The 576,716-nt window shown below is 39.2% G+C and overlaps 2 protein-coding genes and 2 long non-coding RNA genes across 7 annotated transcripts; 3 read left to right on the top strand and 1 right to left on the bottom strand.

Annotated features, from left to right (window-relative positions):
• The first annotated feature begins 97,792 nt into the window (after positions 1-97,792).
• LOC129531784 (uncharacterized) lies at positions 97,793-109,717 on the top strand. Its single transcript, XR_010130054.1, has 4 exons — positions 97,793-97,978; positions 98,472-98,620; positions 107,041-107,133; positions 109,476-109,717. It is a non-coding gene; the product is annotated as an uncharacterized lncRNA (long non-coding RNA).
• NBAS (NBAS subunit of NRZ tethering complex) lies at positions 104,674-499,301 on the bottom strand. Of its 3 annotated transcripts, none has more exons than XM_004028860.5 (52): positions 498,734-499,301; positions 496,131-496,185; positions 494,330-494,366; positions 491,598-491,675; positions 490,990-491,037; positions 489,057-489,100; positions 477,716-477,849; positions 474,911-475,044; positions 473,058-473,156; positions 447,954-448,092; positions 440,880-440,948; positions 425,704-425,832; positions 415,098-415,161; positions 412,522-412,715; positions 410,889-411,146; positions 410,043-410,168; positions 405,205-405,356; positions 404,483-404,623; positions 404,148-404,226; positions 398,482-398,586; positions 397,975-398,111; positions 364,446-364,529; positions 361,042-361,195; positions 354,225-354,410; positions 352,254-352,427; positions 338,436-338,569; positions 332,689-332,751; positions 330,510-330,632; positions 319,500-319,602; positions 315,883-316,112; positions 310,890-311,002; positions 302,861-302,974; positions 292,584-292,697; positions 289,833-289,990; positions 288,272-288,361; positions 266,797-266,964; positions 264,401-264,514; positions 263,951-264,071; positions 245,375-245,451; positions 244,431-244,568; positions 228,844-229,073; positions 223,328-223,438; positions 213,104-213,354; positions 211,737-212,071; positions 174,644-174,862; positions 170,910-171,112; positions 168,781-168,870; positions 156,474-156,669; positions 127,992-128,131; positions 124,472-124,610; positions 116,725-116,853; positions 104,674-105,084 (listed from the first exon to the last, which is right to left on the bottom strand). In XM_004028860.5, exons 1-52 carry the CDS (start codon positions 498,848-498,850, stop codon positions 104,809-104,811), a joined length of 7,116 nt encoding a protein of 2,371 aa, XP_004028909.2. In that variant the 5' UTR covers positions 498,851-499,301; the 3' UTR covers positions 104,674-104,808. The 3 variants fall into 3 exon arrangements, with proteins under 3 accessions (XP_004028909.2, XP_063552123.1, XP_063552122.1); XM_063696053.1 differs by having other exon boundaries at positions 498,802-498,848; XM_063696052.1 differs by lacking the exons at positions 104,674-105,084; positions 116,725-116,853 and adding an exon at positions 116,872-120,653 and having other exon boundaries at positions 498,734-498,919.
• A 361-nt stretch (positions 499,302-499,662) lies between these two features.
• LOC109025677 (uncharacterized) lies at positions 499,663-510,405 on the top strand. Of its 2 annotated transcripts, XR_010130053.1 has the most exons (5): positions 499,723-499,774; positions 500,905-501,046; positions 501,698-501,870; positions 502,663-502,796; positions 510,020-510,405. It is a non-coding gene; the product is annotated as an uncharacterized lncRNA (long non-coding RNA). The 2 variants fall into 2 exon arrangements; XR_002004600.4 differs by lacking the exon at positions 500,905-501,046 and having other exon boundaries at positions 499,663-499,774.
• A 17,674-nt stretch (positions 510,406-528,079) lies between these two features.
• DDX1 (DEAD-box helicase 1) lies at positions 528,080-567,621 on the top strand. The gene is made up of 27 exons (XM_004028864.5): positions 528,080-528,175; positions 530,437-530,732; positions 533,935-533,986; positions 534,280-534,343; positions 535,519-535,548; positions 536,155-536,251; positions 538,435-538,482; positions 541,298-541,381; positions 541,957-542,040; positions 542,579-542,655; positions 543,202-543,274; positions 544,735-544,811; positions 544,935-545,049; positions 545,961-546,099; positions 549,794-549,854; positions 553,809-553,907; positions 554,747-554,836; positions 556,734-556,922; positions 557,591-557,642; positions 559,973-560,119; positions 563,584-563,675; positions 564,965-565,037; positions 565,158-565,230; positions 565,316-565,358; positions 566,122-566,217; positions 566,510-566,630; positions 567,296-567,621. The coding sequence occupies exons 2-27, from the start codon at positions 530,717-530,719 to the stop codon at positions 567,424-567,426; spliced, it is 2,223 nt and encodes a 740-aa protein (XP_004028913.1). The 5' UTR covers positions 528,080-528,175; positions 530,437-530,716; the 3' UTR covers positions 567,427-567,621.
• Positions 567,622-576,716: the final 9,095 nt, after the last annotated feature.

The following is a 576,716-nucleotide window of genomic DNA, read 5'->3' as shown; positions in this document are numbered from 1 at the left end:
AAATAATTTGACCAAAGTAGTTTGGCATGCAAAAATAGATAAATAAAATAAAGAAACAGAAAAATCTGGACAGACCAATAAAAATGAGAAGATTGAATCAGTAATCAAAATCTGGCCAACAAAGAAAAGTCCAAGACCGTATGGTTTCACTTAGGAATTCTACCAAATATTTAAAGAACAATTAAAATCAATTCTTCTTAAATTATTCCAAAATATCAAAGAAGAGGGAATGCTTCCTAAACTCATTTTATGAGGTCAGCATTACCCTGATACCAAAGCCAGACAAAGACACCACCAAAAACAAAACAGAACAAAACAAAACAAAAACCCTACAGGTAAGTGTCTCAGATGAACATAGATGCAAAAACCCTTAATAAAATACTACCAAATCAAACTCAACAGCACATTAAAAGGATCGTATATCAAGACCAAGTGGGAGTTGTCCCTGGCATGCAAGGATGGCTCAACATATGCAAATCAATTAATGTAACAGAACCCATTTAGAGGATAAAGCATAAATATCACATGTTCATCTCAAGAAATGCAGAAAAAAGCATTTGACAAAATTCAACACTCTTCATAATAAAAACTCTCAACAAATAGGTATAGAAAAAATTTACCTCAACAAAATAAAAATTATATAAGATATGTTAATTAGTACAAATATGTTGATTATTTCACAATATATACATATATCAAAACATCAAGTTGTACACTTTAAATATACAAAACTTTATGTTAATAATATCTCAATAAAGTTGAGATATATCAATTATATCAAACCAAAAATAAAAGTCACATATGAAAATCCCAGAGTTAACATTATACTCACTGATGAAAAACAAAAACCTTTTTCTCTAAGACCAGAAACAAAACAAGGATGTCCTCTCTCAGCACTTCTACTCAACATAGTTCTAGAAGTCCTAGACAGAGCAATTAGGCAAGAAAAAGAAATAAAAGGCAGCCAACTGATAAGGAAGAAGTAAGATTATCTGTCTGGAGATGACATGACCTTATAGTAGAAAACCATAAAAACTCCACACACAAAATATTGTTGGAACTAATAAACTCACTGAAGTTGCAGGATACAATATCATCATACAAAATCAGTTGTGTTTCTAACAACAAACTATCCAAAAAGGAAATTAGGAAAACAATCTTATTTATGGTAACAACAAATAGAATAAAACACTTAGAAATAAACTTAACCAAGGAGGCAAAAGCCTCCTTGGACAAAGAAAACTACAACACATTGATTAAAAAAAAAATTAAAGTATACAAATAAATGGAAAGATGCTACATGTTTATGGATTGGAAGACTTGTTACTGCTAAATTGCCTCTACTAAATAAAGCAATCTACAGATTCAACACTAGCTCCATCAAAATCCCAATGACATTTTTTACAGGCATAGAAAATCCTAAAATTAATATGGAACAACAGAGTCCCTGAATAGCCAAAGCAATCAAAGAAGAACAAAGTTGGAGGCCTCATACTTCCTGATTTCAAAATATATTACAAAGTTATAGTAAACAAAATTGTATATGCTACTGACATGCAGACAGAAATAAAGACCAATGGAACAGAATAAATGGTCCAGAAATAAACACACACATTTACAGTCAATTGATCTTTGACAAGGGTGCCAAGACTACACAATGAGGAAAGGATACTCTCTTCAACAAATAGTACTGGGAAAACTAGATACCTACATGCAGAAAAAAATGAAATTGTTCCTTATCTTATACTGTACATAAAAGTAAAGTCAAAATGGATTAATGATTTATACTTAAGACCTGAAATTATTTTACTAGGAAAAACCTTCATGACATTGATCTCGGCAATTATTTCTTGGATTTGACACCAAATGCATAGTCAGCAAAAACAAAACCAAGCAAATGGGACTATATCAAACCAAAAAGGATTAAGAAAAACCATCACACAGTGAAAAGGCAACCTATGAAATGGGAGAAGATACTCACAAACCATACATTTGTTAAGGGGTTAATATCCAAAACACATAGGGAAATCATATGACGCAAGAGCAAGAAAACAATCCAATTAAAAAATAAGTAAAGGATTGAACAGACATTTCTCCACAGAAGACATACATGGGAACCACAAGCACATTTTAAAAAAATCGACATCACTAATCATCAGGGAAATGCAAATCAAAACCACAATAAAAACCTCACATCTATTACGATGGCTATTATCAAAAAACAAAACGTAAGTGTTGGCAAATATGTGGGGAAAAGAGAACACTTGTACACTGTTAATTTTTGATGGGAATGTAAAATGGTGCAACCACTAGGGAAAACAATATGGAACTTCTTCAAAAAATTAATAATAGAACTACCATATGATCCAGCAATCCCACTTCTAAGTATACCATCAAAGGAAATAAAATCAGAATGTCGAAGAAATATCAGCACCCCCATGTTCATTGTAGCATTGTTCACAATAGCCAAGATAAGGAATCAACCTAAGTGTCCATCAACAGATAAACCAATAAAGAAAATGTAATAATGCATACAATAGAATATTATTCAGCCTTAAAAATGCAGAAATCCTGGTCAGGCATGCAGGTTTATGTCTGTAATCCCAACACTTTGGGAGGCCAAGGCGGGTGGATTACTTGAGTCCAGGAGTTCGAGACCAGCCTGAGCAACATAGTGAGACCTTATCTCTACAAAAAAAAAAAAAAAAAAAATCAAAAAATTAGCCAGGTGTGGTGGTGCACCCGTTTAGTCTCAACTACTCAGGAGGCTGACAGGGGAGGATCACTTAAGCCTGGGAGGTCAACACTGCAGCAAGCTGTGATTATGCCACTGCACTCCAGCCCGGGTGACAGAGTGAAACTCTGTCTCCAGAAAAGAAAAGGAAAAAAAGAAAAGAGAGGAGAGGAGAGGAGAGGAGGGGAGGGGAGGGGAGGGGAGAGGAGGGGAGAGGAGGGGAGAGGAGGGGAGAGGAGGGGAGAGGAGGGGAGAGGAGGGGAGAGGAGGGGAGAGGAGGGGAGAGGAGGGGAGAGGAGGGGAGAGGAGGGGAGAGGAGAAGAGAAGAAAAGAAAGAGAGTAAGAAAGGAATCCTACCATGTGCAACATGGATGAGCCTGAAGGACATTATGTTAAGTGACATGTTAGTCGCAGAAGGACAAGCACTGCATGATTCCACTTATATAAGGTATCTAAAATGGTCAAACTCAGAAACAGAGAGTAGAATGGTGGCTTTTAGGGGCTGTGGGGGAGGGGGAAACGTGAAGTTGCTGTTGATTGTGTATAAAGTTAAACAAGATGAGTAAGTTTAGAGATCTGCTGTCCAACACTGCGCCTATAGTTAACATACTGTGTTATGCAATCACAATTTGTTAAGAGAGTTTACCTCATGTCAAGTGTTCTTACCACAATAAAAATATAAATATGTAAGTAAAAGTAAAATGAAGAAAGATAAAACATTCTTGAGACCCATATTAATTAATTGAAATTAACTGAGAACAATACATAACTAAAAGAGTTTCAAGGTCAAAGGAAAAAGAAAAAAGAAAAAGGGAAGTGGGCTTAGTCTCTAAGTTTTAGAGTTTAACAAACACATTGATAATTTCTCCAATTACTCCTAGAATTGTTCTAATTATGAATATAGATTTAGAACAAAGAATGATCTAAAGTTGAGGAACTTTGGGATTAAGTGAAACCTGGATTTGATTATAGCTCTGCCACTTGCTGGCTGTATAGCCTCAGGCGGGTCCCCTACATTCGCTGACTTTAGTTCTCTAATACATTTTCTCAAACTTGAAATATCTACTTACCTAGTCCTACCGTAGTCTGTCGTGAGCGTTAATGAGTTTATGTGGGGGAAACATCTGTCATGATCCATACATTCATCGATGCCGAATTCAGTGGCAGCTACAATTAAGAAGGCATCCAACGTAGGAAGGAGGATATAAATTCTGGAGACACCGAGGAAGGCAAGTGCTCAATACATGTTTTCTTGGAAGGTTCTAGGTATGAATCTCTACTGAGGACTTTGTCTAGACCAGGATAAGAGGCAAAAGCAATGAACCCCAAACCCCACTCTGCCGCCCACTCACAATGCAGGCTTGAAGCTAGTCTATTTTCCTAGGCAGAGACAATGTCCTAATCATCTTTTGAATCCTGATGACTATTACATTGGCAGTTTTAATAAATTATATCCATGTAGCAACAGTAGTTAATAGGGGTAATAGTAATGGTAGTCATAGTGACTCCGATTTGCTTTTCTAAGCAATACGCTGACTTGCCCTGGCAGCACCATCCAAAAACTACACCTGAGAAACAGTGCAATTTCCTGGCTTCTAAAAATTCTAAACACAATCTCTTTATCTACCTGTATTAATCTGTTTTCTGTTGCTTATAACACAATACCTGAAACTTGGTAATTTATAAGAAAAGGGATTTGTTCTTTACAGTTATGGAGGCTGAGAAGTCCAAGGTCAAGAGCTGCATCCAGTGAGAGCCTCCTGGTTGGTGGGAACTCTCTACAGAGTCCCGAGGCAGTGCAGGGCCTCACATGGCTGGGGGGGCTTAGCATGTCCCTCTGATCTCTCTTCCTCTTCTTATAAAGCCACCAGTCCTACTCCCATGACAACCCACTAATCCACAAATGGATTAATGCATTCAGGAGGCCAGAGCTCTCATGACCTAATCATCTCTCAAATGCACCACCTTTCCGTGCTACCACATTATGGATTAAATTTCAACGTGACTTTTGGAGGGGACAGATATTCAAAGCATAGCACTGCCCAATTGGAAAAGAATGTGAGAACACACACACTTCGCCTCTTTAAGTCTGACTTGTCAAAACCCTTACAGCCAGATGTTCAGGGCTACCTAAAATAGCTCCTGATGATGAGCCCAGCAGTGAAGCGGCTTTGGAAATTGTCAGGTTGCCCAGCAAAGAGATTCCTTCAGTCATGGCAAAAGTCCAGTGTTGTTCTCAACCCTTCATCTTGAAATGATTACCTTCCAAGACTCCTAAGTCATGCTAATGAGTTCTTTTTCTGAACGATCTCTATCCTTCAGATCACTGAGCTCTGAAGTCAGGCTCACCCTGAGAACTGTGGATCTTATCATGGTTTCAGTCGGGCTCAAAAAAAAAATGGACCTGAAAAAGAGATAGCAAAAATGGCAAATGACACTATTAAAACTACTTTTCACATTTCAAAGGATGAAAAGCCAGATTTTTCTCACCTCCACATCTCTGTAAAATCTTTGGTCATGTTAAGAGAAAAAAAAAGTAATAACTTTTTAAGGATATTTTTTCTCTGTGACAGCATCTACATAAAACATTAATAACAGCATCTACTTAAAACAAAGAGCAAAGACAGATTGATGTTTGGCTTTGTCTGTGAACATTTGTTAAAAAATGCGAGTAGATCAGCATTATGATAGAGAGGCAGGAAGGCAGACACGGATTGGGAATTGGAGTTATCTAGTTCTTGACCCAGACAAACCTGAGACCCATTTTATCAAGTCAGTGAGGCAAAGTACTCCTCACTCAGGTGTGCTACCTTTGGTCAGAACCCCCCACCATGAGAATGTCAGAACTGCAGAGTCCCCTGGCAGTATACTTTATTTTAAAAATTGATTCATTTCTGAAAGTGGAGCTCGACTGTCTCCTGACCTGCTGTCTGTCCTGGTCCTACTTACAGTGTGGTACTAGTTGTTTCTAAAATGCTCCCATTCTAGGGAAACAAAACGACTAGGTAGAGTGGCTCTACAGTAAGGCTCTCTGGCCCCTTAAGTCCAGACTCCAACAGGCACAGCTGTTTCTTCAGATGTCTAATGCTGATGCCCCTAATGTGGCCTTGAGGATAGACCACAGCTCTTTTTGTATACACAGGGTCCACCCTGGTCCCTCTTGTAACAAGAATAAAACTCAAATACACCCACATTGAGGCTGCAGGACCCCACAGCTCCTGCCCCTGCTGTTGGCTGCTTGCTGCTCTTCCCAGTGAAAATCAAAGTAACTGGGGTGTTGTTGGCCCCATATCTGCCTCCATTTCTCAGGAGTGGCTCACCAACAAGAGCAGAACGCTCCATGGCTCCTCTGTGCCCTTAAGTCCTACCCATTGGTCTCGGCCAGGCCAAAGGCAAGTTTCCTGCCCTACAGCTAACACTCTCCCCTAGCAACACTCATTCCCTTCCATGAAAAACTCCATGCCCCCTCACACTAGGGGGCCTATTCCCTTCCATGGAAAATTCCATCTCTTCTCACACCAGGGTGTGCACTTGTCCTCAGGACCCCACACAACCATCACAGAATTAGCATCATTAGAATATATTCCCATGCATATACATGATCATGTTGTTACAAGACTTACCTGAAAGACCAAAAGGTAAAACATAAAAGTACAGTTTCTTTGGAAGAAGAAAGAGGGGTGTCCTCCTCCCTGAGCCCTTTTTCTCACAGCAGCACCTACATGGGCCATGACATGCTTCTTAAAAACCACTGATTTGAGCTCAAATTCTTCATTTTGCTGGTGGAGAAACTGAGACCCAGAGAGGAAAAGGACACCCCAAGAATGCACAGTGGGTTAGTGACAAAGCTGGTGTGGCAGATGGATAGCATTTTCCAAAGCCAGCCACTTCGATACAATCCCATCCCACACACCCTTCCTATAATGTGACATCAACACTCCTCCCCTGGAAGAAGGACCTACGTTCCCAACCCAGGGAAACAAGAGATCTATGCTCGGTAAGACTAACGCTTGAAACCAGTGATTCTCAACAGGGAACGATGTTCCCTCTCCCTTAGGAGACTTTCGGGAATGTCCAGAGACATTTTGTCATCTACTGTCATTTAATGGGTAGAGGCCAGGGATACTATTACATGGCCTGCAGTGCCCAAGAAAGCCCCACCACAAAGGGTCCGGGCACGGAGGCTCGCGCCTGTAATCCCAGCACTTTGGGAGGCCAAGGCGGGCAGATCACGAGGTCAGGAGGTGGAGACCAGCCCGGCCAATACGGTGAAACTCCGTCTCTACTAAAACTTCAACAACTAGCCGGGCGTGGCAGAGGGCACCTATAGTCCCAGCTACTCGGGGAACTGAGGCAGAAGAATCGCTTGAACCCGGGAGGCGGAGGTTGCAGTGAGCTGAGATCGTGCCACTGCACTCCAGCCTGGGTGATAGAGCAAGACTCCATCTCCAGAAAAAAAAAAAAAGGAATTGCCCAGCTCCAATATGAATCGTGCCGAGGCTGAGAAGCCCTGCTTTATATGGTAGCAAAGGATGGGAGAAAACCTCAGGCAGAAGCACGAGGATTCAGGAAGAACATGGATTTCTCCCGGGTGGTGAAGGGACTCATGTTTTTTTCCCAAGCAACAAATGAGCATGTCTCATCCTCCTGCTTCTGAGGGTGAGAACAATGTATCTACACAGCGGCTTTTCCACTAGAAGTAGGGATTTAGAGCAACAAAGATGTCATGAAAACATAATCAAGAAAAAAGTCAAGTGTATTGATTACATCTTTGTCCCTGAAGACTTCGTGGAGTAAATAAACATGCAAACTTGGATGAATATTCACACAAATTAATATTTGACTGAATTTTTCTGTCTACTTGCTCAGGACGGCTCTCTAAAATGAATTTCCACTTGAAGAATTATCTATTTTAAGGCTCTGGAGATATTTTCTCATTACTTTCCAAAACTTTCAGCAGATGAACCCCCCTCTAGCAGTCTGTGAGAGTACCAGCCTCATGGCTTTTGCCAATATTTTTATATTATCTTTAATCTTTGCTTATTTACCAAGAAAAATACTCGCCTTGCTGTTTTAATTGACTTTAATAAGCTTAAACTTGCTTTATTTATTGGCCATTTGTATTTATTCTTCAGTGAAGTTCCTGTTCAGGTCTTTTGCTCATTACTTATTGGAGTTTTAATGTTTTCTTATTGATTGGTGTAAACACTTTGACATATTAAGTACATGACTCCTTTACCATATCACTATAAATATTTTCTAATTTCGCATTTGTCTTTTGAATTTTTTATGATGTTTCTGTAGTATTGAAGATTTTTAAAAAATTTTATCTAGTCAAATCCATTTAATTCTTTGAAATTTCTCCAATAGAGAGGGAGCTGCTCCTTAAATCGTCAGGCATTTTCCTATTTTAACCTCGGTTTTGTGTTTATAGTTTTATAAAAATATAATCACAGAAATATTTAAACAGTCTCAATACAATGTGTTAAGGGAAACCATAAATATACTGGGAGTCATGGAGAATTGAAAATATTATGATAGTGACATTCCTCATCTGCGAATAAGTATATTTTCCCATTTTGTGTTTATCTTATGTACTCAGTAGAACTTTTAAATTAAAAACAATTGTCAACATCAAAGGCATACAAAAGAGCTTAAAGAATAACACAGGCCAGGCGCAGAGGCTCATGCCTGTAACCCCAACACTTTGAGAGGCTGAGGCAAGTGGATCACTTCGAGCTCAGGAGTTCGAGACCAGCCTGGGAACATGCAGAAACCCTGTCTCTACAAAAATACAAAAATCAGCCAGGCATTGGTGGCTTACCCTGTAGTTCAAGCTACTTGGGAGGCTGGAGAACTGCTTAAGCCTGGGAAAATGGAGGCCACAGTGAGCTGAGATTGCACTGCTGCACTCCAGCCTGGGCAACAGCTGGAAACCCTGACTCAAAACAAACAACAACAACAAAAAAGAATAACACAGAAAATTCTTCTGTATCTTAGCTTTAAGAAGTAAAATAAGGATGGGCGTGGTGGCTCACACCTGTAATCCCAACACTTTGGGAAGCCGAGGTGGGGAGATCACCTGAGATCAGGAGTTCGAGACCAGCCTGGCCAACATGGTGAAACACTGTCTCTACTAAAAATACAAAAATTAGCTGGGCATGGTGGCGGGTGCCTGTAATCCCAGCTACTGGGGAAGCTAAGGCAGAATCACCTGAACCTGGGAGGCAGAGGTTGCAGTGAGCCAAGATCACACTAATGCACTCCAGCCTGGGCAACAAGAGTGAAACTCCTTCTCAAAAAAAAAAAAAAAGAGTGAAACAATACCAGTACAGGGGAAGGCATCTGTATCTATTTTTTGGCTGTATCCCCCGCATCCTATCATGAGTAACCACAACCTTGAATTTGTGCTTATCACTTCCATGCATTTTTTTTCTTTTACTACTTAAATATATATTACTAAGCAAAATGTACTTTCTCATGTTATACACAGAAATATACATACACGTGCACATATATAGACACATACATATAACATTGTCTTCCTTTGTGACTTACTCTTTTTTACCTAATATTAAGTTTGTAAGAGTCATCCACTTTGATGCAGATAACACCAATACATTCTTTCTCACTGATTCATTTTATGTGTTTTGATATATCATCTTGTTAATCGGCATTCAGGCTTTGCACACAATGCTGCTGTTAATATTCTTGGACCTATCTCTCTAAAATATTTTGCAAGCGTTAGTCAAAATGTCAAGAAGTTATGTTTAGAACTAGACCTCAATGATTTTATAGTTCATTGTGGATAAAACACTAGGAAAATTGGAAAAAAATCTTATGAATAATGAGGAAGACTAACACCAGATATGAAAATATGTTATAAAGTTACAATGATCAGAACAACTTGATGTTGGTTCAGGAATAGACAGAGCAACAGAATAGCTCCAAAAACTCAAACACACATTCAAGTCCATATGAAAATTTAAGCAATGTTAAAGGAAATGTTTTAAACCAATACAAAAAAGATAATGTGATCAACAGTGTTGTGACAATAGGCCAGACATTTGATAAAACTAAACTGGATTACTACCTTATTCCTGTATAAAAATTAATTAAAACTAGATTGAAGATAAAAACACATGGAAAGAAGAAGGGAGAGAGGGAAGGAAGGAACGAAGGAAGGAAGGAAGGATGGAAGGAAGGATGGAAGGAAGGAAGGATGGAAGGAGGGAAGGAGGGAAGGAAAGAAGGAGGGAAGGAAGGATGGGAGGGAGGAAATATCAAGGCAAAAATAATGTATTTATAATCACACAATGAGGAAAAAATTTTAAGCAACTTATATAGACAAGAAGTCACAAAGAAATACAGCAACAAATTACATTTGATAAAAATGAATAACTATAATATAGGGGAACTATAACATGTTATATATTATATAATAGGAGAAAAATAAATATAGTTCTATATAATATAACTATAATAGGGGAAAAACATAAACAAAACCAAAAGACAAATAAAGTTCTGTGTGGGAAAAGATTTACAAGTCATATCACAGACACAAGGATAATTTCCTTAATAGACAAATAGCTCTTATAAATATGGAAAACCTTATATCCACATGAGAAAGCCAAGTAATAGATCTCAAGCACCACATACAGATAGAATTAAATGTTCAATAACCACGTAAAGATGCTCAACTGAACTCAGAGTGAAAAAATCCCGATAAATCCTTTCTCACTTGTCAGAATGGCAAGGATTTCATGATGAACAACACCCAGTGTTGGTTGAGGGGATATCAGAAAGCTACCGGTAGAAATTTGATAGAAACTATCTACATTAAAATGCACACACTCTTCAAATCGGCAATTCTACTTTAAGCAATTTATTGTATTGGTGAACTGGACAACCACACAAAATTATTTCTACAAAAATGTTCATAGTGCCTTTTTGGTAATAGCAAAAACCCTGAAATAACCTAAATGATTTTTGGTAAGTGATGAGATGAACAGTACAACTGAATACTACGGAGTATTCTTTTAAATGACAATACAACCATGATCTATTGTTAAATGTAAAAAGCAAGCTGAGATCAACACATGTGCTGCAGATCCATTCTCCACTCTGGTACCCTGCCCCCTGCCCTGCATCTTAGAGACAGGTCTGTGTCAACCTGCCCTCTGGCCTCCCGTTGGAATCAGCCGCTTGGATGCCCCAGAAGCACATCAGAGAAAGTGAAGGAAAGAGATCCAAGTGTTTATTTCACTGGCTCCCTCACTGCAAGGCTGTCTCATGCTGGCTGTGTGCCCCCAACCAAAAAGCAACATTCTTCTCTGCAGAACATTCTCCTTATCATTCCAGTAACTATTCCTTTCTCTCATTCCTTCAGACTTAGGGCTACACACAGCTCTGCTGCCACAAGCTCCAATTTCCTACTCAATCTTTTGTGAGTCCCCAGTAGATCACCCATATCTTTGTAAATAATCCCTTGTAACCAACTAAACTGTCTTTAAATTATCCTAATTCCAACATGCCATTTGTTTCCTATTGGGATCCTGATATATTATGTGTAGTATGATGCCATTTATGTGATCCCCCCAAAATTTTTATACACACACACACACACACACACACATATACACACAGAAAAAACCCAGAAGGATACACAGAAAACGGTATCCTTACATAGACCTTACCTCTAGGAATGAAGTTGGTTGGTAAAAATTGGAAACAATGAATGTTTTACATTTTACTTTGTATGAATTTGTGCTAATTGAAGTTTTTCAAACAAAATGAACACATTTTTACTTTTAAAATACAGAGAGATATTTAAAGATAGAGAATTACAAATCTGCCCCTCCACCTTTAGTCTCCAAACAATTATTTGAGGCAGAGTGACTTTGAAGAGCCATACCTTTTCAAAATAAGCACCTCTATTTGAACAACTCCTGCTCTAATAACTACCTCTATTAGGCACACGAGCCCTTGAGCCTTGTAGCCTGTTCCAGCTGCTCCCCTCCACTCCACACAGACAGTAGAAGTTGAAAAGATAGGAGTGTTTGCTTTGTCTTATCTGATACGAAAGTTTTGAAGTTTGGCATTGAACACCCAGAAGTCTGATCATGGAATGTCTAACATATCCACAACAACAAAAAGTCCGTTGAGCAGAATAGGGCCTAGTGTTTCTCAGAATCAATGGCAAACCAGTGTGCCCTTTCTGCTGATAACGTGCCGTTTTAGTCATGCTAATTTGAAGGAGGCTGAAATCTAAAGGATATAAGGGAAATCCGCCTATATAAAATTTTTGTGAAGGTGTCTCTCCCAGGGTTTGACTTGGACTGGGACTTGGCGACAGAAACACAAGTTGTGTTCCAATAACATCAGAGGCTGATTCTTGGCTGTCTAGTAAGCCCAAGTCCCATCTGAAGTCTGAGGTGATTTCCATGTCACTGCGGCATTGAGCTATCAGCTACCTTCATCATTGCTGACTGAGCCCATAGTCGAGTGCCTGGAGACCTTCCTTCAAAATGCCCCTCACCATAAAGTGGGCTGGCACAATATCTCCGGCTGCCAGTACAATACTGATGTTCAAGGCCAACAGCTGTGCAGGCAGCTGTCTGTCTGAATGTCTCTCTTGCAACTTCATTTCTTCTCAGTCTGTTTCATGGAGGAATGGAGCAATATTCCACAACAGCTCAGAGTTTTCAACCGGAGCAGCTAGGATTTTTGCATCATAATTCAAACAAGCAAGAATAACACTAAACAATCATATTTATGGTATATGACCAAATTATAAATTATACAGAGACACTTCTATGTTTGTCCATCAAGATGTTTCTCTGTTCTATATGTTGTTTCAAGGCTTACACCACTGGGATCCTGTATTAGTCCATTTTCACACTGCTATAAAGAACTACCTGAGACTGGGTCATTTTTAAAGAAAAGAGGTTAAATTGACTCACAGTTCCATATGGCTAGGGAGGCCTCAGGAAACTTACAATCATGGCGGAAGGTGAAGAGGAAGCAAGGCACGTCTTACATGGTGGCAGGAGAGAGAGAGAGTGAGTGGGGAACTGCTACATACTTTTAAACCATCAGATCTTGTGAGAACTCACTCACTATCACAAGAACAGCATGGGGGAAACTGCCCCCATAATCCAATCACCTCCCACCAGGTCCCTCCCTCAACTCGTGGGGATTATAATTCAAGATGAGGTGGGGGCACAGAGACAAACTATATCAGATCCTGATATTCCACTCATATACAGTTCAACAGTTCAGTTCAACAAATTTCCTTGGCATGAATCCTCTGTGTCAGTCATTTGCTGGGCACTGAGAATAGAGTGACAAATGAGACACCATGCTTTCCATCGAAGAGATTATTGTTCAGTTGGGAACACAGAAAAGCAAGCAAGTAAATGCAGCCCATTGTGTTTCATGTAATAGAGGGAGATGTGAACTACTGATGTAATAATGAAGCGTGGGATTCATTTAGGATGGGAAAGGAAACCCAAGAAGGCTTCTTTCTTTTCTTCCTTTTTTTTTTTTTTTTGAGATGGAGTCTCGCTCTGTTGCCTAGGCTAGAGTGCAGTGGCACAATCTCAGCTCACTGCAACCTCCGCCTCAAGGGTTCAAGTGATTCTCCTGCCTCAGCCTCCTGAGTAGCTGGGATTATAGGCACACACCACCACGCCTGGCTAATTTTTGTATTTTTAGTAGAGACGGGGTTTCACCATATTGGTCAGGCTGGTCTCGAACTCCTGACCTTGTGATCTGCCCGCCTCAGCCTCCCAAAATGCTGGGATTACAGGCATGAGCCACCACGCCTGGCCCAAGAAGGCTTCTTCTAAGAAGGAGGTCTCTGAATCATGATTTTGAAGGTTACACAGGCGTTTTCAAAGTATACTAGAGGAGAAAAGGCATTTTGGATGTAGGGCCAAGCATATGCAAAGCCCCAAGTTGTGGTAGGACTTGCTGAGGTTTAATGCTCAGAGCAGAGGGTGTCAGTAGATAATTTGTGTTCCATAACACAGAGTTGAATTTTATCCTGCAGGCAATGGGAAGTCCTAGAAAGGTTTCAAGCAAGGAAGTAACAAGGTCAAATGTCAGTTTCCCTATGGTGGTTGGTATGGGAATTGACTTAATGGGGGTATCAGTATTACTATTATAAACATAATGGGCATATCAATAAAGCTAGCACAACAGAGGTCTCCCTAGTAGCTCCTTCTTTTACTGCTAGAAATAAACAACATTTTGTCCTGCATCCATCCTTTCTTCGAGAAAGTTCAAAGAAACTTGTTGACTTTGTCACTTTAATCTTTTTCAACATCTCTGAGAGAGAAGGTGAGAAAGGAAGCGCTTCCATTTGGCACTCGCAAAGACTTTTCAGCCTGGTGTGCATGGATTAAGCACAAAGGCGACTTTGATCTCTGTCAATTTCACCCACTGTCTTCTGGGGAAAAGGACCCTATCTCTGAACCTCCTGGATTGAGATAGAATTTGAAGATCTAGATCTGAGATGCAGACTGCCAGTCTGTAGTGAAACACTTCCACATAATGTGCTTGGCACTGTAAAAAAATTTCGACTGTACAGAAGAAAATATAAAAACAGACATAAAAATCAGTAGTCGGTCCATAACACAGATGATGACTTTTATCATTTGGATGTATTTCTTTCTGGTCTTCTTGATCACATAACAAAATCGGGATCAAAGAGAATATACAATTTTATATACCAGTAAATTTCAATCCTCCTGGAGGTGAAGTGAGACATGAGAAAATGTGCATCACGTAAGGGGTGAAAAAAGCAGAATGAACTGCAATTTGATATGATGATCAAGCTCTGCAAAATAGAAAACTGAGTGAAGGTCATCTCCACCGTCACTTTTCTAATCTCCCCTCAAGTAGGAAAAGTGCAATGCAGTTTTAAGTTGTTGGACTGACTAGGTGACCTCAGAATCCTCTCCAAATCCTGGAAAATCTGACTATAAAACTCTGTAAAATGATAAATCCAGATTAATCTCAAAGGCTTTAACTCTGACCAAGCTTGGTTCTTCTGAAGAGTAGGAATATGAAATTTCATCCCAGACTGGGATGAAATAAGAAACCTATCTGAGCCTCTAACTAGTCGTGTGGCCTTCATCCAAACAATTAACTATTCTCAGCCTCAGTTTCACCACCTACAAAGCAGGATGTGATATTTCCTTTCTCATAAATGTTGGGGAATTTAAAAGAGATCATAAGTAAGAATCTCACCATCATCACTATCACTTTCAGGTCCCTAAGAGCCAAGCAGAAGCCACCACTCCTTTCTGAGGTCTCGGCTGGGATCTGCCAGGGCCACCTTTCCTCCTCCTTTCCAAGGACACAGGACCTCATGGTGCTCACTGCTAACCCAAACCTCTTGCCATCACCCCTGCTGTTACTTCTGAAGTAGCAGAGCCTGAGTTATGACACACTCAATTCCTGAAGCTCTTCTCTTTATGAAAGAGCTCTAGGTTCCATTTTATCTGATCTGTCCAACCCATTCCCACGATGTTCTTGGAAGTTGTCCCCTTTCCTCCCCTGGGTTTCTGCAGCCCGTGGATTGGTCCTCCTTATGCCACTCACCATCCTGTGTTGCAATTCTCTTACACATCTTAACCTTCTAGCAGGTGGTTAGCACTTTAAGGGCAGGACTGTGTCTTCGTTGTCTCCGTGGAGCTAGTTTCTAGCTCCAAAGGCCAGGCACAGAGTACATAACTAATAAGTACTTACAAATAAAATGATGTTTACAGTAATTCAAACTTATTCAGCATGATTTTTTACAACCATTATATTGACAAATAAGCTGTGCTTTTCTTACTATTGTTTGACTTTGATGTAGAATAAAGAATAGCAGCCTACAATCTGACCTTATAGGTTCAAAAATATGAGAAGGCAAAGGAGAACAAGCCCCACCCTCATCCCATGAGCCAGACCATCTTCCCCAGAAGCAAGTCCCATCATACCATGAACACCACAGCCATGTTCCATCCAAGAAAGAGAACAGGGATTCCTCCTTCAACATTAGTAGAAGACTAATGGCTGAAAGAAGACAGTCCTTTCTCCTCCAGAACTCCAGAATCATGATGGTCAATTGTGCCCCTTTAAGCCCAAGAGTTCACATGCACCTAGAGATAAGGTATTAAATCTGAACTGATGAAGACAAGGTCTCAGTCCTAGAGATTCAACCTCAGAGCCACAGCCATCCCTAAATACTTTCACGTGCCAGTTATACTCCTGTATCTCTCCAGAAACATTGTCCTTGTTTGACCAACACTTGAAGCTTTCCCCAGTCTGGGCGAGAAAGAGGGCTGAAAGATTATTCTAGTTATCTATTACTGAATAACAAATCACTCCAAAACTCAGTGACTTTTTAAAAAACAACCATTTGACTATATCTCACAATGTATGGATCAAGAACTTGAGCTAGGCTCAGCTGGGTAAGTCTTCTGCTCCACAAGCCATCAACTGAAATCACTCAGGGAAATTCAGCTGGTGGATGGGTTAGTTTGGAAGACCTGACAGCTTCACTCCTATGTCTGGCACCCTGGTGGGGGTGGCTGGAAGCTTGGGCTCAGCTGAACTGTTGGACTGAGGAGTCCACCTGTGACCTTTCAGCATGACAGTTTCAGGATAGTCACACTTCCACCTGGGGGGATGGAGCTCTCAGAAAGAAAATTCAAATATCTGGGAAGTACAAGCTTTCAATTTCTTAGGAGCCATAACAGCATCCCTTCCAAACATTCTTCTGTTGGTCACAAAGCCCACCCTGATCCAAATGGTTGAGAAACAAACCCAGCCCTTGATGGACAGCTGCCAAGGAATTTACAGCCGTTTTTCAACCTCTAGATAAAAACGGGCCACCATGCAGAGGCAGCTGACTCTTTTTCCTGAATTATTTCTGTTTCTTGGTGGTCTTCTCACACATATGCCCAAGATCCCTCAATCAACCAGTTACCTCTGGCTCAAGCAAAGCAAAAACCTTTTTCCTTGTGACCCAAACAATCCCTGGTCTCACCAGACTGAAGGTTGCAGTGGGGTCCTATTAACTTTAAATTAAGATTTTGACTTGGTGCTATCCCTACCCATATCATTGTTAACTCCTCACTCTTCACTATAAGTCTCCCTAAGCTACTTCTGGGGGTTTCAGGAGGCAACTCCAAGGAGGTATGCCCAAGACGGTATGCTCAGGAGAAACTAAACTCAGGTCATTTATGGATCTCCTCACTCTTCATGAGATCCTCCACCTAGATATAAATATAGAGATGTCTCATATACCATACTTATACATTTACTTACTATGATTTTATAAGAACAGTCCAGTGTATCCAGCCAGAGCCTCCAACTCAACAGTCAACAGTCCACTGGCTATCCCAATGCCCATGACCTCTTCATCCAAAGGCATTGCGCAAGAATACCATTCTGGAAAGAGCTGCTCAAAAGGCAGTCGCATCCTTCTCCAGACTTTTTTCACTAGAAAGAGATGCCCCAGCGTCCCAGGAACCTCTCCCTCTTCCCTATCGTGTGTAATTATGGTCAGGGGTCTCTCCCTCTTAAACCCAGAGCTTGTTAGATGACTGCCCTTAGTTCGCTGGTCAACCCAGGTGTGACTCAGATTAGATGGATCACATGGCCCCAGTTGTTTGACACTTTGGCTGCTGCCTGGAAGGATGGCCTTTTGGTCCACACAGAGAGGGTGCATATTTGGCAGACATTATAACATTGGCTGGAGTCAGGCACATCTGGGTTAGAATCACAACTTTTCCACTCACTGACTATGTCACCCTCAGAAAGGTGTTTAATCTTTTGGTCTCAGTTTCCACATCTGTGAAATGAGAATAATGATATCTATCTACCAGGGAAATTGTAATAATTAAATAAAGCAAGACAATATAGACTCTGCTCCCCAACAAAAACACGTGTAAAAATGGTAGCTATTAATAAGATAAGGATGGTGGTATTGGCGGTGGTGGTATTATCAGACCAATTTACCTGGTTTTGTCCATGAGTACCCTGTCATGCCCAGGACCTTGTAACACCCATGACTCCACGTTACACAGCTCCTTTCTTATGCCCCAGTTAGTTTACTCTCACAATGCCCATGTCATTCATCCGTGAATTCATGTATTCAACAGGTGTTTATGGAGCCACTATAATGAGCTGAGCATTGTGCCAGGAGCCAGGGATGCAGCAGTGAAGAGGAAAGATGTGGTCTCTACCCTAACGACTCCTCTAACATCACTTGCTCATTTCATGTTCTGAGTCATGTGACAGCAGACCATCTAGACTCACAAATATCAGAGCTGGAAGGTCACTTTCACTCTCTCTGGGCCTTTAATTCGGCTCCATGCTGCACCCCAGCTCCTGACCCAGTTCGGCTCCCAGCACTCCTCCTTGGTTATGCTCTTACATTCTCTCTCTTGCTCCCTCCTTTACCAAATTCCCTGAGCAAACAGCCCTACAGAATCATTCCCAGAGCCCCCAAGGGCCAGGGTTTGCATCAGCCTGCCCAGCCAGCACCCTGGACCCAACAGCTCACTTCCCCAAACTTCGAGAGCTACAAAGATCATAAGAACTATCTTTTCTTAGGTACTGCCAAAGCACATGGCATGCATTCTCCCATTTACTCCTCCTGGTATCTGTGTTGGGAGCCATGGTCTCCAGTTTACCGAAGAGGGAACTGAGACTTTGAGGAGTCACAAGATATGCCCACAGTCAGCTGACACGTAGTAGAGCCAGGGCTCAAACCCAGCTTTGTGTAAGAGTTGAAGATGGGACACTGGATATAACTAAAGCTACACAGAAAGTTAATGGGCAACTCCCCCCCCACCATGTTTTGGGGGGTTATTCATCCTTTGGAATATTTCCATTTGCATGAGTCTCCCTGTAGTGGGCCTGGCAGTTAATTAGGAGGAAAGCAGCTATGTGCAGGATGGAGCAAAAGTGTGGGACACCATGGAGCTCATCTTAAGTGGAGGGACAGCAACTTGCCCAGTACCCCTCTCCCACCCCTGGGTACCTGGCTGGACTGTGCTTTCCTTCAATACCCCATTATCCTGGAGCTGAGCTGAGTGGGTTTCCACTTTCGCAACAGTGCTCCTGAACTAAATCACCTGCCCACAAGGCAAAGCCTGCCTTCTTCCCTCTCCATCTCCACAGTGTGTAGCCATGTGGGTGCCCAAAGCTGTGACTGAGTACACAGCAGCAGCCTTTTCATGCTTTTAAAATAAAACTTGGACTTTCTTTCTTTTTCTCCCCAGGTTTGTTCAGAAGGAACAAAATGTCCTAGTCTATTCCACATGGAATAGGCACCTCCTTCAGCACCGTTTGCAAAAGCATTCTAAAACTGAAAATCGTTGTGGGATGAAATTATCTGCCCTCTTCTGCATTTTTATTCCATCTCAGAATAATGCTGTCATCCAGAAAGAACAGATGTTTCTTACAGGTAAAGCCTGCTTGTACCAACATAATATACAGAATCATCAAATCCTTTTCAATTATCACAACAAAATCACAGTTGTTCCAAATTGGTATGGATACATCCAGAGGAGGAGAGGGATTCCACTAAAAGGTCTTTGGGAATGACTGACCAGCCTGTGTAACAAGAGGCTTGTTCTTGCAGTGTAGACAATTGTGGAGGTAGCAGACCATGGGCTTTGGGGTCAGAAGACCAGCATGTCATTCTCAGCTCTGCACTTACCCGATCTGCAACCTGGAACAAGTAGCCTAATGTCTCTGAGTTTCTGTTTTGACATCTGTGAAATGGAAACAAAAATGCAGACTAGGTTTGTTTGCTGGTTAGATCGAATAAAAAAAAACTATAGAAAACATTTAGCATCGTAAATAGTACTGTACTTGGGAAGCGCTGAACAATTGCTGTTTTTTTTCCAATTTATTTTATTTTTTGAGACAGGGTCTCACTCTGTTACCCAGGCTGCAGTGTAGTGGCATGATCAAGGTTAACTGCAGCCTTGACCTCCTGGGCTCAAGTAATCCTCCCGCCTCAGCCTCCAGAGTAGCTGGAACTACAGGTGTCCACCACCACCTATAGTGTACGCCTGCCTAATTTTTTGCATTTTTTTCTAGAGACAGGGTTTTGCCATGTTGCCCAGGCTGGTCTCGAACTCCTGGACCCAAGTGATCAACCTGACTCAGCCTCCCAAAGTGCTGGTATTACAGGCGTAAGCCACAGCACCTGGCTCAGTTGCTTTTATTTATATGATCACAGAAGCAATGTAAAAACAAAAAAAAAAAAACTATAGCTATCATTAGTTAATTAATCTGTCATTCAAGTGGTTTATTCCCAGGAAAATCAGTGTTAGAAATACCTCAGAGTGCCTGGGATGGACTCTATTTTCCTACCTCTGAATTATCCACTGGGAGTCCCACTGTACTTCAACTGTGGCTCCATAAGGTGAAACATTGATTCCAGAAGCTCTGCTTAAACCAGTGAGCCTTCCATCTTCCAGTTCTGGAGGCAGGAAAAGCTGTGCTCACACTCACACACACCATATGGGGGGGGGGGCGGGGGGAGTTCCTTATGGAGGAATTCACACTTGCCACTCCTCCTCATCTCTCTTCCCTCCCCCTTTTCAAAGGTCTGAGAAGTTGGTTCACTCAGGGTGTAGATAAAACTGCAGAACATTTAGGCAACCTGAAGCAAAACAAATTATCCTCGAAGACTCTAACCACTTGAAAGGTATTCATTATGTTAAAATCTCTTGTTTTGGTTACCGTGATAGTTAATTTTACATGTCAATTTGATGAGGTCAAGATAATGGCAGTAGCGGGCCATCTGGAGTGGCCGCTGTCATCATGCTGGCCGCTGCAGGGAGCATGCAGGGAGGAGGCGGACAGCGCCCCACCTCCTCTCCTCAGCTTTCCGCCCTGGGGGCTGCTGTGACGGGCCGGGCCAAGTAGCCCGTCGGTGAGGAAGCAATACAGCGGAGGAGCAACGCAGTTGGGCAGAGGGACCCGAGGCAGAGCTGGGCCCGGGGTGGTGCCACACTTGCACACGGAGTGCGGGGGCCGGTTCGGGACACAGAGCTGGGGCTGCACTTTGGCGGCCCGGGGTGCAAGTGGGAGCGGCACCCACTTCGGGGACCCGACCAGTGGCGCAGCCACTGTGCCCACCCCACCAAGGGTGCTGGGTTCCTGTGCCTCAGGAGGAGGCTCTGCACAGGGCCACCTGGGGCTGCGTCTCGGGGTCTGCCCTGCGTGGAAGTGACCGCCGAGCCTGACACTCCCTACAGTCAGGCCTGGGGCCCGATCCCCTCAGCCCAGGGCCACCCCTCAGTGCTGGGGCAATGTGGGGAGTTCATGGCGGTGTCACCCCTGCCCCGGATGCAGGCCCAGGCCCAGCAAGGACCTGGAGCTCCTGCTCCAGGCTGTGAGGGGGCATGGCCAGGGCTGCATGCTCCATAGAGCCAGTGGGAACTGGGAGCAGGCAGCAGCCCTGCCCTCCTGAGCACAGCTGCAGCCACCCAAGTCAGGATAAAGGATCCGGGCCTCTGTGTGCTCTTGGGGGCCTACGAAGGCCCCCCATGCTCTTGTAGGCTCAGAAGTGCCTGCTCCCACTACCTGGCTTCTCCCCACTGTGGGCACCAGCTCCGGTCTCAGAGAAACGTGGAGCAGGGGTGCACACACTGGGGGCAGCGCTGACATGCCAGCCCCCTGCCACCTCAGCCCTGGACTTTGGGTGCCCAGAAGTGTGGGGGAGGGGGAGGGGGTAATCTGAGGAGGTGCTTAGGGCAGGTCAGTGATGGCCTGCAGGTGCCCATGGCATGAGCATCCTGGGCACCAGGGATGGAGGCAAGAGGCAGATGGCTCCTGGAGGGAAGGGGTGGGGTCCCCAGTGAGGCCCCACCTTCAGGCTAGGTAGGGCCTGAAGCCTGGGGGACAAGTTTCCAGTCCCACAGACCAGAGTGGGGACTTGTGTTGCCTTTTCTGGGCCCCTGCATGGCTGTCCATGGACCAATCCCCATGCACTTCCTCCCCTCCAAGACCCATAAAAGCCCCAGGCTCAGCTAGAGCAGGGCAGACATCAGGAAGACCAGCTGCAGAGAGGAGCAACCTATCCCAGGGTCTCCCCTCTGAGAGGAGCTTCCCACTCCAGGGTCTCCTCTCTGCTAGAAGCTGAACACTCGGGACACCCTGGCTGTGGGAAGGAGCTACTCCCTATTGGTCCCCTCTATCACTCAATAAAGCTTCTTTTCCTCTTGCTTACCCTCCACTTGTCTGCATACCTCATTCTTCCTGGTCGCAGGACAAGAACTCAGGACCCACCAAACAGTGAGGCTAAAAGAGCTATAACACAAACAGGGCTGAGACATGCCCCTTGCTTGCCATATTGCAGACAAAGAGAAGAGCTGTGGCCCCTTGGGGAGCCCAGACCTGTGAGCTTCCCAAGTTAGGGATGTCACTCCCTCCTTAGGGCCCTGAGGTTTCCTGGCATCTCCAAGCTTCCGGTGCCACCACATTCCCCAGTGCCAGCTGAGGAAGCTGCTTGCAGTGCTCCTGGTTCAGCTGTAATCTCACAGAGAGCTGGCGCCCATGCTGGCACCTGCAGCTGCCCACCCTACTGCAACAGCTGCACAGAGGTTTCCAGCCAGAAAAGTGACACCCCAAAGATCCTATAACAAAGGGGTGCCTAGATATTTGGTCAAATATTATTCTGGATGTTTCTATAAGAGTGTTTTGAGATGAGATTAACATAAATCAGTAGACAGGGTAAAGTACATTGCCCTTCCTAATGTGGGTGGGCCTTATCCAATCAGTTGGAGACCTGAACAGAACAAAAGATTGATACTCCCCAACACGCACACACACACCACACCCCTGGAGAAGACAGAATTCTTCCTGCCTGACAGCCTTCAAACTGGAACATCATTTTTTTCCCCTGATTTCAGACTTGAATTGAAACACCAATTCTTCCCGGTCTCAAGCCTGCCAGCCTTTGGACTAGAACCACACCATCAGCTCTCCTAGGTCTCACCCTGCAGATCTTAGGACTAGCCAGCCTCCATATCATGTGGGCCAATTCCTTAAAATAAATCTTTTTATACAAACACACACACACACACACACACACACACACACACACACCATATTGGTTCTGTTTCTCTGAAGAATTCTAATACAGTTATATATTGTTCTCATCCATTTATTAAAATAGGTACCTGAGTAACTTCTGGGCAGTATCAGTCACATAGTAAGAAGTAGTTAGAGAAGACAAACTGTGGGTTCCTTGAGCATGATGTCTATGGTCAGGCTTTCTCCTTCCTTGGTCTGCCCTTCATCCCTAACTGGTCAGACTAATGACATTTGGCTGCAGTATCACAGATAAGGAAGATAAAGTGGCCAGCCTAGCCCTTTTCTCCAGGGCAGAGGAAGAAAAATAGTAAATGTTCTCAGAGAACTCGTCAGCTGGTCAACCTCTGAAGCACCAAGAAAAGACAACCTTGAAAATGAGATCCTTTTAAGCCTGGGAAGGACACTGGCCAGGACTGAGTGCCTGTGTGCACCAATGGCAAGATACAGGAAATGTCAGCCGGTGAGAAATTGATGAAAGCAAGGAGAGAAGCTGTGCCATTTGAGAGGCGGTGTACCATTCACGTGGATAACATTTGTTCCTTTTAGCTTTTCCTTCATTCACTCACTCAATCATTTGTTCACTTAACAAATATTTACTGAGCCTTTACTGTGTCTAAATTCCCTGTGGCAGGAACTCAAAGCACAAACTCTGGGGTGAAGTAGGCTGCATTACGGTTGCAGAGACAAAACATGCGGAGAGTGAAAATCGTTAAGAACAGGCAGCATGGGCCAGAACAATGAGTGAGCCAGTGCAAGAGAATTGAGAAGAGATGGCAATGTGCTCAGAGGAGATACCCGTAGGGTGAGCTGCACCACGTAAATGGGGCCTTGGAGGTACTCCTGGATTTGTAGAGAAGGAGAGTCTGGGTGGGCAGGTCGAGCAGGAATAAGGGATGCTTGTTTGGGGAGGACATGAGCAGAGGGTCATGGTTTCTCTCACTGGTGAGGAGCAAAAGGTAGTCATGCTGGTTGTTTGGAGCCAAAAGAGAAAGAATCTATGAAGGAATTTGAACTCGATACAAGACTTTACAAGGACAAAGCATTCTCAGAGTATGTCATAGGAGCTGTGTTTTAGAAAAATCAATCTGACAAGAGACAATTTTTAATCTAATTTTTATATTTTTCTGCTCTTCTTTTTAAATTATTTCTTTCTGTTTCTCTGCAAAGGCTCAGATGTTGAACATGAATGACCCTTAAAAGTGGAGAAAAAGGAGACAAATGGCACTTATTTCGTCTTCTGTGATAGAGTCTTAAGTATATTTTCTCTCTTTCCCACTAGATATAAAGTTTCTCAGGGCCAGAGAGCATGGCTTATTGATTCGCTCCTGCTGGGTCTGTATACTGTCCTCAACACACTGCAAGTGGTTTGCAGGAAGGGGGCCCAGTGATTTCTTCTGTAGGCTTTCCCTCGGTGCTTCCTAGAGGACTGTCAGATGAACCTTAGGAGCATAGGATGTTAGAGCTTGAAGAAATTTCTTTCATTCTCACAGAGGTGGAAAGTGATAAGGGACATGAGCAGGACCATGCAGTAAAGCCAAGATAGATCCAAGGCAAGAATCTAGAGCTGCCAGCTCCTGGCCCAGTGTTCTTCTCATGCCCAGAAACCGATTTGGATGGGAGAGAAGATGTGAGGATTCAGGCCAATAGACGGGCCTGTAATTCAGACAGGGCTCTCTAGAGCTAGGCTGGATTTACACAGTAAGCACCAGGCACAAAGCAAAGGTGTCCCTCTGTTGATACCCCGTCCCTGCAGCCTCCTGGCCTGCTTGAAAGGTGGAGACAAACCCCACAGCTAAACCACACCTTCGGTTCTCCCACAAATCCTTCAAACTAGAGTAGAAGCCTTGGTCTCCCAATGACAAAATACAAATGGTTTTGTAATGCTTCATGAATTTTATTTTTCAATTTTTTGTAGAGATAGGGGCTCACCATGTTGCCCAGGCTGGTCATGAACTCCTGATCTCAAGCAATCCTGCTTCAGCCTCCCAGAGTGTGAGGATTACAGCATGAGCCACCACACCTAGCCCCCTTCAGGAATTTTAGAATTCTTCAAGGTCAAAGAAGTGTAACTGCTTCTCAATATGTGCCCAAAGTATTTTAAAATTCATAATCACCCCAAAATCATGAAATCTGAGCATTGGGAGAGACTTGGGGCCCTATCCAATACAATTCCTCGTTTTACAAATGGAAAAACTGAGACCTAGGGAAGATTAAAAACTTGCCCAGACTGGTGTTTACAACATTAGTTTAGAGCCAGGGCCACAGGCTCAGATACTCCCAGTCCAGGCAGGTAATGAAACCAGCAAAACAGGGGTGGAGGCAGGGAGGGACGCAGTACAGTGACAGGGCTGGGAGAGTGGAATGAGAGCAGCTCCCACCCAGCTCCAGAAATACCCACCCAGTGTTGTCAGGAATTCTTTTTCAAAAGAAGCTGAAAATCAAATTTTTAAGTGAAATCATTGCCTTTTAAAGGTTGACAATTCGGTCAAGGCTTTTTTTTTTTTTTTTTTTTTGAGGCAGAGTCTCGCTCTGTCACCCAGGCTGGAGTGCAGTGGCACAATCTCAGTTCACTGCAACCTCTGCCTCCCAGGTTCCAGCGATTCTCCTGCCTCAGCCTCCTGAGTACCTGAGATTACAGGCATGAGCCACCACACCTGGCTAATTTTTTTATTTTTTAGTAAAGACGGGGTTTCACCATGTTGGCCAGGCTGGTCTTGGACTCCTGACCTCATGATCCGCCCACCCCAGCCTCCCAAAGTGCTGGGATTGCAGGTGTGAGCCACCGTGCCCGGCCTGGTCAAGGTTTTTAAACATTCTGCAGGCCAAAAGCATAGATAGGACTCTGAATTTTTCCCAAAAGATGTCAGCTCAGCATGTCAAGTCCCTGCCCCTACTATGGTCTCTGCCATTTGCTACATGTGTGTCTGTTTCTTTAAGCCTGTTCAAGGTGTGAACTGGAACAAAAAGGTTGTGAGAGTCACTCATTTCAGCTCTCTCCATTGCAGCCCACTCACCTAGAGACAAGTCACTCTGTCCTCCATGTGTGAATCACATCAACTCCAAGATTTCTCCAGCTCAGCTGTGGCTTTCATTGATGTAAAATATTAAATAACCTTGACATAAGACATACGTATCTGGGTCACCCAGCGTTCATATTCTGGTATCTGTATAGGGGCCAGGTGTTTTCAAGGCAACAGCTGCAGGACTGTCATCTGGCTTGAGCAAGCTATAAAAATCCAGAGAAATGGAGAGGACATCCCTTTACATTTACCCCCAAACCTCACTGTGGAAAATTAAGAACACATCTCTGAAATTATACTCCAAATAGAAAAGTAATTAAAACAGAAAAGCACAGCCTGATCTTGTTACCTTTCCAGCCTCAGAGAGAATCCACCTGAGGCTGTAAAAATCCTTCTAGGTAGGTAGCTAACGTGGCCAACACCCAGATGCATATTTATACTGACATTTACACGGACAAAATCCCCATTCCTTATTTGGAAAAGCCATAGGAAGCAAGAGGTCTTTATTTGAAAGCTCTGCAGCGTTGATAAAAGCTTTCACACGCTAGCCTTATGTAGCCTAAACCGCTTGACTTTCAGAAGCCCTAATTAGCAGTCTCATCGTGAAGAGAATGCTTAGGTTGACATGGGGTTCAGCTAAGTCCTGAGAGGTCCTGAACGCTGAAAAGATTACAGTACTCACCCTCGTACCTTACCTACAACTATAATTCAAAACATACCCCAAGCCCTAACACAAACAAGACAAACTATAATAAAGCCAAAATAGCCTTTTTCTAGGCATCTGTGGTTGAAAAATTCTAGATAAGTCAATGAAAGTGGAATTTCCTCCATTTTTTGTGGTGTCTCAAACCCAGGTCCAGGCTGTCTGTTGGTTAATATGTTATTGGCCTTGCAGAAACAAGAACTCGATGGGAAACTTAAGTCCAGGCCACCTTGTGACACAGCATGCATGCCTTGGGAGCTCTCTCAGAGACCATCTAATTCAGTGACCTCCTCCCACTTCATACAGTTGACCCTCGAACAACACGGTTTGAACTGCATGGGTCCACTGATATGTGGATTTTCTTCCGCCTCTGCCACTCCTGAGACAGTAACCCCTCCTCTTTTTCCTCCTTCTCAGCCTACTCAGTGTGAAAATGATGAGGATAAAGACCTTTATGATGATCCACTTCCACCTAATGAATAGGAAATATATTTTCTCTTCCTTGTGGTTTTCTTGGCTTGCTTAGCTTTGTTGTTTTTTTCTTTTCTTTTCTATTTTCTTTTTTCTTTTTCTTTTTTTTTTTGAGATGGAGTCTTGCTCTGTTGCCCAGGCTGGAGTGCAGTGGCGCTATCTAGGCTCACTGCAACCTCCACTTCCCGGGTTCAAGCAATTCTTGTGCCTCAGCCTACAGAGTAGCTGGGATTACAGGCGCCTGCCACCATACCTGGCTAATTTTTGTATTTTTAGGAGAGATGGGGCTTCGCCATATTGGCCAGGCTGGTCTCAAACTCCTGACCTCAAATGATCTGCCAGCCTCGGCCTCCCGAAGGGCTGGAATTACAGGTATGAGCTACCGCATCCAGCCTCCTTGTGTTTTTTTAAAATAATATCATGTTTTCTCCAGCTTACTTGTTGTAAGGATACGGTATATCATACATGTAACATACAACATACGTGTTAAAAGACTGCTTATGTTATCAGTAAAGCTTCTGGTTAACAATAGGCTATTAGCTAAGTTTGGGGAAGCCAAAAGTTATACATGATTTTTTGACTGCCAGAAGGTCAACGCGCCAATTCCTATGTTGTTCAAGGGTCAACTGTAAATGGGGAAACTGAGGCCCTGGTCACAGTAGCACACACAGGATGAACTGGAGATGAGAAATTTGAAATACACCACACTACTTCTCCACTTCAATTGTCTATTAGTAAAATGACCTCCCACCCCTTGGTTTTAAAGATCCCAAGTAAGGAAAAGAAGGTACACTTTCAAGGGTTCCCATAGGAACACCCAGGTTCCATTGTTGAACTGCAGAGCTGGTGGTGAGTCAATTTGCATACATTTCAAAAAATCTACCTAAGATGGTTTCAAGAGCCCAGCATGATAAATTATGCACCCTTGGCAAAGTAAGGCAATGCATGTTCTAATTAATTAGGTATGTGAAACACAAGGAGTATTGGACCTGAAACAAAGGAAGGGACTTGGAGAGTTCAGAGTAAAGATTCATAAATTAGCTCCGAAAGAAATGAATTAATTGCTTCTGAATTTTGCACTCCTCCCCCCACCCCCAACTCCACATTTTGTACTGCAAATATGTTACAAGTCTTTGTTTTCCTGCTGGCTTTTCAGCTGTGTCTTTGAAGTTCCCTAGTTCTGCAGTAACAGGCTTCCCTTGCCTGGCTCCATGTTCCTGTCTATGGACCCAGCCAGAACTTCCTCCAATATGTCCAATTCACGGATAATTAGTCTGAACTAAAAACATAATCTGCTCAGGATAATTGACTCTATATGAAGTCAGCTTTAAAAAATGTCTACTTTGGGTTTCATGGATTTGCATATGACATGATTATTGCTTAAGTCAAATTGAAATCATAGGAGGTCTAATCCCCTTTCAGAGCTGGTGGGTCACGGCTGATCCTTCTGATGGTGGAAGAAGAAGCAAGACAAATTCCATAAGCATAGCACTGTGTTTTTACCCAAAGCACAAAATGTAAATGGAATTTTTCTAAAATGTTCCTGGGGGTTAAAGTTACTTAAACCCTGCAGGGTGTCCGTCCCTGGCACTAGCGGTTGTTCAAGGGCCTCTGTGAGCCTGCTCTGGCACCTCTGCAATCTCAGTGACTGCTTAGTAATCAAAGACGTGAAACTAAAATAAAAAGGCATTATTGGGCCGAGTGCGGTGGCTCACATCTGTAATTCCAGCACTTTGGGAGGCGGAGGCGGGCAGATCACTTGAGCTCAGGAGTTTGAGACAAGCCTGGCCAACATAGTAAAACCCCGTCTCTACTAAAAATACAAAAATTAGTGGGTTGTGGTGGCACGTGCCGGTAATCTCAGCTACTCGGGCGACTGAGGCAGGAAAATCGCCTGAACCCGGGAGGCGGTGGTTGCAGTGAGCCGAGATCATGCCACTATACTCCAGCCTGAGCAACAGAGCAACACCCCATTTCAAAATAAAAAATAAAAAAGGCACTATTGTATCGCTGCCTCACAAATGTTGATAACCATGTTCAACATATATTTTATGTGATCATATGTGAAGTATTAATTGGTGTAGATTCTGCAAAGCTAATTGGCAATATGTTTACACACTTTGACCCAGTAATTCTATTTCCAGAGATGATTCTAGGAAATTCGCCAGCAATGTGGACAAAGATTTTCTATAAGGAACTTTATCAGTGTTATTTACACAAATGAAAAACTTGAAAAAAGTAAATTACGTCCAACACTGGTTAATGTTACAACCAAAGGTAAAATAATATGAAGTCATTTAAAATGGTGTTTGAAACAATAATTAAAGACATAGAGAAAATGCTCATAATATGAATAATCAAGCCTGGCTATTTTTTTAAGCATAGAAAAAGACTATGTTTAAGCATAGAAAAAAATGTTATTCCAGTTTATTACAATGAAAATATACTGCTCCTATAATACAAAATATTTTTAATGGGTGATTCTCATAATACTTCACAGATGTAAAGTGTTATCTCATTATAATGGATTTTTAAAAGTAAGCCTAGTTTCTTGTTACTAAGAGACTCAGAAAGTGAGTTGTATTAATTGTTAATAATAGTTTCAGAAAGACATACAACCTGTGGAGCCTTCGTTTCTAGCCAAACTGAAGAATCGGCTTCACATTTGATGGCTCTCCTTTGAAACATGCAAAAGGAAGCTGCTATAAAGTCAGGCACATAAAAAAGTCATTAGCCTAGACCTCCCATTCCAGTCCAGTCCAGCCCTCACTGGCTATTAAGGTAACTGTTTGGAAAGAACATATTTCCCTCTCTAGTAATCAAAATGCGTCTTCTCCTCCATCTGCCTCATAATGAGAAGTCATAATCTTCTTTTCATGACATCTCCATAAAAGACATCAATAGAACAAAAAAATACATTGCTCCTGGTAATAATAGTGTTTGTTATGGAAATTGTAAAATGTTCCCATATAGGTACAATCCACTTTAATTAAGCCTTGTCAAAGAATACATTTTCAAATCATCTAAATTAGATATTGTAGAGCCATAAACTTGCTATCATGGGGGAAAAAAATATAACTCTGGGATTAAGCCTGGGGCTGAATCAATTTTCTTATTAAGAGCCTGCATGGCTCAGGACATTTGTAATGGAAGCTAAGCCAAGCCTCTGGCTTTAAGTTCCAGCCTGGCAGTCAAAGACTGAGAGCTTTTTGTGCTGAGAATATGTGGACTGATGGGCTACAAGACTGTGCCCAGCTTCCCTCAGCCGGCTGAACCCTGCAGTGCTCCAGGTTCTAAAATGCTCCCGCCGGCCCTTTGCAGTCTGTCCTCCAGGATGGGCCTGAACCAGAAGCAGAAAGATGCAGCAGGAAGCCGACGGGGTCTCAGCAGAGATTCCAGGTTCCAGAAAGCTCCCAGGCATAGGGAGATGAGGCAAGGGTGGACCTGGCCAAATTTGAAACAGCAAACCACAGCTTTCTTTTTTATATTATATAACCCTTTTGTTAAATTCCTTATCAAAAATTATAAAAGTAACATGTATGCCCCATATTTGTTTAAAAATTAAGAAAATGTATAGTAAAATATAATCTTCTCTACAACCTTTGCCATGTCTCCGCCTCTTAGGTTCAATGGAGACAGCCTGGTGTGTGTCTTTCCACCATAAAACATGCATAGGAGGTGGCCCTGCTTATTTTTATTAAAGAACGGCCATTGCATACACATTATTCTGCAACTTGTTTTTCTCACATAACAGCCCTGCAGGCCCACAGCTATAGATGTAGTGTTTTAGCTCATTTTCATGCTGCTGATAAAGACATACCCAAGACTAGGTAATTTACAAAAGAAAGAGGTTTAATGGACTCACAGTTCCACGTGCCTGGGGAGGCCTCACAATCATGGTGGAAGGAGAAAGGCAGACTTTACATCACAGCAGTCAAGAGAGAGAGAATGAGAATCAAGCCAAACAAGTTTCACCTTATCGAACCATCAGATCTCGTGAGGCTTATTCACTACCACGAGAACAGTATGGAAGAAATCACTCCCATGATTCAATTATCTCCCACCAGTTCCCTCCCACCACACGTGGGAATTATGGGAGTAAAATTCAAGATGAGATTTGGGTGGGGACACAGCCAAACTATATCATGCAGGAAAACAGCATTTTCAGCTGTTCAGCTGTGATTTTCTGGGTGCTCTTTCTGCCTTCCCCCACAGTGTGGAGGCACGGACCCAGCTCCCATGAACCTTCCCTGGTAAGCACCAACGCCCCTCTTACTCCCACATTAAACATGTCCCATTGTCAAGTTGGTGGCCATATGGTCACCTTTCCCCAGGCCCTGACATGGGAGCTCAAGCTTCTCCTGCAAGCTTGGCCTTAGTCAGTGGTTGATTCCTCCAGTCCAACTGTTGTTCTCCATCCCACTGCCATCAGAAGGCAGAAACAGCACAGTATCTGACAGTGTCTTGGAGACACTCATGGGGCTGCTCATGGCCTGGAGGAAGGGTAGTGAGTGACTGCCCAGCTTCCCTGGTGCCAGAGCCACCCCCAGCCCAGGCGCAAGCTCCCTTCGGGAACTTCTCATGTCTGGGCTTGAAGCACAAGGCCAGGATGTTAACAGGCCTATCAAGACCATGTCTTGGGTCCTATTCTTTAGATGTATCAGTTCCATCAACCCAGTCTTTCCTGGAAGCCTTTGTTTAAAACAACAACAACAGCTCAGCTCAGACACAAGGCTGAACAGTTGTCCTTCACCTAAGGGTTTTCAAAGCCCCACATTCATAACTTTGCTTTTTCAAGACCAGCTGGCTGGCCCTTTAAAACAAGATGCAATATTGCTCCCCCATTTACCAACTGGTCAAAGAGAGACAGAGACAAATTAGGTAATTAATTGCTCTTCCTGCTGTGAGTCAGGGCCACAACTGACATCAAGACCCAGCCTCTCTGGGGCTCACAATGCCATCATTACTGACCCTCACTGAAGCCATTCTGTGAGCTGCAGAAAAGCTTTCTATGCAAAACGAATTAAAAATGAGAAAACACAGCAAGACCTTTGGTGTTTCTGGATGCTCAGAAAAAGTCCTTCAGTCCTTCATTAGATGAGCCCTTCCTCCTAAGGCCCTCAGGGCACTTCCCAAATGCAACAACTCTCCTTATGCAGTCTCGGACAAATGGGTTCAAAGGCTGTTCTCCTGCCACCCACAGACAGGGAGGTGCCATGTTACCAAGCACCTATGACACCAAGGAGCAGGCAACTGAGATGGAAGATGCAAAGGGGCCGCCTCTGCCTCAGTGGGTTTGTGGCTTACGCTGAGGGTTTGTTCCCTGAGTCTCTGTTCTAGTTCTTGAAAGAGATCAGTCACTTCACCCACAAAAAAAATATATTGGTTGTGGCCTGCTAATGTCCCAGCACAGTGGAAAACAATAAAGTTACAGAGGAGCAAAACAGGGAGAAAGTTTATGCAAGAGAGGAAACAGGAGCTTATAGACTCAGGGACTGAAGCAAGAATGTGGATGTGAGGAAATTGCTTGGGAGGGGAGCCCAAGAGACACCAAAAGAGAAATGCAGGAATGTGGAGGGGAGACAGAGAAGAGAAGGATGCAAGCTGCCAAGCTGAGCAAAGTTGAATCTCCTGGGTGACTCTGGGAACCAGGGTAGAGTTAGCCTGTCCAAGGCAGGGGAGGGAGCTGAGGTATTTATGTAGCACCTTCTGTCAGTCACTGATTGAGGGCTGCTGAGGGGAGGGGTGACTTGTTAATCGTCTGGGACTTCCTGCCAGCCCTGAGAATGCCCTCAGTCATAAGAACAGCTGCTGGGGTGCGGGACAAGGTGTCAAAGAAAGTTCTATGTGCAAGACACTGGTTAGACCCCTGAGGGGTAAGTCAGGGCGCAGAACCCCGGGCCACAGTGGAGGCTGAGAGGGGGCTCTGCTCAGAAGTATAAAGTCATGAGGAGTGAAGAATGATGATTCTACACAACAGGCGAACTTCTTCTGTAAAGGGCAAATGTCTTCGTTCATTTGTGCTGGATGGCTTATACCACAGGCTGAGAGGCTGGTAAACCACAGAAATTTGTTCCTCACAGTTTTGATGCTGGAAGTCTGAGATCAGGGAGCCAGCATGATGGGGTTCTGGTAAGGACCCACTTCTGAGTTGCATATGGAAAGCTGTCCTCTCACTGTGTCCTCAGGTGGTACAAAAGAGAGCAGGCGAGCTTTCTGGGGCCCCTTTTATGAGGACACTAATCCCATTCAGGAGGGCTCCAGGCTGATGGCCTAATCACCCCCAAAGGCCCCACCACCTAACACCATCATCCTGGGGGCTAGAAGTTTGACAAATGAATTTGAGGGGGACACCCCAGATTATTCTTTTGGGAAATAAGAGTAAGAATATTTAGAGATTAAGTCAGATAATATATGTAAAGCACCTAACACATGGTAAGTGTCCATTAAATGGTTATTATTATATTATATATATTAGATATTATATATATTACATATATATTATATATTATATTGTATATAATATATACATTATATTGTATATAATATATTATATTATAATAATATATATATTATATTGTATATAATATATTATATTGCATATAATACATATTATATTGCATATAATACATTATATTGCATATAATACACACATTATATTGTATAGAATATACATATTGTATAGAATATACATATTGTATAGAATATACATATTGCATAGAATATATTATATTGTATAGAATATATATTATATTGTATAGATTATATATTATCTTGTATAGATTATATATTATATTGTATAGATTATATATTATATTGTATAGATTATATATAGTATATTGTATATATTATATATAGTATATTGTATATATTATATATAGTATATTGTATATATTATATATATTATATTGTATATATTATATATATTATATATTATATTGTATATAATATATTACATTATATATAATATATTATATTGTATATATTATATTGTATATATTACATTGTATATAATATATTATATTGTATATATTATATTGTATATAATATATTGTATATAATATATTATATTGTATATAATATATTATTTATTATATGTTGTATATAATATATTCTATATTGTATATGATATATAATATATTCTATACTGTATATGATATATTATATATTCTATACTGTATATGATATGTTATATATTCTATACTGTATATGATATATTATATATTCTATACTGTATATGATATATTATATATTATATACTGTATATGATATATTATATATTATATACTGTATATGATATATTATATATTGTATATGATATATAATATATATTATATATAATGTATAATATATTATATATTATATTATATTATACTATATATATTATATATATTATATTATATACAATATATAATATATTATATATTATATATTGTATATATTATATATTGTATATTGTATATAATATATTATATATTGGATATTGTATATAATATATAATACATTATATATTGTATATAATATATTATATATTGTATATAATGTATTATATATTGTATATAATGTATTATATACTGTATATAATGTATTATATACATTATATTATATATATTATATATTAGGAGTCAATAAACTATGACCTACAGGGCAAATCTAGCTTGCTGCTTGCTTTTGTAAATAAAGTTTTATTGAAATATAGCATCACTCATTCATTTACATATTGTCTGTGGCTGCTCTCGTATAAAAAAGCAGAGTTAAATAGTGATGACACAGATCCTGGGATCCACAAAGCCTAAAATATTCATTACTTGACTGCAGTGGACTGAATGTTGGTGTCCCTCTCACACACACATATATATACACACACACACACACACATATATATATATCAAGATTTTAGGTCGGGGACCATGGCTCACGCCTGTAATCCCAGCACTTTGGGAGGCTGAGGAAGGCCTCCCAAAGTGAAGAGTTTGAGACCAGCCTGGCCAACATGGTGAAACACCATCTCTACTAAAAATACAAAAATTAGCCAGGCATGATGGTGCATGCCTGTTGTCCCAGCTACTCAGAAGGCTGAGGCAGGAGAATGGCTTGAATGCAAAGGTTGCAGTGAGCCTAGATTGCTCCACTGCACTCCAGCCTGGGCGACAGAGCAAGACTCTGTCTCCTCCCCCCCACCCCCAAAAAAAAGTTTTAGGTGACCATTTCTGAGAGGATACGATTATAGATTATTTTTATATTTATATGCTTCTCTCTACCTTTCAAATATCCTACAATGGACGTATGTAATTTTTATGAAAAGAACATTGTAATTTTTTTAAGTATAGGGACCAGTGGGAGCACAGAGGAAGAAGTTATTTAATTTCAGGGATTTCTGAGATGGGATATAGTCAATCCTATGATGCCAAGAGAGGAAAATACAAAACTTCTATCCATATTTGTTTACCTTAAAAAAAAAAGACAGAATTTACATTGGGCTAACTCAATACTCACAATGACCCTGGCACGCTCCCTCAATCCACATGTCATGGCCACATGTCTAGGGCACACGGGATCCTGTTGGGAAAGCAATAGTTCTCACCAAGATGGCTTGACCGCCGAGTCCATAGACCCTAAGTAGACATACATTGGACTTTACGAGTGCAAAGCATCCAGCATAAGGGATTTTTAATAATCTCTCATTTTTCCTGCCACAGTAATATGGCTGAATTACACATAGCTAAAATATGGCTGAATTACACATAGCTACAATATGGCAAAATTGCAATAAATCAAAATGCATTCTTTGTCAGAAATACATTTGAAAGACACACACAAAAATTTCGGTGGGGAAATCTAGGGGGAAAATTACTATTAGAACACATGTAGTATCAATGTTTTGCCAGGCAGCTGGATTAAAGTGCAGATGTTTCCAGCATATTCAATTTTATGGATTTGAAGTATTTCATTCCAATGCCTCAGATAGTTGTGCAGTTTGAACATTACATTCTCCAAAGGCATCATTCACACTGTATTCTATGCAACAGGTGCCCATGACGTTCTGCAGTGCACATTCTGGGGGCCCTGATGTAATGACCCCGAATGATACTTATAAAGAACTACTTTCATGTGAGCCATGAAAGAAAAGTTTTATTGAAGAAGACACAGTCTTAATAGTCTATAATAGTAACTGTTCTACAGGATCACTGTAGAACCACAACCACTGGAACTTTAAAAAGATCCAAGAGTGTGGTTATAAAGATAGCTCACACATGAAATTCATTCACAGGGTCAGTTGTAGGCAGGCTGTCATGGCAAAGAAACATAAGCTGCGGGTGCACATAGTATCACAGAGTTCCATTAATGTGATTATATATAACAGGAAAAGGGAAATTTAAAATAGTAGAATTTTTACAAGACTTCATAATGATAAGTGGTTTGATCATGAACTTCTTTGGGAACACACAATGTACCTGAATTAGTTGTTGAACTTGAAGGTGGGTTACACATTTTTCTTCTACAAAGAGACAGGGTGTCGAATTTAGTGACCTTTTCTAAAATGACAAGTAGTCCTCAGCATTGAGCCACAAGTAGATATTTTTTAAAAAATAAACACATTAAATCTGACCCTTCAAGGTAAAGAGTGACAAAGTAACTGCTTTGCTAAAGAAATTCATGTATCGAAGAGCATTTTTAAAAAACATTTCCATCACTCTGTGATATTTTGCCTGTATAGTTGGTGTGTCAACTATAATGATGCTTACACATGCACACTTAAACAGAATTCACTAGCAAGCTTAAAAATCTTCCAAATAAAGTTTCAATAGATTTTGGGTGCATTTGCTTAAAAATGGAAAAATGAAATATCTTCCAATTAGTTTGCAAGAATAACAGCCTGACATCAGGAAGATGGAAATTTACTAGCCCTATTTCAATAAAAGCCTTTGCATAATTGGTGAATGGCATTGAAAAATGAGAATCATAATTTAGGAAGCACAGCCACCAGTGCCCTGTTCCATTTGGATCGACACCTCTTTGTGAGGAATCCTTTGCAAATCTGACAGCCATTCAAACCAAACATATTTTTTAAAGCTGAACTTAGAACTATGATATCTTGCTGTACTGTCAAGTATTAAAATTTTAAAACTAATGAAGCCTATCCAATCTTAATGCTTACTTCAAAATATTATTAATAATTCCAGGGGCAGTAAAAAAAGTGAGAGCAAAGAAAGATTTTATAATACAAACAATTTAGAATATTATCTATGTCGTTATTATCCAAAACCATTAAATTTTCTGTTTTTGTGTATATTATACAAGATACTACATATATAAATTATGTATACACTTATATTTGCATAAAATACAAATATAGATTACAATATAGTGATATATAAATGCATGTAAATTAATAACCCATATATAGTAATAGATATAAATTATAAATAAACATATAGTTTTAAAAAAAGAATTTTCATTTCATCTGACTTTGAGTTGGGGCAGGGGCAGGTGTGAGCTTGTTGAACGGGTATGATTTGCACTGAGACCTAGGCAAGAGTGACACCAACATAATGATTAACCGATGGATGGAGAAACATGGATTTCTTTATCCAATGTCAATATTCATTCAGTATCAGATGGGAGTGAGTTCAGAAGAAAGGGGAAGATATTGTCCTCATGACAACAGGGAGAATTCTTTTAGAAACTCATTTCCTGCATTCTAGAGGGTGGAAGCAGAATTAGGTTCAAGAAGAACAAACCTCAGTCTTCAGTGACTAATCTGAGGGATACTCCGCATTTCCCCACTTTCTGAAGATGGAGATCATAAGGGCAGATCCTCTGCGCTCTCAGGGGATGCCTCTCCATGGCCTTGTGGGCCATTTCTCATGCTCTTACAAGGTGAAATGACCTCCTGCCTTCAAGACCCAGCTCAAATGTCCTTTCCACAATGCTTTCTCTATATTGGAGGTTAGTTCCACTTTCCCTCAGCCTCTGTGGTTAGTAGCACATATATGTCCCAACTGCTAAGCTAGGGCAGTTCTGAGGGAGAAGCATCCTCTGTGTCCAGCCACAAGGGTCATCACCCAAGATGACCTGAGATGAGCTCAAAATCATGAGAGAAGACGCAAGGTCAAAACTAGAAAGGCAATAACAAGCACCAAGTGCAGGCGAAGTTTGGAGGACAAGTAGTGAGTTGAATGGCTGGGACTATTACAAGAAGGTGGAAAGGTGGGAGGAGCATCCTGCTGTCAGGACACATCCAGGAACTGCAGACACCCTCCACCCAGGACAGCTCTGCCTCATCCCAGTTAGGCAATGTTTGAGGAATGGGGGGCAAGTTATATTCATATATTCATTTAGCAAATACTCAACAAGTGCCAGGTACTGGGCTATGCTGGGTACTTTCTACCTGACAATGTAGTTACCTCTGCTCTTATCTAAATTCCCCTACCCAATAATGAGCTCCTAAAGGCAGGCCTTTTATCCAGCTTTGCAACTCCATGGTGTCTAAAATATAGGCACTCACAAGTTTGATTAAGACAAAGAGAATCTGTGAGTCCTTTATGAAGCCAAGGTACTTGAAATGTTCTTCCACTACTCTTGCCTTAAGCTCTTTCCAACACCCAAGAATAAGTTGGCTTGCCTATAGGTTATGATTACCTAAGGTTAGTTCTCCCTACACTCTCACCTAGAAAACTAATTAGTATCTTCATATCAGACTCAGACTAACTTGGAATACTTGGGGAGAGCAAAAGAATAATGCAGTGAAACCCTCCAATGTGCAGTCCTTTTATCTACCTTGTCATCTGTTCCAGCCAGGTAACTGTGGGACTTATGCCAAAATTTGTCAGGGTATACAGATTTTGGAGGGCTACATGGGGGGGGGGCATTAAGGAGGAAGGAAGGAAGGAAGGAAGGAAAGAGGGATGGAGGGAGGGAGGGAGGGAGGGAAGGAAGGGAGGGAGGGAGGCAGGGTTTGCCTATCCAGCCAGTTAAGAAAATCACCATGTTTTTGAGGAAACAAACCAATCTCATGTGTGACTGTTCCAATACAATCATGTTTTTAAGTCTCCCTCTGCACCGTCAGTCCTGTTGTCCCTGGGTCTAGAATGTCCTTCCTATACTTCCCCACACGTCAAGCTCCTTTTTTCCCTTTGAGAAAAGCTCTGAAAATCTTTACTGATATCTCACCTAAAAGTGAAAGTCATATTCAGCACCATGGTTATTACCTAGGGAACATATTAAAATCCAGATTTCCAGGCTCCCATCCCAGACCTACTAATTCTCTAGGAGGTGATTCTGACATACATTAAAGTTACAGAAGTTTAAATTCTGTTCATTCAAAAAGTATGCATTGACTCACTGTTTGTCCTACACTGTCCTAGGTTTTTGCTAAATGCCTTCAATTTGGGTAATGGTTCTTTTGCCTTGCCCCACTACTATATTGTAAGTTTTTTGGGAAGATGGACCATGTCTTATGTTCCTCTGTATCACTGAGATGCTTGGCACAGGGAAGCTTCTCAATAAATGCTTTTAGATTAAATGAAAAATCAAACTAATATTTCTACATCCCCACAGAAGGTGCAGTTTTGTGCCTAAGAGTTTTCTTTCAAGAGTTTAATACAGACAGCCTGGCACATATTCAAGGACTGAAGGCCCAGGAGCAGATAAGGTCTGATCAGAGTGGAACTGTCACTTCCATGGTCTGTGTAGCTTACTTCTATCACATGGCTAAAGGAAAAGTTCAGTTTTCTGAAGACTGCGTAAGTCTATTATTATTGAATTGACATTCCACTGAAGATCTTATTTTTCTTTCATGCTAAATTGTACCTTTTCTATCTCTTCCATTGGATACTTGTGAAAATCAGACTTTTGGACAGAATGGAGGTGATATGGTTTGGCTGTGTCCCCACGCACTCACCGTGAATTGTAAGAATCCCCATGTGTCAAGGGTGGGATCAGGTAGAGATAATTGAATCATGGGGGCAATTTCCCCCATACTGTTTTTGTGGTAGTGAATAAGTCTCATAATATCTGATGGTTTTATAAATGGGAGTTCCCCTGCACAAGGTCTCTTGCCTGCTCCCATGTAAGATATGTCTTTACTTCTCATTCACCTTCTGTCATGATTGTGAGGTCTCCCCAGCCATGTGGAACTGTGAGTCAATTAAATCTCTTTCCTTTATGAATTACCTAGTCTTGCAGCTTGAAAGAAGACTAATACAATAGGCCTTGTAACTATGCCTTCATTCAAGAACTATCTATTGTCCATATAACTTGTACTCAGCACTCTTCTAGGCTCTGAAGATACAGAAAGAAATGACAGTCTTTGCCTTCCAGGAGCAAACGGTGTTACAGGATTATTTATCTGCTACTTTTTTTACTAAAATTGTGGATGTCACAGCATAGAAAAATCTTTTTGAGTATATACCCAATAATGGGATTCCTGGGTCAAATGGTATTTCTGGTTCTAGATCCTTAAGGAATCACCACACTGTCTTCCACAATAGTTGAACTAATTTACACTCCCGCCAACAGTGTAAAAGTGTTCCTATTTCTCCACATCCTCTCCAGCATCTGTTGTTTCCTGACTTTTTAATGATCAGCATTCTAACTGGTGTGAGATGGTATCTTACTGTGGTTTACATTTGCATTTCTTTAATGACCAGTGATGATGAGCTTTTTTTTAATATGTTTGTTGGCCACATAAATGTCTTCTTTTGAGAAGTGTCTGTTCATATCTTTCACCCAATTTTTGATGGGCTTGCTTTTTCTTGTAAATTTGTTTAAGTTCCTTGTAGATTCTAGACAGTAGCCCCACACATATATTTATTGCAGCACTATCCACAATAGCAAAGACTTGGAACCAACCCAAATGTCCATCAATGACAGACTGGATAAAAAAAAAATGCGACACATATACATCATGGGATACTATGCAGCCATAAAAAAGAATGAGGTCATGTCCTTTGCAGGGACATAGGTGAAGCTGGAAACCATCATTCTCAGCAAACTAACACAGGAACAGAAAACCAAACACTGCATGTTCTCACTCATAATTGGGAGTTGAACAATGAGAACACATGAACACAGGGAGGGGACTATCAAACACCGGGGCCTGTCAGGGGGTGGGAGACTAGGGGAGGGATAATATTAGGAGAAATACCTAATGTAGATGACAAGTTGATGGGTGCAGTAAACCACCATGGCATGTGTATACCTATGTAACAAACCTGCACATTCTGCACATGTATTCTAGAACTTAAAGTATAATTTTTTAAAAAAAGTTGATAATTATTACGAATAAAACCAGAATGACTACTTACAAAAAAAAAGAAAGAAAAATATTTTTTATGTTGATTCTGTCATCCAGTGTTTTTATGGTTCCTCCTAGCTCACTATCCTTAGAAGTTCATTTCTACGGCCCCATCAAAGTCATTGTTTAACATTGTGAAGCAGTTCAGGACCAAGGACAGAGCTCCCCGTGTGCCTGAGAACAAAAATGCGTTTCCAATTTAAGTGAAACATTTCCATAGATAGCTCTTATTATTTTGAAATACGTCCCATCAATACCTAATTTATTGAGAGTTTTTAGCATGAAGTGTTGTTGAATTTTGTCAAAGGCTTTTTCTGCATCTATTGAGATAATCATGTGGTTTTTGTCTTTGGCTCTGTTTATATGCTGGATTACATTTATTGATTTGCGTATATTGAACCAGCCTTGCATCCCAGGGATGAAGCCCACTTGATCATGGTGGATAAGCTTTTTGATGTGCTGCTGGATTCGGTTTGCCAGTATTTTATTGAGGATTTTTGCATCAATGTACCTGACTTCAAACTATACTACAAGGCTACAGTAACCAAAACAGCATGGTACTGGTACCAAAACAGAGATATAGATCAATGGAACAGAACAGAGCCCTCAGAAATAACGCCGCATACCTACAACTATCTGATCTTTGACAAACCTGAGAAAAACAAGCAATGGGGAAAGGATTCCCTATTTAATAAATGGTGCTGGGAAAACTGGCTAGCCATATGTAGAAAGCTGAAACTGGATCCCTTCCTTACACCTTATACAAAAATCAATTCAAGATGGATTAAAGATTTAAACGTTAGACCTAAAACCATAAAAACCCTAGAAGAAAACCTAGGCATTACCATTCAGGACATAGGCATGGGCAAGGACTTCATGTCCAAAACACCAAAAGCAATGGCAACAAAAGACAAAATTGACAAATGGGATCTCATTAAACTAAAGAGCTTCTGCACAGCAAAAGAAACTACCATCAGAGTGAACAGGCAACCCACAAAATGGGAGAAAATTTTCGCAACCTACTCATCTGACAAAGGGCTAATATCCAGAATCTACAATGAACTCAAACAAATTTACAAGAAAAAAACAAACAACCCCATCGAAAAGTGGGCGAAGGACATGAACAGACACTTCTCAAAAGAAGACATTTATGCAGCCAAAAAACACATGAAAAAATGCTCATCATCACTAGCCATCAGAGAAATGCAAATCAAAACTACAATGAGATACCATCTCACACCAGTTAGAATGGCGATCATTAAAAAGTCAGGAAACAACAGGTGCTGGAGAGGATGTGGAGAAATAGAAACACTTTTACACTGTTGGTGGGACTGTAAACTAGTTCAACCATTGTGGAAGTCAGTGTGGCGATTCCTCAGGGATCTAGAACTAGAAATACCGTTTGACCCAGCCATCCCATTACTGGGTATATACCCAAAGGACTATAAATCATGCTGCTATAAAGACACATGCACATGTATGTTTATTGCGGCATTATTCACAATAGCAAAGACTTGGAACCAAGCCAAATGTCCAACAATGATAGACTGGATTAAGAAAATGTGGCACATATACACCATGGAATACTATGCAGCCATAAAAAATGATGAGTTCATGTCCTTTGTAGGGACATGGATGAAATTGGAAATCATCATTCTCAGTAAACTATCACAAGAACAAAAAACCAAACACCGCATATTCTCACTCATAGGTGGGAATTGAACAATGAGATCACATGGACACAGGAAGGGGAATATCACACTCTGGGGACTCTGGTGGGGTGGGGGGAGGGGGGAGGGATAGCATTGGGAGATATACCTAATGCTAGATGACGAGTTAGTGGGTGCAGCGCACCAGCATGGCACATGTATACATATGTAACCAACCTGCACAATGTGCACATGTACCCTAAAACTTAAAGTATAATAAAAATAAATAAATAAATAAATAAAACCTCAAAAAAAAAAAGTGAAACATTTCCTAAGTCTCTACCTTGTGTACTAGAGGTTCAGAGATTAATTAGGCACAACCACAATTCTCTAAGAGTGTCCCAAATATGGCTGTGACAAGGACACACCACATAGGTACAGTGCAACATGGCAACGATTATCAAACATGTCCAGATTGTATTTCTCCCCTGGTCCTTCAAGATCTTTAAAGATCATGTCGAAGGCACGCGCGCAGAGGAGCTAAGACTTGTTTGGAATATAGGATGGCAAACTATTTCAGAGATTACGATTCCCTTTCGCCTTGAGCTACATCTGTCCAAATTGAATTTACTTGAACAACGGGATAGCTATTACAGCGGCACTCTTTCAGCACTGTAATCTAATGAGATGGCTTTGGATACTATTAAAAGTTAAATCAGTCGATAAACAAAATATTAAAATCACTGGAGAATTGGCCCAATGCACAAAATATTAACACTGCAAGCTCTAAATCAAATGCTGAACTTGAATTTGGCCAAAGCTATTAAAACAAGAGTTTGGACTCTGTCCTGAATTTTGGAGCTGTGCCTTAGGAGAGCTTTTCAAAAGCTCAGTTTTTCCTTTTATTAGCACCTTGGGGTAAGGAAGATTCACATTGAGGGCTCTCTTAGGACACTAGACACTAGAAATCCTGCTCTGGGAACTCACAACACTTACAGGATGAGACATTAAATCACAGAGCAATGTGACAAGTGCTTTATCTGTTAATCATTTAACTCCCCACTAAATCTTGAAGTCTTGGGTGTCTCTCTCTGCCTCTCTCTATCTCTGTCTCTGTCTCTGTCTCTGTCTCTCTCTCTCTATCTCTGTCTCTGTCTCTGTCTCTGTCTCTCTCTCTCTCTCTCTCTCTCTCTCTCTCTCTCTCTCTCTCCAGTCCCCTTTTTCTTTGGGTTCCATAGGAGTTACCTGTCAAAGTTGTATTCATCCTTCAAGAATGAAGTTCAAACTCCACCGCTTCCAAAAACCTTCTGAGATGCCTTAGTCAGAATCACTGTCTCCTTCACAATTAATCTCTTCTCCCATGGCTTGATGTATATACATTTGTTGGACTTTCTTTTTTTCAGCCTGCCTTGAACTACAGTTACCTGTGCCAACATGTGTCACTGTCTTAGTTTAGGTTCGTCCAGAATCCCACTCTGACACAAGGATTCAAGGGAAAATGGTGTATCTGGCAGGTAGAGGGAGCATTAGGAGGGGTGGGCTAGTGATAGAGGGAGGTAATACAGTTGATCAAAAGTGTGATATTAATCTAGTTACCCATAGGGGATGGATGCTTTATTTCAATGGAGAACTTTGAGTATTGGTATAAAACACGTCCCTCATGATTATCCACCTGAGGGGCAAGGGAGCTGAGGTATTTGCACATCAATTTCCAAAAGTAGTTATTTGAGGGCTGCTTCCAGGGTCTGTTCCCCAATAAAACCAAACTACCACTTGCAAGCAGGGCAGCCTTCTCTGGTTCCAAAAGAAAAATATTCAGGCACAGGATATCCTTTGGACTGAATTATATCCCCCAGTGTGACTGTATTTGAAGATAGGTTTCTTAGGAGACAATTAAGTTTAAATGAACTTATAGGGGTAGGATCTTACTCCAATAGGACCAGTGGCCTTATAAAAATAGGGAGAGAATTCTCTCTCTCTCTCCACAGGCATGCACCAGAGAAAGGCCATGTGAGGACATAGTGAGAAAGTGGCTGTCTGCAAGCCAAGAAGAAAGTCCTCATGAGAACCCGACCATGCTGGCTCCTGGATCATGGGCTTCCAGCTTCCAGACTGTGAGGAAATAAATGGCTGTTGTTTAAGCTGCCCAGTCTGTGGTATTTTTGCTAGGCAGCCCAAGCTGACTAAGACAGGGTAGCAGAAATTGAAAGTTGGAAGCTGGCTAGAGGACACTAAAAGGTAACAGGAATATGAGAGAGTCATTGAGAAAATATGTTACTGTCCCACTCCTAAGACTGTGGGTTCAAGGGCAGGGACCAAGCAAACTGTCCTCCTTGGGCACAAACCAACAGAAGGAAGCAACATTCATTGACCAGCTACTATGTGTCAGGCACTAAGACAGACTTCTTTTAAAAATTAACTTTATTAAGCTATCATTCATATATAATAAAATGCACACATTTTAAGTACATAATTTTGTGAATGTTGACCAACATGTATTCTCATATAACTATCACCGCAATTCCAGATACAGAAAAAATATTTCTATCACTCAGAGATTCCTTTGTGCCCCTTCCCAATCAACCCCATCCCCACTCCTGGCCCCAGGTTATTATTGATCTACTTCTGTCACTGTTGAGTAGATTGGTCATTCCTAGCGTTTCCTATGGAATCATATAGTATCTGGTCTTTTGTGTCTGGCTTCTTTCCCTCAGCATAATGTTTCTGAGGGTCATCCATGTTGAATAATGTATCAATAGTTCATTCCTTTTTATTGCTAATTGTTCCATTGTATTAACATACCAAATCTGTGTATTAAATCATTGTATTAACATACCAAATCTGTGTATCCATTCACCTGTTGATGCACTTTGGGATTACTTCCAGTTAGGGCTATTAGCAATTAAGGCTGGTATCAACATTTGCATATAAGCTTTTGTGTGAACATATGTTTTCATTTCTCTAAGGAGTGGAATTGTGAGATCATATGGTATGTTCATGTTTAATTTTATGTGAAACTGTGTGCTGGGCACTTTTAATTTACCTAATATAATTGTGTTGACCTCTCAACAATGGAGGATATCATTATTCTTGCTTTTTGAGTACATTGCAGCTCATAGAGGGTAAATGACTTATCTAAGATCAAACAGCCAATAAGGATGGATATGGGATATAAACCCAAGTCTGTCTCACCCCAAAACTTTTGCTCTTTCCACCATACCATCTTGCTTTCCTTTATTGACTCAAGCAGGAGAACTTGATGTTAAACCCAAGAAAAGAGGTAAAAAGTTACTTATATTCTTCAACTCTCTAAATGTATCTCGTCCAGGAAAGATTGTGACCAAGTTGGAATGAAGCAGCCCCAGAGAGGGAGGCAAGGCACATGGCTGGGCTTACCTAGGCCAGATAACGAAGATATCACTACTTACCACAAAAGCTATGGAAAAGAAGAGCTTATATCCGCCCGTGTGAAGTCCATAGTTTAGAAATCCATAATTGATTGCCTATAGTCTGTCAGCCTGAAAAGGCAACCAATTAATAATGAGCATTAGGGAGATAGTCTTTTTTTTCAATGTCTGAGAAAGGGTTTTTACGTCTTATCATCCAGGCAGCCAAGTAGTGCTAGGGTAGCATATAAGATCAACCCAATTGCTGACCAAGGCAATCCAATCAATTAAAACCTGCTAAATACCACTGCACACAGGCTTCAGAAATCACATACGAGAGAATCAATCCACCAGAACAAGGAAATAAAGGAACCAGTCAAGGTTAAGGTCAAATCTTCAGCAGAATTCTTAAGGGAGGAATTGGCCTGTATGGCAAATCAGTTACTGCTAAAGATGCAAACTTTGGCGAATGTCCAGAAATAGAGGTTGTTAAAATGCATTAGAAGGGTCATGTTTATACTTCTATAGTTGACTAAAAGTCTTTACTCATAAAAAATAGGGTCCCCGCTGTATATTATAGTCTTTGGTGCCTGTCAACAAGAGATAATGTGCTTGAATTTCAGAATTACAGTTCTTAGAAAAGTAAAAAATATTTGTTGAATCTATGGTTAGTGTACAGGATTAAAGCAGCAACAACCAACAGTCATGAATGTTTGTTTCTAACTCAGTTCCACTGCTGTCTCATGCAACTACTCCCAGTCTTGGCTTTGTCACAAGTAACTGAGGATAACAATCTCCCTGCTCCTTACCCCATGGGACACTCAAATGAAGAATTATATCCAAAAGTGCTATGGAACTATGGGGTGCTATGTGAACATGAGATTTTAAAAATAGTCAGTTCTGACTTCTGTAACAGAATGCCATAGACTGGGAGGTTTAAACAACAGAATTTATTTCTCACAGTTCTGGAGGCTGGAAGGCTCAGATCAGGTGCCGGCACAGTCAGGGGGTGGTGAGCACCCTCTTCCAGGTTTTAGACTGCTGATTCTCCTTGTCTTCTCACAGAGTAGAAAGAAGACAAGAGAGAGCTCTCTGAGGTCTCTTTATAAGGGCACTAATCCCATTCATGAGAGCTGCACCCTCATGACCTAGTCATCTCTCAAAGACTCCAGTTTTGAATACCATCACTTTGGAGGTTAGGATTTCAACATATGAATTGTGGATGGGGGCACAAGCATTCAGTCCCTACTAAATGTTCAACGTCTTTCTGTTAATATTTATTAACATTATGTTAGTAGTGTTTATTGTCCATTCAGTGTTTATTGTCCATTCTCAAAATATATTTCTGGGAAATGGAACACACATATTAATCTCTTACCCCCTCAAAAGGTCATCAAAATGACAGTAAAATAATTTTTAAGTGTGAATACATGGAGACAAGAGACTAGTAAAAGCTGTCAATGAAAATAATAGAGGTCAATTAATTTCTGAAGCTGGGGGAGTGGCCAAGGGAAGCTGCATTCCAAGGGCTACAAAGATGAATACCTAAAGGAAGTCACCTGAGAGCTCAGCACATGCAGGCACCAGGTCCACTGAAGACAGGTATGAGACAAAGGCTGATGGCAAGGAAGAAAGGTGAAAGTCTACACAGTAGGTAGTTGTGAGACGCACAGGCAACTATCTTACTGTAAGTAGCCTTCCCTTTCACAGACATATATTCTGTGGACCAGATGCACAAATCCCAGGAAAGTGATGTGCAAGATAATTTATTATTTCAAGTTTTATTTATAATTGTTCTAGTAACTTCTAATACACTGATTGGGAGTAGCATATGTAAAGTGTTCATACATAATGTACAAAGATGGACAGCAAGAACAAAGAACATATTAGTTCCAAAGAAATTAAACCATAGAAGTTGCAGCCTGCTCACCAGAGTGATGGAGAGAGGCTCAAAAGAGGCATTATATGAGAATCTACATGCCAAATAGTGGAATCCTCAGACCCTTCCTCTGTCAGAGGATATCCCTCTCATGCAGGTGATTGGAGGGTACTTCTCTGGGGAATATGATCAACATGAGAAAAAAATACCTAATTATACTAACATTCAAGGTACCCCAAAGGAAAGGACAGTCAGTGACAAATTCCCTTGTTGACAAGTCCTCTCCCCAACACAAATACACAGAGAAAGCCCCATTCCACTTTTAAGTCTACTCTTAAATATGAGCATAAATTCAGAGATAAACAGAAATCGTGAAAACCTCTAACATGAAAAACAGGAACTAAAATGAAGGGCTTGAAGAAACATAATGCTTGGAGCCAGAGAAAAATATAAGAAACAATAACAATTAATAATGCCAGAATTACTTTGGGGGAGATACATCTATAAGAAAAGAAACAAACATATTTGATTCAGTGGTACCCAATATAGTTAGGATAATAAATACTGACCTTGTGAAATAACTAAATTGGAAGAATAAAGGGAGAGAAAGCAGGTGAGTGGGCACCAGCCTGTAATAAAGCTAAATTCTTTTCTACCATAATGAGAGAAGTTACTAGATAATGTCTTAAAATGACAAACCATGGAATGTAGTATAAGATTTTTGGAAGATGGTTGTGAGATAGGTGTGTCTTTTAATCTCTCCAAATCATCCCCCCAAAGCACAAAGAACTAAGAGAGCAAAAAGTAGAACCCATGTAAAAACCTCTACAACAAAACTAGATGACAAGATACCCCATGAATCCCACACTGTGAGTGGGTGAGAACAAAGCAGGGACAGTTCAAGATCTGCATGCTATTAGCATCTGTGCAGAGGAAGCAGGTGGAATCAGTGGGCAACTGGTGGATCTAACAACTGTGAAATATCCAACAAGTATTCACTCAAAAGTTCAGGGTACCCATTTCTTGCAAATTTATTGTGACTGAGGGGTTTACACACTCTAATAGCAAGTGAGTACATATTGCTCTCTATGTGCCCTCTACATAAAGCAGTCTGCACCCTGTGAAATCTCAGAATTAATGAGCCAAAGTTGCTTTCCAAGAAAAATCCCCCCTCTAAGGAAAAACTGCTGGGAATAGAACCCAGATTGAAAACAATAAGGACAATAAAGAAAAAGAAAAAAATAAGGCCTAGATAAAATTTGGGGAAGAAGCAAGGAATGCTTAGAAGGTAGTACATCTACCTCTCATTAAAATAATAGAAGAGGGACTTTCTAGCCATGAAATTAGAAAAACTCCCCTAAACCAGGCCTCCCTTATTATTATATTTAATTATATTAATTAAATATCATATATTATATTAATTAAATATTAATATATTAATTCTACTAAAATAATATATATTATATTAATAGGTTCAATATTATTATCGCTTGAGAAAACTAATTACACATTAAAAAGTGATCATTAGAATAGATGAAGGACAAATGCTCTGCAAAGTTATTGAAAGAAAATAAAGAGTAGCACAGCATCCCTAAGGATAATAAAAGCACACCAGAAAGCCAAATCTGCAAAATGGATAAAAATTATAACTTACTATCACAAAATGGGCTAAACAATGTTAAAAATGATGTAAGAGATGAAAGAATATAATTCAGAATTAGAAAAAATAGGAAATGAGAAAATAGAACTCAGAGAAAAGAGATATTTAAAAAATTGCTTTTAGAAATGAAGGCAAAACAAGAGGCAACATAAGAGTGAATAAACACAACAGATAATGCTTTAAGAGAAAAATAAAATTAAACATAAAGGATTGTGAAAAAATTAATAAAAGGAATTACAGATAAAGAAACAAATTTAGAAAACAGCCAGTGAAGATCCAACATACGTATAATGGGAGACATCAAAGACCACAAGTTTAAATAAATGAGGAAACAAATACTAAAAATTGCAATTCAAGATGTGCTTGAAATTAAATATACACATATGCAAAACTGCATATTGAAAGATCACAGCATTTACTTGAGAAAATCAGCCCAGTATGGCCATAACCAGGCATGCTTTGGCAATCCAAGAAAAACAAACATACATCAAGTTAATTATAAGGGTAAGAAAATAATGTTGTCATCAAAAATTTTGACATAAATACTGAATTCCAAAAGTAAGTGGAGTAACATATTTGAAATTCTCAAAGGAAAAAAACAATATAAACCGAAGATTTTATATTCAGTAAAATTAAATTTCAAGTATATAGACTGAAGACAAACTTACTTTCACATACAATAACTCAAAGAATATCATTCTCTTGAGCTCTTCCTTAAATATTTAAAAATTTATTCAAATGAGATCTGAGTAACTAAAATGGCTGGCTAGATACTGACCTAAAGACTCATCATGAGCATTAAATGTGTTTGCATGGAGAATAAGACTAAATGAGGAAATAAAGAAGAGAACGTAGCAAATTGTGGTGTTTGCTCTGACAACATAGACATAGTACAATGAAAAAAAGGAGAGAATGAGAAGAGCATATGCAATTTAAAAAAACCTGCTTTTAGTAATTATGTTGATGGTGATATTGGCATTGCTACTTTAAGAATGTTTTGTGTGAATGTGGGATAGAGAAATAAGTAATGATGTGATATTCCAATTCTATTCATCCCTGGGTGGGGTAGGGGGGCCTTGAGAACCAGAATTTTCTGTGTGGAAAAAAGGAGATGCATATATAATATAAATATGGTTACATAAGCACCCTGTAGTTCTAAATTTGAGTTAGGGGAGGAGGTATTGGTATGAACTCGTGTGTGTGTGTGTGTGTGTGTGTGTGTGTGTGTGTGTGTGTGTGTGTGTGTGTATCCTAGCTCTATACAGTGAAAAGGCCTAGAAACAATGCCAATCTATTGTTTCTCACTAAAAACAAAAACAAACCAGGACATCTTGGGGAAATGGATGATTCCAGATCTGCACAAGAAAATGTTCACAATGAGTCTGAAAAATTCTGGTACGAGACAGAATTTTTCTCTACCAGGTGATATCAAAGGATATGGGAGCTAAGTAGAAGAGATTCTCCCTGGCCAAAGATTGGACAATCTGAGCATCATTAAGAAAAATAAATGCAGTAAAATGAAACATTCTTAAATCCATAAGTTTACCCTGATATCCTTCTCTCCATAAAATTATCTTTAGAGGATTCTTTAGAACCAACTCTTTAATTTGAAAATTACTAAATAAACAGAATGGAGTATTTGCTCTGCTCTTTTTTTTTAAACAAACTGCACCTCCAGGAAACTAACTATATGAGACAAAAATTCTCTATGTATGAGCATTTCAATAAATAAAAAGAAAGATAAAATCCAAAACCACCATTTTATAATCTGTAATAAATAGGCATTGAGAATTAATGGCTACTAACAGCACAAAAAGAGAGACAAGAGAACATTATGTGCCTCTTGGTGAAAGAACACACCACTATCTACGAAATAGTTTTGCCTCCTCCCTCCCAAAAGAAACAAACTTAAATATGATTAAGTTCTAGATCCAAATATTAAATTACAGGAATCAATCAGCAAAAACCAGACTGTGAGAAATTCAATATGACAAATAATCTAGCCTCTTCCAAAATAAATTACAAGAAAATCATAAAGGTGGAGAATGGTGGTATAAGTTTGCTTGGGCTGCCATCACCAAGTACCACAGGTTGGGTGGCTTAAACAACAGAAATGTATTTCCTCACAGCTCTGAATGCTAGAAATTCAAGATCAAAATGTTGGCAGGATTGGTTTCCTCAGAGTCCTCTCTCCCGGGCTCGTAGATGGACCTCCTCTCCTGGTGTCCTCAAGTGGTCTTCCCTCTGTACATGTCTGTGGCCTAACCTACTCTTCTTATGATCCCAGTCATACCAGAATTTAGCCCACTCTAATAAGCTCATTTTAACTTCATTACCTTTTTTAGGTCCCTGTTCATATACAGTCACATTCTGAAGTATTCGAGGTTAGGGCTTCAACATACGAATTTATGGTGACGCAGTTCAACCCATAACAGGAGCCTGTGGATTATAAGAGACTTGAAAATATACCACCTTCACAAATAAACAGTTGGATGATAAAACTATAAAGAAAAATAAAGGAGGGAGGACCATAACAGGCTCCTGGATAGTCTGGGGGGAAGTATGTGGCTGTGATTGACAGGTGCATGTGGAAAGCATCTGGGGTGACTTCAGCTTCTACCTCCTGACCAGGGAGGTGGGTACAAGGGCAATCCTCTTCTAGTTCATTATGCTGCACATTTTTTTTTTGCAGTTTTCTGCATTTGTGTGATACTTAACAATAACATAAATACAAACAAATAGGAAGATAAACATATTATGATAAATATGAAGATAAACATATTATGATAAATACAAGAAGATAGAGCTAAAGGGGTTAGAAGTGGTTGCCTTTGGGAGAATGAGCCTGAAACTACTTACATATGTTTGTAATGCCTGTCATGTAAGCACGGCAGTACCAGTAGCGTTTCCTTTATCCTGTCTACTACTATGAAAACTAGAAATTCTACATTAAAAAAATGTATATTCCTATTGAGGCCTGTCTTCATGAACTCTCTATAGTCCTAGTGTCTAGCTCAGTGGAAGAAACACAGCACATATACACAAGACATGCGCTTCTGATGAATAAATGAGTAAATACTTGAATTCACTCCAGAATCAGAGAGACGCTGCATCTAAATCCAGTTTTGCCCCTGCATGCCATCACAAAATTGTTTCAATCCCTGGGGAAAAACAATGCCTATAACATGGCAACATGTAAGTAGGAAGTTAGATGCTGACATACACAGTTATTGAACGTAAAACTTAGATTTGATTATTTAGGTAAATCTACTTCATAAATGGTATTGCCAGAGAAGGTCTAATGACCTTTGATTAAGTGAAATAGAATATTTAAAAGTGTCTAGCACTTTATCAGGCATACAGTAGATATGCAAAAAAATTATTTATAATAACTTTTTTTTAGAGACTGAGTCTCACTCTGTTGCCTCAGCTGAGTGCAGTGGTACAATCACAGCTCACTGTAACCGCAAATTCCTGGGCTCAGGAAATCTTCCCGCTTCAGCCTCTTAAGTAGCTAGGACTACAGGTCCTACAGCTCTCCACCATGCTCAGCTAATTATTTTTTAACTTTTTTGTATAGACAAAGTTTTGTTACATTGCCCAGCATGTTCTTGAACTCCTGGACTCACATGATTCTTCTGCCTCACCTCCCAAAGTGCTAGGATTACAGGTGTGAGTCACCATGCCCAATCATAGTAATTGTTAATAGAACTATCATCCTAGGGCCTCAGCAGATGACCTTAACAATAACCATTGAGGGGACCTTGGTAAAAACTGTTCTTTAGCTGAGTCACTATTCACATGAAGCTACTTCAGGCCTTATATCTACTCCTTCCTCAATTGTGGGGATGAAAAGCAGGTTACATAATGCCTTAGTTCTCATGCAACATCACATATCTGCAGAAAACAAGCCAAGTGGCTGCAACCAGAGGCTGGGAGGATAACAGCCACAAGAGAGTTGCAAGGAGGGGCTGGTGTGTAACCAACTCAATTCTCCTTGGTATCTAAAACAGCAATCAGCTTCCTCTGGGTTTTTTTGGAGTCTGCTGGAATGAAGGTTTGCTCTTCATTGATGGTGATATTGACCCCAGCAAGAGCTCAAAAGGAAATTTTATCTTGAAAAGGTATCTTAGCTTCGACTACCACAAAAATACAAAAGACTGTGCAGTTTAAAAACCACAAAAATTTATTTCTCACAGTTCCCAAGGCTGGGAAGTCCAAGATCAAGGTGGCAGCTGATTCAGTTCCTAGTGAGGGCTCTCTTTCTGGCCTGCAGACAGCCACCTTCTCACTGCATCCCCACATGGCAGAGAGAGAGAGAGAGTAATAGAGCTCCAGTGTCTCTTCCTCTTCTTATAAGGACATCAACCCTATCGGATTAGGGACCCCCCCCCCTTATGACCTTATTTGACCTTAATTACCTTTTTAAAAGTCCTATATCCAAATATAGTCATACTGGGAGGCAGGGCTTCAACATGTGAAGTGGTGGAGAGGTAGGCACACAAATATTCAATCCATAGCAAGAGCATTAGTAGCAAAAATAGGATAATGATACCCTACATGTGTGCAGCACTGTACGGTTTTCAAAGCACTTTCACACTCAAATTTTTATTTGAACGTCTCAGCAAAAGGTAAGCAGTAAAAGCATTATTACCTCACATTTGCAGATGGAAACGTCTCAGGATCTTTTAAAAGATGCAATTAAAACAGTGAGCTGTCTTCCTCATTTTAGGAACCTCTTTATTTAACACATATATAGGTTAGATTTGTTTAATCAGAAAAGAAAAAATCACATTAAATATATATGCTAAACTCATTCTAGCAAGAGATTTGGAAAAGTGGAGTAATCATTTTCTCTTTCTCTCTCTCATTAATTCTCTCCTACTTCCCTTTTCCTCTTCCCTATCTGATACTAACAATACCCAATTTTCAATGCAATGCTTCACAAATTTGACACAGTATAGGCAGTTGTGCCCTTCACAATACGTATCAGATCTTACACGGCAAACTGTGGGTCTGTCTGACATACCTGGCAGAGGAAAGAGGGGGGTTATGCATGGCCACCTGAAGCTTGGAAGTCAGGGTAAATAAACCTGCCATCCCCAGACCCCTACACACTGGGGGCAACACAACCTGCTCAAAATAACTCTGCACCCAAAGCCAGGCTGAACACCCTGGCAGATAGGAAGGTAAGCCATAGGAGTTCCTGGTCAGTTTTTGTAATATATCCTGGTTCTTGTCTCCCACTTTCACCATGTATCCATTCAGGCCTTGCTGCTCACCTGTGGCTTAGCTCCTGTTCAGGTCCTGTTCAGAGCCCTGCTCTTCCCTTCTGGGTCAGATGACCACACTTGGTGTCCCTGGCATTTCCTAAGGCAGCCCTCGCAAAGTGTGCTCCTCAGAACACTTGTCTTTAATCTTGTCCTAGAGAAAAAAAGTAGGGCCTATCCTTAAGTTTGGAAATACCTGTTTGAACAGAGTTAGACATGTTCCCTAGCTGCAGACCTTCTCAGAGCCTTTGGTGGCATGCAGATGAGCTGATACACTCTAAGAAAAGCCTGAGGATATGTGCTTTTCCTAAGCTTATTGTTCATGGACTCCTTTCTCTGGAGGAGCACCTCTTCCCATCCTTTGGAGCTGGTGATACCAGGAACACAGTGTGGGAAACGCTGCACTGGGGACACAGGCTGTGCCCAACCTCCTCCCACTCCTGCTTACAGGTCACACTCTCAGCCTGTCCCACGTTTTCCCAAGGCCCCTCCTCCTGCCACTCCTCTCAAAAAGACAGAGTACACAGGCTATACAGCCCTTTCATTTGCTGAATCTCAATATTCTGCCATGCATGCAGAAAGCCTAAGCAGCTGGACCTGGGCTGCAAGGAGGAAAAGCAGGACAGCAGAGCTTTGTTATCAGAGCATCCCCTGTGTTTATCAGGAATGGGCTTTATTAACAGGAAAAAAGAAACAATTTGTTATTGACTTGTCCTGGTAATTCACTGCCCTCCTGCTCTCCAGGTATCCAAAAAGCCTATCTCGACCCTGTCAGGCGGGCAGAGGAGGCTCTAACAGGGCTTGAATGGAATCAGAGACTATTGATCATCGTGTCTTCCACTGCTGCTGGCTCCAAGCCTGTGACGGTCATTAATCAGGGATTTCAGGGGCAGCTGGGGCTAGCACAACTTTATCAATGAAGCTCACTGAGGAAACTCTGAGAAAGTCTTTGTGTGGGTCAGACATAGGCAAAGCAGCTTTGTTCTCAGCCATTGTCATCACTGAAGAATACGGGAAGGTGGTGGTTGGTATCCAAAAGTGGCCTCTATGAGCCACCATGCCCGTATTCGTGCCCTTGTTTAGACTTTTCCCCTTCCACCTTGTATCTGAGCTGCCCTGTGACTTGACCTCACCAACAGAATGCAACTGAACAGATGCTCCACCAGTTCCAGGCCTCAGTCTCAAGGAGACCTAAGAGCTTCTGCTCTTGTGATTTGGGAGCCCTGAGCCTCTATGCATGAAGTCTGGCCACCTTGCTAGAAAGGCTATAAGGACAGCCCATGTGGAGTGACCACGGGAGATTACACAAAGAGACACCGTGTCCTGGCTGAGCTCAGCCTGCCAGCCCTCTCAGCCAAGGTGCAGAAAAGTGAAGAAGCTGTCTGAGTTGTCCCAGTCCCAGGAGATGTCACATGGGACAGAGATGAGCCAGCTCCATCCACTCTGCCCTGATTCCTGACCCACAGAACCTTGAGAAATAATAAATACGGTTGTCTTCAGCCACTACATTCTGGGGTAGTTTGTTAAGCAGCAATTCACAACTAAACAACTAAACATAACGCAGTGCGAGTTAAACAACAAAAACAGAGAGGTAGTGGGGTACCCATGGTTTGGAGTCAGGGGTCCAGAATAACAAACAGACAAGGGAGGAGGTGTGCTGGCCTCAGGGGTGGGCGTCAGACAGACAAGGGGAGGAAGGGTGAGAACCATCCCAGAAAGTAGATCTCCTCATGGGGGTGTTCATTTTCAGCAAGGAGAATTCCTCTGTGTCTCTAGGCAAGCCCATGGCACTGAGCAGGGAGAGAGGGAAGGGAAGGGTCTCACATTTGTTTGGGATCTGCTATGTGCCAGAGTGTGGCCACCGTCTGGCTGAGAGTGAGACCTGGTCTCTTAAAAATAAATAAAAACTAACAATTTTTAGAAATCCTTTTTTTTTTTTTTTTTTGAGACAGAGTCTTGCACTGTCACCCAGGCTAGAGTGCAGTGGCACGATCTCAGCTCACTGCAACCTCCACCTCCCGAGTTCCAGCGATTCTCCTGCCTCAGCCTCCCAAGTTCCAGCGATTCTCCTGCCTCAGCCTCCTGAGTAGGTGGGACTACAGGCGCCTGCCACCACGCCCAGCTAATTTTTGTATTTCTAGTAGAGACGGGGTTTCACCATGTTGGCCAAGATGGTCTCGATCTCCTGACCTCGTGATCCACCTGCCTCGGCCTCTCAGAGTGCTGCGATTACAGGTGTGAGCCACCGTGCCTAGCCAGGAATCCATTTCTAATGTTTGGGCATAGCTGTGGGTCTCTGAATATAAGTGCATCTGGCTGTGGGAAGGGCAGGGTGGAAGGAGAGCTCGGTCCCATGTACTCAGGGCCCTACAGAGGCCCTCTGAGAATTGCTGACAGCTGCAGGATTGAGTGCCTGCTGGGTCCCTGCTTCTTCATCACCTTACGCCATTCATCTGCAAAGTTTGTCACCTTACACCACACCTCTGCAAAGTAGGAATTGCTGCCCCTTTTACAGATGAGGAAGCCCTCACAAGGTCACCAGCAGGAAGTGGCCCAGCTGCGACAGGAATGCAGGGAGTCTGTGTCTCCCAAGCCCACTGCAGTCTCTGCCTCTAACGGTGACCCCGGCAGGTGGACGGGCACACCTGTTCCTAGTTCTGATGGCCAAAAATGTTCCAAACCAAATGTGAGGCCCCTGGCAGCACAAGTTGAGCCTTAAAACAGGAAGTGTGGGAGGGTGGGCTGTCAGCAGGCAGATCTCCAATGTGTACCTCTTAAAACCTGTCTGGACATAGTTATAGGAAAGCACGGCAGCTTAGCAGGTGCCTAAACAATAAACACATTTCTTCTTTTATTTTAATTCCTGAGTGCCTGTTCCATGCCAGGGTATTGGTTGGTAAATTCTTTATTGCATTTAAACCCCACAACAAACCTACAATGTGGATATCGTTATCCCCATTCTGCAGCCAAAGAAACTGATGTTCAGAGAGATTAAGTGACAAGCCCACACCTGCCACACTTCAAAACCTGTGTCCTTTCCACTTCAGGTATGTCAGAGAGATAAGAACAGAAAGGTTAATCCTCATATGACACTCTGAAGTAAATGGTTGCTTTATTCTCATCTTTTCAGGTTAAAAAAAAAAAAGTAAGATTCAGCAGGGTTTATGGCTCATTTAAAGTCCCCATATATGAAGTGAAGGATTTAGGATTTGAACCCCAGTCATTTCCTTTCCATTACCCTCTTCAAGGGCAAGGCCCCAGCTTATTCTCTTTTGGCATTCTGCCCATCAATGTGCCATAAGTGAAAAAGGATGGAGTGTATAAGCCCCAGGAAGCTCTGAGCCCCAGGAAGGGGAGAACGGAGAATTGGGCAGGAATATACATAAAAAGCGAAAAGATGTGTGGGCGAGAACACAGCCAGACCAACTGCTTCCTTTCTCTTTACCACACGCGTGGGGTTGCTGCAGGCATCCTTGGAGATTTATTCTGTTTCCATATATGGTATCTTTGGGACGGCAGGGGTTTCTCTCTGCACATGACCTTTTCCCCTAATAAAATGCCTTTGTCACTCTCTGATGACCTATTCACAGCTTTTCTCCACCTTTTATATTCTTTTTTGGCTTCAAGAACATCTATTTTTCACTCAGCCAATAGTTTTGCTCAATATCGAATTCATCTCCTGTCTTGAAATAAAGCCAAATGGGGATGGGATACAATTATTTGTCGATTTCAAGCCAGCCCATATGTCTACCAATATGAGAGCTGAGTTTTCCTCATGGGCAATCTTTGTTTTTAGTAGAATTACATTCTAAGACGGTGGCCTGCTTTGACATCCTGAAGAAGCATACTATATCTTTTATCTCTCAGTACATTGTAGTCAAATGCTTAACTCCCTTCTGTAGCTACAGGCTGAGGCCAGACTCTGTTGCCAGGACCAAGAACACTACTGGTGGGACCTCAGGGAACAACCCTGCAACCTGCTCAGACAAGCCATGGTTCTGTGGTGCAGCAGGAAGGCAGACTGATGATGGCTCTCATGATGGATAGCAAAGACCAGAAAAGCGGAGGAATGTTCGAGGTACACGTCAAACGCTAGGACAGACATTTTTACCAAGGGCCCGAGGATAGAATTCAGGCATTCCAAGAACATGAATGGGAAAAAAAAATTACATCTTTATTTTCATTCATCACTAACTGAAATTTAGCTTTTCCTTCAATAACAAAAGGAAGCAACAAACCAGAGTAGTATTCATAGTACTGGGTCTTTGTCACCATAGACATGTGGATATTTTTATATCATGTTACAGTTGTCGCAGATATACAAAAAAAAATTTTTTTTTTTTTTTTGCCCGTTACTACTTCAAACTTTATGGGACTAACCCTACCCACACTAAATGTTGTTATTAAGTTCATTAATAGGAAGCACATGCCATACTAATTCACAAATTGGGGTTTTGAAGTTTTTTATGTATCAATATAATAACATATTATTGAATTATGTTTTACTTACCGTATGTACTTTATTTTCTGCATTAAGAAACATTACTCTGAGAAAGGGTCCATAGGCTTCATCAGACCACCAGTGGGGCTCATGCCATTACAGTGGTTAAGATCTTTTGCTCTAAGGGAAGCCTGAGGCTCCTAAATCCGCCTCCAAACAGGAGATGGAGAAAGAAAAGGAAGAAAGAGGAGGTGGAAGAGGATGGGGTATGACGGATGGAGGACTGCGTTAGCCTGTTTTTTTTTTTTTCTTTTTTGCATTGTTTTAAAGAAATAACCCAAGGCTGGATATTTATAAAGAAAAGAGGTTTAATTGGCTCATGATTCTTCTTTAGGCTTCACAGAAAGGTGCAGGCTTTACAGATTGGCTCACGATTCTGCAGGCTTTACAGAAAGCATAGTGTGGGCATCTGCTCCTAGTGAGCCCTCAGGGAACTTCCACTCATGGTAGAAGGCGGAGCCCATGCATGACATGGAGAGAGAGGGAGAAAGAAAGAGAAGGGGGAAGTCCCAGACTCTTTTAAACACCCAGATCGCATGTGAACTAATTGAGCAAAAACTCGCTCATCAGCAAGGGTTTGGTGCTTCATTCATGAGGGATCTGTCCCCCATGATCCAATCACCTCCCACCTGGCCCCATCTCCAACACTGGAGGTCACATTTCAACATGAGATTTAGAGGGGACATACATCCAAACCATATCGAGGAGAAAGAGTATGAGGACTAGAAATGTTACCAAAGGAACCCAGAGGACAAAGAAAGAAAGACAGAAAAAGCAGAGCTTTCCAAACTCAACCCAAGAACACACCCAATAATACTGAGGAAGGGAAGCAAAAGTTTAAAATAAGGACTAAACAAATCTTGAAACTCTCTACACCCAAATATCTATTGCAAGGTAAACTCTGAAATGCCTAAAGAACAGCCTCCCACCAGAGTAGCCCTGCTTCTGATCCAGAGGCTGATTAGAAAAGCTTCCGCCTGAGCCTGCTGAAGCTGAGGCTGAAGGAGGGCTCTTCTGGGATTTGCACTACATCCTAATGTGGTGTGGTAGGACTCACATTCCCTCTTGCTGGGTGAAAAACAGCAGAGGATGTATTCTGGATGCTTAGAGCCTTGACAAGGCACTCCAGCTCAGTACATGGAAGAGCTGATGACCACCAGTGATTTCCCCCAGGAACAGCTCAGAGCTGGTGCCCCACCCCGAGGTAGCCTGGGAGTAGCAGGCTTTCATTCTGGCTCCCAGGATGCTGAGTCATCCTGGCTGTTGAAACAGTCCATGCTCTCTCAGTTTCTCCTTCGGCTTCTTATGTCAGACTAGATCCAATCAGAACTTTCTCATGCCCCTTCCAACTCTGATTTTGCTGAGGTGGCTATTGAGACCAATACCCCTATTTCCTGCTTTCTAGCATCTTCTCCATCCCTTTCACTAAGGAAAGGAGAAGGGATCAGAGCTTGTCATAGGTTGGGCTCTCCTAGAAGCAGACCCTGAGACCAGGTGAAGGGAGCTGATATAGTTTGGATGTTTGTTCACTCCAAATCCCATGTGGAGTAACCCCCACAAGAATATGAGAATGGGAAATGTTACTAAAGGAACATTTGTGGTTCTCAATGTTGGAGGTGGGGCCTACTGGGAGGTGTTTGGATCATGGGGGCAGATCCCTCATGAATGGCTTAGCACCATCTCCTTGGTGATAAGTGAGTTCTCAGTTAGTTCACAGGAGATCTGACTGTTTTAAAAGAGCACCTCCCTCCTCTCTGTCTTGCTCCCACTCTCACCCTGTGACATGCTGGCTCCCTGTTGCCTTCTACTATAATTGCAAGCTTCCTGAGGCCCTCACCAGAAGCAGATGCCAGCACCCTGTTTCCTGTACACCTGCAGAACTGTGAGCCAAGTTAACCTCTTTTATTTATAAATTATCTAGCCTCAAGTATTTATTTATAGCAACACAAAAACAGACTGATACAGAACATTAATATTGAAGAGTAGGGCATTGCTGTAAAGACACCTGAAACTGTGGAAGCAGCTTGGACCTGGGTTAATAGGCAGAGGCTAGAAGAGTTTGGAAGACTTAGAGAAGACAGGAAGACAAGGGAAAGCTTGGAACTTCTTTGAGATCAGTTAAGTGATTGTGAGCAAAATTCTGGTAGAGATATGGACAGTGAATTCCAGGCTGACAAGGTCTCAGATAGAAATGTGGAAGCTATTGGGAACTGGAGGGAAGCTCACCCTAGTTATGCCCTAGCAAAGAGCTTGGCTGCATTGTCTCCATGTCCTATGGCTTTGTGGAAGTCTGAACTTGAGAGTGATGACTTATGGTACCCAGTGGAAGAAATTTCTAGACAGCAATCTGCGCCCACAGGCTTACCACCACATGGATGCTGGCAAGGCTTACAGCTTGTATCCTAAGTGTTCAAGCAGTGAAATGGTTGCTTCTAACAGCCTACAATCAGAGGAGGGAGCAAAAGAATAACTTAGAATTTGAACTTATGTTTAAAAGGGAAAGAGAGCATACAAGTTTGGAAAATTTACAGCCTGGCCCTATGGTAAAGAAAGAATCCAAGCAGGCTGTAGAGTGACCACTTGCTAGAGAGATTAGCATGACTCAAAGGGAGCCAAGTCCTAATATCCAAGACAATGGGAAGAAAGATCTCAAAGATATTTCAGAGATTTCTAACACAGCTCCTCCCATCACAAGTCCAGAGGCCTAGGAGGAAAGAATGGTTTCAGGGGGCAGGCCTAGGGCCCGTTCTCCTGCTCTATCTCAGGACACTTGCTGCATCCTGGCTACTCCAGCTCCAGCTGCAGCTCAAAGGGCCCCAGGTACAGCTTGGACTGCGACTCTGGAGGGTTCCAGCCATAAATCTTAGCATCTTCCATGTAGTGGTTAAGCTTATGGGTGCACAGAATGCAAAGCATGAGGGAGGCTTAGCGGCTTCCACCTAGATTTCAGAGGACGTATCAGAAAGCCTTAGTGCCAAGGTAGAAGCCTGATGCAGGGGTGGAGCCCCCACAGGGATACTCTACTATGGCAGTGCTGAGGGGAAATGTGGGGTTGGAGCCCACACACAGAGTCCCCACTGGAGCACTGCCTAGTGGGGCTATGGGAAGGGGGCTGCCACCCTCCAGACCCAAGAATGGTAGATCTCCCAGCAGCTTTCAACCTCAGCATGGAAAAGCTGCAGGCACTCAACTTCAACCTGTTAGAGCAGCTACATGGGCTATATACTGCAAAGCCACAGGGCGGAGCCACCCAAGACCTTGGGAGCCCACCTGTATTAGTCTGTTCTCACACTGCTATAAAGAAATACCTAATTTTGGGTAATTTATAAAGAAAAGAAGTTTAATTGGCTCACAGTTCTGCAGGCTATACCAGAAGCACAGTTCTGGCATCAGCTTCTAGGGGGGCCTCAAGAAGCTTACAATCATGGCAGAAGATGAAGCAGGAGCAGGCACATCACTAGAAAAAGCAAGGGCAAGGAAGAGAGGGGAGAGGTGTCATACACTTTTAAATGACTAGATCTCACAAGAACTTACTCACTATCATGAGGACAGTGCCAAGAGGATGGTACTAAAGCATTCATGAGGGATCCACTCCCATGATCTAGCCATCTTCCACCAGGCCTCATCTAAGACTGGGGATTACAACTGAACATGAGATTTGGCCAGGGATAGAGACCCAAACCATATCACTAATCCTTGCTCAGGTGTGCCCTGGACGTGAGACATGGAGTCAAAGGAGATTATTTTGGAGCTTTAAGATTTAATGACTACCCTGCTACGTTTCATACTTGGGTTGGGCCTGTTATTTTTTTCTTTGGGCCAGTTTCTCCCTCTTGGAATGGGAATGTTTACCCAATGTGTTCCAAGATATACCATTGTATCTTGGAAGTAAGTAATTTGGTTTTGATTTCACAGGCTCATAGGTGAAAGGAACTTATCTCCAGATGAGACTTTAGTCTTTGGACTTGGAACTTGGAGCTCTTGATTGAGTTGATGCTGGAACAAGATAATACTCTGGGAGACTACTGAGAAGGGATGATCGTATTTTGCCATGTGAGAAGGATATGAGATTTGGGGCACTGGGGCAGAATAATATGGTTTGGATATTTGTCTTCTTCAAATCTCATGTTGAAATGTAATCTCCAGTGTTGGAGGTAGAGCCTGGTGGGAGGTGTTTTGGATTCTCATGGCAGATCACTCATGAATGACTTAGCACCATCCCCTTGGTGATGAGTGAGTTCTCACTCTGAGTTTATGTGAGATCTTGTTGTATAAAAGACAGTGGCACCTCCCCTCTCTCTATTTCTCACTCCTGCTCTCCCCACATGACATGCTGGCTCCCTGTGGCCTTCCTCCATGATTATAAGCTTCCTGAGGCCCTCACCCAAAGCAGTTGCCAGCACCATGCTTGTTGTACAGCTTGCAGAACTGTGAGTCAATGAAAGTTATTTTCTTTAGAAATTACCCAACCTCAGGTATTCCTTTATAGCAATGTGAAAACACACTGATACAGGAGCCCTGGTAGAGGAATAGGAAAGACACAGGGAAAGGAAAGTGGCCACTAAGGAATGTGTTATCATGCCAGCTACCTCTCAGGGGGGCATGAGGCTTAATACCACTGGGAAAACTCTGAGATCCCCAGTAAGAAACACAGATCAGAGGTACCTCACCCAAGGGGCAAGGGAGCTGGGGTACTGATACTCCACACTCCCTCAGCCCATGGTTGAGGGATGACAAAGGAGATGGTGGTAATTATTTCTCTGTCAGCAGCAAGAGAAAAGCCATCAGCCTAGTAATGCAGGTGGCAGCATTTGGAAGGCAGTTCGTAGGTACTAAGGAGGGACAGGTGGCCATGGCAGGGCACCAGCAACACTGCTATGAAACACTAAGATTTAAAGCTCTTACTAGATATCATATACTCTGCCAAGCACGCTACAAACTTGATTTCATTTCATCTTTACAATATCACCATAGGACTGATATTTTCAGCTCCACTTCACAAAGGAGGAAATAGAGGTACCTTCTTCACCTGCCCAAGGTCAAACAACCAGTAACACACAAAACTGAGAACTGACTGAGGTTTGTCTAGCTCAGCATATAGCTCCTTGATTTTCCCACTACATCTTGGTCCCTCTAAAGCCTCGGAATGCCCTGGGGGCAGGGCCAGCCTCACAGATATTTGGCCCAGGAAGTCACAGAGGGCCCCATGCTCAGAGGATCCTGCATTTGGTTTAATGCTATGCAATTTCACCATCTCGAAACTGAACTAATTTTTGAAAGAGGGGCCCGTCGTTTTCATTTTGCACTGGACTGCAAATTATGTATCAGGTCCTGCCTCATGGCCTTGCTCACCCAAGTTCTAATCTCCCTAGGAAGCACACCTCAAACTCTTAGCTGCTTAAAATCTCACTGACTTAGATTTAATTGAAAAATCCTTTCCATCTGTATAATAATTTTCCACCCCAAAGTTACACCAAGAATTAACAGGTGATAATGATTTAACAGCACACTCCAAGCAACAAAGACCAGCTAGATTCTTTCTCAACAGCCCTGGCTGTTACTTTAATCTTCTGGCTTCTTCCCTGTGTCGCAGCACAGCAGTTAATGACCTGCAATAAATCCAAGAAGTTGTGATTTGAAAGCAACTGAGGCCTGGCAAGGAAACAGATCTACATTTTCATTGAGAGGCGGTATCTAGGTTACCTGGGCCCAGCAAGGATTCCTCGATATTAAGGCTGTTCTTCTTTTAAGACCTAAATCGACATCTCTGCTGTCTCACCCAGGGACTTGTATTTTTTCTTTTAATCACTCACGCCTACCCGTTTATCTAACCTTTCCAGACTGCTTGCTCTTTAAAGTGTAATGGCTGTATTATCAGACAAAGCTGATCATAAATGTGGTGTTGAAGGGGAACGGCCTGAATAGCTTGAAGATGTGGGCCCCAAGATTGGGCTCAAATCACATGCTAGAGCTGCAGCACTGTCCTGGGCACCTGAGCCCCTGACCCTCAACCCAGATGGGCACATGAGCAATGTAGGATGACTCTATGAGGGATTTCTTGGGGCCACTAACACTTTATATACACCTTTCCGATTCCAATTCCCCGTTCAGCTAAACTCTCTCTACTTATAGTTAGATCTATTTGATGCAAGCTAAGTTTGAAGTACTCTGCAGTCTGCTGGGAAAGTGTATAAACAAGCTCTTTGTTCTCTCCAGCAGCATCCCTGGAGGAAACCCAAGGGAATTCCCAAGGGAATACAGGTCCACAATCCCTTATCCTCAATTTCAAAATAAAAAAAAAGCACAACAAACTGAGTTTTTCTCAACATATTTGGTCAAAACCTGGCCTGAACTAAGTACTGCCTTTAATTATCCTTTTAATGCTAATATCCTTACTTGTGCAGCAGAATTATTAATGTGATTGACAGTGGGGGACTACTCCAGACCTACTGGGGCTGTTACATGATATGGAATAGATGCACCATAATACCTTTCCAAGATCTGACAAATTCTAAATTCCAAAGCACATCTGTTCTCCAGGGTTTTGGCTAAGGGATCGGGCCTCTTTCTTAAACACAGCAATCACAAGATATTCACAGTTCAGGGTGTGAAGCAGGTACAATCTCTTGCCAAAACAGCTGGAAATCTGAGAAGAGATGAGACACACACATAAATAAATATCCTACAAAGTGGGACACGATCATGTCTAGTTAGGGGAGATCAGGGTGTGCCTTATGGAAAGGGGAACATTATCCAGGGTGTGCAATGGCATGGAGGCAGGAGGCTGCAGGGGAAATGTGGGATCAGGGCTCACTTGTACAGAAGCAAAAGGTCTAGGGCGAATGGGAAATAAAGTTGGAAAAGTCACTGGGGACACATTGGAGAGGACTTTGAAGGCCAGACTGAGGCAAAGTTTGGCGGGGCAACTGGGGCTGTGTTCCAGGAAGTTAAATTCTTGCAAGGCTGAGGGAGCAAAGTGGGTAACTGGCTGGGAGACAGTCACAGGAATCCCACAGAAAGACGATGAAGTCAGGCACCAGGGCGTGGGCTTTGGAGTCAGGAGGAGGACAGATTCAAAAGGAACTGTGGAGATAGAGGGAAAGGGTCCAGGAAATGTGTGGAGCCGCTGGTTTGAGCAGGGGGCTGGGCGGGCCCTGAGTGCCCATGCGCGGGCCCTGCCTCCTCTGCCTCCCTTCCCAGCTGATGCACGAGCCGCAGCTCTCGGGCTGCCACGGGTCTGGCCTCAGTGCCATCAGCAACATTCTTCTTCATTTGTATTTCTCCTCTAGCCTACCCAGCAATACTTAATTATTTAAATCTCAATTAATCCCCATAAGGGTGCTTGCATGGGAAATTTGTTTAATTACCTCCTTTAAACTCCCCTGTTGCACATGGCCTTGTTGGGTTTACTGATCACTCAACCACCAAGCTTCTCTCTCCCAGCTGGCAGCTGAAGTAGCTCAGAGGAAATTCTTCAGGAGCAAATTCCAAGGCTCACTGTGCTCCTCCTTTCACTATTCAGGCTGCGCTACAGTGGAGAATGGGGGCTCAGGACAGTCACCGGAAAGAATGGAGGCATCAGAGTCTTCTCCTAGATGCCTCGCCTCCCTTATGTGCCAGCATCCCTGCCCTGTCCCAAAGCTACAGGCCAGGCATTTCATATCCTCTCCCCTCAGCCAGACACGGGGCTCCTCCCATGCCTGCATGCACGCAGTTTGACCCATTCTGTGCCCATTCAAATCCCTCCCTTCTTTCGGGGCCCAATTCAAGCCCTTCCTTTTCTAAAATGCCTTTCCTGCCCAAACTCTTTTTTACCACCTGGACATTCTCAGAACCTGGCTCAGTTCCTGGCCAGTTGGCTGGGTACATTTCACCAGCAAAACTGACCTCTGCCTCCTTTGAGTTCTCATGAGTTCTCCTCTCATCTCAGCAGCTCTTTGAATGCAGTTATTTTCAGCATGTATTGCTTCACGCACGGAGACCACACATTTCCTAGGAGCAAAGGCATACTGTGTCCTCACAGCACCTCATACAGTAAGCGCTCAGACATTGCTTGTTATGTGTGTGTTAAAATACACATAACGTAAAATTTGCCATTAGCCGCATTTTGTACATTCATGATGTTGCGCAGCCCTCACTACCATCTGGTTTCAGATCATTTCCATCATCCCAAAAGGAAACCCTCTACCCATTAAGCAGTCACTCTTCAACCCGGCCAACTACCTGGTGGCCTTTGTCAGTACAGATTTGCCTATTCTGGACATTTCCTACGAATTCAATTATAGAAGATGTGGCCTTTTGTAGCTGTCTTCTTACACGTAGCATAATGTCTTTAGGGTTTATCCATGTTGAACTATGTATCAGTATTTCATTCATTTCATGGCTGGATAATATTCCATTCTAAGGATACCACATTTTGCTTATTATTCATTCGTATTTTGTTTATTCATGGACATTTGGGTCAAACATTGCTTTTTTATTATTAATATTTTTCTCTGGAGTATTCACTATTGTCAATGAACATTTACCCTCTACACGGCATATGGTACAGATGGCAGGTACCCAGGTACCAAGGGGCAGGTACCAAACATCTGAAAATAAGAAGACAGCGCTGCAGAGCCCTACACAGTCAATGGGGCACTTTGGCCGAGCCTGTCTCATGTCATCTTTACAACTCTTGGAGGCAGGTCCTATTACCTCCAATGAACACAGGAGAATATGAGCGTTAGAAAGGAGAGTGACTTGGGCAGGGCCACAGGGCCCCCCAAACTGGAGAGCTGATCCTTATCCTCTGCTTCTCAACTCTTTCACTATGCCATGCTGCCTTTCTGACCCTGACACATAGGTGAGAGTCTTGTTATTCTTCAGCGCGGGGATCATCTCTTCTCGAAGTCTCCGCTAAGCCATTCCCTTGACCCCTCCCATCCTCAGGGGGCCACCCTCTCTCTTCCCACACTGTGTCCTGTGCTGACTTCTGTGTCTTCTTAATTTCTAGACCAGTGGGCTCCACAGTGGTACGTGTCTCCATGAGACATCAGAGAGCAAGAAGAAAATACTAGAACCTTCATGTATATTTATTGGCTGTCTCATCTTTCTAAACTTGATAGTTTTTATTATGTTTGATAGTGAACACAATATATCATACAGTATTCCATGCATATGAATAAATACATATTATATGCAAACCCTTTTTATACTAAAGGGCTTTCAAGTAAGGACTCCACTGCATTCCTATATGAGGTTCTTGAATTCTGACTCAATTAGATTCACAACTCTGTGTCAGTGCCTGACACATAATCTCCGAGCAGATGTTCAGTATATATAAATTTTAAAAAAATTTTCAATGAGTGGCTTTCAAAGACCTTTCCAACCTCCTCATATGCAATTTCCTGATATCAAGCTGAAATCGAACTACTTCCCTTTGAGTTTCTCCAGGAGGAGAACCAGACTATATTGCTTTTTTCCTTCTGCGACCTCTATTACTATGAAGCAGCTCTGATGAAATGGTTCTTGGTGCATTTAGAACTGAATTTGAGTTGTGTCTCTGCTTCATCCTAGCTCTGTGACTCTGAGTTCATTACTTCACTCTCTGAGCCTTAATTTCTCCATGTTGTATGCTTCTCAATCTACAACGAAGTTCATATAGGAGGTATATGAATGTTTTTAGAAAATCACAAAACATTATAGACGGTAAGCATGAATTATTTTCTTCTTTAACTCTTTTTTTTTTAATTTTATTATTATTATACTTTAAGTTTTAAGGTACATGTGCACAAGGCTAACATCAGAAAGACAGCAGCTCCTCTGTATTAAGCAATTCTTGCATTGCCATAAAGAAATACCCGAGACTGGTAATTTATAAATAAAAGCGGTTTAATTGGCTCACAGTTCTGCAGGATGTACAAGCATGGCCCTGACACATGCTCAGCTTCTGGGAAGGCCTACAGGGAGGTTTTACACACTAAGAAAAGTGAAGCAGAAGCAGGCACATCACACGGGGAGAGCAGGAGCAAGGGAGGGGGTGGTGCCACACACTTTTAAATTACCAGATCATGCAAGAACTCACTCACTATCAGGAGGACAGCACCAACGAGGGATCCACCCCGTGATCCAAACATCTCCTACTAGGCCCCACCTTCAACATCGGGGATCATATTTCAAATGAGATTTGGCCGAGACATATATTCAAACTATATCATCTTCCTTGGTATTTACCCAAATGAGCTGAAAACTTAGGTCCACACAAAAACCTGCACATGAATGTTTATAGCAGCTTTATTCATAATAGCCGAAACTTGGAAGCAACCAAGGTGTCCTTCAGTAGGTGAGTGGATAAATAAAATGTTGTACATCCAGACAATGGAATGTTATTCAGTGCTAAATAGAAATGAACTATCAAGCCATGAAGACATGGAGGACATTTATGTACATACTTCTAAGTGAAAGAGGCCAATCTGAAAAGCTACATATTGTACAATGCCAACTATATGACATTCTGGAAAAAGCCATGGAGAAAGCAAAAAGATCAGTGGTTTCCAGGGGGTAAGGGGGAGGAAGAAATGAATAGGTGGAGGATTTTTAAGGGCAGTGGATTTTGGGGGCAGTAAAACTACTCTGTGTGACATTATAACAGTGGATATATGTCATACATTTGCACAAATCCATACAATATACATCAACAAGAATGGTCCCCTAATAAAAACTATGGACTTTGGGATATAATAATGTGTCGATATAGGTTCTCAATTGTAACAAATGTACCAAATTGTACCAAATGTGCAGGGTGTTCATAGTGGAGGAGTCTGGTGGGGTGCGGCAGAGGGTAAACGGGTACTGTCCGTTCTTCTCAATTTTTCTGTGAACCTAAAACTGCTCTAAAAAAAAGTCTATTTTTAAAAGTCAGCAACTCAACAGAATTTTTAATGATTAGAGCTTCTTTTTGATAATTTTTTTTTTAAACAGGAAGATAGGAAACTATATACACATACAAACACACTAAAAAAAAAAACACTAGGAGAAAATTGTTAGCCATGGTTGCCTCTGGATAGTAAGGTCACAAATTATTTTTAAATTACACTCTATTGTTTGTGCTATTTTCTAAATCATGTACAATAAGAAAACATATATTTGAATAAGAAACAAGTTATCAAAAATATTCAACCATCTTTTCTCAAGAAATATCATGCATCTTGTGTTTTAAAATTGAGATCTATTTAAATCCAAGTGCGTCTGCTCCATCAGTTCAGTGGTTGTTAAGGCCTACTGTATGCACCAGTTCTTGTGCTGGTGCTTATGTGTTGAAAGATACAAACAAGAAACATATCCTGCCCTGGGGAAGTTCACAGCCTTGTGGAGGAACCAGAAGAGGCAGAACCTTGTTGGTCTGTTGACTCCTGGACGTACACATGAGGTTTTCAAGAAGAGGGAAGAAGATCCATTTGGAAGGACATAGCAGGGTGGGGGCAGGGAAGTGAAATGAAGAAAGGCTTCCTGCAGCAAGTGGTAGGTGAGATGGTCTTAGAGATGAAATATATCGGAATATTTGGAGGAGTTGGGAGGAGGCTATTTAGGTAGATAGAACAGCATTAGCAAAGGTGTCAAGCTGGGAAACTGTCTCATGTCTAAGAAATTCAGCAATCTAGTAACTTGGCTGGACCACAGCATATATGTCCAGTAGCTTTGGAAGATAAAATGGGAAAATTGAGTCTGACCTACCAATGAAGGTGGTTGATGCTACAATGTGCAGTTGTGTTTGACTTCTTAGGCAATGGGGAACTACTGGAGGATTCGAAGGAACAGGAAACTCCAGTAGCATTTAGCAGGTTACAAAACAATGTGGCTAGTAGGTCCCCATTTTTTGGTAGATATAATGTGTGTGTGTGTGTATTTTTAATTACATGTGGACTAAATTTTTTAAAATAAGCATATATTACTTTCTCAACTGAGAGTGAAGCCATGGTTATTTCTGTTTCAGGAAGGAAAAGATCTTCCTGATTGAATGATCACTCTTTATGAACGTAGAGGATGAATTGGAAGGGATCAGCCTTTAGACTTTTCAGACAAGATCTGTCTGTGCTTCCAACAATCCCTCGGGGATTGTGAGACATCCCCACTTCCATGCCCACTGCCTGCTACTCTCTCCTTACTATGCACATACATGAACATTTCTTTCTCTCTCTCTCTGCAATGAAATGGAAGTTTATGTCACTCCCCAAATTCACATGTTGAAATGTAACCTCCAGTGTGATAGAATAAGAAGATGGGGCCTTTGGGGGATGATAAGATGATGAGGCTGAAGCACTCACTATGGGATTAAGCTCTTACAAAAGAGACCCCAAAGAGCTCTCTCACCTCCTTTCTGCCCTGCGAGGAAACAGTGAGAACTCAGCAGTCTGCAACCTGGAGAAAGGCTCTCACAGCACACAAACCTGCTGGCAGCCTGAGGCTTCAGACTTCCAGCTTCCAGAACCACCAGAAACAAACTGCTGTTGTTTTCAAGCCACCTAGTCTATGGTATTTTTGTTATAGCAGCCTAAAAAAACTAAGACTCTCTCTCTTTCTCTCTCTGTCTCTCTCTCTCTCACACACACACACACACACACACACCCCTCTAAAGTTCAAGAAGAGAACCTCCTCGAAGGCAAGATGATCCAGATGATCTCAGAAATAAAAGTGCCCAGAAAGGAAAGATCTTCACTATTGATGAAAGCTGATGTCTTTGTACAGCAGACAGTCAGAAATGCAACTTGTTACCTGTTGGATTCTATCTTAACATGGGGCTCATAATTGAGGGGTGTTCACTCTTTCATTCAAGGTCTCCCTTGATTTAGGCTACTTAAATCATTTGCTTCCTTATGGCTTGTATATCTACCCTTCTCTTAATAGTCTATTTAAAGCTAGAAGATGAACCTCATTTTTTCCAAATGTAATTTGAGAGAATTTGCATGATACATGCAGTAACAAGTGGCTCCTGAATTATGTATGATCCCCTCTAATGGGTCGGAGCTTGTTTGGAAAGTGTGGTCTTATAAACTACCAGGTTTGCTTTTTATGGCAAATTGAATGCCATTCCCCCGTCTTGCTTTACATATTCTCCTAATTAGGGGAGATAAAATAGATTTTAGACCTGAAAAAAGAAATTTCTTTCCAAGAGCCCACATTTGTATGGAGAATTAAGCTCATTCCAGTCAGCTGCACCCTCTCATTTAGAGCTGTTGTCAGCATAAAGTATAATCATAAAAGATTTCTCCATCACTGGCTCTTACGCAATAGATTTCCTAAGGTGACTTTTTCAAGCTAAGGAGGGGACGGTGAGGTTTGCTTCTTCAAGGTGGCCTGGGGGAGGCTGGGATGAGACTTGGGTTTCACCAAGGATGGCTTAAAGTTGTTCTGCAGTTTGCTTATCTATTTCTGGGGAAGCAGAGTGAGTTTGAAATGAATCATTGCTACCACTTACTGGACTCTGACAGCACCCCAGGCAGATGAGCTAGGTGCTTGTGTGGTGCAGTCTTGGCATGAGGTGGCTCATTGGTGGCACTCAGTCATCAGGCAGTGAGCGGGCACCCGTGCTTGGGGTGCAGTGGGAGCTCGAGGTGCAGTAGCCAAAACAGAGGCCTTTCCCGCCCTGCTGCACGGTACATAGAGGAGTGAGCAGTGGGATTGGTTGGGGTGAAGGTTGTGAAGAGGAGTGAGCCAAGCATGGAGGGAAGGTTGGAGGGTTGCTTATAGTTATCCAGGAACCGTTGAAGCTTTGTGATTCTGGGTAGTGGAGTTACTGCTTTCTGTTCTCACTCTAAGTGGGAAGAGACTCTTTCAAAGAGAGTGTAACTCCCCCCTCCCACCACTTCAGGCCATAGAAATACACCATGTCCATAGAGCAGGGGTGTCCAATCTTTTGGCTTCCCTGGGACACACTGGAAAAAGAATTGTCTTGGGCCACACCTAAAATACACTAACACTAACAATAGCTGATGAGCTAAAAAAAAAAAAAAAAAAAAAAATCACACACAGAAAAATCTCATAATATTTTAAGAAATTTGACGAATTTGTTTTGGGTCGCATTCAAAGCTGTCCTGGGCTGGGCTGTGGGTTGGAGAAGCATGCTGTGGAGCAAGGGCACACACAGATGCAAGAGGGAAAGCGCCAACACCAAACACCATTCTCCGGTCAAGAGGCAACGCCTCTATCCTTTCTGGGCTCCAGAACACAAACCTGAAGGAAGAGCCAGACAGTCCAAAAGCCATGTATTTTAAGACCAGAGAGAGCAGGAAGATTCCTATCTCTCTATATAGCCTATTTTTCCAGCCTCATTTCCAGATCAGGCAAATCCTCTTATTGGCTCAGCTGTTCATGAGAGTGTATTCTTTTATCAGGGGGACTCCCTTGCCACCCACAGACCATAACTCCCAATGGGACAGTCATATCAGAGCCTATATTGTCCTTATGAAATGGCAAATTTCCCCTGGAAAGGGCCATATAGCAAATATGCTGTGGGCCACACGGTCTCTGTTGCAACTCTTCAAGTGTTCTATTGTAGCCTGAAAATGGCGATAGACAATAGGTCAATGGATGAATGTGGCTGGGCTCCAAGAAAACTTTATTTAAAGAAGTTTGGCAGAGGGCTGGATTTGGTCCAAGCCATAACTTGTCAACCACTGGTGTTTTGGTGTGAATGCTTGTGTCCCCTGCCAAATTAATATGTTAAAGTCCTTACCCCCATGGTGACGGTATTAGGAGGTGGGCCCTTTGGCAGCTGATCAGGTCAGGGAGACATGGGTTTAGTGCCTGATATGGTTTGGCTGTTTGTCCCCACCCAAATCTCAGCTTGAATTGTAGTTCCCACGTGTCAAAGGAGGGACCTGGTGGGACGTGATTGAATCATGGGGTTGGTTCCCCCATGCTCTTCTCTTGATAGTGAATGAATTCTCATGAAATCTGATGGTTTAAAAGTGTGTGGCAGTTCCTCCTTTACTCCCTCTCTCCTGCTGCCATGTAAGACGTGCCTTGCTTCCCCTTCACCTTCTGCCATGAGTTTCCTGACTCCTCCCCAGCCATGTGAAACTGTGAGTCAATTAAACCTTTTTTCTTCATAAATTACCTAGTCTCAGGTAGTTCTTGATATGAGTATGAGAACCGATTAATACAGTGCCCTTGCCAAAGAGGCCTGAGGGACACTCCTTGTTCCCTCCACCATGGGAGGACAAAGCAAGAAGGCACCATCCATGAGTCAGAAAACAGATCCTCACCAGGTATCAAACCTGCCTTCACCTTGGACTTTCCCAGGCTCAGAATTTGAGAAATAAATTTGTTTTTTATAAGCTACCCAGTTTATGGAATTTTGTTACAGCAGCCTGGGTCTAGACATCTTACATATGTCTGTGTTAAAGACATATTTAGTGTATTATTAATCTAGTCAAATTGTTTCCAGCCTCTTCTCTAGCAACAGATGGAGATAATTCCTACCTGTCTTAGTCTTGATTGTCTGCTGAAAACTGCTGTGAGTAAGAACATTCACCTTCCCCAGGTCAAGCAACGGTTGCACCTCCGTCCATTCTATAATCAAACAGAGCCACAAAACATCATGCCAGGTGAGAAAAATGCATCTTATTAGAACATATAGCTCTGACTCAATGGAACCCTGCAATTTACAAGTCCAGGCAGAAAAACTTTTCCAAGAAAACATCTGCATTCAAGTTAATGGTACCTTCAGTTTTTCCCCCAAAAAAATGATGAGAGGAGGATCTTAACTTTACATTTTTATAACAAAAGAGCCTCTCAAGAGAGTTCTCTTCAAAATAAAAGCATCATCTTTGCCCGGGGAAATTTTACTTCTCTACCCCTGAGAGGCAGAAGTGTGCTCACAACTTTGAAAAGGGGGGTTGGAGGTTTTTGTTTTTGTTTTAAGAAACAGGCTTTCACTGTCACCTAAGCTGGAGTGCAATGGAGCGATCACAGCTCACTGCAGCCTCAAACTCTTGGACTGAAGCAACCCTCTTGTCTCAGCCCACTGAGTAGCTGGGACTACAGGCACAGGCCACCACGTCCAGCTAAAATGGCAGGATTTTTTGCTTCTCCTCATCAAGAGCCCGAAATCAGTCTCAGGGCCCAGTTTCTGCCAGCACCACCAACAGCACTCTCCATTTTCCAACACACAATACACGAGAATCACAGAATGGTCCAGCAAGTCCCTGTGGCAGCTCCTGCATAGACAGACCTAACCTAGATGTGGAATTGGATAAGGTTTTCATGGCAGAGGTCACCAGAGCTGAGAGCAGAGGATGGGAAACAGTCGGGTGGAGAGCTAGCGAAAGTAAGAAAAATCCAGGAGAAACAGCATGGGCTGCTTCTCTTGTAGGGGAGAAAAAAGCCCAGAAACTGCTAGAATCGGAGAGAGGTTTAGTGAGGCTGGAGCAGGGAGCACAAGGATGTCCTGGAAAGGTAAGCAGAGGCCAAGTGGTGCAGAGTCCAGGTGGTGCAGGATGGGTTATGATGCTTGGAACGGGGCCTATGAAGCATTTTAAGCAGAGAGGTCATGTCCTCAGATCAGCCTCACGGACAAAATCACAATGGTTATGACTCACAGAGCATTTTATTCTGCACTAGGACCTGAGCTCCGTGCTGTCCACATACAATCCTTTTATCCCGGGGAGGAGCCTGGCATGGGACAAAGAGCCCAGGACCTGGAGGCCAACTCCTGGGTCACGCACCTGCGAATGAAGACCACTCTCCTTGTTCTCCTCTAAACTCAGACCTCAGAATGGAGTCCACAGACCTTTGAGTCTTCAAACAAATAATTAAGTAACTGGGCAAAAAAAAAAAAGCAATAACCAATATTCAAGAGATGCTCATTTCATGGCTAATTTCTTCAGACTCTGAATATATCAGTTTTGTGCAGTGGCTGAACTGGACCCATTCAAATAATAAAGAGAATTTAGACACCGTAAAGAACGAAGAGTGGAATAATTAAGACACATTCGTGAGCTCAGTGTGAAACAAAGAAGTCAGCTCCAAGAAGTCACCTTATTCTTGGGAGAAAAAGAGAAAGAGAGGGTAGTCTTTTGTTTTCTCTCAATTGCCTTTGGGATGTCAAACACATTTTTTTACATCTTAAGTTTTCTGCTGATTTTTTGTTTGTTCTTGGAGGGCAGGAGGTAGGAAGGGTTCTGCTCCAGTGCCCTAGCATGGATTTTGCAAAAGAGTCCAGTGGAGCTGCGAGATAATAAAGAATATTTTGCCTCTCACAGGGAGGCTCCAATTCCAGACTGACAATGACCCCAAGTGTGCATCTCCAATTTACTATTTTCCTTTGAAACGTCACTAACACAGGCCATTATCATCTTTTTTTATAAAAAGTAAGAAGCTTTTAAAAACTACCAGGAAAAAAGGAATGGTCTGCTGCCTTCAGTATTTAGAGAAATCATGGGGAATAGAAAAGCATTTAAGACCCCCTGATTTCACAAATAGTCTTGGCCCTTTTTGTCTTGTCTTCCAGGAAGCTCGGAGTTTAATCTGGTATTCAATTGCTGTTTAAGTGTGATTTTAAGATAGTAAATGTGATTTTAATATGAGTTACTGCTTTTTACTTTCTGCCTCTATCTTCTGTGGTTTTAGTGTATGGTGTGTGTGTGTGTGTATGTGTGTGTGCAAGTGTATACACACTATATAAAAACCACCTCAAATCCTTTACAAAAATAACAAGAATAATATACTTTAGAAGCCAGAAAATCCTGCTTCCTGCTGTAGTCACCATTTATTGGTCTCATTTATGAAGCTAGAACATAAGAGAAACCATGCCTTAGCAAACTGAACAAGGGTCCCTCACCTCCCCTAGCAGTCCTTCATCTGAGAATAGAAGATACGAGAGAGGCACTAAGGACATTGGTTCCATTTTTTCTCCCAGAAAACCTTTTAAAGCAGTCTCCTGAAATCAATAAGGCAGGCCTGTTTCCTTCAGTAGAGTGTACAGTAGTTGGTAACAGGTTGTATTTTCAAATACAGCCGCAGTAACATCTTTCATCCCATCTGCTCTTCTAATGTGACTTTGACATTCTTCCCACAGAGAGGTGAAGTCTGTTTCCCTCCACATAAATGTGGGTAGGTTGGTGACGTGGTGGATGTAATGCAATATGACTTCCAAGGCTAGGTTGTAAAGGTGACACAACTTCTGCCTACCTCATTTTAGAACACTTGCTCTTGGAACACAACCACCATGTTGTGAGGAAGCCCAAGTAGCCACATAGAGAGGCCACGTGTAAGTGCCCTGACCAATAGTCCTCACTGAAGTTCCAGTGAATAGCCCACCTCAACCATGAGACAAGTGAGTGACAAGCTTTCAGATAATTCTAGCTTCCAGTTGACAAGTCACCCCACCCTTTCAGTTTTCCCAGAAGAGGCTCCATACAACATGGAGCAGAAAGAGTTGCCACCATGACCTTTCCAAATTCCTGACCCACAGGGTCTGTGAGCATAATATACGGGTTGTTGGTTGACAACCCTAAATTTGGGGTGGTTTGTAGGAAAAGTGGACATCAAATTGGATAACTGTGGTTCAAATCCTAGTGTTACCACTTGGTGACCTTAACCAAGTCATTTAACTCACATGGTTCTCATGCTTCTCATTTGCAAATGAGATTAATATCTGCTTCACAGAGTTTTGTTCAGGGTTATATAAAATTTTGTACAGGAAAGCATTTGGTAAATATAAAGGAATGCTATTCAAACAGGAAGAACTATTATTTTTTAATTGCAGAAATGTCTGCAGCAATCCAAAGGTGAATTCAGCAGGAATTCTACATGACCCTGGTGGATATGCTAGATGGGGTCCTTGGGGCAGATGCTTCTACCTTAACCTTGACTGTGACCTAAAAGGTAGTCATGAGTAATCCAGAAAGGAAGTGAAAAAGTATGTGAAATACATTTAATATTATACTTGTACTAAATAGGGTTGTTTTGAGCATTAAATGGTATAATACATTCATAATAAGGTTGAACATACATTTTTCAGAAATTCTTTGAGACTTACCTGCAAGCCAGGCTTATCCCCATGCCATGTAGAAAACTAGGGGATTCTTCTTTAGAGAAAATGTATAGGATACAGTATTTAGTAAGTGTTCAATAAATGTACACTATTATTCTTGTGTGATCTGAAATGGTCTTATTTCTGTGCAAAGTATTTCTTTTGGAGGAAATATCTTTCTTGAGATTTTTTAGGAAAAATCCAGTGTCTCTCTGTCTCTGTCTCTCTCTCGCTCCCATCCCCTTTCCCTTCTCTTTTTCCCCCTCTCTCTCCCTCCCTCCTTCACTCTTTTCCTTCCTCTCCCGCTCCCTCTGCAGAGCTCTACAATTTTGAATTGGCTTAGACCTCTATGGTGAGATTTCCTCTGTTTAAACCCAACATGTGTATATGGAGCAAATCTTATGAGTTCAGTGATTTCACACACACACTAGCTCATTTACTCCCGGGGACTGCCCAGTGAGTTGGAAATCACAGCACCCGTTTTACAGACGACAACAGTGAGGCTCAGGCAGATTCGTGGTCTTATCCAGGATGTAGCATCAGCGAATGGCAGAGCTTGGACTGCGGAGAGCCCTTTTCTCTTCATCTGTTTCTTACTCCATATTCTAGAAGCCTGAGACGATGTCATTCTGTTTTTAAAAATTACAATTAACCCCTAAACAGAAGCTGAGGAAAGAGTTAGCATGCTGGTTTATAAAGGCTAGACTCATTTTGATACAAAACCAAGATATTTGATGCACAATGTGAACATATTGCTCATTTTCAGCAAAATCAATTTTTTTTTTGTTTTTTGTTTTTACCATAGGGGCCACTCATGCACTCAGGCAAAGTGGAGAGACTAGAACTCAAAACCTGTGCTTTCTTTAGCAGATCATACCACTTCCCCCAATAAAAAAGGGGCAGGGGATGCTAGAGAAGAGTTCAAATCCAACATCACTGATGTCAGGCACAAAATACACTCAGCAGATGTTATTATGTCTGTACGGGTTTTGTTTTCCCCTTCCTGGAAAGAGAAATAATGAGCTCTTGAAATTCAAATTCCCATTGACTCTGAAGTCATAAACATATTTAAAAACAGTGTGAGTCTGTGACATTTACAATCACAAAATTCATGTCAGAGAATAAATCCAGCATTACCTCCAATCACTGAATATGGAATACCCATTCATCTCCACCCATGTGTTGGGGGACACACACTTCAGAACGATGATATTCAGAAAATGCCAGGAGGAGTGCATGTCAGAGGTAACCACCCTCAGCAACCCAGCCTGTCAACATTTGCAAATGCACGAAAAATGAGGGGAACCCGAAGACAGCAGCAGGAAGGAGATAATAGAGCAACTGAGAGCAGCCAGCCTTGACGTTTGTCAACCTCTGCCCGAAACAGCGCATGTGGCTTTGCTGAGAGGCACAGGTGTGTGGGCTGAGCTCAGCAGATGAATGTCACATCCGGGAGGAGGCATGTGCATTTCTCAGCTTGAAATGCTTCCCCATCAAAACCAAATAAGGTTCCTGCAGATGACGTCAGGAGGCTTAGCTGCTACTGCCACAAAGGGACAATTTATTGAAGAGCTAAAAATGGTCGCCTCCGCAAGGCTGACAGGCAAATATTTGAGGGAACGCTCCCCTTGTTTTTGAGGAGACATCTGCCAGCTCCCTGACTGGCACCTTCCTGCGTTAGTCAGCCTGCTGGGCCTTGCTAAAAACTCCAAATACAGGTTTATCCCTGCCACATCCTGTTCCCCGAAGGGGCTATTTCCACGGTGCCGGCTGTAAAGGCTTCCTGTCATCTTCCTCTCAAGTGCTCTCTGTCTATCTCTGCAGAGGATGATGGAGAGGGGAGATAAGGAACATTCCATGGATAGAAACACACATCCCCTCAAGAGATATCTTAAGAGCACCTTTGCTTTACTTTTGAACCTACATCTAGCATACAGATGAGGGCAAGGAAGATGTCGAAACATTAAAAGAAACATCCCTCCATTTTGCTAATAGTTTTTATAATTAAAGGTTGAGCAAAGGGTGCCCAAAGAGTCATCCTGACCTCCTGCAACAAGTCATTTTGGAACACTAGCTCTGCAAAAGAAACAAACTGGTCCGTGCAGTATTCTCTAGGCTACTCACTCATCAGCCTGTTGAAATATGTATATGGTTATTTTCTGCTTTCAGCGTGTCTTGTCACCCCAAATAGATCAGAAGCTCTGGAAGCCTACTGTTATCATTTACCCCTTTTTGCCACCTGTAGGGCTTGACCAGGTACTCAGCCCCTTTCTACAATTCTTTATCTCACTTAAGGCTCACAAACAACCCTGTGAAATCGATTACGATCCTTCTTTTACAAACAAGAATTAGAGGCTCATTGAGCCCGTGGTCCTGCAGCAAGTCCGCGTCTGCAGAGCTGAGATCCACCTGGAGTTTGTCTGACTCTGAAGCCCATACCCTCAGCACCTTCGTGTTGCAGGGGCCGCTGCAAATCCAACACTGGTTGACGGAGCAGTTTTGATCCTGAGGCCCTTGTGGTTTCACTGAAGAGTCAGTCGAACGTGAAACTCAGAACAAACACAAACAACTTAGAAACAAGGGCATGTCTGTGAGACGGGTCTCTGAATGGACTGGATGAATTCTCCACCCACGGGCTTCGTCCTGCCCTTAGAGCCAAACAGAGCACGTGTGTCCCTCTGCAGCCCTTTGGAGGTTTGCAAGTGGTGGTTACGTAACCTCCACACACCCCTCGTGTGATGGTTAATAATGAGTGTCAACTTCATTGGATTGAAAGATACAAAGTATTGATCCTGGGCGTGTCTGTGAGGGTGTTGCCACAGAGATTAACATTTGAGTCAGTGGGCTGGGAAAAGTAGACCTACCCTTAATCTGAGTGGGCACCATCTAATCAGCTGCCAGCATGGCTAGAATATATGCAGGCAGAAAAATGTGAAAAGGGAGACTCGCCTAGCCTCCCAGCCTACATCTTTCTCCTGTGCTGAATGCTTCCTGCCCTCAAACATCAGACTCCAAGTTCTTCAGTTTTGGAACTCAGACGGGCTCTCCTTGCTCCTCAGACCACAGATAGCCCCTCGTGGGACCTTGTGGTTGTGTGAGTTAATACTATATATATATATTATCCTATATATATATATCCCATTAGTTCTGTCCCTCTAGAGAACCCTGACTAATACACCTTGTCACATTGTTGTGACTCCACAGCCTGGCCCCCAGGGCCCACCCACGGTCCCTCCCCAACACATATGCACACACAGTGTCAAAAGACAACACGCATTCCACAAATTGTGTAGCATGGCTGTGTCCCAGCTCGTACAGCCCGAGTATGGCTGCCTTGGCAAACCTTCCTGAACTATATGCACCAAGGTAATTTCCAGGCTCAACCCAGGAAAGCCTGACACAGACCAAAGTGTCAAATATGTTCTCCATCCCCATCAACCTCCCAGCCTATGAAATAAAATATAATGTTTGTTTCCTGAAAGAATGACTTTTATGTTTGGCTTGTGTTTATTACTATTGATTCAAATACAATTCCATTCATAAAATGTGTATTGAGCAACTTCTCTGCGTGAGGCACTTTTTAGGTCCTTTGGGGAAGACAGGAGTCGCTACACAATCCTGGCCCTCAAGCAGCTCCCATCCAAGGCAGAGGTACTTCTGAGTGGCCACATTGCTGGCCACTTTTTATCGAACACATCACTACAGCACACATCCACTGGCTTTGTTTTTGCATATCTATCCTCTAAAAAAAAGGCAACAGAATAGAGGAGAAAGTGCATGGGCTTTGCAGTCAGCTCTGGGTTCAAATCCAAGCTTTGCCAACTCAGAAACAGTCCCATCTGTTACGATACAGGAGGTTGCGTTGGTTTATGAGATCTGGTTTTAGCACATGCATGTTTTGAAGGAATGGGGTGGGGCAACTTTCTCACAGTTAAAGAGAAGGCCATAGCAACATATAAAGCCTTAAGGTAAAAGCTGACAATTTGCAGAAGTGCCTTTCTTTACTGCAAAGTGGCTGGCTTAGAGGCTACTAGAACTACTAAGCTTTCCATGAGGTTAAGTTATTTGGTGTAGCTATGAGTAGAGATAATCCTCCTGCAGTAAAACAGTGGGCTAATGAAGACGGCTACACCCTCAATCCAATTTTTAATTTAGATAGAAAGCAGTCTCCACAACCTAATCTCAAAAGAGGACATACACATCCCATGGCTTAAGGTGGCAAAGAATAGACTGCTTGTGTTGCTGGTACACATACCAGTGACATTCTACATACTCTGCTGGTGTTTTCATTACTCATTTTTAGTTGGTTTTGTCAGCTTTGCGGTTACTAGATTTTGAGTGGCTTGCTTTAACTATTTTCCTCTAAGCCCTGTGCTTTTACAAGCAATCTTAAAGAACCCAAGGATGTTTAAGGCCACACATATACCATTACAGCAAAAATGCATTGAGATGTATGTGTGTGTGTGTGTGTGTGTGTGTCTTCATGCCTAGTGTATGGTGGGTGATTTATAAAGGAAAGCTTTTATTATGGTTTAATCTTCACTCTGCACCTGGAGTTCCAGTTGAGACCTGGTCACTGTGAGACTCAGACCAGCACCGGCTGCTGGTCCTAGAGGCTGCAGGAAGAGGAACATCTGAGTCCCAGGCTTGTCTCTGCCTGGACTGGGCAGACCACTGGGCACTGAGTCACTGGCTCCTGCCCTCTTACTGCAGCTCCCACTCCTGCTGCAAAAGTATGATGGAATTTTACTCCAAACAGGAGCTTCTCAAAATGAGGTATGCCAACCAGTAGCCTCGGCAGCACCCGGCAACTTTTAGAAATGAGAATTCTCAGGCTTGACCTACTGGATCAGAAATTCTGGGGTGGGGGGCCCAGAACATGAGTTATAACAAGCTCTATGAAGGATTCTGATGCATGCTGGAAGTTGAGAGCCACCCATCTAAACATAAGGCGAATGCTTTCTTTGAGACTCCCTGAGTTGGAGAAAACACTCTTTCATTCATTCATTTTTCCATTTCTCATTGGAAAAATATCTATTGAGTATCTAGGGTAAACTTGATACTGTTTTAAGTGTTGAGAATGGGTAAAACAGAGAAACATCTTTGCCACCTTGGAACAACAGAAAGCAATGGTTAAGATCTCAAAGTCAGGGGCTGGCTGGCCTGGTCTGAATCTCAACTGTGCCACTCACTAGCTGTGTGACTCAAGGCAAGTTACTTAAATGCTTGTGCTTCAGTGTCCCCATTTGTGGAGTGAGATGATAGTGGTCCCTATTTCATAGAGTTGTGGTAAAGATTAAATAGGCTATGGTGTTTAAAGCCCTGTTTGGTACCTAGTACACACTTAAAATGGCAGTTAATCATGACACATATTTAAGGATGGCAATAGTGGTCATCTTGAGTTAAATCTGATTTCAGAATAAAATGTGATGCATATCTTCTATAAGACCAGAAGAAACCTTTGTGATGATGGACTGCAGACGGCTGATAAAGGCAATTTTAAAAGAAAACTCAATGAAAGTCCAACACCCCCAGTCAGAAGCAGATGGGTAGAAACAGTCTGGGAGCTGCTCACCACGAGGGGCTGAGAGGGGCTGTGGCAAAAATGAAGGGGACAGATGAGCAAGGCTGCCATGTCCAGTGAGAATGACCTGCCCGAAGAACGTCCCAGGCATTCACTAAGTGAACCAGAACCCAGGATGCAGTGAGTCTGGGACAGGGAGCAATAGGGAGCACCTCTCAGAGCGCAGAACACATGGCAGAGCAGATAGATGGTATAGGTCTGGCCCCTATCCCCGTGGGCCAGGCTCAGCAGGGAGCCCCACATGGCAGGCAGGCATCACTGGGGCTGTCAATAGACAACAGGGTGAGCACGACCCACACATAATGGGTACAAGTGCAGAGAAGGTTGTGTGCCACCTGCCATGGGCAGGGGACATGACTCTTAGACCTGCATTAAATAAAAAGCCTACATCCTGCTAACCAGTAGTTGAGCTGGTTACCCGCTGTGTCTCTTCGAGGACAGGGTTGCTCTGTCTGTCCCTTCGGAAGGACCCTGCCAGAGGTTCTCAGTAACATCCCTTGTCATCGTGTGCATTTAGGAAATGTGAGCTGTCTTCAAGCATCTAAAAACCAGTTGCATGCTTAAGGAAACCAACTGTTCTGGGTAGCCCTAGAGGGCAGACCTGAGACGGGTAGGGAAATGTCCCTGGGAGGCAGGATTGTATTCAAGAAAAGGAGAACATTTCTAGGAATGGAGGCTGTGCAGCCAGCACCCTAAACAGCTGTCCCAGGGGTCTGACGAGGCTATTATCTAGGAAACTTCTATTCAGAGAGGACTGATTAGAAGAGATGTTCCGGGCTGGGCGTGGTGGCTCATACCTGTAATCCCAGCACTTTGGGAGGCTGAAGCGGGTGGATCACCTGAGATCAGGAGTTCCAGACCAGCCTGACCAACATGGAGAAACCCCATCTCTACTAAAAATACAAAATTAGCCTGGTGTGGTGGCACATGCCTGTAATCCCAGCTACTTGGGAGGCTGAGGCAGGAGAATCGCTTGAATCCAGAGGTGGAGGTTGCTATGAGCCAAGATCGCACCATTGCACTCCAGCCTGGGCAACAAGAGCGAAACTCCATCTCAAAAAAATAATAATAAAAAAAATAAAAAAAAGAGATGTTCCAGGCCCCTTCAACCCTAATTTGTAGCTAATTGATTCCTTGGACTAAACATATTAAGGCAATTGCCCCCTTTCTGCTCAGCAAATGTGGCTCTAAGGACCGCCTTTACTCATCATCTCTCATTTATGTAGCCTGCAAAATGCGTTGCTGGGAACGCTGAGAGGCATAATTATCACATCAGTTCATGACTGAATTAGGAGTAAACAATTCATTTCCTGGGTCTCCTGTCGAGTTTAAGACAGCAGGCTCAGATGAAGAAAACTCGGCAGACTTCACCCCAGGGCCTGAAGATAGGCTAAATGTGTTTCAGACTGCAAACATTCAACTGGAGAACTGAGAACCTCCTGGGGCCTTGCTCTGTGCTGGGGACAGAAAGGATGCCGAGATCCCCAGACATGCTTCTTGCACCCCTGGTAACCAGGTTGGAAAGAGGGATACAGAGAACCCCCAAACATGTTCCCTGAGCCCTTGGCAACCAGACTGGGAGGAGAAGATTAACATACGAGACAGTCAGAAAGCAATTAAATATTCACTTGCACACCCCAATCATAGGCACAACCCAAGATGACTTTGATTTGTTAGTAAACTCTTATTGCACAGTGTCATTCCCTGCACAGTGCCATGTGCTGAAGACCCAAAGGGTAGTCAGACCCAGGCCCTGCCACCAAAGAGGCCACATCTAGCAGGGGAGAGAGAGAGTTATTATCAGTGATCACTGGTCCTCTGCAACAAAAACTTAAGTTGAGGGGCAGGCAATGAGCAGGGCCTGAAACTCAGTCTGGGATGTCAAGAAAAGCTTCCAGGAGGAGGCAAGGAATGACCTAAATTTTGGAGAACAAGATAGAGAAACAAAGAGGTAAAGGGAGGGCATTCCATGTGCAGAGAGGTACCTGTGTGAAGTCTAGGAATGGGAATATGCTCAGGTGAAGGCTGGCCGCCCTAACAAAACAAAAACTGAATGGACAGGAATGTGATAGGAGGTTTATGGAATATTAAACTTGTGAAAGAAATGTTATGTGTAAACAATCTGGCTAAGAATAGAAGGAAATTATTTATAATTTTTTTAAAAAATTGAGCATTAATTAATATCACAAGTACACTGATGCAAAACTAGAATTTGGTGCCCTGTGTTAAAACAATAAGGCTTTCTTGGAGTATTGTTCTGCTCTTAATAGGAAATGATGACAGTTTTCTCTTTACTTTCTAGGTAATTGGCCTAGGAAACAAAGATTTTGTGTTTGACAAAATACTTTCCTATGCTTCATGTTGTCTTTATTAGGCTTTTGACATTTAAGAAAACTGAGTCCTCTCAGTTTAAGAGTTAAGGTTTTTAATAGAGTGTACTTTAAAAAACCTTTTGGTATTTGCCTTTGAAGCCATTTAATTATCACTCCAGTTAAATGGTTAAATGAATGACTATTGCTGTGGTTGGAATGTGTCCCCCAAAGTCCATATGTTAGAAATTTGCATCCTCAATGTAACGGTGTTGAGAGGTGGAACCCTTAAAAGGTGATTAGTTCATGAGGGCTTTGCCCTCATGCATGATTAATGCTGTTATCACAGGAGTGGGCTTCTGATAAAAGGATGAGGTTGTCCCTGCTCCCCCACTCCATATGCCCTCTTGCCCTTCTGCTTTCCACCATAAAATGACACAGCAAGAAGGCTCTTGCCAGATGTGGACCTCTGACCTTGGATCTCCCAGCCTCCAGAACTACAAGAAATAAATCTCTGTTCTTTAAAAATTACCCAATCTCAGGTATTCTGTTATAGCAGCACAAAACAGACTAAGACAACTATTATTTTATAGTAACCTCTGATCCTATTTTGGTTTTGGTTTTGGTTTAGTTTTTTGTTGTTTTATTTTTGTTTCTTTTTTTGAGACAGGGTCTCACACTGTCACTCAGGCTGGAGTGCAGTGGCATGATCACGACTCACTGCAGCCTCAACTTCCCAGGCTCAGGTGATCCTCCCATCTCAGCCTCTTGAGTAGCTGGGACTATAGGCATGTGCCACCATGCCTGGCTAATTTTTTGTATTTTTGGTAGAAACAGGGTTTTGCCATGTTGCTCAGGCAATCCTCCTACCTCAGCCTCCTATAGTGCTGGAATGACAGGTGTAAGCCACCACACCCAGCCTTGATCCTATTTTGATCAAGGGTTTTAAACTCTTGATTTTTGACAAACTTCCTAAAATCAAATTCTAAATTAAATATTTTTCTCGATCTTGAATTAACTTTGGTATTTTGCACATGGGCTCTTGGAACATCTCAAAAGACTCTGTTTATACAAAGGGAATCTCTCTCTAGGTGCAGTGGCTCACATCTGTAGTCCCAGTACTTTGAGAGGCCAAGGTGGGAGCATTGCTTGATCCCAGGAAGTTGAGGCTGCAGTGAGCCACGGTAGTGCCACTGTGCTCCTGAGCCTGGGCAATAGAGTGAGACCCTGTCTCAAAAAAAAAAAAAAAAGACACTAAACGAATTGGGCTTATTTAAGATATTTAATTATATGGGAAGCATTGTGAAATAATAAGTAATCCTAAACTTCCTTGAGGTTACATTTGCATGAATGTGTTATTAATATGTGTTCCAGAAATGGTATGAAATTCCTAGAAACCTGATCATACCTTTGGACTATGGAAAAATTCTCAGAACACTAATGAAGAAATTGATTGGCTCATAAAATTGCTAACCTAACATCAAGGAGAACAATAACTAATTGAATACCATGGAAATGCTTTGGTAGATTTTCATGCTAAGTCATCCAGTACTGAAAGTCTTAAGATATGCAATTTGAGAACTCCATAAGATTAATCCAAGTCAGATAACCTATGATAGCCTATTTAATAAACAATGTTGTGCACCTGAGCTGGAGAAACAAAATTGGTATTTAAGAGCATGTAAATCCAATGTTAAATTTGGACTCATGGAGAGTCTGGACCGATACCTGGCCCTTCCTGAGTCCTTAAAGCTTCCAGTATTATTATCAAGACTTCTCTGTCATCATGGAAACTTTGTCCCTTTTGTTGTTTTTTCTGTGTTTCTTTTCTACTTATACATGATATGATAATGAGATAATTAAGATTTCATAATCAATAGCTTCCATAGGGAGCTTAAGTGAATACTGGATATGTCATGTTTAACCTAAATCCTTACATGATCTTAGAGATTCTCTAAGGTCACTGTAAAGTTCGCTCTGTGACAAATTTCACTGATAGTCCAACTGTGACTATTGCTCAAAGTGCACATCTGCTCCTTTAGGTTCTTAAAGTCTTACATTCAGATTTCTTGTTTGAATCTAAGAGTAGGCAAAACCTATAGTGAGGAAGTTTTGCAGTGAAATTAGAAATTGAGTAAGAAAACAAAAAAAAAAATTCAACGGTGTGTAGACAAATTTATAACCCTAATTCCGTACTTGTCAATATCCTCCAATCATGCAATAATTCAATAATGGAGCCGTAGAGAAATATTACTAGTGCTTCCCTACTGATAATGCCTAATGCATAAGACATTCCACAGGGAATTCTCTGTTGTGCCCTTCCAGGATATATTTTTATCTGTGGAGGATTTAATGATCAATCATAAGTGTGGGCAACCCCATGTCTCAATAAGTGAAAAACAAGGGGCCAATTTGGATTAGGAATTTTAATCATGGTACCGTCACTCCATAACCAATTGGAAACCAAACCTTGGCCTACACCCCTTAGTTTTCATTATGGAGTAAAGAGGAATTCACAAGCAGGCACAAACCCATCTAAATGGGCATCTTTTGGAAGAATGCTCCTTCTGTGGCTTGGCATCAATGTAAATGAATTTATGATTAGAAATCTGCCCAAACAGCTACAATAGCTAACTCAACAGCAAAGGCTATCACTTCCCAGCAAACTTCTTTAAATTCTCTTACTAGAGTTGTTTCAGATCACATAATGGCTCTGGACTACCTGTTGGCTGAACCAAGGGGAATGTGTACGATAGTTAACACCGGTGTGTGATAGTTAACTTATAATAGAAAAATAGGTCTGGTATCGTAGAAACTCAGTTGTAAGAAATTAACAGATAAGTACTTGGCTAAAATAAGTAGATTCTTCTTCTGGCTCATTTTTGATATATTTGATTTTGATCAGTTTGATTCATGGGGGCTCCTGTTAAAGAGGTTTCTTCAGTCTCCTAGTATTATCCTCCTGACAGCCATCACAATAGTCTCCTTGGTGCTGTATCCACTCAAGAGTCTTTTTTATTTTTTATTTTTTTTTGAGGCAGAGTCTCCCTCTCTCACCCAAGCTGGAGTGCAGTGGCACGATCTCGGCTCACTGCAACCTCCGCCTCCTGGGTTCAAGTGATTCTTGTGCCTTGGCCTCCCGAGTAGCTGGGACTACAGGCAGTTGCGACCATGCCCACCTAATTTTTGCATTTTTTTAGTAGAGAGGGGGTTTCACCATGGTGGCCAGGCTGGTTTTGAACTCCTGACCTCAAGTGATCCACCTGCCTCGGCCTCCCAAAGTGCTGGGATTACAGGCATGAGCCACTACACCCAGGAGTCTTAAATGTTTTAGGTAGCTTCACTATGATTAGAATAACAAAAACACAAAGAGAACATAAAGAAAAGTCAGCTGACTGATGTTGAGAATTGTAAATTCCATACTGAGACTAACCAAGTCCATTATGATGGTGGCCGAGTGGCGTCCATGCCCAAGATTTTGGTCAATCTCTCAAAATTGAGATGCTGACCAAAATGGGGGAATTGTTAAATTAAATTAAATTTGGCCTAAAGCTGCTGCCTCTACACTTTGAATTCCTAAGTGGTAAACTGCAACCTAACTTAGGATGTAGACAAACTGCAATCTAGCTAAGAGTATATTCTTGTAACAAGTAGCTGAGTCTCAGCCAATTGCAGCAGCCGAGTTTCAGCCAATCACAGGGTGCTAACTGATCAGACCATGTCCATGTCCATATGAGGTAAATGCCAAGCTGTCATCAATCAGCCTGTGTCGGCATCCCACTTCCTTTTTCTATGGAGCACTCTGAACTTCTCCTGGTTTGGAGTGCTATGCTGTTCATGAATTGTTTGTTGATGAAATAAATTCTGATAAATTTGTTTATAGTTTTTCTTTTAACATAACCATATACTGCCTGCTTTAGACATTAACAAAGGGGTCTGTTGGTTATATTTGCAGCAAGAAGTGGAGTTCCTTCCAAGCAGGGAGCCAATCTGTATACAGTTGATATATAGTCAGTAGACAACTGAGGGTGTCACAAAGAATGGAGCACCGCTCCCTTCACTTTCAACTTCTCCTCCAATAAGAATATTTTTTACAGAAGTAAAGGCAGAGAAGAGAACAGAGATTTAGGACTGAGATCCACAGTAAGGCAGGAGAGAAATTAGAGATACAATTGGTGAAAGAACATTTTCTAGGCTCACACAGGTTATCCACCAAGATGCTGAAGGAAATTGCCAAGGTTTGCAGAACCCCTCCAAGTCAGAAAAATAGAGAATAATTTCCAAAAGTGGAGGCAGACAAAAATTCAGACACTTCATCCCAGTTAGCTTGAGGTCAAAGCTTGATGTCAAAAATCTACCCATGATGATTAGCCACACGGTACATATGGTCAGTGATGCAGATGTTAACCAACTCATTTTAGAAATGCGCTATAGGCAGATACAATACATTTGTTAGCAAAATGGGGGAGAATGAACTGCACAATGTGCTTTGAGGTGGACATTTTGAATGTGGTGCTATCCCCTGAGAAGGCTATTTGTGGAAGAGTAGATATATTCTGTGGGCTCCTGCAGAGAGAACTATGCCTCATGAGAGGGCATTGCATGGAGGCAGATTTTGTCTCAATTTTCAAACAATCAGAGCTGTTCAACAATGCAATGACATCCTCTGAGAGTGAGCTCCCCATCACTAGAAGTATTCAACTAACATTAGCATTAGCATCTACCAACATTGCTCTAGGACTGAACACAATGTTGAGAAGTTGGACCAGTTTCTTCCAGCTTAAAATTTTTAAATCATGTTATTCCCATAAAGAGGCATAGGCTCTAAAATCAGGCATCTTACTCTTGGTCATGGGACACATCATAGAAAGGTCTGGAGTCAGAATCTACTTGACCACTTATCACCTACATAACCTTGGAAAATTCACTTATCTCCTTAAATTTTGGCCTCCTTCTATGTAAAATGAAGGTAATTCTTTATAGGGAGGTTGTGAGTTATAGGAACCTTGTAAGTAATAAATTAAATGAGATAATTTCTATAAAAGCGTTTTATAAACTAAACAGTGCTGTACTAATATGTGTTATCATTAAGATTTTAGGAGCTTGGAAATAAAGGGCTCTTGAGGCTAGTAGCATTCTGTACAGATTGCATTATTTGATGCTGGCACTCTGAAGCCTAGATAGAAATAAAGTGCTGTGAAGCATATCATGCCAGCTCTGGCATGTAGGGCACAGATTATTACTCAAACTCCTCGTTCAGTCATAATGATTATTTTAATGCATTGAGGCTGGGCTAATGTATCCACTTGGAAGTTGGCATATTTTTATTTTGGTTTATTCCAAGTTTGAAAAATTATGTATTGGGTACTCTCTAGGTCCAGAGACAGTCAATGAAATTCCCCACCTAATTAAAGAAGTTGACAGATGGAAATGAGTTTCATTAGATTCTATCCCCAACTCACTGCTGGACTTGGAGCAAGGTTGCTGACGCTCTTCACTGGGGGCCTCTGTGGGGAGAATGATGCTGTAGCGGGACAGAGTTGTTTTCCCCTCGGTTTCATAGACTGCATAGACATCGGTGGTTTGTGGTCTGCTTCTTAGCTGTGACTTCTAGCTCCATTGCCTCATTGTTCTGTAGAGAGCTCTGGCTGAAAAATGTTGTTTCTGAGTATCTGGGGGCATGAATTCATTTCATTCGCACTTACTGTGTACCTTCTACATTCTTGCATGATTCAACTCAGCAAGAATTTGTGAACAACTATGCTAGGCAGCAAGCCTTTCGTCTCTATTGAGAATAAGAGGTGGGCCCAGCCCTGCTCTGATATAGGAGCAGTACATCCTTCCACCCCAAAAGCCACCAGAACCCTAGTCATCAAGCTGACCCTGCACTGATTACTGTCAGTCCCTCAGGGTCCAGCACCACACACCCTGGACACTGTGAGAGTGGGGAGTTCAAGAGAAGTATCAGACGTGAGGCTATAGGTGAGTGTTCCAGCAATCCAACCTCTCCAGCCATGGAGCAGCAGCATCACCGAAGCAGAAGCTGCTCCCTCCAGCCCTAGGGCTCCTTACACGAAGAGGCTGGTGGAAGCCGGCGATTCTTAAGGACTTTTCCAGTGTTCTAAGAGTTTACAAATTTGTTGCTGATGAGTAATTAAACGTATAAAATACTAGAGCACTACCTAGCCAAAAAGCACCAGCTTTTGAGCTCTGTCACGTAACTAGCTGAATGCTAAGCTAGTTAGGAATGTTAAGCTGAAAGACAGCAACATTTGGCAATCCTTAGTGTCTCTAAAGGATAGAGCAAGTCCTTAGCATCTCTGGGCAAGTCTTTGGTATCTCTGACCCATCTTTTATCTATACATAAAGATGAAAATCTTTACCTCTTATAATTAAGTTCTAGAGAAAAATATGTATGTCAAGCCCCTAACAGCTTGAGCGGCACATAGTAGGGATTTGATAAATCTTTGCTAGCTCGGTTGCCCTACATCTCTGACAAGAGCTTCTTCTTATTTTTTTCAAGAGAGTGCAGACTCATTTATTGGAAGACCCAACAGGCAATGTGTTGGGGAAAAGGAGAGTGCAAAGCACTTAAGCAAAGTGAGAATGATTCTGTTTCCCATCTAAGGCAACCTGGTAGAAGTTTCCAAGACCACCACCCTTGCAGCTGAAGACACCTCTCTTCCCCAGCTCTGCCCTATTTCCATCCTGGGAGCTTGGGTCATCTCCTCAAGGCTTCCAGGGAATCAGGTCACCCTTCTTTTGACTTCAGGAGCAGATGGTGTCCTGCTGGGGCTCCAGAAAGCAGCACCACACACTTCCAAGCTGGATTGTGTTCCGGATGCTGCATTTTACGGCACAGTATTCACGGGGCTCTGCACTTCTAGTCATAGTAAATCTTCCTTCGTCTTCCTGCAGAAGTAATTGCCATACACGCATAAAACTGACTGTTGAAAAGTTTCAGCCCATTTCCTTGTTCCCTTTCCACTGTGTAAGCATTCCTACAGAGCCTGGCTCCATTGCGCAGATGGTCTATGAGAAGAAATCAATAACAACTCATCACCAGGTGTTATTCGGTGCCAAGGCTCACAGAGGGTTTATGTTTCACAATGGAAAGGTAAGTATTTCGAACAAGGAAGAACCCAGAGTCTTAAAAGCTTCTTTTATTTCATACTCTCTTTCATAGTGGTGGGTTTCATTCGGAATCTCACTAGAGACTTGACGGGCATAAAAAGCAACCATTTCCTGCCCAAAAAATGTTGCCTTCTGAGTTTTTTTTTCATTGTTCCTTTGAACTCAGCTAGCCTAGGTAAGAGAAGGCTGTTCTCCATGGGAGGGCAATGATGCTGACAAAGATGGCATTGTTTGTGCTGCAGCCAGGAATAGTAGCTCTGTACAAGCCATGGGCCCTGGTCTTCCCCACCCAAGGCCTCTTCCTAGAAGCAGGTGTGGAGATGGGAGCATTCCTATAGGGCAGGGGGATAGGTTGTCAGGCACAGGAGTGTGGGGTTGGCTTCACAAAGTTTGTTTCTCTTTTCCTCTGTCTGTGAGGAAAGCTGTCTTCGTCTGTTCAGGCTGCCATAACAAAATGCACGAGGCTAGGTATTTATTGCTAACAGTTTTAGAAGCTGGGAAGTCCCAGATTAAGGTGCCAGCAGATTTGGCATCTGGTGAGGGCCTGTTCCTCATAGATGGTGGTTTCTTGCTGCATCCTCACATGGTGGGAGGGGTGAACACCCTCTTTCAAGCCTCTTTCATACGGGCACGAATCCCATTCGTGACGGCTCCATTCACGTGACCTAACAACCTCCCAAAGGCCCCACCTCTGAACACCATCATCTTTGGAGTTAGATATCAACATATGAGTTTTTAGGGGAGGGGGCACAAAATCCTCCAGACCACAGCAAAAGCTAACCTGGACTGTGAAACTGAGTTCAAGTCCATAAACTCTATGGCTATCTTTCCACGCACAGACCCTGTGCCAGGCACAAACCCTACCGAACATAATTTCCGCTGCCTCTATGTATTGAATCTAGCTACTTAAAACACCCTCCAAAAGGTTCTTACTCAGTGTTTCTTAACCTTTCTGGATTTTGGGGAATCCAGAGAAAGCCATGGGCATCCTCCCTCCCTTTGACCCACCCCCCCTCACACACACACTCCATATACACTGAATAATTTTGCATGCAATGTCACAAATTTCTTGGACTACTTGAAACCTGTCTATGCAAACCAGGAGGTCAGTGGATCCCACAGTTAAGAACTCTGCTCTAATTTGCACCCCACCACACCAAGGAAATCGCTTCAAAGGTGTCTTTCCCGCCAGAGTGTCAGCTGTCTGATGGTGAGGTTGCATCATGCTCACCTCCGTGTTCCCAACAGCCATCAACCCAGGACTGAGTGATCATGAGAGGCGGATTCCAAGCCCAAGTGTGTGTTCCCTAGGACCCACAAGGTGACTTGTGTAATTTATTAACCATAGAAGCTTCTACCCATTGAATGAAGAACGCAGAATTATCGTACACCATAAGAGGAGGGCTCCTTCTCACCCTCCAGAGCAGAAGAATTCTCACAAATACAGATCGAGTCATGGCACCGCTTAGCTGGGCAACTTCCACAGCTCCCAGTGTGCATTTAGGGCCGTCTTCGCAGCATGACCCCCTCACCTGGGCTCTGCTTATTGGGCTGCTCCCCACCACCCAGAATTCCCCTTCCGGGGGTCTTAAGATACTAACCAGGCACCAAGTTCAACTGGTTCCTTTTTTTCATATCAGATGCAAAATATTTCCATATTTCATCACAAGCTACATCAAGCCTATTTTTGCCCTAGAGAGAAGAGGTGCTCTTGAAATGTCACTTGGATGAGCAAAAGCCCTGTCATGACAACTGGGAGCAGGGAGAACTGAGGAACATCATGGAAAGAAGAAGGGGTCTGGACTGGAAATGCCCGGCTCTCATTCCCAGCATTGCTGCTTGTGACTAGGTGACCCTGCGCGTGTCACTTAGCCTCCCTTGCCGCTGTGTCCTCCTCTGTAAAATGAACGTAAGAGTATCACATTATTGTTTTGAGAATCCAAGGCCAAGCATGCGCCTTGTAAACTGTGTTTGCAGGAACAATATGAATAGTCCTGCTCCTAGTCCCGGGCTCTGGCCACTCTGCACGTTAGGGGAGAATGGGGACAGTGCCCAAGGGAACCGGGGGGACTTTCTGGACCCGGTGGCTGCCCTACCCTGCAAGGCCATCCCGTGCACTGATTCCAATGACCTTATTCCCTTAGGATGGACCAGCTCAAGGCCTCCTCCAGGACCAAGAGTCCTGAATGAAACAGCAATTACCCTTTTCTGATAAACTCTCTGGCCCCTACAACTCATAGCTCCATGGTGAACAGACAGCAGGAGAGCTGGCTGTGGGATCGCGTTGCCATGGCAACTCCTGCAGGTGTTCCTGAAAGGAATGACAAGGCCACGGGGTTGGGGTTGCTTTTCTCTCCCTTTCGGCAAGCCTGGAAGTGAGAAAGGTCACAGGGTGAGAGAGGCCTCCTAATGCCAGCAGACACAAAGGCCCCTGCCTGGGGTTACACAGCCAGTAAATGACAATGCTGAGGCTGCCATGGAATCTGCTCTTCCTCCTGACAGCAGAACTGGAGAAGATGGTGTCTTTGCTGCATAAGCCTCCCATTCCTCCTTCGCTGGGTTTCCAGTTACCTGTTCTCTAAAGGGGATTCAATCAGGGCAGCTGCGAAGCCCCAGACATCCAACTCCTCTCCCGCTCCTTCTGGTAGAAGAGCCTTCCTCCCTCAGGGCTGCAGACCCAGCCAGAGTCGGGGCCCAGGATTTAGCAGTGAAGGTGGGGCTCGACTTTCCTCACCTTTCCTCTTTCCTCTTTGGTGGCTGAGTCATGAGGATGTGGCTCCAGGGCTCCAGGTGGCCATGTGCCCTGCCACGTGGAGAACGCCCTTCTGGAGGGGGAGACTGAAACCAGCAGGCACAGAAATGGGGGCGGTTGGTCAGAGAGAATCTTGGGTAGACATCTCAGTCCCCTAACCCAGTGTTCCCAGAGGCCCCCTGCACCCTGCTGTCTGTGGCTGGTTGTGAGAGTAAACAATTGCCCCTTCCAGAGTCCTCCCATTGTTGTCCTCTGTCAACAGGACCCACATTTCTCCACCTCCCATGCTACCTAAGGCTTGGTGTAGGTGGGCATCACTGCCCTTCTCTTGGGGAATCTTCCACCCCTTTGCTCTTGGGGCTTGAAAGCCTCTGCCCTTCAGAAGAGAAGAGGCATCAGAAACAAGTAGGGAGGAATCTGGGCATGCCAGTAGGGACAGAGGGCCTTCGGTTTGCACTCCCAGGATCTCCATTGAAGGTAGGAACTCTGGCTACTAAGGCCCTGTGCGTTCACCAGTTAAGATGTCTTTCATAGACTTCATCACAGCTCAGGCCTATGCTGTCCAGAGCCCAGAATATTACCCCTGGGAGAGCTTGTCATAGAACAATCCCATGTTTGGGATAGACGAAGATTATGAACGAGGTGTTATGATGCTGACTACTGCTCAAAAACTGCAAGCCTAGTATATACATACAAAAGAGTAGCATTCAGCCTTCAAAAGGAGGGACCATCACATGTTACAACATGGATGAAACTTAAGAACACTGCTAAGTGAAATAAGCCACACATAAAAGAAGAAATACTTTATGATTCCACTGGTTCTACTTATGTGAAATACCTACAGTAGTCCAATTCATAGAGATGGTAGCATGGTGGTTATTAAGGGCTGGGGGGAGGAAAGAATGGGGGAGATGTTTAATGAGTGTAGAATTTCAGTTTTGCAAGATAAAGTTCTGGAGATTGGTTGCACAGCAACGTGAATATTAATACTTAACAGTACTGAACTGTACAGTAAGAAAGGGTTAAACTGGCAAATTTTATGTCATGCATTTTTTACCAGTCATACACACACACACACACGCACGTGCGCGCGCACACACACACACACACACACACACACTGCTTGGAACAATGGAAACAGTAGGGATTTTAGTCTGAGAAACCATGGCTTGAAGTCTCAGTTCTGCCACCTACTGGCTATGCAATTTGGGGATATTGTTTCATCTCTGTGAGCCTCACAATGCTCTGTAAGATGCATTTCAAAAATCTAGCAATAAGATTATTGTGAAGATTAGCTATATTGCATGTTATGTACAAAGCAGGCACCAATCCAGACAGGATGTAAAAGGCTTTGATTATCATGCTAAGGAGCTTATCCTGTGGATCATGGAGAGCCGTTCAAGGGCTTTAAGTTGGCGATGACAAGGTTAGAGTTCTGCTTTAAAAAGATGGCTCTGGTGATTGCAGGGAGGAGATCCTGGAGTGGAGAGACGAGAGGTAAGGAGACCAGGTAGAAAATGCCAGGTTCAGATGAACACCGGGGTCTCAGGGACTCTTTCCACAGTAGTAGACAGGGCAGCTTAAGAAGGCATTCAAAAAGACAGGACTTGGCCGACATACTGGGGTGGCAGGCGATGAGAGAGAGAGGCTCAAAGATGCTTGAGCAAGACCCCTACGCATGGACACACCTGTGGACGCAGCAGGGAGGCTTAAGGGACACCCCGGGGCTGGGAGGAGACACATCTTGGCTCATAGAAGAAGGAGATTTCAGACAACTAAAGCTGCTGCCCCAGGAACAAGCTGCTTTGTGAGACAACCTTGGCAGAGAATGCAGGACCTGCCAGGTAACTGAGCAAGCAGTCCCAGTGCGGGGGTAGGCAGGAGGCTGAACCAGGTGATCACCCAGGGCCCCTTCAATCCACAATCTCTGATTGCCTGCACCCCACAAGGGAATCCCCCATTGACCAATCTCTTCCTATTTTCTTTCCAGGGAGAGTTTGCAAGGATTAAATTGTGGCACACAGATTGAGCTCAGACAGATGTTTGTTTAAGTATGGGGGAAACTGGAATTTCTACCAACTGTGTGAGGTCAGCTGGGATAAGGAAGTCTTTTTCTAAACAGGAACATCCATTCTCAGGGTAAGGATGATAAAAGTTCTATTTCAGTAAGAAGGTAACATGAAAGGGTTCAGAGAACTATTTTGCCTAACAGATCCTGGATACATGGGGTGGATTATCCATTCTATACAAGGAGATAACTGGATGCTGCCTCTCTGGCTGTGGTCAATCCTTTATCCAAGTGCATGGTCATGGAGACTATTAGCATAGTCGAAGAAAGACTGAATTCTTAAGGAGTGTGGAGTTGTGCAAAAGTTGGGCTTTGGAATCAGAATGATGTGAGTTCAAATCCTGACTCTCACTCTCAGGGACACCTTATGCAAGTTTATTAACCCCTCTCAATTGGTTTTCTCATATATAAGTGGGGGATACTATCTGTTTCCCTTGCTGGAGTGGTTCGTGGCTAACCGCTAACGTCTATGAGAGACTTTGAACACATATAGGCGCTCAGTATAGTGCACCTTATTTCATTGCTAGTACTAGCAAAGAGCAAAATGTTTCCTGGTTAAAGCAAAGGTGACATAAAAAAATGAGCTAAAATCAAATTGACCAAATGTCAGGAGGATGTCTTTTCCTGTCTCCTGGGAGAAAGTAAGTTTTAAGTAACAGGACAAACTTGGGAAAAGAGAGATGAAGGAAGCAAGCATGGCATGGAGAACGCTAAGTAACCAGTACTGCTGAGGAGAACTTCAAGTGTCCAGAAGAGAAAGTTCACCCCTTTTCTAAGGCAGAAGCAGGCCAAGTTTGCAAAGCACTTCCGTCCTGGCTACACGGTGGCCTCCACACCTGAGCCTGGGCTGTTTCACCCCGGGCCTGCACCTCTGCATCCAGATGGGGGAACTTGCAGTGGCTTGAGCTCCACCCAGCCAGGGCAGCTTTTCTCAGGCATGAGGAGATCCACCTAAGTCTCCTGATTTGCAAACCAAGTGGTTGCTGTCCTCCCAGAAAGTCAGAACTCTAAGGGTCCTGATCTCTCAAGCAGCTCAGGCGTAGTAGGGAGTCCTTGAAAATTCAAGTGTCAAAAGAGATAAACAGAGCACAAGAGGGAGATTAGGGACGTCACCTTAGGATTTTAGAGTCTACTTCCTGACCACACCACGTGCAGATGGTCCATACCTGTAGTCTACCTTCCCTCAGTGTTCCTCTCCTCCAGCCATTCCCCTTATCTTCAAGTTCCCTTTCTCTCCTCCTGACACTATTGTTGTTTGAGCCTAACAACAGTAGAGAGGTGTGGACAGAAAACAGATACAGAGAAAGCCAAATAAAGTTGCTTAAAGTCATATTAGCCAGGCCAGCTCTCAAACCCAGATCCCTGACTCCAATCCAGTGTTTTCTTCCAAACAGCCCTGCCTCCGCAACAGGCGCGTTGTTTGTCGAGACAACACGAATCCCATCTGCCTGCCTAAGACTGACCCATGGCCGAGGAGAAATTCCAGTGTGGCTCCCTCCCCTTTCACTAGTGAAGCGTCAGGATACCCCCAGCTTCAGAACCCCCCTAGGTCATCTGAACCACACATCCCAGCTCCCTCATCACCTGACCATTGCTGAAGGCTGGTTTTGGAAATCTTCGTCTTGCGCCTGGAGGCAGCTTTCCAGAACTCTGACAGCCACCGTGGGAGGAGAAACTCACACTCAGTAGTCTAACACCAGCATCAAAGTCAGAGTTATTTTTCATTTTGCTAGCAATAGTTTGATGTGCCTGATTCCTGTCTCACAGCTGTGAGCAGGTTGCCACACCAAAGCTCTCCAGTTTGCAGTGGTAGTCGCAAGTCTAAGAACTCTGGATTCATTAGAACAAAAGGAAACCAAGCCTTCCTTCTCGTATCTACCGCTACTGGTGGAGAGAAAACCCACAATATGGGTACTCAAACAAGAAGCCTCCTTTTCTCCCTTTCAAGCTCTGGAACACCCATTCGTTCATTTTCCTATTTTCTCATTGTATGTGCCATCTTCAGTTTATAATGAGTTTGAAGTTATTAAGAAGAAATACTGAATTCCCAGCTGTTGGAGCTAAATTAGACTACTGAGCTGCTGCATTTGCAGCTAACTGGAGAAAAATGCAGGCTCTCTCCAAAGAACAGGGCAAACTTGCATTTGAATGTTCTTCTGCTACATTTATCATAATGAGTTTTCTTTCCAAAAAGATAAGACCCAGTTTTCAAGGTGAGGGGAAACAACAGATCTCGTGCCACGGGCCCGCTGCTATTCAGACCCCGGGAGCTGCGCTGACTGGGAAAACGACCTCCACTCCAGATCTAAATCTAGCTGCAGGTTAAAGAAGCAATGGGACTTCTCAACTCTTTTAAAAATTGGGTCCCTTCTTTTTAAAGCCAGCTCCTGCACACTCTCGCATGTGAGAACAGGGCAAAGAGAAGTGGAGTTGAGAGATCCATCACTTTCCAAGCCAAGTCCAGTATCCCCAACTTCCCAGCAGGCCTTTCCAGAGTGGGACTAGAAGGGAGAAGGGGGTCAGATTTGGATCCTTTCATTTTCCCTGTGTGTTTGTGAGGGAAAGGCAAGTGGGCAGAGACATGGCCAACAAGAGATAAGAAGCCAGTTACATAAACCCTGCTCTCCTGACTGGCTCTGGTTAAGCAGCTCTTGGGGATCACCCCTAGACATTCTGACTGAATGGGTCAGACTGGGAGGGACTCAGGGACTCGGGCTTCAATCTGGGTTACACTTTCCTTGGGTGATTCTGATATGTAGCCATGACTGGTAACCACTGGGCCAGATGGACTTCAAAGTGAATCCTAACACTTTGGAAGTCCCTGACTCAATCTTATTCTAGTAACCTAAGTGATGCCATAATAATCATTGTCTACAGAGAATGTTAATGGTGATCAAATCTGCATACACCTTCTGGAAAATCTGGGGTATGAGGGGAGGTTTGGATGAAGGGTCCCACGTCTTATTCTGTGAGAAACAGGGGAGTTCAGACACTTCAGTATTACAACTTTTTTTTTTTTTTTGAGACAAGGGTCTTGCTCTGTTGCCCAGGCTGGAGTGCAGTGGTGCAATCTCGGCTCACTGAAACCTCTGCCTCCCAAGTTCAATTGATTCTCGTGCCTCAGCCTCCCAAGTAGCTGGGATTATAGGCATGCGCCACCACGCCTGGCTAATTTTTGTATTTTTAGGAGAGATGGGGTTTTGCCATGTTGGCCAGGCTGGTCTTGAACTCCTGGCCTCAAGTGATCTGCCCACTTTGGCCTCCCAAAGTGTTGGGATTACAGGCGTAAGCCTCTAAGCCCGGCCCAGTACTAAAACTCTTGAACAGAACAAAGATAGAGTGTGCCCTTTGGGAAGGCAGGGACATCAGCTAACAATTAGAAAAAGTCACATTTCATGATCTCCCTCGGCCATGATATTATCGGTCCCTAAACAGAAAAGGGAAATGGGAAATAGAGCAGAGTGTGTCATTCAAATGCCCTCCAGGATGTCCACCAGGTTCCTCAGCAGAGGGACCTAGAAGTGCTGTGATGAGTTAAGTTAACACAGCACTGGGCCAAGGGTTACATACCTGGGTTTGCATTGTGGTTCCATTACTTACTAGCTTTGTGACCTTGAGAAAAGTACTTATTAATTAGTAACTTAAGCATTATTAGCCCTAGTTATGGGTGAGAAAACTGAGGCTCAGAGAGAGAGGCCTCCCAGTGCTCGCACTTCGGCTATCTGACTTCAGAGGCTCTCACCCTGCACTGGCTCACCCTGGGGGCCGCGTCCCAGGAAGCAAAGCTATAGAATCTGAGTGTGAGTGAGGGCCAGGGCAGCCCTTGCTTATTCTGATTTGTTTTCAAAGAGAAAGGTTTGGGATAACTGATAGGAACTTTTAACTGTAAGCAAGACAACATATCATCTTACTCCTTCATCTAACATTTATGGTTAACATTCTCAACACCAGCACAAAGAGGAACGCAGCGTTCTAGAGAATTTTTCCAACTGGCGTGATTCTTGAGTGAATTATTTGTTGTTCCTTCTTTTTCTTTTCCCCCCTCCCCGCCGCCCACAGAAACTGCTCAAACCTTTTAAATTTGGTTTCTAGTAAACGAGGATGTGAGTCAAAGCCATGGAGCTTCCAGGAGAGAATCCCTTCCTCATAAGCATTGTGGGGCTGGGGGACTGGAATGTGGAGCCCCCCAGTCCTCTGCTGTCCTTTGTGCAGTCACTCCAGCCCTCTGGGCCTCAGTCTACTAATCCATAAAGTCAGGGTGTCATACTAAATGACTTCTGAGATCTGTAATACTGCAATTTGAAGAAAAAGGTCTCAGGAGGGATTCTGTTATAACAGACTGTGTTTCTCAGAATATTGCTCACTCAATGTTTTCATTCACCTGAAATGATGCAGGCTAGCTGCAAGGTTACAGAAAACCCATTACTAGTAAGCATGCTGCCTGGGAGTGGCTTGACCCACACCATCGGACATAGGCGGTGGCATCAGAGTTCTAGGAGGCTTTTTTGGCCGCGTGGGTCTGTCTGGACAGGTGTTACCTAATTTGGGAGAAATATGGTGTCCTCTTTCCTGTGAAGTATGCTAGAGGCTTGTGCAGGCCATTCCCAAATTCTAGGTGCTACTGAATTGGGAAAGGAACTCAATCTTGGGGTAGACAGTTGGTGGGAGGTCAGGGGAGTGAGCAATTACATAATAAGTCTCCTCCAAAGATGACCAAAACTTTCATCAGAGGACTCTGCAGCTCTGCAGCTACATTTAGAGGAGCGGAAATGAGGTGAAGCCAACGATGATGGTGATGATAAACTATAAGGCAAAGCGATGTTATTCTTAAATAGATGGGGAACCCAACCAGGTTGTGTGTAGGGCACTGGTGGGAGTGGGGGGGACAGGGGGAGGTGTGGAGATGAGGCTGCCCAATACACTGTATGTTAAAGACCACCAGAGAGCCCCGTTACATTCAGCCTGCTGGCTTTGACAGAGCAATGCAGAAATTGATCCAAGGTAGCCTTTTCACATGACTTAACCTTGTGCAAATTACTCCCTATAACAATGATGTAATATCATCTCATCTACCTAGACTAAACCTTCCTATTAATACACAGCCACTCTCCCTCCCTCCAAATTATTTCTTGGGGCAGAGGTAAAAGACCAGCATGCCTTAGTGTAGATGGATACCTCCAACAGCCCCCTGGTCACTCTGTAGGTGTGGATGCTCTCCCCCAGGCTGTGCCTCGGCTGCTGCTGTGGCTTCGATAAGGTGTGAGTCTCAGGGGCGCGAAGTCTAGAGCCTCCACCATCAAGCACATACCTCTGTGGTGGGGGCAGGTGCCAGCAAGCTATGCCCTGGGACCCTTATCCTCCATCACAGGGAACACCCCTTGTGTGAGAGGTTTTCCTAAGGGTGTTGCTATTCACACCCTTGCTATGATTGGCTGTATGCACATCAGTGAACCCTAAGATGCCAATCCCACCTGTGATAAGTGTGCATGCTGGCTCTGTTCCCCCACCCACCTGCCTATGTACGTTTATGGACATGAAATGTGTCAACCTGAACATGTTGATGCTGATAAATTTTGAAGGCCTCTAATCAGACAGCAATCATGTATTGGTCCTGATCATCTGGCTATGCCCTGAAGGTCATAATTCATATACTGTGACACTAGTGAGTGGGACAGACAGTTAATATTTCTTCAGCTCTGGCTGTGTATCTGATAGAGCCTCACACACACAACCCCACATAATACTTACCAACTTTACGAGACAAATAATGCCACCCTTATTTTTCTACAAAACAGACTTAGGTTCAAAGAGGTGGAAGAATTTGCCCGAGGTCATTTAACTAATCTGAGACTTGAGTCCAGGTCCACCCTCCCTCCACCCATGACACCTGCCTTGACCACCAGGCATTCTGCACACTCCCTCCCTTCCTAATGCCACCCTATCCACCACCACATCCAACTTGCTGAACCACAGTTGTGGACACATTATAAACTGAATTCTATCCAGAAAAGGCAGGTTGAAATAAAAAAGGAGGCTGGGAAGGAAGAGTCTCTTAGTCAATAAGAAAGTATGTTCACCAGTCAGTACAAGAAAGAAAAAAAAGGTTAAAAAAGCAGCAGCTTGCTCATCGTTTCCATACAGTTTTATTTGCAATTTGTTAGGACCACGGAGAACAATCGGCAGATACACATGTTGCTTCTGGGAACAGCATTCAACTCCAGATGCTTTTTCTGCTAAGGAGCAGGGCCACAGGCGGCCCTCACACCCAGTGCTGTGCTGCGCGGAGGGCTGTACTGAAGGTTCTGAAGGCCCGGTGAGTCCCCCTCACGGCCAGAAGGAGAGACCCGGCTTCAGCTTCATGGCCGGCCTCCCGCAGGTGTCTGCCCAGCTCCTCTGCATCCCAGCGCCCTTGCTGGAGGCTAGCCAAGAGGTGGTCAACAATACGTGGATAGAAGGGAGTGGAGACACACTTCACCAGCAGCTTGGCATCCAGGAGCAGGGAAAGAAGTTCTTGGTCACAATTGGAATCATTCACCTTCAAGAAACAAGACAGGCAGAGCGTGAGGGGGTGTTTGCTTTGTTCGCCTCCCCCTTGGATCCCTCGCTCTCCACTGGGCTGCCTTCATCATCATTCATGCCCTGGCCTGGGTTTAAAAGCGTGTGTGGGTCACGAGCACCTCTGAGGCAGGTCACAGATTGGGATGACAGACGGGGCTCCTCTTAACATAAGAAGACACAAGAACCCCACTGCAATCATCACTACAGCTTCCAGATACTGGGTGCCAGAAACTATTCAACACTGGACCAGCATTTCTTCACCAAGGCCTTCTGACTCAACCCCGTGACTGGCACGTTTACCTCCCAATTGACAGATAAGGAAACTGAGGTGTAGCAACTTTGCTTAACATTGTAACCAGTTGTAGAGCCAGATTGTAAATTTGGGTCAATCTTGATATCAAGTCTGTGCTCTTAACAACCACGTTTACTGTTTCATTTGTACTTTCACTGTGATCCACATTCTTTAATGCTGTATCTTTCTTGAATATAAATACACATGAAAAACATTTTTTTGGAACAAGAAAACCTTTTTTGTACTCCATTGAGAGAAGAGTATGTCCCTCAAGCCCACTGACACGAGTAAGATAACCAACAGTGGGGTTTTAAACTATTTTTGCTTCAGCCTCTAGGAAGCTCAGTACCAACCTTGCCTTTTAAAAAATGGTTTCATAGGTTCTTTCAGTTTGCATATTCTCTTTCTCCCTGGTCTTGTCTTCTAAATATATGTATTATTTTCAATATTTTTTTTAAAGAATCAAGTCCACACTGATCACACTATCAAAATTCGGAGCTTCTCACTTACATTGGGGTATCATAAAACAGATTCCTGACAGGCTTTTCTTAACATTACTGTGCATTTTTAATAATTTGGATTGTAGGACTCTCAGAAATAATGTCAAAGCCAATTAACTAACGTTTAGACCAACTATATTCTGCAATTGTACACAATGTGCTCTTCCTGCATGTTCTGTGACAAGGAAGAAAGGCTATTGAAGATGCGAAGGTCAACTGTGTCTACCTGTCTACTGACTGCGAGAATTAAAGCAAGAGAAGTACTGAGAATAAAATCCTGCCCACTATCGGATAGCGTGAATCCTTCCTACTACCCACAGGGGTCATTCAGAACCCAATGTAAACGTCACCTCCAATGCCATCTTCTTGCTGACATTTTCTTTAACTCTCTTGGCCAATACTTAGGAGTATGACCAAGGATTCCTCCTTCCTCCATACTCCCAAGATGCCTGAGATCTGCCTCTTCATGCTGTATGATAAGTAATTTTATTTTATTTATTTATTTTTTGAGATGGAGTTTTACTCTTGTTGCCCAGGCTAGAGTGCAGTGGTGCAATCTCGGCTCACTGCAACCTCCGCCTCTTGGGTTCAAGCGGTTCTCCTGCCTCATCCTCCCAAGTAACTGGGATTACAGGTGCATGGCACCATGCCTGGCTAATTTTTTGTATTTATTAGAGATGGTGTTTCACCATGTTGGTCAGGCTGGTCTCGAACTCCTGACCTCAGGTGATCCACTCACTTTGGCCTCCCAAAGGGCTGGGATTACAGGCGTGGCCACTGTGCCCGGCCTGTATGATAGTAATTTGTATGTCTGTCTCCCTTACCGACTCGGAAATTCTTGAAGGCACAGAAGTTTTATCACTTTTACATTTCAGCTCCCCATTTCATTAACATTTGTAAATGGCTGAGTGAACCTACATTATGAAACTTTGTCACATTTTTGTAAACTGCACAAGTACACGATAAAGACCCTACCTCTCAGAGAGACTGAATAGAACTAGACTCCAGAACAGAAGACCCTCTCTGCAAACCCTCAGTGTCTTTTCTCCAGCCTCCCATTTCATGAACACTTGTACAGCCCACCTTTGACCCAAAACACTTAGGTTGAACTCCAGGAATTTACCTTTGTTTTTGTTTTTAGGAGCTAGATGACAGAAAAAGCCACCGGTTCAATGGACTTGCTTTTGTGCTGGAAGGGGCACGGAGCTTTGACTTCTCCTCGCTGGGGCTGCCTGTGAGTTCTGAATGCCTTCTTTCCATCCCACTTCTCTCCCTGTCTCTTCATGCCTAGCAAACAAGAGTCTCAACCCCACAGAGCTCCTGCCCTCAGCAGCACGGTGTCCACGTGCCAGAACCCTGAGAGGCCCTTGAAGTCTTCAGACATCCCTTCAAGACAGTTCTCACCTCCTCTGACAGAGGCAGGTTCAGTGAGGTCAAGTGTGATACAGTTGCTCCATGGTGGAGTGGCCTAGAAGCCCGTGTCTCGGCCTAGTTTACTTGTTTATTGTTTGTTTCCCTCCAGAACACAAGATCCTATGGAGCAGAGATCTTGTCTCTTCTGTTCACCCCTGTATCCCCATGTCCAGAATGGGTGGCCACATGCTAGGAGCTGAGCAAGATTTGTGGAATGAATACCCAAGCGAATGAATCACTCCAAAGCTCACATTCTTTCAGTCTGTGTGGCTGCCTCCAGCCACGTGCATGCACATGCTAATGCGTGCACACACACAGGGCATCTGAGTTACTGTATGTGTTATCTTGGTTCATCCTTCAAAACAAAGAATCCCCCTGCCTAACCCTGCAGGAGAGAACAGTGTGTGCCAGGATGCTACAGGCACATGTTTGATAAGATGCACAGATAAAAGGCTCAGAATCTGAACACTGCAGGGCAATACTTTCTTTGTTGCCCTGAATACGTCTTCTACGCTGGGACACCTTTATTATTCTTTCAGTTTACTCACTAACCCTCCCTCTGGGAGCCCAACAGTCTCCTAGAGAGGTAGTGATGGATTCTTCCAGCCTGAGGAAGAGACAGGGGTTCTGTTAACGCCTGCGGCTGCTGCTGCTCTCATTCCCTTCATAGTTTGTGTTTCTATCCAGTGCAACCAAATCCTTCCCGTGTTTCTGGCTGGATACACCCAGCTTTTCAGAAGCTGCTCACATTCTGGCAGGGAGGGCAAGGGGTGGGGAAGGGCAGGGTAGGCTGTCTTTTCTCCAAAAGCCTGCTGCTTGCCGTCTTGGCTGAGAATGCCTAAGGCTAAAGACACAGAAATGAAATGCATGCTTCCTTCCCCTTGGCCCCGGCCCACTCAGAGGTTCCCTAAAGAACGATAAAGGTCTGCCTTTGCTGACCTGCATTGAGCTTGGGCAGTGAGCAGGGAAAGGTTGGGAGGAATTTTGGGTTTGGCTTCAGATAAAATCAAGTGCTGGAAACACAGGGTGGGTGACTTTATCTTATTTCCTTTCTCTGACATTCTACCTGGGCCTGGCTCTTTGCAAGAAATACAGAATGGCCAGAGTATACTTTAAGATTGTCAGCCGCACGGAAAATACTGCATAGATAATTTTTCTGTGCGTATTTGGGAACAACATAGAAAATGAAAGAAGAAAGAAAGAGATGGCCTTTGTAATGACCCATTCCAACAAGTACATTTTAAAGAGTCGTCTAAGGTTCAGAGAAGGAACAGGTCATAGACAGCCAAGATGTTCCTTTCTACATATCAGGGCACCAAGGCCAGACTGAATCCTTCCCATCAGCACAGCCGAGTGCTGGGTGTCCTGTCCCAAAGCACTCTCCAACACTGTGACGTCAGCACCACACTGCTGAGTTGCTGGGTTAATTTGTTAAGCCTCAGGTTGTCTTTGTTTTTTCTTGTTTTTGACTAAAATTTGTACTAAACATACTAAAACTTTAGTATTATCTGCCACAGAAGCTTGGTACTCTCTGACCATGCATTATTCATTCTAACCTACTTTTTCTTTTTAAGATAAAAATAAAAAAGTGGAAATAGTTGGAAAAAACCATGCCACCTTCTTGCTGACATTTTGTTTTAACTCTCTTGGCCAAGCTGATTCCTCCTTCCTCCATACTCCCAAGGCACCTGAGGTCTGGCTCTTCAGGCTGTGTGACAGTAATTTGTATGTCATCCATGTTTGGGTCACCACAAGAGAATTATTTCACCCTCCTTTCCTCTCCAGTAACTGTCCATGTGCATAGATTTTTTTTCCCACAATTAATCGTATGATATTTGTATTCTATTTTTCTCATTATATGCTAAGAATTTTTAAATTGTTTTTTACATAGTTTTCAGTCTTAAACATTTTAATGGCTGCAAAATAGTTGTTATAAGTTATTTGACCTCTATAAATATTTCAGCCATTTTCAGTTGTCTGATGTTACTGACACACTACCATGAATGTTTTTTGCACATACTTTCTTCTTCATCGAAATGATCTGCATAGGACAAGTCACCAGGGGAGGTATCACTGCAGTGTTACAGGCTGAACTGTGTCCCGCACAAATTCGTATGTCGAAGCCCTTACCCTCAGTACCTCACAATGTGACTTTATTTACAGACAGGGACTTTAAAGAGGCAATGAAGGTAAAATGAGGTCATTAGGATGGACTCCGATATAACCGGTGTCCTTACAAGAAGAGAAGACAGGACACGCACACAAACCGAGGGTCAGCCATGTGAGGACAGTGAGAAGGCGGCCGTCGACATGCCAAGGAGAGAGGCCTGGGAAGAAACCAACCTTACACGTTGACATCAGACTTCTGGTCTCCAAAACTGTAGGAAAATAAATTTCTCTTGTTTAAGTCACTTAGTCTGTGGTACTTTGTTAGGGTAATATGAGCAAATTAATACATCACGCAAAGTATCTGAAACATTTTTTTGGTTCTAAATATGAATGTAAGCACAACCACATAATGATGTCAACTGTGCCAGCTTACAGCGGTGACATCAGCATGGGAATGCATCAGTGTCACATCATGAACTTCTCAGCTTTAGGTGTTAATATTTTGACAGGAAAAAATCACTTGCTAATTTAGGAGATATGTAATGGTACCTCAAGGTTGCTTTCATTTGAATTTATTTGCAAGAATGAATTTTTCCATAAATTTCCTATCATTTTTATTTTTTGTTGTGGGAAGAATCAATCATTCACTCATTTAGGAGAGTTATAACAGCTTCCCACTCTTTCACATGTGAAGGATTCTCTGTATAACTGAAATCTTAACCCTGATTTTTGTTATCATGAACATTCTAACCTATTGTTTACAGTTGTGTTTCGGTTGTTTTTTGTTGTATAGAAGTTTTACACTTTCATATTGTCAGGAAAGGATCTACTCCTTTATGACTTGTTCTATTGCTTTAAAACTCAGAACTTACAATTCCTCAAAGGAACTGATATGTTATTTTTATATTTTCTGACTTTTAACAACATTTGACTTTTAAATTGATCAGAAATTGACTTTGGTATATGGTCTGTGGAAAATCACACAGCCCTGCCAGTGGGTTGACTGGTGCTTAAGGGCATGAGAAAGAAAATATAGTCTGTCATTTTTGGATGCGGTTTGGATGTGAGAAATAAATATGAGACAAGCCCAGAGAATTAGTTGACTTAATTCCCCTGATCAAATAACTTTGAATTACAGTGAGAGATAGTCTGGTGCTATGAAAAGAAGACAGGCTTTTAGGTTAGAGACAAATTTCCAATCCTGGTTCTGTCACTAAACAACTGTGTGACCTTGTTCAGGACGATCTCTCTGAGCTCCAGTTTCCACATCAGAAATACACACTGTCTGTAAGGGTTGGGAATAATACAAGCTTTTAAGTGCCCAGCACAATGCCAAGTGCAGAGTCCAGGTTCAGTAAATAGCTGATGTTAATACAGGCAAACAAATCATGAGAAAAGGATTTTCTAGAAAGGGAAGGGCTTATATATATCAGAAGACGAGTAAAATGCTTGCTATCTCTGTCAGAGATTGTTTTTTGTGTGTCAGCAATTAATTTTTGAGAATAAATGATACTTTACAGATCTTGGGAAAGAAATCTATTAAAGCACAAAGCACTGCTGTCTTCCAAGCCATTAAAATGTTATCTGCTTAATTCCTCTTTCAACAATAGGTAATGAACCTTCTCTGATTTAAAATCTTTGATTTTATGGATCTATATCAAGCTAAGAGTAATTACAATAATGAGGAAAGCTGAAATTCCAGAAGCATAATGCATGCAGCCCCATTTCATTTGCTTTAAAGATTATTTAATACTATTTCACTGTTTACTTTAGGGAAACATATTTGTCTTGTTCTCATATATACTATTACTAATAAAAGTTATTAAAATATCAACCACAAGGGTAGAAAAATAAAAGGACAACGTAAGTATACGCTTGAGAAAAACACCTACAGATAATTTTTGTATTCTGTATTTACTTGAATATGATATGCAGTTTCCATTTTCTCAGCATACCATCAGTTTCACTCCTGGCACGGCACTTAATGGAATACTACTTCTGAAACCAAAACTACGACAAATCATCTGCTCACGATCTCACAACGAGACGGAGACAATCTTTGAAAATCCAAGCTTGATCACCTCTGCAACCAAACCCACATGCTGGATTTGAGGGCCCTGATCTGGCTAGTTCCACACGCTGTACCTACCTCCTTGCTACCTTCGTTAATTCTTTGTGTTATTATTTCATGTGTCAATCTCTCCATGAGATTATTCATTTAAGCACAGGGATAATAATATTTTATCGCATCTTTACAAACGTCTTATTCTTCACTTCATACACAGTGCCAGGCTGTGCACAATGCATGCCTGATATGTCTGTTCATACCAAGTAAATTAACCAACCACTAGTGCTGTTTAGGAATCCCAGGCTGACCGGCAGAGTGAGCTGCCTATTGCTGGACACATCCAGACAGGAGGTACAAGTCAGATCTCTGTATGTTCAGGTTAAAATGATAGAAATAAATAGACATACCCACAACTCTGAAACCTGGACAGAGTTAAAGGGGACCAAAGACAGGAAGGTTTCTCGGTTTTGTATAAATATGTCGATTCACACATGCATTTCTGAAAATCTTTATGGTTCTCCCCCCAGCTTGGACACTGGCCACTGTAAATAATGCTAGAAGGTTCTGGTGCCTTCATGGCAAGATTACAGGGGATAGGAATCACATTTATCAAATATGTGAAGGACTGTCACTGGAAGAAGGACATTAGTGATCTGAGAAAATCCCCAGGGCAGGACTGAGGTCAATGTGTTCAAGATAAGGGGATATAGGTTTCATTTAGGAGGTGCTCTCGTGTCATAATCTCACCCAAAATGGCACAGAGCCCCCTGCAGTGTTCAGCTGGAGCCTGGGAGAGTAAGTGGGCTTAAAAAGGAAGCACAGCTAGGCGAGTTGTTGGGCTAGGTCTGCTCTAGTGTTTTGCAGAGCTAATATTATATGCCTCAAGGTGCTTTCAACAACTTCATTCCTCTGTAGAAATAACCCTTTTCCAATGTAATAAAGCCTTCCTACTTACGTTAAAAGCAGAAGCATGGTGGAGTATAGACTTTGAACGTTAGGTCTGGGGTTTACATTTCAGCTTTGGCTGCTTACTAGCTGTGTGACCCCTGAGCCTCATGTTCTCATCTGTGAAACCAAAATAATAATATCTTCTCATACAATCATTAAGAAAAAAAGAGAATGTACCTATTATAGTACTTGGCAAAGAGGTGGGATTTGCAAGATGGTAATTATTGTCATCAAGGAGAAACCCTTAATTAGGTGCTGGAGGTCCTAAACACTTTTTATTTTTTATTTATTTATTTTTTTGAGACGGAGTCTCACTGCAGGCTGGAGTGCAGTGGCGCGATCTCAGCTCACTGCAGCTCCACCTCCCGGGTCCACACCATTCTCCTGCCCCAGACTCCCGAGTAGCTGGGACTACAGGCACCCACCACCACGCCTGGCTAATTTTTTGTATTTTTAGTGGAGACAGGGTTTCACCGTGTTAGCCAGGATGGTCTCAATCTCCTGACCTCATGATCCACCCTCCTCGGCCTCCCACACTGCTGGGATTACAGGTGTGAGCCACCGTGCCCGGCCAACACTTCTTTTATAACCCCATGAATTACTATTTTAATAGACAGCACAGTCCAGGACAACCCCTGGGATGAGGGGTTGCATAGAGGCATTGAGCAGTACCAAAGAGGAGGAAGCAATGAAGAGCACGAGCCGTTACAAATCGGGAATTACAAAATGGGAATTTTCAGTATACAAAGCCATTATGAATATGTATCTGCTTACTTTGATGAAACAAGTCAAGAGGCTTCCATCCAAACAGAAAATATTCCAGAGATGCGAGTCAAACACATCAGCAGCACTGCCCATCTTAGAGAGAATACGGTTTTGAAAGTGAGCTCTCAATTTTACTGAGAGTGATGGAGAAGGTAATCCAGAAGTCTATACCATGCAGGGTTTTAATTGTTCATCATCAATACAATCTCAAGGAAGGACTTTCCATTTCTGGCCCAGGAAAGAGGCTGTTGGCCATTTATAAAAGGTTACACGCACCAGAGGTCTGCAATTTCGGAAAAGCTTAGAGAAAGAAACGAGTACTACTGCTAGAGGAAAAGTCAGTACAATCTCTCGCATCAGCACTTAAGCATCATCCTTTTAACTGTAAATACCTATAAAGCTGTCAGTATCTTATAATGAATAGCAAAATAATACATGCTATCAGCAAACAAGTGGGGGTGTTTTTAAACTTGGATCTGCACACCATGCAGGAGAGACTGCTATCAACGGAGTGCCTCTGCCAGATGTTTTTCTTTTAATGTCAATAAGAGCTACTGTCAACAACCAATAAGGGGAAAAGTGAAGTTATTGATGAACTCAAGTGCCCTGCTAATGGACACGGTGAATAGCAAAATAAAAGCAACAAAAAGAAAGCAAAAGTTTTCTATTTTTCATTGCAATACCAAGGATGACTTAAAAACTGCTAGACATGAGTCCTGCCAAATGCCCACTGAAACTCTTCCCTTAGAAAAGTGTAACACAACCCTTTAATGGTGTTGGAAGAGCAATGATTAATTATAGTGATTTCATATTTTATTTATGTAGCATTTTAAAATGATACAATTACAGAGAACAGATTAGCAGTTGCCAGGGGTTGTTCAGGAGGTGGGGAGGAAGAAGGTGGCTGTGGCTATAAAGGACAGTATGAGAGATCCTTGTGTCTGGTACCTTGACTGCAGTTAGTGGTCACACGAAGTTACAGGTGACAATGTCACATGGAGACACACACACACACACACACACACTCAAGAGTGTCTGCAAAACTCATAAAATCTGTATAATGTTGACAGATTGAATCAATGTCAGCAACTGGGTCATAATATTACAGGTAAGTATCCCTTATCCAAAAAGCTTGAGCTCAGAAGTGTCAGTTTTTTCAGATTTTGGAATATTTGCATTATACTTACTTGTTGAGTATTCCTAATCAGAAAATCTGAAGTCTGGAATCTGAAATGTTCTAATGAGCATTTTCCTTTGAATGTCATGTTGGTGTTCAAAAGTGTTGAATTTGAGGCCATTTTGGATTTCTGGATTAGAGGTGTTCAACCTGTATACTCTAGTCATGAAAGATGTCACACTGGGGGGAACTGGGTGAAGAATGCGAGAGACCTTGCTATATCATTTCTTACAACTGAACGTGAATTTAAAATTATCTCAAAAAGTTAAAAAATGTTTTTAAAATGGAAAACTCTGTAAAACCTTAGCCTCTGGGGACTGCAAAAGGTCTTTTTGTGGGACACATTTTTAGGGCACAGATGGGCTAGCCTAATGTGAGCATTCAACTTAATGCAGAGATGTTACAGTTCAGTCTCATTACCGAATTTCTAAAAGGAAGGATCTGAATGGTAGGCAAGTGACTCATCTTAGCAGTTTATACCTGTGGCTTTGATTCTTGGATCTGAAGGGCACAGACGTTTCGTGCGCTATCATCACAACCACAGGCAAACTACTCACAGTCTGCAGAGCAGTTTCAAAACCACAGGCTTAGCACCATGCAGCACATCTAACGTGCAGATCAAAGTGTTACGGAAGTAAATCAGTGCCATATCAAAGGGACTTGGGCACTGCAGTGTTACCATTTAGTCATTTAGTTTCTTATTTTGATAGTTACTGTGTAGGTATGTGGGGGAAATGCTGTTGTGTGGGTAGTAAGATTAGTCAGCAGTTAGGGACCGCCTGTGCTAGTTGCAGTTCTGACAGATGCATTTGAGATAAAGAATCTTTAAAATGAAAACTGATACACTCTGCCCATGGAATCCAGGACTATATCAAGAGAGCTCCATGTATGATGAATATGGAAAGGCACTGTATAATACATCACTGTTTTATTCTCAAAGAGGCCCATGGCAAATTTTTGTGAGAATGCCTAACACAGTGTACGAGGGTGGGGAGGAAAAAAAATGCACTGAGAATATGCAGAAGTTTTCTCTTCTTACCAATTTCTTGGATTTATAAGAAAAAACTGGCTAAGAAAAAAACTCATTATAATTCTGTTTCATATAAATTCTCCAAGTTATTCAACTTTCATTTCAGCATAGATAGGTGGGAGGGCTACGGAAAGGCAAGTCCCCTTGATTCCCTACTTCAGTCAAGGTCCCAAAGAGGCCTTTGTTCTGATTAATTATTGGTGATCAGGTACGGTATTCACAAAACCCTTGCAGAAGCTTTTATATTATTTTAAAAACACATCTAAATGAATAAAGGCATTTGATTTTCTCATTTTATTCATAATGATTATTTCCAAATACAATTATATTCTGCTTTCTGTAACTACTTACATAATTTTCTGTATCCTTTGTCATTAAGCAAACTTTATATCAGTGATGTCTTTTCATCAACCTCTTCACTGTCTTGAGTAGCAAGCATATATCTCTGCTCTAGATTCTCCTTCCTTCTCTGGTCCCTAGAAGATATCCTGCCACATTTTTGTTTAAAAAAATAGCATGTATGTGTATATATACATATATATGTATATATACAATGTAAAATTACATATGTGTGCATGTATGTGTATGTGTATAGTGTACATACTCAAACAGACACACATACACTTCAAATGAAAGAATGATCTCCACACAAAAGGGCTTCAGTAAGGATCATACAACATGAGTTCATTAAAACACAACCCTAAGCTATCTAATCCTAAAGTGGAAAATTTTAAATGAGAAGAGAAAGTTTCTTCCTAATCATAATAACAAGGCAACAGGCCTTAAGGGAGAAATCTCAAGTTGACTCCAGTACATTATTCTTCAAGACAAGAAGGTTGCCAGAGGAAATCAGAGTTTGAGATTTCAGATGGTGCCAGTAAACACTACTTAAACCCACTGTCTTACCTTTAATTAGTGGATAACCTAACACACACATCCACAGATGGAAAACCTGTGCAATGATGGGAGTTCCCTAGACTCAAATTTCAAGTAGCAAGAGGACTGCTAGTTGATGGCTGCTTTGATCTTCTTAAGGAGACTAACATCCTGCTTCTCTAGAAAACTGTCTTCTTATTTGGATTTGTATTCTGAGCACCAAAAACACTGAATCTGGTTCATGGGAAGAGCTTAGTAAATGTTTGTAAAATAAACATACACTGCTGAGACAAAACAGGAACAGCTATTGTGGTCACAGAATACTATAGATATAGTAGTCTTCAATTAACCATGGTGTTATTTATGAGAATGAAAGTGCTAATTCACTCCTTTGAAACATTAAAAAAAAAAGAAAGAAAGTAAATTCAACTGGGCATACCGTAGTGACTGCCGTGATTTGCTCCAGTGCCATCTCGTGCAGATGCTCATCTCGGCTCTCGAGGAGAAGTTTCAGAGATGGAAGCAGGAGGGACTGGTTAAGCAGCAGCAGACACAGCTCCTTCACACCCTGAAACCACAGAGCAGGGGTGAGCAAGAACTCCACGACGTACTTCTCACCGGCGCGGTTCTGGCTGGATCATTCCACCCCTTTTTCTGTGGTAGCGTGTGTGTGTGTGTGTAAAGCCACATATGGTACCGCACTGGATATACTGAATATGGGAGTTGATACCTGCTTCACTTGGTTCACAGTAAACTGTGTACAGATTTCCAAGCTATCAGATATTCATCGACAACATTGCTTTTTAATGGCTTTGTAATGCTCATTGTACAGATATAGTCGTATAATTTATTTTCCTAAACTCTCACAGCCCTAATTTCCTCATAAGTAAAATGTATGTATTTATAGCTCCTTTGCAGGTTTTGTGTTTTGTGTGTGTGTGTGTGTGTATGTGTGTGTGAGAGAGAGTTTGTATTGATGAACACAGCATACAATGCTCAGCATATAGTGGAGGCTGAATAATAATAAAAGTATTATCAATTGCTAATATTGTTAACAATCTCTAGTTGTCATTCACTGAAACAAAGGAAATCAGCAAATAAAATATTTTAAAATGTGTCTATCATTTTAATGTCAAAATGAATTGACTCCTTAATATACTTAAGACAGTCTATCTTCATGAAAACTATCTGTGTTGCAGAAAAATGAAAATGTGTTTGGATCTCCACAGGTGTATCTGAATTTTATTCTCAGCCCTTTATTTTACTAACTGAACCTGTGGTCACAGAGCAGGCTTTCATATAAGGTAACAAATGATAATCCTTTACAACAAAAGCATAAAACAATAAGAATAAGATTTGCAATCTGTTTTGCCCTGCTGAGCTGTGTTGCCATTCAGGTCCTGACTTTAGCTGTAACATAAAGAAGAGAACACTTTGGACCAAAAACCAGACAGTGAATGACTCCATTACACTAAAGCAAGGGTTGCTCTAAAGAACTGACGATCATTGGTATCCACGGGATTGATTTTCTCTTGTGCCATTCAGACAGCAGATCGGAGAAGAAAAACTCAAATTTACTATATTTTCAAAATTGCTTTACATTATTATAGAGCATCAATAAAATAAGAATGACACAAGTAAGCTCGCATTTAAACTCAGGATAAAGTTCTCTTAGGAATTCTGCACATTATAGTTTGAGCTTTCACCCAGCATGGCAGTTCTTGAAATCTGCAAGGCCCTCACATTTCAGAGTAGAAGGCTGTGCTACACAAACCTGTGTGACAATGATCAATACCAGCAGGGTAGCATTTTGTAAAACACATTCCTCATACATTGGGAATTCTAATTCAAAAAAGTACGGTGTATGCCTGAAAGAACACGTGACACAGAGCAGTCTCACCAAGCATCTGGGGCAAAGAAACAGGCAGACTTTTCATCCGGGATGCCGAAACCTGCAGAAGATTATTTGGGAGCATGAAACAAGCTCCTGAGCATGGCACTCTGGCCTGGCTGGCTGCATCCTGTGGCCTCTTCCTCCTCCTCTCGGGTCATGGCAGTGCTCCCCACCTAAGCATTCCACACAAAGTGATGTGCGGGGCCCCTTCTGACACAACACACACATTCTGTATCTGCACTGCCCAATACCGCAGCCACAAGGCACAAGGTACATTTGAGGTGGGGCTAGTGCAACCGAGGAACTGCATTTTTAATTTTACTTAAAGGGTTTAATAAGCCACATGGGGCCAGCAGCTACCATATTAGGCAGTGTGGCTGCTGGGTGCTGGACTCTCACACCTCCAGGTGTTTGCACATAGTGTAACTTTTGCTCTTTCTCTGTCTGATTAACTGTCTACTTGCTCTTTAAGTCTCAGTTTAAAAATGCACAGAAAAACTATACTTCCTCCGCAAAAGCACCCTTGAATGTCCCAGGTTAGCACTCAATGTTCTAAATGTACTGTATAAATATTTCCCACCTTATCTTTTATCTTGTATTATGGTAGTCATTCATCGGTCTACCTGCCTTGCTTTTGGGCAAGAATATTGTTGCTTCTCTGTATTCTAAACTTGCTTGGTACATGCCATATCTAAAACTCTTTGTATATAATTCCCTCTCTGAACACATATTTGCTCACTCAAAAAGTTATCAGTGATGAGTAAACATGTATTTTCAAGGATTTATGATATTTAGACATAGCATGACACTTGGCTGACCTTGGCTTTCATGACAAATTTTATGGAATAACCTGTGTGCCCCTCTGAGCAAGCATAATGGATAGATGGCACACAGAGAGGCAAGGACATCCAAGAATGGAGGAACCCACTTTAGGTGAGCCACTGACTACTTTTCATCTCTTAGCTACCAGTGATTGGCCAAATACTTACTCTATCTTCAAGTGCTAAATCCTCTACTATGTTTGTTTGCTATTTTCCCCCTGTGTTGCAAGAGAACGTTTATTAAGAGATTTACAAAGGGATTTGGGGAACTGCAAGAAAGGTCGAAGCAGCAGAGAAAAGCCACAAAACACGTCATTTGACAGGCCTTTGCAGTTCAAACCTGTCAGACCATGAGGACAGAACGAACAAGAAATGCCTTGGATGGAGAGGACTAGGTGGGCCCAGGCTTAGAGCCAGGCCACAAACCCGGATGTTTCTTCTCCCTGTGGACTATGATTTATGAGATGCACTGGGGCACTGTTCCCATGGTCTGACAGTCATGAGAGAAGCAGGACCAGTTCACACATATGCCTTCTGTCCTCACACAACTCTCCTACTGTCCCTGGAGTATCTAGCATCAAAAGGTGTTGCAGGGCCCACAGCAGGAACTAGGGGCACAAGGTGTGCAGGGATTGGTGATGCAGAGACCGAGGGGCTTATCACATGCCCCAGGCATTGCATGGGGGCTGCATGGCAGCTTGCAGTCCTTGCCCTACAGCAGGCCTAGAATGGGCTGAGCTCCCATTGCTGTTGCCTGGATGTCCAGAAGCCCCTGGCACTGCTGGTTCTGCAGCCCCAGGTTGATCATGATCTTGGCCAGCTGGGCCTCCACACTGGCCACCAGGCACTGTACCTGGGCCAACTGGGCACTGCAGCGGCTTTGGTTTTGTGTTCTCCAGAGCCTCTCAGGTTGTGCTGGGCCTGCTGCTCGATCTCCAGGGCACTAGCCGTGCCTCTTGGACTGTGATCTCTACCAGCAAGGCAGCTGCTCTGAGCGGAACATCGAGTGTTTGTTTTATACTTTGCTTTGAAATGCATCATCTCATTTAATTTCTCCTCAAATCCTTTGAGAAAGGTGTGATCTCAGCCCTACTAATCAGATGGGGAAAGCAGAGGTAAAATGGTTAAATAACCTGAGCGTTATTGCATAACTTGACTGATTCTAAAAATCAAGCTCTTGACATTAGCAAAAGTGGCTCAACCCTGATAGAGAACAATCACATTGACTTTTAGAAGCTGGGAATTATTAAGGCTCACTCATGAGCTGGGTGACTTAATCCCATACAACAGACCCCAAGCATCGGTGACTAACCCATGTTTCGTCTCAGTGAAATCATGGACCTTCAGGGTCAGTCACAAATAGCGGGACCTCCGAATTTTACATCTATAAATGCCAACAAACTGTTTATGCCAATTTCTTATTCTACCTATCCCCAAGTCTTGAGAGGGCTTTATATACTGCCATGGATACAAGCTGAGAAGAAGGATACATAACTTTTGAGACTGTGGTACACAGGACCTGTGAGAAAGTCACTCATCCTGCTGGTAATATTTTCCATCAGGAAAACCATCATGGCCGTAAGTAAGCAAGTCCCAGGAGCAACAGCAGGAGTCACGAAGGCATTCTGAGGAGTCGTGAATTTTTTTAAAAGTCTGTAAGCATGGGAGCTTAGTGAAAAATGGGAAATGGAGATGAAGAAAAAGGTGAGTACTCTTAAGTACTCTGACAGAAACAATTAGGCACACACGTTCCTAAATCATGGAGTACGACAACCAAAGGTATTGAATTTAGGAAAAAAAAAATCATAAGTAACAGATAATTTTACCACCACAGTGATATAAAACATTGTAGAACTCTGAAATTAAACTCGTCAACTTCCAAGTGTAGTAAAATAAACTTAACAAGATACTGCCACTTTTTAATAGTAATGTTCCTTCCTCTGTAACACTTTCAATTCACATTTGAGCACATTTAGCCATCAGTAAAAACAGTACATACCATTTGCAAATAGCCTCTAATCACAGCAGCCTCAGGAAAACATAACCTATAAATGTGCCCAATTGAGAGACAGAAACTGAGGCAGCTTAAGGAAAATGATGGAAAGTCACCGTGACAACAGAACTCTTTGAATAATTATCTTTTGTTTCATCAAATTAAAGAAACATGATAACGACCTACTTTGCAACGGGGTTTAACCCAGTACCTCGTCTCTCATCCCGAGAGAATTACACATTTATGAAAGACAGTGAATTATGTGCTATGGATGAAGCAGTACACATACAGCCTCAGCTCATTCTCCTTAGAGAATAGACAGAACTAACATTTTCTCATCCAGCTTAACCTCTTCTTTCACAGACCAGAAAACAAAGATCCAGAGAGTCTGGTGCTTTTCTCATGTTCACACAGATGTGGCCCATTCTGGAAGAGAAACAGTACGGCTTCGAGCATTACTAGAGTTCTTTCTGTTCTACTATGTATGATGTTCCCTGCCCTTAAGGTGCTCCTAGTCTTAATAAAGAGCAGACGGAGTAAATCCCTTCCCATGGAGTGTGTGAGGAGTGCTCTCATTGATGTGTGCTTTAGGTGCTGTGCTAGCTTTTCTGACCTCTTAAAAAACACTTAGCAATCACTGACCAGATGATTCTGAGATCAAATGAGACCCCTGCAAATAAACTTAATGTATTACTCTATTTGTCAAAGTACCTCCCCCTGGCTGTAGACACTTACTAGGGAGCTGAATCATCACAGCTAAATCAGAACTTTTCATTTAACCACCAAGTCATTTTCCGATAGGAAACAGAAAGCACAGCTTCTTACACATTCATCAGTAAAAAGAACACGCTATTCTTCTATGTATGTAAAATGTAAATGGAATGCTGACGAGAATATTGCTGCCATGGACACAGATATGTCTAGGACTTATTCCCAGGCGGCTAAAAGATAATACATATCAAGTGGTCCCTATAGGCCGTTTTGGCCCCAGGGACTGGTTTTGCGGACAAAAATTATTCCATGGACTATGGAACAGTCCACCCCATGGAGGGGATAGTTTTGGGGTGATTCAAGCACATTAGATTTATTGTGCACTTTATTTCTATTAGTATTACACTGTAATATCTAATGAAATAATTATACAACTCACCATAATACAGAATCAGTGGGAACCCTGAGCTTGTTTTCCTGCAACTAGATGGTCCCACTGAGGGGCGATGGGCTACAGTGATGCATCATCATAAGGAATAAGGAGTGCACAACCTAGATCCCTCGCATGTGTAGTTCACAATAGAGCTTGTGCTCCTATAAGAATCTTGTGCCACCACTGATACGACAGGAGGTGGAACTGAGACAGTAATGTAAGTGATGGGAGCAGCTGTAAATACAGATGAAGCTTCGCTCATCGCCAGCCACTCACCTCCTGTAGTGCAGTCTGGTACCTGACAGGCCATGGACTGATAGCGGTCCTCGGCCTGGGGTTTGGGGAAGCCTGATACACATAACTGTTACTGAGCCTTGATTAGCTAGCTGGTGAGATGATGTCAGGGTCAAGGATGCAGTGGCCATGTCATAGCCAACTTACATTCCTTGCCTTGCAAAAGTTACAGTAAAACCAAACCGATAAGGGTATTTTAAAGAACAAATAAACTTCTTCAGACAATGACAGAGATCCTAACAACCTTATATCTTAAACACTGATCATCTAGATGCTAAATTCTATAGGCCATTCTTGAAGGAAGTATTGAAAAAGGAAAACTGACAGTAACACTTATACAATTGCACGAGAGACATTCAATATTCATGTATCTCCCAAAGGTAGTAAGAATGGCTCCTCTGGAAGGATTCCTTTCTCAAGCTTTCAAGCACAGAGACTTGATTTGAAGATCAGACCCACCATTCACTGCCTGAAGAAGCAGGAGCAAGACCCTTGACCTCAAACCCTCCGATCCATCAGCTGTCAAGTGGAGATAAATGAATCTCCTTACAGAAGGTGGTGACGGTTAAAGGAGGCAATATAGATGAAAGCCCAAGAGTGTTAGTAAATGTTGGTTATCACCATTACCACCTCCTGTTAGGCAGTAACAGGAGACCTTAAACAATGCTTTCCTAACCTAGATTCGACAGAACTGACAGTAGAACACTGCTGGTCTTTGGCCCTGATCTAATAATGCTTGATCTTAGCTTATATTCAAGCAAAGGTGAATCTCATGTTATTTACATGTTGCTTACTTTGGTGGGGATAATGAAGTGCACTGAGTCCTCATACTACGCAGTGGGCTGAATCCTGCCCTGGGTATCACAGACATGATATAGCCATGGTTTCCCCTCTCCAGGAGCCCACAATATAGCAGAGCAGATCACGGGTTCATAAGTGGCTGATACAAGCAGACCTTGGTCCACAGCCCAAATCACACTTTACTAGAGTAAGGGGAGGTAATTTTTGGTGCTGGTACTTTATTTTGTAGAATAATTGTGTCATTCTGGTAGTTGGAAGACTTCTTTAAATGGATAAAATATTTCAAAAATCAATAAAAAAAAATCCAAGCCCTCATTCAGAAAACAATTCATTAAATGTGCATTCATGAGAATATTTTCCTTGAGTGATTACAATAAGGATTTAAAGGATCATATTTACAAATTTATTTTCAAGTTTATCTCCTACATAGTGGGAATGCAAAATCAATTTAATGCCATTATCCAAATGCTTAAATTTAAGACATGTAAATTATTCAAATAATATACTGCTGAGGTGGGATCCACAGCAGGGAGCTGAAATTAATATGTGCTTACTTTAGAATGTTCTCCCTCTTTCTCTCCATACATACATATATACACACACACACACACCTATATGTGTATGTATGTGTATATATATATACACGTATGTATGTGTGTCTGTGTGTGTATATATATGCATATATATATAAAATATATATGTATATAACAAATGTCTCTGTGACAGTCAAAATGGGATCAAATAGAGAACAAAGGTCAAAAAGGAGGTGCCTGAGTTTTGACCATACTTCGCAGAGAAAAAATATTGTGATTATGCAATCTCGTTACAATGATGTCAAAAAGCATGTAAAATTCAAAGTGGTTGGTTACCTGCTGAGAAGAGTGCTAAAGTTTACTACTACTTTACCAACTGGCCTAGTTCAGACAGATAATGCCTGAGCTACCACGGCCACTTGGAACATAAACTTGAGTTTGACAAAAAAGGGCATCCAGAAGAAACTGAAAACTGGGTTATATTCTGGAACTTGTACAGGAAACGCTGGCCCCCACAAAAAGAAAGCAGCCTCAGAGCATCCTTTCAGCACTGTTTTTCTTCATCTGATCCATTAGAAATTATGGCCTTTACCAGTAATTACTTAAGCTAAATGTTCCTCAAATCCAGTCTCTCTGGGATTGCTTACAATAGAGTTCTGATAAGCAAAGGCCACTCCTTAGGAAAGCACTCAAAATATCCACTCACCTCTGCAGGCAGCATCTGCTTGGTGTTATACAAAGAGCGACACATTTTCAAAACTTCATTCCCCAATCCTTCCTTGTTCTCCATCGTACATCTGGTTAGCATCACTGTAGCTAGTCTCACCCATGGATTATTGGTTATGCTGGTGTTTATGGAGAAAAATACAAGGCACTGGAAATGACTAAAGTTATCATAATTGTGATAAATTTTAAAACAAGTGAAATGCTTATGGTAAATTACAATCAGAATCTAGGGGACGTGCTGCTTCAAGTCAACCTTGTAGAAAAGATAACACCTTAAGGAGAAAAAGCAGCTTCCTGTGGTATCAGCAAGCAGCCCAGCAGCACGGAGGTAGTAAGTGCATTGAAACAGCACAGCCTTTGTGAAGCCCGACAAACTCGGGCCCAAATTCTGACTATTTGGGTCCTCAGAGAAGTTATTTAATACTTTTGCCTAGTTGTATGGTTCTGGGGAAGTCACACCCTTCTGGGCCTCAGTTTTTTTCACTGTGAAAAGGTATTTAATGACTTTTTTTTCCTTGAAGAGTTGCTTTAATGAATGATGTATGCAACTGTGAAGAATCAGTGTTAATAGCAATCACACATTACTATTTACTACATAAATACTGCCTCTTGTTGATATTATTACTATTATTATCATTGTTATTGTTATTGTAACGGGGTCAGGGCAGGACTAAGTTACAATCAGGGTACTGCATAGCAGAGGTCAGCTGGGGAGCATAGGTTGAGGAAGCCACAGACAAGCAGTATGAAGATCATACTTTGGGCTTCACGTTGTTTCCTTGTATTGGAAACATAAAAGCATAAAAAAAGTTTGCCTTTTCTTTCCCTTGTCTTGACTGACACTACCCTGTGTTTCATAGAAACATCACAATTTACATTTCTATTGACAAGTTAATGGTAAATTCATTTCATGGCCCCAGGAGCAGGGTACTGATTTTACTTACATTAAGAAAAAATTACTATTTATGAAGAGTCTGTTGGTTCATTAGCACAGCACTACATTCTAGACACTGAACAACCAGGGATGGTCTTGCCCTTGAAAGAATTTTATTCCTTGGGCCCTGAAAAGAATTTCAAGTGCACCAGTAACAAGGGGACGAGCCCTTGGCAAAGCCTTTGTGTCTCAGCTCAAACTGACAATCTGTGCGAACAAAGAACACTGCTTACTTCAAGGTACACACAGTTCTGTGAGAGTGTCTGGTGTGCTGAGGAGTCTTCCTACACTCAAGGACTTCCCCTCTTTTCTCCTCTTGCAAAGTCTGAACTCAGCTCTCCTGGGTTTTTCTCTACAGTTTTTCTCATTGTAGGAGAAATGCTGCTTGGCCAGCATGGTGAACCAATGGGCAACGAGGCTTTGGTAACAAATTATCAAAATATGTTTTTCACCAGCCAGCAGTGATACACTGGATGAAAACAATGAATCTTCCTTAAATACAAACTCAGTATTTTTCCATGCATTTTCCTACAAGGAACTAAAGCTAAAAAACCAAAGTTGGTACTAGTAAATTATAGTCATGTGGATCAAACAAATGTCTTAAGTTGTAACCTTTTTGTGTTGATGGGCAACATGCCATCATTGTCACACTATCCTCCCTCTCTTCCACCCCCACTCCTTTTTTGGTGATTTATTTATTCAATTGGATTGTCTAAAAGGAAAAAATATTCAAAAGTACTTCTGAGCACCTGTTTGTAAAGTATCCCATCATACATTCTCCAGAATATTTGATTTATGCCCTGGTTATCTCTTAGGCAGAAGAGACATGAATGATAGGAGGGGAGGGGGTGAGCAGACTGGGAAATGCTTTGTTCTGATTCTAATGATTTAATAAAGCAGTTTTATAAGACTCAGGTTAGTAATTTACAAATTCCATTTCATATGTGGCCACAAAAGAATATAACTTTAAAAATTAAGATTTTTGGTTTACAAACGCACTAAATGTTTTAAATGCAATAAATGTTTTAAGTAAAGCTGATTTTGGTTCTTGAGAATAAGTGAATGATTTTAAATGGTCAGTGTTCTAAAAGTAAAAGAAACTTTAAACTAAAGTTAATCTCTTAGAGGTGTCATACTTTGAATTGGGAAATGAGGGTAAGAAGAAATCTACAATTCAACTCTAATAATTAATTTCCTTACAAAAGTATGGCACTAGTGGCAATCTGATCAGTGGGCTCCACACCTGTCTCACATAGTCTCACCCAGGAGTGTGTTCAGAACAGATTCCCAGGTCCCAGTATGGAGAGCTGGACTCCACAAGTTGACACAGGACCCAGGACCCTGCTTTGAACAAGCACCCCAAGCTCCGAAGGCACCCACACCAAGATCACTGGTGGCAAACACAAGTGCACTGTGAACTAAAGGTGTTATGATGTGAGAGCCTGCACTGTGGATTTCAAATAGTGAAGGTAAAAACCTGTTCTTAAAAACAAGTCAGCATGCCATCGCTGCCACAAAGGTAGAGATCTAAGAAACATTTCTTTTCTTTCTGAAAACACTTGGTTAAAGAAATACCACAAAATGAAAGCACCATTCTCCTTGGTTTGCTTTGGAAATTACTAACAGTCTCATGGAATCTTTTCCAGATATTTGTTGGCAGTCCTAACTGCTCACAGGATATAGGACTTTATTTTCAGAAAAGCATCCTTCTTTAACCTCAGACACGTGGAGATGTTCACTGGCCTGTGGGGGCAGTATGTCAGCTGAGCATGGGGAGAGCAAGATCAGTCCTGAGCCAAACAGGCACTTGCGACAAGGGCATTGGTGCTCATATCATTTGCCAATGAGAAGCCACAGCTCATGAGACCCAGTCCATGCGCTCAGAGGAAATCTGACCACTTCTTCCAAAGGAAAGGGGTATGTTCCATGGCTGATACCACCAGGACTGGATAAGTACCCCACGCAGCTACGGGTGGCAGCTGCAACTCAGCGTGACAGAGGAAACAACAGGGGCTGTGAAGGTAGCCAGCAGTTGGTTAGAATTCTGTCTCCTCCACTTATTAGCCGTGTGAAGCCTGAAGTTGTTTAACTCCTGACCTCAATTCCTTCATGTATAAAATCAGATAACATCACCTTCCCTTGTAGGTGTGTTGTGTGAGCGACTGATAATATATGTAAATTGCACATAACATTGTGTTCTCAATAAGTAGGAATTATTCATTTATTCCATTTGGATTCTCAAGTTGGCACTGTAAGCCGTGTCAAGACAGTCAAGAAATTTCCTGGTGAAAATACTGAAACTACATTGTTTTTGTTGACATCATAAATCAGATATTATCAAGCACTGTCTGATACTTTTGAATAAAATATTAGAGTTTAGGGGCAAGGAGAAACGGAAAGACATTGCAATATTTCAAAAACAATTTTAAATTCCTCTAAAGGCAAATACTGACTATGCACACGCATATAATTATTCTTTCATTGGCTCTTTGGAAGGTGCTACATTTTTAGGGCTAAAGTCCAAACAAAAGAACTCTAATTACGCTAATTTTATGTTAATACTTACACATATTCACTTTTCATAGGTGGCCAAGCTTGCAAAAGTAAAACCAAGTGCTGAAATTCAGCCTCGTGGTGACTAGATTCCAGGAGTTCCATGAATAGACAGTAGCGGTTCTCTTCATTCTCAATGTCAGCTATGTCTACCTGGAAGAAGAAATACACACTTAAAGCTGGTGGCAAAGGCTACTGAATTGGTTTACAGAATAATTCTACTTTATTTTAATTAAACTTTTTAAAAAGTGTTTTACAATGTGTTAAGATTCAACATCAGAAAAACAACCACCTCAAAAGCTCTAAGCCTTACTCAATGTCAGATTATGTTAAAATTGTTTAGAACTACAATCAGAGGAAGGTTCTAATTAACTTTAACGAAGTAAATTCAAACAAGCAGACTTCCACAGAACTGGTTTGTTGGCATTTAATACACGTTAAGAGACTGAATTGCTTTATTTGAAATTGTAATATTTCACCATCCTCAACACTAGGTGAATTTTTTAAAGTTTAAGTTATCCCAACATGAAATCCTAATTTTCATTAGAAATGAAATCCTAATCTTCATGTTGTCTAGAAAATGTCTCTAATGTGAAATGATTTTACTAAAGTGTATCTGTCATAGAACTTTTTTGCTATGAATCAAAATAGAATAAAATATCCTTTATTTATACCTCCATTTCGAATGCAAAAGTAGTCTCTGCCAAATACAAAACACCCATTTTTCCTTTCATTGAATAACTAAATGGTTTTTCTTTTACATTGAGGCAGTCCTAAAACAAATCACATCTCCAATGTCTCTGTGGATGAAAATGTATGCTATTTTAGGTTAAAAAACAGTTTTAAGCATAAAAATAAGCCAAAGTCTGGTTCTCTCATTTTCTAGCCTCAGCATAGATTGTTTATATTTAGGTACACAGACATTCATGATGATGAGTTCATAATGATTTGGGTACAGACATTCAGATGATGATACCTTGAAAGGATAATGAGAATGAATGGTTACCTGTATACATGCTAAATTGTCTGCACTAATGCATATTTCCAAAACATTAACTTTAATGGTCATTCTGGCTCTGATCCCAAGAAGCCATCTGAAAAAGTCACACCATGAATTCTGCATTTTACAAAAGTTGCTATGTACTATGAAATTATCACTAATTGCTATGGGAAGCCTTGTTCACACAGTGACCCACCAGATCCTTCAAAACCTGCCTTAAAAGCCTATGTCGTTCTTCTGTGGAATAATAGCCCACAGCTATTTTGTAGCTTTTTTGAAATAATTTCACAATACAGTCAGTCAGTTTACCCTTACAGCAGTTTTGTGTGGAGGACAGCACAGGTATTAGTAATCTCACTTTACAGATGAGGAAACAGGCCAACCATCCTGGTGGCACGACTAGCAAGTGACAGAGCCAAAATATCACTATAATCAGATCAGGATGTTCTGAAACTAGAGGACTCAATAAGCCACATAAGCTTTTGATAATAGAGTTGGACCTCGAGTTGGGAGTTTGGCAATGTTGCCTTGCCTATTTATAAAGAAACTTAAAAAACCAAAAACAAAAACTCAAGACATCCATCCATCTGTAATTCTCCGACCTCACCACCTTCAACCTGTCTCCAGCCTCAGGGTCCCTTTGAGGTCCCTTGCATACGTAAAATCATGCACACTCCCATCTCAGGCATTCTGATCTGTTTCCTCTGCCAGATACCCTCTCCACCAGATATCTGAGTGACTCACTCCCTCCTTTCAAGTTTCTCAAATGTCACCTATCAGTCAAGGCCTTGTTCAACTGCCTTACTTACAGGAGCACTGCTCCATACCTGTCCATCTCCTTCACCCTGTTTCATTTTCCTTCTTAGCACTTACAACTATGTGACATGCTATATATTTACTTGTTGCCTTTCTTCTTCCGTAAGAAATGTAAGATTGCCTTTCTTGTTCCATAAGAAATGTTAGCTCCTTGAAAGAAGAGGCTATTTTTTTTTTGTCCACTGGTCTATCTCAACTCCTTAAAATAATACCTGTTATAGGGTATATGCACAGTAAGTACTTATTGAGTGAATTAACTAGTGAATGGACATACATATGAATGAATGAGTGAATGAATGAATTTGTCACTTATAAAATAATTTAGTATAAATTATATTAAATACAAATGGAGTTGCCATAAATTTGTGGCTGGTTTCATTATTAGAGATTAATGTAAGATTTAAAAAGAAAATGATATTGCCAAAAGAAAAATTACTATTAAATTAAAAATCAGGACAAAAGATGGCAGGTTTGCTAACATTACAACTACACAAATGATACTTTGTGACTGTTAAGTGATTTCACTAAGGTCACTCTGGGCATCATATCTGAAAAACGGGTTCCAAAAATGTTGAAATCTCAGAAGTTTTGCTAGCCTTTTCTTCCTGCAGGATAATCTCTGTCTACATGAGAGTTTATATGCAGGAAAGGTTTGTGCTTAAGAAGTATCTAAAATCCATTGTAAGAAGTGTTTCCAATGTTCCTAGCAGTGTCAATATTCCAACTACTATAATTAAATGCAGTATAGTTAGTAACAAGTAGTTTCTCCTTTTTATCAAATGTACACTTTATATGGGTTATTTTCTGTATGTGATGCACTGTATGAATAGGAAGAGATTAACAATAAAAGAATCATGTTTTCAATATCATCTAAATTTATTCCTTTTCAGAAACTGTAATATACATTTTGAGGAAATAAACTGTATCATAAGGGAAGAAAAGAGAACAGAAACTATAAGTTAAACCTTTATATTTGTTTTTATAATAGTGTGCAAATAATAGTTCCCATGTTTAAAATGCATTTGATAAATTATTTTTGTATAGCACCTTTCTCACATGTAGTCTTTTTAAGAGTATGTCTTTGTCAGAAAATGTTTTCTTCTAATGTCCACTAATCATTTCAATTTTTAGTAACTTACTTTTCAGAGCCTTGACCCCCATATTTTAACTAAAAATGTGAAAAATACAGTAACTTACATAATTATCCACTTTGTGCATGCTTGCATACTCCATCATATCAAAGCGTTTCAAGTCAAGTTACTCAGCTCTTAAGAAAGCAATTTTAAATTTGCTACCACTGTAGCTGCAAGCTTTACCTTCTATGAGAGAAGAAAATTGGCCTAAAAATGGACTTCAGCACATATTTTAAAAACATGATAAAGAAATACTTGGTTTGATAATTGTTATATACCTTCAAATACAACAAGTGCTCATCTAAGATTGTGCCCAAATATTAAAATATCTAAAAAACGAATGTTAATATTATCTTCTTTATTACGTCCTTTAAGATTTTTTGCAATAAATTCTGGTGAATTTTGAATTTTTGAGAAGAAAATGGGCCTAAAATTAGACTTGAGAATATACTTTTAAAACATAATAAAGAATATACTTGGTTGGATAATCATGATATACTTTGATATATAGCAAGTGCGAATCCAAGATTTGTGTCCACAAATTCAAAAATTCAAAATGAATTTTTGTGTAAAGAAAAATAAAAGGTAAGCTTATGTAAAAGGCTCCTAGTCTGAACAACATGGCTTATCCACTTCTCTCCGCTCCTCTGCAAAGCACAACTATAAACTATAGGAGTCATAAAAGAGACAGTGAAGGGAAAATTCTGAAGAGTGGTAAAAAGAAAGTACACTAGCCTGGAGTTGCAAGCCTGAAGAACATGGTATTCAGATATCTTCTGTCTCTCCAGCCAAAAAAAAAAACAAAACAAAATAAAAGAAGCCCACCCAGACCTAGTATTTCCCAATTCTGGACCTAGAAACAGACCAGAGCTCAAGCAGACCCATTTGCAGTCAGAATCCCACAAGAAAAGGAGAAAGAGCGTGAAGCTAAAAGATATTATAAGACATATCTAAAAACTTCCAAAATTTGGTAGAAGACACAAACCTACACATTCAAGAAGCTAAATTATTTCCAAACAGGACAAACACAAAGAAATTCATGCCAAGTTACACTATAATTTGAAACTTGAAAAGTAGGTAGAAAAAGAAAAATTTTGAAAGCAGACAGAACAACGTTACCTATAGGAGAACATTAATGTGAATAATAATGGATTTATTATCCAAAACCATGGAGGCCAGAAGGAAGTGTCGCATTTTTTCAAATGTTAAAAGAAAAGAACGGTTAACTACAAATTCTTTATCTGGCAAAGCTATTCTTCAGGAAAAAAAGAAAATGAAAACATTCTCAGACAAAGACAAATTAAAAGAACCTGCCACTAATAGCCCTCATCTTAAATACTGGCTAAACAAAGTTCTTCCTAAAGAAAATGATAAAAGAAGGAACTATGAAGTATCAGAAGGAAGAACAAAAAGAGCAAAAATATGGGTAAATACAATAGACTGTTCTTTTCCACATACATGTTCTAAACCATATTTGATGATCAGAACAAAAGTTGTAAACCATATGATATTCAAGACAATAATATTTAAAAGTGGGGAAGGTAAAGGGACTGACCCAAATATGGAGGTGAGATTTCCATATTACATGCCAAGGCTAAGACATCCACTCCTACCACTCTTGTTCAGCACCATACTGAACGATCTAGCCACTACAATAATGCAAGAAAAAGAAATAACAGAGACATAAATTGGAAGAAAAAATAAAATTCTATCTGCAGATAAACTGTCTATATAGAAAATTCAAAGAAATCACACACAATAAAACAAACCCTAAAACTAAGAAACGAGTCAGGAATGTCATAGGATACAAGATCAACATACAAAAATCAATCACATTGTTATATAACAATAAATATGTGAAAACCAAAAATAAACATGTATGATTTACAATAGCTCCAAAGAAAATAAATTATTTACATGTATAGAATCTGCTATGGTTTGAATGTCCCTTCCAAAATTCATGTTGAAATTTAATTGCCACTGTGATAGGATTAAGAGGTGAGATATTTAAGAGGTGATTGGGTCACGAGAGTGATGCTCTGAATGGATTAAGGCTCAGCTAGGGCCTGCGTTAGTTTTACTGGGAATGGGTTCCTGATAAAAAGGAAGAGTTCCACCCTGCCCTCTCTTGCTGGGTAAACAAAGTCACTCACAAAGGGTTATATACATACTGTCTGATTCCATTTATGTAATATTTTTGATATGACACTCTGAAATGGGGGAAAGATTAATGGTTGTCAGGGGTTAGGGATGGGCTGGATGTGATTATAAAAGGGATCCTTGTGTTTTTGGAACTATTCAGTATCTTTGTTAGAGTGGGTAGCTAGGCAGACATGAGCAGGGTAGGAGAGGAAACAGACTCCACTCCCTTGACACCAGGAATGTTAGGTGACCATCAGGTGATGGTCAAGTGGTTGTTAAAATGTCTCTCTAAAATAATTGGTTGCAGCAGATATCAGGGAAAGGCAGTCTCCCAATAGACAGAAAACTCCTGAAGCTGGTGATCAGCAGCTTCCTGATTGGATCTCAGGAGTTGGGTGAGTGGGCTCAAGCATGTACACTAAGAGGCAAAACGGTGGAGTTTAACTGGTATACGAACATCCTGTAGGAACACTACACTGGTAAGGAAAGAATGGCTCAAGTGAGCATGCGTACAACTCTAGTAAACACACTGCGCACACAGCCCCTTCCAAGGGCTGGCATGCCATGGAGCATGTGGACAGCTCGTACCAAAGAAAACTCAAAGGAGGGGAGATGCAAAACCCCAGAAGCATGCCAATGTGTAAATCCCCAAGTCAAAGGTCAGACAGGGCACTTGAATCTCTCAAGTTGCCTGCTTGGCCTTCTTCCAAGTGTACGTTCGTTCCTTTCAGTCTTGCTCTAAAACCTGTTAATATACTCTCACTCACGCTCAAAAATTTGCCTCAGGCTCTCTCTGCCTTACATCCTTTGGATGAGTTCTTTTCTTCAAGAAGGCAAGAACTGAGTGGCTACAAAGCCATATGGATTTGCCATTGCTAACATCTTGACTATGGTGCTGGTTATATGAACCTATACAGGTATAAAACTGCATAGCACTAAATACACACAAAGACACACAAATGAGTACAAGTAAAACTTGAAAATTCTGAATAAAACCAGCAAATTGTATCCATGTCAATATCCTGGTTGGATATTATACTGTAGTTTTGCAAAATGTTACCATTAGGGGAAACTAGGCAAAGTGCACCAGAAATCGCTCTGTATTATTTCTTACAACTGGATATGAATCTATAATTATCTCAATAAAAATCTAAATTTTGAAAAGGAGGATGAAAATGAATGCAATCAGAACAAACTTCACAGAGGAAAATGCTTATACAAACAAAATGTAGAAAACAAACTAAATCATGATGTAAAAATAAAGATGAATAAGGAGGATACAATTTGAGGGGAAAAATCCCTATACATGATGTGACATAATTTGTATAAAGCATGCAGCAGAAAAATGGCTACATATATATTTAATAAAATGTTTACACTTGGATGGCAGATCTGTTGGTGATTATCACTTCTACCTGCCTTTTGGTACTTTTCTTGGTTTAACATGCATTGTTTTCATAATTGGAGGTTTCTGTTTGTTCGTTTAAAGAAAGAAACATACACAGAACCACAGGAAATTGGCATGCCTGTTTAACAGATGGGTCTGTATTTGGTGACTTATCCTTCCTTTATTAAACCATAAAATCACTTTATAAATGATCAATTATGGCAAAAAGAAAACAAAGATATAACACCAAACAAAATGAAATAAAAAATAGGGCTTTTCAAATCTACTGACCACTAAGGATCCATTCCCTGACTTCAACATAAAGATAAAATTAAGAAAGCTTGCTGATATCTTAGGGGTGGAGTAGAAAGCAAACTAAGTTTGAATTGTAGTCAACAGTGTTATAAACAGGTCTCAATGCTATATATAAGAGCCGTCACAATTTAGTGGCTATTAGGTAGGACTGTACAGAGGCTTCCTCAGTAATGAAGTGAAGCATAAACATATTTTGCATAGCCAAAGTCATACAATCCTAGTTTTTCATTCCAACCCTCATCTGCTCACTACCCCTTGCCACTTATAATACCTGCGTAACCTGGTGCAAACAGTCTAGCCTAGGTCTGAGTTTCTTTATCTGTAATTTGTGCTGATGACGTCTACTTCACAGGGTTATATTCATTCAATTCCACAAACACTAACTGAGCATCTACTTTTTTTACTAGAGATACAGTGACTGGAGAGATGACCATTCAATTTGTGAGAATTAAGCAAGACAAAGCCTGAGAAATTAGACAGATGATCCTCAACTAATGATAAGTTTATGTCTTCCAGTCCTACGAGGAGTTCTGTCTCATGCCACACACCACGGAAAGGGAAATTCTAGCCCTCTCTTGTTACTCTCAGCTTCAGTTCTAAACATCTTGCCCCAATCTACTCCTCGTAAGGGTACTTCCTCCCATTACTATGTTTCTAACCTGTAACTTGTCCATTTGCCTATGTTGACCTACTTTGATATTAAGGACTTAATGTGTTCTTCTGCCTACAACCATTTGAATCACCCCCATCTCAAACATCCCTCTCAGTTCAACTCAGCTTCTGGAATCAAAAAGTCAAATGCTCTCCATGTTCCCTTTTAGTTTTGCTGAAACTGCAAACTGTTTTGCATATGATTATGCAAATGCAGATATGATTCAAAGGAGGGTCTTTTTCCATGAGAAGTAGATTATGGACATTGGCAGTCTGGGCAAATCAGTTGTCTTCATATATTGTGAGACATATAAAAATGAACACACACAAAGTAGACATTTTTATTCTCTTCATTTAGATGGTCATATAAAACCACAGGAAGAAAGTGTCAGTTGCTCTGCAAGCAGAGTTAACTTGGATATTTAAGAAAAGGCCTTAGCTCTACAGTAAATATTTGGCAAATGAATGCTCATTTATATATTTAGTTTCACACAAATGTTTAAGGTATGCATATATCATATTTTATGATCTCCACTTTAATACACAAGTACCTGACTCACGTGGTAGTTAGAAGGCTTTTATTGTAACACAATCAATCTGATAAAGGTCTTAAGAGACATACAGTTTATAGTGCTGTAAGAAGTGAGAAGTTAACTCGAGATCGGGAAGGGGACAAGGTGGCACACGAGAAAGGATCTGAGGGAAGAGTAGCATTTGGACATGTAGAGGTAAGGGAAAAAAGAGAAGACTGGGTAGAGATGAGGGGAGTCAACAGAGGGATGCTGAGTAGTAGTTTGTGGCTCATGAAGGTGAACTGTGGTTGAAGCGGTAAATAAAGTGTGCTGGGGCCAGAACATGAGGACAACTACACGCTTGGGAACATTGTGTATGTTCCAAAGGTTGAAAATACTGACACCAGTTCCTCTGAGTTTTAGCTATAATTAAATCCTAGTGGTCAGCAGGGAATATGGAGCAAAACAAATGATTAGTATACATTTCTTGCAAAATAGCACAATACAAATGATAATTTTGTCTACTTACTTTCTGAAAGACATCTTTGGCCCAATGTATGTGCACACTATAGCTAATATTGCTCATTAAGAGTTAGAAAAATTGGCCGGGCGCGGTGGCTCACACCTGTAATCCCAGCACTTTGGGAGGCTGAGGCGGGTGGATCATGAGGTCAGGAGATTGAGACCATCCTGCTTAACATGGTGAAACCCCGTCTCTACTAAAAACACAAAAAATTAGCCGGGCATTGGTGACAGGTGCCTGCAGTCCCAGCTACTCGGGAGGCTGAGGCAGGAGAATGGCGTGAACCCATGAGGCAGAGCTTGCAGTCAGCTGAGATTGTGCCACTGCACTCCAGCCTGGGCGACAGAGTAAGACTCCATCTCAAAAAAAAAAAAAAAAAGAGTTAGAAAAATTAACCTTAAGTTGAAGAAACAACTATGTCATAAATCTAACAAATTATCTGAAAAAAATTAGAGAAGGAAATATTGCCCTAACGTCACAAATCACAAAAGATGAAGCAAATGGGTCTCAGAGGCTTACTGAAGTTGTGAGAACATGTGATTAGTATGAATATTACAGAAATTTGAATTCTCCAAAATACTTGAAAATAAGGCACGTGGCTTAGCATGGACGTGGACCTAGAAAAGAATCAAATTCTCTCTTTGCTAGAAAGTAGTACAGTACCTATAAAATACATATGTTCCAAGCATCTAAATATATTTCATAAAAGTATGAGGAGTACAGAGATCTCATGTAAGTCTCCAGATAGTTACAATGGGAAATTACTATAGAATATATTTTAATGTGAAAATTACAGGTAGTTATCAAATGCCTCAACATATCTCACTATAGGAATTATAAATGAAAATAGGTAAATTTGATTAATACATGGCTTTCAAAAAGCGATGATAAAGTCAAAATAATACAGAAAAATGTTTATTATGGAGACATTTACTGACCTTTTTAAGACTTGATTTTTCCTCTTCCATAGGACAGAGATAACAAATACTTATATGATGATTGTGAATATTAAATAAGATAATGGGAATAAAGTAGCTGGCAAAGATTGGTGCATAGTAGGCACACAGGAAATGATAGGTATTACATTATCAACCATATAATGTATCAAACATTAAAAACAGAAAGCTGGATTTTTTTTTTTTTTTTTTTTTTTTTGAGACAGGGTCTTACTCCGTTACCCAGGCTGGAGTGCAGTGGCATGAATCAGGGCTCACTGTAGCCTGAACCTCCTGGGCTCAAGTGACCCTCCCACCTCAGCCTCCTAAGTAGTTGAGACCACAGGCACATGCCACTATGCCTGGCTAATTTTTTTATTGTAGAGATGGGGTCTCCCTATGTTGCTCAGGCTGGTCTTGAACTCCTGGGATCAAGTAATCTTCCTGCCTTGGTCTCCCAGAGTTACAAGCATGAGCCACTGTGCCTGGCCAAAAGCTGGATATTTGTTATGATTACATCTACTGAGAATTATGTCTATAGACTAGACAGGACAGGAAAAGAAGACAGACAAATATGTCTGTTTTAGGAAAATAAAATTGTAGGTTGATTTTTATCTCTTTTTAAAATCTCATTTACTTGTGCAATAAATATGGTATTTCAAATGACTCTTAAGCATGCCTTCCACAGATTAGTGAAAATAAACAAAATAAACTGCTATTTTTTTTTACTACATTTTCTTTTACTTTGTCCTTTTGCCCAGTGAACAAGAAAGTAACATATACCTCTTTTAACATCCCTACCCCTTCCACACTGAGTGTCAAACAAAATCCTGGAGGTGAAAATGTCAAATAGTTTACAGGCACCTGTAATAGTTAGTGATTATTTCATACTGACACAACTAACAAAACATCCTAGGATTTTAAAGAACAAAATTCAAATGTGACTCAAACATAAGAATATTTTTTTCCCTTTTGTCTCTGAAAGCACTGTTTCTCTCCTCATTGAATTAGGTGACTTTAGCCCTTGTTGTGTATGTCAATTTGTCATATAGCTGCAGCCTTCTTATCAGACTCAGAGTCACTGTCCTTGAAAAAGTGAACTAAGTCACCTATTATCAGTAGAAGACAGTCTTAACCTCAAATTTCTCTATGGCTCCTGGAAGTGAACACAAATATCTTAAATTAGGGTACTTTTGAAATATGCATCTTCCTATAGGTATTGACAGTTGCTTATTTTATCTTTAGAAATTTACAAATATGATGTAGTTATTAATACTTTTAAAAGCACTTTATAAATAGACAAGATTTACAAATATGAAGAGGATTATTCCTGGCAGTAGAGACAGTGACCACCATATTCTTTTTAAGAAATGTTTTTTACTACTATTTTATTACTCCAGGTAACTCACAGAATAGTAATCACCATACTCTTATCTTCCATAAGAACTGGTAAGCTGTTAGCCTGCTCCTAAGAGACTCATATAATGACACTTGATTTGAAGTTGCAAAATAACTGTGCAATACCTTTCATGAACACAATAAAGTCATATTGAGATGTTGTTGTATGCAAGGCTTCAAAAAACAGAATGAACAAAAATCCTCAGCTTCAACAGATATACAGAAATATCAAAAGGTGACAGAGTTAACCTCTAGCAATACCAGACCTCTGCCTGTTAAAGCCACTTCTTTGATAAGGTTTCAGGTGGCCAATAATGCCTGTTGTGTCTACTGGATTGAACTAATATCTCTGTGGAAGGGAATTTTGAGAAGACCAAAACCAGTCATAAGCTGTTGACTACCAACATTCCCCACCAATCTAAGCAGTTCTTAGACCAGTGCTTGGCACACAGCAAGTATTTAATAAGCAATATTATGACTGTTATTTTTATTAATTATAGTCTGAATTACTGCTATTAGATAAGAAAATATAAATATAATATGTTCTATTTTTGTTCATTTCTGGATATTTATGGATTTTATTAAATAGAAAATATCAAAGTATGGAAAATAATCAAAGTTTAAACATTAAAAGTAAGGGTGCTATTTTCTGCTTTTTCTCCCTTTTCTATGGAACTAAAAAACAGATGCAGATTTGGCGACAATTTTCTAAATACTTGACCTTGCACAGCTCATATAAGGCAAAATGTTTTGCTGAGACGGTCTGAAGGTTCAAACAATTTTCCCTAGCTCATGCAAGGGTGAGAAGATCTCCTGCACAGAAAGGGTGTCCTGACCAGGAAGAAAGAGATGAGAGATTGAACTCTCTCCCACTTTCGCTTCTAGGTCTGGTGATCAGCAAAAACTTTTAGCTCTGCTTCTTTTCAAAGGAAGAGTAGGAAAATGAGTGCCTGTTTATAAACTGCTTAAGAATAAATGGTTTTCAATTGCCACAGAAAGTCTCTCCTAGGGCACTGCAAACACCCCTTGGGATGGGGAGAAACCCAATGAAAGAACAGGAATGTAGGCTCCCAAGCAGCCTACACATCCGTGGGTAGAGAAACATATCTAAACACACAGAAGCCAACAACTGCAATTCAGAACCATGCTTTACAGCACCCTACTTATTTTATTATACCTGTAAACATAGAAATTACACAATAAAACATGCCGTAATCACTCCCCATAAGTGCTGCTGTCACTTTGATATGTAATACATATTTTTACATGACTAAATATATTTTATGAAACACTTAAGAACATGTAAGGGGAAATATTTTGTGTTAAAATAAGAAGAGGAAAGATTTTGCCTTATAAATTTTTTCTCTAAGACAAATAATCAATCATATAGGGCCATGTGACCCCCTATAAATACATGTGTGTTTATTTATTTATTTATTTATTTATTTATTTATTTAGAGATGGAGTTTCGCTCTTGTTGCCCAGGCTGGAGTGCAATGGCACGATCTTGGCTCACTGCAACCTCTGCCTCCTGGGTTCAAGTGATTCTCCTGCCTCAGCCTCCCGAGTAGCTGGGATTACAGGCACCTGTTACCACGCTGGGCTAATTTTGCATTTTTAAATTTTGCATTTTTAGTAGAGACGTGTTTCTCCATGTTAGTCAGGCTGCTCTCAAACTCCCGACCTCAGGTAATCCGCTTGCCTCAGCCTCCCAAAGTGCTGGGATTACAGGCCTGAACCACTGCACCCGGCCATGTGTGTTTATTTTAAACAGCTGCTATTGAAACTAAGGCCATACTTTGCTTTGAGTTAAATTTGATGAAGTTTTAATAGAATAATTCATACAGCTGAAAATTTTCTTGCTGTAGTGTATCATTTAGACTCAGATTTGAATATTGGCTCTGTCACTTAATAGCTGTGTGATTACATAAAAATACCTCTCTTAGCCTCAGTGCTTTCATGTGCAAAAATAAGGTAATAATACCTAACTAGCAATATCAGATTACTTTGAGAATAATACAGTATAGCATAACATATGACATAATATACCATACAGACATACACATACACCTTTACATGTATCTAAAACTGCGTTAACACTGAGCATCTATGGTAGCTACTAGTATGGATAGTTCATAGTTACATATCATTCTGCCATACTTTAGCATTGAGATATTACACAAATTTCTTAACCACTTTGAGTCTATTTCCTTATGTGATGAATGGAGTGATGAGATCACCTATGTCACAGGGCTATTACAACGTTTAGATGAAATGATACACATATGAAGCCTAATGTTAAGTCCATGGAAGGCCCTCAAAACATGGAGCATGTAGTATCTTCACAGCTTAAGGGAAAAGAGATTTCTGTTGTACTTCCAGAGTTTTAATTTTGATGTTAAGTTTTATTCCAGTTAGAAATTACGCAGGGAGACTTTAGGGTAACAGAAGAAACTGGCAACCAATGAATTATGTCTACCTATATTTTCTCCAAATATAAAATAGAACGACAAGAACAAATAAAACTACACAAAACCCACACATTCAGCACAATTATAGACCAAGCATGTCCATACTTCAAAATACCATAAGGAAAATGGAAAAAAAGCACTAAATCCCAGAGAATGATCTCGTATTCCATGTTAATATTTCACATATTCAAAAAAGAATACCTGAAATCAGTAATAGGGCAAAACATATAAAAAGAAAAAAATGAACCTAACTACTAATAAGTGAATAAGATAATCATAGTGAAGGTGGCATGTCTGTGTGTGTGTGTGTGTGTGTGTGTGTGTGTGTGTGTGCTTGTGTGTGTGTGAGCGGGGAGGAGGAGGGAATTAAGTGACTTTGAAAAACATAAACCAGATAAGCCAGGTGCAGTGGCTCATGTCTATAATGCATCCAGCACTTTGGGAGGTTGGGGCAGCAGGACTGCTTGAACCCAGGAGTTTGAGTCCAGCCTGGGCAACATAGTGAGACCCCATCTCTACGAAAAATATACAGTTAGCCAGGCATAGTGGTGCATGCCTGTGGTCTCAGTGACTTGGAAGGCTGAGGTAATAGGATCCTTGAGCCAGGAGGATGGGCTGCAGCGAGCCACAATTGGTCAACTGCACTCCAGCCTGGGCAACAGGGTGAGACCCTTTCAAAAAAGAAAAAAGAAAAATAGAAAAAGAAAAAGAAAAGAAATATTAGTACTCTTACTTGAAGTCTAAACATAAAAAGAGCTCTCAAAAATATTGTATTCTACCCAGTAATTTCAAAATTTATATGTACTCCAGGATTGAGCAAATATATAAATATATTATGGATAATGAACCTAAGTTTCTTATTGACAGAGAGAGGAGTTTACAAATAAGAAAAGGGAGAAGGCTAGAATAAACTCTGTGAGACTGGGCTGGCATTAGAAGTAGCAGTAAAGAATTATAAATCATGCTGCTATAAAGACACATGCACACGTATGTTTTTGTGGCACTATTCACAATAGCAAAGACTAGGAACCAACCCAAATGTCTACCAATGATAGACTGGATTAAGAAAATGTGGCACATATACACCACGGAATACTATACAGCCATAAAAAAGGATGAGTTCATGTCCTTTGTAGGGGCATGGATGAAGCTAGAAACTATCATTCTGAGCAAACTATCACATGGACAGAAAACCAAACACCGTGTGTTCTCACTCATAGGTGGGAATTGAACAATGAGAACACTTGGACACAGGGTGGGGAACATCATACACCAGGGCCTGTCATGCGGTTGGGGGAAGGGGGAGGGATAGCATTAGGAGATATACCTAATGTAAATGATGAATTAACAGGTGCAGCACACCAACATGGCACAGGTATACATATGTAACAAACCTGCACATTGTGCATATGTATCCTAGAACTTAAACTATAATAATAAAAGATAAAAAAATTAAAAAAGAAGTAGCAATATGAAATTACAGAATAAGATATAAATAGAATAAAACAATAAGTTAAAAAGCCAGGGAATGAAGTTAAGCTGTTGAGTTTTTATTAATTTTCATTTTGCTTATTTCTTTGTTTATGCAAACAATGTTAACTTATTATAAGCTTAAAACAATGAGTTATAACACAGAATTTGTAAGATGCATGGATAACCTCAAATCAAAAAACATACAACAGATACACAAAAATAAAATGCAAGAAATTAACTCATACCACAAGAGAAAATCACCTTCACTAAAAGGAAGACAGGAAAGAAGAAAAGAAGGAAGAGAAGACAACAAAACAAAAGAAACAACAACAACAACAAAAACAGCAGGAGTAAGTCCTTACTTATCAATAATAACCTTGAATGAAATGGACTAAATTCGCCAATCAAAAGACATAGAGCGGTTGAATAAATTAAAAAAAAAAAACCAGACCCGATGATCTGTTGCCAGAAACATGCTTCACCTATAAAGACAACATACGCTCAAAATAAAGGCGGGGGGGGGGGGGGGGAGAGATATTCCATGCCAATGGAAACCAGGAAAGAGCAGGAGTTGGATTGGCTCTGTGTCCCCACTCAAATCGCATCTCGAATTATAATCCCCACATTTTAGGGGAATGGCCTGGTGGGAGATGACTGAGTCATGGGGGTGGACTTCCCCTTTGCTGTTCTTGTCATAGAGTTCTCACGAGATTTGGTTGTTTGATAAGTGTCTGGCACCTTCCACCCCTTCTCTCTCCTGCTGCCTTCTGAAGATCTTGCTTCTCCTTTACCTTCTGTCATGATTTTAAGTTTCTGCCATGTGGAACTGTGAATCAATTAAACTTCTTTTCTTTATAAATTATCCAGTCTCAGGTAGGTCTTTATAACAGTGTGAAAAATGACTAATATAGAAAATCAGTACCGAGATAGTGGGGCACTGATATAAAGATACCTGAAAATGTGGAAGCACCATTGGAACTGGGTAATGGGTAGAGGTTGGAACAGTTTGGGTTCAGAAGAAAACAGGAAGATGTGGGAAGCACGAAACTTCCTAGAGACTTTAATGGTTTTGACCAAAATGCTGATAGTGATATGGACAATGAAAGCCGGGCTGAGGTGGTCTCAGATGGAGATGAGGAAGTTATTGGGAACTGGAATAAAGGTCACTCTTGCTATGCTTTAGAGATCTGTGGAACTCTGAACTTGAAAAAGATAATTTAGGGAATCTGGCAGAAATTTATAAGCAGTAAGTGTCCAAGATGTGACCTGGTTTTTTCTGAAAGTGTACACTCATATGCACAAAGACAGAGATGGTCTGATATTGGAACTTACATTTAAAAGGGAAACAGAGCACAAAAGTTTGGAAAATTTGCAGCCTGACCATGTGGTAGAAAAAAAAAAAAAAACACTACCTGAGGAGAAATTAAAGCCAGCTGCAGAAACTTGCATAAGTAAAGAGAAGTCAAATATTAATAGCCAAGACAATGGGGAAAATGTCTCCAGGGCATGTCAGAGATCTTCACGGGAGCCCCTCCAATCACAGGCCCAGAGGCCCTGGCAGGGAAAAATGGTTCCATGGGCCAGGCCCAGGGCGCCACTGCTCTATGCAGCCTTGGACATAGTGCCCTGCATTCCACCCACTCAGGCTCCAGCTGTGGCTAAAAGGGGCAAACGTAGAGCTCAGGCCATTGCTTCAGAGTGTGCAAGCCAAGCCCCAAGCCTTGGTGGCTTCTACATGATGCTGGGCCTGCAGGTGTACAGAAGACACAAGTTGAGTTTTGGGAGCCTTTACCTAGATTTCAGAGGATGTATGGAAATGCCTGGAGGTCCAGGAAAACGTCTGCTACAGGGTTGTAGCCCTCATGGAGAACCTCTACTAGGGCAATGCAGAGGGGAAATGTGGGGTTGGAGCCCCCACACAGAGTCCCCACTGGGGCACTGCCTCTAGTGGAGCTTTGAGAAGAGGGTCATCATCCTCCAGACCCCAGAATGGTAGATTCACCTATAGCTTGCACTGTGCACCTGAAAAAGCCACAGGCAATCAACGTCAGCCTGAGAAAGCAGTCATAGAGGCTGTACCCTACAGAGCCACAGAAGCAGAGCTGCCCATGGCTTGGGAGCCCACATCTTGCATGACCGAGCCCTGGATATGAGACATGGAGTCAAAGAAGATGAATTTGGAGCTTTAAAATTTAATGACTGCTCTGCTGGGTTTCAAACTTGCATGGGGCTTGTAGCTCCTTTGTTTTGGTCAATTTCTCCCACTTGGAATGAGGGCATTTACGCAATGTCTGTACTCCCATTGTATCTTGGAAGTAACTAATTTGTTTGTGATTTTACAGGCTCATAAGTGAAAACAACTCATCTTGTCTCAGTCTCAATGAGACTCTGAGTTTGTGCTTTTCAGTTAAGGCTGGAATGAGTTAAGACTTTGGGGGACTACTGGGAAGGCATATTGGTTTTGAAAAGTGAAAGGGATAAGAGATTTGGGAGGGGCTGGGATGGAATTATATGGTTTGGCTCTGTGTCCCCACCCAAATTGCAACTCAAATTGTAATCCCCATGTGTTGGAAGAGTGGCTTGGTGGGAGGTGACTGAATCATGGGGGTGGACTTCCCCCTTGCTGTTCTTGTGATAGAGTTCTCATGAGATCTGGCTGTTTGATAAGTGTCTGGTGTTTCCCCCCTTCTCTCTCCTGCCAACTTTTGAAGAAGGTGCTTGCTCTTCATTTGCTGTCATGGTTGTAAGTCTCCTGGGGCCTCCCCAGCCATGCAGAACTGTGAGTTAATTAAACCTCTTTTCTTTATAAATTACTCAGTCTCAGGTAGTTCTTTACAGCAGTGTGAAAATGGACTAATATAGTAACTAACACAAAATTGATTTCAAGACAAAAACTATAAGAAGAAACAAAGAAGGTCACTATATAATGATAAAAGGGTCAATTCAGCAAGAGGATATAACAGTTGTAAATATATATGCACCCAATGCTTGAGCACCCAGATATATAAAGCAAATATTATTACAGCTAAAGAGATAGGCCTTGTATTAGTCCATTTTCACTCTGCTGATAAAGACATACCCATGACTGAATAATTTATAATGAAAAAGAGGTTTAATGTACTCAGTTCCATGTGGCTGGGAAGGCCTCACAATCATAGTGGAAGGCAAAAGGCATGTCTTACATGGCAGCAGGCAAGAGAGAAGGAAAAACCAAGTGGAAGGGGAAATCCCTTATAAAAACACCAGATCTTATGAGATTTATTCACTACCACAAGAACAGTATGGGGGAAAGTGCCCCCGTGATTCAATTATCTTCCACTGGGTCCCTCCCACAACATGTGGGAATTATGGGAACTACAATTCAAGATGAGATTTGGTTGGGGACACAGCCAAACCATATCAGGCCCCAATACATAATAGCTGGAGACTTCAACACCCGACTTTCAGCATCGGACAGATTGCCCAGACAGAAAATCAATGAAGAAACATTGGATTTAATCGGTACTATGGATCAAATGGATCAAATAGATATTTACAGAATATTTCCCCCAACAGCTGGAGAATATACTTCTTTTCCTCAGCACATGGATCATTCTCAAGGACAGACTATATTATAGGTCACAAAACAAGTCTTAAAACATTAAAAAAATGGAAATATTATCAAGAAGTGGCCCAATGAAGAAATGAAGAAGAAAACTGAAACATTTCTTGAAACAAATGATAATGGAAACAAAACATACCGAAACCTATAGGTTACTGTAAAAGCAGGACTAAGAAAGAAGTTTATAGCTATAAGTGGCTACATCAAAAAAGGAAAAGAAAAACTTCAAATAACCTAACAATGCATCTTAAAGAGCTAGAAAAGCAAGAGCAAATCAAATATAAAATTAGTAGGAAAAAAGATATAATGAAGATCAGAGCAGAAATAAACTAATTGGAAATGAAGAAAACAATATAAAAGATCACTAAAACAAATCATTGGGTTTTTTTTAAAGATAAAACTGACAAATCTTTAGACAGATTAACTTAAAAACAAAAAGTGAGAGAAAACCCAAATAAAACCAAAGATGAAAAAGGAGACATTTCAACCAATACTGCAGAAACTCAAAGGACCATTAGCGGCTACTATAAGCAACTATATACCAGTAAGTTGGAAAATCTAGAGGAAATGGATAAATTCCTAGACACATGCAACCTACCAAGAGTGAACCATGAAGAAATCTAAAACCTGAACAGACCAACAACAGGTAATGAGACAGAAGTCATAAGTCTCCCAGTAAAGAAAAATCTGGGACCGGATAGCTTCACTGCAGAATTCTACCAAATATTTAAAGAAGAATAATACCAACCCTATTCCAACTATTCCAACCAATAGAGGAGGAGGAAATGCTTCCAAACTAATTCTAAAAGGCCAGTATTACCCTGATACTAAACCCAGACAAAGACATATTAAAAAACTACAGGCCAGTATCATTGATAAATAAATACTGTTAAAATGTTCCTACTACCCAAAGCAATGTACAGATTTAATGCAATTCCTCTCAAAATATCAATGACATTCTTTAAAGAAATAGAAAAAACAATCCTAAACTTTATATGAAGTTACAAAGACCTAGAATAGCCAAAGCTCTGATGACCAAAAACAACAAAACTGGAGGAATCATATTACCTGACTTCATATTATACTATGGAGCTATAGTAACCAAAACAGCAGGGTAGTAGTATCAAAAGATATACAAACATCAGTGGAACAGAATAGAGAACCCAAAGATAAATCCAAGCATCTACAGTAAACCCATTTTTGACAAAGGTGCCAAGAACATACATTGGAGAAAGGACAGCCTCTTCAATAGATGCTGCTAGGAAAACTGGATATCCATATGCAAAAGAATAAAACTAGGCCTCTATCTCTCACCATATATAAAAATCAAATCAAAATGGATTAAAGACTTAACTCTAAGACCTCAAACTATGAAATTAGTAAAAGGAAACATTGAGGAAACTCTCCAGAACACTGGACTGGACAAAGATTTCTTGAGTAATACCCTACAAGCACAGGCAACCAAAGCAAAAAAGGGACAAATGGAATCACATCAAGTTAAAAGCTTCTGCACAACAAAGGAAACAATCAACAAAGTGAAGAGACAACCCACAGAATGGGAAAAAATATTTGCAAACTACCCATCTGACAAGGGATTAAAAACCAGAATATATAAGGAGTTCAAACAACTATAGAAAAAAAATTATCTGGTTAAAAAATGGGCGAAAATCTGAATAGACATTTCTCAAAAGACATATAAATGGCAAACGGGTACATGAAAAGGTGCTCAACATCACTGATTATCAGAGAAATGCAAACCAAAACTACAATGAGATATCATCTCACCCCAGTTAAACTGGCTTATATCCAAAAGACAGGCAATAAACAATGCGGACAAGAATATGGAGAAAAAGGAATCCTCATGCACTATTGGTTGGAATGTAAATTAGTATAAAAACTATGGAGAAGAGTTTGGAAGTTCCTCACAAAACTAAAAATAGAGCTACCATATAATCCAGCAATCTCTTTGTTGGGTATATACCCCAAAGAAAAGAAATCAGTGTATCAAAGAGATAGCTGCACTCCCATGTCTATTGCAACACTGTTCACAACAGCCAAAATTTGGAAGCTACCTAAGTGTCCATTAACAGATGAATGGATAAAGAAAATGTGGTACATATACACAACGGAGTACTATTCAGCCATAAAAAGAATGAGATCCTGAGATTTGCAACAACACAGATGGAACTGGAGGTCATAATGTTAAGTGAAATAAGCCAGGCACGGAAAGACAAACTTCACATGTTTTCACTTATTTGTGGGAGCTAAATATTAAAAGTATTGAACTCATGCAGATAGAGAATAGAAGGATGGTAATCAGAAGCTGGGAAGGGTAGTGAGGGGGTTACAGGGGAAGTGGATGATTAATAGGTAGAAAAAAAGAGTTAGAATAAATAAGACTTAGTATTTGCTAACACAACAGGAGGACTATAGTAAAAAATAATTTAATTGTACATATAAAAATTACTAAAAGTATAACTTAGATTGTTTGTAACACAAAGGATAAATGCTTGAGGTGGTACATGCCCCATTTATCTTGATGTGATGTTTATGCACTGCATGCCTGTATCAAGATATCTCATGTAACCCAAAAATATATACACCTACTATGTACCCACAAAAATTAAAAAAATAAAAAGATAAAAAATAAAGAAATGCAATGTGCAACCTATATTAGATGTGGACACTAGTGGGACAACGAACAGTATTTGAATTATGTGTAAATTGGATGTTAGTATCGAAACAATGTAGCTTTGTTATCTGAGATGTTAATATTTAATGAATCTGAGTAAAAAGTATACAGAATACTTTGCATAATTTATGCAACTTTTTTGTAAATCTCAAATTTCCAAATGAAAAGTTATCCCCAGTTATTCTATTTCCTCTACCAGTGCCCAACATTCACATACTTTTATTTTTCGTGACAATTTTTTTTCCTTTTCCTTCAACGTTTTTCTCGCTTATCCGTAGGAGGATTGAAGAGAAGATATTGTTGTGCAACATGTTAACTAAAGATCATCACTGCTGAGATCATTACACCTCTAAGCAGAAGGCACTTGGACATGATTAGCCCATCACAAAGCCCAACTGAGACTTGACCTGAACCTGGGAAAAGGGTACCCAGAGATGGTGTTAGAGCAGACCTCATCCAGTGACATCTGCTAAACTCAAGTTTACTTCCTAGGAAGTGGTCACTGTTAACTAGGACACATTAAGGATATGAAGAAAGGATGCTTGTGTGAAGGGGATAAACAGAGCCTCCCTATATCTCCACTTCCACCTTTCAAAAAGCATTCTTCAGAATTAAAACATACTAATAACTTCCCTGAAATTAGTGTCATTTGCCACAAAACTGGATTCTCCTCCTGCATGTGCTAAAAAGTTGAGCAGCACCACTTCCTCCTTGTAACTTAGGCAAAAATCAGAGGCAAAATAAGCTCTTTTCTAAGCCCCCATATCTAAGCAGACACCAAGTCCATGGATACTAACACTTTACACTTTCTTTTCTACCCTCTTGTTTGTTCGCACCTAGTACCAACTTCAGGGCCAGTACAGGCAATAAGACCACTGCTTTTGTCTTCCAACTGGCATCCCTCCAGCCAGACCTCTCCAGTCCACTGTTCATGCAGAGGCCAGAGGGCTTCTCCCTAAACATAGATCTGTTCATGTTGCTTCTCTGGCCACACCCTTCCGTGTTGCCTGAGCAGCACAGAAGTCAAACCTGAGCATGATACTCGCGGCTCTCCAGGATCTGATCTGCTTCCTTCCACTTTCTTCTTTTGGTGGCTGTTGTCTTCATACCATACACCAGCTGGGCTGAACTCAGTTTCAGTATCACCTCTTCAAGAGCAGTGAGCCTTTCCTCACTGCTTCCAGACACAGTGGCTGCACGCCTTCCTTTGACCCCTGTGTACTGTGCAGAATTTTATCACAGTGCCTGATATGTTTGGCTGTGTCCCCACCCAAATCTCATCTTGAATTATAGTTCCCATAATCCCCACGTGTAGTGGAAGGGAACTGGTGGGAGGTAACTGAAGCATGGGGGGAGTTTCCCCTACGCTATTCTCGTGATAGTAAGTTCTCACAAGATCTGATGGTTTTATAGGGACTTCCTCCTTCGTTTGGCTTTCATTCTTCTCTTTCCTGCTGCCATGTGAAGAAGGACCTGTTTGCTTCCCCTTCTGCCATGATTATAAGTTTCCTGAGGCCTCCCCAGCCCTGCAGAATTGTGAGTCAATTAAACCTCTTTCCTTTATAAACTATCCAGTTGCGGGCAGCTCTTTATAGCAGTGTGAGAACAAACTAATACGGTATCTAAACCTTTAGGGTATCTACTTCTTTGTTGATAGATCTATGTTCTCCACTGATGTAGAGGTCCTTCACCAATTAGGTCCATTTATTGGGACCAGAATTAGAGCTTTATAGGTATTAGCCTATTTAAGTCTTACAACAATTGTATTGTGTTATTATTTCAATTTTTTAGACAAGGAAATTGAGGTTATGAGAGATTTACTAACTTTTCCAAGCTCACAGAGCTAGTGACTGGTGGCCAAAAAGTCCAAACGTTTTACTATCAATTGCCTTATCTATTTTTCTGTCCCTAGAGTGTAGCACAGTGCATGTCAAATGACATATGCTTGAAGAATATTTGGTGAATATTCCACACATATTGCCCTGTTCAAACAAGTTAATAGGCATGGCATTTTTCAATATTTTAATTAAGCAGCAGTTAACATATATAGTACTATGTATCGAGACAGTGACAAATGTAAAAGATGAAGCAATGTTTTCTGTTCTGTCAAACCCCTGATTTCTCATCTCTAATCAAATTTAATCCATGTAAAGTCATAGTGGGAAGAGGAAAAGACTATGCTTTATGTAGTCCAATGCTATTCAAATATCAGTGCCATATATTTCCCTGGAAAATAGGAAGAAGTGTAGTACAAGGCCAAGAATATAGGTTTTAGAATCAGACAGAACTGGTTTGAGTGCCACGTATCACCTTAAATTGGTCATGTGACCTCATTTAAAACAGAGAGGATGGTAACCACTTTGCAAGACAGTTTTAAAGATTAGCGTGCACATAGTACACATTCCAGGGTTCCTTCTTTTGCCCCCAGTGATGCCAATGGCGAGAGGGCAAATATTTAAAGCAAAGAACTCATTGTTCATAAAGAGAAACTCTCAACATCTCCAAATATTTGCAGGACCAATTGAAACGGATGTTCTGTCAACTTTAATCATTTTAGGAAAAAAGACACAAGGAGCTATATCCAAACATTTCAAATCTCTTCCTCATATTGGGACAAACATGCTGTGACATGAGAAGCAACTGGCTGGTCAGAAATCATTGTCAGCAAAGTATGGCAAACTAATAAAAATAAAATAAAAGCACCAGGCCACTCTATAAGGAAATCTTCCCATTATTCCAAGCAAATCATTTTGCTGGCATGTCAGGGGGAAGTGGCATGGTCTAATCCTTCATCATTAATGGCAAGAACATCAGACTGAAAGTCAGGAGTCCTGCCCTGCCATTTTAAGGGTGACCTTGGACAAATTTTTAAAGATTTGATATTCATTTATTCAACAAATATTTATTGTTTGTGAGATCCCTCTTCTCATGGAATTTATATCCTAATGGAAGAAGAAAGAGTTCATATAATAAATAGACAAACATAAGGATAGGCAGGAAGAAGTCAGCAGACACTGGTGAGTGATTTGTGGAGAATTAAGACAGCAATAAAACAGACAGTGACTGAGGTGGTTAATTTAGGCTGTATAGTCACTTTAGAAAAGGAAACATTTAAGCTAAAATATGAGGAAGGCAGTTCTCCTTTCTGGACTTCTGTATCCTTTTCTATAAAGTATGACTGCTGAACTGGGGACGCTTTTGAAAGTCTCTTCTAGTTCTAGGAATCTGTGATTTCATGGCTAGGATATATTATATGATATGGATGTGTGCACATATATTTTTAACTTCAAATATCCTAAATTTAGTTAAGTAAATCATGACAGTGAGTCTTAGCTTTGAAGACATTTAAGGTAACAGTAAATTACTTGTAAGGATCTAAATGTAGCTTGGCATACTGGACTTTTGTGGCTGTTCTCTGAGCTCTGAGAGGGAAGGGCACATTTTACTAATATTTTGGAAATATAGTCAAATTGGTTTCTGAAAAGAAGGGTTAATATGTCCCTGAACATTTCAAAGTAGGCAAAATACATGCATTTGTAATGAGGTTAGATTGTCTTAAACTAATTCTTTTGGTGATCACCTACAACCACAAATTCAGACATACTGAAATTTTAAAAGGTAAAACTAAGCCACATGTTCTTTTTTACATAAAAATGGGAAAAAAGTTTGAGGTGATATGGTACGGGATTTTTTTTAAAGGAAATAACCATATTTTGCCCCATATTTTTCATGCACCAGTTAGCTAGAAAATTACAAAAGCTGAAAAACTCAGATAAACCGTACTATGAGGATTAACACAACACATTCATCCCCTCTCCCCTGCCCCCATGTCCCTCTCTTTTTCCCTCCCACCCCAAGCTGGGGCATATTTCTGGAATGGAAATAAAAGCCTCTCAAACTGTTGAAAAATGAGGGCCTCTGAATTTTTAATTCTGTTAACTAATCATTAGAAAACTAGAAATTACTGTCTCTCCGAAAACCAGTGAGGTAGCAAGAACCAGAGACTCTGTGTTTAATTTTGCAGGAGCTGGCTGGTTTCCCAGCAACACACTGATTTGTGGGGCCACTACTTTGGGCACCTCGAGGATAATTAAATATTAAGTCTCTCTCTGATGTATGCAAAGTCTGCCTAAGAGGGTTGGCAGCCACAGTGAAAGTAGCAGTCACACATTTTTTGGTAACTGAACATTGCAATATCATTATCTATTCTTATCCTTACTCTGTAAGAACTTGTCTCTATCCTTAATATCACCCAAAGTATCTCTGAGAATGAAGAAGGGGATAGAGAGAAAATGAAAAAAATGAGAGCTCATACAGTCAACACTTGGAGATCTTCTAGGTGTTTGGGATACGGAGATGAAGAGTGGAGTTTAATGTGTGTGAGAGAAATGATGAGGGGAGCACAACATCCTCTATCTCCTCTAGTTGAAGCTTCCATTTTATACACCAAGCAGCCAAGCACACAGATGAAGAATCTTCCCCCAAATTCTAAAACTAGTGGTAGAGGGAGGATGGTCACACACACAAGTATCTGTCCACTAGTGCCCTGATCTTTCTACTACTCTAGTGAAAGATAAGACAATTTTTGAAAAACAATAATTTAAGAGACAATTTAAACTATGGGCATAGTTTTGTAACATTCCAGAAGTTGTTGGTGTTTCCATTCTAAACACAATACTTCTGCATTCACTCACCAAGTAACAAGAGGTTATTTACAATTATAAGTCATTTTCCCCCATCAAATGCACCTGTCCTTCAAAATAGTTTTCAATCAGTAATGCCAGACAGACATCTTTATTTTCTAAAGGAGGAGGGGGACACTCACTGATTTACTTCTTGGAGAACACTCTAGATGAGTAGCATCATTAAGCCAGTGTGGCTTTCTTATTTGTACTACCAAATATTCAACAAATCTGTATCATTACCTACCAAGAACAGGGAAAATGCTCTTACATAAGGGGAAAGCAGAGAGGCGAGAAAACAAAAAGAGTGAGGGGGATATGAGATGACTTGTATTAGAGTCATTCAGAGACTCTTGGGAGAGATTTCCTAGAGGGCATGAAAAAGTTTGCACCACCACAGAAGAAATATTAGTGAAACGCAGTTACACATGGATTTGGCAAATGAGAGAAAATAGTTTGCACTCATAACAATAAAGTCAAGTCAGTTTAGAAAAGTGCTTGAGAAAAAAATCTTAATTACAAGCCAAGTTGCCTTAAGTTCTGCTTTTGGAAAAAGTTAAGCTATCAAGGAACTAAAATCTCAAAAATATTCAGAAATCCTTGAACTCATATAAAAGTTACAACTTGTTTCTTGAGTAATCAGAACATCGACAAAAGCTTAAAAGAAGAAATAGCAATGATACTTATTTATGAAGAGCTCGCGTTCAAATATCGAAGTGTATGTTCCTGTGTTTTAACATATCAGGTAATATGGACATTTTCCCCTTTTCCCAACTTCTACACTGTTTCCTCGTATCTTTAGAATATTAGGAATCTGACATAACATAAAGTGAGGCTCTAACCAGAGAAATCAGCCTCATGATCCTGGCAAGAAGGTGAAACTGACCGAGGTCGAGAATTTAAAAAGTGAAGGTATGAGGAAAGTACATAACTGTAGTCACATTCATTTGCTTCAGGACCAGAGTCAGAACCTAAAGTTCCACATAGCAAAACTAATGTGACCTAATTTAGGGTTTACCCCAGGGATGCCACATGAACCTTCATGTTTGCTGCAAACAAGCACATCTCTAACTTCTATGCCCCGTACCTGCAATAGAGCTTGTGGCCTATGCCTTCGTGTTCCTAGCCTGCTCTTTAAAAAAACACTGCAAGTGGTTTCCTCAAGTAATTCATGGCAAAATGTTGAGACTGAACATGTTAAGGTCACAGTGCTTCAGAGAGAGTATGATTCTGATATTCATGACTTTTAAACTACAATCCACTTCAGTGATTTGACAAGAATAGAGAATCTTTGATAGGTCTATCTTTTTTGAATCTCAATTTCTCTAACTCTGAAGAGCAAACAATAGTATTGACCTCTTCATCTCACAGAGGGAAATAAGACTGTATCTGATAATAATTACAAAGATATTCTGTGATGAGGCCCAAAATATTCTTAAAATCTGATTCATTTTTTAAAAGGAATTTATTGTTCTTTAGATGTAGTAATAACCATATAAATTATAAACTTGCTTTAAAATTAGACGGTAGAATGAGTTGCAGTTAGACCTCTAGGAAACTCTTTTGCAATGGGGATTATCTGGGAAGTCCTAGTTTGTAACACTTATTGACATGATGGTCTAACCCTGTGTGCTAAAGCACGTGATTAAGTTTCCCGACTCCTGGACGCTATGGCCTCAGGTGCATCAATTTAGAATTTAAGCCAAATTTCAACAGCCACCATATTTCTTTGATTTAGGAATTAGCATTCTTATTTATTCAATCAATAAGGATTTAAACTCTGAGTATGTGCACAGGATACTTAGAGTCAAAAGATGGTAAATACATCCTCTAGGGCTTCAGTTTTCATGGTGGTGGAAAAATAAAACTTTTAACAGTAATTAATAACGATAATAATTATAAATAATTAAGGCTCAAATATGTGGAATTCAAGGTTCCATTAAGCTTGCAATGGTTAGAGAAGGTTCCAGACAGAAGATGGACTGAGTGAGCCTTGAAGTATGGTATGGAGAAACTAAGGTCCTGTGTCTCTGTTACATTATGTCCTTCTAAGTATAGGGAGAAGGGACAGCATTTTAGTACCTGAGCAGAGCACGAAGGAAATGAATTAGCTAAACTGTTTACTATATTTCTATTCAGATCTGCATTTTTCCTGGGCAAGAGTAAGCCACCATGATTAACGGATACTGTGACCATCCTATCTCCTATTAAGGGAAAAATAATGTACACATGTTCTGTGTATAATCTACCATGCATACACATGTTCAAGCATATGGAAAAATAAAAATAAATTTCGTTGCACATATTCAACTACTAAATAGCTGATTGATAAATATACTGGAAAGTTTGCATTACCAAGATGATTATCCAGTTGACAGTTGCTTAAAGAAATCAAGAACTGACCTCCAATTATTGTTTTTTTTTTTCTTTTGAGATGGAGTCTCGCTCTGTTGCCCAGGCTGGAGTGCAGTGGTGCCATCTCACCCACTGCAATCTCCGTCTCCCAGGTTTAAGCGATTCTCCTGCCTCAGCCTCCCGAGCAGCTGGAACTACAGGTGCGTGCCACCATACCAGGCTAATGTTTGTAGATTTAGTAGAGATGGGGTTTTGTCATGTTGGCCAGGTGCCAGGCTGGTCTTGAACTCCTGGCCTCAGGTGATCCTCCCACCTTGGCCTCCCAAAATGCTGGGATTATAGGCGTGAGCAACCGCGTCTGGCCTAATTATTGTTAGTAAGAAAAATAATCATTCAGACACTCCCTTACCTGTCTCTGGGGCCAGGAAGCTTTGAGAATGGCTTCAGTTCTAAAGAACACGAGGAGCTTGCTGTCCTCCTCAGTCAGGTGAAATGATTGCCCCAAAATCTGCAGCACGTGAATGCGGGGCCGCACCGGCCAGGCGTCATCAGCACAGAAAGGCCGCAGCCACTCCAGCAGGTCCTCAGGTGAAACCAGCTCCTCACTGCAGGGCAAAATCCAGAGGTATCTGTAAACTCCTAAGCCTTTTATTTTCCCCCTTCCGGTAATCAAATGTGGTCACTGACCTAACACTTGTTTGTTGGATGACTTCGTTTTTTTCCTCTTGAAAGGAAAAATTTTGGTTTTTAAATGGCTTACAGCAAACTGTATTAGGTATTTAAAACCTATGTAAAATGAATGTAATTTTAAAACAGTATCATATTAAAATGAGTTATATAAAGCAGATAAATATCCTTGGCTAGTTTATTTCAAAATTTAATAAGTAGTAAGGTTTATTTCTGTTAATAATACCAATAGTGCAAGGCTGCATTCTAGTAATTTTATATATCTGATTACTTGTTGACAATAATTAAGCAAAGTAGGCATCATAAGTTACTTTTTACAGCTGAACCAACAAACTTCAGGGAAGTGATATAATATGCCCACACAAATGAATAATAGTGCTGTAGGACCCCAAAGCTCCAGTTCTTTCTACCATTTTCCCCAGATGATTAGAATTTCAATATGCCATTAGAGTATCAAATCTTATACTACACTAAAAGTGAAGTATGAATGCTTGGTTATTATAGGACTGTGAAGTTTAAAATGATTCAGAAAAGGGGACAGTTTGTACAATGTTCTATCTCGTACTGGAATCTCTTTTCTTGTAACCCCAAATGAATATCTTATTTGATTATGTCAACAGATTATTTATCCATAACTCTTAAGGGGTTATCCATACAGGAGACTCACTCCAACAAGGGCCTGGAGATCCATGCTAAAGCACTGAATTATACAGGTTTTGTTGTAGCCAGATCCTTATAAGGCTTTTAGCTATAAATCACCTAGGCTGAATCCCAGTCTAACTTACCTTAAAACAAATTCCATGCCCTAATAAGATTACAAGACTTTTTTTTTTAACTTCTGAGAAGAATACAATTCTGCAATGCCACTGAGTATGTCTTTCAGTGTGTATTATTTAATATACTTGTCAAATGCTATCTTATGGCAATTTAAAAGAATTATTTGTATTTAAGAATACGTGAAACTACAAAATGTTGTGGATAATTGGTTTAAGAATTTCATAAATTTAGCAACTCAGTTGTTAATTTTACCTATAACATTCCTAAATATTTATCAGAAATGGAAACAATTAGGGTGCAAAAATAGGATGCTACAAATATTTCCGGTGAACCTTTTGCAAGGTGAATAGACAGTACAGTGTAATGGGTCTAATGGAAAGACCATTAAAAAAAATCTGATGGACCTAACTGAATCCTGGCTGCAGACTTTCCTAAGAACTCTAGGTAAAAATCATGAAGATTATCCTTCCCAGGTTATACTGACACAGACGAAGGTCCCAAGAGTGTGTCACCTGGAGTCTGTGAAATCAAGATAACATACAAAGCACCTAGCAAATTATGTGGTACAGAGGAAGTACTTAATAAATAGTAACCACCATTGTCATAATAACAATCATCACCATAATTATCAGCATCATCAAAGCACTATAGTTTGTGCTTAATGATACAGAGATAAAAAAAAATTATATGGTCTCTGCCTTCAAAGAACTAATAATACCATGGAACGGCAAGACTTTAAAAGTAACTATTATCCAAATTACTAATATAAATGTGAACAACTGTTTTGGAGGAAGAGTGAATAGAACCAGGAAAGGCTTCAGAGAGGACATGGCATCTGAACAGGATCACAGAGGATAATTAGAATGTATATAAATGCAAGTGTGGGAAAATATAATCCAGACAGAGAACAGCAAGAAAAAAACCAGCAAAAGATTTCAAAGGACAAAGAATTTTCAGGGAGAGATTAAAGCACAGATGTGTGGGTGGTAAATTAGAGGAGAGAGGTAAGGAAAGATAGGCTTTCTCACCTAGGTAACCAAGAGACTGAATACAAGGCTGAAAAGGCGGTGCAGTTTAACTCTTTGACAGCACAGGCTCTGGAGGTGTTTGGCCCAGACTCACTGCCCACATTTGCCACTTCCTAACAATGTAACTTTGACCAAGAAGTCACTCAATAGAGCAGAGCCTCAGTTTCCTTATTCGTATATTGGAGATGGATAACAACACTTTCCTCATGGGGTTGTTGAGAAATTAAACAGAAACATAAAATAATAAATGCAAGGCATGTAATACAATGTCTGGCATATAACTAAGTGCTTCAATTAAAAGCAACCATTATTATTAAGGATATACGATCTTTTTTGCATGAAATGGGAATGATAGAGGATTTCTGAGCAGTGAAACATCAAAATCATGTTACTGATTAGAAAAATGTATGGGCTGGGCAGACTCAGGCACTTTTGATGAAGGCTTGAAGCTGTCTAATTCAGGAAGAAAGTAATTTAAAGCCCATTTCTGACTATAAGTCCTAACCAGTTTCACATAAAATGAAGCTGATTTTTTGGCTCTCTCACCCAAGTGCCAAGAAGAGATAAGTAGGAAAAACTAGAATGTGAGGAAGCTGTTGTCATGAAGACAAGCTGGAAGTTATAATAACCAAAGCCCCCAATATGGTGAATAACAATGAAAACAATATTCATAATAACTTCTGAAGGTTTACTATGCACCATGAATTATATCACTTCATCATAACTATCTTTTTCTTGTATACTGTTATCATCTCCAATTTGTAGATGAGGTAACAATCTCAGATTTAAGAATTTGACTACGGCATTTTGAGCTGAATGATATTAAAATTTTAAAAAAGATAAAAATAACTTGTCCAAGGTCACACAGTAACTAGTGGCACCAATATTTGAACTTGGACTATCTGACTGCCTTGTCAATTACTACACAATGCTACTGAACCAAACGGGCTATTCCAGAACAGTGTGGCAGTGGATTAAAATTACTCAGCTATGATGAGATATAGAAGGATTATCACTCTAATATTTTTCAAGTTATTAAATCAAATTAGTTCCTTTTACATTAGAACTTACTGTGCAGCTAATAACATTTGACATTTTAAAGGAAAATGCTCTCATTTTGTGTTGATAGTTCAAACATACAATAAAATTATAAGAAGTCCTTCCTAAAATAGAAGCATTGTGTTCTGGAAGCACCGAGTCGTAGATGTGCTTCACTATTACTGCTGCTCAAGAAAACGACACAGAAATGAAAGGCAGCTCTTTAGAAAAAGCTGTCAAGGACATTGACTAGACACTATCTCCTGAAGATATTAGCTTCAAAATTGCTTACATTTTGATTTCAAATTGAGTTCTTAAAATTCATAGTCACTCCTACGGTTCAGCAAATATACAAACACATACACACAAACATATGCATAGGGAAACAGAGAGGAAGAACCGTGATAAAATGTTAACAACTGGCAAATCAAGGGGAAAAGCATGTCAGTATTTTTTTTATCCGTGTAATTTTTCTAAGGGTTTTAAATTTTTCAAGATAAACAGGTAAAAAACAGCAATTATAACTTTTATAATGTAAAAACTAGAATAGGAAGAAGGAAAGTGATTTCATTTCTCATCTTTTATGAAAGCAAGGAGAGGACTTCATGAGCTTAAAAATTAAAAAAGAACACCATTATTTCAAAACATATTTACTTCATTATAAGGGTAATACAAATGATTTTTAAAAGTCATGAAATACACTTTGGGAGGCTGAGGCAGGCAGAACACAAGGTCTGGAGATCGAGACCATCCTGGCCAACATGGTGAAACCCTGTCTCTACTAAAAATACAAAAATTAGCTGGGCCTGGTGGTGCATGCCTGTAATCCCAGCTACCCAGGAGGCTGAGGCAGGAGAATCGCTTGAACCAGGGAGTCAGAGGTTGCAATGAGCTGAGATCGCACCACTGCACTCCAGCCTGGTGACAGAGCAAGACTCCATCTGAAATTAAAAAAAAAAAAAAAAGGTCATAAAATAGATAAAAAAAGAAAATCTCTCATAGTTTCACTACAAACACGTAGGGAATTGCTTCCACCTTTTTCCCTACAATGAGATTGCGGAGGGGATATTACACTGCAAATGATAATTTAGTACGCTATTTTTAAAAATTTGCTGATAAAGGAAACACACTCAGAATCAGTTTTGGTCCAAAAGATAAGAAGTCATGTGCAATACATAAACAGAAAAGAACAGCAGCAGCAACCAGGACAACAAAATACGTCCATTGAATGACTAATTTGAGACTGTGTTACTCTGAGGTGGAATGAGTGTTCATCTGGCATTTCGCTACTATGTAATGTAGCATGGAAGACATTCACAAAAGTACAAAAGAATGGAAGGGAAATGTCAAACAAACAAAGGAAATTATTGAATCACAGCAAGAAGACAGATTTTTTAAGAATATAAATAAGCAAATCTTCGGTAAGAGAGTTTTCAGGTTCTGCATGGCATACACATACAAAGATAACCCAAACTTAAATTCAAATAGTTAAGGTACATTAAAGGAGATGGTAAATATCAAAGCATTTTATAAATCATGATGCACTAATCAAAATAAAATGTTCTTATATGAGAATGCAAGAAAGCAGAACTACATTCAAGCAAGCAAAACACACACATTTGAGATTTCTTGTAAATATAAATGTCATAGAATTTGAATACCTGAAGGAACATTAGGTCTCTTCCATACTGAAAGTAAACTGGCAACCAGATTTTGTGGCTGGCTTGCATAGTAGATGCCAATGTTTCAAAATTAAGGAATTTCACCAACACATACACAGAGTCAGGATGTTCCAGCTCCTGTTTAAAAACTGGATGACAGGAAAATAGTGGAAAAAACAGGCTGGGGCCAAGGCAGCAGGGGCCTCCTTTAGACAAGGCCTGGGTGAGCTTTCTAGTTCGTCCCAGGCTCTCCCACTGCCTACCTCCTCTGAAGTCCACTGGAGGGAGGGAGGGGTATATACAAGTGAACTAACAGTGAGGGACATAAACACTCATTCCATGTAGGTCCCGTGCCTCCATTAATGAACTGATCCACATACTATGCACACTTTCCTCACTACATATGCAGCGGGTGTGGCAGACACTTCCCAGGAGAATGTCTTCTATTTATCAGCTCCCATGAAACAATCGGGGGAACTGGCAAGGAATAAGAACTGCAAGTAAACGAATGTGTAAATGGTACCGTAGTAATATAAAAAGGGTGACTTTAGGAAAATCATAATCAAGGTATATTAAAAGAAAAATGCCTGGAATGGTAAGGATGTTGGTATGCACACAATTCCAATCTCAAAGCTTGACTCCTGATACATACAAATAATCTCCTTGTGGCTGCTCTCAAATATATGCCAACCTAGAATATCTTCCTGGGTTCTTGGAGAACTGTAGGCTTAATTAAAAAACAAAACAGAGTATCTTCCTGGGCTTCACTTATCAGTGAAAGGGTGGACACACCTTGCTGTAACATGGCAGAGTGGATACTCATAAATATGGCCTGAAGTGATACAGAAATATTGCGGTAACAGAGTGGATCCACCATCCTGGATTGTGACCACAGCTCTCAAGAGGGCTCAACCTCACGGAACATAAGGCCTCATGCACTGCAGGTGCTCAGAGAACACTGGATGATCTACTTTGCCTCACAGAGCAGGAAGAAGGAAAAAAAATCAGATTCAATTTGCTCTAGGTGGGCCGTTCTTTCTTCTCTTTTATTTTTCCTCTCCTTCTTTTCACTTTAAAAACAATGTGCAATCCCTAGATAACAGCAAAGAGTTTAATAAAGTCTGAATTACGTGACACTGTTCAACATTTATATGAAACTTTAAGGCAGCTGAAGCTGAGACTGTGGTGAAGTAGCAATTTAAACAATCAAACCCCCCCCCCCCCAAAAAACTCAATAGTTTTGAAGTAAATCTTTCTTCTTTTTTTGAATATTGCACAGAGGAATTCTGCATTAATTACCTGTTATCTGAGTGAATTTAATGCTATAAATCCTTTTGAGAATGACAAATATACTGGCTCACGCTTGTGAGACATTCCTGTTAGGAAGTTTTTTAAAGCTAGATGAAGGCAAGAAGTAGAAAGGGAAATAAGGCAAAGGCAGAGAGAAGCATGTCAAAGAGACAAGGTAAGACCTTGCTACTCAAAGTTCTTACATGGACTGGGTATCACTTGGGAGCTGGTTAGAAATGCAGAATTTCAGACCCCACCCAGACCTACTCTATCAAAATCTGTATTTTAATAAGATCCCCAGGCAATTCCTATGCAGAATTAAGTGTGGGAAGCACTGCTTTACTTTCCTGTGCTGGCTCTTAGTGTCAAAAAGAGGTGATATGGTGAGAGAAATGCATACCTCTCTGAGCTTCATTTCCTAATCTGTAAAATTCAGATGACAATTTCTGTATGATAAGGTTGTTCTGAGGACTAAGGGAGTTATTGAATAGCACCTTTCCAAAGTCTTGGCATAGAGGAATTAGATGTTCATTAGGATTTTTTGTCTGTTTCCTTGTTTTTAAAATATTTGACAGCAGTTATTTTCTTAATTCCAGGTTTGACAGATATATGCTTTTAGAACATTCTTAGTGTTGAATTTTTTTAAAGAAAACTTACTTTTCTTAAGCAAACAAATTCTTAACATGAACTAGAAATTGATATTTTCTTCTTGAAATATGATGTTATAAATACACATAAATAATAAGAGACAGCATACACATTTATGGATTTCTTTTATGAAAGAAATTTCATATGCACAAATAATTAATTCCTTTGTCCTACCTTTAACTGTAGATGTATGAAAGGTCTTTGGCATGATTTAAAATCCTTAAAACACTCAACTCTCATGTCTAGAGGCAAGAACGTGTCTAAACTGAAAAGAAAGCCATCTGTATAGGTGGCCTGTCTAGGTGTTATAATTTTAACACAAAATTAGCACGGATAAACGAAGAGGAAAAGAGAGCTTTTTGGGTGAGGCAGGAGCTGCAGTGAAAGAGCAAATGATTCTAACACTTTTTTTGTGGAGTCGTCAGGATTTTCTACATAGATGATCATGCTATGTGCAAACGTGGACAATCTGACTTCCTCCTTTCCCATTTAGATGCCTTTTACTTCCTTCTCTTGTCTTATTGCTCTGAATAGAACTTCTAGTGTGATGTATTGAATAAAATTGGTGAAAATGGTCACCCTTGTCTTGTTCCAAACCTTGGAGGAAAAACTCAATTTTTTCTCATTAAGTATGATGCTATGGGTTTGACACAGATGGCCTTTACTGTATTATGTTCCTTCCATATTTAGCTTGTTGAGTTTTATCATGAAGGAATGTTGAATTTTATGGAATGCTTTTTCAGCATCTATTAATGAATTTGGTCAAGCTGCAGATACAAAATCAACATACAAAAATCAGTAGCATTTCTATATGCCAATAGCAAACAATCTGAAGAAGAAAGAAAGCAATTTCATTTACAAGACAGCTGTGAAAAAAATACCTAATAATATACTTAACCAAGGAAGTAAAAGACCTCTACAATGAAAACTATAAAACACTGATGAAAAAATGTAAGAAGACACAAATAAATGGAACGATATTCCATGTTCATGGATTGGAAGAATACTGTTAAAACGTCCATAATACCCAAAGTGATTTACAGATTCAATGCAATCCCTATCAAAATATCAATGGCATTCTTCACAGAAACAGAAAAAAAATCTTAAAATTCATATGGAAAGGCAAAAGACCCTGGATACCTAAAACAAACACAGCTGGAGGCATCACACTGCTTGACCTCAAAATATACAACAAAGCTATGGTAACCCAAACAGCATGGTAGTGGCATAAAAACAGATACATATACAAATGGAACATAATAGAGAACCCCAAAATTAATCCATGCATTTACAGCAACTGATTTTTGACAAAGGCTCCAAGAACACACACTGGGAAAAGTACAGTCTCTTCAATAAATGGTGCTGATAAAATTAGATAACCACACAAAAAATAATGAAACTGGACTTCTATCTCTCACCCTATATTACAAATATCAACTATAAATGAATTAAAGACTTAAATGTAAAACCCAAAAATATGAAACTACTAGAAGAAAACACAAGACAAAAGTTTTATAAAATTGGACTGAGCAAAGATATTTTGAATAAGACCCCAAAAGCTCAGGCAACAAAAGCAAAACAGACAGATGGAATTACATCAAACTAAAAAGCTCTGTTATGTGAAAGGAAACGATCAATAAAGTGAAGAGACAGCCTACAGAATTGGAGAAGCTATTTGTAAACTATACATCAGATAAGGCGTTAATATTCAGGATATACAAGGAACTCAAACAGCTCAATAGCAAAAATATAAATAATCTGACTTAAAAGGAGCAATAGTGACCTGAAGTGAAATAGACCTGAAGTCACATTTCTCAAAAGAAGACATGCAAATACCCAACAAATATATGAAAAAAAAAGCTCGACATCACTAATCATCAGGGAAATGCAATCAAAACGACAATGAGTTTTCACTTTCCCCGAGTTAAGAAAAAAAATAACTAATGCTGGCCAGGGTGCAGAGAAAAGTGGACCCTTATACACTGTTGGTGGGAACATAAATTAGTCGCTGTTAGGGAAAACAGAATGGAGGTTCCCCTAAAAATTGAAAATAGGACTATCATTTGATGCAGCAATCCCATTACTGAGTATACATCCAAAGGGAATAACATCAGTATGTTGAAGAAACTTCTGCACACCCATGTTTATTGCAGTACTATTCATAATAGTCAAGATACGGAATCAACCGAAATGCCCATCTAAAGATTAATGGGTGAAGAAAATGTGGTACATATAAATACCATTCAGCCACAAAACAGTGAAATCCTGTCATTTGCAGTAACATGGATGAACCTGGAGGACATTATGTTAAGTGAGATGAGCCAGGCACAGAGACAAATACCACACGATCTCACTCATATGTGGAATCTAAAAGATTTCATGGAAGTGAGAGTAGATTGGTGTTTCCTGGAAGTTGGGGAGCAGAGTGTGGTGTACTAGGAGAGGACGGTCAATAGGCACAAAGTTACAGTTGGGCAGGAAGAATAAGTTTTGGTGTCTTATTTATACAGTAGGATGAATTAGAGCAAATACCAATGTATTGTATATTTCAAGATCGCTAGAATAATTTGAATGTTGTCACCACAAAGAAATGATACATGTTTAAAATGATGGATATGGCAATTATACCAATTTTATCATTATACTATGTATACATTCATTGAAACATTACAGGTCGGGCGTTGTGGCTCACGCCTGTAATCCCAGCACTTTGTGAAGCCAAGGAGGGTGGATCACCTGAAGTCAGGAGTTCAAGATCAGCCTGGCCAACATGATGAAACCCCATCTCTACTAAGAATACAAAAATTAGCTGGACATGGTGGCAGGCAACTGTAATTCCAGCTACTCAGGAGGCTGAGGCAGGAGAATTGTTTGAACCAGGGAGGTGGAGGTTGCAGTGAGCCGAGACTGCGCCATTGTACTTCCAGCCTGGCCAACAAGAGCAAACTCCACATAAAAAAAAAAAAAAGAAAAGAAAAAAAAAAGAGGACATGAAAAATGGCATAAATTGCTTAAAAATTAACCACAAAACCACATATTTGGTGGTGGCCGTCAACACATGCACTCAAATTCTTACTTTTTTATGCAGTCTCCCTGCCAGGAATATTGTGGGATAGTATATACATAACCCAAAAGCATGTAATGTGCTTTTGTGTGTGACATCTGAAGATGTATATGAGTGAGGTTATTGTCAAAACAGACACTATGGAGGGTAGTGGGTGTCCAGGTTACGAGTTTGGGACTGAGGGAGGCTTGGTATGTCAACAAGAGAAAGGGTGAGGGGCACATAAGGCCTGGCACGGGCTCCTAGAGGTTAGGCTGTCATGTCATGCCAAGGAATGAATAACTTGACAGCATTACTTTCAAAATCCAGAATAACCGTATCACTGCAAAGACCCTCCTTGGAACTACCTGGAAAACACAAACTGTCTCCCCTACATGATTCTGCCAGGTGCATTATTGGGAAGGGAAACCCAAACAAAGGGTGTCAGGTTTAACTGTGCAGATTCAAAAAATACTTGCCAAAATAAAAGTTATGGCTTTTTCTTCTTTTTATTTTTTAGGCAAAAAAAAAAAAAAAGTTCTCTGAAGTTTCTTTTGTTAAGAAGGCTTTGTTATTCTGTGTCTCTAGAATAAAAAGTAAGATCTTGTTCTGTTTCTCCACTCCCTAATGTCTTCTTCGAACCTTAAAAAACAGTCTGTATTAGAGTAAGTCTCAAATTGGATTCTTCTGTAAATGTGGCTGGAAATTCACTAAGACGAAATACTGCCTTTTAATATTCTTGAGATGCCCCAGTGGGACAAGACTAAGAAGCCCCATTGAAAGGGGCCTAAAACATTACCTGTTGAGACCCTTTCATCTTGGGAGACCAGGATCCAGAGTCAGCCTAGCCTGAGAGAAGCTGCGCTGCGGACGGCAGCTCCCTGGGAGCTGATGGCTGAGAACTCACTGACAAGCTGGGAATGAGATGGCAGCAGTGAGATGAGCCCTGGAAGGAGGGTAAGTGTTTCCCACATAGCATCTCTGCCTGCTCTGCTACCTGCTGCATGTGGAGTTGTTCAGGCAGCTTCCTCAGCCTGGAATTACCATCATCTATCTCCTCCAAACAGACTCTTCTTTCACTGACCAGCTCTGTGTCACCCCTTGTGTATCCTGCCCTAACTACTCCCTCCACTCTGCCTTCTGTACAGCGCTTCCCATTCTATAGCACAGTGACTATGGCTACAGGCCAGATCGTCTCCCGCGCAAGACTGTGAGCTCCCTGGGGTTAGAGGTTGTTTCTTATCCATATGACCCCTTTGTGACTTCACACAGAGCATGGCACAGAGTAAACCCCATGAATCATTAATTTCTTTTTAAAATCGGGGGCCTAAATTAGCCACTGCTACAGCGACTTTCCTATCTGAAGAACCATAAGCAAAGAGGTTTAGAAACACTGTGCAAGGTAAAAAGCACAGGAAGTAGAAACCCCTGCTTGCAATGTTTTTCCACCTTCACCTACATAGCTCATTCTATATTCTGTCACTCAAACCTTGTGCACAAAGCCATGCAGGGAAATAGACTATGAAGGCATCGGCATCTGAGTACTACATTATCATTTAGAGCCAGGGTGGAATCCTGGTTCTATTTCCCAGCTGTATGACTCTGGGCAAGTCAACTCCTCTCTCTGAGCTTTTAGGTCCTCCTCTGAAAATGGCAACAACATATACAGCCGTTAGAAATAATAATCACAATAATCATTAAATCTACAAAGATCAATGGAAAGTCTTACAATAGCAAGTAGATAAGAGAATACAAAAGTTTATACATTTAAATTGAAACTATATAAAAAGATATCTGCACCTGAACAATAACTGGTAGGTAACATGCAAATAAAAATAATTATATTACCAAATGGAATTATGGGGAGTTTTCTCAAACCCATCTTCATTATATTCTATCATATTTTCAATTAAAGAAAGAAAATTGGGGAGAGGACTTATATGGCTGACATGGATATTAGGCATTGTAAAGACTTTTATGAATTTCGAGGACATGCATAACTGTTCATTTGTGGTTGCTCTTTTTCTTATCAGTATCATTGTACCTGAATGAAAAATTCTTTCTAAAAATAGCATCGGAGATACACATCTTTCTAGGCTTATAAAGCCTGTACACTTTGAGTCCTAAAACAAAGCTGACTTTAATTTATACAAAGTTTTTTTGTTTTTATTTTAAAGAGCATATATACTCACCCTAGGAATTTCCACACTTAATCAATACAGTTAATGTGTTGGAAATGAGAATCCCCTATTTTGTAGGAAGCTCAGAGCAGTTTCTGCCCTGACAGAATGATTATGATGATGATTATTTCTAATGGCTTTCAAGGAGGCAAGAGAAAACAATGCTCTCCATGGCAAGCAGGGCCTGGAGCTGGTGGGGTCAGCACAGAGCTAAGAATACCACGTCTCCAAGTGCAGAGCCGCTCCTTTCCCACCTAAAAATGTGGCTTAGTCTTGGAAGCCTCATACATACGGATACTAAGAGCAATTCTAATACTCTGAGGAAAGCCAGTTAATGAAGATGCACATACTGTTCTAGTCTTACCCCTTGTCCACACTGGCGTGGACTGCTGCAACAACACCTTCCAGGGCCTTCAGTGGGTCCCTTGGCCCACCAAGGTCAGCACTGCCACCACTGTGAAAAGAGAGATAAACTGATTCAGAAAAGGATCACTCAAGTCTCAGAAATAAACTTGGTATTCAAACCCTTAAATGAACCTGGCTGGATTTTGGCACAGTATACTGCCTGCCCATAGTCATTTGTGCTATGTGATGTCTACAAATGTACCAAGCCCTACACTAGGTGCTAATGAAACATTTTCTGCCCTTAAGGAGCTCAGTCTAATATACGCATGTTTTCCTATCAAGAGAATAACACATTCTACTTGCACTGTGTCATTCGAAAAACATTCGTTGAACATTAACTGTATTGAGCTACTTTAAGCATTAAATGTAATAATGATTTAAATCCTCCAGTTGAAGTTTTTTTTTTTTTTTAAAAAAAAAAGCACTAATATTTACTTGCTACTAATGAGTACCAGGCAATGCTAAACAGTTCACATATATTCTGCCACTATTAAATGCAACATCCTATGAGACAAGTACTATTATTATGCCCATTTTACAGATGTTATGTGTAGAACTCTAGTGAATCCTGAAAATGCAACAGAGAAAAAAAATATTTTCGATGAGTTTTTCGAATAATTTAATGACATAAATCAACTACCAGATTCGGTTCCTTTCATGTCTTTGTTATTTCGTGCCTACTACATTTTATTAACTTCCTAAAAGGTAAATGTTATGAACACTGACAATAAAAATTTATTTTCCTTAGAAACAGAAGTAGCTGAATTCCTTAAGTTTCCTTTTCCTTCCATTGCTGGAAGATTTAATTCACATTTATTGAATGTCTTCTGTGTGCCAAGTATACCATTTATCGGCTCAGAACCAAATCTTTAGTGGTAGAATTGGATGCAGAAAAAGATAAGTATAATTTATGTCAAAAATTTATAAGTGTAAAAACTATTCCATCGTATTTTAATTATTCATGAAAATGGGCAATTTTTAAGAAATAAACTAAATTAATCAAAACACTAATTTTTCAAAATGCATATTTTTGTGAGCTTCATCTAAAACTTGGTTTAAGAAATAATAAAAAGGTAACCATAAACCAAAAGGTACGAAATATGGCCAACAAATATCTGTCATCATTTGAAAGAGGACACTGGTTCATATAACCAACATCAAAAAATCCTAATAAGCAAACAATAAAACAAAGCTTTATTAATTTGAAATTTGTTCTTTTTAGAAAAAGTTATGAAATTCTATATATCTCCCTATATATAAAATTAATGGATACCTCAGAGCATTAAGGTAAAAACTGTATGAGGCTGGGGTAATTAAACTGATAAAGGCTCATTTGATTTCAGTTTCAGCTGCAGAAAACTGACATGCATTTAATCAAAAAGTTCCTCAAGAGCAATACAGAATTAAAAAGAATGCTTAAAAGGAGAATAAATTAAACATAACTAAATCTTTTAGCCTAATTGCATTATTCACAGAAAGTCCTTGATGCCTCATTATTTCCTGAGCGTCACTTCTGCCTCTTTTCTAATCCTCTTGGATGCATTCCTACAAAGGCACCCGCATATCGACGCAAAGCAAGAATTTCTCAATTGTCGGTTTTGTGCCATTAATTGCAGGTAAATAATGTCTAAAGACACTTTACAGATGTCTAACTTCATCAGTGTATGATCAGCCTTGCCTTGGGTTTTTCAAAACAACCTTCTGGGAACCATTTTCCCACTACTACAAAGAATGGGAATTAGAAATGGTAAGATCTGAAAAACCATACTGAAGTCACAGGATAGTCTGAAACTTACTTACCTGTGTCAAATGCCATTTTGGCCTTTCCCTTATTTCAAGAAAAGATTGTAAAAGGGGGTCCAACCAGAAATGACGTAGCTTAAGATGTTATACACAATACCAACAATGAAACATTTTCATGGTCTCCCTTCTGAAGACATAAGACTATGAGAACTCTAAAAATAATCTCTCACTTTTGTAAAGTCCTTCCAAACTTATAAAATGCTTTTACATACAGGATGACAGTTTAGCACCATCACTGACAAAGTGTCACCCCAGTTTTTCCACAATGACCACTTTCTAGCTTACCTCAATGCAGAAATTATTTTCATGATTGCACTCTGCACTATATCCTTGGGTGAGATGTCAAGAGGGCCAACTGCCACCTCTAGCAGCTGCTGAATCATTGCTAGAGGCTGACCATCTAAACAAATAGCCACAGCTTCATCATGAAGTTTCTCTTTTTCTGATCGGGACAGATCATAGAGGTGACTGTATTTTTGCAGTGTTTCCTGTAAAGACATGGTAATCAACACTTAAGTATCAAATAGAAATTAAATGTATCTACATGCACAAAGTGAAACATATTTAGATCCTCGAACCAAATACATGAAAAGCAGCAACACCATACCAAAGGGCATGTATTAGTTAGTTATTAAGAGCTTAGGCTCAAGGATCACCCACATTTGAGTGCAAATTCTGGCTTTACCATTTATTAGTTAGTGGGCTTTTGTGATCTCAAATTTCAATATCTGCAAAATGAGGATGAGGAAAATAGGGTCGTGTGAATAGAGGGTGTTGTGAACATTAACTGAGATAATATAATGGTCAGTTCTTTAGCACTTCGGGAATAAAGTAATGCTCGATAAGTATGAGCTTTTCTATTATTATTACTACTAATGCACTATGACCACATAATAATCTATTGAGCTATAACTATGTAATCCCAGGTATTATACATATGGTATCTAAATTAATACTTGTAATAACCCTGCAAGTATTTTTAAATTAGCTGCATGTTATAAAAAAGGAAATTAAAGACCAAGGAGATTGAGTAACATGACCAAAGTCACATGGCTACCAATTAGCAGAGCTAAGATTAGAACCCAAAAGTCTATTCCCCTGCCCTAGGCCACACTGCCTGCCTCTCTTTGATAATATCTGTAAGAACAAATGTTACACCAAATAATTTAAGAAATAAGAGGGAAGCTATTGTTTTTTGGCATACCAAATACAGTCACTTAATGATAATAACAGTTTCCAGATTCTTTATAGTTTCCCTTGTAATCCTGAATATACTGTTTTGCCTTTGAAACCAACCATGAGAAAACTCTGAATATAACTGAATATTTGATGATATTAAAGAATGTTCATTAATTTTTTTCTAGTGATCATGTTATACTGGTTATTTTAAAGTATCTTTTAGAGATAGATAGGGAGGTATTTATGAATAAAATGAAAAGATGACTGAGATTTGCTTCACAATCCACAAGAGCAAGGTAAGGGAAGGCAGCGGTATGCATGAAGATTGGGCACGTTTTGACAGTTGTTGAAGCTGGGAGTTGGGCACATGAAGTTTCATTTCACTGTTCTGCCCATTGTGAAATTCTCTATTTCAGAAAAATTTCTATGAGTTAAGCAGGGCAATTTCTAGTATCCTCACCTAAGAGAAGAGGGAACTGAGGCTCTGTAGGATGAAAGCCTTCAACTTTGATTAAATGAAGCTTCATGAGAATATAAGTTTTTTTGTACTGGGTATATAATTAAGGATGTTAAAATGAAGGTCTGAACTATAAAAGGGATAAATGCATGGGGTTGAAGGTTATTTCCAGCTTTTGCTATATAAGGTGCCTTAATAAAATTAAATAATGTCTAATTTAGGAACCTCAAGAGTTTCCTATTATGGGCCATCCATAGTCTGACTGAATGGTACTCACAAGTAGCTATATGGTACCTTTGCATCATATCTTAGATGAAACAAACATGTTTTTTATCAATAATCCCCTTGAATCCCCCCATAAACTATTCTAGGTATTGGAAGACAATACTTGTAGCTGGGTGAAGTGGCTCAGACCTGGAAGGCCAAGGTGGGCGAGTAGCTTGAGCCCAGGACTTTGAGACCAGCCTGGGCAACATGGTGAAACTCTGTCCCTACAAAAAATACAAAAAATTAGTTGGGTGTGGTGGCACACACCTGTAGTCCCGGTTACTCAAGAGGCTGAGGTGGGAGGATTGCTTGAGCCCAGGAGGTAGAGGCTGAAGTGAGTGAGCCTGGGCAACAGAGTGAGACCCTGTCTCAAAAAAAAAAAAAAAAAAAAAAAAGACAATTCTTGTTCCACAGAGAGTAATGACAATTCTCTGGGTTTTAATACAGTATATTAAAAAATAATATAAGTTTAAAATAATTTTAGATGTGTTTATTTAAAACTAAGTACTTAAAAATTTATAATAAGTATAGATCACTTTTCCTTGAAGATTGTAATTTTACTCTAGTTCTCCTAATTATGAACTGTAGTACTGTAAATGTTAGTAGGATGAAATCAAGATTGGTAAAGCCAATTTGTTTCCTGCAAAGCCTTCTATATTGTTCATACCATTACTTAACATTATTCATTAGACAGAAAAATAGGCATTCCAAAACACAAAATGAATAAAATTTCTTTCAAACTTTTAAGTTCTTCCCATTATCTTTTCAATGGGGGCTTTGCATTTATGTCTTGTACAAATTTTGAAGTCTCCCATTTGCTCATTACCTGAACTCTCCACTGACTGATCTTTCTAGCCATTCTACAAGGCAAGAATACAATTCAATAAACGTGTAAGGTTTAAGAAAAATAAAAGAGGAGGTTAACAGCCACTTACAAGGTTCATTTACCATAGTATTATAGGGCAAATGGAATATTATTCATATATATAAGCACTGTTTTCACTTACATGGAAACCATTTATTTATTGATTTGTCAACTTTCCAGTTATAGAAAAAATTATCTCAACTCCCACAATTGTTAAAATATAGAACAAAATCTCTAAGGGCCTTAGAGAGCTTCTGGTTTCATTGTATAGTCCTAACACCTGCGTCTTCAAACCTCATCACAGGTAGGGAACCCCAAACTTCATGATGTTGTTTTTAAGACACCAAGGAACTAGAAACCACCTAGAAACAATTTTAGTAGTCAAAAAATTCCTCTCAATAATGAAATTATATTTTATGTTGGAAACATGCAACATAAAAACAGGATAAGGGTATATATTTAATAAAAAAACAGTGTAGACATAAGAGGCTATTTCTGATTTTTTTCTGAAAGTTAGGAGGGAAAAGAAAATCAAAATATTTATTTATGTATTTATTTATTTATTTATCTATCTGAGACAGAGTCTCACTCTGTCGACCAGGCTGGAGTGCAGTGGCGTGATCTCAGCTCACTGCAAACTCCGCCTCCCGGGTTCAAGCCATTCTCCTGCCTCAGCCTCCTGAGTAGCTGGGACTACAGGCGCCCGTTATTGGGCCTGGCTAATTTTTTTGTATTTTTAGTAGAGACGGGGTTTCACCATGTTGGTCAGGCTGGTCTCGAACTCCTGACCTCGTGATCTGCCTGCCTTGGTCTCCCTAAGTGCTGGGATTACAGGAGTGAGCCACCGCGCCCAGCCTATTTTTATTTTTATTTTTTAATTCTACCAGCTAGAAGTAAAGTCTGAGCAGACCACTGTCTTCTCATTTCTTAATTTTAGAGACCTCTCCCCTCACCCCAGGCAGCTATCCAGTGTTCAACTCCTGCTACCATCTCCATTTCCACCCTTCTCACCCACTTCCTCTATTTCCCCATATCAACTGTGCCAAGTGGCTTAACATCATTTTGAAAGAAGTGGAAACTGAATTGTCAATCAAGTGATCACGAAGAGGTTAACCAATAAAGGCTTGCGGACAATTTTCAAGGATATCTGCAAGTCTGAAAACCCTGTCAAAATGACTAATGTAACTTTCAAGGAAAAAAGAAAGAATATACTGATACAGAGTGAGCATATAGAAGTTCCCATTTCTTTACCTGCTCACTATTCTTCAGAGAAAGGATGAAGCTGTGGCTCAGGGTTTCCAGGTGGGCAAGTGATTTCTCCAGATGATTCAAAGTATCTGCATAGGTAACTTTAGAATCCTTAGCTTCTTGAGCTTCGTCTTCTGAGTTTCTTTTCCTTGGCTTCTCAATAAAATGTTTGACTGTCTTAATAGCCTTTCTAGTCATCTCTTTACGGGCTTCCACAGACAGCTTAAAAAAAAGAATTAAATAATAGTGAGACCAAAGAACCCTGCATTATTACGTATTGCATATTCAGCAAGTGTTAATGAGTTAGAACAAAAGTGAAATTTTTGTATATATGATTTTAACTAATAAATAGCACTTGTTATACTAGTTTTTCTTCTGTGAAGAAAACAAAAAGTGAGGTGCCATTTGCATTATTAAACTAGTAATTAAGATTTTTAAAAATGTTAATATCCAAAGCAGGTAAAGTGATGAAACTAGTATTCACACTGACTGCCAGTTACAGTGCAAAAATGAGGAGTCATTTCTACAGCCATATTCCCAGTTCTGATCACTTATTATAAGAAAAAAATTCCAAAGAAGAAAATAAATACAGGCATAAAGATTTTAACTGGAATAAGACTATTAATATAACCTCAAAAGTAATCTAATTGATAGAAGAAATGATAACTAGCTTATTTTAAATTACAGGCTGTAATATTATGTAGTCATTAAAATTAGAATTATAAAAACAGTATCCAAACATTTTGGAATATGTTTGTCATAGAATGTTAAAACTTAGAAATCAGAATATAAAACTCTCTAGATAATGTTTACATTAAACTTCAAACTATATCTGCATATACAATATATGTATTTTATATATTTTCTATTTTATGTGTGTGTGTATGTGTGCGTGTGTATATATATATGTTGAGTATTGCTTATCTGAAATGTTTGGAACCAGAAGTATTTTAGATTTCAGATTTTTTTTTTTTGGATTTTGGAATACTTGCTAATTTAGCATCCCTAATTCAAAAGGCTGAAATCCAAAATGCTCCAATAAGCATTTCCTTTGAGCATCATGTTGGCACTCAAAAAGTTTCAGATATTGGAGCATTTCAGATTCCTAGATTCAGGAAATTCAACCTGTACATGCATATAAAGTATATGTATGTATAAAAATATAATAAATATGTATTCAGACATATGCATATACATATATATTTATTATTAAGGTGTTAGGATTATGAGCTATTTTTTTCTTTCCTTCTTTCCAAAGATTCGAAACATCGTTTTCACCCATTTATTCAGTAACATGCATCAGATTCCTGTATACTGTGTTAGATATATGGGAGTTATATTTTTCTAATTAATAAAATACTATCCTCAAGAATATGCAGGAATTATATTTTTCTAATATTAAAATATTAAGCTCTTAGCCTCAAGAATACAAAACTAAGTCTAAACTTTGTGCTTTGTTGATGGAGGAAGCAGACGCCTCTGAGAGACCCTAGCGCCTTCTCAGGCCTCACTGATTTGTGCTGCTTTGGATCCTGGACTGTAGTCTTCTGTCAGCTACTCAAGTACATTTTTACTATATCCTCAAAAGGACGTGTTGATTTTGTTGTTTTAATAAAAAGAGATAAAGACTCCTACAAGAGAATCTCATTTTTTTTCTACTTCCTAAAAGCAGTCATTGTACATGTCTGGTCTTTCTGAAAAGCAGGACTAGGCTGAAATACATGGCATGAGTGACCACACCAGGAGGTAAGCTGCCCCCAGACCCTTCCTTTCCTACTAGCTCCCTCCAAGTCACTCAACAGAGTTATGACTTTAAAATGCTGATAGGACGCCTGCCATCCCAGCACTTTGGGAGGCCGAGATGGATGGATCACGAGGTCAGGTGATCGAGACCATCCTGGCTAACATGGTGAAACCCCGTCTCTACTAAAAATACAAAAAAAAAAAAAAAAAAAAAAAAAAATTAGCCGGGCGTGGTGGTGGGCGCCTGTAGTCCCAGCTACTCAGGAGGCTGCGGCAGGAGAATGGCGTGAACCCGGAAGGCGGAGGCTGCAGTGAGCCGAGATCACACCGCTGCACTCCAGACTGGGCGACAAAGCGAGACTCTGTCTCAAAAAACAAACAAAAAAATGCTGATAGGGGACATTTTCCTAATCCTATATAAATATTGATAAAAGAGATCTTTAGGAAAGTACTATTTCCAATGAAATTGGAAACGCACTGCAAATGCAGTTTCAAACAAGTTCCGTAGTCCCCACTTCTTACCAGATTTCTGGCTCTAAGCCATTAAAAAAATCAGAGCCCACCATTGACTGACAAGTATTAAGTATGTTACTGTGTTTGCCCACAAATAAACTGTTAATTCCTCCCTGTGATTCAGAAGTACAAAATACTAGATTTGTGTTTTGTTCAACAGACCGCCCCTCCCTTCATACATGTAGATGAAGAGACTGAGCTCCAGGAGGCTCAGTGGCATGTTAGGGGTCATCGTGTACAAGAGAAGAGTAAAAACTGGAATCCAGAACACTTGGTTACCAAGTGCAGTGCTCCCTGCCACCTTACATTACACAGCTTCCACTCAACTATTTCTGCATCTTCACAGGCTCCAAGTTTATTAGAGAGTGAATGCTGGTTGAATGCTGAATGACAAAATCAAGGCTGAATAAGAGTTTATAGCAGAGTGAATCTTTTATTATATTCATATTTGTTTCCCCAAGAAATATAAATTTCAGAAATTACTTGGCTATATCAGCTAGCCAAATGTATACACTCTTCCTAGCCTATTGTGTGATATGGAAGAGTTTCAAAAACAGACTGGCTACAGAATAGGGATAGGCAGCTAATTCACATGGGCAGGAAGTAGGGTCCTGGATGAAACAATGGGTCCCTATTCCCTTAAAGAGGTCCAGATGAGATCACTGTTGTCCAAGTCTTGACTCGCCTTTGTCAACCAACCGTGGAATGAATATATGGTAAGCAGGAAGAACAATACATTCAGAAAACTTGTGTTTAATATTTACTACTGGTGTGACTTTAGGAAACTTGACAAAGTGCTTCAAGCTTTAGTTTCTTCATCTACAAAATGAAAAAAAATGACCCCTGCTGCACAACTTTAAGAACTTAAGACAATATGTAAAACAGTCAGCACAGTGCCTTGCCCATAGTAAGTGCTCAGTAAACAGATGCTGACATTTAATTTGACCAATGGATAAAATACATGTGCCATCCTCTCCCCTGTTAGTTTGTCATCTTCCTAATAAATTTGTCACATGATTCCCTTTTAGAAAAACCTTTTTTTAAATAAGCTCCCCAAATTTCTTAGTACGGAACTCAAGAACCTTCACAAACTGGTCCCTAGCTAAGTCTCTGGCTTTGTGGTATAATTGTAACTCGAACCCTAAGCTACAGCCACACTGACTCTTTGTCATTACCTGGTGCTCTTACTTGCCGTCTTGTCTCAAGGAAATGCTCCTTTCCCTCTTTTTTGCAAGGCAAATTCCCAGTCATGTTTCATTATCGAGACACTTGGAGTCAATCTAGCCTCTACAAGCATTCCACTGGCAAGTCCTCTGCTCCAACATCCAAATGCATAACCCACCTACTTTGTATGTATAAACTGTCTCGTCAGCATTACTGAGTCTAGCCCTCACACTGAAGTCTATGCTTTCAGAAAACTAGCTGTAGGTTATGAGAGACAGGTGCAACTTTTTCAAGAGTTTAAATTGTTTGACTTCATCACTACAGTGTCATTAGAACATTTTCTTTTTCTATTTAAAATAATCCTTCAAGAGAACTAAATATTTCAAAATAACTATGTAACCTGACACTGAACAAGGCAGAGTGTAAATAAATGCAATCCTAAGTTAATTTTCCTGAGCCAGCTAGAAGCTCTAAGAAGCAGAATGATATTATGATTAAAAATATGTAAGGTGTTTTATTTGACTAGGCGTTTTACTTAATTCAAGCTTTTTATTACTATACTTTGTAAAAACAGGTTCATTGCTGAAAGACTCCAGGGTATGATTAAAAAATATATGTTTAACACTGAATTTACATCTAGTAGATTTATTTTCTTTAGACTGTTCCATAATGGAAGGAACAGAAGTAAAAGAAAGAAATGATTGAAAAAAAATGTACCAGAGTAAAAAAAATGGCAATTTCGTTACTGTATCTAGTGGCCCCACGGTACCATTATTCTTAACATTCTTTTCTTAAGCCCACAGCATTAACATGTCATTCATGTATATCATTACTATAATATCCAACCAAGATGATATTTTTAACTGTTCCCTGCAGCAATTAGTAATTGCTATGAAAAATAATAATGGATTTTTTGAAATAAAGATAAGTGGCTAAACCGTTTCATCAGTTAATAAATAGGTACTAAACATCTACTTTCCAAGACCTGTAAAAAATGAGATAAAAACATGAACCAGGCTTACAAAGAAACCACATATATCATGGGAGATAATATAGTGAGAAGGGGGTGGAGGGACTGAGGAATCATGGATGACATCAGCAAATCTTATTGGGTCAAGCTTCAAAATATATCTAGGTTCTAACCACTTCCTACCACCTTCACTGCCACCACTCAGTTCCCAGCCACCATCATCTCTCATAAAGAGCACTGCAACGGTTCTAACTTGTCTCCCAGTGTGACAGAGATAGTGGTGCTCACCAAACACAAGCATTCCAACTCTTCCACTGCATTTGTCAATTCCCTTGTAGTTAGGATGAGCTGTGTTCCAGCCAGTGAAATCTGAGCAGAAGTGACATATACCATTTCTGAGCCGGGCAATAAAAAAACCCACATGGCTCACTATCCAGTTTCCCTTTTTTAACCAGAACAATTAAGGAGAACATGGGGCCCAGATGGTGCCAATACAAAATGATGGGGCCTCCATCAGCCTGGATCCTTAAGTGACTTTGTGGTAGAGGCCCCTTTGCAGTCTTTTATTGGATTAGGTGCATCAGAGACTATCTACCGAAAGCCACTACAAACCTTAGCTTATTCTGACACACAACAGGTACCAAGAGTGAGGCAATATGTGGCTTTGGTTTTCAGATACCAGGCAATGAAAAACAAAAAAAAGACTAGAAAAACACCGTAATCTATGATATGCTATAAAAAATACTTAATAAAACTATTATCTGTGGTAACTTGGGGTGCAGATCATACCCCTAATGAACTTGGGAAATGGAACACCAGAAATGTGTTGGATGTTATATGATGCTGTGGGTATTACAAGAAGTACTGTCCAGATCGGAAGAAGGAGTGAAACAGAATAGAGAAACAGCCCAGAAATTCAGGGCCATACTGGGTTAAAAAACAAACAAAAACAAAAACCAACTTACTAATTCTAGACCCCATGAGTAAGAGATAAGATGGAGAAATCCTTATATAACAAATGCCAAGCAAAACTTTTAGAAGATTAAAATGCTTCAGGGAAGAGATAAAACAAGGGCGTGACACTCCGTAAATTCTTTCAATTGGACAAAATGACTCAGGGCAGAGATCCAATTAATGATGTCATCCTTAAACAGAAACCTGATAGCTTTAAGCTAGCCCCCTTTAAGTGGAGAGAGAGAATGTACAGGGGTGATACATCAAAGATATATAGAACAATATTTCAAAACAAATGAAAAGACCCTGTAGATGTGGCTACGGGCACATGACACTAACAGATATCAAATAAATAAGAACCTGATTGAATTTCTGAGATAGTGATGCTGCCCAAGAAACCACAAACCTGGACTGAAAATGCCTGTGACTATTTAAAACTTAACACTTGGGCCTTCAACCTTGAGGGTACAGGCCTCCAACATCCACACCTCATGTGGTCCAGGAAGGAAGTGGGGAGGTCTTCCCTGGAGGGAAGAAACTGGGGTCATGGAGAACAAAGGATAACAAGGTTGCTCCTAGAAAGCAGAATTAAGGCCTAATTAAGGCCCCTTACCTACCCCACAGTAGGGAAGCCTTCATAATGTCTGTACAGCAGATTTTTTAAGCTGCCTCACAGTCGTGTCTGCCAAATATCTTTTATTGTCTCCCTTTCCAAGGTGAGTGCTTAATGCAATTATCTTGTCCCTGTTTCACCATGTAAGTTGGGTGTCAGGGTGGGTGTGGGGGAAACAGGGCAGAGGATTTGTCCATTTGGTTCACAGTCTGGATCACAGCTGGACCTGATGCGCAGCCTACTGAGTATTATGCCAACTTTGGGCTCCCTGGAGTGACTAGGACCCTGGGTGGTTTCCTCTAGCGGAGAAGCAGAGTGTGTTCTGTGGTGGAAAGAAGGCTTGGTGAATAAAAGGGTGGGCTGTAGCAGACAGTGGTTTCCACCACACATCTTATCCGCTTCTCTATGCTTCTCAACCCCCTTGTAGTTAGACAGGGTTTCATGGCTAGGTGGGCCCATGAAACATGAGAGAAGTGTCATGTATCACTCTGGCTAAGGCAATCACACCCGATTTTCCAGTCCCACTCCTTCTCCTGACAAGGTACTTGAGGAGACCCCAAGTGGGTATGGACCCTGAGGGAGGCGTCTGTTGTGCTAGGCCACTGTGACTCTGGGGTTGCTTTGTTACTCCAGCACTACCCAGCAGCATGATGGTATCTTAAAAACACACATCTGCTCCAGCCACGCCTCTGCTCAAATCTGTGTAATGGCTTCCCAACTCACTAAGAATAAAAGCCAGTCTTTCATGCCCTATCAGGCCCCATGCGATCTGCTCTTCCCCTCACCCTGCCTCTCTGATCCTATCCCCTCCCTGCCTTCACACTCTCAGGCCACTTCAACCACCCCGGCACCCTTACAGGCCCCCTCAGAGTCTTCACAGTCATCGGTCTCTCTACTTGGAATGTTCTCCCAGGCACCCTCATGACTTGACCCTCTACTTCTCTTGGGACTTCACAAAAATGTCATCTTATCCGAGAGGCCTTCCCTGACCACTCCATGAAACATGGCACTCTCTCCACCTCTTTCTCCTGGCCCTGCAGTACTTTTTCCTCCTAATTGACACACTGGGCTTCTATTGCTTATTGTTTGTCACTGCTACATTCCCAAAGCCCAGAATTGTGGCTCATACATAACAAATGCCTCTCTGTTGAATGGAAGGATGGATGGATGGATGGATGGATGGATGGATGGATGGATGGATGGATGGATGGATGACACTGTTTAAAAAGAGAACAGTAAAAGTGCATTTGAGGAAGCACGTAAGTAGGAGGGCTCATGACACATCTCTAACTACTAGAGCACTTTAGTTTAGACATGGTGTGGCATAAAGGGCTGGACAGTAAATACGTTAGGCTTTGCAGGCCACACAGAGTCTCTGTTAGACACTCTTTTGTTTGTTTGGTTGGTTGGCTGGTTTTTGCAATCCTTTGAAAAGATGTAAAGCCAATCTTAGCTAAGGGTTGTACAGAAACAGGCAGTGGGCTAAATTTGACCTGTAGGCCATCATTTTCTGATCTCTGATTTATAATATTAAACAGTTCTAGTTGAAAAGATAAACTGAGAGTAAGTTATATGTGGCCTGGAATGCCAGGCTAGATAAGGAATCTGACTTGGAAGCCACTGAGAGCCACTTGTATATTGAAGATAATTACATGGAAATGTCTCATTAGATTCCCATTTTTAAAACACTGTAAGAAAATCTTATTTCAAAGAAAAACTAAAAACTATAGTTATCTGAGAAAAAAATAATCACCCTTTCTTAGGCCTTTGCCTGTGTTTCTGGAATCAGTGCAGGGGTTCACTCCTCTGAGGAGCCTTCCTGACCTATATCAAAGAATATTGCATTGAAATTATCTAGTTACTTGTACATCTCCCTGACTAAACAATGAGATCCTTTAGGATAGAAACTGTGCTTTTAAAATCAATGTATCCCTAGACCTAACATAATGTCTAACACACTGCAGACAAAAAGTAAATAGCTATTAAATTACTGAACAACTCTGATCAACATACGGAGAAAACAAAGATTCTTTACAAGTGCAATAAAATTACATGTTCTCAACATGTCCCTGAAAAGCTGTGGTTCAGAATGCTCCAAAATTACCCAGTTACTCTGCGGTAAGTAATTCCTGTAAGAAGGCCCTAGGAGACATTACAAAAGGACACTTTAAGGGACTTGAAACAAAGAAACAAAAAACTGAGACCAAATGTTTGCCATTGGGACAATGCCACCCTGGATCAGAAGTCACGCAGGAAGGGGCACAATGGCATCAAGCTACTGATGGCTTTCTGTTTATTCATTCAACATACATCCACTGAGTGCACACGGTGCATCTGCCTTGGGCTGAGCGCTGGTGACAAAATTAGATCAAGGCCCTGCCCCTGGGTACGTCAAAGTCTACTTGTAAATACGGAGAGATAAAAGACATTACAAAGAGGCATGATCATCCTACAACTACAACAGGGTAAACACAAAGTGCCATGGAAGCCCTCAGAAGGGGCACTCTGCAGACTGGAAGTGACAGGCATGCAAGGTCAGGAAAGGGTTGCTGAAAGGTGACATCTCCAAGGAGAGTCCTCAAGAGTGAATAGAAACTAAGACAAGAAAGGAGGAATGTGAAGAGATCACTAGTCAAAGGAGCAAGTGGGGCACCTAGAAGTACATGGGCTTGGCTGGAAAGCAGAATGAAAGTGTTACGGGAAAGGTGTCCAGATCCAGATCCCAAGAGAGGGTTTCTGGATCTCGCTCAAGAAAGAAGTCAGAGCTCCTGAAGGAAGCACTAAACAAGGAAAGAAACAACCAGTACCAGCCACTGCAGAAACACACCAAATTGTAAAGACCATCTACGCTATGAGGAAATCACATCAATTAATGGCCAAAATAACCAGCTAGCATGATGATGGCTGGATCAAACTTATACATAACAATATTAACCTTAAATGTAAACAGGCTAAATGCCCCAATTAAATGACACAGACTGGCAAATTGGATGAAAGTCAAGAGCCATTGGTGTGCTGTATTCAGGAGACCATTCAGGCTCAAAATAAAGGAATGGAGGAATATTTAGCAAGCAAATGGAAACGAAAAAAAGCAGGGGTTGCAATCCTAGTCTCTGATACAACAGAATTTAAACCAACAAAGATCAAAAGAGACAAAGAAGGGCATTACATAATGGTAAAGGGATGAATGCACCAAGAAGAGCTACTCTCTCTCTCTCTATATATATATCTATATCTCTCTCTATATATATATCTATATCTATATCTATATATCTATATCTATAGATATATATTTATTTATATAGATATAAAATCCATCACATAAAGAGAACCAATGACAATACGGGTTCATAAAGCAAGTTCCTAGAGACCTACAAAGAGACTTAGACTCCCACACAATAATAGTGGGAGACTTTAACACCCCACTGTCAATATTAGATCAACGAGAAAGAAGGTTAACAAGGATATCCAGGATTTGAACTCAGCTCTGGACCAAGCGGACCTAATAGACATCTACAGAACTCTCCACCCCAAATCAACAGAATACGCATTCTTCTCAGCACCACATTGCACTTATTCTAAAATTGACCACATAATTGGAAGTAAAACAGTCCTCAGCAAATGCAAAAGAATGGAAAGCATAACAGTCTCTCAGGCCACAGTGCAATCAAATTAGAACTCAGGATTAAGAAACTCACTCAAAACCGCGCAACTACATGGAAACAGAACCACCTGCTCCTGAATGACTGACTACTCGGTGAATAACAAAATGAAGGCAGAAATAAAGATGTTCTTTGAAACCAATGAGAACAAAGACACAATGTACCAGAATCTCTGGCACACATTTAAAGCAGTGTGTAGAGGGAAATTTATAACACTAAATGACCACAGAAGAAAGCAGGAAACACCTAAAATTGACACCCTGACATCACAATTAAAAGAACTATTGAGAAGCAAGAGCAAACACATTGAAAAGCTAGCAGAAGGCAAGAAATAACTATAACTAAGATCAGAGCAGGACTGAAGGAGATAAAGAAACAAAAAACCCTTCAAAAAATCAATGAATCCAGGAGCTGGTTTTTTGAAAAGATCAACAAAATTGATAGACCACTAGCCAGACTAATAAAGAATAAAAGAAGAATCAAATAGATGCAATAAAAAGTGATAAAGGGGATATCACCACTGACCACACAGAAATACAAACTACCATCAGAGAATACTATAAACACCTCTACACAAATAAACTAGAAAATCTAGAGGAAATTGATAAATTCCTGGACACATACACCCTCCCAAGACTAAACCAGAAGTCGAACCCCTGAATAGACCAATAACAAGTTCTGAAATTGAGGCAGCAATTAATAGCCTACCAACCAAAAAAAGTCCAGGACCAGAGGGACTCAGAGCCGAAATCTACCAGAGGTACAAAGAGGAGCTGGTACCATTCCTTCTGAAACTACCCAAACAATAGCAGAGTGAATCCTCCCTAACTCATTTTATGAGGTCAGCATCATCCTAATACCAAAACCTGCCAGAGACACAACAACAACAAAAAAGAAAATTTCAGGCCAATATCCCTGATGAACACCGATGCAAAAATCCTCAATAAAATACTGGAAAACTGAATAAAGCAGCACATCAAAAAGCTTATCCACCATGATGAAGTCAGCTTCATCCCGGGGATGCAAGGCTGGTTCAACATACTCAAATCAATAAACGTAATCTATCACATAAACAGAACCAATGAAAAAAACCACATGATTATCTCAATAGACGCACAAAAGGCCTTTGACAAAATTCAACACTGGTTCATGCTAAAAACTCTCAATAAACTAGGTATTGATGAAATGTATCTCAAAATAAAAAGAGCTATTTATGACAAACCCACAGCCAATATCATACTGAATGAGCAAATACTAGAAGCATTCCCTTTGAAAACCAGCATAAGACAAGGATGCCCTCTCTCACCACTCCTATTCAACATAGTATTGGAAGTTCTGGCCAGGGCAATCACGCAAGAGAAAGAAATAAAGTGTATTCAATTAGGAAAAGAGGAAGTGAAATTGTCTCTGTTTGCAGATGACACGATTGTATATTTAGAAAACCCCATCGTCTCAGCCCAAAATCTCCTTAAGCTGATAAGCAACTTCAGCAAAGTCTCAGGATACAAATCAATGTGCAAAAATCACAAGCATTTCTATACACCAATAATGAACACAGAGCCAAATCATGAGTGAACTCCCATTCACAATTGCTACAAAGAGAATAAAATACCTAGGAATACAACTTACAAGGGATGTGAAGGGCCTCTTCAAGGAGAACTACAAACCACTGCTCAAGGAAATAAGGGAGGACACAAACAGATGGAAGAACACTCCATGCTCATGGATAGGAAGAATCAATATCGTGAAAATGGCCATACTGATGCCCAAAGTAATTTACAGTTTCAATGCTGTCCCCATCAAGCTACTGTTGACTTTCTTCACAGAAGTGGAAAAAAACTACTTTAAATTTCATATGGAACCAAAAAAGAGCCCACATTGCCAAGACAATCCTAAGCAAAAAGAACAAAGCTGGAGGCATCATGCTACCTGACTTCAAACTATACTACAAGGCTACAGTAACCAAAACAGCATGGTACTGGTACCAAAACAGAGATATAGACCAATGGAACAAAACAGAGGCCTCAGAAATAATGCCACACATCTACAATCATCTGATCTTTGACAAACCTGACAGAAACAAGCAATGGGGAAAGGATTCCCTATTTAATAAATGATGTTGGGAAAACTGGCTAGCCATATGCAAAAAGCCGAAACTGGATCCCTTCCTTACACTTTAAACAAAAATTAACTCAAGATGGATTAAAGACTTAAACATAAGACCTAAAACCATAAAAATCCTAGAAGAAAATCTAGGCAATACCCTTCAGGACACAGGCATGGGCAAAGACTTAATGACTAAAACACCAAAAGCAATGGCAACAAAAGCTGAAGTAGACAAATGGAATCTAACTAAACTAAAGAGCTTCTGCACAGCAAAAGAAACTACCATCAGAGTGAACAGGCAATCTACAGAATGGGAGAAAATTTTTGCTATCTATCCATCTGACACAGGGCTAATATCCAGAATCTACAAAAAACTTAAGCAAATTTACAAGAAATAAACAACCTCATCAAAAAGTGGGCAAAGGATATGACAGACACATCTCAAAAGAAGACATTTATGCGGCCAACAAGCATATGAAAAAAAGCTCATCATCACTGTTCATTAGAGAAATGCAAATCAAAACCACAATGAGATACCGTCTCATGCCAGTTAGAATGGCAATCATTAAAAAGTCAGGAAACAACACATACTGGAGAGGATGTGGAGAAATAGGAACGCTTTTACACTGTTGGTGGGAGTGTAAATTAGTTCGACCATGTGGAAAACAGTGTGGCAATTCCTCAAGGATCTAGAACTAGAAATACCATTTGACCCAGCAATCCTATTATTGAATATACACCCAAAGGATTATAAATCATGCTACTATAAAGAAACATGCATACGTATGTTTATTGAGGCACTGTTCACAATAGCAAAGATCTGGAACCAATCCAAATGTCCATCAATGATAAACCGAATAAAGAAAATGTGGCACATATATACCATGGAATACTATGCAGCCATAAAAAAGAATGAGTCATGTCCTTTGCAGGGCCATGAATAAAGCTGAAAAACATCATTCTCAGCAAACTAACACAAGAACAGAAAACCAAAGACTGCATGTTCTCACTTGGGAGCTAAACAATGAGAACACATGGACACAGGGAGGGGAACATCACACACCGGGGCCTGTCGGCGGGTGGGGAGCTAGGGGAGGGATAGCATTAGGGGAAATAGCTAATGTAGATGATGGGTTGATGGGTGCAGCAAACCACCATGGCACGTGTATACCTATGAAACAAACCTGCACGTTCTGCACATGTATCCTAGAACTTGAAGTATAATAATAAAAAACAAACAAACAAACAAACAAAGTCCATAGAGTGGAAGCAAATTTATTAAGAAAGTAAAAGAATAAAGAATGTCTACTCCACAGGCCCTTGGGGCTTCTAATTGCCCATTTTAATGGTTACTTCTTGATGATATGCTAAATTAGGGGTGTATTATTCATGTCTCCCCTTTTTAGATCATATAGGATAACCTTCTGACATCACCATGGCATTTGTAAATTATCATGACGCTGGTGGGAATGTAGCAGTCAGGATGACCAGAGCTCACTCTTGTCACCATCTTGGTTTTGGTGGCTTTTAGCTGGCTTCTTTACTGCAAGCAGTTTTATCAGCAAGGTCTTTATGACGTGTATCTTGTGCCGACTTCCTGTCTCATCCTATGACTTAGAATGCCTTAACCTCCTGGGAATGCAGCCCAGTAGGTTTCAGCCTTATTTCACCCAGCTCCTATTCAAGATGGAGTTGCTCTGGTTCAAATGCCTCTGACACAAGTAACGGTCTGTCAGAGAATGAGGAAGAATGAAGCAGAAATGACAACACGAGGAAGCGCCCTGCATACTGAGCTGATGATAGTATCATCATCTTCATGCCTTGGAAGGCATAAAAGGATCTCCAGCAGGAGAGCAACACAATCAGCACCAGAGGTTTTAGCTAATGGCTTGATTCATAATTCACCAAGATGACCTACATCATCTGCACCTACTTCACCGTTGTGAAATCTTGCTAAGCAGACTTTTTTTCTTTTAAAAATGAACATAGCGCCGGGCACAGGGGCTCATGCCTGTAATCCCAGCACTTTGGGAGGCCGAGGCGGTTGGATCACCTGAGGTTGGGAGTTCGAGACCAGCACGACCAACATGGAGAAACCCCGTCTCTACTAAAAATACAAAATTAGCCGGGCATGGTGGCGCGTGCCTGTAATCCCAACTACTCAGGAAGCTGAGGCAGGAGAATCACTTGAACCCGGGAGGTGGAGGTTGCAGTGAGCTGAGATCGCGCCATTGCACACCAGCCTGGGCAACAAGAGCAAAACTCCATCTCAAAAATAAATAAATAAAAAATAAAATAAAAATAAAAATAAAAGAACACAGCATGACTTTGAACATAAGGCTGTTATTTAGGAAATGGCAGGTGACTTAAGAAAAATCCAGGTGCTACCTACAGAGTGAGGTGGAAAAAATCAGGGTTTACAAACAGTTTATTATTTAACTAATTAAAAAAATACACAGATGTCCTCTCTTTATAGGTTTCCATTTACAAACTCACCCTATTTTTCATCCATCTCTCCCTCCTCCTTTTCATGTTCAAACAATTTCATACTCGCTATGAGCTAGGCCTGGCCTTGGCACAGAGGATACAAAGGTAAATTAAGACAGAATCACTATCCTGGAAGAACATATATCCTAATGGAAAAGTCTACATGGAAATAAAAATATATACAATGTGACAGAAATATAAATTAAGTATGTGGGTACACCAAGAAAAAAAATTGTTTTAGAAAGGCAAGTCTTTAAAAAGGAGGTGACACCTGAAGCAGGACTTGAAGCATTAGCAAGAGTTCATGTGGAAGAAGGAGGGGAGGGTGGATTGCAGGCAAAGAGGACAGAATGAGGAATTAATTAAATAAAGGCTTTTATAGAAGAAGAATGTTCTAAGGCTGTAACTCTCAACCTTTTACGGTGCTCCAAAAAACCTACAGGATATAATATATTCTCACCAAAAACAGTAGCTCACGACCTCAAGATGTCTCATGGGGTAGGGGAGTGGGTGCATAGCAGCAGCTGTAGTATATTTGGGAAAGGAGGGGGAATCAATTCTGAAAAAGATTAAATCATCCCAGGAGTTCGATCACCAAAGCCAGACATTGTTCCTTCTCCAGTCTCACTCCCAAGCTATACTTGGAAAAGCTCTTGGTGGTGCAAATGTGTGTATGCGTGTGCTTAGGCAAGGGATTGTCCAGCAAGAGAAGAGATGCAAAGGGCGCTGGGGCCACTGGGGGTGCCATGCTGGGAAACTTACACATTAACCTTGGGCCAGTCGTCTCCAAACTGAGATATGTGTGCCACTAGCACACAAAGCCTTCCAACAGGGACGCAGGCATAGGCAGTTTAAAGGGAATCCGTTTCTAAATTAATTTCCACCTTCTCTAAGTATTCTTTCCTAAAAGTGATCAAGGTGTGAAGCCTGTGCTCTTTCCCAACTCCCCTTTCACAACAGCCTTCAACTAACACAAGAAAGGCATGTCTGACACTCTTCCTGAGTCTGACTCTCATACATTGTTCTGATGTCTAAAGAGCTCCAGAACACCAAAGGGACAATTCAGAATGCTGGTGTATAACAGACTCCAATGGAGACCACCTTTGCAAAAATTTTAACAGTGAGAAAATTATGGCAGTGGGGGAGATCTAATTTAGCCAACCCCCATCTTGCCTTTAGCCTTCAAGCTGTCAGACATTTAGTTTATAGTTTAAATGATAACAGCCCTTGCCCCAAAACTCAGCTGCCTTTGTAAAGTGAGTGAGAGACTATCAGGCTAAGAGGAGAGAGGAACGTGAATTCTCCTAAGATGCAGACATAAGCAATTGCCAGCCATTATTACATTCTGGGGTCACAAGATATGCAACTTCTCCAATTACTCCTGCAGATAACGTCACTATTGTAGACTGGCCTTCTGAGATATCTATTCATGTGTTTTGCATGTCTGAGATCCATGGCTCCACCCGGACCCACCCAGAAGCAATTGGGCACCCAGGAGGCTCACTTCCTACACTCTTATGATTGTACCCAATTAATCAGCAGCAAGCACCCATTTCCTAGCCACCCACACCCCTTCCCCCAAAATGCATTTTAAAAAACCTTAACCTAGAAGGCTTCAAGTGATTAAGCGATAACTCCATTTCCAGCATGGCACGGCTGGCCCAGAGTCAATTAAACTCTTTCTTTACTGCAAAGCTGGGGTCTCCGTTTGTGCAGTGGTAGAAAATGATTACAAAGTGGTAGAAAGGTGATTACACAGTGACTGGATAACAAACTTCTTCTTGCATGTCACAAGGTTCCCAGTGCTTTGCTTTCTTTTTTTTCTTCTAAGTTATTTTTTAAAAAATTCAATAGTTTTAGGGGAACAGGTGGCGTTTGCATGGAAAAGTCCTTCAGTGATGATTTCTGATATTTTGGTGTACCCATCACCGGAGCAGTGTATACTATATCCAACGCGTAGTATTTTATCTCTCATTCCCCTCCACCCTTCCCCACCAAGTCCCCAAAGTCTATTATGTCATTCTTATGTCTCCGAGTCCTCATAGCTTAGCTCCCACTTACAAGTGAGAACATAAGATGTTTGGTTTTCCACTCCTGAGTTACTTAGAATAATGGTCTCCAACTCCATCCAGGTTGCTGAGAATGTCATTATTTCATTTCTTTTTATGGCTGAGTAGTGTTCCATGGGGTGTGTGTGTGTGTGTGTGCACACGTGTATCTCACATGTTCTTTATCCACTTGTTGGCTGATGGGCATTTTAGGCTGGTTCCATATTTTTGCAATTGCGAATTGTGCTGCTATAAATGTGCATGTGCAAGTGTTTTTTTCGTATAATGACTTCTTTTCTTCTGGGTTAAATACCCACTAGGGTTGCTGGATCAAATGTTAGTTCTATTTTAGTTCTTTAAGGAATCTCCAGTACTGTTTTCCATAGTGGTTGTACTAGTTTACATTCCCACCAGCAGTGTAAAGATGTTCCCTTTTCATCATATCTATAACAACATCTATTATTTTTTGATTTTTAAATTATGGCCATTTTTGCAGGAATAAGGTGGCATCTCATTGGAGTTTTGATTTGCATTTCCCTGATAATTAGTGATGTTGAACACTTTTTCTTGTTTTTTGGCCACTGGTTTATCTCCTTTTGAGAAGTATCTATTCATGTCTTTGCTTACTTTTTGATGGGATTGTTTGCTTGCTTCTTGTTGATTTGTTTGAGTTCCTTGTAGATTCTGGATTAGTCCTTTATCAGATGCTTAGTTTGTGAATATTTTCTCCCACTCTGTAGGTTGTTGAGTAGCTGATCATTTCTTTTGCAGTGTAGATGCTTTTTAGTTTAATTAGGTACCATCTATTTATCTTTGGTTTTGTTTCATTTGCTTTGGGTTCTTGGTCATAAACTCTTTGCCTAATCCAATGTCTAGAAGAGTTTTTCCAACGTTATCCTCTAGAATTTTTATGCTTCAGGTCTTAGATTTAAGTCCTTGAAGCATCTTGAGTTAATTTTTGTATTTGGTTAGAGATGAGGAGTCAGGTTCATTCTTCTACAGGTGGCTTGCCAATGAAGTATCCCAGCACCATTTGTTGAATAGAGTGACCTTTCCCCACTTTGTTTTTGTTTGCTTTGTCAAAGATCAGTTGGCTGTAAGTATTTGGATTTGTTTCTGGGTTATCCATTCTGTTCCATTGGTCTATATGCATATTTTCATACGAGTACAGTGCTGTTTTGGTAACTATTAATATAGCTTTATAGTACAGTTTGAAGTTAGGTAATATGATGCCTCCAGATTTGTTTTTTGTTTAGTCTTGCTTTCGCTATGAAGACTCTTTTTGGGTTCTGTATGAATTTTAGGATTTTTTTTCTACTTCTGTCAAGAATGATGATTGTATTTTGGTGGGAATTGCATTAAATTTGTAGACTGCTTTTGGCAATATGGTCATTTTCACAATATTGATTCTACCTATCCTTGAGCATGGGATGTGTTTCCATTTGTTTCTGTCATTTATGATTTCTTTCAGCCGTGTTTTGTAGTTTTCCACGTAGAGATCATTCGCCTCCTTGCTTATATTCCTAAGTATTTTATTATTATTATTATTTTTTGCAGCTGTTGTAAAAAAGGTTGAGTTCTCGACTTGATTCTCAGCTTGGTCACTGTTGTTGCATAGCAGTGCCACTGATTTGTGTACACTGAGACTTTACTGAATTCATTTATAAGACCTAGAAGCTTTTTGGATGAGTCGTTAGGGTTTTCAAGGTATACAATCATATCAATTGGCAAATAGTGGCTGTTTGACTTCTTCTTTACCAATATGGACACCCTTTATTTTTTTCTCTTGTCTGACTGCTCTGGCTAGGACTTCCAGCATGATGCTGAATAGCATCAACATTATAGCGAAAGTGGGCATCCTTGTCTTATTCCAGTTCTCAGAGAAAATGCTTTCAACTTTTCCCTGTTCAGTATAATGTTGGCTGTGGGTCTGTCAGCGATGCCTTTTATTACCTTGAGGTATGTCCCTTATATGCCAATTTTGCTGAGGGTTTTAATCATAAAGGGATGCTGGATTTTGTCAAATACTTTTTCTGCACCTATTGAAGTGACCATATGATTTTTGTTTTTATTTCTGTTTATGTGATATATCACATTTATTTACTTACATATGTTAATTCATCCCTGCATCCCTGGTATAAAACCCACTTGATTATGCAGTATTATCTTTTTGATATGCTGTTGGATTTGGTTATTTTGTTGAGGATTTTTGCATCTATGATCATCAGGGATATTGGTCCATAGCTTTCCCTTTTTGTTACATCTTTCCTGGTTTTGGTATTAGGGTGATACTGGCTTCCCAGAATGATTTAGGAAAGATTCCCTCTTTCTCTATCTTTTGGAATAGTTTCAGTAAGATTGGTACTAATTATTTGAATGCCTGATAAAATTCAGCTGTGAATCCATTTGGTCTTGGACTTTTTTGGTTGGCAATTTTAAAAATTACTGTATCAGTCTTGCTACTTGTTATTTGTCTGTTCAGAGTTTCTATTTCTTCCGGATTTAATCCAGGATATTTCCAGGAATTTATCCACCTCCTCTGGGTTTTCTAGTTTGCGTGTGTAAAGGTGTTCAGAGTAGCTCTGAATGATCTTTTGTGTTTCTGTGGTATCAGTTGTAACATCTCCCATTTAATTTCTTTTTTTTTTTTTTTGAGTCTCTCTCTGTCACTCACCCTGGAGTGCAGTGGCACAATCTTGGTTCACTGCAACCTCTGCCTCCCGCATTCAAGAGATTCTCCTGCCTCAGCCTCCCAAGTGGCTGAGATTTCAAAAGCCTGCCACCACACCCAGCTAATTTTTGTATTTTTAGTTGAGACAGTTTCACCATGTTGGCCTGGCTGGTCTCAAACTCCTGACCTCAGGTGATCTGCCCACCTCAGCCTGCCAAAGTGCTGGGATTACAGGCCCAATGCTGTGCTTTCAACACAATTTATGAAGGATCTAAATGAGGCGTCTGCTGATAAATCATTAAAAATTAATTTTTAACAAAAGTTTGTTATGTGATTTTTGGTCTATAACTTATAAGAAATTCAAAGAATTAAGTGAATCTGCTATGGCAAAACTTCTCCATCCACTTATTTATGTGAACAAGGTTTTTAAGTACTCATATCTATGCAAATATAAAATAGAAAACTGACATTGAACTCAATCACAATCTAACAATAGTCATCCGAGAGCACATAAACTAGTTAAAAACAATATTTAAATCTCTACCTCATTAAGATGTGCATTTTGAATATTATTTTATTTTTATATTTAATAGTTATTTATCAAAAAAATAAATCAATGTTGCGGGAACTCAGGGACCTCGAACAGAGGGACTGGCTGGAGCCGCAGTAGAGGAACATAAATTGTGAAGATTTCATGGACATTTATCACTTCCCTAATACTCATAATTTCTTATGCCTGTCTTACATTTAATCTCTTAATTATGTTATCTTCGTAAGCTGAGGACGTACCTCACCTCAGATCCACTGTGATGATTGCGTTAACTGTACAAATTGATTGTAAAATGTGTGTTTGAACAATATGAAATCAGTGCACCTTGAAAATGAACAGAATAATAGCGATTTTAGGGAACAAGGGAAGGGAAGGGAACCATGAGGTCTGACTGCCTGCGGGGTTGGGCAAAAAGAGCCATATTTTTTTTCTTGCAGAGAGCCTATAAACGAACGTGCAAGCAGGGAAGATATCCCTAAATTCTTTTCCTAGCAAGGAATATTAATATTAATACCCTGGGAAAGGAATGCATTCCTGGGGGGAGGTCTATAAACGGCCGCTCTGGGAGTGTCTGTCCTACGCGGTTGAGATAAGGACTGAAATACTCCCTGGTCTCCTAGAGTACCCTCAGGCTTACTAGCATTGGGAAACCTCGCCCTGGTAAATTTGAGGTCAGACCAGTTGTCTGCTCTCGAACCCTGTTTTCTGTTGTTTAAGATGTTTATCAAGACAATATGTGCACAGCTGAACATAGACCCTTATCAGGAGTTTTTGATTTTGCCCTTTGCCTTGTGATCTTTATTGGCCTCAGAAGCATGTGATCTTTGTTCTCCTTTTTGCCCTTTGAAGCATGTGATCTTTGTGACCTACTCCATGTTCATACACCCCGTCCCCTTTTGAAGTCCTTAATAAAAACCTGCTGGTTTTGCGGCTCAGATGGGCATCAAGGACCTACCGATATGTGATGTCACCCCTAGCGGCCCAGCTATAAAATTCCTCTCTTTGTACTCTTTCTCTTTATTTCTCAGATCGGCCAACACTTAGGGAAAATAGAAAGAACCTATGTTGAAATATTGGGGGGGTGGGTTCCCCCGATACATCAATGCTGCTCTGATCAAATATATGCTGCAATAATTGAAAAAATAACTGAATATAGATTTTTAAAAAAACCCTTGAAACCCTAGAGTCACAAGACATTTTTTAAATGTTACTTTCTATTTGATTATTTCTGATGCAGAGAAACATGATTTTAAGCACAAAGACATTGAATTGCAGTACAATAAAATTATATGAAAGTGAAAACTACACAAACTCTCCACACAAAATGACTCCATCCAAACCCCTACATTAACACACTTGACCAAATTTTAGCAGGGCTTCTAGCAAGGCCATGTCCCTAGAATGACTCCAATCCCCCTCAAAATGCCAAGAAAGTTCAAAGCTGTCAGTAGAATGTATTGTTTGTTCTAACCAACACCTGGTGATAAGCCAATAGGCTCCTCAACCCCTCTTTACAGCAGTTACTTTAGAAAGCTTGCAATTATAATCCTTTCTCTGTCCCTTTGAGATGTAAATCTTCTACCACCTAGTGTGTTTCCTGAAGGACCTGGGATCAGTCTCTTTGCACTATAAACACTCAAGGAACCAACTCTCTGTGGGAGGGTAAGGGCCTCACTTCCATGGGCGCCTTGTTCCAACTTGCACAACTACCTGCTGTCATAAAGACATGAGCAGTTTGTTTCTTCTCCAGATAAGCACCAATTTGCAAACCAAGATGGTTCAGTTACATGGACCAAACCTCTCTTAACGCCCCTTGTGCCTTTCCTTTCACACACCCCAGTGTTGAAAAAGTATTCTGCCTTTTTTGTTTTGGTGAAGCTGAGCTTGGTTTATGCTGGGCTCTCTTCCCTCTGCAGTAGTTAGTACTTAAGAAAATCTGTCTTTACTGTCTTTAAAAAGTATCTGGCTTTATTTCTCTTTGACAAAAGATGCAGTAGAAATGGTTTGAGGAAAAGGAAAGATGCAACCTTTCTGACAGCTGTAGATGTGTTCTTTTATGTTTTTAAGTGATAGCAGTAGATATCAAATCACATATGTTGTATACAAATAGAGCTATATTACAGTTTTACTTTAAATGTGAATATTTAAAATGTGCTAGAAACTATGCCTTCCTTTGTAATCATTTAAAATTATAAAATTTTTAGATATCAAGTGTGTGAGAGGTAATCAGGTGATTTTAATTTAGCTACATGAGTAAAAAAGGTTCAAGTTCACAGCTTTGGAGCACTGTTTTCCTAAAGTGTGATTTTCAGACCAGCTGTATTGAAATTACCTAAGTGCAACCTCAAAAACGCAAATTCCCTGGCTCTCATCAGGCTTACTGACTCAATCCGTGGGTTTGGGAAAGACGTCGGCATTGGTGGAAAGAAACCAGTATCTTGCATGAGCATTTCCTGGTTAATTCTAATAGCAAAGAAAGTGTGCAGCTCTGGAGCCTTTAAGCTTCTGAGTGACCCAACCAACTGGCCAATGGTGAGTTTAGGAGGTGAATGTAGGTGGGTCCTGGGACTTGAAACAAAGGGACAGTGAGGTGGTCACTGCAAGAGTCTGGACAGAGTGGATGGGGTTGAAGGAGACAGGCGATTTGGGTTGTAAATGACATTATGTTAAAGGACTGAAAAACACTACTATGCTGTCTTATGCCACCTCCTGGAGCAGGCACTCCTCTGATGTCTGTCGTCAGCTGCCAGTAAGTTGACACAGCAGCCTTCAAACTTTTTTGCCCAAGACCAACAGTAAGAAACAATATTATGTATCAAAAGTCAATTATTATACATATATACACAGACATATTTGCATATATTGAAAGCAAACAAAAATGTCAGGAAACGATATGACCCCCTACTAAGGGGAGATACATTCTGATGTTTCCGATCCTAATCCACAGTCTAGTGGTCTGTTTTGCTTGTGTGTCTTTAATGCTGACCACAATGCTCAAACTAATTACAGGACCCACTAGTGAGTTATAACTCAGAGTTTTTAAAGCACCTGTAAATCTGCTCTGATGATAACAGGATGGCTTGCAGGAGCCAGCAAACATTGGAGCTACAAAAGAGACATCAAATTATCTCAGCTATATTTAACTAACTTCATTAAAACAATAAATCACTTTATGTTTTGCTAATAGCCTAACAGTCATCTCTCTGTGTGCTGACGCCAAATGCTGTGTGTGCTTTTATGGTGTGCACTCTCCTCACCAGGCTGTGAACCCCCACTTAGTCATTCTTTTCTTCTCAGTGCTTAGTATAGCATGTTAAGTGCTGTTTCTAAATCGTATAGAATATGATGAAACGGTATTTTAAATATTATGCAAATGAAAGTGAAAGTTAAGTTTTAAAATTTTTGCTTTACTAAAGCTAATAAAATATTCAAACACAAAAATAACCATACCTGTCTTGTCACATTCATTTATATACTTAACATCATCATAATTATGCTTTTTTGCTTAATTATCAATTGCTAATATAATAAAAGTGAGTAATGCAGGGTATAGGCCACTTTACCTTAAACTTAACCCTTTGCCTTGTACAATAACCACAGAAATAGTATTACTCTTCAGCAAAGTGTAGATGGCCCTCTCTTTTTTACTGCTCACTTTCAGCAATGATATAAGCTAATACATTCCTAAGTTTTTCAATAGCTTGAAGGTCACCTTTATCTTCATGGAGAGGGGTATGAAAAATGTTAGAAATGAGATGAAATGTTACTGAAATCAGTAATAAATACATCTATTGTTATTGAGCACACACAGGCCTTAACAAAATTTGAAAGCATTCATTCACATTTTCCATTTAGAAATCTTCTATTACATGCTTGTAGTGGTATATACCACAAATTGTTATTACTAAGATCATTGAAAGTAGGTCCACTGTATTTATAGCAAAATCAAATGTTGATATGAAAATCTAGGTCTTATCCTGACACTTCAAACTACTCAGGATCATGCAAAACCAAGAGTTAGATCATCCAGGGCAATCTCATCCCTCTCACCAGAGTGACAGGTAATCCAGGCTGGTGCTAATTAGCATCTGCCATACCAGGGGCCACAGGGTTGATTCAGGAGTGCTCTAACCAGCATAAAGCTTAGAACTTTCTGTTTGGTCTTGTAGGAGGCTCTGTCACTCTATCTGGATGGATGTGAATCAGGAAGCAACATAGCCCCAGTTATTACCAGGTATCGTCCTGCAACTACTACAACAAAGTACTTTATGGTGAAACTAACATGACAGAAAGTAGAGAAAAGAAATGGAAAGAAACTGGCTCCATGATGATGCCTGCTGCTTGCACAGCCAGCCCTGAAGTCAGCCCCACCTCTGGATCTTTCACTTACAAGAGCCAGTATATTTTCTGGTAAGTTAAACCAATTTTAATTGTCTTTTTACTTGTGTCAAAAACACTCTAAAACTAATCTATATGTATACAGTAGTGATTATATAGTTCCTCATTATACAAAGGCAAAAACTTAACTCAGAATATAGAGTAATTTTCCCAAAATCAAAACTGGATAGAAACTCTGGAAGGTCTGACTATAAACCTGTCTCTTTCTACCTTACCCTGCTACTATTAAAATAGCTTATGATGTGTCTAAGATCTATCAAGATTCAATTCAATTCAACACACTGAGAGCCTACAACATTAAAGAATAAAATTTCCCAGATTTTCCTGTGTCTATGTTGATTTACAATTGTTTTCTCTGTTCTCCTCATGAGAATTTTTAATACCTGGTGATCAAATGGCATCAATCTTTCATAGTCTTTTTACTCATAGGGTGGCATAAAAAGGCCCTCATCAGATGAGGCATACTGGACAAAAAATGGTTCTATAATGATTAAGGAACTCTGCGAGGTGATTCAGTGAATAAAATGTTAAACAGCTGGTGGAATTTCCTCAAGGCACATTCAGGAAAATACAGTAGGAAAACAAATGCAGGTAGCACACATGCCCACACTGCAGTAATGAGCCCAAATCCAGGTGTTTGCTGCTCATGCCTCAGCTTGGGCCACCATCATCTCTCCCACATCAGGCTGCAAGAGGCTTCACAATGAAATTTCCGTGGCCCTCCACTTCTGTTCCTTTCTCCAATCATCACAAAAGTGGTGAGACATATGTATCTTTTCTTGAGACAGGGTCTCACTCTGTTGCTCAGGCTGGCATGCAGTGGCATGATTTTGGCTCACTGCAACATCCACCTCCTGGGCTCAAGAGATCCTTCCACCTCAGCCTTTTAAATAGCTGGGACTCCAGGGTTTTCACCACGTTGGCCAGGCTGGTCTTGAACTCCTGGCCTCAAGCAATCCGCCCGCTTCAGCTTCCCAGAGTGTTGGGATTACAGGTGTGAGCCACTGCACCCAGGCTAAAAGTAATCTTTCTAAAACAAAAATATGACAGTGTCACCACCTGGTTGACAACTTATGTCTAACTGATCCATTCCCAAGATGAGGTCTATCCTTTAGCCAGGTATACAAGAGTTTTCATTCCCAGGCCCCTTCCTATCTTTCTGGCCTCATCCTATGCTCCAATTTACACCATATTATTTAAAATTAACTAAAGGTACTAGGTTATTTCATGTTTTTATTAAAACTGCTAAATATGTCTTGAATGTTCCCATCTTTCTAATATTTCCTTCTGTGATGCTCATGACAAATACCCTCATCAGTTAAGACTCAGCTCAAATACCTTTTATACTACGGGGCCTTTCCTGGCTATATCCCCAGCTCCAATGACTCTATTATTAACCATTTCTACCTTTCTGCCTCCACATCTTTAATTGAGTTATTTGTTTACCATCCCCATTTATGAAGAGATCTCCCTGGCTGTCAAGTTGACAACCTGCGATAGCCGCAATTTTACATCCTATGGGTGCCACTACTTGATGAAGCAGTAGGCACTAGCTGTGAGGAAAAGGCATGGCTGTTTATTATAAATTTCTTCACTGCACAGGCTAGAGAGTGTATTTATGAAATAGCTATTAGGAGATAAATCTGTTTGTAAGTTTGAAAGGTACTTAAATGAGAGGAAGGAGCTTATACGATGAAGAAAGAATGGAAGAGCAAAGGGAGTCCAAGTCACTAAAGATTTACAGTTGAGTAATAAACAGCTGCAGAACCATGAAGTTTGCCAGAAAGAGGAGAGCGCTGTAGTAGGGAGGTTATTTTCAGATTCCTTTCCCTCACTGCTTTTATCGTGTTAAAATATGTTTTGGTATTTGCTGGACATAATTCTGAGATCTTTTATTTATTCCTCTGTCTTCCCCAAGATTTACACCCCCTATGAATTCAGAATCCACATGCTTTGCAGGAAGGAGAGTGTACTCCTTCCAGCTTATTAATGAAGAGGCTTGCGAGGGCTGCAGAACGCACCAACAGCTCAGCATCCCACCAGAGTCCTCTCCAGGAGCAGAATGCATTATCATTTATGATTGTACTGCGTACATGGTCCTTTGGCCAATTTTCAATCTCTCCTACTAAATGATTATCTTCGCCAATGTGAAATAATTTTCCAAGCACAGAGAAGGAGTTTTCAGCTTGCCAGTCAGGCCAGTTAATCACAATCACCCCGGATGGGCTACTGCAGCCAAATTTCTCAGGCAAGGGAGGTAGTGGAAAGCAAGAGTTTAGGAGTGCGCCCGTATGTGAATCCTGACTTTGTCAATTCTAGCTCATAAAACACGGGAGCAGTTATCTAACTTCCTTGGGACTTAAATTCTGTGTCTGTTAAAATGGTGACAAATTTACTTCATGGAGCTGCTGGGACAATTCAGTCATGTTACAACATCTCTTCCTCCTCTTATATAATAGCATCTGGTGGAAAGGCTGGATGTGACGAGGGAGATGGATGAAAATGTTTTATCTGCTCCACAATTCGAGTGCAGCCTGAGTGCCTAGGACAGACTTTGGAGGCATTAGTTCCCCTTATTATTATTATGTGGTGACACTGACATCCTTAAATCATCTTTTCTCCAATTCATGCCACTATTCACAAGCATTCATTGGCTTCGTGTTTCCTTTCCACATCACATGCAAACTTCTTTACTTGTCTTTTGAGGGACTCTTCATAGCATATGGTCCATTTGGGCCAAACTAACTTTCCAACTTACTAAAGTTGTTTCCAACAACTAAAGGTAAGACTTTGTATAGGCTGATAGGCATGCAAAATACTTATGTCTTGGCTGTGCCTACATGGCTATATCAGGCTACAATGACCCTTCTCTTTTTGGTTCCTTTAGCAGAAAAGCGTCATGCAATCTCATGCGATCAACATCAAATTTGGAATCAGGAGACCTGTGTTTGAAAAAGGAATTGGATATCTCCTGCTTGTTGAACTTTGGCCAATCACTCTCTAGTAATCTGACCTTCAGACCGGAGATGATAATACTTGCTTAATAATCACGCTCACAAGATGTGTGTGAATATCAAATGAGCTAGGGTATAGGAAAATTATAATCCTCAAATTCAGAACTCACTATCATGCTATCTTGTATTCCTTGCTTTGTTTTTGTGACTCAATACACTGTTTTCCTAGGTTACAAGTCCACTAGAATTAGGGACCATATCTCAAACTTCCTTTGGGTTCTCACTACAGGTCTAGCATAGGGTTCGGTAACAACAAAGCAGCAGCAACTACAATATTAATTTTAAAAAGTAGCATATATGTATTTTCATACTTACTACAGCCCATGCACGGTTCAAATCACCACTACTACGAAGTTATGTAGGTAAGGAAACCTAATATTTGTACTTTATAGTACAGAACTGCCTGAATTGGAAAGGGAAGATTCTAAATGTTTTAATCAACATGGAAATCTGCATAAAGATAAAAGCAGGCACCAGGCAAGAGGAGAGCAAAAAGTGAAGAATAAACAGCAGGGTAAGTCCAAGAAAAGCCAAAGCACTGGAGAGGAGGTAGGTTTGTCCAAACCATGAAAATTCTAAGGACAGCAGATAATATGGTTTGGTTCTGTGTTACCATCCAAATCTTGCCTTGAATTGTAATAATCCCCATGTGTCAAGAGCGGGACCAGGTGGAGATAACTGAATCATGGGGGTGGTTTCCCCCGTGCTGTTGCTGTGACAGTGAGTGAGTTCTCACAAGATCTGATGGTTTTAGAAGGGGCTTCCCCCTTGGCTGGGCACTCATTCTCTTTCCTGCCACCCTGTGAAAAGGTGCCTTCCTCCATGACTGTAAGTTTCCTGAAGCCTCCCCAGCCATGAGTCAATTAAACCTCTTTTCTTTATAAATTACCCAGTCTCAGGTATTTCTTCACAGCAGCATGAGAACTGATGAATACAGCGGACATTGTTAACATTTTGAGAGCTCCTAAGTAGGGCTACAATTAAAAACTGAAAGAGGCACTCATTAGGATGCCCTTAAGGGGCCCCAGTAATCTTACTACATTTTTCTTGTCTATCTGCTTTCCCAGTCTCCTAAAACACTACTTTGTACCTTACCCTCTCTTCTCTCCTCAAATCTCTCCTGCTATTGGGAGAAACCGACAGGATCCTATCCAAGGTGAATTGTTCCACCTGGATTCCAGGTCTCATCCACTCTCACCCATTAAGACAGAAACACTGAAGATTTAAAAAATATAATATTTATTAAAGGAAAATATGTAATAATGAAAAAAATGATGATATATGAAGGAAAGGGTAGAGTTTCTTGATTTCAAGATTGCTTGTCAGTGTTTGTTGGTTTCCCCTCATCCTCAATTCTTAATATTGTAGGGTCCTAGGGCTTCATTCTCTCTCCTCCTTCCTTCTCTACCTACTTACTTACTTAAGGATTTTACCGAGCCTCCTAGTTGTGACTCCTCTTTATGCACTGAGAATTCCCAAATGTATTTCTAGTCCCTACCTCTCTAATACACTCTAAATTCATATAGAGAGCTGTCCACAGCTCAACTTGGATGTTCAAAAGCCATATCAATCTTTTAAAAAACTATTTTGAAATAATTATAGATCTAAAACAAGTTGCAAAATAGTACAGAGAGATCCTGTGTAGCTATCTATCACCCAGCTTTTCCCACAATGACATCTTACAAAAAGCCATATCAATTTTAATATATCCCAAATCAAACTATGCCCAGGAGCTATTTCTTGACATTCAGTAAATATTATCTCTTCTTTGTACACATGGCATTAATACACTTAAATAGTATTTCTTATCTTATAGTTCATTCAATATGCATGCATGCATGCACACATATGCTTCAATAAACTATGAGCTTCGCAAAGGCAAGGGCCATGGCAATCTTTTATTTGTCTACAGCATGCAGAATAGTGACTAAACATTTCCTGAAAGTATTTGGAACAAATAACCTTATTCAGGCCAGAATCAAAGGAGTCAAACAACTAGACCAAAGCCAGAGATCAATGGGCAAAATACTTATTTTGATCAAAAAAAAAGTTTGAATAAACAGTTTGTGTTCTCTAACCCTGAGAAAACATTATATAACACTTTTATAGTTGAGTTCAGTATGATTATAGATTAGCAACAACAACTTTTAACAATAAAATTAAGTTTTATTGTTAAAAAGTAACAAAATTTATTGTTAACTTTTAACAATAAAATTTAGTGGGGGAGAAGGTTAAAAAAATGAGTATACCACTTTCTGCTTAGGAATAGAAGCTTCGCAAACGCAGTGTCTTTAAGACAAATATGCATTAGATATGTACCTTTCCTATTTAAAAACTTCCGAAAAAGATCACAAGATCTTCATTCAAAGATGTAATGTATATACCAAAAATTATAAAGGTCAATGTAATTTAATATAAATATATAAACCTCTAGACACTGGAAAAGGCAAATAACTACACATACATGTATTTTATTTGGCTTTAAAGTGTTATATCTTGAATAAAGTAAAATTCACTTACTTATAAACAAACAAAAATATGTATGTACATATGACAGTACACTTCACTTTGACAAATATTTTTCAATAATTGTTTCCCATTTTTCCACATTGGCCTTAATGACAGTACTTTTATAAAGTATTATTAAGCCTATAAAGTCTCTAAAATCTTATTATATGTGAGGTTTGGCTCCAAAAGATGTACTATTATAGTGCATAAAATATATAGTGATTTCTGTAAAAGACAGATAACCTCTAAGGTTTTATAATTTATTGTTAGCTAGACATTTGGTTGGATATGTGTAGAAGGAACTATTTTCTCCATCTTTCGAGTTCCTACCTTGGCCCATAAAGCAGGAAGCTCCCGCTATGAGTCCCAAGATGTCAAGTACTCTTCACCCTCCCATTTCTGAGGAGAGAAGGAGTGGCATCTGATAAGTGAAGTGGGGAGAAACAATTGATACACTCTTCTGGTATTGTTGTTCTCCCAGTGGTAAACATCTGTGGGTCAGGCCCAGACTTTTGCTGCAGAGAAGTATATCTGTCCAACAATGGTTACGGAGGCTCTGAGAGTGACTAGCCTGAGTTGATGTGTGCTGAAATACACACTGCATTTCAAAGGCGTGGTTTTTTTAAAAAGGCAAAAGATCTCACTGTCATTTTTATATTGATCACATGATAAAACAGTAATACTTAGGACAATTTTACCTAATTTGTTTGATTTTTTAAAATGTGGCTATTAGAAAATTTCAGCCTCCACATGTGGCACACATGATAGTTCTGCTGGACAGCACTAATCTGGGGGCCACCTCTCTGGAGCCCATGAATAGGAGGCAAACCTTCTGACAAAGCATGTATGCTCTGCAGGACTGTCCTTCCAGGGCTGTCTGAAGATTGAGTGCAGGGAGTAGCATAGGAGGACAAAAATAGCAGAAAACTGACATGGAAAACAAAGCCACGGTCTCCAGGACAATTCTACCAACAATAAAGCTGGTATTTTCCTTTCTGTGGTACCTGATTCCTCTGTCTCTTAACTGACTGCAACTTGAGAATGGACAATGACAATTATTTATTACTTTTTCCTGATTAAAACCCGAAGACATGATAGAAATATTTCTGCTCCCCTGGAAGTAGCACAAGCACAAAATTCAGGGAGAAGCACGCAGCAAAGAAAGTGGTCTTCTCTAGGTCCTTAGGTGTTTAAGTTTCAAAAGCTTCTAAGATTTCAGTGGAGAGTTCTGCCCTGGGTGGTTCTCAGCTGAAACAAAAGTGGCACATGAGTGGGAAACCTGCCTGGGAAGCAGGTTTCTGAGTCAAGTGAGATTCCCCAGCAAAAAGACAGTGACAGCCACTGGACACTTAACTGAGAGGAACACGGGGCTTCAGTGGGGAAACGGAAATCAGGAAGGCAGAGTGACCACGGGCAGGGATATGTGAAACATATCAGTCTCTGCCAGAGGAGGCAGTATGGATGGACGGATACATTGTCTTTCCTCCGTGGTAGACATATGCCTCAGTTAACATCCTGATGGGAGACTATTTAAAAATTTTTATTTCATTGATTGATTGATTGATTGATTGAGACAGGGTTGCCTTTTTGAATTGTGAGCTGAAGTTGCTGCTTTTTGCATGCCGGGCTACTTTTGCTTACATTTTCTTCCAAGTGAGCAAAGCGAGACTGTGACTTCAAGAAAAACAACACAGAATTTGTTGTCATGATAAAATTGGAACTTTCAAGCAAAAATTCAAATTTTGGAAAACTTGGATCCACCACTGTAAGGCTGACAGCTTCCCAATACTTACAGACTTAGTTGCTAAGTGCTCATATTAATGAATGAGATTTTTTAAAATATTCTCTGATGCAATCTATCAACATTTGGATCATCTATATAACTCAGGGAACTGAAACTTCTAAATACCTTCATGCAATTATATTACAAAATCATACCTGGGAAATGAATCCATTCAAGTGCAACCTAGACCAACAGTTTTAATGCAACAGGGTACAAAAAGTTCAATAATATGGCTTTGTATTTCGCACTGCAACTAGTCTTTAAGACTTTATCACATGTTGAGTTTCAGTGTAGTATCAAAGAAGAATACTCCAAATTATAGGCTATTAAAATATCTCTCCCTTTTCCAACCTCTTATCTGTGTAAGGCTGGATTTTCTTCACCTACTTCAACCAAAACAACAACAGACTGAATGCAGAAACTAACATGAGAATCCAGCTGTGTTCTATTAAGCAGATATGAAAATGTAACACAGTGCTGTTTTTCAATTATTTTCTGTCTTGGAGATATATAGTTGTTTTTCATTACATATGCTATCCATGTCAACCTATAATGGGTCTATTATTGGTATTTTAAAATAAATTAAGTTTAAAATTTTGTCTTTAATTTTTTTTGTTTTATACAGAGTCTCTCTCTGTCATGGCATGATCTCGGGTCAATGCAGCCTCCGACTCCCTGGTTCAAGTGATTCTCCTGCCTCAGCCTCACGAGTGGCTGGGATTACAGGCATGCGCCACCATGCCCAGATAATTTTTGTATTTTTAGTAGAGACGGGGTTTCACCATGGTAGCCAGGATGGTCTCGATCTCCTGACCTCGAGATCCGCCCACCTCGGGCTCCCAAAGTGCTGGGATTACAGGCATGAGCCACCATGCCCAGCCTGTCTTTAACTTCTAATATGATAAATATTATTAGATATAACCTTCATAAACAAAAACTCTTTAGAATCCTCAATAATTCTTAAGAATATTAAAGCATCCTGAGATCAAAAGTTTTGAGAATGACCAACTATAATTATTTAATCAACCACTTAAGTATAAAGTACCTACTTTATACTGTGCTACGACATAGGAAATAAGAGATAAAAGGCACCATCCCTGTCCTCAAAAATTTCCAATTTCATTGGCAATGTACTTCTCAATTAACATAACTTAAAAATTCTTTTACTGTATAATTTTTAAAAACCTTCATTTCATGTTTCTTATAAACATGTCTTTTATAGCTTAATGTCTCCTATGGAAAATAATACTGTATATGGCACACAGCAAATGCCTAAATACTTCATGATTCACTCTGAATCTGACATATGGCATCAGAAAATCATAATATACATTAAATAAACATTTTAATGTAAGTTTCAGGCACTGATTACTCATGGTGAAAGATGTACAGCCATCCTTAGTTAAAAGATAGTATTGGCAACGTAGAGACCCTGAAGTTACAGCTACAATGCAACCTTTTGATCAAGACTTAAACTTATACTATAAATTTCACTTTTTGGTCAAATTATGCTTTTTAAGATTAATTTATTCTACCAGATTTTTATGCCAACAGGCTGAATAATAGGATAAAGGAGGAAACGGTAGCTTATTTAGAGAATCTGAACAGTAAACAAAGATACTCTTATGCTGTTTCCATAACTCCAAGAGGCAGAACCAAACAGTGGAGATTAAAATTAGGCAAAAGATACCTTTTACTAAATAAATAAAGCAAGTAAGCAGGGATACTGGCTTAATTATCAATAGAAATGAGTTTGAAGGTTAGAAAGTAGGCTATATAAGAGGTTCTCAATAATTTTTCTGCTACAATCCAAAGGAGACAACATGTTTCCCATTAGAAGCAGTGGTTTACGATGGCAATGAATCACAAATGGTGGGAGTTGGAAAGGTAGCACGTGCAAGGTAGGGGAAAGGGGAGTGGGTAAATACCTATCCAATTCCAGGTTGAGAAACACTGGGCAAGGTACCAGAAGGACTTTTTAAACTGTATGATTACCTGGGAGTTTTTAAAGAAGGATCCTGGCAAACTTCTTGACAGCATTTCATACGAGAGAGAAGTATTTGCCATGCATTTATCTATGGATGTAGCAGTACTGGCTATTGACAGCAAGTGGAAAGTATAAAACACAAAGGCTAAGATTACACATATGCTCCCCATTACTAACTACCTAATACCAAGCAAATTGTGTTCTGACCTGCCTTTCAGCCTCTTTTACAACCATTTTCCTGGATTTCTAACCCATTCACTTGTTCTCTGTCCCTTCTATAAAAATGCTTATAACAGCTGAATTGACAAGCAATAGAGGAGCAACTCTAATCTGATGCAACAAGAACAACAACAAAAAAAAGCATTTAGATTTGGTACAAATACACTTTAAACATTTGCTTCCTTTTTCCTTCTGCATATTAATCATCTCAAATGGCACACAAATTCACTCTCTGACTGCATGACATAATACTATTTGTAAATATTTTCCCCAGAGATTCTAGGAATTGTGCAAATGTAAATGGCAATGGAATGACTGTTACCATGAAAGTGAAGAGCCTTCTCTGGTATGTTTTACTAGTGGATTGGGCACTCAGTTCAGGCCTTGGGAATATTCCTTTCTGAATTCTAGTATCTGAACAATTGCTTATTGTTCTTGTTATGCACTCGAGGATTAGCTTACCAGTTCTTTCCAAAAATTTCTTTCTAAATTAAATGTGGGTACACATTTGAAAACTGTACACTGTGTATGAATAGTACACACTTATTTTACATTTTTAACATCATGTACAAGCTGTGGGAACATCTGGTGTTTTGCAAATTTGGGCAAATCCAGCTGCATTTCCTCTTCCAAATATGTTCTCTGACATCTGCAGGTTGTGTTTCATTTTGATTTTTATACTCTCTCTCTCTCTATCTATATAGGGCAGCATTGCGTGCTTTCAAACATGCATTTTTTCCAACTTTATACTTTTCCTTTCTGAACTAAAAATTAAAAACTTGCTGATTAATATGAGAAAAAATGTCGTGGTTAGACTAAAGATGCAAATTTTAAATGTATCTGTCTCACCTCTCTATAATTTACTTGAATCAGTAGAAAATCGCCTCTTGAGAACAGTTTACAATAAAGAAATATATATGCTTGCATTATACCATCTGAGCTAAGAGAAAGCAATACAGTAATTAGCAGATTGAATCTTTACTGAGTCAGGTGCACCTCTAACCCAACAAAATACACATATGTGCACCAACAACTGTGCCACATATTTTCAGGGGTTGGCGGACATCTTGAAAGAAGTATAAGGTTAAGAAACTAAAGCGATGAGAATGTGAATAATTTAATGTGAATAATTTAAAATCACCTAACTTAAAGCATGGTAAATAACAGCTAAAACGCAAATGGACTTTACATCCTACTCTTATACTTAATCATAAATAAAAGATTGCTGTTGCCAAGTCTAAAACTCTCTGTCCCCTCTACACACACGCTCACAATTAGCAGACAGCCCCAGCTGATCATGCTGGCTTCCCTTTCTTCCCTCACATAAAATATTTAAAACAACCTCCAGCCTGAGGGTGGAGTGGAAAACTGCCTTGGGAGCAAAGGCACCCTCACCATTCTGGCTGACCTGCTGGCCTGTTAGCCCCGAAGGTTAGTTCACAAGTCTCAGATCCGAGCTGCTTCCTTGGATTTTAAACTCCCAACTTGGATCAGTTCCTTCCCATATACAACCAGGTTCCTGCCTGGACTTTCTCATTTAGATTCAGCCTTGCTCTGGACACATCCCAGGACATGCTGCTCCTACTGGGCTAAAAATGCTCAGGGCTCTCTGGTTCCACTGCTCTCCCACAGTTTCTCAAATGGTTCCAGGTCCCCTGACTCTAGTTGCTTGTTCTATGACTTCTTAGAGATAGCACAGTTCAGTGGTTAAGAGAAAAGGCCAGGGGATAAATCTCCATGAGTTCAAATTGAGTTCTCTATTACCAACTTAACTTTGCTAAGCCTCAGTTTGCTTATCTATAAAACTGGGGTAAAAATATTATCTCCCTCACAGATTACTCAGCCACAACCTCTGTCTCAAGGAAGCAGAAGTCTAAGAGAGATACCTGAAGCTAAACCACACAGCTGATAAGTGATAGGTTCAGAGTTCAAAGCCAGGTTTATATGTCTCCAAACACATTCTTTTCAAATACATTATGCTCTTGTCTTTTAAAATCATCCTTATTGGCCGGGTGCGGTGGCTCACATCTGTAATCCCAGCACTTTGGGAGGCTGAGGCGGGTGGATCACGAGGTCAGGAGATCGAGACCATCCTGGCTAACATGGTGAAACCTCATCTCTACTAAAAATACAAAAAAAAAAAAAAATTAGCCAGGCATGGTGGCGGGCTCCTGTAGTCCCAGCTACTCAGCCTCCTAGCAGGAGAATGGCATGAACCCAGGAGGCACAGCTTGCAGTGAGCCAAGATCGTGCCACTGCCCTCCAGCCTGGGGGACAGAGCGAGACTCCGACTCAAAAAAAAAAAAAATCATCCTTATTTTTCTCTTTAAAAACAAAAAACATGATTATCTCCTTTTTATAGCAGTGGTTGTAAAATTTAAAACCAAGATATATTACTAGGGTTGCAATAATAAGAAAATAAAGAAGTACTTGGTTATCCACAACTATTAATCTAGTGATTTGGTTAAAACTAGCATTCTTCACAGAAGTTGGAACCTCTGCCTGTGCCAACCTCCAAATGAATGATTTGCAATTCTTGGCCTTTACAGTCTATTTCCAGGATAATACTAACTAAAATAACAATCTTTGGGATAGGGTACTGGGCAGACCTGGTGACTTGCAGGGAAGGAGAAGGCAACAGCAAAGATGGCAAGAGAGAAGATCAAACAGGAGCTCCAAAGGCAACAGAGTTCAGCAGTTGAGTCCAAATGCTAAGATTTTCCAGGAGAGAGAATGCCCAGAGTCCAAGTAGTGAAAAATGTCCATTTGTTTAGCAGCGGTGTCTGGGTGAGGGGGCAGGAAAGGGGAGGAGGAGAACCCACATTATCTATTCTGAGTGAGGCTACACATTGCTGAGGAATTGAGTGCAGTCAAAGGAGGCCAAACTGATGGAGGAGACATCAGAAAATGCAATATGCACTCTCTTCAATAATTCTATCACCAAGATATATACTGCATGATATGAATAAGATCTTTTTTATTTTTTTATGTTATTATTTTGAGACAGAGTCTCACTCTGTCACCCAGGCTGGAGTGCAGTGGCATGATCTCAGCTCACTCCAACCTCTGTTTCGTAGGTTCAAGCAATTCTCCTGCCTCAGCCTCCTGAGTAGCTGGGACTACAGGTGCATATCATCACGCCCAGGTAATTTTTTTTTTTTTTGGTATTTTTTTTTTTTCTTCTAGTAGAGACAGGGTTTCGCCATGTTGGCCAGGCTGGTCTCAAACTCCTGATCTCAGGTAATCTGCCTGCCTTGACCTCCCAAAGTGCTGGGATTACAGGCTTGAGCCACTATGCCCGGCCAATAACTTTTTTTAAAGACTCAGGCTAACCCAAGCTAAGTTGTTAGCCTGGTTTCCGAATGCAGGTAATCTGGGCTGGGCACTGGAGCTCCTTTACATTTGTCAACTGGAAGGAACAAAATGGCATATTTACTATAAAGTGACATGAGAACTGTAACATGTACTAAGTATACGTGTAAATGAGAATAGTCATCTCTATTTTAGCATATTTGTACATCTATAATAGAGAAAAACAATTTCCTAATTAAAACACCTCATTCATAGCAAATGAACAAAAACTTTTTAAAAAGCCAACATGTAATTATTTTCAAGAAAGGAAATAAAAATAAAATCTACAGAATGTAGGAGAAATTTTCATTTCTTCTACTGTGCTCAAACCACTCTAAAATATCTTTTTGTTTACCTTGGTCACAGCTTTTGGAGAAAATGTAACTGCATCTACCACAGTGATGAGGTCACCTGGGTGGAGACGATCAAAGTACTTCATGCAGACATCATAGGCATGAAGCCACTCCGGTGAAGAGCCTGGGACTTGTTTAATGAGATGAGGGTCTCCAGTCCAGAACAACTTCTGTAACCAGATGGTGTACAGAGAGCTTGGGGAAAGCATCTGTCCATCCTTTTCAGGGATTTTGGGAACAAGTTTGGAAATAGACAAGATATTTTGACTTGAAAGAACTGGCTCCAATGCTTCAAGAGGACTCATGTTTTCATCTGTCAGCTTTTTGTAATTAAGACCTAGCAGAAAAAAAAAGAAAGTAGGTAAGTGGTTCATCCCAATGTAAACATAGAGTAGCTTTCAAACACACACACATAGCCCTCTATATGTCTGAACGCAAAGATCTATCAACTTAGCTATAGTAGCTAGTTTATATTTTCTATTAGAAAGATCAGGAGATCTGAGTTCCAGTCACAGCCTGAAACTTATTCGGCTTTGTGATCCCAGATAGGCCATTCATCTTCTGTGTGCCTCCATCTCCTTGTTTGTACCCTAGAGATGACAATATCTCCATGCCTTTTGAATCCGCCGCAGCACCTATGTTTTCTTCTATCAGTGCTTCAACAAACTGCATTACATTTCTTTGTTATTTATCTGGCATTTCACTAGTTACCTGAAGGCAAGGATTGAATCTTATTCCCTTATCCTCTGTGTCTAGGCCAGTGTCTCATTTGATTATTCAGAAAACAACTGATAAACTGATGGGAACTCTCACAATTATTATGAATATCAAACAAACAGATTTGAATGTGCCTTGCAAATTATGAAGTATAAAAATTAAGAGGTCTTAAAGTGTTTAATTTCTTAGTTATGAGCATAAAGACCATTCTAAAGATTTCCATAATTTATCAAATATTCGAAGGCTCTTAAGTGTTCCATGCATATTTTAAACATATAGGCTCCAGTGGAATGAAATTCTGCTCAACTGCCTATTATAAAGTGTCTTGGCCTTGCCATTTATATACATAAAATATAATCAATGGGAGTAGTGAAAAAATCCTGGAGCAGAAGTCCAAAACTTTGGATTTTAGTACCAAGTCTACCATAAGTCACTGCGTGACTTTCAATAGGTTTCTTACTTTTTCTGGTATTTAATTCCCTCAACTATAAGTAAAAGAGTTGGAAAGATAATAACTAAAGTCGATTAGCTTCAAAATTCTGTGGTTTCAGAGCTCTGCCAACCATAATGCATGAACAGGATTGTGTACAGAAAATTAATCCCCAGATTTAATTGAAAAGAATGAATTCAAGCAGGGAAACAACCATCCTACCTGATGCAACTACCTTAAACTTCTTCAGCAGTCGAATGTGGGTTTCTGGTTTAATGGCACAGTTCCCCAAATCTGCACAGCCACAGTTTTCCAGAAGAGTGAAATAATACAGCAGCCTTTCGTGATCAAAGCCACCAATAGTGGGGTAAATATACTTGACCATGTGCTGGTGAAAGGCTTCTGGATCAGTCTTCAAAGTCTCAAAGAGATGAAGGTCTTGGGCTCTATTTTCAATTTCTAGTGTGGACAAACTGAAATTAAGAGCCAAAGGAACTGTGTTAAGATTTTGTTCCTTTATTAAAGTGATTTTTTTTTTTAACCAAGGAAGAAACACTACTTCTTATAGCTCCCTTCTTCCTGCCTACTCAAAGACAGTAAACCACCACCAGAAGCCAGTCAGCCTGAATAAAGGAAAACAAATGTGTTAGATGCCTACTAACATTTAACTGACTACACACTCGTCATGTTATCTCACGGGGGTCTACAGCAACCCTGTGAAGTAGCTTTAACTTCAAGTTCCTGCAGTTGGGAGAGTTGTCTGATGTCTCCCAGCTAGGAAATAAACCAACATCTGTCAGCGTCCACTCTTAATCATTTATTCATTCATAAAAAGGGTTTAAAAATCTATACTTCTTCACAGAAACATAAACAGCCTTATTATTTCAGGAATTTAGGAAATGATACAGAAAAAACCCTAAACTTTCAGGCTTAAGATTTACAAGCAAGAGTCTTGAATTAATATTCAATAAACCCAAATTTTATGCTGTGTTCAGATAGAAGAAAAACAGAAAAAGAGGGATAATTAAACTTTCACTTGGGTTATCTGCAGTAATGCTACTTAAATAAAACACATATCTTAATATTTTCATCCTAACTTAGATGTCTTTGTAATCTAATTTTAAAAAGTCACTTAAACTCTTGGGAAAAGAAAAAGTAAGGTATTTTTGCTTGGTTGATTGGTTTGTGCTTTTAGAAGGGGAAAGGAGGGGGTTAATTTTGGTCTTGTGCTTCTCCCTGGACAGAATCTGGACAGAGCCTGTGGTCTAGTGTAATCTCAATGCCCCTTACGTGATGAGTTTCATACTCCCTAATTGTAAGAGTCCTTCAGGCAGCCCTGCATTCACAGAAGTACCCAGGTTCTAGGGTTCTCGGAAGCGGCAACAGAAGCATCTGGGGGCAGTAAGTGAGACCTTGGGCAGCAACAAAGTTAGGCTTCAAAAAGTTCTAAAGCAGCTCCTCTGAAATATGACAATTTGTTTACTGAAAGTGCCCAAAGACATGTTTTTGGTTTATGTAGATAAAGTTAGTATAAATCATGTTTTAAAACTTTCAGGGGAATGTGACAACACTTGGGATAAAAAGGGTAATCTATAAAGTCAAAGCATCAAGTAATTTTTAAAAACTGGTCTTTTTACTTTTGCTTCAAGAAAAACCTTATTTTTCCATTAAGACACAGTGCAAACATTTACAAGAATATCTCTATCTATAAATATGTCCCCAGTCTATAAAAATTTCTCTCACTGCCTCTTCTATTGGCACATGCTGAATATCCTTCTATTCTGTTATTCGTAACGTATTTTAACTACTTATTACCTTGTCTATCTTCCTTCCTAGACTGTGCTGCTTGATGGCACAGACCTTATTACATCATCTTAATCTCTAGTTTCTCAATACCAAGAACCAGTGTGTGGCACAAAGGAAACATTCAATATATGTATTATGAATGCCAAATAGATGAGTGGATGAGCAAAAAATTAGGTGTCCTCTATGTACAAGGCACTGTGCTCACCACTGGGGAGGATATAAAGACTTACAGCATAGAGCTCCCATCCAAATTTGAAAATCCAGTTGAGTTATAAATACTTACAGTTAAATAATGATGCAAAACAATAGTGTCACCTGACAAAGGGCACAAAATTATAGTCCAATTAAGAGAAGGATCACTAAAAGCTATGACTGCAGAAGATGTAGAAATCAATGATAATGGAAGGCTTAGTGAAAGAAGCACTTGAATTTGGCAGGAAGGAGTGAAGCAGAAATAATGTGAACAAAAGTATCAAGAAAGCAAAACGCCTGTACAAGGAACAGTGAATATAAATGGCTGGGTGGTCAGAAAATATACTTGATAATATCACTATTCAACGAATACCATCATCTCTGAAAGACAGTGTACACACAGTAGTATGGGACAGTGAATCACAGAATTTCTGATGTTCCTTCATAATTTGCAAATTGAAGTCTAAAAACAATGTAGTAAGGAAGTAAATAAGAAACTGTGTAGTCGCAATAAAAGGAATCTTATTGACAAAGATTTGCAGGCAGAACAACATGCCGAAAGGAGGAAAGAAAACAAATTTGTATTTATCATGCCGATTACTTTCTTGCTAAGTTAAAGTTGGGTAATTATCAACTTACAGATGATAAATTGCCATTCGGAGAGGTTATATGACTTGTTTAAGACAAAGAGTCCAGATCTGTCTGGACTCAAAGTACACAACTGCTCAGGACATCACAAAGCAACCATCAAGGTCAAGCACCCATATCAACAACCACTTCAAAACCGGGATTCTTTCTGCAACACAGATATGAGTTCTCTCTCCCAGCAGCAATAATCGAAAAGAGTTCTCCTGCCATACTTCATTCGTAACACCTTGATAAACAAAGTATTCAAGACAGACTCATCTACAAAATGGACAATGACTATATCACAACAGCTTTAGTTCATCTGTGTTTGACTTGATTATGAATATAGTCTCTCTCAATCAACATTACTTTCCCTCTTGCCCACTCACTTATTCTTCTGTGCCTACAATTTAGTTTGCCTGCTGTGCAATTTTACCTAATTATCTTGTCAAGACAGATACTGGAATACCTTTACTGACACATGATAAATACCCAAACCTCCCTTTTCAGTAAATTACAAGGTGCTAAGATCTTTTATAGATGCTAGTAATCAATAGCTCATTTTAATCGTTTCCATTCTGAAGAAAGAAGCTGTTATCTCCCCTTTGGAACCAGAAAAGGGAAATCTTTCTTTGAAATCTTTGTTTAGAAAAAAATTCCAAAGAACCCATATTCAAGAGAGTAGAAAGAAATACCATGAAACCACTGTGGACTTTTCACTAATCAAATTAATGATTACCCTTCAAACCTGTTTAAGTGATTTTTCCTGAACCAAGTTTTAGTTATAAAGCAGCTTATATACATAGTGCATATTTAACTTTCAGAGATTAACTAACAGAAGAAGCCAGCATTAGTTGCACTCAATGCACAGGAATAAATTATTCATACTAATCTCATGATTAAGGTGTTCTGTAATGGCTTCCAGATGTCAGTCACCCAAAAATGTGATTCAAGAACATCATGTATTGAAAGGACTTTTATTTGTGTAAGAAAAACAAATTTATTTAAATACATTTTTCTTTACTCAGCTGAGATGGAGTGATTATAAAATTTCATTAGCTCACTGAAAGGAGTGCCTAGAAGGAAAGAGGAAGGAGGAGGCAAGAAGGAAGAAGGTAAATGGGAGAAAGGAGAAGGCTGCCGGGAAAGGGGGAAGAGAGAATAAAGAGGATGGGGAAGGGCTGGAAGTGAAAATGTACACATAACCTGCCAGCACTCTTGTTGCTATTAGCTCATTAACACTCATAATAACCCTCTGCAAAAGGTCTAATTATTCCTATTATCTGAAGGAAGCTGAGGCTCAGACAAAAATCACACAACTAGTAAGAGATGGAGACTGATTCTGAGTTGGGTCTTTCAAGTTCGGCTTTCTGCTTCTACTCAATAAAGCAATGAAGCTGATATTTTCACGTTGAAATTTTATGTGGGGTACAGTTCAGCTGCAGTGGCTTGTAAGCATTTTCCCCAAAGACTAACCCTAAGAGCATGAAGATCTATGAATCAACGTGAATGACCATCACTGCTGGTGAACAGTGGCCTCACCATTGACTACTGAGCAACAAGACAATCTACCCTCCAAATCACAACTGCTCCTGCCTGAGGAAGTCAATCCAACAACTTAGCACATAAATGCCTCAGGATGACCTTGATGTAGCAGACTTGATCTATAATGCAGCCTGACAGCTGAATACGTGATTACTCAAGGAAAACGTGGTCAAGATAATCATGGCATTTTTTAGTTTTGCCAACATTCTGGCCAAGTGTCTGCAAACTGAAGAATGGAATTTAACTAACTTTTCAAGAACACCCAGGGAGTTGATGAGAGAATCAATAAAGAGTGTCTTAGAGTCTATTTCTCATCATGCTGATATTCAGTGAGTTCCTTTATGGAATGTTTTATGACAGGAACAGAGTGAGAATGTTGAAGGCCATATGAATAGGCTTTGTCTCTTCTATAAGGACAACCTGGTATCCCTAAAGCCTTTTAATTTCTCATAGAATGTCAATTCTGACTTGTTTATATACTTCATATTACTACTTTGCCAACAAAAACAGTTTTAAGAAACACTATAGCATAGAAATAGTAATAGACACCACTTATTGAGAACTTACTAGTGCTAAGCACTATGTCATCTGATTTAATTCTCACAAAGCATATATCTTATCATTGATACTCACACTGACTTGAAAAATAATTGTTCAAAAATCAGATGTGCAATGTTAGGTTACCAGGGCCACGCGATGGGTCTGGTAAATCTAGCCCGTTTCCAGAATTAATAATAATAGCTACTATTTTTTTTAACACCTAATACATATCAGGTATTCTGAATAAATCTCTTCAATCTCACAGTAGTTCTGCAAAATGGGCTGAAAATAGTCATTTTGCAGAGGAGAAAACTTAGGCTTAAAGAGATAAAACAACTTGTCTATCAATAATATTCTACAAGAAGGTCACAGAGCCAGAGCCTGAACCAGGTTTGCATAACTTAAAGCTTGCGCACTTTCCACAGGCTATAAACATACCAAAATGCATTTTCCTGTTTATGTTTTGTGCCACTATCAGGCGTTTTTGACTATTTGGAGAAAAACAGTGTTAAGGATCATAATATGAAAATGAAGGTTACAAGTTACAGATATATGGAAGGAATCACTTCCACTTTCATAATGGCAGTAATCAGTATTTCTGGTTCTTAGGATTTCTAGATTTCTTCTTAGGCACAATGCAAATCACAGTCCTAATCAAATAATCTGTTCCCCTAGACCAAAAGAAAGAGCAAAACCAAATTTAGGGCTCAATTTTAACAACTGTGTAAGACCTATAACCTGAATATGGACATTCAACATTCCTACTCTAACAAATATTTCCCCTGGTCTTGTATTTTTGTTTTAGTTTTCAATGTCATGACATACTTTTAATCATCTAAGTTACCTTAAATCCTGGGGGATTAATAACTAATAGGGGTTAGATGCTCCCTCTCTCTCTATTAACCACTCTCACACTAACTCTTCAACTGAGCCAGGGTTCTTCAAGGAAAGAAGAGACATAAGGGCCAGAATTTAGAATTCTTTACAGTGTAGCAACCCGGACACAAACCTATGTGAACAATAGTAACCTTCAGGCAGAAATTCTATTTTCTGTTTCAATTCAGAAAAAGGTAAGGCAGATGCAATATAGTTTACTCATCTCTCCTCAGATAGACCTTGTTCTTACCCATTCTTGCATCTGGGACCAAAATAATCCTACTAAAGAATATGAAATCAGCTCTGGAAAACAGCACAGCACATTCAGAGTCCCTATGACCTGGGACCCTCCCCATGTGTCTAAACGAAACAAAAGTAAACTCACCAACATTGAAGAAGGTGGTATTATGATCTCTAGCAACCAAGATAAATCACTTGTATAACCATTTTAGTGACCAAAAAGTAGATATTAGAGTGAAACCAAGGCATAGGATGTTTGGCCTTGAAATCTGCTGTCTAAATAAGAAGGGAAAAGATGGAAGGTGTTACCGAGTCTGGCAGTATAAAGACATGTCCTGTCCTCCATTTAGTTCTCCTTTGCTTACTCTGTCCCAGCCACAATGGTCTTCCTTTAGTTACTCAAAAACACCAAGAACTGTCCTGCCCTTCTTTTCTGATGGCCTGGAATGCCCTTTCTTCCATTCCTCTTCAATAGTCAGCTCTTTCCTCTTCACATCCAAGAGAGGCCTTCCCCATCTACTTCGTGTGCATTTCCTTTATGGTACTTACTACAACATACAACTTGCTTTTCGGCAGCTTTTGTGGGCGTCAGGGTGACGGGGGAGGGTACCCTATTAGAATATAAGCTCCATTAGGGCAAGGATGTGTCTGTCTTGTTCAGCACTTAACACTATGCTTGGAATACAAAGATACTAAGTAATAATAATAATATTTCATGAATAAATGTGGTACTATTATATCAGCCAGAAGCATCCTCTGCATTTCAAAATGACCCTGTGTCCAAAACTGAAAAGTACTAATCAAATCAGCAGAATTAACAAGAATAACACAAATAATCATAATAGCCTTGATATAGTTTGATTGCATCCCCACCCAAATCTCATCTTGAATTATAGTTCCCATAATCCCCACGTGTTGTGGGAGGAACCCGGTGGGAGGTAACTGAATCATGGGGGTGGTTACCCCCATGCTGTGCTCACCACAGTGAGTGAGTTCTCATGAGATCTGATGGTTGTATAAGGGGCTTTTCTCCATTTGCTCTGCACTTCTCCTTCCTGCCTCCCTGTGAAGAAGGTGCATTTCTTCCCCTTCGTCTTTCGCCATGATTGTAAGTTTCCTGAGGCCTTCCCAGCCACGTGGAACTGAGTCAATTAAACCTCTTTTCTTTATAAATTACCCAAGCTCAGGTATTTCTTCACAGCAGCGTGAGAATGGACTAATACAAATTTAAAAGAGCCACTCAGTTATACATTTTTCACAGATTTTCTCTAATCTTCACAACCCTCTAAGGCGAGGATAATGATCCCTGTAACCCAGAAAACAGTGACTCGAAAGGATTAAGAAACATGCTCCAGGCTACATGGTTGGTGGCTGTGGGCAGATTTGGATCTTGAAACTTAATCTGACTACAAAACCCATGCTGTCATCAATAGGCCACAGGTAATCTGGTAGCTACTATTGTCTATAAAAATCCACCAACATGTCTAGAATAGCCAGAAATGAAGATGGCTACTAAGTTTGTAACGAGTGACAAATCAGCCTTGAGTCTGGGGGGCTCAACATGCCCCAGTGGAACCAAGAGGCTGAGAGAGCCAGCGTCTGCTAGTTGGAAGTGATTCTAGGCATTCATGGCCACCCAAAGCCATCACTGCTATTTAAAACTAGCAAGACATTAAAACAACAACAACAAGAAAAAGCGGGAAATGGAAAAAAAAAAAAAAAGAGTCCAGCAACTCAAAAACATATGTGTTTATGAGAATTATCTCTGACAAGAGTGAAATTCCAGGAAAAACTTCCATTAATGAAGCTGTGATCATATGTCAGGTACTACAGGTTAGATATTTTACCATTAAATAATTTAATTTGTATTACTCCTTGCTTAAAGGGGAGGAAAATGAGCTTCAGAGAAGGGAATTATCTTGCCCATGGACACACACCTAGAAGTGACACCAATAGGATTTGTTTGATCTAGCTATTTTGATTTTAAGGCTTATGATTCATCTGCTATATAATGGTATCTCACCCAACCCTCTCTGTGTACACTAATCCGCAAATGTGCTGATGCAGGTGATACCTCCAAAATCAACCAGGATAAAGGGGAATGTACAATTACGAGAGTAATAACTTCACAGGGGAAAAAAATTACTTTTTAAAGGAATAGTAAAACAAAACCCTAAAACAAACAACATTATTTCTCTTGCAACTTCCCAGTGGCACTCACTCAATAAATAAATGTTGGGCAATTTCTATCGTATTAACAAGGCTGATTTCTAATACTATGTTACCAAGTTAGATTAAATAGTAAAGCAAACAGCTGCCTTTTAAGTAAAGAACAGGCAGCACCTAACACCACTTACTAAATCAATATTAAATGTTTTGCCACTCACAAGTGATGGTGCCAGGAGGTAATGATTTCCTGCTTTTGTAATTGCTGTGCATCTGCATAATCACAGTGCTACCAGGTATAATGATATGCTAGGAACAGCCTTGCACATCACTCGATTGCCTGATAATTTATAATATATTCAGAGACCAAGGAAGCATCCTGTTTGTACAGATACAACATCCTTTTACGTAACATTCAATGAAAGAAAAAAGATATTTAATAAAATGCCAGGATATTTTTAAATGCCAGTGTGCGTATCATAAGAAATATTTATTTGAACATATTACTGTGCTTCAAAAATGACGTCCATGCAATATTTATCACAGATCACACTATATCCCATGTAGCAATTTAATAAATACTTAAAAAGGAAATGTTAAAATTTCTAAGTGATTAATAAAAATTAATGGTGCTAAAAATAGCATTTCTTGACCATTCAGCAGGATTTGACCCCACTCAATACTCACTCCCTTTCTTTAAACTCTTTCTTCCCATGACTTCCCTAAAATAAGATTCCTGTTTCCCCTCTTTCCTACCTCTCCTGCTGCTCTTTCTGACCCTTTTGTTAGCAGCTCTTCCTCTACCATTTTAAATGTGGAAGACTTCAAGCACTGCCTCAAGCTTTCTCCTTTCCTCATTCTCTGTTCTTTCCCCAAGCATATCCACAACATCACTATTTCTCATCTGTGTGCGTATGACTCCCAAGTTAGTATTTCCAGCTCCATTTGAACCCCAGATCTGTAAGATCCAACTGCGGACTTGGCCTTTTCTCTTGGCTGTTTCAGTATGTATAACTTCCTGATTCCCTTGTCTTCCTATTTTTTCTTTTTTTGAGACAGAATCTCTCTCTGTTGCCTAGGCTGGAGTGCAATGGCGCGATCTCTGCTCACTGCAACCTCCACCTCCTGGGTTCAAGCTATTCTCTTGCCTCAACCTCCTGAGTAGCTGGGATTACAGTGGTGCCTGCCACCATGCTCAGCTAATTTTTGTATTTTTAGTAGAGACAGGGTTTCTCCATGTTGGCCAGGCTGGTCTCAAACTCCTGACCTTAAGTGATCTACCTATCACAGCGCGGCCTCCCAAAGTGTTGGGATTACAGGCGTGAGCCACGGCGCCTGGCCTCTCTTGCCTTTTCCTCACACTTCCCCCAAAATACCTTACTTCATTGGGTGCTTCCTGTCTCACAGAGTGATGCCGCCATCTGGCAAGTGAACAAGGAAGGAGCTAGGGATGCTTCGTGACACCTCCCCTTTTACTCACCCTCATATCTAGTTTACCCTTATTAACCAATATATTAAGTACTATCTATTTCACCTTGTAAATATCTCTAAAACCCATTCTGGCCTGCCTTTCTGTACTTCAAATCACTTCTCCAAGCAATGGTCACTTGTCATGCCGTCTGTTACCATAAAAGCTCCCTAAGTGGTCTACGTATGTCCACCCTAACTTTCCTAAAATCTTTCAACACAGTAGCCAAAGTGATCTTATCAAAATGCAAAGCTGGTCATATTATGTCCTTGTTCACCAGAATCCTTATCTAACCTTCTATTATCCTAGCCTTCTATTTATTATTCTTAGGAAGAAGTCAAAAGCCCTTGCTAGGGCCTCCACAGTCTTGCTGTACAGCCTGGCTCCTATGCCTTGCCCCAGTCTCATCTCACACCATGTTCCACCCAAATCCCTGGAACTCACCAACACTGTCCATCTGTTCCTAATCAAAGGGCCTTTGAACTTACTGTATTGTCTACCTAGAAAATGCTTCCCTTCTACTTCTGTAGTTAATTCCAACCCAATATTTAAGTCCTGCTTAAGTGTTACTTCCTGGGAAAAGCCTTTGTTAACTATGCCAAACCCTCCAATTGAACTCAATTACACAGTACTTATCAGTTTTAATTTCACATTTGCTTATGTCATTATTCAATTATCATCTGTCTCCTACTGTAAGCTATAAGTTCCAAGACAGCTAGGATGCCTGTTTTTGCTCATCATTGTAACCCTAGTGGCTAATACTTAGTCTAGTACACAAAAAATTTTCAGTAAAAACATTTGAATGAATACATCAATGAATGGTAAAGGTGTATCAAAGATGTATAAGGAAAGAACTTACCAAGACACTAGTCCACTGTAGATGAAAGGAAAACTAAAATTGTACTTTACAACTTCTTCAAGAGTCTTCAAAAATAGACTCTAAAGAAAGACATGGAAATAAACGTACATATGAACTGTGTGCTTACCCACTGTCCGTGAAGAGGAACTCCAAATGGGTCATAAAAACTTCCCAGCGGGAGACACTGTAACGTTGTGCCAGAGAAAGAGCAATGCTGTAGACGCTTTCCTCTAGAGTTCTGCAGAAATGTCCATCAGGCCCAGGAAGTGAGAGAGGAGAAACACATGACTTCAATCAGCAACGAAAATGCTCATTAGGACTGCTCTCCAGTGAGAGAGATGCAAGCAGTGTGGTCCTTAACAAGACAGTTCACAGTGATCCAGGAAAAGTACTTCCAAGGAATTGTAATGCTCTTTTTCACTGTGGTGCATTACAATTTACTAAGGACTTGTCTAGACCAGTAGTTCTCAACTGTGGATGATTTTGTTCCCCGGGGGACATTTGACAATGTCGGAAAACATTTTGAGCATAAAAAGTGGGGCAAGGGGCAGATGCACTACTATCATCTCATGGGTAGAGGCCAGGGATGCTGCTAAGCATCCTGCATAGACAGTCCCACACAGGCATCCCGGGCAGCCCTGCGTGGGCATCTCCCAGTAGGCATCCCGAGCACCCATGTGGGCTTCCCCCTGTAGGCAGCCCAAGCACCATGTGTAGGCAGGCCCGTGGAGGCATCCCGAACACCCGCAGACATCCCGCATAGGCATCCCAGGAATCCCCAGGTAGGCATCCTCGCATAAACATCCTAAGCACCCCATGTATGCATCCCCACATAAACATCCTGAGCACCCCGTGTATGCATCCCCGCATAAACATCCTGAGCACCCCGTGTGTGCATCCCCGCATAAACATCCTGAGCACCCCGTGTAGGCATCCCCGCATAAACATCCTGAGCACCCCGTGTGTGCATCCCCACATAAACATCCTGAGCACCCCGTGTGTGCATCCCCACATAAACATCCTGAGCACCCCGTGTGTGCATCCCCACATAAACATCCTAAGCACCCCGTGTAGGCATCCCTGCATGGGCATTCCGAGCACCCCATGGAGGTAGCCCGAGCACCGTGCGTAGGCAGCCCCGCATGGGCATCCCGAGCACCCAGCGTGGGCATCCTGAGCATCTACATAGGCAGCCCCCACAGCCAAGAACTGTCCAGTCAGAATGTCACAGTGCTGCGGTTGAAAAGATATGAACTAGACTCCAGAGCCTACAATCAAAAGATAGTGCATCCCTGGTCTACGGGTAGAGATTTGAGAAAGCACAATTAGTCACTTAACAAACTTCTATATTTTCTACCCTGTGCCAGGTATTGTGCTAGCTCCTTAGGAACTAAAAACAAACAAGCATTTTTCTTGAGGAATTCACAGCCTAGTGGAAGACAGGAGATGTGAACCAGCAATTAAATATAGCGGTGGTGGAGCTAAAAGAGAAGACCATGAAGCTCCACGAGAATGGAAAGTGACCATTGTGAACTGCAAGTAGGAGGATAAACATACACCCAGCAGAGGGTGGGAGGGAGAAGAGCCTTCTGAGAGAATGAGGGCTTCTCAGACATGAGAGAGAAAGCGAAGGTCCAAGTGAGGAATGTACTGGGTCCTCAGGCCTGCTAGGGGACCTGCGTCTCACTCTCCAGGCAATGAAGAGTCCATGAAAAGTTTAAAACAGGGAATGACATCGCCAGATTTGAGAATCTCTAGGCACATAAAGAGTTCCAAGAAAGCAGTCCCGAACACCCACATTAAGGCCATTTTAGAAAGACTACTGCAGGACTCCTATTTTCCAGAAGAGAAACGCAGGATGGAATTTTTAGTTGGAAGAATGGTGTGGGTGAAAGCACAGAGACAGAAAAGAAATCTCTTACTATTAAGTCACTCTGCTAAGACTGTATTTCCCCAAGCTAAGGAAACCATGGCATTTATATGCTTGCATAGCCAGAGGCTGACAAACGTTTTCTGGGAAAGGTAATATAGTAAATATTTCAGGCTTTACTGCCAGTCTCTCTGGCATAGTCTTCTTTTTATGGCTTTTGTTTTTGTGTTACTATAAAACCTTAAAAAAAATGCTAAAACCATTCTTTGTTCATGGGCTATAAAAGAGACCAAGGCTGGACTGACTTTGTCAACCCATGAATCAGGTCATTGTCAATTAGAAATTCTTATTTTTTATTTTTTGCGACAGGGTCTTTCTCTGCCTTCCAGGATGGAGTGCAGTACTACAGTCAAGGCTCACTGTAGCCTTGACCTCCCAGGCTCAAGCCATCCACCCACCCACCTCAGCCTCCAGAGTAGCTGGGACTTCAGGAACACACTGCCACACCTAGTTTTTTGTTTTTGTTTTTTTGGTAGAGACAAGGTCTTGCTATGTTGCCAGGGCTGGTCGTGAACTCCTGGCCTCAAGCATTCCTCTCACCTTGGCCTCCCAAAACGCTGGGATTACAGGTGTGAGCCACCATACCTGGCCTAGAAATTGTCTCTTGAAGTATTTATTTGAGTACCTACCTCCACATCATGGAATGAGAATTCCTTGAGAACAGGGGACCATTACTAATTCATCCTTTCTATTATGGGGGTATGGCACATTGCCTGGCACAAGACATTTTCAATAAGGACTGATATCTTTATCTCTTGATAAAGGTGGGAAGGACCCAAACTATGTTATACCCTCTTCACAGTTACCCTGCCTGACCCCTGAGAATGTACTCCCTGAGACATTCAGATAGTAAAGGACAGGTACAGTGCACTTACAGAAAACTAATGCCATGAAAATGGACATGCAGCTGGGCGTGGTGGCTCATGCCTGTAATCCTAGCACTTTGAGAGGCCAAGGCAGGCAGATCACGAGGTCAGGAGATTGAGACCATCCTAGCTAATACAGTGAAACCCTGTCTCTACTGAAAATACAAAAAATTAGCTGGGTATGGTGGCACGCACCTGTAGTCCCAGCTACTCGAGAGGTTGAGGCAGGATAATCACTTCAACCTGGGAGGTGGAGGTTGTGGTGAGCTGAGATCGTGCCACAGCCCTCCAGCCTGGCGCCAGAGCGAGACTCCATCAAAAAGAAAAGAAAAGAAAAAAGAAGAGAGGAGAGGAGAGGGGAGGAGAAGAGGGGAGAGGGGAGAGGGGAGAGAGGGGAGAGGGGAGAGAGGAGAGAGGGGAGAGGGGAGAGAGGAGAGAGAAGAGAAGAGAAAAGGGACATGCAGTGAGAAAGACAAGGAAGAATGGTCACTCTATGTACAAGTGAAGGTGATGCTGCAAACGGAAGGACACGAATCCTTCAAGAATTCTTGTGTGCAAGACATTGACAACCCAGCTCCACAGTAGAAGAGGAAAGCAGCAAGCTGGTGGAAACTCTGAGGCATCTTAAAGAAGCCATTCAAACACTGCTGCATATTTTTCTAAGTAACAGATTGTACAGAAGATTCTATTATATATCTATCAAAAGCATATATTTGTCCTCTAGAACATACTTCAAATAGCATATGCTAGCTGTATGCTTAACAAAGAAAATAAAGGCCAAAAACTCTAGCAAAATGTAACTGATGATATAAGGCACACCCTGCCTTATAAGTTTTTATTGTGCATGATAATCATCTTCTAAGAAACCGTGAACATGGCACCAAGGATTACCAAATGTCCATAGCAAAAGCATACTGGACTTAAGAAACCCAAGCTCAACTCCTGGCTGTGTGACTTTGAGCAACTCTTTAAAGCTCTCTAGTTCTGATTCCTTTCCTTAAAAGTCAGAAGGTTGGACTCTTAGGTTACTTTCAAATTGGACACTAAATGACGTTATGAAATTATGAACCTCCAGAAGGACAGAGGAGAAGAGAAAAACAATTCCATATTTCTCTTCTTAATTGAGACCAGCTATAGGTTGTTCCTGCTATTTTTCTTTTGATCTCTCTATGCCATGCCTCATTCTAAAGATAATTTTGGGTGTAGAAGAAGAATTTGGGGTATAAGAAAGAAGTCCAGGCTAATATAAAATTATTACAGAGAACCAAGATGAGTTTGCCACCTTCTCAAGGATTTAAATGATAAGGATAAAAAATAACATACTCCACTATCATAATGAAGATTATCTTTGCTATTTTAAAGTAATTTGTCAGGAGAGAAAAATAACCATTAAATGTATGCACCATTTTACCTTAGTTTCAAAGGCTGGAAGCCTAGAGACTGAATCACATCCACTGCTTTTTTGAGAATGCAATGGGTTGTAGGGGAGGCCTGTGGTGCTGTGGTGAAGAAGTGAGGCTTTGGATGGATCCAGGCTAAAATCATAGCTGTGATTCTCACCATCTATGGAACTTAGGCAGTTACTTAATATCCCTAAGCACCATTTTTCTTAACTATAAACTAGGGATAACAACATTTTATCTCACAGGGTTATCCTTGAGGATTAAAAGACATTTATACAAAGTTTATAGAGCACTTTGCACAGTGCCTTGCCCATGATAAGCACTCGATAAATTGTGGTCTTAAAAACAAAACGTCTCTACTTAATAACTGTTGTGGGTGAACACATTTTCCCAACTTCTGACATGTAAATACTTCTCATTTGACCTGAACAACTAAAACAAAAAGCAAACACCAGCACTAAAACCAAAGGGAATTCCACATTGAGAAACCAAGGTCTCCGCCTGGGCCTTGAACTGAGCAACCATCTCACAACAGGCCTGCTCTTCCCTTGACAGGGGGAAGGGACTAAAGGAAAAACAGCTGGTTTCTCTTCCTCTACAAGACCAGGACAGATAAAGTGACCCTGAACAACAAGTCAATTGTATCTAGTTTACCATACTGAAGAAGAAATTAAAGTGCCGTGTGCTTTGAAAAGTGAGATTTCTAGCCAGACACAAAGGACAATCTTATTTTTAAATTTCCATCCTGAGCTTCCCATTTTTCGCCCCTGATCACATGTTATTACCTCTAACATGGTCATAATCTTAGAACTGGGCTATCAAAACTACAGGAAACTTTAAAAAAAAAATAGTAACTTTAAAAAATAAGCTTAAAAAAATCATTATTTGGTATTTTTGAGACAGGGTCTCGCTCTGTTGCCCAAGCTGGGGTGGAGTGCAGTGGCATGATCTCCGCTCACTGTGGCCTCCACCTTCCGGGTTCAAGGGATTCTCGTGCCTCAGCCTCCCAAGTTGCTGGGATTACAGGCATATGCTACTACACCTGGCTAATTTTTGTATTTTTAGTAGAGATGGGGTTTTGCCATGTTGGCCAGGCTGGTCTCAAACTCCTGGCCTTAAGGGATCTTGAGATCTTGGGCCACCTTGGCCTCCCAAAGTGCTGGGATTACAGGCATAAGCCACCACATCCATCCAAAAATCATTATTTTAACTAATGATTTAAACATCACGGGAAACTTTTTTAGCTGGGAATGCTGTCTGCATCTACTGATCGGTTTGGAGAAGGCGCACATCCCACATAAGACTAGATGAAGTTTGGGAAAGCCCTATTCATAGCAACCGTGAATGTAAAACCTCAAAGGACTGAAATTAATAGTCCTGGTAACCGAACTTATTCTTTTGCAGTTTAAATCCATCCCCTTATGAGACAAAGGGTATCACTTACTCTGCCAGACCAAGGATAGTTTCCCTTTTATACTGGTCATCTGCAGTAAACCGCTGCACGTCCACACCCTTCCGAAGGCCCTGAAGGATCTGCGCCTGAGTGAAATCCAGGAGACGTTCATTGTAGCAGTGTAACTGCTTGGTCAGTGAAATAAGGTCTTCAGGCCAGGCTTCGTGCTCATGTCGAGTCACATGCCTGGTGACCATCTTGATTAGTTCTTTGGGATCAGCCTATGAAAGACATGGAAAAGAAGACATTTTACCAACATCATACAAACACGAGCAAGTGAGTAACAAAAGGAAGAAGACCATGTCTGCAAGGAACTGTTTGGCCCTGTACACTATTGCCATTTCATAAGGCTCACAACGGCCCTGAAAAGTCAGTTGCAGAAGTGGCACTTTACCCACGTAGCAGACCACAAAGACAGGACACAGAACTAGGCCCAAAAACAGCTTTTTGAGCTCTTGCTCTGTTATTCTTCAACCTTAAAACCTCCGAACACTTAAAAAACAATATATTCTTGCTCTTTCAACTATTTCTAGAAGCAATTTTCATCGCCATTGCCTCTGGATAAATTTTCTGTGGACTACAGTAAGTGTTCTCAATAACAAAGTTGCAGTTCAATAACCTCACTATAAATGGCTAGACCCCTGAGGAGAAAAGTATTTTCTCCAGGGATAAGTTCAGGAAAAAACCTCTACCCTGTTCCTGAAATCATAAATAGTGCAAGTTGCATAAAAAAAGGCATCCAACCAATTTTTACTCCTCTAATTTGGGGCTCAATGGGATATTATTCTACGATTCTTAGCAGCTTCTCTAATAACAAGAAACTCATTCAAATAGAATACAACCTAGAATCCAACAGCTGACAGGAAAGGAGAGTAAGTGATTAACTAGCCACATTTATTTATATTAAAGTCGGTCTGGGTGTTAATGAAGTTACAGAGCTGAGCCATTGTTTTGGAATTACTTAACAGGGAGTTTAATACTTGAACTGCATTAATTCAATCAATCCCAATTCCTGGGAAGACATGCTACATATTTAATATAAGCAAATTAGAGAAAAAAAACAAGAATCTACCTTTGGTTCTCAGAAACACACAGCTAATTATAGTAAGCTGTCAGCATTTCTAATGTGTAAGCCATTATTCTGATCTGCACAGGAGATTTGTCAATGTCTAGTCTAGATTACCAAACCCAGCCTGACATTCTCTCTCTTGATCCTATTAAGGAACAATATGGGAGTGCTGATAAAAAAACAGTTAAAGATATCTTCTTAGATTCTGGCATGTGGATTTGAGTAAAAGTCAATCTTACTATATTTATTTTTTTCCCTACCTCTATGCATACACTGAGTCCTACTCTCAAAACCACAAATATGTGTCTCAAGTTAAAAGACCTGGGTTTGAATATGAACTATTCCATAGTAAGCTACAAGGCCATCTTTCATTCATTCAATAAATTCCTTGTGCACCTGTTACGTAACAAGTCATTCGCTAAGAGGACACGGCCCTTCCCTACAGGAATACAGTCTATTAGGACAGACAGTCATGCAAACAACTGTAAAATGGTGTGACACAAGTAAGCCTAGGGTGCTCTGGGAATACACAGGAGTGGGCAGGTGTTATCGAAGTCTTCTTCAAAGAGTTAATGTCTAGGTTAAATACTCAGGTACCATACCAGTAATAACGAGGGCAGCAAAAAACAGGGAGACAAATTCCAGTAAAAGGTAGAAAATGTGCTAACACCTATATGGCTAAGGCTTGAGGGAAAAATGAAGTGTATAAGCCAAATCTAACTGCAATTAGAGAGTGATTTGGGAACCAGCTGCATATAAACAGTATTCCTGGCAACAGATTTAGGCAAAGGGGATGCCGTGCCCCAGCTCTTAGTGCATCTATGGCTGACATTTAACTAAATCCCTTTTCTATCTGTTGGCCAAACCCCTCAGGGCACCATCCTGAACCTCCAGCACGTGCACAGCCACCTCTGCAGTTCCCTGACCCAGGGATGCTGCTCATGGGCCAGCTGGCCCATCTTCACCTGCTCGGCACTCTGGTGTGCACTGCCGTGGCCTGCTGCTCTTATGCCTCATCTGATTTACACTTTTCTTCCCAGTTGTAAAGACAGCAAGACCAAATATCCAATGATCATGGTTTTAGGGTGGCAGGAGAGCTCTTTTCAGTTGTTCCTTGAAGGAGTTCCTAGTGCCCCAGATTTACACCCTACAACCAAATCTATGTTCACCAAAACAATGAAGAAGGCTTTTCTTCATGTATATTCTCACCTGGTGCTTTCAGACTGAAGTTTTCAGCCTGAACTTGCTGAATATACCTTGAAGGAAAGGCTATAACCATCTAACCTATCTCTGCGTATAACTCCATGTCCCTCTCTTTACCAGGCTATTGTTTCTAACCCCTACTCATAGAACCAACTACCTTAGTTCTCCCAATGGTTTCTCATAGTTTTGTTCCACATTCATTTTTGACTTTTTATTATCTCCAAGATTTAATACATGTACTGGCAGAGTGGCCTACACTTCTCATTAGCCTCAATGGTAGAACCCCTGCTGATTTCTATTCTCTTTGTATTCTAATATAGTCTATGAAACAAATCCCAAGGCTAGGTGAAGAGAAAAGCTCCAAAATATAAGTGTATAGCAAGAATGAGCATGGTTATTGCTACCAACATTTCCACAGGCTCTTATGTAACCTGCAGAAAGTTTTGAGTCTTCACATACAATCTTCGTATGTGACAAAAAGACAGTATTGTCTCCTTTTGCCAATGAATAAAATGACACGGCACAGTGAAATAAGCACAGACACACAGAACTTACTAGCTGAATGACCTTGTGCAAATTACTTAACTATGAACTTCATTGTCTCATCTACAAAATAGCAGTGATAATATATAGCGTTCATGGTTGTGAGAAGCCTAAGAGACGATATATATAAAATATACAAACCAAGACCTGGTAGGAAGCAGGTGTTCCAAAAATAAAAGGAATTACGGAATTGGCTAAAAGGCATATACAAATCATAGTTTAAGTGTGCCTCTACTGTATAATTCATTTTGCATTGCCTTCTCTTAAATTAAAACTTCTGGAGGGCAGAGATCATGTGTATATCATAATTTGCAGAATACAGCACAGTCTCTTGCACAAATCAGGTACATGGTCAAAGGCGGAGCAGATTGGACTGGCTTTGAAGTCTGTAGTACTGGTTGATATTGCAGCTTCCCCACTCAGTAGAGATGCAGTCTGAAACAAGATACCTCCTATCTATTTCCTCACTTATAAAAGAATGTCAATAGCACATCCTCCTCACAGTTTGTTATGAGGTACCAAAAAAAAAAAAAAGGTATTTTAAAGCTCTCCTTTCTTCATTATTCTATGAAAACAAATTGGACACAGAGCTTACTCTAAAAGAATTAAAAACTACTGATTGACAAGGATGTACACATAAACAATTCACAGAAGGCATCCAAATATAAGCAGCCTTACACAATCATAAGCCAAGAGTTTTGGGAACTCCATGGAAGGAGCAGTTGATTCCCTTTCTTGATTCCACTGGGTCTCAGTTTCTTCAGATATAAAGCAAAGGAGCATCACCAGGTGATCACCTTTCTAAGACTGAAATCCTATAGATGTATAAGAATTCTATCATTAAGAGGCTGGGCATGGTGGCTCACACCTGTAAACCCAACACTTTGGGAGGCAGAGGCAGGTGGACCCCTTGAGGTCAGGAGTTGAAGACCAACCTGGCCAACATGGAGAAACCCCGTTTCTACTAAAAGTACCAAAAAAATTAGCCGGGTGTGCTGGCACTCACCTGTAGTCCCAGCGTAGGAGAATCACTTTAACCTAGGAGATGGAGGTTGCAGTGAGCTGAGATTGTGCTACTGCACTCCAGCCTGGGTGACAGCATGAGACTCTGTCTCAAAAAAAAACAAAACAAAACTTTGCAAATCCCTCCAGGTGTAGAAAGAAGGATGTTCTACGAGGCTGGAGGCTCAATTGAGGCCAGAAGTTTAAGACCAGCCTGGGCAACATAGTGAGACCCTGTCTCCACAAAAAAATTAAGAAAATGAAACTTAGCCTGCCATAATGGTGCATGCCTGTAGTCCTACCTACTAGGGAAGCTGAAGCACAAGGATCACTTGAGCTCAGGAGTTCAAGCTGCAGTGAGCTATGATCACACCACTGTACTCCAGCCTGTGGGACAGAATGAGATCCTGATCTCAAAAATAAATAAATAAATAAATAAATAAATAAATAAATAAATAAATAAATTAGAATTTCAGGCCACAAATTATAGCCAACAGATTTCTACACAGTTTATACAACTTTAATCTCTTCTCACTTACTACATACAAATTATCTATTCCTCTGTGAATCATTTTTATTTCATATTCTTTGTACGAGAAACTTATTCACTTTTCCCAACAGATATTTAAGAATAAAAACCTAGTATTTCTGTCTTCAGGATGGAACATGCCTACTGCTAAAACATGTACTGAGTCTCATTTTGCATTAACAACCCTGTAGGACAGGCATCTCTTACTGTCATCTCTGTTTTACAGATGAATAAAGAATGAACTTAGATCTAAGGCCTTTAAGCTGGTAAGTGACAAAGCAGTGCTATGACTCCCATGCATAATACTTCCTAAGAACCATCCTTTTATATTCGGTATGTAGGGAGGGATATCTCTTAAAAATACAAGGCTCTTGATTGGACCAATGTAGACACAGCTCCCACTACATGTAAGACTTGCTGTTATAACTCGGCTTTGTGTCCCCACCCAAATCTCATCTCGAATTGTAATCCCCATGTGCTGAAAAAGGCCCTGGTGGGAGGTAACTGAATCATGGGGGCAGACTTCCCCCCTTGCTGTTCTCGTGATGGAGTTCTCATGACATCTGGTTGTTTAAAAGTGTGTGGCACTTCCCACTTTGCTCTTTCTCCTGCTCCACCATGGTAAGATGCGCTGGCTTCCCCATCGCCTTCTGCCATGATTGCAAGTTTTCTGAGGCCTCCCAGCCATGCTTCCTGTTAAGCCTGTGGAGCTGTGAGTCAATTAAACCTCTTTTCTTCATAAATTACCCAGTCTCAGTTAGTTCTTTATAGCAGTGTGCGAGTGAACTAATACACTTGCCATTAGAGTCCTTTTACAAATGACAGATTTTCAATGATAGATTTAATGCTGTCATTCCGTATTGTTCCAGGGAGACATTTTTCCATATATTCCTCCTCTCATGCCATATATATGTGCTTGTGTGTGTGTGTGTGTCTGTGTGTGTGTGTAAATATAAACACCCATTAGGTTTTCAACTGGATATTCTATTTGAGCCGCTTGCTTTTTCTTCTCTAATGATAACAGGGTGTTTTAGAATCACAAGCAACAATACCATTTTCTGTTAAACTCCCTGAAATAAATACACTTCCTTTTAAAATTCTGTCTTAATAAAGTGGTGAGGCTGGGCACGGATGCTTGTGCCTGTATGTAATCCCAGCACTTTGGGAGGCCAAGGTGGGAGGACTGCTTGAGCCCAGGGGTTTGGGACCAGCCTGAGTGACATAGTGAGACCCCATCTCTACGAGAAATAAGTAAGAAGGTGGTGGTTAGGGAAATTCTATTAATTTTTTGATAACAGGTTGTAAGTATATACAAGTTTATAGCTCATCAAATATTTGTGTATAAAAAATTTTCAGTACTTCAATTTATTGTATAAAACATGATACTGAGAAGAACTTACAAAAATGAGAGGAGACAATTTCTCACAAAAGCTTCTAAGAAAAAATTACTTACGGGGGAAAAACACAGGAGTTGGCATCAATGACCTGGATTACTAGTTTTTCCCTCTTGAGCTGTAAATTTTCCATTTCTAAAACTGAAGCAATTTCTTCTGAATCCCCATAAAGACTAAATGAAACTGGATGAATGAGCATTTGTAAGTTCTAACTCCCTATGCAAATTATTTTCTGATCATTGCCACTGGTACTTTCTATCTCTTCCTCAAGAAACTTTACTGGTTATGATTACTTCCGATATTCAAATTAAATTTGAGTAAAAATTCTTCCCCTGAGCTTATCACTACTTTTCCCAAAATATTCCAAAGCATCTCCTACTCATTCCAGCACTGCATTTCATACATTCATTTATTCACTCCACAAGTACACAACAATTAAACTTTCAAAAGCATTTTCACATGATTTTCATTTGACCCTCCTATCAAGCTGGAGATGTGCACGGGAAACACTGTTTCTTGTTTTAGAGACACGCCCATTTGTAGTTGAAGCATCCAGAGCTGCAGTCTTGCAGCTGGAAAGTGACTCAAGCCACCTGGCTTCCCACTCACTTGCCCCATACTGCTGAACAAGTCTCCATGAGTTGTTCTACATCCAGCTTCACACCCAAAATCACTCGGAGGTTTTTGGTGTTCAGAGTACACTCAGACTTCTCTCCCTCTTTCCAGCATCTGACTTCAGTGACATGATGCATGGGTATGAAAGCTTTTAGCCTCTAAGAAGCTTATGAAGAGCTCTCTGGGCAGCTTCAAAATCTTCCATATTCAGTATTCAAAGTGATATGGCAAAATATCACAGGCTGCAAAAACTAACAGCATAAAAAGCCATTCATAATTTAAAAAGGAAATTGTGAAGAGTTAAATTACTTGATTTTCCCCTCAAAACTTGGCAATGCAGTTCTTCAGGGAGGTGAATAAAGTACGATTTCTTTAAAGAATATGGTCAAATCCCCGTAAAAACAAAATATGTATAAATATTCATGACAACAAAATGCTCAATGACTTAATCTACTGCTTACTAATAGAGGTAATAAATCTATTCTGGTTTAATAGTCTCTACATTTCTTGGTAATATTATTTCGAAAGTTTTAAACAGGTGGTGTGTTTCCCCTTTAGGGTTGTTATTTTGCTTGAGATAATTTTCAATTAGTAGCTTAAAAAAACGCATTTTAGAAATAGTCTACCATAAAATTCTGAATTTGATCCCCCGCTGAGTTTGCTTCCCTAGTCTATAAAACTAAAGGACGCTTCCATTTTTAACCGATTTTACCTTCTGAACACTTTTTTAAAAGAATGCTGCAAAGATCACACTTCAAAATACATTTACAACAATTACAAAGGTAAGATATGAGGGAAAAAAAATCAAGATACAGAACAATGTGCACAGCCTACTTACATCTGTCTAAAAAATAGTTATATAAGTATGTACAGCCATCAACTATCTCTGGATGGATACAAATGGGAAACACTGACTTATTATTACATACTATTTTCAACACTTGAGTTTTGGGGTCACGTGTATTTTTTAAAAACGTAAAAATGAGTTAATTAGAACAAATACTAGAAGAGAAAATTCTCTCAGACTGACCATTTGCTAACCATCAATGCATAAAATTAAAAGGAAAAATGTAGGTGAGGGAGGCAGCTCCATGGATCATCTGAGAGAGCTGCTGGGCTCCAGGGGGCCTCTGCTGGCTCAGGACGGTGCTGCCCTTCAAGATGCACAGGCTGTGCATGAGAAGTAAGCCCACAAATTCTATCAATACTTTTATCCAAGGCTAGTAATCTACCTAAGTTAGCATTCCTGCAGCGCATATCCAGGAGGTGGAAAGAGAAAATGTGAAAAGACTGTGGAATTAGAAACAAGTTGAACTGACAACTGAGTGAAAGCTAAGCTTCACTGGGTGTTATTATGTGCAGGCAACAAATTGAAACCACTTTGATTTCAATTTCCAAGATGATTCATCTGGAGTTTGTCATATTTAATTCCAAACTCAGCAGTGCTGTTTTATGCAGAGGAAGATGCTGAAAACACTCAAATAATGAGCCATTAGGCAGTCAATAAAAAACTCCTATATACTTAAAACATCCAACATCCAACTATCATGTCTACCGGTGTTTCCTTCAAATCCATAAGGGTCAGAACTCACAACTGCAAACCTGAAGCCTCAAGCTGTCCTGACATGCAGCACTTGACATGACTCCTGAACTCATCTACATACCATCAACAGTCACTGAATAACTACAGTGGGCTAGGTCTGGTGATACAGGAAGCAAGAGAATTCCTGTCTTCAAATAAGGTTGCCACACTGAGCGGAGAGAGATGTGTATCGACTGTCATCCTAAAACAACTGCTTCCATGGGTGCACACACAACGAACAGAGAGAGATGGAAGGAGGCCAACTAAGTTTCAGAGGAGGCGCCTCTGAGCTCAGACTTGCCTGCCCACAGCGGGTAGAAGGAAGAAGTATTTCAGACGGGGAACTGGATCTGCATGTGCACAGAGGCACAACAAAGGATGTTAAATTCAGAGTAATCTAAGTTCTGAGCAGCCAGAACATAAGCTTCAAAAGAAGCAGTGTCAGGAAGCACGGCTGGAGGGGTAAGGAAGAGCCAGCCAGTTCACTGAGGGTCTTATCTGTCATATGCAGGATGTTACCTGGTAGACATGGAGTGGCACATGAAAATATCCTGCTGGGAATTACCCGTTAGGTTTGCATGCCACCAAGATCACTCATGTCTGAAAAAGACTGACACTGCTTCTTTGGAAACAAAGCTTGAGCGGTCGCTGTCCAAGTAAAAAGCAGGTAAAGCCTGGAATCAGGGGCTTTACATGACAGGATGTCACTTTTTACCAGAGTAACCTTGAGGAAGTAACCACACTTCTGAGTTGTATCTTCTATAAAGAAAATTCCTTTTCTGAGAAATGAGGTTGCTCAAAGGATCAAACGGCAGAATGAACGTGAAAGGTACTTTAAGACAGCTGTTTAGAAAAATCCCATACCGTGTTCTCTGCTCTCACAACACAACAATCACCAACACAGAAGATGTCTGTGACCAAAAGTGGGGGAAGAGTTTCTCCCCACCAAGTGAGCAATCAGTTTGGGAGCAGACAGGAACTGGGTGTCCTCCAATTCAATTCCTGGAGACAGCGCCAGATCTGATGTCCAAGAACAGAACACATCCAGCTCAGAAGAAAGATGAAAGCCAGAAGGCTCAGCAAGGCAGCTTATCCCACCTTCTTCCAGTAAGATGAAAAGTATTTACGTTCAAAACAATAGAATGCATGTGCTCTGACAGAGGTAAGTACAGGGGAGTACAAAAGCACATGGGGGAGGACCCAACCCAGCTTGGAGGACTGGAGAAAGGTTCCTGAGTGAGGTAACACCTGAACCAAGTAGCTAAGCAAAGAAATGGTAGCAAAAAGCATTACAGGCAGAGTTTTTGGTATGGCTGCAGCACGGAAGGATGAAGTTGGAAAAACAGAGGCCAATCATGGGATGTGCAGAACATGCTGGGGCAACGAGAGATCCTGAAGGATTTTGGGTGGAGAGGAGGATGTCTACACCTCCATTTTAGAATGACTACTCTGGCAGCTGTTTGGGGGAAAATACAGAAGTAAATAAATGAAGACAAGGTGATGTTCACGAGGCTGTCGCAGGACGTTTAGGTGAAGAACTATGAAAGACTGAATTAAGGTGAGGACACGGGGTGGAGAGATGGAAACAAATGGAGAGGTGGTAACTCTCACCCACTCACTGGTGACGCATCTGTCTGTCTGGAAGACATTCAAAAAGGCTTTGCATCTTGATAGGAAAAACATCCTGGATTCTCTCTAACTCTTCACTTCTACTTTTAGACCTACAATCGGATGCTTTCCAGAAGTTGCCAAGAAGCCCCTGGAGAACTAGCTGACTCATCCCCGTGTGCTATCTCAGGCTACCAGAGAGCACCTCTTTCCATCTGGAGCAGCTGAAAGGTTAGAAATCAGGTGCTCAGGCATCATCACTGGGCCCCATGTACTGTACTGGCTTCTGTTCCCACAGGATTAATGCTGCTTCCTCAAGCAATGACTCTGAACAGCGGCTACCCTATGTTGTTGTACCCAGAAAGGGAATGGTGGTGGGTGGCTGGAACTATGCCACAGGGTGGGTGGGTAGTGTGACAACCAGGAATTAGAGAACAAGAGATAGCACGAGGGCAGGAGAGCTCCAAGGAACACTTTCAAAGGAAGAGACAATTTGATAGATGGGATGGTTAATATTAAGTATCAACTTGACTGGATTGAGGAATGCAAAGTATTGTTCCTGGGTGTGTCTGTGAGGGTGTTGCCAAAGGAGATTAACATTTGAGTCAGTGGACTGGGAGAGGCAGACCCACCCTCAATGTGGGTGAGCACTGTCTAATCAGCTGCCAGTGTGCCTAGAATAAAGCAGGCAGAAGAAGGTGGGAGAAGCCAACTGGCCAAGTCTTCCAGCCTTCATCTTTCTCCCATGCTGGATGCTTCCTGCCCTTGAACATCAGACTCCAAGTTCTTCAGCTTTTGGACTCTTGGGCTTACACCAGTGGTTTGCTAGTGGCTCTTGGGCTTTCAGCTGCAGACTGGAGACTGCACTGTCGGCTTCCCTTCTTTTGAGGTTTTGGGACTCGGACTGGTTTCCTTGCTCCTCAGCTTGCAGATTGCCTATTGTGGGAATTCATCATTGTGGGTAGTGTGAGTCAATACTGCTTAATAAACTCTCCTTCATATATACATATATCCTATTCCTTCTGCCGCTCTAGAAAACCCTGACAAATACAATACGAAAATGGTGATAGAAATAAGAACGACAGTTAATGGGCAGAGATGGTGGGTTGATAGAAGCTGGATGGAAGAAACAGAAATCGGGGTAAGAGGGAGAAAGGAATAAAAACCCAGACGTATTCTTTATACCACAGTGTCAAGCTCTATGTCCTTTAGAATAGGAACTCTAAGGCTGAATGGATGAAAGGGTACACAAAATACAAGACCCGGAACTAAAACGCACTTTCCACCAAGTGGGAAGAACTGTAGGAACACAGAGGCAGAAACCAAGATAAACACACCTACTTTGAACCCTTATCCTTCAGTATTTTGCTTTATTTCTTGGCAAGCTTTGGCTGTGGACACCCCAAATAGGGTTTCCTGCAGAGTGACTGCAGTGTGTGAATTTGGAAAGAGTGATGGCAAGATACAAAAGGTGGGATGGAATGTAATGGTTTTCTCCTGACTTATCTGAGTCACAAACAGTACATGCATTAGGACTTTTCATTTTGGTACAAAGTAATTTACTATCAGGGAAAACAAGAAAAATATAAGTTGTACTACAATTTTCCTCCAAGAGAACTACTTTAAGAAATGAAACTGAAGATTATAGGCCAAAATGTGGCTGTGCAGCCAGCTTTTCAGCTTTCTTAAAAGCTGTAACTTGTTGTCTGTCCAACATCCATCTTCAGTTCTCTACTTTGCTGCCAGTCTAATCCACATTTACTTAACTGTCTCATATGGATTTAGAGCAAGCAGCAAGGTCTTGAGGTCCAGCACCATGCCATAGTCATCTTCCAACACCAAGGCTCAGAAGCAGGGTGTGGCACATGAGGGATGCTTAATGACTGACAGCTGACTGATGGAGTGGCTGATATGGTTAGGTTTGTGTCTCCACCCAAATCTCATTTTGAATTATAATCCCCATAATCCCCATGTGTCAAGGGAAAGACCAGGTGGAGATAACTGAATCATGAGGGTGGTTTCCCCCATGCCGTTCTGGTGGTAATGAGTGAGTTCTCACAAGATCTGATAGTTTTATAAAGGGGCTTTTCCTGCTTTGCTCAGCACTTCTTCCTGCTGCCTTGGGAAGAAAGGGCCTTCTGTCACGACTGAAAGTTTCCTGAGGCCTCCCCAGCCACGCTGAACTGTGAGTCAATTAAAACTCTTTCAAGTCTCAGGTAGTTCTTTACAGCAGTATAAAAACAGACTAAAACAGTAAATTAATACTGCAGAAAGTGGGGTACTGCTATAAAGATACCCGAAAATGTGAAAGCAACTTTGGAACTAGGCCATGGGCAGAGGCTGGAACAGTTTGGAGGGCTCAGAAGAAGATAGAAAGATGTGGAAGGGTTTAGAAGTTCCTAGAGACTTGTTGAATGACTTTGACCAAAATGCTGACAGTGATACGGACAATGAAGTCCAGGTTGAGGTAGTCTCAGATGGAGATGAGGAACTTGTTGGGGACAAAGACGACTCTTGCTATTCTTTAGCAAAGAGACTGGTGGCATTTTGCCCCTGCCCTAGAGACCTGTAGAACTTTGCTTGAGAGAGATGATTTAGGGTATCTGGTGGGAGAAATTTCTAAAAAGCAAATCATTCAAAAGGTGACTTGGATGCTCTTAAAAGCAATCAGTTTTATGCATTCACAAAAAGAGATGGTTTGGAATCGGAACTCATGTTTAAAAGGGAAGCAGAGCACAGTTACTTCTAGGAAGTAACTAACTTGCTTTTGATTTTACAGGCTCATAGGCAGGAGGGACTTGCCTTGTCTCAGATAAGCCTTTGGACTTGGACTTTTGGGTTAGTGCTAGAACAAATTAAGATTCTGGGGAACTGTTGGGAAAGCATGATTGGCTTTGAAATGCGAAAGGGACATGAGATTTGGGAGAGGCCAGAGGCAGAATGATATGGTTACGCTTTGTGTCCCCACTCAAATCTCATCTTGAATTGTAACCCCCATAATCCCCATGTGTCAAGGGAGAGGCCAGGTGGAGGTAACTGGATCATGGGGGTGGTTTCCCCCAAGCTGTTCTCATGAGATCTGATGGTTTTATAAGGGGCTCTTCCTGCTTTGCTTGGCATTTCTCTTTCCTGCCATTTTGTGAAGAAAGTGCCTTGGTTCCTGCTCACCTTCCTCCATGATTGTAAGTTTTGTGAGGCCTCCCCAGCCATGCTCCATGCTGAACTGTGAGTCAATTAAATCTCTTTCCTTTATAAATTACTCAGTCTCGAGCAGTTTTTTTTTTTTTTAGACGGAATTTCACTCTTGTTGCCCAGGCTGGAGTGCAACGGCGCGATCTTGGCTCACTGCAACCTCCGCCTCCCAGATTCAAGCGATTCGCCTACCTCAGCCTCCCCAGTAGTTGGGATTACAGGTGCCCGCCACCATGCCCAGCTAATTTTTATATTTTTAGTAGAGGCGGGGTTTCACCATGTTGGCTGGTCTCGAACTCCTGACCTCAAGTGATCCACCTGCCTCGGCCTCCCAAAGTGTTGTGATTACAGGCATGAGCCACTGCACCTGGCCTGGGAAGTTCTTTATGGCAGTATGAAAATGGACAAATATAGTGGCCTTCCAATCTTATATATTCAGGAAAGGTACAGCATGGGGTAGGCAAACAGTAGGACCTTAATAAAGATGATATAGTTGGAATGGAAGAGTGAGATCTAATTTCAGCACCAGTAACCCAGTTCAATGACATCCACTTAGAGACCTCAGTAAAATATATTTTGAGAACTCAACTGACCTTTAGGGGGAAAAAATTCAAGTTTACAATAAGGTACTATGCATTTGGTCAAAGTAAAGCTTCACTGTGTTTCAACGTACTTAGAGTTTTAGAGGAAATTATTTGGTACTTGGGTACACACATAGCACTAATGAAAAGGTAAGAGTAAAATACGTTTGCCAAATTTCCACTTAATCACTTCAGTCCCTTAATTTATAATACATATTAATGCATGTTTCTTATTTCACATTAAACCACACCTGAGATATAAAAAAAACAAAATTACTAGAGTATAATAAAGTTATATAAAATAAGTATCTGTATAAAGCAGCAGTAGCTACCAAAGAACAAAAAACACCATTCCCAAAACAAAGTAACACCTTAGGCGAACTGGTTAAAAGAATAAAGCATCCCTGTTTCTTATCCAAATGCTGACATGAGAATAAAATATGCCCAAAACCAATATACACCCAATAGTGATGGTGTCCTGGGAGAGTCATGTGTTATAGATGGTCTTTCCACGTGTCTTCTTGTAAATAAACACTGATGGATGGAAGCCTATCTACCACCACAAATGGAAGGTTTTCACATCATCCTAGTTCTTAGATATGATTTGGAAGGTTGAGGCAGCTAGAACTTTGACAGACACATGAAATTATTTCCTTACATAAAATATAAGACCTGGAAATAAAATACGCTTTCTACCATGTGGAAGAACTATAAGAACATAGAAGAAATCAAAATAAACGCATATTTACTTTTAACCCTTATCTTTCAGTATTCTGCTTTATTTCTTTGCCAGTTTTAATTGTGGAAATCTTTTTTTTTCTTTTGCACTTCATATTAGGATGAACTTTATTATTACATTGTTGTACAATTCATTGGTAAACTTAAAAAAATACAAATACATGATTTGATTGTTGTCCCAGAAAAGAATTTTGTCACGTTGCCAGCTGTTTCCTCAGCGTCTCCTGCTCCTGTCAGCAATTCTGTATGTAACTGCAATAGTTTGTGTGACTTCAGAAAGATGTGCCAAGGGCGTCCTCACAGTGAGAAGGGACCAGGCAGAAATCCTGGGGCCCTCGGCCTCCTTTTGCCTCCCCTCCCGGGGGATGTGATGACAGGACCCCGAAGCTATGGCTGTGACAGGTGGGGATCTAAAGGGGACAGTCCCATGAAAGACACATGGGGACACCAGCTCACTGGGAGCTTTTGCTTCCCAAACAAGATGTGGGCAGCATGACTCCAGCCTCCGGAACCCAACAATGTATCTTTAATTGTGGAAATCTAAAACAGGCTTTCTTATAGAGTGACTGCACTATCTGAGTTTGGAAAGAGTGATGGGGAGATAAGAAAGGTGGGATAGAATTGAACAATTTTCTCCTAACTTAACCCAGTCACAAACAGTACATGCTTTGGGACTTTTCATTTTGGTATAAAGTAATTTACTCAGGGAAAACAGGAAAAATTTAAGTTGTATTAGAATTTGTTTGGGGTTGGGAAAGGAAGAATCTTGCCTCAATAAAATCTGGACCTTGGATTTATGTACACAGTGGATTTTAAAGTCTAATCAATTTAATTATCTACTCTTAAAATGATCCAATACAAAAATTAGATAATTTTGCAATGCCAGTAATTAAAACTGGTCTGTCTATACAAGTACTTGGAAGGATTTTTCAGTGGCATCTGCAATACTCTTGTGTCCACAAAAGAAGGCACATGTAACTTGAGGCCATGTTTACCTGCTTTCACTTGGAAATTAACAATAAAGTTACATAAAAGCTGTCTGAGGTTTTTGGCAAGTATGAATAATATGTTTCAACATTCTGTCTGTGCAACTGACTACTCTCATACCTCTGGCTTAAAAAAAATAATAAAAGTGCAGTATTGCTCAAAGAATTATGTTGCCTACTTTCCTAAGCTAGGCACAGTCATCTTCCTTTTAGAAAGTAAGTTAAAAAAACAATTCTCCATTTTGCCTTTCCTACTACTTTAGCCATTCCTAAGAACTTAGTAAAATTAAGTAAATGAGTAAATTAAGTAAAAGTTAGAGGTAGGAATCAGTATTCACAATAAATATTAAACTCTACTTACTGATACCTGGAGAAGCAACTTTGTCGAATACAGGAAAGCCAAGAGCTGCCTGCCACTTGGAATACATTCTGGATACATATGTAATCAGTTCCTCCAAAAATTAAACAAGTGTTTTGAGTATTTTAGAAAAGGCTTAACTCTGCTCATTAATAAGCTGGAAATCATGAAGACTCACCCTGTAAAGAGGATGGCACTTGTCCCTGAAACATGGGGCCAATCGGGCATAGATCTGGAGGCTATAGTAATACGCTGCCAGCTGGAGAGATAATGCAGAGGGGGACTGCTTTTCAAAGCACCGGTTAGCATCTAACACCTAGGAGGGAACATGTTAGAATTAACTCAGCTGAAAGGAAATAACGAAGATCATTATAAATCATTATATTTCTAGTCATTCCTGCAGATTTTTTGTACTAAGTTCCCATTATATCAACTCAAGCTCAAGATCAACTTAATAATGACTATATTAAAAATCACAAGGCACTATAAAACAAATCCTATGCAGTAAAAGTGGATGTAAAGATCGACCTTTAAGCTAACTGTAGAACTGACTCTCTAGATACTGACCAGGATCCTTTCAACACCTAAGAAATAAGAGGAGGAAACCCTTTATTTCCTTCTCCTGCCTAATTGCCCTGGCCAGAACTTCCAACACTATGTTGAATAGGAGTGGTGAGAGAGGGCATCCCTGTCTTGTGCCAATTTTCAAAGGGAATGCTTCCAGTTTCTGCCCACTCAGTATGATATTGGCTGTGGGTTTTTCATAGGTAGCTCTTATTATTTTGAGATACGTCCCATCAATACCTAATTTATTGAGAGTTTTTAGCATGAAGTGTTGTTGAATTTTGTCGAAGATAGCATTGGGAGATATACCTAATGCTAGATGACGAGTTAGTGGGTGCAGCACACCAGCATGGCACATGTATACATATGTAACTAACGTGCACATTGTGCACATGTACCCTAAAACTTAAAGTATAATAATAAATAAATAAAGAAAGAAAAGAAAAAAAAAGAAATAGGAGGAAATGGCATGCAATAAACAATTTTACCGATGACAATTCCCAGTATACATTTTCCATTTAGTCATTTTAAATTCTTCATTGGTAAGGGCAAACTTACTTGTGGTAACGCAAGAAGGTAAGCAAGAGCCAAGGTCATGTCATTTGGCAAGGCTTCACTTGCTAGTTGCAAGAGAACTGAATGCAGAAAAAGAAACATTATTTTACTGAGGTTGCATATGATATTCATAGTTATTAAATGCCATGTTTTCAGCCCCATAAGATTTCAACAAATAATTAGTGGCAGAGACCTTTTAGGAAAGGCTGTCCAGCACCATCTAAAAACAGATCATATGGAACTGTGTTAAATAGTAACCTTGCCTTAATTCAGAAAAAGTATACTATTGTTACTTACACATGAGGAAATTCTGTCAGGGCAGCTGCAAAGGTTAAGTGCAAAGACATGAGAGAGGCTGGTTTCCTAGAGCTGGGTATTTTGGTTTTAAAGATGCAGACCATGCTACAAAATTGTGTATCAATGTTAGCTAATATGGAGGGTGATAATATGAGTACTAAAGATCAGAGCAATAAAATAGCTTTAGGAGTGCAAATTTAGAGTAAATCTTTTGATTACTACAATGATGATAATACGATTTTGTTCCTTCCAATAACACCCCTCTTCATCACGCTCCACAAAAAGAAAATCAGTCTTTCATTTTGCTTGTATGTCTTAAAATATCCCAACCATTAAAAACTTTTCTTTTTCACATAAATTTTTACACAAACCACAACTTGCCAATGTCATAGCTTTAACATAAGAGTATGCATTGTCAATACGGTCTGTGTTTGTACACAGCTTGTTTCAATAAGGATGTATCCTATTCATTTAGGATCTCAGTAGCAAATACTAAGTAGTCATATGTAATCACAATATGAATCCTTTATTTTTAAAAAACACAGATGCTCATGATCGGCACTAATGAAGGGGATAGTATACGAATAATTCAAAGTAAATGATATTTGACTCTGGAAATGCACCACATGATTTTTCCAGAAGATTTACCCTCCCAATTATGTCTTACTTAGACTGACATTTGAGTTGTTTGTATAATCTCTGTTTAGCTGATAGTCTAGGCACTGGGGATGGTGGGAGGCTGAGAAGGAAACTACAAATGGCTCAAGTGTCAGAGGCTGACCTAGAACTCTAAATTTCCTGTGGATGATTCACAGAGAAAACCTACTGCGTCTTCCCCACTGTGTATCTACAAAAGGAACATCAGTTATCCAAATATTTATTTCCTACATGTTATCCGAACCTTATGAACCAAATGGACCACCAGTCAGCCTCAGCTCCTGCAAGGAATCATACAGTTTTAGAGACATTTTCTAATCAAAAGCTATTTATTTCAAGGTCTACTTCCAAATTTATTCCTTCGCTCAACATCAACAAGAACCTTCTTTGAACCAGACACTGCCTTATGAATTAGAATCCTTTCAAGAATAAAAAGACTCTAAACAAATAATTTAAAATACAATTCAAAGGGCCCAAATCAAATTTTGTACAAGCTATTACAAGATCAAAGAAGAGGTAGCTGGGCATGGGGGTTCATGCCTGTAATCTCAACACTTGCCTACCCTGCCTCGCCTATTACTTCCCACGAAACCTGGGTCCTCACCCATGCCTTCTCCTGGCTCCTTCTGCCTCTAAACCACCAGGATGCTTCCCCACCTGGGTGTGTCCTGCCTTCCATTTTTAGGCATCTGTGAATATAAACTTCTTCCTTCGTGACAATCATTTCCACGTCTGTGTGTCTTAACAATACCCAGATAAAACCAAAATCCCAGGCATGTTTTAGAACAACAACTACAACAAAATCTATACATATATAATGAATCTCTTGCCCACAAAATCCAAGAGAATGATACAGCAGGAAGGAAACCATTGTCAGAACCAGAAAGTCCTGGGATCAAAGCTCAGGTCCCCAACTGATTGACTACATAATTTTGAGTTCCAGAATTCAGAATGTTTTGGACTTTAGGAGGTTGTGCTATATACGTATCATGTATTACATAACATCCTAAGTATGGTGTGGGAACACCCAATAATCAAAGACATTAATATATCTGCTGCAAAACATCTGAATACTCATATTAAGTGAGATAAGCAGACTATAAAGTAGCCTCATGTCAGTTTAGTTCAGGTTTTGATGCCCAACGAATTATAAAAATCTTTCTGGTTTTCAAAGCATTTTGCATTTGGGGTCTGAAGCAGTAAATAAGGATTAAATGAAGTAAAGTATGCAAAGTGCAGAGCATCACTCTAGCACACAGAAAATACCCAGTAGGTTCCCTCCATCCCTCTATAAACCACAGGCTTGAGTAGGCAAATTCTTTTCTTCAGTTACAACATGTTTTCATTTCCCACTAAAAATGATTGATAAAAGGTTCTTCCAATAACAACCACAGTGCAACAGAGACAATTATTTCCATTTTAGATAAATCATAATTATTAATGAATTAACAATTGCATTTAAGCATAAAGACTAATTTCACCAAGAAGCAAGAACAGACTTAAATAGTCACACTTGATGAGCTGACACACCTCTGTTATCTTATTTCCTGTGGCTTAGCTGCTTCTCAACGAGCACTCAGCAATCATTAGAATTAGTTCCCCCTCACAACCTCTCTATGGAAGAAGTTAGATGTTTCCCTCAACTTACAAGAGAGGATTCAGAGTCACAGTAACTTTTTTATTTGCCTAGTGCCAACACACAAACAAATCATCTCAGTGTTAGAAAAGAATTCTCCCCTTGATAACTCTCCACTCTGACAACTTCCACAGTCCCCTTTCTTTTCACTGCTAACCTTACAAATGAGTGGTCTGCCCCACTGCACCCATTACCTTGACACTCCCTCTTTCCTCAAGTCCCTCCATCCCTGGGTCCCAAGTAATATGACCTCCAAAGGTCACCAAACCCAAGGTCTTTTCTCTCTTCTTTTTGTCTTAAATCTCACTGTAGCACTAGGCACTGCCACATAGGCCTGCCTTTGGCTTCAAGGACACTGAGTTCTCCTGCATGATCCTCCTCTGTGTGCGTCACCAGATCTTCGTCCTTGATTCTTCAATGTGAGTATTCAGTTAGGTCAGTTCTTCACTATCTCTTAATCCCACCTTACATCCTCACCTAGAGAATTCAACTACATTCTTTTTTTTTCTTTCCTTTTTAAAGAGATGGGGTCTCAGTCTATTGCCCAGGCTGTAGTGGAATGGGACAGTCTTGGCTCACTGCAGCCTCAAAATCTGGGCTCAAGTGAACCTCCTGCCTAAGCCTCCCATGTAACTAGAATGACAGGCGTGTGCCACCACACCAGACTATTGCTTTAAAATTTTTTTGTAGAGACGGAGTATTTTCATGTTGCCCAAGCTCGTCTTGAACTGATGGCCTCAAGTGATCTTCCTGCCTCGAATTCCCAAAGTGCTGGGATTACAGGCATGAGCTACTATGCCCAGTCTCAATTCTATTCTTAAATTCAACTGGTACCCTGGTCTATTTTCCCACTATTTAGGTTTGAACCATCTGATAAGACTGGCCTTACCAACTCCTTGTTGGACACTGCCACTCAAATGCTACCTCAAATTAATCATTCTTTACCCAATATCTTTCATATTTCTAAAATAGTACCTTATTTTCCCAATAAACTAAACTTAACACCACAGAGTCATCTTGGACTTCATCCTCTCCTCTGCTGCCAGCACTTGGTTCCTCATCAAATCCAACTGAATAATTTCCAAAGAACTCTTTCACACATACTTCATATTTTCACTGCCACAAACTCTAATTTGTGGCTTTAATTGTTCAAAAGTTAGACCATTTCAATAGCCCCCCAATGCTGCTCTACCTGATGCCTTCAGTCTTTCTCCTTCCAGCACTTTCTTAAAATAGCAGTTTCATATTAATTTTACTCAAGCACTCAGTAATTGTGTCACTCTGTAGCTCAGAAAAAGAATCTTCATTAGTTTCTCATTCCCTAAAAAACGAAAGTTAACATTTCCTATGGAGTGTTTAAAGTCTCCATAAATATGGGTCAACTTTAATTTGTGGTTTTAATTTGCCATTAAACCTACCCTGTATGTCAACCAAATCAGTCTGCTATCCAAACTCTCTGCCTGTGCTCATGCCATTGCTTTGTATAACAAAAATAATAAAATTAATCTAAAACACAAATACATATAATTTTAAAAATATATGCTCTGAGGAGCCAAACATGAAATAGGTGTTTTATATCACTTAGCTCTATGTGTCTCAAAAATCCTGCAAGAAGATAGTATTATCTTGTTTTTACACAGGCTTGGAAGCTTATGTAAATCTGCCAAACTCAGAAAGGCAGTTCATCTGTAAAGACAGGAAACAGAAGACTCAAAATAAAATCGATGTCTTTCTTGATCAGTACCTATCAGGCGATTGACAATGTTACGCTATGACAAACAATTAATATATGCCATTTTAAGAATGTGAATGAAGATATTCTTAGGATAAATTCCTAGAAGTAGAGCTACTGGGTCAAACAACACATGCAACTGCAATTTTCATTGTTACTGCCAGGTGGTTTTTAAATTCTCACTTTGAGCATCTCCTCCAGAAATGCTGTTGAGCTTGTGCAGTTCACCCTCCTGAACATCCATGAGGTCTAATTCCCTAGGGACTTCTTGACATCTGTTTCAACCACCCAAGCCAGCTGGAGAATGTGCAAAATTATTTTGACCAGTTAAAGACTTCATTCATGAGTTGACTCCTCAGAATTAATCCTAAGCAAAAGGCTCTCTGGCTTTCTATTACTCTTTCTAGGAAACTATGACTCAGACATTAACCACACATCACCTGGTGAACTCCAGTGAAATCCAGAATAGTAATTCTATTTAAATTCTTCAGTGATTGGGTTCTATTATCCAGACAGCCCTCCTACAGATTAAAACTGTAAACTCTAGATAAAATATAAAAAACAAGTATTAAAAGGCTGGGCATGGTGGCTCATGCCTGTAATCCCAGCACTTTGGGAGGCCGAGGCGGGTGGATCACTTGAAGCTAGGAGTTCGAGACCAGCCTGGTCAAGATGGTGAAACCCCATCTCTACTAAAAATACAAAAAAACTATCCAGACATGATGGCATGCACCGGTAGTCCCAGCTACTCAGGAGGCTGACGCATGAGAATTGCTTGAACCTGGGAGGCAGAGACTGCAGTGCGCCGAGACAAGATCACACCACTGCACTCCAGCCTGGGCAACAGAGAGAGACTCCATCACAAAACAAACAAATAACAACAACAACAAAAAAGAAGTATTAAAAGCCACTGGATAATTACCTAAAGCCAATAAAAACTGGAAGATGGCTGCCATTTGAAAGAATGAATGGTATTGGTGAGTTTCCCATCTTTACAGCTTCAATCCTGAGGGCAAGCTCCTGCCCGTGCCATGCTGGGCAGGTAAAACTCAGATAGAAAACCCACAGTCTTGAAAAACCACAGCCCAAAAAATCCACAACAGCTGAAAGTAAGAGAATTCTGGCGGTCCCTTATAAAACTAAACAAACCCATAATCTTTGACCCAGCAATACCATTAAAATTTACCTAAGAGAAATGAAAACACATGTCCACCAAAATACTTGTATGAGAGTTCACAGCAGCTTTTTAAAACAATAACAACCGTAAGCTGAAAGACCCCAGGTATCCTTTAATAGGAGCGTGGATGTACAGTTTTATATGCCTACAATGAAATACTACTCAATAATTTAAAACAAAAACAAAAACCTACTGATGGATACAACATAGATGAATCTCAAAAACTTTCACTTTAAGTGTTATACAAAATATATGATTGCATTTAATGAATTCTAGAACAATCAAAACTAATCTACAGTGGGGAAAAATCAGAGCATGGGGTGCCCTGTAGGAAGTGTGGGTTGGGCGTGTGCTGGGAAGAGGCTGAGACTTTCTAGGGTGCCAATAAGGTCTGCATCTTGACAGGAGTGAGGGTTACACAGGTGCTGCACTTGTCACAATCTGTACAATCATACAACTAAGATTTTTGTAATTCACTGTAAATTTTAAAACACACAAAAGTAAAAAATAGTTAAAGATATGCAGTGTAGTGTCAAGAGGTGAAGTTTACTGATATCTATGATTTACTTTGAAATGCATCACAAAAGAAGTTGGGTTTGGTTGATGAATAGAGGGGTGGAAAAATACAGGTACAGTAAATGTGGCAATATTAATTGGAGGGTACACAGGAGTGTACGGGAGTGAACGGAGAATGAGCAGGAGTGAACAGGAGTTCACTGCAAAATTATTTCAACTTTACTGTGAATTTTAAATTTTCTCAATAAAAATGCTGGGGAAGAAAAATGAAAGAAATCCTCCCTGAAAACTGTGTCAAATGCTTAAGCTCCCTGTCAGTTACTTATTCCCCAAAGGGGGTTTCCTAGAAGACACTTCTGGACAAGTTATATATGCCTGGTCTCCAGCACTGCACTCAGCCAGCTGTTTCTGGCCACACTAAACCCATGGCCTCCCAGCTGCTTCAAGACTGGAAGAATCCCAGGCATCAAGTATACCACTCTCCACAGGATTTGAGATGGAAAGGAAAGGAATCTCTCTTCTCAAATCCCTAACACAATTGTTGCTGAAGTTATCTCATGACTTTTTTTCTCCCACACAATAATCCCAGGCATTAATCTCTATAATGTGCCTAGCCCAGGGCTCTCCTAACTAACATGAATTGTAGGGAACTGATGGGAACAGTGGAGAACATGAGTCTCCACTCCACCTCTGGGCATCAAAACTGTCTCAGCAGCCCTCACCCAGACTCAGAGATCCTAACAAAGTAGAAATCAAAACCCACACTTGGAAGTTTCTTAGTCTTGGAATCCACAAACCATATGAAGCAATATTTGACAAAATATTCAGAGAAGATGGTAAGTAAGTTTCACTGGGATGCACAACATGTAATACTGGCTAGAGACTGAATTACAGGGACTTTGCCATTAAACATAAAAAATAAATAAATAAATAAAACCTGCTCTACATTTAACAGTGTGCATGAATTTAATTTGTAATGCTAATTCTCAAACCTTGAATATAAAGCATTGTCTAAACAAGTTATATGGCCAAAATCAGAGGAAATCTATGCTTAACTCTCCCCCTGTTCCAAGACGGCCAAATAGGAACAGCTCCGCTCTGCAGCTCACAGCGTGATCGATGCAGAACACAGGTGATTTCTGCATTTCCAACTGAGGTACCTGGTTCATCTCACTGGGACTGGTTGGACAGTGGGTGAAGCCCACGGAGGGCGAGATGAAGTAGGGCGGGGTGTTGCCTCACACAGGAAGTGCAAGGGGTTGGGGAATTTCCCTTTCCTAGCCAAGGGAGGCCATGACACACTGTACCTGAAAAAAAAAGGGACACTCCTGCCCAAAATACTGTGCTTTTCTCAAGGTCTTAGCAACCGGCAGACAAGGAGATTCTCTCACCTGCCTGGCTCGGCGGGTCCCATGCCCATGGAGCCTTGCTCACTGCTAGCGCAGCAGTCTGAGCTAGAACTGTGAGGCAGCAGCCTGGCTGGGGGAGGGGTGTCGGCCATTGCTGAGGCTTGAGTAGGTAAATAAAGTGGCCAGGAAGCGCGAAGTGGGAGGAGCCCACCGCAGCTCAGCAAAGACTACTGCCTCTACAGACTCCACATCTGTGGGCAGGGCATAGCTGAACAAAAGGCAGCAGACAACTTCTACAGACTTCAACATCCCTGTCTGACAGCTCTGAAGAGAGCAGTGGTTCTCCCAGCATAGCGTTTGAGCTCTGAGAAAGGACAGACTGCCTCCTCAAGTGTGTCCCTGACCCCGTGTAGCCTAACTGGGAGACACTTCCCAGTAGGGGCCAACAGACACTTCATACAGGGGGTGCCACTCTGGGATGAAGCTTCTAGAGGAAGGATCAGGCAGTAATATTCGCTGTTCTGCAATATTTGCTGTTCTGCAGCCTCCATTGGTGATGAACACGCAAACAGCATCTGGAGTGGACCTCCAGCAAACTCCAACAGACCTACAGCTGAGGAACCTGACTCTTAGAAGGAAAACTAACAAACAGAAAGGAATCACATCAACATCAACAAAAAGGACATCCACACAAAAATCCCATCTGAAGGTCACCAACATCAATGACCAAAGGTAGATAAAACCACAAAGATGGGGAGAAACCAGAGCAGAAAAGCTGAAAATTCTAAAAACCAGAGCACCTCTTCTCCTCCAAAGGATCACAGCTCCTCACCAGCAACGGAACAAAGCTGGATGGAGAATGACTTTGACGAGTTTCAGAAGCAGGCTTCAGAAGGTCGGTAATAACAAACTTCTCTGAGCTAAAGGAGCATGTTCTAATGCATTGCAAGGAAGCTAAAAACCTTGAAAAAGGGTTAGACGAATGTCTAACTAGAATAAACAGTGTAGAGAAGACCTTAAATGACCAGATGGAGCTGAAAACCATGGCACGAGAACTTCATGATGCATGCACAAGCTTCAGTAGCCAATGCGGTCTAGTGGAAGAGTATCAGTGATTGAAGATCAAATTAATGAAATAAAGCAAGAAGACAAGGTTAGAGAAAAAAAGAGTAAAAAGAAACAAACAAAGCCTCCAAGAAATATGGGACTATGTGAAAAGACCAAATCTACGTTTGATTGGTGTACCTGAAAGTGATGGGGAGAATGGAAACAAGTTGGAAAACACTCTTCAGGATATGATCCAGGAGAACTTCCCCAACCTAGCAAGACAGGCTAACATTCAAATTCAGGAAATACAGAGAACACCACAGAGATATTCCTCGAGAAGAGCAACCCCAAGACACATAATTGTCAGATTCACCAAGGTTGAAATAAAGGAAAAAATGTTAAGGGCAGCCAGCACAAAAGGTTGGGTTGCCCACAAAGGGAAGCCCATCAGACTAATAGCAGATCTCTTGGAAGAAACCCTACAGGCCAGAAGAGAGTGGGGGCCAATATTCAACATTCTCAAAGAAAAGAATTTTCAACCCAGAATTTCATATCCAGACAAACCAAGCTTCATAAGGGAAGGAGAAATAAAATCCTTTACAGACAAGCAAATGCTGAGATTTTGTCACTACCAGGCCTGCCTTACAAGAGCTCCTGAAGGGAGCACTAAACATGGAAAGGAACAACTGGTATCAGCCACTGTAAAAACATGCCAAATTGTAAAGACCATCAATGCTAGGAAGAAACTCCATCAATTAATGGGCAAAATAACCAGCTAACATCATAATGACAGGATCAAATTCACACAAAACAATATTAACCTAAATATAAATGGGCTAAATACCCTAATTAAAAGACACAGACTGGCAAATTGGGTAAAGAGTCAAAACCCATTAGTGTGCTGTATTCAGGAGACCCATCTCACGTGTAGAGACGTACATAGGCTCAAAATAAAGGGATGAAGGAAGATCTACCAAGCAAATGGAAAGCAAAAAAGAAAAGCAGGGGTTGCAATCCTAGTCTCTGATAAAATAGACTTTAAACCAACAAAGAGCAAAAGAGACAGAGGAGGCCATTACATAATGGTAAAGGGATCAATTCAATAAGAAGAGCTAACTATCCTAAATATATATGCACCCAATACAGGAGCACCCAGATTCATAAAGCAAGTCCTTAGAGACCTAAAAGAGACTTAGACTCCCACACACTAATAATGGGAGACTTTAACACCCCACTGTCAATATTAGACAGATCAACGAGAAATAAGGTTAACAAGGATATCCAGGACTTGAACTCAGCTCTGGACCAAGCGGACCTAATAGACATCTACAGAACTCTCCACCCCAAATCAACAGAATATACATTCTTCTCACACCACATCACACCTATTCTAAAATTGACCACATAATTGGAAGTAAAACACTCCTCAGCAAATGTAAAAGAACAGAAATCACAACAAACTTTCTCTCAGATCACAGTGCAATCAAATTAGAACTCAGGATTAAGAAACTCACTCAAAACCACACAACAACATGGAAAGTGAACAACCTGCTCCTGAATAACTACTGGGTACATAAAGAAATGAAGGCAGAAATAAAGATGTTCTTTGAAACCAGTGAGAACAAAGACACAATGTACCAGAATCTCTGGGACACATTTAAAGCAGTGTGTAGAGGGAAACTTATAGCACTAAATGCCCACAAGAGAAAGCAGGAAAGATATAAAATCGACACCAAACATCACAATTAAAAGAACTAGAGAAGCAAGAGCAAACGAATGTAAAAGCTAGCAGAAGGCAAGAAATAACTAAGATCAGAGCAGGCAAGAAATAACTAAGATCAGAGCAGAACTGAAGGAGATAGAGACACAAAAAACCATTCAAAAAATCAATGAATCCAGGAGCTGGTTTTTTGAAAAGATCAACAAAATTGATAAACCACTAGCAAGAGCAATAAAGAGGAAAGAGAGAAGAATCAAATAGATGCAATAAAAAATGATAAAGGGGATATCACCACTGATCCCACAGAAATACAAACAACCACCAGAGAATACTATAAACATCCTACGCAAATAAACTAGAAAATCTAGAAGAAATGGATAAATTACTGGACACATACACCCTCCCAAGACTAAACCAGGAAGAAGTTGAATCTCTGAATAGACCAATAACAGGCTCTGAAATTGAGGCAATAATTAACAGCCTACCAACCAAAAAAAGTCCAGAACCAGAGAGATTCACAGCCGAATTCTACCAGAGGTACAGAGAGGAGCTGGTACCATTCCTTCTGAAATGATTCCAATCAACAGAAAAAGAGGGAATCTTCCCTAACTCATTTTATGAGGCCAGCATCTTCCTCATACCAAAGCCTGGCAGAGACACACAAAAAAAAAGAGAATTTTAGACCAATATCCCTGATGAACATTGATGCGAAAGTCCTCAATAAAATACTGGCAAACCAAATCCAGCAGCACATCAAAAAGCTTATCCACCACGATCAAGTAGGCTTCATCCTTGGGATGCAAGGCTGGTTCAACATACTCAAATCAATAAACATAATCCATCACATAAACAGAATCAATGACAAAAACCACCTGACTACCTCAATAGATGCAGAAAAGGCCTTCGACAAAATTCAACAGCCCTTCATGCTAAAAACTCTCAATAAATTAGGTATTGATGGAACGAATCTCAAAATAATAAGAGCTATTTATGACAAACCCACAGCCAATATCATACTGAATGGGCAAAAACTGGAAGCCTTCCCTTTCAGAACCAGCAGAAGACAAGGATGCCCTCTCTCACCACACCTATTCAACATAGTGTTGGAAGTTCTGGCCAGGGCAATTAGGCAGGAGAAGGAAATAAAGGGTATTCAGTTAGGAAAAGAGGAAGTGAAATTGTCTCTGTTTGCAGATGACATGATCGTATATTTAGAAAACCCAATCATCTCAGCCCAAAATCTCCTTAAGCTGATAAGCAACTTCAGCAAAGTCTCAGGATACAAAATCAAGGTGCAAAAATCACAAGCATTCCTATACACCAATAACAGACAAACAGAGAGCCAAATCATGAATGAACTCCCATTCACAATTGCTACAAAGAGAATAAAATACCTAGGAATACAATTTACAAGGGATGTGAAGGGCCTCTTCAAGGAGAACTATAAACCACTGCTCAAGGAAATAAAAGAGGATACAAACAAATGGAAGAATATTTCACGCTTATGGATAGGAAAAATCAATATAGTGAAAATGGCCATACTGTCCAAGGTAATTTATAGATTCAATGCCATCCCCATCAAGCTACCAATGACTTTCTTCATAGAATTGGAAAAAACTACTTTAAAGTTCATATGGAACCAAAAAAGAGCCCGCATTGCCAAGTCAATCCTAAGCCAAAAGAACAAAGCTGGAAGCATTACGCTACCTAACTTCAAACTATACTACAAGGCTACAGTAACCAAAACAGCATGGTACTGGTACCAAAACAGAGATATAGACCAATGGAACAGAACAGAGCCCTCAGAAATAACACCACACATCTACAACCATCTGATCTTTGACAAACCTGACAAAAACAAGAAATGGGGAAACAAAAACAAATGGTGCTGGGAAAACTGGCTAGCCATATGTAGAAAGCTGAAACTGGATCCCTTCTTTACACCTTATACAAAAATTAATTCGAGATGGATTAAAGACTTAAATGTTAGACCTGAAACCATAAAAACCCTGGAAGAAAACCTAGGCAATACCATTCAGGACATAGGCCTGGGCAAGGACTTCATGACTAAAACACCAAAAGCAATGGCAACAAAAGCCAAAATAGACAAAGGGGATCTAATTAAACTAAAGACCTTCTGCATGGCAAAAGAAACCACCATTGGAGTGAACAGGCAACCTACAGAATGGGAGAAAATTTTCACAACCTACTCATCTGACAAAGGGCTAATATCCAGAATCTACAAAGAACTGAAACAAATCTACAAGAAAAAAAGCAAACAACCCCATCAAAAAGTGGGCAAAAGATATGAACAGACACTTCTGAAAACATCTATGCAGCCAACAGACACATGAAAAAATGCCCATCATCACTGGCCATCAGAGAAATGCAAATCAAAACCACAATGAGATACCATCTCATGCCAGTTAGAATGGCGATCGTTAAAAAGTCAGGAAACAACAGATGCTAGAGAGGATGTGGAGAAATAGGAACACTTTTACACTGTTGGTAGGAGTGTAAATTAGTTCAACCATTGTGGAAGACAGTGTGGCAATTCCTCAAGGATCTAGAACTAGAAATACCATTTGACCCAGCGATCCCATTACTGGGTATATACCCCAAGGATTATAAATCATGCTGCTATAAAGACATACGCACACGTATGTTTATTGTGGCACTATTCACAATAGCAAAGAGTTGGAACCAACCCAAATGTCCATCAATGACAGACCAGATTAAGAAAATGTGGCATATAAACCATGGAATACTATGCAGTCATAAAAGATGATGAGTTCATGTCCTTTGCAGGGACATGAATGAAGCTGGAAGCCATCATTCTCAGCAAACTATCACAAGGACAGAAAACCAAACACCACATGTTCTTACTCATAGGTGGGAATTGAACAATGAGAACACTTGGACACAGGGCAGGGAACATCACACATCAAGACCTGTCAGGGGGTGGGGGGCTGGGGGAGGGATAGCATTAGGAGAAATAACTAATGTAAATGACGAGTTGATGGGTGCAGCAAAGCAACATGGCACATGCATACATATGTAACAAACCTGCATGTTGTGCACATGTACCCTAGGACTTAAAGTATAATAAAAAATAAATAAATAAATAAAATTTTAAAAAAACAGAAATCTATGCTTAAGCCTTCAAGCGCTAATTCTGTGCAAAGTAAGTGCCTCTGGAAAGCACTCAGATAAATTTAATTCTAGAACAAAACTCACAGAGGAAAGTTGCCCATATTATTGACCTGGAAATCATTAGCCATTAAATCATTCATTTTGCTAAATAAATAATGACCAACTTTCTTTAGTTAGTCTCCATAAAAATCTTTTCATCAACTTTATTAAAAAGTTCTACAAAGTCAGATTATGTTAGGAAGTTTAATTTGTATTATGACCTACTTCTAAACCAAAGTCAAGAATTACTTTTTTACCACAATTTTTAATCTGTGTCATTTATAACCTACATCACTCTTCAATTCTGCTGAGTTTCTGACAAATATTTGACACTATAAAAAAGCCAAAGGTAACTGTTCCAGATATATTGGCATTATCAAAATATACAAAATGTGATAGGGAATAGGAAAATGCTTCATAAATTATAAACCCAAATGTAAATAAAAGAGATTACTATTATTATAATCACCTCTATATTTAGTATTGATGGTCTATTAATACATTTTTTAATATAAATTGTAAGTGCTCTGAAATGTTTTTATCACTCAATGATATTTGAAATTTTTAACTCCTTAGTAGACTTAGATTCCTTCTGTGGTGAAATATTAAAATCGGATTGTCAGAAAATATAATCTCAAGAAACACCAGGGCAGACAAAAAGTCACTGCAAGCCCTTAAAATCCCATAGACATGACTAAGAACAGTACACACACTAGGATGCAGACGCACTAAGAGCATACGCTCAGTTCACTGGCCCAATGACTCCGATAGACACACTGTACTTTCATCATGGTGAGGAGACATTCATTGTGCACCCACCACATAGAAAATCCTCACAGCTTTGAGGAAAAAAGAGTGAGAAGTAGATGTGGTACTCAGAGTTTGAGCCTTAAGTTGAAGAGACCACACACAGCCATAAAAGACACAGGGAGCTTTCTCTGTGCTTCCTGGTGAGAAGCTCAGAGAGTTAAGTCTCAGTATGAAGAATGGACACATAAGGCTGGGGAGAACCTAATATCTGAAGTGAAACTTTCCAAACAGTCTTGACTATGGTTTCACAACTAAATTCCCTGAGGTTCTCTAGAAAACACTTGATGTATGAGCCAGGTGTGCTCTGGGAGGCTGAGATGGGAAGACTGCCTGAGCCCAGGAGTTTGAGACCAGCCTGGACAACACGAGGAGACTCTGTCTCTGCATTAACAACAACAAAAAATTAGCTGGGCATGGTGGTGCGCACCTGTAGTTTCAGCTACTCAGGAGGCAGTGGTGGGAGGGTCACTTGTGCACAGGAGGTTGAGATTGCAGTGAGCCACAATCACGCCACTGCACTCCAGCCTGGGCGACAGAGCAAGACCCTGTCTCAAAACAAACAAACAAACAAAAAAACAAAAAACAAAACAAAACAAAACAAAAAAACCTGGGCCCAACTCCACAGTTTCTGAAAAAAAAAAAAAAAAATCACCTACAATGGATTCTAGGGCCACAATATTTCTTAAAAATCCCTAAGAGATTCTAAAGTATAACCAGGAAGGAGAACTACAGAGGTAAGTTTGAAAAAATTGTGAAATCCTAATTGGATCGAGTAAAGGGCAAGATGGTAGCGAGGACAATCATGCAGGTCAGGGGACCAGTGTGAGCGAAGGCGCACATCAGGGTGCCATCGGAGAGCAACAGCCCGGGACAGAACATTCAGGCTGTTATGCCCATTTTATAGATAAGAAAATCGAAGCAAAGAAAAATGGAATAATATTTTTCTACTTGAAATCCCTACAGCTTTTGATAGAGGGTTCCTTCAAAATGTTTAAATTCACTCATAAAGCCTTGCATTTCTTCTCAGCCTACTATCGCTTCATCTCTCCACTGGCTGGCCACACATACCCTTCCTCTCCAGGTATTGGAATAGCCTACAAATCCCTGACAAATCATAAAGTTTTAAATCTTCTTTGCCTCTATGAATTTTATTCCCTCTTCCTAAAATATCCCATTTCTTCTTCCTCCAAACCCATCTCTCTATCTATTTCCTCCCTTATTCATCCTTCCAAGTCCAAGTCAAATATCAGCTGCTTCAGAAGGCCTCTTCACAACACCTTCTCCCTCAGCTGCCATCTCTACAATCCCAATGCTTCTGGGTTTGCCTGTCATAGCACCTATCACTCACAAATCTGTCTCCCCAACTCTTTTATAAGCCCGTTGAAGGCAGGGACAATGTCTCCTACTTTATATTCTAAGTTCCTAGGACAGGGCTAGCACACAGGTGGCTCGAGGACCTCTCTTTCAGTGAATAATATCCACACAGTTAGAAAGGGAACTGGAAGAGATCCCTGATCATCTTCAAGTATGTTTCTCCCACTCCCTAAAGCTCCACAAGAAAACGTCACTATTTGCTTTACTTCTCAAGATCATTTTGATGTCTCATCATTTAGTTATCAACTACAACAAAGATGGCTGAGCACTGTAAGGATTCTATGAAAAGAGGAGGCCGACTAACCCAGAAATATGCACCTCTCAAGGGCCTAATTGCTTACATACTCAACATTTCTCCAAAAACAGCACTAGAAAATATCAGAAGCCTTAATACACTGAGAAATCAGTTTGAGAGGGTCTACTCCAAGAAAGCAGCCATCTTTAAGACCTTTAACTATGTGCTTCCATTATTTTGCCTTTTTGTAAACCATACCTTTTATATGAGAGGTATTCAAATTCACATACATGTACAAGCATACCTCAAAGATACTGTGAGTTTTGTTCCAGACTACTGCAATAAAGCAAATATTGCAATAAACTGTATCACACAAATTATTCGGTTTCTCAGTGCATATCAAAGTTGTGTTTATACTATACTGTAGTCTATTAAGCATGCAATAACATTATGTCTAGAAAACCACGCATATATCTTAATTTAAAAATCCTTTATTGCTAAAAAATGCTAATAATCATCTGAGCGTTCAGTAAGTCCTAATCTTTTTGCAGGTGAAGGGTCTCAATGTTGATGGCTGCTGACTGATCAGGATTGTGGTTGCTGAGGGTTGTGGTGGCTGTGGCAATTTCTCAAAATGAACCAACCTCTGCTAGCTTCATACTTTTCTTCTGTAGCTTCCTTACCTCTCTCAGCCTTCACAGAATTAAAGGCAGTAAAAGGGACCTGTTCTGGATTACACTTTGGCTTAAGGGAATGTTGTGGCTGGTTTGATCTTCTATCCAGGCCACTAAAACTCTCTCCACATCAGCAATAAGGTTGTTTTGCTTTCTTATCATCTGCGTGTTCACTGGAGTGGCACTTTTAATTTCCTTCAAGAACTTTTCCTCTGCATTCACAACTTGGCTAACTATTTGGTGCAAGATGCCTAGCTTTCAGTCTTTCTCAGCTTTCAACACACCTTCCTCACTAAGCTTAATCATTTCTAGCTTTTCATTTAGAGATGTGCAACTCTTCCTTTCACTTGAATATTTATAGGCCATTATAGGGTTATTAACTTGCCTCATTTCAATATTGTTGTGTCTCAGAGAACAGAGAGACCCAAGAAGAAGGAGAGAGATGGAAAATGGCTGGTCAGTGGAGCAGTCAAAACACACACAACATTTATCAATTAAGTTTACATCTTATATTGGTGCAGTTCATGGTGCCCCAAAACAACTGCAATAGTAACATCAAAGATCACTAATCACAAATCACCGTAACAGATACAATAATAACGAAAAAGTTTGAAATATTGTGAGAATTATCAAAATGTGACACAGACATGAAATGAGCAGTGTTGAAAAAATGGTTCTGATAGACTTGCTTGACACAGCGTTGCCATAAACCTTCAATTTTTTATAAAGCACTGTATCTGCAAAGTGCAATACAGCACAGAACAATAAAACAAGGTATGCTCACACTTTATAGACTAAATAATAAAAATATCGTATAAACCAATGTTTGCGAATGTTCTGGTTATTACTTCAGTCCGTTATTATGCCAAATAATAGGTCCACATCCAACCTAGTATTTTCTTAAGGTCTCAGATTCTATCTGTACAAACTACCTTGATAACCATTCATATTTAATCCATGAGCAACTGATGTAGACAATAAAAAGAAAAGCAAGAAGTAATAAAGAATAATTAAACAGGGAAAGAGAAACATGACTATACTTTTCATATATATTCAATTTCAACTGTAAGATGTACCATAAATTTAATAATAGCTTTTTGGAGAAGAAAAGAAACATAAATATATCCATAATTGTGATACATGCCCTGATTAGAGAAGGATAGGTAGAAAAACATGCATCTCAGAATTGAAGAAATATGATATACTTAGTAAAAACCTCTAGTGTTCAAGGGACCCGCACAGTGGATAGGGAAGTGGTATTTGCCTCTCCTCTCTCCAGCAGCATGTGAGTACTGATTGATAGAAAAAAAACATCTAAAATAAGCTATAGTATCAGCTTTTGGGGGGAATTAGCAGTTCTATTCCCTGTATGCATTTTCCCAAATTTTACTTTACATAGCAACGTGCTCAGTTAACAGACGGCACTGTCCAGGCTTATTGGCAGTTACAGGTGGCCAGTAATACAATAAAAAGTAATAATAAGTAATAAAATAATAAGTGCAAGCTGTGGATAGGACTTTCAAGAAAACTGCTTTTCCTTCACCCTTTTCCTCCTCGCTGACATCTGAAATATAGACAAGACAGCTGAAGTTCCAGGAGCCTTTGAATTATGAGATATTCGCTAAGGATGGCAGAGCAGAGAGAGGGGGAATTGAAAAGACACAGTCAAAGAAACTATCCCAGAAACTTAAAAAGAAGGAGGCTAAAGGAAAAAAAGGTATAAATTGTAAGCTGTCTTCGGTAAACTTGCATGCCTTTAATTCTTTTCAAAAATTTCCACATGGAAAGATATTCCACCAAGCAGAAAATTCTGAAGATCAAATATGACCTACATTCTATTAAGCATAAAATCAGGAAATAAATTTTATTGAGCATTTTTTCCATTCACTAGGAGAATCACTTTACATAACTAGCCAGTCAAAGACAGGAATGATATTCATCCCTTTAAATCCTCAATTTACGTACAAATCCTGAAAATAGTAGGTTCTCAATAAGTGTTTTAAACAAAATTAATAAATGGATGAATGAATGATGATGTCAAGTTATGCAATTCAAAATTACTGAAAAATTTCTTTTCCAAACTCTTGTTCATTCACAAATTCTTGGTTAACAATGTTCACCTAGAGTTACACACTGTCAAGGAACTAGAACCTTCTCTCTTACCTTCAGTTGTTGGAAATACTTCTCCTTTATTTTTAGCCTCTGCCAATTTTCCAGTTCTCAGCAATACTTCTGCAAAGCTTTCCGCTGGAACATGCTGATAGGTGTCATAGGTCCCTTCAGACTACACAAAAGAAGCAGTTTCACTATCTAGTAGGGTGCCTTTTGTCCTACAAATATATGCTTAGAAAACAATTATAGGATGTTATGTTTTCTGGTGACTTGAATAATAACTGCTCACAAACTAAAGCATGTTATTTTATGAAACATTTTTAAACAGATTTTAATCTCATAATGTGTCATAATATATACCAAAAAAATGTAAAAACCAATGAATAACATGAGTAAGAACCGAGACAAATAAGTCTATTTTCAAGAAAATTTTAGTTTTTGTTTCTACTGTCTACAACAGCATGACAGTTAAATCTATCTTCCTAGACATGCTGTCCTTACCTCAGTGACAAAAGGATTTGAGATGACAGATTCATAAAAAGGATGACACCCTTGTTTCTCTAGATCTTCATTGGCTGTAGTTCCGATTTGATATGCACCACCACATTTTTGCCCCTAAAAAGAAAAAAAGTACAGAACAATGGATAAAAAGAAAGAGAAGGCAAGGAGGTAGAAGAAGTAAAAGCAAGGAAAGAAGGGAGAGAGGGAGGAAGAAAAGGCTGATTTCAAAAGAAACTGGTAATGCCTGCTGCATTTCCCATGACCTAAAAAGAGAGCCAGAGTCACACACATATCCGGCAGAGAATGAAGGATCATAACTACATGCTAAGAGCAGCACATCAACCCCACCCTGCAGTGCCTTTTTCTTTTCCTGGTCACTTTGACATCAGTGAATTAGAAACACTGAAGCAATCAATGTTCACATGGTGAGTTTTTACACTACAGTCAGAATAACCACTCGAAAACATCATCTTGTCTGTGTTGCTGCCCTCCTTAAAAATCCTTTAGTAGCTCTGAACAAGGCAAACAACCAACAGCCGAACAACTAAACTATGTGGAACATCATTTGAGGTTGTTAAATGTTAACTAACATTAAAGGCTAACTTTCCACCTCAACCAAACTGCCTGCTTTATGCATCCTATCCGCTTCTATGTCTTTCTCTCCCACTGTGAGGGTCCTGCCATGCCGACTGCCTGGTTAGATCGTAACTTTCCTTCCAGGCCCAGTTCAGACCCTACCTGCTGAATCCTTGACAGATGGATGCAAGATGATATGACTGTGTCCCTTTCATGATCCCCAACTCTTTCACAACTACCACCCCACACACGGCTTTGAGACTTGTTACCAGCACTGCAGAGTAGCAAGAACTTTAGTATGCCTAGATTATAGTTAATTATGTTTTGCTCTCTCCATATAGATTGTAAAGCTCCTTACTGGAAGAGCCAAGTAAAAGGAATTCACCTATTCCTCCAAGGTTTATTGTGGTTACTTTATGCCAAGCATAGTCTAGGGAAACGATGAAGCTGCTGCTGCAAATGATAAAAATTACAGCTGAGATTTAATAGCGTCTCAGTAAACGGCATCTTCATTTATCCAACTGTTTGGACCATTGTTCTTAGGTCTCCTCTTTCTTCCACATCCAGACCACCAGAAGGTCTAAAAAATATATCCCATCCCCAAACCAACCTCTTCCCACTGCCTTCGTCACTACCGTGGTTCAAACTACCCACTTCTCTCACCGGGAGGACTGATCTCACTGTCTCTTTTCTTCTCTTTCTACAGCACTTAAATGAGCATAGTAAAAGTAAAGTTGGATCACACAATTGCATTGCTGAAATTCTCCATAAGCTTTCCATCTTACTCAAAATCAAAATCTATAGTCGTTATCACAGTCTACATGAGGCTCTCAATGATGGGCCTCCCCACCATCTTCTGATCTCAACTCCTACCATTCTCCCCATTGTTCACTCAGCTCAGACCACACTGGCCCCTTTTATGTTCTATGCAGATGTCAAGTGTGCTGCCCCAGTCCAGGGGAGCTAGAGTTTGTATTTGTTCTCCTTGGTTCAATCATATCTCTGCTCGAAGTGACTCCTTTTCTGAAAAACCTAACTTCTCTATCTTAATCAGAACTTCCCTCCTCAGTATTTACCCACCTTGCTTATGTTATCTCTGTCATGCTTGTTATCACCTGCCATTAATTATTATACAAATATGTATTTTCTGTGTCTCCCTCACTGACATGTAAGTTCCACAGGGGAAGGGAATTAGACTGAAGTGTTTCTTCACCATATTCCCAATGATTAGGACATTTGACAGGAAAATAATGCCTAATAAGTATTTGCTGACTGAATGAATGAGATGCACATGGAGTGTTTGTTTGAGGTGAACTGCTAATAGTTGTATGTTTTTCCTCTTTGTTTTCCAGTGTGAGATTAAAGGACTGCAGTAGGAGAATGCAGAGCAAACTCAATTGCTCTACTGCCTGCCCTGACTGACTTCCAGAATGGAAGCAAGAATCTGTTCAACTGTTCTCCTTCCTGAGAGCCCCCAGTCTGCCTCCGAGCACTCTTCCTCAACTACCAGTCTGTAGAAATAATAGCAAAAGCAAGTAAGCATTGATAAAATTTTTCTTTTCATCACACTAAATTCTGATATATAAACCGAGCCTTACCTAAATCTCTATTACTGTCCTTTGCAAGTACTCCATGGGAATATATTACATTCTATAAAAGAGATTACTCATTCCCTATCTGATGAGAGGCCTACATTTCTTAAGAGATTGTTTTAACAATCTAGAGAAGATAAAGATATAACAGTGAAAACAACTGAAACATTGCTAACGAATTTATATAAACCATGCAGTTGATTTTAAAAAGAAAGATGCATTGCTTACCTGAAGGGGTCGAAGGTAAGTTAAAGACTTCTTCCACCACTGCCCATCACTGACGGCCTGCAGCACCGCTTTGGTGGTGGTTGTGGTGTTGGAAAGGACTTTCATGGTGGTAGCAGTGGTCCAGCGTAATAGGTCAGCTGAATTGCTACCTGGAACACCTACTTCATCCTGTATTAAAGAAACAAAATAGCAAGGGCAAAAATGCATTACCATAAGAACAGAGAAGACAGTGATAATGTGACTGCTTAAAATGATCAGATATTAAACTTGAAGACAGATAAATTTAAAAATCCATCCAACTTTGCTTGTAACAAAATAAATGTTAAAAGAGCACTATCAACATATTGTTCCTCTCTCAATCATTTGCCAAAAAATAAAAATAGAATTGGGAAAAGAGAAAAACCCCACAGTGTATTAAATAATCCCTCAGAAGTACTTATAAAGCAAATAATTGGTATTTTATTTTTTACCAATCTAATATCCTAACCATGAGATACTTATATTTGTTTCCTTGACAATACATTTTGAAGTATTTATTATTTAGATTAATTAAGAAATAAATTATTCATCTGAATAATGCCACTGTGACCCAGAAAGAAGTAGAACATTCAGACAATCAACCTTTAACTATTAAAAGGCATGTTTTCCATCTAAACAAGTAGGTAATTAATAGTGTTTGATGGGTTTATAATGTGTACGGTACCTCCTGCCAATCTTGAAGCAATCAGCTGAAATTCTCACTCTCCATTTACTAATCTGAGAGATTCCACGAGGAGAAAAATGTCAATACATTAATTACAGTCTTTTAAACAGAAAGGATGAAGACCATATCTGCATTTAGTCAAAGAAAAATATTATTTGTTCTATAACTTCCTAGTTTAGTGTCTATCCACTTCCACTTACTATTTTTTTCTTAAGAATCTCAGTTAAACAGAAGAAAAACTTAAGGCTTAGTTTATCAATACCAATAGCTTGTTGTGATCACAGAAGGATAACGTAATAGCTTAGTTTGGCTACTTAGATCTATATCATGTTATTCATTAAGACACAATGTAAGTAATAATAAAGTAATAAATCATGTAATCAATTAATTACCCGGGCATCATCACATAACAAATACTTAAAACTCACTCTTTTAGATCAAGCTGACAGTTGCCATATATGGTAAGTAGAATTATGGGCCCCCAATGATGGCCATATCCTAATCCCTAGAACCTGTGACTATGTAACATGCCATGGCAAAGAAAATTTGTAGGTGTGATTAACAGTACAGACCTCGAAGTGAGGAGATTATCCTGAATTATCTGAGTAGGACCAAGCTAATCACAAGAGCCCTTAAAGCAGAGGATAGTTCTCAATAAGGATCAGGGAGAGTGAGTGTCAGAGATAAGCCATGAGGGAAGAGGCAGGAGAGATTTGAAGCAGGAGGGAACTCAACCCACAGTTGTTGGCTTTGAAGAGGAAGAAAGGGAACCACAGGCCAAAGAATGTAGGCAGCCTGTAGACACTGAGAACAGCCATCAGGCGACATCCAGTAAGATAATGCAGACCTCAGTCCTACAACCATGAGGAATTAAATCTACCAACACCATGAATGAGCACAGAAACAAGATCTTCTCCAGAGCCTCTGGAAAAGAACACAGCCTTGTCAGCACCTTGATTTTGGCCTTGTGTGGCTCTAAGAAGAGATTCAACCAAGTCTGTCAAATTTCTGTCACATGGGAATGGTAAAATAATCAACTGTATTGTTCTAAAGCTGCAAAGCTTGTGGTAATATACAACAGCAGCAACAGAAAACAAATATATTATGTTAGGACACAAATAAATGCATTTATTCTTACTTCTAAAGGGAAAACATATGTAAGCTATATTAACCAATGCTTACGATTTACCCAACTGGCTGTTGTTTAGGGTTGCCCACACGTATTCTAAACCGGTTTGGTCATGCAAAAAATAAAATAAAATTGTTTCTTGTTGGTTTCTCGGGCATTAGAAAGTGCAAAAACCATCAACTCAATACAAAATTATATACTATAATTTAATTATGAAAAAAACAACATATAAAAATGAATGACATATAAATAAAGAAAAAAACAGATAAAAAGCTTGTATACTATCAGGGCAACAATGCAAAAAATAACTGCTTGAGGTTTGAGTGCCAATAAAATACAGTGCCTCCTCCTGGGTTCCAGATTGTGGCATATACTACAGTTTAGTTCACTCAGCTCCACTCAGACCCCCTTACAGATTGTCTTACTGTTGCTAGAAGTTGAGAAGCTAAAAACTACATTTCCTCAATTCCCTTATAGCTGGTGTTCCACACATGAACTCATTTTCTCTCTCAGTTTACATATCTCCTACTAGGCAATGGGGTGACAAAAAGGAGTAAGACACAGGCTCTGCCCTCAAGGAGCTCAGAAAATAGGAAGGAAAGCAGAGATATAGAGAAATAATTATAAAATAATAACAACTTTTATACGAGAGGTATTAACACATATAGAGTATTACCAGAACACGAAGAGAGATCATTATATCCTCTGCCTGGAGGCACGATCACAGAAGGCTTCGCAGAGAAGGTAATCTTTCAGTGGGAAAAAATTGAGAGTTTCCAGAGAACTGGTGAAAATGATTTCAGGAAGAAAATACAACTTAAGAGGATGTAACTTCTGAAACATGGCAAAATACAGGAATCTTAAGTGACTCAGCAAAGCCACAGAATGCAGCACAGAAAGAGAAATAGCAGGACATGAGGATGAAAGAAGGTAGAGGTAAGCCCAGCAAGAGACCTATAAACCACGCCAAAGAACCTCCATTGTCAACTAGAGGGAAGGGAAAGCCACTGGAAGGCTTTAAACAAAGGGAGTAACAATCAGATTTGTGTTTCAGTAACATTATTCCAGGAGCAAGAATCCAGTTTGGAGACTGCTGCCTCAGTCCCAGCTTAAAATAATTAGCGACTGAATTGAGGTAGTGACACTGGAAACATAATGAAGTTATCATAAGGTATTTTCCAATTAAATGTATATATTACATTTAAATGTTTTTATCCTAATTCATATAAATGTAAAAAGGGCCCGAGATAAATCAGACAAGTAGAGAAATTCCATCCAATCAGCTAACAAAGAAAGTTCAAGATCACCAAGCTGGAACTTAGTGGAGATCTGGGAGAAAGAAAAAAAAAAAATGGAAGGAAAGTCAGTAACAGATAAACTATAATTGTTTGTGAAGCAAGGTTAGATACAGTGGAGGTAAAAAAAAAAAAAAAAAAAAAAAAAAGAGCAGCGCAAGTTGTTGAGGAATACAGAGGACCAGGTTCGTACAGAGAAGAAACAAAGACCTAGACACACTATTTACCAGCAGTAAAGTCCAGCATCTTATTTATAATATATAAGAAACATAATGGCTACCATTTATTAAACACCTATTATATGTCCAGGACTGAGCTAAGTGTTTCATACAAGCATCCCTAAATTTTACAGTAACACTATAAAAGTGTTAAAAATTATAATACTACTTGACACAAAAGTAAACTGAGGAACAAATAAGTTAAATAAGCTGCCTACAGACAACTGGCCTAGAGGTGTCTCCTCCTCTCTTCTCCTTTTTCTTTTCTTTTCTTTTTTTTTTTTTTTTTTTTGAGACAGACTCTTGCTCTGTCACCCAGGTTGGAGTGCAGTGGCACAATCTCGGCTCACTGCAATCTCCGCCTCCCAGGTTCATGCCATTCTCCTGCCTCAGCCTCCCAAGTAGCTGGGACTACAGGTGCCCACCACCACGCCCAGCTAATTTTTGTATTTTTCGTAAAGATGGAGTTTCACCCTGTTAGCCAGGATGGTCTTGATCTCCTGACCTCATGATCCGCCCGCCTCGGCCTCCCAAAGTGCTGGGATTACAGGTGTCAGCCACCGCGCCTCTCTTCTCCTTAACCCAATTTGGCATCAAAGTGTTCACTTGTTCTTTACAGGATTTTGACACGCTGGCAATATTACATGCACATTTATATTTGTATTTATTTAAGCTCATTTATTTTTCTGTGTTATAAAACTAATACAAATTCACTAAAGATGGTTTGCAAATTCAAAAAAAGTATGCAAAAGAAAAAGAATACTATTTATTCACAGCCCCATGATGCAAAGACAATTATGGCCAGCATATATTCTCCTTTCCTGTGTTTAATCCATGGTATCCTCTTTAAACAACTTTTCATTGATGTGTAAGCCACATCAAATGACTGTATGCTTTAACAAATTTTAACACGCTTATGTAACAAGCCCTCAGGCAAAGAAATGTAACACCACCAGAATCCTAGAAGCTCCTCTTGAGCTCACTTGCAGTCACTAACCCTGCCAAAACAAACACTATCCTGACTTGCAGCAGCATAAATTAATTCTGTCTATTTTTATACTTTATATGAATGAAATCATGTACTCTTTTGTTCTGATTTCTTCCACTCAACAAACATTCATTCAGATTTTAAGAGTAGTTAAAGACTGTTCAACTCCACGCCTGTAATCCCCGCACTTCGGGAGGTCAAAGTGGGAGGATGGCTTGAGGCCAGAAGTTTGAGACCAGCCTGGGCAATGCAATGGGACCTCATCTCTCTTAAAAAAACAAAAAAAAAAAACAAAAAACAAACAAAAAAAAATTGTTCAACTCATTACTATGTCATATCATGTTGTAATAAACATGCCAGAACTTATTTATCTTTTCTTCTATTAATGTGCATTTGGGTAGTCCCCAGATTGAAGATAATACCAATAGTGCTGCCCTGACATGCTGGTAATTATATTTTGGGTATATACTTAGCAGTGGAATTGCTAAGGCATAGAATATACATATGTCCAGATTTAGTAAATAGTGACAAATATTTTCTAAAGTGGTTATTACACTAGCCAGCAATTGTAAGAGTTCTGGTTGCTCCACATCCATGCCAACAAATGGCATTTCATGTCTTTTTCATTTGAGTAATTCTGGTAATTATGTAATGGTATCTCTTTGTGGTTTTAATTTGCACCTCGCCAGAGACTAATGAAGTTGAATACCTTTCTGTATATTTTGGGCCATTTGAATACATTCTTTTGTCAAGTGTCTGTTTGAGTCTTTTGCCATTCTTCTAATGGTTATCCATCTGTTTTATTCACTTATAGAAGCTCTTTATATATTCTGGATACACATCCCTTATTGGATACATGAATTATGAATATTTGCTATTACTCTGTATATTACATTTTCATTCTCTTAATAATGTCTTGTGATTAACAGATGTTCTTAATTTTAAATTAGTCCAATTCGTCAGTTTTTAACTATGATTAGTACTTTTTGTATCATATTTAAGAAATCTCCAGCCTGGCAACAAAGCAAGACTCCCATCTCCATAAAATAAAAAATAAAAAATTACGCAGGCATTGTGGCACGTGCCTCTAGTCCTAGCTATATGGGAGGCTGAGGTAGTAGGATTGCTTGAGCCCTGGAGGTTAAGGCTACAGTGAGCTGTGATCATGCCACTGCCTTCCAGTCTGGATGACAGGGATCCTCATTTCAAAAAAAAAAAAAAGAAATCTTTGCCTGTTCCAAGGTCAAAAACATGTTCTAAGTTTTCCTTGACATGTAATATTTTTGCTGTAAGTAAAATCTTAAGACAGTATCACACTTCTACCCACTCAAATATTACATGCATACTATTAATGCACTTACCATAATATATTGATATTTACTTTTTTGTTGTTCTTTCCAACTAGACAGTGAGCTATTCAAGATCAGGGACACTATTTATTCATTGCTATAGCCTCAGAGTATGTGAAAAATCTCTATTGCTTGGATCTATATATAGGTGTAAGAAGTCTGCTTTTACTGTGCTGTTTAAATGTTTGAAGATATATTTTCAAAGGTCTCATTTGTGGTCAGGTGCGGTGGCTCACGCCTGTAATCCCAGCACTTTGGGAGGCTGAGGTGGGCAGATCACGAGGTCAGGAGTTCAAGACCAGCCTGCTCAACTGGTGAAACCCCGTCTCTACTGAAAACACAAAATTAGCCGGGTGTGGTGGCACACACCTCTAATCCCAGCTACTCCGGAGCCTGAGGCAGGAGAATTGCTTGAACCCAGGAGGCAGAGGCTACAGTGAGCTGAGGTCACGCCAATGCGCTCGAGCCTGGGCGACAGAACAAGACTCCATATAGGAAAAAAAAAAAGTCTCATATGTTGTATTCAGAGTGGGTAAATGTTATTTTAAAAAGATTTCATGTCACATTTTCAATTCCTGTTCATCTGTAGAATCTTCTAAATTGAGAGGATGTATTGAATGATTTGAAAGTCATCAACTAATCCAAGTATAGAACTGAAAATATAAACATGGTAAGAATTATGGCACTTAAGCAGAATACAACTACATTTAGAGGTAAATGAAACCAATTGAAAAATATCAATAAAAAATGCAGGCTAAGCCAGCACAGTGGCTCATACCTGTAATCCTACTAGTTTGGGAGCCTGAGGCAGGAGGATCACTTCAGGCCAGGAGTTCGAGACTGGCCTGGGCAATATGGCAAGATCTCATCTCTACAAACAATTAAAAAATCCATTTAATTGTTTAAATCTTATATTTAATATTTTAAAAATTAAGTAATTTTTTTGTGTGTGGTGGCATGTGCCTATAGTCTTAGCTACTCCAGAGGCTGATGAGGGAGGACCACTTAAGCACAGGAGTTTGAAGCTGCAGTTAGCTATAATCGTGCACTCCAGCCTGGAGGACTCAGGGGGAAAGGGTGGGAAGGAGGTGAGGGATAAAAGACCACAAATTGGGTTCAGTATATGCTGCTCGGGAGATGAGTGCACCAAAATCTCACAAATCACCACTAAAGAACTTACTCATGTAACCAAATACCACCTGTTCCCCAAAAACCTATGGAAATAAAAAGTTAAAAAATAAAAATAAAAAAAAGAAAAGAAAAATGTAGTCCACAAAACAATGATTCTATTTCATAAAATGGACCTAAACTGTGCTTCTGTCCAAATGGATGGGCTAGCTCAAGATAGGAGACTTAAAATGTATGAAACTTAAAAGTTTGTTTCAGAAGATAAATGAAATTCACATGCTCAGAAATGAATGTGATAAAAGGATTTTCTGTAAGAGCTTCTCCTAATGAGAATCACGAAAGAGAAAGTAAAATGAAAGGCTCATTTGGACCACAGAAGCAACATTTAATTTGGGGGGCAGTCTACCAAGATCATAGTTTAACCAGAAACATTAATGAAGAAAATAGATTTCTTTTAACTTCATATAATGGAGAAAGAAAAAAGAGGTCAGGCAAAACTTACCCCCGAAATGATTACTACTGCCACTTTTTATATTCATAGTGGCACACTGCTAATTAATTTAGAGTGTATAACAGCAGAAATAGATTAAACCTCAAAACCAAGTCATCAGTTCCCAGCATAAAATTTAACATGAAATCTCATTAATGTCAAGTGTGTTACACAGCTCAAAGGTTAGCTTATTAAGCACTAATAATATTTTTCAAATCCTGTAACAACAGACACCATCACCAAACAAGTTCACAAGAACATGGATAGTGCCATGTGTCAAGTGTGACTCACAGGAAGAATTATTGTTGGTCAATGACTATGACAAATTATCTATTTGGGAGTAACTTTCTCCCATGTCTGGCAATAAGGGTTAATTTCTGAGAAATCTATTGGCCTACTGTAAACTGAGCTGTTGGCACATATAAACTAGGCAAGGATTACAAATAGTTTAGGTTGAGCTCAAGAGCTACCACTCTCCTCCAACATAGCCTTAAATAACCCAAAGTACTTCCCTCCACCTAACCCTTACTTATAGCAAATTTCATCTGAACTCAAAATACTAAGCATGCAATCCTTATTACTGGTGATACTACTTTTAGAAATACCTGTCAGAACAAGCAATAGAAAAATACTCTATGGAGTAAATCACTCTAAAGTCTGACTCTGCTTCATCTCATCTGCCAATTAGCAGGCAAGGCTACAGCTTAGCTGCTCTCATGTTTAGGGACCATGGACTCCTGTACATGTCTCATGGAAGCTGAGCCCTTTCCCCAGAAAATTTAACAAACATGCATGTGCACTCACATGAATACAAACACACACATACACATACACACACACACACACACACACACACACACACACACACACACACATCAAATTAAGTATACTGGCCAGGTGCAGTGGCTCACGCCTGTAATCCCAACACTTTGGGAGGCTGAAGCAGGAGGGTCGCTTGAGGCCAGGAGTTCGAGACCAGCCTGGGTAAAATATTGAGACCCCGTATCTAAAATAAATAAAATAAAAATTACCCAGGGATAGTGGCATGCGCCTGTAGTCCTAGCTACTTGGGGGGCTGAGGCAGAAGGATCACTTAAGCCCCGGAGTTCAATGATGCAGTGAGTTGTAACTGCACCACACTGCACTCCAGCCTTGGTGACACAGCCAAACCCTGTCTCTAAAAAATTTTTTAAAAATCAATATTAAGCATACTACTTCAGGGGATTTAGAGGCCAAACCCTTCTTGGATCTCCTAGAATTCTTAGATCCAGATTATGAAACCTACATTCTGGAAAAAATAGAGGTGTATAAGGTATATTTTTTTTCCATGCCCAATTTTTAAAATTACTTTTGATAAATGACTTTGTGTTCTAGATGAACCCACAAAGTTTACTGACCACATAATTTGGCATGCCTACTATGTTTAAGACCCGGCACTAGGCAACAGGATTACCATGACAATTAAGATATGACCCCTATTCCTAAGAAACTCATGGTACAGTAGGGAAGAAAGGAAAATAAGGCAATTTGCCTTATTTCACCAATGAACTGAGAAATTATCAAATAGGGTCCCATTCAACTATTCCTCCCCATTTCACAGCAGAACTTACCCCACTCATCACATCCATATCTTACTTTCCTCATTTACTCATTCATTCTTCCACAAATATTTATGACACCAACTTGTGAAAGGCATTGTTGTAAATTCTGGAAATACAAAACTGACCAAAATATGCATAGTCTCTGCTACAAAGAACTTACAATCCAGTAAAAGACAAGCAAAAATAAATACAAAGCATGTCAGAAAAGCATGTCAGAAAAGCATATCAGATAAGTTTTATACATATTGATATGAGCTAGAAAGAAAAATAAAGCGGTGTGGCTGGGTGAGAACACCATAATAACACAGAGAAAGAGCAGGGAAGATCTCCATGAAGTGACATTTGAGCAGACACCTGATGGAAGTGAGAGGATAAGTCATATGGATACAGATATTTGGGAAGAACATTCCAGGTAAAATACAGCAAGTAGAAGGATCCAGAGGCAACAGCTTGCTGGGAATGCTTAAAGAATGGCAAAAAGGAAAAAAAAAAAAAAAAAAAGCCAATATGACTAGAGTCAGCTAAGCAAAATGAATGTGTATATTGGGGGCAGGGAAGAGTTGGAAGGAAAATAAAGTCCAACAATAAAGCTTAACAGTGGAGAAAAGAGACCATGGGTGTCTTTGTAGATGACTATAAAGCCTTAGTTTCTACTCTGAGTGAAAGGTTTTGAGAAATGTGTCATGATCTGATGTATTCTGAAAGAATCACTCTGGCTGTATTGTTGACCATTGACTATAGCAAAAGCAGAAGCAGGGAGACAAACAGGACACTACTTTATGACTCTAGGGGAGATATGATGATAATCTGACCTGGGTGGTAGCAGTGGTGATGGTAAAATGGAGCCCAATTCTGAGTCCACTGTGAAAGGTGGGTCAGCAGGATGTCCCACAGAGGAGGAGAAGAATCAAGGATGACAGCAAAAGATTTATGGTACAAACACCTACAAAGAGTTCTATTTCGTGACATGGGAAAAACTACAGAAAGAAGGTCATTGTTTGGCAAGATGCGGTAGGTGGGGAGAGGAAGAGGGCTGAAATCAGTAGTTCAATTTTAACATATTGAGATTGGGTTGTCTATAAGAAATTAACTATAGATGTTAGGTTGGCAGCTGTACATTCAAGTCCGGAACTCAGAAGAGAGGTCAGGGCTAGAGCTATTAAGCAGGGAATCATCAGCACAAAGTCGATTATTTCAAGTCAGGATAATGTATGAATGCATCTAAGGAATGAGTGTAGACAGAGATGATGTTTAAAGACTATGACCTAGGGTATCTAACATTTAGCTGGGGAGATGAGGACAAACCAGCAAAGACAATGAGACGCAGTGGCCAGTGAGGTCTGAGAAAAACAAGACGACCGAGATGTCCCTGAAACAAGTATGTCAAATGTTACTTATAAGTCAAATAAAACAGACTGAGATTTGACCCACGAACTTGGCAACAAGAGGTCACTGGTGGTGACCGAGGCACAAGCTGTTCTGGTAAAATGGTGACGAAAGAAGGCCCCATGAAGAGTAGATGAAAGATAATGAGAGAAAACAAAAAGATGTTACCAATACTAAGTATAAACTAAAGAAATGTAGGAAACATCTATCAGAGTGGTACATTTTAGACCCTACAGGGCTAAATAATATTATGGTATCTCCTTAAAAGTAAAAGGAGATTGGCCAGGCACAGTGGCTCACACCTGTAATTCCAGTGCTTTAGGAGGCCGAAGTGGGCAGATCACTTGAGGCCAAGAGTTCAAGACTAATCTGGCCAACATGGCAAAACCCTGTCTCTATTAAAAATATAAAAATTAACCGGGTATGGTGGCACACACCTTTAATCCCAGCTACTAAGAGAGCTGATGCTTGAGAATCGCTTGAACCCAGGAGGCGGAGGTTGCAGTAAGCCAAGATAGTGCCAATGAACTCCAGCCTGGGCAACAGAGCGAGACACTATCTCAAATAAATAAATAAACAAATAAATAAATAAATAAATGAATGAATAAATAAAGTAAAAGAAAACTGTTAACACCCATAGATTACACTGTAACTAAGATAGAAAACTTGAATGTCTTATTTTTTGGAAAATGTCTTTTGCAAATGAATTTAAATAGCAATTAATAACTCAATAAATAACAAAAGATAAAAAACAAAAATGTATTGCTTATTACAAACACAGTTATTTTAAAATATAAAAAAATATCAGAAATGCATGGGCCTTATGAAGAAACAGCAGGATAGAAGAAAGAATAAAATTCTAACAGTGGTGCTAAAAGAGGAAGCAACTAGTATAAACCTTTGTGAAGAATGGAAATCTATGATGTAGATTTGCCAGTCTAATCAATATCATGATTCACACTCCTGCATTATCAAGCTATCAAATAAGTAAAGATATTATCCCAGAAGCATGACAATGAGCAAAGTATTTCCTTCTTTGGTCAGACCTATATGCTGACTAAAATGCAGAAATGGATGTTCTGAATTGTGTTGGCACTGTGTTACCATCCAGATCACTGATGTCATGATCACTGTAAACTGAATCTTCCACAGAGAACACTCATCTGGCAATACTGTCCAAAAAACAACTAAACAAAAATTAATGAGGACATACCATGCTTCCAGTGATGTGCTGGTATCAACAGTAAACAAAACAAAGTGAGCATTTACACAAAGTTATAAAAATAAACCACAAGAAAATAGGAAATTACCTATCCCAGGAGCCCATTTCTACCATTTTATTGCAGAGCAACACTAGCATGAGTATGCAAAGATGTGTACGTAAAATGCACAGTGCAGTTTAGTCTAAAATAGAGAAAAGTTGGACACAATCTAAATGTACAAAAGCAAAGGAAACAATACATAAATCATACAATAAATAAATAAATACAATAAATAAATCAAAAAAATAAATAAATCAAACAATAAATCATGGTACATGCATCCAATGAATACCATGATGCCATTATGTAAATGGTCTATATGGAATCATAAGGGCAGATTCAATGACACATACCAGTATTACATGAAACAGTAAGCTGCAAAATAATATATGCAGTATGAATTCATTTTAGTTTACAAAACAAAATAATAAACCTCCAGGAGACAGAGAAGCTATACAGAAAATCTGTCTGTACTTAGGAATATGGAAGGAAACATATGAAGTTAGAAATGTTTATATCTAAGCAGTGGGATTCATGGGGCTCAGAAAGATCAGAGAATAGAAAGATCAGAGGGAGAAAAAGAGAGAACTTCGTCTTTCACATATATTAATGTATTGTTTATTAAATTATTTTTATATTTTAAAAAAGCAGAAAGTATAAAGTTATACATATATCCATATATCTATTTTATCATAGATGTTTCACATCTAATTTCTTTTACTTTCAAGAAATATAGTGTGCCGGATAATGTCAATATCCCTTATTTCCCTATAAATGAATTATTAAAATTAAAGCTTGCATTATTTCTGTAACTAAAGAAAAAATTATAAACTCCAGCCAACACGGGATGGTAAACTCCTGTTTGAGTACACTAACTGTGCTCTAAATACTGAGCACAGAAAAAAAAAATCAAAGGACACCCAAGTTCAATAGAGTTCAACATTTTGGGGCTCAGAATTCAGATATCAGCAGTGGCTATCAGGTGCTCCTTTCCAGAGCAGAACCATGAATCAAAAGCATACCCTGCAAAGAAAAAACTTCATCCAGATTTACTGTCCAGGCTATGCATTTACACAAGATGTGGGCCTAAGGAGGAAGAACACACGAACAAGGCTGAAAGGAATTAGGACAATCCCTTCACTGGCTCCATGTATGCATTCTCATATTCTCAACCTTACAAAGGGGAAACAACGTCATATGAAAAACTATCAGTGGACATATTCTGGAGTGAAGTGCCACAGGACTGAGCAGAGAGAAACCACAATACTACAGAATCATTAGAGGAGGAAGGTGGGACAGAATGATGTTTCATCACTCAAAATTAGCTTGCAAACCAAAATTCCAGAGCACCTGGGGAAAAATTAATAAAGCAATAATTATAACAAAAATTCAGCCCAAATAAAATTATTTCATTTAAAACTTCAAAATAATTCCTTTGCCATCTTTGTGTGTACTAAATGTGAAATTTAAAATCTACTAAGAAAGAATAAGTATCATAAGATAAAGAAAACAAAACAAACATTATTCTATTGAGTTAATTTTTATTGTGATATGAGGTAAAGTTCTAATTTCACCTTTTTACAGATGGATAGCCCTCAAGTCTATACTTATTTCAAAAAAGGGACAACTTATTCTTACTTAAATAAGTAAATAAATAAATGTAAGCAATAAAACTATAAAACTTTCAGAAAAAAAGCACAGGAGTAAATTTTTGCAAACTTGGGTTAGGCACAGATTTCTTAGATATAACAACAAAAGTATAATACATAAAAGAAAATATTAATAAACAAAACTTCAGGAACATTAAACATTTTTTGTACCTCAAAAGCCAGCATTAAGAAAACAAAAAGTCAAATATACACTGAGAGAAAAAATACTTTAAAATCATAAATCTGAAAAAAAAACACTTGACTGCAAGATGTTAAAAAACAAAACAAAATAAAAAACCTCTTACAGCTCAATAAGACAAATAACCAAGCTAAAAAATGGGTAAAATATTTGAATACCATTACATTAAGGAAGTATAAGAATAGCCAGCCAATAAGCACATGAAAAAAAAAGAGCTCATCATCATTAGTTACTTGGAATATAAATATCAAACAAATATCATAATGAGATAGCACATATATAGGAATGGCTTTAATAAAAAAATTCTATCAAAAAGCCAGTTAAAAATAGACTGCTAGCTGAAATAATAAGAAAAAGAGAGAAGAATCAAATAGACACAACAAAAAATGATAAAGGGGATATCACCACTAACCCCACAGAAATACAAACTACTGTCAGCGAATACTATAAACACCTCTCACAAATAAACAAGAAAATCTAGAAGAAATGGATAATTTCCTGGACACATACATACATAATTCCAAAACTAAACCAGGAAAAAGGTGAATCCCTGAAATAGACCAATAATGAGTTCTGAAATTGAGGCAGTAATTAATAGGCTACCAACCAAAAGAAGCCCAGGACCAGACGGATTCACAGCCGAATTCTACCGCAGGCACAAAGAGGAGCTGGGACCATTACGTCTGAAACTATTCCAAACAATTGAAAAGGAGGGACTCCTCCCTAACTCATTTTATGAAGCCAGCAGCATCCTGATACTAAAACTGTGCAGAGACACAACAAAAAAAGAAAACTTCAGGCCAATATCGCTGATGAACATCGATGCGAAAATCCTCAATAAAACACTGGCAAACCGAATCCAGTACCACATCAAAAAACTTACCCACCACGATCAAGTTGGCTTCATCCCTGGGATGCAAGGCTGGTTCAAAATACAAAATCAATAAATGTAATCCATCACATAAACAGAACCAATGACAAAAACCACATGATTATCTCAATAGATGCAGAAAAGGCCTTTGATAAAATTCAACATCCCTTCATGTTAAAAATTTTCAATAAATTATTAATGGAACATATCTCAAAATCATAAGAGCTATTAATGACAAACCCAAAGCCAATATCACATTAAATGGGCAAAAACTGGAAGCATTCTCTTTGAAAACTGGTACAAGACAAGGATGCCCTCTCTCACCGCTCCTATTCAACATAGTACTGGCAGTTCTGACCAGGGCAACCAGGCAAGAGAAAGAAATAAAGGGTATTCAAATAGGAAGACAGGAAGTCAAATTGTCTCTGTTTACAGACGACCTGATTTTATATTTAGAAAACCCCATTATCTCAGCCCCCAAACTCCTTAAGCTGATAAGCAACTTCAGCAAAGACTCAGGATACAAAATCAATATGTAAAAATCACAAGCATTCCTTTATGCCTACAACAGATAGAGAGCCAAATCATGAATAAACTTCCATTCATAATTGCTACAAAGAGAATAAAATACCTAGGATACAGTTAACAAGGGATGTGAAGGACCTCTCAAGGAGAACTACAAACCACTGCTCAAGGAAATAAGAGAGGACACAAACAAATGGAAAAATATTCCATGCTCATGGATAGGAAGAATCAATGTATCGTGAAAGTGGCCATAGTGCCCAAAGTAATTTATAGATTTAATGCTATTCCCATCAAACTACCACTGACATTCTTCACAGAATTAGAAAAAACTACTTTAAATTTCATATGGAATCAAAGGAGACCCCATCTAGCCAACACAATCCTAAGCAAAAGGAATCAAGCTAGAGGCATCATGCTACCTGACTTCAAACTATACTACAAGGCTACAGTGACCAAAACAGCATGGTCCTGGTACCAAAACAGACATATAGACCAAAGGAACAGAACAGAGACCTCACAAACACCACCATGCATCTACAACCATCTGATCTTTGACAAACCTGACAGAAAGAAGAAATGGGGAAAGGATTTCCTATTCAATAAATGGTGGCGGGAGAACTGGCTAGCCATATGAGGAAAACTGAAACTGAACCCCTTCCTTACACTTTATACAAAAAATTAAGTCAAGATGGATTAAAGACTTAAATGTAAAACCCAAAACCATAAAAACCCTAGAAGAAAACCTAGGCAATACCATTCAGGACATCGGCAAGGGCAAAGACTTCATGACAAAAACGCCAAAGCAATTGCAACAAAAGCCAAAATTGACAAATTGGATCTAATTAAACTAAAGAGCTTCTGCACAGCAAAAGAAACTAGCATTAGAGTGAACAGGCAACCTACAGAATGGGAGAAAATTTTTGTAATCTACCCATCTGACAAAGATCCAATATCCAGAATTTACAAGAAACTTAAACAAATTTACAACAAAAAAAACAAACAACCCCATCAGAAAGTGGGCAAACGGTATGAACAAACACTTCTCAAAAGAAGACATTTACACCGCCAAGAAACATATGAAAAAAAGCTTAACATCACTGGTCATTAGAGAAATGCAAATCAAAACCATAATGAGATACTATCTCACGCCAGTTAGAATAGCGATTATTTAAAAAGTCAAGAAACAATAGATGCTGGCAAGGCTGTGAAGAAATAGGAATGCTTTTACACTGTTGGTGGGAATGTAAATTAGTTCGATGATTGTGGAAGACAGTATGGCAATTTCTCAAGGATCTAGAACCAGAAATGCCATTTGACCTAATAATCTCATTACTCAGTATATACTCAAAGGAATGTAAATCATTCTTCTGTAAGGACACATACACACATATGCTTATTGCAGCACTATTTACAAAAGCAAAGCCATGGAACCAACCCAATGTCCATCAATGACAGACTGGATAAAGAAAATGTGGTACATATATACCATGGAATACTATGCAGCCATAAAAAGGTATTCAATCATGACCTTTGCAGGGACATAGATGAAGCTAGAAGCCATCATCCTCAGCAAACTAACACATGAACAGAAAACAAAACACCACATGTTCTCACTCATAAGTGAGAGATGAACTATGAGAACACATGGACCCAGGGAGGGGAACAACACACACCAGGGCCTGTTGAGGGGTTGCGGGAGAGGAGAGGAAACTTAGATGACAGGTCAATAGGTGCAGCAAGCCACCATGGCACACATATACCTATGTAACAAACCTGCACATTCTGCACATGTATCCCAGAACTTAAAGTAAAATAAATTTTAAAAAAAAGTCAGTTAATAACACACATTAGCAAGGATGTAGAAAACCTGGAACCTTAACATATTCCTTGTGGAAATGTAAAACATGTGCAGACACTTTGGAAAACAAAAAGTTTGGCAGTTTCTTCAGATGTTAGACATAATATAACAAACAATGCAGAAATTCTGCATCTAGAGAAATCAAAACATATTTCCATACAAAGACTTTTACATCAATGTTCAGAGCAGCATTATTCAAAATAGCTAAGAAATGGAAACAACCCAAATGTCTACCAACTGGTGAATGGAAGAAGTAAATGCTGGCCAAGATATTGTAATATAACTGACATTCTGCTCACTTTTATTTAAATATTTCTAAACAATAATTTTACAAATTCAAACTAGCTCTATACTTAGCCCATGCTCAAGTTTTAAACATTAATCAGTCCAGTCGTATAAATCTGTAGCCACTTAAAATGCTCATAACAAGCTTTCCCACAGTACAAATGATTTTTTAATGGGAACCTTGTATACAATCCATTTCTAACTCTAATTAGATTTATCTAGAGAAAACACCATTGGTTAAGTGATATACCTAATACTAGCTAAACAAAATGTTAATATACTCTAAGTGGTAGAATACTGTTCCATCTAAAAAGCATAATGACCAACATGAATAAGAAATTGGAAATCTGTAATTTTGGTAGTTATTCACCAATTATGCATTTTGTTCTATTTATAGACAAACATCCTGTTCACAGGGACAACAGCAATATCTTCAAACTTGTCGGCTCCATTTGTACTAACATAAATGCTACTGCATAACAATTACATCTTTATTTTGCTTGGATATATAAATAAAAATCATTATTTTCACAAGTGAAGTAATGAAAGTCTTAAGTATTAAAGTAGATTACACATAAAGTCATCTCTCATTTATGAGCTATAATTTAATGTGGCTATTATATCTACTGTTAATGTGTAACACACGGCATCTTGTAGCTAAGCACTATATTTTAACCTAATAATAGTAGCTATAACATTCTGAAATGTGCCTCATAAATCAAAGCCGTAATGCGTGCATTGTGGGTTTGGACTAGCACTTCATGAGATCTAGATCTATTACAATTTGCTGAAAGGGGACAAAGGCAGACAGGAAAGCTTTTAAGAGGCTTAAAAAGCAAAGCAAAAGACAATCATTTTGGAAGAACTCCTTTTCCTTGCTAAGTGGAACTTGTAGAGGACTACCAGTGGTCTCCTTCATTTACTGACGGGATTTAATAGAGTAACATGTGCCCACTTGCAGTAACACAGCATGGCCCACTGCAAAGAAGCCACCAAGAGGCCAGGCTGACACTTTATAATTCACTGTAGAAGCAGAAAATAGAAGTCCCGAAAGTCACAAAAGGCTTTTCACAGATTTTGGAAAGAACAAGCGGGTTCCAAATAATTCATAAAGCCAAGCTTAGCAAACACATTGCAATTCCATGCTCAACAGAAAAATGATACACTCCTCACACTGGCCAAAACATCACAGCACCTCAGGAGCACCACATGATGACTGAAAATCCACTTCCTAATTCATTTTAGGAAAAAAAAAAAAAAAAACCCACTTCCTAATTTATTTTTACCACTGACTGATCACTATGCAGTTGGTGTTTCCAACTGAGCGCTTTATGAAGCGTTAACTAGGCATTCACTAATTGAGAAGCACAATAAGAGCACACAGAGAGATGGCATACCTCCAGTGACCGGACAATACCACGTCACACTGTAAAATGCTAAAACGGAACAGTGAGAGAGAATGCTTAGGGAATATAGAGAACGGGGCAATTAAAGGACTCAAGGAAAACTTCACAAAGAAAATACTTCATATGGAAGGGATAAGAGCACAAGACAAGCACAAGAGCACAAGATAAGAAGTGTCCTCCAAACAGAGAGAAAACTCTATAAAATAACACTAAAGGCACCAAAGGGCCTGCACAGAAAATGGTGATATGTTCCCCACCACTGGAACATAACAGATGTTTGAAAGGCATGAAAAGGGATGATGCTGGAGGCAGGCAGAGTAGGAGATGTGACTGGACAAGTTGTGGAGGGATCAGAGGTTCAAAAGGAACAAAACTTCAGATAAAGATCTCATGAAAACTAGGTCTTCAATTGGACCTTGAAAGACAACTCCTCCTAATACATGGAACATTTAGTGACCCATTAGCTAATATAAGAACTGTTCTGAATCCCACAGAGAGAACAGCAAAGAAATGTAATGTGTTTTCACATCCAATGAGGGAAAACAATAGTTGCTAGTCAGTACAACTACAAATCAAAACATGCCAAAGGACAAAGTGTATCCACATCACTCTAGGACCCTAGAAAATGCTATGGCTGCCATCTGAAGGGAGTGAGTGCAACAACAACAAAAGAAGTCTACTGCCTGCAGTGCTGGTGGCTGAATGCCATCCTCCAGTGAATGGTGCATCTTCTAGACCTCTGATGTCCAATCTGGTAGACAGTAGCCTCATGTGGTTATTTAAATTTAAATTAGATAAAATTAAATACAATTTAAGGTTAGATGCAGTGGTTCACACCTGTATTCCCAGCACTTTGGGAGGCCAAAGCTGGTGGATCACTTGAGGCCAGGAGTTCAAGACCGGCCTGGCCAACACAGTGAAACCTCATCTCAAAAATAAATAAATTAATTAAATACATTTAATTTAAAATGTGATCCCTTAAGTGCACTAGTGATATTTCAAGTGCTCAATAGCTCTGTGTGATCAGTGGCTACAATGATGAACAGTGCAGGTATGACATATTTCCTTCGCTGAAGAAAGTTCTATTGGCAGTGCTGTCCTAGAGTCATCACTGCAGGAGGAAGAGGCGAAAATTCCATAGGGGCAAAAAGTAACATTACAACCCTGTTTGAGATAATCAGATTACTTAGTATTGAACTGGGAATACACATGCATATTAGATCCATGTTCACCAAATTAAATTTTAATATTAAAAAAAGAGTTGTGAGAATGGGGTAGTTGCATATATTCTACTCTGGGCAAAAGCTAAGTATCTTTGCCCTAATTCCACCAATAGACTCCACAACTGAAGCTTTGTACCAGAGTTCTAAAAGTAACAGTAGAGTACACAAATACTAATGACTTTGTCAAGATGGATACAGCAAAAAAAAAAAAAAAAGTTAGTGCAGTTCACTTACCACAATAGGTGTCTCCCAAAATAGTCACAAGAAAAATAAAGGATATTTTACACTGTGAAAGTGAAGCTTACCATTTGATGGAATCTCATGAAAAACCAATCTGTATAGAGAATCATCACATCTTAATTTGTCTAGCTGGGATGTCAGAAACCAGGCCACTGTCTTTGATCTAAAAAATGCTAATTCTACGTTTCTAGAAACAGTCATGAAAAGTTAAATTCCCTGGAGCAAACACTGACCAAAAGAAGACAGGTTTCAGGGAGCATATTCTTCCTCCTTTGTCTCCCAGGATGGAAGATTCTGAAACACATATAGACTTAATTGGTTCGGACAATTTTATTCAGAAGAATCTCAATGAGGAAAAGGAACACAACAAAAATCCAACACAAAATAAGCAAGAGAATCGAACAAGTACCTCAAAAAGAGGATCTCTCCTGAGCTATCTCCATCTCACTAGTAATCATAAAAATATAAATCAATTAATTAGGTATCATTAAACACTTAGGATAACAGGCAAAGTTTAGGAAACCAACAATAGCAATGTCCTGGATTGGAGTAACTAGCAATCCTGTACACTACTGTTCAAAGTCTCATTGGTAAAACAAAACAAAAGCATTTGGCATTATCTATTTAGGTTGAATTATATACATATCTCACAATGCACATTTCCAGTGCTACATATATGCCTGAGAGAACTGTTTGCCCATGTATACTAGAGACATGTACAAATGATGACAGTCACATTATTTTTAGTCACCAAAACTGAAAACAAACCAAGGTCAATCAATGTTCATATGAATAAACTGTACTATGCACACCGAAATTGATTTCTACATGGCAATAAAAATGAATAAACTACAGCTACATATAACAGCATGAATGGATCTCACAAACATAACACTAAGTATAACTATTTCTATAAAATACAAAAACAGGTAAAACTAAACTATCATATTGAGGGTATGTATGGTATGTATCGACATTATTTAAAACAAAAACAAAAGTCACAAAGATCTGGTTATCAGGATTAGTCAGGACAGTGGTGATCTCTGGAAAGGGAGAGAAAAGTTAGGAATGAAATACGGAAGGCCAGGCATGGTGGCTCACACCTGTAATCCACGCACTTTGGAAGGCTGAAGAGGGTGGATCACTTAAGGTCAGGAGTTCGAGACCAGCCTGGCCAACATGGTGAGACCCCATCTCAACCAAAAATTCAAAAAATTAGCCGGGTGTGGGGCCGCTCACCTGTAATCCCAGCTACTTGGGAAGCTGAGGCAGGGGAATTGCTTGAACCTGGGAGGTGGAGGTTGCAGTGAGTGGAGATCACACCACTGCACTCTAGCCTGGCAAAAGAGTGAGACTCCGTAGAAAAAAAAGGAAGTTTAATAAGGAGAGGGTCTGGGGGATTTGGAAGGTGGTTAGGTACTGCTTCTTTACCTGTAGTTTCATGGGTGTTTTCTTTATGATAATTTATTGAGCTGGACATTTTTTGGTATACTTATCTATATGAATGTTATATTTCACACACACACACAAAAGCTGAAAAGAAAAGTGGTCTGCATGCACACACACACACACACACACACACAAAACCCCTCTCATCCACAAGGTTAGGTAATCCCACTTTATTCCACTCTCAGCCACCTTTCAAACCCCGCTCCCTCATTTTAACTTACCTCTTGTACTGCTTTACTAGTTAATGGTGAAGCACTGATATTTTCCCCTCCTTCATGATGGATCTGGAAATTCACTCTTTGATAAAGAATCTAAAACAAGAATAGGCTATATTGTAAAGGAGTTACGTTTTTAAATTTGCTTCTCATCACAATATAGGCTTGAAATTTAAAAAGTACTTTTAAAAAGAAAATTACCTTTTCATAATGATTAGTTTTGGTAACAGGCTTACTTCAGGACTTCACAAACAGTTTCAAAAGGATGCAATGGTTTCAGAAGTGGGGATCAAGTGTGAAAAAAATGATATACAATGTAATGAATTGTTACAGGCAGTGTATATGTTCAGGTCTGGAACAGCCTCAATTCCTGCCTCCTCAGAAGAAAAAACTTGACTGGGGGGCATATGCAGAAAAAGAGACCGAGGCGAGTTTTAGAGCAAGAGTGAAAGTTTATTAAAAAGCTTTAGAGCAGGAATGAAAGGAAGGAAGATACACCTGGAAGAGGCCCAAGGGAGGGATTTGAAGGACAAGTGCGGGTTTTGACCTTTGGCTTAGAGCTTTACATCCTGGCACATTTCCAGGTTCTTGTGCCCCTTCTCTCCTGATTCTTCCCTTGGGGTGGGTTGTGCACACGTGCAATGGCCTGCTGGTGATGGGAGGGGAGCGTGCGCAGTGTGTTTACAGGAGTCGTATGCATGTTCAGCTGCAGCGTTCTTCCCTTTTCTGGTGGAATGCCCTCACAGGTCATATGCCAGTAAAACTCCACCATTTTGCCTCTTAGTGAACATGCTTGAGCTCACTGGCCAACACCTGAGATCTTATCAGGAAGCTGCTGATCACCAGTTTCAGGGTTTTTTTTCTATCTATAGGGAAACTGTCTTTCCCTGGTGCTGGCTGTAACCAATTATTATCTTAGAGAGGCAGTGTGACAACTGCCTGACCCATCTGATGGTCGCCTGACTTTCCTGGTGGGGTGTGGGGGCCCTCTCCTGTCTTGCTCATGTCTGCCTGACTAGCTACCAACTGTAAGAGAATGACTATGGGATGAAAATGTGAATTCTAGACTCTCCTCATACATTTAACAGTGTTTCTCCACAGGGGCACTATCCTCTCCTATGCAGATCTATCCTGTGAATTTTAGGAAATTTAGCATCCCCGCCAACCAAAGCTCACCTCAATCCCCAATTTCCAAAGGATCCCTAAGGGAACGGTTGCTCCACTGGCTTTAACCCATATGATTTCAGACATATTTTACATGACCATTTAGCATATGTTTAATTCACAACACTAACTTTCCCCATTATTTTCAATAATTTCTTTCCAAATATTACTTTCTTTCTTTCTCGAGGCTGTCTTGTATCCTTTCTTCCTTGCTGTTATAAAGCCAGCAACATTATGTTATATCCTAATATTTTCATGTCCCTTTTCCATAAGTGACAATCTAGTTTTCTTCCATAAATTAAAATTCTCATACTACTTTTTTAAGTGACCACATACCTCAGATACACACACCCAACAACATGGACGTCATACAGGTTAGGATTTCCTTTATCGAAGGACTTACTTCTGTCTGCAGAGAGCTGCTAGCTGCCAAAAGAAGTTCAATGCTGCTAGGAGGGCAATGTGTCAAAGCAAAAGCCATGAGCTCTTGACGAGTGGCCAAGTCCTGGTAACCTTCTGATTGTCCTAACTGGCTACAAACATCCCAACTTTTAGGATAACCTGCAAAATTGGCAAGGAAAAAAATGATTCCCAAAAGAAGAATATTCAATCTAAGATGACAAATGCAATGGCTTCCTGCTCAGGTCTTGTGGTACCAAAGCAAAATCATAGTCATTAGTGACACATTATTTTATAAGCAGAAACAGGTAAGAATCTAAGCTAGGAAAGATTAGGGTGGTTTATTATCCAGAAAGTTCAATGCTACTCTAAACAAGTGTTTCTGACAAACTCTGTTAAATTTTAGATTAACTGACAATAAATGCAAATAATCTACTGAGATTTGGTGTTCTGTGAAAAGGCAGCCATCTGAATTCGGAAGATCTGAGGGCCTGGTGCAACCCTGCTACTTAGCACTCCTGTGAGAGCTTTAAGAAAGAGCCAAAAGTCTCACAATTCTTTTCCTACAGGGACAATAATAACACCTTCCTCTTGGGTTGTTGAAGGAATTAAGTAACATTTGTATTTAAAAGCACATGTAAACTGCAAAGTGCTAGAAAAAGAGACATTATGATAGATCTCTATACAGAATCACTCACTTTATAGATAAGACAGACATCTAAGGACAGTGACCGAATCACCCCCCAACTCCCAGCAGGGATCTTTTTCCTATACATTATACTCTGAATTCTTAAAATACATTTTTATTCTTATTTGAAGGAATTCCAGCCTTAGGCCTATTTGTCTAAGTACAAAACTTGTAGTACAGAATAATTTTTTTCTAAATATGTGAAGTAAAAATTAATTCAGATATTACCCTTACCAGAATAAAATCATTATAAAGCTCTCCATATGAACAATTTAGATCAGTACATTTTCACAAAGACAGCCATAGTTATTCTAAATTTAATGTTGCAAAATCACTCGGTTAATATTATGGAACACAGCTCATTTATGAAAACAATTTGCTAATGCTGAAGTTGTAAAATATTGAATCATTTTTGAAGAGTTTTAAATGTTTTCATAGATGTAAAGCCAAAGATCCTCTCTGTGACCAAAGTTAAATCAGACAACCCTGAGCCCTCTTCTCAGCTAGGCCTTAACCTTGGCCCCCAGCCTTGCTAGGCTGCATACTCCAGTTTTAGCAAAAATCCTACTAAGTCAGTTTAGCCAGAATCCTCAAATTCTCAAGGACTGATCAAATTACTTATCCCTCAGTGGTGATATCTGATCATCCTGGCCAGCCTTCAGCAAGGTCCTATTAAATCATTTTAGCAAGGATCCCCCACCCTTGATATCTCCTCTTAATTTTCCACTCACTGACCCTTCAGTTAGCCTGTTGGCTACAAATGTCCAGCTATCCTTGTTGTATTCAGAGTTGAGTCCAATCTCTCTCCCCTATTGCAGTGGTCTTCATACACATCACAATAGTCCTTGTTGTTATTAACAAGTGTCAGAATAATGTTTTCTTTAACAGTACACATGCTAAAGTGGCACAAATCATTAGTGCAGAGCTCCATGAGTCACCATGAAGTGAAGCCCTGCATTTTAACCACTCCCTATTAATGCTTTGATAGTGGGTAGAAAGATGTGTTTGGACCTTCACATATTCTTCACATATTCAAGCATAGCCACGGAAAGCTGACAATTTAGTACAGAGCCCATGATAAGAAAACAACAACAACAACAACAACAACAAAACTCCCTATCACACTGAAGAATGTGTTCTTTACGTGAGAAATTATTCTACGATAAAATCTGACTATCCTGCAGAGACTTGAATTTGAATTTCAATACGAAGAATTTTGGAGTTGCAAACCACTTCCCAATTTCTCAACATCAGTTTGAAAAGCACTATGCTATCTGATACGGTTTGGATCTGTGTCCCCATCCAAACCTCATGTTGAAATGTAATCCCCAGTGCTGGAGGTGGGGCCTTGGGGGAGGTGATTAGATCATGGGTGCAATTTCTCATGGTTTAACATCATATCCCCTTGGTGCTGTCGTTGTGATAGTGAGTTGAGATCTGGTTGTTTAAAAGTGTGTAGTCCCTCCCCCATCTCTCTCTTCCTTCTAATCCAGCCAGTTAAGCCTCCTGCTCCCACTCTGCCTTCTGCCATGAGTGAAAGCTCCCTGAAGCCTTCCCGGAGGCAGATGCTGCCATACTTCCTGTACAGCTTGCAGAACTGTGAGCTGATTAAACCTCTTTCCTTTATAAATTACCCAGTCTCAGGTATTTCTTTATAGCAGTGTGAGAACGAAGTAATACACTATCTTTAAAAAACATTAAAGAATGGAAATATTGACTATATAGACACAAACTAATATAAAAATTTAAATTTTCTCTTAGATAACAAATACAGGAAATGGCATTGAAACATTTTACATAAAATTATTTTTAAATTATGAGCATGTTTTGAATAGGGACTAGAAAGCAACCAAAATCTCAAATAAAATTTAATGTCTGAATCTGTTAAAATGTTTACATTAACATATAAGTACACAGCCTATATACTTACCAGTGCTCATAAAATGTATCTCAAGCCTCAATGTGGCTGGCTTACCAATCAGGTCAATTGATTTCAGAACAGGCCTTTTCCATTATTCATCACATAAAGAGGACATAAGCAAAGTGTTAAATAAACTGTCTACTCACCTGTGGCCATCAGCTCCTGACAATGCATACTGGCTGCTTTGTAGTCATGGAAGCGAAGGGCCTGCTCCACTAAAAGGATTAGAACCTGTCCCCGCCTTTCTTCTGGGTTCTCACCTGTAAGTCCAAGCAAAGGACTTAATGATTATGACAAGCAATGTCAATTGATAGAAGAGCTTGTTAACACTGTCTTTCAAATTACTTAAAAAATAAAACAGAGAGATTACATGGATTTTAAATGATGAGAGGAAAATGTTGCTTTGACCTTTCAATCCACTTATGAAGCATGGAATTAGCTGTCAGTCTCCTAAGAGATCAATGATTAATATTAGTTCCCAATTAAAATACCCAAACCAGGAAGTCCAAAATCAGGGTAGTTTGGAGCCCTACAAAAAAGTCTTGGTATTACCAGGGTAAGGGAAAGAGAAGAAAATTTATGTTTCCAAAAGAAACCAGGTTATAAAAAGGGCTTGAAAAATAATGACCAGCAGATTAAGTGAACGGATGAAGATGATGCAGCAATAAACTTCTCATCATAAAAATTCAACTACTATTTAGAAATTGGAATGCAAATGCTGTCCAGAGCACCGGCAAAGATTGTTCCTTAACAAATTCTCGTTGGGCTCCTCTGAGCCTTACTGGGCCCTGTCCTTGGACATATCCTTGAAAGCCCAATTTTAGCACAACTTCTGCTATCAGTTGTAGCCAGAATCCTCCACTCTGGATATCTGGTCATCCCTGGTATCTGATCAAATCCCTTATCCCCGCCACCAAACCCCAGATGTTATCTGGCACCCTAGCCAGCCCTCAGGCAAGAATTTGTACCCTGTTAGGTGGTTTAACCAGAATGCCTCCTTACCACAGTGATTCTTCTTTGTAATTTTCCATCTGCCCCAACTGAGGTTCCAACATAAGTAAAACTCAACTCAATGGAAACAGTAAAATCAGAAACAACCAACTACAACTAGGGACTACCCACATTAACTAATCAAGTATTTTCTTTGTCCACAAACACCTTATACAATTTTCCCATCACACTCACTCAGAAGAGCCCTGAACTACTGTGAGTTTGGTGCTGCCTGATTCATGAATTGCTGTCTGCTGAAAATAAACCCTTAAAATTTTAATGTGCATAAGTTTACTTTTAACAAGCCCAATTTCTCTCTCTTACCGCAAAATTCCATTGCAGTAGTCCCTGTACCTATAGTGCAGAGTCTCTTACAATTTTTTGTTTATTCCTTTGAAGAGACAGGTCAAAACCTACGTTGCCCAGGCTGGTCTTAAACTCCTGGGCTCAAGTGATCCGCATGCCTCAGCCTCTCATTTAAACATGCATCAGGGATAATTTTTTCATTAACAGCACCCATGGATCTCAATCACACAGATGTATATAAATAAAAATGAGGATGAAAAATACAATTTACAATATCTTTAAAGCAAGTCTTACATTATTAACTTTACCCTGTGTAAACAGGATCACTATGAGATACACAGGAATGGGATATGGCTCCCCCTTCAAGCATTTTTTCTTTTGTCTTCTCTTGTCCAACTGATCCCAAAACCCACACCACTATCTTGCTGGCAATATAACCACTAACCCTGGGGCTTTAGTCATACCAAGAGAATGGCCATTCTTCTGTGCTCTCATGATGTTTGACCATGCCTTTTACTTAAAGAATTCTGGGAAATGGACTTAAGAAAATCTAAATATCAAACCAAGGTTGTGGAGTGTCTCTCCTGGGGAACAAAGGCTGGAAATGGATCTGTGGCCTGTTGCTACCAGCCAGACCACCAAGTGACCCATTATTAAAGGTAACTATGGCAACCAAATAATACCGACCTGCATACCCTACCACTCACTTGCACACCCTACCACTCACTTGCATACCCTACCACTCACCTGCGCTGCCCAGCCCAGCCGGCACACTTTACCACAGATATCAATTCCTGCTCTTTGCCTAAAAACAAAATCAAAAACAACAACAAAAAATCCCTACCGTTTTTTTCAGGGAGTCTACAGAGAGTCCTTGTGCCTCTGCTGTCTCCCAGGTGCTTGAGCCCAAGCCCTAAAATAAAAGCCTTGACTGGGAAAGCTGCTTGGCCGTGTGTGTGTGTATGTGTGTGTGTGTGCGCGTGTGCTCATGCATGTGTGCATGTGCACGTGTGCCCGTGTGCATGTATTTATTTATTTAGAGATGTGGTTTCTCTCCGTTGCCCAAGCTGGAGTGCAGTGGCACTATCACTGCTCACTGCAACCTCGACCTCCCAGGTTCAAGCAATCCTCCCACCTCAGCCTCCAGAGTCACTGGGCCTACAGGGACATACCACTAAACCTGGCTAACTCTTTTATTTTTTGTACAAACAGGGTCTTGCTATGTGACCCAGGCCAGTCTCGAATTCCTGGACTGAAGCAATCCTCCTGCCTCAGCCTCCCAAAATGTTGGGATTAGAGGCGTGAACCAACACACCTGGCTTGTGTTCATTTTTATTACGTGAGGAGCCAAACAGCCTGTGATCTGCAAAAGCCACAACATTATTATGCTAGCCAACACACTATCTACATTAAATTTTTGACTTTTTTTCCTTCTAAAGGCTAACAGAATGAAAATAATTTGGGGCTCAAGGGATCACAGTTCTGGCATGCGGGTTATTTCAAAGTGAAAACATTTGAGCTACAGAAGATGCAGAAAGAAATCCTAACTGAATTTATCTTATCTGAATAAAGCACTGTCTTCCTAAAATAAAACTGCAATTAAACCTCCTCCACAGGAGTTTCCTGAGAACTCAGTTGGAACAGAGACTGTCAGTTCGCATCAAAAAGCCCAACAGAACCTTCTATACTTTCCCACTGAAGCCCTAGCCCCTCCCACCCCATCCCCCTTTTTGTTAAGTTGGTATATAAACCTTACTTCTTGCTATTCAAGAGTTATTAATCACTAAGTGACTTCTGCATGCATCTCTAAAAAAAAATCTTGTTTTTCTCCTGTCTATTGTCAATTAATTCACAGGCACCTGACCAACCATTTGAAACAAAGTAGATGAAGAAAAAGTTTTTGTCCCAACAGGGACTTTAAACATTTTTGCCAGGTCTTTTAAACGTATTTTCCCCTTTGAGTGTTCTTAAATGACAAATATAAAGGGGGAAAACCTTAAACACAAAATAAGTTTATAGTTTCACTGACAGTACTAATCTTTTATTTATCAGAGTAAGTTTCTAGAGTCTAAAAATATACAAGAAAAATTCAGCTCATGTTAAAAGATCTAAAATTATTTTCCCAAAAGTTTTAGGAAATATTTTTTTAAAAATTTGACATAAAATATTTTATTTCTTTACATAAAATATAGGTTTTCGTTGCCCTTTCAACATATTCCTTTACTTTTCATTCTCTTTAAAACAATTTATTTGAATGGCAGGCTATCCGGACAAAAAAAATTGTGATTATCTTTTTAATAATCTTTATTATCTATTAAAATGTAAGCTTTTGGCGGACAGGGGTTGGTTCACACTTGGATGCTCAATACCCAGCATCAAGTTATGCACATAATAGAAAGGCTCAAAAAAACAGTCATGAGTTGCTTAACAAGAGGAATACATTCTATGACGTGTCATTAGGCATTTCTGTCTTGAGCAAATATCACAGAGATATGGTATAGCTCCTAGGCTACAAACCTGTACAGTATATTTCTGTACTGAATACTATGGGCAACTGGAATGCAATGGTAAGAATTATGTGTATCTAAACATAGAAATTATGTGTATCTAAACATAGAAAAGGTACAGTAAAAATATTGTACAAAAGATAAAAAATGGTAACTCTGTATAGGACATTTACCATGGATGGAGTTTACAGGACTGGAAGTTGCTCTGGGTGAGTCAGTTTGTTGGGTGGTGAGTGAATGTGAAGGCCGAGGATATGACTGTACACTACTGCAGACATTACAAACACTCTACACTGAGGCTACATGAAATTTAGTAAAAAAAAAAATTTCTTTCTTCAGTAATAAGTTAACTATAGGTTACCATAACTTAAAAAAAAAAAAAAAAAAAAAAAACAGAATCTCACTGTGTCGCCTAGGCTGGAGTGTAATGGCATGATCAATATTTACATAACTCATTGTAACCTCGTGAACTCCTTGGTTCAAGGCAGCCTCCTGTCTCAGCACCCTAAGTAGTTAGGCCTACAAGCATGCATCACCACACCCAGGAAATTTTTATTTTTATTTTTTGTAGAGACAGGATTTCACTATGTTTCTCCGGATGGTGTGGAACTCCTGGCCTCAAGTGATTCACTTGCCTCAACCTTCCAAAGTGTTGGGATTAGAAGTCTGAGCTGCCATGACCAGCCTTTTTTTTTTTTTTTTTTTTAACTTTGTAAAACTTTTCTTGTTAAATACTAAGACGCAAACACACATATTAGTCTAGCCCAAACACTGGGTCAGGACATCAATATCACCTTCTTCCACCTCCACCTATTGTCCCACTGGAAGGCCTTCGGGGCCATAACACGTGGAGCTATCATCTCCTATGATATCAATGCCTTCTGGAATCCCTCCTGAAGGACCTGCCTGAGGCTATTTTAAAGTTAATTTTTTTCTTTTATAAACAGGAGGCGCATCTTTGAAAATAACATAGTATAGTAAATACTTAAGCCAGTAACATAGTCATTTAGTATCTTTACCAAGAATTATGTACCAACATAACTATATGAGGCAAACTTATACAACTGGCTGTATAGGAGGTTTACATCTCCATCACCACAAAAAGGTGAATAATGTGTTATAATGGCAGATGTCACTAGACGATAGGAATTTTCAGCTCTATTTTAATTTTATGGAACCACCATTGCATATGAGATCGTTGTTGACCAAAATTTCATGTACCATTGCTGTGCAGTACGACTGTAAATTCTCAATTAAACAGGCACAGAGGCCAGGCACGGTGGCTCACACCTGTAATCCTAGCATTTTGGGAGGCCGAGGTGGGTGGATCACTTGAGGTGAGGAATTCAACACCAGCCTGGCCAACATGGTGAAATCCCATCTCTACTAAAAATACAAAAATTAGCTAGGCATGGTGGCGGATGCCTGTAATCCCAGCTACTCGGGAGGCTGAGGCATGAGAATTATTTGAACCCGGGAGGTAGAGGTGGCAGTCAGCCAAGATCGCACCACCGCACTCCAGCCTGGGTGACACAGTGAGACTCTGGCTCAAAAATACAAAAACAAAAAAATGGCATAGATTAAATTCGGAATGTTATTTTCAATTATGAGACAATTCAGCTACAAAACAAATACAATGTAATTTGGATATGTAGGCTAAAAAGGACAAAAATCTAATATATTTCATATTTTAAAGAGCCTTAAAATTATTTTTAATATTTCCAGGAAATGGCTGGGTGCAGTGGCTCACGCCTGTAATCCCAGCGCTTTGGGAGGCTGAGGCAGGCGGATCACCTGAGGTCAGGAGTTCAAGACCAGCCTGACCAACATGGAGAAACCCCATCTCTACTAAAAATACAAAAAATTAGCCAGATGTGGTGGCACATGCCTGTAATCCCAGCTACTTGGGAGGCTGAGGCAGGAGAATCACTTGAACCCAGGAGGCGGAGGTTGCAGTAAGCTGAGATCGTGCCATTGTACTCTAGCCCGAGAAACAGGAGTGAAACTCCATCTCAAAAAAAAAAAAAAAAAAATTCCAGGAAAAAATAGAAAATATGTATAGGGCCCTTGATTTTCTAAGCTATAATATGGGTTGGAGGAAAAAGCAAACATGTTACAGAAAGGGTTGAATAAAACTTTTAAAATATGTCCCTATAGATCTTATTTATATGCTTCATAAGTTTAAATAAAATCCAAGGCAAGTATTGGCCCAATCTATTCTGAGAAGATTCTAGGGCCAGGCACGGTGGCTCATGCCTGTAATCTTAGCACTTTGGGAGGCTGAGGTAGGAGGATCGTTTGAGGGAAGGAGTTCAATACCAACCTGGAAAACAGAGCGAGACCTCATCTCTACCAAAAAAAAAAAGAAAAGAAAGAAAAGAAAAGAAAAATGTTTCTAATTAGCTGGGCATGGTGGTACATGCCTATAGTCCCAGCTAGTCAGGAGGCTGAGGCAGGAGGATCCCCTGAGCCCAGGAGTTCAAGATTACAGTGAGATATGATCATCCCACTGCACTTCAGCCTGGGCAACAGAGCAAGAGCCTGTCTCTAAATAAATAAATTCTTAAAAAGGGATGATGTTGCACTGAGATTCATAAGCCTATTATTAGAATAACACACTCATGATTTAGTAACAGTAACATATATTGGAAATGGAATATGTAATGTTTCTCTATAATAAATGCACCTATAACACAATATAAAACCTATTTCCTACATAACATATTGAAATGTTTGCATTTCTTCAGAATACATTAAATTAAAAATGAAAGGTCCAGATTATAATTTTTTTATGTCAACCTAGCTAGGCTACAAGCTCTAATCTGGGTGGTATTGTGAAGGTTATTTTGCAGATATAATTAAATATGGTACTCTGTTCAGTCTTTACGTAAAGAAGTTTATCCTAGATAATCCTGGTGGGTCTGACTGAACTTCAGGGAAGGCTTTAAAGAGGTTGAGGTTTTCCAGAAAGAAAGAAAGAGATGGGGCCAGGCGCAGTGGTTCACACCTGCAATCCCAACACTTTGGGAGGCTGTGACAGGTGAATTGCTTGAGACCAGGAGTTCAAAACCAGCATGGGCAACATAGTGAGACCCCGTCTCTGTAAACAAAAACCTAAAAAACAGTCAGAAAATAAAGAAAGAGCTGGTGGTTGGGGAGAGATTCCCATCTGTGAATGACAGCTTCAGGCCATATCCACAGAGTTCCCTCCTGCTCCTGATCTTCTCTTCCTGACTGACTGCCTATGGATTTCAGACTTGCTTAGCCAATCCCCATAGTAGTAAAAGCCCATTCCTGGTAATGAAGTCTTTAACATGTACCTCTGCTACAGTTTCTGCTCCTCTGGCTGAGTCATGACTAACAGACCAGGTATCTAAACTACTCAGTCTCTTTCATAACCTCATTTGGATGCATTCCTTTCTCTTATGTTATCAGATCAATTAATTTTTGATTTGAGATGTGGTAAAATCTGCTGAATGTCTGTGAAAATAGCCAGATGCAAAGGTCTTGTGAATGAAATGAAGGACAATAAAGTCCACTGATTATTATTATATAGTGTCAAAAAAGGTGGAAACAGAATACGAGTAAAGGGTTTAACTTAAAACCTCTTAACTATAAAATCCTCAGTAATTATTCAACTTTTCTCTATTCCTGTCTACTCATTTTCAAAATGAGATTCCTATTTCTGCCTATAAAGGACAAAGAAGAAACTGAGATAAGTATTAAAGCATAAAATGAGTATTATTATTGTTGTTAATGGAAACTTTTTATAAAGATGTGCCAAACAGTTATCTTAAAGTTCAAAGTTATTTAACTGTTTTTAATTCAAGACAATTCCAATCTGAGCAGGTGGATTAAATGAAAAATATAACCAAAGGGCTGATCTTAGTGATTTACTTCTACACATAAAGTGGAAGTGATAGTGTGTGACTTCCAAGACAATATCATAAAAGGCATTACAGCTTCCTCTTTGCTTTCTTGTGAATCAGATCACTCTAGGAGAAACCAGCTGCCGTGGTGAGAGAACACACTCAGGCAGCCCAATGGAGAGTTCCATGTAGCAGGAAACTGAGGCCTCTTACCAATAGCCATAAAGGACTGAGGCCCCCTGCCAAGAGCCATGTGAATGAGCCCTCTTAGAAGCAGAACCTTCGGCCCCATTAGAGCCTTCGGGTGAGGTCTGTAAATATTCCCCTTGAAGCTGGCAAGGTCTAACTGTGTCGAAGAATAAAATACACTGGAAATGAAGCTGCCCAAATATCAAAGCTAGATTTGAAAATGCCTTGAAGCAGCCGGGCACAGTGGTCACGCCTGTAATCCCAGCACTTTGGGACGCCGAGGCAGGTGGATCACCTGAAGTTAGGAGTTCCAGACCAGCCTGACCAGCATGGGGAAACCCCGTTTCTACTAAAAATACAAAATTAGCTGGGTGTGGTGGCGCATGCCTGTAATCCCAGCTACTCGGGAGGCTAAGGCAGGAGACTCGCTTGAATCTGGGAGGCACAGGTTGCAGTGAGCCAAGATGGCGCCATTGCACTCCAGCCTGGGCAACAAGAGCGAAACTCTGTCTCAAGAAAAAAAAGAAAATGCCTTGAAGATTTTGCTGGTTTCTCCTGGAGCACTGACTCCAGGAGACTTCAGCCAACAAGAAGGAAGTCTGGGTACTCTGAGACCATCAAATGGAAAAATTACAAGGAGAAATCACAGAGAGAAGAGACACCTGTAAAGCCCTATATCAGCCCCCAGCTATTTAAGTCTTCCCAGCCCAAGTACCCAGACATGTGAGTAATGCAGCCTTTGACAGAGTGCAACCCTAGCCACGATCTGATGAAATTTCATAAAAGATGATGACCTGCTTAGCTGAGCCCAATCTCCAGAAGAGATTGGGAAAATCTCTTTTCTCTTTTTCTGGACAGAGAAAAATAAATGGTTGTTTTTTAAGCCACCAGGTTTTGGGTGGTTCGTAAAGCAGTAACAGATAACCAAAACACTCTATAAAGTAAAGGCCACCTATGATACCTTTCTTAATTCCCCAGGCAAAAATTAGCATGGCCTTTCTTCGAGTCTTCTAATATTTGTTTACAGAAGCCATGCACTATGATCACATCCTATGTTGGCAGCATAATTACTTGTTTCCCTAGCTTTCTAAGAGTCTAAATTCTCAGAGGGCAGCAGCTGTGTGTAACAGAACTTTGTATCCACAGTACCTAGCAGAAAAATATTACTTTCTCTCTTCCCATTAAAAATTCATATAGATTACCAAGACCACAGGTATTCCTGTTACTATGTTAACACATCACAAAGACAAAAGAGGAAACAAATCTTAGTAGGAACATAAAAATGCAGATGTCACCTCTGAGCTGCTTTGTTAGCTTCTGTGGCCTGGATCCTTATGGAATCTTCCCTGATGATCAGAGTGCATCAGAGTTTACAGAGCACTTTCACATGCATTAACTCATTTGGGTCTCTCCTAACTTCACGGGTGAAGAAAGGGGGTATCATTCCTATTTTCCAGATGCAGAAAATGGAACTAAAGTAATTTAGCAAACGTGTGGCACAGAGTTAGAACTTGAACCAGTGTTCTGACTCCACCATGCACTGTTCTCCCCATTCATTCCAGATGTCTCACAACGGATGACTGGCCCCAGTCACACTGCCATCACATTGACAGTCTGCTGCAAGTCCAAATATAAAGATGCTGATGCTATACCTTCAAACAGACTAGAAAAGGATAAATGACACACATGATTACTAAAACTAGAGACCTTAAGAGTCCTACATAATACAATTTTAAAATATTTAGTCCATTAAATATGTTACATATATATGTGGCTTAGATGAATACAATTTCCAACCACTGCTTATACAACCAAATGACCAACAACTCTTCTTGCAGAGATCAGCATAAGACAAAACTACAAAAAAAAAAAGTATTAAAAAGACTGATGAGCAGAAGGATGTAGTTAAGGAAATATGAAATGTAGAGTCAAAAAGACTTTCCTTAAAAGCCAAAGCCTGCTATTTAACCCTGCTGGGCAAAATATTTAACTTCTCTCATCTCCAACTTCCCTTGCAAAATGAGAAGAATACCAAAATCAACATCATTTATGAGATGATTAAATGAGATAAAATACATGAAAACCCCACCAAATAGTAAATGCATAAAGTTTTCTAACAAATTGTTCAGGTTCAAACACAAAACCAAATTTAGACACTGAAGGTGAACTGGTAAGCTTGGTTTGTTTTATATGAAAGTTTTCTGGTTATAAATGGTAACACTGACTTCTGCTCCTGATTACACCACCACTTTGAGGCACCCTGAATAAGCTTGTCTTCGTTTAAGTAATAGATAGTTTCAGAAGCTCAATATTGGCACATTTTTATAACATGTCAATTTTTCTAGAAAATACTAATCCTTGCCCAAAGATGTTCTTCTTAGCTAGTTGAGAGGCTGAGGCAGGAAGATTTCACTGCACTCCAGCCTTAGCAACAGAGCGAGACCCTGTCTAATAAAAAGCTGTTCTTCTGACGCTGTAAGCACATATTCTGCTATTCTCCTGCAATGATGCCAAGAATAATATAGAAAGCTCATTCTGCAGTTTAGTACTCAAAAGACTTACCTGCAACCCTCAGCAGCTCAGCAAGGCCCAGAAGCTTGGTGGATTGTTTATAGCATGTGGGGGACTGGGAAATACACTCCTTGATGAGACTGATCCGATCAGGGCACAATCGCACTACAAAAGAAAGACATATTAAAGACTCGGACCAGGGACATCACAAAAGGGTGTTAATGGCCTTCCTAATGCAAGGCATCCAAAGAAAATGAAAGCTGGGGAAGGCATCAGATGAAGGAGAATTAAGTAAAAGTAAAAGGCACGTTTAACAAACAGCAAAATTATTATTGCTTCTGAGTAAATAATGTACAACCTTGATCTTTTCTTCATAACCAAACTTCTGAAGCACAGGAAATGAAGTGTTAATCTGAAACTAGAAACAACTGTTTCACTGTTTTATGTACCATGTCAGGACTTAGGGAAAAATTTAAACGAGACAGTATTTGTCTCTAAAAACTTCATATACTTAGTATTACACCAGCCCCCTCAAACCTCACCCTCTAAGCCCCATTCCTTGCTCTAAATATACATTTGCTATCTCCACTCATCACCCCAGTTTGGAAGGCAGGAGTCTTCAAAGTGCTCACTGTTGCAATTTATTAACCTTCCTCCAAACATAAGCCCAATTTTCTCACATAAACTGGATATTAGGAAAATAAAACACATCTGATCAAACCAATTCAAACTATGAAGAAATGAAAATCACATTTAAAAAACCCTAGACAAAGGGTACTATGTATATTCTAGGAACAAATGGTACTTATTTACAGCAGAGATGGCAACCTTTAAGAAACACAGCACTGCCAGGGAGGCTGGCCCCCAATAATTATAACAACAACTACGATAATAGCAACTGATGTGAAAGGAATACGAGCTATGTCTCAGGCACTGTTGGAGGTGCTTTATGTATATTAACCCTACACAGCAAACTCTTATTAATAGAAGGCAGGTACTATTATCCTCAAGAGAAGAAACTGAAGTGCAGAAAGGTTAAACACTTTGGCAAAGGTCACTGAAAAAGTGATGGGACCAAAATTCAACCCAGCTCGCTAAATGTTTTCACACCTTGAATCCTTTATCCTTTCCTAAATCCATGGCTGTTCTCCATATATCTTGTGTTCTCTCAAAACTTCTACATAGGTGAGAGGGGCCAGGGACGGGGGAGATAAAGAAGAGAGGTGGTATTTTTCCTCTGGAATGGGCTTTTTTGGGGAAGGTAAGGATTTACTACAATTTAATGTTGAACTCAAAAAAGGTTGCAAGGAAAGTACAAAGAAATCCTCTATACTCTTTGCTGAGGTTAAGAGATGATTAATAATTTGCGCCTTCACACATGTCCATGTGCGATCATGCATGCATACCCTCCCTGCTTCCTTCCTTTGTATATTCACACAGGAATATGTATATACACACACAAATACTTATACATGTACAAATACATACACATATTTATAATACACATACATACAAGTGCATATATACACAAATAGTTACACATATATACACACAAATATACATACACATTTATTTTTTTCTGAACCATTTGAGAATAAGTTGCAAATAACATTTCTCTTTATTGCTAAATACTTCAGTGTGTGTTTCCTAATGTTTTGACTCTTTTTTTTTTTTTTTTTTTGAGATAGAATCTTCCTCTGTTGCCCAGGCTGGAGTGCAGTGGCGTAATCTCGGCTTACTGCAACCTCCACCTCCCAGGTTCAAGCGATTCTTCTGCCTCAGCCTCCCGAGTAGCTGGGACTACAGGCACGTGCCACCACGCCCAGCTAACTTTTGTATTCTTAGTAGCAACGGGGTTTGACCATATTGGCCAGGATAGTCTAGAACTCCTGACCTTGTGATCCGCCCTCCTCGACCTCCCAAACTGCTAGGATTATAGGTGTGAGCCAATGCACCTGGCCTAGACTCTCTTAAAATGAATATTTATACACCTACAACAATAATCCTGTTGTGCGTGGCCTTTACTATAAAATATAAAGTAAATGTACTTACTCTTCAGTTACTTCCTTCAAAATCACCATTGCTAATACCTACATCTGAGTATAGCTTCTGTAGACTGTATTACTCTTCCCAATTATCCACTGCAACTATTCATATCCCAAATTCCTGCTTCAGTAACATGAGGCTTGGCCCTGTGACATCTACAGGCAATTAATGTGAGTGGAAATGACATATGCCACTTCTGAGTGAAAGCTGTTAAGAGTCATCGTGGAATTCCACTACAGATCTTTCCCTTCTACTGTGACAAGACCGTGTCTCAAGGGGTGATGCTGCGGCTAACCAAAGTGGACATGATTGTGAGCAAGGAATAAGCCTGTTATCACATATTATGGAGATTCTGAGTTTTTCACTACAGCACAATCGTAAAAACTCACCGATGCAGTATACTTCAAGCCTTTCCACACCTTATCACAATAAAAACGCTGTGGGTGTTTTCCTCAATATCCGCTACTATTTTATGGGGCTTTTTCCAGATTCAGTAACATATGATAATTGTGAGATAGGTACTTTTAACACATTTCTAATTTGACTTTCAAAACAAAATTTGTTGCAGATATTATCTGCATTCCACATATGTAAAAATCTGGAGTTTTCATAGCTGCTTTTATGGCTTTGTTGATGAATTATTGTATTCTTCTTGGAGAAGCTCTAGCTTTAGTAATTCTACTAAACTGACTTCCTTACTTTTACCACTCTTTTTCCAGCTCAATAAAATCAAGGTAGAGAACTGAAACCACACATAGCAATGGATCATCATTTTCTCTAAACTTCCATTTAATGGAACACTCAAGTTTGATTATTTGTCTCCTGTTGCCCTAAGCGACGCACACTACTAATATTTGAAGTACATTAAATAAATTTGGAAAGCAGGAGTCTAATAGACTGCAATTACCCTGTTCAAATGACTTTTTACTTTATTTACTTACGTATTTTCTGATCCTCTGGACAATCACTATACCAGTTCCCTTTTTCTGCTGATTTAGGGCCTGCTTAATTATATTTCAAAATGTGAATTCTCAGTTAAATAAATTCAAGCCCTATCTTTCCAAGAAGGAAGAAGTGTTCAACTCCTAAAATTCCTTTCCAAATTGAATGAATGAACATGAAAAAGAAATGCATGTACGTACCTTTTAATAATTAAAGATAATCTAATTTTCCTGCAGAAATCATGAATATATCTCAAATGATTTTTCAAAAACCTATTATAAAACACACGTATACACACACACACACACATACATGTGCATGCATGTCTCAGATGTAAAAAGCATTTTCTAACCAGCTACCTATATTCCAAATGCCCCTCAAAAGATAGTTGTGCAATATCAATTTCAGTCACTTGGGAATGGCAACAAAGGTCCACAACATATGAAGTTACTAGTGATGTTGTGGAAGTATTATACAAATCTGAATTGTGTAGGCCAGGAAGGTGTAATACGCAGGAGTCAAACACTTAGCTGACCAGTAAGAGGGTAAGTAAGAGTTTCCTTCTTGAAGAATCTTTTACTCTCACATCTTTTCCTCAGTAGAGTATTCTCCACTGTTACAAATGCAGGTTCTTGAGCCAGACTACCTAGGTTTGAATCCTGGCTCCACCTCTAACTAGCTGGATGACCCTAGGCAACCTAGGCAAGTTACTTAACCTCCCTGGGCCTTGATTTCATCATCTGAACATTGGAAACAATACCACCACCCCATAGGGTATGGTTTTAATTTGAGACAGGGTCTCGCTCTATTGCCCAGGCTCGGGTGTGGTGGCACAATCTCAACTCACTGCAGACTCAACCTCCTAGGACAAGTGATCCTCCTGCCTCAGCACTCCAAGTAGCTGGGACTACAGGCATGCACCACCAAGCCTGGCTAATTTTTTAATTTTTTAAAAAATAGAGACGGGTTTTGCCATGTTGCCAAGGCTGGTCTCAAACTCCTGAGCTCAAGCAAACCACCCACCTCAGCCTCCCAAAGTTCTGGGATTAGAGGAGTGAGCCACCATGCTGCCTAAGGCCATGAGAGCCCACCCTTTGCATCAGTGTGCCCTGGATGTGAGACATGTAGTCAAAGGAGATTATTTTGGAGCTTTAAGATTTAATGACTTCCCTGCTGGGTTTCAGACTTGCAGGGGCCTGTGGCCCCTTTGCTTTGGCCAATTTCTCCCATCTGGAATGGAGGCATTTATCCAATGCCTGTACCCCCATTGTATCTTGGAAGTAACTAACTTTTGATTTTACAGGCTCCTAGGTGGAAGGGACTTGTCCTGTCACAGATGAGATTTTGGACTTGAACTTTTGAGTTAATGCTGAAATGAGTTAAGACTTTGGGGGACTGCAGGGAAGGCACGATTGGTTTTGAAATGTGAGGACATGAGATCTAGAAGGGGCCGGGGTGAAATGATATGGTTAGGCTCTGTGTCCCCACTCAAATTTCATCTTCAGTTGCAATCCCCAGGTGTTGAGGGAATGACCTGGTGGAAGGTGACTGGATCATGGGGGCAGTTTCCCCCATGCTGTTCTCATGATGGTGAGTTCTCACTAGGACTGATGGTTTAAAAGCGTGGCACTTCCTCGTTCTCAAATATACTCTTCTCTTTCCCGCCAACAGATGAAGAAGATCCTTGCTTCCCCTTTGCCTTCTGCCATGACTGCAAGTTTCCTAAGGCCTCCCCAGTCATGTGAAACTGTGAGTCAATTAAACCTCTTACCTTTATAAATTACCCAGTCTTGGGTATTTCTTTATAGCAGTGTGAAAACAGGCTAATACAATGCCCAAAGGGCATTTTGAGAATTAGTGAATACATATAAAGCATATTGGGAACATAAAAATCACTCAATAAATATTAGCTATATTATTACCTACCGACATATTCACAGAAACACTTATAAAGAATAGAATCTTCTAATACAAGGTTTCCCCAGATATAACTTTCAGGACTGTGTCAGGAATATTTTATTATTATCCCAATCTGAGAAATGTGAAGCTCAAAGATACTGTTGCCACAGGTTACACAGCTCAAAGTGGCTACACCAGAATGTAAACTCACACATGACACTCTGGGGTAATCCTGTCTCCTTATCAGTGTGGTAGCCCTGTAAAGTCATAGAATGTGCCTTGTCCCCATCATTATTTCAGTTCCCAGAGTAGGGTAAGTGCCTAAATTTATGTTTATTAAATGAAAGCAAAGGGGGGATGGAAAGAGGGCAATGAACAGATGCTGAGGAGGGAGGGGAAGAATCTGAGGAAGAAAAGAAAAAGGAATGAAGAAAAAGGATGTGGGGAGAATGAGAAGACAGGTAAGACTACACTAATTCTATGATTATTTAAAAAATACCTTTAAGTATAAAAATAATCATTGATATTGTACAGTCCTTACTATATCTTAGGCACTATAAATGAACAGACATTCCTTATAAGCAACTCTGTAAGATTCTTATTAGTACCCCCATTTGGTAAATGAGGAAACTTAAAGAAAGGTTAAAACTTGCCCCCAGTTACCCAGTAATAAGTGGCAGAAGTAGCTCCAGGCTGAGTGTAACTATAATGCTGTAAGTCAGAAAAGCTGACTTACCCTATTATAGAAATAACATGTGGACCAAATGAAATATTCAAAGGCTGTTCATTTAAATATTAAGAAAAATTTACATAAACACCCAAAATAAGGAGAAAAGCATATACATATACACACACACAAATATTTCACAGAAGACTCACACATAGGGAGTCATTTTTACATGCGACTTCTGTTCCTGTTTTCAATTAGCTCATTGATTATAATTTAGTTAGAACTGCTAGCCTTTACTTGATGAGAAACAGCAACTCCTGGAGTGTAGGCAAAGAAGGCTTCAAAACAAAGCAAAGTGACAAAATGAACTAGGTACACTGACTACAATAAAAATACCTAAACCATAAATTTCTAAATATCTAGTTGTTTTCTTTCTCCAATATTACTGATGAATACAAAAGAAGCTAAAACCTAAATGGCATCTGTGAGATAAACACAACAAAAAGTATACAAAGGCAATATTCCATCTTCACATCCAGAAGGTTTTCTGACAGTCATTCTAACAGGAAACTCCAAATCAATATATCAAGCTCGAAAGCTGTCAAGACATGAAAGCAAATGTCTTTCTTAAAATACTCCTCAGTCAGAAAATTCTCAGAAGCCACAGCAGGGCAGCGGTTTTGGTTGCAGGTATTCAAACCCAGCAGCTGATATACACATATTACCAGCAAAAAATCCTGCTAATTGATCAGCACAGAAAATCAGGGCTTAATGTAATATTTTAAAATCCAGTAGCACTTGGGTGGACTGTAAGAAAAATGTTTTGTATTATACCAATCTGCTTGAATTAAATAAGGAGGTAAAACACAGACACACAGACACACACACACAGAGTCAAATCTGTAACAGCATGGCCTAACAAGAGATACAAACAGAGCAAAGGTTTCATAGTGCTCTGGATTCTTCCTTGACTAAAATTGCAATTAAATAAATATTTGAGGGGGAAGTAGTTAATGACTTCAGACATTTAAGAATTGAAAAAAGTAAACCTGATCAATCTTCACAATTTTAAGAAGTTTTGAGCTCAAAAGTCACATGAATTGTACAAATGAATAAAATTTTCCAGTGATTTAGCAATCACATTAGATAAAATCGCTTAAGATACCACAAGATAGTTATAATCACGTACAAATTGTTTCCAAACACTGATATTCAAAGTAATAATAATATTACCTATTTTGAGTCTAATAAGTTATTTTGAGACAGGTTCTAGTTCTGTTGTCTAGGCTGGAATGCAACGGCGTGATCATGGCTTACTGCAGCCTCAACTTCCTGGGCTCAAGCGGTCCTCCCACCTCAGCCTCCTGAGTAGCTGGGACTACATACGCATGCCATTACACTCGGCTAACTTCTTTAATTTTTGTAGAGACAGGGTATCACTATGTTGCCCAGGCTGGTCTCAAGCTTTTGGACTAAAGTGAACCTCCTACATCAGCATCCCAAAGTGCTGGGATTACAGGTGTGAGCCACTGTGCCCAGCCTAATGAATTTGTCTGAGATGCAAAACTTTAACTTTTAGTCAAGCCACGTTGGAAACCCACTGAAAACATGAGAATGCCTCTACTGGCTCATATCTCTAAAATCCATCCAGCTCTAAACACTACACAGGACAAAGACACCAAGGAACTTGTAAGAGATCTAAACCTCTACCACCATCAGTCTCAAATATTTCCAGACTTAAGAACAGAGATAACAGATTACAAGGAAGCCAGCCAAGCACACTGCTAATACCACCAAGCCACTCTGTTCATTTAGGGCACAGAGGTCCAGGATTTAATGCAACAGAAAATCTACCTTCCTCAACAGGGAAGGTCAGGTTTAAGGTCCAGTACACCATGAGATGCAAACAGTCCTCACAGCATAAATAGATGAGACAAGTGATTCTGTAGCAGGATGCTTGTTTGGGATGATACCAAGTTGACTTTTATATTCAAATAAAAGAAGGTGAGTTATATTAAGATATCTCTAGTAATTAAATTCTAAACAAAAATTTCTTATCGTTCCCTCTTTTAAAAAAATAGATGGACGTAATATAGTGAGTCAAGCATAAAAAGAAAAAAAACTATTTTTATTTATAGCTAGTTATTAATCTATGCAATGGAAAAAAAATACAGAAATAAATTGTAAATCAAAACTGATATAAATCTGATATATTCTCATCCATAATCCCCAATATCTTTTTTTGTTTTTACCCTATACACTCACTGCTCTGTTACCGATGTTATTTCTTTAAATGTTATACATGTCAAATTTAAAAAATAAATTTATGGTAAAATGTTGGCTTTATTTTTTCTTTTGGGTTTCCACTTGAAATTTCATTTAAAATAATGGGTCAAGGGCAGGATCTATTGCTAATGGATTACATGACCAAAGCTACTCTTTAGTTTTAAAAACTAAAAAAGAAAACTAGTAAATTGCTGCAATATAAGTTAGTAACAATGCAACAGTAAGTAGAAAACTCACCTTGCAAAGGCAGGATCTTTACCCCAAATTCTTCAAGACATCCAACGGCTTGGATAAGATCTAGCTCCTCTTGAATGGCAGGGGGTCTGTCTGTTATCAGTTGTAAGCAGCACCTAGAAGAAATTAGATAAATTTTTAAAAAGAAGCAACATATGTTCACCTTTCTATACTCAACACCATGAGATCTAACACATATTTATCAAAAATCTACCACATCCCAGGAATTCATTCCGCTGGATGCCTTCTGTTATCTTAATCCTCATAGCAAGCCTCTGAGGTAGGCAAACATCATCATCTATCTGCCTTTTCAGGGAGCTAAAACTGAAGCTCACAGAAGTGAAGTAATTGCCCACAGTTACATCCACAGTACATAATGGCATCATGGTAGGAAGCATCATAACTCTGTGTTCAGTTCCGTTTTTACTGTTGAATGCAAACATTATGATTCTATTACAAAAAAAAATTTTAAAGGATGAAGTTCAGATAATTTCCAGTTTCCCTTCTACGAAAAACAGAAATGTCTTGATTTGGTCACAATGTGATGTCTCAAAAGAAACAAGAAATGACTTAGGGAAATGCACAGAGAACATCTTTCTGATCAAAAAAGAGAAATCTGTTGGTAATACACAGTTCTGAGATGAACTATAGGAGAAAGTGATTTGCTAAGCTAAGAATGTGGGATTCCCATGGAATATTTTAAGTAAATTTTTGTTTAAATTCAAAGAAACTGCATTTAATAAATGTTTCACTTAACGAATAAACTCATTCTCTAAAGGTGTTTAGAGGAACATTGGAATGTAAGATTAGAAAGACAGATCAGGCGGTAATGGGCTCATGAATGCTAGAATCACAGATCACGAGATACAGGTATCTAAGCCCCAGTATGGCATCCCTATGACTGAGTGACAGATACAGGCCAAGCCTGCTCTCATAAAACTGGAGGATTTAAATCAGCTGTGCACTCACATCTACTGTTGATTCAAGTGTGAAAGGTCTATAACCTCTTTGTGGTTTCTATCAAAATTGTAAATGTACTTTTTTACATTTTTTACTCTAGACCCAGGAATTACAAATACATTCTAAATTACAAATAAATTCTAAAAATTTATATTACAGATAGGCTCGCACATGCTCAAAGACATATAATTGTGGATGCTCACTACCAAACTGTTTTTAAAAATGAAACAAAGCATACCAAATCAGGAACAAATTAAATAAATTATATAATGGAATGTTCTACAACCATCAAAAAGGAATAAAATAGAACTGTCTGTACTCACATGAAAAAACCTTCAATACAGAATATGAGTGGAAAAAAAAAACAGGGCATAGAAAGGTATGCATAATAGTAAGAATTTATTCATGATTTAAGAAAGAAGAGGTAACATTTAATCAAATGTTTTGGAAGGATACATAAGAAACCGATATTTAAAAATGACAGAAGGATAAAGTTAGGGGAACTAGAATGAGGAGGGAGATTTATTGTCAATACATATATCCTTTTTGTATTGTTTGGATATCTATTGCTTCCTCAACAATTTATTTATAAAGAGTTTATAAATAACTCTTTAATCAGTAAAAAATCAGGGCTATTTCCTGCATTCAATATAACTGTGAACACTGAAATACATCCAGGCTCACAGGTCACAATCAGTTTGGTACCACATTATACACACAGGGCATGTTTGTAAAATGAAGGTGATGAAGGTGTGTCCTTGCAAGAGAGAAAGAGATGCAATGAAGGGGAAATATAGAAGGACCGGCTTTTTAAATGATCTCTGGGAAACACCTGCCAAAAAGATTGAGGTGAAATACAATTCCCAGTTTCAAAGGCTATTTGGTATTTTCAAAGACTATTTGGTATTTTCATCATTTGAAATAAAAATAGAATCGCTTAGGAGAAAAGAAAGAGCTAACTGCTTTAAACAACTTTGTCCAGTTCTATAACATGGTTTGTGAAACATAATTCCTCCCGAGATAAGATATCACGTGTGTGGGGGCCATGGGGTGACTCGGTGCAGGAGTTACTTTTAAGCGTTGCTAGGTCTGAAATAAATATTAGTCATCTGGGGGAAAAATGAATCTCTCCAATATATCCTTTTTGTATTGTTTAAATATTTATTGCTTCCTAAATAAAATGCTAATTAATAAATAATACTTTAATCATTAAGAATGTATGGGTTACTCTCTACATTCAACATAACTGTAAACACTAAAATACACCCAGGCTCACAGGTTGCAATCAGTGCGGTGCCACGTTACACACATACAGCATGTTTGTAAAATGAAGGTGCTCCAATTGCTACCATAATCAAAATATCAAAATAAATTCCAAATAAAGATAAAACTGAAATGTAAAAAATAAAACTATCAAAGCACTAAAAAATATGAAAACCTGTCATAATAGTCTTGGGATTTAAAGGTCTTTCAAAGGATGACAGAAAAGACAGAAATTGTAAAAGAACCACAATTTTAAAAAAATTCTGAATAGCAATTGGAAAGATAAATCATATATAATAAAAACTTGGCAATGTAGTAAAATATTTGAGATAGGCATAGGGCAAATATTCCTTATGCCTCAAAATAAGCTCCTAAGAATCAACAGTAAAAAGATGAACACCCCAAAAGAAAAATAAGTAAAGGCTAGAAACAAGTTTCAAATGAAAAAGTGCAAATGAAGCTGTTCAACAGGCAAACACTGGAAAGACTGAAAATTAATTTAGAGAAGGGGCCCTTTAGTGCCTTAGGGAATGGAAAATAAACTGGTGCCACATGATAACAAAGACCAAAATTTTGCATGTGCTTACCCTTTGATTCAGCAATTCCACTTTGCATTATCCATCTACAACAGGCACAGTTCTAACTATTTTACACACTCAGTTAATATTACAATAGGCCTATGATATAAGCCCACTATTATCCACATTTTACAGGTGAAGAACCTGAGGCCCTGATGACTGGCCCAAGGTCACATACCTGTTAGCTGGAAAAAAGTGGATTTGTACATAGACATCTGGCCCCAGAAACTGCTGTGTTCTTAACCTCTACACTCTGCTGCTTCTCGGACAATGAAAAGGTGTACTAAATGCAGTCAGAAAAGAACTAAACAAATCTAGCACAACCACTCAACACAATGCTGTAAAGCATATGAAAATGCTGCAGATCTGTATACACTAGCTCAATAAACAACTGAAAAAAGTGTATAATAAAAAGAAATGTATAGTATTATCTCATTTTTGTAAAACTATATACAGGTATAACATACAAAATAGTGGGCAAACGATTGGGCTCAAAAATCTCATTACTTTATTTAAATACTGAGTGGATAATTCCTATCAAATAAAATGTGTAATCTCTTATAGACTGTTAACCAGAAAATCTGAGAAAACAGGATAAGCTTAGGATGCACAGTGTTAGAAAAATCAGACACAGTAAGAATAACAAATCAGTAAATAATTTGCTAGAGACCATAGCCACCTTATTACTGAAGAGATTCTACCTTTCTTCAGTTTATTTGATCAAGAAACAAAAACTGAGAGATTACATGACAAACTCAGGGCCTCAGAAAAATTGTCAGTTGCCTTGAGGAGGAAAAAATAAAAAGTGTCTCTAGAAATGAATGAGGATCAACACAACTCTGAGTAAGAAAAGTAGAGCAGGGTCTAGAAAGGGGATCTCAGACAAAGAGAAACAAAACAGACTCAGATGTCCAGGGTACAAATGGAAGGAGAAATACGTATTAGAGGAACTAGACACTGCAAACGAGAGTTGGAAAATGGCTAGTGGAAGAACAGCAGCATATCAGTCAGCAGGCAGGGGACAGAGGACATAATACAATTGAAGACGTGCCTTGACTTACAATGTGATTACGTCCCAATAAACCCATTGCAAGTTGAAAATATCATAAATTCAAAATGCATTTAATACACCTAACCTAACAAACATCATAGCTTAGTTTAGCCTACCTTAAAAGTGCTAAGAACACTTCCATTAGCCTACAGTTTGGCTAGGCTTTTAATCATCTAACACAAAGACTATTTTATAGGAAAGTGTTGAATTTCTCATGTAATTTACTGAATACTGAACTGAAAGTGAAAAACACAATGGTTGCATGAGTACTCAAAGTACTGTTTCTACTGAAAGCATATCACTTTTACATTATCATAAAGTTGAAAAATTGGAAGTTGAACCGTCTTAAGTTGGGGACTGTCTGTAAACCACTTTTCTGAAATGTTGAACAAGGAAGATTATCTTTTTTAAGCTTTTAAGATTCATTAATACAGAGGTGATACATGTTTTATTCCTTGATCTAGATTTATTATGCTCTTTTAATTTTATAAAAAACTAACTTTAAAAAAGCAACCTTAAATCCTAAATGAATTATTCTTAAGAAATCACTGCAATTGGGTATACCTAATTACAAGAACTCAGGTCATGAACACACCTTTCTAGTGTTAAATAAGAGGGGTGAGCTAAAATAGGAGTATAATGGGGACAAGAGAGGAATTGAACTCGTAGTCTAGAAATTTCAGCCAGGAAGTGACTTTGGAGGTTTATCATCTAATCAGGTCCCTTGTCTCTCTCTCTCTTTTTTTTTTTTAAAAGACTTATGCCCTGGCATTTAGGTCCCTTGTCTCTAAACAAAGTGAAAGCTACATGAACGAGACAGGCATTACCTACGCATGCTGAAAATTTTCAGAACTTGAATTTATAGGCTATCACATGAATCTCTTCCAACAGAAGAGAAATACACAGCCTTATAATCAGCAAAAATGACCACGGGAAAGCGCGCTGGAGAAAAATGTTTAAGAAGCTGATGGACATTCATAACATAGTTTTTCTTCTTATATTCAAGCAAAAAATACCTGTACCCCATATAGTGTAGTCAATCTGTACCTGTGATAATATATTTGGTAAAGAAAAGAATAACAATGCAGTTTGTACATTCTGACTTTCCCCCTCCATCTTAGGGAAGAATATAGAGTTATTCTACCTGGCTAGATCCATGCAGCTATCAGTGAGGTTGGTAGAAGAATTGAAATACTCTCTGCTGGCAGCCAAAACCAAGTCAATACTCTTTTCGTAGCTGACCCTGTAGTGGGGTTTCCCTTTATGGGCTATACCAGCCGGAGGATTTTCTGAACAAGCACTGCAGTGCATCATCTGTCCAGCCAGGTGGATGTTTTCAAGGCGACTAGAGCACAGAAGGCTTTCTGTAAATATCTGGAAAAAAGGAGAAACTAGAATTAGTTATAGAGAGGGAAGATTCAGTTCTCAGTGAAATGAAGGCTCTGAAATCCAAATGAAAGAAATTAAAAACACATCCACCCTAGAGGTGGTGGCTGCACAGCACTGTAAATGTACTAAATGACAATGAACTGTATACTTTGAAATGGTTAATTTTACATTATGTGACTTTCTCCTCAATTAAAAAAACTCAATCTTTTAGAAAGAATAATTTCATTGACTAAACCAAAATTAAGCATAATATTTTAATTTATTACAATAAATACTTGGGTCAAGTATCCAAAGTTGATATTCATTAAAAACAGGATTACACATACTGTCCCACTCTCAACAGGGCCCATTTTGCTTAAAACTATTTTTAACCATTTCTGGGTTTTTTTTTCCCTAATTTTAATTTTCATTTTTAATATGGGTTCTTGCTATGTTGCCCATAGGCTGGTCTCAAACTCTTGGGCTCAAGCAATCCTCTCACCTTGGCTTCCCAAAGTGTTGGGATTAAAGGCATGAGCCACTGCATGCAGCCCCATTTTAATTTCTTAAAAGAAAAATCTTTGAATATAATACATATAATTCATAACTGCTTGAAGCATCTGAATTCAGTCTTATGAACTAAATAGCCACACCACAAATGCTATACTTACAACCAGTCATTAAAATTACAATATATTATAATGTAGAGTTTTTTAATAACGTACATATTAAAAATTATTTAAATAAACAAGAGACACTGAAGGTATTCATACAAATATCATTGTACTCTACTAGACAACTAACAACATCAATTAACATAAAATTACTTCTATAATTGAGATTTATATAAACAAAGCAATCCTTTTAAACGTACATTAACAATGTTACATATAATTAGTCTAAGAACTTCCCCAAAAATGCACTTCCCTGTCACTCTACAGTTGGATAAGGATAGCACAGAAATAAGAGATTTTTAAAAAGTAACATTTAATGGAGAAGCAAGAGTTTCAATATAATTAAGAAGACCATCCAATCTTCATAGGATGCTCTTATTTTCACTTCTTTGTGTCTAGGCTTCCTGCAGAAGGCGTTTTTAGACAAGTCTTTGCTAAGATATCTGATAAGGATAAAAACACTATATCTAAGAGGGATCCGCTATAAAATAGATACTGTGACAGAAAGCAAACTATTAAAGAGCAACCCTAATCACTTATATCTGACAGATAAAAACGGCTTACAATATGTCTAATCCAAATGACTTATATGTCATAGTTTCTCCATATTTCTCTGGTCTACTCAAGTAAGCCATAAGGAGTCAATGTCCAATACTGAAAAATATATTCACCCTCAAACTTGGAACAGTTTGCTAAAATGAACAACATAGATTTCTGTTCCACAGGCTATATACAAATCTTTATCTAACATTTTCAAAATTATGCCACTGAACTTTCAAATTATTTTCCAAGGACAGCAAAATCTAACAACCAAGTCACTAAGACAACATAGCATATTTTAAATTATATTTAAAATTTTAAGTTTGTCAAATCTATATTACTGTCTCCTAGAGCCTTTTCAAAACTGTTATAATATGCTTTCAAATGTTTTCTCAACAAGGGAGACCCATGGACAGAAGTCATTAACATATCAAAGCCTAATAAAAACGTGTTAAAATATTTTTAAAATGTAATATAATAAGTTGTTTTGATGGATTACTCCACACAGAAACTAACTCAAATATAATATACTTACTGCCAATTTTGCAATCAGAATCAGAAACAGGAATGTATCAAAATAATGCCACTGCAATGCACAAACACTACCTCAAACACACTAGTGACAGTTGGGTTTTAGATCTCATGTGCATACAAATTATGTTCTAATGAAGTTGGTTTCAGGTTTTGCTTTAGATGCAAAAGGGGAAGACAATGGCAGTTGTATGTGGTCAGAGACTGCAATCATCAATAAAAACATTAGTTATTCATGCATTTAAAAACTTGAAATTCAAATATAAAACCATTCATTTCTCAACAGTCTACATTAGCACACTTTTGTTAAAATCGCCCTGAATTCAAAAACTAAACAATGTCACAAAGCAGAGACCTATTTTTACAATTCTGATTTCATCAATGGGTTATGCTTTGCGGTATAAGAGCAAAGCGACACAAGAAATACTCTTTATGATTTTGTGTCTGGCTTATTTAACAAGAAAATTCTAATTAAAAAAACTTGTTTTAGACTGCATGTTATTAAAAATGAGTTAGGTCATTTTTTCCACACAAACGGAAATATATATATTGGTAAACTGCCTTTGACTTGGAGATTTTACACACAGAAAATGGAAATATATATACTGATACTCTGCCTCTGACTTGGCAATTGGACACACGCGCGCACGCACACACCCACACACACGTGTACATATCTATTCCAAATTAATGAGTAAATCCCCCTGGATTATACTCCCAGTCAACTGACAACTATTTCTTACGTATCCTTTATATTCCATATGTTATAATATGCACTAGGGGATATGATAGTTCACATGATATAATAATGCCTGTCAAGGAGCTGAGGATCAAATGGAAGCAATGCACAAATAAACAAATAACTACATTTTAAAGAAAGACCACAGTAGAGGCAACTTATGAGGAAGGACAAAGATAATTAGTGAGCTGAGTTCTGAACTTTTATTAGGAGTTTTCTAGGTAAAGGAAAGAGGAATATATTCCAGGCCAAGGGAACAATGTGTGCAAAGTGAGGGAAACATGAAAGAACACGGTGGATGGAGGAAATGATGACAGGCTTGATGGCGCTACTGCAACATAGGGTACATGGTGGACAGTGACAAAAGTGGAAGAGGTGAGGGAGCTGGCATCTTCTATAGCTTTCTATGTCATGCTAAGGAGTAGAGCTACTTTTTGATTATTGATATGGAACAACAACAAATTTTTAGAAGGGGTGTGTCATGAAAAGATTTGTTTTAGAAAAATACTCTTTATCAGTGTAAACCAGAGAGTTGGAAGTAGGGAAACAAGTAGGGGGATTGCTGCAGTTCAGCAGAGATGAAGACAGGACAGATTTGAAAGTCTTTCTCAGATGCATTAGACAAGTGTTAGTGACCACCAAAACTATGGAAGTGAGAAAAGTCAAGTACGATTCACATTTTCTAGCTGATGATTAACCTACTAAACAGATAGTGTTGCAATGAAAAAAGACAAGGGAGACAGGAGGTTAAGGAATAAAGTGCTCAACCTATAAAGCACTAGTCAGTTATTAGCTATTATTAAATAATATTACTTCCAGGGTAGCTTATGGTCATCATTCTTGTATCCAATAAACCATAACAATTAAAATTGTTGAATTAAAAAAAATCGTATATGGTTCTAGAGTTACCTCATAGCAGGCATCAGAATCTAGACATGTGTATACATTCTGCTGCATAGTTAACATGTCTTGCAGCAACGTTCTCCAATGAGACTCACTGACAGGAGGCTGCCTGGAAAAACACATAAAAAAAGACAAGGAAGAGGGAAAGAAAACAATTAAAATCTCTTTCTTCAAATGATCTAAAGTTAAAAAAACAAAAACTGGTACCACCACTCTACATCCACATCAGCTCCCAAATGATCAAAAAGAATATATCTCCTTTAAATAGACAGGAAAACACTTGGACTAAAGATAGAGGGGAAAGTTGGGCAGCTATGCATCACTGCTAGAGATGGTGACAAAGTGGTCTGTCATAGCCTGAGCAGACACAGGCTGGAATGGAATTGAATGGTAATTACAGTAAAGGTAAAGAAGCTGTGAGTTTCTAAGGTAAAATGAACCACTGCAAGATAAAGCAGCTATGATATAGCTTGATGAGAGAGGTTGGTTTCAAATTCCATCTTCATCACTCAGCAATCCCTGTCAAGGAGTCTTCTTGACTTCAACTGAACATTCACATCCATAGGACAACCGCAGGCCACATTTGCCATCAGTCTGGGGGACAAGAATCGCGGCTCACCAGCAGGGCAGCATCAGTTGCTTCTTACAGTGAGACTACTGGCAGCAGTCCACAAAGCAACTCACAGAGCACTCCAGGAGTTATCTTCTCAGGTGACCGCCCCAGTACAAGAAGCCAGAGCCTCAGACAGTAGTTGCTGGCATTGCTGTGTCCGGCTTAGGAAGAAGCTTCATGTCCTAAAACAGTCAATATCTCTTGCAACACACTCAGGAAAGCCCAAAGCATAAAGCCCCTATCAGGTATTTCCAGTTCATTTACAGTTCCTCCAGGCCAGAGGCAATTTACCAATCAGGGATCTGTTTTATCTAAGTAGTGAGGCCTCTATAATCTGCTTGATTAAAAACCACGTTATATTGATTTCCAGAGTTACAGAGCTAGGAAATTAATGGTCAGATTCTCCCATAGCAAGGGAAAGGGTTTTGTTCCCAAATTCACCCATAGTCACAAATTAGTTGTGTGATTGTGAGCAAGTCATTTAATATTCTTGACTTTCACTTTCCTCACTGGAAGCCCACCTCAGTGATAAGTAATAAATGAGATTAATTTTGACAAAACACAGGCATTGAAGCAAGATGCTCCTAAATAAAAGAATAAGCTAAATTACCCATGGATTTGAATAAATTTTCTAATCTCTCTGAACTTTAGATTCCCTTTTTGTACAGCATAAAGATTAACTTATACTAAAATATATGAAAAGACGCCCCCCCCCATTTTTCTGGTAAACATTCAACAAATGTGAATGAATGAATCTGAAATTACAAATACATCTTGGTTTTTTATTTTTTAAGTCACGTATATGATTCTAATATTGTTTCTAGTAGGAGAGACAATATACTGTAATTCTCTCTGCCTCTCTCCAAAGTTCATCTTAGTTAAATACACATGAGTTTGGAATCACCATTTATGTTTACTTTCTAGTCTTGACACTCTACATAATCATGAATATCATTATTCAGGAAGAGCAGGTTTTTGTTTTAAATTGGTCAAATACCAACTAGACAATGTTTCTTTTTCATGCATCTTTTTATCTTTTACAATGCCTTTAAAAACCATCACTATTTCCAAACACTATGCATTAAAAACAGGGCAGATAGATTGTATGTGTTTAATAGTTATTGCTATAGAGAAAGTATATATTTGGGATCATTACAGCAAAAAATATAGTCTTTAAAATTTTTTTCTCCTAAAATTTTTAATAAGCACATGCTTCATTTCCCTATGCATTTAATATTTATTATACAAAAGGAACAATTACTCTTGTTCCACATGCAATTAGGCATAACACTTTTTTTCTTCCAGCACACAAATACACAAAACAAACTGATATATTTCAAGTATTTCAGGACAATCCATATACTGTTTCCATTTGTTTGACCTGGGTACATTAACTCTTTAGCCTTCAAAAAACTGGAGGGCTCTTTCAGATTGCTTGCAGGCAGAGAAGTAGCAGAATGTTTGCTGAAGTAAGTGTCCATCTTGCACACACTTGATAAAATCAGACCTAGGCACTGTCTAGCTGAATTCAATTTCTTACAGCCCAGCTGTTCTTCTGGAAGCCATCAACACTGGGGCAGATGGTACTAATGTTTTCTCGCACATGGCTAGCCGTAAGTACAGGTTCTAATAAAAATAAACTACTACGCGTTACTTACAATGGCCTTTTTAAGAATATATTCAGTAAATAAGAATCAAGAGCAGAACTTGAAGAAACCAAGAGGTTTGCAAATTAACAGACAGATCCTGAACACGAATGCATTAGTTGCAGCTTTGGAATAGATGTGGATTTCCCAGGGAGAAATAGTAGTGTACTCAAGTTCGTAAAACTTGCATTTGTGAAGATTTGCTGACATCTGCCACCCTTTAGAATATGTATAAGAATATTCTGTGGGTAGTGAAGGCCAAGCCATGAAAATATGCATAAAATAATTAAGATTAATTTCAGGTCAACTACTGTGAAAACAGGCATCACATTCTCTTACATATTCACAGTAAATAGATTACCATGAGTAGAAATTAACTTCAGGGACTCCGTAAGTATTTAGGGAACTAATCTGGGGGGGTGGGGGAGATGGGGTGGTAGGTAATCTAGCAGCAATTGCAATGCTTTCCTGCTGAAAGGTAGATTTTAGAGTAAAATCAGCATGATCTCGGAAATACTGGCCATCCATTTGTAGCTATAAAGAAATCTTAAGGCATTTAAATAGTCAAAGCTACCTAAATTACCAGAGAGGGCCATTGATATGTAAATTCGTAACTGAGGTGTATGGTGGCTATAACACTTGCACTGGAGAAATTATGATCTAGAAGGGAACTTAAGGCACATGTGTTAATGACTGTAGTATAGTTGCAGTGTAACACCGTATAGCTGCAAGAGACAGTCAGAGAGGTAGATACAAAACGCTTAGGAATTTCTAGGAAAGAGAATTCAATTAAGCTTGGAGGAGTCAAACAAGGTTTCCTGGAAGATGTGTTGGAGCCAGCTCTTAAAAGATAGGAAGGAATATACAATAGTGTGTTTTTACTGCTGGATTTTATTTTTACTTTGATAGTTGGGTTAAACTGAATCTCTAAATCCTAAAATTTAGGTAAACAAAATATGTTTTAAAAGTTCTTGAAAAGTTGCCTTTGCTTAATTCTACTCCTTCAGGATTAGTGCTTGAGGTGGCTTTTTTTCCCAGCTTCTTTACATTTTTATGTAGTCTCCCTACAGATCTGGAATTTAACTGTCCCATACACACATGGGGATCACTCTCAAATTCATAACTCCAGTTCGGACTTCTGTGCTGATCTTCATGTCCACCTTCATGGCAGCATCTCCACCTACTGTCCGGCAAGCACCTCCAAGTCATAGTTACCCTTTATTTTATGCATAAACTAAATGACTACTAGGTCAAAAAGTTGTTAGTTTCTTTATTGACCATTTGGATATCATCTAATTGAAATGTCTTTCAACTCTGTTGCCAATTTTTCTTTTCTTTTTTTAAATATATATTGGATGCACTATGTTGCCAATTTTTCTACAGAGTAATCTGTTAGTTCTCTCATGGCCTTCATAGCCTTTATAAATATTCTCTTCATATTAATTGAGTGTATCCCCCTCTGGACCAGGGAGGTATGATATCTTTTTCTTTGTAAGCCAGACATCAAGCATAATACTGACATAAAGTATGTCAAAATCCATAATAAAATATTCATTAAATAATGTAAATAACAATTCATAAATAAATGCACAATTATGAAGTATTAATTTTTTTTTTTTGAAGGAGTTGCCCAGGCTGGAGTGCAGTGGTGCAATCTCAGCTCATTGCAAGCTCTGCCTCCCGGGTTCACGCCATTCTCCTGCCTCAGCCTCCCAAGTAGCTGGGACTATAGGCACCTGCTACCACGCCTGGCTAATTTTTTGTATTTTTAGTAGAGACAGGGTTTCACCATGTTAGCCAGAATGGTCTCCATCTCCTGACCTTGTGATCCGCCCGCCTCGGCCTCCCAAAGTGCTGGGATTACAGGCGTAATGAATGTATGAATATTAATTGTTCAGTTTTCCTGTCTCTATTGTAACTGGCTCTAAATGAACTTCCAAAGAACTTAGCAAAATTTCTAATTTCATTAGATGTTCTACTTTAAATGATGACAATATAGAAAGAGACAAAATGAAACAAAGTTTTTCCAGATTTTTAAAATCTGTCATTATCTTTTCACTCACTTATTCTCACTTATTCCTTTGAAATGAGTAGCTAAAAATTATCAGTGTTTTAAGCAACACATATTAAAAAATGAATAAGTCATTCATCTGGAAATTTTTTTTTTTTAAGACAGTCTCTTACTCTGTTGCCCAGGCTGGAGTGCAGTGGCAAGATCTCGGCTCAATGCAACCTCCACTTCCTGGGCTCAAGCGATTCTCCAGCCTCAGTCTCCCTAGTAGCTGGGACTACAAGCCTAAGCAACCACACCCAGCTAATATTTGTTTGTTTTTTGTAAAAACAGGGTTTTGCCATGTTGCCTGGGCTGGTCTTGAACTGCTAAACTCAAAGCGATCTGCCCGCCTCCGCCTCCCAAAGTGCTGGGATTACAGGCATGAGCCACTGTGCCTGGCCCATTCGCCAAATCTTTATTAAGCAACACAGTAAATATTTTCTGAGCATCAACTAAAGTACCTGTCATAATGTTTTTATCAAAGATTCTATACTTGTGCAACTCTCAAATGAATATATACATTTGCTGGAATTTTTATTGGGAATGCAGGAAAAAAACAGATGAGTGAGAAGAATTGACACCTTTCCACTATTGATTCTTCCAATCTATAAACATGAGGTATTCCTCCATTTCTTCAGATCTTTAATGGATCTCAACAATGTTTCATAATTTTCATACAGATACTTTTGCATATCTCATGTTAGATTTATTCTTAGGTATTTAATGTTTTGATACTATTATAAAGTTTTCCACTTCATTAGTCCTGCACATCTCATGTTAGATTTATTCTTAGGTATTTAATGTGTTGATACCCTTATAATGTTTTCCACTTCACTAGTCATGTAAGAAATGCATATTAACAAAAAAAAGAAATGCATATTTTAAAAAGACAATGAAATGCTACTATATACCCATCTAAATGGTTAAAATGGGAGAAAAGAAAATCAGTATCAGGTATTTGTGACATAGTGGAGTGACATAACTCTTATGCATTGCTGACAGAAATATACACAGTACAACCATTTTGAAAAACTGTTTGGCAGAATCTTCTAAAGTTGAACTCAGGTACACCCTATGACTCAGCAATTCCACTCCTAGGTAGATATTCAAGTGAAGGACAGAAATATGTACAGCAGAAGACAGATAAGTACAAATTTATTCATAGCAGTAGTATTAATTACAGGAGAAACTAAGAAACAATTCAAATGTCCATCAACAGACAATGTATAAATAAAGAGTTACGTCCACAAAATGGAATACTTCGCAACATTGAGAATGAACAAACTAATGTTATACCAACAATACAGAGGAATCTCACAAACATAACGTCGAGAGAAAGAAGCTACATACAAATGTATATACTATATAATTCCATTTATATAAAGTAAAAAAAAGAGGCAAAGTTAATCTATAGCGTTTTAGTGTTTTGAAGGGGAGTAACTTATAGCACAAACAATCCATATATATATACACTCAGTTCTCACTGCTGTGAGCTTTTTATACACATGGATAGCATCCTACTTTAGCAACCAGACTTCTGTCTGAGGACTTCCACTGCCAAATGGCATCCTTAGTTATGCTGGAAGTGTAAGGGAGTTAACACTCGTCAGACCGGCTCTCAAACAATGATAGCCACGAGAGGGTAGATGAGTAGTTCTCCAACTCCCAGATGACCCCAGCAATACTGAGCCCTAGTCCACAGTGGAAAACCTGCTTATGTAATACAACCAGTATTGGCTCCCTTTTCTTTCCTTTATCAGTTCCCCATTCTCCTACTGATGTGAGGCTAGAATTACCTTCCAAACAAACAACTTACACTCTAATCTTAGCCTCAGGGAAGCCCATATTGACAGAAGAATAATGCACTATTTCTTCATTTAATTGCTGGCTACATGGGTATGGTATGATCATTTTATAAAAATGTATGAAGCAGTAAACATCTTTTTTATAAAAAATAGTTGATGGTATACTGTGGAGTTAGAACCAGAACCCAAGTCATCTGATTCCCGAGTCAAGATAATTTCCTAATATGACTTCCTTACAGGAATTTAGAAGACATGAAAGACATGGATCAAAGGGGAACTTCCAAAGGGATGTTCACATTCAGAAAAGATTAAGCAAAAGGAAATGAATTAAATCTCCAGGCTAAAACAGGTAAAAATATGCAAAAATACTGGACATCAGGCAATGAAAGACAGTGATCCCTGAGAGATAAAAACAAGTCTTTTTTGTTGTTGTTGTTTGAGACAAGGTCTCACTCTGTCACCCAGACTGGAGTGCAGTGGCACGATCATGGCTCACTGCTGAGATGACTCTTAAGACTATCCCAGTTTACTGCCTTGAGAAAGATTCCAGGCCACAGCACAAGAAAGGATCAATCTAAGCAGAGACTTGTGGAGTCCCTGCATTGAGAAGACAGAACTAAAATTCCAGAGAAACCAAAGCAGATAAAGCACATGCAGGATGAAGCACCAGGGAAGACACAGCAGAACTGGAAGAAATTCCCAAGATCTGCGAAGGGTCCCCACGAATATTCAGACAAGCAGAAGCCATAAACGCCTATGATAAAACTGCCTGAGGCTAGGAAAAGAAAAGGGGAAAAAGAAAACATGTCAAGCTCACACATGCTGGAAAACCTCAAGACACACAGGCATTAAGCAGAGTCTTAGCTCAGTTATGGGGAATAATTAGCCCTAGAAGGAGCTCTTCCTCCATCTCAACTGCAAAAAGCAAAAAGATTAAACTGTTTGCAAGTAAATTAACCATGTCCCAGAAAAAAGTACAAGAATATTTATGCTAAGTGAAATAAATGAGACACAGAAAAATATTGCATGTTTTCACTTACATGTAAAATTTTTAAAAATCAAATATAAAGAAATAGACACCAAAACAGTGGTTACTATAAATGGTTGGAGGGGACAAATAAGGAGATGCAGATTAGAGGATACAAAGTAGCAGATGTGTACATGAACAAGCCTAGAGGTCTACTGTACACCATGAGAACTATACGTAATAAAATTGTCCTGTATATGGGATCACGCTAAAAGAGTAGATTTTAGCTGCTCCTGCCACACAAACAAACAAAATAAAATAGATAACTATGTGAGATGATGAATGTTAATTTGTTTCACCATAGTAACCTTTTTACTATTTATATGTATCCCATCACATCGTGTTGTATACTTTAAATATATAAAATAAGACTTAATTTTTTAAAAAAGAAAATTTATAAAAATACAAAAATATGATAGCATACAAGAAGGAAAAACTCATAATGTCTAGTATTCAATAAAATTATTTTGCAGCCAGGCATGGTGGCTCATGCCTGTAATCCCAGGACTTTGGAAGGCAGAGGCAGGTGGATCACCAGGTCAGGAGTTTGAGACCAGTCTGACCAACATGGTGAAACCCTGTCTCTACTAAAAATACAAAAATTAGCTGGGCATGCAGCGTGCCTGTAATCCTAGCTACTCGGGAGGCTGAGACAGGAAAATCACTTGAACCCTGGAGGTGGGGGTTGCAGTGAGCCAAGATCGCACCACTGCACTCTAGCCTGGGCGACAGAGCAAGATTCCATCTCAAAAAAAAAAAAATTATTTTGCATTGAAAGACATGAAAAATATGACAGATAATGAAGAAAAAATTATTCAAAACCTATCCAGATATTAGATGGGTATCACAGATGTTAGAAAGATGCTTTTAAAAAGAAGATAAATGTTAGAAAAAGCAAACGCTGGTGTTAGAAAAACAGACAAGAGTGTTTTAAAATGTATTATCACTGTTTAACGTATGTTCAAAAAGTTAATGAGGCATGAAAGTTTAATAAAAACCAAAATTGAACTCTTAGAGATTTAAAAAAAAACTCTTAAGGAAAAATATAATGAATGTACAAATTGATGAGACATGAGAGAAAAAAAGATTTAGTGGACTTTAAAAAACAGCGATAGAAATTATCCAAAATGAAACAAAAATACCTAAGAATATTAAAACAAATAAACAAGTAACACAGTATTGATGAGCCATGAGGCAACCTGAAAGGTCCTAATAGATGTATAATTGGAGTCCTGAAAGGAGAGGAGCAGAAGATAAAGGAGAAGAAATATGCAAAAATTTTCCAAGTTGGATGGAAACTATAAACCCAAAGACCCAAGATCCAAGATCCAAGATGCTTTATAAAGAAAACTACACCATGAAATTAAATTTGAAACTGATGTCAAAAAGAGACATTCACAATAGCAATTTAAAAAATATGAGAAACACATCAGAAATAGATTAACTTTGACAGCAGATTTCTCTTTGGAAAAAAATGCATGCTAGGAGACAGTGGAGCAATTTCTGTACCGTAGCATACTAAAAAAAAAAAAAAAAAAAAAAACTGTCACATTGTAAGTGAATATATCCTTATATACCAAGTGAATATATCCTTCAGAGAAAAATGTGAAATAAAGACTTTTTTAAACAAACAAAGATGTACAAATGAATCACTGGCATCCTAGCACTACAAAAAAAAATTAAAAGCCTTCCAGACAAAAAGAAAATGCAACCAGATGGAAACATAAGTCTACATAAACAATAAAAAGGGCCAGAAATGGTAACTACATGCGTAAACATGCAACACATTTTTCACATTATTTACATCACTTTAAAAAATAGTTTACTGCTTGCAAATAATAATACAATGCAAAGTGGGGTTTTTAACATACATAAAAGTAAATTATATGACAACAACAAAAAAAAGCTTGGAGAGGAGAAAGTATCTTGCTAGAAACTCACATTGTAAAGAAACACTATCACACGAAGATCTACCTTCCTGTGATAGTGTAATCTTTTATATAGGAAATCCCATGAAGTCTGCAAAGAAAAACTATTAGAGCTAATAAGTAAGCCCAGAAAAGGTAGAGGACATAAGACCAATAAACTGAAGAATCAACTGTATTTCTACGCATTAGGAAGGAACAATCTGAAGATGAAATTAAGAAAGAAATTCCCTTTACAATAGGACCAATCAAGAATAAAATACTTAAGAATAATTTAACAAAATAAATGCAAGAATAGTACACTGAAAACTACAAGATTATTTAAAGAAATTAAAGAAGAACTAAGTAAACGGAAAGACATCCAGTGTTCATGGATTGGAAGACTTAATATTGATTTAGGATAGCAACACTCTCCAAATCGACCTACAGATTTGATGTAATCCTTATCAAAATTCCAAATGAAGAAATTGGTAAGCTTATTCTAAAATGTATATGGAACTGCAAAGGCCCTATAATAAACAAAACAACTTTGGGGGAAAAAAAACAAAGCTGGGAGACTAATGTTACCTCATTTCAATATTTAATAGAAATCTGCAATAATTAACACAGCATGGTATGGCAAGAAAAATAAATAAATGGATCAATGGAACAAAATAATCAAAAACTAGGCCCCCATTTACACTGACAACAGATTTCAAGAAAACTGCAAAGGTAATTCAGTAGAGAAAGGATGGCTTTTTTAACAAATGGTGAGGAATAATTAGATACAAAAAGTTTTCTGACCCATACTTGGAACAATAAACAAAAATGGACTCTTAGAATGGTTCATGGGTCTAAATGTAAAATGTAAAACCAAAACTTTGCTAACAAAGGGAGGAGAAAAACATTGTGGCAAAGCAATAAAAAAGTACAAATTGATTAAAAGGCAAATTTTTAAAAAGCATACTCTTCAAAACACAAAGGTAAGATAATGAAAAGACAGGGCACAAATGGGAGAAAATCTTCGCAAAGCATATATCTAATAAAAGGACTTATATCTAGAATATATAAGAAAACTCCCAAAACTCAATAAAAAGAAAAATTACTCAGTTTTAAAGACAGGTAAAGAAAATATACAGATAGCAAATAAGCACTGACCACACCAAATGTTGATGAGGATATAGAAGAGCAATCAATGTAGGATGCAGCAACTGTAACTCTCCTACAAGAGTGGTAGGAAAGTAAAACAGTACAAATCCTTTAAAAAACAGTTTGGCAGTGTTTGAAAGTTAACTATTCACCTACCAAATGATCCTGCCATTTCATCCTTAGGTATTTGTCTGAGAGAAATGAAAGCGTATGTCTACACAAACACTTGCATATGAAAAGTCATAGCAACTTTATTTGTAAAAGCCAAAACTCAAAATAACCCAAATGTCCATGGACAGAGAAGTGGTAAACAGGGTGTGAAAAATCCATACAATGAAATATCATTCAGCAAACAAAAAGAAATAAACTACTGATTCATGACACAACATGGATGAATCACAAAATAATTATACTGAGTGAAAGCCAAACAAACACACAAACAAAAAAGTTACACTGTGTGATTGATTTCTATAAAATTCTAGGAAATGCAAAGTAATATACAGAAGTAAAGAAAATAGATTAGTGGTAGCCCTGATGAGGAGAAGGGAGCACGATAAAGAAAAGCAAGAGAGAAAGGATTCTAAAGGAGTAATCAAAAAACTTTCAGGGGTACTGGATGTGTTTATTATCTTAATCATAATGATGGTTTCCCATGGCTATACATACATATCAAAACTTATCAAATTATACTTACACTTTAAATATGTGCATTTTATTATTATTATTATTAGTTATAACACAATGAGGTTGTCAAAGAGAAATACTTTTAAAAATATTTAAAATTAATTGACCCAAGTATCAATTAATTTTATTACTCACTTCCGGCCAGTGTGCCTCGTCAATCTAACCATCAGCTTGCGTGCCTCTTCTGAGCTAGATTGAGTGTTTTTAACAAATGAAATTGGTTTCTCGAGTCCATGTTTTTCCAAAAGCTCTGACACACTATAAGTGAAAAAAGAATTAATGTCTTGCTACCAAACAAAAAGAGTCTAAGAATCTTAGGCATAGAAGTAGCCCTTCAGTGTTTAGTATTAAAAAAAAATTATCCCATAGTGTAATCCAATTTTACATATAACGTTGATTCTCAGCAAAAAAGAAAAAAAAATCGAATAATTAAACAAATCTTACCTTTCTCATTGACTTTTGTTAGAATGTAGTTGGGCTAAGTAGCATACTAAAAGAAAGCATGACCTATCTTTATCTCAAAAATCTTTTTGCCACAGCACCTGTCAGTAAAATAAACCAAATCTATACTTTCAGTACAGTTTTAACTCTTATTAATCCTATTGAGTATTCTGTTATAGGCTGTTATAGGTAAGACTACTAGAAAAGCAATAAACCAAGAATGTTAGAGTTAGACAACTGGAAATCATCAGGCTCATTCTCTGTCAAGAATCCATTTTATAAATATACAAGATATGTCAAAAATTCTCTCTGTCTCATAAGAATCTTCTTGAGATATCCCATTCTATAATCATCAACATCATATAAATACTTGATCTGACTCACAAAATCTCACATTTATGAACTGACTACTACAGGACTGAATAGAGTTACTGGATCGAATCCAGTAACTCTTCAGAATATGGGTTTCGTCAGTAAAGTCGCCTGGCATTATGTATACTAAACCATTTATCAAGTGTCTGGGGCTATCAGGTGGAACAGGATACAAAGCTCTTATTTTGAAAGCACAGTAAATTAAGCTAAATAGTGAAACCTAAACATCATACAGAAACCTGTAGGGTGTTAAGTGTTTCCTTGAGGTACTGATGGCATAATAAAACTACCGGGACCACCCATGGTTACAACCAGACATGTGATGAAATAAATTACGTTTATTTCACTGTATCTCTTTGAGCTATCTCTTCTCAATTTTACTAGAGAAATAAAGGTAACTATGCAGATTTGTAGAGAATGAATTTACATTGACTCAACCCAACAAGCCTTAGTCAAACTAAACTGAATGTGTTAGGAAGGTAGTGGGGACGGCAGGCACAAGCCAACCTATAATAGGAAAAGCTGATTTTGTAAACATTTTTCAAGAAATACAACTGTATAACTTTCAGAACACAGAATAACAGGAATCAAGCTAGGTAATAATAAACACAGGTCTTCAGGAAACTGAAGAGTTAATTCTCTATTAAACTCACATATTACGGTGCACAAAAACATTCTGTTCCCTTAAAGGCAATTGAAATATTTTTACACTAAAGTCCATTAATTTGAATACTATTTCTAATCAGTGGACTCCAAATTATCATACATACTACTATTAGTAAAGTAATGTTATTAGCTATAAATTTCTACAATTATATATTGGAAGACCAGAGTTTATTATTCTTAAAATTTTACTTTTAATACAATAAAGTTAAATATGAATATTTATATAAACATAAAAATAAATATTAGTAAAAATATGAGACTTTCTACATGGGAAATTAAGATGATTTCAATCTCCAGAAGAGATAGTTTAACACTTTATTACAATAGTAGAGAATATTCCTCCAGTGTTGCATGAGGGTTCTAACTCAGTTTGACATAATACAAATAGTCAATTCAATGTATTATGCCCTAAAAAAGGAAGTTAGGGTAATAAACATTGTCTGCTGATAAAGATGCAATAATTGCTGTAGGAACTAACATTTCTTATGTGCCTACTATGTAGGAGGCACTTTAAATGCTTAATCTAATATTGATTCCACAATTTTGTGAGTTAGATATTATACATAAGAAAACCCTAGGCCCAAAGATCACACAACTAGTAAGTGGCAAGGTCTAAATTTGAACGTAGGTTTTCAAAGACCATGTTCTTATTCTATTACTCCACTACAATAGGGATGCAGTGTATTTGTTGTTGAGAAAATTCACTCCCAAGACAATCAAACAAAAATGACGTTAAAGTAGAAACGATGACTCACAGGCAGACTTAATGTGACATTTCTTGGACAAATTCCCTTAATAAGCATGGAGCAAAAAAAAAAACTGTCATTTTTCTCACCTGAGAATTTGTTCCAGTTGGTCTACCATGTCATGAAGCTTTGTGGTTGCCTCTGTCTTATCACTAATAAATTAAAAGAAGAAAAAAAAAGCCCTTAAGTTTAGTATTAGCTTTTTAAATAAAATACAAAACTTAATGAAGTGAAAAAAAGATGTTTCTCTTATATGTAATGTATAACAATATTATCTAAATTCATTCAGCATTATTAATGATTCAAGAGAATTATATAAGAAATGCTAGAGTAGAACAATATTCTCTGTTACAGATTAGTCAGATATGAACAACTATTTTCTAGGGTACTTTTGGTTCAGTTGTGCTTAAAGGTAAAAAAATATATAAATCAATTGTTTATTTAAGATAAGGTAAAAGGTAAAATCACTCTTTACTACTGTTCTTTTAAACCAATAAAACAGATTAAGAAGAAGCATAGCCATGTTGGCTTTCTCCTGGGCCTATCTACACAACTTAGGACCCCTCCTCTCCAGGAAGTTTCCATTAGGATTCCATATACTCAGAAAAGTTCTTCCACATAATCATCTCTTGTGCTTTAAGGGAAGGAAATCCCATCCACTTCAACGTTAAGGAATCAGTGAGAAGTATATCCATCACATAGATAATCCCTAGTAGGGAGTGAAGGTGAAAAGCAAATGCTTTCTGAGGAAGCCAGTAAGCAGGGACTAGGAGAAACACCATCATGAAAAAGATCACAAACTAATAAAAATGTGGCTGGTAGGGAAGATTAAGCATGGCACAACATATGTGCAAGTGAATACAGGGATATGGTGAAAAAGATTATAACTGCTATAAAAGTCCTCTTTCATCCTAGACAACTCTGTGTCCCAAACACTCTCAACTGAAAAACACTGCCGCTGCCACTCTCAGGTGCCTTCTATGCAATGCTCCACCTAAAGTCCAGCAAGATCTTATGGTTTTATTTATTTTTTATTTTTTTTTCAGTACAATTTCCATTGTATTTTTCTCCAGAGAATAATCTGTCTGCATTATTTAAGGACTTAGCTCCTTACATGGGCTTTGGTGGGGGTTGTGGGGCAGCACCCGCAGGTCAAAATCAGCGTGGGGGTGTTCGGTCCTTGCAGGCTTCACGATATCAATTCCTGACTATTTTGCTGTGAATTGCACAACCCACACAGTAACGTAGCTTCACATACAGCTTGGGAAGCACATAGGCATCGAAGACACTCGCTTCAGAAATGTTCCTGACTGCTGTGGCCTCCACTATGTTTCAAATGACGAATTTCTTAATGCCCTTGTACTCGGGCGCACATTGGGCACAGTTCATGCAGTGAACAGGCTGCATGTGGCTGCAGCCCTTTTTGGCATGACCGTTGTTCCTTCTTTTCTTTGTCATCTTGGAGGCCCGCACCAGAGAAAACAATGACTTTATTAACAATAAGCCCAAACAAAAAATCTTTTCCTGGACTTGGAAAATTAAAAATGTCCTGCTTTGGACAAAAAACCCTCATTATTTTTAAAACTATCTATCTGCCTGGTCTAAATGTATTTAACAATTAATCAGTGCAACTTACAAAGATTACATTATCTGTTTAAACTAAGTTTCAGGCTTTGGACAGGAGTGATGAGTGGGATATAGTCTACTTAAAGTCCTTCAGAAGATTATTCATCAGAGCTAACTTCCCTTAACATACTCAGTCAGCCGTGTGTGTGTGTGTGTGTGTGTGTGTGTGTGTGTGTGTATGTTTTTTTTGTTTGTTTTGTTTTGTTTTGTTTGAGACAGGGTTTTGCTCTGTCACCTAGGCTGGAATGCAGTGGCAGGATCATGGCTCACTGCAACCTCTGTGTCCTGGGCTCAAGCGATCCTCCTGGCTCAGCCTTCCAAGTAGCTAGAACTAAAGCTGTACGCTACCAAACCCAGCTAATTTTTAAATTTTTTTGTAGAGATAGGGTCTTCCTATGTTCCCCAGACTGGTCTCAACTGATTCTCCCGCCTTGGCCTTCCAAAGTGCTGGGATTACAGGCATGAGTAACTGCAGCTGGCCTTATTCAGCAATATTTTTGAAATTATCATTTTACAGCTCTATTATAATCATTTATCATAGATATTAGAGATACAATATTCTTCCTTTGTGAGCTGACATTCACGAACACAATGAGTAAAGTTTTTTTAGCCAGATTAAATAATCTGCCTAGGTAAGATGCACAAACATTTAATTAGATTAAATGAGTGATTGGTCATTTCTCAAATAGCAAATGGATGTATTCATAGTTTACCACTGGATAAATAACAACTACCACTAAAAATAAACAAATAATCACTGAGAGAATATAAATTGACAAACTTGGCATGAAGAACAAAGAGAACCACAGAAAATATTTTGAGCCCTATATTTTAATACAAGGCTAATTTGTAATTATAATTTACTTAGAAAATTAGAAACATGAAATGCAATCATAAAGAAATAAATGGAGTAACAAGAAAATATCAAGCCATTTTTTGTGTTTACATTAAAAAATGTTACATCAGAAATCATTAATCTGAAGCCAAGAAAAGCTCTTGGCTATGTATACATGAGAGGCATTTCTTAGCCTATACAGTCTTCAAAAACAAATATGGTAATCCCCTAACTGTAACATCTACATAAAAAAAGTTTTTAATATCATCAGCTTATTGATACCATGACAATCTCCTCAAAGTAGACAAATTACTATTTAATAATTAATAGATAAGCTCTGATTGATATTTATGCTATTTGACCTTAGTGGAAAACAAAGCCTAATATATTTACTTTTAAGAGTTATGCACACGAGTTGGAAGTCAGTGATTTTGCCTGGTCGACTTAGGAACAAGAAATGAGATATGAAGCTGACAGAGGAATCATAAGGTTCCCACAGAGCCCAGCAAGGAAGAAACTCCCTGCCACTCCAGCTCTCGGAGGAACCAGGGGCTTCTGCATCTCTTGTCACCCTCCAGGGAAGAGCAATTTGACTACTGCCACACTGATAGCCTTTGGGTTGAGGTTTTTAAATGATGGGAACAACACTTTGCTACAAAAATCTATTAAGACTATCTAGTTTACCTGCCTTTGGCTGCCTATGGAAGGCCTACAGTTCTCAGAGACACACTTGCTACACTCTGCTGCTCTCTACTAGGGATGTGAGGTAGCCTGTGTTCAGGTACAGGTCTGAATAATAAACAGATGCTGAGTCCACTCTGATTTACCTTTCCCTACATGAAGAAGGAAGGAAGAAAAAAGAGGAGTACAAATAAACTTATCAAGGAAAAAATATAAGAACATACCCCAAAGGTCCAAAGGTTATGAATTTCCAGAATGGATTAGGCCATTCAGTGAACACCACAATGAATTTACATATGAAACAGAAACATAAAAAATGAAGATATTGAAATCTTCTTTAAAAAAAATCCATATTTAAATAGGGATTATTCAGAATGCCATTGAACTTCTCAACAATACTAGAAAGAAAAGAGTAATACCTTCAAAATTCACAAGATAAGGATTCTAAGTCTATGATTCCATGTACAATTAAACCTTCTACCAAGTAAAAGTGTGCAATTGTGGTATTTTCCTAATATGTGACAGTCTTTTAAAAAATACCTCCCAGGCAATCTTTGACAGGAAGCTATTTGACAGTATGCTCCACCAAAATGAGGAAAAAGTGAAGAAAGAAGAAAGGAAAACCAAGAAATGCAATATGCAACACGAGAGAGAGAGGCAAACGAAGTCCCGGGATAATAGATGGATAGCAGACACAGAGAACAATTCATTCATACCAATTCCAAGAAGGACGTTTCAAAAGGAAGAGAGCGAGAGAAGAAGAGACAGAGAAAAAAAAAACTTGAAAGGAATAGACAGATCATTAGTTTTCACGACTGCAAGTAGTTCATGAGGGTGATGGAAAAAAAGAAAACAACAGAAAAGGAAATTATTCAATCCAGGAAAAACAGAGAGTGGTATTAAAAGGAAAATAAATCACACCTAGTTCTGCAGTATAAACAATATTTACGTAAACATAATGATGAAAATACTGGAGAATGGTAGGAGAAGTGGATATGGGAGAAGGGAAAGGACTTCCATAAAAGGAAGTCAAAAATGATCTAAAATTGCAAAATCAAAAAATAACAACACGAGCATAACATTTTAAAGGAGGTAGGCAAAGACAAGGAAAAACCTACCAGTGAAAGTATTTGCTTTTTGAAGATAGGAATCCAAGGATGGGAAAAGTGGGCAGCAAACAGCTGCTTATCAGCTGATATTACTAATACCAGTCTTAGAATTCCCTGACTTTATGTTCATACATTACTTATATTTAAAAATCAGAGGAAGATCATGTCCCTTTAGGCTCCTTTATTTTAGAAAAGTGCCTCCCCACGGCCCCACATTTTGTCTTCCTAAATGACACTAACTGTTTAAAGTAAAAAGACCAGTTAATGCATAGAATATCCCACATTCAGTAGTTGTCTTAGTGCTTTCTTCATGGTGTTATTTACCTTGTCTCTCTATTTCCCGTATTAACTGCAAATTAGAAGTTCAACCTAAAAGACTGATTAGACTCAGGGTAAACAACTTTAGCAAAAATATTTCTTAAGGGATGCTGTAAGACCAGGTACTTCATATTGGATCACATCAGGAGGCACGTAAGGTCAGGCTGTCTGACTGTAAGTTATGCCACCTTTCACGACTTGGTTAAGATCATGGCAGTTAGAGCTCAACTTTGAAACTTAAAAAAAAAAAGTCACTAGGGTAATACTTTGGTATCATGCAAATAACCTTTTATCATCAATCTTTCACCTGATTTCAGTACCACTAATGACTGCATGAATAACTCTTTCATGGTAGATTGCAAAATTGGTGACTGCTATCATTTGCTTCATAAGAAATAAAAATTTCCTTTAGTCAGATATGAGCCCCTCTTCCCAAAATAAAAAGAAGAAATAAAAATGTCCTTAAAAGAAAAAGGAAAAGAGAGAAAAGAGGGAGAAGATAAAAAGAGAGCAAAGAGAAAGAGAAAACAGAGAATGAGGCTTTCTTGTCTAAATATCTGATTTTGTAAATCAGGAAACTAATGACCAAAGAAGTAAAGTGACTTGGTTAAAAGTCATAAAAGTTTAAAACAGGTCTGCTGGTATTCACCACTCTTTCATGTGTTGTTATTTATGTCTCCAGATGTGAAATTTATCATAGGTGCTAAATTTAATAGAGGGATTAGATTGCTACCTGACTTCCAAAGAAAACATACAAATTTGACTTGCATACAACTAAATAATCCAAAAGCATATTATATACGTTTCCATTTAAACATAAAAGCAGTTAAAAATTAGGTACATTCACTACTTAAAAGAAGCACTACAGGCAAAGGCCAAGAAGAAATAATTCATAGAATAAATATAATTAGCCCATAAATATGAAAAATGCTTCATTAAAAACACAATTACTACCTACTGACTTATAAAAAGTAGTTTTTGTGGAGATCGTGGTGGTATTTTTGTTTTTCAATAGGAAATTATCATGTTTGACAAAATTCAGAATTTAATTATAATTACAGTTGAACAAAATATAGAACTTCCCATATATTGGTAGGACAAGAAATGTTTATCCTAGGCAATAGGGTTGCAGATGATTTTATTTTCTTCCTTATGTTTTTTTCACATTCCCAAAATTCTCTAAGGTAAGCATTTGGGGAAGCAATGTTTTTGTTTTAACTGTTAGAATAAAAAAACACAGTAAGACTGGCATACTGTGTATTCTTACCCATATCCTCTTTCTGGCAGACATTCTAGTAGGTCATAGCAAAGAGAGAGTTGATCATTTCGTTCACAGGTATAGATGCACTCTAGTGCTATTGCCATCAGTTGGTCCTGATCAGGAATAATTTTTTGCTGCAGCTACAGAAAATAAAGTATGTTGTACTAAATGTCAACAGATTTATAGTCAATTTTGCCATATCCCAATACTACTGTCAACAGAATATTAAATAGCACAATTAATCAACTATAGAAACAAGTCTTGATTTTTCTTTATAGATTTCTGGGGTCTTTAATAATTCTAACTGAAATCACATTTTAATTACAGATCAACTATAAAAGATAATTTGTAACCCCATAAGCTATGTATCAGCTGAAAACAGATTCTTCAATTTATGACCCAGTCAATATAGAAAAAAGAAACACTGTGAATTAAAAAGGCAATTCATTAAGAACATTTCTAACCCTGAAGCCAAATTCTATGTGTTTCAGTTACAAAGTTATATAAAATTCCTTAACTAATATTCAAAGATGTTACAACCTATTACTTTTCAGTAGGCATTATATATTACTCATTTAACTACAGAGTGCTGACATTCTATTCAAAAGAAATCCAACTGTAATAGATCAATACACAAATCACAGAACACATTCCATATTTCTGATGAAGAAAGATGGCTACTTAGGGTGACTTTCTGTATAGAACAAAGCATTTCCCATGGCAAACCACAGATTCCCATTCTTGGAGTATTTTCCAGGATATGAAAATAACCAATTGATTTTTTTCTCATCTATAAACCATGAATATTAACAATACCTTTCTAAGAAGACTATTTCAAGGATTAAATTAATAAATATAGAATGAAAAATAAATACAGCAAAAAATAATTTGCATGCTTATATTATTAGCACCACAGCAACCAAAATGAAAGTAATTTTCTTAGAGCTCTTTTGAACAATAAAATAAATCTAAGATAATTTCCATGATAATAGTCTACTGGTTTTCAATGTTTTAGTAGAAACTCATCAGTAAACACAAAAGAGATAGGAAAGGGATGGAGAGAAGCTACCAAACAAGGGCATTTTCTCAGTAGAAAAATCACATCAATGGACGTAAAAAAGAAACTTTCAAGGTTACCAGGAAAACAAAGTTTTCCAAAGCTGTTGAATTAAAGGATTTATATACATTTCTTCAAGGTAGAGTTGGCCATCCATACCTGTGGGCTCCACTTCCCTGGATTCAACCAGCCATGTATCCAAAATATCTGGGGCAAAAAGTGTCTGTACTGAACATGTACAGACCATTTTTTCTTGTCATTATTCCCTAAACAATATAGTATAAAAACTATTTACATAACATTTACATTGTATTAGGTATTATATGTAATCTACAGAAGATTTAAAGTATACAAGAGGATGTGCAAAGGTTATCACAAATACTACACCATTGTGTATCAGGGACTTGAGCATCCATGGATTTTGGTAGCCTGGTGGCAGGAGGGCTTAAGAGGGATACTAAAGCAATCCCCCCCAGATACTGAGGGATGAATGTATTCATCTGAAAAATGTCATCTGACAAAGAGTTAACCAAGGTTGCAAAGTGACTAACTGGTAAAATAGGAACAAGCTGACAGTAATAAAAATAAGTACTGTTGAAAATTAATAAAAACAGCTACCTTTTCCTGATTTATTTTTCCTTCCTTCCTGTGTGTGTGTATGTGTGTGTGTATATACACTTTTTTTTTTTCCAGATACAAGGTCTCACTATGTTGCTCAGGCTGGTCTCAAACCCCTGGCCTCAAGTGATCCTCCTGCCTCGACTTCCCAAAGTGCTGGGATTACAGGCATGAGCCACCACACACAGCCCTCTGATTTCTTATTGTGTGCCAGGTACCATTTCTAAGTGTTTTGTGTGCACTAATTCCTAAGTCGTCATAACAATCCTATAAAATTACTACTAGTACTATTCTCATTACACACAAATGAAAAACAAATACCCTAAGAGGTCAAATAATTTGCCTGAACCCACAGAGCTAATAAGTGGTAAAGCCAGGATTCAAACCAGGCAATTGGCTCCAGAGCTTAAACTAAGCAAGACAGGCTCTCACAATCCTGCATTCAGGAAGAATGAAAGAAATTGAGAGAAGATATGGCAATAAAACACTCATATATGGTAAGAAAACATCCCTGGAAGATAAAAACACTGAAACCAATTTCAGTCAAGGAACAATTTGGGAAACCATTTGAAATAAAAGCCAAAGTCCTTGATGTCTTACTTGTTCTCCCCACTTCCGATATATCTTTCCCTCTGTGAGACATTAAATAACCACTTTTTTTTTTAATTTTTTTTTTTTTATTTTGAGACAGAGTCTCGCTGTGTCGCCCAGGCTCAAGTGCAGTGGTGCAATCTCGGCTCACAGCAACATCCACCTCCCAGGTCCAAGCGATTCTCCTGCCTCAGCGTCCTGAGTAGCTGGGATTACAGGTGCCCACAATCACATCTGGCTAATTTTTGTATTTTCAGTAGAGATGGACTTTCACCATGTTGGCCAGGCTGGTCTCCAACTCTTGACCTAAGGTGATTCACCCACCTCGGGCTCTCAAAATGCTGGGATTACAGGCATGAGCCACTGCGCCCAGCCCTAAAGAACCACTTTTACATTCAATGTCCTTGAGTCCATATTTGACCGCATATGTTCAAACCTTACGTTGAGAATCCTTTAACAGTCCTTCAATATGAAAGGTAAAGAATAAATCTTTTGCCTTCCACTTAAACACCTCTATGGCCTGCTCCCATGAACCACTTACCCTTCTACATAAAGTTTTATTTCACTCAAATTAAATTACTTGCATTTACCTAAACATGATATTAACCAGATTATGTCTCCTTGTTTTAGTCTACTCTTACCTGGAATGTCTTCTCAAGAAGACATGTCTTGCCATGTCTAAAACCTACCCAATAATCCAGTGTTATCTCCATTTGACTTTGACTTAAATTCAGCTTTCCCAGATGTCTACAGTCCTGGAGTATGCTCAACAGTTGCTAGTCCAGTGAATAAGTCCTTATACTACTCTCATACATAAGATACCCTTCTCTCTCTGTATTCCTATGGCACATTTCTTTTCTCTTCTTATGCCATTCTGCATATCGTTTAAAATATAATCTATCATGTATATGAAACATACTGTTCAAATTTATAAGACATTTTTCAGTCTTTCCCTGTTAGAATCCCTATAAGATGCCTAACTTCATATAGTCTAAGACATACTTTTTTTTCATTATTCCTTCCCTATTATCTCAGTTGTCACTTTTATACTGTCATTTGCCCTTTCTCAAGCTTAAAGAGGACAGCCCATCTGAGACTTCCTAAGAAGTCAATGAAATGAGTCTTCCACACCATAGGCCGCAGATCATCACCCATACTGCATAGCAAGGTAAAATGCAAAAGAATAATAATTTCTAAAAAATCTTAAAATTATGCACTATATACAACTAGAAAAGAACACAGATGATAAGATAGGATACCTGGAATATCCCAAAGAATCAAGCAATCAAATCAGTGAAGTAGCAGAATACAAAACTAACATATAAATAGCTTTTATATACACAAACATTAAATAGTTAGAGGAAATGAAGGTAGATAGTATAAACAGAGAAAACTTAAAACTTAGGAATAAATTTAACAAAAAACGTGCAAAACATCTAAGAGGAATATTTTCAAGCAATTCTAAAAGAGATTTAAGAATACATAAACTAATAGAACAACATCCGCTATTATTGGATAAGATGACTGAACATTATACAAATATTGGTCTCCCTAAGTTAATGTACAAATTCAATGCAATCACAAAAAAATACCAATAAGTGATTTTATGAAAGTAGACAAACTGTTACTAAAGTTCAGATAGAGAAACAAATATACAATAACATGTAAAAAAAAAAAAAAAATGAGGAAAAAACCCACAGAGGAATACTACCTCCTCAGACATTAAAACACACTAAAATCTCTCTTGTTTTTTTTTTTATTATACTTTAAGTTTTAGGGTACATGTGCACATTGTGCAGGTTAGTTACATATGTATACATGTGCCATGCTGGTGCGCTGCACCCACTAACTCGTCATCTAGCATTAGGTATATCTCCCAATGCTATCCCTCCCCCCTCCCCCCACCCCACAACAGTCCCCAGAGTGTGATATTCCCCTTCCTGTGTCCATGTGATCTCATTGTTCAATTCCCACCTATGAGTGAGAATATGCGGTGTTTGGTTTTTTGTTCTTGCGATAGTTTACTGAGAATGATGGTTTCCAATTTCATCCATGTCCCTACAAAGGACATGAACTCATCATTCTTTATGGCTGCATAGTATTCCATGGTGTATATGTGCCACATTTTCTTAATCCAGTCTATCATTGTTGGACATTTGGGTTGGTTCCAAGTCTTTGCTATTGAAAACACACTAAAATCTCTATAATTAAAATCATGAAGTACTAGTGCATGGACAGACAGACCGGTAGAATACAGAAACTCTAGAATTAAACCCATGTACAGATGGAAATTTAGGTATATGACAAAGGTGGCATTTCAAATCACTAGGGTAATGGTAAACTTTTTAATAAATGATGCTGGAACAACTGCGTGGTCATTTGGGAAAATAAAATCAGATCCATGTCTCACAATACAAAAGAATAAACTCCAAATAAATTGGGAAGAGAAAAATAAAACCATGCAAGTACTAGAAGAAAACGTGAGAGAATTCTTCCTTAACTCTGAGTATGAAAAGGCTTTCCAACTATTACTCAAAATACAGAGGCAGTAAAAGATCGAACAATTTGACTACACAAAAATTAAAAAGTGAAAACATTGTATGACACAATAAACAAAGTCAAAAGACAACTGACCAACTGGGAGAAATATTAATATATGCCACAGAGAAAGGGTTACACGAATACGTAAGAATTCCTAAAAATTAAGGTACAAAGGAACAAAAACCCTATCGAAGAATGGAGTAAGGACAGGAATAAATTCACAAAAGAGAGATAATGCCTATCTAACATATCGGAAAATGTTAAAACTCTTAATTAGAAAAGCACAAATTGAAACAACACTGAAATACCATTTCTCACCTATCACATTGGCACAAATTTTAAAATATGACAACAAATTCTGTTGGCAAAATTGTGGAGAAACGGGCATACTCCTACTTGGCTGGTGGGAATGTAAATTAGAACAGTCCTACTAAAGAAAAATTTGGCTACATCAAGACAACTCTTGCCTTTTTAAACCCAGCAGTCTCCTTCCAGGAATATATGCTGAAAATACACCAATAATATAAAAATACATGTGGACAAGGTTATTCACTGAAGCACTGCTTGTAATTGCAAAAATATTGGGAATGACATGTATCCCAACACATGGAAAGCTAGTGAGACTAAGTAAGTTTTTAAAATTTTATTAGATTTAGATTTATATGCATATGTGGCTAGTGACTACCATTTTGAATAGCACAGCTTGAGAGGTACTTTTCACTTCCTGAGGACCATAGACCAGAGAAAGTGCACAGAAAATTGCAGCCAAAAGTTTAAGGGGTTAAGTATGCCCTCCGCAAACATATCTTGCTGGGACAGGAGTCCAGGACCTGCCAAGGAGAGGGGCCTAGTAATCACCCAATACTTCTGATACTTTCTGGAGGACTACACCCTAGGAATAGGGGAGAACTGGAAATAGGAGAGTCTTTTTGAAACTTGAAACCGCTCAATCCCTGATCAGATGACAGTGACTTCACTACTCAGAGAATAAAATGGCAAAGAGAGTGGAGATTATTTGCCACACGGGTAACTGGCAAAGGATAATTTCCATATCACAGTACTGCAAATTAAACCACAAGGAGATGTTGCTACATACACAGCAGAATGAGTAAAATTTTTAAAAAGACCCTCAATGGCAATTACACAGGTGTTCTCTTTAGAAAAATGTCTAGCCTTATACATTATTTGTAGTTTTCTGTATTTATGCCATATTATTTTTCTATGCTGCCATAATAAATTACCACGAACTTGGTGACCTAACACAAATTTATCCTCTTACAGTTCTGTAGGTCAGAAACCAAAATGGACCTGACTGAGCTAAAATTCAGTTGTCAGCAAATAAATGTGTTCCTTCTGATGTTCCAGGAGAGAACCCACTTCCTTACCTTTTCCAGCTTCTAGAGGGTGCCCACACTACTTGTCTCAAGGCCCCTTTCTGTATCTTCAAAGACAGCAACAATCTGACAATTCTATAGCATCCTGACCACAGCCGGAAAGATCTGCTACCTTTAAGGACTGGACACACCTGGATAATTCAGGATAGCTTTGCCATCTAAAAGTCCTTAGTTTAATCAAACCTGCAAAGCCCCTTTTGCCAGGTAAGGTAACATCTTCATAGATTCAGGAATTAGGACATGGACACTTTGGGAGGCCATTATTCTACCTACCACATGTGCTATACTTCAGAATAAAAATATAATAAAGTAATATGCATACTTGACTATTAAAAGTCTGGTTAAGATTATCCTCATCCAACACCTGAACAATTCAGATCCTCTGGTCATTTTAACTCTGATGCTAAAACTACCTTCTTACTATTATTCACCTTGCTTTTAATACTTCCCATACTTTTTCATTATTATTAATTTATACACTGAATGCTTTATATTTTTCTCATATTTACTGTTTCCTAAGTATGATTATTTTTTTCCCCACTCTTTATCATTCCCTCTTATATCTCACTACTTTCTTTTTGTATATAATTTCCTTCTTCATGAAGTACATCCTTGAATAATTCTTTCAGGATGGGTCTGTAAATGATAAACTCTCTGTTTTCATTTATCTTTAAAAAGTCTTTTTTACATTCACATTTGAATGATAGTGTCTCTAAGTAAAATATCCTGGGTTAGAAATGCAGTATACTATGTGGCTTAAAGGTTTTGAAGTCATACTACTTAGGCTTAAATCCCTAATGCATCAGTAAATAAGAAACATATAATGTGAGCAAGCTAATTAACTACTCTGCTTTCTCTGAATCTATAAAATGCGATAAATGATAGCTATATAGTCATAAAAATTAAATGAGTTAATACATGTGAAATGTTTAAAACATAACTACCAAAGAAAAAGCATTAAGTAGCCAGGCGTGGTGGCTCATGCCTGTATTCCTAGTGCTTTGGGAGGCTGAGCTGGGAGGACTGCTTGAGGCCAGAAGTTCCAGAGACCAGCCTGGGCAACGTAGCAAGACACCATCCCTACAAAAAGTTATTTTAAAAGCATCAAGTAAATCCTGGCTATCATTAACTATTAGGTTGACTTAAATATCAAGGTTAATTTTCCTTGACATTTAACACATATATATTATTTCATTGTCTGCTGGTATCCATTGTTCTTAAGAAGTCTGCTTTCAGATTTACGGTTTTCCTTTGACTGTAACTTTTGTTTAATCCTAGGCCATTTTTAAGATTCTCTCTGTGCCCGTGGTATCCTTAAGTTCCATTAGAGTACATCTAAATATAGGCTGAACTGTATTTCACTTAGCCTCCTCAAGATCTGAATGCACCTCGTATCTTTCATTGATTTTAGGGAAGTCCCACATTGAATACTGTCTGCTTATTGTCATCTCTAGTCTCTCTTCCTGGAATGCTTATTACTCTCATGACAGACCTGCTTTCTCTATCCTCAATGTCTTTTAACCCCGTATATTTTTCATTTCTTCACCTTCATGTGTAACAATCCAGAAAATTTCTTAGATTATCTTCAAGATTTCAATTCTTTAATTGTAGCCAAAATTCTTTTGAATCCATCCATTTAATGTTTTGCTTTTATTATTACAGTTTCAAATCTAGAAGTTCTATGTGCTCTTTTTCAAATCTTACTCTTTTTTTCACAATTTCTCCTTCCTATCTCATGTCTTTATTTCTTTCCTCATATCCTAAATATTTAAAATATTCATTTTATAGCCTGCATCTGATCATCTATTACCAGAGGGGAAGTGGAGCAAGGCCTGCCACTGAGTTTTGCTCAAAGTTTAGTTTCCTTTCGTGTTTTATAAAGTTGGATTGTAAACTCATCCTCATCAAAGCTTTATCTGTAAGAATCTTGTACAATCTAGATTAAAGTGAGTCCTTCAGAGAGGTTTTGCTTTTGCTGCTACCAAGCAAACTAGGTATCACCAGCCCATGTCCAGTTTTATCACAGGTCACAGAGGCGTATTAATTGAAAGCACAAATTCATGTTAGGCAAGCCTGTTGTTTGACTGCTCAGAAAGAAACTCCCTGCCCCCACATTCCCCACTCCCCTCGAATCCAGAATACATACCCAGGGAGTCATGCTCCTCTGCTACCTTCATGTGCCAATGATAAGCAGTTTCCTACTCTACATTATTGACAATGCATCTTTTAAAGAGCCATGGCATTATATAGAAGTCTTATTTCTTCTTTTTCTTTTATTTTCTGCATGACAAAGAATCTTTAATTTTAAATGAGTATCAGTATACCAAGTAATAACATGTAGAAAGTTTGTGAATTCTATCATCTGGTGATTTTGATTAAGAGAAACTAAATGTAGCCCAAACAATTCCCAAGTGTTCATTATTCTAACCGTTAGCAAGAATAAACTACTTTAAGGCTTGCTGCAACTTCTCACAGGTTCAAGTAACTATTTAATACTTTTTCATAAAGCCCATGACCTTCAAGAAAGTGTTAGGGCAAAAAAAAAATTATTTCATCCCTTTTTTTCTTCAAAGAAGTGAATTTCTTCTTACCAGATCTAAGAAAGAAAAAGTCAACACTGATACATGTGTACTTGACTAAAAGGCATAGGAAAACAAACAACAAGTGCTCATTAAATTTCTAAGAAATATGAGGGAAAAACATAAAATCTTCGCATAAGTTCTAAGTCTGTACAAAGAAGCTAGATTTGCTACTCTCAAAAAATTAAAACACCTACTGTATAATATACAGAAATAATTTAATACCTTTTCACAAGACCATAACTTGAGCTCTGCTAAAGCTTCATATTCCCTGCGGGCATCTAAAATGCCAGTCCATGAAACAGGTGCTCCTTTCTTCTGGAAGTTTCCATGGATTTCTAGCCAATATGGCAAAGGTTGTCCAAGACTTCATCCCAGTTCTGCTAGAAGTAGGTCTGCAAGATGGGCATCTTCTCGTGGGTCTCCTGCAGCTCCGTGGGATCCCAGTGCTGCAGCTTCCTTGGCCTTGAACACGTTCTCCCTCTGCGGATGGTACTGTTCAATTTCAGCCTGAGCTGAGGCACTGGCCTGCTTCCTCCTCCTGTTCTTTTGCTTGGTACCCCTCCTCGGTGGATGGCTTCTCAGCCTACAGCAGCTGCTGGGGCCAACCGACTGGCCACGGCTGTGGTGACTCTGAAGCCGAGGCAAGCGCCCTAAATCGGCTCCAGGGTCAGCTGACCAGGTCACTCATGATCTACCAGAAGTCTGACTTCTGACTCATCATTTTAAAGACTTCACCTTCTATCTCAAGATAGGTGTTAAAATTCACTCCTCTACAGGTTTCAAGACCACAATCCCCATCCCAAGTAGTCACTCCCTCCTTCTCATGAGTATTTCTCTAACTTCTACCCCTCTCTTCACTTTTGCCTGGTAGAAATTTCCCTTGTTCTCCTAAAAGTTCAACCATGCAGGTAAGCAGATTTTTTAAAATTAACATTTTAATGAGTACTTCTAAATATTTTAGTGGTAAGATTTTTAGAATTTCTAGTCAATGATATTGCCAGCTACAAAAATTTATATTCATCTTTATATTTTTTGAGTTTTCTAAATATTCTACAGTAAGCATTAAATTAGAAAAGGTCATGTTCAAACTAAAATTGCTCACTGACATATGTAATCAGAAGTGAAGAAAAAAGATGGCACCTAACAAAGCTATGACACCTAGTGAAGTCCTATTTGTTAAAAGAAGAGTAGACATTTAAAGCAGTTGTTCCCGGTTTTCCATCAAAATCACCGAATAAATTGTCAAACGCATACTCCAGGATGCTTCTGCTAATTTCTAATCCATTATATCTGGATTGAGCATAGAAAATGCTATGAAAAAATGCACATGGTTCTGAGGCACAGATACACTCAAAGATTACTAGTTTAGAAGTCAGAGAACAATATGAGAAGGCAGAAGCTTTTGTCCCCCAGTTACCCCTATCTAGGACTAGCCCAAGTTTCTTCCCAAGTTTCACTTTCCAAGGAGGAATCCAAGCAAAGAACAATGGCTTAAAATCAGAAAGGAGTGCTTTAAGATACTATTTTTAAAAAGAGGAAGGTTTGAGGCATATGAGATGGTTTCAAAGACAAATGTGGCAGGTCAAGTGTAATGGCAGCACTAGTATAAGTCTAAAGATCCATTTCTTTATCATTATGACTCTGGTCAACTTCATTATCAGTCCCAAGTATTTGCTCCTCTCTTCCTCTGAGAGGATTATTCTTCCCTGCCCCATTAACATCAAGCTTGCCCATGAGACGTTCTTTGACCTGTGAAATGTGAAGAAGTAACCTAAGCCACATTTGGACTGAAGTTTTGTGAGCCACTGTGTGGTTCTACTTTGTTCTTTTCCCTATGCCACAAGAGAGAAAAGGGGGACTGTTCTTTCTTCCTGAGTCCCCAAATGAATAAGACATGGGACACAGCAGAGGCCAACCACAGCTGACGTTTGACACTTGTGAGAAATAAATGTTCGCAGTCGTAAGCTACTAAGATATAGATGTCACTTGTTAATGTAGCATAACTTAGTCTATCCTGTCTGATACAGAAATAACTGCACCTATTACATTACTAAAAATACTTTGTGCATGATTCATGGAAGCTCTGAGGTGCATTCTTTTTGTAAATAATCAAGTAAAACACAAACAAGGCTGCCTGCACAATTTTAATAAAGCAAACAAATGTAATCAAGTGATATAAAGCATCATAATAAAATCCAGTGTGAAATTTTTAAGAATCACAATAGAAGTCACTGTGTCAAACCCTGGCAAATGGAGCTGGGGAGAGCCATGAAGTGGGGGCTCTTACACATCATTTGCCTGATAACAGGTAACTATCACAAAAAAATTTTCCAAACCACAGTTGACTACACGAATCACACAAGGACAGCTAATTACTTCTACATAAACGCTTGCCTATTTCAAAAACTATCCCAAGCCCAATCCAAAACTACAAGAGCCTAACCGTAACTCCAAGATTACAAAGCCCTATCTTACTACAACTGACACTTGCCAATCAGACTCACCAGCTCTTGTAAGACACTGCCAGCACGAATAAGATTTCTTTTCAAAACAACTTGCATAACCTCCTCTTTCCCCAATAAACCCTAACCTATTCCTTTATTCTCCACCCATACTGGAAGCCACTTTGGTCTGTATGTATGTCTTGAATTGCAGTCCTACTTCTTGAATATTGTTCCCAAATAAAATCTTTTCATTTAGAGATTTGTCTTGCTATATTTTTTATATTGACACCAGTTTCAAGCATTCATTTATTTATTCACTTGCCCTGCCAAAATTTGCTGACATTTGCTCTCTACTAGGCACTGTGCAATTCCCTGGTAATAAGGAGATAAATAAGATCTAGAAGATGCATACAGAAAGCAAAGGGAGAGAGAGAGAAATATGTAAGCAAATAAATACAGCACAGTATGATAAGAGCTATAATAGAGACAGAGTACGAAGACAGAGAAGTCACAGAAGGTTTCACAGCAGAGAGAATCTTAGCAGGACCTTGAAGGATAGGCAGGTATTTGTTAAGTGAAGAAAATGGGATCACTACTCCAAACAAAGGAAACAGTCTGTAACACATGGAGGGCCATGAGTGAACCAGACAGGGGAGGAGTTAAGAAGTTCCATGTGAGTATCCTAGTGCATGCATGGAGAGAAATAAAGCTAAAGCAGACAGGAAGCAGACAGCAAAGAACCTTCCAAGCCACTCTAGAGAATCCAACATTTACCTGTCAGCAACGGTCAGTCACTGAAAACTCTCCGCAGATCATGACATGATCACATGTATGTTGCAGGAAGACAACACTGAGAGAAATACAGAAGCTGGGTTGGAAAGGAAGAGCCCAACAACATCACTGTTCTCTGTTTTGAGATTCACATGTTTCAACAAAGGCAAATGGCTGTATGTTTTGTTCAAAAGGCACACGCTAAATTGCCAAGTAAAAACAACAAAAAGCTGACTATATACAAAGGATTTACAGAAGTATAACACAAAAGATTACTGGAAAGAATTTAAAGTCACTTCTTTCTTCCTCATAAAACATTCATATTCAATCCATCTTGCTTCTCACAAAGTATTCTGCTGCCACAAGCAACCCACCCTGACCTCACCACCCCAAACTTAAAATCGGATTACTAAGAGCAAACTGCTTATGAGAAGATAGAAAATTTTAAAAAGCCAATGAACAGATATATTTCTGAAAGACCACCCTTTTAGAAACCAAAACATAGATTAGCTAAGCAATGTTTTCCTTTCTATTTTGATTATACTGGTCCATGACCATGTATCTTACCAGACACTACTAATGAAGGCCGGTGCAAGGAAATAGTCCCAGCCAGAATTTAGAATTGGAATGAGCCCTACATGGGGCTTCCACTTGAACCCCAATCTAATGTTTTGAACCTCACTACAAAGTCAGCGCCTTCTGTGGCTCTGCCAACTTGCTTGCATACCCTCCAATGGAAAGGGAGACATTATCTCTTGAAACAGTATATTTGATCTATGGCTAAATTTTTAGGTTTCTGATATTGCCAAAGTACACTACACTTAACAAAATGACTATACTACCAGGAAATATGAACAATCATTTGTACCCTTCAGAAATACAAAGCTATACATATAGTAATTGTAAGCAAATATAAGAATTATTAAGAATAATTACAAAATATCGGCCGTGCGCAGTGGCTCACGCCTGTAATCCCAGCACTTTGAGAGGCCGAGGCAGGCGGATCACCTGAGGTCAGGAGTTCGAGACCAGCCTGGCCAACATGGTGAAACCCTGCCTCTACTAAAAATACAAAAATTTGCCAGGCATGGTGGCACATGCCTGTAATCCCAGCTACTCGGAAGGCTGAGGCAGGAGAATTGCTTGAGCCCAGAAGACGGAGGTTGCAGTGAGCCAAGATCGTGCCACTGCACTCCAGCCTGGCCGACAGAGCGAGACTCTGTCTCAAAAAAAGAAAAAAAGAATAATTACAAGATGTCTTATGAGAACTTAAGAATTTGCATAAATACTGTGAAGGTCCTTGAGGGCAGAAACCTCTTTTCCTGTTTGTGGTAGGAGAAAGTGTACTGGTTAAGGACACAGTTGTGGAATTAGAATACTATGTTTTAATCCTGGTTTCTCTACTTACTGTGTAACCCTAGGCAATTACCCTATTCACTTTATATCACAATTTTCATTTCTTGTAATATTAACATAATAAAAGTATCTATGCCATAGGATTGTTATAAGGATTAAATGAGGCAACACTGGGAAAGTCATTTATAGAAGAATTCAGTACTTGCCAATTATTAGTCTTCTTGGTATTGCCAGCTTCTTAAATATAGTAGATGGCAAACAAACTTTGGAATGAAATAAATCAAAATAAACATAATTTTACAACCTTTGGACTATGCTGTTAAAACTTTTTAAACAATAAAATGACAATCATTTGTTTTTCTGTTTAAAGGGAAATTATCTGCAAAGCCTACCATAAAAATTGTATAAATAAAACCTAATACTGTAGGAGAAAAAGTGCCCAGAATTTTAAGAAGTTAGTTTCTACTTACATCTGGTTTGGAATGCTGAAATATCTTCAGGGGAAATTTTAAGTCCCCTTTAGCTAAAGTTACTAAATATTCTTTTAATAGCTCATTAGCCACACCAGGCGACTGTTTCTCACAACGATGAAGAAAGGGAACCATCCACTGGTAGGCACTTGTCACATATTTGTCCTCAGAACACTGAAAGTACAATCAAGCAAAACAGACAAACAAGAATGAAGTTAAACTAAATGCCTTATTATATCAGACAGCAAGTTCTAAAGTTTACAGGTCCTCAGACTGATGTTAAACAGTGCAAACCCAACACTCTAAAACACACAGTCCAGTTCACCACTCACATGTGGATTGACAGGTAGCAGGAAAATGAATCACCTGCTACTGGGGCTAGTAGAGCTGACAGCAACAATATCACTATGGCTCATCTCTTTACATCATAAGCAATATGGGGTCCCAAGGAGCCTAAGCTCAGCTCTAGAAAACCAACATGCTGCTACTACAACTCAGTCATAAGGTCATCCAGAGCAAAGAGAAGGCATACGCAAAAACAGAGAGAGAGAGAGAGTATAAAAAGAGGCAGAGACACACAGAAAAGGAGACCTTAGACCAACAAAGAGTGAACGAAAAAAGTAGAAAGACAGAGATACACAAATAAGCACAGTTTCTAAAATAGGGGCCACTAGAAAATAGGGTTTCATCTATAAAAGTCAGGAATCTCTCCCTTCTTTTTCCTCTTCCTCTTTGTTTTGCCCCTTTACAACCACCTTTACAAAATTCCAAATGACAGAGATAGTTTTACTCATTATCCCTAAAATTACACAATCGTTTCTCTTAATTATCCCCCAAAAGATACACCTAAAGCTATTAAGAGGAGTCAACATATAACACAAATTAATTTTAATTAGGTAGATTATCAGGAAAAGAAACTAATGAGATAACGGGAAAGTAAAGACAGAGGGAGAGACAAAAGGAAGATAAGCCAGGAGAGGTGGCTCACGCCTATCATCCCAGCACTTTGGGAGGCCTAGGCAGGTAGATCGCCTGAGGTCAGGAGTTCAAGACCAGTGCCTGGCCAACATGGTGAAACCCCATCTCTATTAAAAATGCAAAAATTAGCCTGGTGTGGTGGCAGGCGCCCGTAATCCCAGCTACTCGGGAGGCTGAGGCAGGAGAATCGCTTGAACCCAGGAGATGGAGGTTACAGTGAGCCAAGATCACGTCACTGCACTCCAGCCTGGGCCACAGAGTGAGACTCCATCTGAAAAAAAGAAAAAAAAAAAAAAGGAAGATAAATATAAGATGGGGGAAAATGTGGAAGGGAAGGAGAGAAAAAGAGTCCAGAGAGGAAAAAGAACCTATCATGCAGTTGTGACTCTGCCCCCTCTTCTGGACCATTCAACCTAAGCTGCCAACGAGCAAAAGACTAGAAAGAGCGTTGGCAGCTACCACCTCCACAGCACCATCCTTCTTGCCTGTTGACTCAGTGGCCGGAGTACAAATAAGGTTCTAATTTTGGGGAGAAAGCACAGAATGATCTAAGAATCACTGGGAAAATTCTCTTAAACACACTAACCCTGAAGCCAAGATGTTTTCTTCAAACAACCACCCGGTCCTCTTAACCCTGATACTTTTTTCCAGTCCTTGAAATATATAAGTAATTGGGAAGTTTAACAAAGTGAAAGGTTAAATACAGGATTACTAGAATCACTAGCTAGTTTAGAAAAACACCTAACTAGAACGGAAAAAAAAAGTTATACGGATGGGTCTGAGTAAAGGGCAAGCAAGGTATAAACACAACCAAAATAGTTTTATATGTGTTTAGTTAGTTATGCATAATATTTTACTGTGAAAAAAGTCAATCTTTATTTACTAACTTCTCAGGTCTGTAGAACATTTCATCTTTGGTTTGAGACACATATGTATCAAAGTGCATAGAAAATGCTTTAAAATATTTAAAAAGGAAGTTAAAATAAAACCTACACTATTCATCAGTAATCTTAGTTTTTCAATGTCTTTCATCTGCTGGAGTTCTTTCAGGGTTAGAGTTACATCACACCTGGCTTCATAAACCAATGTTTCCAGAGTAACCAAATTGTCACAGAGAACCAGCAAACCAGGAATATTCCGCTCCATCCCAAGTCGAATAAGTGACAATGCACAGTCCACCTAAAATTGAAAAGCAACAATAAGTTCCTGAGTATTATATATTTCTCATCTATTCTAAAGTAAAAGTCTCCAGTACAGAATCTAATTCTTATAATCATTTTTTATAAAATTGCATTACCAGTAACATACGTTTTTTATTTACTGCAAAAACATCAGAGTCCTTTATCAAATACATCAGCATCAAACTGTTTCAAAGGAATCAAACAATCAGCAAGAAATACGGAAGATAAGAGAAAGACAACCAACCTATTATAAATTTGTAGAGCGTTACAGTTCACAATGCAGCTTTACATATTTCTTTTAATTCTCACAACATTATATTTACATAATAAGAAGAGAAAAAACACATACCTACTAATGATAATGTCAAAATAACCTTATTTTTACTATTACCACTCTGCTTCCAAAAAGAATGTTTGTTTTGAAGGTTTTACTTTTATATTCCTGTATAGTATCTATCCTTTCACACTGCCTTTCCATATAAAAGTCATTCAATAAATATTTGCTGAATAACTATGTTACAAACACTTTCTTAGTCTCAATTCAAATATTTAGCCTTCAAAAGACAAAAACACAGACTGATTGATATTCCTGAAGATGCTCAGGAAACAGCCATTTGACCCCTATTTCCTGGTCAAGTTTATGAACTGATACATTCTCCGAGTGATGGAGAAATGATCTAGTGTAGTCTAAAGCCATTCTCTCTCCCACTACTTCTTACTCTCCTATTCCCAATTATTTATGAGGACCTACTATAAGCTAAGCACCATTCACCATTTGTGTTAGAAATACAAAACTGAGTAAGATGAGGTCTCTTCCTTCAAAGATCTCTCAGCCTTGTAAGAAAAGACAACCACAATGACCGAAGCAGAGTGCAGTGAGTGCTGTGTATGATGCGGATCCCACAGAAGACAGTATTTAGCCAGCCTGAGAGGGTCCCAGAGGAGGGAACACTTAGCATGGACTCTAAAGAATCAAAGGGTATTTGTGAGGTGAGGAAGGAAGATTATGGGAAGGAGAGCAGCACGGAATGCAGAGATGCATGGTGAGTTGTGCAAGTACAATTCCATGTGACTGAAAAGAAGGTGTGAGGGGAAGCAATGAGAAAGACGGCTAGAGTAGGAGGGACGGGCCGGATCATGAATGCTGTGTGTCAAGCTAAGGAACACGCAGCTGATCAGGAAGGCAGAGGATTTCTGAATGAGACATGTCACAAATAGAGCTACACTTTGGAAGGAATACTAAGTATTTACTGACTGATGAATGAAATGTACATGATGAACTGGAAATGGACTGGAGTGAAAATAGGCAGGCTGGTCAGAAGAATTACAGTTACCAGTATTAGAGAAATTTTGACAGAAACACACTGATTCCCCATTCATTGACTGATTAGTTCACACACTTATTCACAGACAGTAAATATTTGTTGCATATTTCTAATATACTGGACAAAAATAATAAGGGGCTAAACTATGACAGTATTCCTGAAGACATACAAGAAAAAGAATATAACAGATAATTAAGCAGACAGAATTTGTGAAATTTGGTCAGAGCAGATGAGAAATTTGAGTAAAGAGGAGTCTAGAATGATTTCTCATCTAATCCACAGCAGAAATTCATATTCATACATATATATGTGTGTGTGTGTGTGTGTGCGTGTATGTGTGTGTGTGTAGAAGAGTCCATTTATTAAAAGTAAAAATTGTGTGTGTGTATGAGTGTGTGTGTGTGTGTGTGTGTGTGTCTGTGTTAGAGGCAAGGTCTTCCCATACTGCCCAGGTTGGAGTGGAGTGGGTTATTCACAAGTGCAGTCATAGCACGTTACAGCCTTGAACTCCTGGGCTCTAGTGATCTTCCCACCTCCGCAACAGAGCAGATGGGACTAAAGGCGCATGCCACCATGCCATGCCTGGCTTTTAATTCTATATTGACCATGTTGCTTGTGAGGTGCCCATATCTTGATACAGATGCCCAATAGTAGGTCCAAGAAGAAGAAAACAAAATCTGTGCCAAAGTACATGTACTTGGTTGACGATGATTTTTTTCTTTTTTTTTTTGAGACTGAGTCTCACTCTGCCTCCCAGGCTGGAGTGCAGTGGTGCAATCTCGGCTCATGGCAAGCTCTGCCTCCTGGGTTCACACCATTCTCCTGCCTCAGCCTCCCGAGTAGTTGGGACTACAGGCATCTGCCACCATGCCTGGCTAATTTTTTTGTATTTTTAGTAGAGATGGCGTTTCACCATGTTAGCCAGGATGGTCTCGATCTCCTGACCTCATGATTCTCCTGCCTCGGCCTCCCAAAGTGCTAGGATTACAGGCATGAGTCACCGTGCCCAGCCAACGATGATATTTGACAACTGTCAGCACAAACATCATAGAACAGTATTTGGGGAGAGGGATCTAAATGGGTCACAACTGCAGACTCTCTTCTAGTAATAACAGTAGCACGCTGGGCAATAGCAATAATTAAGGGACAGGCCAAAGAACATGAGCCCTAGGAGAAGAGTACAATGAATGGTTAAGACAACAACAAGAAACACCTTAAAAATATCACAGAAGCCGAAGAAGAATTACAAGAAAGAAGCAGTGAATAATGTCAAAAAGCAACGATGTTAAACTACAAATGAAGAGAACGTGACATTAAGAGGTAGACTGAGGTGGGCTATCAGCCTTACTGAGTGTGGTCTCAGCAGGGCGGTGGGAGTCGCCAGGCTCTGGGGAAATGAGAAGTAAACAAAAAGCAGAGTGGCTATTTCTGAGCTGAACTGTGATAGAAATAAAAAGCAAAGAAAGAAGCCAAGGAGAATATGGTTCTTTTTTTTATTTATAAAATACAAGGGATGTGAATTTTATGCCCACAAAAAGGGGAGGGGCAGAGAGAGTAGACGCAGAAAAGAAGGAGAGGTAAAAGATACAAGCCAGAGAAAACAGACGGCTTAGAAAGCCACGCTAAGCAGGGGGGAATGTGGAATCTAGAGCAAGGTAAGGAAAGAAAGTGGCTCTGACCAAAAGAGGAGAGCCCTCTTCCTCGGGAAAAGCTGGAAGGAGCACATGCAAATGGAATGGAGTTCTCAAATTTTCAAATAAAATACAAAGCCAAATCATCTTCTGAGAATGATGAGGGAAGTGGTGGGGTAAAAGGAGTAGAGGAGAACGGGAAGAGTGGGCAGCAATGTAATGCCAAGAAAAAATGCCACGCAATAATAAAGGCCCACTCACAACCCTTCAAAGACCTAGGGATGGACAAGTGAAGATGAAGCGAAAAAAGAAGAAATGCATTTTCAGTTGGAAAGAGTGGTCCAAATAAATACAAGGGGGGAACAGTAGAGGGAGGTACAGTATGAGGCAAAATATGGGGGCTCTCCCAGTACTTCAACAGACACCTTTTTTTACCTTAATGCCTAGTAATAAAAACAAAGTTCAAGTCCGAAAGAATACATCTACCTTTATAGCAAGTTTTTAAAAAAAACAAAAACAAAAAAACCTCTATCTCAAATGAATTCTCAGAAAGCATTAAGAAAGCTTGATGCATAGAGCACAGTTTTGTGCAAGTGATAGTCTGAACACACAGTACATCAGCAATTTGTAATATACTCACCAATTTTGTGATCCAAACTAGTATTTTTAATATCAGCTTTGAATCTGTTGCCTTCCCAAATACTTACTAAAGTATAAGTGTTTTAAAATGAAATTACTGACACTTTAACTGCAAGTAGGCTCTAGTGCAACTTACAGAATTATATCATATACCCTAGGTCCTGGCCAGATAAAATTCACCACAATAAACATTTCCCTAAACCAACAAACAAGTTTCGCTAAAGGCACTAAGGAAAAAGAAGTCCCACATCAATTAAATCTCTAAAAATGAAAAAGAGAAAACTATGTCAGATATCACTTTGATCACAGCATAATCCACATGAAACATCAATACCTAACATGAAGCCAAAAAAAAAAAGCCTCTAAGTGTTTTAAAATAAATGAAAGAATGAGAGAAATAATACAAGCCAACTGAACTCCTCCAAAATCAACTTACTTTCTTTATAATTATCCCTTATTACTCAAAAAGAGAATTCAAGGTGTCCAGGCATTATTGCTAGGTTATTTACAAATTAAAGTTTCAGAAAGCTCTGTAGGTTTTTCCTTTAATACACTTTATTTTTTAGAGCAGTTTCAGCTTTGCCATAAAATTGAGCTAAAAGTACAATTTCCATATATCTCCTGCCCCACCCTCCAACCACACAACCTCTCCCACTATCAACATCCCCCACCAGGCCCATGAACGTGCACTGACACATCATCATCCCCCAAAGTCCACGGTTTACATTCAGATTCACTCTTAGTGCTGTACATCCCAAGAGTTTTGACAATTGCATAATGACACATATCCACCATTATGGTATCCAATGAAGAACAGTTTCACTGCCCTCAAACTCCTGTGTGCTCTGTCCGTTCATTTCTCCATCTCCCTTAGCCCCTTGTAAGCCCTAATCTTTTCACTGACTCCATAGTTTTGGCTTTCCCAAAAAGTCATATGGTTGGAATCATACAGTATGCAGCCTTTTCAGATTAGCTTCCTTCACTAATAGGCATTTCAGGTTCCTACATGTCTTCCATGGTTTGATAGTTCATTTCTTTTTTAGAGCTGAGTAAATATTCTATTTTGGGGGCACCACAATGTATCTGTTCACCTACTAAAGGACATCTTGGTTCTTCAATGCTAACAAATGTATTGCTCAAATGCAGGACATTACTAATAACCTGTGAGTGGGGGGAGCAATATGGGACTCTGTATTTCCTACTCAATTTTTCTGCAAACCTGAAATTCCTCTAAAAAATAAAGTCTATAAATAAATAACAAAATAGTTGATTGTAAAAAAAAAAACCCACAGCTTATTTTGCATTCCATTGTGGCATTTTTTTCTGTTACTAATTTTTTGAAACTGAATAATGTTTGAAATTTGGGTTACAAAATATTTAAACACCAAAAATTGAGGAATCATTAATGATCTTTTAAAATTCATGATACCGATTGCCCAGCACTTTTTATTGACATGAGAAATTTTTTAATTCACATTCCTAGCTCATCTGACAAAACTACCTAGAAATAAGTTTTTTTAATGTATATATAAATACACAAACACAGACACACTTTTCTCCTTATTCTCAAAGAGCTTTATCTAGTTCAACCAGGAAACCGCAAAAGGCTCAAACAAAACTTGTCCATCTAACAAAATCATTTTTCTTGTTAGCCAGAGATAACAGCAAAACACATATATTTGCAAAACTCCTATAACTCATACGGCGCCACTGGAGTCTTAAAAAATGTCTAGGTGCATGTTACAACAACCTACGTGGAGTTGATCGTTTATTTTTTTACAGTTTTTTTAAATACAGATTCTATTTAAAAAGATTATACAGGGACCCAGATTTTGTCTGGCTCTGCCACTGTGTGTCCCTGTGCAAGACGTTCACTCTTTCTGTGAACTTTATCTATTTATAAAATACGGAATTAAAGTAATTGAACTAGCTTATTTCCAAAGATTGACTTCATCGTGTTATCTCTTCAGATTCTACACATTTTCAAAAGTGCATCTTCATAGACTAGGATGTCAATCACAAATGTTCTTGGCCATCACCCAAAGAGTTTAGTCTAGAATATTCCCAACAGCTCGGCAAATAATTCATCTTCAATGCTATGAATATTATAAAATAGGAATTAGGTTAAGCAGAAATTCAAGAAATCTATCACGTGGAAACACATGGGCCATGCTAGATAAACTAAGTATAAATTCATTTTATTTATTTTTAAAATTTTTAAAAAACTTGTCACTGACTTGAAGCTCAACTAAGTAGAAATTTAAACAAAGGGGATATATTACCTCCCATAGTACTGCTGCTCACCAGACCACCTGGATTCACCTTTCCTGTCAAATCAAAGGCTGATGGTAGGACAGGCAGTAAAAAGTGAAGACTGAACGTGGAAGAAAGAAATCATCATCTGCTAGCTAGAACCAACCCCACGGGAAAACCAAGGTACAGAAAAGGCAGGCAATAGGTCTGAGTCACAAAGTCTATTAGCTGAAGAGTCAAGATTAGTATTCAGATACTCTAAGGTTCAGTATAATCGTCATCTCTCTCTTCCAGATCCTTCTCTAATGCAGCTGTTTGGCATCTCTGTAAAAGTGTCTAAGAACTGAGAGAAATTAGGCATGAACTTCAGGAAAACATTAGAAACAACTTCAAACAGGGTTCCTGAAAGGCAAAGTTACAATCAACTGCATTACTGCAATAAAATAGTGGCTTAACCAAGAATTTGTATGTAGACACGATCTTTTAAATTATATGGTGTTAAGCCTACGAAAAATATATAGAAAACAAGGGACAGTATGTACCACATTTTGCAACTTAGGTTTTAACGTTACTTTTATGCACCTGCTCTGTAAGAATCCAAAACAAAAGCCACAAAACGTTCTAATGCACAGGATAACAAAGAAATAAATATTCAATTCATCTCTTGCAATTATATACATGATTCCTGCACTGCTGTCAGCCCCGACTCCGTGTACTGAATCCTAAGGATCCAAGGCAGTTCCACTAACATTACTGAGCAGCAGCTGCCATTTCCCCTCACCTGCCGAGCATAATGCTCTATTTCCTCTGCTCTGGTCTGATACCAGTCCATAACCTTCTCCACCGTAAGCTGAGTCATCCTGAACCTTAGTAACTCAGGCTGTGCAGCATACAAGAATTCACTTTCATCTTGGAGATTCGGCTCAACAACCATTCTGTGAAGCACAAAAGGACCAATTAACAACTGACTAGAATGTTGGAAAAACATATAATTTTGTGAGAGAAAGACAGGGACAGAGATGGGGAGAAAGTAAGAGACAGGGAGCATACATGTATGTGGTTTGTGTATCTTATCACATGCACACACACCCTTACAAGATAAATGAGACTTTTTTGGATGCGTAATTTATTTTCCCCCCATTTTCCCGATTTAAAAAATCGGAAGGCATAATACATCAAAACGGCTATGCCACAAATCAATCAAATAAGTACTAACAAAATCAAAAATCACTGAGGGAAGCTTTTACAAAATATACACAGCTCGGTGCTTACCACAGGCCCACTCAATCAAAAACTCCTGTGCTGGCCAGCCAGGCCTAGTTTAGGAAAATATCCCCAGTGATTCCAACTTGAATTTGAATTAAGAAATCTTGTTTTCGATGTTCATAAAAATAAGAGGAAATACACCTTATTTATGTTGATAATATACCTCTACTAGGTGCCAGCAATTTAGTACTGTACTGACATTTGCACAGCACAGGACTACTCTATACCATTCCCTATCAAATGTGAAAAAAAAGAAACCACATCTTGGAGGAACATACACAGGGCTAACCTCGTGGGGATTGCTGATTATGAGGAGTTTTTAACGAGAATGATCATGGCCAATTGCCTTCCATGGTTAAGGACAAAAAAAAAAATACAAAATAACAAGTATCAGATGGGCATATGTAAAAATGCTATGTTCCATTAGGGACAGTCATTCATCTAAAGCAAGCTGGCAGTACATGACTGGTGCTACAATGGTTCTTGTTGTAAGGCAATGAGCTTTGGAGTCAGAATAGAATCAGACATACAATTCCATCACTGAAAGCTGTGAAACCTGCAAATTCCTTAACTAAAACTAGTCTAAGATCTCCTTTATCCCTATTTATTCCTTTTATTCCTTTTATTTAAACGGGGAAAACACTATACAAGAATGTTGTGAAAATCCAAAATAACAGAGCACTGCCTGGCACAAAGGAAGTGCTTAATTTTATTTACTGTTATTTTTGTTAAAATTATTAGCAGAAACAGCCTGTAAACATTGGGGCATTTTACCCACATGCCTTAGACAACCTACTTTGCTTATACCTGCCACTACAAGAAAACTTCCCTATATATGGAATGGTCCTTCACTTACTAGTCTCACAGTGTTGTTAACATTCTTCCAGGGATTTCCCCCCAGCTCTGCCCACACGAAGCACATCACTCACTCCTCCTGGCATCTCTTACATCTGCTCTATTTTTGCAAGAAAAAGGGGCCAACAGTAACGCTGAGTTCCTCTGATACCTCCTTCAGTTCTGCGTATTTATTTCCTCCTTAGCACCCTTTGATAGAACTGACCGCTCCTCCTTCTGGAAATGCCCTTTGCCCCTCGTCAGTCTGCTGTCACGCTGTGAAGCATTCCTCCCTCTGGCTGCCCCTTCTCAGTCACCTTTGCTACAGCATCCTCCCTCCTCTCCCCAAGCATGAATACCAGAAAGGACACAGGCTTGTTAGCCCAGCTCTCTTCTTGCTTTCCACTCTCCCCAGTCTCCTCTTCAACTCTACACTATCAATTACCACAGACATTACAACAGCAACAGTATATTTTATAAACCTTTAGGTGTTTAACTTCATATCTGACTAGTGATTTTAGCTGATACAGAAATCTATAGCAAAAAATATTATCCTCCAAAAGTTTCAAAGGATTGCTCCATTGTTTTCTAGTTTCTAGTGTTTTTCCTAAGGGGCCTGAGGTCATTCTGATTCCCAACTCCTTTTACATAACATGCCTTTCTCTTCACAAGACTGTATCCCTAATATTCTGGAAGGTCATGGTGGTATGCTGTGATGTAATAGGCATTTCTGAGGATGCATAATCTTCCATTCAAAGCAATAGGCTTGAATTATTTCTTATAATTTCCTCCCCTCTATTACCCATGACATCTCTTTCATCTATAACTTGAATATTAGACTTGTTTTTTAAATAACTGGTCTCTTATTTTCTAGCTATGTATTTTTAACCTATTTTCTAGGAAAGTTTCTTGCTTTTATCTTCCAACTCTTCTAATTTTTATGTACCAACTATCACATTTTTAATGTCCTAAATTTCTCTTAATTCTGTTTCTATTTTATACAATGCTATTGATATTTCACAAATACAGTATCTTCTCTTATCTCCAGGTAATATTAATGATAATTTTTAAAGTTTTCATTGTGTATGTGGTATCACTTTCTTTCAGTTCCGTTTTCCGTATGTTTTGCCCTTCTTGTTCATTTGTTCTTCCTGCTGGAGTCTAACCTCGGATGTCCAGGAAGCTCTGCAGGGGTGGCAGAACCTGTTCGTTTGTTGGCTTCATTATGACCTTGTGGTGCACTAACTTTTGAGGGCCATATCTCAGTATCTAGAAACCTCTTTTCAGAGGTTACTCATTTCTCCAGAAAAGAACTCTCTAAACTTCTACTTGGGGAATATGCCTGCATCTGGGAGCAGGGAGTGGGAAGGAAAACAGAGTATGGAAATTCAGGTCATACATTTTCTAAATGCCCAGATTTTCAAACCAATTACTCAACTCCTCCTATGCAGATTCAGATTCATATCCAGTAATCTGAAGGTTTTCTAGCTCAATTTAGAGGCCCTTTGCCTCAATGCATGAGTCAAAAAAAGCACAAACCTCTTGTCTCGCATGAAAAAACAAAAACAAAAAGGAAGAAGAGACAGTGAAGGAGTATTTACCCGACTTTGAGGAGTAGGGCATAGAGGCATTCCAACATTCCTCATATGAATTTTCAGCCCCACACCGACTCTCCCACCCCCCTTCTGCAGTACTGGATGCCTACACATTCTGAGGCTTCCCAAAGTTAAATCTGACAAGAATAAAAATTAAAACTGATCAAGAACAAAATTGCATACATACCATAATTACAACTATAAAAAAATTAATATCACTATATGTGAAAGACTGAAAGGGAATAACACAAAATGAAAACAGTTGTTGTAATAAGCACCATTTTTTAACATAATTCCTTTGTAGCATTTAATTTTTCCATTAAAAAATTTTAACATAACTGAGTCAAAGGAGTTTAAAACTTCACTCAAACTTTCTAAATTAGGGAGTGTCATCAAGTAAGGTTTCATTGGTCAGACACCACTTTCACAGGGCCATCAGTTCACCCATCCCACAAAGAAACAAAGATGCCTCCTGCAGGCTCATACTGACCTGCAAGCCAACTCCTCGCACCAATCTTTAGCTCGGTGTTTATGTTCATGCCAAGGAATGATCATCAGGGAGTCACCGTTAAAACTTAAATTAAAAAAAAAATAAGTGTTTAAAATTCACATTACCTCAATGACTTAGCCACACAAGGAGTATAATGCAAACAGCATCTCTATAACATTAATATCTAAGATTCATGCTTATAGTATTTTAAGTGGTACAGGATACATATTATATACATACTATGTAAATGGGAAATACCATATTGCTGAATCATAAAATGGCTCAAAAAGAAAAATTACAAATAAAAAATTTGGCAAGTAATTAAAGGAAGGTATGGATAAGTTTTCATTCACAAATTCTAAAACACTCATCAAGAGCCTGCAGTGCATGTTGTTAAAACCAACATAAATGGTCTTCTGGATTGTAAGCTGTTGGGGCAGAGTAGTGCTTTCAACAGAACTTCCTGTGATCACAGAAATGTTTTGCATCTTTGCTATCCAATACAGTAACCACCAGCTATGTAAACGCTCACTGGTTATAAGCACTTAAAATATGGTTACTGACATGAGGAAAGTGATTTTTAATTTAATTTTAATTAAGTTAAATTTAAATAGCCACATGTGGCCAGTGGCTACCATATTAGATAGGACAGACCTAGAGGACAGGTAATAGTAAAGAGTAAAGGAATGATTCTGCAGGTTGAAAAGTATCACTGAAAAACAACAGAAAGAAAATCTAGGCCTGGTATTGTGGCTCACACCTGTAATTCCAACACTTTAGGAAGCCAAGGAGAGAGGACTGCTTGAGCCCAGGAGTTCAAGACTAGCCTAGGCAACATAGTGGGACCTCATTTCTACAAAAAATTTAAAAATTATCCAGGTGTGGTGGTGGCACGCCTGTCGTCCCAGTGTCCCAACCACTCAGAAATCTGATGTAGGAGGATCGCTTGAGCCCTACTAAAAGGTTGAGACTGCAGTAAGCCATGATCAAGAAAGAAAATCTACAGGAGGCAAAGATAAGGCCTGACTGAATATAACATAAGAATAAATTAAGGCCAGGCGCGGTGGCTCACGCCTGTAATCCCAGCACTTTGAGAGGCTGAGGCGGGCAGATCACAAGGTCAGGAGATCGAGACCATCCTAGCTAACACAGTGAAACCCCGTTTCTACTAAAAATACAAAAAATTAGCCAGGCGTGGAGGTGGCTGCCTCCCAGCTACTCAGGAGGCTGAGGCAGGAGAATGGTGTGAACCCAGGAGGCAGAGCTCACAGTGAGCTCAGATCGTGCCACTGTACTTCAGCCTGGGCGACAGACTGATACTCCGTCTCGAAAAAAAAAAAAAAGAATAAATTTAAACGGAAAAGCAAGGTAAACACAGTATGGTAATAGAGCAGAGCAATGTTCCACAAATCAGGACACCTGAGAAACAGAAACAAATCTGTCTCTTCATGAGCTAGGCACTCTCTGGCATGTGACTCTCTAAAATGAAGGGCTTCAAACATCCTCTCTTAAGTCCCTTTTAGCTTTAACATCCATGAATCCATGAAAACAACTAAATCATTCTGAATTAAGAATAAAGACAAAAACTGTTAAAACAAACTTCAATTGCCTTGCTTTATAGCTCAATAAAACATTTTCTCTAATATTTCTGAGTATCAATAGTAGCATTTTCCTAAAATTTATCATAGCCCCAGAAAAAGGATTGCACTTTCTTATATTATTAGGTTATACAACACACTTTGCACAAGAAACACTTCATAAACGTTTGAAAATTATGTTGGTGAAGAGACTGGTCTTCATGTAAAAAGTAATAAGCAACCACTGGAGGGTTTTAAAGCAGAAGAGGGAAGCTAATGAGGTCTGGGAAGGGGCAGTGACAACTGATCAATCAACAGTATCACCCTTGCAGTTATTATTATTGGGGCAAATTATCCAAAGTCAAGGTTCCCCTCTAGATTACAAAATAAGAAGTTTATTATATCGTGTATCTAAAACACAGATTTCCAGTTAGCATGTAATATCCTAGCAAACTATGTACCAGAGAAAGGTTTTTGAAGGTGTGTGAGTCCATAATTTTAAATTTCTGAATCATACAAATGATGATTTAGAATGGATGCTACAACCATACTATTTCATTTGTCACCAAATAAAAAACTATTTTATTTTCTTCCATGTCAATAACTAATATTTTACCACAGATCACTGAAAAGTAAAAAAGATAACATCTGGATACAAGGATGATGATGATGACTCTTCCGACGTAAGAACAAATTACAGCAATGAATTGAGGAATGAGGAGAAAATAAATAAACCTAGCAAGGTATTATGACCTTTCTAATTAAAACAGACATGGTTCCTTAAGCTACATAAAATGTTTTCTAAAAGAATTTTAGAAAAATGTATCACAAGTTGAGATTCGTATTTTCTATTCAAAGTATATATTAGATGCAAGAGTTATTAGGAACCCTCAGCAAAATAATACTTATTTGGTATGTAGAGACTAGTAAGTTGTAAAATGATATCTTCACTGAACAGAAATAAGAAAACAGATATATAATATACATATTTTTTTAACCAAAACAGATTTTCACATTTGCTGCATTTTCAAGGTACAGCACAACCAGCCTGTTTCTAAATTTGCTGATCACCACTGATATGATGATGATGACAATGATGATGATAATAATAGCATTACTATTACTACTACTACTGCTGCTGTATCAGCAATGATCAGTGACAACAATAATCTTTAGCACTGACTGATCTCCTACTATGGACTAGACCCAATACAATGCTGTTAACATAAAATGTCTCAATTTAGTCCTATCAATCTAATGTAGTAGATATTATCTTCCTCATATTACAATGAGAAAACTAAAGCATAAATTAACTTGTCCATCCTAACAAAGCTAATAAATTAACAAAGCCAGAATTTGAACACAACCAGTCAGAATCCAAAGCTTACACTTTTAGCTAGCATACCAAACTGCCCGTAGAAAGGACATAGGGACTATAGTCTAGTCCCCAACCATTTTTCCACTGTTCCCCCTCCATGCATCAGGAGCCACCAGTCAGATTTGTACACAGCAGGTAGAGGGCAATTTTTTTTTCTTTTTTGAGATGGAGTCTTGCTCGGTCGCCCAGTCTGGAGTGCAGTGGCACAATCTCAGCTCACTGCAACCTCCGTCTCTCAGGTGCAAGCAATTCTCCTGTCAGCTTCCTGAGTAGCTGCGACTACAGGTGCCCGCCAGTAGGCCCGGCTAATTTTTTTTTTTTTTTTTTTTTTTTTTTTTTTTAGAGAGACGGAGTTTCACCATATGAATCAGGCTGGTCTCAAACTCCTGATCTCAGGTAATCCACCCACCTCAGCCTCCCAAAGTGCTGGGATTACAGGCGTGAGCCACTGTGCCCAGCCGGTAGAGGGCAATTTGAGCCTTCTCAAGATTTAATACAGACAACCCAAAAAGGACCATTTACATGCGTATTAAAAGATACATTTAAACTAAGATATATAACTACTACATTACTAGTCTAATAAAACTAATATCTATGGAATATGGTTTAATCTTAGGTTTGATCACTCACGTTCATGTAAAAACAAAAAAACCCTTCTTGTTGCTCTTTTTCTTCCAGGATGTTTCTACAAAACAATGTATTTTAAACCAAACTTTAGGCATTTGAAGTGCTAATCAAATCACCGTAAGTTCTTTATTTTGCTTCAAATGATAACATTTGAGAAATAAACAGGATCTTCTCCCCAGCCAACATAAAAACTCCTTAAAGTCAGGATTCTTGTTTATTTTGTCTAGTGCTATATCCTCAGCACCCAAAATAGTATCTGGCATTTAGCAGACTCAAAAAACTATATGTAGATTGAATTAATTGACAACACAACAAAAAAATTTTAAAATCATCTCATGGATATCACAAAAATTTAAGATTGGAATATAGCAATGGAAAGGGATAGTTTGTTCATGAAAAAAATGGATATGTCAAGGAGGTATGCTTATACAGCATCTACAGGTCTGAGAGTGAGAACAACAATGTTTTCCTAATACATATTATTAAACTGATGGAAGGGCAAGCTACACTAGTAGTAATGGTATACATCTACTAACTGGATAGTTGGATATCCCATTATATCTCAGTTAATAAAAAAAAGACAAGAATACATGTTACCCTAAATGTCATCATTCTTTACATTACAAATTAATTGATTGGTTCTGTTCTTACCTTTTAAAAACTGCCCAAATTTTAGCTACTTATTCTTTCGTTAGGTAAGCAGAATGATAGAATGTTTAATAAAATTCAGAGAAAACCCTTTTCATGGATTCGATTCACAATTAAAATATTAGACATTAAGTCAATTACTAAATGGGTTAGGCAAAATTGTAGCTTGAAAAAAACCTAGAAATCATACTGTTCCTTCTACAGAACTATAGGAACTTTGGGTAGGTGTAAAACTTACACTTTGAATCTCAAGTTCTATAAACATGAAACTGCATTTACATATACTTTATTTCATCTTATTTGTCTATTTTTACCCTGCTTGGGAAGGCTTAAGATTTAAATACATCATCTCCACTTAAGAAAAAAAAAAAAAGGATTATATGGTAAACTCAAATTATCTCTTTACAAAATAATGGCTGCTTTTACTTAATTTTAGGATTCTTTATATTAGAACCTTATTCATTGTTTTATTTCAAACAATAAACTATGCTGGCTTTCATTTGATGGTAACATTTATCTGCCAGCAGGAAAGGAATTAATATAACAAGTTCTATTATATCCAACAATTCTCCCACCAATTATTTCTCAAACTAAATATAAATGTTTTATTTCAAAGAAATTTCATGAAGAATAAACTTTCAAAAAGTTCTTTTATTCATGTTCTATGCCTCGGAAACAAAAGATTAAATAGACAGTGTATTACTCGTAATTGCCACCTTTTATGCATTGGCTTTAAAATGTGGAGTTATATTTATTTCTATTATTTAGCAGAGAATAAAACGTTCTGGCAAATAAAGAATAAAAATAATAATACTTGGGGCCAACATGTATAACTACACTGTGGTTAACATCACTGAACAAGTCAAATTGATCTGAAACTCAATGGGAAACCAATTAAAAAGCTAGTTATCACTCATAACACCAAGTCGAAAAAAAAGCTGTCCGAAGGCATTATTCAGAGCTCTCTTCTGGACCAATGGGATTCAATTTCATTTATAAATAACTTAGAAAACAGAGCAGAAACTAAGAAGATATTTTGAAACTTACCAGTATTCTCAGAGGCTAGCAATGTGTAAAAGAGAGACAAGAGTGAAAACAACAGCACTCTAGGATTTGGATTCACCTCCTCCCACCACGAGTTTAATCTCTGGGACCCAGCTGCCTCATCTATTTAGTAAATGCCGCAATACTGCCTGCTCAAATGAAAATGAGACTAAAGTAAAGATTGTCTTGAATTCTAATCCATAATACTTAAGATTATGCTCTTAGAGAAGTCTAACCTCTGGGTTAGAATTGTGAGTCTACCTTTCATAGCTGTAGAACCCTGATGGAGTTACTCAAACTGCCTGTGCCTCACTTTCCTCACTAGTGAAAGAGGGATAATAACAATATTTAGCTCATTTAGATTAGGAGAAAATCAGATTAGTTAGTACATAAAAGGCCCTTAGAACAGTACCTGGCATACACTGAATGTTATAAAAACATTAATACCAGCAAGAAGGTTTTTCACAAGTAGTGAATACAAGATATATATGACTCTGGTTGACATTTCAAGATCTACTTTATGATAAACAATAGCATCATATTAATAATTATATCAATGATTACATTTCCAAATACCTAACAACTGCGATAACCTCCACTTACACCATCCTGAGTAAAATGGCAATTAACAGTAATATGAAAATGTGATGAGTTGATTTATGAAGTAGAAACAAGCAACCATTTCCAAAAGGCATTGTCTCTGTCCCAAATGCTTCAAACCAAGTTTTAAAATTAGTTTTTACCCATGAGCAAAGGACAATTTGATTATTATAAAGGAGAACTAGTTTGTTAAATCATTAAAGTACAAGAGAAAGCCACAAACTTCAATGAGAAGTATTAAAGAATTTCCCAGGGCCAGGCCTGGTGGCTCACACCTAGAATCCCAGCATTTTGGGAGGCACAGAGAAGGGAAGATTACTTGAGCCCAGGAGTTTGAGACCAGCCTGGGCAACAGAGCAAGACCTCATCTCTTCAAGAAAAAGAAAAAGGAAAAAAAAAAAAAAAAAAGACTAGCAAGGATTCAGGGGAAGCTGTCACAGGCCTGTAGTCCCAGCTACTTAGGAGGCTGAGGTGGGAGGGTCACTTGAGCCCAGGAGATGAAGGCTGCAGTGAGCTGTGACTGTAACTGCGTTCCAGCCTCGGTGACAGAGAGAGACTGTCTCAAAAAAATAAATTAAATTAATTAAATAATTTCCCAAAAAAGTCAGTTATATAACTCAGAAAGGCTGCTCTATACAAGATGATTAATGTCAACAAAACAAGAGAGATAAACAAAACAAGAGAGATAAACAAAACAGATGACTAGAGAAAACAGATGACAAGAGAGACAACAAAACAGATGACATGAGAAGTCACTGGTATGAAAACTGACCTTCACCAGTACCACTTGCCTCTTGGGCACATTACCCTAATTTTGAATAAGAGACACTGAAGGTCCTCAGAACAATGAAGGATGCCTATGCTCATTACAAAGAAAGTCACCAGGAAAGAAAGGAATCCTCAAGTATAATTTCAATGGCCTTGTACTTTATCAAGAATAAGCTAAAATGACCCACATCAAAAAGTCTCCCAAATAAAACACTTAGGTAATAAGTTTTACATTCTGAATTTGGTGTTATATACATAAAATATTTATAAATATATAGGTTTTATTGTTCATTTATTTTTGATATGATGTTCATATTTGTAGTATTACAGATGAAAAATAGGGACTCAACTTAAAATTGATTAACTACAACTTTCATTTATAGTAATCAACTAACCTATAGGTTCGAGGTTGCCAGTATTCCATTCAGTGAGGGAGAATATATATTAAATGTGGTAACACAGAAAGATCTGAGATCTGAGTCAACCAAGGATTGATGAGAATAATCCTTATACAGGGGAGACCCAAAAGTACATATCTACAACTGCCAAATGGGAAGAAATATCAGAGCAATCTAATAAATTCCACTCCCTATTCTGTAACTTAGACTGACACAGAACCAGTGGAGAGAAAAACAGAGAGACCCTTATTTCACATTACATGAAGACAAGCAGACCCTGACAAATAGCCTTTAGACTATTAATGACACCAGAAAAATCACTTCCAGAACAAAGATAAAAATATATGACATTTAAATTTATCAATTACAAAACTACTGAAATGTACCAAAATATTCATGAATTGTATCAGTGTTCATTATAAAACCTAACCCACCTATGTGATATGTAGTGCTAATGGATTTTGAATAAAAGGATTAGAGAGGAAAGAATACTTTTAAATCTCGTTTTCATTCATCTTACCAAAAAAGCACAGATTATGCCTACGCAGACCCCAAGCCAAAGGAACACTGATTTCTTCATAGCCACCCTTAAGAATCCCCGTATGTTCTTGCCTCTAAACTGTGCTGAATGGACATTTCACACACTATTTATATAACCATTCAACTCTGCCCAGCCTATGTATAATACTTATATAGTACTTAACTATCTGCAAGCACATATATAAAGTTGTAAGCAATTACATATGTAAATTCAGCAGCCCTGAGAGACAGACAATATTATATTTCTCATTTTACAGGAGAGGAGACACAGGCACAGAAACAGTAAGCAACTTGTCCAGGGTCAAATAGCTAAGTTGCAGCTGGAATTTGAACCCAGGCAGTCCGGTTCCAGAGTCTACGCTCTCAGCCACTATGGTATTTTACTTATTTGAATCCCGCCTTTTCCAGCTCAAATTCCAGCTTCCCAAAGATGTTACTGTAGCCATTCCAGTCCAGATTGGTTTCTTTTTGTTCTAAACCCTCACTACTTATGTGGACAACCATGTGGCAGTTAATCTTTCGATAGTATATAAGTGGTATACTTCTCAAATTCCCTGAAGTTCTTCTCTATTGTTAATTTCCTAGATTGTCTCCCTACTAAAAGTAAATATTCTCTGATAAATACCCCTCTGTGTCCATCACAACTCCCAGTGCTGTTGTATGCATAATAATAACATATAAGCAATAATTTTAACTAACTTTATATAAATGCATTATTTCATTTAATCTTGAATCATAAACACCCTAAAAGGTATATATCACAATTATAAATTTCCAGATAAACAATCCACATGAGCTCAAAAATAGTCACTAATGAATGAATGATCAGTAGGAACAGACCATTGATACTCTCTTAATTCTAAAATCAGAGCTCTCAAAGGAAAAAACTCTTAAGAACTAGAAAGACAAGATCAAATCAAGCTGTGAAAACTTATTGCACATTGAATAAAAACTATAAAAGTCAACTTAAGAGGAAGACTACATAGCTAAGACTATTTGCCTGTAGATAACCCTTTCTGCATTTATCTCACTGCTACTGTAATTATTTGTAAACATATATTTCAGAGGAGGGTACTTTATACTCCCAGCACCTAACTCACAGTAGTAGCTCACTGAAATGATTCAATCAAGTAACTAATTAGCAAGCTTCCTGAAATGAATCACTGTGCTTCTCAAGCTTGTGAAAAACCCTCCAATGACAGAAAAAATTATACTTTGGAAACCAAGTTATACAAAGGCAGTAGGAAGAAAAAAATGTTGATATAAAATATTCAAAAAGAAAAACTAAAAATCAAAAATATGGCACGTTAACCTCATCTAAATGGATAGAAAGGTAGCACGATTCACAGCATGCATATTTATAATGTTGTCTTTAACTGTGTCAGTCAATGCAGTGTTCATTAGAGGAAAAAAATTGAAACCTTCTGATGTTCCCAGACCAAGCTTATCAGACTTTCTTCCATGTTATTAAACCTCTCATGTATTTCCGTTACTGCTGTCATTGCACTGAATTATAATTATTTATTTATGTGTCTTGCTCCTTCACTAGACTATGAGCTCCTTCAAAGCTTTCATCGTTTCTGATTCCTTAGTGGAATACCTGGCATTTATTTAAAACTTACTACATATTTAATAGATGGATAGATAGATAGGAGGATGGACAGACTGAAGGAAGAATGGATGATCATGTATAAATAAATGAAAAAACAAAAACTATCCCCAAATCATAAGGGTATACACAATGCTTTCCTGTGGCAAAAGATTCGGAACATGTACAGAAGATTTTTTTTCAAATGTTCATAATTCTAAATTCCCAAAATGGTCTATACAACTCCCTATTTTCCACCCATGCCATCAGCAACAATGCAATGTTCTATGGGACAGGTGACTCTTCGCCTGTGTATGAGCACTTATAAGTACAAAGAGATGTGGAATTTAGCTGGGCATGATGGAGGATACCTGGAGTTCCAGCTACTGGGGAGGCTGAGCAGAAGGACCACTCATGCCCAGGAGTTTGAGACCATCCTGGGTGACAGAGAGTCTCCATCTCTTAAAAGAGAGAGAGAGAGAGAGAGAGGTGGAAAGTCCTAAGCTATTAATAAACAAAGAAGCACAGAGGATGTTTGCCCTGAGATACTGCTGCACAAGTCTATGTCAGCCTTTTACAATCATGAGTTCTTTCAGTCTAGGCAAAATTACACTGCAGACAGGCATACAATCACAGCTGAAGAAATGAAGACCCTGAAAATGAAGAGGGAGTGTTCTGATGACAGTTCGACAGAATGTGACTAGGAAGACAATGGTGTAGCTATCTGCAGGGCGAATAAGTCTAGCACACTTTAGTGTTGATGAGGTTCCAGATTAAACTAGAGTTAGGTAGAGAAGGGAAACAAAACACTAAAGAATTTGAAGAAAACAGTTCTTATGATTGTCAATATAGATTTTTAATTACATAACATTCATTCATTCCACAAACCTTTATTAAACAACTAAAATTTTTAAAAATAAATACAAAGGTATTGCTCCTGCCCTCAAGAAACACAAAAATAGACCAGAAAATAAATGCTATAATAAGTTAACAATTGAGACACAAAGTGCCACTGGTATTCAAAGAGAAAATGAACCTGAGAGGCAGAATGAGATCCAAGGGTCCAAGAATGAAGTGGGATATATGTGACTGTTTCTTTAAAAAATTGTCCATAAATGCCCTTGAGAGATAACACATAGCACCAACTCTCCCAAACACCTGCGGCTGACAGTCAACCTCTGGGATGGCAATTTGGAAAAACAACATCTCTGGCTCTCAATACATTGCAGCCTTGCTTATTTGTTGTTCGCAGTAATGAAAAGTCCATGTGTTAAAATATATTGTATGTCAACTACATTTCTCGATCACTTTCTGTAATTTTCAGATTAAGGAAAGTCTTTCACCTGTTCCTAATTCTGAAATCTATTTAATCAACTGCATAGAGATGCTAACCTTACAGTACACACCATGAGGTGGCTGGTGGAGCTCGTATTTTGATTCAATAAATCATATGTTACGGGAAAGGACAGAATAGGCTCCATGACAACTGGGATAAGAACTCAACTAATGAGATGAACAAACCTACACAAAACAGACTAATAAAAGATCAGCTCAGGAAAATTACTTTAAAACACTAAAAGAGAACTTCTGCTTTGAACAACAATGAAGTACGGAGTAACAGGAACAGTAATGAATCTCTTGAATTAATCTAAAAAACTACCACCACGATCAACAACAAAAATAGACAGCGGGACACCAGGCACTGCAGGATAACGACACTAAGGGAAGGGAAAAAAACAAAGTGAGCCCAGCAGCGCCCTCGCTCACTGCCTGAAGAGAAGTGACAGGCTGCAGCATAAAAAGGGAACTCTAAACAGAGCCTGGCAGGCCTTCTGGGTTGCAGAGACAGAGTTTGAAAGTCAGAGAGCCAAGGTAGCTAGAATTTACAGACAATGGATCAGAGAAGAACGTGCACTGAGAAAGAAAGCTCCAAAAATCCTGGGAGAGGTCCCTCTAGTCATTGACTAAGCACTGCTCAGTGTGTACCTGTGATGAAATCACACAAGGATGGGGAAAGAACCAACCAAAGGAGCAGAAAGAACATCCCTGGACCTCACATAGGGCCAGGAATAGTTCAAGTTCCAGTCAGCCAGAATACGAAAAACTAGTAATTTGCAGGGTAACAGGTTTTATTATTTTATTTCATTATATATTAAAGAATATTACCCAGCCGGGCACGGTGGCTCACGCCTGTAATCCCAGCACTTTGGGAGGCCGAGGCAGGCGGATCACGAGGTCTGCAGATCGAGACCATCCTGGCTAACACGGTGAAACCACGTCTCTACTAAAAATACACACACAAAAAAAATTAGCCGGGTGTGGTGGCGGGCGCCTGCAGTCCCCGCTACTTGGGAGGCTGAGGCAGGAGAATGGCGTGAACCAGAAGGTGGGGCTTGCAATGAGCCGAGATAGCGCCACTGCACTCCGGCCTGGGCCAAAGAGCACACTCCGTCTAAAATAAAAAAAAAAAAAAAAGAATATTACCCCAGCAGGGGAGCAAAATTAGCCTTAGACTAAAGGCTGCCCTGTTCCCACTAACAAAGCTAAAAGGTAAGCCTCAAAATCATCAAAGTTCTTGAGTAATTTAACTGCACCCCAGAAAAAAGCTTCAGAATACTTTCAGGAATAAATTTAAAAAAAAAAAAAATGTTGGGGGGAGGAGCCAAGATGGCCGAACAGCTCTGGTTCCGAACAGGAACAGCTCTGGTCTACAGCTCCCAGCGTGAGCGACGCAGAAGACGGGTGATTTCTGCATTTCCATCTGAGGTAGCGGGTTCATCTCACTAGGGAGTGCCAGACAGTGGGCGCAGGTCAGTGGGTGCAGTGCGCCGTGCACAAGCAGAAGTAAGGCGAGGCATTGCCTCACTCGGGAAGCGCAAGGGGTCAGGGAGTTCCCTTTCCTAGTCAAAGAAAGGGGTGACAGACGGTACCTGGAAAATCGGGTCACTCCCACCCAAATACCGCGCTTTTCCAACGGGCTTAAAAAATGGTGGACCAGGAGATTATATCCTGCACCTGGCTCGGAGGGTCCTAGGCCCACGGAGTCTCCCTGATTGCTAACAGAGCAGTCTGAGATCAAACCGGAAGGCGGCAGCGAGGCTGGTGGAGGGGCACCCGCCATTGCCCAGGCTTGCGTAGGTAAACAAAGCAGCCTGGAAGCTGGAACTGGGTGGAACTCACCACAGCTCAAGGAGGCCTGCCTGCCTCTATAGGCTCCATCTCTGGGGGCAGGGCACAGACAAACAAAAAGACAGCAGTAACCTCTGCAGACTTAAATGTCCATGTCTGACAGCTTTGAAGAGAGCAGTGGTTCTCCCAGCACCCAGCTGGAGATCTGAGAACGGGCAGACTGCCCCCTCAAGTGGGTCCCTGACCACTGACCCCCGAGCAGCCTAACTGGGAGGCAGCCCCCAGTAGGGGTAGACTGACACCTCACACGGCCCGGTACTCCTCTGAGACAAAACTTCCAGAGGAATGATCAGACAGCAGCATTCGCGGTTCACGAAAAACCGCTATTCTGCAGACACCACTACCCAGGCAAACAGGGTCTGGAGTGGACCTCTACCAAACTCCAACAGACCTGCAGCTGAGGGTCCTGTCTGTTAGAAGGAAAACTAACAAACAGAAAGGACATCCACACCAAAAACCCATCTGTACATCACCATCATCAAAGACCAAAAGTAGATAAAACCACAAAGATGGGGAATAAACAGAGCAGAAAAACTAGAAACTCTAAAAAGCAGAGCGCCTCTCCTCCTCCAAAGGAACGCAGTTCCTCACCAGCAACGGGAAAAAGATGGATGGAGAATGACTTTGACGAGTTGAGAGAAGGCTTCAGATGATCAAACTACTCCGAGCTACAGGAGGAAATTCAAACCAAAGGCAAAGAAGTTGAAAACTTTGAAAAAAATTTAGACGAATGTACAACTAGAATAACCAATACAGAGAAGTGCTTAAAGGAGCTGATGGAGCTGAAAGCCAAGGCTCGAGAACTACATGAAGAATGCAGAAGCCTCAGGAGCTGATGCGATCAACTGGAAGAAAGGGTATCAGTGATGGAAGATGAAATGAATGAAATGAAGTGAGAAGGGAAGTTTAGAGAAAAAAGAATAAAAAGAAACGAACAAAGCCTCCAAGAAATATGGGACTATGTGAAAAGACCAAATCTGAGTCTGATTGGTGTACCTGAAAGTGACAGAGAGAATGGAACCAAGTTGGAAAACAGTCTGCAGGATATTATCCAGAAGAACTTCCCCAATCTAGCAAGGCAGGCCAACATTCAGATTCAGGAAATACAGAGAATGCCACAAAGATACTCCTTGAGAAGAGCAACTCCAAGACACATAATTGTCAGATTCACCAAAGTTGAAATGAAGGAAAAAATGTTAAGGGCAGCCAGAGAGAAAGGTCGGGTTACCCACAAAGGGAAGCCCATCAGACTAACAGCGGATCTCTCGGCAGAAACTCTACAAACCAGAAGAGAGTGGGGGCCAATATTCAACATTCTTAAAGAAAAGAATTTTCAACCCAGAATTTCATATCCAGCCAAACTAAGCTTCATAAGTGAAGGAGAAATAAAATACTTTACAGACAAGCAAATGCTGAGAGATTTTGTCACCACCAGGCCTGCCCTAAAAGAGCTCCTGAAGGAAGCACTAAAAATGGAAAGGAACAACTGGTACCAGCTGCTGCAAAATCATGCCAAAATGTAAAGACCATCGAGACTAGGAAGAAACTGCATCAACTAACGAGCAAAATAACCAGCTAACATCATAATGACAGGATCAATTCACACATAAGAATATTAACTTTAAATGTAAATGGACTAAATGCTCCAATTAAAAGACACAGACTGGCAAATTGGATAGAGTCAAGACCCATCAGTGTGCTGTATTCAGGAAACCCATCTCATGTGCAGAGACACACATAAGCTCAAAATAAAAGGATGGAGGAAGATCTACCAAGCAAATAGAAAACAAAAAAAAGGCAGGGGTTGCAATCCTAGTCTCTGATAAAACAGACTTTAAACCAACAAAGATCAAAAGAGACAAAGAAGGCCATTACATAATGGTAAAGGGATCAATTCAACAAGAAGAGATAACTATCCTAAATATATATGCACCCAATACAGGAGCACTCAGATTCATAAAGCAAGCCCTGAGTGACCTACAAAGAGACTTAGACTCCCACACATTAATAATGGGAGACTTTAACACCCCACTGTCAACATTGGACAGATCAACGAGACAGAAAGTCAACGAGGATACCCAGGAATTGAACTCAGCTCTGCACCAAGCAGACCTAATAGACATCTACAGAACTCTCCACCCCAAATCAACAGAATATACATTTTTTTCAGCACCACACCACACCTATTCCAAAATTGACCACATACTTGGAAGTAAAGCATTCCTCAGCAAATGTAAAAGAACAGAAATTATAACAAATTATCTCTCAGACCACAGTGCAATCAAACTAGAACTCAGGATTAGGAAACTCACTCAAAAGCGCTCAATTACATGGAAACTGAACAACCTGCTCCTGAATGACTACTGGGTACATAACGAAATGAAGGCAGAAATAAAGATGTTCTTTGAAACCAACGAGAAGAAAGACACAACATACCAGAATCTCTGGGACACATTCAAAGCAGTGTGTAGAGGGAAATTTATAGCACTAAATGCCCACAGGAGAAAGCAGGAAAGATCCCAAATTGACACCTTAACATCACAATTAAAAGAACTAGAAAAGCAAAAGCAAACACATTCAAAAGCTAGCAGAAGGCAAGAAATAACTAAAATCAGAGCAGAACTGAAGGAAATAGAGACACAAAAAACCCTTCAAAACATTAATGAATCCAGGAGCTAGTTTTCTGAAAGGATCCACAAAACTGATAGACCGCTACCAAGACTAATAAAGAAAAAAAGAAGAATCAAATAGACACAATAAAAAATGATAAAGGGGATATCACCACCGATCCCACAGAAATACAAACTACCATCAGAGAATACTACAAACACCTCTATGCAAATAAACTAGAAAATCTAGAAAAAAATGGATAAATTCCTCGACACATACACTCTCCCAACACTAAACCAGGAAGAAGTTGAATCTCGGAATAGACCAATAACAGGAGCTGAAATTGTGGCAATAATCAATAGCTTACCAACCAAAAAGAGTCCAGGACCAGATGGATTCACAGCCAAATTCTACCAGAGGTACAAGGAGGAACTGGTACCATTCCTTCTGAAACTACTCCAATCAACAGAAAAAGAGGGAATCCTCCCTAACTCATTTTATGAGGCCAGCATCATCCTGATACCAAAGCCGGGCAGAGACACAACCAAAAAAGAGAATTTAAGACCAATATCCTTGATGAACATTGATGCAAAAATCCTCAATAAAATACTGGCAAACTGAATCCAGCAGCACATCAAAAAGCTTATCCACCATGATCAAGTGGGCTTCATCCCTGGGATGCAAGGCTGGTTCAATATACACAAATCAATAAATGTAATCCAGCATATAAACAGAGCCAAAGACAAAAACCACATGATTGTCTCAATAGATGCAGAAAAGACCTTTGACAAAATTCAACAACCCTTCATGCTAAAAACTCTCAATAAATTAGGTATTGAGGGGACGTATCTCAAAATAATAAGAGCTATCTATGACAAACTCACAGCCAATATCATCCTGAATGGGCAAAAACTGGAAGCATTCCCTTTGAAAACTGGCACAAGACAGGGATGCCCTCTCTCACCACTCCTATTCAACATAGTGTTGGAAGTTCTGGCCAGGGCAATTAGGCAGGAGAAGGAAATAAAGGGTATTCAATTAGGAAAAGAGGAAGTCCAATTGTCCCTGTTTGCAGACGACATGATTGTATATCTAGAAAGCCCCATTGTCTCAGCCCAAAATCTCCTTAAGCTGATAAGCAACTTCAGCAAAGTCTCGGGATACAAAATCAATGTACAAAAATCACAAGCATTCTTATACACCAATAACAGACAAACAGAGAGCCAAAGCATGAGTGAACTCCCATTCACAATTGCTTCAAAGAGAATAAAATACCTAGGAAACCAACTTACAAGGGATGTGAAGGACCTCTTCAAGGAGAACTACAAACCACTGCTCAATGAAATAAAAGAGGATACAAACAAATGGAAGAACATTCCATGCTCATGGGTAGGAAGAATCAATATCGTGAAAATGGCCATACTGCCCAAGGTAATTTATAGATTCAATGCCATCCCCATCAAGCTACAAATGACTTTCTTCACAGAATTGGAAAAAACTACTTTAAAGTTCATATGGAACCAAAAAAGAGCCCGCATCGCCAAGTCAATCCTAGGCCAAAAGAACAAAGCTGGAGGCATCACACTACCTGACTTCAAACTATACTACAAGGCTACAGTAACCAAAAGAGCATGGTACTGGTACCAAAACAGAGATATAGATCAATGGAACAGAACAGAGCCCTCAGAAATAACGTCGCATATCTACAACTATCTGATCTTTGATAAACCTGAGAAAAACAAGCAATGGGGAAAGGATTCCCTATTTAATAAATGGTGCTGGGAAAACTGGCTAGCCATATGTAGAAAGCTGAAACTGGATCCCTTCCTTACACCTTATACAAAAATCAATTCAAGATGGATTAAAGACTTAAACGTTAGACCTAAAACCATAAAAACCCTAGAAGAAAACCTAGGCATTACCATTCAGGACATGGGCACGGGCAAGGACTTCATGTCTAAAACACCAAAAGCAATGGCAACAAAAGCCAAAATTGACAAATGGGATCTCATTAAACTAAAGAGCTTCTGCACAGCAAAAGAAACTACCATCAGAGTGAACAGGCAACCTACAACATGGGAGAAAATTTTCGCAACCTACTCATCTGACAAAGGGCTAATATCCAGAATCTACAATGAACTCAAACAAATTTACAAGAAAAAAACAAACAATCCCGTCAAAAAGTGGGCGAAGGACATGAACAGACACTTCTCAAAAGAAGACATTTATTCAGCCAAAAAACACATGAAAAAATGCTCACCATCACTGGCCATCAGAGAAATGCAAATCAAAACCACAATGAGATACCATCTCACACCAGTTAGAATGGCAATCATTAAAAAGTCAGGAAACAACAGGTGCTGGAGAGGAGGTGGAGAAATAGGAACACTTTTACACTGTTGGTGGGACTGTAAACTAGTTCAACCACTGTGGAAGTCAGTGTGGCGATTCCTCAGGGATCTAGAAGTAGAAATACCATTTGACCCAGCCATCCCATTACTGGGTATATACCCAAAGGACTATAAATCATGCTGCTATAAAGACACATGCACACGTGTGTTTATTGCGGCACTATTCACAATAGCAAAGACTTGGAACCAACCCAAATGTCCAACAATGATAGACTGGATTAAGAAAATGTGGCACATATACACCATGGAATACTATGCAGCCATAAAAAATGATGAGTTCATGTCCTTTGTAGGGACATGGATGAAATTGGAAATCATCATTCTCAGTAAACTATCGCAAGAACAAAAAACCAAACACCGCATATTCTCACTCATAGGTGGGAATTGAACAATGAGAACACATGGACACAGGAAGGGGAACATCACACTCTGGGGACTGTTGTGGGGTGGGGGGAGGGGGGAGGGATAGCATCGGGAGATATACCTAATGCTAGATGACAAGTTGGTGGGTGCAGCGCACCAGCATGGCCCATGTATACATATGTAACTAACCTGCACATTGTGTCCATATACCCTAAAACTTAAAGTATAATAATAAAAAAATAAAAAAATTTACTTTCAACTAAAAAAAAAAAATCTACATCCAAATTATGTAAAATTCTTAATTCTGTTTTCCAATAAAAATTACCAGGTATGTAAAGAAGAAGGAAATTATGGCTTATAACCAGAACAAAAATCAATTTCTTGAAACAGATCAAGAAACACCAATGACATGAGAACAAGAGGCAAAGAATATTAAAGACCCAAATCAAACTTCTAGGAATGAAAAACATAGTCTCAGAGATTAAAAAAAATAAAAATACACTGAAGGCATCAATTATAGACAAGTCAGAAGAAAAGAATAGCAAATTTAAGGACACAGTAATAGAAACAATCCAAAATAAAATCAGTATAAAAAAGAAACTTTTTTAAATGGGCTGTAAGATATGATCACATGGTCAACATACATATAATAGGAGTCCCAGAAAAAAAGTGTGTGTATTGGGAAGGAGAAACAAGGAAGGGAAAAAAATATTTGAAGAAATAATGGCCATAAATTTCCTAAATTTGGTGAAACTCTGAAGTCCATAGATCCAAGGAACTTGATAACCAACAACAGGAATAAACTCAAAGAAGAACACACCAAGGCATATAATAATAAAATGGCTCAAAACTAGTTATAAATAAAATCTTAAAAGCATGCAAAGAAAACAAGACACATTATGCAAAGAGAAACAAAGATAAAGAATGACAGCAGACTTCTGCTTAAAGCAATACAAGCCAGAAGACAGCAGGGTAGCTCCAATGAGGTACTAAACACGTAGAACTGTTAGCCTAGAATTCTACACTCAATAAAATATCTTCCAAAACTAAACAAAGACTTCTCCACATCCATAAAAGCAAAGAGAATTCAACAACAGCACTGCAAGGCATGCTAAAGAAAGTATTTCAGGCTGAAGGAAACTGAAATTGTATCTACACAAAGCAATGAAGAGGACTGGAAACGGTAAATATGTATGTAAAAACAAAATACATTTTCAATTTTAAAAAATTACGGATAAGAGCAAAAATAACAAAAATGTATTATGGAGTTCATAACACATGCATGTAAAAGTTAAATGTATGGCAACAATAGTACAAAAGCCAGAAGGAGGAAAATGGAAAAATATTATTGTAAGTTCTTACATTATACATGAAGTACTAGTAAACTATTTGAAGTTAGACTATTATAAGTTAAAGAAGTCTACTATAAACCCTAGAGCAACCACTAAAAAGAAAAAAAAATCACAAGAAAGTATAACTAACAATTCAATAAAGGAGATTGAATATAATTATAAAAATATTCAAATCAAAAGAAAACAGAAAAAGAAAAAAGGGAAACAATGAAAAATTGAGACAAGTAGCAAACAAATATCAAAACAAATACCAAAAACGGGACAAGTAGTAAACGAATACCAAATGCCAACACACGGGACATGTGAACAAATGAAAATACCAATGGGACAGTAGTAAACAAATACCAGTTTAAAACATCAGCTTTACGCTGAACCATATTGAACCATGCCTTAAATACAAACAGTACGTCCCAGCATGCCAATTAAAAGCTACACATTGCCAGACTGGATAATACAGAAAGATCCCATTATATGTTGTTCATAAATAACACTTTAAATTGTTTTTAAAAGTCAATGTACATCCAACATTAGAAAAGCAAGAAAGGCATCTGACTTGATGGATATGAGAATTTCATCTCTGTTGAGAGGGAAAGACAGTTCTTTATGTTTTCCTAGAGTTTAGGTAAAATAGTTCTCTTGGTCCCTTGATTAAGAGAAAAAGCTAATGTGCTGTGTAAGAAACCAAGATAGTGGCTCTCTTGGCTCTCTGGAGTGAGCTGGCTAGAAGACGGTAAAAGGAGAGAGCGCAAGGGATGCTGGTAATATTCTGTTTCTTAATCTTGTTCACTTTGTGAAAATTCATCAAGTTGCACATTTATGATTTGTTCATTTTCCTGTATCCATAATTCAATTAAAAGTGAAATTTAAAACCTCAACTTCATTTGATGCAATGCTCACTAAGCAATTTTTTTATTAGTAATTTGGAAACTCAGGTACCTCACACCAGGAAAGGGGCACTGTCTCAGATAATAAATCAAAGCACAAGTGTTATCAAGAAGAAATACTCCTGTCTTACTCCATTTATGTTGCTAGAACAAAATACGTGAGACTGGGTAATTTATAAAGAATGGAAATTTATGTCTCACAGTTCCAGAAGCTAGGAAATCCAAAATCAAGGGTTTGGTGTCTGGTGAGGGCCCAGTCTCTATTTCCAAGATAGTAACATGTCACTGTGACCCTCAGAGGGGACGAAGGCTGTGTCCTCACATGGTGAAAGGAACCAAATGGCAAGAAAGCACTCCTTTCTCTCTCAAGCCTTTATAAGGGTGCTGATCCCATCATGGGAACTTGGCCTCCCAAAGGCCACACGATTTAATACTGTTGCATTAAGAATAAAGTTTCAACATGAATTTTGGAGAGGGCATCATCAGTCGAACTACAGCAATTTCCTGTTATAATTTTCTATTTTGTTAATTCATCTTCAGCCTTTTGCAAGCCCTTTTAGCGCACCTAAAATTAAAAGACATCTATAATATAATGTATATTCCTATCAAAATCTACAGAAAAAAATTGCTGCTGCTACTCCTATAACCATATCCCCTATTATCACCACCATTACTGTCTAATGAACACCACTTATATGCTAGCAACTGTGCTAGATGATGTATCTCTTACATTACTTAATCATAAGTACCTCTACAATCTCCCATTTCACACTTGAAGAAACTGAAGCCAAATGACTTTCCAAAAATAACACAGCTAGCATGTATTCACACAAGACGTACGTCCCTGTTTCTGATGGAATGCACCACTCTTTCCAGTACACTATACTACTATCTCTCCACATTAAGTATGTCAGCACCAAATGCCATGTGATCCCAACATTCAAATATGTCATGGATTTTTTTTCACAGTTCCTATTACATGGCATCTAAACTTTTAGGATTAAATGAAATAGGCACACACTGAGGACAAAACTTTTCTTAAAATAATGCATGTCTTGTCGACAAAATATTATTTTGATTCTTAGCAGAATTTTTCTTCTTATAAATGCAATGCTTAAACAGGCTTGCCTATATCAGAAATTAGAAAAAGGTTTATTTATATGTTAACTAAATACAGTGTGACAAAGACACATGGCTGTTACAGACAAGTTTTACGTACTAATGAAATGTAGGACCAAAAAGAATTATAGGGACTATTTACCTCAGGCAATACAACCATTCAGAAGATGTTACGATCTATGTAAGAATCACACATTCTGAAATTATTGGTCAAGGTTTTTAGAGTTTGCAAGAAAATGAATATGAAAGAAAACTCCATGAAAAGGGTATCATTTGGTATCTGAGTCTAGTAATAGCATCCTTCTTTTTAAGAGAACACATTAGTTTAAAAAAAAAGAATCAAAGATTTCTTAATTTCAAATAAAAATGGAAACTGAAAATTATATTGTTACATTAAAAATACTGGAAAATAGTTACATTCACACTAAAACAGTAATAAAATTAAAATTATTTATTAAAATAATTCCCTATTTCAGGACCTGTTTCACTGATGCCTCACAATTTTGCCCTAAAAGCAAAATAATCCCTTTCTGCTTATCTCATGAACATGCTATGTGAACTATATGTGAAACATAAAGCTGGTTTGTAAACTTAAAAACAAATGTTCCATAGTCAGTCATGAGATGTTTGTTGAATAAAAGAGGAAATGGGTTAATTAATTAGTACATCTTCATTTCTTTAGGACTCCCCAGAGTACCAGATACATAACAAATATCAATGTCAACATACTTCCAAGGCCCAAAAAACCTACTCTGAAATAATACTGACTTACACCCTCTTAATCAGAGAACTCGCCCTGAAGCCTTTTTTTTCCTTTAAATAGGAAGATAAGAACCCATTCTATCAAGATCTAAAGTGCCCACAGTGCCAGAAGACATGCAAACCAATTACCCCTACCACCAGATCCTAACCCTGTTCCCAGCCAATAGAGGCTGTTAGGCCTTTCTTAGCTGATACAACCACAAGGTTATTCTTAGATTCAGGAACTGCCAGCATATCCCACTCTGTTAAGTACTCTGTGGACTCCTCTCTGCGGACAGTCACCTCAGAAGGCCAAACACTTTTTCCAAGTCAGAAATACAAAGCCATTTTATTGTTTTTTCCTCATAGCAGCTCAGAAATAAACTGCACATAGGGGAATTGAATTTTGATTAGGTAACTAATCAAGTTTTCAATCTTAAAGGGAAAAGAAACACTTTTATGTTTCCCTGGAGAATCAAAAAGTAAATGCAATGCCCTAATCTTTCCATAAATATTTCATCATCCAGCCTACAGTTAAGGTGGTATTTTATTATCACAACAAAATTAGGGTAGAACTAGAATACCAAATGAAAATTACTTCTTTTTAAATTTCAGGGAATACAAAAAGAAATAACAGGACTAGGCTATATAAAAGCATAAATAAAAAGAGATTCATCTTTGTTTACTGGAAATACGCTACACTAGTTCATTTTCACCTAACAAATTAATTGGGAATATATTTTGTACTCTGTGAATAAGCAATATGATATACACAAAGCCTCAGTATGTGAAATACTTTGGATTAAATATACATTCAGACACTTCTTTCCTACTCAAATTCCCCAACATCAAAAACATGCTCAACTTTCAAGGTCTAGATCCAAATCTTACCTTTCCAAGAAGGCTTTCCTGATTCACCTCCTTTGCAACAGAACGTTGCATCTCTCCCATCTCTAAGCCTATCTACCCTCCTCATATAACACATTTTAAGATAGGTGTATCTATCTTAAAGTTGTATCTAACCTGTTTGATCTTCCCCACTAGATTACAAATTTATCTGTGGACAGGTACCACATCTGATTCACATTTCTATTTATTTACTGAATCAAATATAATTCCTTTATATGGAACACAAGTATTCCCTAAACATTTCTGAAATAATATAAAATTTATATGACTCACACATTTTTGCTAAACTGTTCTTTCAATGAAAGTGAAACAATATAAAGCAATTTAGAAATGTTTAAACTTATTTTTCTTTTTTTCAGCATCAGGTTCATTTTTGATGCTTTCATTTTTAAATGAGTTTACATGTACTCATGATTAATTATAAATTTCACTCAAAAGAAGGTTAAAATTCAAAAGCCAATAGCTGCTTTGCAAGAAACATGAACATTCTTCTTATGGAAGACAACCTTCTGGAATATCCATAAAACTATGAAACTATACCAACAGTAATTGATTCTGGGACTGTTTGGGAGAAAAAGGTAATTTAGCTTCATTCATTCATTCATTCATTCATCCATTTATTTATTTATTTATTTGACAGAGTCTTGCTCTGTTGCCCAGACTGGAGTACAGTGGAGCGGTCACAGCTGACTGTAACCTTGAAATCCAGAGTTCAAGTGATCCTCTTGCCTCAGCCCCCGAGTAGCTGGGGCTACAGAAGTGTGCCACCATGCCCAGCTAATTATTTTTATTTTCTGTAGAGACAGGGTCTTACTACATTGCCCAGCTAGTCTCAAATACCTACCCCCCAGCTATCCTCCTGCCATGGCCTCCCAAAGTGTTGGGATTATAGGCATGAGCCACCGCATCCAGCCAATTTACATTCTAAATTGAAAGTTGCCTAGAGTCCATTTTGGTGTCAATAAAAAAGAAAGTTCAAATTATTTCATTTCTGGAAAATCATAAACTAATATAATTATCAAAATATCATCAACTTAAGGCCTAAACTATAGTAAAAAGTAGACTTCCATCTACCTTTGATTTGTGAAGAACTGGAATAATATCCTCTGATCTTTTTAAAGGTAAACTTCTTATTAATGATTTAAATTATAAAGTGAATCAATTTGACCTAAATCAAATTTGTTCTACTGGAAATTTTAATAATAAGAATATTGATGTTTTGTTTTCATAACGTAAGTTTTACGCTGTTGTAATAACACAAAAAGTCTCCACGTTTGCCTATTCAAATCCACGAGATGTAAAATAAAGTATCAGAAGACACTAGAAGTTCCCTTCAGGTTGGATACTCTCTTTATCACCAAAAGATGAAGAAGAGGTTCTTCGAAGGGATTCAGGCAAAAATAGTGACATAATCTCCCATCTCAAACTAGAGTTTATCTTCATCCTTTACAGTTTTGCAGCATAAACAGAAACATGACCCACAGGTAGAAACCACTCTAAATCTTATTTAATCTTAATATTAATTTCACCAGAAGTGTATCATACCTTGAGAACATTACGCTAAAAAAAAAAAGTCAATAAATGACAAGTACTGTATTTCCACTTACATGCCATACCTAGAGAAGTCAGATTTATTGAGATACAAAGCAGAAATGTGGTTGCCAAGGGCTAGGTGGGAAGATGGGGAGATGTTTAATAGGTATAGAGTTTCAGTTTTACAAGATAGAGTTCTAGAGATTGGTTGCATAGCAACGTGAATGTACTTAACAATGTTGAACTGTACACTTAAAAATAATTAAGATGGCAAATTTTATGTTAGGTGTATTTTACAATTCAATATTTTTTAAGATAAAATTAAAAGTGTATCATGGCCAGGATGGGCACGGTGGCTCACGCCTGTAATCCCAACACTTTGGGAGGCCGAGGCGGGCGGATCTCAAGGTCAGGAGATCGAGACCATCCTGGCTAACACGGTGAAACCCCATCTCTACTAAAAATACAAAAAATTAGCCAGGCGTGGTGGCGGGTGCCTGTAGTCCCAGCTACTCGGGAGGCTGAGGCAGGAGAATGGCGTGAACCCAGGAGGCAGAGCTTGCAGTGAGCCAAGATCGCGCCACTGCACTCCAGCCTGGGCAACACAGAGAGACTCTGTCTCAAAAAAAAAAAAAAAAAAAAAAAAGTGTATCATGGCCAAATGGTCCTAATGGTCCCTATGCTCAACTGAGTCAACAAGATATAAAGATATAAAGTGTGACTTATGAATGCAAAAAAAATGTATTCGCTCTGAATAGGATTGTAGAAGAACACAACTAGAATTATCTCCATGCTTACAGTCTGAGAAAGTCAACAACAGGTTTCCTTTCCAGATTCGGTTTCAAGAGAATGCTTCTGACTGCATCTTATTTACTTTGTCACAGTACCTTGTATTTTCTAAATCTGCTCACGTAATCATTTATTCATCCAACAGTCATTAACCATCATTTCATGTATGCACTATATTCACAGCACTTTATTAGGAGATATGTGTTAGTCTTGTTATTTTAAAAAAATTGTCACAGGATACTATGACAGCTGCAAACAGAATAGTACCCTCCAAATTGGTCACTAGAAGGCCCTCCAGTATGGGTAAGTGACAATGACTCATCAGTAGGGAGAAAAGAATGCCAGACTTCTTTACCTGATGACACTCCCCAGTTAAAAATGGGAATTGGAAAACTTCTGGAGACGCTGAATTTCCTGTTGCACCATCAAGTGGGGCAGAGAGCACAAAAGGAACAAGGTCCAAGGAAAGCAGGAATGACCCAGGGTTAGCAAGAGAATAAAATACCAAAGCCATCAGTTAAAGCATGTAGAGCACAAAGAGGCCCTAAGGAAGAACCCTTCTGCCAACAGGATTGTCATACAATTTATCACACTGTTTTGCAACATTGTTCTAAATGAAGGCAGGTGACTGTGCTTTCTGTGCTCTAGGAAAACAGCAGTTTCTGAAGATGGGGACTAGGTATATACCGACATAAGATTAAGGTGGCATCCTATGTGATCTAAACCACTGGTGACCTAAAATTGTTCACTCAGTCACTTTTTAGCCTTACTGATAAGCCATAAAATTACTGTGAAATCAAGGTCAAGAATAATTAGAAGACAACAGATAATCCATGCAATCAAATTCAGAAAGAAAAATGGCAACACCGAAAACATATTTTCATACTTTACTCAATTACAGTCCATCTGCATGTTACAGCAAGCTTTTCACAGTCAAACTTTGAATCATCAAATAACCTAACTAAACTTAGATACTTACAAGCAAGCAAATTGCCAGGATACTATAGTAACAGCTTTTCTTTTCTTTTATCTTTTTTTTTTTTTTTTTTTTTTTTTTGAGACAGAGTCTCACTCTGTCACCAGGCTGGAGTGCAGTGGCACAATCTTGGCTCACTGCAACCTCCGCCTCCTGGGGTCAAGCAATTCTCCTGCCTCAGCCTCTCGAGTAGCTGGGACTATAGCTGTGCGCCACCACGCCCAGCTAATTTTTGTATTTTTAGTAGAGACGGGGTTCCACCATGTTGGCCAGGATGGTCTCAATCTCTTGACCTCATGATCCGCCCGCCTCGGCCTCCCAAAGTGCTGGGATTACAGGCGTGAGCCACCGCGCCCCGTCTAGTAACAGCTTTTCTAAGAGGGCGAGAAGAATCAACAGAGATTCCATCAACAGAGTTTTCCCATTTATACTATAAAATATTTTAAATACTGAAATATTTCAAATATACTAACTATAATTCAGTATTTTCTTACTGATTCTGGAGATAATATAGGAATATAAATGAGTATCAATTCTCATTGTTCAGTAAACATATAATTGTCACAGCATTTCTTAATGAACAGATATGGAAAAACAGAGTTTATTTCCAGATATTAAAAGTAATGAAGTCTAAATGCAATGTGGTATCCTGGACTGTATCCCCAAACACAAAAAGGATATTAGTTAAAAAAAAAACCTGTTAAATCCAAATAAATCTGTAGTTAGCTCACAGTACTGTACAGTCAGTTCTGCTATAATATTTTAAAATGCAAATTTATTCCAATGAATGGATGTATTAGGAAACAACTTACATGTTACACAAATTTCTCATTTGCTGATGCACAATTTCATCCTTCTGCATGTTACAGCATCAGGTGAACATGGAAAACTGCACCCTGCTGAACCAAGCCATGCCGGATTCCGTGTGCATGTACATTCCTCAAACATCTACCAGCTACTTCAGTTCACCAAGTGTGTGAGAAGCAACTCCCATCCACAGCTGGTGTTATAACTCTCCATCAAATTTCTGATCACCCTCCTTTCTCCACTTCCCAATAGCTCACAAACTGCCACTATTCTGATACCCACCTTCCATAAGCAAGGTCTTCTCCAGGTATTTTTCAAGGTAAAGGGCCATATTTTAGTATGTAAGTATTTCTTAACCATTCAATACACGTAAAACTATACTGCAATTTTTTTTTTTTTTTGAGACAGGTTCTCACTCTGTCATCAGGCTGGAGTGCAGTGGCACGATCTAGGCTCACTGCAACCTCTGCCTCATGGGTTCAAGCGATTCTCCTGCCTCAGCCTCCCAAGTAGCTGAGATTACAGGTGTGTGCCACCACGCCCAGCTAATTTTTGTGTTTTTAGTAGAGATGGGGTTTCATCATGTTGGCCAGGCTGGTCTCAAACTCCTGACCTCAGGTGATCCGCCCACCTTGGCCTCCCAAAGTGCTGGGATTACAGGCGTGAGCCACCGCACCCGGCCTATGCTATAATTTTTGTTAGGTTACTAAATATGTTCCAGTGAGCAAAGTTCTTCAGTACTATACCATTAATCCCCTTTTTCTCAAATGCCCTATGGTTTTCACTAAATAATTCTGTATAATGCAGTGACTTTTAGGAATTCACGTGTCACATTATAGCAGAACGGACTATTCCAGTGCTAATTTCTAATTTCGACAAATATGCTATGGTTATATAAGAAGAAGAAGAAAAACCTAGGTGAATAGTATATAAGAATTATCTGTATTACCTTTGCAACTGTTCTGTATACATATTCCAGTAAGAAGTTTAAAGCAATAAGTATATGAAGTATATAAGCACATAAGACCAAGGCTTCAGCATGGGATTCTGTATTAATAATAATTGCTAACACTAAAGCAACACTTACTTGGTGCCAAGCACTGTCCTCAGTGGTTGATATACATTAACTCATTAATCATTCTCACAACACTATGAAGTAAGTGCTATAAGCATATCCACTTTACAAGTGAGAAGACTGCAGTGCAGTTAAGAAACCCAAGATCACAAACCTAGGCAACTAGATAGTCAATGCTCTTACTCCTACGCTACACTATTTCAACAGACAACTGTTCAAAATACAGTCTTTTTAACCAAATTGTATTCATCACTCAGGAAATATTTTTAAATAGAAAAAGAGCAAAAATGAAAAATCTAAATAATCTTTCTGAAATATGCTATAGGCACCAAAAAATACCCCACTGCCAAAATGTTTCTTCTAACAGAAAATCTCTATTATCTCAAGTTGTGGAAGCTAACAAAGACTGCAAAAAATGTCACCTTTGTACTTTAAAACAGCCAACTAGAATATAAAATGTAAACATTTCATAACAGTTACAAACTCAGAACAGGTGGCTATAAAAAGATGCATCAAGTATGACAGCAAATGTAATTTCAAAACTTTACAAAACTTGGTCACATTTCATCAATGTCAAATACACATGATGACTTAAGACTGACAATATAAAACACAAAAATAGCCCATAATTTAGAAGTTTCCCAGCTTTCATAATCATAAAATGTGTCTGAATCGAAAGTGGTTAATCAAATGTTGGTTAAATGCCAAGGCAAAAGTTCTGCCAGTGGGATCTCAAAACAGAGCAGGCAATAGGTCAACTTGGCATAACTTACTATTGCTTTGCAAAATTTAATATAGCTTGAACTCTAAAATCTAAAATTCTATCTACCCTTCTATGCACTTAATTTGTGGTTCCTAAGTCACTCATTCTTTCAAAAAAATACTTCCTGAGCTACTGGTTTGTACTAGGCACTGTTCTCAGTACTGGAGCTACATTAGTGAGCAAGAGGCAAAGTCCTTCTTTATGGATCTTACATTCACTCATGCATTTATTCATTCACTCAACAAGTATTTAATGAGTGCCTACATTCCAGGCAATATTCTAATTGCAGGACATAAGGATGGAAACAAAACACACAAAATCGCTGTCCATTGGAGCTGCTATTTCAGAAGGGGAAACAGACAATAAATAAGATAAATAAGTAAAACACAAATTAATTAGATTACAATAAATGCTAGGAAGAAAATAAAGCAGAGAAGGAAGATTTAAAATGAGAGTAGAATTTTAAATAGGAAGGCCAAGGAAGATCAGATAAAGTAGAGAAGACAAATAACCACGTAACATATTAGGAGTAAGTGCTATGAAGAGAAACAGAGTACAGGCAAAAAGCAAGGGCAAAGTGAAGCTTATATGAAAAATGTGATCAGGGAAGACCTTTATGAAGAGATATGCTGAGTAGAGATTCAGAATGAAGTAAGAGACCCAGTCACAGGATGACGTGGGAGAAGGGCACACTAAATTAAAAAGACCCAGGGCAGGAGCAGGCTTGGCAAGGTCAAGGAACAGCCAGAGGCCTGTGTGGCAGGAATGGAGAGAGCAGGGGGCTCTATGCAAGCCTCCTAATGGCTGGCTGAAGACTGCACAGTGAGACAGGCATTTGGGGAGCCATACACTTAAGAGCCTAGTGACTTGTTTCAACTCAAGTCACTAATTGACTTGAAATCAATTCAACAGATTATTAAAAAGTCATTATTACTTGCAAAATATAAGTGGAGGAGTCAAAGAAAAGAGCAAAATGAAACAGGCTGAGCCATTGAGCAATGTACACTCTCATAGAAGAATAAGGCACACACATGGAAAGTTAACGGCCATCCAAGGCAGTGAGGGGATGTCAAGGTCATTTTGTTAGTTTTCAGCATTGCTATTGAGGAGAAAAAAAAAAAGAGCAGAATGAGCTGCAATTACTTATTTAGGGTATGTTTAAGTTTTCTTTCTTCCTCAGTTTAAAAGCATGATGCTGTAACAGGAAGTGCTACTGCTTTGTAAAGCATCCCTGATCACTCGTGCTGAAGAGGAGCTATGCTCTACTCATCCTCAATCCCTACCACAGTTCCATGCACGTTCGAGGTGCCCAGCCAACGGTGCGTGGAAAGTGGAGGAAGGCACTCATGCACCAACAAATAGGACACTGCTCATCTGAACTGCTTCCAAGTGAGCTGAAAATGAATATCAAGTATTCAAACAACCCTGACAACGGAAATAATTTCTAGAAGTACATCTTACTGCTCTACTTGTCATTTAGGGTAAAGCTTCAATTAGAATAAAAGAGTTCCATCCTTAACGATGGGTTGAAACAGCAGTTGAATCCTTCAGGACCTCGGTAAACACAGACCTGGGCTTCTTCCAGGTTAGCAAGTGAAAGTCCATCTGCACTACCTGCAGGAAACTTCATAATCTCTTTTTTAAATGACACAAGAGGACCTAATTTATGCAGTCAGCAGATATTTTCAGTATACTCACTATACAAGCGCCACCCTAACTGGGATCTGAACATAAGGAAGAGATGGCCTCTGTCTTTAAGAGTTACTCGGATATGTATTAAAGAAGGAAATGAGGGAAAAAGGCAGAAATAAGTATGACTATAACACAGTGTAAAAAGTGTTACATTATGAAAATAAAGAAAGAATTATGAGTATAGGGAAAGGAGTACCTTACAGAAATCCTCCTAGAAGAGGTTATGCCTGAAGCACAAGTGTGATTTTGCTTTGCAGTAACTATGACATGGTTTAGATGTTTGTTCCCTCCAAATCTCACACTCAAATGTGATTCCCAGTGCTGGAGGTGGGGTTTGGGTGGGGGCAACTGGATCATGAGGGCAGATCCCTCATTAGTGGTTCAGCACCATCCCCTTGGTGATGAGCGAGTTCTCACTCAGTTAGTTCCAGTTGTTTAAGAGTCTGGGACCTCCCCCTTTTCTCTCTTGCTTCCCTCTCACCATGTGAGAGCGCTTGCTCCCCCTTCACCTTCCGCCATGACTGGAAACTTCCTGAGGCTCTCACCAGAAGCAGATGCCAGCGCTATGCTTCTTGTACAGTCTGTGCAACTGTGAGCCAATTAAACCTTTTCTCTTTATAAATTACCCAGCCTCAGGTATTTCTCTGTGGCAACACAAACAGACTAATACAAACCTAAATTATGAAAGGACGGAGATATTATTGTAACCTATTGTTCATTCTCACTATTTACAACTATACAAAAAAATAGTGTGAAAGACTTTCTTGAGAACAAAGGTTAATTTTAAAAAACTCTATTTTTTCCGAATGTGTTTGAAAACAAGCGTAACTTAAGAACTCATAAGAAATCAGTCTCTTCAAAGTTTGTCTAAACAACATATCCCCAAACAATGATTCAAAATAACATTATATTCTTTTAACTATACTCTGCTGCAATAGGGTATGACTAAATTATTGATCACAATTTAAACTGGTTCTTGTGGCAGGCCCCATAAAGGAACCACAGGGCATTCAAAGAAAAGTGTGGCATTGGGTACTGTGCAGCTCTTTTGCAAACCAACTTTCAAATTTCAGGTTAAAATCAAGTGCTTATCTAAGCAATCATCAGAAAACACTGACAATAAATGCATCCAAATCTGAGGACATGGGGGAGGCCCTTCAGGGTGGCATGGCCTAGACAAATGTATCCAAATCGAAGGAGAAACTGCCTTTAAAAAAACCGTTAAGAGACAGTAGCCCTTTTCTCTATATTAACAATTTACAGTAGGAAAGATCATTTCCATTTTCCATTCAGATTAGATTTATTCTGCAAAGAGACAGAGAACCATTGATCTAATTATATTCTGAAAACATGCATAAAATATATTTATAAAACATCATTTACATTATCCCTCACTATACAGATCTAAAAATTATTTGAAAATGAAAAAAGCATCCTGAGCATTTTTTCTTTTTGAGATGGAGTCTCGTTCTGTCGCCCAGGGGTGCGATAGCTCACTGCAAGCTCTGTCTCCTGGGTTCACACCATTCTCCTGCCTCAGCCTCCTGAGTAGCTGGGACTACAGGCCCCTGCTACCACGCCCAGCTAATTTTTTATATTTTTAGTAGAGATGGGGTTTCACCATGTTAGCCAGGATGGTCTCGATCTCGTGACTTCATGATCCACCCGCCTCGGCCTCCCAAAGTGCTGGGATTACAGGCGTGAGCCACTGCGCCTGGCCCTTTTTCTTGATTTTTATCAGAACAAAGAGTTACTTTTCAAGGACTAACACTAATGTAAACTAAGGAGTTTATAATATATTCTCGGTGCTTACTGACCTACAACTTAAAGTAAATATGGGTTCAAATTCTGGCTGCCCATATATAGATTTCAGCATGCTACTGAACTTCTGTAAATCTCAGCTTTCTGTAATAACAGGGTAATACCAAAATTATTTGAAGACCAGAAATAAGTAAGTGCCAAATACATAGTAATTACTCTATACATGTTGACCATCATCATTAATACCCATGCCTAGAAATAGGATATTGAGTGGAGGCAGCAAGGGAGGAATGAGGAAACCAAATGATCCCCTAATTTGAATAACATCTCTTAGCACTGTAAGTTTCCAGTAGCTGAAATTAGTAAAAATGATTTCAGTCAGAATTATCTTAACAGTGTACTACAAGGTACTTTACAGTATACTATAGTTAACAAGCAGATATTATAATTATCAATTCTGGTGTTACTAAAAATATGCAAAGTGAGTAAGCAAGACAGGGACTGTCAACCCATTTTAAAGATAAGTAACTCAAATGCAGAAAAGATAAATCATGTAGTTAATCATTGAGCCACACTTACTAGTGGGCTAGCTTACCTCACGTAAAAGTTCACACAAATGGATGTGTCATCTTACTCTTTTGCCTTATGCCTCTATTCAGTAACTGACCTAAGCAAGGTATGCTAGGCCCTCTTTTCTCCCAGGTGCCATTCAGGCCTGGGGCAAATGGTCTGTTTTTGAGCTATGCAGTGAGACAAATGTACTCCCTCTCCTTTATTCTCAAGAACAGATGTTCTGGCCTCTGGAAGACTACCAGGTGGTAATACAGGGACTCAATGGTTCCAACATAGGCTTTGACACTATATCACATGCCACAACCCAATTATCAAATCACCGTGAATTAAGAGGAGGATAATTAGTCTAGTGGTAAAGCAATATTTTGATTTCCCATTTGTCTTTGTGCCTGTGGAATTTCCTATGAAGAAAGGGTTGCTGAGCAAAGGAGGATGCAGTATTCCTGGGTTTCTGGGTCTTCCCACCTAATACTGTCAAAAATACACTTCAATTTCTAAAAGATACAACTAACTCAGACATACATTATCCTAAAAACTGTTCTAAACCAGAAAACAGTACATACTGAATACACAGAAGTAAAATCAGAAGGCTTTCAAAGAAAGGAAAAATTTGTGCTCGTTAAGTTAAGGTAAGCCTGTTACACTGGAAACATTTTGCCTTCAGGACCATTTACAATAACTTAATTTTTTATCAGGAAAAAAGTTTAAATATACTACTTTAAAATTATTTTTTTTAACTTTAAGGTGTTCAGCATGACAAAAAAATTATCAATATATAAAAATAAGGTAAAATTCTGTTAACATAGTCACATACCAAGCTTCGGGCAGCAAAACAGAATATTCATGTGGAGAAGTGGTCTCTGGAAAGTTGGACAGAATTGCAAGGCGATGAGGAAGCAGGTCGGAACCATGGTAAGTAAACAGAATTTCTAGGGCTTGTACATTACTTTCCTGTACAAAAGGCAAGGGGTAAGTTTCTAATGTAAATCTAAGAAATAAAGGAGTGATTTTATATGACAACATTCAAAAACTAACTTTTTTATGCAGCTCTGATATGAAGCACTTTGAAATGACCCTAGTTTTTCCTAGCCTATATCCTGTTTCTCAATCTAAGGCTATGAAAATTATTTATTTTTAAAACTCAGAATGATGGATATTAAATTAAAATTTTCTCTACACTTATTAATATTAAAACAAAAAAGAAAATGTAATATATTACATTTGTGTAATATTAATATATTACACAATAACATTAACTGCACAGCTCAAAGATTTAGAGTGTTAATAACCATAATTATTTTATTTACAAAAAGCAAATTACCTGAGCATAAGTTCTTGCTGAGAGAACAATATTCTGATTTCTGAATTTCTTAAAGAATTCAGCATCATATCTCTGTTCAGATGCATGAGGCACTCCTAGGATTTCCTGAGGGGAAACAGTGATTTAACGAAAAGGCTTTTAAATATGGGTGACAAGAAAATATTAAAAACCTTTACAACTCTGCCTGCCTAAATAAATAAGGCCTGAATTAATTAATTTCAACCATCAATTGTTAACTAAAGTACTACATCTGCATTCTTGCCTTTATTTTGGAAAGGGCAATATTAATAAATGTTATTTTTTTAATCCGGAAGTAAATGAAATAGGCAGTAAAAATTAAGTTAATTGCAGTAGGACAACCAAAATCAACCACCAGGTAAAAATAAGCAACAGTTATTCATGACAATGTATTATGAGCGACAATGTATTATGAGCACCTGAACCTCTACAGATGAACTTTAGTTTCACCACTGCTAGGGTGACCTATGTCAAACGCAGATTGAACCATTCATTCATTCAACAAATATTTACTGAGTGCCACTCACCATGTGCTAAGGGAGCTGTGATAGGCACTGTGATACATTGAACAATACACTTTTCCCACCCTCTAAGTAGCTTAAAATCTAGTAGGAAAGACCAGGAACAGGTGAGGGGAAATACTCAGTAAGGTGCCACAACTATTTCTGGGAGGACAGAGAAGTGGCCCACAAGCTGAAACATAAAAGACAATGAGCAGTTAGCCATGGAATCGCAAGTGTAGGTCTCCCTACTACAACGTATGACTTAGGGCTCATGTCCGCCATGTTTAATACTGAATCCCAGATTCCTAGCACACTGCCTGTCAGTATTCTTGACTGTATTTATAAATAGCCAATAAATATTTGTTGACTGAATTAATTTGCTGAGACAGGAAAGAGAAGAATGAGGAGATGTGGAGGAGGTGAGGGAGGGAGGGAGGGAGGAAGGAGAGCTGAGAAGTTCACTTGTAGATGGGTTAAGTTGGCAACTATGGCATGTCTAAAAGGAGCTACGCAGAGAGCAGGTGAATACACAGGTCAGGAGTTCTGGACTAAGATGTGACTTAGAGATATATGGCATAGGGCTATTAATACAGAAGTATTATTCCAAGGGAGATTAAATAGAATGAGTTTGAAAGAGCCTTGAGGAACAACATTATTTAAAGGATGAACAAGGAAAAGGGAACCTGCATCTGAAAAGCAGATGGAGGAACAGTCAGAGAAGTAAAGGGAAAAAGAATTTAATGCATACTCATGGAAACCAAAAGAAGAAAAGTATTTCACAGATGTTCCAGCCAGGCGTGGTGGTTCACGCCTGTAATCCCAATACTTTGGCAGGCTGAAGTGGGAGGATCGCTTGAGCCCAAGAGTTTGAGAACAGCTTGGGCAAGATGGCAAGACCTCAACTCAACAACAACAAAAAATTAGCTGGGCATGGTGCCATGTATCTGTAGTCCCAACTACTTGGGAGACTGAGATGGGAGGACAGCTTGAGCCCAGAAAGTCAAGAGTGCAGTGAGCTATCACTGTGCCACTACAATCCAGCCTGGGCAACAGAGCAAGACCCCGTTTCACAAAAAAAGCTCTCAGTTCCTTGATTCCTCATGCATGACAATTATTTCCTTTATTTCATCTCAGTTACACATCCTGTCACAAAACCCTGGATCTCTATCCTCATCAAAAGACACTGTATGAAACACTTCAACGTCTAACCCCGACTCTGTGATCACCGCTCCTAATCTTCCTAGTCGCATACTAAGTGGTATTTTAACTACTCCTCACCCTCACAGAGGCATCCAATCCACTCACTCCACTTTGTTCACTTTCCATTTCCCCTCAAAGTCCCTCATTCCTTCTAATCAGCTACTGCCTGGTTCATGGCTATAAAAGGGTTTCTTAATCCCTGCCTCTTTCCCTTTATCGCACTCATCCAGCAAATCATACCCTAACCAGTCAAACCCAGCTATGATCCCTGAACACAAGCTATGAAGTCACTGAAGATATGCCACAAAACCAAGCTGACAGTTCCCATTTTAATTTGAAAACCTCAACCCTGCTTGGATCTTCATTCAAATGAACCAAATGCAAAAAAAAAAAAAAAAAAAAAAGCACCAGGAAAATCTGAAGATGAAGTATCAGATGTTATTAGGGAATTACTATTAATTTTGTTAGAAATAATCATATCATTGTGGTTATAGTTTCTTAAGTCCTTCTTAGACACACATACCTAAATATTTATGGGTGAAATAAGATATACGGGCTTTGCTTTAAAATATTTAGTGAAAAAGAGAAGCAAGAGCAGAAACATGGAGAATAAAAGACACACAACTGGCACATGCTGAAAATGGTTGGTGCTGAGCAATGGGCACATCGGGCTCATCACACCACTTCTTCTCTCTACTTCTTTGACTGACTGAAGTTCTTTATAATAAAAACCTAAAAAACTGACAAACTCAAGACAACACAATTCAAATAGATAATTAGTGCTGTTCATCAACGCTACTACATTTCCCTAAGAAGTTTTATTTCCTAGTCTCTGTTAGGAACTTTTCCACAACTCTCATTCTTTCCAGACTTCCAACACACTATTTCTCAGTCCCTATTCTCAGCTGAAAACCTTGCCTTTTTTGGACACTATTAGATGAGAAATCCCTCATTTTTCCAACCCACCAAAACTACACACCTACCTGCATCTGTAATAAGATTTTCCTTCCTCCCAGTTACAGCAGAAAGAAACATATCTCTATTCCTAAAAAGCCTCAAAATCCCACCCATGCCCTGGATCCCACTTCTACTCTACTTCTATAATCATGCAAGTATCCCCCCTTCCTTCTGTTCCATAAAGTCCTCCTCACCCTCTACTACTTCATTCCCATTAATATAAAAACAATACTTCTTCCTTCGATTCTAAACACCTGCTCTAGACACCACCATCTTCTCTGCTCCTCTTCACAGTAAAACTTCTTGAAAGGGCTACCCTCAGCCACAGTCTCCTCTCCTCTCCTTCACTTTTTGTTATTTCCTAAACTTGCCCAACCTCTGACAAAAATTCAATTCAACTACTTACATGGCAGAAGACCTTTCCAAACATCACCACAAACTATTCTAACCATACTTCCCACCTTTGTTCTGTGCCACCCCTCACGCTCCCCATCCTGTACCCTGACTAGCTTACTTACTCAACAGCATGACACTTGCTTTCATGCCACTGGGCCTTTACATGGCACACTGATTATCAGCATGGGCTACTCATCAGAGAGACCTGGTTACAAGCCCTTGCTTCCTATTTATTTGGACAAATTACTTACCTTCTCTAAGCCTCAGTTTTCATACCCATAAAATGGAGAAGATGATAGTACCCATCTCATAAGACAATGGCTGACAAATAGTTAAGTCCTCAAAAAAATGTGTTGGTATTTCTTAAGGGTATTCTCCTACCTACTGGTTCTTGCAACAAATATTTACTGACCTCTTCAATGAGCCAGGAACCATTCAGAGCTCAGAGACACAGCAGCAAACAAGACAAATCTCTAACTGTATGGAGACTCCATTCTAATGTCCCCCTTATGGTACTCCCTAGTCCCTGAAATCTGCCTGCCTTTTGTGAAAGGCCAGCTATTACTTCCTATGTGGAGTCTTCTCAGACATCCCCAGGAAGAATTTGACATTTTTCTTCATTATGTTTCCGCATCAATTCTCCATACCTTTCTTATCAGCATTTAATGCCTATACAATGTGAACTCCATGAAGCCCATTCCTTGTTCCTTTCTCTACCTCTAGCAATGGCACAACATCTTGCGTTTAGGAGGCATTCATGTCAAATCTAAATGAATTCGTTTTTATCTCATTTATCACAGTATTGATAAAAGAAGCCATGTCCTGTGATTAAAATGTAATGCCTATCTCTACTACTATCTAATGGTTAGCTATTATATCTGAATATTTTCATTACTAAGTTTTAACAGTGAAATTCATCAAATTCACCTACTTTTCAAGAACTTCGCTGAATTCTCTAAAAAAAGTAAGCTCAACAAATACTTTAAATGTTACTGTTACAGTATAATAATAAATATACTTACTACTGTCATATAGGGAATAGCAATTTAAAAATTAAAAAATAATGAAAAAAATTAACTGGATAGTCAAACTGAACATTTTAGGCACTTTTTTAAAAAGATATCATTAGAGAAACTAAGGCTAAGTATAAAAATAATAAATTGTATCTGTACAGACTTCTGCAATTCACAACTGTCTTTAATATATTACCTAAAAACATCACAGAACTCAGGCATATCAACATGACGTGTTTTAAAGTAATGTGATCATCCAATAGCCAAACTAATTGTATCTATCAATAAAACTACTAAGAATGTTTTGCAACTTGTTTGTAATGATAAATGGTAATGATATAGTCATTACCAATGTTTTTTTAATAACCACAGCCCTCTTTCAGTATTTTGTTTAAAAACATTTCAATTATATTAGCAGGGTGGGGGAATCGAAGGCTTTTGGATTTGCCTGCATGGTCAGACGTTCTTGGGACCAGCATTACATTATCAGATGTGACATACAGTGCCTACTGTGTGCCAGTGCCAAGAGCTGAGAGGCACACACACAAAAGGGAGGCAGAACACAGACTAAGAAAGTAACCTCCAAGTGAAGTCAAACTTCCATAATGAAAAACTTACCTTAAAATCTGGAGAACTTCAGCTATAAGAGTCATGTGAAAAAGCAACCTAACCTACGTATATTTACTGAAATGTGGCTGACTTCCACTTACACTTTTAACAATATCTAAGTTGGTCTTAAACTACAGAGTGCTACTGAAATGCCCAACATGGGGACATCTATGTTTGTGTCCCTGAAGACCCAAATGTGAAGTATACTGTTTTTAAGCTCAAATAATCTAACTTCAGCCCTAATTAGGATCAAAGGTGAATCAACTAAATTCAACCCACTAACAAATAATTAAAATAGGCCAGGTGTAGTGGCTCACACCTGTAATCCTAGCACTTCGGGAGGCTGAGGCGGGTGGATTGCTTGAGTCTAGAAGTTCAAAACCAGACTGGGCAACATGGCAAAACCCTGTCTCTAAAAAAATGCAAAAATTAGCCATGTGTGGTGGCATGTGCCTATAGTTCCAGCTACTCAGGAGGCTAAGGGATGAGAATCACCTGAACCCAGGAGGCAGAGGTTGCGGTGAGCTGAGATCATGCCACTGCACTCCAGCCTGGAGAACAGAGTGAGATCCTATCTCAAAAAAAAAAAAAAATCACTAAAATAAAACAAGTCAGAAATATTCACATTAAAACCTAGTATATACTGAAATCTGGTATGGAAAAAAGTTATGTGCCATTATCTTAAAATCAAAATATAAAAGTAAATGAAAAAGATTATAAATCTAGAAAACACAAATGCACTGAAATAGCTAAGGCACTTCTATTCCCTAGTCTAACAAAACAACTTCTGGCTTTCACAATCTCTAATTTTTACCAAAACTAGTATATAAGAGAAACTGCTTCTATAAGAAATTGATTTTTCCCAGAAAAATAGTTCTAAAGACCAAGAATATCCGATATTAGGGCAGCCATAGCATTTATAATGACAGATCAAATGAACATAATTGGTTTGACAAAAATTATTCATTACCTCATATGTTGCAAGTCGATCTAAGTAGGTTAATAACTTCCGTCTACAACGGCAAAGTTCCTTTTGTTCCAGTGTCAACCTGTTTTGAATAACTATATTAGGCCACTTATATTTACACAGAATTATTTCTCTAGGAGTTATAATGAAAATGATTAATATTCCGTTGAGCCCAAAACTCATGAAACAGTTCAGAAAAGCACAAGGGTAAGATAATAGTAAGTACATTTGATCTAAGTTGCTAAAATAATTTGGACTAATTATTACTAGTAAGGAACACACTGAAATGATTAGTTATTTTAAAGAAACTATCAAATGAACAGTAACAACTCATTTACTTGGAAAAGTTCACTAATTTCAGTAGTTCTTGTCTCTTCTTGAGCTCCTTTTCCTTTTTATTCTTGGCAGGCTCTTCATCAGGTGGTGAAAGCTCTTCATAGGAGATACTGTCAATGTCTATTTCACCAGGTAATGTAAATCTGCAAGTATAAAAGAACAAATATATTTTCATCATTTTTAAAAACTTCATGTTGTGAAAAGCTTTCTCCTATTTTGACTGATTTAATTATTGATTTCCACAAAAACAGAAGAAAGTATTTGAAAAAAACTTTTGCCATTGTAAACAAAGTGATCATTCATTATATCCACAGATGGGCAAAAAGTCATCAGTAATTATCACAAATAGAAATCTAAAAATCAAGAAAATGAAAACTACTCAGGAAGAGATGTGGGGTTACATTCACTCAATGTAAAGCAGCCTATGCTGAAAATGTCCACAGAGTTTGCTATTTGAATCACTTCTACTTAAGGTCTTCAAATGGTAATAAGTGTCAGTCTCATTTTAATTATTTACTTCTCAGATATACTCTCATATTTATATTTTTTAAAAAGTTCCAAATGCCTGATGAGCAATGACTTCAGGTAAGAAAGTATTGATCAAAAGCAACTGCTTCAGTACAGAATAACTTAAATAAAGAAGAGTTTACCCAGTCCAATGTCTCAATACAAAAGTTTTCACAAAGTCATCTTTACTTTGCATCCAATTCTTTCTGTAACCAACCTGCCATCATCTGCTCCTTTCCCTATTGCTAAAAGAGCCTCCAGGTCTGTGCCTTTTAATCCATACTGAAGCAGTTCTTTTGCAGCATCCACATTTTCAGGAACTCTTTCCAAACACTCATGGAGAACCCAGGATCGCTTCTTTATTTTACTCTGGATATAAAGGAAGAAACAGAGGAATTACAGAATCCATGACATCTTACAACACATTACAACTGCCTTCAGAATTGTAAAGCTATACCTGATGTATTACAGCTAGTTAGGACCTTGGCCATAGGGAGCTGCTAGAGGAACTCAAGGGAAAAGCAGCCAGTTCCCTAATGGTGACTACAACTGGATGCGGGGAGTGTGAGTTGACCTGCTTGCTTTCTTCCTCTAATGAGCTATGCAGAAACAGAAAGCTCAGGACTCATTTTTGGAAATATAAAATGTTTCCTCCTAACTTTTATAAATGCCTTTGGTTTGCACCGTGGCTGTATAATAGAGTAGACAATAAGGCAGAAAGGCAAGATATATTCTGTCATAATTAATAAGCATGTTTAACTTTTAAACAAAACAAATGAGCCCATCAAATTTCTGTATTTATTTGACCATGAGATATATCCCAGGGTGTGAATAACTTGATCATAAAAAGTCATGATATGCTGTTTTTTGGAAAGATCAAAGTCCTTTTCCTCCCTCCCAACTGCTTCCTCCAACTCCATTCAAAATCTCTGACTTTCTTAGTCTTGCTAGTGGTCTATCAATTTTGCTGATCTTTTCAAAAAACCAGCTCCTGGATTCATTGATTTTTTGAAGGGTTTTTTGTGTCTCTATCTCCTTCAGTTCTGCTCTGATCTTAGTTATTTCTTGCCTTCTGCTAGCTTTTGAATGTGTTTGCTCTTATTTCTCTAGTTCTTTAAATTGTGATGTTAGGGTGTCAATTTCAGATCTCTCCTGCTTTCTCTTGTGGGCACTTAGTGCTATAAATTTCCCTCTACACACTGCTTTAAATGTGTCCCAGAGATTCTGGTATGTTGTGTCTTTGTTATTGTGGAAGACAGCGTGGCAATTCCTCAAGGATCTAGAACTAGAAATACCATTTGACCCAGCCATCCCATTACTGGGCATATACCCAAAGGATTATAAATCTTCCTACTATAAAGACATATGCACACGTATGTTTATAGCGACACTATTCACAATAGCAAAGACTTGGAACCAACCCAAATGTCCATCAATGATAGACTGGATTAAGAAAATGTGGCACATCTACACCATGGAATACTATGCAGCCATAAAAAAGGATAAGTTCACATCCTTTACAGGGACATAGATGAAGCTGGAAACCATCATTCTGAGCAAACTATCACAAGGACAGAAAACCAAACACCGCATGTCCTCACTCATAGGTGGGAATTGAACAATGAGAACACATGGACACAGGGTGGGGAACATCACACACCGGGGCCTGCTGGGGGGTGGCGGGAGGGGGGAGGGATAGCATTAGGAGATATGCCTAATGTAAATGACGAGTTAATGGGTGCAGCACACCACCATGGCACATGTATATATATGTAACAAACCTGCACGTTGTGCACATGTACCCTAGAACTTAAAGTAAAATAATAATTAAAAAATAAAAAATAAAAAAAAATCCCTGACTTGCCCTCTTCCTAGAAAGAGCTATTATGGTTATAAATTTTAATAAAGATTTGACTCATTCCCTAGGATCCTTTATATATTGCCTCACATCAGTTCTTTCTTCAAATGTCTCTTAATTCACTTTCCCTTTTCCACAGCTGCAGCCTCCATACCAGTCTAAATCATCAACACAAAACATCTAGCACACGGTAGGAGTCCCCTGCCCCAAGCAAGGTTTCCTACCTTCCTTCCACTCCAATTCTCTCTACACCATCTTCCTCTGCTTCCACAGTCAGAAATCCACAACAGTAGATAAATGCCTAAGTCATCAGAAGCTTTCCACATCCTCCTGAACTCAAATCAATATATCTTTTCAATCATATTTCCCAGTGTTCACTATTGTCAAATATCAGTGCCAGCAAACTGGTTGATGTACAGAGCTCATTTATCCACAAAATGTTTACTGGGCACCTATTGCACACCAGCCACTGAACTAGACATGGAAATACAGCAGTGAATAAAACAGATTTAGTCACTGGCCTCATAAATCATGCTCAGTGTCTTTTAATTTGTTCATACCATCTGTCCTGTTAAGAATGTCTTCCTCCCTTCTCATTCAAGAAGGCCTAATTTAAATCCTTCCAAATCCCTGCTCCAAACAGCTTCACTATATAAAACCTTCCATCTCTACCAGATCTATAATAATCACTATCTTCACTGGGTTTCTAGAGTTGTATCTGAAATCTACTTATATGGCCAGTTATTTTTAATATGGTGAACTCCCGTCTCTACTAAAAATACAAAAATTAGCCAGGTGTGGTGTCGCGTGCCTGTAGTCCCAAGCTACTCGGGGGGCTGAGGCGGGAGAATCACTTGAACCAGTGAGGCAGAAGCTGCAGTGAGCCGAGATCGCACCATTGCAATCCAGCCTGGGCAAAAAAAAGCAAAACTCTGTCTCAAAACAAAACAAAAAAAATCATAAGCTCCCTATGAGCAAAAGCCACATTTATGCCTGTCCTGTACCCCTTCACAGTCCCTAGCATAGTGCTCTTGCTCTTAACTGTCTATTTAACTAAACGAAATATTCCCCTCCCCAAAAAAGTACTTGCTTTGTCTCTCTTAACATCCCTCAACTCCTTCAGAGACAAAAACTGTCCTTTACTGTATCCCAGAAAAAGATATACATGAACTCATGAGCTCACTGTCTTAGATCACAAAACAAGAAAGAAAAATAATAAAGAATTAGTGTTTTGATTTTCTAAAGAAAATACAAGCAACTTTATCTTCCTCCGTTTCATTACCTCTCATGCTCTTTCACCTCTGATATCTTGCTTGTATTAATGTTAGGTTTATCATCCTGTTTGGCTGATGCATCATCTTCTTCCATACAACTTTTTCATGTTATATTTTTACTTTTAATTACTAACGTATAAAACTTTTAGGGAAATAATCATCATGAAATTTTCCCAGTGTTTCCTATAATCTTCCACAATGCAAAGGTATTTTCCTTTCTACATGTTAAGATCAGAAGTCCCAACCTTTTTAAAAGTATGCCATGAGTCTAACTATAATTCTTTCTTACAAAGATGCCAAAGGTTAAAACATATAGGCTTGCTATGAAATCACTGTGCCCCCCAAAATCCATATGTTGAAAAACTAATCCCCAGAGTGATTATGTTTGGAAATGAGACCTTTAGAAAGCAATTAGGTCATGAGAGTGGAGGCCCCATGATAGGATTGGTGTCCTCATAAGAGGAGGCAGGAGAGAGCCTTCTTCCTCTCTCTCTGCTGTCTGCCATATAAGGACACAGTAAGAAAGAAATCCATCTGCAAACCAGGAGAGTGCCCTCACCAGGAACGAAATTGGCTAACAGCTTGATTTTGCACTTCCCGGCCTCTAGAACTAAGAGAAATAAATTTCTGCTGTTGAAACCACATAGTCTGATATTTTTGTTGCAGCGGCTAAAACTAATTGAGACAAGACTATATTAACCTTAACTATGGGAGGCAGGTAACAGGAAGTATCCAATTTTGAGATTTAAGTTTTAAAAAGGCATATTTCGCAGTTTTCATATATGTTACCTATTTATTGCCTCTCAGCTCCACATTTCCCCTCAAAGCCAGCTCTGTGGTAGCATATCTCATTTGCGGTTGACACGATTTTAAGCTCTGGATACTGGAGGGCCACTGCAAAGGAAGAGGCTCTGCTTTCTAGTCCTGATGTGCTTTGGTTCTTTTCTTCTTGCTCCTATGGCTTGGCCACCAACAAGGCACGTGGGCGACATCAAGTGGCACTTACTTCCCCGCTTCCTCCCTCTGTTGACAACCTCCCACTGAGTTTCAGTGGCACTCTCGTGGGCAGATTGTTTTCTAGTGAATCACCCAGGCACCTGAGAGGGAAGCTTCCCAGACTGGAAGCTACAGTAAGGCTGCCTATAGGAGTAGACAGTTTTTTCTTGCCAGTCTTGGCCATGATTCCTTAATTATCTACCAGCCTTGAGCCACATGCATGCTGGTAGGGGTTTCCTGCTTCCTAGTCCCTGGGGTCTTCTAACCCCCAACCTCAGCTCACTGGCCCCCCCAGAAGCAGGAGTCCAGCTTTCCTATCCATCCCATATCTCCCTGACTGCCAACCTTGGCAACCGTGGACCAGCCCTGGCTCAAGGCAACCCAGAGAACTTCTCTTCCATCCTACATGCTGCAACCACTCCTGGTCCAATGGGTCTGAATCCCAGCCTAGGGGAGGGGCCTCCCTTCCAAGCTCATTCCCTTCATGGATATGTCCCTTCAGCCCTAGGGTAGTCCTTAGCGTTCTCTTCACATCCTTTATAGTTCATCTCTGGTTACTAGAAAATAATTCTCCATATTGTAAATTTCCCTGTTTAAATTACTGTGTGATTTCTGGCATCTGACTAGCTCTTGACTAATGCAGGTAAAGAGAAGTGATTGTGGTACAGGAAAGAAAACGTTAGGCCGAGACCAAGTAGTTAGCTGGTTTATCTGTGAATATTTGTTCACATGTATTCAGCATCAAAGTCCAGTTGCAGGGGCAATAAAATCTAACAAAAAGACCATTTTTCCAGCTGAGAAAATTGTACCTCATTGGCTGTATTATAGAAAAGTCAGCAATGTAAAGTACTCTAAAATGAAGCCCTATAAACAAAAGATATTACATGAATATACATTTTACCACATTACCAAAATATTTAAACATACCAAATAATTCTGAATTGAAGCAACGTTGACCGCTGACTTCCTCCACTGCCTCTGATATACAAGGTCAGTATCCAGGCCGTAGGTATGAGCCAAGGACAAGGCTTCCTCATACTCTTCACTTTCAATCTTCACATAAAAAACACGAGGACAGGAATGTTACATGACTGAATTATCCACAGGGTCCTGATGATGATACAATGAATGATGATAATCCCTTGGACTTATCCAGCATGTCACTAATTCCTGTGCATTGTGGCACCAGAAGGTCACAGATATTTTGAGGAGCAGAAAGATCTCGTGTTTCTTTCAGCACTTCAACAGAAAGATGAGAGACAAAAGGTGCAAAGCTCTCGTTTTAGAGTAAAACAGTGGCAAAACCAAGACAACCATGGAACAACCCGGCTTCTAGTCCAGAGCTCCTACCACGACATTGCAAGAACAGCACAAATCATGTGAACACACAGTGCTGGTCACCTCGGCTTCCCAAGCAAGCCCTGGACTAGAAAGCAAGTCTGAATTTCTTCCTTCGCCCTCTGTAGATAGCTGATTTAAACACAGATAAAGGGAGAGCTGAAGGCCACATGAAGGGTAGCAAAGAAATGAGCTAAGCCACCAAGTGGATAATCAGTCTAAGTGAATTCAATTTTTATCCATGGTTTTGATTTTGATTATTTAGGTACAAAGATTAGCATTATTTTAAAAAGCTTTATAGAACTGATATTTTTAACATGTCAATGATCCAACATCCCTCTTGAAATTTTCTCCTTTATTAAAAAATTAACTTTTTCTCAATAAAAGAAAAGCTTGATGACTTCAAACTTGGGTAGTAATATGCTACTCTCTCACCTTCCTCTGATAAAGTTCCTCTGGTGTCGTGGAGCGCAAACTCACAAGGCGGTAGTTTTTAGTAATGGTTCGTGAGCGTTTCCGTGGTGGTGCAAATCGCTCCATTTCAGTCACTAAGTAAAGGCCCTGTTTTATATAACCAAAGTAGCGAGCCTTGGCAGATATTTCATGATCAGAATCAGAATCCTCTTCTCCTTCATCTTCTTCTCCAGCCCTAGTCTCCAAACGAGATCGTTTGGGGGCAAGTTTAATCTCACACTAAATTGAAAAAGGAGATTTGAAGTTAATAGTAAGGAAATAAGAGTAACTTTTTAGAATTAATGAAAGAAAATATATTTCTAAATCTACTCTGGTTTGATTCATTAAATCAGCTATGTGATCAAGATTAACAATGGAACTCAAAGGAACCTTACAGCAAGCATTATATACATCAGAAATATGCACATACATTATCAGCTCAAATCTCCTAAACTAAAGCCTGTTTTCTTCTTCTTCTTCTTCTTCTTCTTCTTCTTCTTCTTTGAGATGGAGCCTCCTCTGTCACTCAGGCTGGAATGCAGTGGCGTGATCTCAGCTTACCACAACCTCGGCCTCCCAGGTTCAGACAATTCTCCTGCCTCAGCCTCCCGAGTAGCTCGGATTACAGGCATCCGCCACCACGCCCAGCCAATTTTTGTATTTTTACTAGAGATGGGGTTTCACCATGTTGGCCAGGCTGGTCACAAATTCCTGACCTTAATTGATCCATCCGCCTTGGCCTCCCAAAGTGCTGGGATTAGAGGTGTGAGCCGCAGAGCCCAGCCTAAAGCCTGTTTTAATAACAGGTCATTAATACGGTCTTGTACATATAATTATCAGGTCTTGTACCTGATAATTTGATGATTTGTTTTTGTCTCTTTAGAGAATGAACATAAAGGTACTTACATTTGTTTTACCAAGAATAGCTCTCCCTCACCCGCTTATAAAGATGTCTAACAGCTTTGCTAAGTTCTGAGTCTGAAAGCCTGGCTGTTAAAGATAACTTTCATTCCAGACTTAACAGAGCTGGCTTAGATTTTAAGCCATAGTTTTCTTTAAGGAACATCTTTAGATTCCATAACAAACTTCAGAGTAAAAAATATGTCAATCTGCATTGCTGAAGTGAAAGCTATTAAAGGTTGTTACCCTTGAAAGGCTTAAAATAAAATTTTTAAATGACCAAAAGATAACTTTAAAGAACTAGCCTCTATTTTCAAGTCTTTTGTCATAACAAACAAGTTTCCTTACTAAAAGAATCAAAAACTTTGTAAGTTGCCATGCTTTTTGGAAATGGGTTAAAGAGTATTTTTCTTAGGTACTGATACCATTCTACATTTTTAAATGACTAATCGAGGGAGGAAAAAAATATATCATTTCAGTGAAAAAGAACTACTTTATACAGAGCAAAATGACAACAAATTTTCTTCATTATCTTAAATTGCAAATTTTTTTATTCACTAAAAAATGGATTTTTTATACTGCAACCATTACCTGATTCCAATCACGGATTTTTGTTTTTAAAGAAAAGATAATAAGACAACTCAAATAAAAACCAGATATTTAAATTTTTGGTTAAATATGTAACTATTCTCAAACAAACAGGAAAAAGCCTTACCTCCAAACTTAAAAATCCCCCATCATGGGTAGCAGTGACTTGAGGTGATGGTTCAAACCATTCACAGGATTTTCCCAGTAAATTCTTCAAAGTTTTCACGGATGAAACAGTTAGAGCACCAGAGCATCGAGCTAAAGTCACTGCACTGTCTGCCCACCAATTGACATCTATCAGTGGGTAAAAGGACTCTTTATCTAAGAAGGGAAAAACAAATCAATACAAATGCATCGCTAATGTGGTTTAAATTCAAGATATTTAGTATAATAATCAATTTTAAAACAAAATTTATCTACATTATTTGGGCCCTAATGGTATGTTAAATAATAAGAAAAAATAAAATGTAAGTCATTCTCAAAATTTTACTCTATGAGGTATAAAATGTTAATTCCCTTGACAAATTGAGTGCCAACAATTTGTCAGTCTAGGTCTAAAATTCTAAGGATACAAAGGCAAATAAACTGAGGTCTTTCATTTCAAGAATACACTCAGGAGAGAGATGTGTCACCACTTTCAACCTAAGTTGAAAGGCAGGTGTCTACCAGGTGTGCATACATGAAGGTCATATAACGTTTTGAAAAATGTACATATACCACTTTCAGACAAACACTGAGAAATACACCCTTTAGAAAAATATAAGACAGATATGTAACAGTTTCCAGTGCTGATTTCCTCTTAAACTTGTAACTAATCAGAAAGGGAAAAAAAAAAAATTTGTGGCTAGCAAAGAATCTTTAGAAATGAAAATGAATTATGGGCCGGGCACAGTGGTTCACACCTGTAATCCCAGCACTTTGGGAGGCTGAGGTGGGCAGATCACAAGGTCAGGAGTTCGAGACCAGCCTGGCCAATATGGTGAAACCCCATCTCTATTAAAAATACAAAAATTAGCCAGGCATGGTGGCGCATGCCTGTAGTTCCAACTACTGGGGAGACTGGAGAATCACTTGAACCCGGGAGATGGAGGTTGCGGTGAGCCTAGATGGTGCCACTACACTCCAGCCTAGGCGACAGAGCGAGACTCTGTCCAAAAAACAAAAAGAAAAAAAGAAAATGAATTATGGTTCACCAAACTAAGGCATTCAAAAGGCAATGCCATATTTATTATAATTTTACTGTACATTTTTTTGAATATCACCTGTTATACAAAACATATGATATGGTTTAAAGGTAAAAGTAAACCATAAATTTAACAACATATTTAAACATTACACTAAGAAGAGAGAGATTTTAAATATGGAGTTCAGAACCATGAGACTAACTCATTGTTTTAATGAAAATAAAAAGCATTAACAACACTTTTTTCCCATGTAAGCCTAAGGCAATCCATGTAAATAAGAAATTTCAAGAAAATGTGAAAAGCAGAGTTCCTGGGGCTTATCACTAAGTGTAAAGTAGAAAGAAAGAGGAGCAAATCACTAAAATCAGATTCTAATTTCTGCTTTGACAAAGTAGTACTTTTCCTCAAAAATATGTCTGGATGAATATTTTGGATGATTATTTAAAGCGAATAATCCAAAGCATGGAACCTGATGCATAATATTAATCAATATTTTTAATCTTCTTTAAATGTGAACTAAAAGCTTTTTTTTTTTTTTTTTTGAGACGAACTCTCGCTCTGTCGCCCAGGCTGGAGTGCAGTGCCGCGATCTCGGCTCACTGCAACCTCTGCCTCCCAGGCTAAAGTGATTCTCCTGCCTCAGCCTCCCGAGTATCTGGGATTACAGGTGTGCACCACCATGCCTGGCTAATTTTTTATTTCCAGTAGAGACAGGGTTTAACCATGTTGGCCAGGCTGGTCTTGAACTCCTGACCTCGGGTGATCCACCTGCCTTGGCCTCCCAAAATGCAGGCATGAGCCACCACGCCCGGCATAAAAGCATATTGTAATAACAGAGCCTGAACCTTATAACTATCACTGATTTTACTGAAGACACTTAAAAATTCATCACGGGTTTAACTTAGAAAGTTTCACCTAAAGAAAAATAACACATAGTCAAAAACTAAAAGTAAAAAAATCTCAAAAGCAACCCCTACAGGATTTTAAAATATCTGTTTCAATCTAGCAATCAAATGACAATTATTACTTTTATTTAAATGTAAATCTTGATTTTTTTTCTACTTATAAAAGCAATATATGCTCATTGTAAAAAAGAAAAATTTTCTTTAAAACGTGGAAATGTATGCAAAGACAAAGAAAGCCCCACCAGCCTAACCCTAATTACCCCCAACCTGCGAGATAAATTTTCTCAGTGTTTCTTCTTTGATAAAGCTTGATCTCACCCAAGGGCATCTGAAAAGGAGCACGCTTCTAAGCATTGAACTCAGTGTACCATCTCAATGCTGGCTCCTGGCAGGAGAGCCATGCTGCATACATATCTTAGGCTCTGACCTAGCTTTTAGGAAAGCCTGACCATCAGAAAACTGGATCTGTTGCCTTGATCCAACTCTATGAAATCTTGATGTTTCTTCCAAAGTGCAGCAAAAGTATCTAGAGACTTTTTATATCATCCAAAGAGAATCTTGTATAATAATAGGAGTATCTTAAGGTTTCAATTATCACATTTCATAGAACTCACCTTTGATTTTTTTTCTCTTCTCAGTAGAGAGCCTCCAATCAGGATTAAGGTCATCATAGCCTGGCTAAATATGAAAATAATGACTTCCTGAGTCAACTATGTAAGAAAATTATAAGAAAATCATCAAGAACTGTGGACTTTTTCAAATAAAGAGATGACGCTTTCCCTTGATCTCTCAATTACAACAAACTGAAATCTATTTATTGCCATGATAGTCTGGAAAAGCAATTGTTCTTACACTTAAAATGTGCACATGTACATATTATGACTTGATTTATGAAGAATACAGCATGCATATGAACAACAGGATAGCAAGTATACAATCAATACATATGAAAGCAAAATACACTAAGAATTCATTCTATACACATGCACACATGTGATGAATAAACACTGGCCTGGATACAGATCTTATCCCAGCCACTTATAAACTGAGCAACCCCGCCAGGCTTTAATTTTCAAAGCTTTGAGACTTGACTAGGCAACCTCCATGTTACCTCCTAGTCCTTTTTATGACTAAGAATTTACCAGGTAAAAAAAATATAACCATGCAGTCCTTCCTAAAAATGAATCCATTCACACTGTAATCTTACGGCAATATGGTGTCATGCTCATCTTTGAGAATATAACAGCACATTGATATCTCTCAAATATCAATTTGAGAATAAGCCATTACCTGACGACCTCTTGGCTTAGTGTTCCCTTCTTAGTCTCTGGAATTACAATAGTATGGGCAAAGAGTAAAAAAACAGTTGGGGTGCTTATTTGAAATCTGAAATCTAAAAAAAGTGTTGCTATACTTAAGTCAAAAAACTGTGCTTTTTCATCTAATGCAACAAAATACACACATGTTTACTATCAATTTTTCAGTGGCTCACACTTCAGAGCTATTTCTTTCCACAGCCTGGAAGAACTTCCTATTCTCCACTATTATGGTAAATCACTCAGAGCAGACCCTGAGAACAGAAGACACGGTCTTAAACTTAATCAGAAAAAAAAATTACCATAAAAGCCTACTTGTATACCAAGGGGAAGAAATGGAGTGTCCTGGTTTACTTAATCATAAGAAAAGATGACTAAGTTTCGAAAAATCATTTAAAAGAATAAGATACATATTATTGAAAACAGTCAACTAAACTGAAACTTTATTTGGTCATTTTAAAGCACCTGACAATTTTTCAATGCCTCCAAATCATGAGTACTACATACTCCAACCACACGCATGCCACCATGTATTTACGTGGCACATGTACCTTCCTACTTACATTTTGGAGTACACAAGGGAAATACGGAGTAAAAAACCTTAAGCCCCTCAAAGAACAACAATTATGATTCAGCCTTGGGTACATTTAAGGACATACAGATCAAAAGGAAATTTGACAAGAAATCTTAAGGAAGTTTTAAAAATAAATAACTCTCACTTGAGAATTCAAAGTGTGCATGTCTTTGTCAAAGCTAATGATAAGAAGGAGCACCACGAATAAGCACTAGAACCAGGGTCTGCAGTCACCTTGGGACTAGACTCTTCCCTGCACACTGCTTAAATAATGGGCAGCTCCTGTCAATTTGACGTTAAACACAAGGTGAAGATGTGTTCTTCTGCATCCAGAACTCTGTCATACTCATCCCTGTATTCCCAGATCCATCACAGTGCCCACCTGTCATAGCAGCTAAATGTCAAATAAGTAAATCAATCAACCAAATTTTAAGTCACTGAATTCTAATTACAATTCAATTCTAACATCTAAGCTATAGGAAAATTATCTGATATAGTACTAGGCTTCCTACACACTCCCAAAAGTGTGATTTCTTCTATTTAGTGAAAACATACTGGGGCCAGGCATGGTGGCTCACGCCTGTAATCCCAGAACTTTGGAAGGCCAAGGCAGAAGAGCTGCTTGAGGCTAGCAGTTTGAGACTAGCTGGGTGATAATAGCAAGACCTCATCTCCCCAAAAAATAAAAATAATTAGCCAGGCACAGTGGCACACTTCTGTAGCCTCAGCTACTCAAGAGGCTGAGGTACAAAGATCAACTGAGCTCAGGAGTTCAAGGCTGCAGTAAGCTATGATCACACCACCGCACTCCAGCCTGGGCAACAAAGCAAGACTCTATCTCTAAAAAAATGAAAATAAATAAATGCTGAGACAAAAGGGAAAAAAAACCGATATTGCAGTCCCAAAACTCAAGCACACAGAGAGCTAATAAATTAATATAAATTAATATAATCCAAGATCACATTTGTTAACTACACAAAGAGAGGTATAGATAAAAGGTATAGGGGCCTTCAAAGGATGAACAGAGAATTTTGGGCATGGGTTTAAGAAAGATGAAGGAAATTCAAGAGGTACAAAGAAAGTTTTATGGTGGTATACTTTTAAGACTGGATAAGACTTGGATGTGGAAAATGAATAAAGGAAAACATTCCAGTCTGAAAGCATAATGTGAACAAAAATACAGAGTCAGGAAAATACAAAGTTTATTCAGGGAAAAAAAGTAGAACAGTTTAATAAGTCCAGGTCAGCAGGTTTTAATTATCTTGATTTTTGTTTGTTTGGGGTTTTTAGGGGGGATGTTAATGATATCCTTTTTTATTGAGGTGATCTTAACATAATGTAAAATTAACCATTTTTAAATGAACAATTCAGGGGCACTTAGTGCATTTACCATGTTGTGTGACCATCACATCTATCCACTTCCAAAACATTTCTATCACTGCAAAGCAAAACCACTAACCCATTATGCAGTTACTCCCTTTTCCTCTTCCCCTGGACCCCAGGAACCACCAATCTGCTTTCTATCTGTATGGATTTACCTATTCTGGATATTTCATATAAATGCAACCATAAAATATGTGACCTTTTGTGTCTAGCATCTTTCACTTAGTATAATATTCTCAAAGTCCTTCCACCATTGTAGCGCATATCAGCACTTCGTTCCTTTTTATGGCTGAGTCATATTCTATTGTATGGATATACCACAGTTTGTTTCTCCATATATCCGTTAATGGACATCTGCATTGTTTCCACCTTTTAGCTGTTGTAAACACTGCTGCTATGAATATGTAGGTGCATGTATTTGAGTACCTGAAGTGTGAGCCATAGAAAATTTGATAATAAGCATGTATGTGCACTGAAGCTAGCCTCAACTTACCATCCTTCCACCCCAGGGCCTCTATGCGTGAGGAGACTCAGGATCAGACCATGCATCACCACATCTGATACACACTGTAAACTGGTGCTCCGTGGACAGGATCACCAAACTCCCCATGACCCACAAGAAAGCTCCTGGCATCATGTGAATACATTTCAAGAAGCAACCTCCATGCCACTTCTCTGTATTTGCTGGAGCTCAGAACACAATACCCCAAAGTATAACAGCATTGCATGTTGAGTACTTTCAACTGAAGCAACTGAAAGGGCCTCAGAAATACTGTCTCTCTGACCTTCTCCTGCCTTCCTGTCTCAAGCCCCTCCTTGTCTCCCAAAGCAAGTCACAGAAACCAGAATTCTTCTTCTCCGAGGTTCATCACAGAAACTAGAACTCCTCCCCCAAAGGAAGCTATAAAACCTAAAAACATCGCTCTCTCCCTTCTCCCTTGAAGACCCTTATTCCAGAGGGCTCCTGCTTCATAGTAGGGGAGGAATGTTATACAGAGAAGCCAAAAAGAATCTGGACAGACAGGCCTTGCTGGGTTTCCCCTTCAGTCTATCACCATTAGGCCATACCTTTTTGTCCCACCATATTTTTACAAGGCTGTCCATTCTTCATCAAAACTAAGCATAAAAACAGTCTTCCCTGGGTCTTTATTTCTTTAATTTAATTTAGACAAGGTTTCTCTCTGTCACCCAGGTTGCAGTGCAGTGGCGTGGTCACGGCTCACTACAACCTCGACCTCCTGGGCTCAAGTGATCTTCCCGACTCAGCCTCCCGAGTAGCTGGGAATATGGGCACACGCCACTTTTTTATTTTTTGTAGAGATGAAGTCTCACCATGTTGCCCAGTCTGGTCCCGAACTCCTGGGCTCAAGCAATTCCACCCACCTAGGGCTCCCAAAGTGCTGGGATTACTGGAATGAGCCACCGCACCCAACCAGAGTCTTCATTTCTGAAGGTGCCTGTGTCATGTAAAATGTTGATTAAGTAAATTTGTCATGCTTCTCTCTCAACCTGTCTTTTGTTATAGGAGTGATGGCTGTGTCCTCTTATGATGAGTTAGAAGAGGTATCACACCTTTCCACCCCAACAGTTTCTGGCACCCAAAGTGGGGCAGCTGAGACACCTGACTTGCTCTGGAACCTGCAGACAAAATCCTGGAACAACTGACAAAAGGCAAGCAAAGAAAGGTAAGAAGTTCTTTGATTTTTTTTTTTTTTAAACAAAGTCAGCTTTCCTGGATCTCTAACTATAGTGCCTGGTCAAGAAGAGAAGGTAAAAATTTATCTTTATATCTTCCATTCCAAATTCAAGTTAGCAAGGAAAATCATTTGTTTTTAAATAAATTTGTTATGCTTTTCTCTTGTTAACCTGTCTTTTGTTATAGGACTGTCAGCTGTGATCCTTATGATGAGTTCAGTAAGGTATCATGCCTCCCCACCCGACATATTCATGCTACCACATTACTGAAAACAGCCTAATATGCCATCATTTTATACTGCAGCCATAACCCAAAGGAGGATGTTCTAAGAATAGTTATAGGTTTTGTACAGAAAACCTATTACGGCTAAAGTAATGTTTTCTTTAGACTTGAGAATTTTATTTGCTAATATTTTTACCACTAAAATCTAAATATAATGAAATCCCTGCCTCCAACAACATAAAAGCAACATTTCAAAGGCTTATTCATTCCACAAATATTTATTATTATTTATTATGTTAAGCCTAAGAGAGTCTGTGATGAAATACATATTCAGTGCCTATTCTCAAAGAACTCACAGTCTGGTGAAATTGTGAAAACAGCTGTGGATTATATCAAGATTCATCACATCAACTGCCATCTTCCCACTTACTCTTCATTCATCTACTTAAGATTAGTCCAACACCTACTATGTGTGAAAAAGAAAATAAAATGACAATGAAGACATAAGTTTGTATTCCATTTCTAGGCCTGAAGAAGTACAAATAGACAAATAATAAAACTTGAGAGAAAAATTAAGGCCGAAAATGAGATGTAAAGATATAAACATAACATATGGGGAATGTTTGAAATGAAAATCACTTAAGCAATTTTACTATATTCCAGACATGAACAAAATTTAATACTCACAGATTTCTAGCCAGATGGATTTTCATATTGACAATGAAAGCCAAAGTATTTAATCAACTCAAAACTGGATATTAGTAAATCAGAATAGGCACTTCCACAACTATCTTTAATCATTAGGTTTTACAGAGAAAATACTCAATCACACAAAGCATATTATAAAAACTAATAAAGCGGCAAATTGCATGAAGAAAGCCCCAAATGAGTTGAATTCACAATTTTGGTAAAGAGGTTTAAGGCTGTGCAGGGTAGCAGCAACATTAATTTCTTCTCAGGCAACATTTAAACTAAAATTATAAGCTGACTAGTTTAAATTTCACCATATCATCGATTTGAAACTAACTGGTTTGTCTACTTACTAGAGCAGCCATAAAGAGAGGTGAAACTCTGCCCTACCTGGCTGATCCAAGCTCACTTGATTATTACTAGAGACATGAAAGAAGAGTAGCTGTCTCAGTATTTTTCAAAGCTTGGGATTTCTCTTTAAAGGATTCCAGTGATGAGTACACACAGACACTTTACATATTTGGTAAACAACTGTATTACACCTCTCAGTTATTACTACTTGCACATTTCTAGGGTCTCTACATAATGAACTGCGTGACTCCAGGGGATGTTATTCATATAAACTTCAAGCTGATATATCTCCCTTGCTTACCATTAATATCATATGCTAGTCTCTGATTTACCCAGATAAAAGTCAATACTTCTAAATGTAAGTACTGTAAGTAGATATTCTGAAAAAAGGCTTAACCTATGAAGCTGGGAGACTTGAATCAAAATGGAATCTTGACTCTAACATTTAGTGATCTCAAGTTAACCTCTTTTAGCACCATTCCCATCTATAAAAAATGGTACTAAAAACATTTTCACTTAACCCATTTATGCCTAGTGTTCCATTACTGGAATGCTAAGCTTGTGGGAGTTATTTAAATCCTACTGCTCAAGGTCATGGCCAAGGTCTGATTTTCCACAAAAAAAATTTGCCACCTCCAGCATACATGGGGTGGCATAGGGTTGCTGTGAGACAAATGAAAACTATGCTCTGTAAATAGTCAAGCCTTACTACACAAATACTATTTATTTCCAATAATCCTTCTCCCCAACACTATCAGCTGACCTACATGCCTTTCCTGAGCTTATCTTCTCAAAATATTAACATGTCATTTTAATCATTTGTTCATAATTTCCCTTGGAAGCCTGTGAATATCTTAAAAGCAGGGACTATGACACTGTATTCCCTACTGGAGCTCTTAGTAGAGTCAATAAATACTTGAACTTTATTATTTCACCATTATGTTATTACGGAAATAGAAACAACCTACTCTACTGTACAGTCCTGTTACACATAGGCTTTATTATACTTACTATAATACACTAGATTTTAGTAATTCATATGCTAAAATTCAAATCTAAAACATCCAAGTGATTAATTCCCAGGATACAGGTGAAAGACTAAAAGAAACTATGGTTGTTCAAACTCTTCTTGCTTGACAAAGAGTTACCACCTTCACCCGACCCCACTACATCATGAGTACTCTAGATATCTATTAGAAAGCTAAGGGTTTACCAATGAGAGGCTTCCCCAATTATTTATTCTGGTATCTGGTACACACTAACTAGCTCAAGAGTTAAGCATATCTGAGAGAGCTGAAGGAATCTGTATCACATCCACCGAGGAAAAGGATTTGTCTCTGTGTTTTTAAAGATCATCAAATAAAAAGAATCAACATAAAAAATTAATAATTATAAAGAGTGATTATAGTCCTCCTAACCTTTTACATACAAATCTGATCTTTCAAATAATAGGATGCTACTAAATAACTAATAACGCAAGTATTGTGGGAAAAAATGTGTGTAGTACACTCTGGCATTTGCTAGCCTAATAAATAAGTATTCTTCCACTTATCTTTTTGTTGTTTTATGTATTTCTTTCCCACACAGTCATGGAAAGAACATATGCATCAGCGTCAGAGAGGTATAAAATCAAATCTCAGCTCTATTGCTTACTTGTTGCACAACCACAGGACAAAGTGCTCAATAAATAATAAATGTAGTTAAGGTAAATTTTGTAAAAGCTACAAGACGATCTTACTCCTGTACCTTCTTCCTATTAAGCTATACAAGTATGCAATTAGCATACAGAAAGAAACCAGAGTGTCTGTGAAGCGGTTGAAGCCTCACAGGCGTGTTTACAATGGAATGAAGTTTTGGAAAGTACGGCAGAAATGGTTACATGAAAGTAGAGAGCAGGACAGGAGGATCTAGGAAGTAGAGCAAAGCAGCATGATGATCAGACTGGAGGAGATGACAGGTTCACAGAGGAGTTTTCATTTTCACCACAGCCTTAGGGTTTTAAAGAAAAAAAAAAAAGAAATAAAATTAAATGTCTTCCATGTTCCCTACTTGGGACCAAAATTTCCTTTGAGGCTAAAACTGGCTAGGGTCTCAGAGGGCAGAGTCTGCCCTATCCAGCTAGTCCAGCTGAACAGCAGCAGGAAAGGGAGGGGTGGCCGACCCCGGCCTGTGCTGTGATGAACTCTGAACCGGGGAAGGGACAGAGCCACAATGGGAATGGTAGTCTACAGTATCAGGGTCAGTAACTATAGCTAAGCCACTGCTCTCTCAGCAAAGGACACCACGACTCATACAACGCCCTTGGTAATGGCAACTATGTCCATGGTTTTCAGTTTTGTGAGTCCCAAAATCTATTTTTCCAGTTTACTCAGGCATTCAAGGGAAATAATTCATACCACCCACATCAGAAGAAACTGACATATAATCCTAAAAATGTGTACATTTATAATAAGAGAAACAACTAGCTTGAGAATCAAGTTGCATAGCTCCTCTGATTGACAGATCAATTTAAAAGTCAAAAGCTCTATCTGAGGACTGTTTCAGGAACATGGAATCAAAGCCACATCCACAAAATGGATGCTCAACAGCCAAGCTACACAATTCCTCATGAATTATTCTTCCAGACTCTCAGGGTATTTGTTCAAAACACTTTTGCTAAGGCATGACAACTTCTAGCCTGAATGCCTCTCTTCCTACTACATACACATTTTTTCAATTTCTGAGGTCCCCCCCTTTCCCTTTCCTGTCCCATTACTTTTCTGATTGCATATTTCAAACTACTGAAATATTTACATTTATTCATTCTCTGGTTTTAAGGTTTTTAAACAACTTTTACTTTTTTTAATAGAACCACTCTAAAAATCTAATCAATGAATTATATTAATGAGTAAAGAGTAATGCATTATTATAGCACTGACTGGCAACTAATGACCAAAAAAAAAATGCTAACCAGTCAAAGGTTGAGCATATTCCAATAAGGGCCACAAAAAAAGATTCAATTTATCTTTGCAGGACAAAAAAAAAAAAAAGTCTCTGGATTTTCAGTAAACAAAAGCACATACTAATCAATTTTGCTCAGAATAGCCTTTACACTGGATGTGTAACATACTAGGATACACAGAATATGAAATATTAAGAGTGCTTCAGAAATTGATAAATATTTCTACTAGGTGAATAAAAGTAATTTTAAAAAAAAAAGCCAAGCGGGGAAAATGCCTTTATTATTCAAAGTTTTCACCATTTAGAAAAATGTTGCCCAAATCTAAAATTTCCCAAATACAGAGAGAACATCAGGCTCCTCTCAAACGAAAACAGCTGAATACTTTATCATCATGCATTGATAACCATGAAAAACACGAAGTATCTTTTGGATCAATGAAATGAATAATGCTTTATTTTGAGCATAGATATGAAACATGGACTTCATGTATTGTGCATCAAGAAGTAGAGTCATCCCTTGGTATATGCAGGGTTCCAGGTATACCAAAATCTACATGCACTCAAGCCCCCCAGAAGACCCTGCTGGACCCACCTATACAAAAAGTCACCTGCCCTATCCACAGATGTGACATTCTGCAAAGACTGTATTTTCCATCAGTGTTTGGTTGAAGAAAATCTATGTACAGAGTGGACCCATGCAGTTCAAACCCATGTTGCTCTAGGGTCAACTGTGTCAGTGATATGAAATATATGCCCTATAAATCAGCCTACACTCCCATCCTCAGTCAGCTCTTGAACAGCCAAGTGGAAGTTCTGCTGCCTGACATCCCCAGCTAAATACGTTACACAGTTCTGAGAGTTCATCACTTCACCTCTAGAAAGAAGAAATGAGTGAAGTTAGCTATAATTTCAGAGCAGAGAGAAAGACTGTCCCTTTTATTTAGCCACCAAGGTTGTAAGCTGAGGAGCACCTCTGCCACTGAGGACAAATCTAGATCCAATAAGGGAGAAAGAGTGGTAAACATGTGGAGACCATATTAACTTCAAGTTGAATGGAAATTAGGGAGAAAATATCTTCCTAAAGCTGTGTATAAGACAAAAAAATAAGAATATCTAAAACAAATAAATTTAAACCAGTGAATTAAGGAAGAAAATACAGAGTCACTTTCTCTTTTCCTCTGTCATTCTGAAAAAAATTCCTTATTAATAATCCTCTGAATTATGACATTGATCCATTCAGGTCATTCAGGAAATAGGCTCTAATATGAAAATCTCAAACCACCCACCCAAAGCTGGATATGCCTAGAGAAAAACAGAGTGAGGGGGTGAGAGAAGGAAAATTAATCCTTAAAATGGTAAAATGTAAGTGAATCAGAGTAAAAGATTTATAATACAAGCTATTTCCAGTTGAGGAATTTCTTTAAACCTTTACTCTATCACAATACATGGCTTTATATGAGCAGACCTTTCCTTCCCCTTGTGAATTTAAATTATAATATATGTCACTAACTAGTGCTACTCTGTCATTACATAACAAAATCATCTAATCCTTAAAACCTATCATTCCAGGACACTAACAAAGAGTTCCATCCTTCTCTATATCTTAGCTATCCACATTTCAGTGAAGAGAAGTTAACTCCCTTCAAGGAGGCCCCAAATAACTAGTGTTGCAAGATTTGAAAAGAATTGTAACCCTTTTAGGATTTGACCCTCCAAATCCTTAATAATATTAACTTTTGCTGAAATGTTAACATCTCCATTCTGTACTTTTGAATGACAAAGAGGGAAAAAATGAAGAGTTTAACAAACTCTTTTACAGATTACACTCTGTATACAGAGTGTACCACACTACAATTCAAAATCAGTCCACAGTATTAATCTATTTTTAATTTATCCCACTGTACTGATATCATAATTTAAAGGATAGAAGAGCTTTGGAATGATGAGAATAAAGAGCTGTGTACTATAGTAAAATATCAATAAAATAAAATTAGCATTGTCAATACTCACCCTTAAGAGAGTATCATTCTAATAACCAAGAGACGTACCTGCTCATTTTGACTCCATTCCCCTTGTTGCTTCAGAGATGGAATTGCCCAGATGCTCAGTTTCCCTGAGAAGTGAATGGCTGCCAGGAGCATCCCATCTGGAGAAAGGCTCATCTTAAAAATTCCATCCTAAATAAGAATCATAAGGTCAGGGCAAAGGACTTATGGTCAAATATAAATAACTCAGAAGTAAATGACACTCTTTAGAGGTGCCAAGTTATAAATGATCTTTAGTAATTAAGAGTTCCGCCAGCTTCCTATCATTATAAATGTACTTCAGCATAGAGAAAAAGGCCTCCTGACCTTAAGGAGTTTGTCACCTACTTCAGAGTTATAATTTACATATAACCCAAAACCAAAAATTTGGTTATATTTACATATAACCGAAAAATATGTATGCATTATAAATATATTTCTTCACATATCAATTACCATGAATTCTCAATACCTTTTAAGGTTGGTCTTGACTAGATTGTCAATTCCTTAAAATTTGGGCCCAGATCTTTACAAGATTTTATATCTACACAGTGTCTAAAGTATGCTATATATCATAAATAGGCCAAAAATTCATGCCACGGAAAAGAAGGAAAGGAGTAGAAAAGAGCTAGAGAAAGAGTGCAAGAATGATGGAAACAGAAGAAGATAAAGAGGAAGAAAATGGTCCTTAATTTAAGAAATGCTATGAATGTTTACAATTTTCTAGATTTGCTGCCAAATTATCCAGTTTAAGGAATGTGTTACTACAGAACAAAGAAATTTTGTAATGACTGATTTCATACAGTCAACCGAAAGGTACACAGAGGAAGAGTTATCCTTCCAGTCCTTCTTGTCCAAATAACCTCTTTGTCTTTTCCTTTCTCAGATGACACAAACCATATGAGCAGAAATCATATGAGCAGAGACATCACCTGCCACCACCTACAATACACTCAGAAGACCTGAACAAATATTAACTGGACAGCTATTTCCCATTCAGGCATTTGTTAAGAACAGGGTCCAAGGTAGCCTGCCCAAAAAGAATAAAACAGAGACCAGAAAACAGCAGCCCACAACCATATCTCTTCTGAACATTTAGAAAATCTGGCAAAACACAGCCCACATCCCCAGATGACAACAGAACTTGGTAGCAGATGACCTCTTAGAAGAGTCATAAACTTTCCAGTTAGTCAATGCCCACACCGTTCTCTATTATTGCTCCAGTATTGGGGTCAAATACTAGCTATAGAACTGAAAATGAAACATGACTATACTGAAAATCAAAATTATTACACTTGATCCAATTCACTAAATTATATTATCAGCCTGGCCTCTGTAGACATTTAAGTCCTCAAGTCTCAAATGACTAAGGTGCCTTAGCCATCAAAACCAGAACAATTTCAGGAGGTCAGGAACACTGTTGAATGAGTACATAGATGAAAAGATTAGCATCCTCTAATCACTTTACTAAAGACTAAAATTACTTTAACTAGATATAAGAGGTTAATCCCAGAATCCCACAATTAAATGTAAGATTGAAATACAAATGCTTGAAAAAAGAGAAATAATAAAAGCAAACGTACCTCAAAGCAAAATTTTAAATCTATCACATCCCTTCCTCTAAGATGGGATCACGGAAAGAAGTACAAGACAAAGGGCCTGATGTCCTCCCTCCTCAAATTTAAAGTCAATAAGCTCCATGGTTTTGTATAAGGCAGGCCTCAGAAGCACAGATTTCTACCAGCCAAAAGAACTCTGCCCATCTTTCAGATTTCACAAAGGAAGAGATTAAAGTCCTGAAGGGCAAAGACACTTGCCCATGATCACTCAAGTGTGCAGAGCAAAATCTGAACTAGAATGTGGATGTTTTCAATCCCAACCAGGGCACGTTCATGAGCCAGGACTATAGTCCTCACCTGGACCCTGGCCTAGTTTCTAGTAGTCACGAGCATGCCCCTCAGCAGAAATTATGGTCAAGTATAATTTATTGTTTTGACCACTTGAATAAGTAGTCATGTGTGATCTGTATGGTAATTCCCAGGTATTATAAATGTTCCATTATACAACTCCACTGAAATGCTCTGAAAGCAAGAAAAAAGTTTATGAATCTCTTTAACAACAAAAGTATACTGAATAACTTCGCAATAGCAATATGACCAAAAGCACTGAATAAATATATAGTATTTTTTAATTTTTAAAAAACTTCTTCCCTCTTGATAGGGTTCAGGACATGCTACCCCAAAATACAGAATAAGTCATGTTAGCATCTGAGAAAACATCAGAGGCAGGAAAGTCATTCTCACCTTCCTCCCACCCTTCCTCCATGAAGCAGATCATAAAATCTAGGAAGAATTTTCTAACCTTTTGCTAAAAGCAAGTCATGATCCTCATTCTGGAGGTGCCCTCCCCAAACCTGGAAGAAAAGAACATCCTCATCTCTGAAGACAGAGTCACAGGGAGAATGTGAACAAACAGGCCTTGCTAAGTTCCTCCCAATTTACTGCTATTAAATCATACTTATCCAACCATACTTCCACAACTATCCATTTTTCTTCTTCAAAGCTAGCATTAAAAATACACAGGTTGGCCAGGCGCAGTGGCTCACGCCTGTAATCCCAGCACTTTGGGAGGCCGAGGCGGGCAGATCACGAGGTAAGGAGATCGAGACCATCCTGGCTAACACAGTGAAACCCCGTCTCTACTAAAAACACAAAAAATTAGCCAGCCGTGGTGGTGGGCACCTGTAGTCCCAACTACTTGGGAGGCTGAGGCAGGTGAATGGCGTGAACCTAGGAGGCAGAGCTTACAGTGAGCAGAGATCGTGCCACCGCACTCCAGCCTGGGCGACAGAGCGAGACTCCATCTCGAAAAAGAAAAAAAAAAAAAAAGAAAAAGAAAAATACACAGGTTTACCCATTTCTTCGAATCTTCATTTCCTTATGAAAGCTCCCATGTCACATAAAATTTACATTAAATCTATCGGTATATCTTGCTAATCTGTGTTTTGTGATAGGAGCCTCATCTATGAATCTAAGAAAGGAAAGAGAAAAGGTACTGTTTCTCCTCTACACTCACTTCTTTCTTTCCAGAAAGTTAAACAATAAATTGTATTAACTAGAATGTTCCCACCTGCTTTCATATGGTGGATACTTGATCCCCTTAGTTTCATTAGATGCCATGGTATCCACACTGTAAATGTAGTATTTCTTTCTTGAACTATCTTATTGTAGAAATTTTCACTTACACACAAAAGTAGAAATTACAGTATAATAAATATCCACATACCCAACCTGCTTCAACAAATATTATCATTTTTTCAGGCATGTTTCATTTACCCTTCCCCAGTCACCACCATGCCAGAGGATTTTAAAGCAAATCCCAGTCATTATTTTGCTTATAAATACACATCAAGTATGCATTTCTTTGAAGTCCCAAGTTATCTATTGAACGTTCATGCATAGTAAGATGATAGAGTTAGTAGTAGTAATTGGATTGTAGCCATTCAAGATTCTCAAGACACTTAGGTTATGTTGGAAATAGTGTTTTCCTTCTGAAATAAAACTCTGCTCTTTATTTGTAGAAACCTTTATTTATTTATTTATTTCTGAGACAGGATCTGGCTCTGTCACCCAGGCTGGAGTGCACTGGCACGATCTCGGCTCACTGCAACCTCTGCCTCCCAGGCTCAAGTGATCCTCCCACTTCAGCCTCCTGAGTAGCCAGGACTACAGGCATGCACCACCATGCCTGGCTAACTTTTGTATTTTTTGTAGAGGGTCACGGGGGTTCATCATGTTGCCCATGCTGGTCTCAAACTCCTGACCTCAAGTGATCTGCCTGCCTCGGCCTCCCAAAGTGCTGAGATTACAGGTATAAGCCACTGCACCCGGTCCGTAGAAACATTTCTGAATTCCTATATAACATGCAAGGGGGTTCTGGCCCAGGGAATAATTCATTATCCCAACAGTAACTGTGGACCAAAATCTCAAGTCACAGTTAGAAAATCCACGCTAAATTCTATGAACAGAGTCTGTGGTATTTGGGAGTCTGAGTGTCTGTTGGTGAGTAATATGGTTTGGCTCTATATCCCCACCCAAATCTCATTTTGAATTATTGTAATCCCCATGTGTCAGGGGAGGGACCTAGTGGGAGGTGACTGGATCATGGGGACAGATTTTCCCCATGCTGTTCTCGTGCTAGTGAGTTCTCATGAGATCTGATGGTTTAAAAGTGTGCGGCAGTTCTGCCCTCGTTCTATCTCCTTCCTATTGCCATTAAGACCTGCTTTGTTTCCCCTTCATCTTCTGCCATGATTGTAAATTTCCTGAGGCCTCCCCAGCCATGTGGAACTGTGAGTCAATTAAACTTCCTTTCTTTATAAATTACTCAGTCTTAGGTAGTTCTTTATAGCAGTGTGAAAATTGACTAATACAGTGGGCAAGGGAGAGAATACCAGAGTTTGTGCCTTGGAAATGGGAGGATAAAAGCAACTACATATCACAATAAAAGTAAACCTCGGCCAGGTGCAGTGGCTCATGCCTGTAACCCCAGTACTATGGGAGGCCAAGGCGGGTGGATTACCTGAGGTCAGGAGTTTAAGACCAGCCTGGTCAACATGGTAAAACCCCATCTCTACAAAAATACAAAAATTAGCCAGGCATGATGGTAAGTGCCTATAATCCCAGCTACTTAGAAGGCTGAGGTGGGAGAATGGCTTGAACCTGGGAGGCAGAGGTTGGCATGAACTGAGATCACGCCACTGCACTGCAGCCTGGGCAACACAGCAAGACTCTGGCTCCAAAAAAAAAAAGGTAAACCTCAAACATTTAAACCATGATTCTTCATACTGTATTAAGATTTCTCAGCACAAGTAAATAATAATCTTGTTCTCTTCTTTATTTGAATTAAGCAGTTGTAAAAGCAATAAAATTTATATGTAGCTGCAATTTTCTGTTCTTTTTTTTTGTTTTTTTTTTTTTTTTTTTTTGGAGACAGAGTCACTCTGTCTCCCATGCCGGAGTACAGTGGTGCAATCTCAGCTCACTGCAACCTCTGCCTCGAGGGTTCAAGGATTCTCCTGCCTCAGCCTCCCATGTAGCTGGGATTACAGGCACCTGCCACCACGCCGGGCTAATTTTTGTATTTTTAGTAGAGATAGGGTTTCACCATGTTGGCCAAGCTGGTTCAACTCCTGACCTCAGGTGAACTGCCCACTTCGGCCTCCCAAAATGCTGGGATTACAGGCATGAGCCACCCCACCCAGCCACAATTTTCACTTTGGTTAAAGTAAGTCTTAAATTTCTTTCACATTCCTCATTTTTATTTTAATCATGAATGTCATTTTTATTTTAATCATCATTTCAACAGCTGAAAATTTGGTCAAGAACATCCAACTTGGCTCTGCCACTAGTAGTTATGTGACCATAGGCACATTAGTTAACTATCATAAGTAACAGAGACTTTCTCTCTTTTTGAAATAAAAATAACATCTACACATTATAAGGTTGCCCCAAGGATAAAATTAGAATGTACGTAAAGTCATTTAATGCATTTATCATATAACTCAACTTTCTAAATATAGAAGTTAGTATGAAGATTGGATTCTACCTGAATCCATAATAACACATCTTAATCGTAAATTCCAACAACATGTCTCATTCATTTGGCACTCTTCACTTGAACCTTAGTAAGATCTTTTATATTGGAGGAATATATTGATATTTAATTCTTCTAACTTCTAACTGGTACTTTACCTAGTCTCACTAACCACTTTATATGCTCCCTGAGTATAGAAACTCCATCCACATTATATAAACGCTAGAATACAAGAGCTGAAATAAGACAATAAAGAGTGATGTTCCCAAAAAAGGAGGGTATCAGAATCACATGGACACCTGCTCCACTCCCAGCACTTAGGATAAATAGAAATCTAGGCTGGAAAAACATAGGCAAATGTTCTTTGAAAAAACTCCCAGATATCTCTGATGTGCACCTCCACTTGAAATCTTCCACTTTAATTCTGCATTTTTACCACCCTTTTTTCATTTTGCTGAGGAGGCAGCCAAAGCCCAGACACTCATGTGGCATGCTCCAGATGACCTGACAAGACTCTGTGGCAGCAATACAATAACTCTCCTAACACGCAGGGAACATCTCTTGGCATTCACAATAGGCAATTTCCTCAATGCATTGCACAGAAAATAGTGAGTAGTCTCTTGCCAAAATGCTGACCAGGCACTTGATAAATACTGTTCACGTAAATGGAAACTGGGGGAAGTTATGCACACTCCAATAGCAGGAGAGTGACAAGAGATCCTGGAGCAATCGGCACTCTATAAGCTCTCAAAACTAACCGGCCTGCACCCACTTGTACAGGGGAAGTCCCATACTAATGTCATCAAAAACAGATATGATCCTCTTGATAAAAGAAGACACTACCACCTATACAGTTTTCTGCCTTAAAAAGCAAACAAAAAATCTGCATGATCTTTAAATCCAACTACTAATTTATAAGAATACATGGACACAAAAGGACAAAAGAATAAAGGAAACACCACTATAAAGATGCAATGAGTAAAATGAAAAAACAGTTTCTTCAACAAATAATTTTTAAGAGAAAAAAAGACGATATGGAGGAGAGACCAGCAGATAGAGAAAAAGAGACTTAAAACACATAGTTTTTTTAAAAAAGCCATATTGTTAGAGATGAAAAATTGCATGATAAAAGTATAAATAAACAGATAAACCTAAGCCAGAATAATGGCTGCTTGTGGAGGGAGGGTGGGAACTGTGTTTGTGACAGGGTCCATAGAAGGTGGCTGGCAGAGTCCTGTTTCTGCCCTAGATAATGGTTATAAGATTATGTACCTTTTCAACTTCAAACAAGAACCACTTCACACCTACTAGGATTACTAGAATAAAAGATAATAACAAGTGTTGGCAAGGATGTGGAGACAATGGAAACACCATACTCTGACATTAGGAACAGAAAATGGTGCTGCCATCTTGGAAAACTATCTGACAACTCCTCAAATGGCTAAACACAGTTATCATAAGATTCAGCAATTCCACTCCAAGAAAAATTCAATGATATTTCCACAAAAGAACTTGCACACAAATGTTCACAGCAGCATTATTTATAATAGCCAAAAAGTAGAAACAACCCAAATGTCCAACTGATGAATGGATAAATAAAACACTGTGCGTGTGTATATATATACACACACACATACATATACAGATACACACACACACACACACACACACAATGGGCTATTATTCAGCAATAAAAAGAAATGAAATACTGATACATGCAACAACATGGGTGAACCTTGAAAGCATCATGCTAAGCGAAAAAAGCCAGTCACAATGGACCACATATTTTATAATTCTATTCATATCGAATGTCCAGAATAGGCAAATTTATACAAACTAAAAGATTAGGGGTTGCTTACGACCTGGGGAGACCTGGGGAGATGGAGTGTTGCAGGTGATAATTAAGGGATGCAGGGTTTTTTTCCAGAGCGATAAGATGTTTAAAATTGATTCTTGAAATCATTGCACAGTTCTGTGAATATACTAAAAAACTCTGAATTGTATAATTTAAATGAGTAAATTGTACCACATGTGAATATTTCAATAAAGCTGTCCCCAAAATGGTTACTAAACCACACATTTGTTTGATGCAATTTCCTACATCTGTATTATATTTCACAAGAAAAAGCTTAGGAAGGAAGAAAGCATGGGAGAGAGGGAGGGAGAAGGAGAAGCAAGGAAAGAGGGAGGGAAGAAAGGAAGAAAAGAAGGAGGGAGAGAGGGAGGAAGGAAGAAGGTGCAAAAAGAAGCTAGCAGGAATCTGATTTAATTTCTTGCTGCAAAGGAGGTTATCATCTAATACACCTATTCTATTCCAGGCACTTTTCTAGGTAAAACAGATGTGAATCTAGCTTCATGGAGCCATGAAAATACAGATTAGGTATACAAATAAACTAACAAATAAATCTACATTACAAACTTTGATTACTGCTATGGAAGAAAAATACAGAGTGCTCTAAGAGAGAATAACAATAGGAACTGTATTTAAATTGAAGGACTATAAGAGGAGTCTGAGGATATGAAAAATAGAGCTGATACCCAAAGATGAGAAAAAATTAATGAGGACAAATAAGGTAAAACCATTCCCAATAGAAAAAAAAAAATGGAATCTACAAAGAAAAGAACATGGCACCCTTGATGGGCTGAGATAAGGCCAACATAACTAAAAGAGAATGAGCCAGTGGTATGAGATCAGTCTGCAGAGACAGTCATGGGCCAGCTTATGTCATGTCTTTTTGGATAATGTTAAGCATTTTATTCTGTCATCATTCTTAGTTCAACAGAAAGCCACTGACGGCTTTCTTCAAGCAAGAAAACGAGCTTATCTGATTTACATTTTTTAAGTCACTAAGGTTGCTAGGGGAACTGATTAAGTATCTGCTAATGTAGGAGAGATGACAAATTATACAATGGTGATAGCCACAGAAGAAAAAAGAAGCAGAAAGATTCTAAGTACACTCTGAAGATGATACTGGTAGCAAAGGTGTTAGATTAGATTAGATGAGGGGATGAAGGACTGGGTAGTGTCAGCAATAATTTTCAGGTATCTCCCTTTGGCAAAAGGATGGATTACTGAGGCAATCAAGTCTAAGGTACAAAGGGTTAGGGAAGAAAAATGAGAAGCTATCAGAGTTTTGTTTTGGAAATGTTTGATTTAAAATGCCTGAAGGCTATCCTACTGAAGCTGTCAAGTAAGCAGCAGGGTATACAAATCTGAAGTGCAGAGGAGAACTGGGCTACAGATGCCAGTTTAGGACTTCTTGGCATCTGAAAGGTATTGAAAATCTGAAAATACTCATATTTTATACATTAAGAAGTATGGAATATATTGATGTTTATAGCATCCCAAAGCCACAGAACACACATTTAATTTGCTCCTAGTAACACCTATGAGTAGGTATTGAAATTACTTTTAATGATGAAAAATTAGTAAAATATTTCCTTGTATTTTACTATAGTATACTTCCATGTCATCTATAATAACTGAGAACCAACTCTATCAAAAGATATGTTTTTAAAAGCTTATCTAACAAATTATTAAAGGAACTAAAATTTACAACTTTTTCCCCTAGATACACTATACCTTTCCTCCACTGATTCTCTGTAACTAATCTGCCTGCAAAATGGGTGATTAGTAAAAACATTTACTGAGTGTATAAAGTACATGTAGGGGTATACAGAAACGGGAAGTAGCTCACCCATTCTCCACTAAGTTATTTCAACTTTCCTCTCTGGAGGGCCCATAAAAGAACATGGCAGCAATGTAGTATCAAACTACCACAGATGCTAGAGTTCCACTTGCTATAAAACCTCACTTAATTTTTCTAATCTGATTCTAATCTATAAAATTTCGATAATACTATACCTTTTGAGTTGTGAAATTTAACAGATAATTAAAATATATATATATTTGTCCCAATAATAAAAATATTTATACATACATACAGTGTCTGGCATACAAACATTTAAAATGGGACTATTCAAAAAATAACATGCTGGCGAGGTTGTGGAGAAAAAGGAACGCTTACACACTGCTAGTGGGAGCGTAAATTAGTTCAACCATTGTGGAAGCCAGTATGGCAATTCCTCAAAGACCTAAAAACAGAAATACCATTCGAACCAGTAATCCCATTACTGGGTGATATGGTTTGGATCTGCGTCCCCACCCAAACCCCATGTCAAATTGGAGGGGCCTGATGGAAGGTGACTGAACCATGGGGGCGGATTTCCCTTTGCTGTTCTCATGATAGTGAGTTCTCACAAGATCTGATGGTTTAAAAGTGTGTGGCACTTCCCCATTTGTGCTCTCTCTCTCTCTCTCTCTCCTGCTCCACCATGGTAAAGATGTGTTTCCTTCCTCTTCAACTTCCGCCATGATTGTAAGTTTCCAGAGGCCTCCCAGTCATGCTTCCTGTTAAGTCTGCAGAACTGTGAGTCAATTAAACCTCTTTTCTTCATAAATTACCCAGTCTCAGGGAGTTACTTTTTTTTTTTTTTTTTTGAGACAGTCTTGCTCCATTGCCCAGGCTGGAATGCAGTGGCGCAATTCTTGGCTCACTGTAACCTCTACCTCCTGGGTTCAAACAATCTTCCCACCTCAGCCTCCCAAGTAGCTGAAATGACAAGTACGTGCCACCACACCCAGCTAATTTTTGCATTTTTAGTAAAAATGGGGTTTCACCATGTTAGCTGGGCTGATCTCAAACTCCTGACCTCTAGTGATCTGCCTGCCTCAGCCTCCCAAGTGCTGGGATTACAGGTGTGAGCCACTGCATCCAGCCTCAGGTAGTTCTTATAGCAGTGTGAGAACAGACTAACACACTGGGGAATATAAATCGTTCTGTCATAAAGACACATGCACACATATGTTCACTGCAGCACTATTTACAATAGCAAAGACATGGAATAAACCTAAATGCCCATCAGTAATAGACTGAATAAAGAAAATGTGTTACATACATGGAATATTATGCAGCCCTAAAAAAGAACAACACTATGTCCTTTGCAGCAACATGGATGGAGCTGGAGGCCATTATCCTTAGAAAACTAATACAGGAACTAATGGAGGAACAACCAAATACCACATGTTCTTACTTATAAGTAGGAGCTAAATGATGAGAACACATAGACACATAGAGGGGAACAACACATACTGAGGTCTATGAGCAGATGGAGGGTGGGAGGAGGGAAAGGATGAGGAAAAATAACTAATGGGACTAGGCCTAATATATGGGTGACGAAATAATCTGTACAACAAACCCTCATGACACAAGTTTACCTATATAACAAACCTGCACATGTACCCCTGAACTTACAATAAAAGTTAAATTTTTTAAAAAAGTAAAAATTTAAAAAGTAAAATGAGACTATTTTAAAACGCTTTGAGAAGGCATAGTGATCTTTATTAAGGAAAACCACATGAATTGTTAAAATATGAACACAACGAAATTGTCATGAAATACGGCTTGATAGCAAAGAGTATCACTAGTATCTGCTGCAATCCACTCTATTCCACTAGCTCCAATATCCATTTGTTCTTTCTTCATTAAAAATACTATTAAATCCTTCTACTACTGGCAGCAATATTTGGAGAACGAGTTGTACTTTCTCTCAAACATTGCAATAAAACTTCCTAACTAACTGTCCTTTCCAAGACAGGGTTTTTAAGAATGTTAAACATCAGATCTTTGTACTGAAATCAATCACCTGTCATCTAATTTAATAGAATTAAAAATGAGTGATTTACCATTTCCTGTAACTTTCAAATATACAAACTGTATTAAAAATAAAATAGTTTTCTAGTGCATACATTCAAAACATTCTGAAGTACTACATATTCCTAAAGAAAAAATACTCAGATCAATAAAAGGCAAATTTATAAGTGCGCTCTTCCAACATTCCACAAGTATTTATTGAATATTATATATTCAATAATAAATATTAGGTGCCAGGCATTGTTTTACACTGTAGGAAGTCAGCGATGAACAAAACAAACATAAATCCCCACCCTCAAGAAGCTTACCAGATAATCTACACCATTATATTTTAGAAGTCACACACACACACACACACACACACACACAATTAGAAATCTATCCTTCAAATCAAACAAAGTCAGCCTCAAAAGCCTGACTAACAACCTGTGACAAAAACACTGTAAATGCATGAAGGAAAGAAAAAAAGGCTTTTGAAAAATAAAAAAAAAAGGCCAGGTGCGGTGGCTCAAGCCTGTAATCCCAGCACTTTGGGAGGCCGAGGCAGGTGGATCACGAGGACCATTCTGGCTAACACTGTGAAACCCTGTCTCTACTAAAAAAAGACAAAAACTCAGCTGGGCGTGGTGGCGGGTACCTGTAGTCCCAGCTACTCGGGAGGCTGAGGCAGGAGAATGGCGTGAACCCGGGAGGCGGAGCTTGCAATGAGCCTAGATCGCGCCACTGCACTCCAGCCTGGGTGACAGAGTGAGACTGTCTCAAAAAAAAAAGAAAAAAAAGAAAAGATCCAAGCCAATATCCTTGATAAAAGAATATAAATAATTCTTATTTTAATATACTCTTTCAAAAGATAATACTGGCCAGGCATGGTGGCTCATGCCTGTAATCCCAGCACTTTGGGAGGCCGAGGCCGGCAGACCATGAGGTCAGGAGACCCAGACCATCCTGGCTAACATGGTGAAACCTCATCTCTACTAAAAATACAAAAAATTAGCCGGGTATGGTGGCAGGTGCCTGTAGTCCCAGCTATTCAGGAGGCTGAGGCAGGACAATGGTGTGAACCTGGCAGGTGGAGCTTGCAGTGAGCCGCTGCACTCCAGCCTGGGTGACACAGTGACACTCTGCCTCAAAAAAAAAAAAAAGATAATATTATATGCCAGACAATGAGAAGTTATTTTTTAAAGCCACGTAAGTTTGGGTGTCATATACCACAATTCAAAAAGAACCTGTGGACTACTAATTATTAATTCTATAATTCAGGATATAAAGAAATTAACAGAGATAACAGCAGTCACCATTATACCATTATTATTTGCTGAGTATCTGCAATATCACAATCACTGTCTTGGCTATTTTATGTATATTACCTCTAATACTATACAATCTCAGTGTTGTTAGAGTTTCATAAGTAAATTTTTAAATGAACTAAATATTAATAATATGGTTATACAGGAAAGCAGGCCCATTTTGTAAAGATATTAGTAGTTAAAAGGAACTTTTTTTTTTTGAGCCAGGGTCTCACTCTGTCCCCCAAGTTGGAGTGCAGTGGCACAATCATGGCTCACTGCAGCCTCGACCTCCTGGGCTTAAGTGATCCTCCCACCTCAGCCTCCCAAAGAACTGGGATAACAGGTGTAAGCCACCACGCCAGGCTAAGAGGAACACATTTTAATAGAAACATAATTGCTGCCAAACTTGAGTAGTAAAACAGATAATTCTTTCTAAGATATTAAGTAATTTGTCATCTCAGCTACTTTGAAACACATCTTAGTTTCTGTTTCTTCCAAATTACCAACTAAAGGTTTAAGACAATAACCAACTAGAAGTGGTGAAAACGAGCACTGGATCAAAAACCAACAGAAGGCCAAACACATCTCTGACACTGGATAAGTGAGTTTAGGCACACATTTCTCTTGAGGCCTTAATCTCTTCATCAATAAAAAGTAGGCATCATAATGCCAGTGTAGGTAATGCAAACTTCCTGTGAGATCCTGTGAAAATACTTGTCAAAGTGTTCATGAAAATAAGAAATTATTAGATAAGCCCTATGAGCTCTTTCAGCTCTAAAATTATAGTACAGTCATGTATCACTTAACAACAGGGAGATGTTCTGCAAAATGTGTCATTAGGTGATTTTGTCGTTGTGAAAACATCATACATAGAGTGCAGTTACACAAATCTAGATGGGATAGCCTACTACGCACCTAGGCTGGGTGGTATAGCCTATTGCTCCTAGGGCCATGAACCTGCTCAGCATGCTACTCTACTGAATACTGTAGGCAACTGGAGCACAATGGTAAATATTTGTGTATCTAAACACAGAAAAGGTATAGTAAATGGTATAAAAGATAACAAATGGAACACCTGTATAGGCCATTTACCATGAATGGAGCTTGCAGAACTAGAAGTTGCTTTGGGTGAACGAGTGTGCGAGTGAGTGGCAAGTGAATGGGAAGGCCTAGGACAGGACATTACTGCACATTATTGTAGACTTTAGAAACACTGTACACTTAGGCTCCACTACATTCATTTTTTTAAACTTTCTTTCTTCAATAATAAATTAGCCTTCCCTTACTGTAACTTTTTTACTTTATAAACTTTGTATTTTTTTTACCTTTTTGACTTCTGTGATAACATTAGCTTAAAACACAAACATGCTATACATACATCTGTATTAAAAAGATTTCTTTCTTTACATTCTTGTTCTATAAACTTTTGTATTTTATTTTATGCTTTTACTTTTTACACATTTTTGTTAAAAACTAAGACACAAATACACACATCAGCCTAGGCCAACACAGGGTCAGGATCATCAATACCACCGTCTTCTACCTCCACATCTTATCCCGCTGGAAGGTCTCTAGGGATGGTAACACTCATGGAGTTGTAATCTCCCATGATAAGAATGCCTTTCCGTGCAATGCCTGAAGAACATGCCTAAGGCTGTTTTATGGTTAACTTTTTTTTTAGTAAGTAGAAGGAGTACTCTCTAAAATAATGATAAAAAGTACAGTACAGTCAAGCCTTCCATATCCACAGGTTCCACATCCTCTGATTCAACCAACCATGAATTGGAAATACAGTATTTGAGGGATATAGAATCTGCAGATATGAAGGCCTGACTTTTCATATCAGCAGGGATATATATATGCTTTCCCTGTAGGCAGGGAAAGAAACTGAAGCAGTGAAAAAGATTAGATTATTTGATTTTTCCCCCAAGACAGGAGTATGATTTGATTCCCCCACAAGACAAAAGTATGATTTGATTCCCCAGTATAGGTCAAGACTCTTGTGAAAGTCAAACAGAGAAACAAATGTAACCACCTCACAGAGGCAGTTCCTAAGTATCACTGATATTCATCTGGATGAAACCGTCTAACATCCTTGCCATGGATCCATACTTTTCCTGCTAAGTAACAAGACAGTAAAACAATGGTACTTAAAACCCAGGGTCAAGAGGCACATTTCTTCTTGGAGCATCAGTAATCTCAGATTTGGGGAAGAATTTTTTTTAATATTAAGCCAAAAAATGATATATTATGAACAATAATACAAAATTCACAAGATTTGTAAAGATAAAATATGAAATTCAAAGATATGTATATAATGTTTCTAGGAGAATTCCTTGAGCTATATTCCCAGATCCCCAAGAGGGCTGGGTATATTCTCTATAATTATTTTTCTTTTAAGATAAGGTTGATACACAGTAAAATATAAAAATCTTCAGCAACAGCTCTATGAATTCTTACTAATGCATATAGCCACATAGTGTATATGAATACACTCAGATGAAGATACAAAAAATTCGAGGTTCATTCAGCTTTGACCTTAAAGGTACTTCCGGGTAAAAATGTTTGAGAAGCCCACCATAGTTAAGCCAGTTTGTGTTACCTGTTCTTGTCCCTGGCGACTGTAAAACTTGACACTTAACATCCTTAATAATCCCAGTGTCTTCGGTACCTGCGAAATAAATGCATCATATGAAGAAAGATTACTGAAATGACTTATCGTTGTAAAATGTCCTTTTATAATGAAATGAAAACTATAGCAAATCTAGTATTTTTTTAAATGATTAAAGAAAATCACCAAGAAGGTGTCAAGGATCTTGGTGAGATTTTGTTTTTGTTTGGGAAAAAAAAATCCACCAAGTGGTACAATCTTACAAAATACATCCATGATCAAATGCTTTTCTAAATATATAACCAGTAAACTTTATGCAAATCAAAATCCACTGCAAGCTCTTCTCAAGTAAGGCTGCCCAAGGTTGCCATTTTATCCTAACATCAGTATAGAAAAAGCTAAAACTTCTAAAAGAAATTTCATCTATTAATAATTGATTCTATGCTTGAAAAACACCAAAAAAGACTTCATCATTAGAAATCAGTGCATAAAATAATTTAATATAACACATGACAATTTTTTGTCTTTAGACTTAGAAACTATATTTTTTCAGTGGAAAATAACATTGTTGAGGATGTAGGGAATCTGGAACCCTCATACACTATTGATGGGAACATAAAACCGTACAGCCACTGTGGAAGAAGTTTGGTGGTTCCTCAAAAACTTAAACATAAAACTAACATACGACCCAGCAATTCCATCTGAGATCTATACACAAAAGAATGAAAACAAGCATTCAAACAAATATTTGTACATGAATGTTCACAGCAACAATATTCACAATAGCCAGAACTTCTGAGTTGAAAACATTAGGGATGGCCTTGATACACATCTCCAAATACTTCCTCCAAAAAAATCAAGAACAAGAAAGGGAGATAAATCTACACAAAAACCATACTCTCCACTTAGCCTGAAGATAGAGAATAACCCAAACTTTACAATAACTGTAAGCAAAAAGAAAGAAATCACCAAATTCCAGTGTGTCATCTCCATTGCTCCTGCTAAAACCTATGTCCCCACTCACCCCATTGTGACCTGCCACAAGGTGTGGTGGTGAGCAAAAGCAAATTGAAAAACACCCAGGGAGGACAGAGGGGAGCTAGCAAAAATGGCTAAGGTCCATCTAAAACCAAAAACTACCACCAAAAAGACTAAGTCCACTCTGAGTGAAAATACTACAAAAGCATCCAGGTTAATCAGACATGGCCTACAGGGAAGGGACCTAAGTGTGGGCATGATATGAAGAGGCAGGCTTCCAAACACAGAGCTTCTGAGGGAGAAAAATGGCAAACAGGAAGAAGTGCCTTTTGCCAAAGGGGTGGTAAAGGGGAAAGGAAGCAAAGGGGCAAATGTAGTGTGCAGCAAGACAATAGACAACCACAACATCAGAGGATCCACGCCCTCTCCTGCCACCAAAACAAAACCAAAAAAATCTGCTAAGGTATTTGAACTTTGCTATACTGACAAAAGAAGGCACCGTTAACCTACCAATCTTGTAAAGTATTCCAATATCATAAAAATGAACAAGAAAGAGATTCACAAATAGTTTGCAGACATGAGAAGACAAAAATCAACACGTGTCAACAAAGGGAAATTATGGCTGAAAAAACAACGACGAAGCAAAAGAAAACTTTAACATAGCACTCCAAACAGAATGAAATATAGTCAGACAAGCATTTGAGAACATGGACAACTTGAAAAATCACCTTAAATCAAAAATTCAGTAACTGAAAATAGAACTGGACAAGAAGAGTGAAAAAGGGTTAATAATAAAAAGCTCAATAAATTCAGGAAATAAATATAAGAAAAAGAGAAAATTATCTAAAAAATAAAGAATAAATTACAAGGTACTCAAGGATAATTTAATAAGGGGCTTTAAAGGAAGACATGAAAACAATGAAAAAATGAAAATGAGTTAAGAAGTGAAAAGGAAATGAGATAAAAGGGAGAGGTAAAAAGAGTAAAGAAAAACTACTGGAAAGAGAATATAGTAAAAAGCAGTAACATTTAGATTGCCAGAGAATCTGAAGAAGATAAACAAAACCAAACTATAGAATATTTAAAATTATAATCCATGAAAACTTTACAGAAACAGAAAATGGAAAAACTAGAAATAGAAAAAAATCTGAATCTACACACTAAAAGAACCAATGCATACCCAGAAAATTTAAACTCAGCATGATCAACTCCAATATCCTAGGAAGCTATCAGATTTCAAAGATAAAGAAAATAAAGACCTGTAAGAAAAACTGACAAATAACATACGAAGGGCAAATAATTTGATTGCATCAGACTTTTAAAATCTCACATACAAAGCAAAACAAGAGTAGCATTTTTTAAAAGTTTAGTGAAAGAGAAGGAGAACCAAGGATTTTACATCCAGACAAGTTTCCCCTCAAATTTCAAGGTTATGGCAAAACAGTTTTGAACATAAAATACAAAAACTTAAGAAACTCATCACCTATGAGACCTTCTCAAAACATACTGTAATTTCATCCAACCACAAGAACGACTGGGAAAACTTCAGCAAAAGAACTGAGTAAGCATTTTAAAATACATAAATAGATGACTAAAGAAAGCTGGGAACAAAAGTAGACACCAATGTACAAATATTATGTATGTGACAATGCAGAAACAAAACAAAAAAAAAAAGAAAGAAGAAAGAAGAATAAGCTAATTTTTGTAAAAGCAATTAGTATAAATGAAAGAATACGAAGAAAACAAACTCGTAAAATGCTGGAAGACATTGATAACATCAATAAGAATAGTTTCTGTGAAATGATGGAGGGAAATCTCCATTCGAGTGAATTCAAGAGAGAATGGAAGGAGAGGAATTGGAAACAAGTACAGACAACTCTTGAGCACTGTAAGGAAAGGAAAAGAAATGGGATGGTAGCTAGAGGGCAAAGTGGAGTCTGAAGAGTTTTTGTGGAGGGAAAAATAAAAGCATGCTATATGCTGATAAACCTAAGAGGTAACAAAATTCCTGATATAAGACGAATATCCTTCAATAAACAAGAGTGGGAGATGTAGTGGACAAACACAGGGCTTGGCCTTAGCCTGAGCAAGGACAGTTCCTCTGTCTGAACAAGAGAAAAGTCACAGTACACAGGCACAGCTGCTGGCAGGGTGTGGGATCCTACAGAAGTATTCCTTCTGATTACTTCTATTTTTTTCAGGGAAATAGGATTTCTCGTGGAAATAGGATTTCAAAAAGTCTATGTTCTTTCCACAACAAGCTTCTATATTGAAAAAGCAGCAGCAGCAGCAGCAGCAATAATAAAAATTCAGTCAACTTTGTTCATTCTCATATAGTTTTCCAAAATTTTGATCTTAAAAACTCAGACAACAATAAATAATTAACACTGTAGATCATCTTACAGTTTATCAAATGCCTTTACATATATTACTTCATTTAAATCCTGGCACAAGCCTTAGTAGACAGTGGTAACGGATAAGGCGGAATTCAAACACCAGCCTTCTGACTCCACAGCCTGCGTCCTTCCTTTGTCCCAGCTACTGAATTCTAATCTGGTACCTGTTATAACTCATTGCACTTATATGAGACATAGCTGTTCTTCCCATATGCAGCGAATCCCTTGAGGGCTGCTACCAGTATTTGTACATTCCTAATACCTGGAGCAGTGATTAAATGTTGAATAAATGAATAAATAAAACTATCTCACATAGATGACACTAACATTAATTTGGAAACTTGGGTCAATGCACATATTGAATTTTGCACAGTCTGTTTTACAACCTAGCAGCCTTGAGAGAGACTACGATGTATGTGTCAGCAGCATTTTTCAGTCAATACCTACACCAAGACAACAGCAACCTTAAACAAACAGTAAGAGGAGGTTTGATGAGAGCAATATCTGCTGCCTGACAAAAGGAACTAATCCCATAACCTCAAATTATTGTGAGGTAAGGGAAGGCTACGCAGAATGATTTTAAGTTTAGCTGCAAGACACAGCCACTAACATAATTAAAATACACTTGCAGCATTTCAAGAAGTTAATCATACAGCAGAGCATTCAATTTGCAATTCAATATTTTTCCCACTTATTTTGTCAGCGCACAAGCAATTTTCTTTTAAAAGACTTCAATACCGAAGCCTCAGGCCACAAGGAGACCAGGACCATACATAGCAGAGTAGATTCCAATACTTCAGTAAGGTGCAAAGGGAAAGCACAGGAGAATTCAAAGAAACTAAGGTGAAAAAAGGTTCCCTGGTATGTGACTTGCCACTTGCTTGCCTACTGGGTCCCAAATAAACACTTGATTACACCAAACCAAAAGGGACTTTCACCACTTACCCACGTTCTCTCCTTATATCCTCTATACACATCCATTTTCCTTTTTTCCTCAACCCTATTTTGACAAATTTCACAGCTACAGAAAAGTTAAAATGATTGTACAATGAAACATGAGTATACCTCTCACCTAGCTAGACCAGTTATTAACATTTTGTCACATTTGCTTTATCTCTATGTGTGTGTGTGTCTATGTATACAGACACACATAATTAAAAATTTTTTTTTTACTGAATCATCTGAAAACAAGGTGCAGACTTGGCCAGGCATGGTGGCTCACGCCTGTAATCCTAGCACTTCGGGAGGCCAAGGCGAGTGGATCACCTAAGGTCAGGAGTTCAAGATCAGCCTGGCCAACATGGTGAAATCCCATCTCTACTAAAAGACAAAAATTAGCCGGGCATGATGGGGGGTGCCTGTAATCCCAGGTAATCGGGAGGCTGAGATGGGAGAATCGCTTGAACCCGGGAGACAGTGGTTGCAGTGAGCCAAGAAAGCCGCAGACATCATGCTTACTTTAGACAGAGCTAAGAGAAACTTCTTCAGACTCTTAAGATCTACCCTGAAACATCTCGCATATAAAACTAGAAGCTGGATATGACCTAAATCAGAGAGATAAACACAGCTAAATTCCTACAGATATGAACTAATGTGTCCAATATGTACGACTAACTTCTACCTCACTTTATTTTTTATAGATTATGGGATAATCATCATAGCATATATTAGTGCCACTGATATGGACAGAATTTCATGGGGTGGCGGGTGAAGAACAGAAACTAGATCTGGCCCATCTCATGCCTCTATTTTCACTTATTTATGCTCTACTGTGCCTTAGGCTCCTTATTTGTGAAATGTGGCCAATAATACACCAACTGTTCTCCTTACTAGGTCCTGCAGAGAGAATAAAGGGCTGGTAGACTAGGTAGATGTACAATAAATGGAAGGAAAGGCATATGCACAGTACTGCATAAGCTGTTCTACACATACAAACTGGTTTAATGTCTGGTGCCATATAAACCAGTAAGTTGACTTCATTTAAAGAAAAAGAAACTACTACTTTGTTGGGTTAAATCACAATTACACACTGCAGTATATATTAAATGCTAAAAATAAAATTCACAGAGGATTACTATTATTGCTAAAGATTTCTTTTCAAAAGTACATCTTCATTAGTTTATTTTCAACACTAAAATCTTTAACAGTTTGTTCTTTTAGAACACAATTTGAAATCAATATTTTTTGACAAATTCATTATCAAAATGAACACTTAACATGTTTGATTATGTTGTGTTTCAACTTAATTTCTAGATTTCTTCCCTCACTGAAAAAATATTTGAGTGCCCACTAGGTAACATGGTAAGCCCAAGCTGCATAATTTTGGCCAAGTGCTCACTTTCTTTTTTTTTTGAGATGGAGTCTGGCTCTGTCACCCAGGCTGGAGTGCAGTGGCACAATCTCGGCTCACTGCAACCTCCGTCTCCCAGGTTCAATCGATTCTCCTGCCTCAGCCTCCTGAGTAGCTGGGATTACAGGTGCACACCACCATGCCCAGCTAATTTTTATATTTTTAGTAGAGACGGGGTTTCACCATGTTGGTCAGGCTGGTCTTGAACTCCTGACCTCGTGATCCACCCGCTTCGGCCTCCCAAAGTGATGGGATTACAGGCGTGAGCCACCACGCCGGCCCAAGTGCTCACTTTCATACAGTTTACACAAATAACTAAGACATGCAAGACTGCAGTGTGGCCAGGATGGTAAACATAATTAGTGTTTACCAATACCTAGTTTTTCACACCTTTCTGGACACATAGAAAACTATTTCCCAGCCCCCTTGAAGCTAGGAGGGGCCATAACACAATAAATGAACTGTAAGTAGAACCAATGTCACTTCTGGTCTAAGACAGTAAAAAGTTCCATCTATTATCTCTCCCTTCCCTTCCTAAGACCATAAACTGAGATAGTGGGACCCCAAAAGGTCACCACTCTCCATGGATCTTTTAATCATTACTTAAAACAAGCTGCCCAGGAGAGTCATGATCTCAACAGCAGGCTTTGCCACAAAATAAGGAAAAAATCTGTATATGATAAGCCACAGAAATTTCAGGACTTTGCATTTGCTCATTTGATTGCTTGAATTATCAAAATAGAACCTAGCCTATGCTGACTACCACAGCCCCAAAGACTGCCTGACACAAAATAGAAGCTCAATAAATAAGTATAGAATGAATGGATGGATGGATGAATAGTCCATGTAAATATGGAACAACATGGAAATCTGGACTCTAATTCTGCCATTTGCTAGCTAGATGATCAGGGCAACTTACTTAACTACACCTCACTTACCACCTCATCAACAGACTCGGGCCAGTAACAATATTTACCTCAAAGGGTTACTTAGAATTAAATGAGTTAGAGCATATAAAAAGCACTCCAAATAGCTGTCAACACATTAAAAAGTGCTTAATACATGTTTTCATCTAAATAAGCAAATACAAGGAACGGGACTACTGTTAGGTTGTTTTTCTAGTATCTGAAAATGTCACTACTAAAAATTATTCCAAGTTAAACACAATATGCCTCAGTTGAATTTGTTATTTGAAAGAAAATTATACCAGCATTAATTCACTGTCCTCATTCAAGATGAAATTATTTCTTCCTCTATATCTTACAAAGGACTTATTTGTCTAAGACAAATAGCATAGTGAAATGACACATAGCAAAGTTAGGTGCCATAACTCATACTTACTGCAGTAACCCTGTCTCCACCATTAGTAACCTGCTTGTAATACGGTGATCCTGAAAGAACTCTCCAGGCAGAAAGGCCACAGCTAGAAGCTTTTGACATGCCTACTTCAGCAGTTTCACATCCACCAACAAGTAAAAGTCTAAAAAGGAGAAAAATTTTAAAAATCGATAAATTGCAAATATAAATAAGAGCAAAACAAAGACAGAAGAAACAGTCACCTTGAGAAAGAAAATTTACCAAGTACTATTAATATATGTTAAACCTGGAAGGTAAATATTTCAGAGGAAACAATCAAAAGAAAACCAAACTGTTTTTCAATTAGAATTTCACCATATACTAAGGCTTAAATATTCAGGCACCTGAAATGCAGGTGGGAACTTAGAAATGAAGAAAAAAATTAAGGCTAGCAACTGAATTTAAAAAAAAACTGTCTGTATCAACACCAATAAACTTTAATAGATGTGTAGCCTCACCCAGATACAGTATGTATTAATTACGGCAATGTATCTGATGCAATGAGGGAGCCATTACAGAATGCTAGAAAGAAATGACACCCAGGAGAGACTGAATGGGAAAGAACCACAGAGCAATAATTATACCAAAATAAGACTGGTTGGTAGTTTAGCTGCACACTATGATTGGTTCACTTTTCTGTTTGTTACACTCCATTCATGACTGGAGGCCAGTTACCAACAGGGCAAACAGCCTAACATATACTAAAAGTTAGAAGACATTACTGTGTAACCACTATATAAACGAAGCTAATTAATAACGAAACCCCAACAGTCACAATTTTTAAAGCTATGTTCAGTACTTCTGGCAGGGATCTGTATAACAGACATCACAATTATCTGTCTAAAGAAAGAAAAAAAGTCTGAAAGTTCCATTTACCTCCTTCTTGGCCATACTCATAGAAAAACCAAATCTTGAAAAATTTATGTTTCTACATAGAAATTGAAAAGTCAAAAAAACATAAAGTTATTTAGAGTTGGCATATCAGACTAACTCAGTTACAATTTATGTCAACTAAAGCTAACTTTAAATGTTATAAAATAAATATCAGTACCTCGTGACATAACACCATGAGCTCTCAATACGGACCCTTCAAGACCAGTGGAGGTGTATGCCCAAGAGTAGTCAAAAAGCACTATATTATGGTAGAAAGCAACACCTGCCTTCTGTTAATTTTGTTCACCTTGTGTGGCAGGCAACACAATGGCCCCCAAAAGATGTCCACATCCTAATCGCTGCAGTCTGTGAGTATGTTCTATTACATGGATTTAAGGTTGTAGATGGAATTAGGGTTGCTAATCAACTGACTTGAACTTAGGGAGAGTATCCTGAATTATTCAGGTGGCCCCGAAGTAATCACAAGGATCCTTAAAGGTAGAAAGGGGCAGCAGAAGAGTCAATGTCAGAGTAATGTAATGTGACACTCAACTGGCCACCGCTGGCTTTGAAGGTAGAAGGGGCCACAAGCCAAGGAATCTGGGAAGCTTCTAAAAGCCGGAAAAGGCAACAAAATAGATTCTCCCCAAGCCTCCAGAAAGGAACACAGCCTTGAGGATATGTTTGATTTTAGCCCAGTGAGACCCATTTCAGACTTCTGATCTCCAGAACTGCAGGGTAAGTTTGTGTTATGTCACCAAGTTTGTGATTCATAGAAAATGAATATATACCTTTTTTCTTTCCCAGTCCCAAAACTCAGATGACCTGTCACACTCTAATGCCACTAAAAGCCCTCTTCTCATTTGACAACTCACTTTCTAAAGTGTTTCTGAACTAAGCTAACAATAACAATTAAAGAACTCATCTCTACCATATACTCTTAGATCTAAATTTTTCAAAACTGTACAAAATCCTTCTAGGTTTAATTATGGAATGTAGCCCAACTCAAAATCTCAAAAACCATAAAGTAATTCAAATGCACTTTCTTCACAGAAACACAGCTTGGGCCTATACACAAAGCCTTTTCCCTACTGCCTTTATATGCGGCTCTAACAAATTTTCATCTCAGCAAATTGGAAGTAAAAAACTTTGAGACGATGCCTTGAAGCAACCTATTTTGGTTGTTCCTACCCTAAGCAAATCCTTAGAGCTAACACGTAATTAACCCTGCTCACCAGGGCAAAAGAGAATGTGGTCCAAAGTCAGGCTAGTATTATGAGTATTACTTGCCCAGAGCATTCATTCTTCTCAAATGATTCTATTACAGTAAAATATTTCACAAAAAAAGGAGTATATCTAGTGCAGATAAAATCATATTATCCCTCAGAATCTAACTCTCAATTTGGAGAAAATATTGATGAAAAAAGAAAAATACTTTAAACAACACTACAAAGATGCAATCAACAAAAACTAGACAGTAAGAAAATACAAAATAAATGGCCTGGATTTTTTTTTTTTCAGAACCCACATACACATAATCAAAGCAAAAGAGCAACAGATAGAAGGAGGATATGGAGAGCAGGTCAATGAATTAAAAGAAAACATAGGTTGGGTGCAGTGGCTCATGTCTGTAATCCCAAAACTTTGGGAAGACAAGGTGGGAGGATTGTTTGTGGCCAAGGATTCAAGATCAGCCTGGGCAACATAGTGAGATCTCATCTCTACAAAAAAAAAAAATCAGCCAGGTGTAGTCATAGGTACCTACAGTCTCAGCTACTCGGGAGGATGAGGTGGGAGAATCGCTTGAGGACAGGAGTTCTGAGGTTACAGTGAGCCATAATCGTGCCACTGAACCCCAGCCTGGGTGACAGAGTGAGTGAGACCCTGTCTAAAAAAGAGGCAGGGAAGGGGAGAACACAGTCTGGATATTTGAAGATACTGACAGATTACGGTTAATTATTTTAGATGTGCTAATGGTATCATGTTTATATTTTAGAGTCGTTATTTTGTAGAAATACACACTGAGATATTTACAGATAAAATAATATGCTGTCCAGGATTTACTTCAATATAATCCAGGGAAGGGTGGATAGGGAAATGGCTGGGTATACAGGTAAAATGAGACTGGCCATGAGCTGATTGTTGAAACTGAATAACAGGCACTAAGGAGTCAGTATACTATTCTACTTTTGTACATGCTTCAAATTTTCCATAAATTTATTTCTCAAAAGTCCATTTGATAAGAAAAAAATCCTCTGAATAAATAGAAACAAAAGGGGTAATCTGGAATACCCAAAGTTCAGAATTTAATCACAACATTTTTTCAATCCAAAAACATGTGATTCATAAAACATACCTTTAAAAACTAGTAACCTACTATTTAAAACAGTAACCTCTATTGAACCTCTATTTGAAAACAGTATCACTATTTAAGAATTCAATAAACTATACCAATATCACTACTTAAGAATTCAATAAATTCCCAAAGGCCATTATAAAACAGTTCCTTGATAACTGAAATAATGTCACTTTGATCAATGTCCAATATATATATTTGTATTAAAAACATATAATATAGTAAACATTAATATAGTTATAATACATAATTTCTACTAATTAAATTTATGTTAACATATGTCTGAAACTTTAAGTTGGCTGACTACTGAAGGAGTTACAGACCCAAGTGATAATCCAGATTTTTTATGTCCTGGGTATTGCAAGACACTTCCTCTCTATGAATTCTGATAAATAGCATAGTCATGCATAGATAAAACTGGCTACAAAAGGTTTAAGACCCCCTGAGAACAAAAGGGATTCAGTATCTGTTCCCAGCCTTTCCTCCGTTCATGCCAGACTGAAGAATAAGTGGAAAAGCAGCAGAATGATGAAACGAATCATGTGCTGTTCCAATCAGACAGATAGCAGCTTTAGGACACTGATGCTCCAGCTCTAAGAATGCGTATGTGTTCACACATCCAAGTAGGCACGGGTGCTCAGGTATGTTTAAAGGGGAAGAAATGGAGATAACTGAATCAACATCTTCACAAAACAGGCAACTGGCAGCTGCTGAGTGCAGGGCAATGTGCAGGGCACTGAGTGTACAAAGATGAACAAGGCATGTGCTCTGCATTTAAAAGCTCACTCTCTAAAACAGAAAAAAAAAAAAAGGAAGAACACATGGGAGCATGAAATTAGTGGCACAAAAGATGACAGACCAATCTGAAGATGATAAGCAAATCTAAATCTACTGAAGGGTTTTTCTTCAGTTATACGTGCCAAGGGGCCAGCCTGGAAAACATGTCTCTACAAAAAATACAAAAATTACTTGGGCATGGTGGTGCATGCCTGTAGTCCCAGCTACCTGGAAGGCAGAGGCTGCAGTAAGCCAAGATCGAGCCACCACTTCAGCCTGAGTGATGGAGCAAGACTTTCTCAAAACAAACAAACAAAAACCCCAAGGGGTATCAAACCCAATTCAAGACTCCATTACTTTATTATTCAATAAGACTCACAATGTTGACAAGAACTAATCTACAAGTGATTAAGAAAATTAAAATAAAAGCAGGCTTATGGTGATGATTGGCCAAGTAAATAAACACGCTCCATCATCATCACAGTGTTCAGAACAGGCTTCCAGGGCAACACTGGCCAGAAGTGAGGAGAAATAAAGTTCCACTGGTAAAACCATGTAACTTAAAAAAAAAGCCAGTCAATGGAAGAGAAGAGTCTGAAACTCAGCACAATATACTCAATAAATGTTTGCTGAGGGGCTGTGAATTCAAAGTCCACATTTCTCATTAGGAAGCACAGAGTGAAGAAGGTACAAAGAGACCCATCTTCTTACTGCTTGTCTTCACTCTATGTTTCAGCAGTAAGATATGATGAGATAAGGTGGGGAGAAGGGAAGGGTCATGGCAATGGAGGCAGGGAAAGGTGGGGTCACACTGATTAAAACGGACAAAACAATGCTAAGCCAAGAATTTGGTATTTTTAAGGAAACATCGAGAAGAAAATTTCAAGCTTGTGAGAGTTACATGAATGAAGAGGGAGAGACACTATCTTCTTTGGTGGGTATTTTAAACATGCCAATTCCTCTTAATTTACAAATTGAATGCAATTTCACATAAATCCTGTAAGAATTTTTCATGGAACTAAACAAACTGATTTAATGAAACTAGAAAAACATAGAATTCCCATAAGAAAATAAGTTCTAAGAAGAGCCAACTCAGTTCATGCTCATCAAGCTTTCACTTATGAGCTGGGCTTTGTGCATCTTGACCTGTAAACATTTTCCTACCCTGCCATCATTAAGACATTCTCACTCGAATTTGACCATATTAAAATTTAAAACTTCCATCCATAAAATGAAGACTGGGCTTGTAATCCCAGCACTTTGGGAAGCCCAGGTGGGTGGATCACCTGAGCTCAAGAGTTCGAGACCAGCCTGGGCAACATGGTGAAACCCCGTCTCTACTAAAATACAAAAAATTATCCAGGTGTGGTGGCGTGCACCTGTAGACCCAGCTACTCAGGATACTGAGGCACCAGAATCGCTTGAGCCTGGGAGGCAGAGGTTGCAGTGAACCGAGATCGCTCCACTGCACTCCAGCTTGGGCTACGGAGTGAGACTCCATTTCAAAAAAAAAAAAAAAAAGACTGGGAGAAGTTATTTACAACACACAGAACTAACAAAGTATTAGTAGGCAGAATTTATAAAGATCTCCCAAAACCAGTTCAAAAGGAAAGTAGACAAAGGATAAGCAACAGCAAATCGCAAAAAAAGAAATCCAAAAGCCAATAATGCAGATTAAAACAACACAGATTTACACCAATCACCCTCTAGAATGTTTAGGGGCCTAGTAACTCTTAAAAACTACTAGCGAGATTGCAAATTGAAGCAATCATTTTGGAGCAACTTGACAATATCAAATAAATGCACACAACTAACTACCCCACAAACTGCTCCAAGGAAACTATAGAGAAATTCTTGCACAGGTATATTCATCTTTTGGCCAAAAAAAAAAAAGTTTAGTGTGAAACTTGTTTTGTTTTTTAGGCTTTTTTACTTTTATTTTAGGTTTAGAGGTATATGTTCAGGGTTTTTATATAGGTAAACTGTGTGTCGCAGGGGTTTGTCGTACAGATTATTTCTTCACCCAGGTAATAAGCATAGTACTCGATAGGTAGTTTTTTGATCCCCACAGTACTATTTATAAAGCTGAAAAATTAGAAATATTTCAAATATTTAAAAGGAATGGACAAATAACCAAACAAATTGTTCAGGAAAACATATACAATGTGAAGGGAACAAATACAAAAATATATATTGGAAGGTCACACACCAAAATTATGACAGCTGCCTCTAGAGGGAAGAAAGTGAGACAAAATAATGGAAGTAGGGAATTTTGTTTGTATTATTGTCTTTGATATGTATATATGTCTGTGAATGTATACACACACACACATAAACGTACATCTTAGATCAAAGAAAGACACATTTAATATTTGTTAATTGCACGTAGTAGGTACGTAGGTTTACAGATGCTCCTTGACTTATGATCAGATAATCAATAAACCTATTGTAAATGGAAAATACTGTAAGTGAAAAAAAGGGTGTTTTATACATGTGATGGGATGTCAAAACACACAACACAATATCCAAAACATGCTGGCAACACAGTATATAGAGTATCGTTTGCTTGCCTCATGATCTGATCACATTACCCTCATGGTTGCATGGTAGACTGGGAGCTTCAGTTCGCTGCCATACCCAGCATCACGAGAATATCCTACACATACTGCTAACCCAGGAAAAGATCAAAATGCTAAGTACAGTTTCTACTGAATGTGTATTGCTTCTGCACCATCATAAAGTGGAAAAGTCTTAAGTTAAAAAAATCGCAAGTTGGGGACCATCTGTTTATTATATCATTCTCTGTACTTCTCCTTCTCTCTCCCTTTTTTTTTAACTTAAAAAGAAGAACATCAAGATACAATGTCCCAAATTATGCACATAAATTTCTCTAGTTAATGAAGTCTAGGGGAAAAAAAAACAGTGAATTGGCTTTAACACGTTGCATCAACCCAAAAGTGTAGTGAAATACTCAAAAGGAAATTATCATATAATTTGCCTTGTGATATTTTGAGGTTGTATATGCATTAATGATTATACCTTAAGTATTCTGGGACTGGGACTTACTACTAAAATCATTATTAGATTTTTTTAAGAAATCTAGTCTATAAAAGCTAACACTGTAGCAAATAATTTATATAATTAGCGTTACTTGTTTTTGCATTAAATTCCTCCACCTGGAATATTTACATGCAGTGGTAACCATTACATCCTTAAATATACAGAATATTTGACTTTTAAGTGCTTAATTTCAAAATAACATTTTGAAGCAAATATTTTCAAATTCTCCTATGAAGATACAGTAAAATGGAATTTTTATAATATAAATTAAATCCTCTACACTAAAGCACACAACATGGGAATGAATTAGCAAAACTTTACTTCCCCTTAACAAAAACAAAAGAGAGAAAGAGAAAGAAAAAGATTATATTACCCAATAATCTTTGTATTAGTCCATTTTCACGCTGCTGATAAAGACATGCCCGAGACTGGGCAATTTACAAAAGAGAGTTTTACTGGACATACAGCTCCACATGGCTGGGAAGGCCTCATAATCATGGTGGAAGGCAAGGAGGAGCAAGGCACATCTTATGTGGAATGGCAGCAGGCAAAGAGAGCTTGTGCAGAGAAACTCCCATTTTTTTAAAACCATCAGATCTCATGAGACCCATTCACTATCACAAGAAGAACATGGGAAAGACTCGCCCCCATGATTCAATCACCTCCCACCAGGTCCCTCCCACAACACGTGGAAATTACGGGAGCTCCAAGATGAGATTTGGGTGGGGACACAGAGCCAAGCCATATTACTCTTCAACCTCAAATTTTATGGAAAATAGCAGGAAAATGATGGGTCTAGAATCAGAAGTATCAAGTTCAACTAACCTTTGCTAAAAAGAAACTATATAATCTTGAGACATTCCTTTCACCCATTAACATTTACTAAACTGCATATAGCCAATGAGGAATATGCTAAGCCACTGAAGAAACATCTTAGTAAACTACTTCTAACTTTTTGGAAATCAATGTTCAGCATAACTCTTAACTCTCACATTTGTCCAGTATCACATACGGTGAGCCAGTTAGGGGGCTTGCATTCCTTCTGTACCTTCCTCTTCTCAAACAACCAGGGATATGAATTCATATAGAGGAATAAATACGAGCAGAATCCACCACAAGTAAAATAACCAGTAAGCACTGACCACTACTGCACAAGACCTCTTCAGAAACCTTTCAGTTAGGTACAAAAGCAGCATAAAAGACACATTAACTGCACAAAGGAAGAGGTCAAAGAAGGCTGCGTAGGGTAGCACCAGCAAAACGTTCATCCATTAAACAATTTCCCAGACAGATAAAGGGGTTAGGTAAAGAGCCTTCTACGCCAACGGCATTCTAAGCCAACATGATGTACAAAAACACAGAGATGAGTTTGTAAATGGTGTGTTCAAAGAACTGTAAGAACTGCATTGAGTGCTTCCAGCCTCTAAAGAACAAGTGGGAAGTAATGGGGCCGAAGGTTCCAATAGGTCCTTAACAATACAAATATTCTGTCTTGCTAACTTCCTGGGCAAGAAGTTACTCATGCTCTACCTTCTATCACATAACAGTTATTTAAATCATACCTCCATTACTATACTTGGAGTCATTTGGGTGCAGATTCATCTTTGTATCCTTTAGACCATTTACTACGGTTGTTTCAAAAGACATGTCTCTCTGGACACCATGTGCCAAGAACTACAGTGCCACAAAGATAAATAAGACATAGTCCTTGTCCTTGTCTTAACTTCTCTAGGCTTCAGTTCTCCCACCTGAGAAATGAAGAGGTTGAACCAAATGATGGATGAACTCTTTTCCAGCTCCAAAATTCTAAGAGTCAAAAACTCGAAGCAGGAACACAGGTATCAGACAACAAAAATAAACTCTGACTGATGGAGTGAAAAAACCTGAGGAGGAGTGAATTAAAGGGGCAGGATTAAAGGCAGAGGACAGAGAAGAACAGGGGGCAGTATCACAGATGTAAACAGGGCAATTATGAGAAAAGGAAAGTACGGGCAGAATGCAAGCCCCTAAGCAGCAGACTATACGTGATACTGATGAACTGTGAAAGTTAGTGGGTACAGACAAACAGTTAGATAAAGGAGTAAGTTCTGGTGTTTGATAGCATAGAAGGGTAACTATAGTTAACAATAATTTATCATATATTTCAAAATAGCTAGAAGAGATTTGAAATGTTCCCAACACAAAGAAATGGCAAATGTTTGAGGTGATGGAGATCCTAAATACCCTGATTTGATCATTACACATTGTATGCATATATTAAGATACCATACGTATGTAAAATTATTATGTAGCAATTTAAATTTTTTTAATTAACAAAAAAAGTTACACTAAAAATTGGTTCAAGAAGAATTATAAATGGCTTATTAAGAAGGCTCTTCAATCTAATAAATGTTGGAAAAATCTGCCATCTAGTGGCTTAAAACTCCTTAAAACCAAGGAAGGAATCTGTCCAATGACTGGTGTACTGAAGGCATACAACCAGTAATAAAGAAAAAGAAAGAATATACTCCCCATATCCCAAAATTTAAAACACCTTAGACCACACTTGGCAAAGTAAAGGCTCAAAAAATGTCACCTATTACTTCACAGCTAGAAGACATAACTCTTGTGAAAACTGAAATGTTCTCAATATTAATTCATTGTAGTATATCCTAAACATTCTTTACTACAAAAATCCTGCTAGCTCAATATTTTAAATTCTGCTTATCCTTATTTATTAAGGTACTTATAAGAAGAAAGCATATATAATCATGACACTTTACATTAGCAGTTCTCAGATATAACATAAGCCTCAGAATCACCTAAAAGGCTTGTTAAAATAGATTACTGGGCCACCACTCTGGAGCATATGAATCAGGAAGTCTAGCATAGACTCCAATAATTTGCATTTCTTTTTTTTTTTTTTTTTAATTTTTGAGACTGGGTCTCACTCTGTCACCCAAGCTGGAGTGCAATGGTGGCGCAGTCACAGCTCACTGCAGTGTACCTCCCAGGTTCCAGCGATCTTCGCACCCTCAGCCTCCCAAGTAGTTGGGAATACAGGCACATGCGTGCCTGGCTAATTCTTTTCTTTTTTTAAACTTTTGTAGAGACACGGATCTCCTTATGTAGCCCAGGCTGGTCTCAAACTCCTAGGTGCAAATGACCTTCCTGCCTTGGTCTCCCAAAGTGCTGGGATTACAGGCATGAGCCACTGTATGCAGCCAAGAATTTGCATTTCTAACCATTTCCCCAGTTTTTCTGATGCTGCTGGTCAGGGACCACATTTTGAGAACCACTGCTTCACTTTATGTTTGAATCTGTTATATGATCTCTAAAAGATATACTTTACTATAGGTCAAATTATGAAGCACCAGACTATTTAGTCAACATGTGCTTAAGAATAATCACAGAAAACTGATTATATTGAATAATTATTAAAGACAAAACATGGGAATTTTTCCTGGACTTCTTAGTTCACTAATGAAATCATTCCCTGGCAATTTGATAACTGGGCATCATATTTAAAACTGAGTGGTACTCGGCTATAATTTTTTTTAAATACAATTTAGAGTTTCAAATCAAGAAGTATGGAAAGGCCAGGCACAGTGACTTACATATGTAATTCCAGACTTTGGGAGGCCCAGGCAGGTGGCTCACTTGAAGCCAAGAGTTAGAGACCAGCTTGAGCAACATGGCAAGCCCCCATCGCTCCAAAAAATTAAAAAATTAGCTGGATGTTGTGACACGTGCCTGTAGTCCCAGTTACTCAGAAGGCTGAGGAGGGAGGATCGCTTGAGCCCAGGTGGTAGAAGCTACAGCAAGCCAAGATCACATACATCACTGCACTCAAATATGAAAGACAGAGCAAGACCCTGTCTCGAAGAAAAGAACTACGAAAAAATCTACGAAGTTCAATACGCCTTACTTTCTACCTCCCAAACAGAACTAGACCCACACTCAGACAGATTGTTGGATGACATAAAATAGGGGCCAGAAAACATTCTGTGTAAAAGGCCAGATTATAAATATTTTAGGCTCTGTGGGCCATATGGTCTCTCACAACTACTAACTTACGTCAGAGCATGAAAAAAAAACAACAGACAATATGTAAAACAAAAAAAAGTGTGGCTATGTTCCTATAAATCTTTCTTTATAAACACAGAAATTTGAATTTCATATAATTTTCATGTATGATAAAATATTCTTTTGAGGTTTTTTCCAACAATTTAAAAAATATAAAATCTACGCTTAAAAACAGGCCACATTTGGCCCACAGGCCAAAGTTTGCCAGAGAAAAGCTTACTGGGCATGGGAATCAAAGACATGAATTTACCACTGAACAGTCACGCCCTCTGAAGAAAGTTGCTTAAGCCTCTAGGAGCTTAGGTTTCTCTACATACACAATAGCAGTTATGAAACCATCTCATGTTGTGATGAGTAGGATTCGGCGTATATAAGTATCTGGTCATCAGTAAAAGCTCTATAAAGTTAATTTCATCTATTATAACCTTAACTTCAATTGAAGTCAATTCAATGTCAATTCAGAAAGTGTCTAAAACTTGCAAGGTGCTAATCTAGCAGTGTAGGAAATACTGTGTAATGAAATCAAGTATTCCCTGCCCTTGTGGAGTTAACAATCTTATGGCATTACTATATTATTAACTGACTGCAATCTTAACACTACCTTCTTCAACCCAGCTGGCAGAGATGATCCCATCTTATAGCAACATCTATTCTGATTCGTTGGTCACCCTGAAGATATGTGACCAAAGAAACACTGGTGAAATTACAGTCTCACTCAACTGTAATTTCACCAAAGAAAAGTTTGGAAAAAACCTGTTTTAGACATTCCATTCATACAGTTGTTCCACCTAGCTCTTACATTTTAATTCTTCCAAAGTCAGGCTTTCATTTATTTACTGAGAAATATTTATTAAGCACCAATTATGTGCCAAGCCCTCATCTAAAAGCTGAAAATAGAGCTGTAAATAACACAGATGGAAGTTTCTGCCTTCATGGAACTTACATTCTAGTGTATTAGTATTGCTTTCTCTCTTTATATGCTTTGACAAAGTCAAGTATATTTAATAATTTAACTAAAATCTACTGACAGGTACTCCATGCAAAGCACCATGCTGCTGAGACTAATGATACAGTTCTAAGACAGGGTGTTTGGCTTTAAAAACAACAATGACATTTTGAGATAAACAGAAATTTACACATGCCTAGAGTTATCTAGACCAGGAGCCAGCAAACTCCAGCCCCTCAAATCAAATTCAGCCCACCATCTATTTTTGTAAATAAAGCTTTATGGAACACAGCCATACTGTGAATTTTATATGTTGTCATGTCTGCTTTCACACTACAAGAGGGGAGTTTAGTAGTTATAGCAGAGACCATATGGCCTGCACAGTCTAAAATATTTACAATCTGCCCCTTTACAGGAAGTGTGCTGACCGTTGGCACAGAGCAAAGAAAACATGAGAGGGTGTAATAGGAAGCTAGACAGATTAAAGGCCAAACTACAAAGGGCCTTTAATACTAATCTAAGAAGTTATATATCTATCCCAAGGGCTAAAGAAAATCAGAGGATTTTTAAGTAGAGAAGTAAATGATCAGAGTTGTACTTTAAGACCTGTAATTCTTTCTGGCAACAGAAATGAAAAGAAATTAGAGGAAGAGGAAACAACTTGATAAATAAATTGGGTGAGAAGTAATGAGGGTCTGAAGTATAAGGATGGCACTAGAAATGGGGAGGAGGAGGCATATTAAAGAAGAAGAATCAATAAGGCGTGAAGATCATGAGTTGAGAATTATCTAACATAAATCTCAAGTTTTGGCCTGGTGGAAATATTATACATCAAGATATGGGAATACATGAGAAGAAGCAGGTTTGAAGGAGGAAAATGATGAACACAGAATATAATAAGTAGGAGGTACTTGTGAGCTATCCAGGAAAAGATGTTCAGTAAGCGAGTGAATAAATAGCTCTGTGGCCTAAGACTAACTTCTGGGATACAGACTTCAAAGATATTACATATGCATTCAAGTGGTTAAAAACCATTAGGTCTGGATAAGGCTGCCTCTAAAAACATATAGAATAGGTAAGGGAAAAAAATATGGCCAAAAGATTCCATTAAAACACCATGAGAATTAATAACCAAGTTTAACGTAGGAGCAATATGCAGTTGACCCTTGAATACCACAGGGTTATGGGCGCCAGCCCCCAAGCAGGCTAAATCCACGTATAACTTTTGACTGCCCCAAAATTTAACTACTAATAGGCTAATGTTGACCCAAGCCTTACTGATAACAAAAACAGTCTATTAACACATTTTATATTTATTACATACTATATTCTTACAGTAAAGTAAGCTAAAGAAATGAAAATGTTATTAAGAAAAATCATAAGATTAAATACACTTACAGTACTGTACTGTATTTATCAATACTGTATGTTTACATAGTCTGTTTACAAGATCAATCATCTATCTGAAACGGTGTGCACCACAGCTGCAGATTCAACCTATGGCACATATCGAGCAATTCAACTTTTTCTTGTCATGTCATGACTTTTCCCGGCTTCCTGGGAGCACTTCCAGCATCACTAGTGACACTTCGTATGGGTCCCATGGCATTATTCAAGGTTTACAGTACTGCACTAAACACAATGAAAAATACATGAGAACCTCGAGAGATTACTTTTTACTATGATACGCAATTTCCCGGAGAGACTAACTGCTCAGTCAGCCTTCCATATCCATGGGTTCTGCACACGTGGATTCAATCAACCACAGATGAAAAATATTCAGGAAAAAAAATGGATGGTTGCATCTGTACTGAACATGTATAGACTTTTTTTTCTTGTCATTCTCTAAACAATACAGTATGACAACTATTTATAGAGCATTTACATTGGATGAGGTATTACAAGTAATCTAGAGATGATGTGAAATACACGGGAGGATGTGCATAGATTATATGCAAATACTACACCACTTCACATCAGGGACTTGAGCATTTGTGGATTTTGGTATCCACGAGGGGTCCTAGAACCAAGCCTCCACAGATACCAAGGAAGGACTGTGCAAAAATAAATTCTATTTCTATAGGCCAGGCGCAGTGGCTCATGCCTGTAATCCCAACACTTTGGGAAGCCAAGATAGGCGAATCACCAGAGGTTAGGAGTTCGAGACCAGCCTGGCCAACTTGGTGAACCGCTGTCTCTACTAAAAATACAAAAATTAGCTGGGCGTGGTGGTAGACACCTGTAATCCCAGCAATTCGAGAAGCTGAGGCAGGAGAATCACTTGAACCTGGAAGACAGATGTTGTAGTAAGCCAAGATCACGCCACTGCACTCCAGCCTGGGGAACAGAGTGAGATTCTGTCTCTAAATAAATAAATAAACAAACAAACAAACTGTATTTCTGTCTACTAACAGTGAACACTGGAAAAAGGTAACTAAGGTAGGAAATATATCTCAAACTTCAGACACTAGTGTACTTCTTTCAAATGATTTTTTGGCATATTAAAGGTATCATTGACATCATCTTCTTATTTGTTCATTTATTTAAAGGTAGCACATAAAAGCTAAATAACTGTGCTTTATCATAACCACTACTCTCTGTGACACCACAGATTTTTTACACAAATTAAATTAAAAATATTTGTGCATGTAAAATGTAAAGCCATCATGCTGCCCTATTGGGGAGACACGTGGTGAATGGAAAAAGATAAAATAATACCGGAAATGGAGTGACTTCCTGGCTGCCAAGATGATGGTGGTGGTTCCTAACTGTGCTATGGGGTGCAAGATGCCCCACACAGGTTTTGCAAAGGCAGATGTTCTTGAGTAAATGTGATGATATAGATTGTGTGCCTGCACTTATTACATGTCCCGGTCCAAACTGGGGTCTGACTGGCATGTTGTAGGCTTCCAAGGAAGTCAGAATAAACACACATGCATACACATGCTCACTCCATGCAGACAGACAAGAGAAGATGGATATCTAGTTCTGCTACTTCTACACCTATGTCAACCATCAATCTTAGCTCCTTATGGGCCCAGTTTTTTAGGCAGCTATAATCAATGGAAGGGAGATGACAACTAAATGAAATTTATTGCTATCCCTTATTAGGGCAACTTCAAAGCAAGGAAGATATCCTAGTCATTATCCCATTGATCCTATTAAATCTCCCAGAGCTTAGCACAAGGATTTTTAACTGGAGGGGAGGACACCTGATCAAGCCTTTGAGGGTAGGACCTAGGTATGCATTTTTTTTTTTTAATTCTTAACAGGTAATTCTGCTGTCCATACCTTGTTAAGAGCCATTGGCCTGGCACAGAATGTCAATACAAGTACTAATGAATAAATTAACTTAGAGTTCTTGGACACTCTTGCCTGTTTCCTTCCCTCAACCCACAGCTGATGCTAAAGAACATCAGCTGAAGACTTAATTCCCTCTTGATCCTTAGGGTGGATTTAAGCAACTTCACTGCAAAAACACAACATATTCAGCATCTACCTATATGGCTTATTCCACATCTACCTTTTATCCAGATTTAAATGACTGTCCAGTTTCTGAAACCAAATTTCCAATTTCCATCCCAATACCAGCAATTTAATTTTTGAAGTCTTGCTCAAACTGGTTCTCCCAGGAAAAGTAAGTCTTGTCTCTGAAGGCGGCTGTTGCCTGCCAGGTATCCCTGACAATGAATCTTCCCACAACGCCTGCTGTTAAACTCTCCACCACAATTTTCCTCTGTGAAATGCTACATAGTAGTCTATACTGATCCTCCTTGGTGCTTGAAGAACTATGGTCTGTGCCCAGTACAGTGACAGAAAAATGTGGTCCAGAAAGAGTAAATGACTTGCTTTGAGATTACACAGCTAGAAAGTAGGACAACCAACAGAATTCTGGGTTCCTGTCTCCTAATCCAGTACACACTCCATTAAAAATATTTTTTAAATTTTCTATAGATATAGAACCAACTGTAGTAGTGGTGGCACAACTCTATACATTTAGTAAAAATCAATGAATTATATACTGGAAATCAGTGTCAAAGGGTCATCAAGGAATTTGAACATGAGTGGCTTTTCAAAAGTACAGCTTCTCCCAAAAAAGTAGGCATGTTCTCTGCCTTTTGACTTTGTTGAAATGTAAATTAGGGTCTAGAAGTAGTTACCTTCAAACACTACCTTTTTGTAGCTATCAAGGAAATGTTGGAAATACAACAAAATCAGATGTTGCTTATAAAAATTTTCAACAAAATTGAAAACAAAAATAGTAACAAAATCATAAAAATTAAAAAGTTATATACTACTGAAAGCAGTAAGTGCCACTTAAAAACCTATGCATAAAGTCTTCGATTTGAACCTAACTCATTAAGTGTTAATTTGGGACTGTGTGATTCCCAGATAGGGTGTAAACTGCTACAGGACAGGTACTACATTCGAATCTCCACCAGCAAGCGCAGTACCCCCCGTGAGCAAAAAGCTTAATGCATCTCCTCTAACAATGCAGAGATCAGAGAATCTTCTCAGCCAGAATTAGGCTATAATCTATGCTAAAACCTACAGAGCAAAGAGAACAATAATAGAAAAAAAGATGGCAGCGAGGTGTTGGGGTAGGTTGAAGAAAGGAAGCAAGACTGGAATGAGATAGTCTGCGTGTTTAAGGAGGATAAAATACATTCATTAGGCTGTGAGTTAGGATATATAAAAAAGAAAATAGTCAAAATCCACATATTCATAGAGCTTATCCCAAAGCTTCTCAATTAATTTTTGTTTCATATTACCAAATTTACCACCTCAGTTTCTCTTCTTCAACAATACTCACAACATTAGGCAAAACGATGAATTTCATAAAATCCTGTTTGTATATTACCAATTTATCCAAATTCAACTCTGGCTGATTTACTTCACATTTATAAAATCTTTGTGGATGATAAACATCACAGGCCCACATTGCTAGAATAACTGAAAATAAATAAAAATGTGATGAATATTTCAGCTTTCATTTAAAAAAAAAGACCACATAATGGAAAATATAAACAACCTAGCAAAATTTTTGTCATGCACAACAGGCCACTTACACATACTCCTTGCTTTACAACAATCTTCATTCAGAAACAATGCAGTCATCCATCTCCAAACTGACTGCCACCAAGAGATGTAAATGATTGTACAACCAACAAAAGGTCCTCTTTCTGTGGTTTGATAATATATCAAACTTCCCAGATGTTCTTATCTAAATGGAGACTGCCCCTCAAAAATACCCTCAATTGCTTAGATCCTGAATCAAAAAGTAAACATCTTAAAAGTAATAAGTATAATCTGACTTAAAAGAAATTTATCCCACAATAATTTTCAGTGTGTAATCATTTCAAACCTACGGTCCCACTTACCTTCCTGAAATAATGCCAGGAAAAAAGAAATCAAATATTGACTTTTGTAACAAATCAAGAGAGTGGAGTAGTCAGTATGAAATAAACAATCAAACAAAAACAGTCCAGCATTAAGATACAAAATACCCTTCTTTTAAAAGGGACAAGAGAAAAAAAAAAACACAGAAATGTGGGGTATGAAGAAGAATACAAAATAGAAAAGGAGAAAAAAGGAAAAGTCAAAAGAAAGAAACATAAATTTTCTTTTCTACTCAAAAAATAAGAGTTACTTATTCAAGGTGTCCTCAGAGCCAGAGCTCATATACTATTCGCTGTGGCTTTTACAAAGGTATACACTACATATTCCTTGCCTTCAAGTAGCTGATAGTCTAATTGGAGATATGGGATATGTGACCATCTGTTTGTACTACCATAACAAAATACCTGTGACTGAGTAATTTATGAAGAACAGAAACCTATTTTCTCACAGTTCTGAAGACTGGGAAGTTCAAGATCAAGGTGCAGTGAGGTTGGTTGTCTGGTGGGAGCTGCTCTCCACTTCTAAAATGGCACCTTGTTGCTGCATCTGCCAGAGGGGAGGAACACTGTGCCCTCACATGGCAGAAGGCAGAAAGACAACGCGTGGAGCCTCTTCTATCAGGACCTTAAACGCACTCATGAGGGAGAAGTCCTAACGGCCTCATCATGTCTTAAAGGCCTCATATCTTAATGCCATCACATTGGCCATTAAGTTTTAATACATGGATTTTGGAGGGCAGATGTTCAAACTATAGCAGGATATATTCATCAAAAAAGAAAAAAATTAACAATAAAATGTGGTGTATTTAAATAGTGCCCAAACTGTGGTACAAAAACAGTATAGCAGTAACATATAAGATAACGAGTAGGTGCTTGTTACGTGTGGCGTGAACCAGTACCTGATCATCTAAGAGTCACCCAGCCTCTAGTATCTCCCTATGGAATCAACATTCCTCAAAATACAAATGATCATATTTCCTCAGCTCAAAAATTTGAGTCCCCTAAAGAATAAGCTGCCTCTTACCACTCCCAATTAATGGGCCTCAACCTGCCCTTCCCATGTCCTATCTCCCACCACCACTATCACCTCCCTTGCCCTCAGACACACACTCTACAGTGTCAGCCAAGCTACACCACTTACAATTTCCCAAAACTACACTATGACTTCTTTTCCCTTGCCACTATTAACATTGTCACTTTGTCTAGAATGTCCATCATATCCGGATTGTATCCATTCACCAAAGCAAGTCCAAGTGCTACCTACCATGCTTCCCTGCTCCTTCAAGCAAGTAGTAGCTCCTTTATTTGGACCCCCACATCACTGTATCTGCAACCCTTTAAGGCGCTTATTTTCTAGCTTGCATTCTAGTTTACATATATAGATTTTTAATATTTTTATATATGTACATTTACATATACAATATGAATATGTTTATATTATTTATATTATGTTTATATAATATATATTTTTAATATATATGAAATATATTTTTATATATTATATATGTTTAGATATGTAAATGTATATATATACATATATATACACACACACACACATAGAACATGCAGTGAAAGAAATGTATTTTAGACATCAGTAAAATATATATGCATACACTGGCCGGGCGTGCTGGCTCACACCTGTAATCCCAACACTTTGGGAGGCTGAGGCGGGAGGATGACCTGAGGTCAGGAGTTCAAGACCAGCATGGCCAACATTGTGAAACCCAGTCTCTACAAAAATACAAAAATTAGCCGGACCTGATGGCAAGAGCCTGTAATCCCAGCTACTCAGGAGGCTAAGGCAGAAGAATCACTTGAGCTGGGGAGGCAGAGGTTGCAGTGAGCTGAGATCTTGCCATTGCACTTTAGCCTGGGCAACAGAGTGAGACTCCATCTCAAAAAAAAAAAAAAAAAATATATATATATATATATATGTGTGTATATATATGTATATATATGTGTGTGTGTATATATATATATACACACACACATATATATATTTCCTATCTAAGAATATGAGATCTTAGGTCAGAATTGCTCTCCATCTTTACATCTCCCCCAACCCCTAACATGGTGCATTCCACAAAGCAAGCCGCAATAAATAAGAGTCATGGAAAGCAGGCCAGATAAAGATAGAATGGACTTTCCACCTCATCAATCTTCCTAATACCAACAACTTCTGTAACTGAACACATACGCTTTTTAAGAAACATATTCGAAAAGTATATATATATGTGCTGAGGAAGTGAGGTATTAATAACTACACTTTAAAACAACAAAATTGGCAGGGCATGGTGGCTCATGCCTGTAATCCCAGCACTTTGGGAGGCTGAGGCGGGTAGATTGCTTGAGCTCAGGAATGCAAGATCAGCCTGAGCAACATGGTGAAACCCTATCTCTCCAAAATCAACAGCCAAGTGTGGTGGTGTGCACCTGTAGTCCCAGCTACTCGAGAGGCTGAAGTGGGAGGATCGCTTGAGCCCAGGAGGTCGAGGCTGCAGTAAGCCAAAATCACACACTGGACTCCAGCGCGGGTGACAGAGTGAGACCCTCTCTCAAATAAATAAACAAAATAAAACCAAAAAATCAAGCTGAACTAAACCCAAAAAGACTTTAAAGGAAGAAACCTCACTTAAACAATAAAACAGGATCCCAAAGGAAATGTTAACATAAACAAGAGGTCACCCTCAACAGAAATCAAACTAGCAATCAGAGTGCCATGGGTACTGTATATGCAGTATCAAGGCTTGGCAAAATTTCACAACAAAGAACTGAGCATGTCACAGCAAAACAAAGTCTATCCCATTTCTAATAGCAAAATTTAAATTCAAGACAATGTGAAGCTAGGTGCAGAAAATACAAGATCTAACATATTAACCATTGAAAGGCCAGTCTTTATATAAGAATTTGACAAAAATAAAATCAAAATGGCATGATTTTATAATTGTAATATGTTTATTTTATAATCAAAAGTGTTTTGTTAAAATAAATTGTGTAATTATTTGCAGCATATATGATTACATTCAATATTATAAAATGTAAAGACCTCTAACTTCACATATCAACATTCAACTATATCCAAAATAAAACAGAAGTCTATTATTTCAGATTACCTACTGTAGGTAATATTTTTAAATTTTTAAATTTTTTCAGTTAGCCAGATTTTTGAAACTGATTATCAAACTTCTTAAGGATAAACAACTAACTCTTAAACACAGGAGCCACACATATCAAAAGGAGTAAGTTAACAGTATTGTATTTATTCAATACTAAATAATAACTTCACCTATCATTTCCTGAATACCTACTATGTGCTGAATATTTAACCCTCAAAACTCCCTGGGGCTCACTAAATACTCATTTCAACTCCCTTTTCTCTTTTTTTAATAAAGATTTTTAAAAGAACTAAAGAGAACTTCTATAAATGAAAAACATAACAATAAAATCTAAAATCACGATAACTAATTTAAAAAGGAGATGCAGCACAAAAGAATTAGTAAAATAGGAAATATATCGGCAAAAATTAACCAGAATATAGATTTTTTCAAAATAAAATCATATGTATCAATAATTTACCAAAACAATAATTTACAAAAATAATTTACAATTTATAAAAGATCTCAAAAAGAATTTCAAACTACTTTCTTCAATAAGTACATGTATTTATACAGAAAAAATTAAAATAATATTTTACTTCTCTTTTTTCCACAAAAACAAAGGAGGGGAAACAGGAGAGAGTGAAAAAAATTACAGGTCATTCTAAGAGACCCTACATCTAGATAACAGAAATTCCAGAGAATTAAAAGAAAAAAAAATGAAGAGGAAATAATCGAAGAAATAATTCAAAGAATTTTCCCAAAAGTGAGATTATTGACTATCTAAAGTGAAGGGCCAGCACTGTGGATATTAATAAACCCATGCCAAGTCATAACATGGTCAAATTTCAGAACACCAGGGGAAAAAAAGAGAAAATCTTAGATCTCAGAGAGGAAGAGGACAAAAAGCAGAGAAAGAAAGAAAGAAACATGGATTTTATATTACAATGACATTCTCAAGATAAACACTACTAGAAGCTAGAAGAAAATAGAAAAATACCTTCAAAATTTAATGGAAAAAGTATTTCCATCCTACAATTCTATCCGGTCAAATGATCAATTAAGCACATGAAGATAAAATAAAGCCATTTTCAGATATGCAGGGCTTCAAAAAATATTATTTCCCATGTACTGTTTCTCAGGAAGTTACAGGAGGTTGTGACCCACCAAAACAGTTAAATAAACCAAGAAAGAAAAAAACAAATCTAAGGAACAGGTCACGCAACCAAAGAGAAATAGGGAAACCATCTTCTGGATAACGGTGAAGTGAAATTCCAAGACAATAGCTATGTGGCAGGTGTCAAATCCAAACTGGAGTTGATCAGAAAGTTCTGAGATCTCCATCCATGGCCGTACCACCCTGAATGCACCTGATCTCGCATGATCTCAGAAGAAAGTTCTGAGACCTCTTCAAGATGACCAAACAGCACACCTAAAAGGAGGTTTACACTATGGGGGTGAGTTTAGGGGAGAGTCTGTGATAAGTACATTTCAAAATGTGGCAAATTAAAAAGAATTATTAACTACAAGGAGAATAAATAAGTAAGAAGTTACCAGGTGGGTCTTACTATAGCATACGAGGCCCTGCATGATTCAGCACTCACCACGCTCTCTTTGACCTCACCTTATTACTCTGTGTCACTATCTGCTTCAGCCTAACTGGCTTCACTGCTGTTCCTAGAAAATGCCAAGCACACTTCTAACTCAGGGCTTTTGCTTTGGCTATTCCTGCTGCATAGAATACTCTTCCCCCAGATACCTAAAAACTAGTAATAGCCTCACCTATTCCAAGTCTTTGCAAGTCACCTTCCTCAATGAGGGTAATGTGGCCACCATATTTCAAACTAGAACTTGCCCCCTACTCTCCCACCCTTCCACTCTCCATCTCTGATTATTTTTTTCCCATAATACTTAGCTCCTCATGTACTTTATATTCATTGTTTGTTGTCTGTCACTCCCTCGAAAAGTTCCACGAGGAAGATATACCCTAAGCACCTGGAACAGTATGTGGCACAGAGTAGGAAATCAATAAATGCTTGTTGAATGAATAAATGAATAAATAAAAATGGAAAATCACCGAAATCATGAAATACGGAAAATCACTGAAATCACGAAATACTATACAAGCTTCTTTTCTTACCTGTAAGTATCATCTACATAACCATAATAATAATCATACTATAGGACGGGCGCGGTGGCTCACGCCTGTAATCCCAGCACTTTGGGAGGCCGAGGTGGGCGGATCACGAGGTCAGGAGATCGAAACCATCCTGGCTAACATGGTGAAACCCCGTCTCTACTAAAAATACAAAAAATTAGCCGGGCGTGGTGGCAGGCGCCTATAGTCCCAGCTACTCAGGAGGCTGAGGCAGGACAATGGCATGAACCCAAGAGGCAGAGCTTGCAGTGAGCCGAGACTGCGCCACTGCACTCCAGCCTGGGCGGCAGAGTGAGACTCCGTCTCAAAAAAAAAAAAGAAAAAAAACTCTAAAATTATGATATAACAGGATTTAACATATAACATAACAGGAGAACAAAGTGAAAATTCTTCGTGCATACTCGTGGTAGAGTAAGAAAACTAAATATCCATCTTCCACAAAGGGAAGTAAATAAACATTGTGTAAAATTGGAATCAAGAAGTACAATGTAAGCTTTTTTTTTAAATGTATGAAAACAATCAAAAGAATCAATTAAAATAGCTAAAAGTGGTTACCTTTGGAAAGCAAGAAGTTGGGTGGAGGAGTCAGTTTTTAAAACTAAACACTTGAAATTATGTGCAAATACAACTCATAAAAATTAAATGTAAATATAAGAAAAAATTTTTAAGAAAAGTCACATCTTGGTAAAAAAAAATACTCATTATGCATATAATAGACTAAGAATTAATATCTAGATTATATAAAAATGTCAACAACAAACCCCCTATCAAAAGAAAAGAAACAAAACCAGCATTTCATAGATGAGAAAACATGAATGGCCAATAACATATGAAAAGCTACTCAGTTTCATCAGTAACCAGGGAAGTACAAATTAAAACGAGAGTGACATGTTCTTTTACACCTACCAAATCAGCAAACATTTAAAAGTCTCACACCATCAAGAGTACTAACGAGAATGTGAAACGAGAGACACTTTCATAAGCTGCTGTTGGGACTGTAAACTGGCACAAATACTCTGGAAAACATTTGACATTATCTAGTAAAGTTGAAGATGTACTAACCTGACAATCCAGCATTGGCACTCCTAGTTACATATCCTATAGAAACTTTTGAACATATATATCAGAGGAATGCATAATTATTTCTACCACAGTACTATCTTTATAACAAAAAAAATAGAAACAAACCAAATTTTCATCTATAGGAGAATGAATAAATATGTTGCAAATTATTTGTAAAATGAAATGTCCTAAATAGTAGTTAAAAATGAATAAACTAAAGCAAAACGTGCACCAAAAAGGAAGTCACGAAGTGAGACTTGTATGTCTTCTGTGTGATTCCATTTACGTGAAGTCAAAACAGCAAAACTAAATATGAATGAGTGATAAAACTATAAAGAAAGCAAGAAAATCATATACACAAAACTCAGGACAGTAATCATCTATAGAACGGAGACGATGGGATCGGGGAAGAGCACAAGGAGGACTTCGGGGGGGTGTGTGTGCATGTGTGCGTGCGTGTGTGTGTGTGTGTGTGTGTGTGTGTTCTAGTACAAAAATTTCATAATAATAAAGTCCTGAACTAAACACAGACATATGACTGAATAGAATACAAACCTGCATACATTTCCAAAGAAAAAGACTTAAGTATACTGAGATTCCAAGTTAAGGACTTGTCAATAAACACAGAGTAAATCTCAAAATTCAAAAACTCAAGTTATGTTTGTCTTATTCAAAATATGATACTCTTCCCATTTATGAAACCAAACATTTAGCTTGGCTATCCTATAAAAGGTATATGGCTTCTGTTCTCAAATAACGAAATTAAAGGGGAGAAATCACTGGAAGTAGAAAATGCCATAAGGTTTCTAGTAAGCCTCAATGTAGATGCAAATACACAGAAAAGTGGCATATGTGAATGACGGGACACAGTTGCTGGAAGGAACTGTGCAACATCAGTGCAGCGGTAACTAGCAAGGAAAGAAAGAAGGGAAGTACCATCTACTGAGGCCGTTCTGTGGGAGGGCACTTTATATATAGCACTAGTTCTCTCACTAATTCTCTTGAGTTATGTATCATACTCATTTTACAGATGAGAAAAATAAGGTCCAGGGGGTTAAAAGAGGAGAATAAATTCCTCATTGAATATTCCCAGTGCCCCACCTGGCTCAGAAGAGCTCAGTGAGCCAGATAGATAAGCATGAATAATCAGATGACAACAATATTATAGATATTAAAGATAACTATGCACAAGAGGAGGAAATTAAGAAGTCAACATAAGAATCAGAATAGTTTCTTCTATGTGAATCTATGCCAACATTTCTATGTCCCACTAAATATGAGAACAAATGGTTACTTACCTGTGACCAGGGTGGTAAATAGCTGTGTTGATTCCATGAGGATAATGACTACTGAAGCTGAAACAGTGACTTTCTTGGTAGCTCTGATTTGTTCCAACACTAAATTTAAGAAGGTATGAAAGAAGTAAATACCATTAAACCACAATGAATATCACTAAATACCCAATAAAATGTTTAGAATTTAAAAGACAGACAATACCAAATATTGCTGAAGATATAAAACAACCAGAACTCGGATACGTCACAATGAGAAGGTAATTGATAAAACCACTTGGTAAAAAGTGTAGTTTTTTATAAAAATAAACTATGTCTCCCCTATGACCCAGCAATCCCACTTGAAGATATTGACCCAAGAGAAATGAAAATGTATATCCATAAAGTCCTGTACAAGAATGGTTGTAACAGCATTATTTGCAGGGGCCAAGAACTGGAAACAGGGTTCTATCAATAGAAGAATGGATTTTTAAAATCATGAGCTATTCATACAATAAAATACTAATTGTCAGTAAAAAGAAATAAACTAGTGATGTATGTAAAAATGTGAATGAATCTCAAAATATGACGAATGAAAGAAGACTTAGATAAAAGAGTACATACTACAGTCATTCCTAGGCATCCTTGGGGAACTGGATCCAGGATGCTCAGAGGATAACAAAACCTGTAAGTGTTTTAAGCCCTTGATATAAAATGGCATAGTAGGCCAGGCGCAGCGGCTCACACCTGCTATCCCAGCACTTTGGGAGGCCGAGGCGGGCAGATCACAACGTCAGGAGATCGAGACCATCCTGACTAACATGATGAAACCCTGTGTCTACTAAAAATACAAAAAAATTAGCCAGGTTTGGTGGCGGGCACCTGCAGTCCCAGCTACTTGGGACACTGAGGCAGGAGAATGGCATGAACCCGGGAGGCAGAGCTTGCAGTGAGCCAAGATCACTCAACTGCACTCCAGCCTGGGTGACAGAGCAAGATTCCGTCTCAGAAATAAAGAAATAAATAAAAATTAAAAAATAAAATAAAATAAAATGGCATAGTATTTTCATATAACCCACACATATCCTCCTGTATACTTTGAATGATCTCTAGATTCCTTATAATACCCAATACAATATAAATGCTATGTAAATAGTAGTTACACTATATTGTTCAGAGAATGACAAGAAAAAGTCTGTACATGTTCAATACAGACACAATTTTTGAATGTTTTCAATCCACAGTATCAAATCTACAAATGCAGAACCCACAGATACAGAGGGATGACTGTATATTATTCCATTAACGTAAATTATTAGAATAGGCAAAACTAATCTGTGATTTTAAAAAAATTTTAAACACTCGTTGTTCTGGGAGTGGGTATGGAAAGAGATTTACTGGGAAGGGGCATGAGGGAACTTTCTAGCATGATGGTAATGTTCCGTATCTTGACAGAGGTTTGAATTGCACAAATGTACGCATTTGTCATAACTCACTAGCTGGTATAATTAAGATGTATGCATTTCACTGCATGCAAATTTTACCTCAAAAGGAAGAAAACTATAAGCAAATATTAAACTCTAATAATATGCATGCTAAAGCATTTGAGTACTGATATGTCCAACTTACTACGAAATGATTGATAGCCGGATAGAGGGGTGGATATATGAATAGAAATATGATATAACAAGCACAGTAAAATCCTAATTGTAGAACCCAAGTGGAAGTAATGGGTGTTCACCACACCACTTTCAAATTCCCTATTATATTTGCAATTTTTCATAATAGACAGAAAGCAAAAAAAAAGAAATACCAAAATCTGACATTAAACCAGAGAAATAAACATTATTTCAAACATGGCTTCCAAAGCACATTTTTACCTTACAAGGTAACTTCTAAGTTCTCCTCGGTAATTGATGACCAGGAGTTCTGCAGACCACTGTGCACTTGCTTTATATTCTAAAAATATCAACCCAGCAATGGCATAGCTTAAGTCACCTATAAAACTAGATGCCTACAGAAGAGGGGGAAATTAAGTTACTAAAAAAAAAAAAACTAGATAAAAGTTAACACATGCATAATTAGAGAACATCTGATACACTGGCTTCAGGTACACTTTATGTAAGATAACTTCAGAATTGCTCTGTATACTCAAGAATCATGCAAGTCAGAATGCCTAGAGCTAGACACCCAAATCTAGACCAGCCCTCTCAGACCCAGGCTGAAACCACAGCAGCCCCTTTGAAGAAGATGTTCACCTACATAGGAAATTTCTATTCAAATTGTATGTCAATTGCAGAAAAAAACAAAGATAATGCCACCATTCAGCCTCAAAAAACTCTAAGAGCTTGTTTAAAGATAGAAGCTTCCAAATGTTAATTTCCACTGCCAGCAGTAGCCTGCGGTAAAAAAGTCTCCAGTTTCCATTTGCCTAATCAGCAACCTAAAGGAAACTACACATAAAATACTCACTCAATGTTAACCTTTCTCCATTAACCAAATACCAGGCTAAACTGCTAAAGATTTGAAGGCTTGTACACCTTGGGAAGCACACAAAGTTTATCACCCATGAAGGGGATTTGAATATGCCGACCCAAAATATGCCACTTTGGCATAAGGATTATTTTCAGCTGAAGGCAACTGAGAATCAACAGACGCAGGAAAAATTCTTTGCCCTCCCCTTAACTGCCTAAAAACAAGGCAAAAATTTATCTTTGTGACAGTGCTCCTCAGTACCAGGAGGAGGAGATGGACTCATCCCTGGAAACCAGAAGTCATACCAAGATGAGTCTGTGTAAACAGACCTTATTAAAATCCCTTTCTCCATTAATTTGTCCCATGCATTTCTTAGTCACTTTCCCACAATTTACCACCTCAAAAAGCCAAAATTCCCTTTCCTTTGTCTAGTCACATCTCAACAATTTATATCCCTCTATTAAAATGGTATATAAGGCTGGATGGGGTGGCTCACATCTGTAATCCCAACACATTGAGAGGCCAAGGTGGAAGGACCACTTGAAGTCAGGAGTCCAAGACCCAGCCTGAACAGCAAAGCAAGATTCTGTCTTTACAAAAAGTTTACAAGATTAGCCAGGTGTGGCTGCAGTATGATCATTATCATTACACCACTGTGCTCCAGCCTGAGCAACAGCAAGACTCTCTTTAAAAAAAGAAAAACTGGTATATAAGCCTGAGTCTAACCACTTCTTTGAGCTTTCACGTCTTTTCTGAGAAGCTCCCTGTACATGTAAAAATATTAACATCAATAAAAACTGTACAACTTTTCTCCTGCTAATCTGTCTTTTGTCAGTTTAATTTGCAGGCCCCTAGCTGCTAACTTTAAGCAGGCAGAGAAAAAGTTTTTCCTCCCAATCACCCCTGAATGGTTCCTCACTGTCTAGAACCACAAAGTCAACACTTGATACATGGCTAGTCCAAATTGAGATATGTCATAAATATAAAAATACACATCAAATTTCAAAGATTTAAAATCAAAGAAAGAGCATAAACTATCACATTAATAATGTTTTATATTGATTACATGTTGAAATAATATTTTGGATATATTTATATTTTGGATTATATTTAATACTGATATAAAATACAGTATTAAATTTCACCTGTTTCTTATTTTAGCTTCTCATTGTAGTTACTATTAAATAAACTTCACCTGTAGTTACTGTATATGTGACCAAATATAAAATTACATTTGAGCACACATACAGCTCATACTGTATTTCTTTTAGCCAGAAATAGTCTAGAAAATAAGAATCCAGACTCCTTAGTTTGGCTAAGATTCCCAGACTATGAGCACAACACACATTTTTAGTTTCTCCACTCATTATTTCTGAAAAAAAATCATTATCTAGATCACTGGTTTTCAACCCTAGCTTCTCACTAGAATCAGCTAAAAGCTTATAAACAATATTGATACCCAGACCCCACAAAGATCAAATGAATCAGAATCTCTGTGAGTAGCGCCTGGGCAATCCGGTAATTTGTTTTTTTCTTTTCCTTATAAAGCTCCCCAGGTGATTCTAAGATACAGCCAGAGTGAGAACCACTGTTCTATCTGACCCTGTATCTCGTTCAGTTGATGAAGGAGGATACAAACTAAAAAGCACTATATTCCTAGATCACGGAATTGTCATACAAAAGTCATTTTTTGTTCCCACTCAATCTTAGTTTTCTAGACAAAATGAGAACATCTGCCCAACCTACTCAAAAGGCTGTTGTAAATATAAAATCATAATATATATCAAAGGCATTAATAAAGAATAAAATAGTATAAAAATTCAAATTACTACTACCATTTGTTTTTCTCTACTCGCCTTTTCAATTTCTATTTCCTGTAGGGTAACAAATTCCAACTCCTCTTGAAGTTGTTCCTGTTGTGACAGACCATTGACTTCTTTCTGTCACTAGAGCTTTATCACAACTTTCTCTACCTATATTTAGTGTTTACTTACTACCACGTGGTTTACATCTGGATAGTGTATTACAAAATACAAGGAATAAATATTGCATGCATACAGATTTCTAACTAGATTCTGGGCGTCTTAAGTCCACAGCTTATTATTCTGATTTATATTTGTATTATCCCCCCCTTCACACTCTTTTATTCAAGTACCTATACATACATGACATTGAAAAAACTATGTTTTCAATTTAAGCTATGTACATACCGGAGAAATGACAAAGAGTTCACTTCCCATGAGATCAAACACCCTCACAGTTCCTGTGCTTTCGGCATAGGCCAGTAGGGTACAATCGTAACTCCATGCTACCCGTCTCCACTGGGGTTTCGGGTCTTTCGGAACTAGAACAAAAGAAAACAAGAGGTGCTTTTAACAATATATTACAAAGATAGTTAATGCTTTTAGTAACTGCAACTAAAGTAAGTATTCAAGTATAATAATTACGTCATCTCCTAAGGATCTCTAATAATGCTTCCCTCAATAAAAAAGAGCAGTTTCTAGAAACACCTTCAAGTAAGAGTGGGAAATACAAACCACTGCAACTATGCCATATTTATTTTAGAAGCAAAGTCTACTGATGCATGGTCTGATGAATGCTGAGCATCCCCTGGTCCGGTAAAGGCCCAGGAATAATACACCTCAAAATATCTGTAATACTCAGAGAGATCTAAAGCATACAGAATGGGTAGACAATATTAATAATTCTAATCCAACGAGTTCCATTCCTCTAAAAGCAAAAAATAAAAATTGCAACTTGATCTTTTAACTACATCAAATATAGATGCCAAGATACAAATTGGGACTATGCTAACATTGTATTACAAAGGGGGGAAATATATATATATATACACACACACACACTCACACACATATACATACATACATACATAGAAAGAGGCAGGTAAATCAAGAACTCATGAGTCAATCACACAATTTCAAGATTTTGATAATCAACAACTTAATAATTCTAATAACTCAGCAACTGAATTTTTTTCTGTTCTGAATTTTCAGTAAAATAGAGAGAAAGGCTATCAGCTGCAAAAGAAGAAAAAGAGGATGTGAAACTCTATGTTAGATTTGTTTGAGGTTTTTTATTGTTTTGTTTGCTTCGGTTTTGTCTTATTGGAATCTCAGAACTGAAGAGTTAGGTAGATAGAGAAGTGCTCTTCCTTTCCCAACAAGAATTCAAAATGAGTAGGAGACTCAAGGTGTCACCTTGGGTCAAGAGTAGAACAACACCCAGAACATCAGCATCCTGTCTTTCCATGCAGTGCAGGTGTCATTACAACACACTGCCTCTCCACCAGAGCCTTACAATTGCCTCAGAAATGCTCCAGAAACATATGGCCTTCTTTTGATGCCTCTGCCACTATCCCAGCTCAGGTCTCACCATCTCCTGCTTGGCCTAACAGGTCTTCTGCCATCTGTCTCTTCCCTTCTATTCCTTCCTCCATACTATCAGACGATATCTTTCTAAAATAACAAGATAAACAGATCACATTCTTCTGCCACTTTAAAAGTCCTGAAGGTTCTCCATTTCCAACAGAATCAAGTCCAAATGCCTCAATATATATGAAAGGCCCTTCCCAAAAGGCCCCATTGTAGCTTTCCAGTATTGCCTTCTACCACTTCCTCTGTCATATACCTAATAACCCACTCATACCACGACAACCTGGCAAATGAGCATATATATGCCTTTTTTTTTTTCTTTTTTTTTTGAGATAGAGTCTCACTCTGTCGCCCAGACTGGAGTACAGTGGCGCGATCTGTGCTCACTGCAACCTCCATCTCATTGGCTCAAGCAATTCTCCTGCCTCAGCCTCCTGAGTAGCTTGGATTACAGGCGTGTGCCACTAAGCCTGGCTAATTTTTTTGTATTTTTAGTAGAGATGGGATTTCACCATGTTGGCCAGGCTGGTCTTGAACTCCTGACCTCAAGTAATCCGCCCGCCTCAGGCTCCCAAAGTGCTGGAATTACAGGCGTGAGCCACCGCACCCTGCCCATACGTGCCTTTTATACATATTGCTGCTCTACCTAGACTGTTCATCTCCAATCTTACTCATCCTTCCAGGTCTAGTTTGTTACCTCCTCCTTCCTTGACACCCTTGAAAACTGGCTGCTCTGTGCCACCAAATATTCTGTACATACCTCTTTCATAGCATTTATCACATCATATTGTTGTTTACCTATTTGCCCCACAAGTCTCTGAGCTCAATGAAATCAGAAACAATGTCTTATTCAACATTCTATTCCCAGGACCTGGAACACAAAGTGATTAATGTTTCACTAATGAGTGACACCTATGTCTCTCAGAAAAAAAAATCTCTATTAACAGGGCAAGGTAATGGTAAGAGTTCACCATCCCTCCAGGACTACCAATGAAATGTGAATTCTATAACGGAAGTCATCTATCTACCTAAAAGAAATAATGTGTAGAGTTCAGACTTCCCTTAACTTTGTAATATATATTCTAGGGAATATATGGGGAAAGTACACCAGACATCAACGATTTTCTTCATTTTGATTATTTATCAATAGGTTAAAAGTATACAAAAAAATCCCGGAGAGGTCATTCAGCATGGATAAGTCTAATTAATTTTATTAAAGCCTAACAAGATACTGCATACATTCTGGGACAGCCATTTTTGTAAGTGGGAATAATTTTTTCTAAAAAAATCAATTCCCTGTCTTTAGACTGCTAAAATAAAAAATCAAACTTCAAAGCAGGCACAGGTGCAAAATAACAAAAGAATAAAAAATTGACATATGCACAGATGCTACATAAAAACCAGCAAGATGACAATTTTCCCCTGAAAAATATTTATGTGCTAAGGAAACAGTACCATGTGATAACAGATTTTTCCTCTTATTTCATTTTGATAAGATAAACAGATTCTATGCACTGCATTGCATCTGCAAGGGATTTGCTTTTACTATGCTAGTTACAACCAGTAACTCCAGAAAACTCAGCAGGTGTTTTGACCTAGATAAAAATATTTTTTCATTACAAGATAAGATTTCACATAACAATGTGAAAATAAAGACTTTATCACTGGATTTTTCCAGTTGCTCGTGTGGCTTGGGAAAGGAATGAACAGTACAGATTTTTACAAAGCAAGAGTCAATGAAGTTGTCTGAAAAGTATGCAAGAAACACTGATGGTAAAAGTTAACCAGCAAATTGACAACTGACACGTGCATGGTGAAATCAAGTCTATATCCCCCGACTCATATTTTCATCAGCTGTAGCTCCTCAAATCTGCCCAGTTGCCAAGCTCTTTCCCATCTCACCGCTTTTGTGGATGCTATTTTCTCTGCCTGGAACATTCTTTCCCTAACACTCCACTGGCTTTTTTTCATCTTTCAAGCTTCACTTTAAATAGCACTTCCTTAGAAGGCATTCTGTGACCACCCTAAGTAGCCTCTGAGCCCCATTATTTTCCACCAGTCCAATGATTTCATGTCCTTCACAGCTCTTACGCCAAATAATCATACATTTGTTTGTTATATCAGTCCGTTTTCATGCTGCTGATAAGACATATCTGAGACTGGGCAATTTACAAAAGAAAGAGGTTTAATTGAATTTACAGTTCCATGTGGCTAGGGAAGCCTCACAATCATGGTGGAAGGCAAGGAGGAGCAAGACCCATCTTGCATGGATGGCAGCAGGCAAAGAGAGAATGAGGAAGATGCAAAAGCAGAAACCCCCGATAAAACCATCAGATCTCATGAGACTTATTCACTATCACAAGAACAATATGGGTGAAACTGCCACCCACGATTCAATCATCTCCTACTGGGTCCCTCCCGCAACACGTGGGAGTTATGGGAGTACAAATCAAGATGAGATTTGGGTGGGGACACAGAGCCAAACTGTATCATTTGTCAGACATTTTATTGTCTGCCTTATTTGTTAATCTATAAATTCCAAAATGTCAGAAGCTGTGTCTATTTTGTTCATAATGTTTATGACCAGTGCCTAGTACTCTGGTGGGACATAACAAACACCCAAATTCTCAAGGAGCAGACTTCAATCCAGTGCCCATTTACCCAAACTAGCAATGGAAATGAGCAAGGATTTAAAAATAATAAACACTGGGTTCCTGTCTCAGTGCTACCACAAGACACCTGGGTATGACCCTGGGTATGGCCTCAGTTTCCTCATTTTCATAGTGAATTCAATGAACAATCTCTCATATATATACATTCTTTACTTCCAAGTCAAGTCAAGAACCAGTGAGCAAGAGCAAACTAGTGGGAGTGGAAAGACATCAGAGAAGCCAAATATGTAAATGTTAATAGTGTCGCCAGAAGAACACAAGAGAAAAACCTTAACAATTCTACAAGAAGAAAGGCCTAAATATAAGAAACTCTGACTTTATAAAGAAAAAAAGTGACAAATGGTGGAGGGAGGGAGGGAGGAAGGAAGGAAGGCGGGAAAGAGGGAAGGAGAGAAGGAGGGAAGGGAGGAAGGGAAAAAGGGAGGGAGGGAATTCTATATGGAAAAAGATGCCACAACAAATTTAAAACAAATCAATTGGGTAAAAACAATAGGCATAAACTTTGCAAATTTGAAGAAATCTACAAAACTGCTTATCTAGAAGCTTAATGAACTTAAAGCAGGATAAACTCAAAAGCTATCAAGGCACATGATAATCAATATCTGACAAACAATAATAAAGAGAAAATTTTAAAGTAGACAGAGGAAAGAAACACACCTTATATCAAGAAAACAATAGCAATGACTCCCAATTTCTTGTCAAAAACAAAACAATGACATCTTTAAAGAGCTGAAAGAGCCAGGCTCAGGGCTCATGCCTGTAATCCCAGCACTTTGAGAGGTCAAGGCGGGCGGATAACGAGGTCAGGAGTTCGAGACCATCCTGTCCAAAATGGTGAAATCCCATCTCTACTAAAAAATACAAAACTTAGCTGGGTATTGTGGTGCATGCCTATGATCCCAGCTACTTACGAGGCTGAGGCATGAGAACTGCTTGAACCCAGGAGGTGGAGGTTGCAGTGAGCCAAGACTGTGCCACTGCACTCCAGCCTAGGTGATAGAGCAAGACTCTGGCTGGCAAAAAAAAAAATACTATATCCAATACCCGCACTATACCCAAGAACCAAATTCTTTTAAATGTGAAACATTCATGAAGACAGAATATATACTAGGCCATAAATCAAGCCTCAATAAATGAAAAAGGTTAAAATCATGTTGTTTATGTTCTCCGGCAACAAAAGAATTAAATTAGATGTAATTAACAAAAAGATGCTTATATTAGAATAGGCTTAAATGTTTATATATGAAAAAAGTTTAAATTCAGTAATCTAAATTTCCACCTTCCATCTATAACAATGAGAGCAAATTAAATCCTGTATGCAGAAGAAAGGAACTAATAAGAGCAAAAATCAAGGTAAGCAAAAAAAGAAACCCATAAAACCCAAAATATTTTCTTGAAGAATATTAACACATGGACAAAACTCTGGCCTGACTGATTTAAGAGAAAAGGGAAAAATACCAAGTACAAATCTCAAAACCGATAGAGGGGACATCAGTACAGATCCTACAGACAGAAGGGTTATAGGGAATATTACGAACATTAAGCCAATAATTTCTACAATTTAGGGAAAAATTTCACAAAAACTGAAATAAAAGGAAACTAAAATTTTAAAAAGCCTTATTAATTACTATTATTGTAACTGAACTCAAGATTTAAAATTGATTAATTAAAAGACTGCTTACAAGAAAACTCCAAGTTTCACTGGTGAATTCCATCAAACATTTAAGGAAGAAATAATTCAATTCTACATAAACTATTTCAGAAAATAAAAAAGGAGGGAAGACTTGCCAACCCTTTTCAAACCAGCACTACTCCAATACCAAACCAAGAAGACATTACAAAAGAGCAATCTAGATACCAATATCCTTCACGAACGCAGATGCAATAATCTGCTATGTTTTACACAATTATCTGCATAAATGCCTGATGATGATTTTCCCTTGCTGGTGGAATCAAATACAATATCTAGTTGCTTGCTGCTCAGAGATCAAGTTTATAAGCATTTCCTGGATTGTCTGGATAGCTGGGAGACCTATGTCCTAACACTTAAGACACTATTCAGTAGAAATGATCAAAAAAGATACTCTGGAAAGTGCTTCTTAAACTTCAACCTAAAAATTACTCTTTTTTAACAATCTATCTTTAAGTGAAGAAATCAGATTACAAAACACTTATTTTCATAGAACATACCTACAGCAACAGGTACAGAAAAATGTCTGAAACAATATATAAAATGTTGATAGTATTTATCCCTTGGTGGTGAGCTTATTTTTCTTTTCTACTTTTTTCTCACTTTTAGTTTCTAAAGTTTCTACGAAGAATGTGTATTATTTTTTCAATAGGAAAAAATTACTTCATCTAAACTTACAAAAAAAGGGCAAACAGTTATCATATAATCTGAGGATCCTGAATCACAGTTCTGGAACAAAATGCTTCATTTCAAAGTCTGGGTGTTTCAGTCGGGCATGGTGGCTCACGCCTGTAAGCCCAGCACTTTGGGAGACCAAGGCAGGTGGATCACTTGATGTCAGGATTTCGAGACCAGCCTGACCAACAGGGTGAAACCCCGACTCTACTAAAAACACAAAAATTAGCTGGGCGTGGTGGCAGGTGCCTATAATCCCAGCTACTTGGAGTCTGAGGCAGGAGAATCACTTGAACGCGGGAGGTGGAGGTTGCAGTGAGCCTAGATGGCGCCACTGCACTCCAGCCTCAGTGACAGAGCCAGACGCCATCTGAAAACAAAACAAAAAAACAAAGTCTGGGTGTTTCAAATAGTCTATCCCTCCCAACCTTTTTTATGTCAACACACAGAGAAAATCATATTTGTATGGCATCTAACAGTAAACTGATGAGGCTGCTGGAAGCCAGAGGCAACCAGTAGAAGCTCAAGCTGTCAGAGTGCCCACCCAGCCACTGGAGGGCTGATGGGACCTTACCATACCTATAGTAGGCAACATGTTGCGTACAGTTAGGAAACTCACACTTATGGTATCTCAAAATCGAAACTATGAAAAAAATCTGTTGACTAACATAGTACAACTCTTTTTAAAAACTCTAATTTCATGTGCTATTTTTAGGTCATTATTCAGGTAGAAAGAGAAAACTGAATTACTATTTATGGCCTAACAGAGCCAAAACAAGTTACAATCCACATTTAAAACATTCTCGAATGGCATGTATTTTATAAAACAATAATTGAAAAATATCAGGGTAGAACCAAATAGCTCCTATTTCAGTTTACAGACTCTGCAATATGTAGTTTCAAAACTGCATTAACAACAATCTGGCTCCTTTTCTGCAGGCACACACATGAAATATCATTTGGCATATGGGAGTTATTCCCATAAAGATGAGTCAGATAACAAGCAAATGATCATTACCTCACATTATGTGAAATGGAAAGAAGCCATTAATGCAGTATTAAGGTCATAAATTCACACACACAGAAGCCAACAAAATAAAACAGCTCTCAAAGCATTATTTTCTTATCCTTGCTGCCACATTAACCGTACACACTAAAAACTCTGACAAATATTATAATTTGTATAAAATACAGAAGGGTAAAGCTTCCCATGTTCATGTTAATTTGTAGATTTCTCGATTTACCTACTGGCTAGGAGAAGGTGTCTAATGCCAAAGCTCGAAAGAACCCTGTATATCTGAATCACTCCAACACGCTAAGCACGCTCCTCAGAAACCTATCTTAGGCCCCCCAAGCTCTCACCCAATGAAAGGGCTGCACTGGGAATAAGGCAATTGAATACCCACCAAATTATTCTTCTGGCAACTTCTTGACCTTTACACGTTATTTAAGCAAGGCCTGGTCTACTCTAATAAGCACTGGTGAGGAAACTACAGAAGGTATATTCAAAAAGGGCTAGAGCCCCAAGCTTTAGATATTCATACTTAAACACTACCTCCCCAAAAGGATTAGGCAAACAGGTCTTCTTATCCACCCTTATTGCTCTATTCATGCTATGTGTATACATGTATACATAAGGAATAAAAAATATTAATGCCATGACAGTTTTCCACAAATTTATATATGGATCTCTATAATATGTATAATATAGACAGTATTATATATAATAAATATATGTACACTTTTGTGAATTTCTAAAGTTAAACAAGAAACAGGCAAACATACTTTGTTGGTATATTCATTCATCCATAAAAATCATTTGAATAGTTCCCAAGCACCATTACCCACTTGATACGGTCAAAAATTGTGTGCCTACGATGTGTCAGCCACCGTGCTAAGCACGAAAAAAAAAATTATATTGGGTAAGATATGACCCCTGCCATCAAATAATTTACAATCTAATTGGGAATCCGACAAGCAAATCAACAATTAAAAAAGAAATCAGGCAAGGCACAGTGGCTCATGCCTGTAATCCCAGCACTTTGGGAGGCTGAGGCAGGTGGATCACCTGAGGTCAGGAGTTCGAGACCAGCCTGGCCAACATGGTAAAACCCCATCTCTACGAAAAATACAAAAAAAAGCCGGGTGTGATGGCATGCACCTGTAATCCCAGCTACTTCAGGAGGCTGAGGCAGGAGAATCACATGAACCTGGGAGGCGGAGGTTGCAGTGAGCCGAGATCGCACCACTGCACTCCAGCCTGCGCAACAGAGCAAGACTTCATCTCAAAAAATATATATAAATTAAATCAATAAAAAAGGAAAGCAGGCTAAGTAAGTGCTGTGATATAGGCACAAGCAACTAGATGGGAAACATGAAGATGTACAAATGGTGGGAGCGAACACAGGGAGGAGAGCCGATGCTTGATCTAAAATATACAAGACTAATTAATTCAATATAAAGGTAGGAGCTTCCGAGAAAAGGAACCATCTGTACGTGAAGGCATGAAGAACACAATGGGGTTAGAAAATTGCACACTGTTTTTACTAGAACATAAGACATATGGCAGGGGACTCTCACGGGATAGACAGGCTGATTGCGAAAAGTCTTTTATCGTAAATTAGAAAAAATGAACTGTATTCCAGTCAATAGCAAACAACTGACAGATTTCAGGCAGAATCATACTAACAGTAATTATAACAATAGCTTAACATCTCCTAAGTATTCATGATGTGTCAGACACTATGCCGAGAGTTTTACATACATTAATTCATATAATCTTTCCACAACTCAATTTATAAAATTATGCCCATTTTACAGATAATGAAACTGGGGCTCAGAGAGGTAACTTGCCCAAGGTTACTAGAAATCTAGAAAGCAGTTAAGTCAGATGTGAAGGGTTACCTGCTAGAATAGTGTTTTTTTAATGATCAATTTGCCAAGGAGTATAAAGTGTGGATTACTAGAGGGCATACAGAAGAAAACTTTGTCAGCAGACTGTTGTAAGAAACCAAGTAAAAAATGTTAAGAGCCTGAACTAAGGCTGTGATGGTGGAAGTACACAAGTGGAATAAAAGAGCTATTTAAACAGGCTGAGCACAGTGGCTCACGCCTGTAATGTCAGCACTTTGGGAGGCCAAGGTGGGAGGATCACTTGAGCCCATGAGTGCACCAGGCTGGGCAACGTGGCAAACCCCTGTATCTATAAAAAACACAAAAAAATTAGCTGGGCATGGTGACACACACCTGTAGCCCCAGCCACCTGGGAAAGGTAGATGGGAGGATCACCTGAGCCCAGGAGGTTGAGTCTGCAGTGAGCCATGATCATGCCACTGAACTCCAGCCTGAGCGAAAGACTGAGACCCTGTCTCAAAAAAATAAATAAATAAATAAAATTACTATATAAATAAATAAACAGGCTCCCAGGGCTTGGTAAAATTAAGTTAAAGGTGATTCTTCTCCATCATGGCACTTAAGTACAAGTACAGTCATTATCTGTTATCTCTCTCTCAAAGGCTGGGCACAGTGGCTCACACCTATAATCCCAGCACTTTGGGAGGCTGCGGCAGGAGAACTGCTTGAGCCCAGGAGTTTGAGGCTAGCCTGGGCAACAAGGCAAGACCCTCGTCTCTACAAAAAATTTTAAAATAATAAAAAGTTAGCCAGGCATGCTGCTGCATGCCTGTGGTCCCAGCTACTCAGGAGGCTGAGGCAGGAAGATCACTTGAGCCCATGAGGTCAGGCTGCAGTAAACCATGATCACACCACTGCACTCCAGCCTGGCAACAGAGTGAGGCCCTATCTCAAAAAATAAAAATAAAAAAAGAACAGCATTTCCATGAGGGAGTGGGGGAATCTTCTGTATTACCACATTGTAGCTCTGAAAACTACCAGTGCCTCCCACCTCCTTGCTCTCTATTGATGTCAAATATATATTTTATCCTAATACTGTTTTAGGATAAAATATTTATACTGCTTTATTTCCATTACACAAGAAAATCATGTAAAGCCCTAAATACAGTGCCAGGCACACAGTAAGAACACTATAAATGTTTGTCATCAACACAATGACCATGTTTACATTATACTTCCTACAACAATTACACTGTTAAAGTAACACAAGATCAGACAGATGGAACTGTAGGTCCTGTAAATAAAACATAGGTAATAGATGCATTTACCTAATACCACCCTTTTTTTCTCCCATAAGGTTCCTTCTTTCTGTCTTTTCTTTTTTGAGACGGAGTCTCACTCTGCTGCCCATGCTGCAGTCCAGTGGCTCAATCTCAGCTCACTGCAAACTCCATCTCCCAGGTTCAAGTGATTCTCCTGCCTCGGCCTCCCAAGTAGCTGGCATTACAGGCATGTGTCATCACGCCTGGTTAATTTTTGTATTTTTAGTAGAGACGGGGTTTCACCATGTTGGCCAGGCTCGTCTCAAACTCCTGACCTCAAGTGATCCGCCCACCTCGGCCTCCCAAAGTGCTGGGATTACAGGTGAGAGCCACTGCGTCCAGACTACTCATTCTTAAAGTTGCTTTCCAAAAGTCATTTTTCTTTCTCAGCCATCTCATCTGACACCCCCGGTTAAGAAATCTCATGGGATTTAATTGTTCCTTAATTAGATTTGTCAAAGTTTGTAATTATATATTTGAGCATCTATATGCTTCATGAGATAAAGGAGCAGGTCTTTTTGCTCACAATCATACCTCAAGCAACCAGCAAAACAGCACATACACGTAAATTACAGTCAGTAAATTTTTGCTGAATATATTTAAAAAATGACCAAATCCTAGACTTTTTACTAGTCTGTATCTAACTCTTGACTTATACCTATTTATTTCTGCATTTAATCCAAAATAAAAGGCTACAGACAGTTAAAAATACTTCATCCCATAACTGGCTTAGACTTTTTTAGAACCCAGTTTCCAAATCTCACTAAAATGAACCATTTTAAAGCAAAATATTTAAGACAGTAAAAAAAAAAGCAGTTTTTAAAAATTATTTTAATAGTCATAATCCTTGTTAATAAATATTTAATATCTATTCTAACTTTTAAGAAACATTGTAAACCATTGCGCATTTGAAATTTTCATTCTTTAAATATTTTGGAAACTCTTACCTTGACATTTCCCAATAATGGATGTAAAATCATCTTTTGCAGACCTGTAAAACATGCAAAATCAAGGCAAAAGTTTTATCGTAACACTGTATACAATCATAAAATACCAGATACTGTGGACTAGACAGCCTCTATATACAATGCTCAATCATATCTCCTCTCAGACATGGTTTTGTGGCTCAATTATGACCCTTTTGTCAGTGACGATATTTTCTTCCAACCTTCTTATTGCATCAGATACGGAGCTACATCGTATGGAGACATATATATGGAATATAGTGACACAGCCTAAGTGAATTTACCGTGGTCTTTTCATACAATAGAGATGTCTGGTCCCCATCCCCAAAGGTTCTGAATCAAGAAATGTGGGATGGGGCCCAAGCAAAAATATTTTTTTGCTGGATACATCATTCCTAATTAAGAACCACTGGTCTGTATCATATTACAAAGTTTGATCACTTAGGGGAAAAAAGTCTTATTTTGAGAAATCAAACAACCTTAATAGGTCACCATATTTAAATCAACAACCTATTTTAAATCTGTGATCCTGAAATATATACCAAGTAGAATAATTATTATAAAATATGTTTAAAAATGAAAACTGGTAAACCTTCTAGAAAATAATTTAATAACAATTATCCAAAACCTTCATGTCTGTAGCATTTGACCTAACAATTCTATTTCTATAAAGTTATCCCCAGGAAATAATTACAGATACATACAGATATCAAAAAAACTGGTATGGTCTCATTTATAAAGGCGGAAAATAATACCCAGTATAAAGAGATTAAACTTTGCTATGTGCGCCCAATGAAATATTATGGAATTACTATAGTTGACCCTTGAACAACACAGGTTTCAACTATGCAGGTCCATGTCTATGTGGATTTTCTTCTACCTCTACCACTCTGAGATGGCAAGACCACCTTCCCTCCCTCCTCCTCCTCCTCAGCCCACTCCATGTGAAGATGACGATAATGAAGACCTTTGTAATGGTCCACTTCCACTTAATGAACAGTAAATATATTCCTCTTCCATATGATTTTCCTAATAACATTTCCCAAAGAATGAACTTATTTTTCTCAGTTGCTATTGTTGCTATTTCTTTCATAACTGATATACTGTTTAAAAATAAAACACCTGAAAATTCCAGCTTAGAGATGTCTTTTAGATGTGTATATAATACCACTGAATGTCTCAAGAGGACAGAAAGCATAATTGGTCTCAAGTAATACGTAACCTTGGTCTTTTGCACACCCATATTCAATCTACAGTTTTGTACCAACAGAGAAAAAGCATATCTATTTTTTTTTTTTTTTTTGAGACAGAGTCTCGCTCTGTCGCCAGGCTGGAGTGCAGTGGCACAATCTCGGCTCACTGCAACTAGTTCTCAGCTCACTGCCTCCCAGGTTCAAGCAATTCTCCTGCCTCAGCCTCCCGAATAGCTGGGATTACAGGTGTGCGCCACCATGCCCAGCTAATTTTTGTATTTTTAGTAGAGACGGGGTTTCACCATGTTGGCCAGGATGGTCTCAATCTCTTGACCTTGTGATCTGCCCCCCTCGGCCTCCCAAAGTGCTGAACCATCCCTACTCTTTTACACCTTCCTGAGTGTCTGTTTAGCTGATGTAGCAGTAAATAGTCACACAACAGTGATTTCCAGAGTTCTGGAGGATAGGCCTCATTTACTGAGAAAGTAAAACCTTAAGAGGCAACGGAATGATCTGGGGAAGGAGAAAGATAAGCATATAACTCTGAGAAAGCACCCTTAATTTTTTAACTGGCGTAAGTTGGTGTTTGACACTCACAAAATTAAGTGAGTTAATAATAAAATCCTTTTAAATATATCCCCTATAAAAATCTTAGTTTCCATTTATAGAGTAACAAATATTTCTCAAAAGAAATCTTGAATATGAATAATATTAACAATTACCTGATTTCCACACACTGATCTTGAACAGCAGCCAAAAGCTTTCCATTGCTTTTATGGAGAAGAAAGAGGGGGAAGAAAATCTATTATGAATATCTATAGCCGTTTTCAGCACAGATGGAATTATTTAATAAGTTAAAAATCAGTTTTAAATTTGTTCACATGCTTTAATTATCCATCTTTTGACCTTACAATTAGATGAGGATACAGGTACAAAAGCATACAAAATGATTTAATACAGCATGAATTAACATGTTTAAGCTCTCTCTCGCTCTCTCTCTCTCCCATTCTCCCCATCTCTCTCCCTCTCTCCCCCTCGCTCCCTCCCACTCTCTCTCCCTCTCCTTCTCTTTACCTCCCTCCCTCTTTCCCTCTCTCCCTCCCTCCCTCTCTCCCTCTCTCCCTCTTCCTCTCTCCCTCCCTCCCTCTCTCTCTCTCTCTCTCCCTCTCTAAAAAAAAAAAGTTTAAAAAATACTAAATATTTGCAACAAAGAAATTTACACACAATAAAAATCAAGACTGAAAGCCACAAGGATTCCAAAATTAACGTCCATAATGAAATGTAAAAGCTAATTCAGATAGAAAAACATATAAATTTCACACTTCCTTACCTTGCAAGTACCAAATGCCAGTTTATCTGTTTATTAACCAAGCGAACCAGTCCATCAGGGAGCAAAAAAGGTGCCGGGCTGAAATCACAACACATTAGTTAGCTTAAAATCTAATCATGAAAACCACATATATGCAGACAAATAGCACATATACTTATAGAGAGAGACACAGATTTTTTTCCATTAGAATATAAAATTTGAATATTAGCAAACCCAAAACCCAAAGTTACTATTTGGTAGCTGAAATTTGACCATATATATTTCTCTATTTCCAAAAAACACAGTGATGTGTTCAAAGGTATAAATGTTATGTACTTCCCAGGTAACAGACATCTAGCATACCAATCACAGAGCAGAGTACACTTATACCAACCCTTTCTGCTCTAACGACCTAGGAACTCTGGCTCAACTGTAACAAAAACAAATTCTAGCATAGAGTTAAACTCACAAGAAAGAAAGATAAATTTCCAAGTACTAGAAATGAAAAAGTCACTGAAAGCTAGAATTGGGCACAGGGTAAAGAAAGAGACAAGAACTCAAAACAGGACTTAGCACGCGAGATAGGAAATGAGCTACTGAACCAAAGAGAGGACAGGAGTTGGAAGTGAGACTCCTGCAAAGGCCAGGATGCTCAAATGACTACACCAGGTCATTGAAAGAACTAGAAACACCTCACCACAGGCCCAGGGAGACTAAAGACTCTCTTCTCTCCCTGGAACTATGGTTCTGTGGAGGATAAGAATAAAATCTCCTATGAAAAAGTAAAAGTCCAAGTCTGTACTATATGCAAGATCAGATTACAATTTCACTTTACTCACGTGATGCAAGAATCTGCAAGCATAAGTGCAAAATAAAACCATTCACAAAAGACACGAAACTACCCATCATAAGTGAGTAAGCAGACACAGCAAATTAGAGGATTAATACCTGAAGAAATCAAGAAAACAGATGGAAAAGAAGAATAAAGAACATAATTTCGTGAAAGAAAAATAGAAAAAAAATACATTATGGAAATCAGAAAACACAAAATAGGATTCCAAAATGTTAGTGGCCAGGCACAATGGTATGTGCCTATAGTCTCAGCTACACGGGAGGCTGAGGCAGGAGGACTGCTTGAGCACAGGAGTTTAAAGCTACAGTGTACCATGATCTTGCCTGTGAATAGCCACTATACTCCAGCCTGACCAACACAATAAGACCCTCTCTTTAAAAAAAAAAAAAAAAAAATTAGTAATATACATGTAGTACATTTATGCTCATTTTTAAAACACAAAATAATATCAAAAGACAGTTACAAAAATATAATGAAGATACAAAACATGTATGTGAATACTACCTATATGAGGATGATAATTTCCTCTGGAAGGGAAGGGAAAAGAAAAAGGGAAAGGACTTGAGATGTAACATTTTGCATAAAAACAAAAAGAGCTAGCTGATACAGGTTTATTATATTGTCAATAATTCTCAGTATGTTTATATTTCATAATTAAAAGAACTTTTTTAAAAAAAGAAGAAAAAGTCACTTGAAACAAATACTGACCCCAAAACCTTTGGGTTTAATTACCATAAACTCAAGAGCACAAATTGAACAATAATCTTTTTGAAAGCAGCATATCATGAGAAAGATTAATCACTTAATGGTGCATTTGCAACCTGTACAATGATTCAAGGAAAAAGGCTTCTCAGGAGGAAGGGAGACAAAAAGATACCTACTTATGATGCCTGATCATAAGGTTCTCACACAGAGGACAGGGCTTGTAGCAGAGTTAACTTTTTGAGTCTTCCTTCTCAATAAATAAAAAAAAGAATTATCAAGCAGCAACCTGAACAAGACAAGCTTGACACCTCATCCAAGGGTGTTCAGGACTAACAAGCTGTAGCCTAGAGAAGTCAGAAAACACAGCCCACCTCCCACACTCCTATCCTCTCCTTCCACTCTCTCTTCCCACTCATTGCTCTATCCTATCATATCCCACACCCACAAAAGAAGTGACACAATTAAGTATAGAAATTGTAAATATGCATACATATATACATGTATGCACATACACACACACATACATAGAGTAAAAGCAGAAAGACGTTGGAGCAAGTCCTAGAGAAATGTCAAAGGTCTCTTTTATGGAACTATATTATCTCTGGAACTTTAAGACAAGATATCCTCAATGAAGAAGCAATCTATGTAAATAATTCTATAAAACAATTCCTACACATGTATCTAAAAGCAGAATTATAACTTTTTTGTCATAATAATAATTTCTTTGTTGTTTCTAAAGCTGGAAATTAGCATCATGCCTGAAAATATACTTAACACTCAAGGAATTAAAAAATATACAAGAACTGAAACCTAAAGAACCTTCTCTGATACACAGCAGTTGAATATTAACCACAAGTGAGATGACGTGACAAGAACAAAAATGTATTTTAAAAGATATGCAAGCTACAGATGCTTCATATGGACATTCAAGATAAGCCTGAGAATAGTCATCAGAGGAAGCAGAAATTGTCATGAGACATTCTTAATAATAACTAAGGGAACAAAAACTACCCTATGTCTACTGAGATATCTTGTCAGATTCTACCTAAATGTTTGAAATGTCTCATACTGAGTTTGCCTGAATGTCAGCAACTTTATCATGATCTAGAATTCAATTATGAAAACAAATCATATATAGAACAATATTGTTTATATTTGATGTTCATACTGTTTCTCTGAAGGACCGAAGACTCACCTGTACCAGATGTATTGGCGTAAAAATAATAAACGATCTGTAATCAAAAGAAATGGCAAAGCCAAATATAAATCAGCTGTTAAGAATCATTTTCAAATTAGATTTATAGATGAGAAATCTAAAATATACTACAGAGCAAGTCATTAAAAAAAATAAAGAACTCAAGTCTTAAAATGAGAGACTAAATATAACCTAATATACACTGTAACATTTACAGGGTCAGATATTTATTAAATTCCAAGTTTGTGTGTTATTCAAAAGTTTCAAGTATTTCCTAACTGTTCAAGAAATAAAAGCAGTTTGAGATGTTAAATTTAATCTAAGAAGCTTTCATGAAACCATGGACTAGAAGTTATAATAATCACCCCTTAGAAACCAAAATATTTGTATAAAAAATTAAAGCAAGATATATTTTACACTTTATAGCAAAGATTTTTAAAATAGTAATACCTATAATGGGAAAGCCCACGGAAAACAAAACCTCTAACACACTATGAAAAAACAATGCTTTCTATCATCCTAAATGTACATGTATGTGTGTACCTGTGTATGCAGTTAGGTATATATCAATGGAAAAATATCTAAAGAATAACAGATTCTCTCTAGGTGGTATGATGAGGACAAATTTTTTTCTAATTTGTAGTTATCTATAGTGTCTGTATTTTCTACAATGAATTTTTATTATTTGTACATATTTTCTAAATTCTCAAAACTTAAAAGCATTTGTCATTATGAAAACTGAATATGCTAGTGCTTCTTGTATCAGAAGATAAAATTAACTATAATTAACTGTAATTTTATCAGAAGATAAAAGGATAATCAGAAGATTACAGTTAATTTCAAGTACTTAACTTCTGTGAAAATGAATTTTCTCTTTATAAGGAACTTAAATTCACTGGTATAAGGATGGACTTTGGAGCCAGAAAGACATGCAGTCAAATTCCAAATGAATGACCTTGAGCAAGTTTTCTTATCTAAAATCATAAAGGAGTAACGGCACCTTTCTGGTCTGATAAAAGGACTCTATTAATGAATATGGTAAACCCGTCATGGCACCAGCTCAGTAAACCTAGTGCTCAATCCTTTCTCAGACTCTTGTTAGTTCATACGTAAAATTTGTCAGGAGTCAAATGAATACCCTGGCTTACCAAATCTGTAATTTGAGTATCTCTGACCAGATGTATCTGAAACACCACATAGACCTCTTAAAATAGTCTCTCAGTGTATTTTCACCTTCAACATCCACTGACTTTCTGAGACTCATACTGGCTTTGACCTTCATTCCTTCTAGAACAGCGGTCCCCAACCTTTTTGGCACCAGGGACTGGTTTTGTGGAAGACAATTTTTCCATGCACCCTAGATCCCTCACACGTGCAGTTCACAATAGGGTTTGCACTTCCCTGATAATCTAATGCTGCCGCTTATCTGACAGGAAGTGGAGCTCAGGTGGTAATGCTCACTCACCCATCGCTCACCTCCTGCTATGCAGCCTGTTTCCTAACAGACCACAGACTGGTACTAGTCCATGGCCCAGGAATTGAGGACACCTGTTCTAGAATACATCCATAATGGTTAAACCAAAGCTATATACTTTAGCTCTAAGCTGCATTAGAGCTAAAAACGTGCATGCGTAAATATACAAATGTATACATATACATACATACGTGTGTATATATAAATATATATATAATTAAACTCAGATAACACACATTACTTTTATTAGGTTCCACATCAGAAGTCTAAAGAACACATTTTAACTGTTAACCATATCATTACTGTAGAGAAATAAGCTATATTTACCTCGAATTGCTTTCGTGATGATAAAGGATGCACCATGTTTTTGGTTGCCTCTAGGCTGGAATTTAAAACAAAAAACACTTACATTTGAATCTTCTAGTAGTATTAGACCAGTATTACTTATACAATATGTAAACTTATTTTTATTTACTAATACTCAGAGCTTTGGGCACAGGGAAGCAGTGTCTTAAAACTACTTAAAGACTGGATGTTCAGGTGCAGTGGCTCACTCCTGTAATCTCAGCACTTTGGGATGCCAAGGTGGGCTGACTGCTTGAGCCCAGGAGCTCCAGACCTGCCTGAGCAACGTGGCAAAACCTCATTTCTACAAAAAATACAAAAATTGGCCAGGCATGGCGGTGCATGCCTATAGTCCCAGCTACCTGGGAAGCTGAGGTGACCCAGGAGGTTGAAGCTACGAAGCTACAGTGAGCCCTGATCATGCCACTGCACTCCAGCCTGGGTGACAGAGTGAGACCCTGTCTCAAAAAAAAAAAAAAAAAAAAAAGTAGACACAGGACGCGGGACAATAGGAGTAAAGTGAGCATAGCAGAGCTACAGGCACATGTCAGGACTAACCTTGCAGGAAAGAACAAGGATTGAAGCTGGAAACTGTTTCCAAATCAAAAACCAATCCAAAGACAAGAGAAGTCAAGGCCAAAGACCATACTGGTTGCCAGTTCAGCATACTCTATTGAGGCTGTAAGTTTTGCTCACAGGAAAAGTGGTCATATCTCCAAGGCCAATTCATTGACTATCTGTTGTGTATCTATACAGACAATGCTACTAACAAAACATACACAGATACGTAATTGCTATATTAAATAATTCCATTCCATTAGTACAGACTGAACACACTGTGGGTAGGTTGATGACGCTAGGCACTGCATAAGATGCACTAAAGTGCTGTCAAGAAAAGCACAATGGACATACAGTAAGTGTAGACAGATTTTTTTTAAAAACACAGAAAAGTTATTTCACTCAATAAACATGAATTGATTGTTGGATTTATGCAAGACACAATTTGGCCCTGGGGAGAGATATAAAGATGAATCAGATGTCTGCCCTCCAAGAGCTTATATAATTCAACAGCTGAAATCAACAGAATGCAGAAATCGATAGAATGCAGAAATCAATTGAACTCCCCCACCCCCAACACACAAACACAAAACAAAGTGCTAAGGGTTTTAAAGTAAGTTAATTCTGTGGTTACTTTTTTGGAATCAATTTATGGTAAGCATTCTGAAACATTACTGCAATTAACCAATGAGTGTTAAGGAGTGGAAATTTATCTAACCAGCTGCCTCAGCAACAGCTTCCTAGCTGCATAACCCAAAAAATATTCACATTAAGACAAACTAAGTACTTGAAATTAAACAGTAATATATGCAGATATCTACCCGTCTACAAAATAAATTATGCATGATAAGCACAAACTGCAGTGGGAAGGAGGCTACAGAGGAAAAAATACAAACTTTGGGCTGAAAAATGAGTCGTTTCTCCAGTAAAGAAACTCTCAGAAAAAATGTAAGATAACTCATATGGGCTGGACTACATAATCTTTAATAAAGGTTCTTTTCTATCTGGCTGCTTCCTCTGGGTCTAAAACAGTAACTGGCACGTGTTAAGCACTCAATAAATATCTGTTAAATAAACATGGATCCAAAAAATAATAATAAAAAATAAAATAAAATAAACATGGATCCATGGTTCCTACTCTTCATCACAGACCCGGGAGGCCTTCACTACCAAACAACTGATAATCCCAAGATCCAGTCCATAAATTATCAACCTCTATAACCCTTCTCTAGCGGAGATCCCAATCCCAGTCAGCAGCTCTTTACTCTGCACTTCCGTGGCATTTTGCTCACATCGCTAACTATAGCGCATAAAACGCTAGGTTATGAAAAACGTTTACGGGACTGTCTCCCCTTTAGACGAGAAGCTCCACGAAAACATATTCATCTCTGTATCCTTAGCACCTAGCACAGCACCTGTGACACCGAGACGGACGAACGGACACGCACACCCTTATTAAATGCTCTTTTACTGAAACACACAAGACCTGGCGCGATCCAGCCCCCAGTATGGGTAAAGGCTCCGATTCTGCGCTCTGCACCAGCCTGGCAGATGCTGCAGACTGTAAGGTCCTGGAAAATTCTCCCACCGCAGTTGAGCGTCGGCCCAGACTAGCCCTAGCCAGACCGCGAGAAGGGACCACCGAGGGTCCAGATAGGAGAAAGGACCCTCGAGTCCAGCGCTGTGCCTTCCCCTCCGAATACAGAGAGAGACACTAACAATTCCCTCTCCTCCCAATACAGAGAGCGAAACTAAGAACCAAAGTGGGATCGTACGCTCCCCAGAGCACGAAGTTCCAGCCCCCAACAACCGAATTCTGAGCCCAGGAAGAATCTCAGGGACCACCACCCCACCCCGCCCCAGACTCCCGCTAGCCCAAGGTGCCGTTGCCAAGGCGACCGCACAAGCCAACGGGCCCTAGTCCCCCACCCACCCGGCTCCACTCCCCTACGTGGCTCCTGCTACGTGGCTCTGCCCACGAAGCGCCCGCGCCAAGCTGGCTGCTGCTGTAGATGGGCCTGGTTCACCTGTACTTCAGTCTCCGGTGGCCACTCGGTGTTGACCAACAAGTCATAGAGAATCGTCTCCTCCTCACCCTCTGCAGTGCCTGGACTCAAAGCCGGCCCTGACTCGGGGGCCGCCATGTTCGTCGGGGACTCAGGCAGCGGACGAGTGTCTCTACGGAGTCCCTCACAGGACAAGCTTCTCTATCCGCGGCCGCTTTTGTTTCACGGGGAAGGAAGTGAACTGACCGCGGCAGGGAAATGCTAGGTTAACCCTTTTATGAGTAGGAAGGACAGGGACTATTGCTTGTCTTGGGAACGACTTGTGTCCCGGTCCTGATACACTCCGTGTTCATTAATCTACATGAGATCGGCCAAGTCATTGAGCCTCTCTTATAACTCAGTTTCTATAAAACAGAAATGGTAAAGGTACCCCACTAAAATGCTGATGTTCATTTGTATATTCTTTGCCTAACACGTAGAGAGAGTTCAAACAGTGGTTTTGAAATAAACAACCAAAGTTATCCAATGAAAGGTAGCAGAGGAAGGATGCTACAGGAGCTCAGAAAAGGCAACGAAGGCCAGAGTCTGCAGGGACTTCCTGGAGGACGTGGAGCTTGTCCCTGCGTCTTTAACAACAGGCAGAATTTTAATCCACTGGAGAAGCATTTCAAGTAGCGGGAAATGGAATGAGCAGAGACAGAGGCAGAAATACAGAGTTGAAAGAACTCTTTCAACGTGTCGCCAGTGAGTGACGACTTTCTGAGTGTGGGAGTAAAAGAATTTACCAAGACAGTGGTAGATAAAGAAAGACAGATTAAAGAAAGTATGAAAGTTCGTTGCCAGGGAGCAGCGGGCCGAATCAGCAGAGGGGGAGCTCATTGCTAGGAAACAAAGGCTTGTTGAGAATTTTATAGACTGGAACTTGGAGTGATTGATAACACCAGGTAGCAGGGAGTTAACTTGCTTTTTTTTTTTCTTTCTTTCTTTCTTTCTTTCTTTCTTTCTTTCTTTTTTTTTTTTTTTTTGTCAGCTGAAGTGTTTCAGAAATTGAGGCATTTGAAGGTAAGCGGGAAGTTTGTGAGTTAAGTACGTTATCTGGGTAGAAGGGCCATATGTCCTGGGCCATAAAGAAAAGTAGACCTATGGCTTATTTGTTTCTTCCTTTTGTTTATATGTTTTGGACCATGAAGAAAGACAGACGTATAGCTAATTTGCCTTATCTCTTTGTTTTTCCCTGCTCCCACTAGCCTGCCTTTTTTTTTTTTTTTTCCTAATTAGTACTCAACAAGACGGGTGAATAGAACCCAAGTTGAGAAAGGGTGTAGGGGCAATAAAGCTGAAATAATAGGTTGAGAACCCGCATGGAGGGAGCGAAAAGGTCAACCCCATTTGTTCTTTCATTCATTCATTCAACAAATACTTCTTTGTGGACAGTTATAAGCACAGCCTACTGTAACATGAATGAATATATACTGTACAAAGTATTACACTGTTTCACATCAAAAGAAACAAAAATATTGAATATCCCTTGAGATAATTATATTTCATGATATCCATCAAGATGCATTAGGCGGTGATGCAATTAAAAGCCTCTGTGGGGAAGCCTCTAACCAGCTCCCATTTCTTTCAAAGTTTAATGACCTCAAAGCCCTACGTCATCTGCCTGCTCCCCTAAATCTCACACCTCATTTCCTGCTCCCCCTACTACCTTCAGCCACACTGGCTCTATTTCTGAACACACCAGACACACATCAACTTCAGGAGTTCTGCAAAGCCTGTCCCCTCCACTTGGAAGGCTTTCTACCAGATGTTTACCCGGTTCCTCCCTTATCTCCTTCAAGTTTTTGCTCAAATGTCGTCTCTCTCTGAAGCCTACCTTGACTGTTCATTTTTAAATTTGCAATGACCATTCTCCAACTCCAGCTTTCCAGAGCTGCTCTATTATTTTTTCCATTACACTTGTCATCATTTAAACGGCTATACAATATATTTGCTTATTATCTGTCTCTATTCACTAAAAGGTAAGCCATGCCAGGTGCTCTATCTATATGCACGCAAATGCTATATCCATCCCTGCTATATCCCCAGAATTTATAACAGTGCCTGGCATAGAGCAGAGGACAAAATATATATTATTTGTTGAATAAATGACAGACTTCCCAGAAAATCTTTTACACATTGTCTCCCCATAGTATTTCTCTGCATAGCAGCTGTGCCTTTCAATCAAACCCCTCATTGTGAACACCAGACGTGTCTTCTCCCTACCGCACAAGGCTGACAAACTGTATACCTCCAGGGAGCCCTGCCCACATTGCAGCAGTAGAACATGAAGAGGTAGGAACACCATGCACATGGAATGCAGTGTGAGGGCTGGTTACTGGAGTCCTCCATTACCTCAGTACAACCCCACCTATTTCTCCACACCAAGTTTCCTTGGCTCTTTATTCCTCTGTCTCATCCTTTCTCAGATAGATATTGGGGTTGCTTTCTGTTTCATCACTCTCTTCACCACTTTCATTCAATCTGTACAACCACGGCCAGGAGATAGCTGGTCAAACTGGCAAAGGATGCTTCCTTCTTAGCTGGTGTGCAAAGGGGACCACTGCAAATACATCATGAAGAATTTATTTATTTTACCATCATCACACTATTTTTGTTGGTTTGTTTTTGTTTTTGAAACAGGGTCTCACTCTTTCACTGAGGCCGGAGTGCAGTGGCACAAAGAGAGCTAACTGAAATCTCTACTTCCTGGGCTCAAGCAATCCTCCCACCTCAGCCTCCTGAGTTGCTGGGACCACAGGTGCATGCCACCATGCTGGGCTAACTTTATTATTTTTTGTAGAGATGGGGGGTCTTGGACTTCTGGGCTCAAGTGATCTGCCTCGGCCTCCCACAGTGCAGGGATTACAGGCACGCACCACCATGCCCAGCCTCACACCATGTTAATTGTTTTATCCATCCTCATCCATACCCCACTTACCATAGCATGTACAAAAGGACAGAAAACATAAACTCATGCCTAGCAGAGAGCTTCTACTCTGAAGAAACAACAACCGAAGTGTCACAGGATGAATCTATGCTATTTGGAGAGGGAGTATACATTTAACTTGCAGCAATCCCTGGAAGAAAAATTCTACTAGCAGAGATGCTCTGAGCAGGTAAGTGGGTTGTTAAACCTTCAGCACCACTAGTTAAAATCCAGAAGAGTTCCTGGAAGGGGAGAAACGTGAGGTGACCAATAAAAGGGAAGAAGACGGTAAGAATATGTATGCCACAAGAAGAACTCCAAATGTTGAATATCAGACACGGGTTGGAAAAGAAAAGGCAAAGAACTGATCAAGTTCAACTGAATCAAAGGAATAGGATGACTTAAAACAGATTGAGTGGCTGAAGCCAAATTGCTACTTGGTCTTATTTATAGTGACTATATAGCAAAGTATCCAAACTGGGATATTTTTGAAAAGAAAAAGCCATGATTTTAATAGTTATGCTAGGACAACAAGCATGAAACAGGACTGTCATGGGCAAACTGAGATGATTGTCACACTAATCCTAAACAGCAGAGTGGGTAATTTAATGAAGAGGTGGTGAGCATTTCACAAGGATAGCAAGACTCTTCTGTTCGTCATTATTCTCTTCTCCTTTCCTCCCTCGTGCTTGTAGTGACACTGGTCATTTTTGTCTGCCCAGGCCCTTTGCTTCCTTTGGAGACTGTTCTAGCTGCTCTTCATTCACTCAGTCAGATAATTCCTAGTGGGGCCGCCAATCCCCAAACTCTGCCCCCTTGACCCAAAGAACTCCATTCCTGCTACTTTGAGCATCAGGTTGAGAATCCCTCCCTGGGATTTTTTTTTTTTTTAAGTGGAAATGGAGGAAAAGGCTCCTTGCCTTTTTGGGTCACAGAGTTTGAAGAATATTGGGGTTATTAGCATCCATCTTATTCATTCCAGAGAGAAAGCCTGTCTATATAGTGAAAGAATGAAACCAATACATTGAAAAAAACTGAGAAGAGAAAGAGGTAGAGACTTCATCTGATACAAGCATGCTTGAAACAAGAGACACCTGTATGATTCCATCTTTCCAGGTAAGTGATCTAGTTCATTCTCTTTTATGCTTCAACTAGTTTGAGTTTCTAGGCATTGAAACCACCCCTCTCTTGGTGTTTCTACCAGTGGATTTTGCATTATTTATTTTACCTTAAAATATAGAATATCAGACACGGGTTGGAATAAGGATTTTACCTTATTTATTTATGTACGTATTTACTTAAGACAGGCTCTTGCTGTGTCACCCAGGCTGGAGTGCAGTGGCGCAAACACAGCTCACTGTAGCCTCAACCTCCTGGATGCAAGCGATCCTCTTGTCTCAGCCTCCCAAATAGCTGGGACTACATGCACGTGTCACCACATCCAGCTAAAGATTTACCTAATTTAGAATCTGTATGTTGTGTATGGATCTCTGCAATGTTGCTTCTGAATTGACAGATTGGTGTTATTAGTTAATAATTGAGAGTGTTCATAGCTTACTGAGCTTTTCCATCCCCACAGCCACTGCTAAAATTGACAGACTCGGAAGACAGAGTCTGTCTCTGAGCGGCTCACTCCTGTAATCCCAGCACTCTGGGAGGCCGAGGTGGGCAGATTACCTGAGGTCAGGAGTTCGAGACCAGCCTGGCCAACATGGTGAAACCCCATCTCTACTAAAAAAAAAAAAAAAAAAAAATACAAAAATTAGGCAGTCACGGTGGCACACCCCTGTAATCCCAGCTATTCGGGAGGCTGAGGCAGGAGAATTGCTTGAGCCCGGGAGACAGAGGTTGCAATGAGCCGAGATTGTGCCGCTGCACTCCAGCCTGGCCGACAGAGCAAGACTCTGTCTCAAAGAAAAAAAAAAGGGAATGATTTTTCTTCTCTTAACTCATCAATGTATAGCTGTCATTAGCTCATAGATTCATTAGTAGGAGCTCAGCCTTTTAGCTCCTATCAGTTAAAAAGTCCATTAAGCTAAAAGCCATTAATGATTCAGCATTTAACCCTTTTATGCTTTTCAATATTAGAGACAAAAGAGATTAGATCATCATATGAAGTTGCTTCTATTTTAAAGTTGAAATTGCATAGTAAAATTGAATTTGGGCATTTAAACACTACCTGTTATAGGTGTCATACATTTGTATTTGATTGGATAGTGCACTAGCTCTTTATGAAGAATATAAATTTTAATCATAATATAAAATAACACTGAGAGCAATTCAAGAAATTTTATTTCCTCTAGAAAGCCTGCAGAATCCCAATCAATCCTTCCATAAATATTCTAAGACTTTTATAATATATCTTGGCAGCCAAAATAGATATAAAGCTCATGCATGGTTTTAGCAAAGAAACAATGTCCAGCCCCTTACTGAAATCTCATTTACACTAATTAGCAATGCAATTCAAACAGACCATTTCCTCCTCCCAATTTTCTCACTCACAAATTATACAGAACATCAAACTGGGAAACAGGCCCTACCAGAGGCACATACAGTAACAAATGCATAAATCAGCAGCAAGTAAGTGCAAGAAGTGGACTAATACATTGGTAAAAATACATTGGTAGGCTGGGCATGGTGCCTCATGCCTGTAATCCCAGCACTTTGGGAGGCCAAGGCAGGCAGATCACCTGAGGTCAGGAGTTCGAGACCAGCCTGCCCAACATGGCGAAACCCCATCTCTACTAAAAATACAAAAAATTAGCCAGATGTGGTGGCGGGTGCATGTAATCCCAGCTACTTGGGAGGCTGAGGCAGGAGAATGGCTTGAACCCGGGAGGTGGAGGTTGCAGTGAGCCGAGATTGAACCACTGCACTCCAGCCTGGGTGACAAGAGCGAAACTCCATCTCATAAAAAGAAAAAAATACATTGGAAAATTGATCAATTATTGACTTAAAAGTGAAAATAGCTTTTTAGTTTTATTTGGTTTAAAAGCAAAGGTAAACTATCTGTAATATAATTTGAAGTGCCTCAGAAGTGCATCAGAAAATAAGATGGGTTAATGGATAGGTGGAAGATAAATAAATACATGGAAAGATGTGATAAAGCAAGTATAGTAAAATACTAATGAGATCTCATTGGTGGGTACATGGGTGTTCATGGTAAAATTCTTTCAACTATACTATATGTGAAAACTTTCATAATAACATATTGGGGGAAAAAGGTAAATTTACAATTTTAAAAAGCACAAACAAGGGATAGAAAGAATTACAACATATATCTTCCAAATATATAGAACATATATCTTCCAAAAAAATAGAATAAAGGACATTAAGAAAACTGTCAATTTGAGGCAGGGAAAGACAGAATAAATAACAAGTATAAACCAGGATAAAAAGAAATTTCTCCCAATGGAATAAGGTGATGCAATAATCATTAAGCTAATACAACACTCACGTATGCATCCATGCGTACACCTCCCATACACACACTTCTCTCTTCCAACCTCCTCTTTTTTTTTTTTTTTTTTTGAGACGGAGTCTCGCTCTGTTGCCCAGGCTGGAATGCAGTGGCAGGATCTCTGCTCACTGCAAGCTCCGCCCCCCAGGTTCACGCCATTCTCCTGCCTCAGCCTCCAGAGTACCTGGGACTAGAGGCGCCCGCCACCACGCCCAGCTAATTTTTTTGTATTTTTAGTAGAGACAGGGTTTCACTGTGTTCGCCAGGATGGTCTCGATCTCCTGACCTCGTGATCCGCCTGCCTTGGCCTCCCAAAGTGCTGGGATTACAGGCGTGAGCCACCGCACCTGGCCCCACCCTCCCTTTTTCTTATAAAGAGTAATTTCAGAAGTTTAGAATATGAATTTCTCCCACTCCCTTTATTTGTTTTAATCACTTATGGAAAGTTCTGTCCTAACCTGGGCAACATAGCCAGACTCTGTCTCTTAAAAAATTGTTTTAACTAGCCAGAAGTTTGCCAGATGTGGTGGCTCACGCCTGTAGTCCCAGCTACTTGGGAGGCTGAGATGAGAGGATCGCTTGGGCCCAGGAGGTTGAGACTGCTGTGAGCTATGACGGTGTCACTACACTCCAGCCTGGCTGACAGAGAAAGGCCACAGCTCTAAAAAAAAGAAAAGAAAAAAGAAAATTCTCAGTTCTTACCTATTCACATGTCACCTGTACACCATTCACTTTAGACAGATGATGAGGCATTGTATCCTCTGTACGTCTCAGCCTCCCTCACACTTTATACCTCATTGTCTTTCTGTTTTGTATCCAGTGTAATTTCTTCTAATCTCGATTCCAATGCCCACATTCACTTTTAAGCTTTCTCTGCTTAATCTTTCCATCAAGTTTTTAAATATTAATTATTATATTTTTATTTCTAGAAGTTATTTCTTTAAAACTCAAGGCTGCTGATCATTTCGTTACTTTCTTTTTCTGTTAAAGTCCTACTTTTAGAAACACATCAAACATAATTTATATTCTCTACCTGGTATTTCTAATACCTGAAGCCCTCGAGTATCTATTTTTTTCTGCTGACTCTTGCCTATGGTGGCTTCTTTCTTTATGGTGTGTGTGTGTGTGTGTGTGTGTGTCTTATTGTTTGCTCAGATGCTCTGGAATTCTAGTTCTGAGGATTCTTTGAGGCCTCAGATGGAGGGTGCCTTCCCCCTGAAAAGACTTGCCTTCATGTCTGCAAAGCACTCAGTAGACTTGGGTCCACTTTAAATTAAAGTTTGTTTCACATGATACAAATAGTGTAAATTCAGGCTCCAAACTTACAAGAGTGTCAGGCTGTGGCAACAAATTCTTAAAGGAGACTTTTATATGCACTCAGATTCCAGGCTGAACAGACAAATTTATTTGCTCTCTGCCTCTTTTTTATGGGATTAAAAAAAACTGTAGCTCTTCATGGGTGCTAACTTTATTTAGAGTGTGACTAGAGATCCACTCCCATTACACCGATCCAAGCCTCCCCTTCCTACTTCCACTATTTTCAGCCCTGCAATCAAAGCTCTGGACATCCGGATCCATAAATATCCCTAAAGCGTCAGTTCCCCCGTCTTCCATGGATTCCCACACCTGTTGCTAGGACTCAGATATCTTTTACTTTCTTACAAACTCATTCATTCATTTTAAAAGTTGTTTTTGTTTCTATATTAGCTAGCACTCTTGTTGTTTGTGGGAGTCTTTTAGGATGTCTTCTCTGACAAATTGACTAAATGAAACCCTCTGAACCTAGCAGAGGGAAACAAAAAGGGGGAAGGCATTCCCCCCTGCTTTGATACAAACAGCCATGCAGCTCACAGACAGCACAGCCCAGGCAGCAGATCAGCAACGGCTCCAAAGGGAAATGATCGGCAGAGTAATGGACCTTTGTGCCAACATGTATCAGATATCTCTGGGACTCCCCAGAAATATTTGGTAGAGGATTTTACAAATGACTGAATGTCTTCTGTCATCGACTAGGAACAAGACTAGTGAAATTATGATATTTGCTATTACGATCATTACCATTCATGTCCACAGGCGGCAAGGCTAGGGAGTCTCAAATAACACCAATAATACAAAAATTCAAAAGGCAACTACAAAACCAAAACACTGTAATTCTTTGTGGACAGGGCCAATGGCTGTTTAATCTCTGTAAACCCAGCCTGAAAGCAGGCCCTGAGAAAATATTTATTGACTACATGAATTATACATGGTTATGTTGATGCTATTATAGATTAACCTTTTTTGCTTAAAAGGGAGATTGTAACTTTTAAAAATCACTTATTTTTTCCAGCAAAATAATGTAAGCTCGAAAAAAATTTCTCTCAATGAACGGACCATTCATGAGCCATAATTTTTTTTCTACCATTGTAGTGGATTTTGGTTAAGTTCTTCAGTTTATCTTTGAGTTTCCTCTAATTGAAAACTACAATGGAAATATTAACCAAAAGTGCAAACATTCAATGAAACTGACAAGTAATTAATATGTATTTTGATAGGGCAAAGTACCAACTCAAAATGTAGAAGTTATTAAAGCATCAGAGTCAGACACCTTCAGCTATGTGGAAAAACTGAATTAAACACCAAGGATTAAAAACCGTTTGAGGAAGAATTATTAAATGTCTCTCAATGTTAATGGTTTTAGCTCTTCCATGGAATTTCATGCAAACTGTTTCCTATTGAAGTCCTTATCATTTTAGGCTTCTCTTTAGATAAAAAATGTATACCTAATGTTAAACTTTTAAAGTTTTTAAGTTTAAATTGTTATATTCTGATACAGATATGAGATAAACGATTTTTAAAAGAAACTTTGGAACCTAATTAAGTCCTGAAAGGATGAACTAAAACAAAGATTGAAAGCATTTAAAAGAAAGATTGTAGGCAAAAATCTTTACCAAACTGAAGTCACCAAGTAAGAAAATAGCATGTTAAAGTCGAATGTATCCCTATGCTAAAAATTGCTCTAGAATTTACATTGAACCTAACAGATGAAACAATAGTTTTGCAGTCAGGGCACATTTATAGAATGTCATTTCTTCCACTTCTCACAGATCTTGACTTCTACAATCTTCCAGCTCCTTCTCCTACCTCTGGGATAGACTCTAATGTTAGAGAGACCTTGTTTTGAATAATAGTTCTGTTACTGACTAGTTCTATAGCCTTGCAGGAATTATTTAATCTATTCATATCTTGGTTTCCTAATGGGAAACCATTAGGAATGGTTTGGGGGACATAAACTAAAGCGTGGTTCTCAACCAAAATCTAGCCAGGCTCCTCTGAGCCCTCTTATCTGCCAGGCCTCAACCTTGGCCTATGAAAACAACAAACTCTTAGTGTAAACAATTTCGTCCACTCTCTTCCTCTCCCCATTTAAAGACTTAAGCAAACACTAACAGTTACCAACAGCTCAGAGCCACAACCACCGTAAGTGACCCTAGCTATCCTTAAAGGGCCTGAGAAAGCACAAGGCTTCTAAAAGAATTTACTGTTTGTTCCAGCCAACACCTGACCATAGGCCCCTGACCACCCTTTCTTAGAGCATTTACTAAATTTTACTCAATGCACTATTTACAATTGTGAATCCTTCCTCTGTCCCTTTGAGATGTACATCTTTCTCCAACAACTCAGCAGTGAAAGCCATTCCTTTGAAATGTAATCATAAGGAATGACAGTACCTCTGTCTCTAGTCTCTGGGAGAATACAACCCTAACTTTAATTAATTGATTAATTGCAGCTGACTTAATGGGCATTTACACTGACCAGTCTTCCTAATTTGTCACTTCTCTGACTCTACTCAAGCTCCAGCAGTCCCCCCACCACCTCCCAAGTTGAGTTTAGTTCATGCTGGACATTCTTCCCTATTGCAATAGTGTATTACTGATTAAAATCTGTCCTTACCACTTTAACATTCATCTCTTTAACAGATCAAGAAGTAGGAAATAAAATGACATCTAAGAATAAAGCCATGAAATCCAAATGACCTTGTTGGTGAACCTTAAAACAATAATATTCTAAAATAAGCTTTCCACATGTGTCATCCAAGGAAACCCACCTGCATTAGAATCACCCACCTAGGGAATTTGTTTAAATGCCCACTCCTGGGCTCCACCTCGGACAGGGGAGACCAAAATTCCTGAGTGCTAGACCTTGAAATATGCATTGGGGAAAGAACTCCCTGGAGTAATTTTTTTTTTTTTTTTTTTTTTTAAAGAGAGAGTCTCGCTTGTTGCCGGGGCTGGAGTGCAGTGGCGCGATCTTGGCTCGCTGCACCCTCCACCTCCCAGGTCAAAGCAATCCTCCTGCCTCAGCCTCCTGAGTAGCTGGAACTATTGGCATGCACCACCACACCCAGCTAATTTTTTTCATATTTTTTAGCAGAGATGGGGTTTTGCCATGTTGGCCAGGCTGGTCTCAAACTCCTGGCCTCAAGTGATCCACCTGCGTCAGCCTCCCAAAGCACTGGGATTATAGCTGTAAGCCACCGTGCCCAGCCTCCCTGGAGTAATTCTAAGCTACTTGCATTTGAAGAGCACTGGTGTAAACAATTAAATATAAATATGCTGCTGAAAATTTCTTCCAAACAAATGGTTAAGACATAGCTCATATTCTGTCTACTTTAGCATGTATTAAGCAAGATGGGAAACCGAGGGCTAACCTGATTAAGCCTGCCTAATTTAACCTGCCTTGCTTGCTTTTAATTGCTTACATCCAGTTAATCTTAAAATTCCCACTAGCAAGTCATAGTAGCCAAACAATGCATAACTAAACTTCCACTAGCCTCCTTATAGATAACAGCTCTGACAGTGGATCACCATAATAATAAGTGCTTAATGTTGTTTTGCAGGAGCTAGCAGGCAGTTCTTGTTGAGTTCAAGCCAGTTGAGACCATCAACCCTTCAACTGAGCCTGCATGGGTGCGTAAAGCGTGACCTTTTGATGTCAAAGGGCCAAAACCTGCACCCTCCTTTCATGCTAATTCAACCATTTTCTGAACATGCATCCTACGAAGAGCCATGTAGCTCAATTACGCTTGTGCAGAAACCCTGATTACCCCACCTTTCCCACCTGCCAATCACCTTTACCCATACTTCACACCATCCTGCTTTCTATCCCCCTAATTACCCCTAAGCCCTGTTTGCAGGGAGGTGGATTTGCGATTTGTTCTCCTTCTCCTTGCTCAGCAGCCTGGTGAGCAATCTCACAAAATAAAATCTTTTCTTTTTTGCAAAACCCACAGTCCCAATGATTGGTTTGCTGTCCATGAGCAAAATGAAGCTGGTTTGATATCAGATGTCACATATAAAAATTGGGGGTGGAGTGGGGTGTAGAGGGAGCAGGTATAGAATTTCATCAGTTTGCAGTCAGTAAAAAGAAAGGGAGTTTAGGCTGAGGACAAGTATTCCAATCTTTCTATGGGGGGGGGGGGGGATGTATTAGTCAGGGTTCTCTAGAGGGACAGAATAGTATAGATATATAAAGGAGTTTATTAACTGACACAATCACAAGGTCCCACAATAGGCCATCTGCAAGCTTGAGGAGCAAGGAGAGCCAATCCGAGTCTCAAAACTGAAGAACTTGGAGTCCGATGTTCGAGAACAGGAAGCATCCAGCATGGGAGAAAGATGTAGGCTGGGAGGCTGAGCCAATCTCTTCTTTTCACATTTTTCTGCCTGCTTCATATTCGCTGGCAGCAGATTAGATGGTGCCCACCAGATTAAGGGTGGATCTGCCTTCCCCAGCCCACTGACTCAAATATTAATCTCCTTTGGCAACACCCTCACAGACACACCCAGGATTAATATTTTGCATCCTTCAATCCAATCAAGTTGACACTCAGTATCAACCATCACAGGGAGATAGTCACTTTTGGTGGGTAAATACGTGGAGCTTATGTCTCCTCCCCTTGAATCTGGACTGGGCCCGTGAGTGAAAGCTTTTACTTTTTAGCCCAGGCTTTAAGAAGGCCTGGCAGCTTCAGTTTCCTCCGTTTTGGATTCCTGAGCTACTGTGAAGGAAGGAAGGCCAGGCCACTGTGTGGGACAGGTAGGCCAGATGGAGAGGCCTTGGAGGAGGAGGTAGCACGGGGTACTCCCCACATCCCCCCAGCAGCAGCCCCAGCCTCCTTAAAGCCCTCACAGAGGGCAGTCCAGGAAGCTGCCTTGAAAACACGTCATCCTCCTCCTGAAAATGTGTTTGCCTTTGGATGTTAGTACCATTGTTTATGCCTCACCATTAACATCCTTGAACGTATAGCAAATGTGCTTTGCCCAGATCACTTTTTTGGTGGAAACTTTTCAGCAGCACATTTATAATTTATTAAACTAGTGTTCCTCAAACTTTACTGTAGATAAGAATCAAAGAATAAAAATAAATTCCCAAGCCCCCTCTTCCCCAGTGGACTGAACAGATCTCCCTCGGCCAAGGAGATCCCAGAAAATCTTTAAAAACTTTCCTGGCCAGGCACGGTGGCTCATGCCTGTAACCCCAGCACTTTGGGAGGCCGAGGCAGGTGGATCACCTGAGGTCAGGAGTTCAAGACCAGCCTGGCCAACATGGCGAAACCCCATCTCTACTAAATATACAAAAATTAGCTGGGCGTGGTGGCAGGCGCCTGTAATCCCAGCTACTAGGGAGGCTGAGGCAGGGAGAACTGCTTGAACCCAGGAGGTGGAGGTTGCAGTGAGCTGAGAGCACGACACTGCACTCCAGGCTGGGTGACAGAGCGAGACTCCATCTCAAAAACATAACGAAACAAAACTGTTTCCTGGCCGAGACAAGATGGGAGGTTGGTCATGCCTCAGTGTGTCCCCTTCCTCACTAACCACTACTTAAGAGTTAAACAGAAACCAGCCCTGGAAAGCAAAGAACAGAAAACTTCTCCACTGACATCAACTTCAACCAGTTGCTTGGTGTCTCAGCCAGACTCTCCTCCCTTTTCAAGATTTTGACATGACAGCTGACCAAAGCACCCCTTCCATTGAAAGAATGACCGTCCACCATGGAAGGGTTCTGGCCAGTTTACACAGACTGTGCACAAAGCACCTTCATGTCCTACATTTCCTTTTGACATATGGAGTCTAATATTACTGCATTTTAATGATACATCTCCACTGCAAAGTCAACATGGGATGTATGTAACACATATGTTTGCTTATCACACTCATGTGTGACCCCCCTTTCATTAATATTCCTAACTCCTATAACCTGTTAAATATGTATGTTCAGCCAACCCATTTAGCATAAAACTCCTGTCTACCCTTCCTCCCTCAAAGTTCCAGCTTTTTTTTTTTTTTTGAGACAGGGTCTCACTGTGTCACCCAGGCTGGAGCGCAGTGGCACCATCATGGCTCACTGCAGCCTCGACCTCCTGAGCTCAAGTGGTTCTCCTGAGTAGCTGAAGCTACAGGCACACACCACCACACCCAGCTAATTTTTGTTTTTGTTTTGTTTTTTTGGTGGAGACAGGGTCTCACCATGTTGCCCATGCTGAGCAAATTCGTGGGCTCATGCAATCCACGTGCCTTGGCCTCCCAAAGTGCTGAGACTACAGGCATGAGCCATCGTACCCAGCCTAAAGTGCAGGCTTTGATCTCAGCCAGAGGCTCCACTTCCGAGCCTGAAGGTTGCAAGCAATCATAAGAAATAAAGTTTTCCATTCCAAATGTATAGAGCTTAAGACTTTAAGTGGACACAATTAATTTAAGCCAGTTCCAAGGGCCTGACTGCCCTTGCACACTGACTGAAAGGGAAGTCCCTGTCTCTCTAGGGCTGAATTTTGGACTGGGAGACACAAACTGAGATGTCCCTGTGGACACCGCTGTCACTGCAGTCTTCCAGTTCTTTTGTGCTAGTACCCACAGCTAAGGGAGAAAGTTTCTCTCTTTCTCCTGACTGAAACCATTCCCTTCACCCATCGTAATTCCTTCTTTCTTCTCTGAAGCTGGGCTTAATCTTGGGCATCCTTGTGCAGATTCCCTCTTTACTAGCGATGTCCCCTCAGCCTGTGACCACACTCAACTTTCTCTCATGATTAAAAAACCTGGCCAGGCATGATGCCTCATGCCTGTAATCCCAGCACTTTTGAAGTCCAAGGCAGGTGGATCATTGAGCCCAGGAGTTCAAGACCAGCCTAGGCAACATGGCAAAGCCCCGTCTCTACAAAAAAATACAAAAACATTAGCTGGGTGTGGTAGCACGTACCTGTGATTCCAGCTACATGTGAGGCTGAGGTAGGAGGCTCACTTGTACCCAGGAGGTAAAGACTGCAGTCATCTAAGATTGTGCCACTGTACTCCAGCCTGGGCAACAGAGCAAGACTGTCACAAGACAGGGATGCCCTCTCTCACCACTCCTATTCAACATAGTGTTGGAAGTTCTGGCCAGGGCAATCAGGCAGGAGAAGGAAATAAAGGGTATTCAATTAGGAAAAGAGGAACTCAAATTGTCCCTGTTTGCAGACGACATGATTGTTTATCTAGAAAACCCCATTGTCTCAGCCCAAAATCTCCTTAAGCTGATAAGCAACTTCAGCAAAGTCTCAGGATACAAAATCAATGTACAAAAATCACAAGCATTCTTATACACCAACAACAGACAAACAGAGAGCCAAATCATGAGTGAACTCCCATTCACAATTGCTTCAAAGAGAATAAAATACCTAGGAATCCAACTTACAAGGGATGTGAAGGACCTCTTCAAGGAGAACTACAAACCACTGCTCAAGGAAATAAAAGAGGATACAAACAAATGGAAGAACATTCCATGCTCATGGGTAGGAAGAATCAATATCGTGAAAATGGCCATACTGCCCAAGCTAATTTACAGATTCAATGCCATCCCCATCAAGCTACCAATGACTTTCTTCACAGAATTGGAAAAAACTACTTTAAAGTTCATATGGAACCAAAAAAGAGCCCGCATCGCCAAGTCAATCCTAAGCCAAAAGAACAAAGCTGGAGGCATCACACTACCTGACTTCAAACTATACTACAAGGCTACAGTAACCAAAATAGCATGGTACTGGTACCAAAACAGAGATATAGATCAATGGAACAGAACAGAGCCCTCAGAAATAACGCCGCATACCTACAACTATCTGATCTTTGACAAACCTGAGAAAAACAAGCAATGGGGAAAGGATTCCCTATTTAATAAATGGTGCTGGGAAAACTGGCTAGCCATATGTAGAAAGCTGAAACTGGATCCCTTCCTTACACCTTATACAAAAATCAATTCAAGATGGATTAAAGATTTAAACGTTAGACCTAAAACTATAAAAACCCTAGAAGAAAACCTAGGCATTACCATTCAGGACATAGGCATGGGCAAGGACTTCATGTCCAAAACACCAAAAGCAATGGCAACAAAAGACAAAATTGACAAATGGGATCTCATTAAACTAAAGAGCTTCTGCACAGCAAAAGAAACTACCATCAGAGTGAACAGGCAACCTACAACATGGGAGAAAATTTTCACAACCTACTCATCTGACAAAGGGCTAATATCCAGAATCTACAATTAACTCCAACAAATTTACAAGAAAAAAACAAACAACCCCATCAAAAAGTGGGCGAAGGACATGAACAGACACTTCTCAAAAGAAGACATTTATGCAGCCAAAAAACACATGAAAAAATGCTCATCATCACTGGCCATCAGAGAAATGCAAATCAAAACCACTATGAGATATCATCTCACACCAGTTAGAATGGCAATCATTAAAAAGTCAGGAAACAACAGGTGCTGGAGAGGATGTGGAGAAATAGGAACACTTTTACACTGTTGGTGGGACTGTAAACTAGTTCAACCATTGTGGAAGTCAGTGTGGTGATTCCTCAGGGATCTAGAACTAGAAATACCATTTGACCCAGCCATCCCATTACTGGGTATATACCCAAAGGACTATAAATCATGCTGCTATAAAGACACATGCACACGTATGTTTATTGCGGCATTATTCACAATAGCAAAGACTTGGAACCAACCCAAATGTCCAACAATGATAGACTGGATTAAGAAAATGTGGCACATATACACCATGGAATACTATGCAGCCATAAAAAATGATGAGTTCATGTCCTTTGTAGGGACATGGATGAAATTGGAAATCATCATTCTCAGTAAACTATCGCAAGAACAAAAAACCAAACACCGCATATTCTCACTCATAGGTGGGAATTGAACAATGAGATCACATGGACACAGGAAGGGGAATATCACACTCTGGGGACTGTTGTGGGGTGGGGGAGGGGGGAGGGATAGCATTGGGAGATATACCTAATGCTAGATGACGAGTTAGTGGGTGCAGCGCACCAGAATGGCACATGTATACATATGTAACTAACCTGCACAATGTGCACATGTACCCTAAAACTTAAAGTATAATAAAAAAAAAGAAAAAAAAAGAAAAATAAAATGAAAATATATATATATATAAAAAGACTGTCTCAAAAATAAAAAATAAAAAAATGAAGCTATCCCTTGACCCCCACATCCATCCTGCATTTCCATCTAGTTTATTTTCACCTCATCCAAACTTCTTACAACAGGAGTCTATGCTCACTAGTAGTCTCTTCTCATTTAGCCCTTAACCTACTATAACCTGGGTTCTAATTACTCCACTAACGTGTCCAGCATATAATGCTAAGCATCCCATAAGTTTCCAGAATGCCTATACTCTTGGTTTCTGTAATAACAGACTCTTCGAATTGTCCTCATAGTTCTGACTTTACTTGCATCCTCTAGGGCCTTCTCCCTGTTCTCTGCACCACACTGCCCCCTAGTGCTTGGGTTCTCTACACCTTGTTACTACAACAGTGCTGCTCAGACCAGTGGCTTTGGCATCACGAGGAGCTTGTTAGGGATGTATCTCAGGCCCGTCCCAGACCTGCTGAGTCCATATCTGCATTTTAACAGAATCCCCAGGTGATGTTCATGCACAGCAAAGGGTGAGAAGCAGCTCCGCGACTCAGTCCTCACTCCCTGCTCTTCTCTTTTCTGGGTGAGCCCATCAATTCCCAGGGTCACTACCTATTTGTTGAGGCTTCTCAAATCTCTATCTCAACCCGAAGTACCTCCTCCAGGTTTCAGTCTCACATAGCAGACTACTTGCTGGCCATGATATTCACACAGAACTCAACAGACCCATGCCTACCAACCAGCTGCCCCTCCTGTAATCTATTTTTCCCAGCTGATGCTAATATCATTCACCCAGTTATCCATACTGAAACCTGCGCATTGCACTAACACCTTTCTTCCTCTCATTACTCTCCCTTCATTCTCCCCCTCTACCCCCATTAAATTCAACAAGTCATCAAATCCTGGCATGTTAATGGTATTTCTCTTACCTGTCCTCTCCTGCCTGACACACTTTCTTTGTCCTCATTCAAGTTTCAATTACATCTTATATATACTGCTGCAATAATAGCCTCATAATTGTGCCTACACAGATCTGTTCTTCACACAATCACCAGGAAGAGTTTTATAAAATGGAAATACGATCATCTCACTGTCTTGCTTAATATCTGTCCCACCCACCATAGTGGTTCTCAAATCGTGGTCCCTGGACCAGGAGTATTAGCATGGTACTCACAAGTTGCCTGGGAACCTGTGAGAACTGCAAATGATGGGTCTAGCCCCAGACCTCTGAATCAGAAAGTCTAAGGAGGAGGTTCCTACATCCTGTTTTAACAAGCTCCAGGTGATTCTGGTGCACACTGAAGGCTGAGGCCCACTGACCTCCCAGAGTAAACCTTGATCAGCAAACATTTCCCCCGATACAGCTCAGGTCCAAACTCTTTAGCATTATTTCTGTCTACTTTTCAATTTTGAACTTGACATGTGAGGAATGGAGGAATATTTTTTATTTCTATGTATGGTAACCAATCTTCAAAATGACACCTCTGCCCCATTCCCCAGCCTCCTAGTGTCCATGCACTTATGCAGTGCCTTCCACATTGAACAGGGCTGGCCTGTGTAACCAGCAGGATAGTGTGGAAATGATGGTGTGAGACTTCAGAGGTTACAGCAACCTCTCTCTTGAATCAGTTGCTGGGGGTAGACACCTGCCATGAGTGACGACACTCAAGAACCCTATGGAGAGGTCCAGGTGCTGAAAAACTGAGGTCTTCTGTCAGCCAGCACTAACTCACCAGGCGCATGAGAGAGCCTGCTCACAAGTGGATCCTTCAGCCCTGGTTGACATCTTGACTGCAGCCTCATGAGAGATTCCAAGCCAAAACCATCGTAATAAGTCATCCCTGGATTTCTGACCCATAGAAACAATGTAAGATAATCAATATTTTTGTTTTAAGCCACTAAGTTCTGGTGTGGTTGTAATGCAGCATTAGATGATTAATACATCAGGGCACACCATCCTGCTTCTTCCCACTGTGTAAGTCTCCATGCTGTCCCCTCTACCTGAAGAGCTTCCCCTCCTTTCTTCCCCCATAAGCCCCTCTTCATCTAATTAAATTCAATCCACCTTTTAATATTCATCTGAGATATTATCTTCTCCAAAATCCCTTCTCTGACCCTTCCAGACTGGCTTAGCTGTCTACTCTGAGTTCCCATGATACTCTGAATATATCTCTACCATTGCATTTCTGCCTTGTGTAAATTATGTGTTTACTTTTATCTCGGTTGAAAAACTTAGATTATCTTGAAAGCAAAGAAGTGTGTCTTATTCATATTTGTCTTACTCATATCCCCAGCACTATCATAGGCTTTGGCACATAGGAGGCACTTCATCAGTTTTGTTAGGTGAATAGCAAATGAAGGATCTTTGTGAAGCTCTTAGAGATGCTTCATGGAAAGAACATAGTGCCTTGTTCACTCTCAGGCCTCAGTATGTTTCCATTTCTTCCCAGGGCAGAAGTAGCTTCCAAATCAGGAGATTCAATATATCCACTTGTGGCAGATTGCATTTTCCAAAGATGGCCATATGCTCTGAATCAGTATCCAATATATGATACCATTTCTCCCATAGCCAAGATTGCCAGGTTCAGGAATCAAGGGGCAGAGATGTGAATGGTGCCACTCACTATTACCTCTAGTGAGCCACTAGCAAAATTTTTACTTCCAGTTCCTATGACTTTACACTCTTCTGACCTAGATAGAGTCTTAGCTCCAAAGGCAGGAATGTCTCCACCAGGAGAAACAACAGTGATTCCATCGAACTGGAAGTTAAGATTGCCACCTGGTCACTTTGGGATTTGCATGCCTCTGAGTCAACAGGAAAAGAATGACTGTGCTGGCTAGGGTGATTGATCCTGATCACCAACTGGAAACTGAACTGCTTTTCCACAAGAGAGGTAAGGAAGAGTATGTCTGGAATACAGGAAATTCCTTAGGGCATTCTTACTGTTACCATGCCCCATGATTAAAGTCAATGGAAAACTACAACAACCCATTCCAGGCAAGACAAATGGTCCAGACCCTTCAGAATAAAAGTCAGTCTGGGTCACCAAATCAGGTTTCATGACCAGCTGTGGTGCTTGCTTAGGGCAAATGGAATACAGAACAGATAGTGGAAGAAGGTACAGTAGTTATAAATACCAGATATGACCACGTAACTGTTATAGAAACAAGGACTGTAATTGCCATGAGTATTTCTTCCTTATTTTGTTATGAATATATTTGTGTGTTTATAATGTATATATGTATGTATATATATGTATATGTGTGTATATATGTGTAAATGTGTGTATATATGTGTAAATGTGTGTATATATGTGTATGTTTGTATATATATATGTGTGTATATACATCTGTTTTGCTATACGTATGTACATACATATATGGCAAATGTCTTTATTTATGTATTTATTTGGTAGAGACAGGGTCTTACTATGTTACGCAAGCTGGTTTTGAACTCCGGGGCTCAAGCAATCCATCTGCCTTAGCCTCCCAAGGTGCTGGGATTACAGACGTGAGCCACTGTGCCCGGCTGCAAATATCTTTGTTTTCTTCCCTCTTATCTCCTCTTGTAACATAAGATACACTCATTTTATATTATAGTACCTAAGTATTGTTAATTTTATATCTAAATATTGACATAAAAATAGAATGTCAAGGAGAATAAACATCATCCAAGAGTTTTTACATCCTCTCCTGGGGAAGGAGCTAGTGTATTTTCCAGTGTACACAGGACAGTTGTATCATCTTAGGTGGAATTATGACCTTGTTATTGTGTTTATTTGGAGATTAAGTATGGGTTAAGGAGAGGCGTATGGGTGCCAAGTTGACAAGGCATGCATGTGTGATGTTTAATATTACGTATGAATATATGTGGGCTATGGTGCCCAGATATTTGGTCAAACATATTCTGGGGCTGGGCACAGAGGCTCATACCTGTAATCCCAGAACTTTAGGAGGCTGAGGCAGGCAAATCACTTGAGGTCAGGAGTTGGACACCAGCCTGGCCAACATGGTAAAAGCCTGTCTCTACTAAAAATACAAAAATTAGCAAGACATGGTGCCAGGCGCCTGTAATCCTAGCTACTCAGGAGGCTGAGGTGGGAGAATCGCTTGAACCCTGGAGGCGGAGGTTGCAGTGAGCTGAGATCACGCCACTGCACTCCAGCCTGAGCAATGGAGAAAACTCCATCTCAAAAAAAAAAAAACCCCAAAAAACAAACATATTCTGGATATTTCTGTGAGGATGTTTTTGGATGAGATTTACATTTAAATTGGTGGCTCACACCTGTAATCCCAGGACTTTGGGAGACCAAGGGGAGGTAGGACGATGGCTTGAGCCCAGGCATTTGAGACCAGTCTGGGCAATATGGTGAGATCCCCATCTCTATAAAAAATACAAACATTAGCTGGGTGTAGTAACATGTGCCTGTAGTCCCAGATACTTGGGAGGCTGAAGTGGGATCACTTGAATTCAGGAGGTCAAGGCTGCAGTGAGCCATGATCAGGCCACTGTACTCCAGCCTGGGTGACAGAATAAGACCCTGTCTCAATAAATAAATAGGTAACCAAATGAATAAATAGTTGGCCTTTGAGTAAAGTGGATTGCCCTCCATAATGTGGGTAGGCCTCATTCGGTTAAAGGCCTTGATAGAACAAAAGGCTGACCTCCCCCAACAAGAGGGAATTCTCTAGCAGATGGTCTTCGGGCTTCAACGGCAATGTCAACTCTTCCTGGGTCTCCAGCCTGCCAGCCCACCCTATAGATTTTGGACTTGCTAGCCTTTTATAATCATGTGAGGCAATTTCTTAAAATAAATCTCTTTCTATATACACACACATCCTATTGCTTCTGTTTCTCTGGAAAACTCTAACACATCACCACACCAATTTATACCTTGTCCCATGTTTTCTTAAAATGTAATGTTGAGTCTGAGCACTATGGCTCACACCTGTAATCCCAGCACTTTCCAAGGCCAAGGTGGAGGAATTGCTTAACTCAGGAGTTTGAGACCAGCCTGGGCATCATAGTGAGACTTTGTCTCTTAAAAAAAATTAAAAAGTTAGCCAGGTACGGTGGTGCACACCTGTAGTCCCAGCTACTTGGGAGGCTGAGGTGGGAGGACGGCTTGAGCCTAGGAGATTGCGACTGCAGTGAATCATGATTGTGCCACTGCACTCCAGCCTGGGAGACAGAGCAAGACCCTGTCTCAAAAAGAAAAAAAATGTAATGTTGATGCTCCCCCTTCAAGTGGTGGCATCTATGATCCCTCCCCTTGAATCTGAGCAACCTTGTAATTATCTTAATGAATAAAGTGAGAAGGAAATGACACCACTTGACTTCTGAAGCTTGGTCAATGAAGGCCACATGGCCCTTGGGATACTCACCTTTGGAATAAAGCCACAGTGTTGTGAAAAAGCCCAGGCTGCAGCTGGCCAACAGTCCCAGCTGGGTCTCATCCCAGCTAGGATGAGCATTAACTGAGTCATGAGAGTGACAACTTTGTCATGATTCCAGCCCCTGGACAAGGTGAGTATTGTGGAACAGAAATAAGCCATCCCTGCTGTGCCCAGGTTCCTCACCCTTAAAATCTATAAGCAAAGCAAACACATGTTTTAAGTCAAAAACATATTGGGGTAATTTGTTATGCAGCCATAGTAACTGGACCACCACCATTCAGAGCTACAGTGGAAGCAGCCTTTATAAATTCCTATTTTTATTATTGTATCATAGGAAACAGGCAGTATAAATTCTTATATTCAGAATTGTTTTCTCCAGGCATTTTGAACATTCTTGACCATCTTTTTTATTACCTACCCCTCTTTTTCATATAGCAAGTGGTTTTGTTTCAGTCTACTAAAAAAAAAAAAAAAATCACAGACCTTGTTAACAAGAAAACCTGAGATCAATTTCACAGACAGGAAGGAGGTGCAGCGAAGCAAGGAACATGGGCTGGAGGCTGAGAAAGCGAGCCTGAGCTCTGTGTGCAGGTGCAAAATGGCTCTGTCACAGGTGATGGAATTTGGGGATCCTGGCAGATTCTGGGCTGCTGGATTTGAAACATGTGTCTGATGTACATTCTGTTCTTAGACACCCATAAGTTTAGACTCCAAATGTAGCACCATTTCCTCTAGGGCTGACAGCATCACTCAGAGGCTGACGAACACTCAAGATGGTGGGCGTGGGAGACAGGGACGTTCGTGCCTGCCGGCCAGTCGGCAGCCTACCATAAATTGTGTCCCTGCCTGGCTTGCATATGCGGAGAGTGACACAGTTAGTGAGATCTCTTTTTCTGTTTTACAGTCCTTCTGAAACTCATCCGGGTTGCCCTTTGTCTCCCTCTCCCCATATATCTGGAGTGATGGACTTTATGACCACTTCTTCAGGGGATACGGAATTGTAGATATCTGGATTTATGTCTGTTTGCCAGGCCCCCTCTGGTCCCTGCACCATAAGGTGAATGCTGGGTCAGCGAGAATGATGTTGCATTCTAATAGATCTGGACCAGTTTCTGACAACTTATTTTGACAAAAGCATAAAATTCAATGATTGTTGCTCAACTCAGAAGTTATAGGAAATATAGGGGGGGAAAAAAGGATGTTTAAATGTGAGCCTCCCTATCTTCAAACTGCTCTGTGAGTCTGGTAAATTGTGAAAAACACAGAAATCTAAGCCAACAAATTTAATGACAATGGCGAGTCTAGAAGCAACATAATTTACCCCAGAGAATGTGATATGAACATACTTTTTCCTGAGACTGAGGGATCACCACCTGCCACATGAACACATAAGGGGGTCTGTTAGGGAAGCAGGGATATGGTAGCCAGCCTTTGGGTTGCCTGCCCCACAAAAGATCCTTGTCTACTGGAATTCACACCTTTGTGTGTATTAGTTCTCTTCCATGCTGAATAGGCCTGTGTGGCCACTAAGATATCACAGAAGGAATAGTGTGACTTTGATGGCTATGCCATAAAAGATAATATTCATTCTGCTTTGTTCTCTAGGATGGCTTGCTTTAGTGGGGAAGGGTGAGGGGTTCCCAGCTGCAATATCATGAGAACACTGAAGTGGCCCAGGGAGAGATCTATGTGGAGAAAAGCAGAGGCCTCCCACTCACTGCCAGCACAGACAAGGGAGTGACCAAGCTTTAAAAACTGATCTTTCCGCCCTAGCGAAGCCTTGGGATGACTGCAATCCCAGCTAGCAGCTTGGCTACTACTGTAAGAGTGACTCCAAGTGGAACCTGCCTAGCCAAGCTGCTTCTGAATTCCTGTTCCACAAAAGCTGGGAGTAATAATAAATGTTTATTGTTTTAAGTTACTAGATTTTGGGGCAACTGGTTTTGTAGCAATAGATAACTAATGAGAGCATATAAATTAGGATTAGGTTTGGCTGCGTGAGACAGACTGCCCTCATCTCCCCTTCCTGCAAAGAAAGAAGATAGATGTTTATTTCTCTCTCATTTAAGAAATCTAGAGTCACAATTTTTGGCTGGTATGGTTCTCCAAAGGTGTCAGAGAGTCAAGCTATTTTTCTCTTATTGTTCTGCTATTCTCAGTATATGGCTCTCATTTAGTGGTCCAAAATGGCTGCTCAAACCCCAGCCATCACATCCTCAGTCCATCCAACAGGAAGGAATAAGGAGGAACACAACATCTCCATTATGGACATTTCCCAGAAGTCACATTTGACACCTCTGTTTATATACCACTGGTCAGAACATGGGTATATGGCCATATATAGCTACCAGGAAGGCTGGCAAATAGAGTATTCTGAGCAGCCATATGTCCAACTAAGTCAGAAGTTTAAAGAAAAAGAGAAATAAACATTGGGGAAGCAGGATTTGCTGCAAGTTGCTAGCTTAGTTGAATCTGAATGATAATTAGGAGTTTGCCAAGAAGATAGGTGTTATTATAGTTTGTTATATTGTAAATGCACCTACTACATTACAGAAGATGGTATATTATAAATGGCTGCAAACTCTTTGCAATTTACTGCATTGAATGTTAGAGTCTGTTTCTCCTCCCCATGAGTCATAGGCTGGTCCTATGACTTGTGTTGGCTGACAGAATGTAATAGAAGTGACACTGTATTACTTCCAAGGCTGGCTTAAAAGATATGCAGCTTTTGCTTTCTACTTTTGAGACACATCTTTGTGGTACTATGTAGGAAGTCTGTCTTCCCTAATACTAATCCCGCTGTGAGAAAGTCCAAGCTGGCCACGTGGACAGAGCAATATCATGTAGAGGAGTAATGGGTGACCACACATGGGAGTAAAGTCTTCTTTGACCTCCCAGCCCAGCCAAGACACCAGCTGAATGTGACCTAGTGAGTGACCTCAGGGAATGCCACATGGAAAAGAAGAACCAGCCAGCTAAGCCCTGCCCAAATTCCTGACCCCCTAAATTATGAGCAAATATATTGGCTGTTGTAGTATGCCTCTAAGTTTTGGTGTAGTTGTTCACAGCAACAGATAGGCAAAACTAAAAAGGGAAAGCCATTCTAGGGGAGAGGGAACAGCATTTTAAAAACTACAGTGGTGACAGGCAATGTGGCATATGCAAGGATTTCTACACAGTTTGATATGCTAGAAAGTAAAATTTGTGGAGGAGAGTGGCAGGTAATGAGACTGGAAGTAAGCAGGAGGCTGGACATGGAGGACCATCCTACGGAGGGTGGATTCAGGAGCCTTACCAACTAAGAGCTGTGTTGAAGGGGAGAGAGTTTGTTAATGGAAAGACTGACCATAGCAAGATTCAAGATCCAGTGCAAGTACTCCTGAGTCATTTTTTTCCTCCTAACAGGTAGATCTGGGGCAACCTACACGGACAGCATTTATGGAGGGGGAAGGTTACTGTTACTTGTGTGAAATGATGGGTGGGTTTGTATTCTATATTGTGAGGAAGGACTTTGTGAGGGAGGGGGTTTATGGATGACGATATTGTATTTTCTAATCAACTTCTTTTAGATTAAAACAAATTCTCTCTCTAGCTGCTTCCTCCTTCTTGGTGGTGAGATCCTCAGAAACTAAGCAGCTGGCTTTATCTTGTTCCAGAAGGACCTGGGAATAGGAACTGAGGAGGAGGGTGGATGTCAATGAAAGGACAAACTAAACAACCTAATTTGACTTATGTTCCCTAGGCTGGGTTCAGAGTCACATCCTCTACTGTATATGTCACATTTCACCTTCATTTTCATTGTGAGGAAATGGCCATATATTCAGGGATAATTTTGGATGCTTCCCTCACAACTCAGGCCAAATGTCTCCTCCGCCTTGTAGCCAGAATAGATTGATTATTGCTGTATTATGAAACATTCAAAAAATTTTCCTGAAAGATACATTACACAATATCCATAATGATGTGTGTTTTATTTCCTTTCTTTTCTGTACCTCTTAGCAAAGTGTTGGGCTGCAGAAAAAAGAAATTTTAAAGTGGCTTAACTGGGACATTCTCAAGCTGCAAGAGAGGTCTAGAGGTAGACAGACCTGGGCTTACCATCATTAAGGATCCAGCCTTTTATTTCTGCTTCAGTAGTCTTAGTGTGCGGCTTTTATCTTCGGGACTCATTGCTGACTTTCCAGGCATCATATCAATGTTCCAAAGGAAAAACGGTGCATGCCAGTCAGATCTTTCGGGACTCATTGCTGACTTTCCAGGCATCATATCAATGTTCCAAAGGAAAAACGGTGCATGCCAGTCAGATCTTTCCCTTTTGAAAAGCATTCCTGGAAGTCCCAACCTGGCACTGCCAGTTATATCTCTCCAGGCAGAGCTGAGTCTCTGGGCTGTCTCTCTACAAAGGAATCTGGAAAGGTGATTGTTTTCTTCTTCTTCCAAGTTTCCTTTTGTTTTTTTCTTTTTGAGAAGAGTCTGGTTGTGTCACCCAGACTAGAGTGCAGTGGTGTGATCACAGCTCACTGCATCCTCGACCTCTTGGGCTCAAAAATGATCCTTCATCATGACGTCAGGAGATCAAGACCATCCTGGCTAACACGGTGAAATCCCATCTCTACTAAAAATACAAAAAAATTAGCCCGGCGTGGTGGCGGACGCCTGTAGTCCCAGCTACTCAGGAGGCTGAGGCAGGAGAATGGCGTGAACCCAGGAGGCGGAGCTTGCAGTGAGCTGAGATCACGCTGCTGTACTCTAGCCTGGATGACAGAGTGAGGCTCCATCTCAAAAAAAAAAAAAAGATCCTTCCCCGCCAGCTTCCCAAATAGGTGGACTGCAGGTGCGTGCCACCATGCTTGGTTAATTTTTTAAAGTTTTGTTAGAGAAAGGGACTCTGTGTTGCCCAGGATGGTCTCAAACTCTTGGGCTTAAGTCATACTCCCACCTTGGCCTCCGAAAGTGGTGGAATTAAAGGCATAAGCCACTACGTCCAGCCTTTTCCAGATTTCTATAATAAAGAAAGGCAATGGGAAAGGGGACTACTATTGTTTGAATGTTCCCTCCACACTTCACATTGCCAATGTAATTTTAAGAGGGGGGCCTTTAAGAGGTGATTGGCCCATGAAGGTTCTGCTCTCATGAATGGGATTGAAGCCCTTGTAAAAGAAGTTTCATGGAGCATTTGGTCTCTTGCCCTTGTACCTCCTGCCATGTAAGGACATAGAGCTCCTCCCTGCTGGAGGACACAGTGTTCAAGGCACCACCTTAAAAGCAGAAACCAAACCCTCACCAGACTATAAACTTACTGGCACCTTAATCTTGGACTTCCCAACCTCCAGAACTGGCAGAAATAATTTCTCTTCCTTATAAATTAGCCATTCTCAGGTATTTTGCTATAGCAGCACAAATGAGCTAACCTAGGAACTGTGTATGGCTTTTGGGTGGTCCATCTACAGAGGCCTTCCCAGGACCCATCCTCTCTACACTTTCCCAGATACCTGAAGGCATTTTTTTTCAGGTCTGCCTTAGTAGTTGCAAAACCATTTGCTCTACAGTGGGATATAATTATAATATAGCTTACTTGAAAATACATAGCATAATATCTTGGGCCCATGGATAACATAGTAAAACTTCCCTATCACATGATTAGTGGGGCCCAAACAACCCAATTACAGAAAATGTGGGGTTATTCTGAGGTTAAAAAAAAAATACTGGGGGCAAGCCCAGGCTGAGGGGGGTGTGTGTGTGTGTGTGTGTGTGTGTGTGTGTTTGAGACAGAGTCTTGCTCTGTCACCTAGGCTGGAGTGCAGTGGCATGATCTCGCCTCACTTCAACCTCCGCCTCCTGGGTTTAAGTGATTCTCCTGCCTCAGCCTCCCAAGTAGCTGGGATTACAGGCGCCCGCCACCAAGCACGGCTAATTTTTTGTATTTTTAGTAGAGACAGGGTTTCACCGTGTTGGCCAGGCTGGTCTTGAACTCCTGACCTCAGGTAATCCACCCACCTCGGTCTCCCAAAGTGCTGGGATTACAGGCATGAGACACCACACTCAGCCATATGTGTTTTTTAATTATAATTTTTTAAACAGCTTTATTAAGGTATAATTTAAATACCATAAAATTCACTAACGTACAATTCAATGATTCACAGAGCTGTGCAACCAGCACCACAATCCAGTTGTTGAAGACTTCCATCATCCGCCTTAAATGTCTCATGTCCATTTGTATAAATGGAGACAGACGAACAAAAGCCTACGCTGGGAGTTTTTAGGGTCCAGTCCAATCTCTTCTCAGTTTGGCTACAGTTTGGTGCCACCTGGTGGTGTCTGTCCTGGTTTCTGGGACCAGGCCAGGGTTTCTAGGAATCTCCCAGTTAGTAGGCAACCATTAAATCAACCTATTCTTGGGGAGACTAGACCAGCAAAATACCGGACTGAAAGGCACCCATCCTCTATCTTTTGGTTTGGTGAAGGGCCTGGCTGCTGTTTCTCTGCCTGGTGTTATTCTACCTGCCAAGGAGAGGAGCCAATCATACCCCAATTCACATATCCCAATTTGCATTACTGAGGGCACTGCAACACATACATACAAATATCTAAAATTATTAAAGCAGTATATTAAGTGAGCTGAACTTGATAAGGCACAAACAGAAAACATTATCTGTTACCTTGAAATCATCTCTATGGGTTATTTCTTCCCCTGACCTAGATGAAGTCTCTGGCATCTTCCAGAGCCTTTCTGGTCACTCTGAGACAATGAAGAGTTGTCTGGTTACTTTCATCTAATTATACCCTCGTTTCTGTAAACTATCATGTCCAGGATCGTGATTGAAATTCACAACTTCAACCAACATCATGGCTTCCTCCTCTTCCTGCTTGGCCTATTCCACGCCAGAAGCCTGCAGTGGGATGGAGGATGGGGTCAGTCTCTTTTCTGCACTCGCCTCTCCCATTAGCTGTTGTTTCTGACTCCTGGGAAGGATAAAGTCTAGGGGATGGGGTTGGGGGTGGGTACACACCTTTATCTGGCTGGGTTTATGGTGATCTGATTCTGGTGCTCTCTGGCTTAGACATGCTCAAGGCTGATTGTTTCTCTTAGAGGGAACTTTTTGTGGTATCTTGGAGATTCTCCTTGCTGGCATCCTCCACATGCAACTCCCATGAGACAAGAGATATCTCTTCTCCAGTTTGGAAGGTAAGGATGCCACTGCGTTCTTTGGGGGGTCTGTGTGCTGAATCATTTAGCTCCTCCAGGAAGTCTCTTGGGCACATTCCCTTTGAAGAAAACTTCCAGTCCACTCTCCACAGATCTATTTATCCCTTGGGGAAAAAATGTCACACGATTCCCCCACAGTTAACTCCTGCAGCAGGCTTCTCTCTCCTCTCTGTCTCTTTTTCTGCCCTGCCACCTCAGGTCCTCCTAGGGACAGCTTCTCAGAGCAGTCCTTACGCTTCCCAAACTCTCAGATCAAAAGTTCTCAGAGTAGTTCCCTGAAACGCATTCTTTTCACAGAAATCTTTCCTCTTAATTTGCATCTTTAATTTTTTCATACTTTATCTCTTCCTTGAGACAGGGTCTTGCTCTGCCACCCAGGCTGGGGTACAGTGACACCATCATAGCTCACTGCAGCCTCCACCTCCTAGGCTCAAGAGATCCTCCCACCTCAGCCTCCCAAGTAGCTGAGACTACAGGTGTGCACCATGCCCAACTAATTTTTAATTATTTTTGGAGATGGGGGTCTCATTATGTTGCCCAGGCTGGTCTTGAACTTCTGGGCTCAAGTGATCCCCTTGCCTCAGCCTCCCAAGGTGTTGGGATTATAGACATGAGCCATCATGCCCAGCCGATTTTTCACACTTTAAAGGTGGGCATTGGCAAAAGGCACAAAAATTAGATTTCAGATTTCCCTTTGGCAAGTCCTGCATAATATGGGTCTTGTATCTCTCCTTGGAATGTGGGGGTACTTGGTATCCATTCAAAACTGGTACACTGCATAACTCTCAGGGTCTTATTTAGACAAAATATAACAAGAATAGAGAATATAATGTGAATAGTGCCCCCTGGAAGTGTAAAGCTGCAGGGCTGAGTGTATTGTCCTGGGCCTTTGGAGCTTCAGGTGAATCCTGTTACATGTAATAGTAATAACAGAGCTAGTTATATTGTTACCATGTGCTATGCACTATTTTAGGTGCTTTATGTATTTTATTTGATCCTCACAACTATCGTATGAGAAAGGTACTATTGTTCATCCCTATTTCCCAGGTAAGTAAACTGAAGCCCAAAGAAGCTTCATGACTTGTTCAAGGTCACACAGCAAGCAAGTGGCAGACCTAGAATCCAAACTCAGAATATGGTTCCCAACTCTGTACTTCTAACCCTATTCTATCTTTTTTATTTTTTATTTTTTTGAGACAGACTCTCCCTCTGTCGCCCAGGCTGGAGTGTAGTGGCACGATCTCAGCTCACTGCAGCTTTCGCCTCCCAGGTTCATGTGATTCTCATGCCTCAGCCTCCCGAGTAGCTGCAACCCTATTTTTTCTTTCTTTTTTTTTTTTTTTTTGAGACGGAGTCTCGCTCTGTCACCCAGGCTGGAGTGCAGTGGCGCGATCTCTGCTCACTGCAACCTTCGCCTCCTGGGTTCAAGCGATTCTCCTGCCTCAGCCTCCCGAGTAGCTGGGACTACAGGCATGCACCACCACACCCGGCTTCTTCTTTGTCTGTGTGTGTGTGTGTGTGTGTGTGTGTGTGTGTATTTTTTGTAGAGAAGGGGTTTCACCGTGTTAGCTAGGATGGTCTGGACCTCCTGACTTCGTGATCCGCCTGCCTCGGCCTCCCAAAGTGCTGGGATTACAGGCGTGAGCCCCCGCGCCCGGCCGCTGCAACCCTATTCTATCTTGCCTGAGGGTTCCACTTTTCTCCATGACACTCTGGGGCGGGCTACAGATAGCACAGCACGCGCCCTCGCACTGGGCAGATGTGGCTCAGATCCCACGCTGCCATTCGGTAGATATGTGTCTTTAGATAAGTGACTTAACTTTCCCGAATTTTAGAGTCCTCATCTAAAGATTCTAATACCTTCCTGACAGAGTGAGTGTCTGGTTGGGAGGATTCCTCATTTATTTTCCCCATCTCTCTGCAAAGAGAAAGGAGTTAAAATTGCATGGAAGTCAAACCCGAAATTATAAAAGCGACCTCAAACATGGGTGAAGGGAGGGAGACCTAAATCATTACTTAGTTAAAAAAAAAAAATGTAACAAATACCTACTGGCTGCCAGGCACTCATTGGCATTGGTGCTCAGGGCAATGAATCCAGTCCATCTCTCCAGGTCATTCACACACCAAGGCCCTGCTCACCTTTGGAAAGCTGGGGGACTGAGTGGGGAGGGCACGGTGTGGTGTCAGCCTGAGCCCACTGGATGACCCTAATCACCAAACATCTGCTTCCTTCTCTGTAGCTGTGACCCTGATACCGCGTGGTGTGCTCCGAACACATGGTGCCCAGAACGAAGGCGGCGTCCAGAAGCCCTAGGTCCCAGCGGTCCGCTCAGCTGTAGGCGCATAAGGCGGGGCCGGCGCGGGCCTTTCCTTCCATCGGAACCGTTCTCCCGGGGCTGAGTCCCTGCCCGGACTCCGAACGCCGAAGACCAGGGGCCGGAAGCGCGCGCCGCCACTGCCGCGCCGTGTCAGTCGGGAGGGAGGGAGCGAGCAGGCGAAGCCGCGGAGGACGGGGTGAAGATGGCGGCCTTCTCCGGTGCGTTTGTGGAAACTCTGGGGGTGGTGGGGCGGCTTGTTGCACGCCTCAGCCCTGGGGCCGCCCGCGAAGAGCTAAAGGGGCGGGAGTGGACAGGGGTCAGGGAGACAGAAGGGCGCTGTCCGCTGCAGCCCCTGATGGACCCGCGTTGCGGGATCAGGGGCGGCCGCGGCTCGGGTTCGGAGGACGATTCTTTCCAGGAGCGGGCCGGAACGTCCCTCCCCCTGCCCTTTCCCTTCTACCAATCTCCACTTGGCTTTCCTGCCAGTGCACCTTCGGCTGCAAAATCTAGGTGGCTGCGTTGCTCTGGCGGCTCCCAGACGCCTGGGCCTCCTGCCTCTTAACGTGGCAGTGACCCTTTGGGAACCCTTTTCTGCCCGCGGCTCATCTGGGCTTGGCCAGGCAGAGAGGCGAGACGGCGTGGGGAGGAGTCATTGGGGAAAAATGACGATCCTGCCTCTGTCCAGTTTTTTCAGGCCCTTCCAAAACGTCCCAGGCATAAACCTGATCTTTATTTGTTCTTAAACGTTATTATATCAACATTAATGTTCAGTGTTGAAGCTAAAGGGAAAGCATTTTCATTAACGTACGCACCAGTCCAACATAAGTTTGGAAAATTAATATTTATTTGCCGTCTGCTACCCTCCTTTATTCCAAATATGATTTGATATGGCTTATCGAACCCTACAGTTGATATTTTCCCCTCTTGCTTTATCATCCTCCTGTTAGGCATCCAGTTTTAGGAAGCTGTAGTTAGCCTTAAATGTGCTAAACGTGATACATTTATGTAGCACTTATGTAACGTTTATTGCTATATAAATGTATCACGTTAGGCCTAATGTCCTTTAATGTTATTAACTTTTTAAGATGACTTCAGATGTAGTATTTTATATTTTCTGGTTTTCTTCTGTAAGAATATTAGGAATTCCAAATCTCCAGTCATGTAAGATTTTTTTTTCTTTTTTGGGGGGGAGAATGGGGGATGGGGGGATGTAGTCTCCTTCTGTCGCCCCAGCTGGAGTGCAATGGTGTGATCTTGGCTCACTGCAGCCTCCACCTCCCAGGTTCAAGCAATTCTCCTGCCTCAGCCTCCTGAGTAGCTGGGATTACAGGCGCCTACCACCATGCCCTGCTCATTTTTGTATTATTAGTAGAGACGGGGGTTTCACCATGTTGGCCAGGCTGGTCTCGAACTCCTGACCTCAGGTGATCCGCTCACCTCGGCTTCCCAAAGTGCAACAGTCATGTAAGATTTCTGACTGTTTCAGTTACGTCTTCTAATAGGATTCAATTGGAAACTGCTCAGAGTTGTTGCTGTTTTTCTTTTCCCAACATTCTCCTAAAACAAGATTTTAGAGCCAAGGTCTGTAGGATAGTTCTAGGTAGTCATTTTATAGGTTCACATCTTTGGGAGTCATACACAAATTTCATGAATGTTAGAGGTAAAGGACTGGAAAAAGAGTCTGTGATGTGAAATAAGGCAAAACTGGAATTTCACGAATGTTTCTAATTTTTCCTTAACTGTTAAAAGTGTTATACTTAAGGTCTGCTTTCAAAGAAAACTTGCAGGGAACATGACCAGAATGGTACAAGAGATTGTCTGGAATTTACTGAAAATGATATGTTGTTTCTTGTTGTATAACAATTTTGCAAACAGCTTCAGCTTGCAGTATTCTGTATGCAGTAAGAACACACCACTCCTTTGTTTCAAGCAGTTTGCATTTTAGGAGAGAGAACATAGACTGTAATACAGGTTAATTCTTAGGAAGGTCTGCCTGGATATTCAACTTTAGATCTTCATTAGTTTATCTGTGGCTTTTTTTTTTTCCTGAGATTAAGAGCTAGGAAAGTCGCCAGGCGCAGTGGCTTATGCCTGTAATCCCAGCACTTTGGGAGTCCAAGGTGGGCAGATCACGAGGTCAGGAGATTGAGACCATCCTGGCTAACACAGTGAAACCCCGTCTCTACTAAAAATATGAAAAAAAATTAGCGGGCGTGGTGGCATGCGCCTGTAGCCCCAACTCCTCGGGAGGCTGAGGCAGGAGAATTGCTTGAATCTGGGAGACGGAGTTTGCAGTGAGCCGAGATCATGCCCCTACACTCCAGCCTGGGTGACAGAGTGAGACTGTCTCAAAAAAAAAAACAAAAGAAAAGAAAAAAGAGAAAAAGAGTTAGGAGAGCCTTCTTTGAAAATGATGATCCTTCTCATCTGATGCAGAGAAAAAGCTACATAATTTTATGAAGAATATTTTCAGTTTGTACGTTTGCTTTATGCCTTTTCACAATGGCAAGAAATACAGAATTTCAGAATTGGTTATTTCTGGGGCTTGGGAATATTTGATTCTTGTTCTTTTTTTATAGGAATATATATTTTTATGATAAAGCTATATTTTATAAATACAGACTTAAAATAAAAATCACTTGTCTTTTGGAAGGAAAGTTTAAGTAATCCAACTAACTACTCCATATATAATTACCCTCTACAGTTCATATGAGAAATGATAAAATGACAAAACCCGGTTAGGAGCAACTCATCTCTATTCATTTAGGATGGGCCTTGAAGTAGAATTATTGAGATATGTATACAGTTAAGAACTCAGCAGTTCTTCAGCTGACATTTCCAGGTGCCCACGTTTTCACCACTGACCCCTCCCTCTTCAGTTAATCAGAATTTTGATTATGGCTGCCAATAAATGTGGGTGCTCTCCACTTGTCTATTCATTTTTTTCCAATTGCTGAGGGTATTCACATGGTCCTAGAATAGCCAAGGCACATAACTGCCACATTATCTCTAACTGCAACAACCCTGTCTATTCTTGGCAGACTTTTCACGAGTCATGAGAGGTAAACAGGCACTGTAGTGGCTACAGTTTATTAGGTGACAGCCATGCTCCAGTTGCATTACATGATTATCTCTGGTCTTCATATAGCCCTACAAGGTAGGCAATATCAGCCCCATCTTGTGTGGAGAAAACAGATTTATAGCCTTGCCTAAGGTCACTTGCTAATAAGTGAGAACTTAGATTTGAACTCAAGTCTTTCTCCAGAACTTGTGCTCTTTCAACAGTGCCACGCTCAGTAGATTTGATGTAACTGAGCTATCCTTCAAAATCTTTACCCTGTTTTATGAATAGTAATTTTGAGAGCAATGCAATTTATCATTTCAGTTTATGTGGTTTTTAAAATTAATTTTTACTTTCAGAGATGGGTGTAATGCCTGAGATTGCACAAGCTGTGGAAGAGATGGATTGGCTGTAAGTACATAAAGCTTAAATGTACCTGGGAGAGGATGTTTTATAATTTAAACAGTTGTTAGTGATTTTATCAAATATTTTTGTGTCTAGTTGGGTAAGTGAAAATCAGGTTTTTTTTGTGATTTTCTAAATTATGGAAAGTTTCCTTTTTTTAACCTTGACATATTTCTAGTGGAATAAGATGGATCGTATTTACCACGTAAAATTTTCTTTTAGGCAAATTAACGTGACTTAATTTGCTTAGGCGATTTTTTTCCCCAGTAACTAAAATTCTTCAAATATGATTCTTTTAGCCTCCCAACTGATATCCAGGCTGAATCTATCCCATTGATCTTAGGAGGAGGTGATGTACTTATGGTAAGTTTAAATTTGGTGAGGTGATTGGTAGCTGGGGACACACTCTAAGAATTGCATAGGCTTACAAATGATACTTTACCTTTGTTCACAAACATTTATGATACATATACTGTATTCAGACTATTAGGTAAAAGCTTCAAACAGGTAAGTATTTACTCCTGAGAAGCTTAAACCCACTAGGGCAATAAGACATGTATAAGAATGAATCTCGTATCAGAGAGAATGTGGCTTCTTCGTAAGAGATGCAGAGTAGTATAGAATTCAAGTGGGAATCCAGTTATCCTTTTGCTTGAAGGATCATAGGGACTGCTTAAAGGAAGTAGATTTCTTTTTTTTTGTTTTTGTTTTTTGAAAAAGGCCAAGCTCTGTTGCCCAAGCTGGAGTGCAGTGGTGTGTTTATAGTTCACTGCAGCCTCAAACTCCTCGGTTCAAGCAATCTTCCTATTTCAGCCTCCCAATTAGGTGGGACTACAGGTACACACCACCACATCCAGCTAATTTATTGTATTTTTGTGTAGAGACAGGGTCTCACTATGCTGCCCAGTCTGGTCTCCAACTCCCGGCCTCAAGCGATCCTCCTGTCTTGGCCTCCCAAAGTGCTGGAGTTATAAGTGTGGGCCACATTTTTCGCAAGGGAAGATAAGAGAGAAATGCTTTTTAGGTAGAGAGAATATCAGCAAAACAGCGAATAGTAGAATGTAGGATATGACCCTGGAATATTTCAGTTGGTTGGTAGCATAAAATATGTGTCTGAGGGGGGATAAACTTGAAATAAAATGGTAGAGAGATAATGGGTCAGATTATTTGGGCTCTTTCTCAAGTGTCTCGTTAAAGAATTTGAGTGTTAGTCTTCTATGAAGACTAAACTGAGTAGCAGATTGTAGTATAGCTCTGGGATTAGATGTTGTTCGGATACTTTTATAATAATCTAGAATGATGAGAGCTTCCATTTGAATGGTAGCAATGGGAAAGGGAAGAGAAGATTCTTAAGGGTATGGGAAAGGTAACAAGATGGGCTGTAGTTGGAGTTGACAGAGGAACCCTGGATATCTGGAGGCACTGTGAAAATAAAGGTAGCCAGTCAAATGTTAAAGATTTCTACATACTATGGTGTTAGTTTGATTTCTTTAATAGACAGCTTAATCTGTAAAATCAACTTTTTTCCCCTCATTCAGGCTGCAGAAACAGGAAGTGGCAAAACTGGTGTAAGTAATAAATTATATTTACTTTCTCTCTAAAAGTTGAATTTTAAAATAACTTTGAACAGTAATTTTTACTTTGAAATATTTAATAAAATAGCAACCTCCAAAAGGTAAGGAATTAATTACTTGCTACTGAAAATGATATTTTTGTTGCCAGCTAATTATGAAGAGCTAAAAAAAGTATGACCTTAAGAACATAGTTTTAAATGGGTGTTAGAGAGTTACAGTAGCTTTAGTGTTTATACTCACTTCTGAATTTTAATATCATGACTCTTAAGAAGGTTACATACAGAAGTTGATCTCCTACTGGCCTGGACTAGAGAAATAATTTGTCGGACTGGATGGTATTTTTCCTCTTTAGTGTAGGTTCATTCTACCGGTCTCCATTGTTTTATCTTTTTGTGATGTTAGCTGTGTCCTATTTCCTTCATTCAGTCCACTCTGTGTTGTCTGATGGGTATTTTTGGTTTGGGTAAATGAAATTGTAGTAGCAATCTGGAATATGTATAATTAGTTGATGTGTGTGCATAACTTTTGTCATTTATATTGGTTATTAAACTGTCATTAATATGTGAATACTAATATAGATACCTTTTGTTTCTTTGATAGGCTTTTAGTATTCCAGTTATCCAGATAGTTTATGAAACTCTGAAAGACCAACAGGAAGGCAAAAAAGGAAAAACAACAATTAAAACTGGTGCTTCAGGTAATTTTTGTAAATTGATATTTCCTTTTATATAAATCATTGGTTCTCATCACTGACAGTTAGGAAAGTGAGATTTGGGTATGCATTTTTAAAATCTTGTCAATATCTGGGGGGTGGTATTGGGATCTGGAACCCTGGAAACCAGGGATGCTAAATGTTGTTGAGAGCCTAAACACTGCAAGGTTGTCCCTCCTAAAATACTAATAGTGTTCCCTTTGAGAAAACACTAGCATTTTGGAGATTACATTTCAATATTATAGTGTTTTTCTTAACCTTATAACTTTCTATGCTTAATGCTAAAGGAAAATAGGTACATTTTACAAAAATATTAAGGAAGGATTTTACAAATAATTTATGGAGTAAAAACCCACGCTGGTGGGAAGTATTGCCTTACAGGGAACAGAGGCATTTTTTTTCCTCTAAGATAAGAAGGGAACCACCTAGGAAGTTAAAATATAAATTTTAAAGTTGTTTCTTATGTGCAGTCCTATCTACATGGAAATTGGTCTTTTTATTAGGGTTTCTGATACTGTCTCTACCGTAATCAATCTTGCCGCAGTTTCTTCATCTTTAAATTGTGTTGCTTCTGTTGAATGTTTTCTAAATTTCATTCTATCTTAATTAATCTTTTGTTATATTTTAATAATATTTTTTCCACATTTTAAGTCACTCTTGTTTCATTATACAAAACAGGATTGTTACAAAACAGCAAGTTGAAGACCAGTGAACCTGTCATATTAACATATTCTTTTCAGTTGTTTGAAAGTAATGTTATACATAAAATGTATAATGTAGAATCTGTGAACTCATGTAAATTAGAGATAGATAATTGATGTAACTATTTACACTATTGGCCTATTCTAAAATAGTTTCAGAATTTGTAACAACTGTGCCGTCATTTATGGGAAATGGTGGTAAAAGAAAACACTCCTAAAGGAGAATAACCATAGTGATAATGGTTCTAAAAGTCACATCCTATGAGGAATAAAGAAAGTAGAAATTTAAACATGGAGAAGTAAAAATGGAGATGGGATAATTGTTAAATTATTGAAGAGAACTAGAGAGAAAATAATTATTCTAGAAAGTAGGACCAGGACCAATTAGAAATAGTTTAGATGAAGATTTCTGTTTAACTTAAAGTACTTCCTAATAGCTACATTGAGCCACAATGCAAGGGAGAACCTCAAAGTTATTTCTACAATGTTCAAAGTGTTAAAGCTGATGATGGATATCTTTTGACCAGAAATAATCTAGAAAGGATTTCTACCGTGAGTGGAAAGTTGGTCTAGAAAGCACGTAGAGCTCTCTTTATTACAATTCTTAGTTTATACGTATACATACATCTTAACAAACTATTAAGATGTGTCAGAAAAGGAAAATGCCAATCTTATAAAAAGGCGGATGAAAAAAATGTGTGACTTTTGAATGTGGTATTGAATTAAGATAAAGGACTTGCTTTTTTTTTGATAGTTACAAGATAATTAGACTCTGAAATGTTGATCAGTTATTTCCTTTATAATTGAAGTCAACTTGTTTGGTTACTTAAACTTCATTTTAATAGTGACCTAGGAGTAAGGACAGAGATCAGTATCATCTGATAGAGAGCACACTGAAGTAAGCAAGTGAGGAGAAAAGGTTTTAGGTCCAGATAGACCAGTGATGATTATCTTCAACATGTCTGATTTTTCAGTTGCGTTTTTGCTTTTAATAAAAACAAGTTTTACTTGTGTATTCTAAATAATATATAAAACCATATTGAATCTAGAGGAATTAAGGTACATAAGTTACTTGTTTTTTTTTTATAGAGCGTTTTATTTTATTTATTTATTTATTTATTTTTGAGATGGAGTCTTGCTCTGTCGCCCAGGCTGGAGTGCAGTGGCTCGATCTCTGCTCACTGCAGTCTCCACCTCCTGGGCTCAAGCGATTCTCCTGCCTCAGCCCCCCGAGTAGCTGGGATTACAGTCACACGCCACCATGCCTGGCTAATTTTTGTATTTTTTTTTTAGTAGAGATGAGGTTTCACCACGTTGGCCAGGCTGGTCTTGAACTCCTGACCTCAAGTGAACCACCCACGTCAGCTTCCCAAAGTGCTGAGATTACAGTCGTGAGTCACCGCACCCGGCCAAGCATTTTAAATTTTATATATCTGTGGGTAACTTTTCTTATTTTAATTTGTTTAGTGCTGAACAAATGGCAGATGAACCCATATGACAGAGGATCTGCTTTTGGTAAGTGGATAGACTTTCCATCAGCTCATTTGTAATTCAGAAACTTTAAAAAATAATACATGAGAACACCAAGTAAATAAGATTAAGATTTAATTTACCAGATATTAGAATTTAGTCACTATCATTAAACAGTATAGAACTGACATAGGAATAGACAGTGGAACATAATGGAAATAAATCTCAGCACATATGAGAAGTTATATGCAGGAAAAATAATTATATTTCATTTCAGTGAGACAAAAGGATGGTTTATTAAGTAAAGGGTGCTGACACGATCCATCTGGAGCAATATAAAATTGACTTCTATCTCATATCATAATTAGAAATAAATTCCATATGTATTTAGGACTTAAATATATATGTATGAATTTGAATACAGAAAACTACATGTATAACTTAGCAGTGGCAAAACTTTCCTAACCCAAATAGAAAATGCAGAAATTATAAAAGAAAGTATTTATAGGTGGAGTTGGACAGTCCTCCTTCTTGGGGTTAACAGACCTTACAGTGGCTTTTATCCAATTCACCAGGCTGGCTGTTCACTTGGGAATAACCTCCATCATGCACAGAGCCATCTGTGATTGTTCCATAGTGAGCAGTGAGACCCGCATCAACTCAAATATGCCCTTCTATTCTGCTGCATTTAAAACTAAGGATACTTTCCTAGAGCAGTTACTCTCAGAATGCATTTTAGTAAAGACTCCTCAGGAAGCTTATGATACTGATCTACAAAATGTAACAGTTCCTTCACACTATACCCTCCAGTTTCAGAGTGTTTTGGTTTTGTTCTTCCCCACATTTACTGCCTTCTTGGAGACCACAGGTCTTAGAAGTACTTTTTGTTGGCCCTGCATAATTTTTCCCTTGGGGGTCAGCTTTGAAGCTGGTGACCAAAGCTCAGATGGACTGAAATCTGAATGTAGTCTCACATCAAGGGCTGACCCAGCACTCTTTTACTTCATTTTAGCTATTACAGATAATAGTAACCAAAGGACTGTATACTTTTTTTCTTATTTGCATTTTCTTTTTTTTTTTTTTGAGACAGAGTCTCGCTCTGTTGCCCAGGCTGGAGTGCAGTGGCGCGATCTCAGCTCACTGCAAGCTCCACCTCACGGGTTCTTATTTGTGTTTTCTTATGCATCCAGTGAACCAGCTCCCCAGGAGTTGGATCCAACTCTAAATTCCACTGATAATTTTTATCATTAGTAGCTGTGTGTAGCACAGCTGTGGCTCCGTACCATAGGTGATCTTGTGGCCACCAAGAAACCTAAAGTTCCTCATCCCCTACCCTTTTATCCTTTTTCTTTCCAAACCACAGTTCTGTGAGCCAAGGCAGTTCTAGCAAACCCTGATTCTGACACCAATTCTGAGAATATAGAGAAATAAACTCCATTTTCCCTGTATACTCTCTCAGCATGCTTCTGACAGCAGATGTGTGGGGTTTTTTCCCACAAGTCAAGCAAGCAGTCAGTTCTCAGCATTTACCAGTTGAGAACTGATGGAGTAAGTAACAGACACATGTTTGTTTATTCATGGTTTCCCCTACTTTCCCATTATGGTTTCTTCCAGCTGAGAACTGTAATTCAATTCAATTCTGACACCGTCTTCATGAAGATAGCATCATATCCCACAGGTTGAGGGTTCAGTCACACAAGACTGTCCCCCACATCTGATGCCCAGGTTGTGGCTTATGCTTCTAACCTATTGGCTATAAATCAGGGTTCCTACAATTCCTTCCTCAGGTTCAATTAATTTGCTAGAGTGGCTCACAGAACTCGGGGAGATATGTTTACTGGTTTATTTTTAAAGCTATTATAAAGAATACTGATGAAGAGATGTATAAGCTGAAGTACGGGAAGGGGCTTGGAGCTTCTCCCCTCCCTGGGCATGACACCCTTCAGGAACCGTCATGTGTTCAGCTATCCTGGAAGCTCCTAGATAACTTTTTAAAAGTTCAGTTCTACATAATTCAGTACCCATATGGGTAAGAATTCATACTTTGAATAATTAAATTTGTGAAAAGTGTAGGAAGATGTGTGTTGAGGTGCTTAACAGTTTGTTCTACTTTCAAGTACAGAATACGAGTTGGAAAGATGAACCAGGACAGAAGTTATAGTTTTTTTCCAGTACAGACAAAAAGCTGAATCTTTACTTAAAACCATTTAGTATGTGGACATCACTGAGACTGATCATGATGTATAGTATAGGATATACCTCATTTTTTAGAGCCCTTATAATATTAGCAAGTAACAAATACATGCTTATTTATTCATGCTTTCTCCTAGTTTCCCATATGGTTTCTTCCATGGATTGAGGAACAAGCTAGAGACAGTTCTGTTATCTTTTAGTTATATAGTCACTCAAGCTCTAATTTAAGTATAAAATCAGGACGAATATTGATGAGCGAGTTGTGCATCATCCTTGAGTACGTTTCTTTAAAGGGCTCCAGAGAATAGTTATCTAAACACATTTGTATTGATGATGCAACTACTATTAGTGCAAGTCAGGTTAAGAGCTGTGTTGAATCCTTTCTAGACTTGTTGCTGTAAAATCTTACCTTAGTTAACAGATGGCAGCATAGAAAATAGCCCCCAACATAGCCAAGGACACCCAGGGAATGAAATGGTTAATTACACTTGGGAAATACTACTATCACTCAGGAATCAGTAAGTCTCAGTCTCTGGAACATTGCAACAAATGAAGGAATTACCTTGTTAGTGAGACTGAATGATTTTTTTTGGTGGTGGGGGGTGGGAATGTATGATTTATAAAACCTGTACTGACGTGTTTTTCTGTGTTTTCTTCTCAAATCCAGCAATTGGATCAGATGGTCTTTGTTGTCAAAGCAGAGAAGTAAAGGAATGGCATGGGTGTAGAGCTACTAAAGGATTAATGAAAGGTATTTGAACAGCATCTGCACTTGTATAAACTTTTGAGGCAAGGTATTAATACATGAGGGTTTTTTTTGTTGTTGTTTGTTTGTTTTTGAGATGGAGTCTCGCACGTCGCCCGGGCTGGAGGGCCCGGGCTGGAGGGCCCGGGCTGGAGGGCAGTGGTGCCATCTCGGCTCACTGCAACCTCCACCTCCCGGGTTCAAGCAATTCTCCTACCGCAGCTTCCCGAGTAGCTGGGATTACAGGCGCCCACCACCATGCCTGGCTAATTTTTGTACTTTTAGTAGAGATGGGTTTCACCATGTTGGCCAGGCTGGTTTTGAACTCCTAACCTCAGGTGATCTGCTTGCCTTAGCCTCCTAAAGTGCTGCCTGCAGGCGTGAGCCACTATGCCTGGCCCATGAGTTTTTAAAAATAGCTTTAAGTCGAGGATCTGGGAAGGTGTTTGATGGTACAAATATACCTATAATTCTTCATTCGGTACATACCAGTGTAATTCAGAAACAATGGGAAGATGGCTTCATGGTAAATGAATTGTGTGTGTGATTTATATAAATCTCAATGTATTTTACCCTTGTAGGGAAACACTACTATGAAGTATCCTGTCATGACCAAGGGTTATGCAGGGTCGGGTGGTCTACCATGCAGGCCTCTTTGGACCTAGGTAAGTGTTTCTAAAATAACTGAATTGATCGATTTACATTTGGGGGATAACATTTTATTATTTGGGGAAGCAAAATAATAAATTTAACCATAAAAAGGTTTTATTTTAAAGACATGGAAACAATATTTATCTGTACCCCACCCTGTTCCAAAAAGGATTTGAAGGAACTTACAAAAAGTACAGATATTATAGCAGTATGAAATGAGGGATAAGAATATGAATGGAGTCAGGGTAAAGTTAGTGTGTGTGAATCTGTACCACACAGTACCATATAGATGCTTCATGTTATTGTAAACTTGCATCTGAATTTCTTAGTGGCCAAAGCAGAGAGGGATGCAGTCTCACTGGTGTCCCTAGTCTCACACACACTCTGTGGCCTAAGCACTGTTTAGTTTTTTGCAGGATTCAGAAACTTAAGGAATAGTTTTCCTGTGGGTTTATGAAATGGACATACTGTGTGAATAAAATTACTTCTTTTAGAGGTCTTTTAATTTTATATTTTCTCTTACCAGAAAAGTAAAATATTTTTTAAATCTAGGTACTGACAAGTTTGGATTTGGCTTTGGTGGAACAGGAAAGAAATCCCATAATAAACAATTTGATAATTATGGAGAGGTAAGCGATTATGTTATGACTTCAACATAGCATAAGTAAGTTTTCTTGCATACTTAATCACTCATGACAGAATGAGGGTATAGAAATGATTCTCAAAATGAGCAGATTTTCTGTATATTTTCCACAGAAAGCTTGGATTTGGACTTTAGTGAAGAAATATTGTCAAGCTAGATAAATATGTAGTAGTTATAATTTTTCTTTTATGCCATTTGTTATCCCCTCCAAAATACATTACGTTGTCTTCTCTTTTCACCTCATTTTGATTTTGGCTTTGATACATGTTATTCTCATTTCTTATTATTGATCATGATGAATCTAAATATAGTTCGTCTGGTGAGCTGAAATCTACAGTAGTGTGAATGAGCCTAAATATGTTGATTCTAACAAGCCTGTCAAATGCTTGTACTATTGTATATGTCATATGCTCTAATAGGCATTTTTGATTTAAATAATTATTTTGAAACACATACTTTTGATGCAGCTATATTTTAACTTTATTTAAGAATTTGCTTTCTGTTAATAGCATTTGACTTTCTGGTGTTCTAGGAATTCACTATGCATGATACCATTGGATGTTACCTAGATATAGATAAGGGACATGTCAAGTTCTCCAAAAATGGTAAGCTCTATATGGATCTTAGTAGTGAAAAGATACATGATATTCAATAATTGTGATTTTTAAAAATCCCCCCACCCTGTTTTTCAAATCCCCGTCCCTCCCTCCCTGCCTTTACTTGAACAAATATTTATTGAGCATTGACTATGTGTAAGGTACCCTGGTAAGTACTGGAGGCACAGAAGAAAATGGAATAGACATTTGGGGCTTACACACTAGTGGTGAAAGACAGACATATAATACCATGTTAGGTGGTAGTAAGTGCTGTGAAGGAGGGTATAAAGCAGGGGAAGGAAGTGGAGAGTCATAGCGGTTTGGGGGTTTGTGCTTTTGTGTAGGGCAGTCAAAAGGCTTGATAAGGGACATTTAAGTAGAGATCCAAATGAGTTGGGTGGTAGGCCATGCAGATTTCTGCAAAGAGCATTTCAGACCGAGGGAATAGTAAATGTGGATGCCCTGAGATGGAAGCGTGCTTGAGGTGTCTGAGTCACAGCGAGGAAGCCACTAGATCTGGAGTGCTCTGGGGATAAAGGACGGTGGTAGAATGTTAGATCAGTGAGGTGGTGAGGCCAGGCCATGGAGAGCCATATGGGCCATGATCTAAACTTTGGTTTTTATTTTGAGTGAAATGGAAAGCCATGAGGGTTTTGAGCAGAGGGGTGGCATCATCTGTCTTTAGTTTAACAGTACCATTCTGGCTGCTTTGTTGAAGACACATTGGAGGGTGGGGTGAGATTGCCTAGGGATTGAGGGTAGTTAAAGAGAAGAAGAGATCTGAGGCCTGGGTTCCTGTGGTTAGGGGTCAGCAAATTGAGGAGAATCCAGCAGAGGGGAATGAGAAGGAAGGCCAGGAGGAGAACCAAGAAAGCATGGGTCCTACAGTCCTGGTGAAGGAAGTGTTTGAAGGATCAGGGAGCAAACACTGTGTTCAGTGCTGCGGATGGGTCTAGTCTAGCAAGATGAAGAATGTGCATTAACTGCTGCATTTGACAAGTGGAAAGCATTAGAGAGCTGTTTTGGTGGAGCAAAGGGGTGAGGGTGGGGAGCCTCCTAATAAGGAGCCAGTTCAATAGAGAATGAGATGAAAGAAAGTGGATACAGTGTAAATGGAAATCGGAGTTTCACTACAAAAGGGAGGAGAAAAATGGAAGGTAAATGGAGGGAGAGGTGAGTTCAAGGGAGGTTTTCTTGTGTGTTTTACTGTGAGAGTATGTTTATATGCTTTGGAATGTCTAATGGAAACGAACTTGTAGACAGGGAGTAATGAAAAATGTAGAGGGGTAGAAGTGACAGTTTCAGGAGTAAAGTAAAAAAATGAAGAAGCTGGCCTTAGGCAGCACAGTTTATCCATAGTGACAGGAGAGAGGCATGAATGCAGGTAAGCTGGTAGATTTGACATTGTCAGCATGAGGAAGGTCTTTTCTGATTGTTTTAATCTCTCTCTCTCTCTCTTGTTTTTTAAGGAAAAGATCTTGGTCTGGCATTTGAAATACCACCACATATGAAAAACCAAGCCCTCTTTCCTGCCTGTGTTTTGAAGGTAATTAGGAATCTAGTTAGAAAAAATTTGCTGTGGTTGTAAGCTGCTTACTCTTCATTATTTTGTATACGATGGTTTTCAATTAGGGTAAGAATTTTAATTTTCTGTTTTATTCAATGCTAGAATGCTGAACTGAAATTTAACTTCGGTGAAGAGGAATTTAAGTTTCCACCAAAAGATGGCTTTGTTGCTCTTTCCAAGGCACCGGATGGTTACATTGTCAAATCACAGCACTCAGGTATTATACCTGCAAGGGTAAGGATTTCTAGAATAGTGAGAATAATTGATGAGAACTCCAGTAAGTAAGGCGTCTCATAGTGAGTTACATATACTTTCCTTGCTGGTTTAGTCACACATCTTTTTTTAACACAGCAGTAAAATTCATTTTTAAAACCTAATTCATAAACTCTTAAGTATTTGGTTTCAGTGTAGGCATTTTGGGATCGCAGTCATAATGGTAATGATATCTAATATTTATAGAATGTGTGCTTATTCAGTGCCAGGGCACCACATTAAGTGCTTTACATGGTTTAGTCTTCACAACAACCCTATAAGGTAGTAGTTTTCCCATTTTATAGACAACCTAACGAATAGGGACTTTAAGTGATTTGCCCAAGGTCACAGAGCAAATAAGTGGTAGAACTGAATTCAAATCTAAGCAGTCTGACTTCCAAGTTTATACTCTTATCCATTGTATATCTAATATTTAAAGTATATTTCATAACTTGTTTGTCACAAAACAAGTGAGTCATTTTTGTAGACATATCAATCAATTAGAATTATTCCAAGTAGATTTTTATTGTTGTTTTAAGAGAGGGGATCTCACTGTGTCACCCAGGCTGGAGTGCAGTGGCGCCATCATAGCTCACTGCAGCCTTGAATACCTGGGCTCAAGTGATCGTCCCACCTTGGGCCGCCCAAAGTGCTAGGATTGCAGGTGTCAGTCACCCCACCAGCCCAAATAGTTTTAATTTAAAGTAGCCTTAGTTTGTTTTAGAAATCTAAGCTTTATTTTGTTTGACTGTCTTCTCTACTTTTTGACAATTATTATGTAAAATGTTGATATTAGAATATTCGTCCTAATGTTTTATAAGTAACAGTATTATAAAGTGTGCTTTGAATGTGTTCTCATCTTTTTTATTCCCTAAGGTAATGCACAGGTGACACAAACAAAGTTTCTCCCCAATGCTCCGAAAGCTCTCATTGTTGAACCTTCCCGGGAGTTAGCTGAACAAACTTTGAATAACATCAAGCAGTTTAAGAAATACATTGATAATCCTAAATTAAGGTAAATCTTCCTTTTGTTCTGAAATGCTTATTGTCTTTTGGTTTGAAGTTTTTTGGAAGAAGAATAAGGTAGAGAAAAATGAAGTAGAAATTCAGTGTGTATACATAATACACGTGTGTGAGTATGTAAATATACTTTAATAATTTCCATATAAAACTCCTGTTTGTTTGCTAAATGGTAAGTATGATTTTTTTTAAATTGAGATTTTTTTTTCCTGTGTCTCTTACATGAAAAGTCATGGTTAGTCAAACAGCATTGGAGTAAAAATCTAATTTTTGGTTTTTTTTCTGAGACCGGGATCTCAATCTGTCACCCAGGCTGGAGTGTAGTGATATGATTGTAGCTCACTGCAACCTTGACCTCCTGGACTCAAGTAGTCCTCCCACTTGAGTAGTTGGGACTGCAGGCACATGCCACCTTTGTAGAGATAGGGTTTCACTATGTTGCTTAGGCTAGTCTCAAACTCCTGGGTGCAAATGATCCTCCTGCTTCAGCCTCCCAGAGTGCTGGAATTACAGGCATGAGCCACTGTGCCTGGCCCTAACAATTTTTTGAAGAGAGCATTTCATTCACTGTTAAATTTATTTCTTCCCTAAATCTGTATAGAAAACGTGCCACTCTATTTCTAGCATGTTAGTAAACTTGGCGAGGTTTATTGTATACTGCATCACGGTGGTGGCTTTCTTCCATTTGGACATTCAGATTGGTCACTGTCTAGTTATAAGACTCTTTCCACCATTGGAAGGATACCATAAATTAAAGTGACCTTGCTCAGTAGCAATCCCTTTGACTTTGGAGAAGGCTATACCATATAAGTAATACACTCTGTTAGTCAATTTGACACTTGATTTTTGTTAATTTTGTCTTTAATTACTTTTTAAACTTGAAACATTCACACACCATAAAACTCATTATTTGAAAGTGTACAATTCAGCCAGGCGTGGTGACTCACGCCTGTATTCCCAGTACTTTGGGGGGCCGAGGCGGGCGGATCACCTGAGGTCAGGAGTTCAAGACCAGCCCAGCCAACACGGTGAAACCCCATCTCTACTAAAATACAAAAATTAGCTGGGCTTCGTGGCAGAGGCCTGTAATCCCAACTACTCGGGAGGCCAAGGCATGAGAATTGCTTGAACCCAGGAGGTGGAGGTTGCATTGAGGCCAAGATTGCACCATTGCACTCCAGCCTGGGCAACAGAGTAAGACTCCGTCTCAAAAAAAAAAAAAAAAAAAAGCAAGTGTTTCTTGGTTCATTGGTTTTTAGTATATTCACAAGGTGTGTAACTGTCACCACTATCAAATTTCAGAAGCTTTGAATATTTTGACATCACAAAAGCCTGTTTTTTTTTTTTAGGTTTTTTTTTTTTTTTTATATGAAGTCTCACTATGTTGCCCAGGCTGAAGTAAGTGGATGTTCACAGGTTCAGTCTTCCTACACTGTAGCCTTGAACTCCTAGACTTAAGGAATTCTCTCTCTTGCCTCAGCCTCCCGAGTAGCTGAGAATACAGGCACATGCCACTGTGCCAGGCAGGCCTGTCTTTTTAATATTGATCTTATTTACAGGTTGAACAAACTTATTTAGGGATAAATTATGTAAAATAATTTCTAATTTTGTTTTGAAGATTGATGCATGTTCCTTATTCAGCAAATGTTCATCTACCTTCCATATGTGAAGTTTTAGGCTGGGAGCCAGGGCTTCAACAATGAAAATTAATCTTCTTTTCACAGAATTAAGTGTGAAAGTGTGGGGATAGTGTGGAGGGGAGAGAAACAAAACAAATACAATAAATGCCTTGAGCATACCATGTAACCAGGGCATCTGCTTAGTGTAAGAAACTCAGGGACCTCTTTATAAAAGGATTTGGGAAGAATGTAAAATGCTAGTGTGAATTGATTTTTGTGCTGTGATTATGTATAAAAATGAACATGATTATAGACAAAAGTTAGAGGGGAAGATGAATAATAAAATCAATTTATTGGTTAAGATGGTAAAGTCATGGGCCACTTGTTTGGTATTCGGTACAAATGGACATTTTCTTTCTTAAAACCCAGCTGAAGTCATGATCTTTGAATGAAGCTAAGCTGGCTGTCCCAGCCCAGCCATCTGCCCCTCCTCTGATACACTGACTGTACATGCCTTTCCCTGATCCTTACATACTGTCATGTGTTACTTTTCCTTACTTTTTAATTTTCTTAATTTTTATTTCCTTTTTAGAGCTATACTTGCTTTAAGTTTCTTGCTTTGAATATGCAAAACTTTTCTCTAACTCAGTTTTACATTCCTTAGAGCAGGGGTGGTTCTTTGGTTCTTTTATATTCTTCAACCCTACAGTGCTTTGCATATAAGCATCAATTATCATGTGTATGTGTGTTTACCTTCTGCCAAGTTTATAGGGATAAATATATCTGATTATAAATGTGGATAAAAGTAAAAGTATTGTTGGAAAAAAAAATGATAGTTTAGGACAATAGTCCAAACCTAGGAACTTGAGGACCTCATTTAAAAATATAAAATGTATTGGTTCCCTCCCCTGGATATACTGAATCAGAATTTCCAGAGAATAGGAATTAGAATCTTTTTTTATTTGTTTGTTTTTTAAGAAAAGCAGCTCCTCCAGGTGATTCTTTTTGGTTTTGGTTTTATTTTTGAGATGAGATCTCACTCTGTCATCTAGGCTGGAGTACAGTGGTGCCTCATAGCTCACTGCAGCCTCGAACTCTAGGGCTCAGGCAATCCTCCCACCTAAGCCTCCAGAGTAGCTGGGACTGCAAGCAAGTGCCACAGTGCTTGGCTAATTTTATTTTTTGTGGAGACATGGTCTTGCTATGTTGTGCAGGCTGGTCTCGAACTCCTGGCCTCAAGCAATCCTTGTATCTCCGCCTCCGAAAGTGCTGGATTATAGGTGTGAGCTACTGCATCTGGCCTTTACTCTCCTGATACTGTCCTTTGGAAGTCTTAATTTTGATGAAATCCAATTTATCTATTTTTCTCTTTTGTCATGGTGTTTTGATGTTGTAGTTAAGATAGACTATGCCTAACCCAAGGTCATGAAAATTTTATTTGTGTTGTCTTCTGAGTTTTATGTTTAGGTTCTACATTTAGGTCTGTGATACATTTAGAGTTAATTTCTGTGTTTGGCATGAGAAAGGGTTTTAACTTCAGTCTTTTGCATGTGCATATCCATGTGTCCCAGTGCCAGTTGGCCAGTCGTTGAAATGAGAAACATTCAAACACAAAAGGGTACTGTGAAAAGTGAGTCTTCTTTCACTCCTTTCCCCAATTTCTAGTTATCCTTTCTGGAGGCAACGTTTTAAATTGATTTTTGTATATTCCTTCCGGGCATTTTATATACATACAAGTATATATGTCTGAAAACATAGATTGAAACCAGGTTTTAAAGAACCTTGAATTATCCTAATGTAGAAGAATATGTAGATGAGAATAAGTTTTTCCATGTTACAAGCTCACACATTCTCTTTCGTGACTTTACCGCACTTCAGCAATAGATACAGCTACGGGGATTTAACTGCTTTGTTTCCCACCTTCCCCAGACTTGTTTTATTGTAGGCTTTTTTCCTCAATTACTTTCTCAGCCTTAATTTCCACCTAAAATAAATGGATGCAGATCAAACAATGTAAAGCAGACTTTAATTTTTGTTTTTTTTGTATTATCATCTTGATATTTATTTCAGGGAGCTTCTGATAATTGGAGGTGTTGCAGCCCGGGATCAGCTCTCTGTTTTGGAAAATGGAGTAAGTTGTAGTTTTAATTTTTAAAACATAATGTCATGGGCTGTCGTTTTAGCAATACAGCTCTGTTTTGTTTCAAGAAAATTTAAGTGAGGCTGAAATTAGAGCAAGGTCAGAGGAGTATGTTTGTTCAAAGACATCTTGCAAGTGCGCCTTTTCTTCTCCTGGAAGTACACAAAGTCTCTCCCAGACCTCTCAGGCAAAATTCCAGCATACATGATTTTTTGTTGTTTACCCTCTGAACATTTGAGAATTTCCTTCTGGCCTTCATGGGTAAAGAGTCATTCTTTTTGGGGAGATAAGTGAAAAAGAAGAAACTGGAGTTAAGAACAAAAGTAGAGGTAAAATAGATTGCAGAGAAGGATAGAAGTTCCTGCAGTGACTCTTGCGAAAGATGAATAATGATAAGACGGTGGGTAATAGTTCCAGTGAGGAGAGACATGAGTTCAATTATGTGTAAGGGGAAGTTGCAAAGGCTGTGCTCAGCCATGCCGTTACGAAGGACAAAGCTAAGAGGATCTGATCTCCACTATTGGAGAAGAAGTTTAGGATTTTTTTTTTTTTTTTTTTTTTTTGAGAAGGAGTTTCACTCTTGTCGCCCAGGCTGGAGTGCCATGACATGTTCTCGGCTCACTGCAACCTCTGCCTCTTGGGTTCACGCAGTTCTCCTGCCTCAGCCTCCTCAGTAGCTGGGATTACAGGCACCCGCCACCATGTTGGCTAATTTTTTTGTATTTTCACCATGTTGGCCAGGCTGGTCTTGAACTCCTGACCTCAGGTGATCCACCCGCCCTGGCCTCCCAAAGTGCTGGGATTACAGGAGTGAACTACAGCGCCTGGCCGAAGTTTAGGAAATTTTTAACTGTTTATCAGTTCTGTGAAGGTAGGACTTCATGAAATATTTTTCGTGTGTGAAATAACTTACAGCTTATAAATTTCTCTTTTATTTCCTTTCCTAAATATTTAATCATTAAAGCTAAACCATCCGATATTGAGTCATGACAAGCAATTGTGTCCTTTCTCCAATTCCATTGGTGCTCTTGTCAAACTAACTTTTGTGCCACACAGACTTTACATTTGACCTGGTATGCCATATTAAGAGCAAGGAATCATATTACCATACTTGTTAATACTATTCTAAGATGAGTAATATTGCTTTGATATGTTTTTATTTAGTGCTATGGTTTTAATGTCCCCACCAAAACTCATGTTGAAATTTAATTGCCCATATAATGGTATTGGAAGGCGGGGGCTTTTAACAGATGATTAGATCGCGAGGGCTTTGTCCTCATGAATGGGTTAATGCCTTTGCTGTAGGAGCGGGTTAGTTATTGCAGGAGTTTCGGCCCGTTTTCCTCTCTTTGTTGCTCCTTTCTGCCATGAGATGACCCTCACTAGTTGCTGCTGGCACTATGCTCTTGAACTTCCCCAAACCTCCAGAAATGTGACAAATATTCTTTTCTTTATAAATTATCTACTTTGTGATATTCTGTTAAAACAGCAGAAAATGAGCTGAAACATTTAGTGTGTTTTATTTTATTTTAGTGGTTGTAAGAGAGATTTAATAAGTTTATTCCCAATCTTGCTTCCTCAAACCCATTTTTCCCATAAGATAATATGTTTCTCAATTCCTATTTTCCTAAAGCTTATAGAGCTTTTAGGGAATTAAATCTGCTTTCATCAGGATGTCTCAAAATTTGGTACTAACTTGAAGCAATTGGAAAGGTAGTGTTATACCAGAGCATTCTTTGCAGAATTCAATTCTACTCTACTTCTTAGGGGATCTAATATGATCTTTATCTGTTCTTCTCTCTGTCTTACATTCTCTGCTTCTGTTATCTTCCACCATACTCTGGTTCAGCCTTAGCCCTGTGTTGGGTCTTATGCTGGGGCAGAAGTCAGCTTGGCAATGAGAGTAGAAGAATTTTAGTTTTCTAATCTTTTAGTCTTACGATATTATGCAACATGTGCCACTGAGGTCATATAAATAAAGATGTCTCACAGGCTTTTCTGATCTAACTGACTTAAAAAAACAAAACAAAACCCTGAGAGGCCTTGTGTCTGTCTTCATGCCCACTTTACCTGCTGAAATTCGGAAGGAGGAAACTCACGTGGTTAGAATACTGTACTAAACTGATGTCATAGAACCAGATGGTATTTTGTTCACTGCTGTGTACAGCACCTGTCTCAGTGTTTGGCACATAGTAGATTCTTAATACATTGGACAGATTTTATCTTCACATTTTCAGACAATATTTTCTAGGTTGAACTTGCTTGTAATTATCAGTGCAGATGAAACAATAGCTTCAGAAATGTCTGCTGTATTTTTCATGGGATAATAAGTGCCTCATATTGGATCAAGTTAAAAGGTCTGTTTATTCGAGGGGTGAGATATTGAAGTAATGGAACTAGAGGAATAACTTTGCTAATAGAAAACTATATTTTTAGTACAGGGTGGAGAAAACAGGTAAAAAAGAATGGAAGTGTTGTTTTTTAATGCCTGCCAATTAAGGAGTAGAGGTTTTGAATTGTCTGATTTACTGAATGATCTTATGTAATACCTTATTTGTGCTCACATAAATACATCATATACACACTTTATATATTTTTATTTATTTATTTATTTATTTTTGGAGATGGAGTCTTGTTCTGTTGCCCAGGCTGGAGTGCAGTGGTGTGATCTCAGCTCACTGCAACGTCTGCCTCCCAGGTTCAAGCAGTTCTCCTGCCTCAGCCTCCTGAGTAGCTGGGACTAGATGTGCACGCCGCCATGCCCGGCTAATTTTGTGTGTGTGTGTGTGTGTATTTTAGTAGAGACGGGGTTTCACCATTTTGCCCAGGCTGGTCTTGAACTCCTGAGCTCAGGCAATCTGCCTGCCTCGGCCTCCCAAAGTGCTAGGATTACAGGCGTGAGCCACCGCGCCGGCCCATATACACACTTTAAAAATACCTCATCTTTATTGACTGCTTTCTAGAAATGGGTCAGGCACTGTACTAAAAACATAACATGTTCTTACTCAGTACTTACAATAATCCTCTGAGATGGTACTCTTCCCCATTTTTACAGATTAAGAAGAGGGCTTATATCAAATATTAAGTAACTTACCTAAGATCATACAACTCATAGGTAGAACTTTACTCTGAAACCTGTGTGTCTAATCACCATACCTATGGACTTGACTACAAGATATGTGTGGGAGAATGCAAAATGTTAACTATTTGTACTGGCACCGAGGCTCACTGTTCTCTTCTATATATGTTTGAAAATTTTTATTTAGTATTCTAAACTTCCATTTTCTCATTGAATAGGGATGATTATAGTAGTATTTACCTTAGTGGTAACATGAAATAAAACATATACTTGTAAAACATTTTGCAGAGTGCCTGTTCATTATAAGTACTTGACAAATAGTAACTATTAATGTTTTCCTGGACAGTCTGATCACCATTACTATTAACTATAACCAAATTTATTGAGCACCTGGGGCACTCTGCGTCTAGTGCTTTACGCATCTTATCTCTTAATTATCACAACCATCTTGAAAAAGAGAAGGTATTCCCCCAATTCAAAAATGGGAAAATTGGTACTAGAGGAGATTAAATAAATTAAGGTCACAGAGCAGAGTAGTGGTGGAACTGGGACTTGAACTCTAGGTTCCGTTGAGTTCCAGTGAATTCATCAGATTTTTGCTTGGAAAATATAAATTTTATGCATTAGAATGTATATCAGTTAAGGGTGTCAAAATCAATTTTGGTCAAAATCTTCACATTAATTTCAAACCAAGTATCAGTTGAACATATGGCATTATCTGTAACTCCTTTTTTTTTTTTTATAAATTTAGAGTTGACTACTTCAATATGCATGTTTTTATTAAAAAGACAGTTATTGGTTGCTATTTTAAGGTAATTATACTGTTTCTTTCGTTTTCATTAAGTGGTTGGTTTGCTTTTTTTCAGGTAGATATAGTTGTAGGTACTCCGGGAAGACTAGATGACTTGGTGTCAACTGGAAAGCTGAACTTATCTCAAGTTAGATTCCTGGTCCTGGATGAAGCTGTATGTTGAAATATAATCATACTTTTTAAAAAGTTTACTTATATTTTTTGAGATAAAATATATAAAATGAAGAAGAAATATAATTCAGTCATGATCCTACTACCTAGAGATAATCATTGTTATCAGTTTTGGTATATTTTCATATACTTTTTATTTATATATTATTTTATGTAGTTGAAATCAAGATATGAGGAATCTGGGAAAAATTTTAAAAATGTAATGTCATAAGTATTTCCTGTAATTGTACATAATTTATAAATGCTGTCTAGTGGTCTATTATATGGCTACTTCATGGTATATTTAATTACTCTTATTTCTAGGTATGTAGGCAGATTTGATTTTTGCTCCAAATAACCAGCTTTGTTTGTACATACATTTTCTACATACTATAAATTTGTTCCTTGTGTCAGAGATACAAAATGTAGACCATCTGGAAGGACATAAATGTGTTTGAGTCTCTTAGACATACTTCCAAATCATTTTCAGGTTGGGTTACCTAGTTCCTCAGCACTGAGGGTTTTTAATTTTTTATATGAAAAGTCTGTTGAAGGATATATGTTAGAAGCTGTTGACTGAAATTTTCATTCTAGATTATTAGATTATGGTTTTGGATTGCTTATTGTCACTTTTTCATATTTTAGTCACAAGGAACTTAAAATTGAATTGATAAATTATCTTTATCCAACAAAATAATTTTGAAAATATAGGACTATGTATATGCATGAATTAGTTTCCTTATATTTTGTTTGATTTAGAAAAAAGATTTTTGATACTGATTAAAACTTACGTTTTTTTCCATACTGATTAAAAACTTAATTTATTCTTTGCTTCTCATGCAGGATGGGCTTCTTTCTCAAGGTTATTCTGATTTTATAAATAGGATGCACAATCAGATTCCTCAGGTTACCTCTGATGGAAAAAGACTTCAGGTATAAAATTTATCAATGCATCTTAAAATGCATGTAAACAATTGTTATGTATAATGTTACGGGATCCCAGGGGGTGTTGCTTTTCTGGCTGGAAACCTCTGTGGCTAGTGATGCCCTTGCCCGGGTTTTGCTCAGTTCCACCCACTTGGCCTGGCAGGCTGTGCTCAGCTCTCACTACCAGCCTGGACCCCATGCCTCCCAAGGGTGAGCCAGGCGCGGAGTGGTGAGGGGTGTATGAGCGAACGTGGGGTCTGGCCATGGCACACAGCCAGGCACATTGGCTGCGGCAGGGCGGGTAGCTCCAGGTGCTGGCATGGGCACCGGCTCTGTGAGGCTGGTGGCCTGGCCCCGAGGCTTCAGGTCTTCCCCAGTTGAAGGTGGGGCTTCACCGGGGACTAGCCCACTTCCGCCCAGGAGCCTGTCTGCCTCCTGCTGCTGTTCATGGTGCCCAGACTGTTCATGCCAAGGGACACGTGCAGGCCAGCACTGGGCCGTCCGCAGCCTGCCTTGGCCCTCCTCCCGTGTTCGCTGGCGCCCAAAGGCTGGAAGGGGCCAAAGTGGCAGTGGGTTGGTGTATCAGTGCTACCTCAAGTGTGCACACCCAGCTTGAGACAGTGCCCAACCTCGGCCTTAACTTTGTTCTGTGATCAGAGTGGGTGTTGACAGCAGGGAGAGGCCAGGCAGTGGAAGCAGACATCTCCGAACCTGTGGGGGCAAGGGAGGGCCCCCCGAGTGCAGAGATGTCTGGGTCCGCAGCCATAACTTGGGCAGCTGCAGCCATGCCTGGGATGGTGGAGCTCCTGCCTGCCCTGGCTCCCACCACCACCCTGGGCCCAGCTCCATCTCAGGGCTCCTCTCTCTCTGCCCCTCTGTGCCCAACCTCACTGCTCCCCGTCTGGCAGGCAACTCGGCCCAGCCCCATTGAGGTGGCTCCCAGGTCAGTGGGCTCCAGGGTCCTCCCAGGGGTGGACTCTAGAGACTGTCCGTCTCCTCTCTGTGCCCTCCCCGCAGCAGTGGCGGGCAAGAGCGGCAACACGGGGCCAGGGTCCAGAGTGGTGGAGACTCTGGGCCTGGGAGCGGGTCCTGCCCAGCTTCGCGAAGGTTGGGGTGGCCCAGTCAGCTGCCTTGGGGATGCGGGGCACAGGGAACCCACCACCACCACTGCAGCTCCTGCAGCCTCTCTTGCTGCCACTGCTCATGTCTCCCCGCTGCAGCCAGCTTGATGGCAGCAGCTGCTCCTCCATAATGCTTATGAGCAGGGTCAAAGGGTTTTTGTTTGGTCCCCTCCCATTAAATTTATTACTATGTAAAATGTTTTCTTTACGTTACTGGATGAAATAGTATACTCAAAGGTAACAGTCTTAAAAGCTGCTTTTAGAAATAGAAGGAAATTTGAGGAAATTACTTGGGTGTTGCAGAAAACTACAAGTAAAAATTCTTAGTTACTTTGTCCTGTAGAACATTTAGGGTGTGTATTCCAGATTATTAGTACTGTTGCCTGTTCGAAGGAAAAATAACTTCAGCTACTGAAAAATTGTTGTCTTCTCTGTAGTTAATATCCTTCTTTCTTAGGAAGCATTTAAGAAGGACAAGCTTTTGAGAGAAGGGGACAGACAGTAATACAGGATTTTTGGCTTACAAAAATGACTCATTTTACTTAGTTTTTGTAGGGACGTGAGGAAGAGATGGCATGATTTCTATGTGACAGTGAGGGAACTGAACCTCAGAGAGGTTAACCTGCCCAAAGTCATACCTCTAGTTGTCGCTACATAGAGTAAGGTGTTGAACTTATCTTTGGAGTCTAGGCTAGCACACTTTGTGTTTCATATCAGTGTTTGTGTGATTTATTAATTATTATTATAAAAGTTCATCTCAATTTGGGGTTTCCTCTTCTTAGGTGATTGTTTGCTCTGCCACTTTGCATTCTTTCGATGTAAAGAAACTGTCCGAGAAGATAATGCATTTTCCTACATGGGTTGACTTAAAAGGAGAAGACTCTGTTCCGGATACTGTACACCATGTTGTTGTCCCAGTAAATCCCAAAACTGACAGACTCTGGGAAAGGCTTGGAAAGAGCCACATTAGAGTAAGTGGTTTATAATATTAACATTTATGTAGAATAAAGCAATTTATAAACTAGGTCAGCCTTGGGCTCTTAGTGATGCTTAAGGCAATCAGTTATTGTATCAAAGAAAAGTCCAATACATCGTAAACCCTTAGACCTTTAAAAAGCACTGAATAAGTGATGGACTCCATCTTTTGTTTTTCTGTCTTCGTAATATTACTTTTGTGATCAGCTTCCTTGATACAGTCTTTATAAGTAAATAACATATATTTATCTAATTTCAGATACAATGATTTCCATTTTTAGTAGTATTTTAGTAGGAGCCCTCATCTGTGTCCTCTTGATGTACTTTGTTCTAAAAATCAATTTCATGTGGTCATCTTGTCACTTTCTTCACTGTGATTAGATTTGCCTTTATATAGTAAGGTTATGTTTATTATAAATATACAATATTTTAGAAACCACATTTTCATTATTATTATTACCTTTAAAAGTGGTCTTAGACCTATAGTTAATGAAAGGTTTTTCTGAATCTGAAGAATGATTTTGCCTACAGATTATATTATGAAGACATATATCTGAAATACAGTCTAAAGACAAATATAAATCTCCCTTTTAAAACATGGCATATATTCTGAATCATTATTTAACCACTCCTCTATCCTGTTTTTATTCCTTGTTTTTGATAGACTGATGATGTACATGCAAAAGATAACACAAGACCTGGTGCTAATAGTCCAGGTGAGTTAAAAGAGTCAAATGTGTTGAAAGATTTTGAAAATGAAATTTATACCTTACCTATTCTCATGAAGGATGTGAGGTAACCTGCAAAATTAAAACAGGAAATTTGGAAATAAAGGCAACAAAAATAATAAAAAAGAAATGGGGAAAAAGCTGATACTAGTCAACTTAGAGGAATATGAATCATTGAATTTATTTTTAATTTTTTGAGACAGCGTCATGTTCTTGTCACCCAAGCTGGAGTGCAATGGCACAGTCTCAGCTCAAGGCAACCTCGGCCACCCGGTTTCAAGCAGTTCTCTTCTTGCCTCAGCCTCCCAAGTAGCTGGGATCGCCCGCCACCATGCCTGGCTAATTTTTTTATATTTTTAGTAGAGATGGGGTTTCACCATGTTGGCCAGGCTGGTCTTAAACTCCTGACCTCAGGTGATCCTCCCACCTCCACCTCCCAAAGTTCTGGGATTACAGGCATGAGCCACCATGCCTGGCCTTAATCATTGAATTTAGATGTTAGTCTCCTGGCATCTAAATCACTTTTTTTTTTTTTTTCTTTTTTGAGACAGGGTCTCACTCTGTCACCCAGACTAGAGTGCACTGGTGCGATTTTGGCTCACCACAACCTCTGCCTCCCAGGCTCAAGCAGTTCTCCTGCCTCAGCCTCCCGGGTAGCTGGGATTACAGGCAGGTGCCACTACCACCTGGCTAATTTTTGTGTTTTCAGTAGAGATGAGGTTTCACCATGTGGGCCAGGCTGGTCTTGAACTCCTGACCTCAAATGATCCACCCGCCTTGGCTTCACAAAGTGCTGGGATTACAGGTGTGAGCCACTGCACCCAGCCACAAATATTTTTGATTATCTAATTCTCATCATAGGAAAACAGCAAATTTTTCTAGAGAGATTATTTTATATTGACCCTGAATTCCATAAGAAATATCATATAAGTTTCTCATATCAGGAATATTGCATAAGAAAGAAAACTTTCTTTAGCTATAGCTTTGCAAAAGATACTGGAATTGTTTTGAAATAGTTGTTGACTTTTTTGTGTGTGGTAGAATATACATAACATAAAACTTAGCATTTTAACTATTAGTGTACAGTTCATTGGCATTAAGTACATTCATATTGTTGTACAATCATCAATCACCACTATCCATCTCCAGAACTTTTTCATCTTCTTAAACTGAAAATCTGTATCATTAAATATTTATCAATTTTTAAAAAGCCTAACATTAAATTCTGCCTCAATGAAGATTCTTCGTTGCAGAGCTGAGATTCTTTGTTTCAGGTTAAATAGTGTTTTGAAAATATAGGAAGGTACATCATGATACAAGGTTGCTGCTTAGAAAACCTAGAAGAATGGATCTTAAACCCATTAGGCTGCATGTCTGACATGAGATGTTTCAGGTGGATCATTCATTGGTGAGGGTCGGACTCTGCTTGCTTCATGGTTGAATTTCAACTATATCAAAATGGTGAATTATCTGAAATCTTGATTAAAGATTTGAACTCAGTTTTATATGTAGCTCTAAATTAACAAGACACATACTTAGTTATCCTTTTTGTTGGAGAAGAGCAGAGACACTGTTTGAAAATCTGTCATCCCGCTGTTTGAGAATGCATTTTATAAAATTCCAGTTTTTATTGCTTCTTATATTTTTCTTGCATAAGTTTTGCTTAGTTTAGACTAACAATTAGAGATGATCAGAGAGACCTTAGAAATATGTTGGGTCACAGAATTAAAGTCTTACATTCAGTGGTTGAGGAGTAACAATTATAGCACAGCTTCACACTGAAAAATAGAGAGTTGGAGGATGGTGACTAAAAAATTACTAGATTTTTGTGTTAAGGTTTTTACTGCGTAGAGTGAAGTATGAACTTTCTGGTATTTAGATTGATTTAGAAAGTACATTAATTATTTTTAAAAGGAGTTAAAATAATTGTATAAAGCATTTATTGAGCATTTAGGGAAGTTCATGCAAGGCAGAATATGATTTGTTCTTCATGAGAGATAACAGTTTTGCTGTATGTATTTCTGTTAATTTGTACGTGTGTATGTGTGTGTTCCCTCATAAGGGGTACGGTTATGGGTGTTTATATACCCCATAAAGTAGCATAAAAAATATTAACAGAAACAAAAATAAATGAATGAATGGTTTAACTCACTGTTTTACTCTATCTTTACTTCTTGTCCTTATCTATAATACTTTTATTAAAACAGGTATTCTTTTTTAGGAAAATTAAGCAGTCAGTCTGTGACTATAATTATGTGTATTCATGACAAGTTCAGATTGAAATTCTGTTGGTTTTTGTTGTTGTTATGATATTCAAGAGATGTGGTCTGAAGCTATTAAAATCCTGAAAGGGGAGTATGCTGTCCGGGCAATCAAGGAACATAAGATGGATCAAGCAATTATCTTCTGTAGAACCAAAATTGACTGTGATAACTTGGAGCAGTACTTTATACAACAAGGAGGAGGTAATTTTTTCTCACTTGAAATAAATTGTGTTTATATCCTCTTGTAATAGATTATTAATCTCATGTTGATGCAATCTAGAATACATGCACAGAATTTAAAGCAGTTGACGGCATATTTTAAGTATCTATGCTTATTCAGTACTTTTCCATATGATAAGCCCTAGGAAAAACAAGAGAGAATTTTCCACGTAGGTACATTTTCATTACAGTAAACTTGAATCACAGCATCCTAAGAGTTTTATATTATATGGAAGAAGGATAAAGTAATTTATTAGTCTTAAAATTTAAAATATGATCACTGAAATAATAGAATGTATGTCTTCTAAACCAGTAGATGGGGAAAGGGGAATGAGGAAAAAAAACCTAAACAGGAGCAAGAAAGGAAGGGGAATAAAATGAGAAAAATTATGGTTAGAAATTATAGAATAAGATCAATGTTGGAAAAATCTCAATGTATGAGTAAACACTGTAAGTATCAGTGGACAAGGTCTTCTGTTATAAAGCATGGATTGTTGGACTGGATGAAATCTAGCAATATGCTGTTTACATGGAGCATACCCAAAATCTGAGGACATAGAAAGATGGAAAAGGAATGAAAAAATATTATGCATGTGTCAGCTAAAATATTAACCAAAAGAAAGCCAGTCTAGCTATATTAATAAGAGTTGCAGTAGACTTTAAGACAAATATTACTAGAAATAAAGAGTCACTATGTAATAAAATATCCAAGCTACAATGGAAGTATAAGGGTTCAGATTTTATGCTTCTTATAACTTCGAGAATGTAAACTGTATTAGTCTGTTCTTATGCTGCTATGAAGAACTGCCTGAGACTGGGTAATTTATAAAGGAAAGAGGTTTAATTGACTCACAGTTCTGCAGAGCTGGGGAAGCAAACATGTCCTTCTTTACATGGCAGCAGGAAGGAGAAGTGCCAAGCAAAGTAGGAAAAGCCCCTTATAAAACCATCAGATCTCATGAGAACTCCGTCACTATCACGAGAACAGCATGAGGATAACCACCCACATGATTCTATTATCTCCTACCAGGTCCCTCCCACATGTGGGGATTATGGGAACTACAATTCAAGATGAGATTTGGATGGAGACTCAGCCAAATTATATCATAAACCAACATGGAAAAATTCTCCATCAGTTGTTATGGAAATGCAAAATAAAATGACAGTATAATACCGTTGTACATGCTAAACTAAAAATACAACACCGAATTTTGGCTACGGAGCAACTGCATACAGTTGTTAAGAATAGATTGTTGGTGAGAATATAAAATGGTATGAGCACTTTAGCAAAGGGTCTTGCAGTCTTTTATAAAGCTAAAAATGCTGTCTTATGGCCTAGCAATTAAACTGCTAGATGTTTACCCAGGATAAATGAAAACACATATTGACAAAAAGATGCTAGAATGGCCATAGCAGCTTTATTTATAATATTCTAAAACTGAAAACACACTAAGTGTCCATCAGTAGGAGAATGGATAAATAAAGTGTGAAATACAGCGGAATACTACTCAGCAGTGAAAAGGAACAGACTTTTCCTTGCTGAGTAAACACAGCAACGATGGATGAATCTCAGAAACCTTATGCCAAATGAAAGAATTCTTACTCAAGAATATACACTATATCAATCTATTTATATGACATTTTTAAAAAGAACTAATCTGTGATGGAAAAAATGTCAGAACAGTAGTAGTCCCCACAAGGGTGGCAGTAGGGATAGGCTGGGAAAGGATATGAGGGTATTTTTTGGTGTGATAATGATGTTCTGTATCCTAATGGGACTTTCTCAGCAAATCTACTTAAGATTTGTAGATTTCTTGAATACAACTTTTACCTCAAAAGAAAAAACTAAACAAATATTGAATTCTAGTTAATTATATGCATGCCGAACTCTGTACTGATGTCTGCAATTTACATTGAAATGTTCAAAAATATGAAGATGAGTTGATGGATGGATACAGGTATAGGTAGATATGTGGCTAAAGCAAGTATAATAAAATGTTAATTGTTGAATCTAGGTGGTGGATATACAACTGTTCATCCTTAAAATTATTTCAGTGTTGCTACGTGTTTGAAAATATAAATGTTGGAAAAATATAAAAAGTAAAAATTGGCAGACATAGAAGGTAACATACAAATCCCATTATTGTACTGAGGAAAGACTAACACATTTTGTTATAACTGATGTACGTCAAGGAAATAGAAAACTGAAGAAGGATATAGAATATTTGAACTAATGGTCATATAAAGAATACATTACACTGTTCATTACAGTGAGTGCTTAAGTAACACATTTTTTTTTTCAAGTCCTGGCAAACAGACTTGCTTGGTTGTTATAGTGACTGTTTTGTAGTACTTAATTTTCTTCCTGTCTATGTTTTGAATGGAGGAGTTGATTATGTAGTAAGGAGTACTGTTGATTAAGTAGTAATATCCGTTTAGTTACTTTGATGCTCCTTCCCTAAATATTCTGGATGTAGATGTTACTTCTGCCTAGAAAACAAGTTTATTACACCATTACTAACACTCAAACACAATATATACCAGATTACAGGGGTTTAAAAGAAGGGATCAAAGGATCCCTCTCCCCTCCACACATACCCTAACCAGAGAGTTATAGTGTGTATTTGATACTTCCCTAAACCACTTGAATGCAGGATGCAATAAAATCTCAGCTGTATGCCTCTAGAAGTTCTGGTTAGCTGTTATTTCACCTCTGCATAATTAATTTTTGTGTTACTCATTTCGAATAGATATCTTTCAAAATGTATTGTTTCCTTGAATTTTCAAGTATACTTACTGAACTTAATTTACCTTGGAGAACAGTTAAGTGCCATAATTGTTATTTTGTTACCTCCCAGTGGTTACTCTTTTTGTTACTGTGTCTACTTGAAGAGTTTTCTTTTGGGGGGTTGGCTACCACTGCACTTGCCTCTAAAATAACACCTCTCCATCTTTACAGTTTGCTGCTTTGAATCTTCTGTGGCCATGAAACTAGATAACTATGTTGCTTAAAATACCTTGAGAAGAGAGCAGGCTTATGGGCATGGCCTTTTAGGAAGCACATTAACTTGATGCTTAATTTTGGTTCCTCCAAGAATGATCTCTTTTGCCTACTTTTTGAGTCTTAGCTTTATGGAGGATAGTGAGGTTCCTGGTGTACACATAGGCATTTTAGTTGGTACACTGCTGGATCCACTCCTCCTACAGATTGGGAAGGGTGACTTAAAATGCCCTTAAAAGCAGGACAACTTTAATGCTCCATAGAGTTCATTTTAATGGTACTTCGTTTGTGACATAAATTGTGTTAACTATGGTTTATAGCAAGTTGGGGCATAGATTTTAATGGAATTGTGTGGCACTATTGTAGTCTGAATTTTATTGGCTTTTTTACATAGTCTTAGGCAGAAGATTTTCCAAGGTTAAATGCTTAATGTGCTTTTCACTAGGACCTGATAAAAAAGGACACCAGTTCTCATGTGTTTGTCTTCATGGTGACAGAAAGCCTCATGAGAGAAAGCAAAACTTGGAAAGATTTAAGGTACTGATACATAGTTGATTGTTTCCTTAATACTTAAGAGGGGCATTATATCTAGTTTTAAGCAGTTTTAATTAATATTATTAAAGCAATTATTGTCCTAGAAATTTCAAAATGTTTCTACCCTAACTAATATGTCATCATCATGACAGGAATTAGTCATTGTTGACACTCAAATGGTAAATTATACATTCTCTATCAGCATAACACTACTATAACAGGAATTTCCAATTTCAGAAATTTTAGTTAAATTATTTCAGGTAGATATTTTTAGGAGAAGTATCATTGGATAGTTAAGCCATGTCTATGTGCCTTAAAAACAGTCTCCAGCAATAGCCATAAGGAACTTAATTTGTAGATTAATTAAGACAGGTATCAGAATACGGCTATGTAGAATTAAAGGTATTTTGATACTGTTTGGGGCAGACCTTTCCAGTTATGTGCTTGCAGCACATGAATGGGTCACATAGCTCTTGGTGTAAGTGGGTGGGGCTTGAGCCATTTAGAACTAAAGATCGGTAACCTGTCTACCTGCAAGCAGTCTCATTAATTTAATAGACCCCAGTGTATAGCGTAAGTATCATTTTCTAAGAAAAAAGGTGGGAAGTATTGGGTTGAAGAACTTTGGCTTATGTTTCCATGCTGGGCATAATTGATGCAGATGTGAAAACACATCTCATGGCCTCGTTTGAATGTGTGCTACCCTTCTCGACCGTAGGCATTTTTCTGGACCATAAGTCAGTATACCCTTCTTCCCTCCCCCAGATCTCTAATTTTGCTGTGCCTTGAGGCACAAATGACATTGAAAGGCTAATTTGTATTTCTTGGTGAGCACCAGGGGCCTACCCTCATTTTCCTCCCCTTGAGAATTTTGTCTGTTACAAAAAATGTAGCCTCCAGGTAAAATATCTAGTATTCTGAGTTTATTTGAATTTAAGAGTAAAGATAATGCTTATGTCTGTACACTGTATTCTGTTTTATCTTTCTCTTCAATTTCTAAAGATATTTATAAAGATTAAGCCAAGTTTTAGCAATAGTTTAATATCTTTGAGTAGAAAAAGAAAAGCAAAAATGAACCCAATCTCTGATTTAATCACCTTAAATGTCATGTTTCAGCAGATCATGACATAAAACTTCAAGACTTGGTCCAGTAAATTAGGAGTATGTGGACCTCTAATCTGATAGTAACACTTGAGTTTTTAGAGGTCTCATTTAGTGGAAGGATAGCATTTGTTTTTATTGTTTAGTATATGTGCTAACAAACTCCTTTCTCTCTTCTCTGTTCTCTTTAGAAAGGAGATGTAAGATTCTTGATTTGCACAGATGTAGCTGCTAGAGGAATTGATATCCACGGTGTTCCTTATGGTAAAAAGCAACTTTTTATGCCTGTAGTGTGATTGTTACGGAATCTAAAGTAAAGCCTTCTAATATGTTTGAAAAATTTAGAAACTACTGGCAATTGTTAATAATGGTTTTTATTTACAGTTATAAATGTCACTCTGCCCGATGAAAAGCAAAACTACGTACATCGAATTGGCAGAGTAGGAAGAGCTGAAAGGTACTTCTGCAATTTGTTTCCCCCATTTTTAAGCTTGTATGCTTTAGGAATAAAGTCTAATAGAAGGCTTTTAACCATCTTTCAGGATGGGTCTGGCAATTTCCCTGGTGGCAACAGAAAAAGAAAAGGTAATCTTTGTAGGGCTCTATTATATTCATTGTGTGTGTTGTGATTTTAGATGTTGGAAATAAAAGCAGTTTGATTTTCCCATTTAAATTTAATTCAGCTGTGTATGGAATACAAATGAACTTTTTAATGGCATCTTTTTTCCTATATTCATTGAATGGACAAATAATAGGGTGAAATTTAGAAAGGAAAAATGCAAAATATAATTTTTCCAACTAGCTTTGTTGTACTCATTTCCACCAAAAAATATTTAAACATTTTCTGGCATGGTGCCATGGAAGACCTTTCATGGTGAGGGGAGATTTATTTTGATATAATTACAAATTTATAGAAAAGTTGTATTCATAAAGAGCTCCCATATACTCATTGCCAAAATTCAGTAGTTGTACATTTTGCATTATTTGCTTTATTATTCTCTTATATAAAAGATTTGAACTTATTTTTCTTTTGAACTTTTTTATGTTAATATTGACATAGTATGCTTCAATATTTACTTTTTCATCCTACTTTTATCTGAGAATTCCTTTTGATATCTGACACCCATTTTAGGAAAACTTTTGGATTATTCTCAAAAAGAACTTTTTCAGAAGACCTATTTATTCAATGAGCTACTGAATAGTAGTGGTAATTGGATGATATATCATACCTATAATCTATTTTTCTAGTGCCTTGAGGACAGAAAACACTTAAAAACAAATTTAGAATAAGATATTTAGCATGTCTCTATCTCCATGCATGTTAATATTTTTTCCTTTTTAAATTTAGGTTTGGTACCATGTATGTAGCAGCCGTGGAAAAGGGTGTTATAACACAAGACTCAAGGAAGATGGAGGCTGTACCATATGGTACAACGAGATGCAGGTAAGACTTTGAGTTAGGCTCACAAATAATGTATTAAAATGGTAGAATAGAAAGCATTTATCTTCAAAAATTATATCTTGGCTTTTATCTGTTTGTCACTTATAAGGGAAAGTTGTAGTTGGTTATAATGTTATCTGCACTTTGTTAATTGTAAGTTGTGAATTTCTCTCTTCAGAAATCTGACTTCCATTTATACCAAGCATTCTGGCCTTTCCAGCTTTATTTAATGATGATAAAATACAACTCTTTCTAAATGAAATTTTTATTTGGAAATTTTCTCTCCATTACTTAGTTACTATCTGAGATAGAAGAACACCTGAACTGTACCATTTCTCAGGTTGAGCCGGATATAAAGGTACCAGTGGATGAATTTGATGGGAAAGTTACCTACGGTCAAAAAAGGGCTGCTGGTGGTAAGCTTTGAATTATTTTAAATACAATTTTAAATGTAAATATACCTGTTTTGCACTTCGGTTTGGGAAGGCAGTACTTTCATTTCATTAGGTTAAGAGTATATTTTTAGCATGTTAATCATTCCCTCCTTATTACCCTCATAGTACTTTGTCCATACCTGCCTTGTAGCATTTTTAAATTGTGTCATCTTTATGTGAATGAAAGACTTCAGCTTAGCTCTTTCTCTTGAAGTGTTAATGTCATAAGAGTAGTTGAACATTTTGTGGAATTATTAGGAAACAAGAGCATAATAGGTGATTTTGAACAAGGAATCAGAAGCGTTTGACTTAACTCAGGTGGTAATTCAGCATATTATTTCCTCTGCCTGGGATGCCCTTTTGTTAGCTTGTTCCTGAAAAATTGTAAGACTCAGGCCTAACTAGTTGTTTCCGAGCCAAGGGTGGGTAGGGGTGTTGGGACAGCTGTTAGTGAGGCCTAATTATTTATTTATATTGAAATAATTGATTTAACATTTTTTAAAGTCAAAGTTCTGGAGATAACTTGCCTAGTAGTACATTTTATTGCTACAAGCAAAGTTTAAAGTGATATAATTGAGCCAAAGTATTGCTGACAAGTTATTTCAAGCATGTCATTTACATTACTTTGTTATTTGTGTGTGATGCAGGTGGAAGCTATAAAGGCCATGTGGATATTTTGGCACCTACTGTTCAAGAGTTGGCTGCCCTTGAAAAGGAGGCGCAGACATCTTTCCTGCATCTTGGCTACCTTCCTAACCAGCTGTTCAGAACCTTCTGATTTTTACATTTACTGAATAAGATTTGAGTAATGAAAGTCTGTAGTCTTAAAACTCTAAAACAGTTGTACTGCTTCCAAGCAGCAGTATTTATAGTAACGTAAGCTATTAATGCTAACTCTTGCATGTCAAGAAACATTAGTCTTAGGAATTCTTCAAAAAATGGCATCCCAATGAAAATAAATTTGATGACTGTATTTTCATGAAGGTTTGTGTCTTATTTTAAAGTTATATTGATATATTTTTTCTATTTCTTTTTTAAGAACAGTATGGGCTTATGAAGTAGAATTTATGGGTATGTGAATCTGGCAGAGGACTTACGTGGAACCACTCGGGAATATTCTAAAAGTAGGTTTTCAGATGGTTAAGGTTGTCTATGTGTATATTGAAGCTAGAGGAGAGTTGGAACATGAAGGGAAATTGGATGATCCCAATGTAGAAGAACTGCTTGGTTAGTTTGGAAGCATGGAAGTTTTGAGGGAGTCAGTAAAGGTTCTGTATCTAAGGACTGATGACTGATGTGATGGTGACAGTGAAGATGTATCTTCTTTTTATGAACCTTTCTTTCCAGATGATGCATACCCATTAAAGTAGAACTAATCTGCTGTCCCTACAGGTCTTAAAATCAAACTTAAACTCAGGGGTTTTTTTGTTGCTTATTTTTTTGTTTGTTTGTTTGTTTGTTTTTGTTTTTGAGACAGGGTCTTGCTTTGTCACCCAGCCTGGAGTCCAGTGGCGTGAACACAGCTCACTGCAACCTCAACCTCCTAGGCTCAAGCAATCCTCTCGCGTCAATCCTCTCACCTCAGCCCCCCAGGTAGCTGGGACTACAGGCTCACGCCACCATGCCTGGCTAATTTTTTTGTATTTCTTTTTTAGAGACAGGGTTTCACCATGTTGCCCAGGGTGGTCTCCAACTCCTGAGCTCAAGTGATCTACTCACCTTGGCCTCTGAAAGTGCGGGGATTATAGGCGTCAGCCACCATGCCTGGCCCTGGAATATATTTTCTTAAACACTGGCTCTTGCCTAAAATATCAGAAGGAAAGGGAAAATGTAAATACATATAATTGAATTGTTGCTTTGTGCCTTTTGACTCTTAGTCTATAAGGTAGTTTTTTGGGGGAAATTACTCTTGTCCAACAGTTTCCTTAAGAGCACAGGGTGTTATAATTTCTTATATGATGGTTTTCAAACCTTTTAGCAATGAAAAACCTTGAGTGAAACAATATATAAACAGATAAAAGCTGTAGTGAGAAAATCATTGTCTTGTATATTTGAGTTTAGGGTTTGTGTGAAATGATTATGAGGATACCATTCTTTCACTTATCTCTAGACCACTTGCTTTGGAGATGTCCTGGAACTACTATAACCAATCTCAAAGCTATGTGATGACAGCTCTGTGCAGTCTTCACGCACATTAATCACTCGTTTAGAAACGAACTTTTAATTGATGTGACAGCAAAGACAAGACTGAATTTCAGACATGTAAATATTAGAATGGAGGGGATCTTTCTAATCACCTTGTTCATGCCCTTGTTTTATGAGAGAGAAAGCTGAGTTTAGAGGAATGCACATTCACATGGCCTGGTGGGTAGAACTGGAAATAGAACTCGGGTTTCTTCAGTTTCAGCTTTTACTCTTTGGGCTGGCTACCTTTGGAGGATGACTCTCAGGTCCAAATTGCAAGGCCAGAGAGGAATCCTGGATAGAGCTCAGCAATGGTGGAGATGTTGTTTTTCCTCTTTGATTACTTACTGACCAACTGGAATTACCCAGGGAACAAGAGTTTTCAAAGGAAGAAGCCACATGTAACCAGACTAGCCGAGGAGTTGCTTGGAGAGCTGACTTGCTCTTTTTTCCTGCTCATATCACCATTAATTCTTTCCTTTATTCTCAGTCTTGCTTCCAGATGCTGATTCCTTCAGGCCATTGTATTAATGCCAAGAATGCAAGTAACTGTTAAAAGTCGGGTTAAGATGTGGTCACTGGGCCTGAGAGATGCTAATTGCCTGCCTCCTTCGGGATTGCCTTTCCCAGGTTCTGGTCAATGGGGTACGAGTCAAAGTGATGTGTACAACTTCTGGGCCTTGTCCTGCCCACCCTGTCCCTCTTCTCTCAGGCTAGAACTTGGATGTGGTATTAGTGAGCCTATTGCCACCATTAGAAAAGTGTAATACTTGGGGAGTGGCAGAACAAGGCAGAGGAACCTGGTGGCCTTGGGAAAGAGAGCTGCCCACCCTCTCTGAACTGCCTGTTATAATGACTTGATGTTATCTGAGCTGCTCATGTTTAGGGCTCTTTGTTACAGAACTTTAGCCTCTACCCCAACTAATATATAAAACACTAGAGGCCCTTCAAAGTCCAGAAAATGCTAAATATTAACCTTCATAGGATAGTATTTGTGATTCAAAGCTTCCACTTGTCCATTCTTTAGTGCAGGAATTTTTAAATGTACTCACAGATCTGGTGTCTGTAGTTATATGTCAGTCTTAGAACCTCTGTAAACAGAAATGTCAAGACTTGCCCCAACTTCAACACATGATAGACATGGCCTGAGATCTTAGGAGCCTCGGTGCATTCCTTCTTACTCACAGTCTAGTCCTTGACTGTTCATTCTCGTCAAAGCTACCTTCAAGCTTTGATTGCTAGAACTTGACTTTCATAGTGACTGAAGCGGTTTAGGGGAAAGGCTGTTTCATATCTTAATAAACTTAAGTGTTCTGCTCTAACTCAGGTTTATGTCTTTACTGTATTGCTAATTTGAGTCCCCTACTAGGACAGACTCATTTAAGTGCAACAAGTTATATTTCATTTAAGAGAGCATTGAAAACCAAATAAAGGGACCAAATGCTTTCATTGCCTTAGGATGTTTGCCTTAAGAGAATTGATTCTAAAGGGTTCTAACTAGTGGTCTTAGTTATGAGATTGCTAAAACATTTCTGTACCTCCTTTTTTTATTTTATTTTATTTTTTTGGTTGTTGTTTTGTTTTTTGAGACAGGGTCTCACTCTGTTGCCCAGACTGGAATACAGTGGCATAATCTCGGCTCACCCCAATTCCTGCCTCCTGGCCTCAAGCTATCCTCCCACTTCAGCCTCCTGAGTAGCTGTGACTACAGGCATGCACCACCACGTGTGGCTAATTTATACCTCATTCTTAGCATATCTTTTCCTGTTAGTTACATGGAAATTTCAGACTAGAGTAATCCCCACTCCTCCTTACTTTTTATTTATAGTCCCACTTCCAGAGAAAGTCATCGCTAACATTTTGGTTCATTTGTTTTTTCTGTAAATGTTTTGGTCTATATACGATTCTGTATTTTTATTTAACATAAGCATTTTTCTTATAAATACTATAGTGGCTACATAATACATTGAATGTACTATTGTTTGTGTAACCATTGCACTCTTACTGCTCAGGTGCATTGAGGGGAGTTGGAAAGGATGTGAACTTTATAATATTAGTCTTGGATTTGAATCTGGCCCTAACTCACACTATAAATATGACAGAAGGCAAGGTCCGTTAAGCTTTGATTTCTTTATGAAAATGGTGAAAATTCACATCATTCAGGATCATGTTAAGCATTCAGCAAAATGTCTAGTAGATGAGGAGGCATGTGTACTGTATTTATAGTAGTTACATTTTTTGTGTTACACAGAATGCTGCAGTGAACATCTTCTGTCTTTTGAATTATTTTAAACTAGATTCCTAGAAATTGAGTTATTGAATTAAAGAGTCTGAATGTTATGAACATTTTTCAGAGTCATCAGATTGCTTTCTGAAAGGGTTGAGCTGGTTGACGTTAACACTAACAATATAGGAAGAAGTCTGTACAATTTATTTTACAAACTGAAATATAGCTTGTTGCGCTCAAAGTTTGCTTTCCTGATGTCTCTTCATATGGTGTGTGAATTAGTGCTGGTGAGTAGAGGTAGTCTCACATCTTACATACAACTTCTTGCCTCCCATGGGCTCCCGCTCCTGGTCCCACCATCATCAGATAAACAGGGACCTAGACTTGTTTTAAATGAGGTGCAGGCTTTTTTTTTTTTTTTGATTTCCTAATTTTTGTCTTTAAAGGTAGAAGTGCATGTGGCAATGACTGGGAACTGCCCAGATTAAAAAAAAAAAATGTTGGTTCCTGGCCAATTCCAAATGGGTAAAGCTATTTAATCACATGCCTCTCCTTGTTCTGACTTAAAAGGGAACGACACACTTTATTTCAATTTGAATGAGATTTGTAAAATATCAAAAAAGTATAGATAAATATAAAATGAGGTCCCTGATAGGTTCTCTTGCAGTAATTTTATCATTTCTCTATAGATGTTGACAGTTTCTAAAGTCCTACCAGGCATTTTTTCTAAGTGACCTTATTTGGGAGGAAAAAGGAATATGTGTCAGAAGGGAAAAAATGTAGTGGAACAGGAAGGAAAGGGAGGGATACTATTTTGCTACTCCAAAGTAATTGATAGAGGATTCCTTTGGAGGGAGGAGTGGAGAGGGAATTTTTGCAGTTGTTTTCCATTCTACTGCTTTAAATCATTACCTTTCATTTAAACTCATTTAAATGTCTACTTTTTTCTGATAGATTCCACTCTTTCTGGTCAAAAGTATTGAGGGGAATTTGAAAGACAAGTCATCAGGTAGGCCTGGATTTGATCCCAACAATAGTTACTGACTTCTAGAGCTAAATCACATGCAGAGATCATTAGGTATAAGGTGGGAACCAGGAATCTGCATTTTAACACATTCCTCAAATAATTGTGTTCATGCAGATGGACCTTCAACCACAATTCAAGACACACTGTTACAGAGAAACGACTCTTAGAGCTTTTATTCTCACTGCAATCTTTTACTTGAGGATTTGGATAAGATCTAAAATGACATCTGAAAGACAGATGCTTGCTGTGTTAGAATCGTGTCTCCTAGTTCACTGCGTTTGGACCCAAGATGTCCACCTCGAGTTCTGTTTCCTTAGCTTAGTGGTTCTTAACCCCAGCTGCACAAAGGTCCCCTAGGATACTTTAAAAGAAAATACCAGTGTCTGCACTTCACCTCCAGAAATTCTGATTTAATTGCTCTGGAGTGGGGCCTAGATGGCCTCAGTGATGTTAATGTGCTGCCAGGCTTGGGAGCAGCTGCCTTAAACTGAGTCTGACCCTAGATGTTTCTTGGTCCTACTGCAAATCCTTGTGTCCTTTGCACCCATCCAAGCCAATGTGTCTTAAGGTTACATATAGTTAGACTCAAGCTGGAGCCCTTGTTGAAATATTATGTAGTGGGGATTATTGTAGAGAAACACTTTGATAGAAATTGTAACATGTAATTTTTCAAGAAACTGATAAGATTATTCACCACCTGTAGTCTACTCAGAGGCTACTCACCTGTAGCCAAGTGAGTTTAATTCCCTTCAAAATAGTCACTTTGGGGATTGAGGCAAGTCTTTTTAAGGATGCTTCAATTTTTCAAAACCCATTTGGCCTTTTCTCTGTTTTAGACGTTGCTACTTTGTTTTTATTTAAAACATTGCCATTGCTTTAGATAGAACCAGTTTATACTCTAAAAATCACTGGTGTAACCCAATACTTTACCTCACATCTTGTTCTCCAGCTGGGTAACTCATTCTGTTCACCAGAAAAGACTCTGATTGGTTGCTAGTTTTGTGTTTCCTTGAATTGAATCCCAATCTAAGGATAAATATTTGCTGCTGCCAAAGTAGGACTTTGAAGAGGCAGCCAGAGGATGTTTCTCTGCAGGGCAATAATTGGGTGTGAAGGGCTTCCAGTTTTTTGTGGTGGATTAGAGTCTCGGGGAAGACACTCTGAGATAGAAAATCCTGATCAGAACAGGAGTCAAGAGAGAGAGGCCGGTAGGGACAGGGTCAATTGAATATTGGAGCAATGTTGTTTGATAATGAGTTTTGATTTTCCTTTTCTACATTGTGATTCTCTTAATACCTTCAGATGTTTGCTACCTAGGTCGGCAAGTAGGTCTGTCGGTATGACTTGGGTATGAAAGGGAAAGCTCTTCTGTGTTTAGACAAAGTAATGCTAAGAACAGGGTGTGGGAACTGGTTAGGATCCTGTTCTGTGGGAAATTGGTCCCTAATGGTAAGAGGGGACAAGCAACTTCTCTAGAGTAGTAGTCTAAAGCTCAGAAGAGTGACAATCAGGCTTAGTGGCAATCAGGCTTTGTAAGCATTTTCAAGAATCCTTACATGCATTGGGGAGAGAATTGGCTAGCTTACAGACACACAGGCTGAAAGCTTGAGGTATTTTGTTTGGCTCTTAAAGGCTAGCAATTTGGAGACATTGGCTTGCTTATACCCTTATCATGAAATTCTGTTCACTTAAAATATTGATGTTAATTCTATTGCTTGTAATAAACTCTATCATATGCTTCTGCCCATAAATTATTATTCATTTTCCCACTGTTGTTAACCCAGCACCAAGAGAATACTTACTTACAAAATAATGCAAATACATGGGGCCCCTCAACGCCAGCCTTCATGGGGTTGTGATTCATTATTTCCCAGTTGAGTGCACCAGGTGGCGCCAGTGTCACAGGAATACCCACAAAGAACACTGTGCTGGTGTATTTTTACCACTTGGGGTCACTTAAGGATTACCCGACTCCCTTTTTTTTTCATCTGAGCAAATCACAGATTCAAAGGAATTATTTCCCATTACATTTGACAGAGGCTGTGGTCTTTTTTTCTGGATCCTGAAGGCCAAGAAATGAGCATGAGGGTCTTATTTTTCTGTGAGTTGGCCCCGTGCAGTTTGTGCTCCAGTGTGTTCTCCTGTCACAAAGCACTTGCACATCCACCACACCAGCTTGCTCCTGGGCTCAGCACTGGGGACTTCTACGTACAAAGAACTTCCACACATGTCAAAATTGCCTTTATGCTAATTGCTGTGCTCATTAACATCTCCAGAACTCGGAATGCTTTTTCTCAGTCATTTCCTTTGATTCTGCCTGTCTCTGAAAGCCCAGATTGAATGAAATCAGGTGAAGTATTATGTCAACAAGTCATTGCTGCCTGCTAGTCTTTCTGCCACTTACACAGTGGATCCTAGGCATTACGGCATTGCCCTTCAAGAGCGTGTTGGAGATTTGTGGAATGGTCTTCAACTGACTTTGCCTGCTTGGGGGTGGGTTTGGGTGGGGATGAGGGCAGGATGTGTGGGCTTAGACAGACCAAATAATGAACCTCATCACTTCAAATAGCTCATGGCTACTTATTTGAAAACCATAAGTGATGATTGGACACCCCAAGTGATAGTCTTCCACAATCTCCCTGCTAGCCAAACAGGGAGATTTGGGATTTTGGATTAAGAGATACTAAGTGGAAAAACAGCCAGACCTGATCTGTCCTTCTGCCTTCTGCTTTTCTCCAAAGAATAGCTTCTTGGGTGGGAGCAGGAGAAGGCTTGAGTCACTGTTCAAGAGCAGCCTCTTCTGGTATAATTTATACCTATGACAGGAGCCCATTTGGCCTCTACCATTTAAGAGTTGTTATTAATCCATGTCAACCCCCATTCAAGAGCCTGTGATGGGCCTTGATTGTGTTTAAGTCCAGACTAATTTGGGCACTTAGCGCCCTCTAAAATCTAGTCCCAACCTTCCTAGTCCTATTTCCCATATTCCTCAATTCATATCAAATCTGGACTCCTTACTCCCCTCCATACATAACAATGGATAAAATTTATGACCCTTCACTATATCGGGTACTGTTCTAAGTGTTTACCCATCCTAACTCAATCCTCACACCAACCCCAGAAGACAAATTTTACTGGTGTTCCCATTTTCATTGATAAGGAAACAGATGCACCAAGAAATTAGTGATTTGCTGAAGATCATGTGACTAGGAAGCAGTGGAGCCAGAATTAGAATCCAGGCACTTGTCCACTACTCCCTGCTCAGTCCTGCTGCTCAAAGACCTGCCTCAAAGAAGGCTGCTCAAAGTCCTGCCTTCTCTTGCCTGTCAAAATTCCACCCATCCTTAGGGACCTGAGTCACTGCCACCTCCCTTGTGAGGGCATGAGAACATCATGCTTTTGAATACCAGCCATGAGCCAGCTATTTTGTATTTTGCCTCATGTAAGAGCCAATGCTATCATTTTTTGCAGATAAGGAATCCAAGGCCCAGAATAGTTAACTAAGAACCCCAGGTTGAGGTTTTTTTTGTTGTCTGTTTGTTTTTGAGACAGAGTTTTGCTCTTGTTGCCCAGGCTAAAGTGCAATGGCATGATCTTGGCTCACTGCAACCTCCGCTTCCCGGGTTCAAGCTATTCTCCTGCCTCAGCCTCCCGAGTAGCTGGGATTACAGTCATGTGCCACCATGCCCAGCTAATTTTTTTGTATTTTTAGTGGAGATGGGGTTTCACTGTGTTGGCCAGGCTGCTCTCGAACTCCTGACCTCAGGCGATCCATCCTCCTCAGCTTCCCAAAGTACTGGGATTACAGGTGTGAACCACCATGCCTGGCCCTAGGTTGAGTTTTCCAGGCCCCAGAGCTTGTGTTTCTGCTCTGTTGCTCTCTCTCCAGGAAGGTCTCTAGTACATCACCCTTTGTCTCGTCCTTATACTTTATGATGCAGCTTTTAAATTTTTTCGTTTTTCTTTTTCTTTTTCTTTTTCTTTTTTTTTTTTGAGATGGCGTCTCACTCTGTTGCTCAGACTGGAGTGCGGTGGTGCGATCATGGCTTATTGAAGCCTGGACTTCCTGGGCTCAAGTGACCCTCCCGCCTCGGCCTCCCAAGTAGCTAGGACTACAGGTGCACGCCACCACACCCAGAGTAACTTTTAAAATTTTTGGTAGAGACAGGGTCTCTCTATGTTGTCTAGGCTGGTCTCAAACTCCTGGGAGTTCAAGCGATTCTCCTGCCTTGGCCTCTCAAAGTGTTGGGATTACAGGTGTGAGCCACTGTGTCCAGCCTGCAGCTCTTAATTTTTAAAAACTGCTGTATGACTTTTTTTCCCACTCTGTGTTTCCAAGTGGGTTAAATTCTGCTTCGGTGAAGGGTTTCTGGATGGCCTTCTTTTTCTCTCCCTACAGTGTGCACAGTGGGTGTACAACAAATATTATGATTAGCTTTTCATAAAATGGGAGGGTCTATCAACTTAACCTGGAAGAAATGAAAGTTCCTCTGTGGATACTGAGACCCAAAACAGAAAAACACCTAATGACTTTTAACCCTGAGCAGGAATCATTATTCCATGGTCCTATCCAGGACAGGATAGAAGACCAGGATGGTTTTCAATGGGAAAATACAGGTTTTGGCTTCTT

The sequence above is a fragment of the Gorilla gorilla genome, chromosome 12 (genome assembly GCF_029281585.2).
Source record: "Gorilla gorilla gorilla isolate KB3781 chromosome 12, NHGRI_mGorGor1-v2.1_pri, whole genome shotgun sequence".
In the NCBI taxonomy this organism is placed as follows: Eukaryota; Metazoa; Chordata; class Mammalia; order Primates; family Hominidae; genus Gorilla; species Gorilla gorilla.
This window is presented reverse-complemented; position numbering and strand designations above follow the sequence as displayed.

Coding starts and splice junctions, on each gene's coding strand:
- NBAS (XM_004028860.5), bottom strand. CDS start 498,850: ATGGCGGCCCCCGAGTCAGGGCCGGCTTTGAGTCCAGGCACTGCAGAG. Junction 302,975..310,889: donor AAAGATCCTGCCTTTGCAAG/GTGAGTTTTCTA, acceptor TTTCTTTTGTAG/TGCGATTGTGCCCTGATCGG. Junction 168,871..170,909: donor AAAATAATTTCTGCATTGAG/GTAAGCTAGAAA, acceptor CTCTTTTCACAG/TGGTGGCAGTGCTGACCTTG.
- DDX1 (XM_004028864.5), top strand. Junction 533,987..534,279: donor GTGGAAGAGATGGATTGGCT/GTAAGTACATAA, acceptor TGATTCTTTTAG/CCTCCCAACTGATATCCAGG. Junction 553,908..554,746: donor TCCTGGTCCTGGATGAAGCT/GTATGTTGAAAT, acceptor CTTCTCATGCAG/GATGGGCTTCTTTCTCAAGG.